The sequence below is a fragment of the Rhamphochromis sp. 'chilingali' genome (genome assembly GCF_963969265.1).
Source record: "Rhamphochromis sp. 'chilingali' genome assembly, chromosome: 2".
NCBI lineage: Eukaryota > Metazoa > Chordata > Actinopteri > Cichliformes > Cichlidae > Rhamphochromis > Rhamphochromis sp. 'chilingali'.
The window spans coordinates 57,946,939-58,523,654 of NC_137930.1; the positions used below are offsets into that span (position 1 = coordinate 57,946,939).

The 576,716-nt window shown below is 39.8% G+C and overlaps 15 protein-coding genes and 2 long non-coding RNA genes across 28 annotated transcripts; 6 read left to right on the forward strand and 11 right to left on the reverse strand.

The window, feature by feature from the left end:
- The first annotated feature begins 7,197 nt into the window (after positions 1 to 7,197).
- On the forward strand, positions 7,198 to 48,981 carry sema4ba (sema domain, immunoglobulin domain (Ig), transmembrane domain (TM) and short cytoplasmic domain, (semaphorin) 4Ba). Of its 2 annotated transcripts, none has more exons than XM_080874464.1 (15): positions 7,198 to 7,382; positions 25,300 to 25,708; positions 36,192 to 36,352; positions 36,555 to 36,617; positions 37,044 to 37,142; positions 37,693 to 37,804; positions 38,024 to 38,140; positions 38,392 to 38,549; positions 41,918 to 42,099; positions 42,559 to 42,709; positions 43,803 to 44,013; positions 44,092 to 44,207; positions 44,615 to 44,772; positions 45,273 to 45,364; positions 45,528 to 48,981. In XM_080874464.1, exons 2-15 carry the CDS (start codon positions 25,591 to 25,593, stop codon positions 46,298 to 46,300), a joined length of 2,511 nt encoding a protein of 836 aa, XP_080730590.1. In that variant the 5' UTR covers positions 7,198 to 7,382; positions 25,300 to 25,590; the 3' UTR covers positions 46,301 to 48,981. The 2 variants fall into 2 exon arrangements, with proteins under 2 accessions (XP_080730590.1, XP_080730591.1); XM_080874465.1 differs by having other exon boundaries at positions 7,198 to 7,347.
- Positions 48,982 to 50,314: 1,333 nt separating this feature from the next.
- rasef2 (RAS and EF-hand domain containing 2) lies at positions 50,315 to 61,120 on the forward strand. Of its 3 annotated transcripts, XM_080874239.1 has the most exons (18): positions 50,315 to 50,336; positions 50,586 to 50,901; positions 52,600 to 52,752; positions 55,169 to 55,259; positions 55,602 to 55,697; positions 57,851 to 57,928; positions 58,016 to 58,131; positions 58,214 to 58,282; positions 58,928 to 59,009; positions 59,141 to 59,211; positions 59,315 to 59,501; positions 59,581 to 59,682; positions 59,897 to 60,044; positions 60,139 to 60,220; positions 60,361 to 60,475; positions 60,575 to 60,688; positions 60,815 to 60,891; positions 60,988 to 61,120. In XM_080874239.1, exons 2-18 carry the CDS (start codon positions 50,591 to 50,593, stop codon positions 61,088 to 61,090), a joined length of 1,995 nt encoding a protein of 664 aa, XP_080730365.1. In that variant the 5' UTR covers positions 50,315 to 50,336; positions 50,586 to 50,590; the 3' UTR covers positions 61,091 to 61,120. The 3 variants fall into 3 exon arrangements, with proteins under 3 accessions (XP_080730365.1, XP_080730367.1, XP_080730366.1); XM_080874241.1 differs by lacking the exon at positions 50,315 to 50,336 and having other exon boundaries at positions 50,441 to 50,901; positions 60,578 to 60,688; XM_080874240.1 differs by lacking the exon at positions 50,315 to 50,336 and having other exon boundaries at positions 50,441 to 50,901; positions 59,900 to 60,044.
- A 724-nt stretch (positions 61,121 to 61,844) lies between these two features.
- fkbp16 (FKBP prolyl isomerase 16) lies at positions 61,845 to 96,557 on the reverse strand. Its single transcript, XM_080874242.1, has 8 exons — positions 93,898 to 96,557; positions 93,503 to 93,672; positions 92,369 to 92,457; positions 67,138 to 67,355; positions 64,157 to 64,338; positions 63,856 to 63,933; positions 62,084 to 62,221; positions 61,845 to 61,978 (listed from the first exon to the last, which is right to left on the reverse strand). Exons 1-8 carry the CDS (start codon positions 94,337 to 94,339, stop codon positions 61,892 to 61,894), a joined length of 1,404 nt encoding a protein of 467 aa, XP_080730368.1. The 5' UTR covers positions 94,340 to 96,557; the 3' UTR covers positions 61,845 to 61,891.
- A 618-nt stretch (positions 96,558 to 97,175) lies between these two features.
- LOC308393120 (RNA polymerase II elongation factor ELL) lies at positions 97,176 to 123,686 on the forward strand (the record flags this gene model as incomplete). The annotated part of the gene is given in 13 exon segments (XM_080876635.1): positions 97,176 to 97,193; positions 97,195 to 97,344; positions 100,133 to 100,180; positions 109,547 to 109,674; positions 111,420 to 111,574; positions 113,525 to 113,766; positions 116,083 to 116,207; positions 117,586 to 117,700; positions 118,492 to 118,948; positions 119,421 to 119,484; positions 119,863 to 120,034; positions 120,151 to 120,195; positions 120,489 to 123,686. Coding segments are annotated over 13 exon segments (1,830 nt in total). The 3' UTR covers positions 120,600 to 123,686.
- Positions 123,366 to 128,238, reverse strand: pex11a (peroxisomal biogenesis factor 11 alpha). 2 transcript variants are annotated; one of them, XR_013970923.1, is made up of 4 exons: positions 127,897 to 128,238; positions 127,651 to 127,766; positions 124,000 to 126,645; positions 123,366 to 123,958 (listed from the first exon to the last, which is right to left on the reverse strand). XR_013970923.1 is itself a non-coding variant. In XM_080876636.1 (3 exons), the coding sequence occupies exons 1-3, from the start codon at positions 127,950 to 127,952 to the stop codon at positions 126,077 to 126,079; spliced, it is 741 nt and encodes a 246-aa protein (XP_080732762.1). In that variant the 5' UTR covers positions 127,953 to 128,238; the 3' UTR covers positions 123,366 to 126,076. The 2 variants fall into 2 exon arrangements, 1 of the variants encoding a protein (XP_080732762.1); XM_080876636.1 differs by having other exon boundaries at positions 123,366 to 126,645.
- A 5,034-nt stretch (positions 128,239 to 133,272) lies between these two features.
- On the reverse strand, positions 133,273 to 147,768 carry LOC308391783. Of its 2 annotated transcripts, XR_013970694.1 has the most exons (4): positions 147,374 to 147,768; positions 138,118 to 138,262; positions 137,670 to 137,731; positions 133,273 to 137,385 (listed from the first exon to the last, which is right to left on the reverse strand). It is a non-coding gene; the product is annotated as an uncharacterized lncRNA (long non-coding RNA). The 2 variants fall into 2 exon arrangements; XR_013970695.1 differs by having other exon boundaries at positions 133,273 to 137,731.
- A 12,264-nt stretch (positions 147,769 to 160,032) lies between these two features.
- LOC308392031 (uncharacterized protein) lies at positions 160,033 to 457,215 on the reverse strand. The gene is made up of 2 exons (XM_080874875.1): positions 454,624 to 457,215; positions 160,033 to 160,042 (listed from the first exon to the last, which is right to left on the reverse strand). The coding sequence occupies exon 1, from the start codon at positions 455,444 to 455,446 to the stop codon at positions 454,943 to 454,945; it is 504 nt and encodes a 167-aa protein (XP_080731001.1). The 5' UTR covers positions 455,447 to 457,215; the 3' UTR covers positions 160,033 to 160,042; positions 454,624 to 454,942.
- On the reverse strand, positions 164,264 to 176,975 carry gnrhr4 (gonadotropin releasing hormone receptor 4; the record flags this gene model as incomplete). The annotated part of the gene is made up of 4 exons (XM_080875654.1): positions 176,851 to 176,975; positions 175,805 to 176,342; positions 167,452 to 167,656; positions 164,264 to 164,727 (listed from the first exon to the last, which is right to left on the reverse strand). The coding sequence occupies exons 1-4, from the start codon at positions 176,922 to 176,924 to the stop codon at positions 164,264 to 164,266; spliced, it is 1,281 nt and encodes a 426-aa protein (XP_080731780.1). The 5' UTR covers positions 176,925 to 176,975.
- LOC308392220 lies at positions 200,175 to 202,235 on the reverse strand. The gene is made up of 5 exons (XR_013970782.1): positions 202,129 to 202,235; positions 201,271 to 201,355; positions 201,016 to 201,180; positions 200,519 to 200,725; positions 200,175 to 200,286 (listed from the first exon to the last, which is right to left on the reverse strand). It is a non-coding gene; the product is annotated as an uncharacterized lncRNA (long non-coding RNA).
- On the reverse strand, positions 219,378 to 220,600 carry LOC308393032 (ras-related and estrogen-regulated growth inhibitor-like protein; the record flags this gene model as incomplete). Its single annotated transcript, XM_080876466.1, has 4 exons — positions 219,378 to 219,803; positions 220,237 to 220,313; positions 220,406 to 220,459; positions 220,552 to 220,600. The coding sequence occupies 4 exons, from the start codon at positions 220,598 to 220,600 to the stop codon at positions 219,378 to 219,380; spliced, it is 606 nt and encodes a 201-aa protein (XP_080732592.1).
- Positions 238,669 to 276,185, forward strand: slco3a1a (solute carrier organic anion transporter family member 3A1a). Its single transcript, XM_080861945.1, has 10 exons — positions 238,669 to 239,313; positions 244,389 to 244,845; positions 264,603 to 264,701; positions 264,793 to 265,065; positions 266,448 to 266,612; positions 266,712 to 266,910; positions 271,149 to 271,311; positions 271,751 to 271,923; positions 272,018 to 272,082; positions 272,473 to 276,185. The coding sequence occupies exons 1-10, from the start codon at positions 239,155 to 239,157 to the stop codon at positions 272,823 to 272,825; spliced, it is 2,106 nt and encodes a 701-aa protein (XP_080718071.1). The 5' UTR covers positions 238,669 to 239,154; the 3' UTR covers positions 272,826 to 276,185.
- st8sia2 (ST8 alpha-N-acetyl-neuraminide alpha-2,8-sialyltransferase 2) lies at positions 281,559 to 299,012 on the forward strand. 2 transcript variants are annotated; one of them, XM_080875967.1, is made up of 6 exons: positions 281,559 to 281,980; positions 283,411 to 283,467; positions 285,743 to 285,883; positions 285,978 to 286,235; positions 290,273 to 290,566; positions 294,325 to 299,012. In XM_080875967.1, exons 1-6 carry the CDS (start codon positions 281,883 to 281,885, stop codon positions 294,635 to 294,637), a joined length of 1,161 nt encoding a protein of 386 aa, XP_080732093.1. In that variant the 5' UTR covers positions 281,559 to 281,882; the 3' UTR covers positions 294,638 to 299,012. The 2 variants fall into 2 exon arrangements, with proteins under 2 accessions (XP_080732093.1, XP_080732094.1); XM_080875968.1 differs by lacking the exon at positions 283,411 to 283,467.
- Positions 299,510 to 301,827, reverse strand: fam174b (family with sequence similarity 174 member B). Its single transcript, XM_080875969.1, has 3 exons — positions 301,215 to 301,827; positions 300,498 to 300,629; positions 299,510 to 299,753 (listed from the first exon to the last, which is right to left on the reverse strand). The coding sequence occupies exons 1-3, from the start codon at positions 301,490 to 301,492 to the stop codon at positions 299,750 to 299,752; spliced, it is 414 nt and encodes a 137-aa protein (XP_080732095.1). The 5' UTR covers positions 301,493 to 301,827; the 3' UTR covers positions 299,510 to 299,749.
- Positions 306,108 to 334,087, forward strand: chd2 (chromodomain helicase DNA binding protein 2). 3 transcript variants are annotated; one of them, XM_080875964.1, is made up of 42 exons: positions 306,108 to 306,297; positions 307,724 to 307,790; positions 307,939 to 307,999; positions 310,112 to 310,170; positions 311,369 to 313,237; positions 316,774 to 317,008; positions 317,726 to 317,812; positions 319,029 to 319,090; positions 319,529 to 319,645; positions 320,006 to 320,179; positions 320,778 to 320,917; positions 321,009 to 321,234; positions 321,326 to 321,426; positions 321,656 to 321,697; positions 321,787 to 321,965; positions 323,051 to 323,175; positions 323,264 to 323,480; positions 323,565 to 323,654; positions 323,735 to 323,925; positions 324,029 to 324,217; positions 324,336 to 324,498; positions 324,643 to 324,795; positions 325,445 to 325,516; positions 325,863 to 326,012; positions 326,110 to 326,258; positions 326,344 to 326,440; positions 326,528 to 326,620; positions 326,736 to 326,909; positions 328,044 to 328,213; positions 328,328 to 328,369; positions 328,486 to 328,625; positions 328,719 to 328,857; positions 328,963 to 329,113; positions 329,386 to 329,508; positions 329,610 to 329,732; positions 329,869 to 330,009; positions 330,131 to 330,247; positions 330,351 to 330,529; positions 330,647 to 330,746; positions 330,826 to 331,015; positions 331,120 to 331,366; positions 332,229 to 334,087. In XM_080875964.1, exons 5-42 carry the CDS (start codon positions 313,176 to 313,178, stop codon positions 332,512 to 332,514), a joined length of 5,436 nt encoding a protein of 1,811 aa, XP_080732090.1. In that variant the 5' UTR covers positions 306,108 to 306,297; positions 307,724 to 307,790; positions 307,939 to 307,999; positions 310,112 to 310,170; positions 311,369 to 313,175; the 3' UTR covers positions 332,515 to 334,087. The 3 variants fall into 3 exon arrangements, with proteins under 3 accessions (XP_080732090.1, XP_080732091.1, XP_080732092.1); XM_080875965.1 differs by lacking the exon at positions 319,529 to 319,645; XM_080875966.1 differs by lacking the exon at positions 316,774 to 317,008 and having other exon boundaries at positions 306,109 to 306,297.
- Positions 338,208 to 350,482, reverse strand: rgma (repulsive guidance molecule BMP co-receptor a). Its single transcript, XM_080876050.1, has 4 exons — positions 349,920 to 350,482; positions 346,165 to 346,280; positions 344,220 to 344,737; positions 338,208 to 341,179 (listed from the first exon to the last, which is right to left on the reverse strand). The coding sequence occupies exons 1-4, from the start codon at positions 349,931 to 349,933 to the stop codon at positions 340,487 to 340,489; spliced, it is 1,341 nt and encodes a 446-aa protein (XP_080732176.1). The 5' UTR covers positions 349,934 to 350,482; the 3' UTR covers positions 338,208 to 340,486.
- Positions 457,216 to 458,895: 1,680 nt separating the features above from the next.
- On the reverse strand, positions 458,896 to 462,857 carry lysmd4 (LysM, putative peptidoglycan-binding, domain containing 4). 4 transcript variants are annotated; one of them, XM_080869288.1, is made up of 3 exons: positions 462,802 to 462,857; positions 461,066 to 461,340; positions 458,896 to 460,975 (listed from the first exon to the last, which is right to left on the reverse strand). In XM_080869288.1, the coding sequence occupies exons 2-3, from the start codon at positions 461,324 to 461,326 to the stop codon at positions 460,493 to 460,495; spliced, it is 744 nt and encodes a 247-aa protein (XP_080725414.1). In that variant the 5' UTR covers positions 461,327 to 461,340; positions 462,802 to 462,857; the 3' UTR covers positions 458,896 to 460,492. The 4 variants fall into 4 exon arrangements, with proteins under 4 accessions (XP_080725414.1, XP_080725415.1, XP_080725417.1 ...); XM_080869289.1 differs by having other exon boundaries at positions 462,783 to 462,838; XM_080869291.1 differs by having other exon boundaries at positions 462,765 to 462,821.
- Positions 462,858 to 504,983: 42,126 nt separating this feature from the next.
- Positions 504,984 to 571,333, reverse strand: LOC308392027 (uncharacterized protein). The gene is made up of 4 exons (XM_080874868.1): positions 571,265 to 571,333; positions 548,175 to 548,229; positions 531,957 to 532,085; positions 504,984 to 505,254 (listed from the first exon to the last, which is right to left on the reverse strand). The coding sequence occupies exons 1-4, from the start codon at positions 571,274 to 571,276 to the stop codon at positions 505,139 to 505,141; spliced, it is 312 nt and encodes a 103-aa protein (XP_080730994.1). The 5' UTR covers positions 571,277 to 571,333; the 3' UTR covers positions 504,984 to 505,138.
- Between the last annotated feature and the right edge of the window lie 5,383 nt (positions 571,334 to 576,716).

Sequence of the window (576,716 nt, forward strand, 5' to 3'; positions counted from 1 at the left end):
CTGTAAAAATGACCATGTATTTTGTATTTTATCAGTCAGAATCAGAATCCTTTTTTGCCATTACATATCAGATGTTCAAGGTGTGGATGTACAAGCAGCATTTAGAATAGTAGCTAACAATAAAAACAGATCTAAAATATCACCGATACAACTATACAAATGTACAAGTGAATTAAATAAGATTAATACATACAATAAAAGATACCAAATCACATTAAAAGAGCTGCTTTAAGAGTCTGATATTTCTGGCTGTCCTGATCATTGATTTACAGCATCGCCTACAATCACTTAGTATAACTACTTATATTAAAAGAACATCTAGCTCAGTATAAATAATCCAGAAAAATCACTGACTGTGCAAAAGGTCATATTTCCCACCAGTTTACTCTATGACATGAGTTGTGATAACTCGTGGCTGCTAAATCAAATTTCTGGCTGTGTCAAGAGCAGATTATCCTCCCTCAATTGTAGGACATGGTTGTTACTGTATGTGGTAGTGGGAGGGGGGTGTATGTGTGGGGGAGGGAGACCTGAGGTGGAAAATACAGGAAAGTTGAGCCGCTGCCATGGATATGTTGGGCCACCTGAGGAGCATTCGAGCTGTTCCTCTTGCTCTGTTGGATTTGAAACTGACCCAGTTGCTCTGGAGGTGCGCCCGTTTGCCCCGCTTTAACAAACTGTTTCTTTTTAAAAAGATGAAGATTGGAAAATGATTAGCGGAGGAAACGGCCACATGTTGTGACAAAGGTCATAATGTGGGAAGGTACACGTAGATTGCGGTGATCGGTTAACCGTGTGACCGTTAATGCTGGGAACCTTTGGTAGCAGTTTCAGATAAGTGAGTAATGCATAAGATGGTGACACAGGGGAAATAACCATGTATGCAACTTTAATGACCAGGGTGAGTCACACGGGCCGCTCGAAAGCTCTTTCTCTATCAAACACACACACACGCACCAGGGTTTGTTCACTGGCATCACCTCCTGCCAGAGGGCACTCATCCCACAAACCCTCTCTGCTGGTGAGTTTCATGTGAGAGGTGGTGGAGTCATGCCTTTAGTCGTGTCATACTGAGCCATCACAGCTTCAATTTTTTTTTCTCCCCAAACACACAAAGCACCGGAGGAAAAATCGCAACATCCCACATTCACAGGTGTGTCTGAAGAGAGTGTGATTGATCGTATGCTGGGTATCTCCCACCATCTGACATGCTGCTCCCATCACATTGGATGTGAAAATGAATCAGTCACCTCAGCTGCGCATCAAACTGTGTCATCTTTGCTGGTACTTTTCTGTATAGTTTAGCTCATATTTGCTTAAATTAAAAATATTACAAATGCAAACATTAATTGAGTTTATATATATATATATATATATCCTTCAAGCTTGGGTCCTCTATCAGAGGCCTGGGAGCTTGAGGGTCCTGCGCAGTATCTTAGCTATATCAATACTTAGTATCTGCTGGAGCCACTCGCCTAGCTTGGGAGTCACCGCACCTAGTGCTCCAAATACCACTGGGACCACCTTCACCCTCCACATCTTCTTGAGCTCTTCTCTGAGCCCTTGGTTTTTCTCAAGTTTCTCGTGTTCCTTCTTCCTGAGGTTGCTGTCATTCGGAAGTTATCTATCACTACGCCCGTCTTCTTCTGTTTGCCTACCACCACTATGTCTGCTTGGTTAGCCCCACCATTTTTTTTCTGTCTGTATCTGGAAATCCTACAGTATCTTAGCTCGCTCATTCTCCACCACCCTTGGGGGGAAGTCACATTTTGACCTCGGGACTTCCAGGCCATATTCGGCACAGGTGTTTCTGTATACTATGCCCGCCACTTGGTTATGGCGTTCCATGTATGCCCTGCATGCTAGCATCTTGCTCCCTGCTGTTATGTGCTGGATTGTCTCAGGGGCATCTTTACACAGCCTGCACCTAGGGTCTTGCCTGGTGTGGTCTGACCACACCAGGTTTGGTATATGTAAAGAAATTAGAACAAGCTGAGATTTAAAGTAGAGTTACTACTCCCAACTGGTTGGTGAGTGGTGGCCAGAGATTGTGGAGGGCTGTCACTGAGTGGTCTCTAGGTTTGTGGGACTGGGGCTTTAGTGGCTATCACAGTGACTGCCTGCAACCACTCACCAAGCAGTTGGAAATACACATTTTTCCATAGCAAGGAGTGGTGGCCAGGAAGTCAATGACCAACCTCTAGGCCTGTGTGACTGGGGCCCAAGTTCAAGTCTGAGTCTTATGACTGTCTTTGTCATTGTGGTTTGCTTGGTCATTTCAGGCGTGGTTTTGTTCCTATGTCTTTTGTCTCTGTCATCGTGTTTAGTGTTACTCTTTATGTTTCAGTGTTAAATTGTCCTTTAGTTAGTAATGTTTGCTGTTTCAGTTTTGTTTTTATTTTTGTCTTGTTTTGTTTTACTTACTGTTTTGTTTCTTTCCTTCTTTTTTCACCACCTGCCCCAACTTATTTAGTCTCACCCGAATTTATCCACTCTTTCAACAACTATGATACCCTAATAGCAAATAGCAGTCCGCTAGTAGGTCTGTCATTATGCATCCATACCTTGTGCAAACTAGAAAAAAGTCATTTGAAACTCTTGTGCAGATCCCAGACTTTCAGCTGTAGTAAATATGTCAGGCTTTGTGCTGACAAGAAACAGTCTTGAGTGTCGTGAGTTCCTGACAGAGAGAAGGGAGCTTAGCGTTGTGTAAAGTGCAAAATGTAAATCAAACAGAAGAGCTTGGCGCTCCATAAAAGCTTCTGTTTGAGAATTGTTCTTTGTGTAAACATCATATGGGTTTAATGAAGATTTGGAACAAACTATTGCTGTTACCGTCAGACTGCAGTAAGAGGATTTTTAACAACAAAGAGCTGTCGAACTTTGCCAGATCATCGCCTGACCTGGTGTCAAAGCTGTGCTAATATAAGTGGTATGAGGACAAACAAAGGCCTTAGCTGAGTAGTTGTGACTTTAGTAGCTTCACAACTTTGTTGACTGGAATTTTCCTTTTAGTTTGTAGCACTGAACAGATGCTTGAAGCAAGTGCCAGCCGTGGCCCTGCTGTTACTATGCAACTGCTGACAACCTGTAAGATGCACAGCAGTGTTTTCGCTAAAGGTGAAATATTTTCCAGCTCATGTTAACAACACTTTTATTGCTGAAAGTGAAGGTCTCAGGAGATCTTAGGTACTTTCTTCTTATTGAAAAAAATAAGTTTGTTAAATGCTTGGCTTGAGCAGAAGCCAAGCATTTGATTGTCACAAGGTCATAAGTAGCCTCGGCATAAAAAGGTATTATTCTGACAAAATGTAGCCGCTAAAATAACGGCGTACAGTAAGGAAGAAGTTAGCCAGTTTGGTTTTTGTCTGTCACATTTTTCTATCACATGCTTTGCACAGTTACGGAGTTTCAACACATTGGATAGCACTGCGTTGACAAACACTGAAACAGAGTTGGGGGCCGGTGTTTCTCAGCTGTCTTCAGCGCTTCTGTCAGCCTCAGTGACTCTTAAGTGCTGCTATCTGGTGTGTTCCCATTAAACTAATATGTGAAACACGAGGGCTTATCGCAGCGCTGTAATTCCTCTGCAGTTATTCATTTATATAGAATGAGTTGTCAGCACTTCTGCTTGCTGTGTGTGAAACATGCAGAGGCTGGAGAATGATCAAACTTGCATTTTCAAGTGGTCTTCTGGAATCAGAAAAGCTCATTATGTATCACATGCTTAATGTTATCGAACTTAAAACTAACTGCATGGGTCTTCTCCAAGATGTCATGGTTTATTTGCTTCATCAAACATTTCCAGCTATTTTGAGATTTTCAACAATCAGTAGATTGCTTCTGGTTAATTTATGCAAAATGTGGTCCACCGTAGTTGCTGAGTAATACGCTCTGAACAATATTTTCATTACCATATACAGTTGTGGTTTACATACTCTCATCATGGGCATGAATGTCATGGTAATTTTGTGCTTTTAATTATTTCTTTGAACTGTTCTTTTTCCAGTGTGGAATGATTGTACAGCATGTATCTTTAATGACTTAAAAAAAAAAAAGAACTGGATGATTAATCTTTCATTTATTTTGGATTTCTCTGATCCAAACAGGCTCAAAATGATACATATACCAACACTAACATTTGTTTGAATGGCCTTTAACAAATGGTTCTTCCCAGAATTGGTAGATCTCTTTGAAACTTTTGAAGTTTCCTGGCACAGACCCAAAATTTTGAATAACGTTGAGGCTGTTGCTTTGGGGCGGCCTCTTCAGAAGCTTAATGTTAGCCTGCTTTTATCCATTGCAAAACCAGTTATGATCTGTGTTTGGAGTCATTGTCCAGACGGAACGCCTAACTGTGTCTAAGTTTGAGCTGTCTACCTCCTGATCTGATGTGAAGCAGAAGAATTTGGAGGTAGTCCTTTTTCCTCATTTCATCCACTTTGTGTAATGTACCATTGTCACTGGCAGCAAAACAGCCTCAAAGCATGACGCTACTACTACCGTGCTTGATAATCAAACTTAGCCTCACCCTTGCTCTTCCAAACATACCTCCTGTCATTGTAGCCAAATGGCTTAAACTTTGTCTTGTCTTGCCATAAAAGCTTTGCAAATTTCAGTCGAGCTTGTGGGTGTCAGTTTTGGAGCATGGGGCTTCTTTCTTGGTTGACACTCCCTGTGATGTGACAATGACGCTAATGTGATTTCAATCCCATGATCAGTCTTTGTATGTAAACAGTAAGCGATATCAGTTTTATTCTTAACACATAAATATTAACCTAAAACCCTATAATAATAATAATGCAACTGCCCTTTCAGAATATTAATAGATAAAAACAAGGAATTATTCACTCAGTTTTTCAAACTTTGTACTCCAGTGTCTTCTTTCCCTTAATATTTATGCTTAACCTAATTCCAAAAGCAGCTTATGGCTGACCATCCCTGAGTAATGTCCTCATAGCCTCCTCTGTGGTAGTTAACCATTTCTCACAGAGGAGCGTTTCTGTGTTTGCTAATTGCTAACTGCAGGAGTGCCGTTTTTGTTGAAGTCATAAAGCAGACGCAATGAAAAGTGACATTTTCAGGGCACGCGCATTAACTGGGCCAGTTTGTATCTGTTTGACTGGTCTGCTCTATGTGTTTAGACATCTGTCAGAGAAGTCCTACGGATTGTTTGAAACTGTCCGCTGCATGGCAGTAGCAGGTGGTTTAGCTCAACAAGAGGTGTGCCACTAATCTGAGGGAGGTATCCAGTAGACGTAAGTTATAAATAGGTGAGTGAGTATCCTCGCTACGGCCTCAGTGTGGAGTCGACTTCGTAAAAGAACACTGAGCTGAAATTCAGAGTCCCAACATCTCAAACTTGGCATCGCATCGCCCTCCTTAGCAGTTGCCTAAAGTGTATAATTAGCATATGCTATTTTCGAAACAGGCGTCCCCGTCTCAACATGCTGTTATCTTACACTTCTCTCTATTTACCCTGCAAATATTTTTGGAGCAGGCATGTAAAGTTTTTTTGGTAACACTTCGCTTCGACTAGACTTTTTAAATACTTTGATGTGTATTTATTAGCATGTTTCAAACAAACCTGAGGTATCAGCATATTAGTATACATTGTAAAAATCATGATTATTATTAATATATTAAGAAAACTATTAGAGCTCTGTTCATAAAGTACAAAAAGAGGTGATTCTTTGGAGTCTGATGTCCCCTTTACAAGTAATGAAAAGGCCTCTTCTAAGACTTTGCATCACCTCTGTCGTACTTTCAGTGTCATGGCCTGAAAACATTGCCCTTGCTACTGTTGTGTGTATTATTTTAGAACTGGTATGTGGCTCAGCTTCACATGCAGGACTCTCTTCTTCACGTGCCTCTCATGTAGCCTTAAGTTCAGTGGATCTCGGCTCTCACTGATTTACATTAAGTCCTAGGACTTTAAAATAAGCACGAAACGGTTACTGTTGGAGCATGCAAAAGGACTAATGCTGCTTTAAAGTTTTAAATATGTAGGAGGCATTGAAGAATGCTTTTGTTGCAATGCTGTGGCTACATGATAAAATTCTAGACATTTCTGTCAGATTTCTGATGATTAACTTGGAAAATGAAAAGAATGTTCGCTGCCAAGACGTAAACAAGGGAACCCTCATGCTCGAAGCTGCGTGTTAGTGACATGTTTCACAGATATGCCATCCAAAGAGAAAGAAGTGTTCCTTTTGATCGTCAGATTTTACTTCACGGAGGTTTAAGTCTGAAATAAAAGAAGCTGTAGCTGTGGTTGGGAGGTATTTGTTTTGAACAGACACTGTCTCAAGATCCGAATGACTATTAGAAAGAAGTATTACTACTAATAATAAGATGGGCGAGCTGCAAAAACAAGTTTACCACATCTCAATTAACACTAGTGAGGATCTTTGTTGTTCTATTTGTTATCAAAAGTTTGTGATGGCTAGATTTTTATTCAGGAATTTAAATTTCCAAATAAAAGACTAGGAATACAGATTCATTAAAGGCTGCACATTCTAGCTTTAATATTTACTTATTAACATATTTAAGATTTACATATTTAAGAGATTATAAGTGTTGAAATCCAATCTGCTTTTGTGTCACTATAACTAGTAAGGAAGCTTCTATATGTTACTCGTATCAGTGGAGTCTTGTCCAAAAAAATAGTTTTTGCTGTTGTATTCTCTCTTTATGTTTTCACAACATTGTAGGAATTCTCTTTGAAAGCACAGCCAAAAATGTAATGACCAGAAAATGACAGGACATTAGTGTATTTATTTTAATTTTTAAAAACAAATGATGTTGGGCAAAAATGCCAAGAACGTCTTCTTAAGTTCACACTAAAGAGGAATGTTAGGATATGCATACTAAGTAAAAAAATATAAATCTGATGTTAATAGTTTACTGTCTTTGTGGTTAATATTAGATCTGTTATCTGTCTTTTACTATTGCTTATGTGTTCTTTTTGATCTTCATTGCTAACGTTCTCCATGCAGGATAATGTGAGTGTTTCTATTTTACTCTGAGTCATTAAAGTAGTGCAGAAGGTTGCTGGATTTAAAAAAAAAAGAAAAAATGAGTCAACATCAGACTTGTAGAAGTGTACCTCCCTCCCTCTTGTGACTGTGTGTGGGCGGAGCTGCAGTCTGTTGAGTGGCCAGGGGGCAGGCTGTAGTAGACTGTGTCAGACAGAGGGAGAGTGTGGACGTGTGGACTCAGAGCTGTCATCTGAGAGAGATTTAAACTTCTCTGTACCTGTGGATTTTTTTTCTTCAGACGTCCCCCCCTGAAAGAGGGACTGATCTGCCTGTGGGCCACCTAAAGGAAAGCTGTTTTAGATCTGACGTGAGTTTCTGTTTAACAGCTGACTGGGACAGAGCGTAAGTAATGCTGTTACAATGACTACCCTTGTGTTCATTAACTGCGTGGTGCCGTGGCTGCATGAATCATTGATGCGAGTGCGCTGCAGTTCTGGTTACCTGTTAAAACAATGCTAGGATAACCCATCATTTGCCTGTTGGAGAATTATGATGTTTTTATGAGTGAGCCCATGTGAGGTTAGCTTCTCTCTTTAAAAGGAAAAGTGGGTGTGAGTTGACATGAGACAGACCACCATCCTCTCCACTAGGTCTTTATCATAAGGTGATAGAAGGGCAATGGGGTCATTAAAAACCCACTTTGAGTGCAGCCTCATGCATGTGTGTGCAGTGTGTTCGTATTTGTGGGTCATTGTTCTATCTCCTAAACATGTAGGAGATACCCATGCATTAAGTGATGTTGATCTTGGACTCATTTCCCTTAGAATAATAGGTATTTGCTTGGGTGTGTTACATTTTAACACTTTTTGGCATGTATCGGCTGTCTCTAGCGTCTTTATGCTGAGGCACAGCTCTTCAGGAGTGAGCCTGTGTCTGGGGGTTTGGGCTCCTATTTGCAGGCAGAGGGTAGGAAATGTGGGTGCAATTATCCCTGCATCCTCTCCAAGCTACTTTTTGTAAATCAAGAAGGGTATGGGAAATCAGATGAAAGAACAGAATCATCAGCATGTACTTTTCCAATTGAAATTGGAATCCTTTTTTGGAATTTTGTGTGATAGCATATAGAAACATCAAATAATGTTCTCACTGACATGCTGCTGGCAAAACAATCTACTAATGGCAAACTGTCAGAAATGTGGTTAGCAGTCAATCAGTAGAAGGATATGGTTGATTTTCCCCTATTGGAGTGAGCTTTAGTTTTATTATGTTGCATTTAAAAATAACTTGTGTATTATATTGTCTTTTGTATTCTTACATCACGTTTATTTCATTTCCCTAATATAAAAAGGCTCAATAAATATGGAAATAGTGCCGTCTGACTAGAATAACTTCCGGTTGTGAACTTTGGAGGTTTCAAGCTTCCCCATAAGCTTTTTTTTAAGTTGCATATTTTACTGCAGCTGGCTGAGCGTACAATCATGTTCTCTTTTAGGTGTATGTTTATCATTCAGCACAGTAAAGGTCATTCAAAACATCCAGGCTATTTTTTGGAGTGGACTTTTTGGAGTGGAGAGAAACTTTACCATAAAACAATCTGAATCACTGTGATCTTACAGGATACATCCTCAGGAAAACTTGATATCCTCCTTAAAAGCTTATCTGTGTTTGTCTAGCATCTATCTACCAACAGGGGACATGAGAGATAACCCTCACAAACAATCTTGCACGCAGACACAGATTCTCAAGCGATCAACAAACACCCAGCAGCAGAACGGGAATAAATGCGAGCTTTCATGAATTTTCAAGAATGGCGGATTATTCCACAAGAGGGTGGAATATAATCAACAGTGCTATCACATTTGTGGCAGCGATCGACTTTTTTTCTGGCCCGCTATATGGAGATTGGTCTGTCTGCTGTAGGAGAAAAGCTTGTCTGTGCTGACCTTGGCCTGCTGTTTCTTTTGGTTTGATCCACAAAGAAAACAGCTGGCAGTTGCATTCTGGATGCCGGCGGCCTCGACAATGAGCTGCCTGTATGATGCTGTCAGAGAGGCTTTGGCTCGTTGGTAAAGGATGGTGCCTGTTATATCAATAGCTAAAATCCAGACTTCACAAAAAAGTTAAATTTATGACATGGTGGTTGTTGCTTGCAGTGAGAGCCTGCCTTGACCTGAACGCTGCTGAAACATTCCTCTGCAGACTGAAAGTGTGTTCGAGGCGCTGCTGTGCTGCATCGAGTCTGCTCAAAGTAGTGTAAGCAAGGTGGAACTGTGGGCTGTCAATGGTAGCAGCTCAAAGCAACAAGCAACCTGTTGCTGATTACTAAATCTGCATTGTGGAGAACAGACAAAGAAGAAATTAATCATACTGCATCACACTGTTTTACCACAGCTAATCCTCCGTGCTGGCCCCACGTTCACATTTCTAGTTTGTCAGCACATCCCAGGGGTATTTTCTCAGCTTTAGGCTGCTCTCATCCTCCTTCATCTGTTTATATTGTCAGGTTGACTCTTGCCCCAACATAAAGTATGCATATGCGTGTCTGCTATGTACAGCATTTGTACTATATGTATGTTCTCAGCAGTTGCGAAAAATATTTTTAAGAGATGTGTTCATCCAAAATGTTGCCCAATGGCATCCCTGATCTATACTTACTGCAGTAACCTCAGGTATTCTTTTGCATTCATGGTGTTTCTTACAGAGATGTTCCTGAAAATGAGCCCTCAAGTAAAATAAATAAAATAGAAACTGAAGATTTTGGTAACTTTAGGTCAAGTTACACGATTCTCATCAGCAGGTGGAGTTTACTTAGTGGTCAGGAAATCTCAGATTATTCGGTTTCTTTTCCTGAGTGTCGGCAATCGTCTGTAATGCCTTAACAGTTCAAACTCAGAGTCTGACCAAGACTAGTCTCGCTGCACAGTCCATGTACTAGCTGTTCTGGACTTTTTAATCACGTCACATGTCCTTTAGATGTTGTGATTTTATCTGACTTCCTTTACGTTTTTCTAAGTGTTGTTGAAAACAAGACAAAAAAGGGTTTATGGCCGGGGTACAGAAGAGAAGGGCCAGCCACTTGTAACCTAAAGGTTAAACACAGGCCTTCAGGGAGTCCTATTACTGTGTACTCACTGATGGGAACTCTGCAAACATGCATTCTGGGAGCACAGCGGGCTTCTCTGTTTATTCCCAGTCTAGTGCTGTGCCATGGTGTGGGAAATGACTGTGGACATGGAACATGGCCAGATCAGTGCTCTCACGTCAGCATCTCCTAGACCCACACGTGCCTTTTTAACCCTCATGTAACACGCATCGAAAAAACGTCACATCCACAGGAAGTACTGCGGGACCTTGTCTTGTACGTGCAGCGCTCTATTTTAACTGTACACAATCATTTGAAACAGCTTTACAAAACTATGTGGAGTATGCTTACACACGTGTCAGCATTTCCTACTTGCTGGTGTGAGAGTTGCAAAATTCCCATTTCAGGGTATATTTCCGTCACTCATCACCTCGCACCTGTTCCTCGTGCATGTTTCATTATAAAGCTGTTTTTTAAAACGTAAAGCTATAAAAAGAACGCATCGACTATTGGATCACATACAGGAAATGTACATCATGTCACTGTTAGTGGTTGAATTTGTTTGTGTCCATCCTGATGTAAGTGCGGGAGTAGCTCTGATGATTGAATCAGCCTCCGGCCGAGCCTTGTTTGGCAACTTGTCCCTCCCCCGTAGCCGTGATTTGATATCTCTAAGCATTCCAGGTTATGCCCTTTACTCTGCTAATGGTGCCACTGACCCTTAAAGACATTCCTGCGGCAGCTCTCCAATCACACGTCTGATTGCCCCTCCTTGTAAACATGCTGTCTTTTAACATTGTGATTACTTACTTTACAGAGACATATTCGATGGACATTGGCTGAAACACCTAACTGACATAGTTGCTCTTCTCTAACCTTGGACACAAATAGTACAATGTAGCCCACTGCAAAAGGCACTCTCGCCTCTCATGTGTCATGTTGCACAGAGCTCAAATATTACACACTTTGTTGTAAATCTGTTGATCAATTTTTATGAGAGTGCAGGTGTGATTTTAGTTAGCTAACTCTTATGTGAATATGTAGGCCCTGCTTGGTTGTTTTGAGGTGTCTGAAAGTCCTTTGCCCTGAAAAATGTTGACTTTAACTTTATGAAGCACATGAACAGTTGTGGGTTGCTAATTAAATAGATCATCAGTCTTCAGTCTTTATTGCCAATTATGTTGAATTTGGCTCTTGAGTGTGACCTTTCAGAATACTTTCTGCTTTCATATATTGAAATGACGATGAGTCATGTGCGACAGTTGGATGGTTGCATAGTTGTAGCAAAGCTACTTCTGTATTTCTTTGTTTTTTAAAAAACAAAAAAAACAGAAGGCCTTTTATAGATTGATCCTGTTTTCTGACACAGTAACATGATCTCTCTTCCTCTCTACGCCTGCGGTCCGAGAGATGGAAACAGAAATGGAGCAAAGGGGTTAAATGCAACAGAGCCCACAGGACAGCAGTAGACTAAAAGCTTCCTGTGGCAGAGCAGAGTGTAAGCCGGACCTGGCAGACAGGCTGGCAGGGCAGATGTTTTAGGTGAGAGGCACAGTAGATAGCTCTGGTTGAATAATTCATCAGATCGGATTGAAGATGAGATATATTAAAACAGAGTACACAGGCCATCCTATGGCCTCTTTCAGCACTTTTTGTGCAGCATGAGTGGCTGCAGGGCTCAGATCCTCCTGCATCTCTGCTTTCTTTCTGGCAGTTATCCACTAGAGTCCGGGCAGTGCAGGAGACAGTTATAGATGTGCTGGCTCTAGGTCTAGAGAGGCCTCCAGACATCTGGAGGGGTTGAAGCTGTTCGGCATGCAGGTGAAGTTCAAGCTCACAGCAACTAACACTGCTGATGACTACTTCTGTGGTCACTGGGTCTTATTGGGGCATAAAAATACATAAAGAAATACTTTTTTCAGTGATGGGATTGCTTAAACTCTAAAAAATCAGTACCCTGACTAAATCTAAACAATCCTGCACAGAGCTCAGTTTATCAGGTATCTGCATATTAAACTGTTTCAAGTATTAAAATGTCTTCTGGCCTTGCTTTTTGTCCACTTCTCTTTCTGGTTTGTTAGTGATCCAAGCAAAACAAGGCTGTTTATCCTGTCCCAGCTCATGCATCAAATCACTGACTTTACATCTTATAGTTTATAAATAATGAGATGAATCACTTGCTTGGCTCATGGTAACGTCAGAGACCAGCTACAGAGCAGCCTCTTGGGTTTACTGGATGTTTGTTAAGAGAAACTTGAATATTCCTGTTATCTGCCTATTATTTTTATAAGCCTAAATGAAAATTTGACCTTTTTTTGGTTTACGGGAATGTGCTTCATCATTATAGATAATAGGATTTTTTTTCCACATTATCTGTAAATTCAACTGAAAAAAAACATGGCTTGATGTTATCTGCTGAATTTCCTAATTTAGTCCTTTCTTGTCTGCAAAATAATAAACCATCCCTTAGCACCTTCACGTTGTGAAATAGGTGCGGAAATGTGCGCTTCTCTGACATCACAGTGAAAAGGCTCAACTTTCTAGTAACACACCATTTCACCTCCATCTCTCCATGACATCAGCTCCCACCTACACGAATCCAGCTGGGCGCCGTGCAGACATGTCAGGGCTTCGATTGTATCTCGAGCACACGCTGGTGCAAACATGGAGCTACGTGAACTTTAAGGGTCCTTATTATATGCACTGCAGTTCTGCCTTAACTGACTGCTCAGAGCAATTTGGCTTTAAGATGTCATGAACTGGGATGTTTGTTAGATTATTCTTTTTTGTTGTTGTTGTTAAAAATTACTCAGTAGAATTGAAGCAATTTTTAACATACCCCTGTACCTGCAGGCAAGCACACTGAGCTCTGTCATCTGATAGTTTGCTAATCCCCTGATTATACTTTTCTAGTTAAGTAGAAGAGTCAGTCAGTCATCCATTAAATCATCAAGCCACAGGATCAGTGTTGGGCCATATATTTGCTGTGTGCACGATTTGTGTTTGCGATTTAAAGGGCAAATAAAAAAAGGGCACGAGGATAAAAACAGTAAAGAGCAAACATGTGAAGTTGAATCTAAACTGAGCAGTGCTGGCTTGACAAGTGTGACCTTGAGTATCTGGATCAGCAGCAGCCTATAGGCAGATACTCTTGATTGACAAGAGCTCATCTCCCCCGTATGGTTTACCAGATTCGCTGCCCTTATAGGTCAGATCTGGTCGTCTGGGATATTGGATCTCAATGATTGGAATTTAACCCAAATATCATTGTAGTGACGGATTCTCAAGATAGCTCGGATGACTAGGATACCAGCGTTTAAGTGATGGCTGAATACTTCACGTTAGGAATGCGCAGCTTGCTATTGATCGGTACTAAGTGAGGTCACTTGATGTGGGTGGCAGCTGCCCCACTCTCGGACCCCATATAAAGAATACAGACTACCCCCCACAAAAACTTTTTAATGTGGTTTGTTCGCCAGATAAAGAGGTCAAAAATTAACTTTTAAATCACTGAATCTTAAGGGTTAACACTAGAGATAAGACACAACTGAACGAGTATGACTACAAGCACAGGAAAAGGAGTCATTCGTCATTATTTGTGTACTCTCATGAGCTCGGTTTAGAGAACTTGGTTTTTGGTCATTGTTAGTGGACTTCCCTGAATCTCACTGAATGTGTTGTTGAAGAGCGATAAGCCTTTCAAAACATGCCTTTTGCTTCAAGTGGAAGGCCCGAATAAAAGAAGGAAAAGTCTACAATTCCTGTCATGTTAAGAGCTGTGGATACTTAAATAAAAGTTTAGCAATAATCAGATTTACAGTCATATCGCTACTGGTGAACAATCACTAGTTGCTACTTCAGCTCTTGGTATTGTAAATCTAAATCACTTTCCACACGATTGGATTAGGCTATAAACAGTTCTCATAGGTGTCATTTTATACAGAATGTACAATAGATAATTACAGCGTGAACATGAACTTGATTACACCTGCTCGGACGAACACGCCTTTCCCTGGGCTATCTTTGTTTCTATCTAGGGATTTTCAAAAAAGCTTTGGAAGTATTACATTTCTCATTTATTATATGCTGACAATGTTTCTTTTTAACTAAATTTTATTATTCTTATGGTTTAAGTGATAGTTTTCATTCCAGTATTCTTTTAGATTCATAATCAATATTCATTAGACTGAAAGTTTGGTTGATTGCATTTTGTTCAGAATTGCTTTATTTGTCTATTTAAAAAAAGGACTGAAGGTCACCAGCATGTTCGATCTGTGAGGTTTACAATATGCTTTTTAGCCTTGATGCTCTTGACATTCGGTAAAAGCTGGTCTGTGGCCATTTGGAGAAGTGGACGTTCTGAGCCTTTTATCATTTGTACACAGTGATGGATGGGTGCAGCTCTCTGCCCAGTGGCCTATAGCCTGAGCTTGTGTGTAAGCCTCTAAGCTACTGGAATGCGTGCAGCTTCTTGCTACGGACATCAAGCGGCAACAGCCGCCGTGTTTTGTTTACGCCCTTTCATGGATGCCACACCAGCCTAATCAATTTTAGCGAGGTTAAATATTTCAATGGATTGTTGTTGATCGAACGATCCATGAGTTTACACGGGCAGCAAATGCAAATGCAGCACATCACTTCGTTTTTGAACTGTCCACAAACTTGACTTCTATGGTTCAAAAGGTTCACTTTGCTTTTTCCAAGCATATAGTGGTTTTTTTTATGGTTGTTCAGTTTTATTTGGCAACTCCTTTACATATGCTAAATAATCTCAGGAGTCAAAAAAATAATAATTAAAAGTTAATCTTTTATTCTTGTAAAACACGGGATGGTAACATTTTTTCGGTGACAGCTGACAAAAAAATCTGATAATAACCTTTCAGTTTAAAGCTGTCCAAGTAGGAAAAAAAAGTATAATTTATAGTACTGTGTTGAGTCCTCACTTTGTGGACATTTATAATTTTCGTGTCTCTGCATTAATGAAACCCTTAATATCAAGTTCCCAATGAAATAGTCGCTTATTGTTACAGAAAGAAAGACATCTGATTTTGAGTGTATATACTGATTGGAGAAAAAGGCTGACTATAAGCTGTGGCACACTATAATGAGCAAACTTGATACATTTACAGTCTATTGCATTTTGTTTTATAAGTGAAACAAATGGTATATTACTACCAAATGTTTTTGTAATGTAATTGTATTTCTGGGAAGGTGCATGTGAGCTGTGCCATAGGCTACCATGTAGGATAACTCAGTGTTACAAATGAAAAGTAAGAGGGAGGAAGTCCTGTTAGGCTTTAGAAAATTTAATGGAAGAGTTTGGCCAACATGTACATAATATGTAGGGCTCAAAAGGTTAAGCAGAGAACTTTCAGCTTGCCAGACTTGGCAGCATGTAGTTCAAATCCTGCATGATGCCAGAATTCAGCACTGACCTATTGTTTCAGCATATGAAGCGCATGCATATATGCAAGGGCTCATCTAGCAGAAGGGAAGAGCTGCAGCTTCTCTGGAATAATTGGTACTGCAGATTTAAGCTTATTCTGACTTTATTGCTAACATGCTGCTCTTTTTAGTCTGAATCGGATGTATTTAAAGTTGTTCCAAACAAAGTTTACTATTGGGAAGAGTGAAAAGCCGTCCATCATAGAATGGTAAAATGTGAAATCATTTAAAAACGGGGATAACATGCTACATTTTCATGCAGTTTCTCGTGGGAGACATTAAAAGTGTTGCACTAGAATAAACATTACCACAGTAGTTAAATAACAAAAGCTAAAATGAGAGCTACAAAGGGAATGCAGTTCCTTGACCCTTGCTCACCTCTGTATAACTCAGCAGGTCAGTCACATGGTGAAATGGGTGTGTATGATGGTTTGTTGGTTTTGGAAGTTTACAGTTAATGGCTGAGACATCAAGTGTCATAAAAGGTGTGGATGTTATGACATCATCACCATATGACAGTTCAGACAGCATAACTTTATGCTTTTAGTACTTGAATTTTTCAGTGTGTCTTCTAAAACATGAAAATTTGTATTCAAACAGCCTCAGAATACTTTGTTGGGCAGCTGTGACTTGGGTGATAGGATGGGTCATCTACAAATTGTAAGGTTAGTGGTTCGGATGCCGTTGCATCCTTAGGCAAGAGCTGTACCCTGAGTTGCCCCTGATGCATCCACTGAAGTGTGAAAGTTAGTAAGCGCGTAGATAGTGATAGATAGTGTTGTATTATAAATGTTTGTGTTTGGTTGAATGAGACTTGTAGTAAAAAAAAAAAGAAAAGAGTGGAAAGTGGAAAGGTGCATACAAGTACCACTCCATTTAACTGTACTTGTGTTTCACATGCTTATCTTTGAAAAAAACCAAGTTAGTGGATGTAAACAAGGAGAAGCACGGTACAGAACCTGAGGTGAATGGCTGTTATCTCACTGCATTGTGGTCGATATTTCACTCCAGCAAACGCAGACAGGATTTTATTGCAAACAAGTGGAGACATTTCGAATGGCACTGAGTGTTTCAACAGGCCTGACCTACTTTCAGCAGCCTGGGCTGAAACGGTTTCTCACCTGTGTCTGGCAACAGGCAGGAAGCCTCATAAACTAAAGGCCCTCAATATCTTATCCAGTACTCTGAACAGTATATTACTCTGTGCTTTTATTTCTGCTATAAAATAGTCATCGAAGAATTTGTCACATTTGCTGGAGCGCATATGGTCACTCTCACGGATACAGGCTGTTACTCTCAGCCAACAGTTTGAGAGGGTGAGATGGTTAGGATGTTTCCTGACAGTGAGAACTTTAGCCTGCTTCCATCTGTAGAGTAAACTTCTTAAGCTGCAGATTAGCAACATAAATAAATATAATCATTACCAAACCTCTTACATTTTGTTTATAAGTGGAAAACTCTTTTATTTCACTGAAACTGCAAATTCATAAATAGTTCAAGATTGAAGCCGAGGCACTGTTTGCAGGTCACTCCATCCTCCTCTCAGTAGTTATAAAAGAATAAACATTTATTGTAGTATGAATAGTACTATAAACATTTGTGGTGTAAACAGCAGTGATTTTCTTTAGTGCCATTCCACCAAATGTCAGGACACGCAGTATTATATTTCCGAGTAAAGAGGAACATCTTTTTGTTTTGCAGATCTAACTGTTGAACATCGCCGTCAAAATAGTTTCAGCTTTTGAACACTGATTTTGAATATCTGGATAGTTTATCATACAAGCGATCAAGCGTAAAAGGGTCAAATTATTTACCAAAACCCCAATAAGAGAAAAATGCTTTTAATAACAGGTTGTTTGTTAGTTTTGGTCCCTGAAAGGTGCGTCATAATGAAATGGGAGATGTAGGGTGTTACCTCTCACTGCAATCGGTGTGACAACAGTACAAGAGACTGTAGAAAAGAAATAGGCCATTTCTGCAAGATCAACAGTGCAGTCTCCTTCCTTAAAGTGGATCAGCTTACACTGGGGCTTTCAGAAGAGTGGCAAAAAGTGCAGAGAGAAAGTACAAGCTTCTATAAACATCATGGCAGTGACTATACGTGAATATTTTTAAGATGCAAGCGCTTTTTAAGCCCTGTTTACCTTTGTTTGGACATGTGAATTGGCCAACGTGCCAAGAAATAAATAATAATAATAATAATAATGGATACTTTATTGATCCCCATGGGGAAATTACTTGTTTTTCTCTGCATTTGACCCATTCACTCAGTGAAGCAGTGGGCAGCCCAGTAAGCAGGCGCCCGGGGAGCAGTGTGTAGGGACGGTACCTTGCTCAGGGGTACCTCAGGGTAGCCGTTAAGTGGATTCGAACCTCCGACCTTCCGATCATGGGGCGACCACTTTACCTACTGAGCTATCCCTGCCCCTAAAGGAGAAGCAAATAAGAGAAGCAACTCGCCCTCACAAGTCTGAACGTTGAACTTTGCTGATGAGATTAGCGACTCTGAAGTGATTCATTCCTCCTTACTAGTGTTAATATAAAGATTGGAGTTCGATGAGGTGACCAGCAGGAGAAGGTGGTGTCTTTGTCCTTTCATTTGCTTCTCTTTGTCCTCGGCATTTACGGTATTAAAGCACTTTTCGGCCCGTCGCAGAGCCCCTGCTGCTCTTCTTTCACCCACTTCGATGTTGATAGTAATAGCAGGTCTGGCGACAGACCTAGCTCCGCTACTTTACATTTCATCAGCAAGCTGCTTCTGCTGGCTTCACATCTGTTATGGAAATTTGTGCAGAGGGGAAATGGAATGAAATGGAAAATCATTTCATATATTTTCACTTCTGAGACAGGGTTGGTTTCAGCACTTGTATAGGTTTCAAAGACAGAGGTGATGAAATATGCTCATCCACTTTCACAGCCATATATTACATTAATCTATCAATACATTCTTAGTTCCTGATAGCTTTAAATTTGGGATGCTTTAGGAATTCAGCACTTGTGATAAATTCCACAATTCTGACCCTGTGTCACAAGCCCCAGAGGAGAAGCAAGCTTGATGAATTTAACTCCCCTGAACCTTAAGTTCAAAATGTCCCCTATCTCTGTCCAATAGTTTAATAAGATTTTAATTAGGCAATTAAAAGTCTTTGGAATAGCATATGGTCATAATTACTGCTGTATAGTTCACTTAGGGACGATTGAGCCATTAATTATTCTTAGCTGGGTCTAGGGATTGAACTTAAAAATAGGTCGGGCAGGAAAGAGGGTATTTTCTTCAAACACCATATTCATCTAATCAGCATGCCAGACTTTTGAATGACAAAATATGTTAACTCAGTAGCTGCACTGTGTTGCACCAGCTATTGTGAATCCAAGACTGTATTTGTTTATTAACTTCATTGCAATTTCTTGACAGCTAGAGCTCTAGTTGGCTTTAAGCTTGTTATTTAAATTGCACCACTGAAATTTAAGAAGTCGCTAAGACTTTGTAATGGAAACATTTGTAGCATTACCCAGTTGAAATTGATCAATTAAAGAGGGAGTCACTGTAAAACATTGATTGGAGTATAGGCTAGTATATGCTATAGGCTGTTATAATTTTTTAGTGCAAATGAACATATTTCTCAGCTATACCATTTTATACATGATTTATTATATTTTAGGTCATATCCTATGGTACCTGGTGTGGTCTTCTGCTGCTGTAGCTCATCTGCTTAAAGATTCAATACACAGTGCATTCACAGATGCTCTTCTGCATACCTTGGTTGTAACAAGTGGTTATTTCAGTTACTGTTGCCTGCTTATCAGCTTGAAGAAGTCTTTTAATTCTTATCTGACCTCTGATATCAACAAGGCATTTTCATCCAGAGAACTGCCGTTATTGGTTATTTTCTGTTTTTCAGACAATTCTCTGTAAACTATGAAGACAGTTGTGTGGGACAATGACAGTCTCGACCATGTCTACATGCCTAAATGTACCGAGTTGATGCCATGTTATTGGCTGATTAGATATTTGCCATAATGAGCAGTTGAACTTGTGGCTGTTACTTTACAATTTTACAATTATGTAATAATTAACATAATAGATAGCATAATAACTAAACAACATTTAGTTGTTTTAATGAGAGCTGAGTGAGCATGTTCTCAAACTCTTCTGACTGTGATTAGTCATGATGCACTGGCCTTGGGAAAGAAGCACTGTCATATCTTACTCATAGCCAGGTATCGTTACAGCTGGCCAAGTTGTTGAACATTAACATGAGAGGGCGGTAGGACTAGGGCGGAAGTATGTCAACGCTGCACAGCCACACAACTCACCCAGCAACTCAGCCACTGTCCATATGTGCAGGAGTGCTCCTCCATTAAAGCCACTCCTGAGAGATGATATCCTCCCATCCCACATCTGCTCCGTCACACATCAGAGAGCCCTTCAGTGACGTGGAGGTGTTTCAGGGCCTGAGGGGAAACACTCACAAGTTGGCTGTAACTTGTGGTAGCATGTGACCTACGTTATCTGACGGGCGTGATGTAGGTGGCCAGTATGTCGTGCGTGTGTGTGTATGTGTACAGGTGGCTTCGTCAGATGACAGGAAGGCAAAAGGTCATATTTTTCAGGCAACACTTTTCCAGTCAGCAGACTACGTGTGGAATCCAGGAAGTCTTCACCCCTCCTACTCTACTCAAATAGCAAAAGCTAATGGTGGTACCACCTGTTTCAGCAGCATACGCGATGCAGCTATTTATAATACAGTCTTAAAAGTAGCATTGTCATTGGGCCAGCTTTTTCATTCAGTGATACATAGTGATATTTTTACTTTATACGAGGAGCTGTATAACAGTAAATGACCGCCAAACACTGCTAGGAATTTCCCTGTTAGGTTAAATATAAAACTGGGTTCCTCTTTTATAAGATACATTACTGTAAAGTTTTTGGACAGTGTAAGAAAGGTATTATCAATTTTTTTATGACCGAGTTTTACATTGTAAAATGAAGCACCACAGCTTGAGTTTATTCTGTAGCTCTAATCTGACTGTTGCTTATTTCTGGAAGTTTTATTGGCACCCTGTTCCTGGCAGTATGTCCTAATGCTTGATTTATCTCCCTTCCTCTAATTATTTTAATATTGTGTACTGTCAGAAAGGTCTCTGTTACTGTTAGAGTTGAGGAATTAATGAACTGACTATGTTCAGAATGCTGCATATAGACCTGACTCGGCTTATCTTGAATGGGCAAAATGGACCCGCCCTCCTGTCGGTCCACTACCTAGAGGAGGGGGGTGTAGGGTTCCAGTGGTATGTGCACTGGGCTGGAAGCCTTGGTGGCCAGATTGCCAGAACTCATACCTGGAGCATTTATACATTTATTAATTATTAATAGCTAATTAAGTTTACTAAATTAATAATTATATTATATTCATGAAGTATTTACAAACTATTACAATATATCCTAATATAAAGATATTGTTTAACACTGATCAAAGCTGAAAATGTATAAAATAGACTAAAAACTGAGCATATCCTTGATCAAATAAAGTTCAGACATAATTCGTAGATCCGTTGATCCCAGCCCACTCTGTGTCTGCCCACATCATCTGATGGCTCAGCTGATACCCTAACACACATTCAGTTGGAAAGGTTAATATTGGACATACAGTTGCTGCATTCCTGCAAGCTGCTTTGCAACCCATCTGAACACCCAAACATTTTCCATGTTGTCTGACCTAATCAGTGTCATATCTGTTGACAGCGATGCCTTCTTTGTTCTGTATGGGGGGTACGCGCCGGTCTCGCTGCCTCAAGCTTTTCACATCTGCACATGGAAAGGGAGAGAAGTCCCAGTACGGAGTGATGCTGCCAAAAATAACTTACTCCAGATGAAAATGACAGTTTTCGTTTTACTGTAGTGGTCCTGACAGAACATTTATTTTATATCTCCGTTTAGTTGTTTGTTTTGGTTGCAGATATTAAAAGTACACCATGTTAGTCTCTATGAAATGTAATGAAAATGTAAAGCAGCATCACTTTTTACTCCATTGACATGAGGCATGCAAACATAAATCCCATCTGTGTTTTTTAAGAGAAAGGCTAATATAAAGATATAAATACAAATAGCTTTCTTTTAATTTGTTTGAAAAACCAGACAGAATCACCCCACCCACTAATAAAATTATAGTATCTTTAATTGTTGATGTTTTACAATCTCTGGTAAAGAAATGATGAAATTATTCTATCAGGGTGATGTGTTGCTGAAGGGAATAGAGAAATATACTCTAAAAGGATTTAGGAAGAGATCATTGACAGAGAGATGGGAGAGTATCATCCATAGCCAGAGCACACTATCACGTCTGTGTAGAGAGTGAAAGGGATGATTCAGTTTATGCATCATGCAGGAGAGAGCAGTGAAGTGCAGAGTTGCATATAGATTTCTGTGCTGTCAGAGGGGCCCTTGTTCTCCTGCTCACGCTGAGTCGAACTCTCTCTTCATACCTCAGTCGGATTCATGCAGACCGCTTTTTCTGACTGTCACACAAAACCGGGATTATTGTTAATTCTGCCACTCGGTGGTCAAGTAGTGTCTCATTTTTGGTTGTTTCCACACAAAAGATGCTAATGATGCTTATGGCTACTCTTTTTGTCAGTTACATGTCATAGTCCACTGACATCATGTAGGTTGCTGACAGGGAGGGATTGTCTAAAAATGTCAGACTGTGGCCGAGCCCGGACTTTTAAAAGCAGAAGCTTTTCAGAACCTTGTCTGTTTTTGTCATCAGGATCATTAAAAATCACAGTCATACTGCTGTAGGTCCAAATTCTTTGCTGTCCAGACACTTGATTATTTTTCCTTTCATAGCTTTTGCGTATCTGACCCAGTGAAAGGGGAGATAATTTTGACCTGATTTTTTTAAACTATAAAAATGTTTTAATCAAATCCTAATTTAACTCTTTCCCCTATAGGTACAACCTTCTCTGTACCCTTAATGAAGATTTTTGACATCTCAATATCTACATCAATAAAGATGTGGTATAGATTGTATAGGCAGAGAGCTCCCTCACTAACCCAGTCTTTTTTGTGGAAGCACACCTGAAATAGTTAATTCTAAGAGGTGTCCTGTGGGCAAAAGATTAAAACAGAGTCAAATAAGTTAAAACTAGAAATGTGGGTAGCACTTTTTAATATGGTCTCCAACTGAGGGCATAATTCCCCAGCAATTAAAGGGAATTCAATGTACTTGAAATTACAATGCGATTATATACAAATACTTAAAGATAGATACACTAGAATAAAGGGACAACAAGTCAGAATTTTTATAGGAAACAAAAAAATAATCATATTGAAGTTAATTTTAAGTACTGCGTAATTTGTGGGTAATTTAGTGGAAAAACAATATTCGTCCATTTCACATCTAAGTACTCTGTACTTTTCGGGATGTGGGCTGTACTATGGAGCTGCTTAACCTTGCCTCACGTCTGGGTATTTTACAGGAAATAAGACACACATTATACTATAAGTAATTTTAAGTACAGCGTAAAAAACAAAACAAAAAAAAGAAACACGACTGTAATAGTTTTTTTGTTATTCATTATTTCTATCATGCTCTTCAACATAATCAATATTAAATAATGATGTAAAAAAATAAAGATGCAAAAAGGAAGGTACAGTCACTCCATAATATTGCCTGTCCATAAAAAGTACAGGGTATTTACAATTCAGTTTAACTGCATTTAGTCATGGGCCTTATTATAAAGTGTTACCAAAATATGTGTTTTGATGCACCGCAAGCCCTTCAGGCTGAATTGACAGGACATGTCTGCATGGGTTTTTTTCTTGTTTTTTCAGTCTTGTGTGTGACATTGCTGCTGTAGAAATAACCATCTTTGTGTCTTGTCTTTTGGCCTTGTTGTTCTTGCAGATGTCATCTGCCTACATCAGATTTGGACATGTCTGGTTTTGTAATAAGCATCTGACTGCTTATTGACTAAGAGTCAAGATCCCCTTGATAAAAGCCGGAATAGCTTCGCTCCGTACTTCGTGAAATTGATTCTAATACCTCACATGAAACTGAATCTCCTGTTGGTAGCATTTAATGAGGAGCTCCCCGTGGCCACTGTAATGGAGCATTTGCAGTTGTAACTAGAGTAACCATATTGAGTTTCCCTTTAAGTCTGTCTCACTACATTCAGTTCATCAGAGTCTGTGATTTGCCCCCTCAACTCCATTACTGGTCGTGTTGTGGTTTGGACTGACAGTTTCTTAAAAAAATAGCTGGAGAGCTTGTTCATAAAGGTGTTAGTGGAAATGAAAAAATATCTAAAAGTTCAGATTCCCTGATGCGCAGGCTATGCCTGTAAGACTCCTATTGCCTTCATATTAAATAATTTTTGTGAATAATTTTTTTAAATATTTCTTCACGTCATTATGCAGGCCGCAAGTAGGAGTGACATGGGCCGCGAGATTGAGACACAGGCATTAGAGCCTCTCAATGCGTATTTTTTGGGTTTCCACCGGCGTGGAAACCAAAAATAGCGAGGGCATAGCCTTATGAAACAGGAAAATACCGTTGTGTAATCCATTCATTTCAACAAAGTAACTGTATTCTGAATACCACCTTTTTAAACTGTAACTGTAACGGAATACAGTTACTGATATTTTGTATTTCAAGTACGTAACGGCGGTACATGTATTCCGTTACTCCCAACACTGCTGACGCGTATATCATATTCATTTAAGGAGAAGTGAGCACTGTGCCTATGCAGTTATTCCACAAGTTGTCTTTAGGCTTTAGTTGCTTTTATCCCAGTGAATGCTATGGAAATCCAACTCTTTTATATTGAGACAAGTTCTGATCTGTACATGCAACTTCCTACTACTCTGCAGCGCAATTAAAGTTCATCTGGTGAAAACGATGGGACAGAAGCTCCTGTAGCTCTTGTAATATGAGCTGTGTCTTGGGTGTCACACCTTTTTTCAAGAAAGCAGAGATTACCAAGAAATCTCTGTTTTCTTTCAGTCCAACGCACAGCAGAACAGGTATATGCAGCTCAGATATAGCGATTAAGCTTTCTGAGAGCGCCTTACTAACAGCCTCACACATGAACACCCTGAACTATCAAAATGATCATTTGCTTCCTATGAACAGAAACTGAAAGATAATCATGCAGTCTTTCGTTTTGACCCTTGGCACTTATACACTTTGTTATGAATGCGATGTCATTGTTGCATAATCATGCTTTGTGTTGTGTGGAGATAAAGACAGCTGTGTGCCAAAAAAACCTCTTAATGCCGAGAAAAGATGTTCAGCATTTAGTTCAGGTGAATCAGTCATTCATAAATGAATTCAAAGTAATTTATGAATGACTGATGAGCTGACAATAGGACAGATGTAAAAAGCATAACGATAAGACAATAAGGCTGGAGAGAGAGACTATCAAGCATGAAGATATTAGAGTGATAAAATAAAATATAAAATTGAATTCATATGTACAATCTGTAGGCAAGGGACAAGAATTTGGTACATGAAACCTTCTGGTTTCTGTTTAACCAATCACATTTGGGCAGGCTTTGAACTTTTCATACACCCTGCTGAACCGTTCATGTGGACATCAGCAGATGGCATTACAATTGGTGGACAGGCTAATATATTACAATAGCTCAGTGAACCTGTTGCAAAGTAACGTATAACATTTAACAGATAATTTGAGTGATTTAAGATCACTTTTTCTGTCACTTGGCTTATTATTTCATTTAGCGTGCTAATGCACACTAATTTGAATGCGCTTTCTTTATCCTGATAGGTTTCAGCTGTGACCCTGTGCTGCCGCATATGCATGGAGGCTGATCAATGGAGGCTGTTGCTCTGAGGTCACAAATCATCATTTCAAACCAGCGTCATCGTCTGTAGCCCAGAAGACTGCCCTGAATTCACACCGGTGCAGGCGCATTCTGTTCAAGGAGCCTGGAGCTGCAAGACTAAAGAGAGAGAGAGAGGAGAAGAAAATAAACAAGTGTTATAAAAGACGCTCTACATGAATTCACCAAAAACCTGAAGGGAAATACTGCAAGTTGGCTGGCAGACCTTAGGAGGCATGCGGACAATGAGTATGGCTTGGCTGCGTCTCTCTGCCTTCATTGTCCTTCTGCTTGGTTGTTTTCATACGGCTGTCACGGAAAATGACGTAACTCCACGCCTCACCTTTTCTTACAGTAAGTTTCACAACTTCTTCACAACACAAAAACAGCCACTTTACAAATTACTTTTTTTTTTTTTTTTTTAAGTAGGCGTGCTTGGTCCCAAGCTGCACTGCTATCTATCCCATATATGCACATCACACACAGCAAGCCTGCAGACACACCAGGCTCTCCTCCTCTCTCGGTGAGCCGAGGAAATGTGAGGTTTGGAGATGCCTGAGGCTCCAGCTGGAGCGTCGTCGGATCCTTTTGTGCGAACCGCAGCACGTGGCCAACTGTCAATAAACAGTCATCAAGACTGGCATTGTTGCATTCTCTTCTCTAGGTGCTGCTCACAGCTGTCTAGAGGTAAAAGTTTACATAAGTCCACCTGGGAACTTAAATCATGAACGCTCAACAGAAACATCTGTTTTCTGCTGAGCTGTTTAGTTCTACATTTGCCACTCTCACTTTCTGCTTACAGATCTGGTCGTCCAGTTCCCGGTGGGTTCCCTATTTATTAACCATGTCCACTGAAAAAAGAAAAAAAATCAATGCACTTCTTATGTGTCCATTGTAAGAGCTAAAAGGATTTCGAGGGGTGAAATGGTGTTTGTCTCCATCATGTAAATCCATGCTGTGAATGGCTGCTCTATCAGGGTGGCTCTGACGAGTACCTGCAGGTCAGACAGTAATTACAAATGAACTGGCCCATTGTGTTTTGACTTACTAAGGACAAGTGGACACAATCTCATGAGCGCTGAGAGTTATTGCTCTTATATAATCAGTTTTTTTTCTGTTTGCTTGCAAAATAACTTTGAGCTTAGGAACCTTTCACATTTCACTCTTAAACTATGGTGGAGATATAGTTATATTCGCCCTCATGTATTGTTTTTCCGATGTTCTGTTTTCTCTCCATTGATAGGTTGAGCCACCGGCACCAAGAACTGCTTGTATCCAATTATTCAAATGATATACTGGTACATTTAAGATGACATGTTGACTTTGCACATTAATTGTGCTCTATTATCTCCACAGAGAATGAAACAAAATGATGGATTGTGGGATCGGTAGAGGCTTTCAGTGATTGATCTGCAGTTAGTGACTCATGTTCAGGCGTCATTAGAGTTACTTCAGGGAGGATTATGTTGATAGATGCTGCTTAGTAATCTATTACAGACACGGGTAGAATTTCCAGTTTCTAGCGAATTTTAAGCCGACCGAGCTTTTACATAGATGCCTGTCTGAGCTTGTGCCTTCCCCTTCATGTTGGACCTCTATACAAACAGATAATCTCTCTCACCTCCCAGCCTCAGCGAAGCCCATAGCTTATCCCTTGTGGAGCATTTCACAACAACACACACCATCCATCACTCACTGAAAAGACACTTCACACTTGGGCCTGTTCTTAAGGAAAGATTTGCTTGGAGGGCGTGCTGCTGGTGTTAAACAACAACTTTTAAAGCATGCGTGACGTGACTGTCCAGGAGATAAGCAGGGAGGGTTTTCTGTCCTGCTTCGATTTTTATTATTGGGGCTTACCAGGCTTCTAGTCGGTCATTAGCTTCTTTTATAGCAGCATTTATTTTGCTGTAACTTTAACCTTATTTATAACTTCATGAAGGGTCATGTAGATAATAATTTAACAACAGAAATAATAATTATGTCCCTGTAAAACTTAACAAGCAGTAATTTTACTCTTTGTTGACGCGGTTAAGAGGCCATACTTTTGTAAAATGTACTAGCTGATTTGAAAAGCAACTCTGACATAGAATTTGTGGAGTCACTGGTATTGTTAGTGTTGAAAAGACCAGTTTTATTTTGTGGCTTAAAGCAAAGAACAAGTATTTTTCTTTTTCTTTTCTTTTCTTTTCTTCAGCAGATAAAGGTTAAGAGGGCCTGGTGACAAAAGTTGTCCTGCTGTGGTAGTGTCTGTTCTGCTACACTGACATTTTCCAGCCTCCCGCAGAAGGGCTTTGTCACATTGTATTTACAGTATCAAAGCAGAATGCAGTGCTGCAGGCCTCAGGGACCTGAACTTTATACAGCAGAAGCTGCCTGAACTCATCATGGTTTCTGGTCCTCCCTGTCTTTTCTGGATGCCAGTTAGCTTGATGGCTTGCGTGCTTAAATGTAGCACTGTAGGCGGGCCAGAGTCCTGCCTGGCTGATATTCATCTAGTACCATATTTGTAGACGGGCTTTATCTCTTACTCTCTCGGTCTCCCTATCACTTTCTATTTGTCTCTCTTTCTGTCTCTCTCTCTCTTTCTGTCCCCTGGTCCCTGCCTATGCCTTAATGAAGAGGGTAATCTGCCATGAATAATGAATGGGGATTTGTATGTGTTATGGTGTGAACACTTGTCTGGTTCTCATTATGCGCCTATCAGGACGGATCATGGGTTCGGGGAATAGAGCCCGCATCTGCTTTTCTCTCTGCTTTTTTGTTCCAGGCTTTAATGCGCACCATGTTGAATGGCTTAGTGTGCTGAGCACTATTTAAAAGACACACCTATAAGCCTTTTAGTTGCCCGTCTTTTCTTGTTGAACCGTTCAGCCCTCTTCCCACCGTGTGACAGTCGTGCTTTAATTTTGTTTAAGGGGTATGCCCACAGCCACACTAGGGAATAAAGCATTTTTAATTATTTAAAAGCTGTCGTGTCTGGGCCAGTTGAATCAGCCACTCTCGAGTAATTCAAAAGGACAGTGGTGTCAAGTGAGATAACGACTTCTCGATACTATGTTGATGCCACATAGCTGAACATTGGTTTCGTGATGGTATCAGCGCTCAAGCAAATGTGATTACATTGCCTAATAGAGACGTGTAAAGTTGTACTTTATATTAAGACTATGTAAGTAAATGGTAAAATTAGGAAGGAAAATGTAGTAAAAATGCATTTGTCAAATTTTTAAATGGCATTTCAAAATCTAACTAATGCGACAGCTTAGTCTTGGTCTCTAGCTTTTAGTAGGGCCTTACCTTCAGTGTAAAAGTGTTGTTGTGAATTTGCACTAATTGGTGAATTGGTGTATTTGCACTAATTTCCTTATCCACAGTTAATGACGAGAATAGCTTCAGTTCAGCTCTTAAAACAAAATGACCCTAACAACAAGTAAAGAGTGCAACTCTTAACTTTTGTGCAGCTGCTTCACGTCATTCAGTTTCAGGGTGTTGTGGGGACATAGTGACTTTTCAGTTTCTCTGCTCCTTCTGCAATAGCACAGCGTGGAGTCTGGCTGTTCAGGTCTGAATCTGCTGTATTGCTAAAAACAAGTCAAGACCTCATGTACAGTCTCTTTTTTTCTTGGTGCTTCAGCACTGTTCATAGTAGGGGTCAGGGTGAGTTCCCGGTGAAACCAGCAGCTGGTTTACATTATAGTGGTTAATCCAGGGTCAGCTTTTGTAGCTCCCTGACCTGCAGACTGTCTTATCAAGAGAAAAAAAGGATCCTACAGAGCTGAGCTGTGTGAGGTTTTTTTTTTCTTTACAAATGACTGATTTAAAGTATTTAAATGGTAACAGATTGAAGCCCCAGCGTGCTGTATTTTCCCTCTATAAATTACACCACCAAAGCCTGTTATGGCTCATCCCTGTTGCACATATTTTATCTCTACACTTTCCTCAGAATTTACAATATGCCTTTCCAGACTTTGCTTCCTAATGTTGTCTTCAAATTTACCACCTTTCTCTGCATGTGGATGGTGCTGTGGAGACAATATCCTGCTAACGAGATGCAGCCCCACAATTTACCAATACAAACAGCGTGCTCGCAGCTTGCCTAATGAACCTCCCGGTGGATTGACCCTCTTGGCCTGTTGTCTTAATGCATTCCAGATGCTTTAGTCTCAGTCCTTCAGCTTCCCGGGTCTGCTCTCCCACACAATTACCAATTCAGCAGCAGCTCTTAGTAGCTAGTTACAATTACTTGGGATAATGTAGTTAGAGCTCCAGTGTGGGCTGTTTTTATGTCACCAGACTATGCGACAGTAGTAGGAGCTCTGACCCAGCAGGACTCTTCTAATTCTTCTAAAAGCAAATGGCTTTACAAGAGTTCATCTGTTCTACCCTGAGCAAAGTCCTTGAACAAGTACAGTAGACAGATAAAGACAAAGGAAAGACATTCGTTCCGGAGAAGTTCCTTTCCTGCTTCTTCTAAATGTAATTTCCTGCCTCTTATTTTTTTTTTTACAAGATTATCCAAATGTTGAGGCATCCTAGCTCATCTGGCAATCCTCACTCTTTAAGAAATGAATTACATTAAATAAACTGAATCAGTGTTTTTACTTTACTTTTACTCACTGGACCGATATGTAGGGATGGATAGGCACTCAGTTCTGTAAAAAAGTAAAAAGCTAACTCCCATTTTACCATAGAGGGGTCTCATCCCCCTCACTTTTTAGTTAGAGGCTGATCATGGTTGCCAGATTTAAAGTAAATCGGGTTTTTTCTACATAACACTGATTTGGCTCTGCTTCTGTGTGCATAGGTGTAGTGATGTTTTCCTCAACTGTTGTCATTCGTGCATCCTCTTCTGCCTATTCAACCCTGTTTAAATGTGCTCTCTTAGGACTATTACTGGCAAGTATTCTTCTTCTTCTCCCTCAGAGATGGGAATGTAGGTCATGTTTGTGGTCAGAAGACTGGAAATGGGGCATATGATGTCCTTTAGAGAGGATCTGTCATGAGTCTATTGCTTGCTCTTGAAGGCGATAAAGAGACAAACAGGGGTGTATTTTCTGGGTCATCTTCTAGTGAACCCTGACATTGTACAATTCCAAGCAGATTATCAGTAAAGTCAGGTGTTTTGATAGGGACATTATCTTGTGGGGTTTTTTTTAAGACACCTTTTTTTGCTGTTCAACATATCCAGTTGATGCAGAAGTGGGGATGTTTTTTCTTTTTTTTTCTAGAGTTCTGTGGAAAGAAAACAGGAACAGGTGGTTTAAATGAAGTATGCAATCGTCTGATCTCCTGAACATACAGCTGTAAGAGCTGATAAAACAGTTCCCTTATAAGAGGGCGCTGGTTGAATCAGCCTGTTATCATTGCCCTACAAAACAAAGGGACTTAGATCTCTGGCATTAGAGGACACATTTCTCTACAGTTGCTCTCTTAAAAGGATGTTCTGCATTTTTAATGATCGTTTTTTGGGACCAATCAAAAAAAAAGAAAAGATGCAAAAATGCAGAATGACTTCCTGAAGCAGAAGTTGCTATTAATTTTGTCTCTAAATAGATTAGCAAGTTAGTCTGTGCAAGTATTTCAGTCCATTTAGCCCTTTGTCATTTGCACAAATTACTCTTAATTACATAATAATAGCAATAATCTAATATTGCTTACAGATGGCAGAGAGGGTGCTCTTCATGTACTTGTAGAAAAGGTCACAGATGAAGGGATTTAACCATGCTCAAAGCTGCTATTTCAAACCAGAGATTAAGAGGTCAGGCACTGACTTGGTGAAGTTTAAAGCCCTCTATAAGACATCTGCCCGCTGGCTCCATTTTTCGTGGTGCGTTCAGTTGCAGCTCGACAGCACGACATTGTGTACTCATTCTGATCAGTCCATAATCAGCCTACAAAAAATACAGCGGTTGGTTAGTTTTTTCTTTTGCTTCTTCGTCTTTCCTTTGATTTTTTTTTATTTTTATTTTTTGAAAATTAGCTTCCTGCCTTAAATATCAGTTTACCCAGGAAACTAAGCAAACAAACAAACACAAAATGAATCGCCTATCCCTGATGGTATGTATCCATACATATAATTTTGGATTTACCCTTTGAGCTTTCCGCCAAATATCAAATACCATGACATTTAGGTGTGTGTATAATTTTGTTTATGAAACTACAATTAGAAAAACTAGGCAATAATTTGTCTCTCCAGAAACAATGCCTCAGATTCTGGGGCTAATCCACAGGCCTCAGTTTTCCTGGGGAGTTTTTTCTCCAGTGAGAGTGCTGAAAGATCACAGAGTTGGCCATTTTTCCCCAAATGTTGGCTCATGTTTCATTGTTTTTTCTAAGATAACTTACTGGATGACATGTTAGAACCTCAGCAGACAAAAAACATATTTGCTCATCTAGATTCCCGTAAGTGGAAAGATCAGTGTTGAAAGAAAAAAATAACATAAAGGTGTAAGACCGTAAAAAAAGTACAAGTGTGTCTTCATGTAGATCATCCAAGTATTTATAATGAATGAATGCGAGATGCAAGTAACTTGCATGCTGTAAGGTTTCTATAACCAACCAAAAAAAGGGGGGGGGGGGGAAAGGCCTAAACCACTTTGATACAAATGCGCCCTAAAAATAAGCCCATCTGTTGGAGTCATGCACTTCAAAGTAGTCAACACCTACTTTTAGGGACTTCCATGAAAAAGGTAAGATGGACAAGGATGAAATGCTGCAGGATGATACTGTTGTTGCTGTTCTAGTAGTGGCACAGTGGCCACTTCTGACTTGTTTCTCTGTCACGGATACAAAACCTTCTTCCTTTGAACTCGTCTGTCTGTTTCCTGGTGTACACCACAACATTTCTGGGGCTGCATTGTCATGAAATGACCCGTCACAAATCAACCTCAGACAGTCAAATAACAATAGAGCGGATTCTTTAAGAAACTGTGGCATATGTGGAGCGGAGGGAAAGACAAGTTCATGCAGGATGCATGCAGCTTTTGATGCTGATTTGGTATTTATATGAGCCATTTCTCGTCTAGCGTTTTTTGTTTTTTTGTTTTGTTTTTTACAGTGCAATCCACATTCACCCATTTACACACACATTCAATAACCTATTACACTCTCACACACAATATCTAGCCCTAAGACGTGCTGGTTGAAGGAGCCAGGGATCAAAACGCTGGCCCTCTCTCCTTTGCCACAGCTGCTGGGGGTAAGAGTCTGTACACTGTCCGACCTGTGGGTTAGTCTATTCAGGTTTTGTGCTCTAGGCGCTATAATATCATTAAAAAAAAACTTTTTATGATATTATAATTCTTTTTACTTGCAGAACATTGTGGAAAAAATGTACAGCAGTTTAAAAGAATCCATTTAACAAGCTGGAACCACCACTGAATGTTGAACAAATAATTGATTAATTCCGCCGTGAATCAATTAAAACGAGACTTATTGTTACATTGAGTGAATCAAATGATAATTTATGGCTAAGAGCCTGTTATCAACTGATCATTTCAGCAATAAAACTTAACTGCAAGTCATTAATAATCTGTTTTACTGGACAAATTAACTATAGCTCAGGCGGTAGACGGGATCAACTACTAATTGGAAGGTTGGCGGTTCGATCCCTGGCTGCTCCAGTCTTAGTAATACTAAGATATCAACCTCAAGTGAGCGAATGTTTGTGAATGCTAGATGGAAATCACTTAACTATAGGGGGGAGAAAAGAGCTTGTATGAATGTGTGTGCACTCCACTTTTATTGATATGATCCAAGTAGGCATGAACCTTGCTTGGACCGCTTCCCTTTCCAAGAAAACACTACCTACTCTATATAAGGTACTTCAGAGCAGCCTGCAAAAACTGGGCAGGGTTTGACACTGAGTAGTAAAACGAACGAACAGCATTTTTGGAAAAGCAAACTGCACTCTGGCGCTCTCTCAAACATCACTATCCTCGACATGCAATTCCTCGTGTAGACGGATACAAAAAAAACTGTGAAGCATCATCTGTGCCTGTTCCTTCCATTGTTCTCTTGTCTCGCGGATGCATTGTTGTTTTTGAAGCTGTCACAAAATTATCACATCACCTCATGAGTCTGGTTTGCTGCACCTTGTGCTGAACTCCTGCAGCAGAAAAGTGGGCACCACATTAACATTAGCATTCATTTGGAGTTGTGTTTCCAACCGTCCTGGGACTTTATGATTAAGATTCACTCCCCTTTTACTCCGTTTTGGACTCCAATGTGAGCAAAATGTTAGCTATTTTTCCCCAGTATTGCAGTGAAATTGAAGATGTTTTAAAAAAAAAAAAAAAACAACCAGCTTGCTGCAAATTAAACATTAATTTTAAGACTGTCCAGCCGCTTCTGTAAGCCTGAATGCACCACGTGGTCAAAAAAATGATAAAATGTACCATTTAGCAATTACCGACTCCTCAGAGAAATAAAGCATTGTCAAACAGTTGGTCGCCAATAAATGATCTTTGTTTTCCAAAAGGTATGAAGCAAAAGCTTTGTATAGCTGCAAAACCCTCCTGGATCTCTTTAATGATATTCAATTGGGAGCCTTATTGTTTCTTTTTGTCATCTGTGGTTGCTAAGTATGACAGCGGTGATTTGACTCCAGAGAGTAATTGTGTAGATATTCTCCTCTGTGAAAATCCCTCAAAGCTTTTGTTTTGGTTGAGGCTTTGGCCTTTGTCTTTCCCGCTCTGTAAATCACAGCTGAATTTGCCCACGGCTCTGTGGGGAGGAAAAAAAATGGGGGGAACAGTACCGGCATGGAGCAGCAGTCCATTTATCCTTTAATGATAGTGGGAAGGAGAGAGAATGGCCCCCGTGGGTCCATGTACAGTACATGGAGGAGAGCCTCTTGTGGTTTTACCGACAGATTTAACTACAATATGGCTCACTGTTGCCGTGGTGATGGACCGCTATTAACATGTTGTTTTCCCAAGGGAGAGGAAGTCTCTCGACCTCCTGTACCAGCACACTAAGGTGAGGTTATATTAGGTCACATATACTGCAGGGTATGTACCACATGGTGAGCCTATTGTCAGTAGAACTTAATGGCTTTATCTGGACCGGATTAGTTTAATGCGGTGAAGTGCTATAATTTTAATTATTACCACCAGCAGTAGTGGGTTTAATACAGTTTCACTCTACTGTGCATGTGATGTTGTAAATTTGAACAATGAAAAACAGTGAAAATGCATCACTGCCACAGTGGGCTGCTACTAGCAGCGACTCTCAAAGCCTTGAAACCCTACCACATTTAAATTTAAGTATATACTCCTTCATTTGGTGATTCGATGATGGCCCTAAATCTCCCACAGGTGTATTGACCCTTTGTGCCCCAGCAATTGTCTTAGAGGTGATCATTCAGAATAACTTTGTACTGATTTGTCCTTTACCTTGTCACCTGTGTACAGTGTAGATAAAGGCGCCTCATCATATCAGCTGATGTGACGAGGCGCTCTAAATGTTGTTGCTGGCTCATAGATCGGAAGTCCCCCGAATACATGAGAGTAACTTTCAAAATATTGTGATACGAATTAAAATAAGTGTGTTTTTTTTTCCTTCTTGATGAAAATATGTTAAAACTAAATAAAGGGAAAGAAAAGCAATCAAAGGGTGAAATTGCAAACTGTTTGCATTACTACCTTTTTTTGTATATTTGTAAAAGTTGCATTTACAAATTTAGATTGTGTTCCCCTCACTGTTTCAGCTTTCATTTTTTTTTTTGTATGTGCTATTTGCATTTTCTTTTTTCTGTTTTTTTCTGTAAGCATTGCATTTTGATGTGGCACTTAAAAAACTATTTTCTTATTTACTTTCTGTCTAGCTTACAGAAATGTCACAACTTGGGTATATTGTGTTATTTCTTTAACTTCATTTTCTAAATCTTTAGTATTTATGCAGCTATTAGTGTCCGTACTCTTATAGTAGGTGGGTTCAAAGAGGACTCTGTTATTTCTTTTCTTTTTTTTTACAGTTCACATTTCAAGGCCTGAGATCCTGTTTCAGAACTTCAGTGACTAAGTTTCCATTAGCTCCTGGCTTCTGTTTATGCTGGCATGCCGCTGAGGCGAGTTGTTCACGTTGTGCTGGCAGTGAAGGCCTCCAAACTGCTGCAAGTCTGAGATACACATGGGCTTTTTTAAAGCAGCGATTAGAGGGAGTTAATGGTTTAACTCTTGGCTTTAGTCAGGAGTTGTTGGTGTGGTGGAAACAAAGCAATTTATTTTCCATAGTTGATTTAAAATTATTGAACTGTTGGAGAAATATGGGGAATTTTTCTGATGAGGTGCCAGTAAGATTTGGAAGCTGTAGTTTCACGTACTGTCCAAGCAGACAGAGAAACAGGCACATTCGTTCAGTCATTTATTTATTTTTGCAAAAACCTTCAGGTTTAACAAACACTGTGAGGCCCACATTATATGTTGCTGTTCATCTCATCTACTTGATATTCTCAGCTTCAAAGTCCATCTTTTTCTGGTTCTAGATGCTGAACATGTAGTCACAAGTGAGAGCTGGGTGGCTTTCTCTTGCTTTCACCCTCATTCTTCTCATTTTCACATCAGTTTTCACTGTGTGCTAACTGATGAAGTCAAAAGTGCAAAATAGCAATGCTCATGCAGAGATAAATATTCTATCATTTAAGAAAATCTTTGTCATTAATATTAAGACACACAAAAAGTCTCATTCTGTGTTGTGATTGCACCTTAATTCATTCCCTGTCTTCAGCAGTTTATAATATAGTGATCCGTCCCCTCATTTTAACCTGGACAAGTTCATTTTTGAATTATTACATGTTTATTTTTATTCCTCTGTCTGTGTTTTTGTTTCTGTATAGATGCAAAGGAGAGAACTACCAGAAGTTTCTCAGTGAGCGGAGTCTTCAACTTTACCTCTCTGCTGCTCAGTAGCGAAAACGGCATGTTGTATGTTGGCGCTCGGGAGAGTCTCTTGGCTCTCAGCCTCTCTGATATCAGCGCAGCCAAGCTACAAAGAAAGGTAAGAGTCAGTGTGCAAGCAGCTGTGAACTGCAATACCACATAAACTGTATTTATATGAATTCATTTATGATATGATCCCAGAGGTGTAGTATACGTAGATGGCAATAAGTATGCTAAGCTCCCAGTAGTCCAAAGTGACTATAACACACCTCACTATATGATATCTACTGTATGCAATTGATGCTATTTTTCTTCTGCAGCTTGCATGGAAAACCCCAGAGAGGAAGAGAGAAGAGTGCAGTTTCAAAGGCAAAGACCTGCAGGCGAGTGAACTGATGGTTTCATACACAAGTGCCTAAACTCACACGTGGCTCAAACACGACCAGTGCTAGATGGCAAACAGATCCAGGGCAGAACCCTGGACATTTCCTCTCAAGTTGAGACTTTCCATGCTACAACAATGGATGTTTTTTCCCTCCTTCCAGTCACAGTTTTCCACTTTTTTTTATGGCAGCCCCCAGTCACAGAGCCTTCAGTAAGGGTCACTACATTAGCAGGAGGAATTAGTGCTTTTACTTTACCATTTGAAAAGCTGTCGGATGGAAATGTATTCTTACTTCTTCACAAATTTCTCTAAACTGTTCTATGTTAGAGCATGAAAAGAAAAATGACTTTCTGGACAGTTTAAAAGAAAGAAGTTGGTTAAAACAATCAGTCTAATAGAACTTTTCCCTGTGTTTCTAATACAGACGGATTGCTTCAACTACATCAAAATCTTACTACGCATGAACAGCACTCATCTGTACGTTTGTGGAACCTATGCCTTCAGCCCCATCTGTGCTTACATAGTAAGTGTTTAATGGAGGAGCATGCATCTGTTGCAGTGCCCACATTTGAGCACGCCTGGTTTTGGATATTAAAAAAAAAAAAAAATCTGTTCCATTTGTTTGTTTTTGGAAAAGCTGATTACCCCCGGTGCAAGATTTTATATCTGATTTATTTATTTGATTCTAGAGGAAGAGATGCATTCTGCTTCCTGCCTCTCAACTCACTTAGCAGTCTGGCTCAGGCTCTGCCCGGCCAGATACCATATAAGTGCATTATTTTATTATCTCCTGTGCCCTATGGGAAATGGATCAAAAATATTTAATGCACGTAATCGAATAATGTAAGAATCAATGTCGTTTTCAATCCTTTTCTACAAATCTTTTAAGGCCTTTTAGAGCAATCCATAACAAACAAACACGTGACCTTTGCTGCAGTTTCTAGCAAACACAGACTGACCTCCATTCCACTGTGAGACTTGAGTCTGCGGTCACTATCAGAGCAGGTTACAGCTCTACTTCAAACTCAGCGTGTGACATGTGATGTGTGTGTGTGTGTGTGTGTTTCCTCCAGAACACTACAGACTTCTCCCTTGTCAAGAGCGATACTGGTGAGATTGTTACAGAGGATGGACGGAACCGCTGCCCATTCAACCCTGAATACAAGTCCACTGCCATCATGGCTGGTAGGTCTCACGATGGCTGTCAGCCGCTGATAAAAATCAGGCTCGCTTAAATGTTTTGGATTTATAGAAGCCACTGTGGGAATCAGTAAAGTACTTTGGTAAATCCTATAAAGACAAACTGTGGCATAACCTCTGGATTTCATTACCGCATGTGACGCAGAAGCCCATTCCCTTGTGATAAGTACTCTTATTACGATGGTCTTCTTCACCCTGTTGCAGATGGAGAGCTGTATACTGGCACAGTCAGTAATTTCCAAGGAAATGAACCCATCATTTACAAGAGTCTAAGCCAAGGAACAGCTCTAAAAACAGAAAACTCACTTAACTGGCTTCAAGGTACAGTATAATAGCTGGAAGGCAATGTTTTTTTTGTTGTGTCTCATTTGAGATAAATGACATTGTCAAACTGCTTGCACCAAATCTACTGAATGGGAAGTTTACAGTGTGGCATCACTTGAAATGATAAATATGAAAAAGTGTGTACCTGCAGTCTGTCAGTCCCTGTTGAAATTGGACTGCGTTTGCCATGGGAATAGGGATGTCTGTCCCTAGATCCCATTGTGACAGTATTGTTGGTTTCCTTTCAGATCCAGCCTTTGTTGGCTCTGCCTACATACAGGAGAGCCTTCCCAAGGGCAACCCGGTGGGCGATGATGATAAGATTTACTTCTTCTTCAGTGAAGCGGGGAAGGAGTTTGATTTCTTTGACAACACCATTGTGTCACGCATTGCTCGTGTGTGTAAGGTGAGCGACGCTCCAAGGCAGATAGTCCATCTAAAGCAGCTTTCTTACCCTTGGGTAATGTGTACTCCCTGCTGTCTCTATAGAATTCTATTAAAGCAGGAGTTTGCTTGTTTGTTTGTGCTCAGTACCTATACAGGAATGTACAGTATGTAGTCTACTGAAAGCTGCTTATAGCTCAGAGTCCTTCTGGGCAGTGACGCACGAGCTGTTGTTACAGAAAAACATTTTTCTTGCACGTTCGCCTCAGTTTGATTCCTTTCCATCCAAATCTGCTCTCTCTGCTCTTATCATGTTTCACCAAATATTTGCGTTCAGACAGGATTCAGTATCCAACTACAAATCACTTAGGATTACTGAAGCGTGGGATCTGTGTGCAGAAATGCTTTGACACCTTCTGCGGACCTCACACAGTGTTTGTTCATTTTTAAGCATTATATTAGTATTTATGCCTTGAGAAGTCAGTCCTCCAGATCAGACTGCTGTTTGGCTCTCCTAAAACAATCACACTCACCACTGTGTGAAGAGGGTGAAAAATAGTGATGAGAGTTTGAGATGGAAGGAGGGGGGGTCCATCCATTCATTCATTCACCTTTTTTTCTCCATACATCCATTTAAAGGACAAATATTCCAATATTAATATTGACTCAGGAGCAACTAGTAAAAATAGATTAAAAAAACCTATTTTAATTAAGTAAAAGAATAAGAAGAAGGAAGTTTTAGTATTTGTTAGTTTTATACTAACATTTTATCAAAGCTTTCCTAATGAGGCATTGATGAATGTCAACAAGACTGTGAGTGAAATCCTTTCAAAATGTTTCATAGAGTAATAATTAAAAAGACTAAAGCTGACCAGTCGCGGCACATGGACCCCCTCCCTGAGCCTGGTTTTGCCGGAGGTTTCTTCCTGTTAAAAGGGAGTTTTTCCTTCCCTCTGTCACCAAAGTGCTTGATCATAGGGGGTAATATGATTGTTGTCTTTTTCTCTGTATGTATTATTGTAGGGTCTACCTTACAATATAAAGCACCTTGAGGCAACTGTTATTGTGATTTGGTGCTAAATAAATAAAACTGAATTGAACTAAATTGAATTGAAAGTTAAACCATTAAAAACTAAACTAAATATTCTTAAATAATAAAAACTGAACTAAAACAAGCAAACCCACTCTGGAAACTAACTGAACCCAAACTAAATGTCAAAACAAAATAAAAATAAAAGCTAATTAGAGAAAAATCAAAACTATTATAACTCTGCTCATGTGGCATTTTGATGATAATTTTCTCACGTACATTTAAAATATGTAACACGGAACAGATTACCCAGAAGGAAATTGGCAATAATGTTTAAGGTTTTTAGCTTCTTAAGCAGTGCTGAAGGAAATATAAAGCATAACAAAGCTTTAAAATGAGGCAAACGGTCAGTCTCGGTAAAACTTTACAGCGACGCCAGTTCAAGTAAACTATTCACGTCCAGTTTTAGTCTTCCAAAATGTGCTTCACCAACTGTGTCGGCGGCCGTCTCCATACTTGCTGTATATCCAGGTGTTTACTATTACTTTAGTTCCACTTCATCGAGGCTAACTATGGAATGATAAACAATGTTTTGGTTGAAACAAACACAACAAAGCATGTTCTCATTTGCAGGATTGTTCCGTTTCCCAGAAAGAAGCCATTACCGCCCGCCATGTTCATGGCTTTTTGAACAGCCTTTTGAACAAGGGGTGCTTTTACAAGGGATTAATGAATGGGATGCATTTTCTTCAATTATTCAGAAGTCAGTTTAAGCCCAGAGTGGCACTGAATTATAAAACTCGGTTCAGCCCAAAGGACCAGGGAATATATATGTTGCTCATTATCTGCCTGGGTTACAACAAGTAATTGCTTCAGAAGCTCAGTCTTGGTCATGTGTCATTTCCCTTTCCATCCCGTGCTGCCACTTCCTCTGATTAATGTTATGCTAAGGTGGACTCAATTGAAGCTTCATGTTAAAGACGTTTTATGTGGTTTAGGTCATTTAGCATTTCTCTTGGTCCTCTGGAGAGCTGCAAAACTGATTACAACGGCGAACTTCGAGCTTGTTAGATCTATGATAAACAGATTGTCTCTTTACAAAACTAAATTAAGCTCTTTAATTTAGCTCTTGATGTGCAATCACCTTCCTGAGACCTGTAACACCTCATCAAACAGTTATATATATATACATATCACATACTGTAAATGTCATTCACACTGAAGCGCCGAGATGTATTTACTCTCCAGTTTGCACTGATATTCTATCATACAAATCGGTGCATCCTAATTAGTCTGCATGTCAAAGAAGTCCCACATCCCTCATAGCAATTTGAAGGCTCGTGCCAAAGGCGGTGAATCACAGCAGCAGTATCAGTCAAGGAGGATTGTCAGAGAGCAGTGCTTCTTCTTTTTCATTTAAAAGCATTTGCCCTCCTCTAAGCCCCAAGTGTTTTTTTTATCTATGCCAGTTGTGATGATGTATATTGTTTTCATGACCTAGAAGTCTTCCGCCTCGGGGTTGTAACTATGTTGCAGGCACAATTGATTTAGCTCATTGTGGTTTTACGAGGAGGTTAATGTTTTTCAGTTACGTCAATTTGAACAAATTCACCTTTGGACAGGGCGCTCTCTGTTTTTGTTTTTGTCACAAAGAAGGAAAACAAAGACAGGAGAATGTATTTCCCTACACATTATAACATACAGTGTCTAAGGCAGGGATGTTAACACTCATTTTACACGGTGGGCCACATGCAGCCCACTTCGATCACTCAACCAGTGAAACTTCCTTTCCTGTCAGTGTAAAGAAGTTTAACTACACTAAATACACATTTAATCTCTGTGGTATCTTAATCTAATAAAAAAGCAGTGTAATTTCAACAACACATCTTAGTTTTTCTACATGATAGAAGTAAAGTGTATTAGCACAACTATTTGGGCTTAAATTCACAAAGAATGTCCCTTTCATTTAATTGTTTATCGGTTACTTAATTACTTTAATGTAGTATAAATGGCCATAGGGGAGGTCTTTATCACCAGGAAACGCTGTAAAACTTAAATACAGTTAAAAGTCCAATCCCTGTTTCCCCTCAATTTTCCAAACTGATGCAATGGGCCCCCAGGCCTAATGTTTGACACCCCTGATCAAAGGCATGTTATAGTATGTTTTTGCAGTGTACCATGTGGTGCATATCATCATTTCAGAATATGCACCGCAGATCTGTCAGATCCCATCAAATCACACTTGTGTGTCAAACTGTGTGAGGATATTGTCTATACTGACCTCAGGTGTCAGATCTCATACTGCAGCGCCTCGTGCTGGAAAAAAATCCCCCTCCTAACCAACAGTTATTGTGTTGCAGGGTGACGTTGGAGGTGAAAGGGTGCTGCAGAAGAAATGGACGACGTTCCTGAAGGCTCAGCTCTTGTGTTCTCTGCCCGATGACGGCTTTCCCTTCAACATAATCCAAGACATGTTTGTGCTCACACCCAGTCCGGAGGACTGGAAGAACACAGTGTTTTATGGAGTCTTCACCTCTCAGTGGTGAGAGCTTTTAAATCTTTTGATTAAGATAACAATGAAATAAATGTACAGACACCTTTAAGGTAATTATTTCACACACATGAGGGATTATAAAATGAAAAACAGTGGCATACCTGATTGTGTTTGTGAAGGCTGTGGAGATTTAAACCATTATGAACACCAGGAAGATCAAGACAAGCATCTTGATCTTACTCGTAACATTTAGATTACTAATTAAATATGTATTCAATCATGTTTCTCAATGATCTGTGATAGATGAGAATTGTTATTTAAAGATAAAATGTATGTATAAAATTTACTGTCAAGCAAAGAAGAGTGTAACAGGACTTAACTACCAGTTTTCCATCTGTTTTGGTGGATTTTCACTGTATTATCTCTATGTTTACATACAGCTTTTTTCAAGGCTTTACAAGTTTGAAAGATTGTAATCATCTGTCAATTGTTTATGTCCTATAAAAGGTACAAAGGTGCATCAGGAAGCTCTGCAGTGTGCTCCTTCACTATGGACCAGGTAGAAAAGGCGTTCAACGGGCGATACCGTGAGGTTAACCGCGAAACCCAGCAGTGGTATACTTACAACCATCCGGTGCCAGAGCCTCGGCCTGGAGCGGTGAGTGCTTTCCTGCTGCCCTCTGCTGGAAAACCCAGTAGATACATCCTGCACATGTCACTACTCTGCACTGTGTCTCTTCAGCTGCATGAGGTCTCTAGGGCTACGTTCACACTGCAGGTCTTAATGCTCAATTCAGATTTTTTGATCAAATCCGATTTTTTTTGTCTGCTCGTTCACACTACAAATAAAATGCGACAGCAAACGTGCTCTAGTGTGAACGCTCAAAGCGGCCCACATGCGCAAAAGAAGATGTCACACACAACGCGCTCTGTTTAGACCCAGAGCAAACAATATTGTTTGACAGATGGCCCTTAATATAAAGACTTTGGACTTTACGTTTCCCAATTTTTGCTTCAAGTTATTTTGTTATTTACATAATAATGTAGATAACCTAATAATTATCCTTATTGCTGTTTTAGAGAGGAGCGGTGCTTCAAAGGATAGTTGCAGATTTCTGTCATAATCTGCAGATTATACAGTACAAATAAAATGTTAACGTTTCTCCAACGTTGTCTTCCCAGCAGTTTCACCGGATGGCCAGGAAGCGTTCGCGATGTCTTATCGGGCGCTTCTCCGGCGCTGATAATTGGCGTCTGTCTTGTGTCAGTGACATAAGATGGATTTAATGGAACTTGACCGTTCAAACAGCAGTCGCTTTCTGAAACATCGGATATGTATCGGATTCAGTACCACATACGAAAGTGACCCAGATCGGATTTGAAAATATCGGATTTGTGCCGTTCACACTGTCATACCAAGATCGGATATGGGTCGCATAGGGTCAAAAAAATCGGATTTGATGTGCTTTCGCCTGCAGTGTGAACGTAGCCTAGGTTGTTCCCATTTGTGACTGCTGATAGAGGCTTGATCAGATATCTTTTAGACAGGCATCACTCGTCTCCAGGTCCTAAACATGATTCTTATCAAACAACTGTAGGTTTAATTTCCTGACTTATCAAACTGAAATCACTGAAATGACCTGGTAATAAAATAAACACACAAAGAAGTGCTGTACAGCCGCTGCAGGTTTCATTATCCAGTGAACGTATGGGGAAAGCATGTAAAGCAGTATGTTTGTTGTGTTTTCCAGTGCATCACAAACGCTGCCAGAAAACAGGGCATCTCCTCCTCGTTGCTCATGCCAGACAAGGTGCTGAATTTTGTCAAAGACCACTTCCTGATGGACAGCGTGATCCGCAGCCAGCCTCTGCTACTCAAGCGCAATGTCCGCTACACGCAGATCGCCGTCCATCGTGTTCAAGCAGCTAAAAAGGTGTATAACGTGCTCTTCATTGGCACAGGTAAACAGCTCACCGCTCACAAACACTCTTCACCTGCACCCTTGTTTTATCTGACTTCACTTAAACTCTCTTCTCCAGATGATGGGAGACTTCATAAAGCCATTAACGTCAACAAGAAGATGCACATTATTGAAGAGATGGTGCTCTTCCGTGACTCTCAGCCGGTGCAGCACATTGAGCTGGACACTGAAAAGGTACACGTGGTGTTCGGAAAGAAAACGGTCCGATTTAATTCACAGCACTTTCTCATGGTTTAAACTAATGGGCTCAGTAAATTCATTTATTGGCAGTTTAGAGACTCCATGAGCCATTAAGAGTCGCAGCCTGCAGCGTACCCCGTGTTCAGTGAGCTAATTGCGTGCAACTTTCTCTCAGGGGATCTGCAGCTGGGGTTTTAACAGCTGGATTTGTGACACTTCCTGAATCCTGGCATGTGCTTCCATACATCAGGGCAAAGGAATTCCTTTTAAAATGGATGAAAGAAGTCTACCACATTTAGATCAGGGTCACAAAGAGAGGACTCTGGATGAAAATAGTAACCCAGTATCAGTATTTGGGGCACCTCCTGACTGTCCCCTTCTTTGTCATCTGTCATCCACAGGGTCAGCTCTATGTTTCTTCTTTCTCTGAACTGGTGGAGGTCTCAGTAGCTAACTGCACTAATTATCAGAGCTGTGGGGAGTGCATCCTCTCGAGGGATCCTTACTGTGCCTGGAATGGGAAGCAATGTGTAGATGTCAGACGTGCTACACCAAACAAGTACGTATCCCGCTGCACAATATTTATTTTAGCAGCCAAGGCTTTCTGTGATCATAAACTGTACATAAAAGGTTGAAGTCCTGTTTGAAACCTCAAATTTGGCAATTTCATTGTCACCATCTTGATGAACCAGGCATGAGGGATGCTCTACCCCGAATAATCATGTATTTTACTCTAAACAGGAAAACAATTTACCAAACAAGCATCATGTTGTATTAAATAAGACTGGAAACTAGCAATTAAGACTATAAACCCACTAGGAAACTGTTTAATCCGCTTTACAATCTTTTGTTTGTGCCCAGATTTGCCCCCTGCTCCACATGAGTAAGAACACGGGTTTAAAGATCTTTCACACTGGATTCACTTTTCAGGCCCAGGGGCTCTGTCCTTCTTTTATATTCAGTCTATGCCTGTGATATGCAAATATTAGATGAGAGAGTGCATTTAAAAAAAAAAAGAAGATTATGATTATTATTTATGGTTAATTGTATGTGTTTCAGTGCCTGGCGGCAGGATGTAGATGAAGCAGACACATCAGCTATTTGCAATAAGACTGCGGCAAGTCCACGGTTTGCCAGACCTCCACCTACACGTATGTGGCCTCCTCTTCTCTAAGATTTACAGAGCACTCTCCATTTCCGTGCTATGCCTCTCAAAATGAGAGTTGATTAAAAAAAACATTATTCTGTATCAGCCGTGTGGTACAGCCTTTTTTCACGCCATACCTGACTCATCTACGCTTTGACTTTCCGCAGGGATGTCGTCATGCCAGGTGATCATTATCCCAGCCAACACATTCAAAGTACTGCCCTGCAACCTGCGCTCTAATTTAGCTGAAAGGAAGTGGGAGTTCGGTGAGAGCGCAGGTCATTTCCATTACCCCAGCCCAGAGGGGGGACTGGTGGTGGTAGCTCAAGCGGACAAGCAGGAAACATACGAGTGCTGGTCAGTGGAGGAGGGCTTCAGACAGCTGCTGGCAAACTACTGTGTGAGAGGCGAAGCCAAGGAGGAGAGCACCACCTTGACAGGCCGTTCACGTACGCCGCAGATCTCACAGGAGGAAATCATCATCCTGCCAGGGGAGGCCCGCTCGCCGCAGATCAACACAAAGACCTACTGGAACGAGCTAATCGTTGTATGCGCCCTCCTGGTGTTTTCCCTGGTAGTCTTCTCCCTTTTTGTGGTTTACAGGAACCGTGACCACATGAAGTCCATGCTGAAGGAGGGAGAGTGCCCGAACATGCAGCAGAAGAAGCCCAGAATAGTGGGGAAACCCGCTGAAAACTTGCCGCTCAACGGCAACACAGTCACAACCTCAGCTTCGGATCACAAGGGGTACCAGACCCTTAATGACAACTACATCTGCAGCACTCCACCGCACGAGTGCTCGTCACCTGATAACAGCAAGAGCTTCTCTGAATCGGAGAAGAGGCCTCTGAACTTAAGAGAGAGCCACGTGGAGATTTCACCCACGTGCCCCCGGCCTCGAGTCCGGCTGGGCTCCGAGATTAAAGACTCTATAGTGTGAGGCAGGCTTCATGTTATATGGAGTGACTGCTTTTGAACTCAAAGGAAAGAGTGCACTTGTTGAGAAAGACAAAAACATAAGAGGGAAAAATCAGCACTCTCGTGGAGAGACTTTACATTACACAGATTTTGCACTCTCTCTCTCGCTCCTTTTTCTTTCTTTTTTAATTCTGTCGATGTGGTCCATGTGCGTTTTATTTCGTTTTCCTCTCACCCTCTTATTCAAGTGCATTTGAAGCACACTGAAGAAGCTCCGGCTCGCCTTCAGACTTTCACGTACGGCTCACGGGAATGTAACGAGCATTGACATGGCATCGTGACCACGATTTAGCGAACAGATTTCAGAGAGTTGCCTTTCACAGTCCGTCCATATGACATGCCGGTAATACTCTGAAAGGCAGAGTGATGCTCGAACACGACGCCTGACGCAGTGTTTGCTGATTTATTTTCATTCTGCGAGAGTTTAGCCTTCACTGAGGTTGTGCACTATGTACTGTACTGTAGCAAGGTAAAGCAGAATCCACACGAACAAGTCAAAGACAGGCAAGATATACATACATATATATTAAAAAAGTCCTGTAATGTTTCTTACAGGATAGCCTGTGTACATTCACACAAGTACACTCATTATTTTAGAGTTAATTCAAACACAGCAAGAACAAAGAAATCTGAAAAGATGAAAGCAGAAATGCAGAAACTCTTACCACCTCAATCACTGCACTCCAAGAAAAGAGAGAAATGTGCTTTTTAAGTATTGCCATCTTTACTAGGTATACATATTTGTCTGATGACAACTGACTTTAAGTTGTTAGATTTGTCTTGGTTTTCTTTCACCAAATATGATAAAAGGGAAGGGAGGGGGACTCATTCCAGGTATTATCACGCTATTCTTCATGAGATAGGCAGTCTATGCAAAGCAAATAATGTGAAGTGGGGTAAACACCGAGAAACACCTCACCTTGAGACTGAGTAAGCACAAAGGTGTTGGCACTGTTAATTACTTTAGATACAGTGGCACTACAAACACACACCCACGCAAAGAGACGCACACTCATTACACCGCAGTCGCAAGTATGCAAGAGATTTTAGCTATTTTGGTGCGTTTTCTGGAGAAAGATGATGCAGCTCTGAAAGGCTGGCGTGACAAAAACAGACGATAAAAGACGAGCGTCCGGAACGGTAATGTTAAATTTGCGGCAGGTCATTTATTGCAGCATGATGAAAGGTTATCAATATTTATTATCGTCATTATTAATATTATTATTATGTGGCCAATAGGTTATTTTATGGAGACATTTTTTCACAGCTGTTCTGTCACTGAATCATACTGAATCTAAAACAAACACCTAAAAATAATGTGATTTCAATAACACACCTGTAGACTGCCACCTTTGATATAAATATAAACTGAAGAGTGTTGATGAAGAAAACAGCCTCTTAGGTGGTTGTAAAGGCAACCATTAAGGCAATAACTCTCATTGTCATTCAGTAATAAACAGGGGAATTGTTCATTTTACTGATTTTTCTCGCTTTAATATAACTAAATCAGATGATTGCGTAACTTGAAAGCGTTTCTCATGTCATCCAATATTTTTTTATTCTTACTTGAGTATGGCTCTAGTATTGTGATCCAGCCAGCAAAATCAATACTTCACAACAACAACAACAACAACAGAAAAAATGCGTACCTGAAGGGAAGGCATATACATCGTGACTCAGAAAGCACAGGATTTGCACATCATGTTAGGAGCCTTAGTACACTGCAGGTTATGGATTTGGTTACAAATCTGCCTTGGGGGGAGGGGTGGGAATGGAGAATGCCTTCTGAAACAATAATCAAGAGATGTGCCTCTTGGGGATAATAAACTAACCAGGTAGTAGTGCTCTGGAGTCAAACGCTACACTGTAGGTGTGACAGGACTGGCCATACGTAAAAAACAAAACGTCAAAACCGTGAATACGTGTAATTTAATTGTGTCAATGTTGTACAATACGTGCTCATGAGAGGTGTCGTTTTATTTTACATTTTTGTTAGGGTGGCTTCAAGCGCAGTCAGGGATTCTATTTTATTCTTAAACTGTAGTGCATAAATAACCACTGGCTGATTTTTCTTTTTTTTTTTAAATATTAAAAAAAATATAAGCATTAGTATTATATTACATTTCCTATAAATGGCACTGCAAAACTGAATTTCAAAGACTAGTCAGCTATATTCACTCATGCAATATGAAAGACTCATGCTTTGACTGTTATTAAAAACAACAAGTGGCAGCTTTTGGTGAAGCGGCTGTCATCAGAACAATATTAAATTTGCAAAGCGCAGAATAAATACGGCGTGGCAGTGATTTAGTCGAATATGTGCAGGTACTGAATATGTTTTTCTGTATTTGAATACAAGCCTACACTATTAATGCCACAGTGAAAGTATCGTCGTCTGCTCTCACTTATTGAACCACTATAGTCGGGCCTTCTTCTATTTGTGACAGTACAAGTTGCTCAGACTCTTGTCAACATGTATTGTAAGTAAACAAGTTTTTATGTAAAGTTGTTTTGTAAATTCAGCTGCCAATGTAAAAAATATTGTGAATTGTATTTTTTTGTATCATACATCACTACTGTTTTCTTTCTTTTTGTATTGTATATAAAAAGCACTTTATTTTAATTTTTCAAATAAAGATAAAATGGAGATTTTTGTTATTTGAAAGGCTCATGATTTCAGTAGGTTAACCATTTCCTTTCAGACAATGGTGCAGGTTTTTGCAAGAGCGTTGTAGTGGGAGACCTCAAATCTGGGTTTTAATGGGTCCATATGCAAGAAATTTTATTTTTTACCATCTAACATTTGATGCAAATACCAATTTGTATCATTTTCTGGTAGAAATTTGTTTATTTAACCTCCAGCTGGTTAAAAGGGAGCTTTCCTTTCCCACTGTTCCCAAGTGCTTGCTCATTAAGGGCTCATTTGATTATTGGGATTGTCCCTGTGTTATTGTAAGGTCTTTACCTCACAATATAAAGCGCGTTGAAGTGACTGTGAATCATGGCCCTAGGTCCGATTTAAATCGCCCCTCGCTCCTACCTTAAAATGTATTATTTATGGACTGCCATCATAAACAGAATAAACTGTAATTTCTTCTTTTACTGCATGGCGGCAGCACCATCTGATATGTTGCAAATAATAACTACATAAATGCTTTATAAACTCATACAATAGTAAGTGCCGTTCAAAATTAACCTGAGATACTGATATTCAGCAGCTTTACCAAGTTTCAGGTATTCCAGCTTGAGTTGGTACTAGGGCAACCAGGGAAACATCCCCCACACCATTATACCCCCATCAGCCTGAACCACTAATTACCAAGGAGGATGGATTCATGCTTTCATGTTGTTTACCCGAAATTCTGACTATACCATCTGAAAGTTGCTGCAAAAACAGAACAAAGCAATAGTTCCACTTTTCTCTTGTCTCATTTTGGTGACCCTGTGTGATTTATAGCCTTAGTTTTCTATTTGTGGCTGTCAGGAGCAGAGGTCGGTGTGATCCTTTGCTGCTGTAGCTCACCTGCTTGAAAATTCATCATGTTGGGCTCAGAGACGCTCTTCTGCATTACTTCGTCATAACATGGTTTATTTCCTGTTTTCATACTATTAGCTTGAAGCAGATATTTATCTTTCTTGGTACCTAAAACCATGTCATAGTCAAAGTCACTTAACTCACCCTTCTATATTCAGATACTCATTTTGAACTTTCACAATTGGTGCCTACATACCTAAATGCACTAAGTTGCTGCCATGTGATTGGCTGATTAGGAATGTTGTTATTTCAAGGAACACTTATTCTAAATAAGTGGCCAGTGACTTCAAAACGCTGCTGCAGTCCCAGCTGGAACAAACTGTGGGCCCCAACTCTGAGCACAGGTTACCGCTTTTCCTCTCAGGGTGTTGTCAGAAACTCTGCAAACCCAGCCAAACAATGGTGCGCAGGTTATCTGATAAAACTCTCACATGGAGCACACACACCTTAAAGGTAAACACAGGTAAGCACCTGCGTTGTCTGTTGTAGTTCTATTATATCACAGCGTCACTGCAAACATATATGACATCTAACTCCAGTCCAAGCCAAACGAGGAGGCACATTAGGGTCCATTGATTCGGCTGGTACCCGCCTACAGGCAGGTTTGGACCAATCCTCTACAGTAACTCTGAGACGATGGTGGGGGCTTTTATTTTGGCTCAAGTTTGTTAAATTCTAACATTTTCTGGATTATACTTTATTTTTAAACCAGTAACTATGGAGCGACCCAACCTTCGGAGATTATTCTCTGTTTGCGACGTGAACAAGTCCGGTAAGATCGAGTACGAGGACTTTACTGTAGTCTGCCGTGAGCTCAGCGTCCCTGAAACCGAGATCGGGACTCTGTTTGACAAGTTTGACCCGCACGAAGACGGATACATCGACTACAACAGGTTTTCCTCCAGGTTTCAGGAGGTTTCGGAGACTCTGGATCTGGCGTCTTTCGGCGCAGGGGCATCCCAAGCACAAGACTCCCCCTGGGAAGAGTTTGAAGACAAGGCAGATACGAAATCCATCCTTACCGAAAGGTAAACTCACATCCGGGAAGCTCCAGTTTGCTCTACCCGTATTCTGGCTGGAAATTACCTGGCCAGTGGTTACTGCTGCCCCACTGTTAGCTTTGTGCTGCACTGATTAGTCATGCGGTACAGGTGTGTACTGGAAGAATAAACAAGCTCACCCTTAAAAACGATATACAGCTTGAATGTAATCAAAAAACACTGGACGTTTATACTAAGATAATAAGTATATACCTACGTCCCATAACTTTTGTATCGTCACTGATGTCATCTTTCTTAGTGGCAGGGGCGTTTATAAAGGATTTTTAAATGGGGTGCCACTCGGAACCAAGAGGAAGCCGGAGGGAAGTACAGGAAATCAGAATATTTGTCAGAAAAACATGTGATGTATTAAAAACTGCTGACGCACATGAGTTCAAATAGTGGTTTATACTGAATAGGTTTCTTGCAAAGTGGTCAAAGTGGTAAAGTTCATTTTAAGTACTAAATATACCTAAAATGCCTAAAGTACTATGCACAATTATATTGCTGGACTATTACTGATTAACTGATATCAGGGCACTCAGTGAAAGACTTGGAAAAAAAAGAGACTTTGTTGCATTTGTGACTTTTTTTTTTCCAAGTTTTTATTTGTATGTAGGGTTGATGTTTAGGGGTTAGATCCCATGACTGGCTGGGAGAAATGTGTGTGGCTCTATGACTTAAAGGAGAGGTCAGGCCAGTTTATGGTTTGGATGTAAGTATATGGTTTCAGCAACGATGAAGTCTTAATTAATGCATAAATCATTTTAGCACCATCTGGCAATTTTCATTACTTACTATAATTGTATATGTTAAATATTATTATTATTATTATTATTATTATTATTATTATTATTATTATTAATAATAATAATAATAATAATAATAATAATAATAATAATAATAATAATGATAGAAATAAATAGCTTTACATTAAATGGTATGAAATACAAAGTACAATATTTGTATAGAACATTCAAGGACATTTACTCAAAGTAAAATATTAGTATTTGTAATAAGTTACATTTCAGTATTGTATTATGTGACTCAACACTGTAGAAAGAAAAAAAGAAAACAATACAGAAAAATATAGTTTAAAAAATGCAACTATCTTTAAGCATAGCTCAGCTTGGCATTATATTTGTTACATTATTTCTAAATGGAAGTTTTCACAGTTTTCTCTAATGGTGATCAGTGACACACAGAAACCCAAACTGTTTTAGATCTGTATAGATCTTCTCCAAACCTAGAAAAGCTAGATTTTGCTATCTTGCTGTATACTAATGAGATCTAGAAACTTTTTTAACACTGAGAAAAATGTCCTAAACGTAGCTCTGTACACCACATCAGAGTAGATTTCAAACACTCAAGATACCGACTGATGTACTAAGTTTTATCTTTTAATTGAAGGGTTGAAACAGAAATTACAGCACTAACTATATATAACAATATTTTGTCAAAAGATGTTTACCTCTACCTTTTTGTTTCACCCATTTATTCCACAGTGGATATCCATCATGAATGGTCTGTTGCACTGCTTTCTCTTTCTGAAACGATCAACTTTTAACACCTATCTTTTAGCCCTCCAGGAGTTTATAATTTGCTGCTAAAACCATATTTTAGTCAAAATATGCAACTGAAAACATGTCAGTCAGCAGGTGGTTACTAACTGTTGTGTTGTCATAGTTTCAGGGAGCAGCTGGCCGATCTTTACAAGGCCATTCACTCCTCTGCAAACATGACTCTCCTGCAGCAGTATGAGGAACTCATCCACTCCCTGATCAGCCAAAGCCTGGACAGCAGACTTCAGTGTGAACAGCTTGAAACCAGTCTGAAGCGGTAAGAGCAACTGTCCTGCGTGTGGTCAGTAGATTTAGGAGGAGCTTGTAAAGTCAAATCAGTATCAGTGGCTGTAGCTCAGGTGGCAGAGCAGGTTAGCCACTAATCAGAAGGTCGGTGGTTCGATCCCAGGCTGCCTCCTGGCTGCATGCCAAATATCCTTGGGCAAGATACTAACCCCATGTTTGCCTACTGGTGGTGGTCAGAGGGCCCGGTGGCGCCAGTGTCCGGCAGCCTCGCCTCTGTCAGTGCGCCCCAGGGCAGCTGTGGCTACAATGTAGCTTGCCATTGCCAGTGTGTGAATGTGTGTGTGAATGACTGAATGTAGTGTAAAGCGCTTTGGGGTCCTTAGGGACTAGAAAAGCGCTATACAAATGCAGGCCATTTACCATTTATAACAATCAGCAGGAAGTCACAGCACATGGGTCCCAGTGATGATATGAGCAGATATGAAGTGGCTGCCCTCTTGTGGATGCAGTTAAAGTGCATTTTTAATGTAGTTTACTATCTAACTGCTGAAGCTGCTAAGTGTTTAACCCTCCGGTCTTCACTACTTTTGTCAGTGTGCAATTTGCATATTTTCTTAAGCTAATGTATTGTAATTGTTTTCCCCAAATGAGCTAGAGACACAACAGCAGAGTTAAATGTTTATTTGGGCAGACTGTGAATCTGTGCAGATTTCAACAGTTCTGATTAGTGGAGATCTAACTGCTAGTTGACCCTTCTGATGTTGCTGCAGTCTCATATGCCATCTGTCAGCTGGCTCATCAGTCACTGTTCTGAAATAGAAAAATAATAATAATAAAAGCACCTCTGTGATTTGGATTAGGGTGTTCTTAGTATAACACTGCCAGTGGTTTGCATACACAAGGTCTTCCTCTATCCTTCTCTGACATGGGTGTCAAACTGTGCTTCTGAATCGCATCCTGACACAAAAACTTCCTTTTATACAACAAAGTCTTTTTGCGAGATATTCAACTACTTTTACATTCAGATCATTTAAAGTTTTGAAGTATTTTATGCTGTGTTGCAGGTATGGCGAGCTCTAAATACCACCGATTCCTGTACTCCCCAAATGAGGGGATTGTGAGGGGCTTTTTTGTGCTTTGTTTGAAGACGCTAATCCTAAATTTAAAGAAATCATCTTTTTTAGGTTCAATTCTCTTCTGTGTAGACCCTGTCCATGCATCCATGTGGCTGCTCCACTGAATGCCAAACTTTCCTGCAGCTCCTTTGAAGTCAATTCAGTTTTATTTATGTAGTGCTAAATCACAACAAGAGTTGCCTGAAGGATTTTTGTAAGGTAAATCCCCAACACTAATAAAGAGAAAACCCCCTATGAGCAAGCACTTAGTGTCAGTGGGAAGAAAAAACTCCTTTTTAATAGGAAGACAGGATAAAAGACACACTGTGTAAGCGAGCCAGAGACGAATAAAAACTAATAATTGAATGCAAGGTGGTTCATAAATACATGGAGAGTGAAAGTGGGTGAGTGAAGAAATATTGCACCATGGGCAACACCCATCAGCCGAGACTTAACTATCTCAGCTTTTTCCCCTTTGTTTATCTGCTCCGTAAATGTGCAGCTTTATCTGATGTTTTTCTTAGTAGTGACACTCGTAGGTGTGAACCTGAGTTCGAATGGTTGTCTGTCTCTATGTGTTAGGGATAGGCTCCAGCCCCCCTGCAACCCTGACCTGGATAAGCAGAAGAAGATGGATGTTTTTACAAAAAAGTTGATGCTGCTTAAGGTCTACAACCACTCCTGATTGCTTACTTTGAGTAGCCAAACAGTGACTTTTAGTAGTTTGTGTCTTAAAGGGTTAATCAAGGTTTGACTTCAGCCTTTTTAATAATTTCCTGTAAAGACAGTCTGTTAAGCCATGGAATCTCTGTCATAACAAACAAAAGTGAGTGTGTCTCTAAGAGCTTTGTGTGCTTCACTAACTGCATGGAATGGGAAAGTTAACATTCCTTTCTCAAGGAAGTAGGAAGACTAAAATTTGCTGCCCTTCCCAGTCGTTTAATTGTTTCATAGCTTGGGTATTTCCATCTGTTTCCATTAGTTGTATCTATAAAGTAACCTTTTCCCCACATAAAGTAGAATAAATGTGTGTGGGCATCTAATTAAGAAACTCCACTGGCAGTAATCAGTACCTCAGTAGCAATCACCTGGGGAGTCTTGTTTTGAAATTCTGTCCCTCCCTCGACTCTGGTTGGCTCACGTGTTGTCTGAGCTGAAGAGCGAAGCCACAAGTGTAGCAGGTTTCAAGTCAAATCAGTCAGCTAGATCAAATAAATGGACTCTTCTGGTTTTATGTGCTGCTCATTTTTGTATTCGGATTGCTGTTGGAGGATCTGCTTTGACTGAGCGTGCTTGAAGGATGGACTCAAACAGACTTTTCTGTTCAAACAGAGCCGAGGGCTTAAATCACAGTCAGCTGACAGAGCTGGAGGACGATATACAACAACATCTCGCTAGGACGGAGGAGAGGGCGAGAGACGAGGTGAGTGGAATAGCTGCAGGGTTCATAGTATGTGAAGCGTTGCTCCTGTGATTTACTTCAATACTTAGAAGTTAAACGTAAGAAATTTCATCATGAAAGGCAGCATATTTAATCAATAAACAGCACGCAGACAAGTGGACTAAATGATTGCATTTGATTCCCTGTTGAAGTGGAAAGATTGCACTCATTCCTCAGTGTTTCATGTGAGCTACCTGCAAATTTGTGGCACAGCCCACAGCAGCTAGTTACATGTGTTTTCACAAAGAGCCTCTGTAAAGTCACAGGAAAGCCCCTCTTCAAGGCCTGAGCTGGCCTGCACTTCTAACTGCTTCGGTTTCACAGGAGAGAAAGAAAATGGAAGAAATTATGGCCGGCTTGCAGAGGAGGCATGAGAATGAAGTTGCAGACCTGCATGCCAGTGTGGAAAGACTGTTAAAGGTAGGTTGTTGTTTTTTTTCGTATTTCACAGACAGCTGTCTACTTTGTTCCCCCATGATGTTCTCTAACAACATACAAAAAGAGAAGAAAGCCTCTGTATCTGAAAAGCAACACACAAGCTCTTGTAGGATGTCTAGCTGCTGCTGCTTGCTTTCTGGGAAAGTGTGATGGACCGTGCAGACAGATAAAGTCTGCTCACTACCTTTCATCCAGAAATGACAGCATTTCCAGAAAATGTCAAGATTTCGCTTAAAAACAAGACTTTTTACTGGTGCATTTTGCTTCTCCGTTCACATTAGACGTAGCAGAAAATGTAATGTAAACATACACATTTGTGGTTAGCTATACAATAAGTTAGCCTTGGTGATTTGAATAGTGAATAAAAATACAGAGGAAAGATGAATTGAATAAAGGAGGAGACAAAAAAAGAGGGAAAGCATAATTAAGAGAGAGTTGTGTGTATTTTGGAGACTAGCTGCGCTCATTCTAAGGCTTCATATTACGTGCATTAACATAGATGTAAAAGCACACATTGTATAGACACTACCTGTACTGTTCAATCGAACCATGCTGGAGGCATTTAAATGCATAGAGTAAATGAGGCATAAAAAGTGAAGCCAGAAATTCACTCCACACCCATTTAAAGCAGGAACTGGCCAAAACCTTTTTTTTTTTTTTTTTGGCTTCTTGTAGCGAGTTGTCCCTGTGTCATGGCAAACAGTGATTGCCAGTGTCTGCTGAAAATTATCGACTTTAAAGTGTTGTAAAGCACTTGTTGTCATAATTTGTCAGACATATCTCACGGGAGTTATGTATATGTGTGATTTTTAACTTTCCTGTCACAAGGTAGAAGCTGACATCAGTTTTTGGATTTTTAGATATGCTTTTAATTATCCTGGCAAAAAGACTCGCTGAGATAAAAACAAATCTTTTTTTAAAGAGAGGTGTGGCAAAGAGGGAACGAGAAACTGCAACAAATATAACAGTTCTATGAAAATATTTCAACTGGCAAAAAGGACTGACCTGATATAGAATATAGAACAGAGCAAGTTTGATAATGCAGAGTCATAAGGATGCCTGCAAAACGGGTCATTTAAAAACGAAAAAAACACTATGTGTAACCCCTTTATGTTGACTACAGCCTATTCACAGCCAAGCGTTTTTTGATTAAACACATGAAGCAGCTCTTTGCAAAAATATCAGTTAGTGTTACAGTACCCAGCTGTTTAAAAGCCTTTAAGAAGCTACAGCGTCACAAAAATGCACCTCTATGTGGCTTACTGTAGTTCATCTACAGGCCACACTAGCATTTTGGTGTCCACAATGCAAAAATATGATTGCCACCTCATGCAGCATATGTTGTGTCAGACAAATTTCCAGTGTCTGTGACTATTGTGGATGGTGACCAACATCAGCCCGGTCAAATAAAGACTCTCTGATGATTCACTTAAGCCGTTTTGAATTTAAACCTTCAGCAGAAGTCATCTTAAAAACATCTACTTAAGTTTTTGACAGTAATTCCTGGTTAATAATTTCCTATCAACGAGGAAGACGAGACATTATTACGTGAACTTGCAAAGTAAACAAAACAATGCAATTAGGTTATTATGTAAGACATGTAATTGGAGTACTGTGTAGCTTTAATAGTAAGACTCCTCTGTATTGCAATAGTACCAAATGTCTGCTTGGCACATACAGTATAGTGGAAGCAGTTGGTTTCCTTGTCCTGTAGATGGTGAACGTGATAGATCAGCTGCTCTTACACAGCGTTAACTTATTGTGAGCATACAGTTTGATGGATATAAGATGGTACGTTTCAAGAGATTGGAGGCAAGTCTGTGTGTTTAAAGTAATTTAGAAACACTCAACAGTGTTTCTAAATCGCAGCATCAGGTCATTTTAAACTGTAAAACATCCTGTTTGCTACAAATGAGTTGCAATTCTCTTAAAAATCATCCTTTATTTAAATGTTTTGAACTTTATATATAAAAATGTCTAAACTCTGAACTGCTGGTGTTTCATTCTTTCACAATAAAAGATCTGGTGGCTGTTACTTTGTATTTTGGCTTTTCTTTGCTTCATATAATTAAAATGTAAAACTGTTTAACCAAATCTTAATGTAACTGCTTTTGTTTTTTTTAAATTGATTTAAGAGTAAAGAAGACTCTGAACTGAACCATTCAAAGGAAGAGATGCTCAGACTGAGCGGACAAATCAGCAATCTCTCACACGTAAGTCAAACTACAAGATTAGTCCAGTAAATCCCAAAATGTTTTTATCTTTATTTTTATGTTGTCATTGACCGAATCTCCTCACAGGAGAACGAGCAGCTACGCGGCTCTCTTCTGCAAGCCCAGACAAACATCGCCATCCTGCACTCAGAGCTGGACAAGCTGAAGAACGTGTATGCGGATCAGAAAGCTCAACATGAACGGTAAAGCTATTGTCAGACCTGACCTGACGATTCTGACGCTCAGAAACCACAATCCATATAAGGTGTGTGCGTCCTTTCACAGAGAAACGGAAGATTTGAAGAGGATGGCTATGGAATACCAGTCGTACTCCAGTCAGATTCAGATTCTCCAGTAAGTCTGCCTTTAAGCTCATAATAATGTGTTTATGCTGACTTTTTAAAACAATAATGTAATGACTCTAGTCAGTACTTTCAAGCTCTTCTACGTGAGTAAATAAAGCGCACAGGTTTGACAGTGTCACTCCTGTTTGACATTTATGAGCTCTATATAAACAACATGAACTTGGATTTGAGAATCCAAGTTCATGCAAATATTTATTGCTCTCCCTACGATGTAATAGAAGAGCCAAGTACCTCCTAAATGCCTCTAATCTTTCTAATCTAGTTGTATGAGTCTGCCACTTATCTGGACTAACTGGGGGTAACAGAATAGTGGGATTTTTGCTATTTGCATAATGACTGATTTTATTAGTTAAATGGTAAAACCTTTAAGGCAGACTAATGTGAACGCTCGTGTGCTGTCTCACTGTGAATTCACTGGACAGCTACTAAAGTGGCCAAAGGTATGCCGCTCCTGGGGATGTTGCGTGCTTGTTTAAATTATGTCTTTAGAATAAAAACTACACATAAATAGTAGCATTGACTGACCATTTATAAGGAGTGTTTGACTGCTTGACAATCCCATACAGTAAAGTAAGGAAGTGCAATAATTGTATGTATATGCGACTCTCACGTATTTCCTTAAATGCATCATTAGGGAACTGAATAAAAAGCTGTATGACAGTAATGACGACCTGCGCTCGGTATTGGCAAGTGAAGCAGTTGCAGCTAAAAGAAGGGTAAGTCTCTTTTGTTCTAATAGCATGTTTCCCTATACCCTCTGGCTCTGTCAGGTAGAAGCTCACAGTCAACTGTTTTCATGAGTTTAAGGTGTTTTTTTTCTCCCTGACTTTCCTAATCTGCTCAACAGCTGTCTCCCCAAAATGAAATCCCAGCCAGGAGAATGAAACCCCTCCGACAGAGCACGCTCAACCATAGCGGGTATATAAAGATTTTTACACACCTGTATGCCTCTACCGATTGATGTCTACGCACTTAAGTGTCACATCTAAAGCCATAGTTTGCGTCGGGTGTTTTCGTACAGCTTGGAGGTCCCGAGCAAACTGACCTACTCTCATGTGGCCACCTGGGCCGATAAATACCTGGACAGTGGGGTCTCCCTGCCGATGGACACAGCTGAGAGCTCGGGCAGTGACTACGACAGCGACGACAGCAGAAGCTCGGTGGAAACTGTGCACTTCAGTTACTCGTGTGTCCCATCTGACATGGAGGTGGGGGACAGGTCCAGGATCGCTCGATGCCAATATGCTCCTCTGCTCTCGGGACATTGAATTTGTGTTTTTCTTACAGATATCAGAAGTGAAATCTGAAGCTGCCGTGTCAATGGCTCCGAGTATGGCCACCTCCATCGCTTCTTCCCTACGAAGACGTTTATCTGCCTTTTCTCCAAAGGTAAACCGGTTCTTGATTTAACGTTTTTGCATTCCCACTTTTCCTTTGGTTTCTTCTTTGGTGTTGTGTTTAGCGTTGCTCTTTCTTGTAATTTTGTATTGATTTAAATTGTAGTTTTGTGTGCTGCGTAGTCTCATTTCTGAAAGGTAACTAAATGATGCTTGCTTTATATGGTCAGTGTTGGGTAACCTTGTTATCTTATGCTCCCTTTAAGCAGCCGTTGGAAGCAGACATGGAAGCATGTGATGAGCCCACCCAGATGTACCGCCTGGTTTTAGCGGGAGACGCAGGAGCGGGGAAGTCCAGCTTCCTGCTGAGATTGACCCTTAACGAGTTCAGAGATGATATTCAGACAACACTGGGTGCGTGCCATGGCAAACATATCTTTTGATTAAACACTGGCACTCGCTTGAGCTCAGAGATATAAATCTGCTTTTCTTTTCTTTTTTTCCCCAGGGGTTGATTTCCAAATGAAGAGGATGTTGGTGGATGGCGAGAAGACAAATCTGCAGATCTGGGACACAGCGGGGCAGGAGAGGTACAGCACCTCCATGAGAACCGTTTAATGAAAACTGAAAATGTGGTGCTATCATTTTGGTTCTAACACATGTAAACCTCTTTAATTATTGACTCAATTAAAAGACACTAGAGTAAAATGAGTTTTTATGTTTATTTTAGGTTTCGTAGTATTGCCAGGTCTTACTTCCGTAAAGCTCACGGAGTCCTGCTCCTCTATGACGTGACTTCAGAAAGCAGCTTCCTTAACGTCAGAGCATGGGTGGATCAGATTCAGGTAACTGCAGTGGTGACGATCAGTTGTTGAAAAGATGACAAAAGAAGCACTATTTAAAAACTAGGAACAGAATTTATCGTCTGCTTTGTTTCTATTAAGGAGTCAGCGGAGGAGAAAATACCCATGTGTGTTATTGGAAACAAGGTGGACCTCCGAGGGGAGCTTCCTGAGGGAAGCTGTGTGAGCAGTTTGCACGGTGAAAAGTTGGCCAAGGTGTGTTATTTTATTTTATTTTTTTTCTCCATTTCACCTAGTGGAAAAGTATTTATACAGACACCTGGCGTCTAAGGTGTCTAAGTAAACTGAATGCACTCAGGGATGTCGGTGCTTTGCTTGTAGATGTACGGTGCCTTGTTCTGCGAAACGAGTGCCAAAGAGGGTACAAACATCACAGAGGCTGTGCTTCATCTGGCAAGGTAGGAGGTCAGAGAGAGAGAGTTTGAGTTAATTTCTTTGCTCGTTTTTTGCTTGGTAACCCGTGGCAACACTCCTGCCTTTTTACTTTCACACAGAGAAGTGAAGAAAAATGTCAAACTGAGGCCACAGTCAGACTCTCAGGTCAGACTGAATCAAATCAGCCCAAAGAAAACTCTTAACAACTGCTGTGGACTGTAGACGACTCATGTCTGTACAGAGCAACGAAGGACAACGTGCTACTTTTATTTAATAAATGTCAAATTTTAAAAACTGTTATATGAAGGTTTCTATTGTGGGAATATTGCACATGTGCAAATATAAATGTACAACATTATATTTCTTTTAAAAAGTTTTATTTATTTGGTAGGTTATTTTATAAAATAAGCAACAGTGTTTACATTTTGATTTAATGTAAGTATTTTAACTGTAACTGCCAGATACACAAACACTTTTTTTCGATCAATGCACTATTTTTTTCCCCCCCAGATTTCTTTTCTAGAGTTGCATAAGAGGGGGAAAAATATTAAATTTTTTTGTTTTCATCGTCACTGTAAGCAATACTACATTGCGGGTTTATCGCTTGTACTAATTGAAGGATTTATCTGTGTGTAAATAAAACTGCTTGTAACTGGGTTTTTTCTTTACAAAAGTCTCACATCCACTAATTTTTTGGGGTTTTTTTGTTGAACATCTGTGATAGCGGAACATTTTCCAGGCCCCATTATTTATAACAAAGAGAAACGTAATCCTTTTTCCAAGTGAAACAGACAGAACTGGAAAGCTGAGAAGCTTCTGTCGTATCGATCAGCAGAAACCTACTGAGAACTCTGTTTTATTATTCGTTTTCCAGACGAGAGCTTTTTAGTTCAGGCTCCAGTGCTGTCGTGTTGAATCAACAGCAGAAAACTCTTTTCATATAAACTTATTAGATGACTCGAGACCAAACTCTGCTCCTGCATATGAAGATGATGATCTTCGAACTACTTCCAGCAGAGGATTTCAGTTTCTTGCAGTCAAAATCATTGACGTCACCAAACTGCCCAGAGCCACCACCAGAGCTCCAAGTATAAATTTCCAGGAAATTCCCTAAAACACAACAAAAACACCACGGTAGTTCCAGTCAATGCCAGATTCGTGGCAATCACAATTAAAAAAAAAAAAAAAAAAGTAGTAGATATAATCACAGCTTACAGATGGCTTCTTCTTTGATGGGATCAGGAAAGGTGCAATATTGTCTCCAAGCATCTCTGCTGGTTTGGGTTTCCACTCTTGGGTTTCTTTGCCTCCAGACTGCCTTTTGACAAGTTTAGATAACTCAACATGGATTGCCTGTAAGGGGGGGAGGAAGATGCTTCTAGTAAATAAAAATGAAACGCTCAAAGGGTGAAGGTGCAGTTTTAAAAGTGTCCAGCAGGTGAAAGCAGAGATCTGAAAGTAAAGTAGACCTTTATGCTAAAGACCAGGGAATTATGAAAGTCACATTTTAAACTTTATACTAACAGCTTTGCACTTGTAACCAAATTTCACACAGAGGACCTTTTATATTTTTTAAATGGCAGATTTATCATCGGAAAACTGTAGCTCGCCATAAAAAGTAAGCCATTTTTCTTATTTTCAGTGGAATTTCTGATTTTTTTTTTTTTTTTTGGGTGACCCACCACTACAGAGTGCAGTGCACCAACTTTCTCACAGAGCAGCTAAATCAGGTTTCTCTAAAGCATTTCATCCACTGCTGGGACAAGCGTGTAATTACCAAAGCAGCAGATATTTTCGTTTTGTCTAGACAAGACCAGGCATATTTGTGACTGTGGCAGTGCGCCCTATAGATCAGGTCACTGTAACATTGGCAGAAATGTACTCAAACTCTGTAGATCAGATCCTGCGGTGCTGGAGTAAGCAATGACCATAAACTAGGATTAATTCAAATCTTTGCAGCATTTGTACATTTCTCTGCTGTAGCTGAAAAGGAGGACTTGGTTACTCTCTCCGCATTACAAAAATGTAAGTTATGTATGTATGTGGTATTTTTGCCAAGATTGCAAGAAAGCACTTAGTGATGTGGTCACATCTGTGGACTGCCAGATGTGCAGTTTGCATGAGCCTCTGTGGAGGATTTGGCAGATTAAACAAACCACAAAAACAAGATGGTACAGGCCTCAACACAAAGAGTTCACCAGGGTTCCTTCAGGCTGATGTGGAGCAAATTTATTTAAAAGCTTCTAAACTTTAATATTCAAAATAAAGCGGTTATGTCCATTTGTGTGAATGTGAGAGATGGTAATTTATCCCGTATCCAGGGTCAAATGTTTTCATGTATTAAAAAACTGGAGATTTTATAGGCATTTAAAAAAATATTGTCAATTTAAATAAAGCGGAAACCATTTTTTTTGTTATCAACCAAAGATTTTTCTTACATTTGTTTATATTTATTTAAGATAAGCCCAACTGTGCATGTTGGGATTAAATAAATCAGTTGCGTTGTTGCACGTTGGCATGGCGATATCAGCTTATTGCCCAAAGCGCAATTTTGCTCAAGTATAGCCTCAGAGCGCTGCTATTATATGAGCCCGTGCTGTTTGATGGTTGATCGTTTATAATGTAATAATGTAAAAATATTTTAACACATGTTGAGCGTTTAGTACGGAGCTGAATTTTTCTGAATAATTGCACGAGGCCTGGAAATTATTTATTCATTCGCTGTGCAAGTGCAAGTTTAACAACAGCACTCGACTCTGTCTTTACCCTTGAAATTATAATATGCAGAGATTTTTAACCTCAATAATGGCACATTCGAGAGGTCCTTTTTAAAATAAAAACACATCATTTAGACCGACTGGAGCGTATTGGCAGCCAGGAATAATTTTGGAGCGACCTCTCCCCTGTTTTTTCATTCTTTTTTTTTTATGTGGGAGGGATTCACAGGCAGCCTTGGAAGAAGGACCTGCTCACCCATATCATCTCACCTTGGTGGCTGGCTCCAGTTTCAAGGCCTTTTTTAGCACTTCCATAGCCTCTTTGTATTCGCTCTTGTCAGACAGGAGCTGAAAGAGATTAGAAACCCTGCAGTGTGAGCAGAGCTGGAGGAAGCATAAATCAAAAACTGACAGAGAGGAAGATAGCAATATTGTACCTACTATTATTTACCCACAAAAATAATAAAAAGCTAACTATATTAACAAACTCCTCTTCCTTCCAGGAAACCACCTTAAAATTATAGGTTGCGAGATTCAAATTAGATGCTACACACTGTCTATACATCCTCACCTTTCCTACCCTGAAGAGGGCCTTGACGTTGTTTGGCTCGAGGGTCAGAACGTCTCGGCTGGTGTGCAGAGCCTCGTCAAACTGCTCCAGTCTGACTTGAGTGGTCGCCAGGTTGTTCAAACACTTCACACGGTAGTCCTGCACCTCCTCCTCCTCTTCCTTCACACCAACATCATTACCATCTGCACAGGGAGAGACGCATGGCTTATAACATACCCTTCTGCTTCAACTGTAGCTTTACAATCATTAGATTGAATTGATCCCACAGCCCAAAAACATGCATGTAGGGTTAATTGGCAGCTGTAAACTAACAATAGATGTAAACGTGAGGGTGAATGACTGCCTATCTAATATCTTGACTGTCAGGGAGAAACTCGGTGCTATTTAGTGCTATTTTTGCATTCAGCTGGATGCTTTATCGTTGTCCTGCATGGTTTTACCATTAGGCTCAAAGATGTCCAACTGGCTTAAGCAGTGACTGAAGTAATGAGCACTGGTTAGTGCAAAGGGATTTTACTGCTGGCCCTGAGCATGATGGGTGATAAATGTTAGCAGCTTAGGGGCTACATTTTTGTGAATGTGCCACGCAAATGCGCCTGAGCAAGTTGAACAAACGTCTTGGATTTACTGCGCCTGTTTTTGCCTTTAAAAACAAAAACTTATCAGAAATAAGACAGTTATGTTTAGGAAATTATGTACATCACGCATAAACAGGGGGAAAAAAACAACCAACTTTTGCATCCATTAAGCTGATCTTTTGCCAAAGAGTGCTTTGGCTGTCAATCGTGAAAAACATGCAACTTAGTTTTACTGAATGAAGCATAATACATGCTGTGCCCAAATGGCTAATCGATTTGCAACATGACAATAGCTAACCAAATATTTGCATGTCAGGATTGTGATGTGGCAATTTGCAAAGAATTAAATCAAAATCAGTTATTTTAAATGTGATCTGACAATAAAGAGGACCGATGACTCTCATGCATGGACCCATTTTTCACAAGCTAATTCAAAATACGAGTCTGTGTCAGTGTCTCAGTGTTAACTGTTCAACCACTATTTCATTTTCATGCAACTCACATCATAGCAATAACTATCACAGACTATAGGCCACCCATCCCCACGCTCACACTGCCCCTGATGACCCAGACCCTAAAACACTTCAGTTTGTCTCAGCACTCGCTCCTCTCCCTCTTTATGTGCACACCTGCTCTTGAAAAGCGCTGTTACAGAGAAAAAGGGGTTCATAATTTTATGCATTTTGTGGCTTAATTGGGGAAGCAGTGACACACTGTCCCCACATATATGTTAATTACTTAACAAAGCATTTTCAACACAGGAAAGCTGAGGAAGCATTGAAAGCAGTGTGATATGAAATAGGCATCACACTACGTGGATGCTGTGCTCGAGTCCAAGTGAAAGGCGCTTGGGCTCACCTTTTTAAACAGCACCTGGACGCATCAAGCAGCGGCCACACTAACAACACGCACTGCACTTCATTGTGCTCGGACAAGGTATGAAACAACTGTTTGGTCTCCAGTTAACTGCAAATATTTAAGCCAAAACATGGGGATCATAGTGTTTTGCAGTGTTTTATACAAAGTTATTAGGTTCTCTATTTTGTTGTAAACTGAATGTATAATAATGATGTGCAGTCCTGCAAATTTTGGCATTGATCCGATATCAAGTAAATGCAGGGCCAGTATTGCTGATACCAATACCAATAATGATATTTTAACATATAAAAGCAGCTTATGTGGCTTTTGTGTGTGTGTGTGTATCATCGTACATTTACCAAATTCTAACTCATGTATTTTGAAACTGTGTTTTTTGGAGACCTGCTATGCAAATGCGCCGGTTTCTAAAACTCCAGCTCCAACTTGTGTGGGCTACATACTGAACTTAGAGGATAGAATCAAAGTATTGATTCTATCGAACTAGTGTCGATCCGAAAACAATATCAGTGTTGGTATCAATGTGCTACAAATAATTTAGACGGTCATCTGCTCGAGTTTTACTTCATTTGACGCTCTTCTCCCATAAATTAATTATTTAATAATATTTTGTTACTTATTAAATTCGTTTTTTAAAAAGCCTAAATATTGAGCTTGAAAACCTCAAACTCAAACGACATTTCCTCTTCAAACCAAACACTATTCTTTTTTTTCCTTCTTTAAAAGCTGAACAGCGTTTGACATAGAAGTGAAAATATTCCCTTTTTCCACATTTAATAGGACACTTCAGCTCAAATGACCATGTTTCATCCATCCACGCAGTAAACTTAAAAGTTCTTACTTAAAAAAAAATGACACAAAATTAATTTAGTTTTGCATTTCTAATATTTTGCAAGAGCATATTTATTCTTACGTAATTACCAGTTAATTGATTATATTGATTTTAAATCTTCGTGTGTGCCGAGCTGGTTTTTGTGTGTTAGGCTCCGAATGACACAAGTAAGAGATAAGGTCTGTGTTTTCCCTTTTGCTGGTCATCTTCTCATCCACTAATTACATGATCTCGATGCCCTGATAAACTCCTCTCTTCAGTGCCATGGTGACTTGTCTCACCGGTCTGCTGTCATTGTTGCATTATGAAGCAGTGCATGTTTTTCTCTTTGCTGACATGTTCAGTCACATTTCCCTCTTGGCCCGACCCTGCCTCATCAATGATCAAAGTGATTAAGTAAGTAGAAAAAATAAGACCATTGATTAGCTTTGATTATGCAAAAGAAGTAAGCCCAAAAAAACGATCACAGCCCCAGGCTCAGATAGACGTGGCGCTACATCGTGCTGAAGCGATTAGTGTGATGGCAGAAGTGAGGAGAGCGCTAACCTGTTATGTCATCCCCGGCTGATGTGGCAATAAGGTGTCTCAGGTCTCTTAGTCTGTGTTTTATGTGCCCTGGTTTGTGTTTTCTCTGTGTGTGTTTCTTTGTCTCTGCCAAAGCATCCTTGGCACAGTCAAAAGTAAGGGAGTATTACCTTTGCTGCGTGTGGTCAGCACATCCAGAGCCACGCAATAGGCCCGGGCAGCCAAGCTGTATTCCTCCCTCTGGAAATGAAAATTCCCTGTCTCTCGTTTCTGGTTGCCGATGCGGATGCGGTCTGCAATGGGCAGAGTTAATGGGTCCGGTTTCTCTCTGAAGTCCAGCAGCTGCAGCTGGTAGAGTAAAGGAGCCCAGGCTGGAATATCAGGCTCTCTGCACATAAACACAAAAACAAACACAGTCAGTATTTGGGGGCCAGAGGATGGCAGCAGCTTGTAAATGGCCTGTATTTGTATTTACTAGTCCCTAAGGACCCCAAAGCACTTTACACATCCAGTCATCCACCCATTCACACACACTGGTGATGGCAAGCTACATTGTAGCCACAGCCACCCTGGGGCGCACTGACCACCACCAGTAGGCAACGGGTGAAGTGTCTTGCCCAAGGACACAACAACCAAGACTGTCCGAGCTGGGGGCTTGAACCGGCAACCTTCCGATTACAAGGCGAACTCCCAACTCTTGAGACACGATTGCCCCAGCTTGTGTGTGTTCTTAAGCTATTGTCTTAACTGTTATTAAGGTCTTATAACTGTATTACTTTGTGTGCCTTTTTTTCTTGCTCCTTTTTCCCAGTGGAATTGTTTCTACATGAGACCAACTGATGGCACTGAGTACATCAGTAATCCTGAATGGAATGAGTACTGTTATCCCTGATGAGCCAGGGAGGAAATAATGGGGCTGCAGAGCTGGATCTAAGCAGAGAACAAAGAGGAAGAAATATAAATCGTCCATTCCAGCTATCATCATGAGGGCTGTGAGGTATTGGGCAATAAGATCGATGAGCTTGGAGCGCTGATAAAGTCCCAGAGGGAATACCATGAGTGTAGAGGGATGTGCTTCAGGAAAACGTGGCTGAACTTGCACTTCCCAGACCACAGTATGGCACTACTCGGCTTTAAAACATTTTAGCCTTAGAGAGCTTTAATCTGGATGAATTTCACTGTGAATGAAAAGGTGGCGCGATCTTGGACACGTTAGTCTCAAGGAAAGTTTCTGTGACCTAGTTATTGAACTGATAGCTGGTGCTTAGCTTCCAGGATTATTTAGTCACGTCACTGCTTGTGTTTTATCTTTATAGCAAACTCTCCAACAAGAACAAAAGCATCACTTCTCATCCCCTAATGCTGCTCTTAAATTTAAAGACACAGACACAGCTAGAAAGATTTTTTTTTTTACAAGATTTTCAGTTCACGCTGGTACTTATACGGCACTTTTGGTCACATGGTAAATTCCCTAACCCCGTAGGCCCAAGTGTGACATATTTGATACATGACGTTTTGTGAGTTTTTGACACCTGAAAAACTTGAATAAACTTTTGAGCAAAAGTTATACAAATTTAATTCCAAAAACACTTCAGTTTCAAAAAATTAGAATTTTCAGGCAACTAGTTAATGATTCAGGTTTTACAGAATTAAAGTGACGATCAGTCTGGTATCTTTTTTGTTGCAAGTTTTACCAGTTTGTGTTCATTTATTATAACCTCTTTTGAACACTAGAGTTTATAATAAATGAACACAAAGTAGTAAATAACTGTCATCACTTTTCTGATATTTGACTTGATATTTATGCCTCTCTCTGTGCTGGTACGCTATCAGTACAGCGTGTGTTAAATTTCACTGTATCCAACAGGTCATAGACCTTAAAAGCAACAACTTTAAAGATGCCTGAGAGACCCCGGTTCACTTAAACAGACCAGAATTCGACACTGGTGTGAACTCTGGAGCTGTCAATGTGTTCAGTTCACTCAAGAGTCACTCAGAAGGAAAGTTAATTTGGTTCTCAATCATCTGGCTCCTGTGACCACGTTGCACACAATGGCCCATTATCAGTTTCTGTGTGGAAGCTCTGATTCAGATGGGGTGTGTGTGCATGTGCGTGCGTGTGTGTGCGTGTGTGTGTGTGTGTGTGTGTGTGTGAGAGAGAGAGAGAGAGAGAGAGAGAGAGAGAGGCAGAAAAAGAGACAGAGAGAGCCAAGACAGAAGGCTACGTTTTTAAAGGTTCACTCTGAAACGACTGCAATACGACAAGCGATGAAACAATAATAGAAACTAACACCAAAAGCAAAAGTATTTAATTAAGATCACAACACAAAGGTGTTCCTGCAGACCCCCATTCAGCCTCTGTTTACTGCAAAGTGATAATACAAGGGTTTCTTTAAAATTAGGTTATTAAATATTCACACCGGTTGTGTCAGTGGCACAGTTTCTTTTTGTCTAACGGACCTGTAGTTGTATCCTCGGCCTTATCCTGGAAGGCTGTGTCAGCAGGTGGGATCGGATTACCCTTTCACCTCCCCTCTCTGGAGACCTCATCCACTATCGCAGGACACACAGGAGTGTAAAACCAGCATCTGAGCCAAGCCCTCAGAAACTCGAGCCAGATCCCCGCCCTCACATCTCAAAAAACTCTTTTAGAAGTCTCTTTTAATTATTTAACCTCAATGAGCTGTTTTTGCATACTGCTGCACAGAGCTGAATTGTGCAGCAGGTGTCCGAGAGCAACGGCAGAGACAGAAGTTGAGCTTTTGAAAAACACATGGCCTGTGTTGCATTTTGTAATGTTGGTCTTTCTAATCATATCCCGCTCACGCCATGTGTGTTGCAGGCATAGGAAGAATGTAACACCATCAGTTTGCACCGCACATACTGTAACTGTCTGTACGCTTACTGTAGCTGCTTCTCTCTGCTCTTATCTAAAAATATTACACAATCTCCAGACTGTGTGTTATGTAATAGCGCCTGACATATAACAATAACTCACGGAGAGACCGGCAAACTCCGACCTTAACGTGCCCGGTTCCAGATTAAAGGGGATCTGTGGGAATTCACCCCTGAATCCACTGATTAACCACCACAATCTGAAAGTACATCCAACTAAACTTCTTTTAGTCACCATGAAGACTCAGAATTTATAATCTGTTTTTAAAGTCTGAGTCTCATTAGTTTATTACAATAAGTATGGCTTTCTAGCCAAATATAGCACTAAAATGCCACCAGATCTCAATCCAACACCTTTGGTATACTGGAATGGGAGATTCTGACCATGGATTTACAGACCCTATTAATTCAATGTCAACCAAAATCTCGGAGGAATGTTTTCAGCATCTTGTTGAATCTTTGCCACGAAGAATTAAGGCTTCAGTACAAGCACAGTGTATCTAATAAAGTGGATTATAAAGCTTTGAGTTTGAGAACCACTGCGGACGATAATGATAAACATAAATGTTACAGTGAGCAGTGACTGAGAATCAGTTTATCATTATGTGCATCATTATTATAATCCATCATTATGTAGCGTGGACTTTTGAGTGCTCTATACTGAATAGACTTGCAAATCAGTGCATAGTACAGTAAACAGCAAAGTGTTCTTAAAACTATAAATAGCCTATCACAGAATTAGCTCAAGCTGCTTCACATATTTTTTCTACTTTACAAGAGATTTGGATTAGTTTCTACCGAGAATAGAAAATAAACCTAAGTATCTCATTTAAGAAAGAAAGAAGTTATTTTGTTTGGCCTACAAAGAGATCCACATTGAATCGAACATTTTGTTCAGAGTTAAAACCTCTCACTCATGTGTCATTAGAGATCAATTTTCTCAGACAGAAGAAACACTTTGCTGCTCATGACTCACAAAGGATGAGACACAATATTTGGGAAGTGATGATTCATCTCTTATTAATCGCTGCAGCCACACAGCTGCTTCAACGTCAACTGTGGAAACCGAATGTGCCACATCAACACTCGACTAACTCCAAGTGATGTGCTACCCTGCGAATGAAACTGAAGTCGCGCACAGGCTCGGGCATTAAACAAAATAAACATGACTTTCGAGATGTTGAGAGTAATCTGAGAACACAGGCTGCTGACAGATCTATAAGGTTTAAAGTGTCATACGGGTCACTGATGATTAGCACCACACCAGTGTGCTACTACGCCGAGTTTAGTAGTGATGGGTCGTTCGCGAACGAAATGGCTCTTAGAGCCGACTCTTTGACGTGAACGACGCGAGCCGGATCCTTATCGCGAGCCGTCACGTGGGTTTTTTTTTTTTTTTTCTTTCTCTCAGCCTCTCTCTCGCACTTTTTTTCCGCTTCACTCTGCACGCGAGTCTTGTGCTTTACGCTGGGCAGAGGGGGGAGGGGCGGTAGTTACACTCAGTAGCACAGGAACAGAGAGAGAGAAAGCGAGGCAGGGACAACAACATTAGAAAGGTATAGTAATCATCCACAACTATTTTCGGTTGCAGATGATAAAGGATTGAGAAAGTTTATTCATGCAGGTCCATATGACAGAGAATATGCATGTTCTTTTAGTTTTCATATTATAATTTATATTTAATTGTGTTGTGGTTTGCAGTGTTTTGTGTTCTTTTCACTTTAAATTTGTGAAAGGAAAAAGCTGAAAATTTAAATAGTTAAAACTTGAAATGTGAATAGTTGATTTTTGTATTATATGATTTATTTATTACATTTTATGTGGAGTGAATAAATAAAAGTATATTTACGGTGGCCCCTAGAGACAAAGCACATACAAACTTCAAATCACGTACGAACTCTGAAGCATGTACAAACTCCAAAACACGTAAAAACACGTACAAACTCCAAAACACGTAAAAACTCCAAAACACGTAAAAACACGTACAAACTCCGAAGCACGTAAAAACTCAGAAGCATATAAAAACTCAGAAGCACATAAAAACTCAAAACACGTACAAAAGACAACAGAAGTGCTCCAGGATGCTGGGCGCAGTGTTGAGCCTTTGTTATCTTGTGGCTACACAAGCCAGCAAGTACCAACGACCGAATTTGGTGTGTGGTAATAACAGGTAAATGAACTTTTTTTTTAAATTATTTGAATATATATATGAGTGCCTGTGTATAAATACACAAACAATACACACATGCTTTCAATTGTGTAATTTAAGTGATCTAGTAGCTCTGCTTTGGAAGTTCAGTTCATGCTAGAAATGTGTTTTGGAGTTTGTACGTGTTTTGTCTCTAGGGGCCACCGCATATATTTATATATAAACATATATAAATAAAACCACTTGTTTTTACGTTAGTAATTCCTTTTGTGCATAATTTTATATTATTGTTAATAATAAATTAATTAAAGCAACAAAACAACCTGAAGAGCCGGTTCGGAGCCGAAAGAGCCGGCTCTTTTTAGTGAGCCGAACCGAAAGAGCCGGATCTCTAAAAAGAGCCGGAAATCCCATCACTAGAGTTTAGCCAATGAGCCCCAAGGGTCCTTTTAGTGCAAACAGGAAGCAGAGCCTGTTGGACGGGGTGCGGCCTCGCTGCAAGATCCCAGTGAAACCCGAACCTGTAACTACAGCCCAGGTCAACTTCCTAAAAAGTGAGCTGCAGAGTCAACACCCCCCTCCGCTTACTCCTGGCAGCCTCTCTCTGCTGCTGTTGGAGAAACTAGGGTCATAAATTAATTAATTAATTAATGAAGTGTAATGGTGTAACAATTGCAAATTTTTTGTACTTTCTATAGCAGCGGTCCCCAACCTTTTTTGCGCCACGGACCGGTTTATGCCCAACAATATTTTCAGGGACCGACCTTTAAGGTGTCGCGGATAAATACAATAAAATAAAACTAGTACCGGTACCGAAAAAAATAAGATTTATTCATAACACACGTGAAAAGACCCAGGAAAACCGAGTTAACGATAAAAACGATAACACAATAACGCAAAAAAACCTAAAAACCATACATTTCACACCTGAGCCTCAACTCTCGCGGCCCGGTACCAAACGACTCACGGAACGGTACCGGTCCGAGGCCCGGGGGTTGGGGACCTGTATTCTATAGAACTAAACAAAGCTAAAAGTTAGATTTAACTATTAAAGGTTCTTTGGTCTGTTTTACGCTCTATTCACCCAAGATTTGTAGCCACGTAGTCTGAACCAGCGAGTTTTGCTGTGTATTTGGTGTTCTATGAATTAAGGCTATGTCCACACGTACACGGGTATTTTTGAAAACTGAGATTTTCCATTTTCGTTTTAAAAAATAATCCCGTCCACACGTAAACGCAGAAGGAAAACACTGCTAGGAACATGCCAAAGCAACAGGTGGCGATATATTCCTAACCGTGTAGAAATGTTGGCCAATCAGAAGTCTAGAAGCCTCGGTGGGAAAAAGTAAACAAAGCTGGGGCATAGAAGCAGAACCGAGTTGTATGTGTGGAGGGACAGTAACTGTGTGTGTATATGTAAGCATTTAAACACTGCAGAGAGTACAATTAACAGTATTGTAGAAATGCATTTCACCAAAACAATAACGTGGCGCACAGTGTGACGTCAAAAAAGGCGCACACCTTTGACGCTGCGTTTTCTCCGTTTTTCTCGTCGACACGTAAATGCTAAAAATGAGTTTTCGAAAATATCCACCCTGGGCGCGTTTTTAGAAATCTCCGTTTTCAGTGACAGAAAACGCAGTTTATGTGTGGACGAAAGGTGCAAACGCATAGAAAAATCTGCGTTTTCAAAAAGAAGTCAAATTTCTTTGCGAAATAAGATTAATTTTCGCTTTACAAACTCTTTTCTGAGGAGTTTTTGACTTTATTAGTATTTTAATTTATTCCGCCATGATATTAATTTCATGAATTATGGTCCTATTAAGAGTAAAACCGGATGAAGTAGGGCATCCTTTAGGGCAGAGGTCAGCAACCTTCAACATCAAAAGAGCCACTTTAGCTCCTCCTACCAAACAACGGGAGAAAAAGCCACATAGGCAGGTAATGGGGTGGGAGAATGTATGGATCAGTAATCGTATAAAACTGTTAGTTTTGTATAAGGAGGAGGAATTTTATTCAGGCCACGGCCATTTTGAGTGGAAGGTGAGTGATATTTTGTCTTGCTGACACGTTGTTGTTCTTTTAGACACTTTAAATACAACAAAGTGGATTCTGATAGGCCCACTTTGTTTTAACCCTTTTTTCCCCTAAGAATAGATATAATCTTACATAATATCAAAGTTAATTGCAGATTAACCTTGCCAAGCTAGCTAGCTAACCAGCACCCTGTCCTCTAAATTGGTCACGTCTACATTCAAGAGAATCGAAATGGCGATGGATTACAAAGCAATATTAAAAACGACTTCAAAAATGTTGTCAACAAATCGCCGCGTGCCAGAAGTTAAACCCATCCTTTGTAGTCGATGATAATGGCATGAAGTTAGAAGATGTTTAGATGTGCAAACTCTCATGAAAGTTGTGATGAAGACATTTATTTGGACTGAAGTGGCAAATGACACCATCTCATCATGCAAGAGGTTTCTTATAGCAAACAAAAGTCACATAACTTGTTTGTTTTTAAGCTATGAAAGCCGTTGATTGATTGATTGACCAAGTTCCTGTGTTTCCATATTTGTTTGTTTCTGTTCCTTAACCCTGCTGATGGAAGTGTTTGTAATCTGTTATGCTGATGGTAATTTGGACTGGCTGTTTAAGACAGTAACTAAAAATTATTGCTGTGACTCCCTTGTATTGTGGCCGATCACTTTTATTATAAAGGATCTTGTTATTTGTACAGTTATACGTTTATTTAAAAACAAAAGCCTGATTTTAATCTGTTCCTCATTTTCAAAACGTGTTGCGGAGAAATAACTCTACAGGCCTGACCAAAACTAGAGCAACGAGAAGACATACAGGAAGGTTTTCTGGGTGGGAGCAGCAGGACAGAGCCCGAGGCTGTGAGGGATCAAATTTCTAGGTGTCACAGAAGCAGTTAACGCCTTAAATAGACTTTCTTACAAAATTTACATACTGAATGAAATGCTGAAATGTTACAGCAACAACACCGATATACTCAGCAGAAATTCCACGAATATCCCATTTCTGTTATCTCCAGTGATGAGGACATTGTCTGCTTCTAAGCGCAGTGACTTTACTGTGCGGCATTTGCGTGACACGGTTGTCTTTGTCATAATGGGCCTGCAGATCAGATTAAAAGCAGAAATGTTTCCACACTTCTCGTGCTCATGTGAATGCGAGTGAGATAAGGATGCGCTTTTCCCTCTTGTGTCACGAGGCGAGTATGAATTCATTATAGATGACTTTGATTCATGTGGCTTAGCAAACTTCCTCATTAAGGTGTTTGATAGTGCAGCTGACTCATGCTGTTATCTGTCACGCAGACCCCTGGCTGCTCCGAATGAAAGGAAAAACTCCCTCGGAGGAAAAATAGTGGTCACTTTGACGTCACGCGCTCCATAAATGATGGAAAGGACGGCGATGTGCCTCATCCTGGTTCCTATGGTTACAACCGTCCAATATACCGTAATAAATGCAGTGTGCAGGTGGTATGATAATGCAAAATGCACGAGGATTTATGAGGCTGTTTATTTTTTCCGGTGGTGAAAACATGTCTGTGCGGTGCCTGTTTTGACTCTTGGATGGACAGCCAGCATCAATACAGCCACGCAAAGAAGCTTAGCTATAATCCTGGCAGTGGTGAGACGTCGCAGCTGTTTTTCCTCGCCTGCTGCCGCACTAGTTAATTTGCAGCAAAACAGCCTCATATTACAGTCAGAGATCAAGAAACCAAACTACCAGTGTAAGACTTTTCAGCTGCTGCCGCCGCATGCACTCTCCTGTTTGTTTTTAGTTCCTCCTCCAAGAATGAACCAATGAAACTGTGCTCACAGGGATCAAAGACATCTCCTGTCTGCATACTGGTTCTTGAGCCCCTTGAAAGCCCCCTTATAAGCTACAGCACATTCTACTTAGGCCTGTTAAAATGAATCTCATCTCAGCTCTGGGCTACCTGCAGGGCATACAGTGGATTTTTAATCATAGGGATGGGTACTTGTCCAGTCGTTTCAGAGAGACTCCAGAGGATCATTTGGTTATACAACTTTATTAAGTAGAGAAAGTACAGTACGTCCTGTAATTATCTGCCTGGCATGGGTCAATGTCAGTACTAGTACCTTCTGTAAAAATGACACGAGGATGCGAGTGCAACAGAACTATGCAAACATCAGTATATCCAGTGCAGTTTACGTGCGAAGATCCCACTGGTTACACTGTAACGTGTGAAAAAATAACCAGGTTGTGTCCTTGATATCTAACGCAAATTAACATTGGCTACATTTTGGATTTTTTTGCCAGCAAATCTCTTTTTTAGGATTTTCTCAGGTCCCACCCGTGCAAGTGTGAGTAAAATGTGTGTCCTACAAAAAGGTCTTCAGCTTTTATGTTTAAATTTACTGCATACTGGAATATTTTCATTTTATACAGTAAAAGAGACGTCTCTTTTTTCTGCAACTCACCCAAACCATTATTTAAGTCACTTTGTTAGGTACGCCTGTTCAGCTGCTCGTCAGCCAATCGCATGGCAGCAGGTCGGTTCATTTAGGCATATATTAAAGGTGTCAAAATGATGTGCTGAAGTTCAAACTGAGCATCAGAATGGGGTAGAAGAGCCATTTAAGTGACGTTGAACATGGTATCACTGTCATTGCCTGACCTGACCACAGTATGAAAGATGGATGTAGCTACCGTGACATCATCCACTGTTTCCTGAAGTCCCATTTTGGAGCCTCGAGAAAAAAATTCCCTTATTGCCATCTCAGTTGCAAAAAAACAGAGCAGGTCTGAGCTTGCTCCGGACTTGTGACTGACTAATTTGTAGCCAATCAGTGTGCGGTTTTATACCACAGCTAATCCTCCACTCTCAAGTAGAGCTTAAAATTTTCAAAATAGACTTAAAAAATAACCAAAAAGATTGAGTTAGTCAGTGAACTCAGAAGGTAAGTCTTTACAGAGTTCAAGACAGAAAGCTGTTTTTTAATAGACTTCTATAAATTGAGAGTCCTTTGTGACCACCATCTGGTGCCCTAAAAAAGTCTAAAACACTTTTGCATTGGCTTCATTTCTCCTATAGAAAAGCTACGTCCATGTTTTTACCATCTATGAGTTAAATGAGCAGATGTGAGATGTTCAGAAATGACAGGTCTACTAGGATTTTCCTGAACAACCATCTCTAGGATTTACAAAGATTGGTATGAAAAAGGATTAATATCCAGTGAGCGTCATTTCTCTGAGCAAAAAACACATTATTAATGTCAGAGTTCAGAGCAGAGGTCAACGGTAACTCAAATAACCAAGGCACATACTGTAGAAGGACATCTCTGAAAGGACAAGACCATAAACTTCTTGGGTGCCACTGCAGTCAGCTAAGGAGAGACAAATTGTAACAATTCAAAGCAAAATTGGACAAAAGTGGACACCAAAACTGTTCAATAGACGATTTGAACATTGTTTTCTGGTCTCATGAATCTCAGTTTCCACTAATAATGTTCATACTGAATGCTTCCTCTGCCAAGTAATTACTCAGGGTTATGGTGAATCTTTAATGATGAGGACTATTTTTATGTACTCATTGCTTAGAGTTGTTTGAACTGACTCAGTATTCATGGTGAGCAAACAGATGACGAGAGAGATAACCAGCAAGCATCATAAACAGCACAGAGTTGCAGTGGTTAGTGCAGGACAAGAGTGAGACAATAACAGGACTCAGGTAATCCCGCTGGTGTAGCAGATCAGTGGATTTAGAGATTCATCAAAAGCCACAACTTATTGCACATCATGGAACATATACAAGGAAATGTTATCGTGTCATAGCAGGAAGTAACAACAGTATGCGTGACTTATAGTTTTCACTAAGTGTACCAGTAAGGAGAGTCAGTCTCCAAATAACAAGAATCCTGGAAGTACCTAACGTAAATGGAATGTGGTCAAGAATGTGCATAAAAATGGACCAACGGGTTTCATGTAATCCAGTTTTTAAAGCCTGAAGCTACGAGTTTTCACCTTTGCCATTTTTACTTTTTAAAAACAGGCACCAGAAGCATGGGACAGATTTGACTGTGAAACCGAAAGACACTCTTCAATCATATGGCAGGCCCTCCCTAAAACATATCTGGCTTTATCATCAAAGAAGACGGCAATCAGTGGTGGAAAGAATCGACCACGATAACATCAGCTGAAATCTCAGTTGACAAATGGTTTTTGTGTGTGTGTGTTTTTCTAAACAAACTGTTAATGGAGCTTAAAGCAAGAAAACCCTTGCAGCAAATGTGAAGAATTAGAAATTTGATGAAATATTGACCCATTAAAATAAATGTATTTTTGATAAAAATCCATCTGCTCTTAAAATCTAAGAGCGAATTTGCCCCGCAATAGGACACCGGCGAGCTCCAGCTCTCTGCAGTCAATGACTGAGTGAAGAAAGTTCAAAGCTTTGCAACAAAAACAACACCTTTTCTCTGACTCACAGGTGAGCAGGAAGTTTCAGTTTCTACCTTATGCAATAATCTGAAATCTCTCAGCTTTGAGGATCTGATGTGTGGCAGCATCTAGATGAATTATTCCCCTCCACCCCCAGCCCCTAAAAAAAGGCTCAGAGCTCTTGCTGAGTGTTGGGGAGGATGCAATCTGTTTCCCTGTGAAATTTACCACTGCAAGTCATTATCTATTAAATCACTCTCACTGTTATCTGCAGAAGAAATCTTAGCCCTGGATTGACTCTTAAGTCCATAATCAATCAATATGAACAAGCAGCTATCTCGGAGGTGTGCACGCTCCGGTCAAGAGGCAATTTCTCAGGCAGCCCAAGGCTCTAAGATTTAGCTTCAGTGGATCCACTGAGATGTTAATGTGAAGCGATGGCAGCCAGGTTCTTTCTTTGGGCAGACATTATGTCTACTGATTATATAAACCAAATATTTCCCAGTTTTGGATTTCACACTGGAACTTCAAAGCTCACAACAAATTCAGAGGAAGGAGCCAAAATATCCTGCTCTTTGAAAGATGAAAGTCCTCCTCCTCCATTACTCTTACACTTCACATAAATGTCTGCCCACTTCAGCGGAGCCCGAGCGTTTTATGCTTCCTGATTGGATGATTTAACTTCCATTCAAATCGAAAAATTCCTTTTTCTTCCCTTTTCCCCCCCAGAAAATGTGATTTGAGCATAAAATATGGGTGAGACGTTAATTACCATTCAACGAGGTCTCCTGTTTGCCTCCCTCTGTGTTTGTGAACATTAATGTTTGATCACAAGCTTCTAGTTGCTTTATGTGTGACATTCTGGGCACGGAATAAATGTCATAAAGAGATAGCTATCAGAAATTAATTTCCCTTCTAAGTCTGAACTGTCAAATGTGCATGTGCCGAAACCAGATAACGCCCGCCGAGAAAATGTCACCATTTCTGCAATATCGTTTTGCACAACAAACAGACAGGAGCTATCACGCTCCCCCCGACTCATTATTAAACAAGATGTAACTTTGAATCGGCGGTTGTTGCTCCCCCGTGCACCTGTGCACAGCTACACCTGGCCTTGGTGCCTTTTTTTCCATGTTCGACGTGTTTAATAAAGAGTCATTTACGAGCAAGCATGTTGACTCTCCTGAAGGTGTGCTGTGTGTACATCAGACAACAACGTCATGGCCATTATTCACTGTCACTTCGGTGTCCAGGAGAAATATGACTGCCTCAATAAGTGTGTCTCTATAATCTAACCAATTAAAGCCACAGCTTCTTTTTACCAGCAGCCAGCTGTGCCTCCCTGTGTAGCCTGTGAATGAAAAGCAGCACCCCGAACTCCTGACCTATTAGTCAGGTTGTCATGGAGGAGCAGCCCTTGTCTGCAGGCTCTTTGTCTCTCCCTCCATCTCGTTGTGTCGACTATGAGACCTGAAGCGTTAATCATGACTAAAACATCCAGATTTCTTAAGAGGAAGGGCTTGGCTTTACTCAACCTGAGCCTGTGGAAAAGGGACAGGTCCCTCTCATCACAGAGTTCTCAGAAAACAAACACAGACGAGCACATTTGCAAAGAATTCCAAGCCATTTATGCTCCTATTATATTCGCAAACACACTTGTTTTCCTCTGCGGATAATGCATTGTTTTGGCACATGAGCTCACTTGTTTTGTCCTTCACCATCTGGAATAACAATATGAAACATTATCAGAGTGCGGCTAATCCCATCAGTGCTATCAAACAACAGAGACTGTTTCATTTATAATGAGATCTCGTAATGAGGCTGAGTTAATCCCTTAAGCTCGAGGACTGCACATCTGATTTTGATTTCGCAGCGAGGACGTCAGCGGGAGTTCGTCCTCAGCAGACGTGTGATGACGGTGCGCTGACGTCTCAGTGCGATGAGTCATGCTCCACATCCCCGCTGACGGTACCTCTTCATCACCTCAACACACAGACACACACACACACACCAGTGCCACTTGTCACTCTCCTACAGATCTCTCCTCTGAGCTCCTCGGCTGCACTCGTCACCTCACATCCTTTCACAGCAGCAGCAGCACATTTCTCTACTGACAACCACTGCATGAGCTGATTTGCACAGGCACACTGTCTTCTCTGCCTCAGCCTTCAGAGAGCATGGTACCTTAAACATTAACCCACCTATGCAGTGTGTATGTGTGTGCAGTGTCAGAAACAGCTTGCCCCCTCCAGTATCCCATCTGCTTCCATTCTGCTGCAGTTCCAAATGAACACATACGTGTAAAGTGGCCACTCTTGTGTGTTTTCCCTCATCAGCCTGTTTGAGCTCACTCCACAGGAGAGCTGTAATTTTCCGAGTTTTAAATGTGAACGTCAAGTTGCAAAATCATAATAGGAAGTGTCTTTTGTGAGCCACAAATGACGAGCGGGACAGGGTGGTCCTGGAAGTCAAAGGATCCCAGAGGCAGGTTCTGTGTTTGAGAGAACGACGAGGAAGATTGAAAGCAGCTATGAATACAAAGCAACAAAGACCAGTGTATCCACTAAACAAAGTTTGGCATATGACATGCCATCGGACCACATCAGCAGCAACAGTTATAGCAGTTCTGGACAGCATCACTTGGTTGTCATACAAAGAGGAAAGAAGTAATAACCTTAGTAATTTAGACCGTGTCTTTTAGATGCTCGTCATCTGAAGCATGCTGACCTCTTCACAAGGCTTAATGCCCTTAATTTAAATTTCACACAGCTAACATACAGCACAGTTAACCACAAGCTGCTTTTAAAATCAGGTTTGGTCAGCCATCTAGTCATGCTCCACTAATCTCTGTGCCTCTCCATCTGTGTGTTTTGTAGACAGCAGGCATGGATGGTAAAAAAAGGTGCTGGTGGGGCTGAAGAGCTGTCTCACGTGTGGTCCTTCATGTCCCCCTGCACAGCAAACACTGGAAAACAGGCTTTTGTTGTAATATGGTGGTTGTTCAACACAGCATACAATACCTAAGGCCACAGTGGACCAACAGTGTGGTGTTTGAGTGCAGGCATCATGTTTTGACACCAAGGAGAGTAACATTTCAGATATGAGGGTTGGTCAGCAGGTACAGATATTGACGTCCCTCTCAAGAAGAGTACCATGGTTAACCGTATTCTGTAGCGGGAATGGGATATATAGTTTATATAGAGAGTTTTACCTTAGGTGGAAATGTTTGGGTAAAAACCAGTTTTTAGCTACGGAGATGATGAGGATTAATACAGTGTAATAACAAAAACACATGAATAAAATAATCACTATTTTATAATCTCAGAGGCCACAGCCAAATGTTCATTTGCTGATCATTTTTTTGTCCTTTTATAAATTTTTGAAAGCTTAAGTTTTAGTTATAATTAATCTTTTTTTTTTCTATTTCCTGTGTTTGTTTTGGACCTGAGCAATGTGATAACAAAAAACGTACTAATATGGCCATGAAGAATTTATAAGACCCCAGCCACACAGGCCTAGAGGCTAGTCCACAAAAAATGAGGGACATGAGGTAAAAAGGAGAGTGGCTGCGAGTGGTTGCTTAAGGCTGATGACAGTCACAGAGAAAATAGAGCTATAGTTTCCCCAAAAGTTGATTCATCTGGACGTAGCATTTTCAGTGGGAGAAATGTTTCGTCACTCATCTAAGTGACTTCTTCAGTCTCAGCTGACTGCAGGTTTCCCAATCTTATTAACAGTACATTTGCATAATGACTGAAACTAGCACGACTGAAGGAACAATGGGCTGGGAGGTCAGTTCCTTGATCATTAATATGCAAATTCTAATGACCATTGATCATCAACCACTGATCAAAGCCCACTGATCAATGGCCATGAGTACCATTCACAGAGAGTTCAGTGGTACTAGTTTCAGTCATTATGCAAATTTTATGAAATCGTCTTACAAATGACATGACTTAATGTGTTTAATTATCCCCACAGTGCATCCACTAAGACAAACTCTTACTGTGTTTTTTCAGTGAGTCAAATTCTGCTATTACATTTTCAATTAGTAATTAAAACTACACTCTGTTTTGGTGATGCACTATGAAATATAAACTATGGATGAGACTGATCTCAAAGCTACCTAGCATTGCATCCAACAAAATAAAATAAAATAAAACAAATGATGGCTTATGGAACTGGATCTGGAAATCCGGCCTCAAGAATTCACACAGTTTACTTTGATGAGAAACACTGAGTGTATATATAGGCTTTGTTTGTTTACTCCCAAATTATGTACTCTGATTACTTCTTTCGCCACTGTTTTTAGTCGTCATCACAAGGATCATTCTTGTGGCCTTCAGATAATATTTTAGGTATAAATTGCATAATTGCAGAATAATAAATCTGTGAAAAACCACACCACAGCAAAAGTAGAGTTAAGGGGAAAAAATGCAGTGCCAAGTTAACCGGGCCTATCAAAGTGGGATAAAAGAGGAACACAATAACCAGCAACCATAAATAAAAAGCTGAAAATAAGCACTGTAAGATTAAAACTAGACAAGAATTATAAATCCTTATCCAGTACCAGTGTTACTCTACCAGGCCTTACTGCTCTAAAATAAACAGTCTACCTAAAATTCAATAAAAGAACATTTCAGTTTAGGAGATTTACTCTCCCTCTAAATACCCCCTGCCTGACCACAGAAAGCAGAAGTAGATATAAATGAGGGCAGTGCTATATTACAACCCAGGCTGTCGATGTGAGAGATAAGCCTGCTAGCAGTAGGGGGAAAAGGTAAACATCCAGGGAGATTAGATGAAGGACATGCACAGTTCAAACAGTGGCCTGAGTGGCAAAATACTGCTCGCGGCGCCAAAACAACTTCATCATCTAGATTTCAGACGGAAAAGCAAAAGGTCAGTTCAGTTCAGATTTAATTTTAGCTTAAGTTTGATACGTTAAAGCCACAATCTACTGGGCAGTTGTTACAAGCAGAAGTAGTTATGCCGACTCAAAGCTGAGCCTGATCTTATCTAGAGCGTGTTACAGCTGTCAGTGCTTGCTGGTCTGCTCCTGAAGCCTGAGGACTGGGTGTGGTTTCAAGTCAGCCTGCTGTCTCTTTGCTGGGAAAGGGACACACAGACACACACGCATAGACCAAAAGCTACAGTCAAACTTGTTCAGGTCACGTGACACAAGTGAAGCCAAAAGTTCATCTTGTTCACATCTGCTTCTGGAATCCCTCACTGATGACAAACAGTGAAGCGAGGCACAAAGTTGCTCATAGTACTGTGAGTTATACCAAACAGCCAATTGTTTGCCTAACTAATTTTGCACAGGGTGGAAACACCAGTGTGGAGATGAATGGTTTATGTAAATGGGTTTTCCACAGAGGAGCATCTCAAAGGTCACATTATTCATTTGACCCAGTTGGTTCTGCACAGTGAGTCACACAGAGGAACTCCACCTCAAAGATTTTCTGAATGGACAACATGGTTAGATTTAAAGAGACGGGGGAGGTGAGCTTGTGTGCACTAAAGTGACAGACACCAGTGCACTTGCGTGGCAAGTGAGTCATCCTACCTGTCTGCTGGCAACTAACTAATGTAATGGAAAGCAGAACTGCCAGTTCTTGGCCGTGTCTTGTTACAGTGGGTGATAGGAAGAGAGATTAGCTTGCATAAAGAACAAATGAGCATGCTGGTGGTCCATAGGCGCTGCACAAAGTAGTCTACATGATGGAGCTGTACACTGTCACGTGGGGGCGGTGTCAAAAGTATGTCTCTTGTTTGGCTCATCTCAAGGATTAGCTTCTGTCAGGTAGGACACACAAGTCACAGAGAAAAATAACATTTTTTTAGTGAAGTGAAACCAGAAGTTCATATGTGTCCAAAACTGGGTCTGTACTTCTCTTTTTGAGCTTTAATGGTTTGAGGTTCTTCTTCTTCGTGGTGACCTTTGATGTTGTTTCCTTTCCTGCTCAAGTCAACATTTCAACCAACCAGCATTCAAATTATGTTTAGTGTCATCATAGCTGTCCACTGTGAGCTTTTTAGAGGACTCCAGTGTGCAAGTTTGACTACTCTGAATTCCTGTAATCCCTGTCTCTAGCTAGCCAAAGACCCATTAAAACTGGCACCAGTGCATGGCCATAAATCCCACACAACACCCTTTTAATTATTCCTGCAACACAGAACACGTCAAACTGCTTTTCTGTCTGTGTTTTGGACACGAACAAGCCACTATGCCAGTCGTCTATCCTTACTCACAGTCAGACTTGATCAGGCTTGATCACTGTGAATCTATCTGTGCGCTTTCCTGCTTAAAGAAGTGTCGCCGGCACCTGTCTGCTTCCCTCCCTGTCGGATATGGGTGTGCCTCAGAGGCCTTGGGAAAAGATTTCCACACTTAGCTTAACATCTTAAAAAATGCAAACAAACAGAGTGCTATTTCAACGGTCATTGTATACTGTCTGTTTGTTCCAACTAAATATTTGTTATTTTATGTCACACACGCACATGCGTACACTTGAAAACTGACAAGTTGTTTTATCTGTTTTACAAAGGCTGGATGTCCCGTATGTCCGAGTGAGTAGCCTGAGGCTTAACATGAAGTAACAGTTAGATTAAAAACAGGAAATGAAGTGTGCAGGAAATACTTTGGTAGACTTTAATAGCCATGTAACTGTGTCTCTTATGCTATTTATAGACTTTGCTCACTGTCCATTGTTTTTTAGATCGTCACTGGTGAACATTTCAAGCTTTAATTGAATGGCAAACCCACTTATATATTACATAACCGGTTATATTTAAGCCGTCCTTCATTCCCAGGTGTCACTTCAATTAGTCACCTCAAAATTTACCTTGGGTCCCACTCTTTTGGGGTCATTAAAGGTTAATTCATCAAGTGTCTGTATATCCTTGACATTCCTTGATCTCTGGTGACATCACTGCTAGCATCAGCTTGTCAGTACTCATTCACAGTATTGCAGTGTTGGTTAATGGGGAAATTATGGGTCAGCAGGGGTAGTGTGTGGGCAGTCTGTGCACAGGAAGACGGACAGCCCGTCTACCAGCAGAGAGTGTCTGTTGTCAGATGGCAGTAGTGTCAAAAACGTGTGGTACAACCGGTCTATTGGCTTCTCTAGGTCCTTAAAACAGCTGTCAAGAAGAGCAACATTATAAAAACACAAAGAGCTGAAGTGAAACTGAGTGTTAAAAACAATGTCTAGTGTCCACTGCAGCCACTATCTTGACTTTTCATGCTGTACGCTTTCTTTTTTCTTTCTTTTTTAAACATTTTTCCTATTCCTGGTGAATGTCACAGGTGAGATTTTGGAAAACAGCTTGAAAATATGTTTGCGGTGGTTGAAAAATCCTCTCCGTAGGCTCTCTGTAGGCAGATAACCTCAGCAAATTTAGTAGCATAAATTAAGCATAAGACAGTTCACCACTTCACAGTATCATTGGGTCATGGTATTTTAACTGAATTAATATTGTGATGAGAAACCTGGAAAGTGAATGATATCCCTATAAGCACAAACTGTACTGTGTGTTTACAGCTAAGTAGAACAGTAGGAAAAGTTGTTAATATCAGCATGTGAGCGTGTTAGGTTAATAAAGCCTTATAACAGATGTTTAGCCTCACAGCACTGCTTAGATAGGAATAGACTAAGAAATAAAGTGCTGTAAACAGCTGTTCCCCCCCACAATTACATCTTTTAGATCATTAAACAAATTTTAATACAAAGATAACTCAAACAAAAACTATCACCACCATGTTTGACAGCTTGTGTAATGATCTTTTAATTAAATGCTGTTAGTTTTACCCCAGATGTTACGGGAGTAAAATATTCCCAAAAATTTGACTTATGTTTCGTCAGTCTGCAGAATATTTTCCCAAAAGTCTTGAAGATCACCAAGATGTTTCTCTGGCAAATGTGAGATGAGGCTCTGTGTTCTTTTTGGTTGGCTGTGGTTTTCTCCTTGGAGCTCTCCCAGTTATTGTTAAATCATGAAATCTGACCATAACTGAGTAATTTTGATATGCTGGGCTTTTTCCTCCCTTTATAAATGAAATAATCATTTAAAAACTGCATTTTGTATTTACTCTAGGTAACTCTGACTAATATTAAAATTGTTTGATTATCTGAAATGTGTAATTATGAAAAAAAGGAAATCAGAAAGAGGTGAAATACTTTTTCACATCACTGTGTTTGTTTGTATTTTATTATATTTCCCATCTCTTCCAAGCCAGCATTGCACTCCAACAACACTGTCACACAGACAATCTCAAGGAAACCGATGAAAATCAAGCAGAGATTCTTCTTCTGTGTCGAAACTTGCACACCAATTACCCACAAAGCAATTTGATTTATTTGTTTGGAAGCGTGTAGTCTTCAGACCTAAGCAACACTGCTTCAAGCAACATCTCCTGAGACAGTCTTTACACTTAAAAGAGTCCAAATGACTTTAGAACATTTCTTCACACATGCTCCAGTACTCACAAAGACTTGCAAACAGAATTTGTTGTTCAAAAGTAACAAAGTTTCCCTTTACTGTCAGACAGGAGTGCCTTTCTCAGTCTTTAGAATATTGGAGGAAACCAGTCCAGGATTTTATCAATTCTTCAGTCGGATCCAGTGTGATATTAGAAGGAAAAACGTTTTGCACTCACACTGAGATCCATGTATTACAAAATTACAATGATTGTTAAGGTGAGTCTTACAGTACTTTCCCATGAACGGAAGCTTTATAAAGTGTCTTTCACCTTTCCAACAATAAAGTCAGAAGAGTAAAGGTGGTGTAAGCAAAGCTCCAGAAGTTACCAAGCCCACATCCCCTGGGGCCAAAGAGAAGGAGATTCCTCCCCTCCACTTGTTTGTTTTTCTCTCCTCAGAAACTGACAATAGCCGTCTCCTGTTCTTCTGCCCTTCCTTTAGTGGCTATTCATAGGTGTATTGCAATTGCGTTTTGCACTTCACATTCTCTCTTATGAACTTGATGAAGATGAGCAGAGAAAGAAGGAACTAATTATGTTATTTTGTATTTTTTTGATCCAGATAACTGTGTTTAAAATTGTAAGATAGGATTTTGGCCCCTTAGCTGAGAACACTACAATCATCTAGCTATGTGTGTACTTTGATGCTTTACTGTCCTGTCAGGAGATGGTATAACTCACATACTGATAATAAAACCCCAATGGTAACTGAGTCGATCTGACCACACTTATAATAATTCATTCTGGAAATCAAATGAAGGTTTTAATTTTGGATTATTTTCAAACTAAACTCTAAGTGCCACTTTGCCAAGTTTATATGAATGTATCTTAACATTCGTTAGCCTGAAAGCAGAAAAGGGATGTTTGATGAGTGCTCTAAATACTGACAAATATCTAATCAGCTGACCACATGCAAACAACTGAGTTTAGTATCTACACTGTTGGTTACCATGATCTGCTGAAATTCAAACTCAATATCAGAAAAGGGGAAGAAAAGTGAAGTGGCATGGTTGTTGGTGTGAAACGGGCCAGTTGGAGCATTTCAGAAACATGTAATATAGTGGGTTTTTCCACACAACCACCTCTAGGGTTAATAGAAAATGGTCCAAAAAAGAGAAAATATCCAGTAAATGCCAATTCTGTCTGAGAGAAAATACCTAATTGGTGTCAGAGCTCAGATGAGAATGGTCTGACTCTGCCAATCTGATAGGGAAGCACTTCAGAGGGTCATTAATATGGCCCGAAAAGTCATTGGACATCCTCTTCCCTCCCTGAAGGACCTCTACAGCACTCGCTGTCTCAAGAGTGCACGCAGCATCCTACAGGACTGCACACACCCAGGACACCGGGTATTTGAGCTGCTGCAGTCTGGCAGGAGGTTCAGGCTGCTGTGGTCGCAGACGAACAGATTCAAGGACAGCTTTTACAACAGGGCAATAGCCCTGATCAATGCAAACAGCTGAACTGATTGCCTAATTCCCTGGACTTTTTCAGGGGGTAACAACAATAAAAATAAAAATATTTATATTCATAACAAGGTTCAATAATAACTATGTGCAGTACACATACACTTATTTTTCTTTTTATTACTTTTATTACATAAGTTGCTGTATTGTGTTGTGATGTGTTGTGTTGTACGTGCTGACGTGGGACAGTTTTCCAATTTCATTGTACTATTGTACTATTGTACTATGTGTGGCTGTGCAATGACAATAAAGACTCTTATCTTATCTTATCAATAGTAACCCAATTTGTTACAATCAAGGTATGCAGAAGAGCATCTCTGAATGCACAACACATCAAACCTTGAAGCAGATGGGCTACAGCAGCAGACCAACACTCTGGTCAACTAAGAACAAGAATTCGAGGCTCCAGTTTGCACAGACGCACTAGAACTGGATAGTAAAGAATCACAGTAACGTTGTCTGGTCTGATGAGTCTCAGCTTCTGCTGGGACTTTCAGATGGTAGGGTCAAATTTAGCATAAACAATCTGAAAGCATTAATCCTGCCTTGTATCAACAGTTCAGGCTGCTGGTGATGTAATGGAGTGTGGTATATTTTCTTGGCACTATTTGTAGTACCAACTGAGTATTGTTTAAAAACACAGAGTACCTGACTATTGTTCCTGACCATGTCATCCCTTCATGATGACAGCTTACCCATCTTCCGATGGCTGCTTCTAGCAGTATAACAGACCATGTAACGAAACTCAGATCATCTCAAACTGGTTTCTTGAACATTACAATTCACTGTGTTTAAATGGCCTCCAGAGTCACCAGATCTCAATCTAACAGAGCACCTTTGGGATGTGGTTCAACTGTAGATTCACATCACGGCAGCCAACAAACTGTGTGATGCTCTCATGTCAATCTCTGTAGGATCAATCAATCAATCAATCTTTATTTATAAAGCACTTTTCATACAGAAAAAATGTAGCACAAAGTGCTTTACATAGTTAAAAGCAGCCCACCCCACCCTCCAACTCACTCCCCACACTCTCAATACACATATATCCCCCCACCCACACACACATACACACACGCGCACACTTAAAGAGTAAAAATTGGGCTGGGCTCGCATGAGCCAAGTGAGGAAACATTATAACAGAGAGCCGTCTGCACCGGGAGCCGGTCACAGACCGCAGCCTCCGGGCTGGGCACACAGCAGGAGGGAGGCCAAGGAGCCCCCCAACCAGGCTGAGAGGACCCCAGAGACCCAGCAGCCACGGTCAATAACAGCCCCGGTGCAGAGAGCGCCCTCCGAGGAAACGGAGGGCGATGTTTCCAGCACATTGTTGAATATATGCCATGAAGACTTAAGATAGTTCTGAATGCAACAAGAGCTCCAACTCAATATTACAATGGTGTACCTAATAAGGTGGCTGGTGAGTGTATATATCATGTAGACATATCATATCCAAGCTTGGCTTTTGCACCACGTCCATGCTCTTAATATTTCTATTTAAAGTTTGTTTTAACATGTTTTATTTTGTAAACCAAGAAATTTAAAGTTGTTATTTTTTATTTTAATAAGTACTTGTAATAATAATAAGCTGAACAGCAGTGCCAAATAAACAATACATGGATTGATGATAAATAGCACACAATACCCTCATAACACATTGTTGCAAAACTAGAATAATTAGCTGGCTGGCACTGTCCATCTGGACTTGGATAAAACTATTAATTTAACTCTGACACTTCCCAGTGGTCTAATTAACTCCACTTTAACATGTATGCTGCTGAGTTAGTTCTCAGTAATGCCAGGAGTAAATGTACGCCAACACCTTTGGTGCCAACACGAGTGTTAAACCTTCTGTTTATGTTTGTTGACAGCTGGCCAAAATAACCGTAGGGTGCACTCTCTTCACAGTGAGACAGAGCTAAAAATACATGTGCTGTGCATAATGTAAACTTTTCAAATTACAGTTCCTCCTTTTGCGAGTTTAGCCGTACAGCGAAAGCAGCTACTGGTGATAGATAAAGTTGTTGACTTTGGGGTTGCGCAGGACAGATGAGGTAGGCTCGCTCCGGCTCCTGAAGGTTTTATGAATGCTAAAGTGCCCGTCCAGAGATCAACAGATGTTAGCTTCCACTCCTCTCTGATAATGACCTGCTGATTGAGGGGATGCAGTCTGTGTCTCTGACTAAGTAGCATCTCTCAGCGGGAACAGAACTGACGCACACTTCTGTTCCACAAAAAGGCGAACATGATGAAGTCTTTTGTCACTTGTAGTCTTTAAAGGGCTCTGAGCTTTTCTTTCTCACAGGACAAACGTCAGCGTTCCTTAATCTTTTATTCTGTAACCAAGTGGCTAAACACTGCCAACATTTGCCAGCGTTTCATCATCCTTGTGTTCACCTCCTTTCAAAATTCACATTTGCATTTCATGATCACATTAGACACTGCAGCCAGCCCATCACCCACACTCCGAACTAAAGACCACTCCACCGCCCTGTGCTGAATCACACTGGCACCCTTCTTGCAGACAACGGTGAAGTGGCATTGTGCGCAACAGGTGACTAACACAGTTCAATCCACTCAGCAATGTGCCTTCAAACAGAAAGAGGCTGCTGAGATTTAGCCTCATTGTCTTATATTTTACAGCCATCACGTCTACAGTGAAACACGACATCTGTTGCTGCTTAAATTTACGCAGGCAGGTACAAGCTTATCCCTTGAAACATCCCACACTACTAAAATTCTCAAACGTCACACTAAATATTTAGTTTAGTGACAGACGAATATAATCTAAACCAGCACGAAGCTCTGATTGTCTACCTTTAGGCACAAATAAGTTTGACTCCACAGCACACAGCCCTAATCAGCTCCATCAAAACAATCATTAACTAACCTCCTGCTGTCTCTTACTGCACGCACAACGCTGGGCCAGATTCCAGACAACACCTCAGACACTCCTCGTCCTTACCTCTCACACATCATGTCTCCGTAACACAAACAGAACCTTATGTACAGCACTCATTATAACCTACACGCACACTGGGGGAAAAACACTGTGTTCAGTAAATCTGAACAAAGTTCACTGAACCTTTTTCAGTCTTTCACTGATACATAGTATTTTGGGGCGTATAGATGTTTTTCTTATGAATTACTCTGAATTACAGCTTCTCAGTTAATGGTACAGTATGATTTACACCTAGAAAAAAATGCAGACAAATGTGATATTTGTTACTACTCTCCAGTCAGAGAGCCACTGTCTAATAATCTTTAATTTGCTCTAATGGGTGTGGGGCTATTCAAACATTAGTACAGAGCTCACATTATGGCTTTTAGAATTAAATTAATGGACACAATTTTACTTTTTATGAAATTGCTTAATATGGAATAAAATGCTGTGCGGAAAAAATGTTACAGCAACATCATGCAGGGGGAAACAAATCGCATTAAAAACATCTGCTAATATGTTTTCGTTAAGTCTTTTCACTGGTGTTATACACAATCTCATCTAATCACTGTGGTGCATTACTGTCTCATTCTCACGTGTTCAGGTTATCTAGAACAAACATTTAAACTATAAACAATCGGGTTTTCTGCAGTGACACACCAATCTCCTCTGTGTTTATCCTGACTCTTTAATGGTGTAAAGGTTATAAACCCAAACCAGTGGCCATAACGTGAGCGCTGCGCTCCCATAGGTCGGGATGTTGTGAACGCACCGGTGATAGGCAGCCTTTGCAGGCTGTTAGGAGGAAGCCATCTGCTCCTGTTTATGGTCCATTAACCCTGCTACCCCTGGATAACCAGGCCGCCCCCACAGCAACAGGTTCAAGAGGTTTGGGCGGCTAACTGGGATGATATCTAATTGTCATTCATGTTGAAAAAAAAAAGTAACAGCCCACTTCTTGTTTCCGTTTCATTGCATTTCATTAGTTCATAACATTATCATCAAACAACAATAACTGGAAAGTCCTTACCTTCCCAGAAGTCCATAGGCATACTGCGAATCTGTTAGCAGTAATGTGATCTCTCCTTTCTGCATGGACATGACACACTCCTCCAAGGCCTGCAGGTCTCAAAGTACAAGTCATTTAGAGGATTGAGTACGTATTATTTGAATTACACAAAAGACAGTGTCTGCTTCTTCTAACTGACTGCAACGTTAGATGATGAACTCCAAGTATCTGAACCTGGTTTTCCGATATGCTAGCTTAATGACTGTCAATGTCAGTCTGTCTGGTTGGTCTTATAGGTCTCGTTTGGACTTGGTTGTTTTGATATTAGAGGACAAGCAATAATTTTACTCGTGTGCCGCTGAGGTTTCCTCTTGTGCCACCACAAGAGGTTGATGGTTAAGTCTAATATTCATTGGATGGCTTACCTTTACATTTGGTTTATTATTTATTCATATATAGCTCAGAATATCTTCTGAATAAATAAGACAGAAAAACGTCGGTGAGCAATTCTGTTTTTTTTTTATGATTATATAACTAATAGCTATCTCATGAAGTTTCTTCCTGTTAAAATTGAGTTTTTCCTTCCCACAGTCACCAAGTGTTGGCTCATGGGAGATCGTGTGATTGTTGGGGTTTCTTTCTAATATTTTAGGGTCTTTACTTTACAATATAAAGTGTCTTGATTGACTATTGTTGAGAACTGGTGCTATATGAGAAAAAACTGATTTGAATTTAATTGAACCTCATCAAGAGGATTCTGCCTCATTTTAGCAGCGCAGCAACAAATTATTTCATCTGTAATTATCTTATGAGCAGTAATTAAGTAGTAATTAACCAGTTCCAGATTTTTGGTTTCTGCCTGGCTCTTGCTTCTGACCTCGACTACACTTTTGGTTTTTTTCTTTTTTCTTTTGTTTTAATCACAAACAGGCCCATGTTCTGAGTCACTCAGAACATGGGCCTGTTAGCATGGGCATGTTAGCATGCTGATGTTAGCTCACGGACTCAGCAGCTTGGCTAGAGAGATTTCCTGACCTACTTTTTGTGTCTCTATCTGTCACTGTGTGATGTAATACAGAGACAAACAAGTGTGATGTAATACACACTCTCAATAATGCAGAAACACACGTTGTGGCAGAGGCTTAAAGCTTTCACCTGGTTCACATCTCCCTCTCCAATAACAAAGACAAGCTTGCAGTCCTTTTCCACCACAGTGCGGTCCTCCAGGACACACTGCATCTTTACAGTAACCTCCTGGTCCCAGGCAGGGTGCGGGCCCTGTGGAGTCCCAGGCTCCAGCACTTTCTTCCTCAACAGCCGGTCCTCTGCGTGAGGAAAGAAGAAAAGATTGTGCAGAAGGAAATGGGGTTAATCTGCTGTGGGTAAACACGTGCTCAGAAACAGCCACAAACAGGCCGGGCCTTAGCTCGGTCACGTTTTGGTCACTTGTTTTAGTTTGTCGTCAAAACTATATGAGACAGATAAAGGTTATAAAATCTAATTTATTAATTTTTTTAAAGGATTTCCTACCAACACATAATGTATCTTACCTGTAATCTCTGTCCAATCTTCTGCCATGAACAGGTCTTCAAAGCTTGTGGAAGTCCACTCCTGTGTGGCATATTCAGGAAAGAGACTCTCCGTGGAGCTGTCCCTCTCCAACACATCATCTTCTGTTGATGGGTCTTGAAATCTTACCATCTTCCAACTGTTTGATTTTTTGAATTTCTTCACTGCCTTGCATCTTGTCTCCCCACTCTCTTGCTCAGGATCAGAGGGGCTTTTTATCTCAGTGTCTTTATTCTCTGCTGCACTTCTCTCTGTTTCAGCCTGCTCACTCCCAAACAGCTCCTCGCCTTCCTCTGCAGGCGCACGGGGCAGCTCATTGAGACTGTTTCCATCAACAAGTCCGAAAATTGCCTCCTTCACCTCAGAATCTGTAGCCATTACTCCAGGGTCATTATGCGCTTCACAACATGGCTCTGTCTCCATTTCACTACAGAGAGCATGAGCCTCCAAAAGAGATGATCCTCGTTGTTCACCCAGTGGTTCCTTAGGTGTAGGTTAGGAGTTCTGTTCACCAACTATGGTGTGTCAGTGCAACAAAATATCTCCTTCAAATAATATTTACAAAAATCCATGTTGCGCTTCAGTAAATCCAGGTCAGATCCTTAAATCCTAGCTTCATCAGTGGTTTTTTCAAAGTGTTGGTCCCATGCCTACTTTCGGTACTTCTGCCGCACTTTGACCTGTCCTTTTTCCGCTCGTATCAGTCTTAGTCTACGTAGTTCAGTGATGACACTTTAGTACACACACACAAAAATGATCAATGTAAAGAAACTGCAACGCATCGACGCACTCTCAGCCAGCAGGGCTTGTGCAGTGGTAATCTACAGGATTAGAAGAGAAAAACCTAATCTGCCAGAACGTCTGTAAGCTTCTTAATGACTTCACCGTTGTGCTCCATAACGCAGTTTCCATGAATGCAGTATCTACCAATGAGCTCTCAGCAGACACAAGCTCCCACTTAATTTACCCCAAGTTGCACTGGAGATTTGTATATTCGCTGAAGTGTCACAGGATTCACAGATGACCCGTGATAACACCCAGGCTGCAAAGATGACCGTGGATTACAGTTTATGCACAATCCATTTGGCTTTAGTCACAGTTATTTGTTGGAAATGGAAATAAATGCAGTGTTTTATCCATCACACTTTCCATGCGATGTTTGCTTTTGTCATGGTTGTAAAGAAAATATATGCAAATGTTTCATCTTTAAAACACACAAGCCAGATTTTTTTAAGCTGCTATTTAACTTTACACCCCAGGCCAACAGCAGATTTACATTAAAGCAACACAACATATATACACTACATGAGTAAAAGCACTGGGCTGTCTACATATTACAGCTACAAGAGCTGCTTGGCCATTGACTCATGCCACAAAGCTTCTGGTGCAGTTTCCTGTTGATGTTAATGCCAGAGGAAGTTATTGAATCACTAGCGCATTGGCAACTTTTACAACATCAGTGACCATACTCTACGACTTTACGTGGTCTGTGCCTTTGTGCCTTTTAGTTGCTGTGGTTCTTAAATGCTTCCACTTTGTAATAATACCACTTACAGTTGACCATGGAATATCCAAGAGAAAAGACATTTCAGAAACTGACTTATACTGGTTGCATTGTGTTATAGTATCATGCCCATTGCATGGCTAAGGTGCTTGATTTGACACAACTGTGGCAACAAGACTGAAAAACTCTGACTTTGAAGATTATGAGGTGTGGCCCAAAAGCATTTGTCCAAACATGTATGGGAGCAAGATATTTGGAAAAGTGAGATTTCTTTTTTGTTCTACACTTCCAATTAGATTTATCTCATAATAAAAAGTGTGATAAACTATTCTGCTCTTTTTTTAAAAACTAGGAAGTGAAACTTTTTGGATTTAAAATCCCTTTCATGACAATGCCCATGAGTGCGGGAGCTCAATCGCTGGGAAAAACGCCCTGCCCTGAATCCAGGAACCTCTGGCTGTGGGGCAACAACACTATCGTTCACAGGTAATAATACAATGCTATCAGGTTTCTGCTAATGTAACAGAAAAAACCCCCAGAAAATAATAACCCACTGACGTTGTTTCAATAACAGATCACTGTAAAATTATTTCCCACTTATCATTTTACCATATCAACACAGCAATACCAAAATCTGAAGCATTGCAAAATACACCCTATTAAGTGGTTTATGATCACACTTTTATTTCACAAATAGTTTGTAAACCCTCAAGTAGAGAACTGGCTAATATGTATAGGTAAATAAGAGCTGGCTGTGCTCTTTAATCAGCAGCTAAAGTAAGTTATCTGTTAAGAAATGAATGAAAGTGCTTATTTGATTTCTGCCATATGGAGATAAGATAGGCTACACATGTTTTTATGTAAGGAGTTTGGTTTGGAATTTCTTTAATACTTGCTTTAGTTTTTAGCCAGATTTAAAGGAAATAATAATAATAACAATAATAATAATAATAATAATAATAATTCAAAAAATTGTTTGGTTCCAGATCCTCACACGTCAATAAATATTATTTTCTTAAATTTTAAATGAAGATTATCTGAATACAATTATATATAACAACACCCAGCACGCCCCTGCGGGCGGTTTATCCTTCAAGCTCGGGTCCTCTACCAGAGGCCTGGGAGCTTGAGGGTCCTGCGCAGTATCTTAGCTGTTCCCAGGACTGCGCTCTTCTGGACAGAGATCTCCGATGTTATTCCCGGGATCTGCTGGAGCCACTCGCCTAGCTTGGGAGTCACCGCACCTAGTGCTCCGATTACCACGGGGACCACCGTTACCTTCACCCTCCACATCCTCTCAAGCTCTTCTATATATATATATATATATATATATATATATATATATATATATATATATATATATATATATATATATATAAAAGGACTGGCAGGTTAACTATTTATTATACTTGTCTGCTGTCTGCAGTTAAAACTCGAAAATATGCTATTGAAATTAAACATAAATTACAGCTAACATCCCATCAGGTGTAACTTTTTATAGTCTACCTTATTCTAACGTTGCAAACAGTCACGACATGCATTTACCAAAACCCCGGTGGATGAGATTAACTTCGACCAAACCCCAAACCGCGAACGGATCAAAGAGCAGATAAAAAGAGACCGGGGTGTCCGACGACTGGAACTTCTCGAAAGCGAAAGTACGCGTGTGTACGTGCGTGCGTGCGTGCGTGCTCCTGTAAGTGTGTGTTAGCTCCGCCCACAGACGGTCGTCTCCTCGGTGACGTTTCAGGCAGAATGTCGCCAGCAGCAGCTCTCAGTTGTAGAAATGGCAGCGCTGAGACAGGAGCATCGGTATGGGCTCTCCTGTGCTAAAATCAACAAAAACACCCCGAATCAAACTCTGTACCACGTCAAGCTCACTGACACCGCCATCCGGACCCTCGAAGCCTACCAGAACTTGAAGGTAAGACAATTTATCAGGTTCACCAACTTTGGAGTTTGTGTGTCTTTTTTCCTCTCTATATTTTCTTGTTTTTGAATCGCCTCCCAACTCCGGGACCTGCATGAAAATAAGACAGTTCCTTATTTTAGGGAGAAAACTGTGAAGTTTGCCCACTTATCCCGATTACAGACGGTTCAAATGCTGTCGACAAAAGCGTTTTGGTAGATAATTGTGTACTGCGTTACTTTCTTCTGGCTGTGTTACAGTAAAAGGCAGGCTGAGCATGATTTATTGTGATTATAACAAGCAAATCATTTCACTCTGGTGACTGAATTTTCCTGTAATCCGAGAAATTTGTTTTGTTTTGAACAGAAAATGAGAAGTTATCAAATCGTAATCTGCTTGAAAACCAAAAGGTATTAGATTTCTTTTATGACAAAGGTTTGTGGTTATCCCCTGGGCTTGTTTTCGCTGTTTTGTTTTCGTGTGTCAGTACACTAGATCTAAAAATATATGTACATTTAGATTATGGGAAAACGCAGGCGATTTCCTATAAACAAAATGTGGTTGGGGACTACTACCGTCCTCTGTTGGTATCATAAGTTCTGCTTTGCGTTTCCAAATGCGCACTACTTACTGTCCCTGCCGATCATTAAATGTTCTTTAAAAGGCTTTTTTCTCCCCCTGTCTATTCCGCTCTGATGAATAAATTAATGAACAAGCTATCAAGCAAATTATTCGACTGCTCCGAATCTGGAGACTGCTTTATTGTTTTTATGGTCCATTAGATTAGACCGGGATAATTTAGTCTGTCTAAGTTGTCTTTCCCAGAGCAATGCTCGATAAGACAGTTAGTCCCAGTTATGACTGAAGTCATATTTGCTTAAATATATTTCTTGTTTGTTTGTTTCCTGTTTAACCATCAAAACAAGTCTATTTCCGGTCACGGACCATAAAAGACAACAGCCCAAAACTAACTCTGGATTTGGGACTCGGTGGATCAGCTGTGTAGTACGCATTGGGTCGGCGTGGCACGGTTTTGCAAGTTGTTGCTGTGCTCTTGTGTATTGTTTTTTGACCTTTACACGCTTGGACGCCTGCCCATCTCCGGAGCTCATTGGTCTGTGAAGCAGAGTAAACTCCAGAGCTCATAGACCTGACAGCTTCTCCCAGGCCACAGCAGGCAGGCAGGCAGGAGAGGTTACTGCAAAAGTTTTCCAAGTCAGAGACCACCCATAGTAAATACGGTTTTAGACTGCTGGTCTCCCACCGAGCTGTGAAAGATGTTGTCCCAAGGAGCTGCAACCTGAGAGTTTCTGTTACTAGTTATGATTTATTTATGCTTTTCATACATGTGTTTTTGTAAAGCACAAGCTAGAGAATGATTTTATTAAGGAAACTACAAAAGCTTATCAAATAAGGTCTGTAGCTGAAGATCTAATGCACTAAACCATTTTATAATGTTATAACAGTTTGTCACAACTGTTATAACATTATTGTAAAATCATAATTAACCAAAAACCAGCAGGTATTTAAGGAAACAAGGAAAACCACTGCTGCTTTCTGCTCAAAAATAAGAACAATTGCTTATTTTATGTTGATGAATTAATCTGCAGCTCTTTGTAATAGGTGCCATTTTAGCAAACAACAGTGGTTTTACTAAAGGTCAATAACATTTTTACTAATACTTCAAGTTACAAATCAGTAACAACTTTATGTTTTCCCAAGTTGTAATAAATTCCTTTAGTTTTATTTAAATGTGACGAGCCGTCACTAAACACCCATTAGTCTTCGTTTTCCAATAAGCCGTCATGTTTGCAGTTGTTAATAAATGTGATTTAAATGCCACTGCGGTAGAACAATAAACATCAGTCAGAGGGCTTTTCCTCAACCTGGCAACCCCCTCAAAGAAATCTTGCTAATTGTTAATAAATAAACAGTCTGTTGACATTTGTAAAACCACTAGTTACGTGTTATAAAAGCACTTCAATTAACCAATTATTTCAATTCTGTCAAACAGCGACTCTTTTAGTGAGTAAATGATCAAATCTGGACCTTTAACAAGTTAGATTTAGCCTTACGGCTGTGTTATGTGCTTTAATATTTATTATTCCATTCAATATTAAAAGCTAATGGATTATGAAGAAAATTACAACAATACTCAATAGCGAAGACATTTCTCAAAGCTGTTAATAATAAATTACGAGCCCTGTCAATCACAGGCAAAGCTGTGTTTCGTGGATAACAGTCTCCAGCTATTTACTGGGAGTCGTGTCGACTCAAAAGCAGGCTTCATTTTTAAAGGGATTTTTCAAATATTTCTTTATCATTTAGCTGGGAGAGAAACAATATTGTGTTCAGGAGCTTAAGCCAGGTTTCACTGTGGTCTTGGAGACCAGTACAGTATTTCCAGCACAGTGCAGGCTTGTAAAAGTGCTTTTTTTTCAAAGACATATAATTGGTTTCAGAGCGTACTTTGTCTTTCCTCTGGGATCTGCTTTTTAGCCTTTTATTCATTTAGAGGGGAAATCAGCCGAAACGCACACCCGCGCACAAACGCGCTCGGCCAGCCGACTGACATGAGCACAGTTTTTTGAAGGATATGGAACGATTAACGCTCACATTACTCTCCTCTGATTAAAGCAAGAAGCATCTGAGCAGCTGGGAGTGATGGCAACATTTTAGTGTTTTAAGTTCCCTAATCCAAGCGGCAGTTATCTAGAAACAATGGCGGTATTTCTTTACTCATAATGCATGAGCTGTTGATTCAATCACTGACCAGTGTCTCCTTTTCTCTCTCTCTCCTCAGGCATCACTATCAAATCAGCCAGCGATTTGCTTCAAGGGGAGCCAAGGGGTAAGATGTTTTGCATACTCTCCCGCTGATGTCTGAGAACCTGAACACTCTAATTACTTCTGATTTGTTGTGGAGCACGCTTATGACAGTTCCTCTGGAAGATGTCTTATATGATTCTTAAGAACACATCGTTGAAGAGGTGGTGATTTTCCAAATGTTTGGATGACTTTATTGTCATAGGTCGATGGGTTTTGCTGCCTTGAATTGTTTTATGAAGAAAATAACAGCAGTCAGTGCACCTAGTTTGAGGGAAAGGTGTCAGTCATTTTCCAAGTCACAATAAGTTGTGTCAACTGTTTCTTTCTCTAAACGTATATGTACAGAAATCAGATACATATCATGGCTTGGTGCTGAAAGTAAGAGGCCATTCCTGTGAAGCGACTGTATAGAAAGATGCCTGTGTCCGGCTAGATTAGCCCGGCCAGTATTACACCCTCCCGAGCTCTGCCTGCTAGGCCTCTACACATTTACCACACAATCAGCCCTGTCTAAAAGGAGCTGTTCTAATCCCCATAAGAGCCGATTGCATTGACGAAAGTGACTTTGCTCTGTACACAAATGCTAGCCCTGTGTGCTCACATGGGCCCTAAGACAGGGTGTGCTACACCCCGAGGCTGCTAGCCAGGTTACTGGGTCAGGCTTGTAACTGGGGAGGCTTTGTTTTTGGAGGGGGGAGGAGGAAGGGGAGTTGGCAAACCCCAGGGAGCCCCCCATGTCTCTACGCCTGTTGTCTCTGCGCAGACATGAAAGATCTGACGAGCAGGGGTGGTAAACAAGTGGAGGAATTTTTACCCAAGAAAATGTGCAAAATATGTTCAAAGTGCAAATGATGAATGTAAACATGTAAAGGAACATCTGTAAAGCCAGCAGCAGATTAACCAGCTTATTGCATCTTTCTGTGTAGCAATGTTAAGTGAGTGCAATTTAAGTGTGCTTTAATCACTGAATAGGATTTGGTGATTATATCTTGGCTGGCACATTACATATTCAAATTGCTTTGCGGAATTCAAGCATGGGCTCCCTCCCCCTCCGACAATAGTCCCAGAGCTGGACGATTGGGCATTAATGAGGTAGCGGCAGCCATTGGTGGTGGGGGAGGCCATATTAAGCCGTTAGTGGGGGGAGGATGCTGGTTAACATGGCAGTCTGGCACATAACAGACCAAGAGGACATCCAGTATCTGTGTCGGTTGGAGGGTTTCACCATCACAGATGTAGACGTTCCCCTTATCTTTCCACTTGCTAACTGTTAGCTGGATCACATCCTTTTCCCCAAAAGCAACATGAGGTCCAAGAGGTCATGCGTCTGCTGACAGCTGCCAACTGTAGAGCTTGATCACAAAAGCCACGACTGCCTTCTTTCTGATGTTTGTCCTTGCTGGCTCATGTCACGTTTCCTGTAAAAAGGGCACTTCCAGGGCCGCAGAAACCAGAAGAATTCTCCAAATCACCGTCCTGGCGTCAGTCCAGGGCTGCGTGGTATCAGGGGCCAGGGTTCCTATCAAGAAATAGCACGCTGAGGTTTTCGGCTGCTTTTCCCTCTGTCCCTGCGGCATTCTGCCCTACTATTGTAAATTGTCTGCCAAGCTTGTAATCATGCAATGAAAGACACAACAGGACTCTGAATCTGGTGTTCAAGGCAACTATGAAACACAAATTACTATAAAAAAACAGGAGAATCTAGCTAACCCCTGCTTTTACTTGTTTAATTTGGACAAACAGATTTAAAACTGCATGTTGTTGGAGGAAAGGAAAGTGAGTGAGTTTGATCAATGACAATACTTTGGGAGCAGTGAGTGGAAAACGGTAAAAAAAAAAAAAAAAGGAAAAACAGCATATTTTGATGAATCAATAAGAACATTGTAGAAGAGAGTTTGAAAAGAAACATTCTGGATTCCTTAAAAGTCATCACTAGGATTAAGGAATATATTCGGAGCTGGTCTGGGTTCCCATGGTCTGGAATTTCACATCCCAGTGCCTATTTTCCTGTGCTACTGGCAATGCTGCCTGCTTGTTGGCATGACGTATATCCATTTAGTAAGAAAAGAACCTGGCCTTTGTTTTATTTAATACATGCTAAAGTCTACTGATAGGTAAAGGTTAGCTGCTTGTTAATTAAATGCGCGCACCTTCATGTTTTCATACATTTATAAGAAATCTCAGTTATTATCCTGCAAAGCTGTAGTGTAGAGTTGTTCGATGTTATACCGCAGCACTGAAAAAAGGCTTGATGAGTCTAATACGTCTGTTGTTGCCATTTCGTTTAAACGCGTGTGCGATGTGCCGTGTCAGCTGTGACGTCGGTTTTATTACCTTTGCAGTGCATAAACGGTCAACTGGAGTTGCCAGAGTAATTGTTTTTGTTTATGGCTCTGTTTTCATGTGCACAGCTGTCACGTACAGACAGTGGCGCTGGATGAGAGGGAATGCAGAGGCGCTCTTAAGATATCCTCACGACGACTGCGTGTGAAGGCAGAGCTAGCTTCCTCCCTCCCGCCTGTCCTCTTGATTATTGTGCCATTTCACCCCATGCCTTGGCTGAATCCTTGCAAGACCATCAGGGCCTCTATCTCACACATGGCTGCTCTGACTCTATTCCCCTGTCACCGCACCACTTTGCCTTGCCTCGCGTTCATACTGCAAATAAGCTCTTCCACTGTGGGAGAGTGTATGTGTGCATGCACACCACACATCCTTTTTTTTCTTTTCGCTCCCCCCTTTTTTTCTGGGACCTAATTAGAATAACAATAACAGGAATGTGGTTGAGAGCTGTCCTCTCCCAGTGGCAAAGCGGTGAGAGGGAGAGTTGTCCCACGTGTTTCTGAAAGGGCACACGCCGCTCTATTCATCCAGATGTGTTAAGCGAAGCAAAAGTCCCTCTGTTCTCTGCCCGTTTGAGGCCCACTGTGTTTGTGCAGATGCAGTTGGGATTTTTAGATCATACAGTATATTTTAGAACAAGCCCCATGAGATCCTAGGGTTAAAGAGGACTTTTTTTTAGTTAGCTTCTCTGTCATTACTGTATTCTTTGGCTTCTTTTGAAGAACACCGGTGTTTTAAGCTTACAAGAGTGATGAAAAGATGAATCAGTGGCTCAAGCTGGACAGGCAATAAGGTGGCAACGTGCAAGTGAGTCAAACAGAATTTTCAGGATTAGAAACACAAATAGTTTTGCATTCGTGTTGCGTCTTTATGCAGTTCATTTACGTTCCAAAGAGGCAAGTGCCTTGTTAGGAAACTCAGAAATAACGCATGACTCCACTGAAACAGATTTGCAGATTTAGATTTTATTTGTTGTTAAATTATGCTCCATATCCCCAAAGTGAACAAGTAAAGCCTTCAACCATAAATTATTAACAAAAATATCTGCAAGGCACCAGAAACTGAGACGTGGTTCCACAAAGAAATTCATCAGATTATGTGACTGTTTTCCGGGATGATTTGCGCTGTAGGTCATGCTGCATGCCACCAGAATCAAGGTTCTTAAAGTGGCTTAAGTCAGAAGTATGAACCTGTATGGTGATAATTCCAGTTCTTGCAAAATGACAGCCCTGCAGCTCATCTCTTTTGAAAGTTTTGGAGATATTTAATGTTTATTTGCTCGTTTTACCTCATTTTCAAGGCAGGGAATTGTTATAGGATTACCAGTCCAGTAATGGGAGTGTAAGCAGAGTGATTGCAGTGGATTGTTGGATTATAAGGGGAACACATTTGCAGAATAACACAATCTGCATGTGTGTAGTAGATTTTATTTATTTATTTGGGAAGTTTACATATTGTGTTGAGAGAAAACAGCAGCCTAGCTCTTCTACATTTGAAGGCTATTAAGTGTCGTCTCCATCCCTCTGTGTGTGAAGAGGAAGGCACCTAAAAGAAGGGGTGGGGGTGTCAGGGGTGCTGAGATAGGGAGCGTTTGTTGAGGATGACAGATTAGCTTCAGCTTCTTGGAAAAAGACTGATTCTGCTTGGCATAACAGGCAGTACCTTGGGGGTTGCTCGACAGTTGCCCATCCCCATATCCCCACAACAACTCCCGTCAGTCCCCACCCCCGCTTCTTTTGCTTTTCCTGTATCTACCAACCCCCCTCGATGAATAGATCCTCAAGCATCACCGCCACATCCATCCACCCTCACTGAAAGCTCAGTTCACACTGTAAGAGGTCTAAATGAATCTTTGAGGGTATGTAATTTTGATTTTAATAACTGTCACAGTGGATATGTTGCTCACACTGTAACAAATGATTGTTAATAACAAATTCCTCTCCTTTGTTTTATTATTACTGTCAATCTTAAGTTACATTCATATATTAAACTGTATTTAAAAAAAAAAAAGAAACGTAACCAGTACACTAATTCCAGTCAGGATCCATCCCCCTCTTCTACTGAGATACACATTCCTAAAGGAAGACTATTTAGGGCCATCCTTCATGCACTGGCTCTACTGGGAATCAACGCCACCCCCATCCCTTCCACGCACACACCCAAACCCCCAATCCCTCCCTTTACCACCCAACAACACACACAGCCACACGTCCCTGCTGTTCATGAATAATCCAGGCGGCCCGACAGGCCCTTGCACTCAGCTTTGTGGGGGAAGAAGCTAGAACAAAAGATGGGCAGCTCACAGAGCAGCTATGGCTGAGTAGGCTCAGATGAGAAGACAATGGTTACTAGTGTCAGTACAGACAGGGGCAGGAGGCAGAGGCTTCAGAGTAAATCACATATCCAGGCGCCTGCTCAGTGCCACCATGCCAAATACCAGAGCTGGGAACCTTGGCCTCCTCGCATTCGTCTGCAGAGCAAAGAAAAGAAAGAAAGAGAGGAAAAACTATCCTCTCATCTTTTTCTGCAGATGTTTGGCTTGCGCGTAGCACAGAGGAGGTCATTAATGATCCCTTTCCCCCCCTCGCTCTTGTCACACAAAGACAGGGTTAAGAACTCTGTTTAACCTCATCAAAGATGAGCAGTTTAAACATGCTCGAGGAGTTACAGATGAAGTTTTACAAGGACATCACCATCGGTGCCCTTTGTCCTTGTTCAACTGCTGAGACCCCTGCCAAGGTTTTCTGTTCCAGTCCAGTTCACAACTTAAAACAGCTTGAAAGTATTTGACATCTCCGCACACAGGGCCTGGAGTAGCAGATGTGTCTGGGCTACAGCCACAGAGGCAGTTATTGTACTAGCCCGTGCGCTCGATGGGGGGGCCGCACTGACAAGGTGCTATGGCTCGCCTTTTTGTTGCTCGAACTGTAACTGTCCTCCAGCTAAACTTTTACTCTCGCCATAATAATGAGAAGCAGTGCTGCACACAGCTCTCACCGCTGTGTGCTTCTTAATATTAAGCTGCTCAAATATATTAAACTGACACGTGTTAATAGCACGCTCTGATCATAGTAATATCCGATTAAGCTTTTCTCTGATTAATTAATCGTCAGATTAAAGGACTCGACAATCATAATTGGAATACTGTAGCACATAAGCAATTTAATGAATTCTTTGCCACGTTCTGAACCGGACAAGTAACCCTGAATTAATAGTTATCTCCATAATTATGAACTTTTTACAGCAGGAATCAAGACAGAAGTCAGAAAATATTCAAATGGCATTCAACAGCGCATTTTTAATAATTCAATTGACATATTTTCCTAACACAACTAAACCCCCTAGAATAAAATGTTTAGAGATAGTTTGTCACTAGTACTGAACTAAAATGAAAAGTCATTAGCAGCAAGCACACGAAGAAGTAAATATTGTTTCAGTGACCTCTGGGTAATGGAGCTGCGTTTTTCTTTGATGTTAGCTACTCATTTATCTCTGAGTTAGTAGCTGCATATAAAAGCTGTGTGTGGATCTTCTATAATTAATTTCCAATTACACTCTTTTTTTTGATTGGATAGTTTGTTTTCTTTTTGTTTGTATTTTTGTTTGTTCAGCGTTGAGCGTTGAGCTCTGACTGATAATAGCCTCTCTGTTGACATTCCACCGAAACAGTCAAATATTTGACCTCTCTCCTTCCGTGTGACCCGTCAGGGTGTGAAGGTTCCTCTGCCTAAAAAAGACAAAAAGACAACACACACACACACACACACACACACTGGCGGCCTCAGGGGATCAGGCCAAAGCTCCATATGTGTATGACTCGGCGTCTCTATGTAAATCTACACCTACTACGTGACTGACAGCAGCCTTGGGATAACAGACCTGTTGGTGCAAGTTCTATCCTTGAGTTACCACATCAAAAGTCCACTTGACTGTGATAATTAGTGTATTCTGCAGCATTTAAAATTATAAACAGATAAACCTGTATTTGCTGATACTTCAGCACTACTAGTTGCTGTTGGTATAAAGCAAAAAAGTAGCAATTTAACCAGGTAACAAATCAGAGAAAAATGTTATTTAGTGCTCTAAGCTTTTACAAGATAACATACAAAAAACTTATTGTTCAAACAATCAATTTTGGTAAGAAAGTAGCAGCAGTGTTGTTCTAGTCATTTTTGAGCAGTTAAAGAAATAATATTAGGCATATGTTTGTGCACTTTCCTTCTGAGACTTGTTCAAACTCAGGAGGCACCAAAGACGCAGATACGTGATTAGCTGTAAAGGACAAGTGCCTGCAGATGTGTCTACAAAATAACAGACAGTGACTCCTAAATTCTTCAAGTAAATGACTCGCATTTTTAGGTTCAGTGCGACTTACCCTTACTGAGCGCTTCATCATGATCTGTCGCGGCCTCGCAAACCTTATTTTCCGAAATGTAAAAAAAAAGGGTTAAAATAAAAGGGTGGTTGAATTTCTGCACTAAAATTGTAGTTCTTGGTTTCTGTTTTTTATTCACAGAAGTTCAAGACAATTATTTAGTTGGACATATTCCACATTGAAAATATCCATGATATCACTCACTAGCTACAAAAAGCTGTTGGACTTAAAATGTTAAATGAAAAATTGTAATATTTTTCCAAATGCTCTGCTTGAATAAACAAATAAACAAATAAATTGATATTCAAGCTTGCATTAATCTTGCATACTCAGTGATATTCTTCAGATCTCCTACTTTCTCAAAGCAAAGAGGAAGTGTCATCAAGCCTCTACAAGTTAACTGATACCAGCTAACCTTTTCTCATGATTAACTGTTTCCTGTCTGATATAGGTTGATAGCTTTTCTTGGAATTATGAGACCGTGGGTCATGTGATAGTTCCACAATTACTGCTGATTAGCTATAGATACATTATCTCTCTTTTCTTTTCTGAGCTTTATTGCTAACGTAGGCAAGCTACTTGGTGTAGCTGTAGCTTCATATATATTCTAAGGTATGAGTGTCACCGGTCTTCTTAGTTGATAATTTAAGAAAGCAAGTAAGCACAGTATAAAACATCTGTGTCACTATGTGCTTGGTCATAGGGGATTATTGGGTTGCTGTTTCTGTCTCTAATGTTGTATGAGCTTTACCTTACAATACAAACCTTACAATTAGGTTGATGTTTGTTGTAAATTTGTGATATTTAAATAAACTGAGCTATGGTTATTGTTCAGGCTTTATAGTCGTCTGGCGCTTTAAAGTTTGTTATCCTGCGGCTACGTAGAAAGGCTCTCCTCGAGAAGTCAGGAAGTGGGAACTAATGGGTTAAAAGACATATGGTTATGAAGCTTGAAAAGGAAGCTGTGAATGAAATGGGGGGCGACCTCTAAACAGTCTGACCTAAGTGACATTGATTAGAATTAGAATGTGAAGTGTGCAAGGTGGCACCGATGGGGGTGACAGGCAGATCTAATGCATGGCTGGAGGGGCTCATAGTGACTGAAAAAGGGGACGTGGTGGCATTATTGCAATGCTAAATGTGCAAGTGCAACCTCACTTTATCCCAAAGCCTTTGTTTAGCCGTACCCTGATTTTAAAAACAAATTTGCGACTTTTGTTGACTTATAATTTTGGTCGTGGCAGCCACTACTTTACTCTTTGGTCCCGAGGACGTGCCTCGCCTCTTATGCCTGCTCACTTTGATGCTTTTCTGGCTGATCATTTCTAATTACTGTTAAAGGGGGGGGGGGGGGGGGGGGAAGCAAAGCCGACATATGCAGGGCTCTGCTTTACCTCTTCATGTTAACGGTCAGACATAAATAGGTCAAAATTAATGGTCAGCTGTGAGTCTCAACTGTCCCCAGCCTTGTGTGTTGCTTTGCGTTTTGTGTTGACATGGGTGCGCATGAGGGAAAGCTGGGGGCAGATGGGGGGTGGGGTGAATGGCATGCCTTGGGTTTTTAGAAAAGGAGGAGGGGTGTGGAGGAGAAGAGCTGTTCATTGGCTCCCTGCTGCAAAAAAAGTGCTTATGGCTTTGCTGCATGACTGGGCATTTGTGACAGCTATAGTCCTGCCAGCCACATCTGCCAGGGGGACAGCGCTCTCAGCTCAGTCAGCTCATCATCAATCAATCATGAACGGTAACTAAAGAAGTCCATCTGACTGACATTTGTTTTTTCTTGAGACTTGTGCTTAAAGAAACTACTGCATGCTTTGGCCTGAGGAGTTTTACTGGATCTGCCATTGAAGAGGCAAAAAAAACAACAACATTTAGTCCTACTCATCAGTGAACACGTACTCGTGTTTGCAAAGCATGGGCAATAATCACGGGCTTCATCTGAATCTAGGACAGTCTATCAACAAAAGTGCCAAACTGCCCATTTTCAGGCTGAAACACAGCTGCAGGCAGTGTAGCAGAGAGCCACTACCCAGTGTGCTTTAAAGGACATATTACCTGTTGGTTAATGACTTTCTAAGTTGAACTATCCTTTCAGTGGAAGTGGGTTTTCAGGTCATTTTATGTAACAGGCTTCTAAAAGTAATAGACTTCAACCTGCTGGCTTGTTTTGTTGGAACAGAGCCGTGGACAGTCTGTGACAGAAGAGGTTATCGCCGGAGTGAAAAGGTTGTCCACTGTGCTTTTGTTATGTTGTGCCTCGCGAACAGGCTCTTCTTGTGACTACTTAAAGGTCATCATACGTGACCTGGGAGGCCTCTTGTTATGGGCCGCAAACAAAAGATTATTTAGGTGTCACTGAGATCAGGAAAATAAACCCCAAAGTTTGTAAGTTTGGCTGCTTTACTTTGGGTAGTGTTTTTGAGATAACACTGAATGAGTTGAGGCTATATCTGGGGGAGATAAAACATGGTCGTTGCATAACACGGCTCTTAAATTAGCAATGCTAGCACACGCAAACACACACACACACTCAAGCATGTCAGAGAACACTGTCGAACTGTTAATGATTACCAAGGACCGGCTTTTAAACGTTTGATCATAAGCATTTCTTTACTCTGTAAATCAATGTTTTTTAAAACTCATGGTTTTTGTTTCTTTTGTCTCGGATAGTACGTAAAGATCCCCGCACCGACCCCCGAGTCTCCAGATGGATTCAGAGTCTTCTCATTTTACCTATCCAGTGACAGCAAAGACAAGCCTCAGTCCAGCTTCGACTGCATTCATCAGTATGTCTCAGGGTAAGGAACACACACATAACTCTTTCCAGAGTCGACCACGAATGGAATTTGTAGTAAATTTGGTACCAGAGTGAGACCGCAGGACCAGGCCAAACAGTGGCCTCTCTCTTTGGTAATAGTACCACAACAGGCAGAGAATCACCGTCAGGCTCTATTCAACTACAAAAATACCCAGAGGCTGTCGTGCCACCATGACCTCAAAGGTGTGACCACACGTAACTGAAAACAGAGAAGTAGTGTTTATGCTTTGCCGGGTTAAAGGGTTTGTTAAAAGGTTACATTAGAGCAGCTTGTTAGAAATACAGTCATTAAGCCTTCATAATATTTGTTATAAAGAATTTAACTTGGTAACCGGACCAGATTTGGCACAGAGTCATGGAGGAACAATGACAGGATTTTTTTTCCTTTCAGTTGTTCATTTGATGTTTTGCTAAAATGAATGGATGGGATATAAGTGACAAATGAATGACACATGGAATTTAATCAAAGATATCAGCTCTATGTTTTTATGTCTTACCAAATGTCAGATGTAAACATTGGTGCGTGGATAGATCCATACAGTTTCAATAGAGAGAGCATAAGGGAACAAAGGGTTGGCAGTATGTTTGTTTGCAATAGTATTTGCGACTTTATTGTAGTCAAACAAGTTGGTGAGCCAGCGATGGGGTTATCTGTCTCTTTGTCCTTTTGTTATGTTATTTTGAATACTTGCTGGGAAGCTTTAATTGCACTCAAGGTGGCATAGCAAGTTTAATGTTATCTTTATTTGTCTGCCACGCTCCGCGAGGGTAAAGAAGAAGAAGGTGTACTTTATTGGTCCCCGTGGGGAAAATCCCTCTCTGCATTTAACCCATTCACTCAGTGAAGCAGTGGGCAGCCACTGGGTGCCCGGGGAGCAGTGTGTAGGGACGGTACCTTGCTCAGGGGTACCTCAGGGTAGCTGTTCAGGGGAATCGAACCCCCGACCTTCCGATCATGGGGCCACCACTCTACCTACTGAGCTATCCCTGCCCCAGGGATAGCAGGATGTGCACGGTGAAACAGACACAAGAGAAAGATATACATCACTAAATATACATATGTACAAAAGCAATGATTCACTGTCTCTTTATCTGACTAAGGAATGGTGTTTATATGTGATGCAGCGCGGGAAAACCCGGCCAAAGCACAGGCCGTGCACAAAAACAGCCGCACAATGACTGCTGTTTGTTGACTCAGCTTCACCGCGTGCACTCTCTCAAATATCTCCAAGAAACATATCTCCAAAAAATGTAGTTTATCGAACAGCTTGTGATGGATAAACCACAAATAAACAAACATCTCGTCTGTGTGTGCCTCCCTCATTGATGCCTCATTCATTGATGCTGGCAACTTTTCTGTCTTTAGCTAGTGGTGATATTACTCTGTGGATTGCAATTGATGATTTCTTGTAATCCTAGAGGAGTTGATCATTTACAAATGTGCTACAAGTAAGTGTTTAGGTATTTTTATCGTTACTAAAACACTGTAATTCAAATAACAGACATGTGTTCAAGTTAAAACTGTAGAAAGTAAACAAAGGTAGGTAATTGAGATCAGGTTTTTTGCACAGTAGTCTAGAATTTATCACATTTTAGGAAACATAAAAAAGTTTTAAAAAATGGAAAATATTGGTCTTATTTTGGTATTTTCCAGCACCTAATGGTGTCTGAAAAAAATGCTGGGTGACAGTTAGAATTCCTAATTCTCCCTCCCTCTTTACACAGGGAGGGCAGGGATCACCTGGAGGGCCAGGGGAGCATTCAGGACAAGATCACAGTCTGCGCCACAGACGACTCTTATCAGACGACCCGAGAGCGCATGTCTCAGGTGGAGAAGGACATCTGGAGCCGGTCAGCAATTGAGATCAAGCCAGGCCCAAGTACGTTTCTTACAATACGTGCGTCGATATTTTCTTGTGTCTTCCAACTTCATTTTACACAGCAGCCTTCAGGCATTTAGGAATCAAGGACAGATAACTGGAATTTTTTTATGTTCCCGAAAAGCCTTGAAACCACCACCTTTTAATATTTAATCCTTCTGATAATTACCATATGGTGCTATCACATAATAAAGTTATCACATAATTGATCAAAGTGCCGTGTTGCAGTTACTCATGTGAAAGCAGAACCTTTTTCTTCTTCTTGCTTTCATTCTGACATAATTGCTCAGGCACTTTGCCAGTTTCCCTGCCAGCATCATTAATGTGATTGAGTTTGCACAAAGTATGCGCTAACAGGTCTCATGCTGGTGAAGTTGTCTAAAATGTAATTACACAAATTGAAACGTTAGTCATTTTATAAATTTCCTAAAAACACCTAAATAGATATTTACACACACAACCTGTAGTGATCTGTGCCTGACTCCTGACTGAGGCCTGGTGGCATTCAAGCCCAGCGTTAGCTTAGGTTATGATTTGAGGCTTTTACGTGTGTGTTCAGATAATAAATGTCAAAAACCACTGGAGACATCCTGGTGCAGTTACAGAATATCCAGTTTCAGTTAAACATGTCTTTTCATGTACCGTCTCCTGGACACTCCTGCAGAGAGGGAAAGAAATGGATCGCAGTATGCACTGCATGCAGTTGAGACTGCACAATTATTTTGCGGTAACTTGCTGTCTTTTTATGGTACAGTAATGTTACACTGTACAGGGGAAAAAAAGAGTCTATACATCAACTCCTAAATGCAGGCTACAATAGAAAAATGTACATAATTTGGACTGTATTGTATGATTTAATCTTTGGTTATGTTCAGTAGTACACACATTTTGGTGCTTGGAAGCTTAAAAAAGTCTTAAAAGAAAAATAAATTGAGCCATTTCCTGCATACAATTCCATCTCAGGCTGTTTGGTAATTGTGCGGAAATACACCCGCACTACTGCAAAGCGTGTAAACTCTAGTAGGTCACAATGGAAAGTCAGCAAACCTTCCTTGAGAATCTTAAAACTTCCCCGAAGCGCTGCTTTAATTTATTGCTGTGAAAAAATGGCTCTAGTCGCTGCTTGCTGGAAAGTTGCACTACAGGTTGTTTCAGAGCAGGGTGGATATTTGCCTAAAATTGACACGACATGGGTAAATTGTTGGAACAAGCTTGTGCAAGAAGCATGAAATACTGTATACTGCCAAAACTGCAAATTACTGTTAGAGTGTAAATATTAGCAGTTTTCACATTATCACTGTGCTGTAAAGCATCATTTGTACATACAGCACAGTCTGCCACACTGTCCCCGTGAAAGCACTGTTAGTGTTTGACCTACAGCAACCTCAAAGCATGTGTTACAGCTATAATGAGATTACAGTCTGTAGATATCCATAAGCACTGCCTGCCTCGGTCCAACTGAGAAAGGTTCTCTCTGTTAGTTGCTTTAGTTTAAACGCTCTCCTGTTTACACGGCAGCTAAGCGTGCTATCTAACCCACTCACTGTTTTCCACTCTAAAGAACACTGCCTCTGCATATGTGCAGAGAGCGCAGTGTTTAAATTATTTACACGTTAAAACTTTTTTTCCCGATTAGGATGAGAGCGTTGCAAGTCGTGCATGTGCTTCGTTTGCGTTACACTTAAGGGGACTGGCGACACTTACTCCCTCGCAGGTTGGTCTTTCAAAACCAGGTTGTATTTGAATATCTGGCCTGAGGACTGGATTAGCCCCAACATGTTGGCTGCGCTATTACAGGATACTGTGAATCCTGTTATCAGATCAGTTATAATCTGTAAGTTTTGTACAGGGTAGCGACTGTATTGCCTTTCATCAGCCTGAGATTATTACACCGATAACCTTTTAATTTCCTATCTCTAATCAAAGTAAGCTGCTTTGTTTTGACTTTAGGCAAGTGTGTGAAGGTCCAGCGGAAACAAGGTCTGGTGTCAAGCTCAGATAGCAACAACAAGCACTCCCCCAACAACAAGAGGAGCCTGGTTCCCAGCCCTGTGGCACACCGGCCTTTGAGGGATCGCATCATTCATCTGTTGGCCTTAAAGCCCTACAGGAAACCCGAGCTGCTGCTGTGGCTGGATAGGGAGCGGGCAACTCCAAAGGACAAGGCTGACCTGACCTCAGTACTGGAAGAGGTGAGATATCTGGTAAAATGCTATGTAAACACCTTGCCCACTAATGAGAAATTTCCTCAAATGCAACAAGTAAAAAAAAAATTCAGGTGAATACAAACCAGGCTGCTTTTTTTCCTATCAGGTTAAAGACTGACCATGCAAACATAAATAAAACAACTAAGCTGCAGTGCCTCTTCACCTCACTGTACAATACCTTGTGCAATACTTTTTGTAAATAGTCAACAGTGCAATAGACTCAATACTTGAAATGTGCAATTCACTTGTATTTTTATTTTTTATTCCTATTTATTCTATTTATCCCCTTTGTATATTTTATTTATATTTGTCTCTGTATTTATATATGTGTGTGTGTGTGTATATATATATACACTCAACAAAAATATAAACGCAACACCTTTGTTACTGCTCCCATTCCCCATGGGATGGACGTAGAGACCTAAAATTCATTCCAGATACACAATATAACCATCCCTCCCAAACAGTGGTCACAAATCAGTCCAAATGTGTGGTAGTGGGCACATCTGCTATATTGAGATAATCCATCCCACCTCACAGGTGTGCCACATCAGGATGCTGATCTGACATCATGAGTAGTGCACAGGTGTACCTCAGACTGCCCACAACAAAAGGCCACCCTGGAATGTGCAGTTTTGTCTCACAGCAAAATGCCAAAGATGCCACAAGCAATGAGGGAGCGTGCAATTGGCATGCTGACAGCAGGAATGTCAACCAGATCTGTCGCCCGTGCATTGAATGTTCATTTCTCAACCATAAGCCGTCTCCACAGGCGTTTCAGAGAATATGGCAGCACATCCAACCGGCCTCACAACCGCAGACCTCGTGTAACCACACCAGCCCAGGACCTCCACATCCAGCAGGTTCACCTCCAAGATCGTCTGAGACCAGCCACCCAGACAGCTGCTGGAACAATTGGTTTGCACAACCAAACAATTTCTGCACAAACTGTCAGAAACCGTCTCAGGGACGCTCAACTGCATGCCCGTCGTCCTCATCGGGGTCTTGACCTGACTCCAGCTCGTCGCCGTAACAGACTTGTGTGGGCAAATGCTCACATTCGATGGCGTCTGGCACGTTGGAGAGGTGTGCGCTTCACGGATGAATCATGGTTCACATTGTTCAGGGCAGATGGCAGCTGAGAATGTCCCAGTTCTTGCATGGCCAGCATACTCACCGGACATGTCACCCATTGAGCATGTTCGGGATGTGCTTGACCGGCGTATACGACAGCGTGTACCAGTTCCCACGAATATCCAACAACCTCGCACAGCCATTGAAGTGGAGTGGACCAACATTCCACAGGCCACAATTGACAATCTTATAGACTCCATGCGACGATGTGTTGCACTGCATGAGGCAAATGGTGGTCACACCAGATACTGACCGGTTCTGGGTCCCCAGACCCCCAATAGCGCAAAAAACTGCACATTCCAGGGTGGCCTTTTGTTGTGGGCAGTCTGAGGTACACCTGTGCACTACTCATGATGTCAGATCAGCATCCTGATGTGGCACACCTGTGAGGTGGGATGGATTATCTCAGTATAGCAGATGTGCCCACTACCACACATTTGGACTGATTTGTGACCACTGTTTGGGAGGGATGGTTATATTGTGTATCTGGAATGAATTTTAGGTCTCTACGTCCATCCCATGGGGAATGGGAGCAGTAACAAAGGTGTTGCGTTTATATTTTTGTTGAGTGTATATAACAATTCTGTAACTGTAACTTCGGTCGTTGCTGTGCTTTTTTTGGAAGTCGAATTTCCCAGAGGAACCCACCCGAGGGATTAATAAAGTTCTATCTTATCTTATCTTATCTAAAAGCCCAACATGCAATTTACTAGTAAACTACTATTTATACACCCGCTATAACTAGCTTAGTGTTATGCAGCTAAAAACTGTGCTTGAAAAAAAAAAGAAAGTGACATCAGTTTAGTTTCTTTCAGGCATATTTCCTGTGCTCACAATGTTTGAGTGTCCCACTGCAATCATCGAGACTGTGCCGCCGCTGGTAGCTGTAATTAGGGCTCTGCTTTAATTATCTCTGGACGAGAAGATTGTGTTTTGACAGGAAGGGGGGGGGCGTGTTGTCTCCAGCTGGGATCTGACTACTTTCAAAATTAAAAGTGGTTGGTTTGGGCAGATTTGTATCAGCGGGATTAGGGTTAAACTGTTTATCAGACACAGGTAGTTTTTGTTTTTACTTACACATAAAGCCAAACGCAGCTGGATCTATTTTATTTTTATACTCAATCTCTTTTTTCCTGTGGATTGACTGAAATCTTTGGGGGTTTTCAGGTTGCTAAACTGAGCCCTAAAGACCACAGCTACTCTCTGAAGGATGAGCTCTACAGACACGTCCAGAGAGAATGGCCTGGATATCTAGAAGAGGAGAAGCAGCTCATCCACCGACTCTTGATCAGGTGAGAATTAAGTTTTCAGGTATTTTTTCCATTGAGAGACTTTAAAAAGCAAAATGTTTTAGAAAACCAACAACTGGTTAGCTTAAGACTTGAAACAGGGTAAACAACCAGCTCAGCTCAGCGTAAAGATAAAATATCCACCCACTGGCATCTCACAAATTAATATATTATTCCTTTTTTTATACAAAAACTGGGGCGCTGGAAGGAGATTATCCTAAACTAACCGCCTGCTGGGTTTAGTCCATTATCACACGAATATAAGTGTCTGACTGGCAGCATAAAATGAAGCATATGTCCATTACCCCAAGTTCTTTTTTAGATTTTCAGAGACTTCTCGTAGGCAGATAAGGCTAGAAGAAAGCGATAGATGCTTTGTGACAGTGCTGGCGTTAACACCGAAAGGCCAATGGATTGATGTAGAAGTCTGCTGTGATCATTTTGAAAGAGGAGCTACTAAATGAGCTACTTCTCCGCACTGATGAATCGCTTAATGGACACATCAAAGCGCAGAAAAATATTCCCTGCGCCGTGTTGCCAAATGGCATTAGCATGGAGCGCTCAGAGTTGCAAGGCTGAGCTGTTGATGGTGAGCTTCCACCCCTCGTGCATTTCCTCAGCCTGCCAGCCAACATGCAGGCCATGTGCTTCATGAGAATTTTGGAAGAAGTGCTGTTGTCTGATTGCACAATCTCCCTTGTTTTTTTCACCACCCCCACTGAGTGTAAAAGTCTTACAATTGTAGTCATCGAATGATTCGCCAAGTGTGATAAAGCTGTGACGCTGTGCACATACTGTAAACTGTGCAAACTGTACGCTTCTTCCTTGTAGTTTATCCGTGCATTGGGGAAGGTCCTTGCTGTGAAGGCTTTCTTACTACTCTCATGTACCTCTTGATGTTAATCTGTTCTGAACTGCACTGCGCATTAATGAAGAGGTTTGAAACCACTGGGGGAAGTGACTTTATGCAGTGGCATCTGTTTGAGGAAGGAGCTGTAGGAAGCAGATTACCAGAAAATAGTGTTTACCCTTACAGAGGTTAAATCAGCTGCTATTGTTCTTACACCGGCCTGTGTTTTGTCTTTGTGGTTGCCCCCTTGTGGATTTCATCACCGAAGACACGAAATGTGCCACAGAAACGTGCAAAAAGCAAAACGAGGAGGGAGAAAAATGCAGTTTTGTAAGGTTGATGATTAGAGCTTCTCTGAAAAGGCTGTCATCTCCACATCAAAGTAAATGATAATTTCTCATGTGCTTGCTCAGGAATCTGCCAAAGAAAACGTTGTGACTTATATACTGGCTCTTCCTGTTTAGCTTCACAGGCAATTTACCTTGAAGCTGCTGTCCAACTGAAGGTGCTGTGTTCTCAATCTTTCCTCAGGAAGCTTCAGCCACTCCACAGCAGCCAGCTGAAGAGTCCCCAGTCCAACCATTCATTCCACAAAACCCCCGGGGATTCTCCTTCACAGCTCAGTCCTGCCAAAACTCTCTCTGTGGTAATTCAACGTAATTTTCCCCCCCCCTGTTGCTTCTGTCTTATTAGACTAAGAATAGACAGGGAATTTCCTCTTATGCAGATTGACAGTACACCGTGTAAACATGGATATTGTTTGACATTTAGGGAAATGCATATTTCCATATCGCTCTGGGCATATGGAAAAATTGACACCAGTCTTGTATCCTCTATGTTAAATAAGGGAAAAGTTAGCCTTCAAGGTTTTATGCTCTTCTTTTGTGTTCTTTAAAAAGTTGTTCATGCTGTTGTTTCTTCTTTAACTTTGCAGTTTTGTTTACTTAAACTTAACCAAACTGCAGCTGAAAGCTCCTTTCTCCTTCAAGACCTTGACAGCGAACTTCTCCCTTTAGCACATGTAGCTGGATCTGGGTAGATTAACATGTTTATGCGCCAGATTGTTTCCTGGCAAGGAGCAATTGTTAACAACCAGACTCCACCAAGTAACTAGTCTCGGCAGAGAAAACATCAAACAACATGTTTCTCACATAAGCAGCCTTCAACCCATCCACAGTGAATCTAAAATTAAACAAATTTAATGTGTGAATTTATGCTATTAAGATGATTTTGTTCCCTTTGAGCCAGAGCCTGACTGTAATCGTCACATATTGTGGAATTTTTGCAAAAGTGCTGCTTGCTGTAGCTTTTTATTGATGTAAAGGCATTTGAAATGGGCCAATCTTTGAATTAAAATGAATTCAAAAAACAGCAACCATAAAGTAAGAAGAATATTTCTGATCATACTTTGCAAACTTGTGTTTTCTTTTCCCCCAGAAACGCCCATCAGCTTTGGACCCATCCAACATTCAAACCCCCAAAAGACAAAGGCTATTAGACAAGTGCCAGCCTCTGCAGTCGCCCTCCCGTGCTGACTTTGGCACCAATGGGGCTCGTAGCTCCTCTAGTCATGGAAACTCTAGCGGACACATTAAAACAGAGTTTGACAAAACCAACAATCATCTTCAGGGGAGCCCAAACGGTCTGTACTCGCCACACAAACTCAGCGGGTCATCCACGGTTCCCAAAGCGGAGAGGACTGAAGCAGCTCCGACTGCACCCACCGCCAAGCCTCCGCACACTGAAACCTCCATGTGCAATGACCAGCAGTTCACCAACAGCCAACATAAAAAGAAAAGATCCAAAAAACACAAAGACAAAGAAAGAGAACGCCTGAAAGCAGACTGGATAGAAACTAGCCCAGACCTGAAGCAGAATCAAGAAAATCTCCAAGGTAAAGAGCAATAAAACTATAAAATGTCATGTTATTGTCACCCTCCGCGTTTCCTATTGTTCAGCCACCAATCATTATAGTCTTATTTGTGCAGGCCACGAAACCCTTCAGCTGTTAGAATTTCTATATTTTATATATGTTGTTTCTGGAAGACCACAAGGAGAAATCAATATATTTTTCTCAATTTTAATGATTTTAGATGAGCGGTTAAAACTCGCACACTGTCACCCTGTCTTTAGCCTGTTGATGATTGACTGTGGAACAGCTGTGTGACCTACGGTCGAGCGAGTCAGCAGGCAGCGGTTGCCTCCTACTCGGGGCTGCTGGCGTCACCGCTTGCCTCGGCTCGGAAATCTTATCAGACACAGAGATAAATGAGTCCGTCAGCCTTGATATGATGGCCACATTATCACATTTGCATTGGCAGTGCGCTTTAACCTTTTTTCGATGTGTGTGTTTTTCCTATCTACAGGCCATGAGGGAGAGAAAACACCTGTTAGCTGTGGCACAGCAGAGGATCTGCCTGATTATTTAACGTAAGATTGAATATGTTCTGTGTCCGGCTTTGTTATTTATGTCATATTACCAGATTTAGAAGAGATTCATCTCTCACTGAGGTGTTTAGGTTTCAGAGTCTGGCTGACTGTTGAAGTTCAGCTTCAAAATATTTATATATAGTGAAAAAATGCACATCTAAATAACATGCCACAAAGCTTCCCTGACAATTACTTTAAAAAAAAGCTTTTTATTCGTACATCTGGTCAACATATTAGGCTGTAATCAGTTACATTTCGGGCCTTGAAATCTGCCAATGTGCAGTGCCACCTACTGGAAACACAGGAAACGATGGCTCTGCTTCTTGGCTTTTAAAAAAAAATGTCAATGTTTTCCTCTCTTTCTTTCCTTTTCTTTAGAAAATACAGCATCATAACTGCGCTGGAGCAGCGTCAGAAGTATAATGAGGACTTCTGCGCCGAGTACGATGAATACAGAGCTCTTCATGACCGGATTGGGGCTATAACAGAGATGTTTGTTCAGTTGGGCTCAAAGATCAACACTCTCTCTCCAGGAACACAAGAGTACAAGGTACTGTCCGGTTTTGGAGGCTACTCTAGCTGCTCCGTTTCTTGTAAATCACCGCAATAGAAAACAGATCAGATCATATGGCACACTAACACCTTTTCTTATATTTGCTTTTTCAGCTTATGGAGGAACAAATACTACAGAAGTATCGCAAGTACAAAAAAGTAAGACTTATTGCTGTTTTTTTTATCTAAACACTTTTATTCAGTGGTGTGCAAGAACCACAAAAACATATTCTGGTTTTAAAAGAGTTATCTCAAGACATCATCTAAGATATGTTAGCCACGTTATCTTCATATCAAACCATTCCTTTTTTTTATTGCTGATATGCATCGATGGCTCTTTTTAAAAATTCTTTATCTACTGATAATCAGAGATAAGCAAAGATAAGCATCTTCTCATAAAATCAGGTTGAAGCCAACAACATCTAACTGGACTCTCTTCCTCTTTCTTTCAGAAGTTTCCTGGGTATCGGGAAGAGAAAAAGCGATGCGAGTACCTCCATAAGAAACTGTCGCATATCAAAGGCCTGATCACAGAATACGACAGAGCGCAGGGACTCTCGTAGTGATCGGCCTCGGCCCTTCGGCAGGGTGTAATACGACTGGACCAAAAGACTCCTAACGGACCCAAAGACTGCCCGGATGGGTCCTGAAGCCGCTGAGACACTATTCACTTTACTCCTTGGTCTTGATGTAATCGAGGAGCGAGGTTCTTTTATTCTTTTTCTTTTTTTTCCCAAAAAGCGGGCCGAGACCACGGACTCATGATCCGATGTTACCCTTCGACACCATCTGGTTTACAGCTGTGATTGCCGCTGGATTCTTTCTGCTGTAAAACGTGACACGGTGAAAGCCAATGGGTGTGATCATTCCAGCCTAAAAATTCTCCTTTATCCCATCTGAACTAAAAAAAAACCTTAAAAAAAGTGTTGATTTTTAAGTATTAAAAGTGATGGTACAATCAGTCCTAGAGGGGAAACAAATGCTACTAAAGTCTTTATATTTAAAAATAGAGAAATTTATGCGCTTTTTGCTGATAGAAAGTCAAATGATGATTGATCAGTCAATGATCAGATCCCATATTGACAGCGATAGGACCGTGCCATGAACAGTTTCTCTCTTTAGACTAGATCATAATTTACTAATTAATTTATATTTCATTACGACGAGACAACAACAACACAAGACACCTTTTCTGCAGGATTGAGACCCTGAAAAGTCGATTTCTCTTTAAAATCTGCTTCTTTAGGCTTTTTCAATGATGGATTTTGTCCTGTAGCTTTCTGCTAGCGTACTGTTTCATTTCTGAGAAATGTTGAAATGCCACAAAACGACTCCTCGCAGTGCTATAACGTTGGTTTTTCGAGAAAGTGCTTGTGCACAGTTTCTGTCACTTTCACCCACATGTAGCCTACAGTACCAAGAACTGCCTTTTAGTGTCTAGTGAGGAAAAAAACAACTATTGATTCAGAAATCTCTCCCAATTTATTTTGTGACAGGTTTACTGACATACATGAGCATGCTGTGTTTACACCTTGGTTATTTTAAAAAAAAAAATGGGGTGAGAGCATAATTTACTTGAGTGGGTGTTACATTTTGATATTATTCTGCTGAATGCGACAGCAAAGCCTTTATAAATTTTACTGTGTAATTGTTAGCCCCACAGGGAGTATGGCACTGTAGGTCGCTCACTAAGTTCAAACCACTCTGGTTCGGCTGCGTGTAAGGAGCAGACTGACCTCTAGTGGCTGCTGGCGAGACTTTTAGATGTTTTCATTTAACCACCACCTGCCATTTTATTTCACCCGAATTAGCCTAAAGTGCAAATAAGCAGATCAGATTTCAGTATTCTCTGGACATTTGCATCAGTGTAGCTATACTAACAACAGTTGTCTTAAAGGTGGCTAAAAATGATAGAATGAAGCCAATATTTGCCTTGACATGTACATTATGTCTGACATTTCCACAATCCTGGTACCCCAGTTCTGAAATTGTCTCTGCTTAACCAGCTCAGACTGTTTCTGTAAATGTCTTTTTAGTTTGAAGGATAGCTCAGTTACTGGATAGGTGTTGTGCAGCAGTTGTCTTATCTGTGTTGTTTTTGTATTTTTAGCTTCATTTGTCGTTTCGTTATCTGTCAGATAATCACGTCCAATCCTAGCAAGCACCACTATCAGGAGGAATATTTGCAGAAATCATTGCAAAACCAAGGTCCTCTTGATTCTGTCAGTGCAAATAGACGGTGGGGTCTTTTTGCTATTTTGCAATCATCACTTTTTTGTTTCTTTTTAATTCATTCAGTACTCTGATATATTTGAAGGATTTTAGACTAGTAACATTTCCTCTGTCTCGGCACATATGAAAGTTTCCAAGAAAGATACATTTATCTGCACTGATGATTGGGGAAGGGGAAAATTGTAAGCCCAGGAAGCACCAGCTTTGAACATTCAGTATTACCAGAACTAGATTCCTTAAGCCCCAGTACACAGAAAAGGGATCATTTAGTTAATGTGCCTGGTTGGTTATCTTCTCAGGACCAGATCTCTTTAAGATTTACTGGTTTGAGCAACCAAGCAAATACGCGATAAACACCCGTAGCATTTGTGCTGGTACTAGAAAAAAGCAGCAGATGCTTCAGTGGTAATAAAACACAAGAGGCTCTTAAAAATACAAAACAGTTTATTTGTATTTGGCACAAGAAAGGTACTAAAATGTTTCTACTGTTGGCAGGATGGAGCACCAGCTAGATCACGAGAGTTTAAAGTCGCAATTTAACTATTTCTATTAAATGAAGGGCTTCACACTTACAAATAAGAACCTTTTACAATGATCAAATAAACCGTAGAAGAGGTGAAACTTCCTGGGCAAAATCACAGTATCATGAAGATAAATGTTCCATTTATTTAAATGTGTTTTTGGCAAACCACACCTTTTATTTTTTTTAAGGTGCTTTTCAAGTGCTGTCTGTTTTTTGTACTGTCACAGTAGCTAACTACTAAAGGTGCCTTTCATTCAAAGAGCAGAGTGATTCTACATATAACCATCATCGGTATTCTGGAAAAAGGACACTTGGGGCTGCAGTATTTATAAATTTGTAGTTTAACACTGTGCCACTTTCAAAGTGCTTTTTTCATCTTTTTTTTGATAAAGTTAATCTCAGATGCCTTTTGAAATGCGTAACTATTCCAGTTAGGACAAGCTGGATTTTTCCAAAATTATAGAAGCTGCTTGATATTTGCTCACATGTGCATTTGAAAGAACAGCCTGGACTTTTATGTTTTGGTTTTGATTCCAACCTGGCAACCCACTTCCTCATATTATTTGGTATTGGTAAAAAAAAAAAAAAGCCATGATAAAATGTGAAATGACCCTTTTTTCGTCTTCTTCTTCTTCTTTTAGAAATCACTGCATTTGATCTAGCTAGGAGAGCAAATGTATTTATTATGTTGTGTTTGTTCTTTTATTGAATTCATCTCTGCATAGTTTGTTCATTCTTTACACAGCAAAACCCAAGTACGATGAAAGGGAAACAGGATATATTTTTGCAATTTTTGATTGTGGATGCGTTATCATGTCATCCTCTTGAGAAAAGCTTTCAAGAAAAATGTGTATTGTCTCGGTGAAATTGAAAAATAAAGCTCTTTTCAATTCAACAGTGCGTCATACTTCCTCAAGAGGGCAGTATTGCTCCATTTTTGAACATTTTTTAAAGCGTCTGCTTTAAAAACAAAGCAGTACTGGGTTAGACGTATTTCTGTGAAGGTTGCAGTCATCCAGGTCATTGTAGTCTAAGGAGCTTGGAAAGAAAAGCGTCTGGACTTCTCTAAGTTTCTTGAAGACGTTCCATTTCTCATCCGAGAAGCTTCTTCAGTTCTAAGAGCAACTGTTGTAGAGTCCCAGATTTTAAGCCCTATTGATCCCCTACCTAATCACAGGAGCCAAGGTGTGAAAACGGGTGTAGGTCACAATCAGCCAAGGTTTCTGATGAACCCATAGTGAAACCTAGCCCCACCCTATCATGTGATATACTGATGTGAGTGGGCGTTAAGGCGTCTGGGAAGGGATCTCAAAACAGGATTATAGCTGGCAGACAGTTGGTGTGTAAATCACCACCTCTGTTCAAAGATGGCCGTTCACAGTGGACATAGATGGCTTATTTCACTCCTCTTTCAAACCATCTGTCTTCTCTGTCCAAAATGTGAAAATTGGCATCCAGGAAAGAGTGACGTTTGTCCTTTAGATGCAGATGAACAGCTGAGTCTTGTCCCGTTGAGATGGCTCTTCTTTGCTGTGCCACGCGTACACCAGTTGCTCTTAGAACTGAATAAGCTTCTCGGATTACAGGTTAAACGTCTTCAAGAAACTTAAAAAAGTCCAGACGCTTTTCTTTCCAAGCTCCTTAGAATAGTGGGTTAGACGTACTTTTGCCTTCGGAGCGGCCTGGCATGTTATTTTACAAGTAGTCATCAGAGTACACTGTGGTTGTAGGTTACATACCAGCCTCATTAATACAGGATGAATCCATGTGTTTTTATTATTTATGCAAACTCTGACCCTGCATCTGAATGTTTGATATATATATTTATACACCACTCTACATTTAATCATTAGTTATATTATTAATCCTTGGTTCTCTTCCACATGGCATCTTTGTGCCCAGGTTTCTGGTAGGTGAGGTTTCTTCCTGTTAAAGGGTTTTGTTTTTTTTATGTCCCATTGTCACTAAAGTGTTTGCTCATGGTTCAGATTGTTGGTGTTTCTTCTGTGTTATTTAGGGTCTTTACCCTGCAGTATAAAGTGCCTCAAGGCCTTGAACTGAATTGAATTGACAAATCTGGACTCAAACACAGCGTTTTCCAGAATAATTTTGCCCAATTGTATTGTGTCTGTGTGAACTGGAGCCTTAGTTTCTTGTTCTTAGCTGACAGGAGTTACACCTGGTGTGTTTTTCTGCTGCTGTAGCCCATCTTAAATGCTTAAAGGGTCTATGTGTTGTACATTGGGAGAGACGATTTTTGGTTTTAACAAGTGGTTATTTGAGTTAACATTGCCATCCTATCAGCACAATGCAATCTGGACATCCCCCTCGTCTCTGGCACCAAATGGCATTTTCCCCAGAGAACTGCATCATTGGATATTTACTTCACATCATTTTGTTGGAGCTAATCACTCCTGTATTTGACTCTGAACTACAGATATAGAAGCACAAGGCTATGACAGAATCAAAGAGTGCCACTCTTAGATCACCTTTCTTCTCCATTCTAATGGTCAGTTTCAACTTGTACAGTTCGTCTTGACCACGTCTACACAACTAAACGCATTGAGTTAGACATTTGCGTTAAAGAGAAGTTTAACACGTCTAGTTAACAAAGTGACCGGTGAGTTTCTGTGTCTCGAGTATTCAATTCACAGATATGTTCTTATTAGAATGTTTAAAAGGTGACTCTCTCTATAATACAAACATTATTGCATAGTTTTATTCATTTTTCAAACATACCCACCTTCTATTCGTAACATACATCCTATAAATTACTCACGTTCAGCCAACGCCAAAAGAAAAAAACCGAAGCAAATCTCTGAAACTGGTGCTGCAAGTTTTGCCTCATTTTAAGTACAAAGCAGAGTTTAGAAAAAGAAAAACAGTGAACTTAGAAGTGACAGAGTAAGTTTTTTTCTTTTTCATAACCACTAAGTAGCCCTTATTTTCTACTACAGTGTAAAACAGCTGGTGTTGTGCAAGACTGGGATACAAAAGTACCTGTCATTGGATGTTCTAAAGTACAACAAATAGACAAAGTTTCTATATCGACTCGATTTGCTCCCTTTCAAAATTAATTCCAGATATTGTGCAAAACAGAGAAATCCAGTAATTCTAAAAAAGTGCAAGTCCATTAGTTATTACTGACTCAGGGATTGTAAAATGTGCTGGTTTTGTTTTTAACCTCTGTCCACCATTACAGTTCCAGCGACCTCTTGAACGCACCTGACGTGATTAACTCTTTGATCTGTAATCGCTTTGTAATATTTAACTTTGCCCGTGTCATCACGGTGCAATCCTTAGCCTGGGCTGTTCGAGGGTGACAATCCCAATCAGCGATGATATCAGACCACAGAATCCGATCACTCCCCCATTTGACTGGTATAAACCAAGCTTATCTAAGGGAATGAAGAGATCACAGATGTTTTTCACAGAGTCCAAGGCAAGGTCCGGGTGTGATTTCAGGGTTTCCAAAAGCAGAAAGAGAAAGCCATCCAGGTGAGGGACGACAACTTCAGCTACTTCAGGATTCTCAGTGAGATGCTGATCCATTCTCTGTTTAAAGTTTTTATCTCTTGACCTCTTTGTCATCACCTGGAGAACCGCATAAACATCTCTGCTGAGATGCATAACTAATGAGAAGAAGTAGAAGCGGAAGGAGTTTAAACTCCAGCGTTCCTTGTCGATATTGCGGATAAGACCGACACTTTTGGCCCAAAGTACATTGTCACAGATAAAGTAGAGGGTGCGGCTCACGTTGGCCACAGTAAGGCACAGGCGCAGCACTCGGTCCGAGAGCTGCATGGTTCGCTTAGCAGCCTCAATGGAATTTGCTGCATTTCCCAGCCTGAGCACTGACAAAGGAGGGGGACATGAAAGGGTATTAGAGCAGTAATCAATTTAATATGAAATGGCAGGTCAACACTTCATTATAGCAGCCCACAACAGATGGAAATACAGTTAAGGTACACAGAGGATTAACTACAGCATCTTTTCACTATTTGCCTATCTATGTTTACATACTGGAACAACATCAATGCACCCCAGTCTCTTCATTTTAAACTTTTGAACCTTTCACAACACGTTATCACATTTTAAATTGGGAGTCATAAATGACCCTTCACCCAGAAACACAAAGACAGGCAGGCCAGCCCTAGAGGCAGCAGAGTTCCTTAAAGAGATCATTAGTTGGTGCACAAACAGATCTTGGCCTTGGCCTTAACACAGCTCAGCTGCGGCATAACAAAAGAAGCTGCTCTAAGGCACGGCCATATCCTTAATTTCCATGCAAAGCCTGTTTCATTTCAGTCTTTACCTAATTCATACTAAAGCTACCAAATGTCAAGGTACAAAATTTGTCAAATTCCACATGAATTCTAAAGTAAGCACATCTATGAGTGGTACGTTTATCAGAATTACCGTCATTTGCAGCAACAGTCGGTGCAGATTTTATCCCAGCTTACAGAGAGATAAAGAGACAGCTACAGAACAACACTGTCTAAGTTTTAAGTAGACAGTTTGCCAAGAAAAGAAAAAAAATGTTCATTTGTGCACTCCTTGGCAGAATTACTGGCCTTGATGATGAAGAAATACAGTGCTCATAGACAAACTCAACAGAGAGACAAGATTCAAGTCATTTGTTAACCAAATGTATGATGCGTTTGTTTAGTTTGAATAACTGTATTTCTGTCTGATGGTCAAAAATAAAATAAGCTCTTTGAATTCATCACAGTTTTTAGAACCACCCATGTTCACAGAAACCAATGCAATAAATTAGGACAACCACAGTGGATTTGAAACTGAAATCCAATTTAACCGCAGCCACTGAACGCCTCCTAACTCCCTCAACAGTTACTCACATTTTCGTCCAGCGCTCAAGCTGGTTTCCAGACTTTTAAGTTTTGCCACAAGGTCCTTTCTGTCAGAGTTGTTTCGAAGTAAATAAACAGCGAGTGAACAAGCATACTGAGCTGCCCTAAAATAAACAAGAAGCAGATGAAGGGGGAAAGTTAGAAGGATACAGTCATGCGGTAACTTTCCCGTTTTTATCAAGAAAATAAAGTAACGTTTGTACGAGCTGGTTACAAAAGCGATGAAAAGCTCACCTGAATATGCGGTCCCTTCCCTGACTCTGACTTGTGAATTTTACAAATGGGTCCATGCTGTTAAACCACACCAATACAGGTTGTTCTAGTTAGCTTGAGCCAAGTTTCCACCTCGTCGAACCTGTGAACATTAATTTGTCGCTACAGTCGGCACGGCATCAGTCACTTTTCTTCTGCTTACACAATGCCAGGCTGATATAACGTCGATGAGTAAAACTCGTTATCAAGTATTTATCAGGTAATCTTGATTTTCAAACTTTATCCATACCCCACTTTTACAATTAGCCAATCTCCTTTCCCTGCAGTCAAACTATTGCAACCGAAGAACACCTATTTGTTTCACTACGGATGGTTTTAGAAACGGACCAAGAGCCGAACTGATTTTCTGGACGGACCAATGCGTTACTACCAGTTACTATGGTAACAGTGAAACCCCAAAGAAGGAAAAATAAAGACTAAAAGAAATTGTAATAAATTGAAGGGTTTTGTTACCGTATGTGAATAAAAATACCAACAATTTAAAACTAAAACGGTCCTTTACGATTTGCTTTTAGTTAAATTTAATAAATACGCAATAAACAATGTAAGAAATGTAAAAAAATAATAATACAAATGTAAAAAAATAAATACATAAATAAAGCGGGGAATAAAAACCTACATTACACACAATAGAAAGTCTCAAACAAACTAATTTATTAATTAAAAAAATAATCTTTCAGTTTGCATGGTTGGATACATTTCATTATTGTTTTTTAACACAGATCCAGGTAGATTTAACTAGTCATTTGACAAACTGAGTTACAAAAAAGCAGTTAAAATACAAAAAAACTATATATTATTTCTAAGAGATTTTTTTCCTCTTATTGATGTGCAGCGAATGTTTCTTATGCAGAAATACACATGAGTATCCACATCACTGCTGTAGCACTGACAAAAGGTCAGCCAAAGGCAAAAGGGATATTGCAAAATTCTAGCTTCCAAGTGCATAACCAGGGAATTTAAAAAAGCAAAATTTAGTGAAGTTACAACAATCCTGAGTGCAAACAGAATAAATACAGACAGACAATTTATCAGTGTTCACAAACATTTTAATGTTACAGCTGGTCAAGCTAGAGCATGTAAGTGATTCTGTGACACTGCAGCCTTTTTTATTAGATTAATATTCTTTGATCATAAACCTAAGAAATGCTGGAGTAGTGTCTCACACTTTGAAAAGACACATCATGACTTTGAGAGAGCCCTTACCTTCAGGTAACGATATAACCTTGAAACTGCTCTTAAATACTTGCCATCATACTAATGGAGAGTGGAATTATTTTTTGCCTCTGCTGTGCAACTGTTTACAGCATTTATTTATTTTTAATCTCTCTAGTTTGACAGCATGTTGACTGTTGGTGAGGTGCTGAATAATTACACTCTGCCTCTCTGGTGTGTGTGTATGTGTGTGTCTGTCTGCTTGGCTCTGTTATGTATTCAGTAATGTAAGCTCTGATGGTATTAGTGGTTTTGATTGCTTGCGGCATATGCCCTCCTCTTTGTTCAGCAGAGGGATACCCATCAGATGAGATCAAGAGAATATGAACATATATTTCTGTAAAAGTATTTCAGTGAAGTCCCAGAGAACTAAAAAGTAAATCTCTGTTTATTGGCAAAGAAGCAGCTCTGTGATCTGTTATTTCAGTTCTTCATTTTGTAATTTTTGGGAAAAAATTAATATATTTATACTTAAAAGTAGCCTTTATTTTGCACCAGACTTCTCCTGGCTCCCTAGTGTGTATGCCAAAGTGCCCTTGGGGAAGATACTGAACCCCAAGTTTTCCCTGATGCATCCATTGGAGTGAGTGTGAATGTTAGGTAAAGTGGTTAGACACAGAATAAAGCACTTGTGTTAATGAAGCTTGTAGTAAGAAAGCGCTTTGCATGCTCAAATTGACTAGAAAAGTGCTGTGGAAAAGTGTGTTGTTGTTGTTGTTGTTGTGTTGGTTTTTTTTGGCATATATGTTAAACTTGCATGTTTTAGATTATAAAATGAGTTAGTTCCATACACCATAGATATATATTAACGTTTTTTTTTTTTTTTAAATGCATGGAAATCAGTGTGGACAGCCAAACTGTCAACTATGATAGTCAGATTCCAAAATTGCACAGCTACAGTATATTAATTCAAAAGCAGTTCACATTGCCTTGTCCCAGACGGTGAGCTCAGCTTTCTGGGTGAACATGAAGACAACTATATCCACCAAAAACTGAATACTGGAAATGAACCATAGACTGTATATAAATGATGGATACAAAAATAAATAAAGTGGCCCACTGGTTTGTGACGCCTTAAAGTTTGCTTTTTTGACTATCACTGTGTTAATTTTGTGAAGCGACCATGTTTGGATGACAGGATAGGCCGCTATGTTAAAAGTTAGCTATTGTAAGCTGCAGTGTTAGACAGCGATACACATATGTAGTAATTAGTGCTAAATAACAACCTAATAAAAATACTAGAATTTCACACATCAATACTTAAGCACACACTTCTAAGACAGGCTATTAAAAAAAGGGTGAAAAATGCAACAACGGCACAAACTTGGTGGAGAAGTTCAGTTCAGTGACTCCAATTAGTGAATGCAAGCCACAGCATACACAGTATCCACATGGATAACTTTTAAAAACTTAACCCTCCACAGTTACTATGGAAAAAGCACGGAGCCCAAAATAGTTTTCATTAATCAACTGTAAATATTCTTTTAAATGCTGTAAAGTTGGGATTTTTATTTTGGAGTCTGCTGATTCATATAGCCAACTTCAAGTGGCCACTGGAGGAAGTACAGTTAGTAATCAACTTGATCCTTACAGACTGAGTGAAGCAGGCAGCACACACTGTAAAGGAAACAGAGGTAAAACAAAGCAGCTTTAGAGATTCAGCATCCACTAACTCGAATCCCCAACACCTGAAACTGTCTGGATGGGCAAACAACTGACAGATTTATTAAGATATTATTAAATTTGAAGGTGCATAAAAGTCCAAGATGGGATTATGCTTGCGACATCTTAACAGAATATTGAAGTAATATTGTAGGGTGCTGAACTATTACCACCAGTGTCAAGGCGTTGTCCACAGCCAGTATGTAAATTACAGTATAAGCTTTCTGAAAGCCCACCTTTGAATTCCACTGCTGTGAAAGTGCATGAAAATCAGAGTCGGATGTGGGATTTCAGATCTTCTCAGCTCTTTGTAGAGAAGGTCACTTTGTACTGCAAATATCAACTGGACTTATTTGCATGGACATGAAGCTGCACGGCGGTCTGAGGCTGAAAAATTAACAACGAAATCTTTTTAATGTGTGACCCTTTTCACCCCCCATCCTGTATAAAAAAATAATATTTTTATTGAATGAATATATATATATATATATATATATATATATATATATATATATATATATATATATAGAAAACACTCAGTGGGAAAAAATCTATACTGATATGCTGATTGACTAACGTGCTAGGAATGAGAGGATTCCACATCGTTTGATGGAAATGGAAATTATAAACCTACAGAGGTTTGAATTCAAAGAAACCCTGAAAATCAAAGTAAAAAAATGTTGCAGGCTTGTACATTTTACTGATTTTATTGCAGCAACTCAGTAGTTTGTATGATTCCAACATGCCTCACAACATCAGGGGCCGCTCATAATGAGATGACGGATGGTGTCCTGGGTGATTGCCTCCCCGTTTTGGAGCTGGGCATCACTGAACCACATTTTTGAGAGATTGAGGTGCAACCTGGTGGCGTCTTATGGACTGAGACATGATGTCCCAGAGATGTCATATAGAATTTAGGTCAAGTGTTGGGGCCAGTCAATGGTATCAGTTCCTCCATCCTCCAGGAACTGCCTGTGTACTCTAACCACATGAGGCCGGGCATTGTCATGCACCAGGAATCAAGACCTACTGCACAGGCGTAGCATCTGACTATGGGTCCAAGGTTTTAATCTTGATACCTAATGGATATCAGGGTGCCGTTGCCTAGCCTGCAGAGGTCTGTGGATATCCCTCCAAAGACCATCACCGACCCACCACCAAACTGGTCATGCTGAATGATGTTACAGGTAGAGTAGCACTTTCCACAGCTTCTCCAGATGTTTCACATCTGCTTGTGTCAGATGCAGTAAATTATATTGTATTCTGGTAATTAAACAAAACAAATGATTGGAAATATAACTGATGTCATGCTCCTACCACACACATCAGTAATTACTACACCTTTTTATAGACAAAATGCTGAAGCTCTAAAAAACAAAGACTTCTGACTGTATGTGCGTAGATCACTTCCCCGGTGTAGCTTTCTCTGTGGAAGTTATTTAAAACGTTGGTTGCTTTGATGCCATTAATTAGTGAGTGGTCTGTTTACAAGTATGTATCATCTTTTTCTCCTTCTTGACTACCATTATTTTTAATTTAACTAATACAGGAATCATGCTGTGTTTCTATTCAGTGAGTGCTTTTTCAAACACGCACACATTTAATTTCACCCCGACTTGTTTATGTGCCATAAAAGTACTCTCAGTTTTCCTCAGTGTACCTTAAAATATTTTTAACAAGCATACAGCCAATCCCTGTTCGATTTATTCTTTTTTGTTTAAAATATACTTAGTTTCATCCCAAGGGACGCAAAGCAAGGAAGTAACAACACATGAGAATATCTACATTGAGGCGATCTTAACTGGGTTAAGATGAACTTTTTCTGTGAATCCAAGTTTTTTATGTGTAAGAAGAAAAACAATCAATAGACCAGACCAACAACAAAAGCACAACACATTTTCTAAGTGTGGTGCACTTATAGCCCTGCCATGCACACAGAGGCATAAAGGTATAAAGGGATATGAAAACAATTTTTAAAGCGTCAGTGATGAGAGCAGGTCGGATACTGTCATGAATCGCTGTGCGGCAGGCAGGAGTTGGACCCAAAATGCAGGACTCACAGACTCGGGGAGGTGAACTCAAAACACAGCTTTATTTGCTGGTAGAACAAACATACAAAACTAGATTAAACTGGGAAACCATAAACTAAGAACTCACAGGGAGACACAGGGAGATCCACACACAGCATGAGGGACAACGCGACACTGACTCAGAGAAACACAGGGTTTAAATACACTGGGAAGTAACGAGGGGAATGAGACACAGAAGGAGGGCACAGCTGGGAGAAATCAGGACTGACAAGACAAGCAAAGCAGGACGCATTCACATGAGACACGGACCATCAAAGTAAAACAGGAAGTATCACACAGAGACGCGAACTTGACACAGTGGAGACAGCAACTAAGAAATACAGAGACATAAACCATAAGGCAGAGGTCTAAGAACCAAAATACACAGGGAAATACTCAGCTGGGAACACAAGAGACTAGACTAGAGAGAGTAACAAAAAACCAACCATGAGAACATAATGCACAATGCAGAGTGACAGAAAACAAGAAACTCAAACATGCAAAGACACACAATTACACAGAACAGAGGGGACACAGAGAGACATGAAGGGCAAGGGATCAAAACTAGAAGCCATAGAATAAATCACACACAAGTACAATAATACAAAAATCACAAAGAACTAAAAACGCTGGGTCAGGAGACCCAGGACCGTGACAGATACAGTGTGGGAGAGTCTTCTGAGATTAAAGGGCTACGACCTCAAGCATGCAACATCTCCCTGGAACAGCTAAAGGGTTTATTTTAGATGAGTTGAGGGGATATGGGGTTGAGCATGAGCGTAGGAGTTTAGAGATCCGAGTAGGAGACAGCCCATTCAAAGCAAGCAGCAGAAACATAAAGACGATGGCTGGGCTCATATACAGCCACAAGCCAACCGACTTTCTTTCTGAGCTGTGCAAAGTTTAACTTATGGAGTTTCTGAGACAGCGATTTGTCTGTGGGCCCCTTCTTTCTGAATAATTCATTTGAAAACCACTTTTATTACTTGCTGTGTATGTAATTTATGACACAACCATGAATGCACCATGTCTGTATTTGACAGGTTTCAAAAATGGCCTCAGTAACTGATTTTATAAAAACACTGCAGTTAATTGCACTTTATACTAATATGTCATTAACACCATATAACAACTCACTGTAGTTATTTATTTTTATTTAATAAACCTAATGTCACCAATTAGGACTAAATGATTTTCTTTCACAAAAAAGGCTCAACAAGATTCGCTGTCATTCAGCTCATGAATCCTGATAAATCACCACAGGCACACGTAGGAGGAGCAGAGTTAAAGAGAGCGAGAGCAGTCTCACATGCAGGGATCAGACACGGCGCGAGGTCCAAAATCCAAGTGTTTCTAAACAAAGCAGAGGTAGGTCAGGCACAAAAATGTAGATAAGGAGCAGGAAAAACGACAGAGTCCATGAACCATCCAGAGATCCAAAGAACCAAACAATGCGTAAAGACTAACGACGCATAAAAAAACAGGGGCAGAGATCAGACACGTGAAACAAAGAGGAATGACACAAGGAGTGTGGAGATGCTCCACTGCTTTGAGGATAAAGACAGTCTGGCACGTGAGATGAATTAGAAGCAACAGCAGGAGGAACTGAAATACAAAAATGCATTTAAACTCTTTCAAAAGAAAAATATGAGAGATAAAATATTGAAAATATTAAAAACACACAAATCATCACAAACAATAGTCAGTATATTAACTGAAAATTGGCATAATTGATTAAAGGTTAATCTATGACTTGGAAAAACAGACAGTTGCTTATCCCTTTTAGGTAGTCGAGCAATTGACAATTGTTGAGCAATTCTTTTTTTTTTTTTAAAGACAAATCTAAACATGTAGAATAAGTTCAGAAACTGATTTTGAAGGATCAGCTGACTACAAGAAACTTTCACAACGTAGCCACAACTCAGGCAGTGGACCAGGTTGTCCACTAATCACAGGGCTGCTGGTGCCTTTCTCCTGCCATCAGGAGAACTCTCAGGAGGTACTTCTGACAGAAAGCAAGCATCATGCGTGGCATTGTCGTGTAAGTGTGTAGATGTGGTTGGATGTGAAACATAATCTAAAATGCTTTGTATTACTGCAAAGGTCCAAAAGGCGCTTTATAAGTGCAGACCAGTTATATGCAGGTCTTATCCTGATGCTTTTCAGCCAAGCATCCTTATCCTAGTAGTGGAATTAATCTCATCTCATGTTAAATGTAAATAAATAAATAAGTAATCCTGCTCCTTCCTTCTGGTCAGTATTGAAAGAGAAGTCAGAACCTACAGGTTTGAAGTCAGCTAGTATTAAAAGGACAGCCTTTGTATGGAGTATTTATGTTATGTTGTTTATTTCATGTGTTAAGATAAGAATGGATTTTATTTAAATAATAAAATTGTGGTTTATTCTTTGGACTGCATGCCTAAATTGAGAGGAGGGCTGAATGATGTAAAAGTGATGCAAAAACCAGTAGAGACCAAAGCACTGCTACTTTTGACACTTGGGACAAAGTAATCATTGCCTTAATTTGTGGAAAATAACCAAGGTTCTGATTTGCAATAACAGTTGTTGCGAATTCACGATGTTCTCAGAAGTAAAGATGTTTGTCTCTTTTATGGAAAAAAAATATTGTGAGAGGTTATTCGGGGTGTGATGTCAACACTGCAGCTCTCTAGTCTTACATTTTTTACAAAAACCCCTCAAACACACTTGTCATTCTTTTATTAATTCAGATGGAAAAAAAACCACACGACAGGGCTGTTTTAAAACCTCAGTTGAGACAAGTGACTTTGGGACTTTTAATCAAAACCTCAACCATGTGAGCTGCCTGCTTATCTGCATCAAACAGGATTTCAAGTGTGCCTTCAAGGCAGAGAATCCACAAAGTTTTGAAATACTTTTATAAGATATCTAATTAAGGGTTTTAGATTGATGCATGCACTGATTTTATCAAAGTAATATCCTCACTTTAAAATCCCATAAGACAGCATTTAGAAATGAATGAGGAGGCCAAGAAATATGAGGACGTTGTGGCCATGCTGTTGCTATGGTGTTGCTGTGCTATAATTAGAACCAGGAAAAGCTCATTAATCTACAGGCATACATTTAAAACTATATGAAGGGGGACTTTGTGCACACCTACTAATGGGGCATTAATAAAATCATCTGACTGCAGTGATGAGTTTTTGAATTTAACCTCCACAGTATGAAGTCACAGTTATGTCAAAAAACATTTTTCCTCTAAACAATTCTCAAATAACACATTTTGAATATCTCTATTATATCTTTTGGCCGACTGGTGTTTTTCTATTTGCTGAATAACTATTTCCAACAGATTGTACATAACAGAAGACAAAAATAATTACTATTGTATGCTATAATATTTGTCTTTATTTATTCTTTTGTACTGCAGAAAAGACGTGAGCACCACAGGGGTCTGCCTCAATTTTTATTTGAATCTATCACCAATAACGAGAGCACTCAGAGATGCTGTTTGCAGACAGTTTAATACAGAGCAGAATCTCAGACCCGTGCAGCGTTATGGTCTCAATTTCATTTGTTTTAATTTAATTCAGCACTGAACATGTTGAGATTGAGTGTAAGAAAGCAAAAAACAAAAAAGAAGGTATGATGGTTAAAAAAATGCACGATGAACAAATTTCTTTGAGGTTACTGAAAGAAAATCCATTTTTTATATCACATAATTCATTACATTTTATATTTGGTCTAATTTATTATTCACGTCTGACTCATAAAAAAAAGTTTTTGTCAAGTCACTGCAGCCTGATATAATCATAAACCAGACACCCAGATCATAACTGACTTTACAGACGTATGGGCGGCCTGAGAGGTGGCGGTCATAATCAGGATTGGAAATAGGTGAACAATCCTCCCACAGAGAAAATGTCTTGAAGTGTTTCCCCACTTCAAGCATCTTTTGCATGTACAGTACTGTATGTGTGCAAACATCTGCATTAAGATTAGGCTGTGATTTCACATTGGTAATGCATAAAATTCAGTCATTTGTTAGAAAAATCATAAGCACATGATGATAAGATTACAGGACATTTTGCATTGTTTAAAACACAAAGATGAAGAGAGACACTTTCAATAATTTCTGTTTATTCTTGTAGAAAAAAAACTTTCATGATTTAAAAAATTCTCTAATTTGCAATGATTGTACAACAAAAATGTATATATAATAAAAAAGATTGAATTAATATTAAGATTTGAAGGTAAAAATTCAGAAAAAATAGAAATGATAAAACCCAATGGCCACAGCATCCTTTATGTCCTTAGCTTCTGTTTTACTCCTTTTTGTCATTGACAGCCTTTGAGTATATGAAGTAAATTGGATTTGTTTATTGTTTTTCTGTCCTTTCCTGATGAGCTGTCGACCTAATCAGAATGTTTTTTAATAATTAGATGTACACATTATCAGGAGCAAAGTGTCGGTTGGAGGCAGTTAGTATTCACTGGCGTGCTGAACTGCGATCCTTGATGATCACTGAAAACATCAAGGTTAAAATTTGATTTTGAACATCTTGTGTGCAGTGAATAGTGAAAGGTAGACGTGGCACAACAAACAGTATTATGATGGCATTAAGTTATATAAGTTCGTTTGAAGGACGTATGCGTGACCACTGTGGGGATTAAAAGGAAATGAGAGACAATAGATTTAAACAATATTTATGCATGATGTGCTTACTGGTTTTGGGTAATGCAAACATGTAATGAACACTATAAATGAAAGAAACAAAGGTAATGTAAATTAGTATTTAGATAGGCTACCTGGGGCCTGTTGCAGCTGAATCGACGTGTTTAGGCTCTTCTTTTGGCCATTGTCCACACAGCTGAAAAGTCAAATACACATCACAAAAAAGGCTCTTCACTATTAGACTTGCTACACAAAAAGAGTGAAATTTTACTAACTCTTTACTTTACTAATCCACTCCCTGTAAAAGGTAATTTGCTATTCTGCTCATTACTATGTCTAACTGCAAGTTAAATTTATCTGTATAGCAGAACTCAAATTATTATAATATACCCTAACCTATGACATAACCATGTAACAATAAAGTACCGATACAAATGTTTGGCTGCTTTGGCACTCCTGTCGTTACTTGCGGAAAGGAGATGCATCTTACAAACCTAAGTGTGCATCTGCTAATTGTATAAGTTTAATATAAATACAAGTTAAATACATAAATATACACATACAAGAGATACTTAGTCTTACATTGCTCTTCTGTTGATCCACAAGATTGTTGTCTGTTGTAACGGCTCGACAAAAAAAAATTTACGCTTCTTTTTGGGCACGCTGCACGAACGGCCTGAACAGGGCTTAGCTCCTTTTCTTCTTCTTCTTCTTTGAAAGATGTTTGCTGTGGGCAAAATACTAGTTTCTGATGAGCATTTGTAACCCGTTCATGTGTTACGCCTGTTGTTCTGCGTTGTGTTCTGGCGTGAAAGTAAGAGGCAGGAGACAGTACTGGTCTTTGGCTCTTTACTGTACATCTGCAACACAGAAATATGTGTTCGATCTGTGTGTGTCATGCGACTGCCAGTACACCTCTCCTCCGGCCATGCTGAAAGGAGCTGTGCCTGCAGCTTCATTAATGTACATTAATGTAATGAATCAAATACAACAAATTGTTTTAAAACATTAACTTAAGCTCTCAAAAACAAAAAGCACAAAATAAATAATATGTCACTGAAAAAACATCAAAACAACTTATAAGAACAATAAATGAAAGACTGCATCTCCAAAACATAAGAACATCTCCATACCTGCAACACAGAAATATGTGTTCGATCTGTGTGTGTCATGCGACTGCCAGTACACCTCTCCTCCGGCCATGCTGAAAGGAGCTGTGCCTGCAGCTTCATTAATGTACATTAATGTAATGAATCAAATACAACAAATTGTTTTAAAACATTAACTTAAGCTCTCAAAAACAAAAAGCACAAAATAAATAATATGTCACTGAAAAAACATCAAAACAACTTATAAGAACAATAAATGAAAGACTGCATCTCCAAAACATAAGAACATCTCCATACCTGCAACACAGAAATATGTGTTCGATCTGTGTGTGTCATGCGACTGCCAGTACACCTCTCCTGACGAAGGAAAAAAGAGTGCATGCTGTTAAAAAAAGGGAGACTGCCGCGAGTATGCTCTCAAGCCGCTAGCGATCAGGCTAACTTAGCATGCTAGCATTTTAGCTGCGTTCTCGACTAAAACTCATTATAAGTGTATATTAGTGAACTCCGCCCTCCACAAAACTTATCCCGAATGAGTCTCTTAATGACAAACAAAAACGCGGCGGTTCGGCTGTATTCACACTGCAGCTTGGGATCCGAACAAACTTTAATTAGCTGAGAGCAACGTGGCAGTGACTTACCTCCGGCCATGCTGAAAGGAGCTGTGACCGGGGCACACATGCACGCGCCTACGTCACCACGCAGCGCACACACGCACATGAACGCACACAGACTCAGATCACACAGGTAGGAGAGTGAGATGCAAAATGACATATTTAATCCAAAAAAAGAAAGTGTTTTGGGTGAAATTCACAAGTATTTAACACATATGTTACATTCACCCCCCCTGAATTTCACCAAAATCACTACACATCTGAATGGTACTGCAGTACCAAGAGGCACAACGATGCTGAACTACCATCACCTCCAGAACAGGCAACCCAAGGATCTTATCCCATAGTTCAGTTAAAAAACTATCCATAAATGGATTAAAAGAAGTTGGATAGGTTGATCAGGCCTCCAACCCTTTCAGAACACAAAGGTGCAGCCTACACCTCATCAAAAGTGGTCCCATAAACACGCCCAGGGTGGGTGTCATGATGCCTCAAGCAAGTACAACACATTCATAATACGCAATGGGATGACCAAAAAAAACAGTCTACGTCAGAGGCCGAGCCTCCCGTGGCGGTAACAGGCCCCATGTAATAGGCTTCTGGACCATGTTTTCTATCAGCCTGTTGGACTGACTTTACCACCCGACCTGCTCTGGTAACCACTCTGCTTCGAACATTGGCATGGTCAGAGTCATGTCTTGGCAAGTTGGATGGCTGCTCAGTATACGGCTGACCAGAGGTCTGATTGATGTCTGAGCCAGAAACAGGAACAGTCTGCGGAACAACAGCGTCCCCATGACAGGCACCTGGAACAGAATCTGTGCCAGACTGTGTCAAATCAGAGGTAGCGGAACAGTCAACCGGAGTCGGAAGAGCAAGGTGCTGGGCCTGACCAGAAGGGCTTGCTGAAGTGTGCGTTGTGCAAGTCTGAGAGTCAGGTAGGGCATTGTCCACAGCCGCACCATCACATGAACCATGCTGACGATCCGTGGACTGTGAGGCATGCTCTCCTGCCACAGAATCCACATCCACTCCATGGCTCAAATCCGAAAGGACCCACAAGGAAGTCCTTGCTGCGGTAGACTCTGTCTCTAGACTGCCAGGGTCCTCCAGATCCCCACAAGCACTGAGATCCCCCTCACTGGAGAAAAAATCTAGGGACTGACTTCCCAACGAATCCTGGACAGGAAGGAAACTCACGTCCAACAGAAGGTTTCTGTGTACAACCTTACTCTGGCCTGAAGAGTCACTGATCCTGTAAATGTGGGTCCTGGGATGCCTCTCCACAACAGTGTAAACCTGAGGCTCCCACTTGTCTGCAAGTTTCTTCTTGCCCCGCTCACCTTTATTGGCAAGCAGGACGCGATCCCCAACGTTCAGAGACACACCTTTGATTTTCTTATTGTATTGACGAGCCTGATGCTCCTGCTCATTGCTGGTGTGCTCCCGGGCGATCTTGGCAGCCTCAGACAAGTATGACAGAAGAAGCTTGGAGTAGCCGTTAAAGTCCACCACAATGGGATCATGCAAAACAGACTTGAACATAACGTCGACCGGTAGTCGTGGGACACGGCCGAACATCAAGTAGAATGGGGCATATCCAGTAGTCTCGTGAACAGTTGCATTATAAGCAAAGGTCAATGTCTGAATCTGCTGCGGCCATTCCTGTTTGGCTCTGAGAGGGAGAGCTCGCAGCATGTTGCCAAGTGTGCGGTTGAACCGCTCCGTGCCCCCATTGCCCATAGGGTGATAAGCCGTAGTGTGAGACTTGGCAACGCCCGAAATCTGCAGAAGCTCAGAAAATAATTCACTCTCAAAGCTGGGACCTTGGTCTGAGTGAATACGCTCAGGGAAACCATATACACAAAAAACACAGTCCCATAACTTTCTGGCAACCTGCTTGGCAGTCTGATTCTTGCACGGGAAAGCAAAGGCCATTTTCGTGAAGTGGTCAGTTGCCACAAGCACATCAACAGAGCGCTTCTTTTTGTCCTCTGCTGACCAAAAGTCAATGCAGATGAGCTCCATGGGAGCAGAGGTCTTAATGCTCTCTAATGGGGCTCGTGCTGCAGGCTCTGGAGTCTTGGCAAGTATGCACCTTCCACAGCACCGAACATGCTCCTTCACATCCCTCTCCATATTGGGCCAGAAAAAACGTTGCCTTGCTAGGTGGAGGGTGCGAACTTGACCCTGGTGCCCTGCCAAATCGTGGACACCTTTCAAGGCCTGCACCCGTAAATTCACTGGCAACACCAACTGGAGTCTCTTTGTTTTGCTCACAGGGTCTCTCGTCTCCCTGTAGAGAATGCCATCCCGAACCTTGAGCCTCTCCCAGTGCTTCAATAGGGCCAGTGCCCTGGAATCCATACCATGTCTCTCACGCCTGGAAGGGCGCCTCCTGCGGGCTACGAGTGGCAGGACAGCGGAGATGACGGGATCTTGAAGTTGGTGGTCCTCCAGCTCATGTAAGGTAAGTGATGGCAGTACATCATTGCCAACTGGTTGCAACTGCTGAACAAGGTAGAGAAGGGAGGCAGCTCTATTCTCCGCAGCGGTTTCCCAGTAATTATGGTGAACCAAGGTAGCCGTGACTTCCGACGAACTGTAGGAATCTTCTGAGGTCAGAGCTGGAACAGGTTGTTGGGCAACCTGAATATTTTGGACACCAAACCTGAAAGCGTCCTGCACCTCATGAGCCGCCGCACCTTCTGCATTCCGCACCAAGTGCTCGTAGGGCTCCTGAAGCAAGCGCCCACCAATAGAATAGGTGAAGGGGTCACGACTAAGTGCATCTGCTACAACATTCTTTCGACCTGGGATGTACCTCAAATCAAAGTTGTAGGATGACAGCTTGGCCACCCACCTTTGTTCATAAGCGTCCAGCTTGGGTTTGGTAAATACATAAACGAGCGGGTTGTTGTCAGTCCACACTGTGAACTGGTGCCCCTTCAACCAGTGGCTGAACTTTTCAGAGATGCTCCACTTCAGGGCCATGAACTCAAGGCGATGGGCTGGGTATCTCTGCTGTGACCTGCTTAGTGCTTTGCTCGCAAAAGCAATAGGGCGTGCCTTATCCCCGTCGATAGGCAATTGTGATAAAACCGCTCCCAGTCCATCCAGAGAAGCATCCACAGACAAAATAAACGGTCGTGAAAAGTCAGGGTGAGCCAACACGGCACAGTTAAGGAGGTCGTCCTTCAGTTTATGAAAGGCCTTGTCACATGCAGGGCTCCAATCTGCAGCAGTCAACTTCCTGAACATGCCAGCACCCCTCCCAGCGTGACTAGTCCGTCCCTTCCTCTTCTGACCAGCCGTCAGAGCAAACAGAGGCTTGGCAATGGCTGAGCAACCAGGAATGAAGCACTGATAGAAAAAGACCATTCCTAAAAAGGACTTAATCCTTTTCACAGAAGGAGTGCAACCATCCTTCTCCATTAGAGCCTCCTTTGGCATCTTGGAAATCACTTCCACCTTAGCTGGGTCCACAGCCACTCCGGTCTGGTCGATGACATGACCAAGAAACCTGACTGACTTCCGCAGCAGATGACACTTCTTTGGACTCAACTTGAGATTGTTGTCTCTCAACCTTTGAAAAACAGCTCGGAGCCGGCACAGGGCTTCCTCTTCAGTGGGAGCAAAGACCAGGAGGTCATCCAAGTAGCAGAGCAGACTGGTGAAGTTGAGGTCACCAAAGATGTTCAGCATCATGCGCATAAATGAAGCTGGGCTATTGCAGAGCCCTTGTGGCATCCGGTTGTATTCGTAGAGGCCAACAGGCGTTGTGAAAGCGGTGTACTTCTTATCCTCCTCACACATTGGAATGTTGTAAAACCCAGAGGTTAAGTCCATCGTGCTGAAGAAGGCATTGCCCCCAAGCGCGGCAAGGCAATCCGCTTGGTGAGGGAGTGGGTGCGCATCCTTAAGAGTCCGCGCATTCAACCACCTGAAGTCCGTACAAATCCGCAATCCACCATCCTTTTTCCAGACCATGACGAGGGGGGATGCATACTCGCTGATGGATTTGCGAATAATCCCTTTCTCCTCCATGTCAGTGAGTACCTGCCTTAGTTGTTGGTAATGAGCAGGGGGTACTCTTCTGTAAGGCATACGGAATGGGCGTTCATCAGTCAGGTGGATCCGATGTACAAAGCGTTTAGCTTCGCCACAGTCAAGCGGGTGTCTAGAGAAGATGTCCTCATACTGCTCAATTAGCTCAACAAGCTCTCTCTTTGATTGTAAGCTGGCATGGCATGAGTCAATGTCAAGATCACCCAAACCTAGGGAGCACAACCTGTCATTCAAGTCGGCCTCAGTAGCAGCTGGCCCACTGACTGGTACCTGGGCCATACTCGCCATCTTGCAGGAGTCCTGCTGGAAATCAAGGTCCTCCACCGCAAGGCAAGATGAAACGACAGCAACCCTCGAGTTGCGTTTCAAGGTTAGTGGTTTTGAGGAGAGATTGGTCATCTTCAATGGCACCCACCAATCACCCCACATGGATGTGATCACCCGGCCAACAAGAACGTCTCTCGGCCCAGACCCAGAGGTGCAAGGTTCCACGATGATCGTGCTGCCTGGAGAGACTGGCACATTGCTGGGCAGCCTGCCCCATACCAGATGCTCACACCGTGGGAGTAGTGTCACAGCACGAGGCAGTTTCACAGTGCCAATTTTGTCAGGAACCTCCTCACCCCTCCATCTGGTGGTGCACGACATCATGTCCAAGAAGTGCTCATAGTCAAGAAGCGAGTGCTTGCTTCCCACAGACACAAGCTTCCAATAGTCATCAGAATGTTTCATAACTCGCATCAGGTACTTGAGAACATTGGAGCCAATGATGAGCTCATCACGCTGGCCCGACACTACCAAAACTGGTACAATGCATTTCACACCGTGGACAGTAAGTGTCAAGTCATAAACGCACTTTGGGTGGGTCTGCTTCCCACCACAGCCAACCAGCACAATACGTTCGGCCGACTGCGGTCCACTCACAAGAGCCCCAGCCTCTCTAAGTGACTTCTCGGCCTCTTCACTCATAGTGCAAGCCATAGACCCGGAATCCATCATGCCCCTCAAGTTAACCTTGTCATTCACTGCAACTTGGGTGTAGAACAATTCACTAAATGTAGGCACTACTGCTGGTCCCTGAACCACGACACGGTATCCCTCTGGCATTGTTGAACAGGTGTTGACATAAAGAATTTCGAGATCCGATTCATCATGATTGAGGGTATTAGGTTCATCCCCCACACTGCCCCTCTCCAAGTGTGGGTGATTCAGTTTTCCGAAGGCCAACCCTGCCTCGCGACAGCCCCGGCCTCCCGTCCCTCACGACGACTGTGACAGTCCTTTTTCCAATGACCAGGAGCAAAGCATGCAAGACAGAGATTCTCTCTCCTGCAGTGCATGTGAGTGGAATGACCAGTGTTGCCACAGACCTGACAACTCTTCTTAAGAAAGGGCCCGCGGGTAAAACGCTGCGAAGGTGCAGATGCAGGGGCTGTAGTCTGCACATTCTGACATGCAATCACGCGATCCAAGAGGCTGATCAGAGCGCGCATGCCAGTCACATCAAAAGCTTGGGTGTTAGTCGAACCAAGCTCGCAACCAACTGACTGCTGACTAGATTGAGTGGACACACTGTATGTTGGTGACTGTTGGAACTGAGGAGTAGGAGTAGGCACCGGACAAGAAGACACTGATGTCCCAGAAGGACAGGTTGTCGAAACATCAGCTAGAACAGGAGTGAAGCAAGCTGCTGTGGGCGAAAGCTGACAAGCAAGGTTTGAGGCTGGTGCTGTAGGCTGAGACTGCAAGGCGACACTGGCCTGCCCAGGCTGTGATGCCATCGCTTCTTGAGGCACAATAGAGCAGTTGTGGCTAACCTCTCTCCTCTGTGAGGTGTGGAAACTGCCCTGACTGCGTGCCCTGAGTTCACGCTGGAAGCTATCAATGCGTTCTTGAACCTCAGTGGTTGTCCACTCCTCAGCTGCTTTGATGCTGAGCCTGTTCAAGAGGATGGGGTCAGGGCAATACTTGATGAACATCATCGAGACCTCACGCCCTGGATCCTCAACATTACGCCCCTGCCTACGCAAGCACTCGTCAGCAACGTCAATAGCATTGTTTAGCCTTATCCAATATTCCATCACTCCCTCATGTTGTAATGGTTTCGTGTTATAGAAGTCAGCCATAGGCATAGAAGAGTAAGTCAATACACTAAAGTGCTGTTTCAGAATGTCAAATATCAATTCAGGAACCTGGACATGGTCAAGTGAGGGGTTGTGACGTAGGGTGACCCTCACTACATCCTCGCTGATCTGTTGGTGTGTTGCGTTTTACAAAGTACATTTCCATCATTTCAACCCATTCATGAATGGAAAATTTATCACTGCCATCACCCCTGAAAACTGGTGGCTCCTTGACGTCTGATTGCAAGACAAGTTTCACCCCAGACAAATTTAGCTCAGGGGGTCCCTGCTCAGCCTTAGAGCTTTCAGTAGGCATACTGGTCCCCTTATCACCTTGCAGCTGGGCTACAATGGACTGACCAATCTGATTGGCCAAATCTGAGATGAGTGTACTCAACTCAGCACTGCCAGCTGTCTGCGGGGTCTGAATGTCACAGGGGGGAACCTGGAGACGAGTGGAACAAAACTTGGGAGCAAATGACACACCAACTTTAGGTGTCTGAACCCCATCCCCAAGAAACCACCCTCGCCCCATACCAACATTAGAGGAAACCTCCCCATCAGGAACACCAGTTGCCTCTGAACCAGATGCTGACTCCATAATGATGAATAAAGCACAATCACAAGAAACAAGATTCCAAATAGTGCAACTGTACAAAAGCAAACACAGTATTCTTAACTAACACTTAATGTTATCCAGGATGAGAATTGAGCAGATTAAATGTCCAAGCTCATTCAAAAAGTCCCACACAAGTTAGGAAAAGCAACCAACTTGGAACGAGGGCAATTGCGACGAGCTCCCCACGGTGATCGAGATGACGTCGATGCTTGATGAATCCAAAGGGTCACGGCACCAATGTAACCCGTTCATGTGTTACGCCTGTTGTTCTGCGTTGTGTTCTGGCGTGAAAGTAAGAGGCAGGAGACAGTACTGGTCTTTGGCTCTTTACTGTACATCTGCAACACAGAAATATGTGTTCGATCTGTGTGCGTCATGCGACTGCCAGTACACCTCTCCTCCGGCCATGCTGAAAGGAGCTGTGCCTGCAGCTTCATTAATGTACATTAATGTAATGAATCAAATACAACAAATTGTTTTAAAACATTAACTTAAGCTCTCAAAAACAAAAAGCACAAAATAAATAATATGTCACTGAAAAAACATCAAAACAACTTATAAGAACAATAAATGAAAGACTGCATCTCCAAAACATAAGAACATCTCCATACCTGCAACACAGAAATATGTGTTCGATCTGTGTGTGTCATGCGACTGCCAGTACACCTCTCCTGACGAAGGAAAAAAGAGTGCATGCTGTTAAAAAAAGGGAGACTGCCGCGAGTACGCTCTCAAGCCGCTAGCGATCAGGCTAACTTAGCATGCTAGCATTTTAGCTGCGTTCTCGACTAAAACTCATTATAAGTGTATATTAGTGAACTCCGCCCTCCACAAAACTTATCCCGAATGAGTCTCTTAATGACAAACAAAAACGCGGCGGTTCGGCTGTATTCACACTGCAGCTTGGGATCCGAACAAACTTTAATTAGCTGAGAGCAACGTGGCAGTGACTTACCTCCGGCCATGCTGAAAGGAGCTGTGACCGGGGCACACATGCACGCGCCTACGTCACCACGCAGCGCACACACGCACATGAACGCACACAGACTCAGATCACACAGGTAGGAGAGTGAGATGCAAAATGACATATTTAATCCAAAAAAAGAAAGTGTTTTGGGTGAAATTCACAAGTATTTAACACATATGTTACACATTCATTTAATCTTTGTAAGCCAGTTTATTTGAAGTATCAGTGGGTAAAGCATATGAATTAGTATCAAAATGTATAACTAAACCAGTTATTACATTTCTGCGCATTGCTCACACATGCTAGTTAAAGTAAAATGTCACTACAAGAATACTTACAAACCAGTACTTCTTTTCCATTGCTCCGAATTTCTGTTAAACTGGGAACCTCTCCTGTGATTTTGCAAAAGTACCATCCACTGCATGTTTCATTAACAACAGATAAAATGTGTGTATTTTCACTGCCTTCAGTGGAACTGTTTGCAAACTTGTTAATTATTTTACTGCACAGATTCCCTGAGTTGCTGAATGAAGGTCCATGTGAGCTAAAATACCAAGACACTCGATATCTCTCATATTTCTTTGTGCTCAAGCAGCAGTGCAAAGTCAGAGATGACCCAGATGGAGCAATCACTCTTGTCTGGGTTTTATCCAGAAATACGTGAGTCTGGCCCGATATCCCCACAGCTGCTGCTACCACTGTAGACAGAAAAAAGAAGAAATGTTATACCTTTTGTTTTTTCTGTTTTAATTTTTTATTTTATTTGTGTTAGATATCAATTTTGAGTCATAGAGTGGAGTTTTTAGCAGAACAACAGTGCATGGGAATCAGAGGACACAGGTTAAATCGAGTAAAACAGGAAATAATCAAAAAGAACATAAAGACAGACAAGGGAGCATTTGTGTAAGCACAAGCAGTTGAGACAGAAGAAGGAACCAAGAGGAACATGACACAGATAACAACCTCAACGAAGGAACTAAAACTAAATCCAATTCAAGAATTCAGATCTAACACTACAACAGAAACTCAAAACCAAAAGCCAATAACTGATCTAAACTGGGAGAAACTAAACTCAGAGCAACACACAGGTAACAAGGAAAAAAAACAATAGATGGGGAAGACTAACAAACAACCTGACAATGAACGAAAGAAAACTCACACAATAAATGCACATGGGGTGACGAGGGAAGTGGAAACACATGGGGAACATAGCTGTGATGAACAGACCTAATGACACAAGAGGAAGCAAAACTGAACACAGGACAGGAGACTGTCAAAATAAAACAGGAAATACTAAGACACAGACTAATCCATTGGGACTAGACAGGCTGAGGGGACAACGGGAGGAGACACAAGGAGGGGAAACACGGAACACAAGAAAACTCTGAAAACAGCAAGAAAAACTCAGGACTGACTAGTGAAACCTAAATCATCATAATAACACAAAAACACTTGGAAAAAACACAATAAACTCAAAAGTTGGGTCAAACACCCAGAACCATGACATGCAACCTGAACTTTTAACTGCCTAATTATAAAACAGTGCGAACTGCTGGATTGTCTCTTGAAGTTCTCTCAGTAAAAAAAGATGGTATTTAGTCAATTAGAATTTGATGCCTAAACTATGACTAAAACTAAAAAAGTTTTAAGAAAGTTTGCTGTCAAAATTAACACTGATGAAGCAGCCAATCTACAAACACAATGAACGCTACCAATAACACCACACCACCTTTGATCTACTGAAAGTAGCAATGATGGAGATGTTTTTGATTACATGTGCTTCCCAAAGCTTGACTTTGCATCCAGTCCTTCCCTCACCTACTTGATCCTCACTTACTTTTTGATTGTCTAGTCTTCAAAATGGAAAATTTTCATTATTTCTGAGCAGTAATTTGATGAAGAAGCATGACTTTTTTGTGATTTGTGTTTTTTTTCTATATTTGAATCAGTTTTTAGCAATACTATAATCAAATAATCATGCTAACCTCTTCATGGTGGATTGCATTCCCACTCATCTGTGTTTACTGACCTTAAAAAAGCAAAGAACAAAGTAAAAATGTTGATTGTTATTGAGGGTTTCAATTCCAATTCCCTCCTCGAATGTGTGAAATTATAAGTATTATATTGCTAAATGAATAAGGGACCACAGTGAGCTCATATACTGACTGTAGCACAGTGACACTTTTCTGAGTTTTCTTTCTTTTTTCTTCTTTTTACTTTTATGACATTTACTTTATATGATTTTATAATCACGAGGCTCAAAAACCCTGCAGCACACATTAAGATGACCAGAATAGGGTGAGCCCAGTGTGACTGCACGTAATGGTGACATACTTTATTCCCCAACATTTGAGCCACAAATGAAAATCAGGTCAGTGGTCTGTGAGACACTCTCCAACACAGACAAAAAATGTCCAAGATGATTGCACTAACCTTAAACCAGTATCATTTTTCCAAAAAAGCTGAACAATGAGATGAAACAGCAGCGGTTATGGTATCATACATAAGAGCTTAAACAAATACAATGTCTCTCAGCATTAATTCAAATTATTTCAGAGGCTATATAAACAGTGGCGTGTCTAGAAAATTTTTGTTGGGGGGGCCAGGTAGGGGCACAGATTTGGAGAAGGGTGGCAGATTTAATTGGCAGATAATGTTTAAAAAAAAAATTCTACCAACCCTTAACCATAATTCAATAATCCTATAAACCTAATAACCAAATGCACTTTTAACTCTTATTAGAATGAGATTTTAACCACTACGGTGCAAAGTTTTTAGATACTGCGTTGATAAAGTACAAGAGATACAATCAGTGCTTTGTCAGTATTTACTCAGCATTCAAGGACATCAATATTTGCATAGTATTTTTACTGACATATAGTGCACATATGTTTTGGGCAAAAACATTTTTGAAAATTAAAATACGAACATTTGTAACAAACAATTGACAAATTAGCCAATGCCAATGCAAAACTTTATCTGCCTGTTAAAAAAAGAAGATAATCTTCTCACAAACTGGTGTTTGATTTTGAAACAGGAAAAAAGTGGGGAAACAAATGAAAAGACTAACATTTGAATAAAACCTGAAAGCAAGTAAATACTTTCTATGCTGCCTTATGGTAAACTTTGGTAATATTGATAAAGAACAACACTGGCTGATGATAAAATATAGTCAGCTGGCATGGTGACACTGCTAGTATTAACCTGCAGGGCTGGACTGGGACAAAAAAATTGGGCATTTTTACTACAGACCGACCCACCAGGTAGTAAAGCCATAAAGACTTTGAATGAAAACAAATGCTGTTGTGACAGTGATGTACAGTCTTGTTGGTATATGTATGATTTCTATACATTTTACGTCAGATAAAAACTTTGGTTGTAAGATTTAGATAATTATTTAATAAAAACTAGGTATTTTAAATGAGAATAAGAAAGAAAAGTATTTCTTTGTGCCCACCTTTCCCTGTTAATGCCCTACCTGGCCCCCTGGCAAAACTTTGCTAGACCCGCCCCTGCACAGTTACCAGCTGTCAGCTACATAAAAAAGGATCCTGGTGTTATTTGTCTCTCAGAAACAGTTGATAACTTCAACTCATTCATGTCACCTAAAAGGTAAACCTGTTTCTCCATCACCTGTTCAGCTCTGATGATTCAGTAAGGACATCTCCTGGTTTCATCTTCATGTTTCCCTCTCACCACATATCTAAACAGACATCATGACCAGCAGCTTTACAGCTGTGGCTCCAGCAAACATCAGCTGATACTAGAAATTAATGTTAAATACATTCTAACAACAGCTGATCAAGCTTAAACGTGCTGCTGTTGTTTAGCGCAATATCTGCTGGTTTCCTCTTTCTGGCGCAAAGTGGGCGATAAACAAACAAGAGAGAAAAGCCGATCAGCTGATCATTGATCAGTTTCATGATTGAAGTAGCAACAGGAGAGGGAGGGGGAGAGAATGAGAGAAGAGGCAGCTGTGCAGCATAAAGACAGAATAAATCCAGCTTTGTGTCTTTTTTCCATTCTAGCTAAAGTCCGGGACAAACTGCGTCTCTTCTCAGCTCAATACGAAACGCGTAATATTTTCTCTGAATGAGGGACCATTCCATTTTTTTAAGGAGCCGTTGGCAACTCTACTAACCTTATGAATAAAATAAAGTTCACTATCAGTAACATCATAGCACCCACCCAGCTGTATAAAAACTCCATCAAGCTGGCTAGAACGCAGTATGAGTTATTGCAACTGACAGTAAAAAGTCAGCAACATGAAAATAAACTCCACCTAAACTTGGTTTATATCTGACCCAGATAGACTGCAGGTCATAACTTCTTACCTGAAGTTCAGTTCACCTGACACTCGGACTGGTGGCTGCTTCGGGTCTCTCCTCCTGCCTCCCCTTCCCTCATCCACCTGTTGCCTCTGTGGAAGCCCCGTCATAGCCACCACCAAACAACGGAGTTATTTCTACACATCGACCTGCATCTGGCCAATCCACCACCTCTCATTGTTCATGCCATTACAAAAAAAATAAAAAATAAGTCACTGGGGATATGCCCGATGGCCAGTCCAGCTATGTTAACCTGCAACCAAATTTGCAGCTCCATACAGCAATGTTACGACTTAGATTATATCTTATAACTCATAACTCTTATGTTAGCTCCCCTCAGTAGCATACTGTCAGAAATATTCCACAGCTGCAATAATTCTTTAAGTGTTATTTTTTTCCTTGGTATTCTAATTTCACCGAAGTTTACTAAACTCAACACACTTGATATTACTTACCGGGACATTTATTCTGTCCTCATTTTCTTTCACCGAAAAATTGTTTCCTGCAGTGACGTCTTTCGCGCTTGGCTCTCCTACCTTTGCTAACGTGATGCGCATAGCGCAGAAGCGATGCTGCATTCACTTACACTCGGATATCTGAGCGTCACCGTGAAAACATAATCGGACATTTGATATTTGATTGAATTTTATTGTTTTGCCTTTGGGGTGGCACCTGGGGTGGCCAGTCTGGTTTGGGGGGTGGCCTGTGCCCCCCCAGGCCACCCCGCTGGACACGCCATTGTATATAAAAAGCAGTTAAATGATACAAAAATTAACTGATGTAAAAATTACAGCATGCAATTAGCAATTAACAGTATAAAAGAATCAAATTTAAAATTTTGGTCATTTTTAAAAGGCTAAAGAAAACAGGAAGCTCGTCCGCTTCCATTAGATCACCTTGGATAAGTCGTACATTAGACCTTTTTTTATATCAACACCTTTCAGTGATGTCTCTTTGCTTAAGTTAATAACAGAACTCGTACTTGTATAGTATGTTTATTAATATAAAATTAATTACTTACCTTTATATTACAGTTCAAATCAGATTGAACCACAGCTCCTGACTCTAACTTGTTGTTTAAAGGGCAGTGTTAAAAAATGCTAAATTCAAAGAAATTTTGTCTTTGTTAATCTTAAAGCCACTGAAAATTTATCATTTTAGGTCAGATCAGTGAGAAGTTTCCAACTACCCATAAATCCCAGTGCGTTAGAGGTTTTCTCTAATTGCTTTGCTGAATGACAAAATGAGCCTGTCTACTACTGCTGCCACCAATATAAACATTTTTTTCTGACTTTATCATTAGATATGTGTATCTTCCCACAAAGTTTTTAATTAACCAGATAGAACTAGTTTGTGATATGTCATGTCTGCTGCTTCAGAAGAATGTAATAGAAACCAGCTGTGGAAAGAAGCAGCCCTGCAGTCAATCAGATTACACCTTGCAGAAGAAAAGTGTGGGTAGGTTCAGTGTTTTATTGATTTCACTGACACCAAACAGAGGACTCAGCTTTCAAGTAGGACAGGTTCTTATTTTCTGTGTTTAAAAATAACAGTTGTTGTCTGAAGTGGGATAAAATAAATAAAAAAGAAATCTCAGTCGGCTACACATACGTCTGTGTCTGACAGCACAGCAGTGATGTGACTGGATCTGTCCTTGGGTTCCAAGAGAAACATCGTCCTCTAAGAGTCTCAGTGATATTTATTAAATATTATTTATATGAATTATACTTTAAATACAACTAAAAAGGGGAGTCCAGCCAAGTGTAAGAAGATTTATAATCTTCAATTTCTTTTTTTTTTTACATCTTGTTTGTCATATATTTTCATATATTTCTGGAAATATGAGGAGCATCTTGGCTTGGAACTCTATCTTCCTCATTTTACTTTTCATAATCACTGTCTACACTTTTTGAAACAAAAAGAAGTATAAAGTACCCACAGTAGCTTTAGGTTATATAAACAAATCAACAAATCAGTATGAGTTTTGTGAGTTTTCTAGTCTTACTCCCAAAGCCTTCAAAGAGGAACAAAAAAAATTATTTTCTGAGCATTTAAGCTTTATTAGACTTTCAGGTGTACGGTGGATGATCTGCATGTTTCTCAGCAACACAATGCTCGTTGTTTCTTTGTCCTCCTCGAGCATAAGGTGAAAGGTAAAAATTAACTTTTTTAAATGTCTGAACGAGGATTATAACTCTTGAGGACAACGAACTGAAAATTCTTGAATTGTCTTAAGAGATCTGTCTTTATGGCACACATCCCAGCAGATTACCATGGAAACACATGCAAGTTTCACAATGTTAAATCAAAAACGCTATATTTATATTACCATCTCATAGCCGTCCTTCGGTCACAGATGCATACAAACGGCAGCTGATGATTCAGAAAAGAAGGAAGAAACCAACTTTGGCATCATGACATTTTATATTATTTGGCTGATCAGCAAAGATTTCTTATTAAAGATGTAACTTGACCAGTAAAACAATGGCTTATAAGATTTCTTTAACATGCTGGGCCATAGGCTGTGAAGGGGAATGATGCATGCTTTTAATAGCTTGTGGTATATATGTAACTTTGGTCATTTGGGTAAATTGATAGATAGTCAGTATACTTATGAATAATTACGTTTAACCATGTTTGCAACCCCGAGTGCTTTACCAGAGATAATTCAAACATCGAGTGTGTTATGAGTTATTCCTCTCTGTGGGAGAGTTGCACATGTTTTGCAATCTTGAAAGATGCAATAAGAGACGTCGGAGCCATTGCCACATCACTCATTGCATCTTTAACCATGAGAAAATCCATTTTTCTCATGGTTTAACAGTTCCTCAGGACTGCTTTCCTCCTCTCTGCCCTCATACTTCCCTACCTCATCCAGACCGCAGATGTCACTGTTGGGACATTTTGATCAGAGTTTCAAAGCTTCATGAAAACTTTGGACATTTTTCACAGATTCAGCTAAAGAAACTGGAACAAATTATGTGTTTTTGTGACAGACTGATGAAGATACAATTATTACAGTTATTTGCTGAGTTGTCTTTTATGCGTAGACAAAACACCGCTCCATCCATGAGTTACATGTAGTAAGGGGCATAGAAAAAAACTCCTGGTCCAGCTTTGTTTGGTTTTGATGTTAAGTTACACACCTGTGTTGGTGCTGTATGTACCGCTGCAGAGGCGTCAGTGCAGTGTGCCATCAGTGCTAATAATAACCTGCAATACGATAAATATGACTACCGCTCATGTGCTTTTAAAATTACAACCTTAGCTGTACCAAGTGAATTGATGTATGATGATAAACTGTTATTCAATCCAGGATTGAAAGTAAACATACTTGTAAGATCTATGTTAAAATATGTGTTTATGACCATAACTGATGATTAAATAAAATCTAAAAAGAAGTCACAGTTGATGTAAAACACTAGTGTGAATATATATTCAATTATTTATTTCCTGCTGTCCTAGAAAAATATTTTTAGAATTTTGAATTCACATTCATGGCTTTTAAAAGCTGTTATTTCCAAACAGAGGCTTTTGAGACTACATGGAAATGTCATTTTCCTTGATAAAGGACATGGCAACCCACTCCTGAACCTGGTCACCCCTTTACCTCGAGGTGCTGCTATTGCTGGAGACAGAGACACCCACTGCTTCATGTCAGCTGAGCTCACATATGTGAAAGCACAGGACCAAGCAACTTAACATTTTTGTTTAAAAAGGGAAAACTTTGAAACTAAACCTAACTAACCTATCCAGACGGGGGGAAAAAGTCTGAAACATCCCAGTGACATTTTCCAGCATTTTTCAGGTGACCCATATCATCAGGGCTGGACTGGGACAAAAAATCAGCCCGGGCATTTTGACTAGTGACCGGCCCACCATGGTATTATAGGAAAAGCCATAAAGCCTTTATAATAAACTTAAACCTACACCCTCAAGATGCTTAATTGACAAAACCGATTTTAATTTAATGCACGTATAAAACAAATGCACAGAAATCTATTATTTTTCTCCAGTAATTAAATAGATTCAACATCTTTCTTCAACAAAATTGCAGACCTTCATAGAAGGTGCCTTCCCAAAGGGAAGAATACTATAATTTACTAGGGCATATACTAGACTTAATATTTACTGAATACAATAATGGATTTCTATACATTTTACATCAAATGAAAACTTTGGTTGTAAGATTCAGATAATTATTTATTAAAAGCGAGACATTTTAAATAAGAATAAGAAAGAAAAGTATTTCTTTGTGCCCCCCTTTCCCTGTTAATGCCCTACCTGCCCCCCCCCGGCAAAACTTTGCTAGATCCACACCTGCACAGTTACCAGCTGTCAGCTACCTAAAAAAAGGATCCTGGTGTTATTTGTCTCTCAGAAACAGTTCATAACTTCCCTTCAACTCATTCATGTCACCTAAAAGGTAAACCTGTTTCTCCATCACCTGTTCAGCTCTGATGATTCAGTAAGGTCATCTCCTGGTTTCATCTTCATGTTTCCCTCTCACCACATATCCAAACGGATATCATGACCAGCAGCTTTACAGCTGTGGCTCCAGCAAACATCAGCTGATACTAGAAAGTAATATTAAATAAATTACAACAGCTGATAAAGCTTAAACCTGCTGCTGTTGTTTAGCGCGACCTCCGCTGGTTTCCTCTTCCTGGCGCAGAGAGAAAAGCCGATCAGCTGATCATTGATCAGTTTCATGATTGAATTAGCAACTTTCTAGCTGAAGTCGTACGTGACAAATCGCGTTCCTTTTCACCTCAACTTTAAAGTTCGACTCTGGGCTGTAATTGGTCCAGCCCAGAGTCGATCATGACCAACTGGCCAATCCACCACTATTAATTTATACCGTTAAAAAAAAGAAAAGAAATAAAACCCCATCGGCCCATAAAAACGAAAAATCACGAGCGGCCCACCAAGCAAATGCCCTGTATGCCCGATGGCCAGTCCAGCCCTGCTTATCACACTGGGAGCAGTCTAAAGCAGCATCTCTCAGTTCAGGTTGGACACTTTGTGGTGCTTACACTTGTATGTGAAGCTCTGTGAAATAGTCCCCATTGCGTCACTATACCTCATTCATGTTTTATTTTAAATAGAGACACTTCAGTTTATTGAAGGTAAAGTACTCAAGCTCCACTCCTGTGCGTGTCTTTCTCTCTTAAACCCCCAAGAAAACTCAGATTCTGGACCAACTTAATATTTCATTATTCTCCAAACCTGTGGTGGATTTTGTTGCATCATTAAAAATTTGTATGTTCTGTATCACTTTGTGATTTGTCTGTTTTCTGATTTGAACGTAGCAAAGACTCGAGTTTGAGTCTCAAGGACCTTTCAGTTCATTTTATGAATGCTTTCTATGGTATACATGGTCCTCACTTAGGATGATTTATAGTGTACTAACGCTTAATCGCGTGTAGTTATTGTAAAGTGTTACTGCTTAATGTATGTGTTGCAAAGCTTTAACCCCTGAGTTGCCTGCTCTACACCCACTTCACTTCACATTCCTGCCCACTATAGTAACACCTTTGTTGAGTGTGTGGATGATATCTTGGTGGTGGCGCTCATTTCTGGGGGGATGAATCCACCTACAGAGATGAGATGGATCTGCTGGTGTAATAACAACAAATTTCTCCTGAACAATGCAAAGACCAAGGAGCTTATAGGGAGCTTATCGTGGATTTTAGGAAGAAGGCAAATGACATGCTGCCACTCACCATCAACAGGCTCTGTGTAGAGAGGATCTCAGACTAATGCTTACTGGAAGTCATCATCAGGGAGGACCTGACCAAGCAAACTGATGATGTAGTTAGAAAAACCTAAAAGAGACTCTGCTTTCTAAAGGTTCTCAGAGAGAATAACATCCCTGTGAAGCTGATAGTGTCCTTTAATCGCTGCACGGTATTGAGCATCCTGGCCTACTGTTTCTGTGTATGGTTCTCCAGCTGCAAAACAGCACAGAAGAAAGAGCTCCACGGGGTGATATATGGTTATATAACACCCCCTCAATTGATGAACCACACAGACCAAGTCATCTCAGAAACAGTCAGATCCAATATAACTTTCATGTAAAATGTTACAATGTTACAACACAGTCTCATGTTTACATGTTTACAACCACATTTTACCATTGGGGGCTAGTGCAATATGGAAACAGTTGTGTTTGTTTATAGATGTATTTCATATATATTTTTATCAGTCTCGGTCGTTGTGTCCTTGGGCAAGACACCTGTTGCCTGCTGGTGGTGGTCAGAGGGTCCGGTGGCGCCAGTGTTCGGCAGCCTCGCCTCTGTCAGTGCGCCCCAGGGTGGCTGTGGCTACAATGTAGCTTGCCATCACCAGTGTGTGAATGTGTGTGTGAATGGGTGGATGACTGAATGTGTAAAGCGCTTTGGGGTCCTAGAGACTAGTAAAGCGCTATACAAATACAGGCCATTTACCATTTTACCATATATTGTATACATATTTTGTGTTGATTTGTGTTACATGACTTTTAGATAGTGTAACATATGACTGCCATTACCAACGGCTGATAGCTTAATCATTCTTAACCTGGAGTTGTGCTCTGCTCGCCTTTCTTTTAGCCAAATTTTTCAACTAACTTCCTTCAGTTGCTGCTTTTGTCTTTGATTTTGTGAGTCCAGCGAATGATGAACTGAATAACGTTGCTTCATTTTTTTAGGGGTGAAAGTGGAGGCATCAGAGCCTGCACTACTGTTTGAATCAAAGTTTAGTCATCCAGTGTGAGTTATTCACAAAGTTTAATCATGACACTGTGCCATAACCAATTAAGGTAATTAGAGTGGTGGACTCGACGACCTGACACAGTTTTAAAAGGTTTTTTTAGCAAAGCTCAGGATTAAACAACCACAGGAGAGCTTCAGTTCACAGAACATGCGAAGACTTCTGTCAGACAGGAGAAGTGGGTTAAACTTTCATGCTAGTGCAATACAGTGCAGGAGAAATTTGTAAAAAAAAAAAAATTGGATTATTACTTGGAAATGCTGGTGAGGCTGACAGTGGAGGGAGCAACCAGTCATATTTTCCTAGGACATAAAGAGATGGAGGGGAGTGGATGGGCAGGCACGTTTTCAAGTAGGTAAAAACACAATTTCTCTTTTGCAGGAATGGACCTGGACTGGATGTGGATGAGTAGCTGGAAGAGATACTTTTCCAACTCCACGTGAGAGCAAAGAAGAGGAAGAAAGCAAAAAACCCAGCCTGGTTTCATAACACCCGAATTACTTAATAAGAAGCAGTCTCACCACATTGGTGCTCTGGGTTGTTAGTCTCACTTTTCTCCCACACCCCTTACAATAATAAAATTTTTCACTGGTGGGGTTCTCTTTAATAGATAGGTGGTTCAGATATTGCCAGTTAGTGTCACCTGGTGACCTTTAAAATAAAATCCCAAAGAGTTATAGCAGCTTATTATTATCTTTATTAGTATAACGTTCAAGAAACCAGTTTGAGATTATCTGAACTTAGTGATGTGATGCATTATCCTGCTGGAAGCAGACATAAAAAGATCTGTACACTGTGGTCATAGAGGGATGAACATGGTCAACAGCAGTAGCAGCCTGAAGCACTAGTAGAAGACATGCTTTCATGTTATTTACTCCAAATTCTGACCCTACTGTTTGACAGAAATTAGACTTGCCAGACCAGGGAACATTTTTCAGTCTTCTATAAGGTTTTGAAGTGCCCATGCGAAATGTAGCCTCAGTTTCTTGTCGTCAGCTTACAGGAGTTGCACCTGGCATGGTGTTCTGCAGGTGTAGTCCACCTTTACAAGGTTTGACATATGCTCTTCTGCATACTTCTGTTGTAACAACTGGTTATTAGAGCTTTGCAGTTCATCTTGACCATGTCTTTATGCCTAAATGCACTGAGCTGCTGCTACATGATTTACATAAACAACACACTTGAATGGGTGTACTAAATTGAGTACATCAAGCAACTGCAGCAGACACATAAGCGTCCAGCTGTGCACTACTTTTGTTTGTTTTACACTAATGAGTATTTCACTCTGAATGCCACTTGTCATATTGGCAGTATACAGGTTCAGAAAGCTTGCCTTGCTTTCTGATATTAAAACAGCATAAGACTTAATTTATCAGCATTAACAATGAAAAAAAAAAAAAGAGATCACTCATGAATCTTCTGTTGGCCCGGCTGTGCATGTTCCCTGTTTAAATTTGCTCATTGCTTTCCAACCAATTGTTCTACCTGAACTAGAGAAGCTTGTGTTAAGTGCTAAACCGTGTGGTTCTCCGAATGATGTCGTTCCACCCCGTTTTCTGAAAGAGGTGTTTCCTACTGTTGGACCACATATTTTAAACATAATCAATACCAGCCTCTTGTCAGGTCAAGTACCAAGTGAGTTTAAGCATGCAGTTATTCATCCCTTACTTAAGAAGCCAGGCTCAGATATTTCAGCAATGTCAAATTTTAGACCCATCTCTAAACTTCCTTCTCTGAGTAAGATCTTGGAAAAGGTTGTTCACACTCAGCTGATGGATTTTCTAAACAACTCTCATATGTTTGAAGTTTTTCAGTCCGGCTTTAGGCCGTTTCATAGCACAGAGACAGCTCTCATAAAGGTTATGAACGATATTCTGGTAGCGACGGACTGTGGTAAACACGTAGTGCTTATACTACTAGATATGACTGCTGCATTTGACACAGTGGATCACGACCTGCTGATCTCTCGATTGCAGCATTGTGTGGGCATTTCTGGCTTTGCACTCCTGTGGATAAAATCATATCTCTCAAACAGGAGCTTCTGTGTTAAGTTGGGCTCGTCATCGTCCTCTGTGGCCCCTCTGTCATGGGGTGTACCACAGGGATCTATTCTTGGGCCATTACTGTTTTCATTGTATCTCCTGCCACTGGGTGTGATCTTTCGTAAACATAAAGTTTCATTTCATCTATATGCTGATGATTGCCTGCTTTATTTTCCTTTCAGTCATTCTGATAGCTCCCAAATTAGACTCCCGCTTGATTGCCTTAGTGATGTTAAGTCATGGATGGCTCAAATCTTTTTAAATTTTAACGAACGTAAAACGGAAGCAATTCTGTTTGGCCCGAATCGTTCCTCTGATATCCCTGATGTTGACCTTGCTGCTCTGACCCCTCACCTGAAGAGCTCGATTACCAATCTTGGGTTAAAAATCGACTCTGCACTTACCTTTGATGGCCACGTGAATGGGGTGGTGAAATCGTCATTCTATCAACTCAGGCGTCTGTCGAAGGTTAAACCTTTTCTTTCAAGGCGTGACTTGGAGACTGTTATCCACACTTTTATAACCTCACCCTTGGATTATTGTAACTCCCTTTTAATAGGGGTTGGACCGGGCACTCTGACACGCCTGCAACTAGTACAGAATGCTGCAGCGCGGTTGTTATCTGGTAAAAGAAAATTTGAGCACATTACTCTGGTTCTGGCCTCCCTGCACTGGCTTCCAATTGAATTTAGGATTAATTTTAAAGTTCTTTTATTGGTTTTTAAATCTTTAAATGGTCTGGCACCTGCGTATCTGTCTGATTTGCTGAAGCCCTATGTCCCCACTCGTTCGCTCCGGTCAGCTGAGCAGCTGTTGCTCTCAGTCCCCAAATCACGGTTGAAACTGAGAGGAGACCGAGCGTTCTTTATTGTGGCTCCTAAGCTTTGGAATAATCTTCCTCTTCACATTAGGCGATCGACATCAGTGATGGTTTTTAAATCCAGATTGAAAACGCATTTTTATTCACTGGCTTTTGATTCAGTGGTTGACTGACTTGTATTTTATTGTTTTCACTATGTTTATTATTTCATTTTATTTATTTATCATTTATCGTATTTATTATTCTTATGGTATCTATTATGTTTCTGTTGTTCAGCACTTTGGTCAGCCTTGTGTGTTTTTAAAGTGCTATATAAATAAACGATGATGATGATGAAACATTATGAAGTACAGCTCTGCGTATCCCAATAAAAGGCAGAGCTTTGGGTAGTGCAAAATGCTGGGTATAATCTGATAAAAAAAAAAAAATTGTTAAAAAGCACTGCTTATCCATGTATCTGCAGGGACTGTCAAGCAACTTTTCCAGGTTAAGCGCTTTAATTATGACCACAATAAAGTCACACAAGAGATTAGCTGATGATGAATGATGAAAATGTGAACTAGTGCAACTTGTTTTAATCTTTAAATGGCTTATGAGCAATTTTTTGCTATTTTGGCAGTGAACACAGAAGAAGAGATCAGCTTATACACTGAACAAAAATATAAACGCAACACTTTTGTTTTTGCTCCCATTCCCCATGGGATGGACGTAGAGACCTAAAATTCATTCCAGATACACAATATAACCATCCCTCCCAAACAGTGGTCACAAATCAGTCCAAATGTGTGGTAGTGGGCACATCTGCTATATTGAGATAATCCATCCCACCTCACAGGTGTGCCACATCAGGATGCTGATCTGACATCATGAGTAGTGCACAGGTCTACCTCAGACTGCCCACAACAAAAGGCCACCCTGGAATGTGCAGTTTTGTCTCACAGCAAAATGCCAAAGATGCCACAAGCAATGAGGGAGCGTGCAATTGGCATGCTGACAGCAGGAATGTCAACCAGATCTGTCGCCCGTGCATTGAATGTTCATTTCTCAACCATAAGCCGTCTCCACAGGCGTTTCAGAGAATATGGCAGCACATCCAACCGGCCTCACAACCGCAGACCTCGTGTAACCACACCAGCCCAGGACCTCCACATCGAGCAGGTTCACCTCCAAGATTGTCTGAGACCAGCCACCCAGACAGCTGCTGGAACAATTGGTTTGCACAACCAAACAATTTCTGCACAAACTGTCAGAAACCGTCTCAGGGACGCTCAACTGCATGCCCGTCGTCCTCATCGGGGTCTTGACCTGACTCCAGCTCGTCGCCGTAACAGACTTGTGTGGGCAAATGCTCACATTCGATGGCGTCTGGCACGTTGGAGAGGTGTGCTCTTCACGGATGAATCATTGTTCACATTGTTCAGGGCAGATGGCAGCTGAGAATGTCCCAGTTCTTGCATGGCCAGCATACTCACCGGACATGTCACCCACTGAGCATGTTCGGGATGTGCTTGACCGGCGTATACGACAGCATGTACCAGTTCCCACGACTATCCAACAACCTCGCACAGCCATTGAAGTGGAGTGGACCAACATTCCACAGGCCACAATTGACAATCTGATAGACTCCATGCGACGATGTGTTGCACTGCATGAGGCAAATGGTGGTCACACCAGATACTGACCGGTTCTGGGTCCCCAGACCCCCAATAGCGCAAAAAACTGCACATTCCAGGGTGGCCTTTTGTTGTGGGCAGTCTGAGGTACACCTGTGCACTACTCATGATGTCAGTTCAGCATCCTGATGTGGCACACCTGTGAGGTGGGATGGATTATCTCAATATAGCAGATGTGCCCACTACCACACATTTGGACTGATTTGTGACCACTGTTTGGGAGGGATGGTTATATTGTGTATCTGGAATGAATTTTAGGTCTCTATGTCCATCCCATGGGGAATGGGAGCAAAAACAAAAGTGTTGCGTTTATATTTTTGTTCAGTGTAGTTACGGGAATGTTAAATCTGACTAAATACCCAATTAAACAAAGAGAGACCGTGGCTGGAGCCAAGTCTCATTCACTGCTGCCATTTAATGTTATTTTACATGCGTATTATCTCATTAAAGAAATTCTTGGATTTTCAAAGAAAACTGGCTTGATTCAATCTGTCATCGGTTGATGTTTCCCAGTGTTTCTCAAATTTGTACCTGTGTACGTGCAATATTCTCTGCATAGATGAGAGCAAGTTCATCACTGAGACACACGTGACATCCTGGAGACACCATAACCAAGCTCGCTGCCTGCAACATCATACAGCATGACCAGCCTGCCAGTCGGGCATTGATGATCTGAGAGAGAAATATCTTTGATATCTTTGTGGGGGATAAAAAAAGAGCAACGATCTGTGACCACCTGCAAAATCTTCTGTTGTTGTTTATAGTTAACCTGTTGTTTCCTCTCTGTTGCACCTTTTGTGTCTTTCATTTGCACCAAAGCTGTTGAAATTCCTAACTACACAGATTTATATCATAAGGTTTAACTGACTGTATGAATTCATTCTTAAATCTAAACAGAAGTTAATCAGTAGAAAATGTAAGATTACAACAACTGGATTTGTAGTATTATTATTATTATTTTTAATCAGATGCACTGCATTGCTCTATTTTGATGACAGATGTACATTAAACTGGTGGGAAATCTCTTACTGTTTGTGAATTAACAAAGCAAAAAGCTGAAGTTTTTATTCAATAAATAAACACATAAATACATTCACATTACAACATCTTGCAGAACAGAAGCAGCACCATGCAAACATTTACTAATGACCACTATTTTGAGGGAGCAAAGGTTTATGTGATGTTTGATTTACTGATAACTTTTTAATACAAAGCTTCAAAATCCAGATATTTTCTTTAGCCTCAGTCACAGAAAGCAACACAGATACTAATACTAATGTGAAATATCCAAATGGCTCTCCTCAAAGATGTTTTTTAGAGCCTTCACTCGAGTCAGATTTTGGTGCAGCAGTCAGTATCAACAACATGCTGCATAGGCTCACATTTAATACATTTAATCTGTCTGTACTGAGTCACCCTCAGCCAATGTGGCAGTGCTCTTTCAGATCATATAAGAGGCTTTCGATGTATTAAGTGTGAGAAACCACAGGATTATTGAACTCAAGGTAAGCTATAATACAACATCAATTATATCGGTGGAACATGAACAGATTTATAACACAAAAAGATTTCATTGAGAGAAACACATTCATTTATGGAATTATTTAAGCCATCATATCTTGCTGATTGACATGTCTGGGTTTGAGACATGCTTCATGATGTTGCTTTCTCTTACCACCTCTGTGCTTGCACTGTGAACATCTGAGGCAATCTGCCTGCGAGAGGACAGCCGACTCATTTGTACAAGGCGAGTGTTGTTTTCTAATTCAGTCCGTGCGTTTGAACTTTGACGGCATCTCCTCATACCCTTGTGAAAATGAATGGTAAACAGACCGTAGGTGATGGGATCTAGACAGGCATTGAAAAGGCCAAAAATAAACAGCATATGAGTCAGTGAATGCGAAACTGTCTTTTCCATTTTTTCAGGGAACAACCAATACCACAATCCAAGCAGATAGTACGGGGTCCAGCAGATGATGAATGACGTCACAATGACAATGCTCATTTTAAGAGTTCTCATCCGAGCTTTAGGGATGTTATTGTGGGATCGGCGTAGATGAACATCTCTTGACAGGACTGGAAGAAAAGAAAGCACCACGTCCGTTACTCCATGTCTCCCTGAAAATATACATTCATGTGAAGAAAAGCCTGTTCACAGCACTCTATGCACCCTTACTGCAATCCATAGGAATGATTCACTTGATTCATCAGCAAGTGTAAGCACCTCTGTTAAAGCAAAAAAATTGGTAGAGGTTTTGGACTGGAGCATTTAGATTTCTATTCACATGATGCAAAATCTTCCCAGCGGTGGACATATCATCAAAGTCACCGCAAGGTCGACTGTACAGCAGCTCAAGAGCTACATCTAAAGACTCTACAGGTCTCAGTTAGCATGTTACGTTATGATGAATATGATCCCTTTTGGAAGGACTGCCAAGAAAAAGCCTCTGCTCACTGAGAACAACATGGCAGCACAGCTTAAGCTTGCAATGTGAACAAACCACAAGACTTGGAGCCAAAAGTGGAAATGTTTGGCCATGATTCACAGTGCCACATTTGGAGAAAACAAAACACAATCAGCACAAACACCTCATACCAGCTGTTAGTGGTGGTGGACAGGGGAGGATTTGGGCTGGTTTTGCTGGCACAGCACCTGTGGAACCTTGAAAACATTGAGCCAAACATGCAACAGGACTTTGGGACTCAATTACTAATATTCTCATGGAAATCTACATAAAAAATCTGTTGGAAGGCAAAATTACTGTCGAACTTATGAAACGGGCATATTTTGTTCCCACCACTATGCGTATGTTAGAAGATCAGAATCATTCAGAACCAGCAGCTTTGCGCAATCGCCACTGCTCAGTACCTGTTTCTCTATATAATTAAATATTTTAACCTTGAGGTGAAGCAGAAAAATCAGTCAAGATGTTGTAAGAGAGAAGCCTCAGTCAGTGTTTTGAACCCATTGAGATGGGGTTGGCAGCTTCTGCAGGCAATGCCTAACCGTTGCTATGGGGTTTGGTAGGTGGAAAGCCTACAATTTGGTGATGCAACGATTACGGACTTGATTGGTTGTTGTTTTGGTTATTGCAACAGGTAGAACAATTTGACAAACCACGGGTTTGTATTTATGGGAGGGGGTGTTATGGCCCTATTAGGGCCTCCTCCTGAAGTTGCCTGTGTGGGCATCTCTCCTGCCTTAGTGTCACCTTTTTCTTTTGTACAGCTGACTCACATCAGCAATTAAAGGTATTTAAGGGCAGAGAAAGGTGAGCTCTGGTGGCAGAGTGTCATGTGCGTGGTTGCGGCTAGTGAGCTGTGTGTTTGCGTGTTTTCAGCTAGTGAGATTGTTTTGTTTTGTGATTGTTTGCTCCTGCTTGGTGGAGATGAGTGTGTTTGTTTGCTAACCCTTTTTTGACTTGCTTTTCAGTTTACTGACCGACGCTTGAGTTTTGTTTTGTTTCTTTAAATGGCTTGTCCGTCTCTTTTAGTTGAGTTATTAATAGAAAGTTATTAATAAAACTCTTTCATTTAACCATTTTGCCAATTTGTCTCCTTTTTCTGATCCGGACACCTTTTGTTACTTTCCCTCATCGCCTGGACCCTTTTAGGGGAACATAACAACCTCTAAGGCATGAAATGAGTAGAAAGTCTGAATGTAGAAAGTTGAATAATAGAGTCTGAGGTGCAAGGAAGAAGCCAGAAGAAGCTTAGTTTTGTGTTTCCATGGAGTGACGAAAATATAAATAAAAAAGCAAGACTGAAACTAAAATAACAGGAGTACTCAATATAATTTCCTCTGAGACATTTACTGTGCCTCAAGCAAAAAAATGTTTGGAATTAAAGTTGGTATGAAAAATACTAACAGAGTACAAGAAAAAGTAGAAAAGGACAAAGTGGAGGACAAGGACCAGTAAGCCTAATCTGTCAGCTCCACATGAGAAACTCACTGCAATGAATAAAATAAATCCTCATTCTCAAGAATCCATTTTCGGTACCAAGAAATTATACTGTAAGTGACGACATATGATAATAATAGAAGCTATTTTAAATGACTAATAAGAACATTTAACATAAGGTGATATAAGAGATAATGGAACAAGTTTGAACTCACAGACGGATTAGGGCCACGACTGCAGTGATGCTGCTGCACAGGTCTGTTGTGGAGATGACAGATCTCCAACATCACCTATGGTCATGAGCTTTGGGTACTAACCGATACAAGCGGCGGAAATAAGCTTTTTTCAAAGGGTGGCTGTGCTTTCCCTTAGCAGCAGTATGTTATTTTCTTTATATACCTTTTTTTTGTAATTCTGAGCATTTTGTGGCTCAAGGAGGTTTTTACAACTGTAAACAATGACCAAAAAAGCATAATAATAATTTTAATTATTATTGTTATTATTAATAGGCCTATTTAACCATGCTGTCATTTGTTCTTATGCATGGTTGAAGGGATTTCTGAATTTGTTCCTAAAATATGAACAAATTCAGGTATAAAAATACATTTTGGATTTGTGTGTGAAACATTCGTATTCCTCAACCTAAGTGAAATGCTGTGGCGGGACCTTAAGAGAACTTTGTATAAACAAATGCCTACAAAACCTGAATGACCTGAAGTAACATTTCATAAGTAAAGAAGAGTGGGCTAAAGTTCCTCCAAAATAATGTGAGAGAAAATCGTACAGAAAAGTTATTACTTAGGCTACTGCTGCTAAAAAATGACTGAGTAATTCAGGTCTACTTTCTTTTTCACGACTGTTTTTTGAAGCCTTCGAAAAAATAAAAGTAAACACTCACAGTTATTCCGAGCCATGCGGCTGGATATCTCAATGAGGATTCGTGTGTAGCAGAAGATCATGATGGCCAAAGGTAGAAGGAAGAGGCACACAAACGTGAACATGTTGTAAAGGGTCTCCTGCCAGCGCTGGACAAAACTGCCATGGGTGGTGCACTGGGTGAACTTCTCTGGCACCGTGATGGTCACATTGCGAAATATAAACATCTGGATAAAAAAAGACGAGAAAAGTTCTACTGAGCGATGGCACTGCATCCTCGTGATCTATCCTGTAGTCAAGCATGATGTAAGTGGATCATGAATATTTAGTGATCAGTTAATCTAATAAGAAAGTAAAACTGAACGCAGTGATATTTTACCATATGCTTGCATAGAATAACACTTAAAGGTGTTTTCTGATCAAATGCTTGGGACTGAAAATGCTTGGTTAAGGCCTCGTCTTTCATCCTGGGATTGACACTTTGCTGAAGTTAGCAAAGGATACTGGTTTTCTTTAAAACCCTTCAACTGGAAATGCTTTAGAAATTCAAATCTCTGCATGGAGGTGGTCTGGGCATTACAGTCTCTGCCATAGTTACTGTAAAAACATCTGAGAGATAATTGTGAATAAGCACAATTTCTTCTTTTTTTGTCTGTTAAAATCATTTTTGTCTGTTTTACTGTCTTTACAGATCCTCTAATCGATATTGAATCCACAGCCAGCAAGCGAAATGTTCATTCTGACACATTTTAAGGCAGTTGGACCTCGTCAATAATTGTTGTCTGAAAATCTGTGAATAAGAGCAACAAGTGTGAGTACCTGTATAGTATAGCTGTTTATTACATCCCCCACTCAAGCAAAGTATCCCCAGTTCAGTTCTGGGAGAAGCCACAAATCTCTTTGGGCATGTGGTGCCAAAGGCTGCCAAATCAAACATGTGCAGCTTCCCTTTGGGGTGACTCCCTATCAATGAGGGAGAAGCTGAAAGTAGGGATTTCCAGACTGGTTAAAAAGATCCTAGCTACAGTACCAGGAAGAGAGTAAAAAATAGGGATCATCCAATAATTTTAGGGTTAAGGCTGCACTTCTGGCCCTTTATGTTTACATGTCAAGGTATCCTTAAGCAAGGAAGAGACTCCCAGTTGCTACTGATAGACAGGTCATTACTTTGAGTGCATTATTATAACTCATAACTCATAATTCACAATATAATTGCAATCCATTTAATACTTCCATACAAAGAGAAATGATGATTGCTTTCACAATAGAACAGTTTTAAAAAACTGTTAACTTAGACGTGCATTACTTTAGCAGATATTATTTCTGTTTAAGATTCAGCACTCTATTCATTACATGATAGTCCTCAATGTCTTGCTGGAATATACCTGATGAAAGTAAAGCACCAAGTAATCGAACGTGCTGCTTTTGCTGCTGGGCTGCAGTGCAATTACTTGAGGGCTGCTGTGGCTCAGGTGGTAGAGGGTTATCCACTAATGACAGAAGTCAGTGAGATTTTGATGCCCTCGAACCAAGCTTTTAGAAAAACATGTTGCTGGAAAACACGCTCAAAATTAGGACTTGTTTTCTGAAGAACAAAAACACTTTTCAGCTTCAGAATGTAATATTTGTTGTTGTCCTATATCAACTTAAAAAGAAATATTTGCATTCTGTTTGGAAAGCTTAGTTCCAAATCTGAACTCATAATATGTTGCTGTTTTTACGTTAAAAAATTAAAAAACAATTTTATGTTTCACAATCTGAATGCTTCTAGTTTTCAAATCTGCTTTATTATGTGTTCATGAAGATACACAAATAGACAGTCACAGTGTTTCTAGGGAAAGTCAAACCTCGGGGCTCAAGCATTTAGTTTGGATTTGAAGTGTCTGTGGGAAGAGAAAAGAAACAAACAGCAGCAGAATTGCTCCTGCAATTTTGCTAAAACATAAACTGGAGTTTGTTGGCGGCTCTCACATAAATGAGAAACGTGTTGTAAATTGGTAAATGCATGCATTTTCTTCCCAGGTATGAATAGGCACGTGTGAGCAAGACACTTTTGTTATTAAAAATCGTACCATGAATGAGCCCAATCGAATTTATACACTTTTCATGGAAAAGTGTATAAAGTCATGTTTCTGTTGAATGTTTATCAGTGTGGGACCCCAGTAAGATTCCCACCTGTACTAGAAGAGCTACCATCTGGCTCCCTTCCACACTTTCACTTCCAGTTTGGCTCTCAAAGGCTACGTGGAAGAACCTCCCCGCTCCTCACCCAACATTTATACTGGTGAGAGAGCTCCTGACATTTTTCAGAGCAAAAGTGGAGCAGGGTATTAATTAGAGAATGTGCTCATAATATAACAGTATGAGGCTGAAGGCGATGTCATTGCTATTGATGTTTTAAAGCGACGTAGACATCGCTTCAACAAATTGGTAAGGGGAGAAATAAAATGCCGTTGGCAGAATTTCAGTGGAACATCCAGTAAAAACGTTTAACCAGCAGTCTCTCTGGTTTTCAAGCTTAAATTGCTGAATGAAGTGCAACCTTATCTGTAATACAGTATATGCATATAACAAACTGTCCTTTTATATCACCTCCTAGCATTGGGATATATGTACAGTATATTAGTTTACATGCTGACTTTCAGTATGAGGCATTGGGAGATTTGTTAGTGTGACCTTACCCAGCAGAGAAATGATCATTTCACCTCTGGTAACTAAAGATCACACTGCTCTTTTGATACAAAGCTGGGGAAAAAAAGTGAAGATATGCACACCCTGCATACCATCTATAAATTTTAGTATAATTCATGCATCCATAAAGTATTCTGGGTTTAATCTTGTTCTGATTGTTTTCTGATGAAATCGTGGGACTCGAGCATGCACGACTGCATTAACATTTGCTGTTCTCTTTTGATCTGTGAAGAGTTCGAAATAATCAAGAGAGGGTTTTTTTTTCCTTTTTTCTTGGTTTTCAGCGGAAGAGGTTTTGAGAGGTCATGGACTTTGGTTACTCGGTGTTGTGCATTATGTGTACAGCGAACAAATTTGAGGGAAGAAAACTGAGAGCTTTAAGTTATTCGCTAATATATATTCTGTGTAATAAGTCACTGAAAAAAATGCATTGCACTTGCAACATAAATATCTTTGTGTGTAACATACACTCACCAGCCAGTTTGTTAAGGTATACCTTGCTAGTACTGGGTTGGACTGCCCTTTTTGCCTTCAGAACTGCCATAATGCATAATAAGATGCTGGAAACATTCCTCAGAGATTCTGGTCCATACTGACATGATAGCATCACGCAGTTACTACAGCTATGTCGATATGAATCTCCAATTTCACAACATTCCAAAGGCGCTCTATTAGATTCAGGTCTGGTAACTTTGGCCATTTGAAAACAGTGAACACGTTTTTATGTTCAAGAAAGCAATTTGAAATGATTTGAGCTTCATGACATTGTGTTTTATCCTTCTGGAAATAGTCACTGGAAAATGGGTACACTGCGATCATAAAGGGATGGGCATGGTCAGTAAAGAAAATCAAGCAGGGCTGAAAGTGTGCCAATAAGAAGAAGATATCTCCCACACTATTACACCACCACCAGGACTCTAAACTATTGATACAGTACAAGACAAGAAGGATCCGTGGTTTCATGCTGGGGTGGAAATTGAGACTCATCTGACCAGGCAAAGTTTTTAGAATCTGGTCCATCTAACTATCTAATCGTCAATATTTGTCCTGCCCACATATGTAGATCTCTAATTGGAGCACAACATTTGTAAAGTCTGATTACAACAGATTTACAATAAACAGCATATATGGACAAATTTGCATTTTATGGCTGAAAAAGTCCACCTAAGAAACAGAGAGAGGAATGACAATGTCTGGCAGTGAAGCGAGGACAAGACAACAGAATATATAGGAATATGCAGAAGAGTGCAGAGGATTGATGTGGCGTTCCTGCTGGATCTTCCTGTTACAATGCAAGAGAGAGCATTAGAGGGGAGGTTAATAAGAATCTGTGGCCCAAAGGAGCCACAAGATAGCCAGTGATTCACAGCACAGTACCTCTGTCCTTAGAAGACTCATGTTTACCTCCTGCGGTATCTGATTTTTGATGCTGCTAGTTTACATGTTTTGTTCTGAGCAGTTTTAAATGTTTTTTTTGTTTTGTTTTTGCTGTTGTAACTGTAGTTTCCTCCATTGTATGATCCTTGAAGGACACATTTCCCCTAAGAACTTTAAGTGGTCTTTTTTTCTTTTTTAAGTAGAATGTAAAATCTTGTCCTTTTGAAATGGACATCTCATTCAGTTGGCTACAAAAAAGCATTGAGATGTTTAAAAGAAATTATTCTGGTATAATAAGCGTTCAGGATTGTCTGTCATTCTGACAAAAATCTTTATTTGTATTTTACCACTTGAGTTTAAACAGTGGCAGAAGAATTTGTAATTTTGGTAGAAATGATTTATTCTTTGACACAAAAGTTTCAAGTGTGTTACAACCTTTTAGCATTTTGTTTTATATGAGCTGTTTTAAGAAACTTATATTCAATTAATGTATGTTTCAAGTAAGATTTATAGATAGAAAAAAAAACGTAAACAAAAGAAGCAACACAAAAAGGGAAAGAAATATTACAAAAAGGGAAGCGCAGAAACAATATTAAACAGTTACTTCTATTTTTAATGTGGGGGACTTGCTAGGACATCCTATTAAATTATTTTATGCTGCATTGCGTTTTTTCATAATTTTAAGAAAATCAGGACACACATGCTGATTTGATTCCCAAACTCATGAAATATTCCTTAAAGACATATATAAGTCTAAAATTAGTCTCCAGGGCACAGTAATGATCAAAGCTAAAAAGTGAGCTGATAACACTGTAATAAACGTAATATTTTACATATACAACTTGCAAATAATTTTCCTGCAGTATATAATGTGTTGCAGTGTGTCAAACTCTCCGCCTAAAGATGGGTTTCTTATGCATATTCCTGCTTTATAAAATTACACCTGTGTGTAACATTAAAGATAAATACCCCGGAGTACCTGAAAATCAGCCCAATCAGACATTATTGAAAGTGGCCAATGACCACAGGGGTATGTGAAAATGGGAAAACCTCAGTCCATCCATGCACCCATCCTTTTATATAACTACTTATTCAGCAGTTGTGTGTGGCTGTTGTCTGTGCCAGCAGGGCAAAAAGCATGGTACACCCTGGACAGGCTGTCAGCAAAAAATCCTGTGTGGCCAGTGAATTTCTTAATCTGGTTTTTGCTCCTATAGCCATAGACTTTATAAAAGAAGAATGTAGTCACCATTTGATTTGGTCATTTGGTCAGTAGGATCCCAATTTGAAGCTTCAAACTGAGTGTGTTCAATATCACCATTTTGGTGTTTTGTAGGGGTGCAACAATACACAAAATTCTCGGTTCGGTTCGATACTTTGGTGTCACGGTTCGATATTTTTTCAATACAAAAAAATGTTCATGCTTTTTTAATTTGTCATTTATTAAAATTACAAATATATATTTTAACTCAAAAGTACAGTTTTTAAATTTAATGTTGCTAAAACAACAAAGGGATAAAATAATAAATCTATTTGATCGAGAAATCACTCATCTTTGGAAAAGAGAGTTTATTACAGAGAAATGGATCTTTCCGTTTTCGAGTTTTGGATATGATTTTGGAGTATATCTTCGCAGTAGCGATTGACCGCAAAGTAAAGCTACCGGAAATGTACAACCCCACATCCAGTCTCAAACCAGGAAGTTATTATTTTCTCGTGCACGGGGTCAATTCTCAGCAGCATATTAAACATATCAGGTCCCCATAAGGAGAATCATGCTGGGAAAAGGGGGGAGGGGCGGTAGTTACACTCACAGTAGCACAGGAACAGAGCAGGAGGGAGAGAGAGAGAGAAAGAGAGCCAGGGACAACAAGGTCACATTAGAAAGGTATAGTAATCATCCACAACTATTTTCAGTTGCAGATGATAAAGGGTTCAGAAAGTTTATTCATGCAGGTCCGTATGACAGAGAATATGCATCTTCTTTATGTTTTCATATTTTAATTTATATTTAATTGTGTTGTGGTTTGCAGTGTTTTGTGTTGTTTCGCTTTAAATTTGTAAAAGGAAAAAGCTGAAAATCTAAATAGTTAAAAGTTGAAATGTGAATAGTTGATTTTTCTATTATATGATTTATTTATTACATTTTATGTGGAGTGAATAAATAAAAGTATATTTACGGTGGCCCCTACAGACAAAGCACATACAAACTTCAAATCATGTACAAACCCTGAAGCACGTACAAACTCCAAAACATGTACAAGCTCCAAAACACGTAAAAACTCAGAAGCACATAAAAACTCAAAACACGTACAAAAGACAACACAAGTGCTCCAGGATGCTAGGGGCAGTGTTGAGCTTTTGTTACCTAGTGGCTACACAAGCCAGCAAGTACCAACGACCGGATTTGGTGTGTGGTAATAACAGGTAAATGAACTTTTTTTTAAATTTATTATTTGACTATATATGACTGCTTGTGTATAAATACACAATATAAATTGTGTAATTTAAGTGATCTAGGTAGCTCTGTTTTGGAAGTTCAGTTCATGCTAGAAATGTGTTTTGGAGTTTGTACGTGTTTTTTGGAGTTTGTATGTGTTTTGTCTCTAGGGGCCACCGCATATATTTATATATAAACATATATAAATAAAACCACTTTTTTTTTACATTAGTAATTCCTTTTGTGCATAATTTTATATTATTGTTAATAATTAATTAATTAATCAAAGCAACAAAACAACCTGAAGAGCTGGTTCGGAGCCGAAAGAGCCGGCTCTTTTTAGTGATTCGAGCCGAAAGATCTGGTTCTCTAAAAAGAGCTGGAAATCCCATCACTAGTGTCAACACGTTAACTTGCAAACTGCGCTAACGCACTAGTTCCCACCCATGTAATTGAGCATTGCGTGGCACATCCGACATACTGTTTTACTTTTGTCCATGAGGGGCTTACCTTCAGGGTCATACTTCACATGAAGACCAAAATAGTCCCAAAGGCCAGATCTGAATGAGGGTGGGGGAGGTTCAATTTGCCATGTTGCAACAAGCTTAGCTTCTGTCTTGCTAGCTTGTGCTACGCTCAGTGGAACTGCGCTCGACAGTGCAGCCTAGGCGGAGTAGTCGAACGCAGATCCACTGAGCTCTCAACACAGACAGCATCATCAGAAGGAAAGTTGATCAAATAAATTAAAAATGTTGTATTGTTCATACATATGCATACCGAACCAAAGCACTGTATCGAACGGTTCAATATCGATACGAGTATTGTTGCACCCCTAGTGTTTTGATATCAGATGTGAACAGAGAGAATCCTCTTTCCTGACACTTAGAATCTCGATAATTTACAAATGTACAAAAATGACTTTATTCTTTATTCAGTATGACCTGTGGCCTGCAGCTGACACCATAAAATCATCTGAAAAGTGTTTACTGAGGTCAAAGAGTAAAGGGGGCCACGAGAAAGAACAGCATCCACTTTTGACCTGAAACTGAACTTCAAGTAGGTCCCATGTGTGAGCACCTCTGCCACACTGGTTTGTGATAAGCACACTGAAAAGTGTGCAAATTGCATCCAATTTAGTCACATGAACACTGTGTATAACAAGTTATGTTGTGAATTCTTAAGTTCCTGCAGGCAACCTGATGAAGGTCCCCAGCCTCCTTTGTTATGCGCTAACTGAAGGGTAAGGGCATGGGGGGAGGGGGAGGGGGGGGGGGGGGGGGGCTTCATCAGTCTCACAAAGTTACCAGTCTGGCCTGCTGGACAGCATTGGAAAATGTGAGCTGTTTTTACATATTAAAAAAAATCATAAAACACATTGAATTTTATAGCTTTTCCGAATGATAAAGACCTGCACCATAGCCCTTCACACTACACCAAAGTAAATAACTAAGAGATAAACAATTTGTTTCTGAAAAAAGGGACAATTTCTGTCAATTAACAAAAAAATTCTGTTTTAAACTTAAAGGTCAGTCTGGCCAATGAGCAACTAGAGCTTTTTCCACATAGAAAAACTGAGATTTATTATTAAACTTCTTTTTCTCATACTAAAATATATGAGAGATCAAATGTGGAATATATTTTTTTAATCATTTATTTAGTTTATTTAGTCTAGAAATTAATGAAATTTATATTGAAACTCAAAAGTGTTTTCATGCGCTTGTATTTAGTTTACCCACGTGGTATTTTCAAATTTTACGATCAAAACTTGAATTTTGGGTTTAAATAAAATTTAAATAAAAATTAATTCACTTTTTTTTCCTCATTAAATTGCAAACTCACAGGGTAGCAACACCATGTCCTCTTTTACCTGAGGGAGTGAAAGGATGACACTCATGGTCCAGGCCACAGCCAACATGACTTTGCTCTTCCTTTTGGCCTCACTGATTCCCAGCGGATTGAGGATGGCGGACTGTCTATCCAAACTAATGACCACTGTCACAAAAGCGCAGGAATACATCGCCACCAGCTTCATGAACATCAGCAGCCTGCAGGCGACGTCCCCCGCCTGCCACTGCACCGTGATGTTCCACACCGCGTCCACCGGCATCACGATGAAAGTCACCAGCAGGTCGGCCACCGTGAGGTTCATGATGAGGATCCGGACGTGTGACTTGCGCCTGCCGCCGCTGCTGGCAGCCCACAGCACGGCCAAGTTGCACACAGCCGACACCGCGCACAGAGCGAAGGTGATGATGACTCTGACTTTGGCTGCTGTGGAGAAAGTGGGAAGCTCGAGCGCGTCTCCATCTGCACTCTTATTGCACGCTGAGGTGGGTCCCTGACAGCTGCCATTCACTGTTTGATCCGTCAGCTGGTGGTACATAGCCTGACGGAGATCGGACTGACTGGACCCAAAAACAAGATTAAAAGAGAAGAAAAGAAAAGTTAGAATGTGTATCTCTTCTCCTCCAACATCTCCAGCGCGGAACTGCAAGTCTGAAAGGGGAAAATAAAATAAAAAATCTTCATTCAACCTGATAATAAATGCAAAAGGTGTTGTGCCTTATGCATATGTGGCATTTTCTACCGAAGAATGTATGTCCAGCTTTAATTATATTGCCGAATTGCCTGCTGTGCGCAAACTATCAATAAAAAATGGAAAGAATACACACAAAGAATGCAGAGGATATAGAAGAACATACAAAATAATTCAAAAAGAGGTAAAGAAAATGCAAAAGAAATAACAAATAAAATAACCGAGATGTAAACATTTCCTAAACTTCTAGTCTCATCCTTTAATTTCTCGCTGTTTCATACCTTCCCATCTTCCTGACGTTATTCCAAAGATAAAGAAAGTCAGGGGGGAATAAATCGGAATTAAACCAATTTATGACCCAGAAATAAACGACTTACCCGCCGTTACCAGTGATCGCTAAAAGAGAGCGTGTTACTGCAGTCACTGCAGCTGTTGCTTCAGACCGCTTCATTCGTCCGCTGTGCAAAATGACAACCAACGCCGTCACTCGGGTTAACCATTCACGAACCGGTGCCGCTCCTAATGTTAGATCTGGAGGAAGACAGACGAATTATTCGGCAAGCTGTGAGGGGGGCGGGGGGATGCTGCTGAGGAGAGTAAGCCTCCTTTACCCAGCTTTATTTTCACTGGAGAAACTTCATCATAACATGGATTTGATGTTTGCTTGGAGCTGCAGAGAAGCATTTTACTTCCCATCAAACTGGGACCATAACAAATACCTTTACTGGTGTTTGAATTCGGTGAAATTTTAAAGCTCTTTCATTTTTGAAGTTTGACGTTTTCTTTGTTGCTGCTAAATTGGAGGGGAAGGCAGTTTTGTTAAATTAAAACAGGCAAACATCCTCCTTTAATCCTCCTGTTACTTTGCGGGTCAGATTGACCCAGAACAGAAGAGATGTCACATGTCATCTGCATCACTACAGAAAACGAAAAAGATCAAAATTATAAAAGAAAATTGTAAAATAATCAATGCCAGTGTTTCTGACACTTTTGGATGAGTAAACATGCCCGAGTCAAATTGACCGGGGAACATAAGTGTTCCTGGAAACCAACATACAACAGGAGGGCTAAGTACTGATGGAAGATAGAACTTGTTACTTTCTGATTATTGTAAATTACATTTCACCTCATCACAATACTATTTTCAAGTGATAATCCTTCCATTTGCGCAACATCTCTAAAATTAGAAATATCCTGTCTCAGAGTGACGCTGAAAAACTAGTTCATGCATTTATTGCTTCCAGGCTGGACGACTGCAATTCATTATTATCAGGATGTCCAAGAAACTCACTGAAAAGCCTTCAGCTAATCCAAAATGCTGCAGCAAGAGTGCTGACAGGGACTAGAAAGAGAGAGCATATTTCTCCTGTTTTGGCTTCCCTTCATTGGCTTCCTGTCAAATCCAGAATTGAATTCAAAACCCTGCTCCTCACATACAAAGTCTTAAATAATCAGGCCCCATCATATCTTAATGACCTTGTAGTACCATATCACCCTATTAGAGCACTTCGCTCTCGCTCTGCAGGCCTACTTGTTGTTCCTAGAGTATTTAAAAGTAGAATGGGAGGGAGAGCCTTCAGTTTTCAGGCCCCTCTTCTGTGGAACCAGCTTCCAGTTTGGATTCGGGAGACAGACACTATCTCTACTTTCAAGATTAGGCTTAAAACTTTCCTTTTTGCTAAAACATATAGTTAGGGCTGGACCAGGTGACCCTGAATCCTCCCTTAGTTATGCTGCAATAGACGTAGGCTGCCGGGGGATTCCCATGATGCCTTGAGTTTTTCCTTTCCAGTCACCTTTCTCACTCACTATGTATTAACAGACCTCTCTGCATTGAATCATATCTGTTATTAACCTCTGTCTCTCTTTTATCCTGTCTTCCTTCTCTCACCCCAACCGGTTGCAGCAGATGGCCCCGCCCCTCCCTGAGCCTGGTTCTGCTGGAGGTTTTTTCCTGTTAAAAGGGAGTTTTTCCTTCCCACTGTCGCCAAAGTGCTTGCTCATAGGGGGTCATATGATTGTTGGGTTTTTCTCTGTATCTATGAAGCGCCTTGAGGCGACGTTTGTTGTGATTTGGCGCTATATAAATAAAATTGAATTGAATTGAATTGAAGTGTCAGTATCAAATGTACGAACTTATATATTTGCAGCTGTAACCGTGACCCTGCTGCTTGGGCCGGGCCTCCTGTGTGTGTTTTTCTTCTTCTGTCTGTTTGTGTTGTCTTGCAGGCTTCCTCTGCCTGGAGTTTATCATTGCAACTGACAGCACTAGATCAGTCTCCCGGGAACATTTACATTTACTGTCTTTGTAGTCCCTGCACCATGCTTTTGCTATCTATCTCTCTATCTCTCTATCTATCTATCCTGTCTTAAATTCTTGTTAATAATGCACTTTCTGTGTTAATTATGCACATATCACAATGTTAGGGCAGCTCATCTGTTATTGAGAGGAGTTTTGCTCCCTTACAGTTCTCACCGTGGCTTCAGGGAGGACGAAAACTGAAGTGTGGTCTTGGCTCTCTGTTTATACACAGACCTTTTACAGTTTTTCTCAGTCGCTTTGGTGCGTTTCTCAGATCAGAATTGAAATTCTCATAACTATTAGTTCAACCTCCACAACACTCAGTCATTTGTGCACATCATAGTAGCAATTTCTCCTCTCTCTGAACAAACTGCAAATGATTTTGGACATGAATCAGTTGCTTCCATACATTTCCCTGCTGCTTTCTGACATTTCCATTTGCTTATGTCATGTCAGTCAAAAGTAATCATACCTATGGATGCTGAACAGTCATTCCCAATAAAACTAATAGTCATACATCCATTGCTTAAGTCATCACACACAAAATTGTTGAACTAGTTATCAAATGCCAAATATTGGCCATCTGTCAAGCAAATCCTATACCTTTCTGTATCATTTTTCCTGGAAATGTCTCCGAAATTGAACAATTGATCTCAGGTGAATTACAGCTGTCACTCATGAGGAGGCTCTACCAAATTGGTGATTTTATGTTTACATGTATTCTACAGTGAACAAGTGACTGTAGCATATTTTTCTTTTGCACAATTCTGTAGGATTACAAACACTTCTACACAATGGAAATGTGAGACGTACGTATTCAGTGTCTCAGTTACTCCCAAGACTCCCATAACATCTACAGTGACTTTACTGCACATTTCAGATGGCTGTACAGGTAGGCCATAGTGCTGTCGTCAGCATTTTCAGGTGTCACCAATTGTTTTTGCAATGGGAAACACTGAAATTATAAACTGTCATAGTGGAAACATGACAATGCCATTTGACTATCTTGTTCATAAAGATGGTGTCAAGACTTTTCATTTTGATGGCACTGACAGTTTCATTGACATGGATACTTGCTTTTGAGGTATGGATAATCAATTCTGTGCATGTGACGTGCTTTAGCAGGCTATCCACTAGGTTTTGCAGTTTGCACTAATTGTTTTGGGAAATGCACTAACTGCTGTGCAAATGTTAATGGTGTTCTGAGAAACGCACCAAAGCGACTGAGAAAAACTGTAACCGTAAATTAATCACAATGTAGAAATGAAGTGTATCTCTTGTGCTCAGTCTAGTAAAAGGTGCCCTTGGATGATATTTATGGAGGATAAGGAGATCTTTTTGACAAAGTGTTGGCAGTGAAGCTTAATAGATAATGTTTTGCCCTACCAAAAAACTAAATAAATAAATCAGATGATAATTATGATTTTAAAAAGGGCATTGTCTACTGTGTAAAGTAAGGTCAAATGTGGAATTAAGAAAACAGCTGTCTGTGTTACTAATATACTAATATACTGCAGGGTGTTACTTTAGGGTTTACATTTGAGCACAAATCCAGAGTCCCTTCATAAAGGTCAAGGTGGGCTCCTTTTACGATGCGTCTAGTAAGTAGGTCAATCATCAAAAGCTACCACAGCAGCCAGAGACGGTGTATTTACTCTAATATAATCAGTAAATACAAAGTAATCGGTGATAGTGTCATTTTGTATCAAAATCCTACAGCGTTTGTTTTACTGAAATAAAAACCACAATGATTAATCGTCCCTAAACTGTGATACTCTTTTATGTTAATTAAATTATTGCCTGAATAATTGTACAATATAAAGCACCTTGAGGCGACTGTTGTTGTGATTTGGCGCTATATAAATAAAACTGAATTGAATTGAATAATTCACATCTCAAGATAAAGACATGGAAGTGTCAACTATAGAAACAAAGGCCAACTCAATGGTAGAAAGGCTAATGGGCTTTGATTTAAGTCGCCACACTGTTACCTTCTTATTTAGCAAATTACCCACTGTGATGTTGTAACGCTAAAAAGAAAGATTCTTTAAAATACAAGGGGGAGCAAGCGAGTCAGATACCACGGGCACAGAGGGGAAGCAGGTCTGATCAGAAACAGTTTATTACTAGGCCAGGGAGCACAAATAAAACACCCTTAAAATGTACGTAATAAAATGTTTGCTCTCTACTAAAAACAATTCTAAAACCCGTAAAACTACCATTTTCTACATTCACTAAACCCCCCCCCCCCCTTGCTATAATTAGGCCACATGTTCATTATGGGTCCATCAGCAGGCCAGGAATTCCTCCTTTAGAGCAGAGTCCACGCCAGCCCCGTCTTCAGCAGACAAGAAAGAGCCACCCATCTTCTTGTCCTTCCGCTGGCCCATCACTTCCCAGCCCGGCTTGCGTTCTGCACCCGAATCCATGATGCGACCACCGCCACAGCTCCCCTTGCGTCGGTGTCCTGCAACATAACAAATAGGGGCCAGAACAATGGTCCCAGAAGCGGCCCTGGCTCATGGCCATGGTGACCCTCTCCCAATCCAGCTGCACCCAGTAAACAACAGTAGAGACCCTACTCACAAATGCAGGCAGAGGTAAACCTCTGCCCTGCTGCCAATCACACGCGTTGTCTCTTACTGTTGCCGTTCCATGAGGTCAGGACTTGGTCACCGCATCACACTGGCCATCTCGCATTAACCTTCCAGTCTGGGGCCTCTCTCTTTCAGTGCCCAGCTAGCCTGTTTTTAAAAGGTCTTTACACAGCTGATAGGCCACCTCTGGACACACCCCTGCCTCAGCAGGTGGTCCCTATCAGCTAATTTGTCCCATGTGCAGCCAGTCCACAGTGGATAAAAACCATGTCACATAAAACACTAAAAACCATGCAATAGAAACAGAATAAAACCATGCAAATAAAACACTCATAAATAAACACTAAAAATCAGAATAAAAACAATATACAAGATAAATACAAATTTCCACTGTGTGACAATGTGACAACTCATGTGGGTAATCACAGTCTGGATGGAATGAATGTTCACTTCTCTCTGTGACTTTAGAGTCTGTTTTGTTGGTGAATTAACGCTTCCCTCAAAGCCGCAGATCCAATTAGCCTCCTGCCTACAAACACTGAGGGGAGAGAGATAGACTGAGGAGTGGAAGTGTGAAGGACATTACCCATAATTTCATGCATTTTTCATTTTTCGTTCTCATTGAGCCACTTCTTCCTCTCACGGATCATCTTACCCAAAGGCTTTGGCACACATAATCAGCTATATTTCAACATCACCCTTATAGTGGTGCAAGCAAACGCAGCGATTCATTTCAGGGTAGCACTAGCCTTGATTCAGGAATCCACCCCTCATTTCATCATCTTTTACAGGGAAATACGAGCAGCACTTTATTGAAACATTTGTTACTGTAAATACAGTAAATGAGTCAAAAACAATTGAATAATTGGAACAAGCTTGAAATTCAATCTTTATCTACAGGGATCATTCTTCAGATTACTTGAAGGACATTCAAAGCTCTTCTTCAGATATTAGCTGCCTTTTGTTTTGTTTTCTGTCAAGAAGATCCCACATGGCTTCAAAAATGTTGAGGTCCAGATTCTTCAGATTCATCATTCTGTAAAACAGGTTCAGACTGCACAGACCAGACAGCAGGAGGTGAATGTGCCATGAGACCATGTTTCCACTCCTTTGTAGAAGTGACTCTGTCCTTTTTTAATATCAGAAAACCATTGTTTTTACCAGGCTGTAAAGTGGTGGCTGAATCTTTCAGCACCAGAGGTTGTGGCCCATGCAGTGTGCTTAACTGTGGTCTCTGGGGGAGCGATGTCACAGCAGCCAGCACCAAAACTGATCAAGAGGTTCAAGGCTTTGAAGTCACAGTGGACAGGACACTAATCCAATTGCTATCCACTAGGGATTATCCTGAGCACTCTTTCCATCACCTACATGACAAGCCGTGAGGGACTTCCTCTGACAGTCAAGCCAAGTTGTCACAAGGACCAAGCCAGGAAATCCTGTCTGCTGTAAAGCTATCACCCTTTATAACATTTCTATTTCTGTATATTTCTATTTCCCAGAATATTTGATTGTTTAATTGATATATTGGATTTTCCATTGTCCCCTGTCTGGGTAGATTGTCTTCAGAGCAGCACCAGTTTAACAACAAAATATCTTTTATTTAAACAAAATTTTTTAAAAACCCCTCACCCAATAAAAGCATCAGGATAAGCATCAGTAAATACAAGTAGGCGTAAAATACCACCTGGGGAAAAAATGTTTTTTTCTGACTTTTAATAACATTTAGTTTTTGTTCAACTGTATAGATTGTGAAGGACAGTGTCTGGATCCCCATTTTTAAATATTTCCTGACTTACTAAATATTTGAAGCACAGATTTCATCTAAACACATATTTAGATGATCTAGAGGGTGAAACTCGAGTTTATGTCATCATAACAGTGCGATTATGATTTCATCATGTCATAGTAACCATGACATCACCTGTTAGGTAATTAAAACCCAATCTCGAGGCTTTGAGCCGGATTCAAGCCATAAATTTGTGACCAATCCGATTACTTTAACTAGTAAAGTAAGGGATTATTATTGCAAAAACGGTAATTAGATTACAGTTACTTTCCCGTAAGCAAGCTGCGTTACTGCGTTACTAAAACCGTGATTTTTTTGCAAGAATGTCTCATGACAGTGACGTAAGCGAGTGCGACGTTCGTGACAACCGCTGTGTGCAGATCAACAATGGATAATATAATGAGTGCGGGAGAGAGTATGAGCGTGCAGCGTTGAAAGCGTGGAAGTACTGACCTTACTTTGAGTTTGATTCCATAAAAAGTGACAAAAACATTAGTACGGAGCCCCGCAGGGGACATGGGAGAAAAAAAAATTAAGACGGACTTTTGCAAAACTTTTGCGAGATCTCGCAAAACAAACTCGGGATCTCGCAAAAGTTGAATTCCAACAATGGCGGCAGCTGCTTAGTTGTAATATTACTCTTTCTGGGTCACAAAATACACTTTTAAGATATTTTGAGGCGTGAATGTAGTTGTGTAAACGTCAGATATCTGCTCGGTTTACAAGACATCACATATTTGCAAAAGTGCTCCGACGTTTTCGGAGATCTGACACCCACCATCTCGAAGCTAACGGGAGGTCGAGACCTACTACAGCCGGGAGGAACACCGCTTTCCCGGCACATCGTGCCTCGACCTCCCGGTCGCAAAAGTTTTGCGAGATCCCGAGTTAGTTTTGCGAGATCTCGCAAAAGTCCGTCTTAATGTGTCCCCTGCGGGGCTCCGTACATTAGCGTCCGTTGTGCATGGGAAGAAAACTTCTTTTTACAGCGAAAAACCCCCTAAACTTCCAAGCAAGCTCCGAGTGCGACCACACACTTACGCTACCACGTAATGGGAAATTCACAGAGAAACTCGCAGGTTCTTCAACTGACCGCTGCGGCACACCTGCACCAGGGCAAACCTCCGCCTACCTCACTCCTGCTTTACAGGTGAAAACAGAGCAACAGGACCGCTAGTCTTTGATTTTATTTATTTTCTGCTGTGTTTTACTTGCATCTATTTGAAAGAGTGAGTGTAAACACAAAAATATTTTTATTTTATGTGCTGGAATGTGCAGAAAATAGGTTTAAATATTAAACAAATTTCTTCTAGTCAGAGAATGTTGCATATAATTACATTTTTTAAAAGATTCAAACTAATAAAACAAGTTTTAAAAAGAGACGTTTTCATTTGATTACATTTTGTATGATGGATTATGCAGAGAAAGTAGAATTGGGCTGAAAGATCTATTGTTTTATCACCTATTCAGGCTGTGAATCGTGTTTTTAAAAAGTAACTAAGTAATTAATTACTTTTGAAAATAAGTAATCAGTAAAGTAACGGGATTACTTTTTTGGGGAAGTAATCAGTAATTAGTTACTGATAATCATCTTGGAGGGCAAGATTATGATGGATGCTGAGAACCTGCTCCAGGCCATGTACATTGTCTTCGGACTTATCTATGCACTGTATCTGAACAGCCCAAAGTACATGAAGGACACTTGTAATTTTTTCAACAAGTACTTCTGAACCTAGGTAAGACAGATCTAAAACCCAAACTACAAACACTTAAAAATCAGTGGAGATGTGGAGGGCAAGTATGGGCTCTGTTCACCCTCCGGTTCTCTCCGTAATTTAATTTTTTTGTTGTTCCATGGACAAATCAGAATCAGAATACTTTATTAATCCCGAAGGAAATTAGGGTTACAGCAGGCAGCACGCTAATGGCGCATGTGCACTTACAAAGGAACCTTCTGACCAACTTTACACAAACATCACATTGGGTCAGAAAGGTAGGCTGATAGGAAAAAACAACAAAAATACATAACATGAGATAAGAGGAGGAGAAAAAAAAAACTCCACTCAGACTGAGCTCCTAGTGGGAGAACAGTTTGATAACAGAAAAAACATCTCAGCACAAAAAGCACATGACTATCAATACACCATAGAAACACAAGACAAGCAACAGGGGCAGGTAAAGGGTAAGAGAGAGCCGGTGTAGACAGCGCATCCGGTCCTGCAGCATCTGCGCTGGTCCAGTCGACTGCCATCTTCCCCGGTAGGACACAAGCATCGAAGGCGTTTGGAAAGGGAGGGGGGATCAGTGTGTGCATATCAGTGTATGTGTGTGCATGTGTGTGTGTCCACAGTTCAGCTGAGACAGTGTCCTTCACCCCGCCAGGCTAAGTAAACAGTCTTCCAGCCAACCCAGGTGGCCTTGCATGGAATGGGGGGAACAGTCTAAACAGTCGTTATCAGGGTGTTTTTTTCAGCTCCAGCCATGAGGCCGCAGCTGGCGCCAAAGGGGTCTCCGCATGAAGTGATGATGGTTTTTACTTTAGTGCGAACAACTCATATGAATTTCAAAGCTGTTCTAACAGTCCAACACTGGTCTCTCAATCTCCCGTTGGAGAGCCGTGAGCTTTCTATGATGTTATCCAAACTTACTGTAAACATACACGGCAGAGCCAGTGGCATTTTGATGCTTTTTATTAATGCTTTGACGGTTGCTGTCCACAATACTCACAGAGCTGCAGCTCTCCCGCTGCCCGCTCAACATTATTACAACAACCCAACCACAGGACCCAGTACAATATTTAATTCGGCGGGGCGTGATTGCGGATGCCGTGCAGGTGCGTCCGCCTCCTCTGCACGGCACCGCAGGCCACGCCCCGCCACACTTACGTTCCGTGATGTTGTCATTCTTTTTGCTCAAAGAGCAGGTTCTGAGAACTCACGACCGCAGTGCACTTCCCCAAGATGTAATCGAATTTGCGCTCAAAGGTGTTATTCGAGCTAGCCCCTCCAGATGTAATCCAGTTTTTCACTCAGAAGTCTTGTTCTGAGTATTCACGGCAGCCGTGCGTTCTCCAAGATCTTCTCCATGCTGCACTCAATGAGCCCATTTTGAGAAACTCACGCCTCGTCCCATCATCTCAATCCCAGCGGGCAGCCTTGTGGGGGTTTGAACAGCCGGTTCCACTTCCTTAATTCTTCGATAAGCCAGGGCTAAGCCAGCTCGATCAGCCAGAACCCTGTTATCATGGTTCCGAATAGGTAGATATCTTCAGCACTCAGGCTCACCCAAGCCCAGACTTCTCGTTGAGAAGGGGTGTCAATTGCATTCAGAGACCAGTTGATCAAATCCATAATTCCTCTTTTAGGTTTTAGAGAACAGACTATGAGAGAGTGTTCAGGGAAAAGTAAGTAAAAACACAAGACAAGACAAGGACATAAGAAGCTAAGCAGGGAAGATAAGGGCAGGAGAGGAGAAAAGTGCGACCGCCTTCGCTGAGAGCCAAAAGAGAAAATTTACAAATTGTTATTTGTAAATGTTAAGATACCAGTGTTCAGCGGGGAGAGTTTTATAATGTCATTTTATTCACCAAATTTCAGCGGACACAGTTCAATATTGTAAAGAAACCATTTTTGTTACTTTCGTTACTGAAACAAAGATATGTTCAATAAAAATTGTTGTATTTCTATTCTATGCTCTATTGATTTAAAGATATATTTTGATTTTTAATAAAGATAAAAGTTAAGTTTGGTCAGTTAGAATATAAAATTTAGTTAAATTGGTAGTGGAGTAATGCTGGGTTAAATAAATGTGTGGTGAATGATTGTTTAAACAAAGTATCTTCAGTTCCTGTAACTATCACAGTCCTGTGTCGGTGCCCCGGTGTTTTGAGTTTTGATACAATGCAGGTGCTTTATGTTGTACAGTATACCCTACAATAATAGATACAGAGAAAAACCCAACAATCATATGACCCCCTATGAGCAAGCACTTTGGCAACAGTGGGAAGGAAAAACTCCCTTTTAACAGGAAAAAACCTCCAGCAGAACCAGGCTCAGGGAGGGGCGGGGCCATCTGCTGCAACCGGTTGGGGTGAGAGAAGGAAGACAGGATAAAGACATGCTGTGGAAGAGAGACAGAGATTAATAACAGATATGATTCAATGCAGAGAGGTCTGTTAATACATAGTGAGTGAGAAAGGTGACTGGAAAGGAAAAACTCAATGCATCATGGGAATCCCCCGGCAGCCTATGTCTATTGCAGCATAACTAAGGGAGGATTCAGGGTCACCTGGTCCAGCCCTAACTGTATGCTTTAGCAAAAAGGAAAGTTTTAAGCCTAATCTTAAAAGTAGAGATAGTGTCTGTCTCCCGAATCCAAACTGGGAGCTGGTTCCACAGAAGAGGGGCCTGAAAACTGAAGGCTCTGCCTCCCATTCTACTTTTAAATAAATGGCATTTGTATAGCGCTTTACTCAGTCCCTAAGGACCCCAAAGCGCTATACACTACATTCATTCACACACTGGCAATGGCAAGCTATGTTCTAGCCACAGCTGCCCTGGGGCGTACTGACAGAGGTGAGGCTGCCAGACACTGGCGCCACCGGGCCCTCTGACCACCACCAGTAGATGGTAGTATCTTGCCCAAGGATATTTGGCATGCAGCCAGGAGGCAGCCTGGGATCAAACCACCGAGCTTCTGATTAGTGGCTGACCTGCTCTGCCACCTGAGCTACAGCCACCCTACAAATACTCTAGGAACAACAAGTAGGCCTGCAGAGCGAGAGCGAAGTGCTCTTAGGGTGATATGGTACTACAAGGTCATTAAGATAAGATGGGGCCTGATTAATTAAGACCTTGTATGTGAGGAGCAGGATTTTGAATTCAATTCTGGATTTAACAGGAAGCCAATGAAGGGAAGCTAAAACAGGAGAAATATGCTCTCTCGTTCTAGTCCCTGTCAGCACTCTTGCTGCAGCATTTTGGATTAACTGAAGGCTTTTCAGTGAGTTTCTTGGACATCCTGATAATAATGAATTGCAGTCGTCCAGCCTGGAAGCAATAAATGCATGAACTAGTTTTTCAGCATCACTCTGAGACAGGATATTTCTAATTTTAGAGATGATGCGCAAATGAAAGAAAGCAGTCTTACATATTTGTTTAATATGTGCGTTGAAGGACATATCCTGGTCAAAAATGACTCCAAGGTTCCTCACAGTGTTACTGGAGGCCAAGGTAATGCCATCCAGAGTAAGAATCTGGTTAGATACCATATTTCTAAGATTTTCAGGGCCGAGTACAATAACCTCAGTTTTATCTGAATTAGGAAGCAGAAAGTTAGCGGCCATCCAGGTCTTTATGTCTTTAAGACATTCCTGCAGTTTAACTAATTGGTGTGTGTTATCTAGCTTCGTGGATAGATAGAGCTGGGTGTCATCAGCATAGCAGTGAAAATGTATGCTATGTCTTCTAATGATGCTGCCTAAGGGAAGCATGTATAATGTAAACAGAATTGGTCCTAGCACTGAACCCTGTGGAACTCCATAATTGACCTCAGTGTGTGAAGAGGACTCTCCATTTACATGCACAAATTGAAGTCTATTAGATAGATATGATACAAACCACTGCAGCATAGTACCTGTAATACCTACAGCATGTTCTAATTGCTCTAATAGGATATTATGGTCAGCAGTATCTAATGCTGCACTGAGGTCTAGCAGGACAAGCACAGAGATGAGTCAGAGGCCATAAGAAGATCATTTGTAACCTTCACTAAAGCTGTTTCTGTGCTGTGATGAGCTCTGAAACCTGACTGAAACTCTTCAAATAAACCATTCCTCTGCAGATGATCTGTTAGCTGTTTGACAACTACTCTTTCAAGGATTTTTGATATGAAAAATAAAAGGAAGGTTGGAGATTGGCCTATAATTAGCTAAGACTGCTGGGTCTAGAGATGGCTTTTTGAGTAAAGGTTTAACTACAGCCAGCTTGAAGGCCTGTGGTACATAGCCGATTATTAGAGATGGGTTGATCATATTTAAGATCGAAGCGTTAATTAATGGCAGGACTTCTTTGAGCAGTTTTGTAGGAATGGGGTCTAAAAGACACATTGATGGTTTGGAGGAAGTAATTATTGAAGTTAACTCAGAAAGATCAATTGGAGAAAAAGAGTCTAACTTAACATCAATGGTACTAAGAGTAGCTGTAGATAATATTACATCTGTGGGATGATTATTGGTAATTTTTTCTCTAATGATAAAAATTTTATTTGTGAAGAAGTTCATGAAGTCATTACTAGTTAACGTTAAAGGGATGGTTGGCTCAAAAGAGCTCTGACTGTTTGTCAGCCTGGCTACAGTGCTGAAGAGAAACCTGGGGTTGTTCTTATTTTCTTCAATCAGTGATGAATAGCAAGATGTTCTGGCTTTGCGGAGGGCTTTCTTATAAAGCAGCAAACTATTTCTCCAGGCTAAATGATGATCCTCTAAATTTGTGACACACCATTTCCTCTCCAGCTTATGAGTCATCTGCTTTAGGGTACGTGTTTGAGAATTATACCACGGAGTCAGGTACTTCTGATTTGAGGCCTTAGTTTTCACAGGAGCTACAGTATCCAGAGTCGTACATAGTGAGGAGGTGAAATTATTAACAAGATTATCGACCTCTGTTGGAGTAGTATTCAGATAGCTGCTCTGCTCTATGTTGGTACAGGGCATTGAGGATGATAACAGTGGGTGGATTATATTCTTAAACTTAGTTACAGCGCTTTCAGAAAGACATCTACTGTGATAAAGTCTACTCTCCACCGCTGTGTAATCAATTATTGTAAATGTAAATGTTATCAGGAAATGATCAGACAGGAGAGGGTTTTCAGGAAACACTGTTAAATGTTCAGTTTCTATGCCATATGTTAAAACAAGATCTAAAGTGTGATTAAAGTGGTGGGTGGGTTCTTTTACATTTTGAGAGAAACCAATTGAGTCTAATAACAGATTAAATGCCATGTTGAGGCTGTCATTTTTAGCATCTACATGGATGTTAAAATCACCCACAATAATTATTTTATCTGAGCTCAGAACTAAATTAGATATAAAGTCTGAGAAATCAGACAGAAACTCTGTGTAAGGCCCAGGTGGACAATAGATGATAACAAGTAAGACTGGTTTCTGAGTTTTACAGCTGGGGTGGACAAGGCTAAGCATCAGACTTTCAAATGAATTAAAAGTCTGTCTTGGTCTTTCGTTGATTAAGGCTGGTATGAAAAAAACATTTCACTGTTTTACTCTTTGGTTCAGATGTGGATACTGTATTGTTCTTTCTTTGTGATTTTTTATGTTTAAGTTGTTTGTTGCTGGTTTTTAGTTTGTTTTTAGTTTGTTTGGGAGCGGACACAGAACACTGATATGGAGATGGGTTTTGGGGGGGGGGGGGGGGTCGTAGCAGGAGGAGAGAAGCTGCAGAGAGGCGTGTAAGACTGCAACTCTGCTTCCTGGTCCCAACTCTGGATAGTCATATTTTGGGGGGTTTAATAAATTTGTCCATATTTCTAGAAATGAGAGCTGCTCCATCCAAAGTGGGATGGATGCCGTCTCTCCTAACAAGACCTGGTTTCCTCCAGAAGGTTTGCCAATTATCTATGAAGCCCACATCGTTTTTTGGACACCACTCAGACAGCCAGCAATTTAAGGAGAACATGCGGCTAAACATATCACTTCTGGTCTGATTAGGGAGGGGACCAGAGAAAACTACAGAGTCCGACATTGTTTTGGCAAACTTACACACCGATTCAATATTGATTTTAGTGACCTCCGATTGGCGTAACCAGGTGTCATTACTGCCAACGTGAATTCCACTATTTTACATTACATTAATACTATTTTATTACATATTCCACTATTCATTCTCACATTCACACACTGGTGGAGGCAAGCTACAGTTGTAGCCACAGCCTCCCTGGGGCAGACTGACAGAAGCGCTATTGCGCTATTGGCCCCTCTGGCCAACACCAGTGGGCAGTAGGTGAAGTGTCTCGCCCAAGGACCAAGACAGACAGAGCAGGGGATCGAACCGGCAACCTTGCGGTTACAAGATGAGCTTCCCAACCCCCTGAACCACGTTCGCCCAAAAACATAAGATAGGACAGAAATCTCAACGATAACAAGATCTTTAGACTCTTTGGAGTCTGAATTGCTATGCTATTGCATTGTTATGCAATTAATGGATTAGCTGCTTTTTTTTAACTGTTCAGTCGAGCAAAACAAAATTAATGCGCTGAAATTCATAAACATGCATATGAACCACCACAGTTTTTGCAATATGCAGATTAACAAACCCTTTTATTCATTTGCATATTACTCAGGTTTATTCATCCCTACTATAATTTCTTGAGGGTTTAATGATTCGTATGCATGTTCATGTAACATCAAAGACTAAAAGAAGAGCCATGCAGCTGTTTGGCTGGCCATGTTTCAGTTTATAGAGTAAAGTTATTATTGGTCTACATGAAAGACAATACATTTCACACTTTTCAATAACAAAAACAACCAGGACGTTCCATATTTCCCTGAAAGTACAACCGGAAGCAACATTTTCAGTGGGAGAAATATTTCATCACTCACCCAAGTGACTTCTTCTTTCTCAGCAGACTGCAGGTTTCACCAGTCTTATAAACCATTTCAAACAGCAATCAAAAGTAGGAATATTGCAAAACATTGATCACTTTCATATACATAAATCAACAGCCATGAGGGCAAGGTTGGCCTTTCCCGCAATGACTCTGATTGGCCTGGTTATATTGTAACAGAAGAATAATTCAGGCAATAGGTCCCCTCCCCGGTTTAAAAGGTCATTTCCATTCTGGGGTTTCCTTACCTGGATTATTGACCATTTATCAGTTTGTGTTTTTCTCATAATCTAGTGTCAGAACACTTAAATCACATACTCTGGTGTTAAGATAAAAATGAAGTTAAAATGACTGTGTGTTTCTTATGAATTTAGAAGCATCTTTTGTAAAAGCACTACTTAGCAACAATTATTTCTAAGACTAGTTTGTCAGCAATTGCTTTCAAACCATTTAAATGCAAACAGGTCAATCCTAAATGTTGCCTCTTCCACTGAATTTGTGCCTTGAACAGCTCTAATCATCTAATCTTGTTTGGCGTCTGAGTGATATAGCATCGATCTCTTGAGAGTGCTGTTTATCCACACTTCACATCTTAAAGCAGCAAAAGTGGTCATCAGTGATAGGATGCTATATCGAGTGAGGGTTTTTTTCTTTTTCAGCTATACATATTCATGGATAGAGAAAGCTTGTTTTCATTTCTCAGAATGCATTCAGTGCTCTAGTACAACTTAATCTGGACTAATTCCTGTTTGTACAGCCACAGTATTCATGCACTGCATCAGTTTAATTAAGGATCATTTCTTCTTCCTAGAATAGATTCCTTTTCTCCTAATTTACCAGTCGTGTTAGCGAGATCCATTTGCTGTGTGGATTATATTTAGTGAGAACACTTTATTTTCAGGAAAGTAAGCTTTAACAGTTTCTATGATGTCGCTATGATATCCACCTGGAAGACAAAAGAGTAAATGCTCAAAAAATGTGAAAATCCAGAACATGCAAAAAGTACATACAGTCTGGTGATGAAGTAAGTGGAAAGCAAAAGGGAAACTAGCATGTATGTTATTTGCAGTTATTCACTGAGTTTTAGGGTGTTCACAGAGGGAGTTCTTAGACATTTGGTTGCTCATAAGGGGGAGAATTCAAAGAAATAATTGCAATGATTTCTCAGAAAAGATGTCGGTGAAAATCCAATTCTTCAACACTGTAACTGCTCTTTTGTCCAATTCTTTTCTTGAAACCAAAATGTTGTGTTTCCACTGAATAAGGAACCCTGGAAAGTTTTTAGACCTTTGGTTTTTAATAAGCAGAATTCATCAGAGGGAGAATTCAAAAAAATGATTGCAACAATTTAGCACAACAGAGGACCCTAAGTGAAAGTTCTAGTCAATCAAATTGTCACGGCGGGGACGGCCGATGTGTTGTGAAGAGGAGCCAAAAGCAGATGCGGAGAGAGGAGTTGCAGGTTGAACAAAAAGTAAGCCTTTATTTGGCTGAAGGCAGCAAAGAACATGAAAACTATGAAACACTAAGAACAACCATGAAGAAAACCATGGACACTGTGTAAACTAAGGCTCTATGAAACACAGTGAGAACTATGAGGAAAAACCAATGAAGACTGTGGTGAAGATAACAGACAACCTGACAATGAGCGAACAGAAACACACAGACTAAATGCACACAAGGGTGGTTCGGGGAAGTGGAAACACATGAGGAAACAGCTGATGCACCTGAATCTAATGGTGCTACTGGGAAGTGAAACTAAATACAATGACAAAGGCACAGCAGACTCCTTCAAAATAAAACAGGAAACATGAGGCATACAAATGACAACAGAAGCCTGACAGACCTAAATTACAAACAAAAAAGAATCAAAGATGCCAAATAACTCAAAACAGCTGGGTCAGAGACTCGGCCTGTGACACAAATTCAGTAGCTCTTCTGTCCGGACTTTATTTTTATGTATTTATTTATTCATTTGTTTGTTTTGGGTAACCAAAAAGTTGTATTTAAACTATATGAGTATGAACACCTAATGCAAGATTAAACACTGGGTAGAAGAGTGGAAATGAGGAACTTTAAATTAAATTTTCAATCAAACCAAGTCAGAGGTCTGGTTCCCTGACTGGGAACACTCCCACAACACCTTAATTGATTGTCTGTTTTACCATGAAAGTTCATCACTTGGCTGTCTTCAATGTAAAATTAAAAGCCTAAAAGTACACTTCACTATCTCAGTGGGTCAGCTGTAGTGCAGTTTGACCAGAGGTGTACGTGACCGATTAATACAACATTGAGGCTCATGCTGAGCTCATTTGGGAGAAGGTTAGATGAAGATCTAAAGGTCACTGATACTAGCTTATGCTGAAAGTAGGTTGGTACCTGTGCTTGTACGTAATTTATTGATATACAAAAAAGATTCCCACCAAGACAGAGCAAACCTATATGTTTTTGTCTTGAGCAGAGAGATTAGATCATCCCTGTGGTTAAAAACATTCTTGATCAGGCATTAATATCTCTCTTTGGTCTCACCTGCCGAGTCCTCACCAGAATATATGTGCTGACTATCCCCAGTATCCATTTTTATTTTTCCAAAAACAGCATTGTTCTGATCCTCGAGTTTCCCCTGGCAGGTTTACTAACCTCACTATTTTTTCCAACCCTTTTCCAGTGCACACACTTTAATTTGCAGAAAACAACACTATCATCGGCGGAAGATAATCACAGCTCGACCTCTTGCACTGTTGACTGTGGAAACTCATTGTGTGCCTCTGATTTTCTAGAAAAAAAAAACCCTTAATAAATTAAATAAAGGCTACTTGTCTTGCTAACTAGCTATGAAATAATTACTTTTTACTCATACGCTAGTTGTGGTGTTGAGATGGAAGGTTCATAACATCATCAGCACTCATTTGCCAGAAATCCAAGAGAACTAAGATCCCTTTTGTAACAGAAAAGCTAAACTAATCTTTCTGTGCAGTCTCACAGACATCGGATTTTACTGAGGATTTTATTTAGTGCCAGCAAGCTTTCTGGGCCTGAGTAGCTCAGCTGGTAGGGCATCAGCCTTTTAATCTGAGGGTCTAGGCTTCAAGTCCCTGTTCAGGCTGTCATACAGTCAGTGTTGATAATGATCCTTTTTCCACTTGCTCTTTCAGCCCAGAAGTGTATGTCAATGTTTGGGCTTCCCTGTTTGCTGTAGTTCAAGCGAACTGGCAAAGCTCCACTGTAGTTTATCTTTTTGAGCTTGTGTCAGATTTAATAAATCCTTATCCAGCTCTACAGGCTGAGAAAAGCACGTGATACACCATTGCCCACTTAATTAGGACATCGAAGCCTTACAAGTGCATTTTGCTGTCTGACTATCTCAGTGGGTCAGTTCCAGTTTAACTACAGGTATATCATTCAGCAGAAGCAAGTTTAACTTTAGTATCCGAATTTATTAGAGGTCTTGGATTGTCACAGAAAGGACCTGTGGAACACATACATTAAACTGTTTGCTCATCTGTCTTCACACATGTATGAATTTAAGTGACACCTCATTCTTAATCCATAGGCTTTAATATAAATATAACTATAACAGCTTCAATTCTTCTAGGAAATCTTTCCACAAGATTTCGAAGTGTGTTTATGGGAATTTTGCCATTCTTCCAGAATCACATTTGTGAGGTCAGACACTGATGTTGGACAAGATGGCCTGGCTCACAGTCTCCACTCTAATTCATCCCAAAGGTGTTCTGTCGTGTTCAGTTCAGGAATCTGTGCAGGCCAGTCAAGTTATTCCGCACCAAACTAGCTCGTCCATATCTTTATGGACCTTGTTTTGTGCATTGGTGAACAGTCATGTTGGAAGAGCAAGGGGTCATCCCCAAACTGTTCCACACAAAGTTCCAAAATATCTTGGTATGCTGAAACAGTGAGAATTCCTTTAACTGGAATTAAGGGGCTGAACCCAACTCCTAATAAAAAACAACCCCACACTATAATCTCCACTCCACCAAACTTTACACTCAGCACAGTGCAGTCAGACAAATACTGTTCCCCTGGCAACCAACAAACCCAGACTCATTCATTAGATTGCCAGACAGAAACGTGTGATTCGTCACTCCAGAGAACACATCTCCACTGCTCTTGAGTCCAGTGGCGGCGTGCTTTACACCACTGCATGTGATGATTTGCATTGTACTTGGTGATGTAAGGCTTGGATGCAGCTGCTCAGCCATCGAAACCCATTCCATAAAGCTCTCTACACAGTGCTCTTGAGGTATTCTTAAAGCCACCTGACGTTTGGAGGGCTGTGGCAATCGACTAGGAAGTTGGCGACCTCTGCGCATTATGAGCCTCAGCATCTGCTGACCCCGCTCTGCATTTTTTATGTGGTCTACCACTTCCTGGATGAATTGCCAGTCGCTTCCACTTTTGTTACACCACTAGCATTTGAATGTGGAATATTTTGTTCTGAGGAAATTTCATGGCTGTACTTATTGCACTGGTTTGCGTCCTATCAGAGTTCTAGGCACAACAAAAATCTCATATATAGCAAAACCATGCATGACAGTGATGGTGTGCCACTGCATTTGATTATTTTCATATATAAAAACAACAGTCTGGTTTGGCTGCTCAGCTCAAGAGAGTGTTTAAGGGCTTGCCTTTAGTAAATGAAGTAGAGTGCTAAATCTAATGTGTGAAATTACAGTGTCTGTCATTTAAATTCAAAAACATGTTGGGAAAAGCAGAAGAATTTCTAAATAAGAGAACTATTTGTCACGGTCCGGGTCAGCGGCCGTGTGAAGAGTGGAAGGAGGACTCAAACGCAGCACTATTTCAGACGTGAAGGGTGATTTATTGACAATACCAAACATAAAGTGGAGATGGCAAAACTGAACTAAGGACGAACTAAACTGGGAGAAACTACACAAAGGAGTGGCAAACCTGAACATGAAGGGAGAACAGCAGGGAGAGCACGCAGAGGATTTCACAGGGTATGAACACAGACGACGCGACGAGGAGCAGAGGCAAACACACACTATAAGTACACAGAGAGACACTGGGAAATCACACACAGGTGGGAGACACAGCTGGACCTGGTTAACCTGACGAGACAGGGGAACACTGACACCAGGGACCAATAGAGGGAGCACAAGCTCAGAACCCAGTACCTAAAATCCCAAAACACAAACCATCCCAAAACAGCCCATGAATAATAAAGAGAATAATAACAATAAAGAACACAAACACAAAGTCACTGAGTCATGGTCGCAGGACCATGACACTATTACCTTTTTCCTGGGGTTTGCTCATGAGTCAGCCCTGCACTCTCAGAAATAGGGGTACCAAAGTGTACCAAAAAGGGTACAAATGCTTGTCGCTGGGGGTGTTCCTTTTTGAAGGACATTTCTGTACCCTTTAGGCTTGGTACATTTTTGTACCTTATAAAGTTGTACCATCTGAAGTACAATCATGTACTTTCCTAAGACATAAATGTACCTTCAAACTATAGTACAGAAATGTTCCCTTGAAAAGGGTACAATAGGGTACCTATGAGGGTACCCCCCCAGCGACAACCTATTTCGTACCTAAAGAGACAAAAATGTACCCCCAATAGTCCAAAATATTTGGTTATTTAACTATTTATTTTCGATAATAGAATCACATCAAAGCATTTAAACAACCACAGGAATACATCCTTGATTACATTCATACATTGCCATAGGACATGTTAAGAAAAATACATTCATTTAAAAAAAAGTAAACAATCACATAAAGACATTAAACACCTGAACACAATGTTTTGACGGATCACAGAGATGTCATGTATTTAAAAAACTGTCCACACAAATGTTTTGCTCTACTTCATCAAGCCAGAATATATATATGTCATATATATAGACAAAGTGGAAAATGTTCTTGCAATCACGTCACACAGAATACCTCAAGGACACAAACAGTCTATCATCAACTAAATAGGTGTCTAGAGCTTGAAAATCTAATTCATTTCCTGGATTGAACAGGATCCAGTCATTGTCAACTGCCACTTGGTAAGCATGGAAATGACATTCATAAGTGCGAGGAAGTAACAGTTTCCCACACAATACCCAACAAGTATCAACATTCAAAATATACTTGATTTTAAAGAATATAGGTATGGCTTCAGTGTGTACATGGCCAACTACAAAAACATCCTCAAGTTCATATTTGACACTGCTGACAGATATAGCAGACACACGCTGAAGCACTTTATCCTGAAAATGCACATCTGTAAAACTCGCTATATTTTTGAAATATTGATGCTTGCTTTCATATCTCATACACCATAAAGGGCGAAGAGGACCATACATCAAAATCAGCCTTGGGTAGTGAATAAGGTAGTGACACTTGGGTGTTAAAACATTTCCAAAGACTTTTGTAGTCATTTCAAGAAATTCTTGAATAAGCAGGTTTAAATGAGCAAGCTCATCTTTTCTCACATTTGTAGCCATTACACGATCTACGATTTCTGAACATAATAAGAACACATGCCAATATGGAGTGCCAGGTGGAACATGGGGAGCCATTAAAAAAGGCAAGAGCCTGAAAAGGCACCATTTTTGACTGGCTGATCCAACTATGTTAGAATTTCGAAGCATCTTTTCCGTCAGTGGCACTGGTCTGTTCGGCTTGTCATTCCTCCCAAACTTCACATTTTTCAGCTCATCATTGATTTCATATATGGTGATGTGCTTTTCCCTGTGAGCTTTACAAATAACCAAGTTCATTACCAAAGGAATAACCCCCTCCAGCAAGTCGTGCATTACATCTGGGGGAAGAGACTGGGTCACATCAAAATAAGGCAGTGCATCAAATGTACAGTTACCATACACACCGTACAAAGCAGCACTCTCTGGGTTGTTTTCCACACAGTTTATGTGGTACTCATGTACTTTGGTTGTTCTAATAACAAAATGGTCCTCACAAAAGTGCTGTTGTATCTCCGAGTGCGAGGCCATACAAAATCGGCATATTCTGCCTGTATTGAAAGACATTGAGAAACGCCCAATCATATGAGCAGAAAGGTTGTCGCATGAAATGGTAGCAAGAGCAGCATGAACTGTGTGCTCTACTTCATCGACACAGATAGTGAAACCCTCTGTGGACAGCATCTTCAAGTCAGTTATCAAGGGCTGAAGTATAGTTTCAAGCCCACACTCTTTTAAATGTGAATGGCGAACCAGTAAGGCTAAATGAATGTGACTCAACTTTGAGCGATGTTTTCCACTTATGTTTCCTATAGTATAATAAAATGCACAGATTTTGTATTTATTTCGTTTTGCACCAAGTGGGTTCACAATTTCAAATTCATCTTCATAAAAATGAAGTCTTAGAGCTTGAGGATGGTCTTTGAAAAATGAGTGGTCTTTAAAATACATGCCATCTTTGTAATCAGTCAAAACATCATCATCTTGATTTCTGTGGTTATCCAGAACAATTTGTTCCCACACATCCTCCACCTGACAGTATTTGTTTAATACCTGTAGGATTGGAACATACGAATAACTACCAATTTTCACACCAGAATGGTCTCTTACTGTGTAACTGATAGGTTCTGTCATGTTCATTTTTGATTTGCAGTGTTCTTTTATCATAAATGGTGAACGAATTGAATCACATGCTTTCTGGAAAAAATCTGAAGTAGACAAAACCTGCTCAAGTTCTGGACAATCACTGAGGCGGAAACCATGTTTATCCAAATGATAACGAATAAACGAGTCGTAGTTTTCTTTAAAAAAACACAAAAGAAAACTAAGATCATCAACGATGTCTTGCTGAACAGAGTGTGGAAGGTTATTTTTTTCAGTACATTTGAGAATAAAGCTAAATAAATGATCTCCTAAATTATCAAGCAAACTGTCCATACTAGGTGGTGTGGGCTGCTGAACTGTGTGCGTCTCGTCTGAACTGTGTGTGTGTGGGTCTTCAACCTCTTTGTGTGCATGGTTTTCAAATCCATCTTCAACTACCTCAAGGCTATTCAAAACAGAGGGTTTGTGTTTGCGATACACATGGCGTCGAAAAGAGTGATACTTGGAAAAAGCTGCCTGGCAGTCATTTATTCCACAAGTGATGCTGAAATGAGGCTCATGTGCGTGTACTAACCCAACATGTATAATCAACTTCCTCAGAGTAAATGCCCTTTTTGAACATTTTGAACATTTGTGGAGTGGGGGCATATTTAATAGAGTTGGTTAAGTACCCTGGCGACACTTACTGGCAGGGGTTTGTCTCCCTGGTCTCCTATGTTGACAATGCAGTTCTGAAGAAAGACAAGTGTTTTCTTGAAGTATGCAGGGTAGGTCATGTTGAACATGAAGAAGGTGGAGAATTCTGAGATGTAGGCCTCATCCAGCGAGACCTTCTTCAGTGGCAAATCCTTGGTCATTTGAAGAACATTTTGAAGAACAGCAGTGAAGTTTTCGCTAAAGCGGCGACAGATGTTGTCTTGGCAGGGATGCATTAAATCAACCTCATAACACAACTGGAAATGAAAAGAGCAGAATAGACAAAAGAATGACATTTTACATTGAGGATTTAAATTTTTGACATGTTTAAAGACACAGACTGGAGATAAATGTAAAGTGCTTTAACCCGTGAACAAAAATTCTAAAGATAATGAACAGATCGATTAATCAGTTAGTACAGAAAATAATAATCAGATTTAGAGACAAAAAATCATTAGCTGTTTCCCCAATCATCTTAACAATTCTTACCCCTGCAGATGTCCCCAGGAATGGATATCTCTTTAATAGGTCCACAGTACACATTCCTTCAGCTACCTCTCGACGTCTCCATGCAAAGGTTTTTGTCATGCGGTCTTTCACCAGTGCTGTGTCAGGATGTAGCTTCTTGTGCTGATCATTTAGCACCTTGATATGAGCATCAACGGAGGCTGCATCTTCCCCCACAAAGCACGAATCCTTTGTCAAAACAGATATCAGTATTATCATAAGTAAAATCTGATAAGTTAATGTTACTCGAAATGCGGTAATTTGTACACCAAATGCTTTGAAAAAAATGCAAAAATGTTGAATAGGAATTGCAAGTTGAGCTGACTTTTGTTAAATCAACTGTGAAGTTCCTTTTTCTATGTTAATGTTATCTGTTAACATGTTTCTTTCAATTAATGTTTACTTTTAGCTTTACAGTGAACATAATAAGACTACATATGTTACCTTAGCTCTTAAAGGCTGAGGGTGTGAGGACTTACGAGAGAGGGCTTCAGTCTCTTCAGACAGGAGCTGCTGGATTCCTCTGTGGTCCGATGTTTCTGCGTGCGTCCAAACTTTTCTTTAATCCGGTTCACTTCTTCGTTGCTGATTAGGGGAGCCCGTTCTGCTTTGAACTTTCTCTTGAGTTGGCTGTGCCAGGTGTCCTAGTTGTTTCAAATGTATATAAGTAGTTAATTATGCTTACTTTATATTAATATAATCTATAAAAGAAACAAAAAAGGAGAGGTACTCACATAACCATTTCCGTGTACATCTCTTAAAGGATACTTCACAATCAGGGCTTTGATTACCTGGATGTAGTCTGAGTGGGTTGGGTACCTGTTTCAAACATAAGAAAGACAACCCACAGTGCACTGATTACTCTTATCCTTTCCTGGGGGCTTTTCTGTTCTTCAATTCTTCTAATCATATTGTTATTACCGTAAATAGTATGTTGTAGACCAATGTCAAATCAATGTAGCTAAAGTTGATTTTAATTTTTTAAAAATGGGCGTGGACAAACAGCCACATCTCTCCCAAACTTAATAACATAATAATAACAATAAGCTATCATTGTGAATCTGTCTATATTCCCCAAAAGGAAGTTACAATTAATTCTCTTGATTAATTGTTAATATAAATTAACTGGTAATATAAAAATGTAAGTAAGTGTACTCCCTGCACAGAGCTTACAGCTCTCATATTCGAAAATCCCACTAAGTAGGTGGAATGGTACAAATGTGTACCTTCCATTGTTTAAAATCCCTTTGAGCGGGAAACAAGTTAGATGGGATAAATTTTGCTTAGAAAACGATTTTGTTAATAGCTATATTTACATACTAGCATGTTTTGAGAAATTATTGATTTTTTTTACATTTTTGTACACGGTTCGACACTATTTATTGATAAAACACTCGAATACGGCGGGCAGACAGACGTTGAACATTCCACCAACAGTCTAAATAGTCCACATTTGTACCTTTCTTTGTTTAAAACTTAGCTAACTGCTAGCTTTCGCCCATGTTAAATCTAGCTCTTCGGACTTTTGCTAACTCTACTGTAAAATTACACGTTGTAATTTTTATAAAAACACAAAATCACACCCGACTTACCTCTAAATCTTTGCGCCTCGTCGTCTGACACATCAATGCCTTCTTCCATCAACCTTTTAAGGAGCTCCTCCGTGGATAACCCCCTGAGAGTCATTTTCTGTGTCAACGCTAGTCAGCGCGGAGGCGGAGCACTCATCACTGCTGCCTTTTCGGCCTTTGGGATTAATGCGCGTTGCGAACTTGACACATGAAAATACAACATTGTGGTATTAATGCGCAGTTGTTTAGAAACCGTTATGCTGTCTTGGCGAACTATATTTGTAACTTACAAAATGTAGTCACCGTAACATAAAAATCTGCTTGACATTTTAACTTCCAAAGAACCTCGGTTTAACTTGATGTTGCAAATTCCATAAAAACCTCACAATTAATGAACAATTCTAGGATGTAGTTAAAGCAAAAAAGTAAAGTCCAAACATAACAGTAAAATGATTTCACGTTTTTGAAAGATTTAAAACATTAAAAAATTATAACTGGAACTTAATAAAATGGAAATGGACCAGTTTTTTTTTAACATCATTTGGTTGTGCCTGCATGTCATTGTGTGTGTGTTTTTTTTAAATATAATTTAACATAACTTACACAAAGGTAGGTTACAGATATTCTTTGCATCACAGGATAATTTACGTGCAGAGGAGAGGACCAACAGATTTGATTATAACATGTAGCTTTTATGAGCACACTCACATCTCATATGAATTTTACAATTAACCAGGCCCATCCAGATTTTCCCATGCTGACCCATTACCACATTCTGCCACTGCAGTACAGGTCAAAATGGTACAGATTTGTACTTTATTTCAAATTGAACCTTTAAAGGGGCATTTCTGGACTTTTAAAGACCAGTATTGTACTTTTAAGGGAACATTTTAAAAAAATGTACCTATAGGTACAAAAATGTTCTTCTCTCGTACCTCTATTTCTGAGAGTGTGAACAAATGTTTCAAAAATATGTTTTCAAAAAATGTGACCAATCTTGTTTCTTTTTATTATATTTTTAATATAACAGAGACAATAAAAACAGCCCAACGTTTAAAATTTTCATAGGATTTCATTTGTAGTAAAATACCTTCAGGTAAATATGAATGCAGCAGCCACACAAGCCATCTCAATTTCATGCATAATGATGTTTGCAGTCACCGTTAAGTTCCTCTTGAATGTTTAACATCTTTATTGTTTGAAAACAGGTGCGGATGATGGAGAATTCCCTTTCCCAGCTCCATAATAAACCAATTGACATGCACAGGCATAAAGCTAGCATTAGGAAAAAAATAGAGGATGTTAGTATTGTTTCATGTAGATTCAGCCGTATAATCAATGCTCAAATTGCAGAAACTAACATAGAATCTGCGCTGTTTTGTCTAGAAACAGGTGTAAGCCATAATTCTACCCATTTAGCTTCCTTCTACTTGTATTTGCTTGTGCACACGCTAGGTAAATTGCACCCAGTTTCACACAGGATGGCATTCATAGGTGATAATCAGGCTCTCTGTATAGAAACGCAAGAACAAGCATTCTTTCAGGGTGCTCATTTCAATCTTTTACTAAATCATGAAGAGTTGTTTTTGTGTCTAAACCTAACCAGAAATGTTCTTCTTTTTGTTCTTTTTTTAAAGTTTTTTAAAGCAGAATTACTCTGACATTTTTTTACCACCTTAAAACACATTGGTGATTGATCATTGGTGGTCCAAATAATTTAATGAATTTTAGAGTAAATAAAGCTATTTTTCCTACAAACTGTATAGTTGCAGGTTCCCATGGTTTCCTCTCTGACTGTACTCATTTGAGAATACTCTGACAAACGACTAATTTTAATGCTGTTACCCTGTGAAGTTCATAGATTTAAAGCTGAATTTCTGCTTTTGGATGAAAAGCAGAAGTTTTCTAATACCTGTAGCATCTTCTGCATCATCCAGTGCTAAAATGATCATAAATGAAACTAAAAACACCTGAATCCAGCTACCACTTGATCACTTTATGTGAGCCACTGCAAAAGCAAAAGGTTTTAATGCAGCTGCCCACTCCAAAGGGCCTTAATTTCCTCAGCAGATGTAGCTTTTTCTTTTTAACTGCAAATGGCTCTAACACACAGCTAAAGATAGTTATTTGACTTTACAGTGGGGCAAAAAAGTATTTAGTCAGCCACCGATTGTGCAAGTTCCCCCACCTAAAATGATGACAGAGGTCAGTAATTTGCACCAGAGGTACACTTCAACTGTGAGAGACAGAATGTGAAAAAAAAATCCATGAATCCACATGGTAGGATTTGTAAAGAATTTATTCGTAAATCAGGGTGGAAAATAAGTATTTGGTCAATAACAAAAATACAACTCAATACTTTGTAACATAACCTTTGTTGGCAATAACAGAGGTCAAACGTTTACTATAGGTCTTTACCAGGTTTGCACACACAGTAGCTGGTATTTTGGCCCATTCCTCCATGCAGATCTTCTCGAGAGCAGTGATGTTTTGGGGCTGTCGCCAAGCAACACGGACTTTCAACTCCCTTCACAGATTTTCTATGGGGTTGAGGTCTGGAGACTGGCTAGGCCACTCCAGGACTTCCAATGCTTCTTACGGAGCCACTCCTTTGTTGCCCGGGCGGTGTGTTTTGGATCATTGTCATGTTGGAAGACCCAGCCTCGTTTCATCTTCAAAGTTCTCACTGATGGAAGGAGGTTTTGGCTCAAAATCTCACGATACATGGCCCCATTCATTCTGTCCTTAACACGGATCAGTCGTCCTGTCCCCTTGGCAGAAAAACAGCCCCATAGCATGATGTTTCCACCCCCATGCTTCACAGTAGGTATGGTGTTCTTGGGATGCAACTCAGTATTCTTCTTCCTCCAAACACGACGAGTTGAGTTTATACCAAAAAGTTCTACTTTGGTTTCATCTGACCACATGACATTCTCCCAATCCTCTGCTGTATCATCCATGTGCTCTCTGGCAAACTTCAGACGGGCCTGGACATGCACTGGCTTCAGCAGCGGAACACGTCTGGCACTGCGGGATTTGATTCCCTGCCGTTGTAGTGTGTTACTGATGGTGACCTTTGTTACTTTGGTCCCAGCTCTCTGCAGGTCATTCACCAGGTCCCCCCGTGTGGTTCTGGGATCTTTGCTCACCGTTCTCATGATCATTTTGACCCCACGGGATGAGATCTTGCATGGAGCCCCAGATCGAGGGAGATTATCAGTGGTCTTGTATGTCTTCCATTTTCTGATGATTGCTCCCACAGTTGATTTTTTCACACCAAGCTGCTTGCCTATTGTAGATTCACTCTTCCCAGTCTGGTGCAGGTCTACAATACTTTTCCTGGTGTCCTTCGAAAGCTCTTTGGTCTTGGCCATGGCGGAGTTTGGAGTCTGACTGTTTGAGGCTGTGGACAGGTGTCTTTTATACAGATGATGAGTTCAAACAGGTGCCATTCATACAGGTAACGAGTGGGGGACAGAAAAGTGTCTTACAGAAGACGTTACAGGTCTGTGAGAGCCAGAGATTTTCCTTGTTTGAGGTGACCAAATACTTATTTTCCACCCTAATTTACGAATAAATTCTTTACAAATCCTACCATGTGAATTCATGGATTTTTTTTTCACATTCTGTCTCTCACAGTTGAAGTGTACCTCTGGTGCAAATTACTGACCTCTGTCATCATTTTAGGTGGGGGAACTTGCACAATCGGTGGCTGACTAAATACTTTTTTGCCCCACTGTATCTGCTCACCCTTTGCTGATGGATATCTTCAGATCAGCCCCTCTTTCTCTGCTACCGCCAAATAGCTCCATCGATTTTCTGAATTTAGACCCATTGCTCTCCAGTGCTTTTAGGTTTATATCACTAAGAGTCTCCTTTTACTTACTTTTACTCTGTCTTTACACTCTTCTTCTTTTCTTCTTTACTTGTCACTTTAATAATTACAGAAATAGTAATTTCAGGGTTGTGAGATGACTGGGACTGAGAAAAAGATTTGCTAGTATCTATTATTTGGTGTAGAATTGTTATCATCGCACAATGGAAGTGAGGCCTATGTGTCATAAACTATTGACCAGGTAAAGATAATGTCTGACAAGCAAAATGCTCGTTAATACTCACTAAGTGATTAGTGCCAAAGTCAGTATCTGCTGTTAAGTCAGTCTGGCTTCCTCAGCGGGCCACCCGACCTTTGAGCGCACTTATTCGACTTGCAGTTCAGGGATAAAACTAAATGCCAATTTGCTTCTGGCTAAAAATGTCAATGGGAAGCGTGACTAAGCAGAACTGAACACCTTTTCTATGACCCACTGCATGAATGCCATTCTACTTACGTTGGAAGTGATCTTTGCCATTAAGCCTAAACTGCTAACTCAGATTATGTGCATGAAAACGTGGAAGCGTAACAATCCAGTGCAAATTCTCTTCACAATGACTCTCCACCGCTCATCGCTGTCAGCGGGCCAGCATTCTTCACCGTACGTGGCACGCTGGCTCTGGACTGCTGCGACGACAATTTGGGAAGTGAGCCACACACAGATTAATCTGTTCAGCATGAACCCCCAAATTCAGATGGGTGCAAATTTAAACGCAACCTGTGTTGTCACTAATCCTTTTTTAGACAAACAATGCAACCGTAAACAAAGTAAATGTGCTGCTATCGTTTGCTGACTGATGGTGGTTATGAAAAAAATGTGGATATTTTGAGATTGTGTAAATATTAATAAACTAGATTAAGTGTTTTTTTGAGGAGAAAAAAAAGTAACAGCCATACATGCAGGCAACAGCACAAAGCACAACTGAATGGAGCTGATCAGACTGTTTCTTGGACTCAGCTGCCCTCCTGTGGTTATTTTTAGAAATTAGTTTGTGTGATACTGACACACCTGTTCATACCTCCCGTAGTTCACTAGAACTCATAAAAACATAATGCGTCTGTGCAGATGAAATGATACCTTTAAAAACGTCTTGTAATACAACTTGTTGTCGCGGCTGTAAGACACGAGTTAATGCTGCAGTTTTTTGCTGCTCTGAGCTGGTTTTTAATAAATATTAATACATTTGTTCTGTTAACATAAACTTTGCTTTGGACTAACCCCACAGTGTGTTTATAACTCCCTCAGTTTTTAGTATTTAATCTTTACTGTCATGAATATTTATGTATGTTAATGCTATGTGAGCATTTTTTCTGAAGTCATCTGCTTCAGCAATAAAATCTGGTATTTCTTTTGGAGTTTGATGCACTGAATCCCAATATGTCAGTTAAGTTGACATTTCTTTTCTTTTGATAAGAAAGAAAAGACATTTGTCATTTATCACTGCTGAACATTGTGTGGATGAGTTTTAATCATACATTCTAAGCTCCGGTTTCTTCGTGTTTCACCTTTTTTCATTGTGTAAAAATATTAAAAAGTTCTATATAGAGCAGACTTAATTTTAACACATATTGGGATATTCAAGCTCAGTTCACATAAACAAAAGTAAAACTAAAAACTCAGCTGAATTATTCATTTTTAGAACCCAGTCTGCAAGACCAGGTTATGATGTCATATCTAGGTGGGATGTTCATACTTGATACAGTTTCTGTTCACCTCGGCCCAATTTCATAAAAATTGGATGACTAGTTTAGAGAGAGTGGCCATCTGAAAATTGGCTTATACCCCAGATATGTTAATAATTTCTGGTTTCAATTTGGAACGTTTAGTCTTAGAACTGACATAGCTGCATTTTGACTGTAATAATAAAAATTTTGGAGCCTGGAGCCTATCCCAGCTGCCATAGAGGGTGAGGCAGGCTACACCTGGACAGGTCACCAGTCTGTCACGTGGGCAACAGCCTAAGTAGAGCAGTCTACACCTCCTTCCCAGCCACCTCCTCCAGCGTGTCCTGGGCCTGCCCTGCGGTCTCCTCCCAGTGGGACTTGGCTGTAACACCTCACCCAGTAGGCGCTCAAGAGACATCCTTGTGAGATTTCCAAACCACCTCAACTAGCTCCTTTTGATGTGGTGGTGTAATGACTATACTCTGAGCCCCTCTCGAACGGCTCAACTCCTCGCCCTATGTCCAAGTTAAAGGCCAGCCATCCTTCGGAGAAAGCTAATTTTCGCTGCTTGTATCCGCCATCTCATTCTTTCAATCACCACTCAAACCTCATGACCATAGGTGAGGGTGGGGACGTAGATCAAATGGTAAATTGAAAGCTTTCCTTTGCGCCCAGCTCTCCCTTCACCACAACAGACTGGTACAGCGTCCGCATCACTGCAGCTGTAGCATCAGTCCTGTCTGTTGATCTTCCGCTCATTTCTCCCCTCACTCGTGAACAAGAGCCTGAGATATTTAAACTCCTCCACTTGGAGCAGCTACCTTCTGCCTCTTGGCTACACCTAGAAGTTCTGTCCATAAAAATTATGAATATAATCAGTGACACAGTGCAGCCCTGGCAGAGTCAAACACCCAGATAAGGATCAAATGGCTTGTAGTAATGGGCCAGACACCCCATACTCCCGAAGCACCGACAACATAATAGTCCAAATGACATCAATAGTATACAGCTTTGTGATATAATGGAAAAAAGCTTGTTAACTTTTTTCAGGAGTTGTCCAACTTCTTTCAGGTCAACTCTACTTCAAGATGACTAATGAGTCAATAATTTCTCCTGACACAGAGGATTCTGCTGTTTCACTGATGTGTTAGACCATTTCCTGCTTTTGACATTTCTGATTGCTGTTTGCTCATAATTTGCTCAGAAAATTGCTCCTTGATGTCTTCTGAAATTTATCGAATCTTCTTGAGAAATTCAGTGTCGAGGGCGCTTAATTTTGTCAACCACCATCGACTTTGAGTGATGCTTTTCAAATGTTTTTCACATTGAAGTATGCTATTAGCACAAGACAAGAAGGACTCTAATTAGTGTATAGCAGTGGCGTTTACTGGAGTTTGCATAGTCTTCTCCAACCTTTGCGTGTGTGTGTGCATTGGGACTGTTTGTTTTCCTCCAGCCTGCAGGCGTGCAGCATATCAGCTCAATTATCTTTACTGTCCTATAGTGATTAATTCAATCGCTGCCGGGCATGAAGAACAACAGAAAACAAAGAATACAAAACTAATTTTCTATGCAAATGCTACTACTTTGAGGTAAAACCAGCCCAGTGGATTGCTTTCAGACAACTTGATGTCCAAAACAATCTTATTATTAGCATATATGTTTATTGATTGCACGTCTTTCACGAGTTAATAATGAAAAAGTGCATATTCTACTATTAGTTCTCCATCAGCAGCTCAAGTTCTAGATAATATTTGACCCAGCAGTCTTGCTGTGTGACCCCGGATTTAGCTCTCTGAAAACATAATCAACAGCATTCTTCACATTCAGCACACACTCTCTGCCGAGCCCACGTTTGTAGCATAGGTCAGAGGATGAATATCACACACAAAAGAGCCGTTACACAACATCAGACCCCTGCAGTAAAGTCATCTTGGCAGTTAGTCAACGCTGTTAAAGTCTGCATGCATACTGTGAGCGGACATGTTGTGTGAAGTATGCCGTACTCTATGTTAAGCAGACATTGGTAAAACTGTTTGAGTAAAGCCTGTGTTAAAAGGCAAAAATCAAGTTAAGTAATGTTTGTAATAGTTTAAAGTATGTTCTCAGACATATATGGTCAAAGCTACTTTTAGTGAAGTGGATTCTTTTTCTCCAGATGAATTTAGTGAGGATGATGTAATGCAGTTTTACTGCACGGATAAAATGTAACTGTCAGTGACTCAGACAAAAAATGTTTGAATGTTCTCATAAAGTTATATAAAATCAATCTAATATGTTTATGTAAATCTGTGTAATAACAGAAATGTCATGTATTCCTGTTGCTAATCATTAGCCAAATTCTAATTATTTGCTTCTCATGTACACTCACTCATTTAATGGCTCAATCATATGGAGCAGTTTGGGGTTCATTGTCACATCAGCAAAGATGCAAAGATGCAACCAGCTCTGCACACTGAGCGGCAACCTCTCCATCACTGAGAGTCTGTTGTGTTGTTCTCGGCTCCATATTTAACCTCAGGCTCACTTAAGTCTTGCTTTCAGTCCTGAACTCTCACCCTAAAAGGCAAACAGCCTTTCACTTCTGATACCCTAAGACTCTAAAATAGTCTTCTGTCCCACCACTAATATTTAATAAGATTTTAAGGCCCACCTACAACCCCTAGCTGTCATTTCAGTCCATCGCTTCACATATTTTATGTCACATCTTTTTTTTTTTTACTTCTGCATTTAGAAGAGCTTATCCAGTTCACGCTGAGTGAGAGGCAGGGTATACCACGGTTAAGCTGCCAGTTCATCACAGGACTTACTTAGAGACACAGATAACAATTCACATCACACTGACATTCAATTTAGAATCACCCTTTAAACTAACAAGCAGGTCTCTCCACTGTGGGAGAAAACAAGAGGATACAGAGGAAAGCCAGATGCAGATGCACGCAAGGTAACCAGCCAGTAGGGTCGCACCCAGGACCTTCTTTATTTGATATACTGATTTATTTACTTATAAGTCATCCAGTTATGTTTGTTTTACTTTCATTGAGCTTTGTGTTGCATCATTTCATTTTAAGATTGTTTTTAGCCCACGCCATAAAACACTGATGGGGTATTGTCGTCAACATACTGTGACCAGCGGGCGGTAGTTTGTGCAAGTCTGTGAGTGCAATAACTTGAGAATGAGAACTAAAAATCCTTAACAAGTTTAAATCTTAGTGACCTTGACCTCAAGGTCAACTTCAAAGTTTTCTGAAAATCTTGTGAATGTGATAAAATGAGAGTGAGGCGATGTAGGATTCTGAAACTGACACCATAGGTGTATCTACTAGAAGGCTGAGAGGCAGCGCCAGCAGCTTCTAGTATTTTTTAGATACATTATCATGTTTATGTGGTTTTCATGCTTTCCCTTTACAATACGTATTACATACGTTTTTGTATACTTGTATAGTACCGTTAATACTTGTGCCTGAGAGCTCTCCGGGGCTCTTGGATCTGTATCCTCCTGTTTTCTCCATGCTTGTTAGTTTAAAGGGTGATTCTGTTCCTAAATGTGCTATAATAATAAAAGTGACTTGACTTGATGTTGATGCCGGTCAAGTCAAATCAAATCCAGCCACTGACCGATTAGCTAAGATCTGAGTGATAACAATTTCTGGCATTGTCATTAAGACAAACATGAATTTTAGACACTTCTGTATTATTAATTTAATATGTTTTTTAGTGTTCTAAATCAGAATCAGAATCAGAAAGGGTTTTATTGCCAAATGTTGAGCAGGTTTACAACATTGGGAAATTGCTGCGGTACTTAGTGCAAAACGTACTGTCAGTCTTAAATAAACTTAAAAATTAAAATTAAAAGTGCTAAGAAGGTAGATATATACATGAATGCAGGTGGTGATCAGTGCAAAAATGGAATGATGCAGTGAACACAGCGTAGGGTCATGTGTTTGTGGTGCGAACAGTCATATGGTTATTGTTCATGAGTCCAGCAGCAGAGGAGAAGAAACTGTTCTTATGGCGAGAGGTTCTGGTCTGAATGGACCGGAGCCTCCTGCCTGAGGGGAGCAGGTCAAACAGACTGTGTCCAGGGTGAGAAGGGTCACCCCGGAATCTAACCTAAGCCAATGATGTACATTTACTATGTTCTCTAATTGTAGCAAAAATAAAAAAGTAGGCATATTCTTCAATGTAACTTTATTTATACAGCACTTTGGCAACAGCGGGAAGAAAAAACTCCCTTTTAACAGGAAGAAACTTCCAGCAGAGCCAGGCTCAGGGAGGGGCATTTACAGCACAAGTGTGCTTTTATAAACTCCAACAAGAGAGAGAAAAAAGGGCCAAAACAGCATCAGTGTTATTTCAGCCTTCATACATCCTCTCTGGTGAGCTGCTGTGTTCGATCTCTTTTCATTAATTTTCAATTTAAGGAATGTCGTGATGGAGAGGTCAGAATATGTTTTGTCTGAGCCTCAGTGGAAGACCACTTATGGGTAGTTACAGCAGGCATGGTGTGCCACAGGCGTTGTCTAGTCAACCTTCCACCACCCATTATGCTGCAATGAGTCACTCACACCCCATGCCTGATTTCATTTACTGGCTCACGTGTGAAAATCTCTCTCATTTCCTTTCCACGTGAACCTCTCATGTGAGAGGAAACATTTTCTCAACTTAATCACCCATCTTATATTAGATCAAAGCGTTATCAGCCCTGTCCTCCAGACATGAATAGCCTTTGTGTAGTATGAGGTTAATAAAGGCTCAAATGAGCAAATATATTCTTGAGCTGTAGAATCACGCAGATTAAAATGTTTTCAATCAAACTAAGAGCCATTTTATGAGCTGCAGGACAGTCCTGTACTGAATTTGATATCATGCATTATCATGCTTCTGTGTCATAAGATAATAGAGAGAGTGAAGCAGACGTCACTTTAATAAACTACCTGCTGGTGAAATCTGCCATGTTCGTGTCAGTTAACTGACAGATGAGGCTATTGGGTCCTGTAACTGTCTCTCATTATTCTCATGAGCATATTTTACACATCAAACAGCAACTTTACCACGTGCCACAATTAAACTCTGCTGTGCTGTTTGAATGAGCTTGAAAACAAGCAAATAAGCTCTGAAAATCTGCGATACAACATGTAAAAGACTATGTTTGTGTGCATTGGGTTTTAGATTTCAGAGATTGCAGTGAGAAATGCCACTAAATGCTAACATGAAACAGCACAAAGTGCTGTTGAACTCTGTGCTTTCACTGCTCTCTCTGCTTTCACTGCTGGGGGTAAATTATGGTTGGTGTGTGTAAACTTCCAGGCCTTATTTGGAAAGGTGCCGAGCAGCGCAGCACTGCAGGAGGTCCTTAAACCTTTGTGGGAGAGCTTGGCAAATCCAAAAGGGCACAAGTAAAGGGATAGCTGGCATTTTTTGAACAGTTAACACTTTAAAAAAAAATTAATATTTAACAACAACAAAAAAAAAAAAGCTCATTGAGCACTTCAGTCTTACAGTCCATACATGCCAGACCCCCCGGAGCAAACATTTTATTAGGAATTTAAAAGTTATTCTCACATTTACAAAGCCTTTAACACCACAAGAGTCCAGGTGAAACCCTTTCTAAGCTAAACGGGGGGCGTTAAGCTTGTGGTGCTTTATATGCTTTATTTTCCTCATATATATATAGATAGATAGATAGATAGATAGATAGATAGATAGATAGATAGATAGATAGATAGATAGATAGATAGATAGATAGATAGATAGATAGATAGATAGATAGATAGATAGATAGATAGATAGATAGATAGATAGATAGATAAAATGGCCAAGAATTGTCTCATTTCATACACTTGCCTATACTGGTATACACTTTTTTAGGTACTATGAGAGGAGAATTAATCCTGGGCTAGCATTAGCTGAATTAATAAGTTTCAGTTCACATAAATAGAGTAGCGGCTCAATCAGATTATAAAGGAAACTTCTGCTATAAAACTAACCGTTTACTTCTGCTTCTCGTGGCTCCAGCCACCTTTAAATCAGGCTTTTAAATTGCTGCCTATTTTTTCCCATCTCCATTTCAATATGAATATTGCTAGAATAAACCGATATAAATACCAAGCCCTCCAAGCACTGTAGACTAAACGTGATCAAAATGCAGTTTAAGCCTCTCTAAACCCTTCTCTGTCTCTGTGAAAGCAGTCAGCCAGATACTGTTTGCTCCTTTCCAATGAATCCAAATGGTTCCATGCATTACTGTCTCACAGAATTCATGTGTGGGTTTGTAACATTTACAACTGGGTCCACCTTCTCCTTACATTTTATTTCTTTGTTTACCAGATCATTGAACTTGCTGGCCTCCTAGTCCATGTCGATTTCCCAGTAATGAAATAAGACCTGCTTGCCTTTAATAAGGCAAAAGAAAATTACATTGTGTTACTGCATTGATCAGGTATGTCTCTTCAAAATGTGCCTCCAGCTAACCTGGAAAAAAAAATAAAAACACTTGTTGGATTTCTGAGGGTGACTAGGAGTTAAAAATAAAAATGTATGGATTAGATGCTCAATTTATTTATTTTATTTTGTTGTTTCTTTTTCTTTGTTGTCACAGTGACAGAGACACACTGATTATCTGCGAACACAGCTAATCCTGTCCACTTAATTTTATTTTGTGGGGGGTCTGCAATTTTTGCAAAGGAATTTTAAACCATGCTCTACATACTTTTGAGGTATGCTCACTTCCAGAGGTAGCTGTGTGACTTTGACTTCAAGCAGTCAGTCAGGGTTCAGTGCTTTAGCTACTATTTGACCAAATGCTAGAAGGCAGGAGTCCAAGCAGTTTTTGAGATTTCTGAGACCATTAGCTGCCAAACTTATGGGCAGCTGGACAAACCTTTTTCTACAATAATATAAAGAATCACAGCTGGAGTCTTCTAGATAAAAATATGATTAACATATGTGATTTGTGCAATCCACGTTTATATAAGTAGACACGACACCGGTACGCAGTCATCAGCTCAGCGTCACTGATGTGTAGAAAAAGTACATCCCAGAGTACATCTCCTCAAACTCTAAAGTAGTTTCTCCACAGTAGCTTGATCTCCAGCAGTGATCACTGAACCTGAAAGACAGAGGGGTAAACACGAGCCTCCTTATGAGGTGAATCACAATTTCTAATACAACATGGCGAAGGCGGTCGTATCAGTTCAAGGTCAGTGGCTGGTTTTGGGTTCCAGAGCCTGTTTTTAATGCAGGCCGTAAACACTGCTTTAGACCACCTTCTATTTTAACAGTAAATAAAGGAGGGTAATGAAGGATTCAGTTTTAGGAACATTAAACATTAAATATTAAATATTGAATTAAGGGCAGTCATTTAACTAAACCTGCAGCATCTGTCACAAACTACTCCACCCCTATTCTCCAAGCTGAAACCTTCTTGTGATCTAATGCATCCCTCTGAACACTATGGGGGGATTGTGTTTTTCAAACCTTGGCACCAAAGTTTTGGAACAATTTACCGCTCACTCTTTGTGCCCTTGACTCTGTGGCATCCTTAAAAAATAGCTTCAAACTCATCTATTCAGACAGTCTCTGCACAGAAATATTTACAAAACGCAATTCAGCATAAGTGAAATAGCATATAATCAGGCTACTTATGTTCAGAAAATGGCCTGCATTTGTATAGCGCTTTACTCAGTCACTTCACACTACATTCAGTCATTCACACACACATTCACACACTGGTGATGGCAAGCTACATCGTAGCCACAGCTGCCCTGGGGCGCACTGACAGAGGCGAGGCTGCCGGACACTGGCGCCACCGGGCCCTCTGACCACCACCAGTAGGCAAACATGGGGTTAGTATCTTGCCCAAGGATATTTGGCATGCAGCTAGGAGGCAACCACCGACCTTCTGATTAGTAGCTGACCTGCTCTGCCACCTGAGCTACAGCCACCGCCAATGGTCACAATAGTCAAAAGTATAATAGCATAATCTTTAATAAGTCAAAAATAAACTATATATACTGGATAAAATGCTAAAACCCCACAGGTGAACATGTGCATTCAGTTAGCAAAATGAGTTACTAGAAGTATGGTGTACTTTTTTCTATATTTATATATCTGCTAAAGAACACAAATTTTGGACATATATTAACGTGGACAATTGCATTGTAAATGCACACACAGTGCACTGGTAGCCTCATGTTGTCCTGTTGCATGGGCTCAGATAATATTAGTGTTTTCTGCAGCTGATGTGATAGCATCAAGTGAAGCTGTGAAACACTTTCAGCACCTTCACATGTTTGTGCCTTGAAGTTTTTGGGTTGATGTAAAGGCAGAAAAAGATCTGATGAGCAGCTGCAAAATATCTAACATCTAAAGACTACAACGACCCTGAACAACAACAAAAAATCACTTTATTCATAAGAACAGTTTATGATTTTACTGTTGTTGAAACTCTACTGCTTCAAGTGGCATGAGCTGCATGCTGGTCGAATTTTAATCCAAAAACATGTAAGACATTATAGGTAGCACTTAGTAAGAATCCGATACCCAAAGTGCATATTCATGATGTATGGTCAGCTCTTTGTAATGTGCATGAAATGCACTAAAAGGCTCTTCAAAACCCCTTTGGTGGCTTTTTTGGAACAAAAAACACTTGGATGCAAAATGTTTGCCACATATCCAAAGAACTTGTTGCTGTTTAAACATTCCAAAGCTGTTTCCTCAGTCAATGGCATGACAAGTGGTTACACAGTGCATGCTTTTTAGCTACACTTTTCTCCTTTTTGTAAAAGTTTCACTTCCCTCTAAGTGTCATTGCTCAAGAGACACATCATTTCAGCCCGAGTAAAGCTGCAAGCTGCTCTCACAGGTGAAACATTTTGTCAGGCTTCTGTTCTGTCTAAGCCCTGCTGTAAAGACCTTGAGGGGTCAGAGACTGTGACAAGGTCCTGCAGGGCCTAGACTGCTCCAGTCTTGGTTTGTTAACCTCTGCCTTGTTTCTGTCAAATTCTTCATACACAAGAACAGAAAGTAGGGAGAGCAGCACCAGCTATCTGCCATTTGCCCTCCTCTGCTGCTCCCTTAATAGCCTCAAAGATGGACATCTTCCCAGCACCTGACAGATGAGGCTAAAGGCGAGCGCAGGAGAATGCATTTGTCTGCTACCTAATCTCTAGGGTCAGACCAAGTTCACTGGAGCAGGCTAGAAACAAATTAGAGTATTTCTTCAGGGGAAGTGGTCTGCTGGTTGCAGAGTGGAATCTGCAGATTATCATGGAAAAAACGAATGGGTGTGAATTGAAGAAGGGTGTTTCTACAACAACATAATCTGAGTAGATTAGATCTGCACACTTTTCACGATACTCTATTAAACACCCGGTTAAGAAATGCGCCTAAAGAAATGCACCTGATGGACATTTTAATCTGATTGAAGCCAAGAGTTTTCTTCTCTGTGTCAGAGACAAAGAATCCACATACTTGCACAAATGAGGATGTTATTCTGGACAAGCTTTTGTCAGACACGTTGCCGGGTGTGTGATAGCCCCCAGGCTTTCTCACTTACTTCCTGATTATTTTTGTGTCTGCTTCGATCGGGGCAGTGGTTCAGTGAGTAAACAACTGGCTGAACTTAGTTGAAGGTGCGCACGCTTGTTTCCAGGCAAACTGATTTAATAGAACATGGTGTTGATATAGGTGATGCTGAGCCTATCACGCTGGGTTTCTGTAGGGAGTCTCCATAGAAGTGCAAAGTCCTAGACGCAGACAGGGTATTAGTATAAATTCTTCATCTATTTGGGCTTCTCCCTGCTTTTTATGAAGTAAGAAATATTCCTTTTCTCTCCCAATGATGACAGACTCTGTGGGGCCAGCTGAACGTATCTGTAAGCTCGATCTTCTTAAGGGTTACTGGCAGGTTCCTTGTTCTAAGAGTCAGAGAAGCATGTGATTTGTAACATCAGGGCTATTTTCAAAGGATTTTTCACATCATGTAATATTTTCAAAGACCTATCTTGAGAAGACATCTGTAAAGATTGTGGCTTATAGAAATGGGTCAAAGTAAAACTTGAATGTGTTTTATAAGCTCGAAGTTAATGGCATTGGATGTACTGTGTCCTAAATAGATTTGCAAAGGATGTTTTGCCAGTATTCTTTCAAGGGGACATGAAATGAGTCAGCTATGTTTAAGTTAAATAATAGAGGTGAATCATTTCTAGGCTTCAACCCTGTCACTGCTGGTGATTTTACTTGCACTACATCACAGACTTTAATATACAACAAAAGGTTTTGAAAAGTATATGCATCCATTCATTGCACGAATTGTCCAGCTATCATACTTTTGTGCCTGTATTGGCATAAAGCATCAAGATATCCACAGTCTATTTCTTAAGACATGGATAGGAAACCCATGCCCTCTTTCTCACCCTGTCTGGGATGAATCCAGGCTTCCAGGATGATATTATTAAGTTCAAGTTGTAGTATTTCCCATTAGTGTTTGCATTATATTGCTTTCACAAATTTGTCAATTTAATACATTTGCAAATAAATACAAATATTTTTGGATAACAGTCCATTTCATATATGAGAGACCTCAGAAATTATGAAAAACCTTCTTTTCCTTTGTTCTACTTGTAGCAGTGGTTTAAGTGGTCTAATAATGGTCCAAGAATAAATATATCAAGCAGCCTATATCTTCTTAGGCCATCATTAGACCATAATTTTGACTGTGATTGTGACTCGTTGAGCCTATGCTTTGATACACACTTTTGGCCAATTATTTGGTATAGCTAGTGCAGTGTGAGAAAAGTGAACTGGTGGGATTAAGCAAAAATTAAAAGTCGATGTGTTCATGTGGATGTGGAAGCTGTACAAAAAACTGCAAATCTATTCTTGAATAACTGCAACAATCCAGGTCTCAAACAATCATAACACGAAGTGTGATGTGCTGTTAAGTTGTGAGACAGTTTTGAGACATGGGTGTGAATGTTTTAGCCGAGTATCCACCAGAATAGACTTTGCTGATCTCAAGTACACACAGGATCCTCACTCATTTTGGGGTGAGCAGGAATCAATAACTGTAAAACAAACAAGCGCAATAGAAAATCTTTCTGCACATGGTTTATTTAAAATTCTTATAACTTCATACAAACAGTATATTTCAGGGACTGACTTACAGTCAAACAACCAAACATAAAGATATAAAACACTTTGACAAAAAACCACTTTATTCAGTTGTTCGTTTACAGTGTTTAGACTTGAATAAATAGAAATATTACGCGTCACTTCCAAGAATTAATTAACGGATTTAGCACTTTTCAGCCACTTTTTTCGGGAGAAGAAACTTTCACTCTAATCATGAGAAATGATCTTTGGCATATACATAATAAGTAAAGGCACATTTAGTTTGTGCATAGAATTTCTTTGGATCTGAAGCCACATCTGAAAAAATCTTGTAAAACACACATACACTGCAAACACAATTCATACATCGCTGCACACTTTTGGATTTTAAATGGCAAGAGGCTGGATGAAGAATGACACTATGTTAACTTAAGTGCAGTTAAAGTGCAGAAAGCATCTGTAACCTCTGTGAAATTGTTTTGTGCCCATGTTCTCTGAAGCATAACAGCTTTTACCTTTTTATAGAGTTTTTTTTTAACACACATGCGACACGCGGTAATGTTTCACTGACAGATATCCACCTGATGGAGTCTCCTCTTCTTTTGTCACATTTCTACTAAAACGACTCAGTCCGTCTCCTGGCAAACACTGCAGACATGCTTTTCACTATGCCCTTCAACCTTAGAGGCTTCTTCGTGGTTAGCTTGGCATCCTTCAATCTGTCCACCAGGCCGTGAAAGACCATGAGGACACTGTGGTAGTTCTCGGCGGCTGACACCTCATAGAACTGGCAGTCTGTGTTGAGAGCCAGCAGCCGGCCCTCTTCGCTCGTCACTGTCCGTCTGTGGTGCAGGTCCCTTTTGTTACCCACAATCACTATGGGTACTTTGTCTGCACTCAGGCAGTCCTTGGTGGATTTGATAGTCTGAATGAGCCTGCTAACTGTGTTGAAACTGGCCCTGTCGCAGATGCTGTAGACCAGAACAAAGCCATCGGCCCATCGCACCTTCTTCTCAAAGAGTGACGAGTCTGCAGAGAAATCCTGCAAACCCACACACTGAAGTTCATATTAAGCAACAGTTGGAGGCAGAAAGCAACAAAGTACATTTGTCCTAGCATTTTATATTTTTGTACAAAAACAAGACAGTCAGTCATTTTAAATTTTTATTTTGTGATACTCCATTTCTAGGACTTACAGACACGAGCTTATAGATATTTAGTTTTTTATTTATTGCTATCATGACCAGCTCACACATTCAAAATGTTCTTCGAACTTTAAGATAATTTTAAAAATAATATTAGAATAAAAGGAACAGCCTACTTTTACTTTTAATATATTTACCTTATACCAGCACTAATACCTTTGCTTTTACTTAGACTGGGATTTCTTTTAAATTTTTAAACACTATATATCAAGAAACGGGAGTTTTTAAATAGAAAAATTAGAATTAGTAACAACATATTGAAGTTCTTACCTGAGAATAATGTGAATCCCAAATATTGAGAGTGACCGCCCTCCCATCTACTATGAAGCTGTGGCTGTAGATTGATTCTGCAAGACACAAAAGATAGTTTAGGAGATGTTTAAGGCATCAATGCATCAAAGTTAGCAATAAATAAATAAAATAAAGAGTGGGCACTTACCAATATCTCCATACTCTCCAATGAATCTCCGAGTTAACAGGCGGACAGTCAGCGCTAAAAAGACACAAACTTTAGTTCACTGTGTGGAAAAGAGACGTAAGTGTAACCTCTCATCTCCACTGAAAATGTGTTTGTTTGTTTTTTACCTGATTTCCCAACGCTCTCCATCCCCATAACAACAATGTTGGCATCCATATTCAATGAAACAGCTGTATTGTGCCTCTCTGAGGAGGCTGCTGCTGTGCCACTGCTGCCGTCTGACAGCAGTTATTATACGGCAGACAGGTGGGTGGGGTAAACAAACCCCAACCACTTCTCCCTCACGTGGTTCCTCGCTTGCGTCTCTCCTGTGGAGTGCGCTGAAGCAGAGGGAGTAAAGTCCAAAATGGTTCTGTCATTACGTCAGATAACCTCATTTCCACTGTATGCCACATGAGCTTAATTCTATTATATCATCTGAGAGGAAACTAAGCTTTAAACAGGCAAATACAGCTTTTCCTAAATAATCTACACAACTGCTGCAGTTTTAAAAGCTATGAAGGATAGAAAAAATAATTCTGTAATCTATTAATTAGTAAAGTTTTAATGCTGGATTTTTGTTTATGATTGAAGATTGATGTGGACAACACTCTAATACTCTAAAATATAGATCACAATAATTATTTTAACCTCAGAAAGGGTTTACTTGAGTTCATTGAGCTACAACTAATGCATCGTAATGAAGTATAATAAATCCTGAGAACCTGAGAAACTAAACAACGTGGTATAAGCAGGATCTGTTGCGTGTCCACTCTTTAAGAAGAAGAACATCTTTGTTTTTGGGGGGATATTTAAAACAGCCACAAGGTGGAACAAGAGTTCATGTTTTCTTCTGCTGCACACAATTTTGCTTCCTGAAACCAGAAAAAACAGAGCGGATGCTGCTGCTGATCACCGATTGGTTGACTAGAAAAAGACTCTCAGATAATTGGCTGTTTGCACAGACACGCTGTAACGCATGCCTTCTTGTGTGTGTGAGGTGGGATGTGTACTTGTATAGCTGCGTTTGTGAGGACCAGCCTGAGTTTTAAATCTTGGGAGTGAGTACATATATGAGGTCACTGCACTTTGAAGTGTTGATCAGGGGGTTAATAGTTGGTCTTAGAGCCTAAGGTTAGATTTAGATTTAAGTTTGTAGTGATAGCTAAGAAAGACACATATGTGTATTTGTGTGTGTCCTTGTATTACTATTATTTTGGGAACGTGCATCTGCAACTTTACCTCCTTATGGGGACAAACTACAAGTTCCCACAAGGTATGACCTAAGTCTGAAAGGAATTTCAGACTTTGGTTAATGAGTTACTTCTGGTCAAAGTTACAGTGAGATGAGCAGCAGTTAGGTTAAGTCAACAAAAAATAAGATACAATATATTGTCCTCTCAAGTGTTGGAAACACATCTGTGTGTGTTTGATTCGATGTTATCAGCTTTAGTTTCTCCCCTCTGCATGCCGCAATTTCCTGCTTTAATCTGATTTCTCCTCTAACCTGGTTTCTTGTGTAGCTTAGCCATAGAGGGAAAAGTTACTCTAAATCACACAGGACCAAATCATTCTTAGTTCATTAGTCTAAAATGTTTTGTGTCAACTGCTTGTTGTTGTTGTTGTTGGGGGGGGGGTAAGTTGTCCAAACATTATTGCAGTACATGACTGTCTTTTTCTTAACTTTTATCAATGACTTTAACCCGACCGAAGCTCCAAAAACTCAAGTATTAAAATATTTGTATGCTAACCATGTACCTGTAATACTATAGCATTTATGTGATTTCATAGCTGGTATTTATAGTAATCCTCACTAACCTTTGTTTACTGGTGCGATGAGTGTGAATTAACTGCGATTATAAAAAAAATAAAGGTATAATAGGCTTTCGTTATGTTGGAAAGACTGCTTAATTTTGCATTTGAATGCCTTCATTTATCATAGGAGGTTTTAGCAATTGCAGCATTGGCTTCTTAATTCTAATAAATGAAGCCAAACGTATGACCTTCATAAACCATGTGCTCATCTAAAACAAATTCATCATAATTAAAATATGTGCTCATGCAATTTATAAATAGCAGGCACATAACTTTGAAGCAAAGTTGTTTCTGCAGTGATTTTAATAAATCAGATTAATAATAAACTCATATTTTCCCAGGCTGTCAGCTGCAATGACTTTTGTCATTGCAGCATATCTGTGTGAAATACAGCACATACTTCAGAGGATTATTAAATTTCCTGGCTGGTGCAGGTGCAACATTTATGAAATTCATGGAGTTGCTCCATGTAATATGGAATAAATAAAGAAGGTACACAAAAAAAAGTTAAATATATGATAACCAAAAATAAGGAAATCGGTTTATTTTGAGTGTATAGTGCACTGTGTATAGTGCTGGCGGAGCGCTGCTGACGTCGACTGAGAAAATTGTCAGGCGGTGGAAGGAATACTTCGAGGACCTCCTTAATCCCACTGACACGTCTTCCGTGTCAGTGGTATATATATATATATATATATATATATATATATATATATATATATATAGATCTGGTCACCAGATCTAAATCCAATAGAGCCCCTTAGGGATGTGTTGGAACAGGAGATTTGCATCACTGAATAAAATGTTAACATGTCAGTATGGAAGTGCTTGGAATACCTTGTTGAATGGGTGCTGTGAAGAATTAAGACAGTTGTGATGACCAACCAAGTACTAGCAAGGTGCTACCAATAGAGTGGCCAGTGAGGAAGGCATGCAGATGTAACACAATCAGTCAAAGCGTATAGAGCCCGAGTATATGAAATGTCATCATATTGTAATAGCTGGAATTTCCCAGCTTTTAGTGCATGCATTTGTAGATGTGTGCTCAAGGTCGGCACAGATTTTTGTTTTTAATCTCTGTCTTACTGGTTTATATCTTTCCATGTAGCTTACAGTTACAGTTGCTGCTGTGAAGAAGTCATGTTGCACCATCTTCACCTCCCTAAGAAGGAAAACATTACTGTGGTGACTACCTATTTACATATTCAGGGGAATCATTCTGTGACGCAAGTGCAATGTTCAGCCTCCTTTTAGCATTTGGTTTACAGCAATCCCAAGAGAGAACTATCCAGCTATTTAGCTGTAAATTATTTTGGTACTGGGCAATGGAAGTAAAGTGAATTGCCATTCTTATTCAAGCTTTATTACATACTGATTGAGCAGATGAGAATAATAAAAAAAGAAAATAAAAACTTCAGAACTATAGAGTTGTTAACCATAACAATATATCACTCCAACTATAGCTAATGTCATCTGTGCCCTTCCTAACTCGACATTAACAGTTGCTGAAATATAGGTTCAACCAATGTACCGCTCCATTCATTTAGCTTAAACTGTCAATTGATCGGCTTTGAATACATGTATTACGGTAACAGCAGAAATTTGCAAATCATGAAAAGATGCCTAACAGAACTCATTATCTGGATGTCTGAAGACAAAGACAGATGGATCTTTTCAGGCCAAAGCAAAGGGATAATTTCACCAGGACTACTGAAGCCAGTTGCTTGCAGCTGATAAAACTGAAAGCATCCATCATTAGCAGGCACTTATAGGCTGATGCTCTCATCAGACAGCTGTGATACAGGACTATAGAAGAGGGAAGAGCAGGCCATTAGCATATCATTTCCCATACAGGAAAGAAGCTTTCAGACTTGCACCATTAGAATTACTGAGACAATTAATCCACCTCTATCCTTTCCAGTATTGGCAGGAAAAGACAACCAGAGTGCCTGCTCAAAACAAAGTCCAGCAAAAATGGAGAGTGGCTAGTAAACAACTACAATGCTTTACAGAGTCCTCATTTAAATCCTGTTTTTAGCTTGCATCTGATTTGAAATATAACTTGTTTAAGTTCCCCTATTTGACATATACAAATGTGATTTAACTGCACATCGCTTGACTCGACTTTACCTAAAAGCATATCTTCGAGGCTGCTGTCCCACTGCAAAGCGACCATATGTTCACATGTTGCATTTAGTTTGGTTGCATTTGACTTTCAAGAATGGTTATGTGCTTGCTGGGAAAAGTGCTGCTTGAATATTTCATAGTATAAATATGGTAAGTGGTTTGTAATGGCCCCTGAGAGCTCGTCAGAATTTTACATAAAGTCCTCTCCTATCATTTCCATGTTTGGTCTTAGCTTGTGACACAGGATATTTTCAACACAAAGAAAATTATACAATTACAGGCACACTTTTTTAGTAAATTGTCTACTATTCTAGCCATTATTTTGCAAAAGCACAAAGTAGTATCTAAAACTATTTGGATGGAAACAAGATTTTGTAAATCTTGTATATATATGCCCGATTCTTAGAGAACTCCATTAAATCCAATTTTCGAAACTGTCCAGCACCAAATACACATAGTTAACAATTAGTCAATGAAATCTGGCGCACATATACTAGTTAAGGACAGTGAGGACACACAGTATTTAGGTGACCAGAAACTACTCCAAATGAATGCTCATGAAAACTTTAAAAATAAATAAATAAATCAAGGCTTTACTCATGAAAACCTCATCAATGAAAATTTTTAAATTTTATACTTAGCTGAGGATAAAAACAGACATTTGTTCTTGTTTACTAAAGTTCTATATATGTGTAAAAATGGCTAGGGAGTATATATATTTTTACTTGTCATTAAAAAACGGCTGCCATTTAATATTTATACACATTATATTGCAAATTTGTCATAGAACAGAGGTCGGTCAGATGACTTGCACGTTTGCATACCTTTTGCAGACAGGAAGGTTGGGCGACATGATTCCTCTTTATTTGCATAGATTTACTTGATTGAGCTCAAACTGTCTGCCCCAGCAGTGCCATCAGACTTCATGTCTGTGTTGAGGGTACCAGGAAGTATTGAAATAATGAGAAATTTGAACTAAAACTAAGAATGTGAGGAAAAAACAGCAAAGATCTGCTTTGCGACCAGGATTACTATCGAGGCCAGAGAACTCGCACGCATATCTCGTTCTTTGCCGAGGGAAATTTGCAAGTGAATTATCTCTTCAGTTGCATGAAATCATCTTAACTCTGGCCAGCCTCCAGTGACAGCGAGTCTTTTGGACGTGGTGCCCAATTAGTCAGCTTTCCAATGTGAATTATCAGCCCACCACTTGCCAAACGCTGACAATCAAAATGTCACTGACTAAAATATCTTCCCTGCAAAATGAGCAATGAAATGTGCTGAGTGAAGCCTACAGAACTGTTTCAGTTCTTTCATGCTTAAGGCTGTACTGCAGAGTGCCGTTACTCTGTCTAATAAGGGCAGCTGTCAAATCTAACTTTGTGGATAATGTAGCGGATCTTAAACAATGCTTTGCTTTAACTTCCCCTGTGAGTGCAGAGTGGTGACACTGGATTTATGGATCTATTCCTCCATAATTGCCAGTCGTAACAAAGACTATAAGTCTTTAATTAAAGGGATTACAGGCAATGTGGTAATTCACATGACTAAAAGTTTGCATGACTAAATGTATAGTTCTTCCACTCACAGCACTCCATCCTCATCCAATACACTTCTTCCACTGGAGGAGTGCTCACTGTGTTTCTGATTAAGGGTTTTAGTTCAAATGCATTTATTATTTATCTACACCTATTTTATCTAGATCTTACAATAAAATACACACAGGTTTTAGATATAAAGCAAGATCTTCGGGGTATCTGTGTATATCGGCTACAAACAAGGTCCTAGTGACATTTTACAAGGGCTACACCCAAATGTGTATCTGAAGAAAGCTTATGTGCTGAAAGGAATTTGGTTTTTTCTTGCTGTCTTGTGATATGAAATACTTTATATACATACATTCACTATCTGGAACCACATCCTCATTTTGGGTTCGACAGCATTTCTAGTAGGTAACGGCAGATGGCTTGAACATAAATTGAGGCTGCAGTTTGGGAAAGGCCTCAGAGGGGACTGGCGGTGGCTCCTGGGCCGGGCAAGGGAATTAATTGAAAAAGTGGAGGGAGGGTGAGGCACAAAAGTGAGAATGAACAGGAGTGTCGTATATAAATATACAACACGAAGGGGCATGTATGGAGGTTTGGTCCCACTCCTGAAATTCAAAGAAATTATCTTCAACAAATACATGTAATTGGGAGTACTGAAGTTCTTTAGTTCAACATTTATATGGTTCAGCACTCTCTGAATGGTTTGTTTGGAGTTGAATGTCTTTTTTTGTTGTTTCTAATAAAAACACCTTTTCCACTTGTTTTTTTAACATAAATATCTAATCATTCATATCACAGCAGCTCAAGACGTTTAGACCTGTAGGTGTGTTCAAGATGACATGCTTGAGCTGAAAACACAGTAGAGGAGAAAGGTGATGTAAGTAACTCTGTGTGTGACTTGGTTGTTTCTGAGAAAATACCTCATGTCAGAGGTCGGAGAAGAATGGTCAGACTGCTTTAGTCACGTTGAACCTTGAATCAGATGGTCTTCAGCAGCAGAAGACCAAACCAGGCGCCACGCCATCAACTGTGTGATGCAATTTTGTCAATCTGGACCAAAACCTCTAAGTTCCCAGCACCTTGTTGGATCTGGCAAAAGATGGCTCCATCCTGTACTAACAAGATTTAACTAATGAAGTAACAACTGAGAGGATATAGAATCAGAAAGACTTTATTTATCCTGTTACGTTCTTTGTCTAGACGTGTAATAGACGCAACAAAAAATTGGCCCACTCCCGCTCCAACAAAACAAGAACCCAAACAATAGTATCTTCTAAAATGCTAAGCAGCCATTTATTTGCTTCAGCAGTGAGCAGTGCCAAAAATAACAAACAAAACTCCCTAATGGTCCCTATGCTTTCTTACACAAAATGAAAACCAAACAAAAGACAATTCACTTACCTAACTTTCTACATGAAAAACAGGAGAAAACTTAATCAACAAAAATGGCTTCTCACGCCTACTAGGCTGCTGCAGTGAACAATATATACAAGGTGAACAAAATACTCAGTTGCTACTTTACAAATCTATTTACAGCTATTTACAAAACTAAGATACCAACACATACACACACGTTTATACTTGCAACTCACTGGGCACAGACACTCTATCAAAAAACCGAATCAAAAGCTCATGCTATTTGTTGGGTGGTGGAGGCTAGTAGAGAGGGAGCCAGGTGGCTGTCATCTGGTAGCTAAATACTGGAGGTGATTAGCCAATTATCCAATCCAAGGACAGGAAGAGACTCCACCCAACTACTCGGCAGGCACGCCCAGGTGTCCAACTCCTAAAAGAGAAGGGGGAAAAACCCACAGCCATCCTCTGGTGGGAGGAGTCACGCATAAAACAAAACACTGACAACATTGGATCATAACAATCCCCAAGGGACAATTAAGATACAATAGAGCAGCATGACGTTGAAGATAAGGACAGGGCATAAACAGGCATAGCATAAACTCTCATGTCTAACTGGAATCAAAAAAACATTCTTACTTCTTCTTTTTTTTTAAACAGCTTTTCTACATCATTTAAATATCATACCCAGATTTGAAATTAGATGTATAATGCATGGTTTTCAAAATATCCAGAACAGTGCCTTGCTGTCGGGTGAGGTGTAATTTAAGGTGATATCAGGCCTGGAAAAGTGATGATGAAGCAACTGTGAAGAAGAAACTCAACAGCACCTGCAATTATCTGAACAGATAATATGATTGTCTCCAAACACATAAACCAAGTCCAAACATGCACTTTGCATACAGTGAGTATCTCATGGGGGCAGACTAAATGAGTTTGAGTTCAGCTGCAGCACATTGTGGTAAGATGGTTCAGAGGCCTGTGGCTGCTGGTTGCATAAGGTGTTTTTTCTAAACGTCGTAGCACAAGCTACACAGTATATAAAAATTCTTGCAGTAAGCTCTTTCAAGTGCCACAACACTTAAACAGTACTTTGGGATAATATCCATCTCGATGCAGTTCACCCAGGTCATATGAAGATGAGATCAGAGGGCCTTGACTCTTTCTTGCTGTCGGTGGCTGTAGCTCAGGAGGTGGAGCACGTCATCTACTAGTTAAAAGATTGGTTTGATCTCTGGCTCCTCCAGTCTGAATGCCAAAGTAGCCTTAGACATGATAATAAACCAAAACTTGCTCCGCAATGCATTCGTTGGAGTGTGAATATTAGATAGAAAGCACTTACGTGTATAAAACAGCTTCTATGAAAAAGCTTCTATGAATATTGTTAACTGTGGCATTTTCTTTTGTTTTGTTTTGATTTGAGTGTTCAAGTAGAAAAGCGCTGTATAGGAACCAGTCTATTTACTTGCCGTCTGAGTGAAGCAAACTCATGTTTGCATATATTGTTTTGACAGGCAAATAAAGGGCAACGCAAGAAAAAAAAAATAGTCTGACTCAAATGTCCTCTCGGAAGTTTCCATTTGTGATCTCCTCGATCTGTCCTGCCATTGTTTCCATCTTACCTCACTTGTAACTCAAAACTTTCCAGTGCATTTTTCCCATGCTCAGCTGGCTCAAAAGTCATTTTCCTTAGGTGACTTTTTTCATGTGCACCATCCAACTCACTGGACTGGTTTTAGCAGTAACATTTTGTATGCTTGTGAATTCATTCGAGGTGAGTCGCACATTACCTGGAATTCTCCCTTGAAGAATCCTTAGCTATTGTTCAAAGATATCATCAAATATGAGAATGCAACATTTGGCTGCTGTGGATTGCGTTCAGAAACAACAATTTGGCACAAAGTCAGGAAAACAGCAAGCTTATCAAAGGCCATTTTGCGTTTGTAAATAAGCAAATATAGCCACTGGCTTGACTTTACCATGGAAAGGAAACCAGACCATGTTGCTTTATGTGTGTCATGCTTGAAACCCTCTCCCCAGTGGCACAGATAATATTACGCTATTTTAAAATCACACGCTGCCCTCTCTTTTGATATTGGTGTAAAAATAGAGATCAGTGCAGCAGCACGAAACAGTTTGAAATATAGAACAGACAGCAGGAAGCTATATTTAGAATGGACACAATCACAATAAGTGCCTGGTGACATTTCATCAACTCCCTACTGAATGCCATTTGGCTTTCCTTACTTTCATGCAGTTTTTATACACCCTTAAGATCTCTGCTAAAGTCTAAAAGGGGGTAAAATTGAGTTAGTGATTAAACTTCATTTGTCCTTGCTCACAGATTATGACATTAGATATTGCTGCACCATTTGGGTCTCACTCTCTTTCTCATCTTATCTGTGTCGTAAGAATTTAGGGATCAATGTTGAGAGAACTATAGTCACATATTTAACAGTTAAGCATACGTCACTGGCTTACATAGCTGCGTTCCAGCAGCTAAAGTTGAGTTTTAAATTTGTGTCTTTGTTATGGTGCTTGGCACACGATTAAACATTAAAAAAAAAAAACACTGAAGTCACTGAGTAGTATGAATGCGGGCAGGGTGATTTGACACCACGGGAAACATGTTGGGGGTTCTCCAGCGAAAACATTCCTTCAGCTATGCACGTTTTAAGTGAGCACATCCTCTGCAGAGGCAGCTCCCTCCAAGTGAAATTTAAGCTCAGCAGCATTGATCGGCACCCAGAGTCTCAGGATGTCACGTTGAAAACGTTCCACACTCAAAGAAGAAGAACATGCAATGAACTTCGGCGAGAATATCCACCAATCTAATGTTGTTGAAATAAGAAACCTGTACATGCTACAACAACCAACCGGTTCAAGCTGCAACAATGGTAGCACTAGTAAAGATAGTTACAGCTTTATTCTGAGAAGTCAGCTTAAAAAGATAAGGAATGATAAGTTGATAAGTGTATGATGGGTGTAAAATGCAAATATAAGGGGAAAAAGTTGCCTGTGTCATAATGTTACCTACAGCAGTTCTTCTGGCAAAAGGTTTATGCACACATCATGTCATGGTAATTTTGGACTGTTTTTTTAAAGAATTGGATGAACACGTTTGAATTTGTTTTAGATTTTCTTTATCCCACACAGGGTCAAAAGTATACATACAGGTACTCATACAAGTATAGATACACCCCTGTTAATGTTTGGTTAAATGTCCCTTAGCAAGTTGCACCTCAACCAGAAGCATTTGGTAGTCATCACAAACCTTCTGGTATAATTCTGGTTGGATTTCTGACCACTCTGTAGCAGTACTACTTGAAGCAAAACAGCCCCAGAACATGATGCCACCACCACCACGCTTAACAGTTGATACAGTATTCTTAAGACTTGAAAGCCTCACCTTTACTCTTCCAAACGTACCTCTTGTCATGCCAAATACCTCAATCTTTTTCTCATCTGACCACAAAATTCTTCTCAAGAAGGCATTTTGCTTGTCCATGTGGACAGCTGCAAATTTCAGTCAAGCAAAAAGGTGTCAGTTTTGGAGCAGGCTCCTCGGTCTTAGTCAGCACCCTCTCGATTTACGATGACGTGAAACTCACTTCACTGTGGACAGTGACACTGTGGTGTTCCAGCAGTTTCCAGTTCATGGCAGGCTTGAGCCTGAGTGGTTCCTTGGTTGTTCCTGAATATTCTAAGTAATTTCCTATGAGGTTGGCAATTTGGGTCTTCTTCCAGACCCTGGCAAAGTGGTGATACATCTAAATAACTTGTTCCTATGTAGAATTTTTTGAACTGCTAAACTTGCATTGTCATTCATATATCTTAATTAAATATATCGTATTGTTTAATAATATAAAACATCTAGTGATCACAGAATATCATAAACTACTGCATTTTGTTGAGAAATATTTACAACATGTAACATTGTCTAACACTGGAAAATAACTCAAAATGTTAGAAATATTCCAGTGTTAGAAAATCATCACTGCTCAGTGTTAGCCATTGTTAATCTTCAAAACTGACTAGGTTACTTTTAAACATATAACACTGTCAAAAGTGTTAATTTAACACTCAACGGTGTTGTATTTAACACTCAGAGGTGTGGACCCATATAGACACTCTCCAGTGTTAATTTAACACTGGAGATTTTGCTGTGTAATTGGATTATAGGTTTCTGTAATTTTACAAACATTCTTACAATCATCGCTCAAATGATGATGAGAAGAATGATTTTTTACATTTACTACAGCAGTAGTTCTTTACCATGTAGAAAAACTGACACATAATGTTTAAATTGCTCTTATTTGTGTCATATTAAGATATCTCAATACATAGTTCAACTTTTTACACTGACAGAAACTGGAGTTTCACTGGTCTGCCCCATGCACAAAGTGACGTTGTAGTGACGTCTTTTTAAGTCATTTTTTGGAGGTGCAATTTTGGTCCGCAACAACTTTTGTTTTGATGTCTTTTTAAAAAAATTTTTACATCTACTATACTGTACTTCTAGTGTTGACATTCATAGGACCTCTGTGTACGGGCTATTTATAGTCCAACTGTGGTTGTTGACAGGCAGTTTGCAAAGTATGTCCAGTTCATACACACACACTTGCACATACTGTCGGTTGCAACTTCTGCTACCGATCACAAACATGTAATAGCCTACTGAATAAAACAATAGGCTAATACATAATAAATTGTGTTTGTTTAAAAATAATCCACATTTATACGTATCATGTTGATAACAATGTTGAAATTTGTAAATAAAAAAAATTACATTTCTTAATCATGTAAGTTTCCTGCGCCTGCCATAGACATCCACATGATGTTCAAGAAAATTACCCAGTCCAAAGTTCAAATGTTGAACATCATACTGACGTCCAGGTTGGGTGATGGTTGGACATCCAAATTGTCGACCAAATTCAGATGTCACACAGATGTCCAGAATTGGTATATATATAAAAACATGATCTGCACATCTGTCTGACGTCCACTGTTTAGTGGGTAAGATCAAAGTGGACCATATGTGGCCTGTGATTTAAAAAGAGTTCGACATCCCTGCATTAGCTGATCTCATTGGTTACCTCCCTGGACATTTTTGGGGGGCAATAATAATGTGCAGTAAACATTCACTCATTCTTTTATTTATTTATTAAGTCAAGTCTTTTTTGCTCATGCCTTTTTTGGACTTTAAAAAAAACCCACTTTAACATCTGCTGTGTGTTGTTGTGTTGTGTTTTGTTGTGTTTAGTTGTACTTAGTGCTGACGTGGGACAGTTTTCAATTTCGTTGTACTATTGTACACGGTCATTTCTTATCTTATCTTTTCTTATCTTATTAGACCAACTCCACATCAGTCAGTTAGATGAAAACTGTTTTATACAGTTTACTTAACTAAATATTAAAGCTATAAAAGGATTCTTATGAGACAAAAATATTTATAAAAAATAAATACAGTCTTTATAAAGCCAATTTGGCATTAGCGGGTGCCCAAAATGACCACTGGGTTTTTGCAGCGAGTCACATCACATTTCCAATTAATCTGGTGATAAGTTCACAACATAAAAATAAAGTCCCTCTGCGCGGAGCCTGCTGCCCATATCCTCCAGGAGCTGTTTCCATAGCCACAGTGGCGTAAGAGAAGGATGAAGAGATTTTGTGGACGATTGCTGAGGCCTAATGAAATGAAGACTGTAAAATGATTGGTTCTGTGTTCTGTGCAAACTATTGCATAACTCTAAGATCAGCACTGAGCTGAATATATATATATATATAGAGAGAGAGCTGCAGGTGTTCAAATTGTGGACCCTGCCTAAATTTGTGTTTGATGTTTCAGTTGCAACAAGGACACAAAAACTGACAGCTGCAGGTAGCAGACGGGGAAGGTAAAACTGCCCCGAGCCCTTTACCAGAGGTGAAACCCTCTGCGGGACTCAAAGTGAGGTGAGCCGTGAAAAGTCAGAGACACTGCTGGTGTGTGAGAGTAATGTTTTATAGCTTTCTCCACATTGGCCCTGTGTAAGAAATATAGTTCATAAAGGAAATATTTACACAGAAAAGATTAGATTAGAGTCTCCACTGTAGTAGCTTCTACTACAACCACAGTATTAGTGTTCAAGCCTAACTGGGCCAGTTGTGCTTTTCCTTGTTATTATATATCATATGTAATGTGGATGCTCATATTAAAGTTTTAAGTTTAAAGCCATGGGGCCAATGCAAAAATATTCATTCAGAGCCAAAAATCTCAAAACATTTGATATTCAAATTCTTTTTTCTCTTCATGGCTCTGTATGATGTCAGTAAGAGGGGATCTCCCTAATATGGTCATGTTAGTCTCTGTGAACAGAAAAGCCTCGAAGTTCTGTCTGTGAATAACAGCCAATCACAGGAAAGATATATTAAAGGGAGGGTGCCATTAAAGAGGCATCAGCTAAAAGAGCTTGTGTCAGAAAGCTGCACCAAGGGCCGATATGAGCTGATCAAAAAGGTTCTGAGAACTAAAAAAACACTGTTTTTTCACTGGTTGTTCAATTGATGTTTAAAGTTTCAACATCTAAAGTGTTACTGCTTGTCTAATTGTAATTTTAATTGCGAATCACTATAGTAGAGGCTACTGTAGCTTCTGCTATAGTAACATAGAGATCTAGAAGTGTGCCGTAATTAAATATCCGGGAGTTAAAGTAAGCTTTCTACATGACATAAAGATAATGATGACAGAAAAAGATAGATTTTGACTTTAAATGACTAAAAAAAACACATGTAGCTTTTCTTTGGCCAGCATGCTTTCCTTTGAAATTTAAACAGGAAAAGTTAAAGTACACGACTGTTTGTACTCCCAGTCATTCCTCAGACTCCTTCAGTTTTCCCCACTGTCTCCCAAATGGGCTGGGCTTTTTTCCCGCAATCCACCCTTTTCCAAATCCTATAAATAGCAGCTGTTTCAGAAGGCAGAACAATACTCTGCAGACTTCTCCATTCATACATTCCTGGCACCGGACCAAGCTGTCTCCACCCTCTGCTGGTTACCTGACTCATGTCTCTGCACATCTACTGTATGTAAACAGTGGTGCACACACACACGCACAGAGCAGGAAAGAACTCAACAGAACCACACACATATCTGCTTTACAAATGGCTCTTGTTAAAACTAATGTGAATCACAAAGTACAGACTGATGTAATGTATTTAAAATACTAAAATAAACTGTATAAACATGTTTTCTCTCTGGCAGATTTGTCCATGGATGTAGCATCTGTTCTTATCTTAATTTCCATCTTATTTGTTTCAAAAGAAACACTGCAAGACTCTCTTATCTCACTAAAATACCTAAAGCTCTATAATCTTCAGTGAAAAACAACATTGAATTTAAGAAGTAGATTTGTTTTCTTTGCCTGCTTTGCTTTTGACCAATGCAGAACATCACCGACGGTTCAGACGACTGAATCCTGATTGTAGTATCATGGTGGTTTGCTGATTTTGGCACGAAATGTAATTTAAGGTCAAAAATCCCCCTCTCCTTCTTCCTGTTTCCTCCTTCACTTTTGCTATTGCTCAGACTGATTCATCAGAATGGTATGAAACATGAGCTTTTTAATATATCTTCTCTTCATATAATACACAAATGGCATGTTTTATAATTGTAACATATCCCTAAAAGGAACTCTAATTTTTCATAAATGCACTGCAGCCCACTGCAGAGCAGTGAAAAAGCAAATGTCTCACAGTGTTTGCTAACTTGTTGGCTCCGTAGAAGTCTGTATGAGGTCAAATTGCGGCTATGTTGAGCCAGTTGGTGATATGTGTCCTGCACTCTCTGTCCTTGGCTAATTTAAACATTTCCAGCACTGAATCAGTTCTGAAGCGGACTACTTCTTCTGTGTTTCAGATGTTGAACCAAGGTAAACAGATTTCATTCTACCAAAATTTTATGGATATTGTGTGAAAATGCTTTAGAGTGTTTAAAGCATTGTGAGGAGGGAGAGGGGGAAATGCAAAATTTTACTGTTTTAATAACTGCTTTTAGTTCAGTGTCTTGATGACATCCTGCAGCATACAGTAGCTACACCCTCCTTCAAAATGACTGGAGATCAAATCAGTCCTGAGTACCTTAAAGCACCTATCAACAAGTGAAAAAGAAAGTCACAGAAATTGTCAGCTATGTATGAACAAATACCAGCACACTTGTTTATAAGCTGATCAGCTTCCCCATTGGTGAAAGCAGGCAGACGGCAGCAGGCTAAAGAGGGTGGGAGCCTTCTGGGAAAAGCATCGGTGATGATGGAGTCACTGAATATCATTGATACTCCCCAAGTGTCACAGACACACGTTGTGCTTCAGCTGTGTAGGGTCTGTGAACAATTTGAAACTAGCAAACCACTCTGCTGTACCTTAGATTTCCATTTCTCACTACACTGCTCGTTTCAATATTTACATACATGTCTCGGTTTTGCCACATCGTTGCTCAGTTGGAACTTAAAGGCTATGCCACAGTTTGTATAATTGAACCATGTGACACTAAAACTGTCATCTTCACGCTCTGTGTTTTGCTTTTCCCGACAGGCTGAACGTAGGAAGCAGTGTGGGAAGCATTTTCGTGTGGGAGTGTGCCGGTCAAGAGTGAGGGAACGTCTACTATTCATGATCATCTCGCTTTGGACACCTGCCAAAGGTTTCTGAAAATGAGGGGGCTGGTGGCTGAAACACAGTGATCATTTATTGTTTTCATTGTGCTTTGGCTCCTCGTTTTTCCAAAGGAAGTGAGAAAGAGTCTGTTTCAGGTCTTCTGGGTTTGTCATACCAGTGGAACTGTAGGTGAATGTTGTGAATAATGTGAGATCAACTTCATTTTTATGTTGCTTTTTTATTTTTTACACTGTCACTGGTTTAAAAATATTTATTATTGTTGACATTTCCCCATATTTATGCCATTAAAAAGGACACTGACACATACTGAATGAAAAAAACCAAACACATCTCACAGTTGATCGATTACCAACTCATCTCCGTGACCTTTACATGTGCTGCTTTTCCATCTCTTGCTGCTGTATCTAAAACTGTGCGTAGACCCGTGCAGAAAATCCTGACAGCCTTTACGCGATATTTTGTTTATCGTCCTGTTTATTTCCACACCATCATTATCACATTATGTGGTTACATTACATCATAGCCACTCCATTACCTCGTGCCAGAAATGTTGAGCATGGTAATCCAGTGATAAAGGTTGGAAAAGGTTGTGCAAACATCACAACTCCTGCTATATGTTTTAGCAAGGCAGTGTTAAAGTGATGCAACTGCAAGGTTTAGCTGATTATTACCACATGCGACACCGTGCCTGTGCTGTTTTTGCACTTACAATCCGCCTGTGTGTGTGTGTGTGTGTGTGTGTGTGTGTGTGTGTGTGTGTGTGTGTGTGTGTGTGTGTGTGTGTGTGTGTGTGTGTGTGTGTGTGTCATCCTGCCAAAATGTGGTCCTGGCGATATCTTCTATAGTAAGAAATACCAAAATGATGATTTGAAGTAGTGTTTGAATACCTCTTTGTGTTTCAGTGGAATTTTTTTTCCTTGGTGTAACATGGAAGTTCACAGAGTCACAGTGGTGTGGTGGTTAGCACTATCACTTGGGTGAAGGTTATGAGTTTAAATCCAATCTGGGTCTTTCTGTGTGGAGTTTATATATATATATATGTGACCTGTCCAGGATGTACCATCACCTCTCACTCCTTTGACAGCTTGTTCCAGCCAACCCACAACCCTGAGTTGGTTACGCAGAAGAAGATGGATCACAGAACTTTAGAATAAAGTCAAATTTGAAAATGTAAGCTCAGGGTTGGTAGCAGAGCATATGCTAATTGATTCCGATTCACAAGATATAAATTTGACTTTGCTATTTTAAACCATATATGCATACATTTATAGCCTGTCCATAGCACTGATGCTGTATAGGCTATACACGCATGTCCAGCAATTTTCTTAATTTATAATGTATTTGTAAATTCTCAATAAGTTGTATCTTTGTCTTTCATTTTAGAAATGGATTTAGTGTCACACTTGCTGTGATGTCATTACAAGATGATTTTTAGTTTTATTATTCATGCAACTTCTTACAACTATTTTAATGATTGGATAACTATTTAAATGGCAATTCTTGAGGCTGCTGTCACTTTGAGTTAGATAAAAAAGCAAACAGATGAACGCTAGCTTCCCATAAGCACTACAAACATGTAGGAAGTGTGTCATAAAACTACAGTTCCTCACATGGCCACTAGAGGAAGGCTCTTAAAGTATATTAATCCCCAAATTTAAAATGGAACAGCTATTCCCAAACTCACCAGTGCTGTGGCACACTTAAAAACCAGAAAATCTCAATCTTACATTTTCACTCTAATTAAAATACAAGAGAAATTGGTATATTTCCTTGAATTTTTTGTGTTAAGTTATAAGCCCAATATGTGAGCCACCTGCAAATTAGACACAAAAGTCAATACATGTGTTGTACATTTAGGTCAGAGTATTGATTAATAGCACAAGCTAACCCCCTTATATTGCCAGTTTTATCTTTTTTTATATGAATAAATGTATTTATATAAATATGTAACTGTACATTATTATTACTTTGGACCACCTGCAGTACCTTTGTGGCCCACTATGGAGCCCCTGCTAGCACTTTGGTAATCCCTTCTTACTGTCTGCTCACTTTAGCTAATTATTTGTTTGTGGCAACTGTAAGGATATTTGTTTTAAAATAACTGACCTATTACAAGTGTAGGTTAGAGACAGGTGGGTTTCATTTCTGTCTTCTCTTATACTAAAAGACAGTCTAAGAAGTTGGCTGCCAGGTTTGTCCAACATGTATATAATTTGTAGCCTGTTTTACATGATCGAAAGTTAGAACTGTATTACTGAAGTAAATTAGCGATTCTTGCTACTCAGTTTAGCTAGCCAGCTAAGTTAGCTTACAGCTTCTACAACTGCTGGTTTAGAAAAAGGGCACGAGATGGCGGTAGCTAAAATGCTTAACTCTGAAGCCTGTTAAAGTCCTGGTCCGTTTTTTGTCTTTATATTCTATTTCTATATTTTAATAGTACTAGTATAAAGTATGGCGTGTCAACCATATTGTATTCTTCACTTCATTTGCATTTTTCTTAGGTAAATTACTTAAAACTGTAGTTGACAAACGAATCGGTTTAGCAGCTAGCCTCAAACCAGCAAAAACCACATAAGAGTTTATGGTGTGAGAAGATGGCAATTTGTTATAGTTAAGTGTTTCTTAAACACGTGTGGACAGTACAAGCACGAGGCCCTACAGGACTACTGTAGTAGATGTAAATTGAGCGGAGTCGACGCTTCTCTGCAGCGCCTCTAGGGCCGCACTTGTGCTCGCAGAGGAGGAGAGTAGTACAGGGAGGTGGGAGCGCGGAGGCAGGGCAAGCTCTGTGTGAGTTAGGGATAATGACAGACCGGCACGGCCGGAGTTTAGCAGAAAAATAAGAACCTGGTGAGCAAAATCCAGAGCCGCCGCGAAAAACCACTGAAGTCCGCGGCGGAAACATGCGATCTGACAGGAATCTACGTGTCCGCGTCTCACTTGTGCCTTTGCTAACACCTTCAGGGAGTTCACATGTTTCTGCGCGTCGACAAGGAGGCAATGTTTAGACGCAGACGAGCGACGGAGCCCCGCGGAGTTTGGATGTGTGTTTGGTAGCTTGTCAGATGAAAGAGTACAGTTTGTTGAATCGAGAGGAACGGCGCCAAGGAGCACCCCGAATGTAGCCTCCAGGGGAAGCGAAAAGCGAAACACTGTACCTGCCAGTGTGTGCCTTTGGTCACCCTGCTGTGTGTTTCGATTTCTCGTAGTTCTGTGAGGCTAACGTAGGAGAGGATGCAGGTGAAGAAGCAAAGGGACCCGGACCGGAGCGGCGGGGACATGCTGGAAGCAGACGGTCCCCGCAAAAACTCCTCGTGCTTCTCAAATATCAAGATATTCTTAATATCGGAATGCGCCCTGATGTTGGCACAGGGCACCGTCGGAGCATACCTGGTGAGTACAACACAACCCGAGCTCACGCAGGACTCGGAGTGCCTGCAGTGTGAACTGAGACCCCACTGCAGTGGGGGCTGCTCAGATCTGTGTTTACTGGGACTAGGCTATTGCATTTGGGGCTTTTCCTGCTCTGCATGCTTTTGACTAATGCAGCAGAACAGTGTCAGGACAGAAACCTGCCTTCTTCTCAGTAAAGTCTGCCCTTTAGGATAGTATGCCCTTTACCACTCTTTTGCTTGTGTTTTTATTGTGAGGAAAACCTCTATAGCTACTTTTCACTCATGTCTAATTTATCTCTAATGTGTCACAACTCAAACTAAATCATCATTTACCATCCATTTACCAGAGGGTGACTTTAAAACTCTGGTAAGCTTTAGTAATAATAGCCTAAACATATTTAGGATGTCAGAATTTGGCTGCTTTGACCCCAAATGACATTCAAGGTCAAAAATTTCCCCTCCATTACTTAAGCTTTCACATTTACTATTACTCATACAAATAAACTGTTAGTATGAGAAATAACATAATTAACACCTGCTTTCTTCTGATGAATCTTTGAAATGTGTCTTGGTGATGATGATGATGATGATGATGATGATGATGATGATGGAGTGTTACAGTAAAATTTGAACACAGGAATGCCTAATATAGATTTTGTTAAACAAAGCTCCCTGAAGTGCTTCAAATTTTTCCTCAAAGGGTCCCAGAGGATCTTTCACAACCTCGGGCGAACCACTCTGAACATTTAGTTTCAATATTAGCAGTGTTTATTCTCCAAGAATCACACTGATTTCTCAGCTTGCTTGTTCAATTATTAGAGTAAAACCCTAAATATCTTGTCCATATTTGGAGTGGAACATCTTATCTTAACTCTTACTGAACCTGCTGAGCATCAAGCATCCTGTGGCCCAGCAACAACAGAGTACAGTGGTGCCACTCGGGAGTCGCTTACGGGGAGGAGGGGGGTCTTTTTCTTCACTGTTTATTTCAGATTAAACAGGCATTTGCAGTTTTTTTGTAGTTTATTGGCACTGGACACCTGTTTAAACAGGAAAGGAAAGATAGACCTGCAGGTGAGGTTTGGAATCATTCACTTAGTGCCAAGCTTTTGGGCCTGTTTTTGTTTGTAAAACCCACCGAGCTGATTTACATGGAATATCATTTACTCAGCCAGGACTGAGGTACCTGGCTTAGTGACAGTCTAATGAGCTGGTGTCGACCTGTATGAGCTAATGCGGTGTCTGATTGGATGAAGGTGCTTAGGAGTGTTTACTGGCAGCAAAGGGGCAAAATTTAACTATCACGACCCCCTCTGATTTCTGTGAGCTGCTTACAGCACAAGACACTTACAGTAACAGCACGCTGTGCCTCCTGATTTAGCAGCTTGACTACAGGGGAACGGTTAACCTGCACAAACACATGAGAGCACACATGTACGTCTGCAGTCCGTGATTTATTAGGCCTGTTCTTTTTAGTTGTGCAAGTGAACAGAGGGAATTAACGGCTTTGAGTCTGAAGCAAATAATGAAAGATTGTTCTAGGCAGTCGAGTTCAATGGTCTAATGCACATTAGGGCTATAACTTTTTTCTTTTCTTTTCCTGTCATTACTAGGTATGTTACAATACTAGACTAATAGTACAGACCCAAAGATATTCAGTTTATGATGAGATATTATAAAGACATATAAAAGGCTAAAACCAGAATATTTCCATTCCTTCTGCTTGGTAAAATGACAGAACTGATTTATTAATTGCTAAAATAGCTGAAAAATGAATTAAATTTTTTGATTCACTGGATTAATTGACTAATCATTTCAGTTTGGTGGACATAGAGTTTGAATCACAGTATTACAGGAAACTAAAGTCCTGGCTTACAATCATGCCAAAGCTTTTTAACATAATGTATGTGCACTCAGGATATGGGCTTTCAATAGGTAAACAAACAGCAACTCATCTGAAGTATGGCCATTTAAGCTGCTCTATTTTGCCGTGGTTAAAAAGGTATTTTGTTGCTGCCTTTTGATATCAATAGATCACATGCATGATGAATATATTCAAACATCCATTAAATAGTGATGCCTGATTAAAATTTTAAATTTAGGGTGTGGTGTTATATGTAAATCTATAAATAGAAAGCATTGGTCAGTTTTTGTATGCAGGGCCCAAGAGTTCAAAATCTATTGCTTATGTTATCACTTCTCACAAAACCACCAAATCTGACACTTGAAAGCTTTGAGCTACAAAGTGCAACAACTGAACCTCAACAGTGTTTGTCTTGGCGCTGCAGGCCTGTCACACCAAGTGTGTTCAAACACGGAGGAAGCCCAAACATGGCTGTCCTTTTGAAATCTCAGTACTTATATAATGTATTATATAATACCTATAATGTTTTAACATAAGGTTTTAGGTGGGATCTGATTTGTTTAGTAACTTACCAGACATTTTTTGGTTTACTTCAGCCATTTTTGTTGATTGGAACACGAGTATAACCATTAACACACCTGTCAGATATCAGATTCTGTGAAAGTGTAAAATGTTGTTTTGAAAACTGCAGTACATTTCTAAAGAAGTGTTCAAACTATGCTATACAAGTTATTTAAAAAGAGAAAGTACTAACTAAAAGTTCATCTCTTTGCCCATGTCCTAAACTGTGGAGGCAGCTTCTTTTGGATGCCACTAACAGAGCTCTTTAAAAATAACCTATGCAGCCCTGTTCGAATACCTTTAGATAACCTTCAACCTGCTGTAAGCCACACCTCATAAAACAGAGTGGATTCCATTCTAATAGCAGAAGCTTAGTTATAAACAGTTGCTCTCCCATCACAAATAGCACCATTTCTGCACATTTACATCAATGCTGAACCTCAATGTGCAGAAGTGACTGTCAGCAGTGAGCAGCTTTCTTCTGCATGTTGATAATTAAATGCCTGGTCAGTACATCCTGAGAAAAATTGTCTCCTCATGCTCACATAAGGTTTGCTCTTCTCATATTTGATGGGTTGTCAGCATGACGAGGTTTGTTTTGTTGCTGTGAGACAGATTAAACATTTCCACAGTCTGAGTTGTGATGCGGAGAAAATGTGGCTTTGACCACTGACCATTAAGCATTCCTCTCAGTTTTTCCTGTGTATTTTATGCTTGTAAGTGAAAAAACCGTGATGGAAAGCTGGTTGTTGAAGTCAGAAACGTGTTGAACCTGCAGACCAGAGTATGACTCATCCAGAGGGTTTCCACTGCTCAAACTGTCAGTCACAGGTGCTGACTGCAGGCTCTCGATAATGGGATGAGATGATGTGGTGGCTTTATTCCCTCTGTTTCAATGTTAATGTCTGCGTAGAGCTGCAGCTGTTATGTTAACAGGTTGTTGGGGCTCACTATTGTTTCTAACAGCTGGGTAAAACAGGATTGAGCTTAGATCCCAGCTGGGCAGAGCCAGCCAGGCATAAATGCAGCCCATCTAGTGAGTTTGCATTCCCGAGAAAGAGCCACCCAAGGGGCAGAAACGTCATGACTCATTCTGAAGTTTTCAATCCAACAAACTTCACTGAAGGACTCCGGCATGAGCCGCTCCCAACAATCATCTTCTCCGCACTTTGATAAGTAGTGAAAGAGTCACTGCAGTTGTGTTCAGAGAAGTGCAAAAATGACCTGCTGTCACATCTAACTTCTAAAAGTCACAGAAGACAGCTTATTTTAAACCCAAATGGCAAAACAGATAGACTGTATAGCATTGTTTTTTTTTGTTGGAAGTGACAGTCTACGCACCTGTTGTGTAGTAAGTATTGTGCACAGGTAAATAAAGTAAAGATAATGCACCCAGTAAACCCACAGATACAGATTGCAGTTCAATTTCAGGAGAACACAGTGTGTTGAGCTGTCACTGAAAGGACAGCTGTGGAGGAAGTGAAGGTACTAAATACAAGAAAAGCTGAAAATATATTCTATGTTCTACTGTTTAAAAATATAAAGCTGATGCTTCACTGTGATTCCTCCTGCAAACCAAACACTTAAAATGTACAGCATCAAGGTAAGGAAACATTCAAGTGTGTTTGCATGACGGACGAAAAGAGCAGTTTTCCACATTTAAGCCTTAAGCACAGAGCCTCTTGGAGCCACAAAGATTATGTCTGCATTAAAACTGCTTATAAACCTAAATCAACTGTGTACATTAAATCACCATAATTGGAAAAGAAATGTGTAAAATGCTCCAGCAGCAGAAACCACAAGTTGACTGGTGGGGCCCTCTTTTCAGGGGATGTTTGTGTTAGTAGGATCTTTTCTTTCTTTTTTTTAGTAGCTCAATCAAAACTCCTTCATAGTGGCAGTTGGGAAAAGGGAAGTAGTTGTGCCCTTTAAAGGACAGTTTGAGCCAAATATATAAATAGCATTTTATACTCTCTAAAATGTGCCACTGTGGTTCACATTGCTCAGAGAGACTCTTCCCACAGATCCGTCTTTACTGAGAAATCATGGCATGCACATGTCTAACTAAATTTAAAGTGTTAATTGTCCGTCTCTGTATATCCTGACTATAAATGTGGCCTCACAGTATTTATTCCCTGACCTCTGAATCGTATCTGACAAACAGGGTTGCCAAAAAACTATCCTATACAACCTTTCTGTTGTGTTTGCTTTGTTTAGAAGTTACTGGTAAGCTCTAACTCTTGCTCTGGATGACAGCTGGTGAACAAGAGAAGCAATGAAAGTAAATGTTGCTGTGCCCAGCTAATCAGAAACAGAGGCCTGTTGCCTGGGAGGAGCCACGGCGTGGAACATCTGAACAGCTCGTTATTCAGGATGTTCCAGTAGAAAGGCACACTTTAAAGCAATGTGACTGATGATGATGGAAACACGTGATTTATAGCAGTGCTTGAAAGAATCAAGCACAGGCCCTATTTAGATCCACTAATAGTTAATGTGTGTTTTTATGTTTGAATAATCATGCTTCCTCAATGGCTCTTGTTTTAAAATCCAGATATGTATTCGACATTTTTTTTTTTCTTCATTCCACATTATTCGCATGGCCCCACATTTTACTTATTTGTTCCTTTTTTTTGTCCTCTTGTTTTTAGGTGAGTGTGCTGACCACCCTGGAGCGGCGGTTCAACCTACAGAGTGCTGACGTCGGAGTGATAGCCAGCAGCTTTGAGATAGGCAACCTGGCACTTATCCTGTTTGTCAGCTATTTTGGGGCTAAAGCACACCGGCCCCGTCTGATCGGCTGCGGTGGCATCGTCATGGCACTCGGCGCTCTGCTCTCAGCTTTACCCGAGTTTCTAACAAATCAGTATGAGATAGGGGAAGTGTGGAGGACTAATGAGGGTCGGGATTTTTGCTCCAATAGTAGCAGTTCAGAGGCTCAGGAAGCGGAGAAAAATGTATGTGACAACAAGGCCAACACCAACATGATGTACCTGCTGCTGATCGGAGCCCAGGTCCTGCTGGGGATTGGAGCCACGCCAGTGCAGCCCCTGGGGGTCTCCTATATCGATGATCACGTAAAGAAGAAAGACTCCTCACTCTATATAGGTGAGCCATATTAAAAATTCTTAGGGTGTCATCAAAGGAAGAAACGTTTTGCTCTTTTTGAGCAACACATTGATTTCCCGAGGAAATGAAACCTTGTGTGTTTGTTCATCGCCATCAGGTCTAATGTTTACATAGCTTAAGTCAACATATTATGCATGTGCACTTCTGCTGCACACCATCTCCCTTTGTTCCCAGCGCAGGCCTGTTCATGTGAGTGCCAGGTGAGCACATCTTGGAGCTGTTTAATCTCCATTGCAGTGGTTTAAGTGGTAAAGAGGCCAGAAATGGGTGAAATGTGTCGGTCTGCTGTGTTTGCGCTCCTCTCTCAAATCCAGGATGCTGCTGATGTGGCTAGGTTTAAGGTGAATTCAGAGTGCTTTCTGTGCAAAAGTGTGAATTCACAGTAGCTGTTTAGAGATTAGAGAGCAACTAAATCTGAGGCCTTACAATTTGTAAATTTGACTAGTAAGGTTCTTGATAGATATATATAGATATATATATAGATATACATACACACACACACCATACAGAATTGAAAATAAGTTTTTCAGTGTATTCATTTAAAAAAAAAGGTTTCATTGACTTACAGTTATGCATGATTAATCTTTCCCTTTACATGTAAACCACAGGCAAAAATCCCAATCAGTCTGTCTCTATGTTTTGACTGGGCCTGTAATTTGTTATCCAGATTGAAACATCAACCTTTGATAGAGTGCATGAGATGTGTCTGAATAGCAGGCAATGTTTGTTACCAGTGTGCAGCAGAGACAATGAGAGCCTGAATGTAGGATGAGTTCAGGCTGGTACACACCCTTCCTGATACATTTGCACAGCAGCGTGCTGTGTGTCACTCCAATACAGATGTGACCTGTGGACAAAGCCAGCAGTGTGCTTTGTAATCTCATGGCCAAAGCTGATGATCTTGATTGCCAGTCATTGTGTTTATTTCAACGTGTTTTTTTTGTTGTTGTTTTTTTTAAAAAGCACATTGTCAGGAGCTCTATGATTTCAAACAGAGCTCAGAGTATCACAAAAGGCTTTAACATTTTCGCACCACAGTGTCGATGCTTGTAATCGGTTTATAGTGGGAAGTGGACTGTGAGTGATTGAAGTTTGGTAGGCACAGGGGGGGAGAGATTTGGTCCTGCCTTCCTCTGATAAGCTGCTAGGAGAGCTGGAGGAAAAACAAGCGGTGAGCAGCGAGGAACAATGTGTTATTGAGTCGTGCTCAGCTGATCGTCCTAATCCTTCTGCTGCAGGCTTGTCATGTGCCCCCAGCTCCATGAATGGTGTATATTGTCTGAATTTCCTTTCATATTTTGTTACATTTTTGGATTATTCATTCAGTTTACTTCAGCAATAACAATGTTGAGAAACACACCAAGTTGTGTTTCATAAGTCTTTGTTGTTCTTCCACTGTGTTTGGTTATTTACTGCACATTAATTAATTTTAAACAGGTTCTGTGGCCAATGTCTTGAGCTTCAGTTTCATAGTTCACTTTAGCTCCCTACACACCAGTAAAGATCATCTGTGTAGAAAATGAATAAAAGCAGAATACACACTATACCTTAAATTGGCAATAATAGAAACAAGAGATTCTTTAGTTTCTTTTATTGACACATATACATACATAATAATCAAAACACTTGGTTTAATAGATCAAAACTAATGACACAAGTAATTTACAACAAGCAAAAACAAAGTAGAGAAGTAAAGATGGCAAGGATCCATCACTTTGTGAAATAATTAATGAAAAAATGGTTCAGCAGTTCAGCTTCCAGCTTCTTCTAAGCTGGATCATATGGATCATAGACCATCAAGTGAACATAGCAAGATTATTTAATTTTAAAAAAGTGCTTTATTTAATACTTTAACACCTTTCCAATTCTAATCTTTTTCAGGCTATTTAACCTCTGCAGAAAGGTTTGCAGAGAGTGTTTTGATGGGGAGTTTAGGCTTGGTTTTTAGGAAATGTTCATAACATAAAGAGCACGCCTTTTAATTCTTTAACAATAAAACCTTACTTTTAACACATAGTTCTCACAGCAGTCGCAGGCAGATGTGTTAGCACACACAGTAAAGCTTCCTCTGCAGCCACTGCTGTCTCATTTTCAGCAGAATGATGATACATTAAGACTTGGACACGTTCACACTTGCAAGTGTTAACAAATAGTCAGGATTTAAAGCAGAAGAAATATGTTTTTACGTATTGTTTAATTCACTATCATATCATTTTAAGCTCAGCCCCAGTTTGAAAAATATCGGCACAATTAATGATCCTAATCTGTAAGTGATGGTGTTTTTATCTCAGCACAGCTGTTACCCGTCACTGTTGTCAAAGCATATTTCCACCCAGTGATGAGTTATTGTTAAGGTCTGAACTAAATGGCGAGGTGACGAGCACATACCTTTGAAGAGGGCAGGTCTCGCGCCATGTTCAGTACAGTGGTTCAGGGAGAGTGTAGCATAGAGGCCTGGAGAGGAGTCATAATTACAGAGTTAGGCAGGAATGCCAACCAGCCAGCAATGAGGTGGGTCTGACTGGGCCGGAACGCTCACGCATACCACACAGGCCTATGAAAAACAACTCCTCGAGAGGCTCTGCCTTCCTACTTTTACTGTGTACACTGCAGCAGACATGTGTCTCTACTCTTTTAACAACAACTGTAAAACACACTAAAGGCTGGTCTGTTGTGACTCTTCAGAGAGCTTTTTGGTCTCTTTCTGATTATAATATGTTTTCTGTCATTGTTAATAGATTTATTTTTTTTTTTGCTAAGCCTCCATTGGTAAGTGGTAGGCTACATGTTCTACTTAAAAGAAAGTACCTTAGTGTTCTGAAGAAGTCAGTTTGAATCACGTTGCCACCGCGGAGTCGAGCATCATCAGGTATTTTATTGGATGCTGTTGTCTTGGTTTGTTTTCCAGTCTAGATGTAGCCACTGGTCGCTGGCCAAAGGAAATAAATATGAATGGCAGATTGCGTCAACAGGATCTCTATTCCCACTGCTCCATGACCTTTCATTATTCACTTCTAATTTTGGCTCTTCCCACAGGACCCCCAACTGCATAAATACAGTGTCCAGGACAGTCACACAGAAGCCTCTAGAGCTGATGTTGTGTGTCTTACTGACTTCACACAGCTGTCTGTTTAGGTGTCAGACGTTTTAAACAGCCTCTGATTACGTCATCGTAATGTAAAGCATGCGTTGCCTGCAGTATAGTACACACAAGGGTTGAGTGGAAGTATGAAATGGATAAAAAAAAATGATGTAGTTATTTTAGGATAATGAATCAAACTTCCACTTCAATCATTTCTGGAGCTAGACAACTAATATGGCACATTCAGGAATAAATTTGTAGGTTAAAATTATTTATATCATTCACAGTGCTCATTATCTTTGCAGTTCAAATGTCTTTGTCTGTCTGAATAGTGAGAGAACATTTGTATATGCCCTATTGGCCACAGTCATCACTGAAAACATAATGAAAACACTATTAGGAAAAGCAGTTTGTTAGCTAGCAATCTGTGGTCTCCGTGATTTAATCTGCTAACAAACATCACAGTCTGTGATTCATACAGTTATAAGCACAAATTTGTTCTCAGTCTAAGCTTTGGGTAGGGAAGTTCCTGGTGACTAATTTCCTAATTGGGTAAATGGGAGGGAAAAAAGTCGGAACAAATCTACAAGTCTAAAAGTTACAAATAGTCAAAATGGAGTTCAGTTGAACATATATGGTTAAATATTGCATGTATAATCACAGACACAGTAATAGATTAGTTTGCTGAGTGTGGTTAATTGGCAGTGCTAGCACCACAGATTATATGGCTGCAACCAACATCCTTCTTTCCCTGCAGGAAAGCTTCCTTGCACCTGTATAGAAAGTGTTTACGCATTACTGTAGTGATTATAAGTTTTGGGGTGGGGGTTTCTTACGGCCTACATACAAACTTTCCTTTACAAGATCAATTCTATCTTATTCTATGCCGCTAAACTGTGGTGGTCTGTGTGGCTGTCACCTGTCTTACTTTCCACTTGTTGTTTGTGTACAACTTCCTTTCACACAGAGAGGTGTTTCTGTCTCCTTTTGACAAAGAGCTGTGGTAAACTTTCACAGCCACATCATACCAAAGAGACTTCTACCTGGAAAGTCTTTAAAAATGTGTTTCCTGTCTTTGTACTTTTCTTCCAATCACTTTTTTGTATTTTATCTTCAGCCCTCATTATTATCTAGGGCAAAATGTAGTGCTAATTTATTCAAACCTACATATTTTACCATTTTTGTTTACTTTAGCCCCTCAGAGATAAATTTAGCTTCAGGTTTGTTAAGAAAATTGTTGAGTGGTTGCAGTGACAACGGTCTCGGAGGGATCCTCGAGAAGCTTGTCAACATTCCTCCTAAAATGCTTTGAATCCAAACCACTGCTGTGGTATGGCGTTTATATAAGCTACTTAAAGTCGGCGCATGGTAATGTCATCTTGAAGGATTAGATCCTAAATGGGTTTTTCCATCCATGGTATAAGCTGCATGCAAAGTTTGCCTAGCAACAGAAGTTTGGTTTATCTCAAGATGATAAATAGGGTTGCATTAACCTTTCATCAATGAGCCGCTGCTTCCCTGCATCACTGTAATGAACACTATCTGTCCGCCATATGTGACAGCATGCAACCGTCTGCTGCTCTACAGGCTGATTGGCATAGAGGAGTTTACAGTGCATTGAGTTGCAGGCCCTGATACAGTGTACTCCCTGCTCAGTTACTTCTACTCTGGTTCTAGAGGCTATAGAGGGCAATGAACACGAGATTATCTTGTATCCAACCGGTCAACAACATGCGGTCCTAGAGCTAATCACTAATTATCCCTGAATACTCTGAGTAGCACGTCAAGTAAGAGTCAGAGAGGAAGCAAGGAGACATAGTGCAGAGCAGTGGGAGTCTGCACCCTTAACAGTGCTCCAGTTTTGGTAAATGGGGAAATCACTATAATTGATTAGCAACTTGCCCTGAGTGAAAGGTTCGTTAAATTTGTGTAAAAGGAGTTGTTTGATGCAAGTCTTCCGCCATTCCTGCCTCTAATGAGGTAATTTCTCAGTCCCGTGCAGCGATAAGACAAGACATACTGATCAGTTTATAGTTAGATTTTGCACAAGCTGCTGTTTGCAGACAATGAGAGCCAATTAAAGAGTTTGTTTATCTAGAGGAATCAAATGAGGCCAGTTTGAAAAATTATCTCATAATGTTTCATTAACCTCACACTGGTGTGAATTTAGCACAAGGGGTGATTTGTAAAATTCCAGATTTCTGCTGTGTAGTAGGAGCACTCGTCATCTAAAGTGAATCACCTCCCTGTCAATTTGTTGTTTTTGTATTTAATATTGCACTCATGCTGTGATTATTCCACTTTATATCTGGCTGGGCCGATTAGATGTAAAGATAAACAGTTTCACTTGTTAACAACTAAATTGTTGTAATTTAATTACATTTACAAAGTTTAAAAGGAATCAAATAAAAAAAACAAAAACAAAGGATAAACACCTTAAAATGTGTGAAAAATAGTGTGAGAATAGTGAGAGAAGAAACAATTAGCCAGTTAATGAGCATTCAATAGACAGTTACTATATTGACAAGGCTCTTTTACAGTCCTGTGCACCTTCAGAGCAACTCTACCATGCTAACATGAGTCCCATCCTTAACCTTTAAGATTAAGGTTTCAAGTCAGATTGTCATACAAAACTGAACAAACGGTTGAGACAATAGGTTCGTCCTTCTAGCTGCTTGTTCCCGACACTATCAGTCATGCAATACACATCTGCAGAGTTTGACCAATTTGTGACTGTTTTTTTTTTTATAGTTCCGCTGATGGTGAAAGACCTTTTACAGTCTGCAATTGCACCATCAAGGAGTGAAAAAAAGTGTACATTTGGCCTTTAAAAAATAGGTCAGATGATATGGATCATCACAGGATGGCATGATATGAAAGCCTTAACCTCTGTCACTGAAACCTACACAGTCGTACACTGAAGCTCCTGGCTGCAACCCATCTGATCTTATTATTAATTTTTTCATTATTATCTCTATTGTATTTTTGGCACCCTGCTGTATTCACAGCCACTGTTTTGGTCTGAACATGCTTGTGACACCTTTTCCTCTTCATCACGAATTCCTGCCGACTCTGCAGCCAGGCAGTCTTCTAGAGGCAATCTGGGTCAGGCACCGTCACTGCTGATTAAAAAGGGGATTTTTTTTGTCATCCATTGAGGGAGGAGCACTGGGATAAGAGGTGGGATGAGACAGATCATAAACACAGCGGCATCAACAGACTGTTGCCACAGAAACGTCCGGTTGTTAGGCTTCTGTGTTTCTTTTTTTTTTTGGGGGTGGAATTTTTCCTATCCTGATGCAGTGATGGATACAGCCACTAGTCTGATCTTAAAAACAAAAATCACACACAGATACACCTTTGACTTTCCATACCTGTACCTGTCCTTTTTAAGAACTTTATAGCAAGCCCTCTCCTTGGACAAGGTCTTACATGGATTCACATGGCTTTACCACAAATCCCAAACCTCATTGATTGAGTGGTGCGTAAGTGGTTGCTCTGTGGGCTCCTAGGATTACACAGAAGCATGTTCAGCACTTAATCCCCATATCAGTGATGGCAGAGACTGAAGGATAACAGTGCCTAATTAAATGGACTCTGATCAATAAGTAGGCAGTAATCATAAGTGACTGTTGGACTCAGTCAGCCTTTATTTATTTCTCCAGTCCCACTGTGTTATGCTCCTTTCAATAGGTGTTGAATCAGAAGGCTTTCTGTGACACTGCAGTTTGATTGACATTAATCTGTATTAATATCTGCATAGAAGGATAATCTGAAAGGGACAAGATTTTGATTTAGCTTCGGTGTCTGTTTCTGATCATGTTTGAACAGGCTTTGGTTTCCTGTTGCTCTCCCTTGGAGCAAAATAGGGATTGTATAATTTTAACCTGAACAAGTTGCACTCCTTTAACCATTTGCTATTAGCAATTTAGCTTCTCCATTCATTAACAATGACCATGAACACTTCTTGGCCCAGATATCTGCTGGCTAAGGTGAAATTTTGGCCGTTGTCCTCAGAGGCTGAGTCAGCAAAATGGCTGATGGATTGATCATATCCTTCTCCAAAGTAAGAGTCCAGAGTGTATTGTATGATTGATTTCTGTGTTAAGTACTTAAAATTAATTTAAAAAGAAAGTTAAAAAAAAAAGACTTTTTGTCATTATAAGTTGAATGTCTTTTGGTTTTTGGACTTGGTTTTAAAAACAAGAAACACAAGTTAGAGGCTTTGAAAAAATGTCGTTAGTGTTATGTAACACTTATGTAATATTTCACACACCAAATGACTAAACAGTTATTAATAATACACAACAGATTAATCAGTACTAGCAGAAAGATTAAAAGTTTGAGTAGACTTTGTTTGTTAATGCTGTTTCTTAGTTGCACATGTCTAAGATGACCTCGCCCATCTAAGGTTTCATTTTGACTCAGACTGTAATTACACTGATCTGAGACATTAGTATAAGACCTAAAAGAGTAGTTTGTTCAGTCAGTCTCTTATCACTTACAGTAAATTCCTTCAGTAAGTAGTGAAATCCCACCTAAAGATGAGGTCACAGATGAGTTCCTCACAGTGCGTTGTACTAACTCTAAAATTAAGAATGAGAGAGCTGTGACAGAGTTTAGGGTCTGGATAGAAATATGATTTTAGACATTGCCCAAATGCTTTCTGCCTTTTATTTGTCCTCAAAACACTTCACTCATCATATCTTCCACATCAGTTCTCCTTTTCCGCAGGATGCAGCACAATTAGTGCTCCATTTTATTTGGTGGCGGACATGATGTTGTACACTTGGCTGTGTTTTTATGTGCCTGCTTCTCCCATCTTTCCGAGGAAAAAAGGAGAGATGGGCTGCTGGCATCTTTATTCTAATAATTAAGCCAAACCACCTGCTGAAGAAGCTGTTACCAGCTGCTGTCAGAGAGTCCAGAACCTCTCTGTGCTCCTCGTCTTCAATAGAGCAGCTGCAGCTCTCCAGCACAGACCATATATGCGCTGGTCTTTTTGCCCCTTGCCTTGATCCAAGCAGCCCACTGCTCAACAGTGGAGACTGTGTCTTGCACCGTCTCAGCTCCAGCGTCTAAAAGCTGATTACAAACGGATCACTGTATGACCAGGCTTCACTCTGTTACATTAACTCCTACACACCATCTACCCGTCATTCTCTCCCTCTGTCTCTTTGTGTCTGTCCTCCTCTGCTGACCCTGCGTTCACAGACTTTGCAGTCTGGCCGAGTCCTCTGAGCTTCTAGCGTCACATCAGTAGTATGTTTGAAAGCATGCCCAGTCTGCTTATGTAATCGTACAGCACAAAAAGACCATCATTATTGTTGTAATAGCATTCAAAGCATCCATTACCCAAATATTTGGAAATTGCTATCCTGCAATTTCCAGAAAAGGCCTTACTGATCATTATACTGATAATGGCATGGTTAACTAATTGGGAGTGTGGATTTAAATCCATAGGACATGAAACAAAAACAAATGCACCTCGGTCAGATCCAGCTAATACTGGTGCCATTTAGGTTAATGAGGGCTTTCACTGCTTCCTGGAACAGTTTAATGACATAAGGTTAATTGGACTCAAAGATTAAGTTACTGCATTTCAGGCTAAAGTAGCATACTGTCATTGACCTGGGAGGTGAAAGAAAAGACAGATTATAGACACACTTAGAACAAGCCTCCTGGATTATGAAGTACAACTGTATGTGGGAGGACCTCTCATCAGTGTTGGCTGTAGGTTTGGAAATTTGCCCTCTGATGCATTAATTTTTTGATTCTAAATCTTCAAAATGGGGCTACATGTTAAGACATTAGTCTGTGAACTCTTAGGGCGACCGTGGTTCAGGGGTTTGGGAAGCTCATCTTGTAACCGGAAGGTTGCCGGTTCAGTCCCCAGCTCTGTCTGTCCTGGTCATTGTGTGCTTGGGCAAGACACTTCACCCTACCGCCTACTGGTGTTGACCAGAGGGGCCGATGGTGCGATATGGCAGCCTCGCTTCTATCAGTCTGCCCCAGGGCAGCTGTGGCTACAACTGTGGTTTGCCTCCACCAGTGTGTGAATGTGAGAGTAAATGAATTGTAAAGCGCTATATAAATGCAATCCATTATTATTATTATTATTATTATTATTACTACCAATGTACTCTTGCCTCAGTGGTGAAAAGAAATACAACTTTTAAAAACAATCATTTTTAGCTTCTTTCACCTCTGGCTAGGCCTTTTTAAAAATGTATTTTCCATAGTCCAGCATGTATCTGTAAGGAGACACACAGGGTATGAACACACTTTTTTTTTCTCTCCCAAAAGGTTTAATATGATGGCCTCACTCTGTTTTATATAATGTATGAGGTCCAGATGGGGATTGTTTTGTTTTTGTTTTTTAGATTAAAAACGCATTTATTTCCATGACAGGACTACAATGTTCCAGCTCTGTCTTGTATCTCACTCGATAAAAGGCTTTTTCTTTTACCATCCCGCCGCACAGTGTTTTACTTAAATGATTTTTCTCTGTATTGTCATCCAAAGGGAAGTGGCAGCTCAGCTGTGCCAGCCTCTGAATTATAAAAGAGGATAAAGATTGTCTGACACAGATGATATATCATATAGTATATAGTTTTTATACGTCTTAGACATGTAATGGTTTGTATGAAAATAGTAAAACAATATATAATATAAGCAGGACAACTATATGTGGTGATTAATTTTTTAGTTTACAATATATCAGCAAGTGTATCTGACCAGCAACCTCAAACTCAGTGATATCCAGTTTTAGTTTATACAAGAGAAAATAAGCACATTTGAGATGCCTGAATATTTGAGGGTTTTGGTTTATGGTACAGTTAGTTGGGGGGGGGTTTGTTTTGTTTTGTTTTTTGGTGGTTCTCCTATATTATATAAAGAGTATTTTACTCATATACATTGATTAGTGTGTAAATACATCTAACAAACTTATAATTCATCCATTAATAATATGCAAGAGTGGGCGCTGGTTTGTGGAAGCTGCCAGAAGTTGCCTTGCCAACTTGAATACAGTGGCCGAGATGGACATCAGTATTTTGCCTAATTATGTTTTATATATGTAGCTCACGGTGTGGAGGAGAAGTGTTCCTGTGGCATGGAGGGAAATTTTTAGACTCGTATCAGGAGACAGTAGGGTGATAACGTGAGGATGTGTAGCCTTTCGCGAGGCCCTATTTAGGCCACGACCTGTCTGGGCTTAAATTGAGCCAGAGTCCAGATTAACGTGATGGGGTGTTGAGGGGGAAAAGTCCTGCTGGAAAGCTGGTGTGTCAGCCGTGTGGAGGTCTGGCCGTGTTCTGCAGTAACCTCCCCACTCATCCTCAGGGTCAGAATGCTAATAGTATTAAACGTGTCCTCAAGCTGCAGTTTCTGTGTAGCAACCATATGTCAGTCAGTGAAACCATTTCCACACACAAGCAGCTGTTTTTATATCAGATCCCGGCTGAGTGTGCGCGAAGGGTTGGTTTCAAATTTGACATGATTTGACGTAAGTGGAAGTTAAAGTAGGATGATCCTGATGTAATGGCATTTGAATGCGAGTTGAGAGCCTACTTTGAGCTGAGGCTTTTTATTTAGGTCATGGCTGTGTAGAGTTAACAGGTTATTATTGGGTACAGCTGACTAACAAACTGACTCTTTTTCTCTCCTCCAGCTTCAACGGAAAGTTGAAGTCAGTTGATCAGAAAATTGATTAAGTTCTTTGACTTTAGTGATTTTTTTTTTTTTTTTTTTTTTTTAATTCTCCTTCCTCTTGAATAAACCATCTAAACATCCTCTGGGATAACTAGAAAATAATTAATAGGCATTTGAAAGTTTGCAACTGTCTGGATTTTGGAAAGTTAGTGAGACTTCCTGCTTATCGCAAATGCTTTGACAAGTGATGGTGACGTTGATACTAAAAGCTGGGTGGGTAGAAGCTTTGCTTCCTGTGGGGAAGGCTGTCTTCTAATTCTGTTAGTACTTGCTTACGGATAGCTAAAGATTTGGTGACCATTAATCGCCTTTGTACCTCATCAAAATAGGTTTCACCTCAGAGGCGACTATGGCATGACTTACCTGTTAGCAGTAATCCTGTTGGCATGAGGGAGGCTGGGTTTACATAACAAAGATCAGTATAAGGTGGTGTCCCTCTCTTTGCATCTTTGTAACATGTGTCATACTTAATGTTTAAACCTTAACTTGTGTCATAACACAATTTAAGAACATGGACGGAAAAAAATTCTGGTCAAACAGATAAGACACTGCAAGCTCCTTTGTGTTTAAAGTTTTCCTTATCTTTTAATTATTTATTTATATTTTCAGAAAATTGGTACCGGTAATGAGTCATTATGGTAAAAAAAAAAACATCCTGCAGGTACAGCATGGCTGTCTGTGTTATTGGCAGAGATATGATGCAGTAAAACAAGACCCAGAAATGTTGTTACATGAAAGCGCTTGAGTAACTTTTTACTCCTAAATGATTCAGGACCTGATTTCTGGATATGCTTGCTTTCAAAGTGTTACAGGAAGATTGCAACGTCTTGTGAATTGCGTAAAATGTCTGTTTTTATTACAGCTCATGTCTAGATGGTGGTTGAAAAAGTCTGTATTTAGTGATGACAAATTGAAGCCACACACCAACCAGAGACATGATTCTGCTCTGAGGTCAAAGTTGGAACAACACACTGATGCACAGCCCACACATTTATCTAGAGATACACAATACATGTATTTCACAGCAGCCATGGTATGAAAGGTGAACTCAGGTGTTACTAATGACATTAATTAGGCTCTGTTCAGCTTGGGCACAGAGCCTTCGTTGATATGATTAGTAACACCTGTGTTTAGGGCAGGTGACAGCATTGAGTCCTCGTTGTTGCTATCATCATTCTTAAATTGAGCCTGTTGAGGTTGTAACTCTTGGCTTTTCCAAAGTTTGGTTAAATGTCAGTTGAAATCTTCCAATGTACCAGATAAAAGATTCTGAGATCTTTATGAGGACTCAGGAAAAGACACAAAGCAGGCTGTGTGCAGTAGCTGCCCCTAACTTACTTCTAGCTTGTAGTCAGCTGTCTGACCAGGCAAGAAGAAGGGCCATCAATTTGTGAATGAGGTGGGACAAAAGGGCAAAGGATTATTAAGACTCTTGGTGAAGTGTGCTGAAAGTTTCTTAAATTTATCTATCACAGCCCTTTAAAGCGAACTGTATTTTATGATTTTGCCTGTTAGAACAATAACAGCTAACCTCAGCCAGCTAGCAATGATTAACTAGCATGTATCCCAGGCCAAACAATCCTCCACCACAAAATGGACTGGTACTCAGCAGTCAAGTCATTACTCACATCTTGCTCGTAGCAGGTTGGACCCCCCTTTTTCCTTTCAGAAATGCCTCCGTTCTTCATATGATAGATTCAGCTAGGTGCTAACCACAGTTTCCTGTTCTCAGCTCTTAGGCGTGGCACCCAGTGTGGTCTTCTGCTGCTGTGTCCTATCTGCTGCAAAGGTTCAAGTGTTACATTCAGAGATGCTCTTCTGCAGACCCTGGTTGTAATGAATGGTTATTTATGTTACTGTGGACTTATTGTCAGCTGAAGGTAGTCCGATCATTCTGCCATCTCACCTCTGGCATCATAAAGGCATTTTCCTGCTAGAAACTGCTGCAGGATTTATATTTACATTTCAATATAAATCCAGCCATTCTACTGTAAACCCAGTAGATCAGCAGTTTCTGAAGTACCGAGACCTGTCCGTTTGGTACCAATAACTATGCAGCATTCAGAGCCACTTAACTCATCTTTCTTCCACATTCTAATGTGTGGTTTTAAGTATGGCAGGTTAGAGCAGGGCGATATGGCCAAAAATATATATCACGATATATATTTGAAAATTTGCGATAACGATATAACTGACGATATAATTTCTGCGAGACAAAATTCAACTCCACAACTTTACTAGCGCAAAAAAAACCCATCAATTTATTTTCACTTAAACAAGCAGCTGTTTTTTATGTGCATTAAAGCTATATAAACATTTAACAGTGCAAATGCAAATCCCTTGCTGAAAGTTTAACCAAAAGGCATTTCCAGTAGAAATGGGCTGACATATCCTGAGCATAGCCATGTATAATATCTACTGAAGTTAAAAAGAGCAGCTTTGCAACAACGTCATTGCTTTTTAGTTTCCTGTCTTCATTTATGTTGGAAGTGATAGCAGAGCTGTACGTTTGAATTTTTTCAGAAATCTCTCAGTCAGAACATGCTTTATCATGCTTAGGTAACTAGTGAAACTAGCGAGCTAACTTCCTGCTAACTTCTACAAAAAAATGTGCTTTGTTGTGTATCTGACAGACAAACACCAAACCAGTGAAGTTGCACCATTTTTAAAAACCAATTCTGGTTCATCCGTTTCACTCAACAATCCTCTTTCCCCCTTCTCATTCTCCGTTGCCGCCGTGCTTTTTCGGCCATGTGCGTATGAAAACAAAGGCACTGCGCATGCGCATTTCACCCATATTCTATCGCGATATTTCATTTTCTTATCGTTGCCTAACATTGTACCGGTATTACCGTAAACGGTATAATATGGCCCAGCCCTATGGCAGGTCAAGTCTACATATCTAAATGCACTGAAGATCTGTCATGTAATTGGCTGATTAGATAATTGCATTAAGTCAGTTGTACCTAATAAAGTGTCCAATGAGTGTATATATCTACTAAAGCCACATGCAGCCATTCAAACAGCACTTTGCTCTATGCCTTTAAGTGCTTTCTAACTATCTCACACACTCGAACTCAGACGGATGCATCGGAAGCAATTTGAGATTCACTATCTTTTCCGAGGTTGCTTGGGATCAAACCACTAACCCACTGATTAGTAGACGATTCGATCTACCTCCACTGCTTCTTGGTTAGATGATTTTAAAATGGAATTCATATACGGGAACTTTGTACCACACAACTATACAACTGTTATCTCATTAATAGTTTACTTCAGCCCTGGACTGTCACAACACTTAGCACTCTGTGTACACCAAGTCACTTTATTACACTGTCCACTGCTCTCTGTTATACTCAACCACTTTAATTCCATCTGACATTAGCTCTGCTTGTTTTTCATGCAGCCATTTTTATTGTGTTATCTTGCTTTATTGAATCTATTAAGGCATTTTTTGTCTTCGTAGAGCCTCTTTGTTCTACATATTCAATTTCTTACATAGTGTTTTGTTGTGTTTCTTTTATTATTATTTTTTACTTATTTATCATTGTACTTTATTTAGAATTTTATTGACTGAACTCTTTTATTTTACTTTTAGAAGGTCAGTAAGTAGAAAAAATATTTGGTGTAATTTCTATCTTATTGGGCTATTTAATTTTTTTGCTTTTTTTAAAAAAAAATTCTAGTTTATTTTTTACTTTTTTGCTCATTTCCCCTTTTGCTTTTTGTTATTTTTACAGTGTTTGGTTTCAGTTTAGTTGTAGTCTTTTAATCTTTCAAATATGAATGGTATTTTTCAGGGGCAAATGAGGACAAATTACAAAATTCAAAATGGGTATTACAATGCTTTTAGTTGACTCTGTCACATAGATGTCCCAGTCTACGCATGCATCAGTGCATACTTAGGCTAGTTGTGTTCACACTTAAACTAAAACTAGGGGTCATTTTCACTTTAGGTTAAAACAGCTACAGTTGGTCAGCAAACGTTCTACTGGTGACAGCTGAAAACTAAAGTTAAATTAGATAATGCTGCACAAACTAAGCCCTTAGATGCATTTCATGAAGACTTGCTCCTAGAAGTACTTCGGTCCATTGCACAGTAGGAAATTTCTTTTCAAAACTGTTAAAAAAATTCAGTTTTGACAAGTTTTGTGCTGTAGCTGAAGCACAGGACTTTTCTTGGGTGTAGTGTGTGACTTTTCTTAGTTAAAATGTCGTATTTGTCTGAATCTCTGTCAGAGTGACTGATGCCATCTCAGTTCTGTGGAGCAAATTGTCCATGCTCCTCTGACACGTCTGGCCTATTTGAGCATTTCTCAATGTTCTTTAATCTTAAAAATGTCTTTACCCTCCTACCCAGAGGATTTGATGACCTGATAGAGCAGAAGAGGAGGAGAGGTTTTGGTGTGAAAGCTCTTTAATCTTCTAGCGTGTAAATGTTGCAGTCACTTTGATGTGACCTTGGAATCTTGTGCCTTTTCTTTTCCCCGTCTCGACCAAACCTTGGGGTTGAATGCGTATTTAGGTTTCAGATGTGACGAGTTGGGATGCTGGTTTTATCTTTACTGGTCATTCAGCTCATTCAGGTTCAGTCTGGTCTCTTGTGAAAGTGTCACAAGCTGTTGTTTGGCTTCCCACACTACATTGTCCCTCTGCTGTTATTTAGCTCATGAGATTACTGAGCCTACTTGAGCAGGATTAATGGAGGAGTCGAATGAACTCTTTGTACAGTGAGAGGAGGAAATGAACCAAGGGTGGTGCACTTGTCATGGATCTGACATTTCGATTACTCTGTGTGTGTGTTTAACCTCACAGTGTGCTGGTTTATAATTTCAATACCCAGATTAAACTGAATTTTGCAGCTAAGCGCTTTTATAGGGTCTTTGGGCTATGTGAACGCATGCATTATATCTATTTCTCTGGGTTTCATCTGGCATTAACCTGAGTGATTGTTATGAAGAGCCTGTCACTACCTTCATCATTTGTGTTATGGTTTAATCTGTGCATGGTGTTTTAAATACATCATTATAAACATCTGTAAGACAGACGCACTAATGCATTGTTGTTTGAGCGGAAACACTATCAAAGTTAGTTTAGCACAAGAGTTGCATATGAAATGGAGATTCTGATCTACAGTTTGAATGATGCCTCTTGTTTTTGCGGAAGTATTTTTATATTCAGCCCCGGTTTAAGATGCATCTGTGGGTTAATTAATATGGACGTGGCTTTTCTGGCTTTTTCCATTGGTCTCTAAGTCAATTACAGGGAGACAAAAACACTAGACCCAAGCTTTGTTATTAAATTACATCAAACATGCTCCCCAGAGAGTATAATTCACAGGGTACTAAAAGGCTTGAGTGAAGTACAACATGAACAAATTAGTTTGTTTTGTACTTATCTTGTAACGGGACAGCTAGAAGGGAAAAGACAGATTACGCTGCGGTTGTGTATTGTCCTTCATGCAGGTTTAATGTGCTTAACTTGGGTTTTAGTTTTTACTCCTGCTGAATCATATTATGGAAAAAATATAATAATTTATAGTCAGTGTAGCTACACTTGTTTGTTTTTGTTTTACCAAAGAGTCAGGGTCTCAATTCAGATGTAAAAGTAACCAAGTTGTTCTCTTAATGCATCATTTTGTCCATTTAGTCTGCTACTTTTTGTGCACAGAAGAACTGAAGAAAACGGATGGATTTTTCTGGATTTGGGGGGGTTGAGGAGGCGAGAAGAGACTCTTTGATTCGGAAAAAGTCCTCTGACCATTGATCTCTGGTGACCAAAGACAAAAAGAGTGGATTAGGAATTTAGGTTCCTATTCTTTCCACACATCCAATAATTCAGTAATGTTTATTATTATTATTATTATTATTATTATTATCATCACACAATAAAATCTGACTGGACTGACTAGACTACTGAAAACACACAAACCAGAGTAATGGAAGCAAAACTGGAAAAAATGTAACTTGTGAGAGATGAACGCATGCAAGGATGCATCAAAACATCAGAGCCATGCACAAACTCATGAGATGAACCTTTTTTGGATCGTTTTGTTGCAATTCACCCAGTGCTCAATGCAGTGAATACTGTGATACTCCATAGTCTGACACAGTTTGTGAGTTTAACTTTCTTTTTGAGCCATGTTACACACCGTGACATTTAAAATGGTTGCATTGTCATCGTTTGTGGTGCAGCTCTGAAGAATCTTTAGATAAGAGCATAAAAGCGGTACACACAACAGATATTTGCTGACTTAGTGGTGACGCTCATTATGGCGAGAAACGGCTAGATTTTGTAGATATACAGACGACTGTGTATCTAATAGCAGCTCCAATGTGGGAACAGTTAGTCGCCATGTCAAGAAATAACCTGGCACACAAAGCACTACAAATTTTGTTGGTAACTGTAATTTAGCTTTTTTTGTAATGCTATTATGCAGGCCAACTCATGACATGCCTGCCTCTGTTGTTATTGACCCATAACATATAAAAAATGTAAAACCCTATCATTTCAAGTGGGGATTATCTCTGACTTTCAAATTGCACTGCCCTTGTTTCTCCTCCAGAAGCAGCAGATTGATAAGGGGCCACACTAGATTACTAACCTTTTTTTTTTTTTTTTCCATGTGAGCCATGTGGCTTAAATGTTATCATCAAGATACAGCGTTTCTGAGAGCAACCAGGGGTAGGCAGAGACATTTATCCTCTCAGTGGTTGCTGATTCGTGGACTACTGAGCTATCATCTCCTGGAAGGTGATTTCACTAACTGAATTTCCTCTTTGGGGTTTCCTGTGGTGAAAGCAATTGTGATGTTGCTATGTGAAAGCAACACTTAGTTTCTAAGGAAACGCGAAAGAAATAGTGCATAGGCCTCATTTGCAACACCACAGGCACATTTTGTAGTCACGTAGTGGTGGCTGCAGTCCGCTTCTTTTTTTTTTTTTTTTTAAGTGCTTTAAGCAAAACTCTTTGTTAGGTATATAGTAAACACTTCCTAATGAAATACAACAACTTCCTCTGTGTGTGTGTGTGTGTGTGTGTGTGTGTGTGTGTGTGTGTGTGTGTGTGTGTGTGTGTGTGTGTGTGTGTGTGTGTGTGTGTGTGTGTGTGTGTGTGAGTGAGTTGACAATTTATTAAAAAAAAAAAAAACAACTTCTCACATTTGGAAGTCTTGCATTCAGACAGCAACGGAAATTTGTCAGCCACCTGCCAAAATCTCAGAAAATAGCAGAAGGAATAGGTGAAAACCTGTCATGATCCAGTGCCTCATGACTACATCTGGGTCTTTGTTCATTTCCGTGCTGGTCTGACTGTCAACCACAAAGATGTTTCACTTGTATTCTTCAGAACAACAGCCAAATGTTCCCATCACGACTTGAAAGGCTCTTTCTGTTTTGTTTCACTCCTTGTCTAGCTTAAATGAGCCTGTTTATATCGCATTAAAATGGAGAAGAGGGTATAGGTAGTAAACGCCACCTAGCAAATCTGTGAGCCATTTCCTTTATGTGAAGAATAAACTGTGATGTGAATGAGGCTCATGTGTTGACTCCCTTCCTATGTGGGTGGTCAAGGCAGGAAGCAGGCCTGATGCATTTGCTCTCAGCACAAGCAAAGACATACACAGCTTAGTCACAGTTTCCATGTTTTTTTGTTGTTTTTTTTGTTTTGTTTTGTTTTTGTTAAGTGGCTGCTTTTGGCATGCAAACAACATCGTCCTGGTAGCAGAAATATTTTTAATGCCCCAAGAGAAGGAAGCAGAATTAGCAGGGATGTTTTCATTTCATTTTGATGGTAATTCGAAACTGCATTTCTTGTGCACAGCAGTAGTTAAACTTAAACTCGGATCTGGTTTGTCGCAGTACAGCTCTCCACACTCAGGTCTAATAATACCGCAGATCACAGGACAGACTGTCGGGGGGATATTTGTCTCCTAAATTGAGCTTTGAAGTCTTCATTATCTCCCTGCAGTCTGAGTCATAGTGCCAGACTTCCACCCCGCTGACAATGCTCTAATGAGGATTTTTAGATCAAGCTTCAAGCTGCCCACTATAAGACTGGGACAGAACCACTGTTTTCCATTGTCAGGTGTGTATGTTATGCTGTGAGTTTGATAGGGCTGAGCCATGTGAGCATAACGAACACAGTCGCTGTGTGCTGCCACCAATAGCATTGTGGTTTTTAACTGACTTGATCTTTCATGATAGCTGAATTGCTTCTGTGTTTGCCGTCATGCTCCACAGTGTACCTACTGGATAGGACCGCTGAAAACGAAGAGAATACTGTGGAAGATTTGCTGTCGTTCTATTTTGATACGTTTTGAAATTGAATATCTTCGAGTAGCTGCCCAGAAAAGTAGGACAATTGAAGGTTTCACTTTTAGGCTCTTAGAACTTGAGCCTTTTGTACTATATTCAGACCTTTTATGAGCTAAATATTAAACCAGTTTCCATCCATCTGTTTTCTTAACTGCTTCTCCAAGTAGGCTGGAGTTCATCCCAGCTATCATAGGGTGAGTGGTGGGGCCACTACTCATTTGATAAACAAACAAGTAGAGTACAGGGAATCAAGTGCCCTCGTTAGGTGTTGTTTGTACTGTATTCTGATTTTCCTAAATCTTGCTCCTCTGTAAGAACACCCTCCATCTTACAAAGACTAAAACTAACTGTGTAGCTACTTAAAAATAAGTTAAATCTAAAGATTTTTAATGAATACAAACTCAGATGAGCAAATTAAATTAATTAAAACTGCTTGATGCTTTCTCATACTATATGTCTGTTTACCATAAATGTTTAACACTACCCAGAACATATTAACAAGACTTTGAGGAAAAACAATAAAGCATTTAGGTTACTTTAGATATTTTTTCCCAGTATAAAAATATATCCTAGAGTACTGGATGTGTAGAAATCAAACATTAAACTTTATCAATGTTTCTTTGCAGGAATCCTCTTCTCTACACTGGTGTTCGGACCTGCCTGCGGCTTCATCCTTGGATCGCTGTGCACTAAATTCTATGTGGACGCCATCTTCATTGACACCAGTGAGTTGAATGTGTCCCTACTCTGTGATCCTCTCGTGTGTTCTTTTTTTGGCATGTGCAGTTTATTGACCGACACCATGCCTCCCCGCAGGTAAACTGAACATCACTCCAGAAGACCCGCGGTGGATCGGGGCCTGGTGGGCAGGCTTCCTCCTGTGTGGTGCCTTACTCTTCTGCTCTGCTGTCTTGATGTTTGGCTTCCCTCAGTCGCTGCCAGCAAGGGAGCGGGAGGAGGGAGCAGATAGCGAGCAGGTTATGCTTCCTCCCTCTCTGAGCTCAGACTGTGAGACTCCTAAGCCCAGCAACGGAGTCGTAGTTAACCATGAGCCTGCCAATAGCCCCACCTGCTGTCAGCAACTCAGGGGTGAGCATGCAGCATCCAGTGTGGTACTGCAGTTTTTTTTTTTTGGTTGTTGGTGTTGTTTTTTTAATGCAAGCATGTATGGAACAAAAACACACAACATTTTGTATTTTTATTTGTTGTATTTGCCAAATGCTATGAAGTACTGACAAAACAGAAGTGCTACAGTCCTTTTTAAATAAAACCTGTTAGTGTAAATGGTACTAGATTAGTTATAATATCATCCTTTGTAGTATTATGTGTTGTTAAAGATAACCTATGATATTTTTTTCTTATTTTTTACTGTTATAGTGACAAGTGCTCATGTTAAACATGGTCAGATGGTGAGGTCAACATATACGTATATAATCCCAGTAAACCAAAAGCTCAGTTTCAGACTGTGCTAAATGCTCTGGTTCAGACATCTATCATTAGTATGGTCATCTCAGCTTATGTTCAAACTTGCTGTTTTCAAGGGCCAGCCGATCAGAATAAAGCTGACTCAAAGAAAAGGAGGCTTGTATGAGACAAAGGATAAACTTAGGAGCTGCTTCAAGGCCCACTATATAACACATAAGAATTGAACTGTAAATCTACTCTAGCTACTGGAGTCTAGACTAGGTCCCCACATCGCACCATTGCAAGTTGTACTTGTATATATATTTTAATTAACAACAAGTTTGTAAAATATCTGTCTCATTAAGGGGAAATACATTGAAAGAGTATGCAACTTTTAAAAGTAAAATGAACTACTAGAAGAACTTGAACACTAGTTTTGGATTAGTAGAGTTTTTTCAGCGTTTTGATGGTCACTGTAGTGGCTATATTAATTTCTTAAAGTTCTCTCTTATATTTAATATAACCACACTACGGACGGACAACCGCCTGTTGTTATGCGGTGTCGTTAGCAACAACGACGGTAAAACCATTGCGTGTCTGCTTGTTTATTTTCCACATAAACCTTTCACAATAAAGCTCAAGACCCTGTTGAGACTTTTCAAAATAAACTGAATCACGTGAAAGAGCAGATTATTTACGGATGAGAAGTCAAAAAGAGCCGCCAGGTGCTAAAAAATAAACCTTAAACTCAAACGTTAGAACAGGCTTTTCCCCGCAGCACACCGTGTAATAAGTACAAACAAAGCAAACGGCGGCCGTTACAACTTATTTCTAAAAATGTATAGTTTCATGCATCGGTTAAAACACTCAACTGCAGGTACACGACGCCCAGCTGGAAACACTTCATGCAAGCTGCCCGAGATTCACAGAACTTTCAGAAAATGTAAATTTTTGTGATTTATATCGTTATCGGGACGATAGATGTCTTATATCGGGATATGAGATTTTGGTCATATCGCACAGCCCTACCCTCAATGCTTATCTTTCCTCTTTCCTTTTATGTCCAGTGATCCCCACGGTTACCAAGCAACTCCTGTCGAACCCTGTGTTCACCTGTATCGTCCTGGCAGCCTGTATGGAGATCGCCGTCGTAGCCGGCTTTGCAGCCTTTCTGGGGAAATATCTTGAGCAGCAGTTCAACCTCACCACCACCTCTGCAAATCAGTTGTTAGGTTTGTATTCTGTGCAAAAAGTCACACGTATGCACACTTTTTTTTTTTTCTTCTGCAGAGGAGCATAATAAACAGATTTGGGCCCATCTTGTGTTTAAGGTATGACAGCTATTCCATGTGCGTGTCTGGGGATCTTCATGGGTGGTCTGCTGGTGAAGAAGCTGAATCTATCAGCGCTGGGAGCAATCCGAATGGCCATGCTGGTCAACCTGCTGTCCACCGCCTGCTACGTCTCCTTTCTGTTCCTTGGCTGTGATACGGGTCCCGTCGCAGGAGTGACCATCCCGTATGGCAACATGTAAGAAAAAATATTTAATATTATCACTTGTTACATCCTCTGCTTAAAAGCATCAACGAAAAGTGGAAACTGACACCGGAGTTTGTAGAAGACACTGGTTTTAAATTACTTAATAACCACAACTAAAAGGCTAAAAGTGGCATATTCCTCACGCCAACCTCAGCCGTGCCTTGATCCAAGGCGAGTAGGGGCTGCAGACTAATGTAACACAATAAATAAAGCAGTTGAAGTAGCTGTCAGCCAAGATCATGTGAAGAGGTGCAAGTTGAGATTATCTTTTATGTGTGAAAGAGGGACGAGTTAGAGCGCTGTTGCTCAGTGTGGCATTCTGATCTTCAGGCTTCTGGCCTATGTTTACTTCCTGGATAACCCCTTTTTAAAACTACCTGTAGTTACATAAAGTTTGGGAAGCCATCCTTTTTGATATCCAATTCAGTAAGCAGAGACTATTTGAAAGAATTGAACTCAATGTGTTGAAGCGCAAAGTTTGGGTAATAAACTATTTGATGATTAGACTCAGATGAAGCTACATAGCAGAGCACTCCCACCAGTGGTGGGAAATAGGACAGGACCACCCTGGAGTCTAGACGCTGCTGGTGGTGATGGAGATAAAGCAGATGGACTCGGACGAGGGTATCTGAGCGAACAAAATGAAATGGAGATGTAGTGGAGGCGGGCCACAGTGAGCACCAAGATTTAAAGCACAGGGAACAGAGGCTGATTGACTCGCTGAATAAGGAAATAAAGTTACTGGACCAGAGATAATGATGAAAGAAGTGATCTAACAACAGACTAGCAGCCCAACCATCCAGGAATGCAGGGAAACGAGTTAATACTAGGTCTTCCTCGTTGAACTTGCATAGAAGCTTCATTCACACGTCGCCAGAAACTGTGTCCTTAATGTAAGATGAGATGAACTCATCAGTGGAGGAACGGCAGATATCTAATGATATATTTCTGTTGTCCTCACTTCAGCGTGTTTTCATGTCATAGGTTGAGGAGGAACGAAATGCACTGTTAGCATTTCAAACCCAGTTTATCAAACAAGAATACAAGCAGTTAACAAACTCTAGCAGTGAAAAGCGGTGCTGCTGCTAAGGCTGGAGGACTTTTTTGCAGATGAACTGTAGGGACTATAAATGTGTAAATAAAAATTCTTATCACTGCTGGACATTGGGGCAAAGATGGGACAGAAGGCTTTTTATTCAAACAACTTTGTGTCATTTTGTCGAGTCTATAAAAAGATTTTCTGTTTGGAAAGTGGCCTCGAGGGCTGCATGAACTGAATATGAATGTGACAGACTTCACTGAATCAGACACCAATAAAAAGAGGTTTAAAGCAAAGCTATTATGCAGCAGGACACGTTATTCACTTTCATATTGATAAACCTTTCAAGTGAAGCTCTGTTGTTAGAAGGGACTTTGTATTTATTATGTCGTTTGTCATAAATTAGCATGAATCACTGTCTCATGCGCACACTTTTTAACTTAAATTCTTTACTTCAAAGGTAAAAAGACAGTTTGTTTTTATAAAACCTAAAGAAGTACATGAGGATAAACTCGTAATTTTACTCCACAAAGCAAATTATATGATAATATAACAAATATGGTGTTTGGCTTCTTCCTTCTAATAGAAACAAACATCTCAAATCAGAACAGACACATTGCATTCCTCTTCACCTTATGCATGTATCTTGAATCCAAGGATATCAGCCCGTGGATTAATTCGTGATATCAAGATTGCTCCCTTTTCTCATCTCATGTTTTGTAACTATTTGTGACGGCATGAAGTAAAATGCCCCCATTTTGACCTGTATCTGAATAGTACTGTCAAAAAATCAGTGAGTGAGGCAGAGCTACACCTAGGCATACACCCCACAGATCATCTGACGTGGGCACACACAGTATGTGGAATTGTAGGTGGTTATTGCTCTGTTAACCCCCCAGCAGGGCTGGGTCTAACACCTTTTTTTTCTCTCTGGTAGAAATCTAGCTTTACTGCCAGTGCTCCTTTGTTTTGTTTTTCACAATCCAAAGTCTCCTTTTTCTTTTTGTATTGGATTTGAATTTAGAGGGAATAATCAATGATAGCCTCTCAGAATGATAAGGAGTCCTTTAAAAAAAAAAAAAATGCCTGTATTCAGATCTAGATAGCCTCCATATGTAATCGCTTCGATCTTGCACCAAGCCTGACAGTTTTCATGCAGATCTACCCTTAACTTCTTAGTAATCCTGCCAGTGGCATCTTCAATTGTACTACCTGCCACAGAACAAAGACCTTATTTATCATCTTAGTAACTCTGTCACTTCTTACTGGGGTGCATCACCATAGTAAGGTTAGAGATCAACCTACTGACCAATCACAGTGTCACCACAGCTGGGAAAAGCCTCTGACTTCTGCACAGATAGTAGAAGGGTTTTACTTTTTAATGTCTAATTTCTGATGCAATACACAGATGACCATTAAGAATTATAAATTCTTAGATGCAAGTTTATTCCTTCATTTTTTCTTCCCTATTACATTAAATTTGCACATAGTCTAAACCTAAATTTGAATTCTGTTTTTAATGTGTTCCTTACTTGCTCTCAGATTCTCCTGTGTCCTAATACACAGGATACAGCTGTGATATTGATGATTCTGTTTACTGTCAGTGCAGTCAGCGTTTTGCTGGTTTTCTTTCCTGGCTTCAAATAAGCTAAATTTTATTATTATAGCAGCTCTTTTCCAGTCTTATTGACCAAAGCACTTAAAGTGCCCCTGCATTCATTCAGGCCTTTTAATACTAAACTGCTGTGCAACGCTTCTCCTCACACACCGCTGCTTAGTCAGCAGCAGAAATGACGCTTTCAGTTTGTATTGTGTGTTTAACCTCTTTATATTTTTCCCCATACTTTCCTCATAATTTTATCTTCCTTGGCAAAGTCACCTGCTCTGCTGCCAGTATACTTATCTAAACTTTTAATTTTGATTGTTGCGCCAACATCAAACCTTTCAGGTGAATGTGCGATTGAGAAACCCTGGGTAACCTTGGTGAGTTGGTTAGCAGCTTCTTGTGGCTGCTTATCGTGATTTTTTGATGTTTGGGTAAATGAATTCAGAAATGAACAGATATCAGAAGTATGCTGAACTCGCTTCATAGTGCAAACCCCAGGTAAAAAAAAATCTTCTGCCAGCTTTCACTGCTCCTCTGTTTTCAATGCTTTAATCTTGTTATGGCCTGGCCTGTATTTATATAGTGCTTTTCTAGTCCCTAAAGACCCCAAAGCGCTTTACATATCCAGTCATCCACCCAGTCACGCACACATTCACACACTGGTGATGGCAAGCTACATTGTAGCCACAGCCACCCTGGGGCGCACTGACAGAGGCGAGGCTGCCACAGCTGTTATTGTACCACAGCTAAACCTGCAACAGCAGCAAATATTTGTATAATCAGTCAATCATCATATTTTAGTTAAAAATTGTTACTTTTGGTTGCTGTGTCTCATTTAAGTATTTAAGCCTGTTTAAGTCAGGTAATCAATACATTACATTTAGCCCTAGTGAAGCTAATTATTAGTTACAAATGATGATGATGTTTATTGAACGGATGTTAATGTAAGTGTGCGATATAAACAGGGGGCAGGAAGTAGATTAAGAGGAGGATAATTGATCTGTCACACAGGGGCTGTTTTTGAGGAGGGGGAGATTTTACACTCATGCACACACATATGCAGAAATCCAGCTGTGTTTTGCACACAGATGTGTCGAGGTTCCTCAAGAACAGCGTACCTGTTTGGATCACTTTGAGACCGATAGCACTGTATTCTGCGGGGGTTTTGGCATTGAGCTCTTTCTCTATCTTTTTATCATTGTGCTAGTAAAAGATATTCATGTGTTCAGATGAATATTAAACACCTCCTTTTATTTGCAGCGCACTTTGAGACCTCTGAGTCCAAGGTTGCTTCTTTTTCAGTTAAAATAAAAGCATTCAGGCTCAGTCTTCAGCCTCGGTGTTGCTTTTATCTCTTTAATAAAGTGTGAACTCAGTGATTTAGTCTGTGTGCTCATCCTGTAGAAATACTGAATGTTTGAGCCGCTTTTGAAATTGGTGGCCTAAAACCAACTTGTTCCAGAGCGGGTTAGGAGAGCTGCGTCGTTTCCATGGAGATGTTAAAAGTGAAACAGTGTCCATAATATCTGATAAAGGGCTCCTTAGTTTTACAGATGTAACTTACAGCTGTTTCTCTCTGTTTAGGACCCTGCAGGCGAGCAGGAAACCAGAAGCTCAGTGCAACAGTCAATGCAGCTGCTTCACCTCCTCCATCAGCCCTGTGTGCGGCTCCAACGGCATCACCTACCTGTCCGCCTGCCTCGCCGGCTGCAGCCGAACTGGGATCCCCGCATCCAACATTTCTCAGGTTTTCATTTTGCTTTTGCCCTCTGATTATGATGAGTACCAGCAATGTTGATGAGGACTGTAGCACAGAAAAGCCACCAGAAACCTTTATAGTGTTCACAGATATGAAGTCCCAGTATTTCACAGCTCTGTCATCAGCATGCACATGCTGGGCAGTCAGGTGGTAACGTGCTTGTTTCAAGATCAGATGCTGACTGCAGATAATGTCTTCTATATTCAAATCACATCAGCTCAGCAGCACAAAATATCACCACTTCACTGCTGCTGAATTTTTTTTTGCTTTTCTTTTTTCAGTTTTTAAGTGCTCCTAAAACAAACACACATTGCTCATTTCTACTGAGGATTTTGATCCAGACGTGAGGAGCAGGTGTAGCATGTGTGTTCCTGCAGGATGAATGGCTTGTTGTTGTACAAACGTCTCTCTCTCTTTCTGTTGACAGAATCTGACCGGCTGCTCCTGTATATCCAACGACAGCGAAAGTGCCACGGCGGTTCCCGGGAAATGCCCAATGCCGGGATGCCAGCAGTCTTTCCTCATTTTCCTGTGCGTGATTTGTGTCTGCAGCCTGGTCGGAGCCATGGCCCAGACTCCCTCTGTCATCATCCTAATCAGGTATCGTTGTGGTTTTATTTTATTTTGTGAAGAGACTCTCAATGCTTTAATTTGAAAAATAAAACTTTTTTTGTTCTGTCTGTTTCTCTTGAAGGACTGTGAGCCCTGAGCTGAAATCATACGCGCTCGGTGTGCTGTTCCTTCTGCTGCGACTCCTCGGTAGGAACCGTTTCCAGATAACACATCACTTTCACATGCAATCGCTCAGTCTCATTTCTCTCACTCGCAGCACAAATCCTGTTGAGGCTGCAAGCGTGTGGCGTTTTACCAATGCCTCCAGTGACGCACTCTGTTAATGACGGCAACCCGTCAATCGCTGATGCGCGGCTGCATCGACTTTACGTGTTTTCAGATGGAAAGCAAGTAAATCAGATCACGAGAGTGTAAAAACAACCTCACGTTCAGGAGGCAAGAGAAGAAATGGAACATAAGAGAGACAAAATGTGATTTTTAAATCATTTCAGTGCGTACGGAGTGATAGTTTGAAGATTTATGATTCTCCTCTTACAGCCAGCAAACCTTAGCTCAGTGCATGTTTCTCTCTTGCAGGATTCATTCCCCCTCCTCTGATTTTTGGTGCTGGGATCGACTCCACTTGCCTTTTCTGGAGTTCGGACTGCGACAAGAAGGGTGCCTGCCTGTTGTACGACAACGCGAAATACAGGCATCTCTACGTGAGCCTGGCCATCGTTCTCAAGGGTGTCGCCTTCCTCCTTTACACCACCACGTGGTATTGCTTGCGGCGGAACTACAGGAAGTACATCAAAAGTCACGAGGGCCACTTGACGCCAACTGAGTTTTACCCGTCCCTCACCGACGGCCCCAAAGTCGTCGACAGGACGAAGTTTATATACAACCTCGAGGACCACGAGTTTTGTGAAAATATGGAGTCTGTTTTATAATTTGTAAAGCAAAAAAAGGACAATATGGACATTTAAATGACTATTTTAGGAATGTAGTTTTTTCTTCTTTGTTAAATTCAAGAGGTTTTGATAAAGGCGATCTATTTTACGGCCCATTGAGGTCCTCGTGGCTCTCGACTGCGCTACACGTCCTCGATAAAATCAAAAGGGTCCACTGTAGTTGTTTACGTCTGAGCGAGGTGTTGTCAGGTGTTGCCAGTGAGTTCCCGTGTTGACTCTGTGGTAGAAGACGAGCGCAGTACCGTCCCACTCAGTCCTAGTCTGTTATTAGTGAGTGGACATGATGCTACTACAAACTATAGTTGCCATATTGTTTTAGGTCCGTCACGATTCCAGTGACAGTTTCCTTTCAGTCAGCACTGTGTGTTTTTGTTCCGTCACTCTTCAAAATGACATTTTTATGGTTAAAAAAAGAAAAGTTTGGTTTGTTTTTCAGTTATTCATATTTATAAAAGTTGCCAAGTGTTTACAAACTACTAGTTGATGCGTTTTAATTTCACTGCAGGAAATTTTCCTATTGAAAAATTAAAAAAAGAGAGAACAGAAACACCCTCACTGGGTTATTTTAGTGGCCTGTTGGATCTTTTAACTGCTCAGTTTCCTGTTCTCTTGCTGGATCATAGACACTGTTTTTTGATACTTCTTAGACTAGACGTTGAGGTCTTGTCTTATAGGTTGAAATGTTTCTTCATGATAGCATTTCCATGTTGTTTTTACTTCTTTTCAGCCTAATATGTCTTAATAAGGGATAGTTTGAATAAGAACTTTCTATATGTTTTCTTTTGGCTTTTGCACCCAGTGTCAAAGCGAAGGAAATCAAAAGTAGTATTTTTATGTTGTTCATCCTTCAAGTGGAAGGTTTGTTTTCATTTGGCCCAGAATGTTTTTATTAGATTGTTTTCGAGTATAAATTATATGTAATCTAATTGTCTGGGATGTGTGTGTGTCTGATGTTACAAAAGATCTGGGACAATTCATATCTATGGTGTGTTGCCTGTGTCTTCAAACTAGGCCTGTAATAAGATACAGAGGTTACAGATGTGTTAAAGGAGACTGTGTGTACAAGGTTAAATAAAGTTAAAGGGCACTGAATTCATATCCAGGTGTGACTCACTGCACATGTGACCTGTTACTCAGCTGAGCTCTCTGCAGTTACAGTTTGTCCCTTTTCTTACACTTTTTGTATGGCAGCATATTGTTTATTTTACTCTGGAAATAAATTATTTTTCAGAAAATTCATACAAATTTGAGTTCTTTTCTTTTCTTTTGAGTTCTGTTTGTGTGTAAGTGGCTCCATAGTGTAGTCGTTTACACATTCGCCTAACAAGTCAAAGCTTGCCAGTTTGGTCCCAGGAGGAGGCACGAGTCCCTTGGGGTTTGCATCAGGAGGGACATCAGGTGTGAAAATCTGCCAAATCAAATATGCAGAGCCATCCTGTGGTGGCCCCTTGTGAATAAGGGAGCAGGCAAAATGTGTGTAGAGCTGAGTTGTTCAATGTTTTTATAAACAACCACTGTTTCTGCTGGCTAGCAGGGGGCGACTTAAGGGGCAAAATGTCACAAAGTATGGAGGAGTGTCTACAGCCATCTGTAAAATATGGTGGAGGCTGGGTCATGGTTTGGGGCTGCATTTCAGCCAGTGGTGTTGCGGTCAAAGTTGATAGAATTATATTGGTCATATTTTCATCCACAATGCAATACAACCTGTAAAGTGTTGTGGTCTTAACTCAAAAGAAGTAATGTATTATAGCGATGTGGAGTACTCCAGATTTTGGTATCGATCTGATACAGAGTAAATACAACACCGATGCCTTTAATGATACTTTTAACCTTTAAAGGCAGCTTAGGTCAGAGAGAGCAGTGTGTCGTGATCCATGAGATGAATCAATTTGCTAAACCTGGATACATTTTAATGGCCACTAAATCACTGTTTTTATGCAATAATTAGCTAACATAACGAAATGCATCTTTTAACTTTTCATGTATTTTAAAACTGGATTTTCTGGAGACCTGGAATGCCCACCCTCCAACAGGTCTCGTCAGATGTCTGCCCCTCCCTGCACCAGGTCCTGCCAGAGGTTTCTTCCTGTTAAAAGGGAGTTTTTCCTTTCCACTGTCGCCAAAGTGCTTGCTCATAGGGGGTCGTCTGATTGTTGGGGTTTCTCTGTATTATTGTAGGGGTATTTACCTTACAATATTAAGCGCCCATATGGGTGGCTGTTGTGTAAGTAAAATTAAAATCAATTTAGTTTAATTTAAACATGTCTGTCTCTAAGGCACTTTGGATCAACTTCTGTTGTTCAAATGTGCTATAAGTAAAACTGACATGAGAGTTGATACAAAACGATTCAACATTTGTCATAGTCTGTTTAATGCAATTTTTCATTTCTGAAAAACATAATTTATTTAACATGATTATATTACGTTAAATAATATAATGCATATTTACAGGATAGAGCAAAGTATCTATCCGATAACAATACCAGCATCGGTATCAATGCTATCAATATTTGGATTCATCTGCCCACCTCTGATATATTACACATTACTCATTACTTTTTTTTCAAGTAATGCTGTATTTTACTTAATTACTAAGTGGATGAAGTAATTTGTTACACTACTCGGTACTTAACTTTGTTCAAATGGCCAACAATATAAACTTGAGGCAGTTCCACACACCAACACATAACTTATTCTATTTAGAACACAGATGCAATATTTTAGTATTTATTTATGAACAGAAAATTGACAACTTGAAGCAAAGCTGAAAACGAGCACAGAGAGACTTCAAAGCGATTGCCACAGTCAACTTTAGAAACATGAACAAGTACAAACGGAAGCTACAAGGCTGACTGCTCATCACTGCCTTTGTTGTCTGCTGAAGTTCAGGCTCTGGCTGCTAGCATGCATTCAGCTTTAATGTCACTTTGGGGTTTTGGCTAGCTTTGTGTTAGCATGCTGTCTGTGCAGATACTTGGAAAGAGCTGAAGTTGTGTTATCAGCAGAATGCAATTGATTCTATCCTGGATGTAGTTTCAGCTTTACCATCGTACTCTTGTCCTTTCATAAAATAAACAGTAATGTCCATATCTGGACTGCAGGCTGCTCCACCGCGGTCCTCCTCCCACAAGTAACGACACAATTGCAACGGTAATTTATTAATGAATTTAGTGCAGTAACTGCACCACTGAAAAATATAATGTGACTCAATGCTGTTGGCCACAACTTCATTTTTCAGCATGACAATGATCCCAAACAAAGTGCCAATGCAGTAATAGCATAGCTGGACAGAAAAACATGCAGGAGTCGCAAGAGTTCAGGCTGTGCTGGTCAAACAAAATATTGATTTTCAAACTTTTTAGAATTGTACAAACTCTGTTTTTGCCCTGTATACTGTATTTCTATTCATGTTTGCACATATTTCAATAAATTGCTGCACTTATTTACCACACCGGCTCAGATGTCACCTGGCTTAATGAGGTCTGGAAGTAGGCTACTGGAACAAGATATGCAAGGACCGAGAACATGGAATTGTTGGAGTGTGTGTGTGTGTGTGTGTGTAATCACGGTTCTATTTTTCAGATAGGCTTTTTAAAGATTCTAATATAAGTGTTGAGGCACTGTTAAAATAAAAGCTCCAGCTCAGCTACCAGTTTGTATTCACGGCTCAGCACATATTCCCAATATTGTACCAAGTCCTCGCCCAGCGAGATGCTTTATATAGACACGAGAAATTAATGGTACCACATGAGGACAGAGACTTTCCATATTTTGATTTGCACAGTGGATTGGAGGCTTAGTTTAGCCGTTAGACTTTAGCTCTCACAGTTTGAGTACCACAGAACCACTGAGAGTTTGTAAAATATGCTTCTAGATATTATGTAAATCATTACATGTTTCAACCAAGCTATGCAGAAAAGCAGCAGATGGGCTACAACAGCATCAGAAGACCACACCGGCTGAAGAACAGAAGAGCATCTCTGATCAATAACCTGTCAATCTCGCTAAAATCAGCCTCGGTGAATCTATGTCACAAATTAAGACATTTCTCGTCCTTGTCATACCGCTGTGCTGATTTCTGTAAATAACTAAGGTAGAAAATACGGTAGTGAAATCCCATATGACAAACGTTGTAGCAACTTTATATTAACCCATATATGAAAACAGCATCCTAATGATTATGCCAGTTATCCTTTCTGGGCAAAAACAAACACACTGGAATTAATTCCTGTTTTCAGCCTTAACAAATATTTAAGGTGCAAGATTTAGTCCTACAGTTTGAGTGTCATTAAAATGTAACCAAATGAGAGATAAGAAGGAAATTTTGAAAAAGTATCAATAATATACTTTACAGGTATCGACAAAAAAAACCCCTAACCCTGTCAGTCAGAAGCTGACCTGTAACAGGTGGGCATTACACTAAAAACAGTGTTGCAGAGCTGAAGCCTGTCTGCTAGTACTGTGGGATACTTATACTTTTGATATAGTTTAGATACCAAGTATCACCAATACCAGTACTAATACCGATACTTTTGACCTATAAAGGCTTATGTGTCATGGTTTGAGATGAACCATCATCAATTTGCAACTCTGAATACATTTCACTAATTCACAGATTTGTATTTTTCACAATAATTAGTTGTATTAACCTAAATTTCAAAGTGTGCTTTGTTGTATTAACAAAAAACACTAAAAATTTTCACATATTTTAAAACTAATTTTTCTTTTTTAGTAAAATAATAGTAATTTTAAAAAAGGTTCAACACAATACTGAAGTAAGAGGCAACAAAGTATCGATGCTATTGCATTAGTATGTATCCAATATCTATACCAATACCAGCATTCTTATCGATATTATCTTTGGATCGAGCCCACCTCTGCTTTCTTCGGTTCAAAAAAGCCAAACATGATCTTATGGCAGCACGGTGGCATAATTATCTCTGTTGCCTCACACCAAGAAGGTCCTGAGTTTGCGTGTTCTCCACGTGTTTGCGTGGGTTCGGTTAATTGAGGTTAGGTTAATTGGTGATTCTAAATTACCCATAGGTGTGTATGTGACTGTGATGTCTGTGTTAGCCCTGCGTCAGCGTGCCTGGAGCCTCTCGCCCTGTGGTAGCTGGGATAGGCTCCAGTGCGCCACACGACCCTGCCAAGGATAAGCAGAAGAAAATAGATGAATGGATCTTATGACACATGTAAAGCATGTATAGAGGCATCAAGGTACTATTCCCTCATCTCCTTAGTCTTATCAAATTTAAGGAAATACAGTCTGCTGGAGCAGTTATCTTATGATATGTTACACAGATCTCACTGATCTTACATGCAAAATTAATGGCCTCCTCATATTTGTTGCTTCTGAAAACGACATCTCATAATTACAATGACACCTCAGCACTTGCAAATGTGGCTATAATGCGCTTTAAAAAATGAGGGCGCAGTGTATTTCTGCCTGTCTTTGAGCGAGTGTCGTTGTCAGGTGGTTGTAAAGTCTAATAATAGCTCAATGACACTCCTGAACAAGACACACACACACAGAAAGAAAGAAAGAGAAAAAGCTTGTGCATGACAGCAGCAGTATCAGTATCACTGCATCTGTCTCAACAGCCTCTGATATTCACCTCACTCCTGATACTCCTCACAACAAAGATGCACAAAATACAACAACTGCGATTCCCCGGGAAGGTGTCCTTGTTGAAAGGCAGAGCAAAAACAAAACAAAACAAAACAAAAAAAAGCCAACGACAACAACAAGAATCCAAGAAGAAGAAGAAGTCAAGAAGTGTCAATTAGCCTAATGGCTGCTTTAGTAAGACAAAGCGTTACACAACAGCTCGAGTGGAGAAAATAAAGCAGTAAATCCTCTCTGGGGTGCCTCGACTTGCATCCTTCTCAAATTGCTGATACACGTTCAGTGACTGTTAATCTGATAGAGTGACTGAATTCATCCTGCTCTCATTTGGATTTTCATCCCAGAGTGGAAATGCGACGTACATGTTCCACTAAACACACTGAGAGTGAACTGTGAATTAGCACTGGATGTAAAACCAGACATCATATGTGTAAATATCATTATGAAAAAAAAAAAAAAAAAAAAAAAAAGTAAATATCATTATGAGTCATTATGCACAATCTCAGGGCTCCAGCTGCACTTTTCAATTTATGTAAATTAGACCTTTATTCATGTCTGTGAATCGCAATCGTGTAGAAAATGTATGCCTGGAATATGAAAACAGATAGCACTTTCCCTTTAGATTTGTTTTGACTGCATAATCCCTAATTTACTTTCATTATATATCAACTAACTAACTAGCTAAAGACTGACTGAGGGCGAAAATGATGCTAATGATAGGAATTGTATAATGGAGGGGTAACACATTTTAATAAATGACTTTTAATTACAAAGGAATGAAGAATCGATGACGACTATTCAAACGTTTGTACTTATGAAGAAACTCATCTGCTAAAGGAATGGCAAGAAAATAAAAAAGCAAACATGCTCAGTTAGCATTTTGGGATAAACATAAATATATTCAAAGGAAAAATCTTGGCACAGCATAACAGTAATAAAGGGGTGCGTGATAAGATTCATTTCTTTTCCAACATCAGCGCTCTAATTATTTTATGCCCGAAAAGTGCTGGAACTAAGCAGGGAGAAATTTAAATGCCGAAAGATGAGGATGATTATTTGAAAGCAAAATGCATTTTACTCCAGTAAAAGTCAGCAGGCATTCCCCCCGAAAAGTTGCAACTCGGTGTGTTAGATTCACACAATAAAGGAAAAGAAGTGCTTCAAACTCAGAGTTTCCTGGGGTTGGACGTCCAAAGCTCCAGCTAAACCCCAGGTCACATCTAATGATTAACAGAATGGTTCATCCTAAATCCTAAATCTTTTCTGATTTTAATGAAGTATCTACACAGTCACACAAAAGCCAAACCATCCCTTCCACACTGTAAAAATGCAGTGTTTTATCTATAGCTACAAGCGAAAGGAAAAAAAACTCCTTCCAGTTGTTTTTGTGGATTTGAAATCCCATTAACGAGTTATATAGTTAGCTGGTCAAGCATCCACGCCTATGTTTGAATATCAAATTGTAGTCTCAACATGCTCCTCAGTGTGGAAAGTAGTAGTTCACAATGCCTGATGACAACTTCAGTTTTTGACAGTTTCCCAAAATCAAAATGTTCTAATTTTTTTTGAACAACACTTCTCTGATGAGTGTCAGAGGAAAGTGTCTCTGAGGGGCGTTTTGATAGCACAAACAAGACTGCATAAGTGATAACACAAAGCACACTACTCCAGTCGCTCACAATTTGCTTAAACAAGTTGCTGGAAACGCTCTTCAGTCCATATTGACAGGACAGCATCACACAGTAGCTGCAGATTTGTTGGATGTACATGGATGATGCTGGTGTCCCGTTCCACTACATCCCAAATGCTCTGTTAGATTGAGATCTGGTGTCTGTGGAGTCCATTTGAGCACAGTGAACTCACAGCTATGTTCTAGTTTGATGTGATTTGAGCTTTGGGACATCTTTTTGTGACACTTTGGTCATCCATGGCACTCAGGTAGGCTGCGGTGTTTAAACAACGCTCAGTTGGTACTAAGACACTGAAAATGTGCCAACGTCAGCAGCAGCAGCAGCAGCAGCAGACATGTGGGCTTCTGCCACACATCTGGGCTTCTGCCACACATCTGCTTCAGAGATGCTCTTCTGCTTCTTTTTTGTAGCAGCCCTGTAATGTGAACTTTTTCTAATCAATTTCACTTTTAGATATAAGATATTGTATAAGACAAAAAGAAAACGTGTCTATAAGACAAAAGCAAATTATGCTTTGTTTTTACAATGCAGTGTATTTTATTTTTACTTGTGTGTAATCTTTGCTGTTTGTGGGGTAATAGCTTTGATTTCTTACATATTTGGCCCATTTAAAAAGTGCAGTATTTGTTGAAATTTGCCAAACAGGGTGCACTCAGAAGCTACTGTGACGCAGATAGATGTGGGATCCGTTTTGGCTTCTTTTTCTTGTTGGATGTGTGAACATTTTCATTGACATCGCTGTCCACTGACTCACTGCTGCAAGGCTATTTACGGGTTTTTTTTTTGATTAGATAGAAGATTTTTTTCAAATGCCACTCCGGTCTGGTGGTAAAGAGAAGATGTGCTGCATCTCCTTTTCGAAGATGTGAATTTCACTCTTGTTACTCACAAAATTTGGGATTCATTTTTAAGTGGAAATGTGAAGAAAAAAGATAGATATAGGGCTCTCTGCTGCTCTAAACAAACTAATGACTAAAGCTGACTATGAAAGGCACACAAGTAGTTTCCAACAGTGGTGAACACGGCTACAGAAAGATGTTTGACCTTTATTTTGACAACGTGGGTTTTCAGACCACACATGCCTGCTTGAATACTGCACTCAGATGATTCATGCATGCCTGATTTTTTCTCTTTTTTTTTTAAATTTTTTAACCACTCGCCTCATACACCTGTGCAGGCTGGCTCCACACTGCTGCAGTCTCTCACCTCTCCTCACTCCGTGCGCCAGCAACACCTGGAGCAGCAACCTGGAGAGTGAGATCAAACCGCCTGAGTGGATGGTGGATGTGGAGTGGGCGGGTGGGGGGGAGTGAAGATGGGAGAGTTTGGCCCCTGCGCCTTTAAGACTGCATGTGGTCCACATCTCGCTGCTCCCATGGCAGGCTCTGTAGGTGCACGCGTTCAAAGTTTGACTGGGGAATAGAGGGAAGAGCGGAGACCGCAGCAGCGGCGGCAGCAGCAGCAGCAGCAGCATCGCCCCGTCGGGAAACAGAAACACACACAACTGAACATCTGAGAAGAGAGAGAGGAGAGAGGAAGGACCGCAGCTCGCCGGGGAGTGTCCGACTCTGGCGAAAAGAACAAAGGCACAGATGACTGAGCGGATTTTCGCTTTCTAAATGGAAAACACAAGGAGGTTCATTTAAGTCAGTGTTCGCTAAACGGAGGGACTCCCCCCGGCCCCCCCCGGCGGCTGCAGCCTCCCCCCTCTCAGCCATGCCGCTTGTATTCCGCACACTGTTGTTCGGCTTTGTAACGCTGCTGGTTGTGCTTTTGATAATTGATGATATTGCAGAAGTGGAGGAAGAAACTGCGTAAGTATCCCGCCGTGATTTATCCACGCAGTGTGTGTGAGAGAGGGAGAGGGAGGGAGAGATGATGCCCATTGTTTTCTTACCCAGCAGGTTATTTCCTTCAGGCTTTCTCAGAAGATTTGAGGTGCGATGTGTGATGTGAGGGGAGGGAAAAGGGGGCTGACTGAGTGGAATAAACGAGTTTATTTGAATTGAAATGAAGTTCGGAGTTTGGGGTGCCGGAGTGTGCGCGGTTTGTTTTCTACATTTGTAACACTTGGGTGCAGCAGGAGCAGCTGTTCCTACAGCAGCCCGCCTGCCTGGGTCTCCAAGGATTAGGCTATTTGTCTTGCAGCAGGCTGCATGCGGGATAGGATACATTTACACTATAAGAGAGAGGGGGGAGAGAAAGAGAGAAGGGGGAAGCGTGTGTGTGTGTGTGTGTAAGAGAGACAAAAGAGGTGAAGGGGCAAAAGAACGACAAAAAAAGAGGGTCTCCTCTATATATTTTTCTTCTTTTCATTTTCAGAGTTTGAAATGTTGCCGCAGGATTCCTCCAAGTCACACACACTCGCGTTTGACCTGCAAGAAGATCCATTCTTAATTTAGCATGAAAAACATGCAGGTTCCAAAAAAGAAAAGAAAAAAAATCCAACCAGACCTCAGCAGGGCTACATCCTCCTCTGCTTCTCTTCATAATCATCACATAGATGGAAAGACGCCCTGTTACCTGAATGGCAAAAAAAACAACAACCAAAAAACAAAAACTCACTTTTAAAGAAAAAAATTCTACGTCTCTATGCAGCTTTTGTCTTCTTGCATTTCTCCCCTTTGAGCAAGAACATTTTGTTTTGAAAGCAATTACCCGGCTGTGGCTCACATTGTAATGAGGTCACATTGGTTTGTGATTTGCCGTGGGAGAAGCACCAGAACCAATTCCACTCCTGCATAAAATTCAAGCTAATATGATTATAACAATATATTTAAAGGCCACTGGGATTGTAAAACGAATGAAAGGAGCCCCGGTAGCACTCCGGTGTTTCACTTCTTCACTCCTATATTTAAAGCCGTCTATTAGATGTGACCAAGGTCACGATTGCAAAATTGCTCGAAGCTTAACAATCTGAATGCATATACAATATATTTACTGTAAATGCATTTTGCCTGATGCATTCAACACCCTTGTAAAGCGATCGCTCTTTTCCTCCATGAAAAGAAAATCTTCTTTTCAGTATAATGGGGCCCCATTAAGGCCACATTTCCCCTCATTACATCAGCAAATGGGTCCACAGTGAAGTTCTCTAAAAATGCCTTGATGTGTGCTTTTCACCTTTATTCTGTCTTGTAAGAGTGATGTACAGTACGCCTGCTGCTGGATACAGCTCAGTGTAAGAATCTACACCGCAGTAAGTGATTCATAATTCAATCTAAACCTTTTTTTTCCCACTCAGAAATATTGGACATTCAAAGAAGATGAACTTGCACCAGCTCATCCCCAAACCACACAGGTCTGAAATCTTATCTACTCAGACACACAAACACACACACACACACACACAGCTGTAGAACACCAGTGGGTAGCTAAATGGCCTCTCTGGGTAATTTTCGCTTGCTATTGGTCACTGAATCCTTTACAGCTATGATGCCACAGTGAGTCAGTCACAGTGAGCGTCTCATTAGTTTTTTTTAAGGCGAGACACAGCCGCTATAAATACCCATCAAAGTATGTGTGTGTATGTGCGTTTGTGTGGTATCCATGTGACAATGCAAACATCTGCCATGTGAGCAAAGCTGGATTTAACTTTAAGGAAACTGCAGTATTTCACCGAACATCACTTTACTGCATTTAAGTTATTGTTCATGTCAAGGAGGTCCTTTTTTGGAGCAGTGGCTGAATGAATCAGATACTTAAGTAGAAGTAATATTATCTGTACCTACATATAGCCTGCCGCAAGTCCTTAAGAATCTGAAGCAGTATTTGTGCTCACCAGACACTTCATTAGGTACACCTTTTTACTGTTGGGTTGGACCACTCTCTTGCTTCAAGAGTGACTTAATTCTTTGTAGCACAGATTCAGCAACATGCTGGAAACATTCCTCAGAGATTTTGGTCCATATTGACTTGATAACATCACATATTAGCTGGAGACTTGTCAGGTGCACATCAGTGTTGCGAATCTCCTGTCCCTGCAAAGGTACTGTATTGGATTGGGATAGAGTGACTGTGGGTGCTGTGTGTATACAGTGAACTCACTGACATGTTCACAAAAACAGTTTGAGATGATTTGAGCTTTGTGATGTGTTGCGTTATCTTGCTGGAAGCAGTCATCAACAGATGGGTCCACTGTGGTTGTAAAGGGATTCACATGCTTACCAACAATACTCAGCCATTAGTATTGTTGGTACATATTAGTCCAGAGTATGCCAAGATATAATCCCCCACACCATTTCGCCACCGCTGGCTGCCTGAACCATTGATACAAGGCAGGATCGATCCATGTTCTCGTGTTGTTCGTGCCAAATTCTGACCCTACCGTCCAAATGTCGAAGCAAATCAAGACTCATCACACCAGACAACGTTTTCCCAGTCTTCTGTTGAGTCCATGTGAACTGTAGCTTCAGTTTTCTGTTATTGGCTGAGAGGAGTCCCACAGGTGTGGTCTTCTGCTGCCATAGCACATCAATTTTAAGGTTCACCATGTTTAATATTTAGAGATGCTCTTGTTTGTACTTTGCTTTTAAAGGTGGTGATTTGATTTACTTTTGCCTCCATGTCAGCTGGAAGCAGACAAGAAGGCAACAGACCATTGTCCTTTGACCTTTGACATCAACGATGCTTTTTCTCTTCTTTGGACCATTCTCTATAAACCGTAAAGGTGGTTGCATGGGAAAATCCTAGTATATCAGCAGAATCTGAAATATTCAGATCCCATCTGGCACCAACAACTACGCTTTTTCAAAATAACTTAAATTACATTTTTTTTCTCATTCTGATGTTCAGTTTGAACTTCAGCAGGGTGTCTTGTCTGGATGCCTAAATGGATACCATGTGATTGGCTGTTTAGATATTTGCATTAATGAGAAGTTGAACAGGTGTCCCTATCAAAATGGCCAGTGATAGAGCAGCCCCATCAGATGTCATGTTCCAGTTCAAATTTTCATCTTAAGTTGGACCTATCTTACTTTTCCTCATTTTCTGGGCTTACTGATGGTAGATGCTCCTATTAAAAATGGCGAAATTTTCAAATAATGGAGCCGGCATGGGAATAACTAAAAATGCCATATGTGAAAAATTCAGGCTTCAGTGTATTAAAAAGGTTCACTTTCATATGTTATTTCCTCCTACTGGCTCTCTATTAGGTCACAAAGAGGGGATAGCCCTAATCGGCAATCTGCTGTTTAAACCTTCTGTTTGCAAGTGGCAACCAATCAGAAATAAGTTGGGTTAAAGGAAGAGGAAGTGAAACTAAATTTCACACATAGAAGATGAACCAAGGGACTGGAAAAGAGCAAAGCCGGTAATAAACAAAGCATGGAGTCATTTGTTGAATCTAGTTTTCTTGTACCGTAACTCTACCTTGGTACACTCAGATTCACATATTTTTCTTGGTTACATTCTATACAGCATCTCTGTTTTTAGTCTGTTCGGAGAAGGAAAAGCTTGACATAACAGCCTTTAGATTTAGCAATGAATGGGGCAAATTCTAGCAATACATGGAGGAGATAACAGGCATAATTTTTTTGGACTGTGTGTTGGTAACACAACTTTTTCTTATCATTTAGAAAAGCTGCAGTACATGTAAACCCCACTGCTTTGACAACAGCAAGCGCGGACACATATCGTCACCGTCCAATCTACAATAACACTGCCAAACACTCGTCAAACAGCTGGACTTTCAATAAGACCCTCTCCCACCTCATCAGGTATTTTTATCACCCTCCACAATTATCTCCACAAGGTTTTACACTTCGCTGTAGACGGGCGGTCATAATTGGCGCATATTTTCTCTTTTCACAGGAAAAACATTCTGAGATTCCTCGACCCGGAGAGAGACATCTCGATTCTGAAGGGCACGCTGAAACCGGGAGATATCATCCACTATGTTTTTGATCGCCACAGTACCACAAACATCTCAGAAAATCTCTACCGTCTCTTGCCAACCGTATCCCCCATGAAAAACCAGCATTACAGGCGCTGTGCCATCGTGGGCAACTCCGGGATCCTTCTGAACAGCAGCTGTGGGCCTGAGATCGACTCTCATGACTTTGTTATCAGGTAACATGGGTGATTTAAGTCTTAGAAGCCTTTTGCTTGAAATAAATCATAAAACACAGCAGTTAAAATGGACTATAATTGAAATAGATTGGTGCATTAAGTTTTAGGCTTGTCTTATCTCCTGCACTGAGTGTATAATTCATATTAGTATGATAATCGATAGCTGGTGGCCACACGGCTGGAAATATTTTAATTGCGCATTTGAAAAAGCTGTCAAAGCCTCTCTGATGGCTTAAATTTGGGAGCCAACTGTCAAGTTGAGAGCTGTTAGATGAACGATTATACATGAAATTGACATTTTGAACAGCCTTTGCATTCAGCGGTAAGACGTTGTGCTTTTCAGAGAAACACCAGTGTTCTCCTGGGCCCTGCTCTCATTTAGCAGAGCGCGCTGTTTGCGAAGCCATCGGCCAGGTCTGTTTGTGTTTGGGTGCAAGCTCGCGAGTCCCTGAGTGGGTTATGTATCACCATTCATACCTGCCACCAGAGGTAAAGAAAAAAAAGCCTGTCAAGGCTGTATTATATTTGGCAGATGGAAAAAAAAAAAGAAAAGTGTTCTGGTTTAAATTATCTTTGGAGTTAGGCATGATCGAACAGAACCGCCCAACCTGCACACTCTCAGAAATCAGTGTTGTTAGAATTAGAGCAGCACCTCACTGCGCTGGTTGATCGATAGCTCAAAGTCTTGCACACCTTTCACGAGTGGATTCTGTTGTATGCCTGTCTGTCTTGTATCTTGTGCTGCCGTGTTACCCTGGTGAGAAGAGGTCATGATTTCTAGACTCCCTCAGCATCATGATAATGCCAGGCGATGGCAGTAATGGTCAGCTGAAGTCACAGAACAGGAAATGTGTCATTTTGAGAAGCGGAGGAATTCGCTTCTGTGCTCACATATCCGATCGGCAGATAATGTTGCAGCTAAATATAGTTCCCTGCCCTTCGCTCGGTTCCCACAAAGTAGGTTGACAGCGTTCGGGGTACATAGATTGCTTCAGCTCATCATGCACCATCTGTTCTTTGCAGTGGGTACATTAGCTGCTGTGGACAGCGACAGCAACCATTAAGATGTAAAACACAACACCCCAGAGCGGAGAACACACACACAGATAAAAGATCCAGGGTTCATTTGCTCAAATTAATTAATTAATTAATTAATTAAAAAAAAAATCAAATCTGTGGCAATTAAAGTTTTAACTCCAAAGCCTGCTGAAGTTTTAGCAAATTTGGCAAATGTGATTCACTTTATAATTATGGTTTAAAACATAGATTATGAAAGAGATAGCATGGCGTTGGTGGCACCTGACCAGTCACAAAAAGGGAGCAATTAAATGAACACGAGGCTTACAGAACAAAATCATTTTTGTTTAATTAAAAATTGCCTTACGAGGCTTTGATGTATTTATTTATTGAGATTCTGAATTTCTACAAGACTGTGATTTCAAGAGGTTCTGTGTTTTTATAATACCTGTACTGATTTTACTAAATCTTGCCTCTGACATATTCCCTCCATGCAACAATAATTAATAAAGACTGAAACTACAGTGGGGCAAAAAAGTATTTAGTCAGCCACCGATTGTGCAAGTTCCCCCACTTAAAATGATGACAGAGGTCAGTAATTTGCACCAGAGGTACACTTCAACTGTGAGAGACAGAATGTGAAAAAAAAATCCATGAATCCACATGGTAGGATTTGTAAAGAATTTATTCGTAAATCAGGGTGGAAAATAAGTATTTGGTCACCTCAAACAAGGAAAATCTCTGGCTCTCACAGACCTGTAACGTCTTCTGTAAGAAGCTTTTCTGTCCCCCACTCGTTACCTGTATGAATGGCACCTGTTTGAACTCATCATCTGTATAAAAGACACCTGTCCACAGCCTCAAACAGTCAGACTCCAAACTCCGCCATGGCCAAGACCAAAGAGCTTTCGAAGGACACCAGGAAAAGTATTGTAGACCTGCACCAGACTGGGAAGAGTGAATCTACAATAGGCAAGCAGCTTGGTGTGAAAAAATCAACTGTGGGAGCAATCATCAGAAAATGGAAGACATACAAGACCACTGATAATCTCCCACAATCTGGGGCTCCACGCAAGATCTCATCCCGTGGGGTCAAAATGATCATGAGAACGGTGAGCAAAGATCCCAGAACCACACGGGGGGACCTGGTGAATGACCTGCAGAGAGCTGGGACCAAAGTAACAAAGGTCACCATCAGTAACACACTACAACGGCAGGGAATCAAATCCCGCAGTGCCAGACGTGTTCCGCTGCTGAAGCCAGTGCATGTCCAGGCCCGTCTGAAGTTTGCCAGAGAGCACATGGATGATACAGCAGAGGATTGGGAGAATGTCATGTGGTCAGATGAAACCAAAGTAGAACTTTTTGGTATAAACTCAACTCGTCGTGTTTGGAGGAAGAAGAATACTGAGTTGCATCCCAAGAGCACCATACCTACTGTGAAGCATGGGGGTGGAAACATCATGCTATGGGGCTGTTTTTCTGCCAAGGGGACAGGACGACTGATCCGTGTTAAGGACAGAATGAATGGGGCCATGTATCGTGAGATTTTGAGCTAAAACCTCCTTCCATCAGTGAGAACTTTGAAGATGAAACGAGGCTGGGTCTTCCAACATGACAATGATCCAAAACACACCGCCCGGGCAACAAAGGAGTGGCTCCGTAAGAAGCATTTGAAAGTCCTGGAGTGGCCTAGCCAGTCTCCACACCTCAACCCCATAGAAAATCTGTGGCGGGAGTTGAAAGTCCGTGTTGCTCGGCGACAGCCCCAAAACATCACTGCTCTCGAGAAGATCTGCATGGAGGAATGGGCCAAAATACCAGCTACTGTGTGTGCAAACCTGGTAAAGACCTATAGTAAACGTTTGACCTCTGTTATTGCCAACAAAGGTTATGTTACAAAGTATTGAGTTGTATTTTTGTTATTGACCAAATACTTATTTTCCACCCTGATTTACGAATAAATTCTTTACAAATCCTACCATGTGGATTCATGGATTTTTTTTTTTCACATTCTGTCTCTCACAGTTGAAGTGTACCTCTGGTGCAAGTTACTGACCTCTGTCATCATTTTAGGTGGGGGAACTTGCACAATCGGTGACTGACTAAATACTTTTTTGCCCCACTGTAAATGGAAACAAGCAAAGTCACAGTGGATACTAAGTGAAACAACTGAATTAAAATTTAAAAAGATAAGCAAAAGCTGGGACAGGCAGCTCTAGTTAAACTATGGCTTTTATATAAAACTTGTCATTAATCTTTAGTTAAGAATCACTGCACTGAATTTTGATTCTTTTTACACTGATGTTTCAGATGATGAAAGTTTGACTGAAAGTAAAGAAGTCCTGGTAATTTATCATTGAAAATATGAACAAACCCCGCAGATCTGAAGTGCTCAGACTAAACAAACACTGTAATCAGTGTGTAGATAAGAGAATAAAAACGTATTAACAACAAGGCCTCCTGATGTCTCCTCCCTGCCTACAGAATGGAGATGTTTCGCTGTGAGGATAATTACCAGCTTTGTGTTTTTCTGACATTTACTTTCAGGCGGAGACTAACATCAATGAAGAAAATGCCACCCTGCTTTCCTGCTGAATTTCACCTTTACTTCTGCTCTGTTTCACTCTTCAGACTTTGGGTGGTGGTGGGGGAAACAGATGGTTGCTAAATTACGTGGAAAAAATAAACGAATAAACAAAAGCTTCTCGTCAAGGTTTCACGATGAGATGATCGAACAGCTTCCACCATTGGCTTAATGCAACCCGTCAGTTATCCACCTGTGTTTCATTAATCAGAACCACATAGGGAGGTGAAAGTTACTTAAAAGTTGCCTTCATAGAGGATATCAGAGCTTTAACTGTAACATAAAGGTGGAAAGTTTTGACTTTCTTTACTTTTGTATACTTGTAAAAGCCTTACACATCATTAGCGAACCATATATTTGATTCATTTGTGTAAATCCTAGGTGTTTAATAGAGTATTTCCCCATGTTAAAACTGAACGCTCTTTGCTTTAAGGTGTAACCTGGCACCGGTGGAGGAATACTTTCAGGACGTGGGATGGCGGACCAACTTGGTGACCATGAACCCGTCAGTAGTGCAGCGAGCCTTCCAGGACCTGGTCACCAATGAGTGGAAGGAACGCTTCTTACGGCGTCTTCGAAGCCTCAGCGGCAGCGTGTTGTGGATCCCAGCCTTCATGGCCAAGGGCGGAGAGGAGCGCGTGGAGTGGGCACTGCGTCTCATCCTGCTGCACACCGTAGACATACGCACCGCCTTTCCATCGCTGCGCCTTCTCCATGCCGTCAGAGGGTAAGATGCTCAAGCACAGACTTATAAGAACACCTGTGAGCAGCACACTCAAAGGGGCTGACGAAGCCAATCTGCAGCCCAGGTGGCTATTTTTAAGCACAGCTGATCACCGGGGGCAGTCGGTGAGATAAAGCTACTCTGCCTTTCTCCACTCAAGGGCCCACCTATCAAATTTACCTAAAAGGGAAACTGTTATGCTCATTTTTCAGCCCTATAGTTTTATTCTGGGTCTCTGACTGAGTAGCTTTGCATGACTCACAGTTCCAAGAATGACTTATTTTGGTTAAACGTCCCTCCCCACTGTGCAGCCTTTAGTTGATCTTCTATTTGTAACAAGTCATTTTAGCTAACTCCATTTAAGCCAACTTACTGCTTAAACTGTCAGTGCTTTTGTCTTTGGGAAAGCCAAATTGAGTATTATTTTGGACAATAACTTCTTTCTAATAATTTGAGGACTCTCGGTCTGTCCGTCCATCTGTTCTCCAACTGTTCTTTCAATCCACTTCAAATTTTGCAGGGGTATTAGTGGGGCCCCTGGCTGAGTGCAGTGCCCAGTTTGACGTCATTTGAATGAACGGCTCACAAGATTTTGATTAAAAGAGTGACAGCTGTGCTGTGCCGTTATCGTTCTGTGCTTCACTTTTGCCTCTCAGCCCTAAGTTTAGGATCACAGCTAACTGCCAAACACTAACCTGAACCTAATTCTAATTTTAACCCTAAGCTTAGTCTTAACCCTCAAAAAGGGCCTTGAAATTTGAAAGCATGACAGAAAAGTGCCAACTTTTAAAAAATGTAATTAAAAAAAAATCGCACGAAGACAGCTGAACAAGTATGAACGACATTTCCTTGTTTACACTTTTATCTCATTGTATGTGTTTGCTTTCCTGAAACGGTCTGTCTGTTCTGCACAGGGCTGTTTTAAACGGGCACCATCGCACTCATTTGTTCGGTTGCTGTCTCCTTTTATAGCTGTCCTCTTTTCAAGTCTGCAGCTTTAGGATCACCTGCTTGTGACACATTTATGGGACACTTGTAAATTGTGGAAACTCGGGGAAAAAAGGGAGGAAAAGAAATGGGTTTCTTTTTCCCGAAATGAGCACTGTGACAAAAAAATAAGGAAAATATAAAATAGGCCCACTTTATATATAAAATACCAATTTAACCCTGGATACAATGTGATGGGGTCAATTTGGGAAATGTACTTCTTTCACATGGGCAGATGTTGCTTCAGGTCTAGTCTTGTCTGATGTCATGTCAGGTAAGAAGCATTTAGCTTAGTGTGAATATCTTGAGGAAAGGAAAGGAAAAGTACTAGCCTGGTCTCTTTGGCTCAAGTTGAATGTTTGCATATGCTGCTTAGTTCTGTCCAACAGTGCTGCACCCGCACAATGCTCAATGCTTGCTTTGAGGGCAGGGTGCATGAGAGGATTCAGTACAAGTCCACAAGGACACGCACGGTGTTTAAGTCCATCTCCTTGTGCACACTTTCCACTAAAGCTGCTTGAGCACAGAGGGAAGTTAAAAATTCTCTAGAAATTGAGTGCTGTGTCTGCCCACCATGCTTGGGAAAGGCTTTTCCATAGTGCTTAGCACGCATGGTAATCAACATGGACCAGTCTTTAAGCAGCTGCTGTACTTCACAGCAAAGATACCGTGGCTAAAAAGTGTGAGAGTCACCCAGCATTTCGTAATCATCCACAGGAGCTCTGTGTGGTTTGATTAGATGGTCCTGCCCAGTTACAGCTGGGAGAGGTTAACCTGCATCATCACTCCAAAATGAAACCACAATATCATCCTCATGGTGAAATCAAAAGAAAAGTCACGGGGTCAGAGGTGGTGCTGGACCAAAATATAATATGACATTTCCATTGAGTCACAGCGCTCCCACCATTTGACTCTATCTTGGTTAAAAAAAAGCAGGGAGCAGCGAGTCCTGCACCCGACACCGTGACATTGCCAGGCAACCAGCAGAGATGCTGCATTAAAAAGCTGTGTGGACTGACCTCATGGTGTTCATAAAGTCAATCTTTCGACTTGATTCTCTGCAAGAAAGCAAACACACACATTTCACAATTCAGCGTCACGCTGAGGCTTCACTGATGAGGCGAAGTCAAAATCTCGGTGATCACATGTTCCCGTCAGCTCTTTAGCCTGATTTATACGAGCTTGTGAAAAGATCAGTTTGCCTAATTATTTGCAAATGTTGTTGATTTGTTCCTTCTGCTGCTTTTTCCGGAGCTCCTGCATAGCTCAGATAATAGGAAAAGCTGCTGCGCTGTGGTTTAATGTGTTGTGTTTAGTGCATTTGGTTAATCATGTTATAAATTCCATTTATTATCATTACTGTTATCTTTTTTTATTTAACAGCTTGTCAGTGATTTTTTTTTAAGAAGTCCTCTTTACACTGATGTCAAATGTCCTAAAGTGCATTTGGACATTTATAAAAATCCCTCTCTGCTATTGTTTGTGTGTCCTCGCCTCTGTTATCATTAGCACACTCTGCCCTGGTTCTTTCCTGCCTCGTTAAAAGCCTAACAACCACCGCTGGTCGGTGACCAAATTATGCGATTTTCTATGCTCCAACTCACTCTCGGTATTGCAAAGAGGTACAACCAGCCATGATTTTTCTTGTTTACAGACCGTAAGAAACAGTCTTTGCCCTAAATCGATAGTCGTGCCTGATAAATGCTCCCCTGACCTTTCCTTGGAAAAGCTGAACTTTAAATCGTGCTAGTTTGCAGTAGAGAATAAATCTTATGTGCTCATATTCACCGCAACCAAATCTCAAATCTCACCTCGGATGATGCCACTGATAATTAAACCCTGTTCTCCTGCCCACTGTTTGTCCTGCACGGCTCATGAGCTGATTAGAGTGGGAGGTTACTGCTGCTGCATCTCAACACGAGCTTCCACATTAACTATAGAGGGTGTTAGAGGAGAGGCTGTTGTGGCCTCAAGGCTGGGCAAATGGGCCAGTGACTGGAAAGGAAAATGAAGCTGATGCAAGCGAACGTGTGACCATCTGTCCCCGAAGCTGCTCCCAAGGGGAGCGTGTGGCACGTCACTGTCACAGGAGCTGCTAGTCACCTCAGGTAGAGAAAATAGTCGTGCAGAGCAGCTGTGGCGTCTGCAGCTTTTGTTAAAAAGGCTCACGCAGTGAAAAGAACGTACAGTCTGTGCTGCTCAGCAACACTCTGCAAAAAAGTAAAACATAAAAAAATCGTCCACCTAAATATTTTTGATTTCATGTCAAATTCAGCAGCCAGGAGTTACTGCAGTTCTGCAACTGCAGTGAAAAAATCCAACTCTCGACAGATAGAAGTCATTTTCTTTCACAAAATTAAAAATCCCATTTCCTACAGCTTCAACCAATCACCAGTGGAAAACTCAAAGGTAAAAGAGAGAGAGGGAAGAAAGCAGCCAGTCATCACGTTTGAAAGACTGAAATTATTAAACCAACTGACCTACAGAAGACTTTAGGAATATGCGAGACAGTTGTGAGGCCAGTGTGTTGTTGTTTACATCAGAAAGGTGTCGGTCAAACTCTCTATTTTTGCTTGTGTCGCGCAGGATTCAACTCCTCCTCTTACTGAAGGAGAAAAGTGGTTCTTCCCAGTGAATGCAGAGCTCACTGTGTACCCAGAAAAGAGTTATGGACACCTTCATTGCTCATCCTTTTGTTCTGGTTCTGTCCGAGTGTCTCCTGTTTTGTCCCTGAATGTCTTATCTTACAGCTCTGTCTCTGTCTGCATCTGCAGGTACTGGCTGACGAACAACGTCCACATCAAACGTCCGACCACCGGCCTCCTCATGTACACAATGGCCACTCGCTTCTGCGAGGAGATCCACCTTTACGGCTTTTGGCCCTTTTCGCTCGACCCGCAAGGCAAACCGGTTAAATACCACTACTACGACACCCTCAAATATGAGTACACCTCCAGCTCGAGTCCTCACACCATGCCTTTGGAGTTCAGGACCCTGAGCACGTTGCACAGACAGGGGGCGCTACGGCTCCACACTGGGGTTTGTGGCATCCAGCAGAGACCACAGAAAGATCTCCAGAGCAAATAGCAGAAGGTTCTGCGGCAAGCAGACTTGAATACGAGCAGTTTTTCTCGTTGCTAGCACTTTTATGAGACTTGAATTAACTTATTTTCAACAGCTGGAATGAACAATTTTTCTATTTCAAGCTCAAAGAGTGACCAACTCCACCCTCAGGCCTGAGGTCTCTCCACAAGCACATCTTTTTTTGCGTGTCTGTATGTGTGTTGATTAAATAAATTAATGAATATAATTTCATTTTTATATTCTAAATTAAAAGTAGCTGACATCCCACAAGTGTTAAAAGTTAATAAGGCTGGCTCTGAAATTCATATTCCAACTTTGCGATGACAAGACTCAATTTAGGGGTGTTTTGTGAGCTGTTAAATTACTGGTTCGCTTGTTGAGCCACAAGATGGAAGCACTTAATAATCAGGAAGAATGATGATAGAGGAAAAAAGGGGACCAACATTTCTTTTTAAAACACTTTGAAATGGAATCTCTTAAACGCTTTCTATGACATAACCTTACTTTAATGTTAGAAGGTTAATAACAAGCAAAAACTCAAACCTCCAATAAACCAGAGCCACCGTCTAATAAAGTTAGGTTACCTTGAGAACCAAATCAAGAAAGGAAGGCGTGAGCATAATGGAGGAGTGTACCAGCTGTTCACATACGAATGTTTACTCAGACTTTGCCAACGGTAAACCCACTTTGTAAACTTTCCTCAAACAGCACCAGCCCTGTTTCCTCACCGGAGGGTGAGACGGTAGCTGGATGTTTGTACTAAGAAGAGGTTTACTTTTTGAGATGAATGTATTCGTTGGCTTCCTTACAAACCTGGGAACAAGCAAGCTCCATAATGTGCTTTTAAATTAACATTAAGTCGCAATCAGCAACTATTTCAGTGAAATATCACTGAGAGGACCCCGAGCTGGACATCTGTATGCCTTTATTCATGTGGCGCAAGGGTTCTCAAGGTTTTTATGACCAATGTAGGGAGAGGAGGTCTGCACACATCACAAACACTGGAAATGTGTGTGACGTGTCTGTTATTTGTGTTTTTAATTGACTTTTCGCGACACTTAATATGTTCAGTGTTGCATTTCTTGACACCAGCTATATATGTCAGTGGTAGAAAGGTTTAGTCTGCTATAATGGCTGTAACACAGATATGTGCTGCTACACTCACTGGCCACTTTGTTAGGCACAGCTGTTCAACTGGTTGTTAATGCAAATATCTCATCAACCAATCATGAGGCAGCAGTGCATTTGGGAATGTTGGCAAATGTGGTCAAGATGACCTGCTTAGGTTTGAACTGAGCATCAAAATAGGGAAGAAAGGGGATTTAAGTGACTCTGAATGTGTCAGACAGGCTGGTCTGAGCATTTCACAATCTGCTGATCTGCTCGGATTTTCCCACACAACCATCTGTAGGGTTCACAGAGAATGGCCTGATAAAGAGAGGAGCTCACTGTATCGTGAGCAGCAGTTCTTTGGGTGGAAATGCCTTGTTGATGTCAGAGGTCAGAGGAGCATGGCTAGACTGCTTTAAGCTGACTCAAATTATTGTTACAACCCAGGTATGCAGAAGAGCTTCTCTGAACACACAACACGTTGCACCGTGAAGCAGACAGGGCACAGCGACAGGAGACCACAACGGGTGGTCGTGGAATGTTTCCAGCACATATCCCATAAAGCATTAAGGCAGCTTACTAGCAAGGTAACCTAATGAAGTGGCCAGTGAGTGTAAAGAATAGTTTGATGTGTGGATTAGTTAAATATAAACTAGTGCATTTCTTTCTTTGTTGCCCTGAAAGACCTCGTAACATGTTACCAAGAGCTGCTACGGGCTCACAGGTCACACTTTAAGAAATATGGAGGTAGAGTGATGTGTTCATTTTTCTTGTAGAGCATGTTTGGAATTAGTATTAAACCAATATAATAGTTTGATACATAGTATTGTGCCTATAATAAATCAATTCCACCAGTCCCTAAGTGGACCATCCCCATGCCCAGACACTATAAAAGGTTTTATTTGGCTGTGAGTTCTTTAACCTAGTTATCAGTTTAAAATAAAAACAGAGTATGCAAAAAACGTCTCGTCGTAGGCCTCTGGTCAGGATAGAAACTCCTTTTTATGTACATTTTAAGGCCAGTAGTAGACTGGCTTTTCAAACGGGAACATCTTAACACAAGATTAAATTGTATTTTTGTACTTCGAGGATCCACCTCATCAAAAGGGGTTTTGTTTTGGGCTTTTTTTTTTTTTTTTTTTTTTGGAGTTATCTCGATGTTGAGATTTTGGCCAAGAAGCTCTGGGTATTTTTCTGTAACAATATGCCTCTGTTATAGAAAATTAAAGGAAGCATTTGAAATATTCCAAGAGCTCCATAGCTAAACAAATAGCCTCTCATGCGCTCTCAGCCATGTGATTTGTCCACAAAAAGTGTTGTTTTGACAGGATGCGCCTGTTGACTTGCATGTCGACCTTATTACGCCGCCAATTAAGTTAAGAATAGACATGAAAGTTGTACTAGAGACGTCAGCAGTCTGAAGCAATGAAAGGTTTATTTGTGTGAGCTTGTCTGACTTTGGCAAAAAATAGAAACGGTTTGTGACCAACGCTATTAAGTTAATTAACCCAGAATGTGGAGTTTGCCACAGATGAGAAAAACTTTCTCACACATGTTCCCTGCTCTGAAGATTGTACAGTTTTTATCTTGCTCCCCCCCCCCCACGTACCCTGTTAACATCTGTTTAATGTGCAAATTACAGCAAACTAATACTCGCTTTTGCACGTTTGTCTTGTGTTAATGGATACAGTTTGAGCATATTCCAGTCTTTTTGTTCGTTTTTATGATCCTCAGTGTGACTCACTGATGCTTAACGTGTGCATTTATGACAACGTGAATGTACTTTTCTGTGGCAAAAAAATACACAAAATTTTTCCTTGACACTTCAAAGGAAGCGGGTTTATTTCAGTGGCTTTTCAAATAAATGGAAACTGAGGAAACAGACAGGGCTACACGCACATCTGTGTCAGAAACCAAGCAGGGGCTTGTTTACTATAAACTTTTAAAACAGTTCCACTTGTAATTTTTTTTTCTTTTTTGTTTTTGGGTAAAATGCGGAATCATGGAAATTAGTTTCACCGCTACAGCTTTAATTTCTCTTTACGAGCGACCATGTGCAGCAGATGATTCGGTGAAGTTTTTCCATCATTTCACACAACTCCAGCCAAGAAAAAGAAAAAAAAAACTTTGACAAAGGTTGGCATCTTTGTCTGAGCAGGCACAAACACATTGATCTGCAGCTTTCTGCACAAACAGTTAAAGACACGGGACAGAAGAGAAAAAGTGGAAAACAGTAAATAACAGCAGCCAGCTTGAGGAATATTACAGAACATCATATTTCAAAAAATTCAGTATGTTTACAAGTTTGATTCACATATGATTCAATGAATGATTCTGTCAAGACAATAAACACATCCAGCTTTACCCAAAAGTCCAAAAACACTTTATTTCAGACAGGCGTGGGGAGAGAAAGAAAACGATAAATTGATTGTGCAAGTTTGGTCACGGCAGTCTTTTTATTTTCTTATTAAACCGAGGATGGAGGTCATTTGGAAACAGCTGCACCTGCAGGCCACAGTGCACTATCAGATAACAGTTTGGATTAAAAGAGAAGGTCACAGACGGCAACCGCGCGACCGTGTGCTGCAGAAAAGCTCATCTGTGTCTGTTCTGCCTCGCTCCTCAAACAATGTAATTATCGTTATTGGGCAGACGGAGACGTGAGGGTCTTGTGATCTCCTCTGCTTTTCCTTTCATTCACTGTGAATAAAACTTTAGATAGATAATCGTAATTTAATTTTTTTTAATATGAGTTTTTAATATAGTGGTTTAGTATTTATAAAAAGTAACAATCACTTCCCCAAATGTCAAAAGTGGCCTTTAATACAATCATAGCCCAGGAAAATTTCTTCTTTTATGAGAAGAAGTCAGTTAGCCATTAGTGAATATTACAGTGAGGGACTTTAATTTGTTAGCTCGTATAAAGAATATCAAATTTGGGGATATTTTTAAAGCGAGCAACTGGACTTTGACCCTGAAAAGTCAAACTTTAACTTGGCCTTGAAAGTAAGATACTGGGCGCATGTTAATCACTGTGGCGGCATGACCGCAGTCTCCACAGGCAGCGCCGATCCTGCTCAGCGGTTCCTTTTTTAAGGATTAAGCGTGTTTCAGCGCACTCGATAACAGCAGATTCACATTCATAGCAAACTGGTATATACTCCATAAATATGACACAAAGTCTTTGCGCTTCGAGTCAAATCTGATAACCTTAAAGGTCAACGTCAGCTGTGATAGCAGCGAAACAGGAATGTCTGAAAGAATACACGGTAAAATATATATATATATATATATATATATATATATATATATATATATATATATATATATATATATGTAGCGTATGCTCACTCCTGACCGGAAAGCCTTTAACAGTATATACGCACAACAAAGTGGTTAGTACATATAGGTAATATTTGGTTTTGGTTAAAAAAATATCAATTAAATTTTACAGTTGAAGAAAGTACTCTTGGTAAATGACTACTTTACGCATTAGGCGATGATCTGTAGTGACCACCATGTATTTATTTAGTTATTTAAAGTGTGATTAACCCTGGATTACGGACATGGCTTCAAAGCAGACATTCGCTGAAAGACTTTTGGAGCCTCCTTATCTCTAACATTAGAAATAACCTGGGAGATTATTTGGCTCACGTGATAGAAGCTTTAGGAAAGCAGCGAACAGTAATGTCAAAACACCATTTAACCACAGATACAAGCCATGCACTGACAGCATTAAGTTGCTGATATGGTAAGACTTGGAAATGCGCGCGCACACACACACACACACACACACACACACACACACACACACACACACACACACACACACACACACACACACACACACACACACACACACACACACACACACACACACACACACACACACACACACACACACACACACACACACACACCCCAAAAAATACAGGAAATCACTTGTACTTGTCCCGGGCCAAGTGGGAGTCATCAGCTCAAACACGCTGACGTCCACGCCGGTATTCACCTGCAAAGCAGAAACTTAGAGTTACTTAACGAGCACACAGTGAGGAGGAAGTGTGTTTGCCCGTCAAGAGTCCTGTCTGACTTGGAAGTCAGGAATGTCAATTAAACAAGGCGTCCCTTTGAGGAAGTGACTGTGTGAACAATGGAAAGCACGGAAGGGTGAGACCTAAAGTCAACAGTGCATTAGAATTAAAGTAGTGTGTTTCTTTAGAATGACCAAAGCTGGTCAGACACACAGTTTTTAATCAAGCTTTGTACTTAAAAAAAAAAAAAAACTTCCGGGACGGCTGGTAAATTTGCCGTTGTGCAAAATTTCACAGTCAAAACCAAAGTGCAATCTTGCATAAGCAAATCAGGGTTTCAGCATTTTATGACTGTAATAGTAAAGATTAAGGCGCCTGAGGAAAACGTATCAGTGTTTTAAAATCTACATTAACCTTACATTTGCTGTGTAAGAACCTGTACAAAGAAACTTATGATCTGTCTTCAAGGCCATCATTTTTAGTACTCATGGCTTCTCATGGTCAGCATCTCATCCACATCTACATTTTCTCTTCTCTGATACACGTAGAACATTCTCAGTACATGAGGCTCTCGTGTTTTCTTTCTTCTCTGCTTATGTGACCAGTAGAAATTGAAGAAAAGGAGTTTTTCCTCTGGTTCTGCTTGGAATATGATGAATGTAACATGATGAACTTGTCATTGCTTAAGTGATCCAAAAGAAATAAAAACAAAACAAACCAACCTGTATTTGACATCGAAAAGGGTTGAGTCATCCTCTTCATCGTTTTCTTCATTGAGAGGCGCCATCTCGACGCGCTCTGCAGGTGTAGTGATAATATCATACTTCCGAGTCTTCCTGATTCTTCTGCCAGATCTGCGAGAAAAGACAACCGTCACACATGAGGTGAGCAAGAGAATTAAAACTTTGCCTTTTGGACCACAAAGCCTACAACCTGAAGTTGTAATCTTCCTTTAGTTCTGCCATATGAAGTGTGTTAAAGTGCTCAGACTGGCCCAAAAAGTGGGGCAAATATTATTTCAATATGGTGATAATCAGTTGCTTAAGTAAGCGCCAACCTCCCAAAGAAGAAGTTCCAGTTTGACTGCAAAGGAAAATAGCAACTAGCAGAATTAGATCTGACCTGGATGAGCCCGAAAATAAACTGTGCAATCAGAGAAATGTAAACAGAGTAACAATGTAGCCCACTTCACTAGATTCAAGGCTTACGGGCACATAAAACGACTACATAAGGCAGTATGACGCTAAACTTATCAGTGCCTAGAAATCCCCGTAAGATGAGAATCAACAGGCCCAGACCCTTCTCCATCACATCACACGGGGACAAATCAACCACACGCAAATGTATAAACAATCCTGCTCTCATAATGTCTGCATGACTTTTACAGCTTCACAACCGTTGCAACGATTGCTTTGTTTTTTCTGCGCCAACCTGCCTACCTGACCACTTTGATGACCAGGCACGTGATGAGAGCAGCTGTTAACACGCAGATGAAAATAACAATGTTTTTCAGGGTCGGAAGATACGTCATTAGAGATGAAATCCGGGATCCCACGGCAGCATCCGTGGCATTGTTAGTCAGTGAATCTTGACTGATGACGGATGATGATGATGTTGAATTTAAGTGCGTCGCAGATGAAGGAGTGAGCAATAGTTCGCCGCTGACCCCCCAAAGAGCCGCGGCAATAAAGGTTAAGGCCAGGTTATGAGCCACCATTGTCCTGAAATAATAAAAACGCAAGCGGGATACTGCCCGTAGTTTCTCCCGAAATAGATGAGCGGCGACAGCAGCTGTCACATTATAGAGAATCCGCTTATCGGTGTCAGATTTGGTTGTTTACACAATAAAGCCAGAGGGAGAGATGCGCAGACATTTCTCTACACGTCCAAGCTGTCCTCAAAGCTGCGCTTCCCCCGTCGTAACTTGCATTTGATCCCAAAACGTGTTCCTCTCGAGGGGAGCTACAGCGATCCCTTCCTGACTGTACGAGGACTTCGCGCAGAGAAGGGGATTATCCGCCTCCGGAAGAGCTCTGCAGGCTGACCCGCTGTTCCCGGTGCTGAAGAAGAGCATTATGTGGGCTTGTGCTGCGTTCAAGCTAATCGTGTAATTTCAACAACTTCGTGCGATTGGGGGAAATTATGCTGGCAACTTTAGTTTGACCTGTTAGTAGCTTACCTTAATAAAAAACAAATAAAAAAAAAAGCTCATAAAATACAAGAGACATATCAAAGAAATGTGCAGGTCCAATTTCATGGATTTCCTTTCAACACGGCTCATATTTTGAATCATTAGAAGTTATTAGAAGTGTGGACGAGACTTTCCTTAGCTGACAGAAACAACGCCTGGTGTAGTTTTATGTTGCTGTGGCCCATCTACTTCACAGTTCAAGATACTGGCTACTGATATGGTTTCAGTGTTAATAGATAACAGCTTTTAAATGTATTTGATTTTTAGAAAATGGTCATTTTTAGTCATCAGCGTTTAAAGAGCTATTGAAGGAAATTAAAAAACAGTTTATTCTGTCCCATCCAAAGCTACTTTTCTTGGTATTTTACAGTGTTTTCATTTATTTATATGTGATTTTAGAACAACATATGAATTTCTGTTCATGTGCACACGTTTATGGCTCCATGAAATGTGGTTTTCATTGTTACCAGACCACCTGCACACAAACAGTTAAATAGGGTGGGGTAAACATTTATGTCCAAGTTTAAGCAAAAACACATACCATAATTTCTTCACAGTGAAATTTTCCTGATAGCTGTAATCAAAATTCAACATTATGTAAGTAGTATAAAAATTAATCTAAGAATAAATGCAATCTCAACTTGTCTGCAGGTATGTAGTCAACGTAAAGTCCTGGACAATTTTACTTTATCATTACTCTCTGACACGGTTCATAGGTGGAAGAGTATCCTGACTTCTTCAAGCACATTTAAAGGTCGATTGGTAGTTCCCAAATTTCCGACTGTACTGAAGGCAGCCCTTTTCCCTTCTAACGGTGGGCCGTAGCATACGCAATTTTACAAGGGCAGCAGACACCGGGTTCACGACCGCAAATTCCTGGGAATCTTGACCAGAAAATACCTAGAAGTCAGTGGGTCAGTGATAACCACTGACAACCACATCAGTAAGGATTAAAAAATGACTAAATCAGTGTCTTTGGGTCTGTCTTAAAATAGATGCAAATAATGATCCCCCTCCCCAAAAAATAAAAATAAATAAATAAAAAATTACGTCTTTAACCAGAATTATTGTAAGAAAAACAAAAAAACGAAGAAGCGATATTTACAAGTTATTTTTACAAGGGTTGCCTGTAACTGAGAGTAAGGAAGGAACTTAAAACTACAGTAGATGTAGACATCAGACCACAGACAAACCTGTGGGGACTCCCTGTGTATGAAAACAAAGACAAAAGCTAGTCTCATTTTGTGTGTGTGTGGTGTGTTTAATTATTTCTGTACTTTTGTACATTTCCCTTACTAGAACTCTTTAATCTGAACAAGGTCCACCAGATGGCAGCACCAAACAATAATAGAGCAAGCATTTTCTCCTCAGATGAGGTTTCAACATGCAGCACACTCTGTTTAGCGAAAACCTCGAGAATCAGAGGCATTTTGAAGCAAACAATCCATTTAGTGGTTGACTCTTTTTTCATATTTAAAGACGTATTTTATGACGTAAGATCTAACACGGATTTGTACGCAAATTACAATAATGTCAGAGGAGCTTAAGTGAACCACAAATACCAGACAGACACACAAAACAACCATTATAAACTGTCCAAAGGCTGGATGTATATTATATATAATCATTTTTGCTCAGATGTATTTGCTTTTTGTGGTTTTCCCCATGTGGGGCAAGAGTTTGTTTCAAAAGGGAGGATACAAATTTTTAGCTGACAAGGATATTGTCACATCCTGAGAACAGGGCTTGAACTTTGCACAGAAAAACAGCTCAGGTTATGACTGAGGCGATCATGTCATGCATTTCCTTAAACTAGATTGAAACACATCAATACTCTATAGGATCTATATTACCTGTGCTATGAAATATGCTCATTATAATCCATGGTATTTATTTTGAATCTTATTTCTCTTTACCTTCAAAGATGGTTTAAGCATTAATTTCCTTGTTTGACTGTCACATTTTGTGTGTATTCACATCTTTCGAAGTGAAAAATCAAACATAAGAACCTGTTCTTATGTTTGATTGTTGGGTCAGTCTTTGCTAGAACCAACATCCACACCTTTCTACAACAGTGCTGCATTTACAGGTTTCAATTCTGAGAACATGTGTTCCAAGATAAATGTTAACACTTTACACTTTACCTTTTTCATCTCCAAAGCTACCATTATAAGCCTAGTTTCCCCAAAACTACAAATTTTTTTAAAGAATTGTTAAGAACGGATGAAGAAAAGAAGTTGCAAGTCATACACATAAAAAACACCACAAATAACAGTATAAAAAAGGTAGGTCGGACACTCTATATATCATTTATCCATACATTTACTCACATATATAAACGGTAGTCCTTCATATGCTAACACATGTGTTTAAAGTATTCTAATCACACTATTTTCTATAGAAATGCGATTCTAGTGATTAATTTATAATTTCCTACCATTTTCCTACCAAACTACGCATAAATAGATCCTCCATTATCTTTGATTTACGGGTCATTTTGTCAATAAAATGTACTACATGTATCATACTTTTCTATATTTAAATTAAGGGGAGTGAGTTTTCCACTTGTTTACTGGCTCTATAGTTTAGTGTTGTTCATACATTTGCCCAGTAAGTGAAAGAGCCTCAGTATGGCCCCAGGAGGAGACACAAATCTCTTGTGAAGTTGTGTGTACAGGTTTTAAAACCCTCTTCTACACTCTATTTTCTTACCAAAATGCATTTATTAATTTCATTAAAACTGGAATCTATACATAAATATAAAATCTTACATGACTGTAACTACACCACATTAAGGACATTACAAAAAGCAACATTAAAATAAACACATTTAAGAACCAAATAGGAGTGGCACTTGTACAATTGGGGCACAGAGGCGAACCCTGTCAGTCTCTCAGAGCACAATATTTAGATTTCAGCATTCAGGAAGGACCATCCATCCAACCAGTCATTTAAAATAAGGCCATGGTCACTTCACTTGAGGCGTCTGAATTTGTAATACCCCAGCAGGGCACTCCTGTTGCTAGGCTGATGATCTTTTTATAGAAATTTTCCACTGGAAAGAGCATGCGCTGCTGTGTGGAGCATCTCATTGGCCCACGATGGGGGTGGAGTGCGTGCATACCAGAGTCTTCAACAAATAGTGTCCAACAAAGGCTGCATTCACTGAACAAGCCAAGCTTGCCATGTTTGGCTGTTCTCAATAGATTTCTCAATGCATCCATTACATTATTAGTTTGAGTTTTCCTTTCTATTTCCTTTTGTTTATTTGCAGTTAAGGTTAATAATGGGCTGAAATCAGTTGATTTTTGCCAGGTTGTCACAAGCAGTGTGGACCTCTGTTGTCTATTTCACACCTGTGCTTATATCCGGCTACATCCTCATGTATGTCTTAACCCTGAAGTAGATTTGGTCTTTCCAGTCCATTCAATTCATCTTTTTTTTTTTGGGGGGGGGGGGGGGGGGGGATTATGCAGTTAAATATTTGAATTTTCTGTTCAAAACTAACAAATAAAAAGTTAATTTCATAGCACATCTAGCATGGCATCATCTTAGGCTAAGAAAGACTGTGTGCAAGGCCTCAATGAAGCTGAGTTCACATGGTAGCAAAAAAACATGTATTATAACTTAATAAAGTGTTATTAAGGTCCCCGGCAAGCCTTTAAGGCCATAAAAAGGAAGGGGATCAAAGAAGGTCAGCATTATGGTAAAGAAAACCCCCCAACAACAACAAACTATTTCACATTTGATTTGTGAGAAAAGAAAAGAAAAAAGGGTAGCCTGAAAGCACACACTAGATTCAAGTGTTGGTATACCCTCAATAAGCTAACTGTAGCTTCGTGGCCAATATTCATAACAATATTCGTACAAAGTTTTCTCACTTGGACTTCTAGCTAGCGTCCTAATGTAGCTCTATCTGACAAATATACAGCTACACTTGGCCAACATAATGTTTTGTTAACTTCTTTCATTTACGACAATGTTTTAAATATGCTGTTTTTAACGTGGCATGAGCTCAGCCGAAGAAAGAAAAAAAAAAGGAGGACATTTCTTTTATGTTCAGTATGATGCTAGCGCTAGCTAGATGGGGCTGTAGAGGAAGTGGAGCTTGGCTTACGTTGAGAGCAAAAGTGGGCAGAGCCGCTGAAGGATATCAGCTCAGGCAGAGGCAGAGAGGAGGACACACGCAGCAGAGGAGCAAAGCGTCGACGACGGAGTGGAGGAAGGGCTCAGCGATGCGGCTGAAAGACCCACCAAAACGGCGAAAATCGCGCAAAAATGCGGCACTGACCGAGGCAGATGACGGGGGATAGACACGGCCCGTGAAATTGGTAAGAACTTAAGAGTAATCATACATTAATAGCTGAAAAAAACGAGCCAGGCGTGTAAAGCAATATGGTGGAAAGAACGACAGATAGGCGCAGTGTTGGTAAAAATGGCTATGGTGTGCTGTTAGCGAAGAAAAAAAGAAAAGGGTCTGCAGAGTTTAAATTGCATGCATTTGTTTTTTAGTTTGTGGATTTTGTATGTTTGTAAGGGCAGTTTTGAGTTAGCTTAGTTTAGATTTTTGAAAGTGTATTTGTTCGCGACCTGTTTGGAGTTATTTCAACCTACGCATTTAAAATTTGCTTTGTCCTTGAAAGGGCAAATGCCCTTGTCTGAATTTGTTCGACAAAACCAGCAAAAATAAGCAAAAGTTTCGTTTTAAAAATGTTGTATCGGGAGCTGATTGATATTAACGCAACAACCTCAAGTACATTTTTGCTTATTTTCACAGTATTCGGTTTTTGAGGTTTTTCATCGAGTTTTAGATGAAAAAAATATTTAAAAATCGATGATTTCTTACATTTTATTAACACAGACCGCTCAGATATAGTTTGTAGCAAGATGTAACAAAGTATTATATACTCATTGCTTATTAATTAAAAATACTTTACATAAATTGTGATAAGTTGCTAAAATGTCCAAAATATGACTATTAACTAAAATCCTTTTATTTTAGACACCATACATAAACAGTACATAACTTGATTGTGAAAATGTAGGTTCTGTACATTATAAAAGCCAAGATATACTTAGAAATACAAAATAGGGTGTTGGCTTTTAACCCTTTGAGGTACTGAAGGGAGAAGTCATTTAAATATTCTCATAAATTTTCTTCTTCAAGTCACTTTACATCTGTAAATCATGTAAAGAAAAAGTTATGCTAGAAAGCTTCACCAAAAGTATGTGAATTTAAGGAAATTCTAAATTCTGTAATAAAATTAAATAAAGACATAAAATCATGTTAATATCTCAGTCTCATGGATGAGGTTGTTGATTTCTAAACATATAAAGGGAAATGCAACACATAATAAAAGCAGATGATATTTAGTCTTTTATGGCATAATACATCTAACTTTGACTATATCGTTAAATCCAACGGATTAGTACCACCCTACACATAACAAAATGTCCTCCTTAAGGTATTCTCTAGTGGATGTTACTGTTTAAGACAAATTTAGTCGTGTTTTGAGTCAACAAAGCACGCAAAGATAAAACAGTTTTACTAAGTAACAACTAAATATGTAAATACTTATTTAGGATTTTTGTAATATGGTAATATGTTAATGAGGTCTTGGATAATCCTAAAATATTGCTTTAAAAAGGTATTAAAACAGATGGCTTGCTTATGACTGGCTTGTATGCCTATGTAAGTTCTGATTTTTTTTAATTGCGACTACTAGAATAATCAAAATAATGTTTTGTTTTTTGCAGGGATTCGGTGTGATGTTTCCCAAATGACGTCAAAGAAGAGCGGAGATTGCTTTGCCTTATCTAAATGGTATGTTTTATATTTGTACCAACCAGGGTATTTTGCGTAGTCTTACCATTCGTTAGTCTTTACTGTTGCATACCTGCAGCCAGTAGGGCGTGCTGTTGTCACAGTTCCTTTCTGAAAAAAGTTTTTTTTGTTTTTTGTTATTTCAAAGGGTTGACATTTAGCCAACGTGAATGGAAGAATTTGAGTGATCCGTACTGCAAGTAGACACTGTAAGTATCATTTTAAGGCAGTTTGAGTGTCTTTAGAAGAATTCTTATAAGCAGTTTGAGCTTTGAACTCTTAAAAAAAGTGCTGAATTATTTAAAAAAAAAAAATCACAATAACAATTAAAAAACAATAACCTTACTAATTTGATTTAAAAAAAAGCAACGTTGTAAAGTCCACATTTATGTTTTTTGCTTGTACATCAGAATCATTATTAGGAAGTACCGCTACGTCTACGCTTCTGAACAAACACAGTTCTGCCCCCTAGTGTATGATGTAACACATAAATTCCAAATGTATAGAAGTGGGCTCACTTACTATGGATGGCAACGTTACGCGGTTATTTCGAAATAATTTTCCCGCCACTTAGAATAAAGTGTACTGCAGACACGTAAGATCACTTCGCACATTTTTATAGCTTACAGCACATTAATATTTAAATTGCTTAATATTAAACTGCTATTGTGTTGTTTTAAGAGAACATCTCTATTTGCAACACGTTGATGATAATTTTACAATTGACTAGCTAACCTGTGACTAATCTTAAGGATTGTTCTTTTCATAACTCTTGTGTCAGATTTTAAACGATGACACCAATTGTAGTACATGGGCAAGAAATGCGTTTCGTGTGTGATCGTAAATTATACTTGAGACAATGTTTTTGTAACAGATGTGTAAACGACAGGCTGTGGAAACTTTAGCACATCATCATTAACGTTTCTGCTTTTAATGCTTTACCACTTAAGAACTTTTGTTGCATCTCATTTGCAGGTGTACTAAAACTTAAAGTGTTAAAAACTGCAATTCAACTCCTCTGGGGCAGAATTGTTAATCATTTATACCTAAAGTGTCACTGAACCTTTTCTTTTCCTCTGAACTTTAGTGTCTGGAAGCAGTTGACAAATTTTGCAAATGCTCCACATTCAATTACATCTTACATTTTAAAATGTTTGATAAATTGGGAAGCAAAATTCAACTTGAAAGTCACTAACTATAACATAAAAATGGTTATAGTCCCTGGATTATTGGAATGAACGGGTCTCGTAGAAGTACTTGGAGCGAAGAATGTGACCATTTTGAATTTTGGAAAATTTCTTGCACAGATGGGTAACAAGTATAAGTAACTAAGAATTTTCTCAAAATGGAAAAAACAGATTATTTCCCATAAATGTTGCCAAACCAATTAAAGTGGCAACCACAATTTGTTCTCCGCACAGAAATTCAAGTCTTTCGGTGTCCTTTTCAGGTGTGATTTTAAAAAAAAAAAAAAAAAAAAAGCATTCATTTATTAATCTCGTCTTCTAATCGTAAGAAGTAACTGTAAAAATCCTAAAATAAATCCACAGGTTAGATATACCCACACACAGAACATAAAGGAAACACTCTCCAGTGAGCAATACAAAGTATTTCATTTGATAGAATAAATTTGAAAAGAAAGAACTGCAATAGTTTTAACTTGCGAAGCTACTTGAGTTACACAGCACATAAATGTACCATACACCAACACCTGAGTGTCTCGACAGTGACTTATAAATTGCCAAGTATTTTTTTATCTGCATTAGATAAATTATAAGTCTGCAAAACGACTAAGAAGATCCTGCCAGCTCTAATTGTCATTCAGTCCAGTACATCTACCATATAATATGTGCTTGTGTGTGTGTGTGTGTGTGTGTATGTATGTATATATATATATATATATATATATATATATATATATATATATATATATATATATATATATATATATATATATATATATATATATGATCTTTTAAAGCACAAAATACTGATTTTACATTAACAACAAAGGTTGAAGTCAGTATGAGTTTAAATATGACCATTTCTCCTCAACCTTTATGTTAAATAACATTATCTTTCAAGTCATTATTGCTATAAAAGTTGGTTTTGTTTTCTCAGAAATGCGTTCCTCACATTCAAATCATTCTCAACTGGAAACAACGAAAATGAGTGTTTGGAAGCCATCTTTGACAGTTAGAATTAGCATTTATAGATTAAAAGGTCCAAGCACTTAAAGCTCATTAAAGCCTGTAAAGCTGGAAATCTTTCTGTGAATATTTTAAATGGGTGTCATTCATTGTTCCTCATCTTTTCTATAGTGGAGACAGAAGACACTGCGGAGAAGATTTCAATTTGTGAAGAAAAAGAAGACAGCTCTGTAAGTTCCTTTTTTTTTTTTTCTTTTTTTTTTTTTTTTTGACCTGATTGCGTTTGTCATGTGCTTTTTGATTGGCAAATTTAAGTTTCAACAGAATATTTACATTTAGATCCAGTTCAACTAGGTTTGCTTTAAGTAGAGTTTGTCCATGTTTTATGACTGACGTTCACTTTTAGTTCTAAGAGGCTAGCAAAAAACAGCTGTGAAAATGAATTAACAAAGGGGAAGTTTGGGACGATAAATTTCATTGTAGGATACACACAACAATTTCATGCGGCTACACGCAATTTTTGGGGATGTTGCCTGTATTGCCTCCTGTAGGCATTTAATAAAAAAGCCATATTTACCTATATACTTAATTTTGCCAAATCTTATAGATTTTCATTGTGCTGAAAACCTGATAGAACAAGACCAATACCAAACCACAGTTACTTGTTGCTGAATAGTGGACAACTGAAAATGACCATAGTTTGAACTGTTGCTTTAACAGTTATTGGATGCTAATGTGTTGTTCATCTGTTGCTCATGTAATTGGTTAGTCTGGTAATTGATGAAGTGGATCATATTTTTCATATAGTAATATTTGCTTACAGACCTGTGTTGTGCTGTTTTACTCCTAATTTGTGTGAACATCAAAGCTGTTGCGTGAATAGATTGCATACGTAACTGATTGATGTGACTTTAGGTGCAACTCTAGACTCATTTTACTCCTGGTGGTCAGTTGAGGAAATGCTTTTCGCAAATTGCTGGAAGACCTATTCAGCCCATATTTCATTGTGCTAATTACTTTAAAACCCACACAATTTTTTTTTTTAAAGCACTACAAAAAAGTACCACAGCCATTAAAGCTTGGGACCAACACAACATTGTCTTGGGTTTCATTGTAAACGTATCAAGAGTTACAAAGTTCAGTTGCGAACCCTATCGAATTTAAATTCGCATTCAGTACATCGCTATGCCATTTTATTACAGTTCACTTACTATTTGTATCCTTTTTAATCAATTCCGCGTTCATAGGAACACTTAACTCTCAAAAAACAAAATACACCTGCACAGTGATCGCTAGCGCAGCTGAAAGCTAGCTACGTATGTTGCTTGACTGGCATAATTGTAATCTAGTTTAGGATACCTGGTTTTAACTGCTGGACATTGCACTGTGGGCTTACAATTCTTCCTTCTTTTTTTTTATCCTATCAAGACCCCATTCAACTGGATATTGCTGAAGTGGAGACTACGTTGTTTAACGTGAAGATGGCAAGTTATTTGGCGGTTAGCCAAATTTTGACAAGATGAAACCTTTTTCTGATTGGACTTTGACATTTGGATTTTTATTTTTTTTTATTTTTTACCTACAACATGGACTCTGGAACACCTTTGCTGGCTATGTAGTGGACTCGTTGAAAAGTTAACATTTGATTTTGGAAAGTCAGCCTTTTGTACATTTGATATTCAAATGTTGTTTTAAATAAAGTATGTGACCTCGTATATTTTTTCCTGGCTTTGTTTCATTAGCAGAGAAATATCAAGGGCACATTTGCAGAAAAAATTTGACAACGTTGAAGTACCTAAAGTCGGAAGTTCGTTTTTGTATTTGTGAATACATACAAAATATCACATTACTTTTCATTGGCTTTGTGTCAATAATTATCAAGGTATGGCCATAGAAATTGAGCTTCAGACTCGAGTTGAAATTTATCAAGTTGATTTATAAGATAAAAGAGAAAGGAGTGATTAAAATTCCCCTTTTTCCATTTAATTAGCCCCACTGGTGAAGCTTAACTAACCCTAAAACACCTGAAAATACACTTCACTTGAAAGCTTTCTGGTCAGAGCCCAAATGGTTTCCAAAGGCTCTCTAAAATGGCTACTGGTCGTCCTTCTTCCTGCCTGCGCAGGAAGTGATGTAATTGGTGCAAAATATATACTTTTACAGCCTCTCAGTATTGTTACCTTTTATCAAAGGGCAAGAAAGGTTTCACTTTGAGGCTTGTGTCCTGGGGCAGAAAATGTATGTAAGTTCATATAAACGAATTTTAAAAACATAATAAAAGGGGAGGGACTTAAACATCACCTGAGTGTGGGGTAAATGGAAATAACGTCAATCAAAGGCAAAGCTTTCAGAGCAGGGAAGGAGCTCTAGATGGCGGCTGAGCCTTGGGAAGGGTGCCATGGGCTTTCGTTAGATCGTTTCTTTTGCCTGTTTTTCGTCCGAGACTGCTCGATTTTTGATGAAATTTTGAGGGCAACGATCGTGCGCTCGTGTTTTTAACGAAAATCTACGCGATTTGTGCCGTTTTAGTGCTGTTTTTTCGAGCCGTAGGAGCAGTCTGCTCCGGCGAAGTGCTCGTCGTTGTTTTCCATACTGGTCTCTGGCAGCCATGGCGCGCCTCCATTTTTAGTGTGCTGCTGCCTCTCCTCTGTCGCTCTCTCAGTAGATGAAGAATGCAAGGGGCCTACGAGCTTTATAGAAACAAGGCTGTTTTTGTAATTTATTAAGTAATTATCTTTACATCTTTATTTTTATTCGAGTCGGAGGCATATTTAAAGTGTTATAGGGCGAACGAGATTCTAATAGTTCATTTATGGACTAGCACCTTTCTCCACGTTGAATTGACATGTTTACACTGTGTCAAGCTTAATTTACTGTTTTTCTTCATGTTTAAATATTATTTTCCTACCGCTTCGTCTGATGACGCAGTTAGAATTAACGGCATGCGGCTCGATCTGTGAACTATATTGAAAGACATTCAAAGGCATTTAACTTATTGTGAGAGCACCTGTCGTTTTTGTGAGGTCTATTTAACCCAGCGATGTAAATAATGATCCTTACTTTCTTCGATTTGTTGCTTTTTTTCCCTGCTCGTGTCGCACCGCCGAGGCTTTAGCTGCCACCTGAGCAAAAGCAATCTTGTGGGACTTGTATGATAGTTCATGCTTCCTCTTAACTTTTTGGCAGTAAATACCAGGACAAAAGCAACATCCATTCAGATTTTCAGGATACAACAATGATGAAGAGTAAAAGTAAAAAACAAGAGGATGAAGGATCGACTCAAAGCAATGCATCAAGGTATGAGCCTTATACTTTTTACCTTTTTTTCGTTTCTGCTTTGATTGTTTACGTTGTCAAGCATGGTTGATCACCTGTGTTAGATATGCGACGTGGTTTTGAAGACGTGCACTAGTGTCTTGAATGACCTTGCTATTGTTTAATAGCCACACCCTGATTTTTTTTTTCCCCCCTTACCATTTCTTACACTCAATACTGAGGTTTCAGGCCTGTGTTATGGATCTTTGCCCACAAGATGCATGTGTTAGACCACTGGGAAAGCCTTTCCTCCTGTATTATTCTGCAAAAAAACTTGTCACAGATGTCTTAATGTCCGTTCGCTATAATGTTATATGACCTTGTCTTGGAGTTAGTACTGCATTGCACCATTTTTTTTTTTTTTTTTTTTTAACTAACGTTGTTGATTTTGGGGTTTTGATTTATTTCTGAAATGGTGCACTGATTTGTCATTGGACACTAATATATACAGTGTTACAACTATTTTATATGTAACATACTTTACCAGACAGTTTCTGGACCTTGCAAGTGCCCACAACTCTCACTTTATGTCAGTCTCTACTTATTTTTATTTTATTCTGTATTTACATTTTTGGCCAAATATTTTAAAGTTTTACCACATCTACCTTTTAATACTGGATTATTTCTGTTTATTAAAAAGCCATTAAAGCTCAGTGGTTGTAAACAGTTTTTGTGTTGTTTTTGTGTTTTGTTTTGTTTACAGCTGCTAAAAGTAAAAAAAGAGGTTATGTCAGTGTTCACATCCTTACATTATGTTACAGAATTTTAACATGTTTTTAATGTGTTATTTTTACTTTCCTGCAAGAGCATTTTCAATTCGAAACTTTTTTCTCTTATCCTCATGTCCACTACATTTAAATGATTATGGGGCTCATTTTATTTTGGGTATATGGATGTAAATGTATTTTTTGAACATGTATATTTTGAATGTTTGAAGCTAAACAGTGGTAATTTTTACTTAAATCTAGCTTTTATTTGTATTTCCTGCTAGGTTGATTGTAAAGGCCTCTGGCCTGGAGTCTGAATACTTTAACACAGTGGCATTTTCTTGCCCTATTGTCCACTTTTATTATTGTGTTTTGTTGATGTCTGCAAGGCCCTGTGGTCCTCAGGTACACCAAATCTTCGTATCAAAATCAGTGGAAACATCTGTTGATCAATAAAGATGTCATCAAATAATCTTGCATGGTTTGAGGATAATGCTGGGGTGACTAGCTGCTCTTTTTCTTCAGGATCTGTTTGTTCTCAGTGCATAAATGCTGTTTTCTAACAGTATAAGAATAACTGCCATGTTGTCAAAGCAAATACTGCGACCTGACCTCAATAGACTGTTTAAAAAAAAAAAAAAAAAAGACACATCAGTTTGCAAGCACCCTCACAGCATTACACTGGCTGTACACTGCAGTTAGGTTACATCACACTTGTAGTCTCTGTGTGTGATCCTGTGGCAGCCATTTTAGTATTTTCCTCTAGTGTGACTGAAACGTGTCCTCTGCAGGGTTGACAGCCTGACTTTGTTAGACAGAGAGCTGAGCACTATGAGCATTCAAACAAAGCAACCAAAATAACAACATGAGGGAAATCTATCCGGTTTGTGTAATTAAATGACATGAAAGTAGTATTTACATACTCTCCTGAGTCACAAAATGGCCCTTGCTTTGTGTACCCAGCTTGCTCACTTACCAGTATTAAAACTCAGCTCAGAACTACACAGAGGAGGAACAGGAAGACCTCAGATGCTAGGGAGACTGCTTGGAGGGCTGTGATAGGCTAGGTGGCCACCTAGCAACACGCCAGCCAGTAATAATTCGAGGACGTCTCTATGACCCGCCCACTCCTGACCTCACTTAAAGCGGAAGAAGCCATCTACTTCCGAGTTTGGTCTTTGAAGGAGCGCAACATGTGTATGCTGTAATAGCGTACTTTCAACCATTTTAATTTATTTTTGCCTTTAGCATAATTCCCATCGTCTAAAAAAGGGCACGAGATGGTTATTATAAGCACTTTCTCCATTTTCAAAATAAAAGTAATGATGCTCATTAGACGTAATGACACCAAATGTTTTTAATGAAAACATTTATGGGACACGATGCCGTTTTCATGGTTTAAAATGTGATCCATTGTAAAAGGCAGTGATTGCTTGAGATTTATGCCCAGCCATGCTGGGCTCTGGTGACGCCTTGTGTCCAAAAAGATAACTGCACACAGAAATCTATCCACTGATAACCCCTGTTTACTGAAACTTCCGGCCAAAACCTATATGTTTACGCACAAGGCTAGTTCATTTGCATCAAAGTTGAAAGCGTCAGAAAAAATATTAATCTGATGAGATGTTTAAAATTCTTATTGCTTTATGCATTAGTTTTATCTCCTTTTGGCTAACGAAATGTCTCTTCTTTTTTATTTTTATTTCATTGAATCCTTATACGTCTTCAGGCCTCTATAAAACTTTCATACAACATAGAAGAACGTAGCTTTATTAAACTGCTCACAGCCCAAGCTTCCCTTAAAACGTTTTAAACTGAAGAAATGTGCACTTGTGGTCAGAGCTTATAGTTTAGGATTTTTTGTAAACCATTTAAATGACTTTCCACAGTAATTTTGCTTGTTTCAGTTTAGCTTTGATTTGTTTCAGTTTTAGTTTCTCTTTTATTGTATGAAGGACCCATGCCACAGGAAAAAACAAGTAAGTGCATTACAATAAAAACTGACAACTTTCTGGAAGCAGTTGACTTTAAGTCTTGTAGACTTCCAAAGTATCAAAGCCTCATCAGCAATATCATGATAACATATTCTTACCAGATTAACTAGTAGTGGTAGTATTTTTGTTAGTTTCCCAACTATATTGACCTTCCTTGTGACCATTCATGTGGTTTTAAGGGATTGCGTTAAAAGATTAGGAGTGAGTGATCAATAAACACTGAACAGTGACCATTCTTACAGATGGCTGCGGTGCTTCTGTAAATTCTTTGGTTGTTTTTAATCTTTTCTACGGATGAAATTCACCTATTTATTGCATTTTCTAATTATATATTTCTTGTGGTAATTCATAGCTTTGCATTATGCCACAAGCATTTAGAGGATGGCAGAGTGGAAAAGACTGATCCTGCTAAATGTGTTTGACCCAGTTTTAATGTATTTTAGTTGTGAAACCAGGTCTGTTCACTGCAGGCCTGTTTAAAATGCCTGTAAGAGGATTTATGAGCCTTGGAGAGAAAGAGGTTATTATAAGATGGTTAGCTGAGTAAGGAACATGGAGCATGATGTAATGAGGCTTCTGCTTCCTCTCGGCCAAGTCACGAATTACTGATGCCATCCAGCTTTTGCAGTTTCGCTGTGCCCTTCATGTGGGGGTGTGCTCTGAAATTTAAGACTTTCTTTTTTATTTACATAAATATTTATTCTTTTTATTGCTGCCACCGACAACTCCTGTTACTGCCATGATGCTGCACATAGCTCTTTGAGCAATAGCCCATCATTGACGGCAAAGTCAAATGAACATATTCTTTTTCCTGTAGCATTTCGGCTTCAGAGGAATCCAACCGCTCTGCGTCGGAGTCGGGAAGTCAGTCAGAGAGCGAACATGGCAGTGAAAGGAGGAGATCGCACAACTCCGAGTCAAACAGCTCCTCAGAGTCAGAGAGTCACTCAGAGTCAGAGAGCGAATCTGCAGAGTCCAAGTCACAGCAAACCGCAGCAGAGGTCAAAGACAAGCCAGTTAGAAAGAAGGAGCGCCTGGCTGATGTGAAGAAGGTAAAGGCCATCGGAGACGTTCTGTGTTCAACCAGATTGTACTTCCTGCCCTCTCGCAGTGGTGATGGAAATGACTTAATTCATGAGCGTGGTAATCTGATCATGAAGGTGTGACATGCAGCAAACTTGGGCTTTAGCTCTTTGCAGTAAAAGCTTTTCTTTATCCAGACTGTCCTTCTATCTGTGTCAGGCTCTTGCTGTGTCCTAGGTCATCGTGATTATGCAATGTTCTCACATTACTCTCCCACAGACGTGATACAGACACTCAGCCATAAAGATTATTTGAATTTTAGGTGGAGCTGGATAAAGGCTATTCTTTAATGATATAAATCCTTGATAAAGGCCATAAAGGGTTACAGTAACAATAAAGAGTCAACAGAACAATTGATGTTCTGAAAAATCCCAGTTAATGTTTAACTCGTGAGCGAAGATTTGCTGCTTTTCTTTTCTCAGCTAATCGTAAACTGAATATATGTGTACACTCGTCGTTCGTCTGACAGAACTATGCATTTTGACGTGTCACAGTGGCTTGTGGATGGTTTGCAGCAATGACGAAATGAGCTGAGGCAAAAATCGACACACTCATCGTTACTTTCAGCCCTGTAGTGCAAGCTTACAACAGCAGAGTAGAAAAGACGACATGTTACATTTACAAAAAGAAATACAGAAAACCCCGTGGCTTTTTTTTTTATAGCATCTGATTGTTTTCTTTCGAAGATGTGGGAAGAACATCCAGACGTGTACGGTGTCCGGCGGTCCAATCGGAGCAGGCAGGAGCCAGCTCGATTAAACATTGGAGCTGGGGTAAGCAGATGTGAATGAGCAGTACTGGTTTGCAGTTATCTGCATTGACATCAGCTGCTATAAACAAGCCATGCACGCCATCTAGTGGATGTTTTGTAGTGTTGGTCTGTTTGACACTTATTCTCTCTGCCAAGGTGGTTATTTTTGGTAGCATTTGCGTGCGTGTTTGCCTGTAGCTTTAAAGATTGCAATGAATTCTGATAAAATTTTATAGAGGTACAAAAGTGGCGTCATGTTAGCGGTACATACAGATTTGCCTTACAGCCACCAAGATCTTTAAGGTCAATTTAACCCTTTATTACCCAAGTTGCATGCAGGCCTAATGAAGTTATGTGGTCATTTTGGCTCATCTTTCAGGCAGCATTTGAATTACCTCTCTAGCCCAGAATGATTGAAAACTTACGGTAATCTGAAGAATGCTTGATAAGATCCATGGTTGAGTTGGGTCTTTTGGGTATTGTTGCCCAGCTGGGCAGGCGGACACCCAAGTTTGTGAATGCGACAACTCGAGAACAAGACAATGTTGGATTTTAAAATTCAAAATACAACAGGACGACCTGCTAAAAATCTTGGACGAGTTTGAATTTTAGTGACCTTGAACTTGAGGACAAAGTTGAAAATCTTGTGAATTTCATAACTCAAGAACGAAGAAAAATTCATACCACACACCTATCAGCTAGTAGGCTGATGGGTAGCACTAGCACAGCAGTGTGTGAATGCCTTGTGTTAGCGTGACACACCTGAATATCCCTGTAAAACTCGTCTTTCTGAAACCGTCCGTTCCCAATTTTCTCTCATTCCAATCAAAATGATTATGTCATATAGGCATATAGGATATGTTTTATGGGGATTGTAAATGTCATGTTGCTGTGGACCTTTGACCTCTTCTTTAAGGTCAAATAAGGTGAAACTTGCATAAAATGTCTTATCTTTAAAACTACGCTTAAAATTCTGCTGCCTTTGTTTGTATTGGCAACGTTTATGAAGTGATTCTGATAAATGAGGATTCTAAATATCACATTTCAAATTTTCATTTGACCTGTGATTTCACGTTTACATTTCACATCTGCTTTTCTTTCAAGTTGACCCCAGAATGTTTTATTTCTTCAAAGAAAGTATTGTTAAGGGAGGGAGAGAATAAGCTGCCTTGGTGGAGGGTTTGCGCTGTCGGGTGCTTCTTGTTATTGAAATGTTTTTCTGCTGGCTGTTCTTGCAGGGCAGCAGTGAGTCTGAGAGCGAAAGCCCCAAAAGGAAAACCTCCCGGGCTAAGAAAAAGGAGTAAGTATAGAGACTGTCAATACCTTATTGAGGACTATAATCTCACCATTATTTCATTTATTTATAATTTGTCAGTACAGCACAATATTGTTTTCAATATTTTTGAATTTTCATGACACGTGCACTGAACTCAACCCATGTTTTTAGAGTTCATGTCAGTTTGTGTCATTCTGCTGCCAGCCTGTGTTCATATTGTGAACCTTATCATTTAAAGCTTATTTTAAAATGGGTATCTGTTTGTCTCAGAATGGGCTCAGTTAGCTTTAGCCAGCCAGCCAGGTGCTGTTCGACATTAAAATCCAATTAGTGGCTTAACCCTGGTTTTAAAAAATTGGGCTGTGATGAACACCCTACGGCCATTATTTTTTCAATTAAAATCGGTAAAATGGCAAAGTCATGGGCGTGGAGGGTGAACTTGTGGCATTTCTTTGTTATAAGAAATATCTGGAAAGATGATGACTCAAATGATGAAGAGGAGGAGGAGGATGCTTCCGACAGTACAGACAGTGAGCAGGAAGAGAAAAAAGTTAGATCCAGACGACTTCCTGCTAGAAGGTAAGAGTGAAGTGAAGCCTGGCCATCAGACAGCTACCCACTGGGCATCTCTAAATCATTTCATATTGTGTGAGCGAGCTGATTGGTTTGACTTTTCTTTGGTTTGAGTAAAAACGTTTTAACACTCCAGCCTGATGAAACTGTGACATGTCCGAACATCTCATTTGTTTTTGCTCAAATTTGCTACAGCTGTGCTCTGTGTGAAATGCTATTGGCTGCTTCAAGCTTTTAGAATCACCTATGAAACAATCAGAAACCAAAAAAAAGTGTGACATGAACGAGCCAGGAATTTTGGTTTAGCGTGTCTAAGTGGATTTTGTCTTTCTTTCTTTTGTTTTTGTGTTTAACTCTGTTTTACAGGCCTCAGGGCAAATCGTCAACAGCCAAAAAGCAGCTCTCTCAGAAGGCGAAGAAGTCCCGGAAACAGGAGTCGTCGGCAGAAGAGGACGACGACGATGACGACGACGACGACGACGATGAGGAAGACACTCCAAAGAGGCAGACGCGACGAAGGGGTGCCACAAAAGTCAAAAGGTGAATTGCTGAACCTAAAGTTAAGGATATTTTCTTAAAAGTAATTTAGAGTTTTCACTATGACCAGTGTTATTAACCCTTTATGAGTGTCCGCACTCATTTCAATGGCAGTAAAATTTTAGCCAAATGAGATGGAGAAATGTATTTTTATTTTGCATATAAAGCCAGATGAGTTACACTTACATATCAGGAATTCAACATATCCCAGAATGCCTTTGCCTTTCATTAATGGGTTTGTAGAAATCAACAAAAAGTGCACACAACAAAATAAAATTATAATCCAGACGCAGGTGCTTTGTCAGCTGTTCATAGCACTTCCAAGAATGGAATATGTGTCGTCAGTCTTGCTGTATGAGCTATGAAGGAAGTGATATTATTTCCTGGGATTTTTTTCCCTCTTTCCTGTAAGTCCTACCGCAGCTATATATATGCATTTTATTTTTATTGATGTATAGCAAGTTTAAATGCTCCAAAACTGGCACTACAGCGTGCAAAAATGTAAAGATAAGTGCTGGTGTTAAAACGGGTTGAAGTCCAGTAACATTTTTACCTCGCATGCACCACCTAATCTTCATCACATCTTTCTGTTGTGCTCTAGTTATAAAGAGGACCAACATGACTTTGAAACGGACTCTGATGACCTGATCGAAATGACAGGTGACGCGTGTGAGGAGCAGCAGGACGACGACAGCGAAACCATCGAGAAAGTAATGGATGCCAGGACTGGCAAAAAAGGAGGTGATACTTTTTCACTCGTCTCATTATTTTTAAACCTATATTCACTCAAATGCTTTCTGTGGAGTCTAAAGGTCAGCGTTGTCTCTTGTAGCCACTGGGGCTTGCACTACTGTGTATGCCGTGGAGGAAAATGGGGACCCGTGCGAAGGCTTTGACCCCGAGAAGGATGAAGGGGAGTCTCATTACCTGATTAAGTGGAAGGGCTGGTCCTACATCCACAACACGTGGGAGAGCATGGACTCTCTGACACAGCAGAAAGTCAAGGGGATGAAGAAACTGGAGAACTTTAAGAAGAAAAATGATGAACTGAACTCATGGTGAAAATCCCGACCCTCGCATTTACACAGAATTTATTTTCAAGTGTGCACCACCCCTGAAATTCACCATCAATTTTGTCCGTGTTTGTAGGTTGAGGAAGGCGTCCCCTGAGGACATTGAATTTCACAACTGCCAGCAAGAGCTCACCTCTGACTTGAACAAGCAGTTTCAGTTTGTGGAGCGTATCATCGGTAAGAAATCATTATGTTCTCGCTTTTGCAGAAAACACCGTTTCGATGTAAGTTGTGGGCAAACTATATTTTTGCGGCGACTGTGGCTCAGGAGGTAGTTGGGGGTTTAATCCCTGGCTGCTCCAGTCTTGGTGGTGCTTGTATGAAAGTGTTTGTGCATGGGTGGATGTATGAATATAAGAATAAGAACTAATTCATTTACCATTAAAATTATTTTTGTTATTAACAGCAACAAAAACAGGAAAGACACCGGGATCCTCTGACTTCCCCTGTAAGTTGCTAAACTTCTTCCCCACCATCTCTGCAACAAGAACAGTTTTAACAATCACCTTTCTAACATTTTTCTCATTCAATGAACAGCTCATAGTCATAAGACTCCATCCTCCAATGAACCAGAGTTCCTGTGCAAGTGGATGGGTCTGCCCTATTCCGAGTGCAGCTGGGAAGATGGAGCTTTGGTTAGAAAGAAGTTTCAGCACTGCATAGACAGCTTCATGAACCGAAACTCCAGCAAAACAGTTCCCTCTAAAGACTGCAAGGTAAGGCTGCAAGGAGTCCTATCAAAGCACAGTTTAATCCGACCCCATGCATTAGGGCGAAACAGTTCAAGGAAAGCATAGGATACTCACACTCATGTGACAAGCGACCAATAGATTTTCAAGCCACATTTGTGACTCCAAAACAGCTGTTCCTGTAACCACAATTAAAACCTTTTGGGAAGCAGCTAGCAGGAATCCTTCCTCAAGCACCTGATCAACAAACTCTGATGTGAAGGAAAGCGAACCTTGTTGTTGTTCAATCCACTCCTGTTTGTTTTACACAACAAAAGTCTGCACTAGGCCTCTAGAAGTTTTATTAAAACATGCAGATGATCTGTCAACATAGTCTGATACACGTTTAACTTATACAGAAAGCTGTATAAGTTAACTGTAAGTTAACGGCAGCCGTCCTATTTTACATGGATTCGATACCTGCAGCAAACAGGGGTGAGTCTAAAGGGGGAATGGGGTGTACTACATCTGATTAATTATAAGGCTTTCATAATATTTTCAGACTAAAAGTTAAATAATATAAAATATTGTATTAATTAAACTGTGTTAATATTTGAAAATATAAAAATAAAAGCTTTTTTTGTAAGCCAATAGAAATGTACTTGGGCTACTTTTTTATACACATCTGATTTTATTGACTTTGACCTTTTGATTGTACTTTAGATTATTTATATATTTTTGCATAAAAAATGTAGAAAAGAATGTTTTCTTTAAAAAATGCAATTTAATATTGCATCTCAATACAATTGAAAAAGGATTAATTTGTTTTATTTATTTATTTTTTGACAGATGTTTGCATTAAAACATTGCAATTTCTGAAATGGAAACCAATGAGAAAAGTATTTCCCATCCAATTAATCAATGGAATAATCAATAGATTACTCGATTACTAAAATAATCAATAGCTGCATACCAAGTGTGCACAGTAGAACGTGGATCCTACTGAGTGCTATGAGTAATTGTTTGTAAAAGCCCAGTAACTACAGGTCTGTCTCTTTGTTTTGTCTCTTTTTAGTTTTACGTGAGCATGTTTTGCTCCTCATAAATGAAGGAGTGTGTTTCTATCATTTCAGGTATTAAAGCAAAGACCAAGATTTGTTGCTCTGAAGAAGCAGCCGTCATATATTGGGGACTCCAACCTTGAACTGAGAGATTATCAGCTGGATGGGTTAAACTGGCTCGCTCACTCCTGGTGCAGGTAAATAAATATAACCAAGGCCGCCCCCTTCCCCTCCAAATAGGATTTTACAAAGCCTGCATAACTATCTTTTTGTCCCCCTCCGTAGGTGCAATAGCGTTATCCTCGCTGATGAGATGGGGCTGGGAAAAACCATCCAGACAATCTCCTTCCTGTCTTACCTGTTTCACCAGCATCAGCTCTATGGGCCCTTTTTACTGGTGGTGCCTCTGTCCACGCTCACTTCCTGGCAGCGGGAGTTCGACACCTGGGCCCCTGACATGAATGTGGTGGTCTACCTTGGCGACGTCATGAGCAGGAAAATAGTAGGTCGAATTCGAATACTTCTGTCCTCCTGCTGGCTCGACAAATAGTTGCATACTTTGAACTGGTGCTTCTGTGTTGTGCAGATCCGTGATTATGAGTGGGTGAACCATCAAACCAAAAGAATCCGTTTCAATGCACTACTAACCACTTATGAGATTCTACTTAAAGACAAGGTAGGCTTCTTCTTTTTTCTTTTTTTAAATGAATGTTTATACTTTGAGATAACTGACGGCATCTTAAAATTTGACTCTAGGGGGTGCTCGGAAACATCAACTGGGCGTTCCTGGGCGTTGATGAAGCTCACAGGCTGAAGAATGATGACTCCCTGCTCTACAAAACATTAATGGAGTTCAGGTCTAATCACAGGCTCCTCATTACCGGCACGCCGCTACAGAACTCGCTCAAAGAGCTCTGGTCACTCTTACACTTCCTCATGCCTGACAAGTACGTCCCGATTCACACTTTGAGCATTCTACTGAACAAAAGCGGGGTAAATGGCATCCTGTGTGACACGAGTGGCATTTCCTATATCTGCTGTGCATCGTAGGTTTGACTCCTGGGAGGATTTTGAGGATGAGCATGGGAAGGGAAGGGAAAACGGCTATCAGAGTCTTCACAAAGTCCTTGAGCCTTTCCTGCTCCGGCGTGTCAAAAAAGATGTGGAAAAATCTCTCCCGGCCAAGGTGGAGCAAATCCTCCGTGTTGAAATGTCCGCACAGCAGAAACAATTTTACAAGTATGACTCTATTTCTTCCTTCTGTAACATTTATTGCTTCTGTCTTTCTTATAAATGCCATTTGTAGCGGCTGCATTTCTCTTCTTCATTAACTTGATTTGTTCCTGAATATTTCCAGGTGGATTTTAACAAGGAATTACAAAGCTCTTGCCAAAGGCACCAGAGGCAGCTCCAGCGGCTTCCTGAACATCGTAATGGAGCTTAAAAAGTGCTGCAACCATAGTTTCCTCATAAAACAGCCCGAGGATGGAGACGCTGAAACGCAACAGGAACACCTGCAGGTATATCTCAGTGTGAACCCGATTTAGCTCCGAGCGTCACCCCAGGATAGCTCTGCTAAAAGAGACTAGCTGCAGTTTAACACAGGAAGAAAACACGGCTCTTCCCGCTCACTGATATTTTGCTTTGACTTTTGTGCCTTCTAGGCTCTGGTGAGGGGCAGTGGGAAGCTGGTACTGTTGGACAAGCTGCTGACCAGGCTCAGAGAAAGAGGCAACAGGGTCCTAATCTTCTCCCAGATGGTCAGGATGTTGGACATTCTGGCTGAATACCTGTCTAAGAAACGATATCCGTTTCAGGTAAGATTTGAAAAAAAAAAAATAGAAGGCTAATGTTAGATTTCACTAAGGATTGATTGGTGTGGTTATTCAGGCTGTGGTGTTCAGTTTTGTGATTTCTCCAGGGTTAGGAGGGCAGTGATGCACCTCCTGTGATGTGCAATTTCTTGTTTGATAAGTTGTTAGAGATCAGGAGGACCTGACGGAATATAAATAAGTATTTTCATAACCTTCACCATACATTTGGTGCTGTCGCCTTGCCTCCTGTTCATGATAACAACGCCACCATCAGTGGGAACATCAGTGAATAGAGGCCTCAGGCTTTGACTGTTGCTTTTATTGGTGTTTACAGCGAAAGCGCCTTTGGGGATGGCTGCACTGGGCAGATTAGACTCGGCATCAGATGTCAGTGTTGTTGCACGCATACTTCTCCCGGCCTTAGAGTTCATGTGTTTATTTATATCAACAAGTTATTTTCTACCGAAGACCAGACGGACTCCTGCAAGTCACTCGACTCGGGTTGTTTTTGCTTACAGTCTTAGTCTTAGGCTGCTGTGGTCAGTTTAAACATATAGATCAGTGCAATGCGTGGCATGTAAGGACGAGTAATGCAGTGGTTGGCGGGAAAATCTTCAAAGGGTAAATTTCTCTTCGCTTGTCTCCTCTTCAGCGGCTCGACGGCTCCATAAAGGGAGAAATCCGAAAACAAGCACTTGACCACTTTAACGCAGAAGGCTCAGAGGTATGTAAATAAAAGAGTTTCAGTTTTTATTCTAATCTTTTAACAACGTAGAATACACTTACAGCAATTTCTTTATTATTGGCTCAACTGCTGACCAAATCGATGACCAAATGTTTGGGGCATAAGGCACGTGGGCTCTAATGCCCTTAATAGCAGAGTCCTGGCCAGCTGGACCATTTCCTGCATGTCCTCACGTTTCCTGGGCTGCTCTTTATTGCACACACAGAATATGGCAAATTTGGTGAAGGGTATAGTTTATAAATTATACAGTAAGGCCCAAATAGCGCCATTAGTTAGTTTCCAGTTGCTCACATAATCGTTTCTGTTGTTTTTCTTTGTTTTGTAGGACTTCTGCTTCCTTTTATCCACCAGAGCTGGAGGTTTAGGTATTAACTTGGCCTCAGCAGACACCGTCGTCATCTTTGACTCTGACTGGAACCCTCAGAACGACCTGCAGGCGCAGGCGAGGGCTCACAGGATTGGTCAAAAGAAACAGGTAATCTTAACGCTCAGGTTCACGTCTGTAATCGTAGGTGTGCTTTGTAACTAGTGAGATTGTTGTATAAAAATGTATCTGCGCTCTTCCCTCGTAGGTGAATATATACAGACTTGTCACGAAGGGAACAGTGGAGGAGGACATTATCGAGAGGGCGAAGAAGAAGATGGTTTTGGACCATCTTGTCATTCAGAGAATGGACACGACTGGTCGAACTGTTCTGGACAGCAACTCAGGAAACACAAAGTAAGACTTTGAGAGTTTAGCAGTGAAGGTTTTAGGGGATGTGGACGTTCTTTGTGTGATTAACACTTTTAATTTGTTTTAACAGTTCAAACCCGTTCAATAAAGAAGAACTGACCGCTATTCTCAAGTTTGGTGCAGAAGATCTTTTCAAAGAGGCTGAAGGCGAGGAGTCTGAACCACAGGTATCAAAATGGGTGAATAAGCTCGTGTGTGCTTAAAATAGTTTTCACATATTTGGGAGTTAAAACAGACGATCTTTGTTTCTATAGGAAATGGACATTGATGAGATTTTGAGGTTGGCCGAAACCAGAGAAAGTGATCAAGGCTCAAGTGCTACAGATGAACTTCTGTCGCAGTTTAAGGTATCTGCAAGCTGTTACGGCATCCTCAAAGACCAACCCAATTTAATTAATTTTTTTATAAAATACTGATCAAAAGTGTCTCTTTTCTTTCTCTCGCATCGATGTGTCAATGCAGGTGGCCAATTTCTCCAGTATGGAAGAGAGCACTCCAGAGTTCGAGGAGAAGCCCATTCCAGAATGGGATGACATAATTCCCGAGGAGCAACGTCGCAAAATTGAAGAGGAGGCGAAGCAGCGGGAGATGGAGGACATCTTCATGCTGCCTCGAAGCAGAAGCTCTAATAAGCGGGTAGGAAAGGTTATTTGTGAAAGCAGCACTGGTCTCTGTTTCATATTGCATACATATACTAGAAAGAGATGAATGACAGCATCTACCTAACAAGCTTAAGCCTTGAAAGCTTGCAAGACTATGAAATTGTTAACTTCCACAAGACAATTGAATCTCCCACACTGCATGGCCAAATGGAAGAGCCCTCTCATTACTCATCCAGCCTCCATGAGGGCCTATGAATAGTGAACATACAAAGTTAATCAGTTTGGTCTTATTAAAAGTTCAGCTGAAGTTTATTGAAGCAAGATGCCCCTCTCCTGGGTGTTGATGTGAGGTGGAGGTTAAGCTTTCAGGCTTTGCATAGTGCTTTTCCCACTGAGTACCTCCCAGCTGATGCAGTGTAGCATTGATCGAAAAGAAAAGCTGGAATTGATGTAATGTTCATTTGAGTGACTATAAGAGAGACAGGTGTGAAAATGCAAGGGGCATGGGGTATTGAAGGTGGATGAGTTTAAATACCTGGGGTCAGCCATCCAAAGCAGCAGACAGTGCTCGAGTGAGTTGAAGAAAATTGTTGAAGTTGAAGATTCCAGGCAGGGTGGAGATGAGTGATAGAAGGAAACCAGCAAGGCTATAAAGTGTGGTTTAGAGATGGTGGCACTGACAAAAAGACCGGAGGCTTAGCTGGAGAGGCAAAGAGTTCATTGTCCAGGACAGGATTAGGAACGAGTACATGAGAGGAAGCTGGAGCTGCCAAGCAGGAGTAACACAGGAAGACCTCAGAAAAGATTCAAGGATGTAGTGAAGGAGAACATGAAGGGGGTTGGTGTGACAGAAGAAGATGTTAGGGATAGGGTGAGATGGAGGCAGGTGATCTCCTGTGGTGATCCTTAAAGGGAGCAGCTGAAAGAGTAATAATGATGACAGTTTTCGATTGTCTGGTTTTAGACTTTGCGTTGGCTTTATGTCGACATTTTCTTTGCATTATGTTTTGCATTTCCATTATTTTTCCTGCATCACCCTTAATTGTATGAACCCATAGCCTCGTGACTGAGTATATATTATGGATTATGTCACTATTACACATAAGAGTTACAGAAAACTGGAAAAAAAAAAGGCAGCTGCTCAATATGTGGCTTTTTTGGCTTTCAGGCTCAGGCCAATGACAGTGACAGTGATGTGGGCTCCAAACTGAAGCACCGTTCATCAGGCTCTGAAAGTGAGACCGATGACAGCGATGATGACAAGAAGCCAAAGAAGCGAGGAAGGCCAAGAGCTCGCAAAAACAACGTGGAGGGTTTCACTGACGCGGAGATTCGCAGGTAAAACTTGTCCCGTGTGTTGTTTTTCTTATTGTTCTTAAAGTGACATTCGGTTTTCTTTGAAAGCATCTTTTCGTCAGCACAATAAAAACGTATTCATAATCTCATCATCAGGTTCATCAAGGCATACAAGAAGTTTGGATGTCCACTTGAAAGGTAAGCCTATTGTCACAGATGTTAAGGTAGCAGTGAGCAGATTTTTTTTTAATTTATTTATTTATGTTTAAATTCTGCATATTTATTTATTTATTTATTTATTTTTGTGTGTCCAGGTTGGAAGCCATTGCCCGAGACTCTGAACTGGTGGACAAATCCATCGCAGACCTGAAGAGGCTCGGTGAACTGATTCATTCTAGCTGCGTGACTGCAGTGCAGGAGCACGAGGAGCACCTTAAAGAGAACCCAGTCGAAGGTATGTCGCTTTTAGTCATTTAGCTAATAAAGAAACCGGTTTTTGAGTGGCAAAAATGAGGAAGCAGCATCATTATTATTATTATTATTCCAGCTAAAGGTCCTGGGAAGCGACGAGGAATTAATATCAAGATCTCAGGAGTGCAAGTCAATGCAAAGTCCATCATTCAGCACGAGGAAGAGTTCGAGCCGCTGCACAAAGTTGTGCCCTCCAACCCAGCTGAGAGAAATAAGTAAGATATCACTGTAGAAATAAGAAGGAACACAGTGTCTTGTATCATGTTGAAGATTTGATGTTCTGTTGTGGATTAAAACTACCAACACTTTGCTTCTGCCAGGTTTAAGCTGACGTGCAGGGTGAAAGTGGCTCACTTTGATGTAGACTGGGATCTGCAGGATGACATTCAGCTCTTGCTCGGCATCTACGAGCACGGCTTTGGCAACTGGGATCTGATCAAGACTGATTCTGACCTTAAACTCGCCGATAAGGCAAGCGTTACATGCTTACTTTTACTGCTAAGCTGAAAAGTAGAGCTTCAGTGTAGAAGACAGCAAAAATTACACAAGCACACGATGTAAAATAGTTTTATTATAAGCATTTAAAGAAAAATGGCTTGATGGAGCTATTGTAAAAGCTTTCGAAAAAGCTGTTTTAAGTTCTTTCCAGTTTTATTTCTGTCTTCATATTCACTGCACTCCTTATGAATATATAAAATTGACAGATTAATTAAAGAGTCTAACAATAAAATCTGTCTGTACAGATTCTTCCAGATGATCCAAGCAAGAAGCCTCAGGCCAAGCAGCTGCAGGCGAGGGCAGAGTATCTTCTCAAGCTGCTTAAAAAAGAACAAGACAGCACAGATCAGGCTAAAACCGGGGAGGAGGTGTGCTACTATTAATCACTGAGTATCTCATTAAATTGGATTTGCATGTACACAAAGGGACTTTCGGTACCTCAGCCTCACTCGTTGTCTTTTCCTTCAAGGTCAAAGTGAAGAAGAGGAAGCCCCGGGTGAAGAAGGAGAACAAGATTCTTAAAGACGAGCAGGGAAACGACATCTCTTCCCCTCGCCTGTCAGACAACCCGTCAGAAGAGGGCGAGGTCAAGGTCGGTCAGACTGAATTCTACTTCTTTATGGATGTTAGAGGCTGCGTGTGGACGCAGGCCTGCCTGCAGTACATGTAATGGTAGTAAAAGTAAATAAATAATGACTAATGACCTGCTGTTATATGTTTTTAATCAGGAGGATGGAACAGAAAAGTCCACTGTGAAGAAGAGACAGAAGAAAAAGGACAACAAAGAGAACAAAGAAAAACAGGGAACTCCCAAAAAGGAAAAGGATGGGGACAAAGAAAAGAAGGGTGCCAAGCCCAGAAAAGAAAAGGTATTTCAGAGACGCTGATAACCTGAATTTAAGTGCCTTCCTCACATTTACACAGGCTAAATCGGACAGGATTTGTGCTTTAACGTGCAGCTGAAGAACGTTTTGATGTCTGCTCTTTCAGGCTAAAGGAGCCAAAGGGAAGAAGACTCAAGGTCCAGTTCATATTACAGCTGGATCTGAACCAATTCCCATTGAAGAAAAGGAGGACGATGAACTTGACCAGGAGACTTTCAGTATTGTGAGTTTCTTCTTAGCTCTTGTGAACAAATCACATTTCTGCATTTATTTTTTGAATGCCCGAGAACAAAGCATTGCATTAATCATTGTCTGTGTGTTTGTAGTGTAAGGAACGCATGAGGCCTGTGAAAAAGGCCCTAAAGCAACTGGACAAACCAGATGAGGGTCTAAGCGACCAGGAGCAGCTCCAGCACACACGCACATGCCTACTGAAGATTGGAGACCGCATCACAGAGTGCCTTAAAGCTTACAGTGATCCCGAACACGTCAAAATATGGCGAAGGTGAGAAATTAAAATGGGAATTTTCTGTGTGTAACTGAACATGACGATTGTCTCTTGAATTCTGCTGATCGTTTATTTATTTATTTATGTTATTTTTTGGGGGGGGGGGTTGGACAGAAATCTCTGGATTTTCGTGTCCAAGTTTACAGAGTTTGGTGCAAGGAAGCTACACAAGCTTTACAAAATGGCACAGAAGAAGCGATCGCATGAGGAAGAGGTGAGCAGCTGTTTGGGGTTAAACCTGACCTGTTATACTGTGGCTAAGCAGCGCTGAAATTATCCTGTGACATTTGCAGAAGGAGCAGAAGAAGAAGGAGGACGTTTCAGGGAGAGTAAAGTCATTCAGGCCAGAGCCGTCTGGTTCCAGTCGAGACTCCACGGGGACTCAGCCGTCCTCCAGATCTGCATCGCACTCCACTCAGCCAGGACCCCACGGACACCACAGAGAACCGTACAACGCTAACAAGCGGCACTTTAGCAACGACGGTACGTGTGTTTGATGATTATTCAAAGGGAGAAAAATCAGACATCGGTCGGTTAATGTCAGCTTGCTTGTGTTTTTTTTTTTCTTTTTTCTTTTTTTTTTACAGATCGAGGAGACTGGCAAAGGGACCGTAAATACAGCTACCCAGGTAACAGCAACTCATCGTGGCAGGGAGATCGGCATCATCCCTATGACCCTCATCGCTATAAGGACCACTACGGTGATCGACGGCCGCACGGAGACCCCTACCGCAGCTCGGGCGGTTACCGCAACAACTCCTCTCCTCGAAAAAGACCATACGAGCAGTACAGCAACGACCGGGACCACAGGGGTCACCGACCCTACTATGACAGGTGAGTTTACGTGAATATGGTGACCTTCAGAGGCTAGTAGATTAGCCAGAAACTATACTCAAGTAAAAATGTTTTCACTTTGTTGAAAGGGCGACCGTGGCTCAGGGGGTTGGGAATCGCATCTGTAACCGGAAGGTCGCCGGTTTGATCCCTGGGCTCTCTGTCCTGGTCGTTGTGTCCTTGGGCAAGACACTTTACCCTACTTGCCTACTGGTGTTGGCCAGAGGGGCCGATGACGCGATATGGCAGCCTCGCTTCTGTCAGTCTGCCCCAGGGCAGCTGTGGCTACAACTGTAGCTTGCCTCCACCAGTGTGTGAATGTGAGAGTGAATGAATAGTGGTATTGTAAAGCTCTTTGGGTGCCTTGAAAAGCGCTATATAAATCCAATCCATTATTATTATTATTATTACTTCAGGTTTTGAATACAAAAATGAGGTGGCACCAAATATTCCTCTATTCAGGAAAAACCAGAATAATTAACAAACAACAGGAGGAAATGGGAAAAGCGTCAGGCTCGATGGTAACACCAACATCTGTGAAGGGATGTCTAGTATCAGGTGACTTATTTAGGCTCATTAGGAGATAATGGGGTAACATTTTAGAGAGAGCTCTCTGTTTAATGCAGGCGTGTTCACTGTGCGTAATAAGCTCTTTTCTCACCTAAGTTACAGAGATGTTAGCTCCATTATTATTACTGGAACGAATTTATTTTTAGTGATAAATAAATTCGATTAATACTATACTAAATCACAACACAGTTGCCTCAAGGTGCTTAATATTTTAAGGTAAAGACCCTACAATACTACACTGTAAGGAGAACCATTGTTTCTTTAATTTAACGACCTTTCAACTATATTTCAGGCATCCAGACCCCAAAAGAAGACGTCCTGATGATTTCCGCCCTAACTACCACCAGGGAAGAGACGGTCCTCTTCAGGATTTCAGGAGGATGCCGGACCACAGGCCTGCAGGTCCTTCAGGGCCAGATCATTACAACAGGCCGTTCCACCCTGAAAAACCTCCTCCACTTCTAGACCCTCGTTCCCCGCAGGCTCAGAAGTCGCCACAGGACTCCCGCTCTCCACTGGAGAGGCCCGGAGAGCTGAATGCCATGGCAGATCCGAACTGGAACAACAGGAAAACTTAAGTCTGCCCAGAGCAGGCTGAAAAAACTCATTTAAGCGTTTAGTCCAGGGTCAAAGCCACATGCTGCTGCTGATGGACAAGTCTGGACTGGCCAAAACATAAGCTCACAGTTGAAAAGGGAATCAACACGTACCCTCTTTACCAGCAAAACCAAACTATTTTTTGCTCTTCCCCGCCCCCGACAGTGACTGTGGCTCTGAATTTGTGCCGTGAAGGAAGAACTTTGTTTTCTGTCGTAAAGATGGAAAAACAAAGAACCTAAAACATGCAACTTTATTTAAACGAACTCATCAGTTAATCACGGAAAGACTGAGTGGCGCGCTCATGGATGCTTAGTCCCATGGACTATTATTATATAAAGAAAATTTAGGATACAAGAACTAAATCTCCATGATCTCCATCCTAAAAGTGCCTGAAGGTGTTTTGGCCTTTTTGAATGGTAAATGTATGGGATAATTCCCAAAGGAACCATGACATGAACTTTTATTTTTGCGTTTAGCTTTAAGTGCAAATGATGTCATAAGAAGGTTTCCGTACGATAGAATGTGTACCGTGTTCTCACCTGCACCTTCAAAATGTTTTGTGTCGAACATGTAGCCGAACAGAACCATGGGGGTTTCAACATGCAGGTTAAAATGAGATCTGTTGACACTTAAATGACGAAACAAGCCAAGTTGTTTCTTCTACAAGCGCAGCGATGGTTTTTAACAAAGTCACACTTCTCACGTGTTTAAAAAGGAAAAAAAAAATCATTGTGTAGTAGTATAAATCATTGAAATCCTCCTGCTCTGTTGACTTTAACCACTTTACTGTTAGTAGGTCCGATGAATCGAAAGCTTTGGAAGCAGTATTTATTGCAACAACTTGTACGAAAGTTTATAACACTACGACTTCAATCGATCCCTGATTATCAGTATTACGATGGTTAAATACTCAGTTATTTCTGGGGTGGGGGGGGAATTAAGCGACATAAGCTTCTTCTTCTTTTTTCTCCTCTCTGTACTTAATCGTTTGGCAATATTTTTGTTCTTGAATTATAATTAGGAAGTTGCTGTTGAAATTTCTTTGTGTTTATTGTCTTTAGTCACTTTTCCTGTGCCAAATCTGACCCTGTCCACCCCCATTTTTCTTTTTTTTTTCCCTACCTTTTTCTTTGCTTCTCCGTTTGTGCCTTATTTACGTCTGTATTATCAAACTGTATATCAGCTCACGAACAATACGGAGGGCTCACGCAGGCACATTTTTAAGTACAAAATTGTAATTCTTTGCAAACTGGTGAAGGGACCCACTCTGGTAATTTGTGTGCTTTTTCCAAAAGAGTTAATGATTTGAGAAATATTTAAACAAGAATGTAAAGGAAAATCAAGCGTCTTCTGTCCAGGGGTACTTAACCGATTTGTTACAGTGAGCAGCCAGCCCATGTTTTCTTCCACATCAAGCAAGCTACAGTTCCTGTATCATATGTTCTTTAAGAAAGTCTAAATAATTTATATTTGTGACAAAAAAACCACTCTTAGTGAGAAATGTGTTGTACATATGTTTGGACATATGTAATAAACTTTGTTACACAATGACTTTCATCTCTGCTGTCTTCATAAAACTATGCCTGATGAAACTGATCTATTAGAACTGCTTCATCTTTTGCTCTACAAACATGAGAAGTGCTCAAAATGCTCTGAAGTTTCTCTGCTCAAAGTGTAAAAGCACTGCAGGAGAGGCAGGAGCTAAAATGCTAATCATGCTTTCAGAGGTGTGAGAGGAATACAAAGTTTGTCCTAATACCTGACCTCGTCTCCAACATGACACGGTGGCTTCAGCATCAGTTCAACTAAATGTTCACAGGAACCACATCTACAGTGCAGCCGGACGCTTGTTACAAAGTACTTTTGGCAGCAATTGCAGCCTCAAATCTTTCTGAGTATGATGCTATAAGTTTGGCATTTTTGAGCAGTTTCTCCCATTTTTATTTGCGGAACCTATCGAGCTCCATCAGGTTGGATGGGGAGCGTCGATGTACAGCCATTTTCTGATAACCAGAGATCTGGGCTCTGTGTGGTTATGGTTGTCATCCTGTTGGAAGATGAACCTTTGCCCCAGTCTAAGGATCGAGAGCGCTCTGGGGCAGGTTAACTTTAAGTACATTGCAGCATTCATCTGTCCTGCTGCTGAAAAACAGCATGATGCTGCCGCCACCATGCCTTACTGTAGGAATGATTTTGGCCAGGTGATTATTGGTGCCTGGTTTCCTGCATGAAATGTTTGGCATTCAGGCCAAAGAGTTCAATCTTTGTTTCACCACTCCTTTTGCATTTTGTTTCTCATGGTCTGAGAGTCTTTCAGGTGCCTTTCGGCAAACTCCAGGCGGGCCCTCGTGTGCGTTTTATTGAGGAGCGGTCACTGCATTTGGTCACTACCAAACCATGTAATTAGGCATACCTCACCCTTTTCCAGCAGATAGTTTTTAGGCCTGACACTTCTTCTTTCGACCTCCATTTATCCAGTTTCCTCAAACTTTTAAGGACACACTGCACACTATGCCAAGATGTGCCAAATTTATGGGTAATCGCTCTTACAGAATCACCTTCTTGATGCAATAATGCTTTTTTATGCCTGCCAAACTGTGTTATTATTGACATTTGTCATAGATTCAGCTAAAGAAATGGGAATAAATGTTTTTGCAACAGGCTGCTCATAACAAGCAGCTACATTCATTAACCTGCTCCAGACCCCAGATCCTATAGTGCCCATGTGTACTGCATCTGTAGTACTTTCTTCTTCTTTATTAATAACAAACATGTCTGCATTCATGGCCAACCCCAAATTAATTCATAAATTCATAAATTCATAAATAATTAATAAATTATTCACCCTGCTCACTCCCCCCCACCCCCAACAACAGCATCCAATACACACTCAACACAAGGCTCCAGCCTGTCTCTCTCAACCACCCAGGTTAGGAGGGAACTGAGGAGGATTAATGGCAAGAAGGCAGCGGGTCCAGATGGCATCAGCTCGAGGGTCGTCAGGTCCTGCGCGGACCAACTGTGTGGGGTGATGGAGCACCTCTTCAACCTGAGCCTGAGGTTGGGAAGAGTCCCACAGCTCTGGAAAACCTCCTGTGTTGTACCAGTGCCAAAGACTTCACGCCCCAAGGACCTCAACAGCTACAGGCCGGTGGCTCTGACATCCCACCTGATGAAGACCCTGGAGCGGTTGGTCCTGGCTCAGCTTCGGCGCCTAATAAGCTCATCACTGGACCCACTTCAGTTTGCCTACCAGCCTGGCATTGGAGCGGATGATGCCGTCATTCACCTCCTACATCGTTCCCTCGCTCACCTGGAGACCGCTGGAAGCACTGTGAGAATCATGTTCTTTGATTTCTCCAGTGCCTTCAACACCATTCTTCCCTCGGTTCTAAAGGACAAGCTGGTGAACTCTGGAGTGGACCATCACCTCACTACCTGGATCCTGGACTACCTCACCGACCGACCACAGTATGTGAGGACTCAGGGCTGTGTGTCGGACAGGGTCGTCTGCAGTACGGGGGCCCCACAGGGAACGGTTCTGGCTCCGTTCCTCTTCACCATCTACACTGCAGACTTCTCCCACAATTCCACCCAGTGCTTCCTGCAGAAGTTCTCTGATGACTCTGCAATAGTCGGCCTCATCACTGATGGGGACGACAAGGAGTACAGAGGTCTGACCCAAGACTTTGTGGACTGGTGCCAGCTGAACTACCTCCAGATCAACGCCAGTAAAACCAAGGAGCTGGTGGTAGACTTCCGCAGGCACAAGCATTCTCCACTGCAACCACTGAACATCCAAGGTATGGACATTGAGGCTGTGGACAGCTACAGGTACCTTGGTGTTCATCTGAACAATAGACTGGACTGGACTCATAACTCAGACGCCCTCTACAGGAAAGGGCAGAGCAGGCTGTACCTGCTGCGGAGACTCAGGTCGTTTGGAGTGGAGGGCCCACTCCTGAAGAAATTCTATGACTCTGTTGTGGCTTCTGCTATCTTTTATGGCGTGGTCTGCTGGGGCGGCAGCATCTCTGCTGGGGACAGGAAGAGACTGAACAGGGTGATCCGAAGGGCCAGCTCTGTTCTAGGATGCCCTCTGGACCCAGTGGAGGTGGTGAGTGACAGGAGAACGGCGGCTAAGCTGTCATCCCTGATGGACAACATCTCCCACCCCATGCAGCAGACTGTGACAGCACTGAGCAGCTCCTTCAGTGGGAGACTGCGGCACCCACGGTGTGGGACGGAGAGATTTCGCAGGTCTTTCCTCCCCACTGCTGTCAGACTCCATAATAAAGACTTTAACTGATCAAGCACACACATCCATACATATGCAATAATACTAAGTGCAATAATCCTTTCTGTCATCGTTGTATTTTTACTCAGTTGTATATAGTATTTGTATTTGTATTCTATTTTTATCTTATTGTATATTTATTTTATTTTATTCTACTGTATATAGTATTTTATTTTATTCTATTCTGTACAGTTGTGTACTGTATTTATTCTTATTGTATTCTAATTTTTGCCTCATAACTTTTGCACTGTCCACTTCCTGCTGTGACAAAACAAATTTCCCACGTGTGGGACTAATAAAGGTTATCTTATCTTAATACGCCAATGATGGCCTGTAGTAGGAAAATGCAGCACGGACTAACAGAGTTTCTCCTCAGTTTCATGTTTTCTGTTGAAGTCATTAGAGGAGAATAAACTTCAACATACATAAACCACCATTCTCACATTACACACACACACACTAATAAATCTTTGCTCTGTGTATATTTCTTCCTGCGTGGCCTTCAAAGACACCACTCCACATAATATTCTAACATGGAAACCTTCCTCCTGCACGATTGAATTATCCGATGTTTAAATGAGGGCATCACGGCTACAACCGATTGCGGTTCTCCTTCCAGTGAGGTGAAGCAGTTTCATGCTCTGCGTTTCGTTTCCTGCAGATAAATGTGAACGGACTAATAAGACAGGAAGGCTGGATCAGGGTTCTTCAGTGCAACAGCAAACAGTAAACCTGAGTGTTATTTTAGATTAATTTGGCTCTTCCAAACAGGATAATAAAATTTCGGCATCACATTGATGTCCATACCTACTCAAATTCTGCCTGGAGCTTTCTGGTGACCACCGCAAGGACAAGATGATCTTTTGCAGAAAGAGGAGTTTGCTGTTCCTCCCTCCTCTGGGTCAGAAAGACATGTTTTATGGACATTTTGACCTCACATTTTATTTAATTTGCAGCAGACTGATTCTGGCCTTGAGACTTCTGTATGAAGTTTGGACGTTCCTCCTACTCGTTCCTCCTACTCTGTCTGCATAGGATGTTCAGTAAATTGTCAATTCTAGATTATTTATTATGCTTTTCTCTATAAATTGTCGATACACCTGAAACTTCACTTTTACATTTAACTGTGTTTACATTTTAACTATATAAAGCTCATAAATCCCATTTTTAATATCAATTTTTAACTCCAAAGTCAAAACTTAAAACTTCTTTAAAAACAAACAAACAAAAAAAAACAAAACAACATTTTAACATTTGCTCATATCTACAGCAGGGGGCAGTCAAGCACTGCAAAGTGTAGGCAGAAAACCCACACGGGGTGGTTTTCAAAAAATGCTTTCAAACTCACACCACACAGGACAAAAGGAGAGCTGCTAAACGAGACATCTTCCTTTTATTTAATAAATAATTTACATTACAAACAGCTGGCATGTGGGATCACATTTACAACACAGTTTGATCTTTCTGGCATTTCCCCCCATTCAGCTTTTTTTGTATTTTTTAAACCCTTACAAGTCAAACAAAAGAGCTAAATGTCAAAGAAAACATAAAGTGCTTTAAACTCAAAAACATGAACGCCCCAAAAAAATACTTTGCAACAATCTCTTCTGTGGGTAAGGTGGGCAGTCTTGTTTGATACTAAACAACTAACGTTTATCACTGCTACACAGACCGATGTGTACGCTGTACTCAGTAAAGACTAATCGGTTCTATGGCGTTCATGTTTTTGCAAAAAGACAAAAGAAAAATCCCTTTTCAAATTAAAGAAAAACAAAAGTTCACATTCACTGAAACATCTTGTGTACAAAAAACTGGAGTGATAAATTCAAAACACAACAGGTAATATACAAATTTAAACTCAACAATACACAAAAACCATGTACAGTCTCACATTACACATGTAGAACCATTTACTGTGAAACACACAAACACAAATTACATCTATCAACACAAGATTCAACATTACAATCATCAGTTTTTTGTATGCGTTTTTTTTTTCCTTTTTTGTTGCCGTCAAACTGCACTGATACATATTCCAAATAGCAGTAGTAAGGCCTGCCAAATACTTCAGTGTAAAAAAGGATAAATGACCATTAAACTGCCCCAGCGGTAACGGGACCTACGGGGGAGGACTTGCACACTAACAGATACTGCAGCTGAGAGCCAAAGTTCAGCTGGAAACCTCGAAGCTTTATTGTGAAACAAGAAAAAGCAAAAAGTGAGACTGCAGTAACAGAAACCAATGCTGCCGTTACAGTACGTGTTACTGTAATTCACCCACAAACACGAGTTATATACACAGGAGTCGCAAACTGTTTTTAAAGGACTGAAAGATGAAAATTCAGCTGTTTGGAAAAATGTTGGCACAAGGGCTTGTTCTTTGGCAATGATTTAAGCCATGAAATCACGTCTACAGACATATGCTTATCGTTTACTCACTAAGCCACAGTCAGCTCAGCACGCTGGTAGTCTATAAAAATGCTCAACTGACTAGAGGTGATGTCTTTACAGCGAGTACTAACGGCATCTACACCACCGACGCTTAAACGGAGATTCAAATTCACAAAATGCTCTCGAGGAGGTGTCGGGCTTTGATTGGCTGCTCGAACTTCTGTAAACGCTTTAAGTGCCCTTAAACAAGTTTGCACTTCTAAACCTTCTTCGCTACATTCACATAACCGACCTAAAAGTACAAACGCTGTCTGATCCACACGTCAGCGTGTTGTGTGACGGCTCAAAAGGAGGGGAAAAGGTTGCATGACAGTGAAAAATAACGTGCAGATGACTATTTTTGAGTTCCCTTTTTGGAATTTGCTACTTGGCTGATAAAGAGTCCACTAGATGAACTCGAGCGCTTCATCTTTTTCTATTTCTGAAATTTTAGGTGCAACACAAAGACATGGGAATGGAGTTCTCCCGCTGGAGGTTTGTTGTCTGGAAACTGCTGCACGCACAAACACAAAATTAACCACAGATGCTGAATTCGGCACACATATTGTACTAACGCACACACACAACCTAACATATGACCCATTAATCTCCACAGCAGACAACTGGAGACGCTGCTCTGACATCCTTTTGGCTGAGTGTTTCTTCCAAAAGGCTCCGGCTTTTCCAAAGCTGGAAACTAATCAAACATAGAGCTGCTTCTGGCCTAAGGTTAACAAAAGCCCCTGTCAGGTCCTCTCGTTTTGCCACATGAGCCATAGAGCTTCACTGGCTTGGCACCAATGAAGGGGGGGGGGGGGGTCAGAGGAGGGAGGAACAGCAAACTCCTCTTTCTGCAAAAGATCATCTTGTCCAGCTTCCCATAGGTATGCAGGCCCCATTGAGAATGTGGGATTTAATCCCAGGTGGATATCCTGAGCTCAGCAGTAGCTGGGCTCTCTCACCGCTGCCCTCTTCAAAGACCAATCCAATGAAGCAGCTGAATACGTGTGATGATAGGTGGGAGAACGCTGAGCTCGTCCTGTCATTAAGCTGACGTCAAGACACGACAATAGCACTAAAATGAGACTTGGGTCGGGGATGACCTACTTGCAAGCTACCTGTCAAGTCACAGAACCAGAGCAGAGAGGAGCCGATGTAGGACGCAGCGATGGTGCTCTAATGCTCCTTGACAGACACACCATGAGGACACTGTTGTAAAGACGCTATAGACAGACTGTCCACAATAACACAGCGAGGAGGTTGACGAGGAAGACTGAAAGCACATTTCTGCCCTTCTGTTCTGCACTATTCATTTCGGCAGCCTTTTCAAAGATGTGGTATCTTTTGCTATTTGAATGGAGCATTTTAACATCCTCAAAAGCGTAGTAGGCTGCCATGGTGAAGTTTATGTCTCCGGACGAGAGGAGGTCGAACACGCAAGAATGGAAATAGAGATCCTCCACTGGAAGCCGCTCTTTGCACTTGGTCTTTGCAGACTGGTAGGTAAAGCCGTTGGCACCGGTGTTGCTCCTGGTCCTGCTGACGCTTTGGGCCTCCGCCGCTCGAGCTCTGAAGTTCCTAAAGTCGATGCGCTGGTTGGCAGGACAACCGTGAAGACACAGGTACAAGTCCTGGTTGTCACCTTCCTCCACTGAGTTCACAACTTCTTCCGGCATCCGCACGGCAAAGGTTAGGTAGCGGCCTACCTGCCGGACTACGATGGTTGTTCCGATGTATCTCGCCTGAATCTCCACATGCTGCCCGGCAACCTTCTCCACCACACGCAGAGTGTTCGCTCCGTTGCGGTCGCCTCCGTTCTTTGAGCCGTCTGCAAACGCAGCCGGCAGCTCGTCTGTCTCTGCGTGGTACATCTTCTGGTCCACACATTCCTGGAAGTTCTTAAAGATGATCGTCAGCTGCAGAATGGAGAAAGAAATTGCATCAATATTCAACATTCATTTTACGGTCAACTTTTACAATTCTCAGGAAGTTATCAGTGACCATTTCCCTACCTACTCACATACTAAATCCTAGTAAACTGCAGTAAATGTAAACATCGGAATGAAAATGGGAAGTGCTTATACTTTTGCATTAAGAACAAGTTTGTGCAATCTACCACAACGCCCCACTTAAGAGTCACATTTCAGGGCTGGCTCAACATGAGGGAGGCCAAGGCAAACGCCTTCAAAAAACACAAGTCTCGGCCATGTAAAAATCAGGCCTCAGTTTGCAGACACAAAGACGATCCATTCATAGTACTGAAAAACCTGCCTGTGAACCCCCAGAACTATGCTCCATGGAGTGGCGTCGGGCCAGGACACAGCGATATACTCTGCAGCTAATTAAGTGAGACTGGCCAGGACTCTGTAAGCTTGGTTTCATCAGGACACCAATGAGCCTTTGTGTGAACATGGACGGCCTAGGAACTGGGATGTCTGCTCGTTTGAGACAGGGGACACAGGGTGGGGGTCCACAGTATACTCTTTAAGCTTGACAATTTATCTGCTGCACCAGCTCTCTCTCTCTCCCTCTTTCAATTTCCTTTATCCGAGCCACAATAACTTCTGCTTTTTCCCAGTTTCCTTCTTAAATGTTTAATAAAAGCAAACAAAAGAAAAAGGCCTGCCTTATCTACTGGTATGAAGATGGAAATAACCAGACAGTTTTATTTGCTGTAGCGAGAGCTATGTACCAACACGGAGCTCTGCTAATGCAGATCTTTAACCAGAAGGGCCTTGTTTGCACAGGTGGCATTGGCTGCTGCTTTGTTTTCCCTTTGTCCAGAATCATGATCTTTAAAAAGCCGTCTCATTTGCTTCCAAGAATAGCAGTACAAAAATGCAATTACTTTAAAAGCTAAAACCCCCCACAAATGCTTAATAGAGTATGATTAGAAACCTTGATTACAGAAAATTATAGTTTCTAAAAATGTGATTAGGGACAAAGTCCTCTTATACCTCAGTCTGAGTACTTCAGCTATGATCCTCAGCAAACGACTCAGGTCCTCAACCAAATGGTGCTGGAGCATTGCCAAGTCTAGGCCAACTCCTATGTTATGGCCTCCAGTTTGACCATTTTAGGGGCGGCTATCCAAACTAACCAATTCACTATTCAACAAAATATCAATAATGACTTGTGCACTGCTGATAAATCTGAAAGAAAATATCTCATAATGTGGACAAAATAATCTGCAGTTCTGTGCTCACTGTGTGCTACAATAAGAAACCCAAACATCAGACTGAGCTCAACAGAGAATGAAGCTTCACATGCGACAAAGCACAGCTGTTTTAATACTAACATATGATTCATAAAGCTTATCAAGATCTATGAGATGAAGAAGCCCAGCCCAACAAATCTCAAAGATCTTGATAAGCTTTATCAAAGATCTTGATTTTAAGTATCAAAAGATTTTGATAAAGCTCATGGAGCCCTTTGAGATTTGCTGGATCGAGCTTCCTCATATCCTAATTTAGAACTCATCCAAATAAGCAGGATCCACAGTGTGACAGGAACACAGGCCCACAGCACCTTTCAGAACACATGGCATTTGCTATTACACCTGTATATGGCAATCTTATGTGCAATAATGTGTAGAGGGGGAAAAAAATAAAGATAAATAAATAAATAACCCATCTCTTCAAAAAGGACCTGCAGGTCTTCCTGTAATGCTGATCTAATGCACGTGTATGTAACATGTTCCCCAAGCAGATAAGAAAGCAGGGCAGTAAGAACATCTACACACCTGCGGTCTCTGCAGCTGCCCATGTATATGTCAACAAAAGGAAATCATCCCAGCTCTTCACACAGACACATATGTGCAGCTGGTTAATTTGTACTAACATTTATGAAACCCTACAAGCAATATTGCAAGGATCAACAAATTATTATCTTAAAACACCTTTTCAAGTCACCTACAGAGAATGCTACAAAACCCAGTTTTGCTTGACAGTCCAAATCCTTACATACCATATATTTATACAGAACCAGGCAATGCTTCCCATTTTAAAAGCTGTACCCAGCACATTTTTGCTACTTAATTGAGTCAATGATAATAGAAATTGTTGATTGCGCTCCCCCCCTTTAATTACAGAGGTAACACAACACAGACAAGAGTCCTTTTCTTAACTGCGCATCAACCAAAAATTGTTCACCAAATTTTGAACAACTTCTTAGGAATGTGTAAATGGCCCTTTAATTGTTAACAGTGGCCCTAGCTGACTGACTGTTGGCTCATCTCAGCGATGCAACACACATAGCATCCTTTGAACTTCTTCAAAACACACTTTCAGCAGCACAGCATTTAGTCTGCACAGGGTCTTTTATTTTGAAAAGTGACTGGATGATTGTATACCATTCCTGTGTCAGACATCTTGCCCTCCTGTTCTCCTCTGTGTAGCTTTTAGTGTATTTTTAGTAACACAGAACAGAATCCCTTCTAGAATACTTAGTACAGCACATTTTGTGGAAAAATAAACATTAGCTTGATTAAGGATGATCAGTTCGGCATTAAGCCTCGATAACAATCCACTGCAGTTAGCTGTAGTGCATCCAGTGCAGTCTCTGTGGGGTACTCTGCACTGTCACAAAAAACTGGCACATGGACCCTCTTGGATAATGGAATTTACATCACTCAGATGCAAGCGGACTGACTGGATTCAGAAAGAAAAAACTAGCGCCACTGATGAATAATGCAATCATTGTTTGTCAGTGGTGCTAGTTTCAGTCATTATGCAAATGTGCTGTTTATAAGGTTGGGGAAACCTGCAGTCAGCTGAGACTGAAGAAGTCACTTGGATGAGTGACGAAATGTTTCTGCCACTGAAAACGCTACGTCCAGAACAAATTCAACTTTTTGGGATTTTCTTACCTGGATGAGCATGCATCAAGACATATATTCAAAGCCTTAGCCAATCAGCTAGTGCTGCAGTCATACACAGGAACAACAGAGGGTCTCACCTTGCTTGTGGCGGTGGCGAAAGAGCCTGGTACTACGGGAGTGTTGGTCACCTGGACGGACAAGTATTTGTTATGGATGAGCGGCCAGGCTCCTTCCACCTTACATGTCTGGAAGTCGTCGCCAAAGGTTCGGAGGTGTGGGTCTCCAAAAAAGCCACAGTGGGTATAGTTAGGTGGCGCCGTGTTGCGTGGAAGACTGCGCTCATAGTGGCACACTTCCGGGCCATCGGAGCGTTCTTGGCTGTCAGTCATAACCGGCGGGGGTGCTGGAGGAAGCGGCGTCTGGGTACGTGGATGGGAAGTCGGTCCTTCCTTGGAGCAGTTGTGCTGGCTCATTAGGTCCTCTATGCCATGCTGTGCAGAGTGATATGTCAAGTCACCCCTGCAGGTACGTGCAGTCCGACGTACACAGCTGTTGTACGCCCGCAGAGCCGTGCAAAACTCCTCCTCCGGTCCAGAGTTTGAGGTGGAGGCCCAAAATTCAGAGTTGCACTTGAGGATCTTGCACTGCAGGCTCACTGTCAGGGAGGAACAACATCCAGTTGGAGCAAAAGTAATAAAGTCATCTAGAAACATGACGCTTTAAAGCACACTCTCTATCCAAAAGGCTACTGTTGTTCCTCCTTAAGTTAACCATTTTCTTTGTGCATACTATACTGTAAATGATAAAAAAAAAAAAACAATCTATAGAATTAATAACAATTACAATAACATTAGATGTAATTTTCATCCAATATATACATTTTATATGATGTAGCCACAAACAAAAGCGAAGCCTGGAAAGAAGGTAGCTTCGCTTCACTTCCCTTTCACATCCAGTTGTTTCCATTTCTCTTTCTTCATATGCACAGGTAAAAACTCGATTAGGGATACTAATCTACACGATAACCGATTAATAACACTACTCCTCTGGGGTCTCCAGCTTTGTTGCAATATCCGGCGAACTTTTGCACCAATGCTACTTTAACATTTCCCAGGATGAATCATTGCAACACCATGTTTGAATACTATCACCTTCGATTAATAAAGCATTTATTTATTTGAACTGGCTGTGAGAGGTTTCCGGGGGGTGGACTACCAGCACTTTGAAGTCAAACTTTAAACAACTCAAAGCGTCCACACCACCCATCCACTTATCAAGATGGCAATAAACTAATCTTGATCTCAGCTATCAGCGTATTATCACTTTGTTGTGTAACGACATGTGATCAAAGAAGAAAACCGATTAGGCTTTGCGCTAAGTGAGCTGAAAAAGTGACTGACTGCAGTCACACAAATATATAGTTAATAAGATACATTATTTGGCTTCTACGGTGCAGTTCTCGGCTTGAAAAAACACTTTGAAGGAGCCAAAACCCCGAGACCCGTCCCATCCCCCAACAAAACACTTTTGGAGAGCCGCATGCAGCTCCGGGAAGACCTTTCAGTGGTTTTTGTCTCAAAACTAATACCTGGCAAAATGTTATTTTTAAATGTCAAGATTTCTAACAATAAATAAATATGAAAAATTAATATTTTCAAATTAAAAACAATTATAAACGTACAAAGTAAACGCTTCGCTGCAATTCTCTAGATTTTAGTCACTTTTTGTATAGAGTTTGGTGGATTTTTAACTAAACGATAAGGACTATTATAAGCTTTCATACTAGTTTTCGGATTCCCGCTAAAACGTCAATTTTTTTTTGAAAAATAAAAACAAGTGGTTCAATAATAACAATGATACAAAATACAATATTTCGGCAAATAAAAAGTATATAAATCAGGCAACTTTGGACGCCAAGGTGGAGAAAAATCAATGCTAATAACTTCTGGAGTTTGCTAGCACTGTGATTAACAGTTACGTGAAGTCATATAAACCGTGTGTGTTGGCGTAAAACGCGCTTGTTGGGTCTAAAAGGAAAAAGGAAGAAAACGAAAACGGACAAAAAAAAAAAAAAATTCTTACCAGAGGGGAAGAGTGAGAAAAGCACGGCGAGGACTCTGCACACTTCAAGCGCCGAGGGTCTCCCTCTTTCCCCCATAACCATCCATCCAGCTCGGGCTCGCACTGTACTCCTCTCCCTGGTCGCATTAAGGACAAAAAACAGTGGAGGACAGTTAGCTCAACTCGCCAAGCCTTCGCTAAGAAAACACTAGAAAGTCCATGAAAACGGTCTGAAGCTGGGGGTCCCGTCTTCTCATCACCGCCTGGTAAGAGGCTGTTTTGTTCCTCTCGTCGGTAGAAGTTAGGCAGCTAGCTGAAACAGCTCCAAGCAGGCAGGCAGCCGAGCTATCCTTCCTTTTAGGGAGTGCCGAGGAGGCGAAGCCTCTGCGGGCCATCGGACAAGCTGAACCAATCACGGCTGCCCGTTTCGCCCTTAAACCCCCACCTTTCTGCGAGACTCAAATTACACCTCAGTGTGCAGACTTGTTAGACGACGACCGACTTTTCATGACCCACAAAGTGGTAGTCCACACCGCCATATAAAAGAAAGATCTGATTTGTTATAAGATCACAACAACAACCGCACCGTTTAAAGGCTTGAAATGAAAACTGTGTCATGCCTCCACAGAGCGTGTGTGGGCAGATTAACAAGAGGAAAACCACCAACAATACGAACAATCATCAGTTTTTTTTCTTCATATCACTTCTCGAAAAACTATACATCATTTGCATCACCTTAACATGCTTGCTACAACCCTTCCACCCAACATAGCCCACTGTGGGCAATGTGCAAAGGTATTATTGAACAAGATGTTCTCATTACCACAAATACCCAGGATTGAGTGAAAAGTTGGGTCAAAATGATAAAGCATACATGTAATTGTGGGTTCATCTCACTGATTTGCTTCCTAATTTCTCCATTGTGGTTTTTAATCTAGGGAAAAATCCCCATCACAGATTCCCAGACCCTGAGTTGATCCAAAGATAATTGGGTTCCTGGTACACATAACAAGGAAAACCATTAAACTGATCGTGTTTAACATAGTGGAACGAGTGAATGTTTGGAGATTATCTTAGCTTGAGGATCAATATCTGTATACTGACAAAAAGTTGAATCATTTAATAGCGTACTTTACTAAAATGTTACCTAACTCCATGTATTCAGCCATACAATTCAGCCATAAGCCATAATTTTAAAAACAATTACTAGGAGGGTGAAAAACAAATTGCACAGTATTTGTTATTGCAAATGTTATCTTCTTACAACCATGTTTCAAGGCATTAACTTCAAAATAAGCATTTAACCATCCGCTATGTGTAATGTGCCTGTAATTATATGATGTAAACTCATCCTCAGGTTGTTAAATGACTTAAAAAAAGAGAGAGAGCGAAACAGTGTGGAAACACCGCAGTTCTTTGATATCACAGCGGCCATAGTTTACCCAGCACAAGTCATTTAAAGCACCCGGGCATGAGGTACTCAAACTTACAGTGAGCCCCACCTGATTGTAAGAATTTTGATGGCATTTTACTACTTAATTACTTCACTGAAATGAGAACAAGCAGCCCCTCGTTGCAGTGAGCATTTCCTCCATGTTGGTTCGGTGGATTTAAAAGCATTTCTCCAAATGACAAGAAGTGCAGGTGTTGATCTGCTCCTCTTTTTGATTAGCTTTGAATTGTGCTGATGACACATTAGTGGAGCATTTCATTTACACCAAAATATGTACCATCTTGCTCAGGTTGTGGCTGGCTGTACAGTATTTTTCCACAGAGCGCTGATTGTCTTTGTGGTTGCTGTCCCTCTTGCGGGTGATGGATATGTTCATGTACAAAGAGGTCCGAGCCTACACATGTTTTCAACAAGGGTGGCCCCCGTGCAGAGTTACTTCCAAACCTAATATACCGAGCATTCACATCTGAAAGGAAGGAATGAGCGCAGCTGAAAGGTATAAGCTGCTCGGTGAAATGTTTTGATGAATTGTGGAATATTTTTGGATTGTAGCGTGGCTGCAGCAGAGGAATGAAGCTGTTCAGCAGCACTCTGAAGGGTTTGATGCAGCTTGTCTTAATCAGATGTCGGTCAGCTGCTGGGCAGAAGCAGCCCAGTGATCAATCTGCAAAATGCACCAGATCTGAAAAACAGATGCTGCACATACATCACCTGTTGCAGACTAACCTACAACATCCATATCAACCATCTACTCTCATTATGTGAAGATGTTTTTGCACTATTTGAACAACAAAACAAATAGAGGAAATTATTGTTGTTGTCAGTGCTTTAGCCAACTAGTCATTTTTATGATCCGTTTATGGAGAACAAGCATGAATGATAGTTATCTGTTGTTATCCAGCTTCATTAAGGGATTCAGTTATTACTATTAAAAGTGAATGAGAAACCAGTTATGTCACAGAGGGTTTGTAAATATCAATAAAAAGTCACAGCTCTATTTCTTTGTCCAAAACGACCCCATGTATTCCTTATTCTGAATCACTAATTGTTTCTGCTAGAATACCAGAATAATAAATTACAGTATTAGTATCAGCTAATTTGATTGCTTCCAGTTTGATTAGTTAAATTATTTATCAAAGAGGCTCTTAAATCTCTCACTGAAATTGAACCTCTTTGGGGTCTGGTGTATTTCCTGGGTGGGGAAATAGGAAGAAACTTCTGACATTTTATTGATTAATCGATAAATCACTAATAAAATAATCAATCAAAATGAGGTTAGGACATGTCTTTTCTAGTCACCACCTCTCCGAGTCAACACACTGATCATCGAATTGCTTAGCTTAGTTATGGTTTTATCTACAGCTCAAATTTTTTGCTTTTTAACCACCACCATGTTCCGTCATATAAATGAGGACATATTTATCCGGGAGACCCTGTCGTCCACATGCTGTAACAGGTAGCGGTGACACAATATAACAATAAAACATCTCCATAAATCCAGCATAATGGCTTTATGATGTGCTGCTTAAATCTCTGATATCACCTGTCAAACCAGGTTGCTGGGGGAATTACAGCAGACAGTTTTTTTTAAATCCTCCCTGTGTAATCTAAATAACAAGCTGCTCCATCTCTTTTGTGTGCAGCGTTAAACTGGTTGCACAGGCCAACATATCTCTGTCCATTTATCTTTATCTCCACAGCCACAGGGACTGATCCTCTTTTCCAACAGATGGCGCTTGTTATGAGCTCTGATATGAAACCTCAAATCATGACACAGACGCACATGGCGTTACGAGGACAACCAAACCTGTCATTAAATTTGAGCTTTGTGGACAGCTCGGTTATTGGTCTAATTACAGGTAGCTGTCACGCAGTTGGGATTTAAAAGGTGAAAAATCTGCATCCGACAGGCGCATTTGTCCTGTAGCACCGTTAAGATCATCATTGGCTGCATGTTGGATTAAAGTGGCCTCAAGGGTATTTTTAGTCGGGAGTAACTGCTAAATCCAGACAAAATAACATATAAAATTGTGATTAATAGTTTTACTCCCAGTTGTCCAATAATTTAGAAGTAATGAGGCGTGTAGATGCATTTTTTTTTTTTTTTTGGTGGGGGGTCTGGTGCATTTCAAAATTCAGTTTTCTCCTAGTTTTTTCTTGTGTGACACTGGAAAAAGGATCAGGTTATTAAATCTGCTGAAATCCAAACACTCCGGGCAGGATGATAGGAAGACAAGACACATTACAGGGCTGAGCAGCACACAACTGATCACATTCCTGCCTAATATGAGAAATAAGGAGTAAAATTTAGTCTCGAACCAACCTTGGCGACTGCATGGGATCTCCGCGACTCTGGAGTCCTGGAGGACAGCAGCGAACAGGAGCGAGAGGGAAGCAGACTCCTTAAAAAAAAATCTCCCCCTGAAAACTACACAGCCAGTGTGTCACAGTAATCCGAAATCAAACGCACCCAGCGGCTTTCTGCGCGTAAAATCCGCCACTCTGCACATCATGTCCGCCGCACAGCTTCTCCAAGTCCGCGTTGCAAGGAAATCAAAGTGTTTCCCCCCTCTCTCTTCTCTCTTTTAGTTGTTTTCTTTTAAATTTAAACAACCACTTCTGGCACCCGGTGGCGGACTCGGAGCTCTTCAGCCATCGCTTAACTCATTTGACTATCAGCCGATCGGAACGGGGACGTAATGATAGATTAAGTCCGGTAATTGGCCTCATCCGCGTGCCGAATTAAAATTGTTAGTTATGGGTCGACGTCGTGTAGGAGAAAAAACGAAAGAAAGGAAAAAAAGCCCTGAAGGTAAAACTGCTGCTGCGTACAGCTCGATCCGCTGTGTGGATGTTGTGAAATGGCTAGTTAGAAAGTGTGAGAGAGACAATGATCGGCTCTGCATGACGCCGCATGGGAGCCCCAAATATCAGACCCCCCCTCCCCTCTCTCTCTCTTTTTTTAAACTAGATGCTTTGCAGCGAAAAGAGGTCTGCACTGAAAACCAGGCAGAAACGCACTTTTGAACACTTTTTATCTTATAAAAAAACCGAACCCATGCGTAGTGACAACTCTGCTTTCACTTAAACCAAATGGCTTTTTTTTTTAAACCAGGCAGTGAGGATATCTGCATTGCTTTCACCTCTGTTTTTACATACTCTTATTTCTGCAGTATTTGGATCAAGTTTAATTAGTCTCATTGATTGGCAGCAAACAGCCCTTGCCAGATAACCTTTATCAGTCTCTTATCTTTGCAAATCACCAATTTGAAAAAGACAAATCCATAATAATCAGGATTTAATGGAGGATCAAGTGGACAAACACTTTGCAGCTGGGAAGAGGGGTTGGGGTGGGGTATGCTCAAAGGGCTTCAAGGAACCTGCACCTGTGTTTTAGGATCAGGCTGCATGCAGGAAAATACCACCACAACCCCCCACCCGCTCCTCTCTCCTCAAGCGTTTCAAACCTCCAGCATAACTGTTTCTCTCTGCTCCAGTTTCCCTCGGACTAGCAGCGTCTGAGCGAAGCAGCAGAGTGGCCGGGAGAAAGCCAGCAGAAATGCAGAGCTGACACAAGCCTTTCCTAATGAGCTTCTGATTGCACCTTCTATTGACACTGATGCTGCTTGCACTGAGCCGCTGGCCAGAACTGTCACATTACATCATCCCTCGGTGCATCCAGCAAGAAACTGACCCCTGTAAATCCTCTCATTTTACTATCACAGCCCAGACCTGCCCACTCCAGATGGCCACTGAGAGGCAGCACATTTTACATTGATGTAGCAGAAGAACATGAAAGAGTGACACCCCGGTGTGAAAAGAATGGCTTTAGAGGTGCCGGATGCCGGCCTCATCTTAAACGCAGCTGGTGTACACGCTGCCTTGCTGAGGTATTACGGCCAGTTAACACAACGGCTTTACATGTCACTGGATTATTATAATGCTTCAATTTTGTGTGTGTGTGTGTGTGTGTGTGTGCGCACGCCTCTGTGTGCATGTGTGTGACAATCAGCTACGTTACTATTATAGGAACAAAAGCATTGGGTGATGCCTATATGCTCAGGGCGCTGTGTGATTTCCTTTAATCGTCTGTGATTTAGTCTGTTATAAAATGTGTTAAGCAGAAACTATATGGTAGAAACCAAGGAGAGACGAAGATGCCTGTGAGACTAATGTAAAAAAAAAAAAAAAAGATAACAAGGTCCTGGCAGAAACATTTATTCTTCACACTTTGTAATGGAGAGATTACATACTTGTATACTAGAAGAAGACTGACTGATTCATTTTTGCTCAATCTTTCCTGGAGACCGCAGTTTTAAGAAAAAGGTTTCTGCAGCACGATTAATCATAAACCACACAGACGATGTGGACAAATGCAGATGAGTAATTCTTGCTTCACTATCAGGTGATTTCCTCAGATCATCACATGCTAGGCTTCCTCATCGCCGGATCAAAAGTTCAACTGTGAGATTCTCGGGACAGAACAGTTGCACGGTCTGTGATTTTGGGTCATAAATTCCTCAGAGAAAAAATGGTTTCTGTACATCTTTAGGTGATGTTTCAGTCTTTTGACACAAACTACATTCATCCACACCCGGCCGGTTGCGCGTTGGGCGTGGATGAACTGTGTAAGAAACCCGATCTATTGCAGTATTTCTGAGTCAGACAGGGATTAGTAAACATCATATGCTCGAAGTGACCTTCTGGACGCCTTCTGCACTCCTGCAGCATAACAATTAGGCCATCATAGCGTTGCTGGGCTTTTCTTTTCAGAGGTGTCAGACTTAGAATCAAGACTGGGCATCACTTTCTCGTGTCGATTTAATCAACAAATCGACACGAGAAAGTAATTTCTTATCCACAAACGCAAAGAATTAGCTTGCTGCTATTCTTTGTCTTGTGATGCTAAACTGAACAGCTTTGATTCTAATGGATTCTAATGGCATCACAACAAACTTTGTGCTCTGCATTTTTGCCATTTGCTGACAATATTAATTCAAATAGTTAATCTATTCTTTGGGCTTTGCTAGACTACTCTGCAATAATAATAACAGCAGCAGCTGAGTATTAAAAAAAGAACGACGAAACCTGAAAAAGATTAAAAATACATTTCGGACTTTGATGAAGCGTCTCTGTATATATTTGTGCAATTTTTGTGCTGGACTGATCAGGGAAATATTTCTGCTTTGTTTACCTGAAACAACATTTCTAATGGATATTATTGTCTATACAATATATTAGAGACAGTTTTATTCCACAGACTCAGTTGTAGGTATAATATCTATGTAAGGAAGCTATAGTAAATTGAATATGCCACTATGGGCTGACCTCATGTGAACGTGGAGTATTTTTAGTGTTTAAATTCAACTTGTATCGCAGCCAGAGGTTTCATACACAATTACAGCAGAAGGGTGTCCCTTTAGCATTCATTGATAAAACAAACTGTCTAAGATCTATGTTTCATGTGCACGATTGGCATTTAAAAAGAGGGGGTGGTGTGCACAGCAGGACTGTCTTTGGTAATAAGGTGTGGGCATGAATGCAGAAAACTCTATTAAGGGTTGATATGGGAGGCTCAGATAATTTGTGGAATTACTGCCACAGTCTGAAACAATGCGGATGCAGGAGGCTTGCAAATTGGCCTGTTCATTCACACAGACGGAGGGACTTGAATGTGCAAACCCTCGTTGCAGATTCTCTCTCTCGTACTGAGCAGAGATGGACTGCAATCCAACAAGAATTATGCACACTGTTTAATTCCAGACATGGACCGAACTAGACAGAGTGTGTACAGGCCGCTAGACAAATAATTAGCTCTGCTGCTCAACAGAGCCGATCAGGCCAAATTTCAGGGAGAAACATTTGTGAATGGATAACTGTTTTTGACTGTGGATGATGAATCACTGTTCAGCACCTGACAGGGTTTAAAAAACAAACAAACAAACAATTAAAAAAAACCCCAAACACTCATACATACACACTGGTGAGCAGCTATGACTCCATTTGCATGCACGATCTCATAAATGTATGCAAGGAAAGCTTATCTCAATAAAACAGCTGCCTTTTTAATTTCCTGCTTTAAAAATTCTGCACAAAAAATGAACGACAAGCTATATATTCGGTTTATGAATATAAAATTAGATAGGGCTCAACGGCGCTCTGTGGAAATGATGAAAATGTGTGCATTATTCTTATATTTGTCTCCACAGCCATTAGAAAAACTGATGCTTTTTTCAGAATCAGAATCAGAATACTTTATTGATCCCTGGGGGAAATTATTTTTTGTTACAGTGCTCCATTTTAAACCAACATTAAGACAAGACAGACAATACACTAACTAACTAACTGTTTTTGGTATTGTACACAGACCGGCGGTGCAAAGTTTTTACCCTTGGAATAAAAATGATAAATTGCTGTCACTGTCACATAAATTTCTCTTTTTCATATTTCTGGAGAGCTTTGTAGTCTTCCACAGAAGTCACATCCAGCTGTAATTCACAAGTCATTTTACATCATGGGCCACATACAGCCCACTTTAATCTTATGTGGCCCCGACCAGCGACACTGAAGTCATCCAGTGGGCCGGATTGGAGTCTTTGCTGGGCAGGTTCTGGTCCCCGGGGCTTATGTTTGACATTCCTGGTTTATACACTTGATATTTTTCTCCCATAAACTCCAGTTGTTCATCCTTGACCTGCGTAAATGCTGAATGACGATAAGACTGAGAGAGGAATGCAGACTTTATCATAACAACCTGACCCACACCGTTAATCCTAAGTAAAAGCTGCAAACACTGTCTGGGGATTCGGTTTTTAGAAAACAAGCAGTTCCTCGCTGCTCTTTTATGTCTTGGCTTCTTCTGCCTGGTTGTTGAACTTTGCTACATGTCCTGCAGCGTTGTCATGTATGCACAGCTGCGGGGGTTTCATGCCGCTCTCGCTTTTGTCCCATCTTGTCACAATAGCTGCAGCAAAAAAAACAAAACGATGCATGCAGAAGTAAAAAAGTGTCAGCCTCAAATTACTTAGCAGCCTTCATATTTTGATGATAATGAGACTTGCATGGGGAATTGTTTTGTGTTTTGACAGCTTTTTATTGCTGCCACAAGCAAGCACCTTAGAGTCAATCAAAACTGAACCTCCAGTAAGTTGGTAAAATATATATCTAACCAGTCAAGCTGTAAATTTTCAGCATTTTTGCACAGTTGGCTTGAAGGTTTTTCTAGATCACCTCCAGCCCCAGCTGCTTCTTAGCGCTCTCTGACTTCATTACTCTGACCACACACGTTGACTTTAAAGTTCCTCCAGCCAAGCTAGCTGCACCTACAAATCCCACCATGTGCACAACATTTCAATACTCCACTTCTCTCTTTTCTTTTTTTTACTATTTCAATCAAATACGGCCAACATTATATGTAGAAAATTTTTCTGAGATGTAAAGTAAATTTGACTTTTCTGCATAAACTGGCTCTCCTGTCTACGTTTCAAACCATTACGGCGGGTCAGCTATTCCATAAACCTTTGGTTTAGTCATTCCTAGTGCATCATTTTATCCTGAACCAGTGTAAAAATTAACAATTCTATGCCCAGAAAAAAAGAACATTACAATGCTGAAATATTTATAGTCTCTTTAAAATTGTTGAAGAGAGGAATTCTGAAAGAACAAATTAATTTGAACCTCATTAAGATGTATGCTATCTCCTCAGCTGGTGCTAGTCCCCGTTAGAAACATTTTAAAAAGCCTCTTCTTCACTTAGCACCCAAGTTCATGGCCCCGTGCAGCCTTGTCCACTCTATCTTTGTAAAGTGAAGTGTAAAGGGCTGTGGTTCATTAATGAGATGTCGAAAAGTCAGCGCTTTGGGTTTATGTTAATTGAAGAGCCCATGGACATCTAATTACAGGGGAAAAAAGGGACTAAGAGATAAATATCAGGCTTCTAAGATGTTGCCCCCCCCGCCTCCCTCAGCCTGGAGCTAAATAATGCTGTTATTGATTGCATATATGTAAAATGATACCCTAATTATCTATCTTGGCTGCTGCAGTTGAATTGGATTAGACCTTAAAAAGGAAGGGGGGAAAAGAGGTGGTGCTGAGCAAGCTATAAAAGTTTGATTTGTTATGTAGATACCTGCGCTTGAGGATCGTGGTGCAATGAGGTTAATTAAGAGTAAATTTAAGGGGGTGCAGAGAGAAAGAGTGGACCCCCTCCGAGTCCTGAGATGAAGAGGAAGAAATATATCTGGTGTTGGGTCAGGTGCTTGGAATGATGATGTGCTCTTGATGTTTTACTGACAGCTCCTCGTGGAAGCACCTTACACACCGTAGTTATACCGAAAAGCTGCGAAACAAGAGGAGACTCAGACCCTCTTCTTAGAAAAGAAAGAAAGAAAGAAGATCCTAAAACCAGTGCCAAAAGAACATCCGTGAGTCATAGTTCCCTCAGGCCACGTTGACGTTTATCTTCAATGCCTCAACATGCAGACTGGTCCTCTTACCAGTAACTTTAATTAAAGCTCAGGTAGGAGTCACCACATATTTAACCTCATCCTAATATATCTCTTTGATTTAAAAAGAGACAATAACACTGTCACACACCTCCCTTTGTGCCAGTTTACTTAAACCGTGTAAAAAGAAAAAGAAAAAAGAAAGCCAAGATTTCTCTGTGACAGAGTCGATATTGATGTAATTCTTCCTGTCTGTAAAACAACAGAAACTATTTGTATATGATTTACAGCCTCTCCATTTCACGTTGCACTTACAGCATGTTTGAGTTTTGTGTGGGGAGAGGAGCGAAAGTGAATGGTAAGTTCTCATGACTAATCTCTGAGTCTGTTTCAGTCCATATGCCTCCACTTGCCCCTGTATTGTCTACATTTCCTCTCATTTGTGCCAATCAAAGCAAACCCAGGGAAGAATCCTACCTTGGGCTGTTGATATTTCAATCACAAGACAAATTATATTAGGAAAAATAGGTTACCTTTTATGCGCAGCTATCATGTGACCCAACAGACACGTACGGTAACTGTCAGGGCACGTAAATCACCTACACTTTTGGCTGCAATCTAAGAACATGCAAGAATTTCCATTAAAACGACTTCACTTTAAATCAATTGTTCAGTAGGCTGCTATACTGTATGTGATGTATGAATATGTACAACAATCTAACAAAGTGAGATGCTCTAAAATAGCAAGTACAAAAAGCGTAGCCATATATAGGCTTTAAAGGATCAAGTGTGCACATTTCAAAGTGACCAAGTGAATAAAATATCCCTGAGGCTGCAGTCAGTGGGTCTTTGCCAGTGGGAGAGCCCAAGGCTGCTGGTTGCTGCTGCCTCTTGTTAGTTAGCTGCAAGCACCCAGACATCCACTTAGCACATGGCTTTTATGTCCAGCACCTTGAAAGAAGCTGAAGCTGCCGCTTTGGTAAAGGTGTGAGGAGCCAGATAGAGTCTAAAAAAAAAACCTCTTTGTACATGTGGGCTGCACATTCAAAGGCGAGAAAGCTATTTTAGCTAAAAAAAAAAAAAAAGCTGTGATGAAATATCTTAGCCCTAATCAGTCACTAAGAAGACTGGAAAAATACTGCATTAAAAATATCTAAAAAAACAACAACTGAACTACTGCCAGCAAACTGCCTGAGCTCGGTGAGGAGATCTGTGTTCCTGAGTAAGTGTCAGATTAGATAACATTCCTGCAAGGTAGGAAGATACAGGGTCTTGCAGTTTCCTCTGCATATCAAACCACACCTGGATGAGGCCAGTCCAAGCATTACTGGTTTCCACAGCCTCGGGGCTCCTTTCACACTGACAACACTGGGGCGAAAAACACCAGTTTCCTCATATATTTTAATGAGACCACTGCATTGGCACGATGGGGGTTCATGACGAAGAAGCCCCGGGGCAACAAAAGCACACGGCTGCACAGCTAAAAAAGATTGTTCTGACTCAGCCTTGTTTGTGGAGAAATGCAGCATCATCGCGCGATGTCTGGAAGCCAAACTGTGACGCTAAATGGCACGAAGTGTGCTCAGTGTAGCATTTCGGTCGAGGTTAAGCGATTGCTGGTGTGCAATGTCTTGGCATTTCATAAACCTTTAATCTCGGTTTATTAATTTAGATTTCAGAGTCTGCTTGTAGCCCGCAGCAGCGCGCTAACACCATTTCAGAGTTGTGTTGCCAATCGTTACAGAGAAAGCGAGCATTCAACCTCATCTGTCACCCGACTGAGAGAAACGTTTGCCACACATGTCGTCTGCAGCCCACTCAGTTCATCCGAGGACTAAATCTTAACATTGCATTAACACAACTACTCAGACTTGGAATAGCATCCAAGTCTGAATAGCTGGAGTCAGACTTTTTTATTATTTTAAAAAGATCAATTCTAACATTCGTGCACTGTTTCGCCTATTAAATCAAAATGTTTTTGGTCCAACTAACCTTCAACACACAGTTATATATGTTCACACCCATACACCAGGCAGAATTCAATCACTCAACTTTAACAGCTAGTATTCCCTAATTGGATGATTAATTTCTCTCTGGTGAACGGGTGCTGGATGCTTACGTGTGTGGAGGTTATAATTAAATTATTTTCCCTTGTGCTCACCTGTCATTCATTCAGGTGTGCAGAGTTTTTAAACCAGCCATTTGTTTTAATTATTACAGTTTTGAACATGAAACTGTTATGTTAATGTTATGTTCCATCTTCTTTTAATTAATAGGTACCAAAAGCTTTAAACAATTCATTCTCATAATATCAGACAATATATCAGACCACAGTGCCTCATTTGGTGTCTACATGCTGACATCATTTACTGAGAAATTTGAACCCCCATTAATTTTAGGAAAGCTACACATGGACGCTGATAAAATACCAAGTATTCACAGATCACAAAACAAATATTCAATCTATGGTCCCTCAAGCAGTGAAAATAAATTTTATATATGTTGAACAATTTCACAGACTGGTTCTTAAATCTGTACAGTAAGCAACGCCCTCTGTTCTTGGGCAATTATCTCGCTTATAACAAGCCAAGTGTTGAGGCTTTGTGGATTCTTGATATATGAGCAAGAAGATGTGGTCAGTACACCTCTAACCATCTTAATGTTCTCAAACAGACTTCAGAAACTGACTCATGCGAAGTGCAAGTGGCAATGCAAAGCAGTTTTCACACGTGTAATGATTCGCATTCAATCAGATGAGCACATTTGGGTGTGGGAGCTTTCTGAGCATAGAGCATGCAGGAGGCAGGCCCAAGCGACAGCCTCCAGGGCTGGTAAATGAAGCCAAGGAGAAACTGCAGTTCCTCAAGTGGCCACTTAGTAAGACTGTCTTCAAAAGCAGTTGAACCCCCACAAACGTCTATGTTAAAATGTTTTTAGAGCATTAAAAACCACATTTACAGCCTGCTACAAAACCCGTTTTGGCCTCTATTGATACTGCTCTGTTCATAGTCATTCGAATGCTTGAGTAAAGGGCACGGCTGTCTTAACACTGACATCTGGCAACTGTTGGTGACTTCTTGGGCATTTTAATGGAAATACCTGATGAATAATATATAATACTCACTTATGGTGAGTGAAATTCTAAAGTTTCTAAATAGTTACTGTTACTTTGAACGAATTCAGAGCTGCTGTGCATCTGTGAAAGCAGCTTAACACAAGTGCAATGCCATGCATGCTTTTGTGGAGAGACCCACTCTTTCATTTATTAGTTAATTTCTGTCTCCCATGTCTCTCAGTTGATCTGATTTTGAACCCGTCCGTTAGATCCTATGTCCCATGACCTCCTGAACAGCAGCAATTGGAGCTGGTTTAGAGGGGTGAAGGGTGTAAGGGTCAAACAGTTTAACCTCAGGTACATTGAATGTGGTGCACAGAGTGGCTATAAGCCTGTTGAATGTAAAAAGTAATTTCTAAGACTCCTTGGGAAGTGCTAAAACTGCTACAACAGACTAAAAAGCTAGTACAGTTTGCTGCTTCATTTGCACTGAAAAATACAGGGAAACAATGTTTTTCCTGAAGTAAAATGACCTCTTTGTCTCAGTACAGAGGACGCATAGTGTTTTGGGTAACTTTTCCAGATGGCTGACATATGTGCATTTGCTTTCCAGCTGCTATCACTCTCTTCCTTTTTTTTTTTTTTGCAGTAAGGTGATCTGTGCTTATGATCCCAGCTGTATCTTTGCAGCAAATTCCACAGTATCAGCAGTCAAACACAGCTCTCGTCTGAAACGCTAAAACACACCACAGGAGGAAATACAACAGAGTGTGGTGCAGAAAGATGCGAATGCATGTGAACGTAACGCACTTTTAGGCGTGTTTGTGAAACTGGAAATAAATTGAGAACTCTTTGTCAGGTGGTTCCTACAGCCTAGGGAGGGGGAAAAAAAACTTTAGCTCACTCTGCCATTTTAGATAAGAAACTCAATTTCTGTCAGATCCCACAGCCAAGAATTCTACTCTGCAAAATCTGGAGATACACTACTGCCTGTACTTGTCTTCCAATGCAGTTCAGCAGTATTGATTGACTTTATTGACTGTTTCCCAAGTAGCTTTAAAACAGCCATAGTGAGAGCGAGGAATAAGAGCACCACCTTTTATCCTTTTGTCAAGCGTTTCTAAAAATTTTCACCTTTGACCTAAACACATTAAAATACCCAAGGGCATACTTGCATTGTAACACCCCCCTCAAACTTTTCTTTGTCTTGCACCTGTCTCTTTGGAATCTGTCCTTCTTTTGCATGTGCACTGTGAATTTTTTTCCATTCATTTACCAACGCCTAGTTTTTGCACCTGAGACTCTTCTGTCACAATGCAGCAGCCTGACAAAGCTCTGAAAGCCCAGTTTCATACAGGCAACTGTCAGCCAGTATGGTTTTTACACAATGGAAGGTAGGGGAAAAAAAAGTCTTCTAAGCCATCCGATTGGAACGGCACAGGAAAACAGCTCAAATAAAACCAGGCAGGGAAGACGAAGATACAGGGAGGTGTATGAAAAGGGAGCAGGAGCATCTGGAGCTGAGCATATCCAGGCTGCCTAGCGATCTACAACGCTGCTGACATCCACACAGCTGGATTCCTGCTTTTATGAACACAAGCGAAAGCGAAGCAAATGCATCAAGTTTATTTGGTGTACACATAAAAAAATCGTCCATTATATACACAGCTATGCATGCAGTGACAGCATCGGTCTTTATTCTTGATTAATTAGTACTTTCGTCTTTTTCTTCTTAAGCTTCCTTTGCAAACACACATCAGAGGTTGATATACGATCAAGCGGAGAATAAGGCATCTTCCATAAAACTGTGAGAACAATTGGGGACAGTTTATTTGGTGAACAAATAAAAGCTCTGGGAAAACAAAGAGTCTGACTAAAACGCCATTCATTTCCAAAAGATGACTGGATTGTGGATGAAAGCGGCTTACTCTAACGATTTAACCCATTCCCTACAGTATGTTTCTAACCACCTTGCTTCGGAGGCCATTAATCCTTCCCTGCTGCTTTTAGTCCAGCGCTCTGAACCTCTGGGTTGTGACATAAGTGTGCAACGCTAATTGGACTTGATGGCTCGCGCTGTTCTTTGGTCAGAAACCAGTTAGAAACAACTGGACGCCTTTTATGCTGTGGTGTGAGCACAGTGATAAAACTCTTAAGTTGTCAGGCTAGTTAAATTATTTCCCAACTCTCTGGATTATCTGTTCAGCCGTTTTTGCATTTTTTTAATGCCGTGCTCTTTGGATAGATTTTACTCTTTAAAACTCTGACACCACTGGGTCCTGCTGATACTTTCACTGCATGTGGGACAGCCCTGTGTCATATCCTCAGGAATTTACCAGTGGCTTTAACTGTGAGGGTATGTGAGAAAACGGAAGCAGCAATTTCAGCGTGTCTCTCTGTGGCTGCAGCGTATCTGCTCTCCTAATCCTTGACACAAAGCTGGGATGTGCAGCACCTTTGTGTGTGTAAGAAATGCAGGCTTAAGAAACAGGCCTCGGCATGCAGGGCTCCTCGCACAGCCGCAACACTGTGGAAACTTAGCTGACACCAAGAACAACTACAGTGATACAGAGGAAAATTGTTGGCAGGGATGAGAACACGCCTACAAGAAAAATAAATATCTCTTTTCCACTGTTAGTGTTTGTTTTGTAGATGCTCGGTAATTTTTTCCTGCAATATTTCACAGGTGTCTGCTCACTTGAATTGAAACTTAACATGTCCGTCAGTTCATGAAGAATATTTGGTTTGGGGTTAAAAAAAAAAAAGGAATAATATTAATACTATGCTTATTACTGCATGGGAGAATGTTTTTAAGTAAACTATATCGAGCTTGAAGAAAATGGTGAAGATAGGTTATTGAATCTACTGCTACATTTTTCTGAAATTTGTAAGTTGAGATTAAGTTTTGACATTAAAATGCATCCTACCTTGCTAATAGGAAACAATATGAAACCATTACCAATAAACCTCTTTCAATCAGCAGCTTTCTTAGAAAAAGTAACAGCATTATCAGCCATATGACATTTGTTCTATAGAAGACCTTTTTAATAAATATATGAACGTTTAAATTGTATTTTACAGCAATAGTTCCCATTCTAGGATTAACAAGCTGACTCTGAGATGATGGGACTGAATTTTTGTTCATGTATGGAATGTACGTCCCCATAATGTGCCTGCAGATATACTAGGTCCCTACAGCTCGAGTAATAACTAGCTATAAAAATGTGTACACGTTTCTTTTGGGACTAATTTTTATTTCTAATCTAGCTTTTTTTAAGATACTCATCTGAAACGTGAGGTGGAATCTGAATATCAATATTTAGGTAAGGGGTCACAAGTAAAAATAGTTAAAACTGTTTTAATCATTTAAAATGTGTTAGTTTTACAAAAGATAGATTTTTTTTAATTGGAAATCTTAATCCTTAATCTTAATTGTATTGAAATCTTAATTGTAGGTGTTCAATGACACTTTTCAGACCAAAATATAGACAAAGGTTTTAGTTGCCAGTTTAGTTACATTTGTAACTAAACTGGCAACTAAAACCTTTGTCTATATTTTGGTCTGAAAAGTGTCATTGAACACCTACAATCTGTACCCTACTGTACCCAGCCTTTTTTTTTTTAAGCCATTACAAAAGGCAGTGTCTGGTTGGGGTCTCTTGTCTTAAAGTTTTTCCAAAAAAATTTGGCCAAAAAGTCAAAATTGCAGATCCAAAGTAGCAGAACTTTATTTCATCAATTGGGAGATTTCGGCAGTGCCCCAAAAATTTAGTTGAACTTACATGTTTAAGCATAAACAAGTAGATGTAAATAAATGATTTAGGAAACTTCAAGCCTTTGTTGGATACATTGTTTTTTGCTGTTGTTGCTTCTGTAGCTCTGAAAGACAACGCAGTGTATCGAGGGATGGTTCTATTCTTGCAGGCAGCAAGAACTTTCCTGAAAAAAAAATTCCTTGCATGTCTTTGTGCTCGTATGTGTGTCAGTCAGCCGTGTTGCTGCACCTGGGGGTATCTGCTTTTACTTCCTGAGGTATTTAGAGCAGCTCCCACTGAGACCCAAAAACTTACAGAGAACATCATGTTGCAGAAAAATGTTGGCGTTCTCCATGGCTGCTCCACAAAGACTGTTTTTGACTCTAATATGTACATCTAGAACATCTCTTCTGACCAAGAATTCAGATTAACCCCTTTCGATCAGTGATCGGTGAGATTTAAAATGATATTAAGAACCAAATTTTAGTGTTTAGACTTAGACATAAATGTATTAACTGGGAAAATATGTTCCATTTTTGTGGAATTCATAAATTTCTATTTTAGGTCATTCAGACCTCCTTTTTTTTTTTTACTGTCCTAACCTTGGGATGGGCTATTGTAGGGTGTAACACATTTAAATGCTGCTATTTTCATTAACACTGTCATGTTTCTCTGGTGCTCCCAAAGGCAGACTCATTTTGGCAGCCATGTGTTGGATCAGGCCACCTGTCATCTTATTTCTGCACATGGCCTCCGCTGTCAAACACTCACTGACATTCCTCTCCGTGCCCCACACAGCACCTGTGATTGGCTTGCCTCTTGCCATCACAGCTGCCAGGCTCAAACTCACTGTTAATTAAAGTGACAGACCTCCCAAAAAGCTGTTTGTTCCAAGAGCTCTGTTTTCTAGCCAAACGTATTACAGCCGAAATGTTAAGTGTCAGGGCTGTAATTACTGAAAACATGTAATATTGATAATATTGCACAGATCATTTGGTTTTATCTTAAACTGCAGCACTGAAGTTAACACTTGGTTTTAGAGCTGAAAACAGTGAAAAGCAATTTTACAATTTTGTGATTTATTGAAGCATCAGCATCCACCTTAACATTACTCTATGTCACATTACTGGCTTCACCATTCTGTTAGTTATTCACACATGGAACAGAGGCCAAGGCAGCATGATACATGTGGTTTTTGCCATACATGCAAAAAAATTTGTAGCAACAACAGCACTGCCTTCACCCCTCCCACCTAGGCTCACACAGGTTTGTGCTGGGATCAATGAAAATCCACAAGTGCAGTTAAATTTTACATCAGCCTATCCAGTTATAGTTACAGTAGTAACTGACATTCCTCTCTGTTCCCCACGCAGCGCTCTTGCCTCTATAATTACAGTAGTGACGATACCCTTAGTAGTATACACTTTGAACTTCACATTTTAGTAGTTGAAATTGGGATTTTTCAGTTTTTTGATGATCAAAAAACAAGAAAATAAAATCCACATCTTTTTTTTTTCATAAACACAAAATCTAAACACTAACTTTTACTCGTTGACCAATTACAAGATATTTAAAGACATCATCATCAGATTTTGTTCCCCTGTAGATAAATAACACAACAAGTATATTGGACCTATTAAATTAGGAGAATGCTTTTTTTAAATGATGCAAGTCTTTTTAAATCCTTCCCCAAGTCAACCAACGCTATTATCATTTACAGCTGAATTTAATACCATTGCTTATCTTGAAACAATGACATTTGTGAAGTTCTGGGATATATTAGACACTAGTGAACAGCCAGTTCTCAGAGAACACATTGGGCGAGAGAAAAATTGGCAGGTTTAAAGACCTGAGCTACTTTAAAAAGGCCAGACTCAATCTGGCTACAGGACTGGCAACACTTAAATGGTCCAAGGGGGACAAAGCATGATCTGGCAATAGGGTGAACAAGTCTGATCCACACAGGCTTCCAATTGCAACTTGCAAGGACTTCCTGCTAATGTCTTGGAGTCCCTGCCTTGGCGTGATGGAGCGTTTTGGCGGCTTATGAAGGACCAGCAGCCTATTAGGCAGAGGTGGTCTTCCAGTTTTGGCTCATCACCGTGCATCACATTACTCCAAAAAGCTGAAACTCCAGTTGTACAGACACAAATCAGTTACAACAGACTGAATGAAACACAAATGTACAACATGCCCACGCAAATGGATTTTTTTCAACCTCATCTCCGGGGATGTTTGTTCCCAGAAAGTTGTAATATTTGTCCAAGGAGACAACAGACGTTGCAACACATTGATCCGATCCATCCAGGGACTGGAAAAAAAACGACTTAGTTTCAAACTCATTTGTGACTCGAGATAATTTCAAAGTGGTCATGCAACAAATTTGTCAAAATGTTTCTTAAACAAAAGAATAAAATATTCAATTTCCGAGAATAAAAAACAGCTGCCTTAATCTTTTTCAACAGGAGATACATTAATATGAAAAGGCTATGCGTGATTATGTGACAGGCTTACTGAAAGCCTCTCTGCCATCACCAAATAAGTGCATGCAGTGTGAGTATCAGTCTTTAATTTTGGGTGCACAACAAAAACGAGCAAAAGTTACAAGGAAGAAAAGCAGACCAAAGAATCTGGCAGCCACCGAGCCAGTGAGCTTCCTGCTGTTCTCTCTGTCTGTGCATTAGTCCACATTATGGATGATTTTTACAACAATGTTATTGGATTCACCTCATTATGCAGCAATGGCAATGCCTCTGCAAATACCGTCCTTTGATCCATTTCGTCGTGCTAATTCCTCACTGGAAATACGACAAGGGCGTCAGCAAATATTAACCCCCTGTCCTTCTTATGAGGAGGAAAATAGACTCAACAAGAAGCAAATGGCAGTATGTTTATTTGTATGAGAATTTCTTTAAAGCTGCAGAAAAGATTAATATGATGAAATATGTTATCCATCATATCAATGGAAACAAAACAAAAAAATCAGAATGCAATGAATGATTAAGTATCAAATTAACCCAAATACCCCTGAATGTGATGCATTATTCATGACCTTTACAGTTTAACCGGTCCATGTGGAAGCCAATCTGATGTTGTGTTTAAAGGCATTTCTGCGTTTTTCTACTCTGTATGTGTTCCTTTTTCTGCGATTCAGCTCTGACAGTGACCGACTTTGATGTTTTGTACAGAGAGTGAATAGGCACAGAGTTCAATGAACCAACTGGGTATCTCTGTGTGACTGACTTTTCTTTTCATTTGTGAACACCAGTAGCTAAGCAGAGCCTTAGCCACGGATGAAGCATCCGATCTGTGGCCTCAAACATTGTCCAGCCCCTAACATATTTACTAACTAGGGCTGTTACAATTATTAGTTATCCCTATATGACAAAACAGAAGCAACAGACAAGGGGAAAGCTTCTAAATGAGGGAATCTTTGCTGCAGTGATACTCAATCAAATTAGCCAGTAATGAGGCTTTATTTTCCCTGAATGGCAGCAGTGTTTTTGTTCGGCTGACAGAGGACGGAGGCTATTGCTGAAGGAGTTCCTGAAAAAACGTCCGGTTTTTGAAATGCCCCCATTCAAGCCAAAGGAAAGGATTTTTTTCCAAGCCCAATGTTCTCACACTTGTGCTTGCATCTTAAATAAGCCTCCTATGGATCCCTAAGTTCACAGAAGAGCAGCAGGGGGAGGGGAGCTGGGGGTCGATGGAACTAGGAGGGACATCGAGGGGGAGAAAGGCGGAATGTGTGTGTGCAAAAAAGAGTGGTTTATTAAGATGCTGATTTCTTATTCACTAGTCCTCTGTGCGGACAGAAACCCAAAGGAATGCACGTTGAAAGCGACAATTCTCTTTCAGGGGCCATAATGCAAGCTTCGTATATGAGCTGAAAAAGAGTTTTCCCGGTGGGAAAATAGTGACCCCCCGAACCCAGTGAAAAGATAGCTGCTGTGCAGGGGTCTCTGAAAACCAAGGTGCATTGTGGAACAAGCCTGCCGCTGCTTCTCACCTGCACAGAAAGAGAGTGAAAGCCCTCTGTAGGTGTTTACACCAAGCCCTCCTCTGCCTTCCCAGCGGAGCAAAGGAATAACAACGCAAGTCCTGGCTGAAAGTGCAGAAATGTTGCTAGATCTTAATCAAGCCTTTCACGAGAGGCATGGATGACACATCTTTCTGCATCCCTCCTTATTTCACAGATATGCTCACTTTGATCTCTCTACTGGTCTGTGGTAGATTATGTTAAAGACATTGTGAAGCATGAAGATCGTCACAACAGAGAGCTGTCACACCTGATAAGCATCATAAAACACCAGCCAAATCCAAGAGGGTAGACGGAGTAAACAGGCTGAGGGAACCAAACGCGTAGACTAATGTTTTTAAATGTGTTCCTAACAGCTCAGTGGTTGCGGAAAACTTAAACGCTGGTGTAACCTAAAAATAAAATGTCAAATAAATAAAGTATGAACTTCCACGCTTATATTTTTTGACTGGTGGAGCTGAAGGAATACTGTAAAATTCAGATGCATAAATAAGAACCACTTGCACTTAGTCTAAATTCTGGAAGAGCTGCTTGGACGTGCATTTGTTTTCATATATTCCCCGTCTTGAAGCCAACATTATGCACAACTTGTGCCCCATTTGGAGGAATTAGAGATTATCGACCGTTCCAGTTGACAGGAGTGTGAAACAGATGTTGAGCTGGAGACAGATATCCTCAGTGGAGTGTCTCCAAGAATGCCAACTGAACTGACAGACTGCACCGATGGACACATGACATTTTGGTTTAGCATGTGTGTAACAAAGAAAATATAGACCGCATGTTTGACACATGAAAAAAACAAAAGCACCTACACAACAGAGCTGTGATTGCTATAATGACAGCATACTGGCAGCTCCACACATAACTAGTTTCCTGGGTGATATTAGTATTTGTGGAGAGCTGTGCATGTCAGTCACATTAGAGATGCTCTTTATATAGAACCTCAGAAGAACGTCAGTTCAATGGGTCTATAGTGTGGGCAATGCTTTGTAGAGAGCCAAAGGTCAGGGCTTTTCTTCCGACCCGACCCCTCCCTTCTTCTTCCAAACTGTGTGGTGTTGCTGGGGCCATATGTTTCACTTGCAATAAGAACATTTTTATGTGTTAAATACTATTAACACACATATTCTACATGTGCTTTCCAGTGATGCTTTGCATGAATTTGCATTTCAGAAAAGTTAATCAGTATAATAAAAATAATTAAAAAACAACAGACAGGAAAAGCAGTGTTTTTAATGCACCGTGTTCATCAACGCTGAGCGAGTATCCACACTAATAATTTGCAGCTACACAGACATCAACGAGTAGCACAAAGTATTCATTCATCATTTAACGCTCAATATGACTCCTTTGATGGTTTGGGTTAATAAGTAATGACTAATATTAAAATTGGTAGGAATATGGTTAGCTTGTGGCAGCACCTCTTTGTTGTTGGTTCTTCACACTGTTCAAAGTAATGCTTGCATAAGAGGCATAGTCATTATATGAGCTGATGACGTGCAGTTCCTCTTTTGGCCACTTGAGGCTGGCCAAAAAAAAAAAAGTAGGTTAATTTATCTTTACATAAACACACACACACACACACACACACACACACACACACACACACACACACACACACACACACACACACACACACACACACACACACACACGACCTTGTGGGGACATCTCATTGACATAATGCATTCCCTAGCTGCTTACCCTAACCATCAAAAATGAATGCCTAGCCCTGACCCTTACCCTAAACCTAACCATAACCTAATTGTAACCCTGACACTAAAACCACATTTTGAGTCTCAAAAATGCCCTCAAACTCATTGGGGCTGCGATTTTGGTCCCCACAAGGGCTGTCGGTTCCCACAGTACAGTAAACCCCACAAAGATGTTAATACCTGTCCACTCTCTCTCTACCACACACACACACACACACACACACACACACACACACACACACACACACACACACACACCCGCAAGCTACATGGAAACCTGTTCAGTTTTATTAGAGAAACACAATCTAAACCTGTAAACCTAATTGTGATAAAAAAAAAGAAATGTAAGGAACACAGCATTATCTGTAAAACTGATAATATTGATTTATTTAGTCAAAAACTTAAGATTCCAGCTGTGATATACATTATTCAACATGTATGTGAGAAGGATTTTAAATTGGATTCTGGATTTAATAGGAAGCCAAGCTAGTTTAATCAGTTCTCAGCTATATTATCGCTATTGTGTGTATATTGTATTACTGTATGTGAATGATTTCCCATGACACGCCCTAGGACACTTATTACCTAGTTTAGTTGTGACAAAAGGTGCTTTACATTATTTCAAGTTAAATATTAAAGTTTAGCAAGTGAAATGCTATATTTGTTAGCTGCAATGTTGATATGAAGTTAAAATAATATTACTATCAGCAGGTTCACAGTAGGATATTCATTCTGACTAGAAAAGAAAAACAATATAAATCATATCAATGACAAAATCAGTCTTAAACATTGCTTGAGATTTCAAAATGTAGAAGCATGTAGCAAGAATTCATACATCCATGGGTGGAGTATTTTAGTTCATGCTGAAACAGTGCAAGTTTGTTATATCAACTGAACTCTTTGGGTGGTCTTACACTATAAGCTACTGCTGCAGGAGAGCTGAGAGATACTTTTGTTCTACCTTCATTTACCTTGAACAGCTGATATCTTCTCATGACTGTTGGCAGTTATTGCGTTTGTTCTTGTCTTGATTTATTAGAGGCCAATCTGAATCTGACTTTACAGAAATATTTGTGACTGAATATAGGCTTGTGCCGCAAATGTGTGAGCTGTGCATCTGCTTAAAAAAGCTCTTGGTTCAGTAAATGCAGCTTAAATAAAGGCAAGCTGGCATTGATTTAAGTGCAACAAATCTTGTCTCACTGTCGTATAACGGCATATTTAGAGATGATTTATAATTGACTAATAAAAATGAAAGGGCTGAAAAGCCGTGTTTTTAACATTTATAAATTCTCAGCTGAAATAGTGATCTAACAGTAAAACAGCGCTTGATTTAAGCATGTTGGATGTCTGTTTGGAAAGAAAAAGTTGTGTTATTTATGGACAAACTACTAATCAATTTAAAGACAACTGCACAGAATTACAGTGTTTCGAGTCCCATGCCAGAGAGTTGCTAATTATTTCAGTGCACATGGCAGTGCTTGGCAACTGGCTCCTCAAAGCAAAGAGCAGAGAAAAATCCCTCTGGATGGGCTCAGACCTCTAACTGGGTTCTTGATGACACCCGTCTCTAATACAGAGCGCTTTTCAAAATACAAACAGAGACAAGAGGGAAGGTTTATTACTTTAGAGACTAAGGAAAAGTAAAGGTGGCTTCCTTCTGGAGGGACCACAGTGGGATTAGTATGAAGCTGGAAGACTGCATCTATTCCCTGCAGAGAGACGTGGTTGACATTCAGACTGAAAACAAAGCTCATTGTTGAGCCATCCCAGTGCTGCTGGCGTTATTGTTTTCTCTGGCAATCTGCTTTATTCTCAAAACCTAGATCAAGATGATAATTGAACCAATATGTCTATGTTGGGAAATTAGAGAATAAATAAAAAACAGATATTGGCAATGTACCTTCAGTTCTTGGATCTTTGTTGCTTGGAGATGATTTTTATACTTTTTCAGATGAGTAAAGTCATCTCAAGAGATTTTTTTTAAGCACTTATGATGGAGTCTAATAGAAGACAGGCGAGCTGTAAGAGTGTAAGAATTAATAACTCACAAACCAAAAAATAATAAGTGGTACTGTAGCCTCATTATTCAGTAAATTATTCATGAAGCAGTTTTTTATCAAACTCAGAGTTTTTAAATAGCTGCTAACATCATGAAATATATCTTGTTTGAAACTGAATGCTAGCTTTTAGAAAAACACAGGAACCAATTATCCGGTCGTTAAGTGACGACGTGACGAATCCTACTTCCGGGCCTAAAGTAGTCTGCTTTTAATATGGCTTTTGTGTTGTTAACATGTTTAATGTTTTGTATTTTCTTCTATTTAATCTCAAAAAGCTCCTAAAACAGTCATTGATTGATTGGTTTAAAATGGAGCACTGTAACAAAAAATAATTTCCCCCAGGGATCAATAAAGTATTCTGATTCTGATTCTGATTCTGATTGATCACTGTGGACCTCCCTCGGCTTTTATTACCGCTAATCATTTATTTAAGCTCAGTTTTTAAAACCTTAGGATGTAACTACAGCCCAGCCCATGCAGCAGTATATGAATGACTAACCTCGTATAGTGGATGAATTATCTCAGTTGTTCTCCTGGCTGAAGTTTGGTCCTTTTACAGCATTCTGCCATGCGATTACATTTGTTCCTGACCACCAAGAACACTCACGTTAACTTTTATTGAGTGGAAAAAAGTTAGCTTGTTTATATTATGCTAACATAGCTGTGTCGCTAGCGGTCACGTAGCACATCATTATATACCAGCTAGCCAAACTTCAGTAACCCTACAAATGTCACTGCTTTTTAGTTTCCTGTCTTCATTTATGTTGGAAGTGATAACAGAGCTGTACGTTTTAATTTGTTTCCAAAACCCCGCAGTCAGGACATGCTATATTGTATTTAGATAGAAGCTAGCGAGCTAACTCCCTGCTAACTTCTAACTCCGTTAAATGTCATAAATTCCGTTTTCGTGGATGCCTGGATGTTAAACTCAATTGTTACACCTGGTAGAGCAGAACGCTGATCATTTTATTAAAGATGAAAGACTTTAGACAGTTTTTCAACTCTCAGTAATGCCATAGTGATTTGATATATGGACCTGCAGCGGAGTTTAGGCCCAGACATGGCTAGTGACGTCAGACTTAACGACCGGATAGTGAAGATGCATTTGTATAATTGACAGTTTTTGCATGTTTACATTGCTCGGTCTGTGCAATCGAGTGACTCACTGCTATCTCTAATTGGAAGCCTTCAAATTTTCTGAAAAAACAGAGGTTCTTATATTCGGCTCTGACAGCTTCTCTGAGTCTTTACACTGGATCATCTGGCAGGAACCTTGGTCCTATTTTTGGGAAGCGTTTGATCAATGAATCTCACATTCATAAGATCACCCAGTCTTATTTCTTTCATCTAAGAAATATATATATAAAAAAATCAAACCTATACTGTTCCTCAAAAATCTAAAACTTTTAGTAGACACATTAATTTTCTCCTGTGCTGATTATAGCAACTCTCGTAACATGCATTCAGTTCAGGTGGTCCAGAAAAGAGGGGCTAGGCTCAGCTAGCCGATGCTTATACATCACCCTTATTCTTGTTTCCCTTCACAGCTCATGAAAGCCTTTTATTTTATAGGCTTGTTATTCTTTAATCTTCCTCTCACTATTTTTGTCTAAAGTTCATATCTAATGTATCTAATGTAAGTTTATGTGACCAACTATCAGGATCAGAATACTTTATTGATCCCTGGGGGAAATTATTTCTTTTTATAAGACGGTATGTTTGAATTTTTATCGCTTATTTTTTAAAAATAAGAGCACTTTCTACAAAAGTGGTCGTATTATGAAAGGTCTTTATTATTATTTTGTTATTGTTATAACTAGCAAAAATCTAGCCCGTAGGCAGTTTTTGCAGGCCTGCAGTGCTTGTTTTATACTTGTGAATGAAAACACAGACATGTACATTACCTTATGTTCATTAAATAACTGTTTACACCATAAGATGGCAAAGAAACAGCTGTTCATAAACACCAGTTTCATCTAGATTGATTGATACAAGAGGGTGGCGTCAGTTATTACAGAAATGCTTTTATGCAGTGAGTCCACTTATGAAACCACATGAAATAATAACAGTGGAGAAAGAGGAAAATGTTTTGTTGCTAAAAACAATGTGTTTATATAAATTATTAAAAAAAAACAAACCTTTAAAATTCAAGATGAAATGACAAGTTAACACCATAGAAGCAAAACATATTTCCAAACAAAACAACAAGTGTCTCAGGTTGAAGAACTTTTTTAATCTGCTGCTGTGTCTGTGCTGTTTCAGCTCTCACGGGTGCAGACAATTGCTGCAATGGTTGCTAAATGGTTTGTTGAGGCACACTAAAATGCCAGAGAGACAACAACAGATGGTCTGATATCGTACCTGTCAGCAGACATGTGGGACGCTCTGGAGCTGCTGAGCGCGCTCAGACCTCCCATGTTTTTTTGGAGTGGTCATCAACTCATTAGCAAACGAGTGTTTGCACCGATTTTACAAAGTGACACATGTGACACTGATAAATGGTGAAAAGGATTTCAGACATTATGATTAAAATAAGTAGATCAGAACAGAAATGAATCCTTTTTAGCATTTATTTTAATACTATATGACATATTGTTTAATATTTCTCGTCTGATTTGAGAAGATTTATTCAAACCACACCTAAAGGGTGCTGATTAGCTGTTTATAGCTGGAGATTCTTGTTTTTCTTTAAAAAGATTTGAGAGACCCCCCCCCCAAAAGACTATGGCCCGGGATGATTTATTGTCTGTGCTGTAAAGTCATCAAGCTGATTTTAGTATTTCTCATGTGAAGTCATCAAAGCGTGAAAACTTGTTGAGCTTTTGGACAAAAGGATCCCTCTCAAATCAAAAAAATTAGTCAGCTATTCATCACACTGACATGTTGTGTTTGTGGCTGGTTTAACTGGCTGGGTGGGATTGCAAAGAGATTTTTGTTTTGTTTTTTAAGCTCAAATGTGCAATAAAACCAAAAATAGATACTCTTGTTTTATGGGCCTCTGATTGTTGCATAGCTGACGTTATTCTGATGAGACATGGGTAGTCCTGACACATTTTTTTTAAACTGCCCGCCCTCTCAGTTTGTGTCAGTGTCACAAGTTGATGGATGCAACAAAGGCAGGCATGAGAAGGCAGACCAGAGGCGCAGGCCTCAGGTGTGAACAGGTGTGTGGGTTCACTGCCATGCGGGAATGGGAGCGGTTCCAGGTGCACAGCTGCAGGGTGTGGCTTTCACACACACACACACACACACACATATATATATGTATACATACATGTACAGCCAGCATGTGTTGAAATAGTGAGTCTCTGGGAAAGAGTGAGAGGCGGGCTGGGTGGGGTTTCTGTGTAAACTTGATCTTGCTTTAACTTTGAACAAGGAAGTCTGAGACAGAAGAGAGAGTTAATTTATTGAGCTGAGGGTTAGAGGGCAAAAGAAAGGAAATCGTGAAGGGGAAATCAAAGGTTCTTGAATTTTTCACCCGTGTGGGCGCTGCTGTGTGTTCCTGTGTGTGTTTCTAGGTGTGTAGGTGTGAGTGATCTTTGTATATTTAAGAGACAGTAGGGCCAAAAGCAAACAGAATGACAAAGAACGATGTTTGGGAGGCTGCTTGTCTGGCGGTTAAATGCATAGTAGTCTGGTTTCCCGGGAAACCATTGTTCTTATCAATCCGTGATTAAACAACTTTGGTAATTTGCAATCATGCTGTAACACATCCTGGTGAATGTCTGTTGAAAGAATCGAGCTTCTCTAAACCCTGGACAGCATCAATCTCAGCCTCAGGACAGATTAGGGTTGAGACAGGCTCTCTGTCTGCGGGGTACTTCATATCTGGGTCTTCTCTATCAAAGGTCAGAGCATACAAGTGAGGAGGCGTTGTGTGGCTGTTGGAAAAACGGGTCACTGGCTTCTGTGGATGGACTCACTTGTCCACAAGCCCACACCTGCTGTCAGGGGACATGCAGGCTGTGTGTGTGTGTGGACAGTGATGAAAGGAAGTGATGCACACAAGATTGCATGTGTGGATTTGGAGCTTGACATTCTGCAGCTTTAAATCCCAATTTTTCTTGTACAACGTGATCCCACAGTCCCAATCGACTGCTAGACAGTGTGCCAGATGAGCAGTCTGACCTTTGCTGTCCTTGGAAGAGTTGATGCTGTGTAATGTATTCTGCAGTTGATTCCTTTTTTCGTCGTATGAATTTTAACGTTTTTTCCCCCCTTCTTCCCTCTACCTTCCCTCTACAGACGCACCGATTCTTTCGCTCTATATCTTTGCACTGCTGGATATTATTCTTCCTATTACCTCTCAGAACTCCAATCACCACATGTCCTGTGGAGAAACAAAGCTGCGAGACACAGTCAGAAATGGAAACAGCAAAGAGAATGTCAATTTCCTCCAATCGGCTCAGAGGGCAGTTTTTTTCCTGCGGGGGAAGATTAGGTTGATGTCAAACCTGAGGTCCAATGAATTTAAATGTGCTGAAGCCAGCTTGGGTGAATCTGAAAATGCACTGAATTCCCTACAAAGAAGCTCTAAAATATCAGTGTCAACCTATTTCAGTTCACCTACAATCCCGCGTTATAGGTATATTTGGAGTGTGCAGCTGCTAGTGATATTTCTTTTGGTATCAAGTCAGCCGAGAGTGACTCTGAGGATGCCAAGAGTATCCATCAGAATCCATTAGTCGTCTGTTACTAATTACCAGTGACTCCGGGGTTGATTAAAAGAAATCATCAAGCAGCAGCACACACCATTATGCTAATGAAAACTCATTTAAAGAGGCAGAGTGGGGGCGCCGCCAAGTATCTGGACGACTTTCCTGTGCAGCCGGGCTGGCTGGAGTAAATGGCTTCTTGGACAGCGTGTCATTGCAGGACTGGAAGAGAAGCGAGCCTTGTGATAATGGCAGTGATGAGGAGCAGGATGATGATGATGATTATGACAGAATTTTAATAAAGTGTCTTTCAGCACTTTTTAAAATTCTGTTGCTCATTTGCATGTTTCCTATTTGTTTGCCTGTACTTGCCCTGTGGCTCCGAATACCAAATATCTTCTTGGCAAGAAGATAAGACACGTTTGGTGTGTTTTCATCATAATTGATTTCCTCATTAATTAGAAACCCCTTCAGGGGAGAGAGAGCGGGATGCCGAAGCAAGCTCCTAATCGCCAAATGCTGATTGCTTTGGTGACAGTGAAGTTCAATAGGAAGATTACAGAAGTTACAGACACATGTTCATTATGAGACATTATTGATCTTTCATTGCACAAGTGATTCGAAGGTCAATTGTCTACTTCATTATATAATTACACACACACAGACAATTAAAAATGACCAAAGAGAGATATAATTAATTACAACATCTGATTTTTATTATATCTCATAAACAACTCCAACAACTTTGTTAACAGAAGCAGGAGAAAGAAGAAGTCTTAAATTTAGCTACTCACCTCAGATACGCCAAATAAACATAATAAGTAAATGTAACCAAGGCATTGGTGGAAGAAGCAGTAGGACCTACTACCCAATCATCCCACTGCCCACACAGCCCAAATTATTCTTATTTAAGTTACTGTGACCTGGTGCAATCTCTCTGTTCATCGTTTATCTCAAATGGCTGTTTGAGATGGCCCCGTGCTCCCTTTAAGCCCGGGTTAGATTTGCTCTCACTGACATCATATGGAGCGAAAAGTATAAAAAACAAAACCCGAACAGAGCGCTTAGAGCACTGTGATGTTTCTTCCTCTATAAAGTAAGCTTTAGGCATATTCAATGTGCAACAATATTGTAAAACTCCAATTACATAATACTGAGATACTGTATAAGCATGTAAATAAAACAGAGCTCACGAAACTCACATTTTATGCAGTTAAAACATATAATGTTTAAACTAAGAAAATTTAACATTTTAAGAGTGAAAATGAGAACTTTTTGAGTTTGACGGCAGCACTGTATAATACAAAGTGCACTCCCTTTAAATAAATAGTTTCACATTTGCTTTTTACTAAGAATTAAATGAAAGAATTACAGGTCTGTTTGCTCATTACAAGGACAAAATCAAGAGATGTTTGACTGTGTCTGTTCAAAGTGGCAGATGCAAATCTCACACATGTTATCAATGTATTTGTTATTTATTCAGGTATAGTGTAATAAGTGTTTCTAATGGCTAAATACTACAAAATACAGTGGGGCAAAAAAGTATTTAGTCAGCCACCGATTGTGCAAGTTCCCCCACTTAAAATGATGACAGAGGTCAGTAATTTGCACCAGAGGTACACTTCAACTGTGAGAGACAGAATGTGAAAAAAAAATCCATGAATTCACATGGTAGGATTTGTAAAGAATTTATTCATAAATTAGGGTGGAAAATAAGTATTTGGTCACCTCAAACATGGAAAATCTCTGGCTCTCACAGACCTGTAACGTCTTCTGTAAGACGCTTTTCTGTCTCCCACTCGTTACCTGTATGAATGGCACCTGTTTGAACTCATCATCTGTATAAAAGACACCTGTCCACAGCCTCAAACAGTCAGACTCCAAACTCCGCCATGGCCAAGACCAAAGAGCTTTCGAAGGACACCAGGAAAAGTATTGTGGACCTGCACCAGACTGGGAAGAGTGAATCTACAATAGGCAAGCAGCTTGGTGTGAAAAAATCAACTGTGGGAGCAATCATCAGAAAATGGAAGACATACAAGACCACTGATAATCTCCCACAATCTGGGGCTCCACGCAAGATCTCATCCCGTGGGGTCAAAATGATCATGAGAACGGTGAGCAAAGATCCCAGAACCACACGGGGGGACCTGGTGAATGACCTGCAGAGAGCTGGGACCAAAGTAACAAAGGTCACCATCAGTAACACACTACAACGGCAGGGAATCAAATCCCGCAGTGCCAGACGTGTTCCGCTGCTGAAGCCAGTGCATGTCCAGGCCCGTCTGAAGTTTGCCAGAGAGCACATGGATGATACAGCAGAGGATTGGGAGAATGTCATGTGGTCAGATGAAACCAAAGTAGAACTTTTTGGTATAAACTCAACTCGTCGTGTTTGGAGGACGAAGAATACTGAGTTGCATCCCAAGAACACCATACCTACTGTGAAGCATGGGGGTGGAAACATCATGCTATGGGGCTGTTTTTCTGCCAAGGGGACAGGACGACTGATCCGTGTTAAGGACAGAATGAATGGGGCCATGTATCGTGAGATTTTGAGTCAAAACCTCCTTCCATCAGTGAGAACTTTGAAGATGAAACAAGGCTGGGTCTTCCAACATGACAATGATCCAAAACACACCGCCCGGGCAACAAAGGAGTGACTCCGTAAGAAGCATCTGAAAGTCCTGGAGTGGCCTAGCCAGTCTCCAGACCTCAACCCCATAGAAAATCTGTGGCGGGAGTTGAAAGTCCGTGTTGCTCGGCGACAGCCCCAAAGCATCACTGCTCTCGAGAAGATCTGCATGGAGGAATGGGCCAAAATACCAGCTACTGTGTGTGCAAACCTGGTAAAGACCTATAGTAAACGTTTGACCTCTGTTATTGCCAACAAAGGTTATGTTACAAAGTATTGAGTTGTATTTTTGTTATTGACCAAATACTTATTTTCCACCCTGATTTACGAATAAATTCTTTACAAATCCTACCATGTGGATTCATGGATTTTTTTTTTTTCACATTCTGTCTCTCACAGTTGAAGTGTACCTCTGGTGCAAATTACTGACCTCTGTCATCATTTTAGGTGGGGGAACTTGCACAATCGGTGGCTGACTAAATACTTTTTTGCCCCACTGTATTTCCCTGAGATGTACTGAAATATAAACTACAGATGACCAAGTGCCTCAAATTTAATTACATGGAGGAAAATGGTAAATTAATTAGCTTCATCCACTTTATGAAGTCGTGAAACTTTTATTTTTCATGTTGTCATCCAATACATAACCTGGAATTATTTCTGACATCTAGCAAGAAACCCCGAGGATTTTATAGTAACTGCCCTAATCCCCTGCTTCCTTTATTTGATGAAAAATGCCCCGGGGCTTTCAAAGGATTTCATCCTCATGAAGTTCAACTCCAGATCCCCCATCCAGCCCCTGAGCACCTGTTAAAGGCCAACTACTTCATGGCATCCAATAAACAGCTCCAACTCTTGATCCTCTCTCACAGTGTAGGGGCCACTTTTCATCCCTCACATCTGTGATTCCCCGAGCATTACCCAAAAATCCCCTTGGCAGTTCAGTGATCTTTCTCAGCTGTTAGCGTGCCCTCGGACCGGGGTAGCCTTGCTGTGTGCTCCAGCTGCAAGCTTTGCTGTGATCGTGGGGCCCAACTGAAGGGCACTATTGTCCATTCAAGGGGTTCACTGTGTGAAAGGTCAGCTGAGGCAGAGCCTGTGCTGCCTGGCAGGAAATGAAGGTGGAGTGGCAATTTGGGTGATAGTGTGAGGCTGGCCTGAATAAATAAAGCAGTTCAAACAAGGACAGATTAAGCTGAGTCCCCACCTTTTTTAAAAGTTTGTGTTAAACTAAAAGACAAAAATCTGTATATACGAGCAGCTGCTTTTTAAAAGAAGCCATGCAGGGACAGGTTGAGATACGCCGTGTGACCGGGAGAGCAGAGCGCGTCACAGATGTGGAGATAAATCTTCATTTCTTACCCCGTTAAGCAATTGAGTCATCTTCAGAGGCAGCTCTGCTTCAAGCCAAAGGCACCTTTCAGAATTCAGAGAAAGTGCAGAACAAATTGGAGAACAAATAGTCACACTGGGTCATTCACATAAGCCTCAGGAGGTGGGCTGGCTACAAGCAACAATGAATACTACGCTGACACTTTTTAAAGTGGAATTTATCATAAATCTTTTATTAGCTAATGTCTCCAACCCAAAGCATCCAAACGGACAAAGCTTTTATCAAAGACAAGCAGACTGCAGATATGAGAGCGATTTCACTGAGAACAGAAGACACCTTTGATGTTTGTTTGGCACCGCTGAAAAAAGTTAAGGGTGCAGTGTTGTAATGTTTGAACCTTTATACATATAATCCTACTCAGACTCAGCATCTTATTTAGCGAGGGACCTGTAGCAAAGTAAAATCACAAAAATTAGCAAACATTGTCTCATTTTTATACAAACGTATTAAAAACAAGAACAAGTTCCCAGTGATGATTTTATAAGATCATTTCTCAATTAAGAGAGCTGCAAAGAAAAGGAGAACAAATTCTTTCCGAGCTCTATACGAACTGATGACTGACTGTAATGAAATCCTGAGACCTCAGACTATTACAGGAAGCCAGAGATTCCCAACTTTTTTTGCCCAGAGCATTTTCATAGCTCTATCAGATGGGCTCAAATGTCTCTAAACACACACACAAAAACCATTGGCTGAATATGCCAATCTTGAGTAAGTTGTCGCACTTTATTATCACGTTAACTTCAGTGTCTGCATTTTTGCTCACTTGCTAATTATTTTACAGCTACTGTTATTCTCCATACTTGTTTATAAAGTGTTAAAGTTGCCTGAAGTGAAAAACTGAGACGTTTTAACTAGACAGCTGACAGTTATTGTTGTGTACAATTAGCACTGACATTTATTGTCATGATTTACACTTACATCAGCTGATGATTATTATTAACTAGTAAAATTACCTAGTTAGTTTTTAAATGTCATAAAATAGCAACAACAACAAAAAAAAAGGAAAAAGAAAGCTATTCAGTGCAAAAGAAAGAAAAACATCAAATTTTGGTCTTTGTTTTCATAAACAGGGTTCAGGTTTTACTCTAAATGCTACATTCAGTGGCTCTCTTAGTCACCTTATTCACAAGATTTGAATTTGAATTTGAAATTTGAGATTCCAGAAACTTCTTGTCAAATGTGTAAACCACTACACTTACAGACCCTCTCCTCTTTGTTTTTTTTGTTGTTGTTGTTTTACTCTAAATACTAAATAATATATTAACGATTAAGGGCAGCACGGTGGTTAGCACTGTTGCCTCACAGCAAGAAGTTCCTGAGTCCAATTCCATCATCAGGCCTGGGTCTTTGTGTGTGGAGTTTGCATGTTCTCCCCATGTGTGTGGGTTCTCCCCAGGTCCTCCAGCTTCCTCCCACTGTCCAAAGACGTGCACTTAGTGAGGGACAGGTTAATTGGAAATCCTAAATTGCCCATAGGTGTGAATGTGGGAGTGAATGTGATCACGATTGGTTGTCTGTGTATATTTGTTAGTCCTGCGTCAGACTGGCGGCCTGTTCAGGGTGTACTCTGCCTCTCACCCTAAGGGTGAGAGGCAGCTGGGATATGCTCCAGCACCCCCGTGACCCTGAAAAAGGATAAGGGGAAGCGAATGGATGGATATTAAAGATCATTATCAAATGCCTATGTCATCTAATTTCAGAGCTTATTATAATTTAAACCCAAATATCTGTGCATGGACTCAAATTCTTTCTTCTAATCTATCTTTCTTGATAACGCCTGCTGATGTTTTCTAGAATTTAATACATTATTAAACAGTTTTCAGGAGCTTTTGCCAAAACTTAGATTTGCTTTTTAATGTACATGCAACCAGTAGGGGACACAGGAAGCAGCAAGTACCTACTTTACTACCTGTCTACCTATAGGCACTGATACAAAAGGTCTGGAACAAAGCCAGTATAAACTCTAAAGATGCATTGGAGTTTCACGAAGTAAGGCAGAATGAAGGATTTGCACTTCAGGAGTGAGAGACCTGTATTGCTGCATGTAATATAGCCAATTATTTCTGTGCTAGCAAAATTACATAAAGGAGAGAAAAAACACTGAGGAGGCTTAAGGGAATTTTTCGAAGCCCTTGTGAAGCCTAACGAGAGTCGGAAATGAAGAAAAGAGAAAAGAAGCAATTGTTTTTCAGACAGTGCACCACTGCTAAGTCTGTTTTCTTGTGGTTCCAAACAAGGTCACATATTTTCAGCTGAAGATAATGAGCGATCGGTGGTTGTGTTTTCTAATAAAAGGAAATCCAGACCTCATCCACAGAGCTGCGACATCAGCTGCACCATCTACTTGTTTTCTGTCCGCTGAGCAGTGAAGGGAAGAGAGCAGCAATTAGAGTAGGATTCAGACAATAACAGAGTGCAGTAATGCTCCAGATCACTCTGCGTGCTCAGAGGTGTATGGGAGGGGGGGGAGGGGATGACACCGACACACGGTGTTGAGGGATTATGGACCAAAAGGGTGTCTGAGTAGCAGAATGGCTGACCTTTCTCTACACTGAACTGGATAGTGGTAATCAGGGGCAATTATGAAGGCCTGTTGGCTGCAAATCACCTAATCCTGTTGTGGTAGTGGGAGCCAAACATAATTACGCCACTCTGGTACGCTGACTCTGTGGCTAGTGGAACTAAGTCCAGAGATTCAAACCACCAACTTTAGCTCAGTCCATAGCAGACAGGAGGTTCTCATTAGGTCAGAAAAGAGATAGCCACCTGTTTCCTGCAGCAACTGCCTTTTTTACTCCCCTGACAGAAATCCAATCAGCGTGGGCTTTGCTGGGGCATCAAATACGACAAAATCAGATTAGGGCGAGGGTGGGAGTTTTTAATTTATGTATATTTACATGTAAATTATATTCCCGTCTTATCATGTACTGCATGGACAGTATAGTTCTTCGAGCCTGGTGGACCGTTACAGTGTGTAAAGTTCATCTTTCTGCCTGTACACCACCCTGTACACCATGATTTGACTAATGGCCCCAGGAGATATCCCAGTTGACAGCAGAACTTAGATTCTGGAAATATTTCTGAGCTATAGTGGCACATCTTGATTGAATTTTCAAACAATAGTCATTCTCTTCTCATCCAGTCTTCTCAAATTCTTTTTTCACATGATGATTATAATTAACCATGTAAAGTGGCTGCCTGTGCTAATTAGCATTGTGCATAATGTGAGCACATGTATGTGCTACAACAAGGGTTCTTCAGCTTGATCCAACTCAGATCCTAAGTGTGGTTATTTTGTACACGGACGCTAAGTGATACTTCATACTGAAATAATATGCTTCTCCAGCAGCTTCTTCTGTCGTGTCCTTTGAATAAAATTGTCGTACCAGAACCCTAACTCGTAGCACTTTCATCAAGAGCGCAAATTTGGTGAACTTCAGCATGCTAATTTGTGCCGTTCACAAGTAGGAAAACCTTCTGACAACAATGACCTTTAAAAGATTAGAAAACTCTTGGTGTAAAACTCGGAAAACTCGCTATGCTGCACCATTCAGTGTTGGAGTATTTACTGCTCTGAAGCAGAGAGATTATTTTCAGATGAAAAATGCTTTTAATAGCTAAGCCTGGTGATGTATTATTGTTAGTCAAAACAAATTTTACACAACAATAAAACCAAGACCAAACACATCTTTTAAATAAATATAGCCTGTCTAGTCGAAAACGTGTATTCCTCTGTGCTGCAGAGCTCCATTGTTGTCCAAAATCCTTAAAAACACTTGAGTGAGCCATGTGGTTGCTCTGACATGCTTTTGTTTTAGCATCACCACACTGTATTTTGTATAAAATCATCCTAGATTCTGGGATTGCAACAAATATCACTGTTTGAGTAGCCTTTGGCAGAAACTAAAGAGATGGATTCATGAGCTATTTTTAAAGGTTTTCATACTGGAGGATTATGGTAGGGCTTCAGACCGAGTGCCATATAAAAGCAATGAAAGAAAGTTTTATTACATGGACTCATATGTTGTCTTTTTATGAGATTTATTATTTGTTGCATTGTTAGTTTGATGACTGGGAAGCAGCAGGTTGGCCATGTTCAGTGGGAGAGCACACTGCTTCAAAAATGGTAACAAATCAAAATCTTTCACATGCTACAGTCACACTTGAGAAAACAAATGTTGAAGACTTTGGCTTGACCAAAGTCATTAGGACCATGTGCACTGAACTTACAGCCTTGTTGCCTTTAAAATGATTGCATTAAAGGTCTGCGAGCACTTCCGGTCAGTTGCTGTCTTCAAAGAGACTTTGGTGCATCGACACGGTGATAAAAGTTGGCAGTTATAGGACAATTAACTGTGATGGATCACTGAAAATTGCTTGTTACCATACATACACAGATATTCACATTAAATGGTAAATGGACTGGTTGTTATATAGAGCTTTTCTTGATGCAACATGCCTCATTCATCTATCCACAAGCACCTTTTCTACACCTTTATCTAGCATTTACATTGGAGTTCATTATCTTGTCCAAGAATACTCGGGTATGCAGACTGGAGACCGGAGCAGCTGAGGATCAAATCACCAAGCTTCTAATGAGCAGATGACCTGCTCTACCTCGCCAGCTTCAGCAGTAACTGCTGACATTTGAAACTAACGTAAATGTAGGAATTCCTGCAAACTGACACAGGTTCTCAGGTACCTTGCTTTTATGTAGGAATACAACCAGAATACAAACAGTTGAGTCAAATCCCACATTGCAGTAACACATCGCAGCCGCGTTGTGCTCATTAGTGCAGACTGACTCAGATTGATTGCAATGCTTTGGTGATCTGTCTGTGCTTATAATTAGATGCAAATTACATTCCAACTTTTGCCAGTCTGTCTGAGAGTGATTGCAATCAGTCCAAGTCGACCAATGGGCGACTTGGTTGCCACAATTACTAGCGATCACTCAATGTGCATAAATTCAGCACCATCATCAGGCAACCTTCAGGTTTTCATAGTTGCAAGGAGGTTGCTACCTTATTTATTTTCCATTAAGCTGCAGAGAAATTAGTGACTCTGCAGTCTGTGCTGCAGTCGGTCATCAATACAATGTGTGAATCAGGCTGCAGAGTGAGCTCCATTACCTCCCACCAACCCAACTTCAACAGAGGCCTAATCCATGCAACAAATCCCTGCTACGAACTCTGACAATCAGCATTGCCTGAAGTTTTTATGTCCTTGCCGCCTTTGTCTACGAACTTTCCTCAAGTTTCTTTTTTTTTTAGACACAAAAGAAAGAAACACCCAACTCCAGTTTTACAGCAGATTTCTTTCTATGTGATTGAGTTTTAATATGTTTCTATCAATTTTAACGACAGCAGGTTTGTAGGTAATGCTCAAAATATTCAACTTGGAATCAGTTCCACAAAGAAACTTCATGACTGATTGAATGTTTAGAGAAATATATGAATTTTCTGTTTTTCCCTCAAGGGCAATTGAAAGTCTCAGCTTGGATCAACGTCACTTTAGAGTTTTGCCAGCAGCAACAGTGGACCTTTGTCAGATTAGATTTGAACCAATTCCAGCATCACACTTAACACCGTTTATTTAATGGATCTTTGACGTAACAACATAATTTATTTGACACAGCATTGATTTTACTTCACGGCATAATCACCTGATGGATTTCTTTGGCTTTCAACCTGGAATAACCTGAACTATTGTGAAACACCACAGCTGAAGCGAACAGCGGTAATCACTATTCAGTGTCTCTGATATAATGTAGATTTACCATGGCAAAAAATATAGAAATATTTGGTTTTTTTTAATGAATTCTCTTTCCCACCCCGTGTAGCAACAAGACCGTTTTTAATATTTTAGTAAAATAATTTTTTTAAATTGTAGTGTGTCAGAAGCATAATTGAAAGATATCTGAAGAATTGAAAAACTATTTTTCCATGTTTATCAGGTGAATTTAGTTGTCACATGTGAGAGAATCTAACTGAGCTGAGGTGTCAGGGAGTGACACAATAATTCTTGTCTGTCAGTTAAAATAATGTTGGCATATTAAATGTCAGTCAAACTGTGGTGATTTATACCCAGCATTCAACGCCCACTTATAGAATAGAAGTACCAACTCACAATTCATTCACCTGTCTTATAGCCCTACTCTAAAATGAAACAGAAATGGCAATCAGTCATTTCATAGCAGGGTAAAAGCCTCTGGGGACAGTCAGGCCCAGTGTCTGAGAAGTGGAACAGGTTGGGGAGTAAAGCACATAAAGAAACCAACAGCAGGGAATTGAGTTTTAGTAGATAGTGGTGCAATCAGACAGATTTATTTGTAAGATGTAAGCACAGCCAGGTCTTCTGGAATCTGCAATCGATTTTTAGGGCTTAAGGAGGATTTTAAATTAGGTAGTCTTTAACTGTGGTTACATTATTTTTTTTCTGTTAGGATAAAAGACAACATTTCTCTCAAACACATAAATAATTGTTAAGTGTACATAGAAAACTGCAATATTTACCCACAGAGGGGCTACAGTAAGCAAAACGGTGTCCTGGCTGTAAAACGTCTTACATACATTTTTGCTTTGTAAGCCGTCATATCAATCCTTTCTTAAACCCTAAACCTGCAGGGAGTACTGAAGAATTATATCTTATCCTTTGATGAATGCAGGTAAATAACCCCAATCACATGTCTAGACTCTTAGAAAAGTGGAAACTAACTTTGCGTTTAAATCCAACTAAATCGTAGCCAGCAAACATTTTGACATTAACTTCCATCTTGATCTTTTCTTGACATCTCATCAGGGTTGAAAAATTGTTGAGAAATAAAGGTTGAACCAAATTTTGAGGATAAAACCTCAACATCAGCTTGTGTACTTCCTAAACGTTGCTTGGATGGCCTCATTAGACTTTTCTAGAAAGAGTTTATGTTCAAGAAATGTTTTCTAATACCTCATTTTGATTAGAGTCAAATGAGATGAACAAAATGGGACGTTTTTTTGATAAAAAAAAGAGTTAGAAAAAAAAAGAGAAAAAACTTAGAGTCACACTCAGAATCACAATCTCACACTTTCAGTCCAGCCATTATCCTTTTGAATTGTTTACCTTCCCATTTAAATCATAGCAATAAAAAGCTTAAAGTTCTTGTTGTTGTTGTCTGTGTACCTGGAAAAGAGGTTGTGTGGATGTTGTTTCGCAACCATGTATTAACCATATTTCTTTTTTATTTTATTATTTTGGCCTGTCCCGTTTGTCTCTTTGCCATCAGAATTATTGTCTAAAGGCGAAGAAAGCTGCCCAACGGATTTACTTTGCCAAATGGACCATCCCAGCCTTGCTGTAATGGTCTATTTGATTCACCTTTTATTGTTTATTTTATTTTATTTTCATTTGCTAAATACAGGACAGACTTGACTGGGGAAAAGAAAGGGGAGAAAGAAAGAGGGAAAGAAAAACAGCGGGGAAGAGGAAAGGTGATAAAGGGAAAACAACAAAAACCAACAAAATAAGCAGACAAAAAACACATATATCAATCACCTGGATCACCTGTTGAGAAAGAAAAAAGAGAAAACAAGCAGAAGAAAAAAAAAGAGCAACATAATAAACAACATCATGATGATATATGGGAATATAACAGTAAATACTAAATATTAAACATTATTGTGCAGCACGTAAGATCGACAGCACACAGTGTGCTTTGAGGTAGGAGCCAAAAAGGGTGTAGTTTGTGTGTGAGCATCCGTGTGTACACCTGTGAGCGTGAGCGCGCTTGTATTTAAAAGGTTCCTTCATGTAATGATCTGCTAGAGGGTGTGGGGGGGCCACAGCTCCGTCCTCCAGGGCATGAAGCAGGTATGGAGGAGATCAAAACTCCAGACATCCAGAGGCCCCCAGAACACAAGAGACCAAGGAAGACCAACAGAGGGGCAGCCGCGCCACTGTCCCAGTAAGAGCTGAGGAGAGCCCCAGATGAGGGGTCACTCAGCAGCCGCGGAGCAGAAGCCAGGGGGGCTATTTCTTGTTATTTAAAAAACACACAAAGACATTTAACATGCATATCTCACTTTTTAAGAACGTTTCTGACACACCCTCACATCGGCCCATATATGGTTCTGTTTTTTATGTTGTACTTCAACCAGAGAGACAACATCAGGGTTTCAGCCATGTTTGGTGGGTAACCACTTCACTTCTCTGTCCAAGAAAGAATGGACATAACTTGGGCTCAGTAAATCTATGTTTATTGACTTTTCAGCTCCTTGAAATAAGCATAAACAAGCTATAAATGGGAAAGTTGCAAAATATAGTCCTCAAACAGCTTCTTGGACCTCAGTCACACAGACCTAGAGACCGGTTGTCAACTGCTGGCAACAATGCTAGGAGAAGGTTTGTCTTACCTCACAGTTTGCAAACAGGGTTCTGCAACAGAAACCTTGTGATTGCTCTGGTCACTCTTAATTGAGAATATTAAGGCAAACAGTGCAAAGAATATACAAATTTCATATGAATCTAATTAAGCAGATGTTTATACGTAAAACAATCAATGTGGGGCTCATTTATAAATACCTGACTGAAATCATAAAACTCTTTCAGTTTCAAAATCTGTTTAAAAAATATTGAACTCATAATTTGGATTTTAATTAGGGACTAAAAATAATCTTTTTACGTTTGCATTTCTCCACTCTCTTTCCTTTCTGTATCTGATGCTTACTGACTGCTATTTATTATTTTGTTTAATGTTTTAAACAATATTAACTAAAAATATGGTTTTGTGCAATAGATGTGTCTGATATAGTTTTTGAGCAATCTTTTTAAATAATCTCTCTTAAAAATACTTGAAATTACATGTTTTCTTTACCGCTGACTTAACAAAAGCCAGACATCAGTTAGCCTAGATTGGACATTATTGCTGCACATGAAGGCTGTTTACAAATCAATTTTGGACGCTGTGTAAAATGTAAATAATTGTTAGATTATTTAAACTCTGAAAATAGAATGAGGAAAACACAAAAGGTTTAAACTGAGAAATTTGATTTTTAAGAAAACCATTTAATTTAATGTCAGCACAGTATAACAAAAAATGTAACTTAATTAACTTGTAGATGATTTTCATTTTTCATCAACAGATTCAGAGCGTCTAGACTGTCCTGTAATAATAAGTTTATGCCTGCTTGCATTTTGGTTTTTCAATTTCAATTGTAGATGGTGAAAAAAACAGACTGTTTTATCATTTCATTGGTTATCTTTTTTCCTAGTTACTTTATTCTAGTATGAATGGCTATGGGGCAGGTCTTCATCAGTAGGAAAATCTTCACGGGTCGATTCTCAACCCCGGGCCTTGTCTTTGACACCCCTGCATCTCCTGAATGTCAAACAGAACTACTCTGTTCTTCCACTCACAGGCTCAGAAATTGAGTCCACAAATGAAAATTTAAAACTTATGTAAACAATATCTAGAAGCCGCATTCTCTGAATATGAAGGCGTTTAATATGGACTGGGATATAGTGGAAAACTCTCCCGTGGTCTGACCAGTCAAATTGCAGGAGAGAAACCAAAGCCAGCATCTGTGATGAGGTGCATTACCATATATGGCATGAGTAACTTGTACATCATTGAAGGTTCCATTTATCCTGGCTCATGTATATAGAAAGAGGTTTTGGAGCAGCATGTCATCCAGTAGCATATGTTGCTTGTTGATGATGAATTTTTCAGCAAGACAATGCCAAACCACATTCTACCCATATTAAATCAGCAGTGCAGGTGCTACACTGGGCTATAGTTCAGGTCTGTCACCGAGTGAACACTTTTTTCTCATGAAGCAAAGAATAAAAGAAAATGACAGCATTTGTTCTCCTTATTTCCCAGATGCTTAGACTCAAAGAGACGTGAAAATGTGACAGCACTTCGTTGAAACATGTTTCTGGCATCAAATTCAAAATGAGCAGGCTGTTTCGAAAAACAATAACATTTCTCAGTTTCAACCACAAGTTGTCCTTGTGTTTTGTTAAAAAAAAAATCCAACAAAGGGCTTAAATCATTTGTAAATTATCGCTTTATCTTGTTGTTTACATTTTACACAACCCCAACCCAACTTTTTGGGAACCAGGGGTATAATTTACGAAGAGTGACATCATCACATAGGTCTAGTATTTCAAACAGTGCACTTGCAAGTTGATTTCTACAATACAAAAGGTTTTGTTTGATCTAGTTAAAGCACAGTTACCACTGCTATCGCCTTTTCCCCACAACTCTTTAAAACTGATCTCGGTACCTGTATAAAATATATAGTGCGCGTAGTTAGGCAGCAATTTTCCACATCACATCACACAGATCATGTATAAATGTGGTTCAACATATATCTCTAAACTAGGCTTAAAGTGAACATAGAGAAACAGAAAACTGCACCAGATCCAAATACAAATAAGGTACCAAGAAAAAACACCTGTTTTGATTTGATGAAGATGACTTTAAATGGCCAGTGTTTCCAGATTGCTGTGAAACTCAACATGTAAGAAATTTAAATAAACATAATCATCCCCACATTTGTTCAGAAACAGCTCCACAGCCATAAATATGAGCATGTTTATTTCTACCTAATCAAAACTGCAGATTAGAGTAACAGCCCTGAAAATGAGTCAGCCAACACTGATGTTTCTCAGCTGCTCTACTCTACTGTAGTTGATGCAATAGAAACAAAACAAAATGCTACATGTCTTCTAATCAAGCTCTGTAGCATGAAGAGAATAGAAAAATATGTGCTTCGTCCCAACCTGGAGATCTCTGACGCGGAGCGAGGACAACAAATCTGTGAAGGTATGGATTAATTTCCTGGAAAATAGACAGGAAGGAAAAGAAAGCGGAAAGTTAAACCTAGCTCCAAGAAGAACTAAAGCAAAAAGACAAGCTTTTCAAAGGGGTCAGAAAAAATAAGGCTCATGAATCTCACTTTGGTTCTTAAAAATAAAAGGAGCTGCAGAAGAGTGAAGAATAATGAACGAGCACGAAGAAGCGAGCCCCACAGAGGAGAGCAGTGTGATGGAAAGGTGAAGAGGCAGGAAAGTTGAGGAAGAAGACGGGAAGAGAAGCAGCTGACCAAAACAATCTCCCTATTTCCAGCAACAACAAACCCCGGGGTATGCTGTCTCAACTTATTGATTAACTTTCCAGCTTGTTTCACACTGCTTCTCTGTGTAATAGACTCTAAAATATGTCTGTCTCTCTCCAGGACAGTTTGCATCTAACCTAAATGAGGAGGACTGTTGTTCAAATTTAGATGATGAGCAAATGATTAAGATGTAAACCTAAGGGGGTAGGGCTGAATAAGTATATACTTCTGCCTAGTCCTTTAAAAACAACGTCACGGAATGATATTATGAAATGTTGGTGAATGTATATGTTTGAAATAAAAATGAACTGAACTGAAAAGTATTGAATATAAAAAAGGTTAAAGGAAACAAGAGGAGACAAAGAGAGAAAGCGGTGGAGAAACAGAAGGAGCAAAGAGTGTGTTGAAAATGAAGAGAAGAAAAATAGAAAGGAAAGATGAGGAGAAAACAGAGGAAACAGAAAAGTAATAAAACATAATAATAATAATAATAATAATAATAATAATAGGTTAAAAAAAGGTTAAACCCAATCTTTCTTGCTCCCTCTTTCCATATCCCTTACCCAATTCTGTTTCTCCTTCCTCTCTCCTTAACCAATCAAATTTATCCCAGCTGTGACCTCCTACCCCCATAACACTCTTAACCAACCCCCTTTAGCTTTGCTGCAACCTTCTGCCCACTTTTTCTGCCCATATAATGTAAATACGTTAGAAACAGTCAGATATAGTTCTGTTAAAATCTGTCTTTTTGAAGTGCAGATTACACAACATTGCTCTTTGCAGTGTTTACATATGTCAACTTTCTAAGATTTACCAAATCAGAGTTAATATTAAGGTGATAGTGTTCCTTCTAGGCATCTATATTTCAGGTGTGTCCATTACTCATGATGCTATTTTAATGACTCTCAGCACTGACATTGGCTGAGTTTTCCTTGACAACAGCAGAGAGTGAAAATAGTATTTTTATTACCCTTTAATAATGGATTGTGCAGATGAACCCTCCACCACCACTCAGGGCTGTACCCTTTAGCTAAAACTGAGGATGAGTTCATCATTTAATGCAAAACATGTAAAATATTTTAAAATTTAGTTGCGCTTTGGTGTAGAAGAATTTTACTAGGCTGCATGCAAAGTGTGTGGAATAGCAAAGCAAGAGTTTGTTGACTAAATGTCTCTAAAATACCACAAGTGTTCACAGGTCTGGTCTCCCAATATTTTGACATATGTTACACTCAAAAAACTAATCTAAATCGTATCTAATTAACACTGGATTGGCTGTTTCAGTTACCCTTGCTGCTCTGTCCATGAACACACTGGAGAAGACAGCGGGTGTGAACCTCAGTCAGTGCATTTATGGATGATACCACAGTTACAACAACTTTACCAAGACGCAGGTCTGAAAGAGGTCATCAGCGGGGCAAGGGATGAGCTTAAGAGCCGTCAAGTCGATATCTGTGGTGTTAAGGAAAGAGAGGATTCAGGTAAGCTTAAGTATCTATCTCTATCATCCTGTCTATCATCTATATATCTTTGTTTTTTGACATCTCAAACTTTACTGGAGTCCCAAATCTCCAGCTGCTGTTATTCCTTGGTGTTACGGTACAGCACCTTTATATTTTTTATTTCTAAGGATGACTGTTCTTTTGCAGGTTTTCAGGTGCGTCTGTGAAGTGCACAACTTGCTCTCATCTTGTTATCTTTATCACACCTACAGTGTTTAACAAATTAATTAGACCACCTGTCATAAAAACAAGAACTTAATTAAAAATAAAAGATTATATATCTATTTTTAGGCAAATAACAAAATGAATTTACATTTTTGTAGCCAAATTTGAGTCGGCACATTTATCTGAGAAATCCATCAAAACTAACAATCAATCACTAAAGCTAATTTTTCTGTTCTAGAGTGCAAATTAATTTCAGGCACTGGATAATAATAATAATAATAATAATAATAATAATAATAATAATAATAATAATAATAATAATAATAATAATAATAATAATAATTTTTGGGGAATAAAATAATATTTCTATTAAGGAGCTCACACATATTGGTGAATTAAGCATTATAGAAACATGATTAAAAAATAGAAATTCAAATAAGAAATAAAATAAAAAACGATGTGGCATAAATTAAACACTGGGGTGTGATTGTTAAGCACTGCATTTAATGTAATTTAGGATTTTCTTTTTGAATAAAAAAAGATTTTACAAAAAACAAACAACCATCAAAAACATTATTATGCTCAAAAAGTCCAAGTTTTCATTCCCTGCAAAAAAATCCACAAAAATGTTTGCTGAGAATTTCCGTCGAGTTTATCGAAACCCGTCTAGAGTTCCAGACAACACGGCTCACGGTGTGACACAACAAAGAGTTAAACCTTTCGTTCTGATTTCAGCATCTCCTGTGTCCGGCAAAGGTCTTTGAGGGGGTAAAATAATGAGGGATGAAGATGCAACGGATGCATCTAGCATTACACAGAAGTGCTCCCCTGAGTGAGCAGGGCAAGAGGAGAGGGAGCGTGAGATGTACAAGTACAGGCAGAGGGCAAACTGGATCTGAGCTCAGACTGATGACTGCAGAGAAAACCTGATGAGGCATCCAGAAGCATTCATTCATCAGAGAGTTACAGATACATCAAAGAGTCCTGAGGTCAGATTTTATTAGACTCTAATATATAGCTAAAGCAGGTACGTGACATACAGAGAATAACCTTTTCTGGGCAAACGACAAAGAATCTGTTGTTGCTTTTGCATTAGTGTGTTTAGAGGAACGTCACTTACAATGCAACATTGTTACCAATTAATACCGAGTATTCACAGAGTGCATTTTGCATTTGACTTCCTACACACAAAGTGCAGTAATATCATCACACCTCAGGGAAATCAGAGGCTTTTTGTTCTCACTGTCTCTGTAAGAGGATTTCGAATAAACTCCTCTGAAAGGGAAAGTGGAGTTATCAGATGACTGCAGTGATTCTCCTGCGAGAGTTTGCAGCCAACTGACTGCTAATGAGTTTTCTGCAGAAACAATTAGATATCAGCCATGCAAGACATAAGAAACCAGGCATCATGCCACACTGATTCAGCCCAACAATTCATTCTTACATTTCATCTAAATGTCATTGTTTTGTTTTATGTTGCTGGATAATGGGGATTTTTATTACGCACTTTATTTTGTTGTATCCATGACAAAAAAGCACATAAAGGTGTTCACATATTGGCAGAAATTTACAAGATCATACCTCTATAGTTGTCAGTTTGATGCTGAAATATGTCTGGAATATTTTGGAATGAAAATTGAAGCCAAGTATGCTTTTTTAAATGCTAAAACCCACTTCTTTTCTTTTTTTTTGTTCCTCTTTGTTTGTCCGTGTCACTCCTCTGATGTGCTTTTGAAGCTGCCATCAGTCAGAAATTTAGATTCTCTATTTTGCTTTCCGTCCCGTTTTTATCAGTGGCGCTAAGTTGCTAAAAGGCTCATAGGAATATTCGTTCGGCCTCAGAAGCTTGTTTCTAAAAGAGATGGCACGCTCATCAGAGCAGCAGCATTCATGAGGCTCGCTCATAACCTGGCAGCATTTGTGCCACTGCGAAGTTTCAGCTGGCTGCTGGATGTCTCTTCCCGACAACATTCGTACAAGAGAAACAAAACTCTGCAGATGGAAGATAAAATATAGATAGCGCCCCGCTGAAGCACGCATGAATGTCAGGTATTCCTCTTTATTGTAGTAGTACAAAGGAAGCTATCTGAGAGAAGACTTTGTCACTGAGCCCAATCGATATTCTTTGACATTTGTAGTAAGGTGCAGGGCAGCAGGGGTGAGGCTGGAGCAGAGTGTGCACAAAGGATGGGCTTTAGAGAGGTCTGACAGGCCCCAGTATGACCATTAGCTCTGTGAGAGACCCTGCAGAGCTTGAAGAGTGGGAGGTTGGCGAGGCGCTGCGGGCTTTTTATTTAAGAGACGCGACAGGAGACCCATATGAATAACTCAGCCAGAGAACTGAGGATAATGGTGGGTTTCAATCCTCAATGCAGTGTTCAATGGGCATAAGCACAACAAGGCTTAGCGATGCTTTTAAATGGAAGGCAAATAACCATTTTTTCCACCCATGAAGATCCACTGTCGACTCTTAAAAATGTGTACTTTGTGCTGTGATGTAATCACTCAGCCTAATGAATTCATGCTTCGTTTAGACTCAAACTGCATCAGTCACGGGAAACAATCTCTGTCAAGTCTTCAATGGAGCCTATACAGTAAATGCCACACTGATAGTGAAACAAAGCACACTAGATGAATGGAGCTATAGGAGCCTTTATAGTCTTGCTGTAACATTTGTTTAATATAATGAGGTTTTCTCTTTGTTTCTGCTAGAATAGGACCAGCTCTTGTGCATGGGCAGGTTCATATTCATTAAGAAACAGTGAATCAGTAATGAGTCCAGGAGCAACAGATGAGACTGCTGTTTGCTGCTTTTAAAGTCACCTAATTAGACGGCACGAGTAAACAACAGGAATTAAACTCCGTTTATAGAAAGGTGTCCGTCACGCAGTTTGAAAATTTGAAGCGTCTGAGCGGTCACTTTCATCAGATTTTCTATCATGATGCAATGGCGCGATATATGCGAAAGTCTTTGTTCTCTGTGACTGCAACTCAAAAAAATGAAATTTTCTCTCGGTACCTGCTGTGTCTAATTCAAGAGACGCAACAGCAAAAATGACTCATGGATGAGAATATTAATTTTATCTGAGCGGTGCCTCGCTGCTGTTCCCGTGCGTCACACATCTTTTCTTTGTGAGGGCAGAGCTGTGCAGACTCTGCCCTTTAACAGGTGCTGTGAAATAATGAGGGATTTGAGTCAAGCAGATCGATATTTCCAACTTTTTCGCCCTTTTATGCTGTCAAGGTCTGCACTGCAAACCGCTGCTGTATTAACATGTTGCAGTGATGCTGCTGTCAGTTTATTCCTCCTGCTGTGAATTTGACCACAGGCCAGCCGCAGGGCAGCAACACCTGGGATGACTGTATTTCCATTTAATGCAGTCCGTACCCGTTTCTCCTTTCAACCTGCTATTAAACTCTGCTTTGTCTTCTTGCTATTATGTTTCCCACTCTTTACACCGTGCAAAAACAACAAGAAAGGATTAAATCTAAACAGAAATGTTGGATTGCTTTGCACAAGTTATTTGTTTTCAAATGAATCCAGTTCCTTGTGTGCAAGACTGTTGAGGCTACAATATTTCTCTCTCGCCAGTGAAACCCAGGAGATAATCAATATGACATGCCAAACAATAGAACACAATGATTTGAGTTTAATACCCTTGGCTCGAGAATCACTAATGTTCCTGTTGCAGAAAATCGATCTCCTCCACACCGGAGCAGCTCTAAATGAAACACGCGGAGCGATGAAGAGTCAAAGAACATCAAACACATAGAGTGCTAAACATAGCGAATGACGTCACCATGTAGCTGTTATATGTACTGTGTGAGCTGATGTATTGTGGGAGTCTGAAATTAGTACAGTGGCTTTGGTCAGTTTTATTTATATATTGCCAAATCACAACAACTGTCAACAGGAGAATTGGTTGAGGGTTATGGGAAATATAGGTGCACCCTCTCCCATTTGCATCTTACAGATTTCACATTCTCTTATCTTTGTTGTATTGAGTGTTTACTGTCAAACTGAGAAAATGTGATCATGAATACAATCTATATCTACAAAATAAACATTAGCTTCCAAACAGGTGCCTGCTAGCATTGTCACTATAGGAGCATTATCATTTCCTACAGTTTAGTTTAGTTCTACTATTTTTTTGTCTCAACAGTTCACAGCAAGAGTCATCTCAAGACACTTTATAGTCTAAAAGGGACTGAAATAGTTGAGCGTTGGTTCCATGCTGAACACAGATTTACAGGCAATCATCTAGATATTAGAGCTGCTTAATGTCACAAGGGGATGATGTACTTGAGCTGCTTGTGTTGTTGTTGGTCCTTGTTGGTACAAAGACCTAAAATGAAACCAAGAGTTACAAACAATGAAAATTCACACTTCTCTCTCTACACGGCGAACTACATGAGAACTGCACATAAAGTATGTCTTCATATGTTGCAAACCCATAATCCTTCAGTCATGCAGAGTTAACCTCGTGAAAGTATGTATTTTACCCCAAACTATGACTTTTTCCCAAACTTGGACTGTGGGAAGGAAGAAGCCCCTTTTAACAGGAAGAGACATATGGCAGAAACCAGCTCGGGTAGGGGCAGCCTTAAAGGGGGGAACACAGAGAGACCACTGATTTTTGCACAGCTTCTCGATGTGTGATGATTCTTATCTCAGCCACACAGCCCTAGTAACCAGTCAGTAAGCCCCAGTAACCACTCACTGCTAGGAAAAAAGATGTATTCTTCAACCAATGGATGATTGTTTGCTGTCGCTAGGTATAGTGGCAAATGGTATATGGTGTTGCACCAAAGCCTCCTTGCTTTGGTCACCCATAGTTTGCAAGGAAGATGCTGAGCTGTCAGCAAACACCAGCTACTTACTCGCTAAGTCCGGGGTGGGCAACTCCAGGCCTCGAGGGCCGGTGTCCTGCAGGTTTTAGATCTCACCCTGGGTCCACACACCTAAATCACATGATTAGTTCGTTACCAGGCCTCTGGAGAACTACAAGACATGTTGAGGAGGTAATTTAGCCCTTTAAATCAGCTGTGTTGGAAGGCCTGGAGTTGCCCACCCCTGCGCTAAGTGGTAGTGAAAAAGATTACAGTGCCCTCATAAAACATTCACCTTCAAAGTAAAACTTTGAAATATGTACAGCTTCTACTTTTAATGTGAACGTTCTGTTTTTCTGGTTTGTGTTGCACTTTTTGGGGCAATTGTGGTTCAAGAGTTGGGAGTTCACCTTGTAATAGGAAGGTTGCCGGTTCGAGCCCCGGCTTGGACAGTCTCGGTCGTTGTGTCCTTGGGCAAGACACTTCACCCACTGCCTACTGGTGGTGGTCAGAGGGCCCGGTGACGCCAGTGTCCGGTAGCCTCGCCTCTGTCAGTGCGCCCCAGGGTGGCTGTGGCTACAATGTAGCTGCCATCACCAGTGTGTGTGAATGGGTGGATGACTGGATGTGTAAAGCGCTATACAAATACAGGCCATTTACTTTTCCAAGTTACCGCAGTACTGCTCCATGGTTAGTTAGTTAGAAAGTGTTGCCAGGCAGATTGGGAGACATGCTTGTAAAAATGCAATCGCAGTGAGGTTTTTGGAGCAGCATTCTCTTTGCTACCGATTTCCCTCAGCAACAGTATGATTGGGACTTTATGTCAGCAACCAGTCTTTGGGCCTCTGTGACTGAGCCCTAAGATTTATCTGTTTACTCGTGCTATTGTTTTAATGTGAAATTTAAGAGTCCACTGAGAGGCATGGGTGGTAAAATAGGTTGATACTTACATGTTATTGTCTTCTCCGTTGCCTGTACTTCTTTATGTGTGAAGCTGGGGCTTTCCTTACCTCCCGCTCCACCCGATTGTTGACATTTCAACAGTTTTTCCCAGCTTTCTGTGCTACCATTGCTAAGGCTCCATCACCTGACTGATTTGTATTAAAATGCTTCCAGAGACATGTACTGTACTTTACTGACAGTCAAGTGATGCGTTCGAGTTACTCTGTGTCTGGTTTGGAGCTGCATTTCTTATTCTCTCAGATGACTACATACAGTATTTCACAGCACAGCACTGGCAGCACAGAGAGCTGGGGTAAACTTGTGAAATAACATAGAGAGGTTTGCTCAAAGAGTTAAGGCTAACGTGTAATTAATTAACCATGTCCCAGAGGCAGAAAACGACAGCCACATTTTAAGGTTTCTATTACAGGGTGTTGAGTTGCAGGCCTCAGGGGGGAGCTGCCACATCTCAGGAATCTCTCCTCGTCAAATCAGATACATGATAAATATTCAATGACACATGGGCTTATGGGTAACAACGGGCTCTGTTTTCCTGAACTTGATGGAAGAAGGGCTGGACGGAGCAACGTAATACAGATCCTCAAACCAAAGCGCGAGTCTGCATCAACACCCCCCCCGGGATTCACCCTCTGATCTCCAAAACCGTAGACGCCAGTGTCAGTAAATGATCCCTGCAGCACTCTCCTCTCCTTACAGGTATAAAGCACTGCAGGATCAACCCTAATTCACACAGTGTGTGTATGTGTCGTGGAGGGAGGGAGTGTGATGTTATGAAAGCGTTTTACTTTTTAAAATGGTATCATCATCTGGTATAACTAGTCTTTGTTGGTGCCTATGAATAAAGGGTTAATTCTCACTGTGTTTCCCTCAGCAACACTACGCGACAGCATGATCAATAGAGCAGATTACTGCACACTGTCAGCTATCACCTTTCCCTCAGTGCCGGGCAAATGAGCTCAACACAGCGGCAGCGGAGAATGCAAGCAGGTTGCGAGAGTGTCTGTTTTATTAATGACTGTTTGGGTAAAGAAGTTGCACTGTAAAGCTTTTCTTAGGCTTTATAAAAACAAAATATCCAGTTGAGTAAAAAGACCTAAAACCTTTTTTCTTTTTTGTGGCACTTTGGCATAATTAGAAAAGCAACACTGAAGCTGAGTAACTGTAAATTATTGTTTTGCATCAGCATATTGAACAAAGAGAAATGTTAATGAGGCAGAGGAGAGGCAAACTGTGCTCTCAGCCGGTGACCTTAATTAAGTCATCAGACAGAGCTACTTGACCAGCGGTCAGGATGCTCACTCACTCCTCATCCTGAAGCTCAAATGGGACACAAAGCCAGCCTTTACAAATGAGAATCACAAGGGTCTGTGTCTACACTGAGAATGCGATTCAGAAATGTGTCTTATCTGTAATATATTATTTGCAACAACAATGAAACAGCTATAGTTAAAGCAGCTATGATAAAAACGGTCATAAAAAGATGATTCAAAGAGGTTTTTACCAAAGGGGTCGCCTTTACGGAAAACCTACTTTGCATTTGATTGCATTTGGCAGACTTCGTTTTGCATTTCAGCTCATTGTTTAACTGCTCGTCTCTAAGGCTTCTGTTTACCTCACAGCCACAGCTTTCACAGGACAGTATGTATTCTGATCTTAACAGAAAAAACAGGTGAGTGTTTTCTGTTAAAAAGCGCACAGATACTGTTATTGTAATGATGATCTGGTGGGATATTTAGTAACTAAAGAGCTACTTATCTTTTTTCTAGAGTTGGAAGACAAAGTAACTCAGCTAACATGATTCTGGGTGTTTGTTCTTACTTCCTTGTTGGTTTCACGCCCAGTTTGTTTATTACAATACTCATAATGTCCACCAAAGAGTTAGCTATTTGGCAGGGTGGTTTAACAGGTCAAATGCAAATCTCATCCATTACATATAGTTAACTACAGATTCGCTGCATGACACACCAAAAATGAATGTACAGGAGCTTGTCTTCTCATGTTTCACAGGGGAATATACACCAATCAGGCATAACATTAGTACCACTTGCCTAATACTATGATAGCCCACTTTTTGTTCCCGAAACAGCCCTGAGGCATGGACACTAGACCCCTGAAGGTGTGCTGTGGTATTTGTCACCAAGATGCTAGCTACAGATCCCGTAAAATGCAAGGTGGGACCTCCATGGATTGGACTTGTTTTTTCAGATCCAAAAGATGCGTGATTGGACTGAGATGTGAGGAATTTAAATGCTAAGTCAACATCTCAGACTTATTGTTGTGCTTCTCAAACCATTCCTGGACCATTTTTGCTTTGTGGCAGGGAATACCATCCTGCTGAAAGAGGCCAGAGGCATCAGGCAATACCATTTCCATGAAAGGCTACAAAGTTGCTGGTACATGTCAAAGTAACATCCACATGAATTGGATGGATGCTGAGATTTCCCAGCAGAACATTGCCCAAAGCATCACATTGCCTCCATCCATGCCTTGGTTAGCCTTGGTTTGCTTAAGTCATCCATTCCATTCTTGCCATAGTCCAACCTGATGCCAGGTTTCCCCCCGGCAAGCGGCACAGTTACAAGAGCTGCAGTTTTGGAATAGAGCAAGCCGTCAAGCCCAGCCCTTGTCAAACTCGCACACATCCTTACAATTTATCATTTTTCATGCTTCCAATACATCAACTCTTGGGTCAAAGTGTTCACTTCCTCCCTAAAATACCCCACTCACTAACAGGTGTTATTCACTTCAGCTACCAGTGGTCACGATGTTATGCACTATTGGTGTATATGCACTATCTGTCTGCTTTGAATGGGGTGAACAAACATGGTTTACATGCCAGCAACTATCCAGCGCACACTGTTGTACCAGCATTTCATCCAAATAGTGTCCAAAACCAGCACCTGTGTGCACTAGTTCCCCTGTTAATATATTAAGAAGCATGCCATTTCAACCACTTTGTGTCTCTTTGTATCATTCATGTTTTTTTCTTTCTTTAAACACCTACTTGTGCATCTTTGGTTGTTTTACTTCCTGTCTTTGTCCTTTCCCCCCTTTATCATTCTCTGCACCGCCCTCATCAGCATTGTATTCAACTCATTTAGTTCTCCGTGTATTTACAGACCTCCCCTTCACCTTCCTGCTGGTCTGTGTACCCTGTCTTTTCTGGCTGGACAGTTCCCTGCGTTTGTGTTTTTTGATAACATTTGTGTAAATACCATATCATATCAGCTTCAAGCATGTCAGTGTTGTGTATACAGCTTGTTTCCTTTGCTCCCCAGAGTTCCTTTTAATGTACTGATTAAAGGTGTTTGTGCATAATGTGTGTCTCATTAGAGGCGAAAGAGTTTCATCGCATTTCCAGTATTTCTTATGCAGTAACAGGTTCAAGATTAGTGAAAGGCCATCCATCTGTCCATCTGGATGGGGACAGAATCGTTCTCAAGCCTTCCAGGAGATACAATCGCTCCAGCGAAAGAGAAAGACTTCTAGTGAATGACTGTGTTTTCAATACATAAAAAGGTAAACATTAATAAGATTTGTGAGACTGCTGAAAAACTGGGCTCCGGGATGAAAGAGTCTGACTCACCACATGCACATCCCCCAATCAAGGCACAAAACCCACACTGCCCACCTTGTTAGATCGAGGGTGCTGGATGGAGGCATTAATGTAAATCATACAGATTTATTCAATGTAGATGTGATTCCCTTGGATACAGAATAATATTATTCAACAGAGACAAGTCCGTCAGGCAGCATTGGTGCACTGTTTGCCATGAAAAGGTGATTTCTATCAGTGCTGCCGCACAGCCTCAAGCACAGGTATTTCCGTCTTTGTGTTGTTTTATTCCTAACAGTAAAATTGACATTCACCAACAGCAGAGGTGCATTACATGCAAACTGGATTTAGCTTCCAATCTTCCCCAGACTGATTGCTGATCCACTTGAGAAGAGATATGATGGAAGGATTTGTAATGAAACAATTCTGCAGAGTTTTGAAAGGAAATTAGAGTCATATCATTGGCTGTTCGGTGCTATGGTGCAAGGCTCAAATCTCAGGTAATCAGATGATTCAGTGGTTCAGACGCTAAAACTTAGTGGACACACTGATGCATGCTCCTTCAGAGTCCTGGTAGCCACACAACATGTCTTAATCCTTTTTAAGTAGATCACTTACATGCTGTATAATACCAAGTCAATAGGGATACATGTAATCTCATTGCCTCTGAAAAAAATTATTGCCCTAAAGATACTTTAAGTGGTATTAATTTCACTCTATTGATGGGGACCAGAGAAGGCGATGAGGCTGATATTGAATCTCTGGTGAAGCATTCAACAGAAGGAAACCGATTACATGAATACTTCATGGGCTTTGTGTGCATACTTCCACACATCCATAATATGATTGTCCTGCTAGATTTTTTTTTTCTCGCTAGAGTGCAACTGTCAGACATATGACATTCGGTATATTTTAAATACACCGAGGCTAACTGTGCTCACACTGAGGCGGACAAATGTAGGGCCATCACCATGGCGATCAGTGACTGTCTATGAAGCCTGGTGGCGGATGATCAGTCTGAATGAGTATTAGTAACTGAACTCTAGAAATTAATCAACAAGTGGAAGGGATTTGAATTAATTACACACTAATTAGTCGCTCTTTACATTCAGCCCATCAGAGAGCAAAGTGCGAACCGTCAATCATCTAACCTCACATCATTAAACCTGAAAATGAACTAACTCACTTTCAGGGTAGCTTGTCGGCTTAGCTGTGACCCAATTAATACCACAGGGCAGAGCCTTGGAGAGTTGTGTTGCCGTGCTTCTCCAGGATAATGAGCTCAACCTATGAACAGGTATCGGCTGCCGAGTAAGTTTGACTTTATAAAACAATTAAAAGATTAAATATCGGCATCGACAGCAGAGACGTTTATATGTTTGCAACGTAATAATAGTTAAAACAATCCGACCCTGCAGCTGAAACTGAGCATGATTGCATTCGATTTGCCTATTAATAAATGCACAGCATGTTTGTATGACATGGAGGCTCATTTTGCATGTATATGTTTAAATAAATATCTAAAATGGTATAAAGTTTGCAAGTGGGGCTTGAGAAGGGATTGACATGATGTTATTAAAATGTAGGAACAGGAACCCTGTCACGCTCACCTCAGTGAGATTACGTTATCATTTCTGGGGAAGCATGAACGCTATGATGAAGTGTAAATGTGCTCGGTGCCTTCAGAGATTGGACGACCTGTCTTTCCAATTACATCCAGTGAAGCATCAAATGGATGTCAGCGTGCGATAAAATTATCCTTCTGTGGGTGTGAATATATGAACTTAAGCATCAGCAGTGTTTTTCATCAACACTATTTTCCGTGCCTGCATAAACAACAAGGCTGATTTTTTTTTTTTAAGTTGCCTGAAGTACACTCCGAAACGTGCTTCACTTTTAAGAGATTGTGCCACAGTCAGAACATAGAGGTGACTATTACATGCTGCTCTGCTCCAGCAAGCAGGCAGAGCTCAGCAGTCATTCAAGAGGAAAAAACAACCAGATATATGGTATATCTGAGAATTTATGGCTCCTGCCATTTGAAATTTACTGCATATACAAGACAAAATCCAAAACACGGTAATGGAAAACAAATTGTTTTCCTGCTACTTTGAAACAGACATAACCTTTCTGCCTGGGAACATACAGCCCTACAGTTCTATGTTCTGTTGTAATAGACTGGCAGGAAAAAATGGGAGGAAAATAGATTTAGTGAATCAAAGTGTAATTAATATTAAAGAAAAATGTATACAGCTTACGAAACCGTGACTTTTCCTCTCCGACTTTCCCAGGAAACCTTAATGAAACAGAGGCTTTATTATTCTGCTGATGTCCTTTGCAGACTAGCACTTCTCAGTTTACTCTTCATAAAGCACTTTAAAATGTAAATGACTTGTTAACACACTTCTTCCTACTGGGAGAGTCTAATGATGCGAAACAAAACACTGGCTTATTATTCTATACGGCAGCAGGAGCGAAATCTCTGATGTATTCACGGGATGACTGTTTGAAATCCTTTTCTTCCTGTTTGTGCGGAGCTGAGTCACAACATCCAGAATCCTGATCTGGAAAGGAGGTTGGATAGTATTAACTATAAGATGGAAGATTGTTTGTTATCACAGAAAACTAGTCTATTTAATAAAGCATTAAATGAACAAAACACTGATGACATTTTTTTTCTTCCAGAAAAAAAGAGTGTGACATCATGGTACAAACAGAGCAGATTGAACAAATCATTATCATTTATAGCTTTACAGTTTAATATTTACTGTAAATCAGATATGTGTCTTATTATTATTATTTTTTTGTTTGTTTTGGCACATGGGGGAACTGGTGTAGAAGTGCAGCATGGGAAAATGACTCACTTAGAAATGACTCGGCTCTGAGGTTTAGGTTTTGAGGAGGAATTAGCTAACTATATTCAGCACTATGAATGCAAATGAATATAAATATATAACGTAAGCAGATGTTACATGATAAATCATGGCTCACATTTAGTATAAAGCTAAAGTTGGAATTTGTGCCGCTAAAGAACAAAATCAGATGATGATTCTTACCAAAGTCCTGTTTTTGTTATATTTGCTCTTCTTCAGCACTTTTAAGGTCATTTCTTATCACAGCTTTGTAGATGACATTTAGTTATATATCTCTTTTAAGCTCCAAGATGTTTTTTTTGTTATAGATCTTGCATAGGTGCTTGGACTCTATTAAAACTTTAATGGAGAGAAAACAGAAGTCCTTGTTCTTGTTTCTGTGAGATTTATGCCTGAGGCAATGGAAACTCAAGGTCTCCTTGCCATTTCTGCTTAATATTTCTATCCAGAACTTCACTCTGGATGTTCTTGTTCACCTCTGGTTCATTCTTATTTTTATGACTTAAATTTTTGCCAAGTTGAGAACACACGTGTCACGTTCTGAACTGGATTTTGTTATTCATGCTTTTATTTCATCATGTTTGCATTACTCTAATTCAGCGTTCATTTTTGTTAATAAAGCTGCCTTGGAGCGTCTGCATGTTGTTCAGAATGCTGATGTGAGGCATTCTGAACACTAATTTCACCAGCTCCCCATTAACTTCAGAGTTTACTTTAATACTCTGGTTTTGGATTTTAGAACCCTGCATAGAGACGCATCTTCATACACCAGTGAACTTCTACATCCCTGATCACATGACCTCGGGGACCAGCTGGAGACGGTCCCAGAGGTCATGTGATAAGGGTCAGCTAGCTGTACAGCACACCAGGTTCAGAACTAATAAAGTCTTTTGCAACAGTGATCTCCAGAGTTTGGAACTCTCTCTGTCTGAGCCTGACTGTGACAAAGTGGCTAGGACAGAATTCATTTGCCATTTGTCACTTGCATATATTGTTATTTTGTGTTCTGTTATCTTACAGTCAGCCATAATGCTTTAATTTAGAAATTGCTGGTGTAACTTCTCTTAACACACAATATCAGAGGTGGGACCAAGTCATTGTTTTGCAAGTCTCAAGTAAGTCTCAAGTCTTTATCCTCAAGTCTCAAGTCAAGTCTCAAGTAATGTCAGGCAAGTCAGAGTCGAGTCTCAAGTCACTGGTGTAAAAGTCCGAGTCAAGTCACAAGTCTGAAACTTTGAATTTCAAGTCCTTTCGAGTCTTTAAAAAAAAAAAAAACGAAAAAATAATGTTGCAGTTATGCTAAATGTAAATATTAGACCATGTAATTTTAAAATCTGTGTTTTTCTCAACACATGACAAAATAGTGAACTTAGAAAATATACACAAATTGTGAAATTGCACCTCTTTAAAATGCAGCTCAATTAAACCTAGCTCCAAGAATAATTTTCACCGACAGTTCTGAGATAAGCTGCATGTTATTCTTGGATGCGGTTGTAGGACTGGCTTTAAAATCGCATGACAAAAATATCATACACATAAAAAAAAAAACTGTATCACCAACGTAGCCTGGACAACATTTGCTAGTTAGATGAAGTCAGCTATCTCATCGTAGCATATTTATATGCATATTTATAATCATACGGTTCTTGGAGTGAGTGCATACACTCATGAAGTTTAGTAACTTCAGGGGCCCGTTCTTCGTACCTCGCTAAGTAGGTTAGCTGGATTTGATTGTTGACGATTTCGCCTGATCTTGGATCGTTCGGTTCCCCGAAGCTCATCCGGGACTTGCTGTCATAGCAACAGAGCCGTAAGCGTAAACCTGCTCGGGAGCAGGTTTACTTTATGTAAACAGGATTAGATCGCGGCCACGCAGGTATGTCCGCTTCATTTATATGAAAGCAACAGCGATATTCCACCACTGTTTCACCATAAATAAATAACATCAATGTAACTAAAGATAATGCAGCACTTGATCCTTTTATTGATTTCACACAGATACATACAGGTCATTTCCTAAAAAAGGGAAATGTACTATTAACATTCTATCACATGTATGTGATTATTACAGATGTAATTCATATTTCAGAGTAGCAATTGCAAATTACTTTGTGTAATCAAGATGAGAGACCACGGCTATAAAAGCGAAGGTGGATTTGGGAAGCCTGTCGCAGCCATGTCCTGTCCGTATACGCGAGCCACCCTTTGCGGAAGGTGCAAGATTGATAAGGAGAGTTTTCAGAATTCCGCGTATATTGCGGGACAGACAGGATCCTTTAGCTCAGCGCGACAGTGTGCTCATAGAGAGATATCGATTTTCCCGTGAGGATATTATTTACTTAACCAACTTGTTGACGAGGGGGTGCAGGACCACCACCTGTCTTTTTTTTTGCTCTGCCCTTTTCTTGGTTGCTGTTATAAACAAACAGATCATTCCAGGGTCTCTTTCCAAGAGACGACAAGCAATATAAGTGATAAATATTACCATTCTGTAGAATATTCTTATATTTCACTTTTACCTGTTCCCATGTTCTAGTGGGTCCTGTTGTGGCTCTAATGTGAAAGGGGATATAATATAACATATTATAATATAATATAATGTAATATAATATTGGATAATATAGTGTGATATGATAAATCTACCCTACCGCCTACTGGTGTTGGCCAGAGGGGCCGATGGCGCGATATGGCAGCCTGGCCTCTGTCAGTCTGCCCCAGGGCAGCTGTGGCTACAACTGTAGCTGCCTCCACCAGTGTGTGAATGTGAGAGTGACTGAATAGTGGCATTGTAAAGCGCTTTGGGTGCCTTGAAAAGCGCTATATAAACCCACTCCATTATTATTGTTATTATTAAATTACTTACGAGTTTAATTTGTCAGCAACTTCCTGCCAGCCCTCGCTCCTTGCTTTTGCAGCCTTTGCAGTGTTCCCTTGCGTTCTGATTAAACTCTGAAACTCCTGAAATCCCTCACTCAAGAGTTCTTGCTCTGCTGCCGAAAAATACCGAGCCGAGCGCGCTCCGTCGACATTTTCGCCGACCAATCAGAGGGTTGCCGATCAATGTTTCCACTATTCAGTTCAGTTCAGTTCAGTTCAGTTCATTTTTATTTCAAACATTTCAAACATGTGCCTTCACAATCATTACAAAATATCATTCCATTATTTGTTTGAAAAGGAGTAGGCTGAAGTATTTACTTATTTGTCCCTACCCCCTCAAGTTTTACCTCTCATTCATTTAATTTTTTTTTTGTCTTAAATTAAACAAACAACATATGAAACATATGAAGTAAAACAAAACATAACATACATAAATCAAAAACAAGAAATTAGCAAGCCCCACCACAGTATAGTTTCTTTCATATGAAAAATACAGAATGTGTATATTTGCAGATACACAAGTTATGGAAAAACAACAAACCAAAACAAAACAAAAAAACAAAAAAGAACCGCAACACCATTACCAGCAACATTACCGTCCTGGGTTAACCCCGTTTTCTTCATTCTTATACTTATTTAAAATTAGGTTTTTATATTTTACTTTAAACTGTTTTATGTTTTGACTGTCTTTTATTTCTTCTGTTAGACTGTTCCATAATTTAACTCCTGCAATTGAGATAGACATAGTTCTTAAAGTTGTTCTAGCACTTTGTATTTTTAAATTCCATTTCCCTCTTAAGTTATACCCACCTTCTCTTTCTATGAACAATTTACAGATTTCTTTGGGAAGCAATTTATTTCTTACTTTATACATTATTTGCGCTGTTTTAAGCTTCACCAAGTCTTGGAATTTAATAGCTTGCATTTTGACAAAGAGTGCATTTGTATGGTCCCTGTACCCTACATTATTTATTAATCTAATGGCCCTTTTCTGTATTATAGTTATTGTTTGTGTGTTACTATCGATGCGTAGCCCCTTTTACAACACCCAGTGATGTCACATTACTGCGTCCAGCTGTACTAATCGTCAACAGCAGGTGTGTTCGGGGAACCGGATTAGCGAGCTCACGGTTAGCGCGATGGTTTGGTCTTGGATGTGTCATTTGATCTTGGATGTAGTGAGCGACGTACGAAGAATGGGCCCCAGGTCACTGCAACAAGCCCAGGTACAGTTTACCGACGGATGGGTGCAGGACCTTGAAATGCACCGTGTAGAACGAAAGACCATCGTACGTATCATAAGTTTACCAGTCTCACAAATTGTCGTCATAAATACACATTCCTTAACAGTTTATTAATAGGACCTTTGAGCTCAACGGTAATTAATTAGTAGTGGAAATAATTTCTGGTAGCATCACAGAAATGTAGCAGTGACAATAATACTGTATGCTGTAATCGTACTGGGCAATTGGTGATACAAAAAACCTGTTTTATCCTGTGAATAAAAGTATATGTTTTTGTCAATGTACCATAATAACAGAAGCGAAACGCAATATTGTGTCAGGACAATTCACTATTTATGCACAATAAACACAATAAACAAAGGAGCATAGCGCGACAATTTCTGTTCAGCGCCAGACTTGCTTGTAACCTATATCACCAATTATGTTATGAAAATGACGTATTAACTACTAAAAAACACTGACCTTCGTGTAAATGCTTGGAGCAGACTAACCTGTGAGCTGGAGTGTTCTGGGACGTTATATTTGATCTTTGAATGGCTGCAATCCAGTCGCCTCTTTGTTACTTCGGAAACATGGCTGGAACAATTTCTCTTCAATGACGTAATCCGATAACAACCGATCTCTTTACCCGTCGGCTTCCCGTGGCTGTCATGCGACCGGCTATTGCAGTTAATAATACAACAGCTTCTTGCCATTTTTGTGTTTCTTTTTATCGCTGTGTAACTGATTTTAATTGAAAGCCTGCGTGCGCTAGTACCGCTTGCCACGAGTTCCCAGAATCCTTTGCGGTTCTACCCGTGAATGACGTCACATTTTCAATCTCTATATAATATGCATGTTAAATTTTATATTTGGGGTAAAATATCAAGTCTTTTCAAGTAAACCGGTTCAAGTCCAATTCAAGTCCCAAGTCATTGGTGTAAAAGTCCAAGTCAAGTCACAAGTCTTAGAACATTTTTTCAAGTCAAGTCTAAAGTCATAAACTTAATGACTCGAGTCTGACTCGAGTCCAAGTCATGTGACTCGAGTCCACACCTCTGCACAATATCCTGGGTTTTGTTTGTGGTAGCAGTAGTTACATTCTTTACATCCATGCATGTGTTTTAAAGCAAATACTACTAACCATCAGATCATCTGAATTTTCTTCTGTTTACAGGCACATGTCTGGTAAATTATGTTTCTTTATGTTGCTTTGGTTATACTTACCATTGTGTCCATGTTGTGTATTCAGGTTCTATATGGGAGACAGGTGTATGGGAAGGGCCGCCCACTACTTCCTGTTTATATAGGGTCATGAGGTCAATGATTGCATCACTGGGTGTAACCAAATGGAGGGTTTTTCATTTTGTATAGTATTGTTTGTTTTCTTTAAAGTAGCCTTTTGAGTTATATTGTATGCAGTGTTTTACTTTACAAACCATTTAGTTGAGTAAATGAATTTGTCAGTTTCTTGCATGACTTTATTCCTGTTCTTTGTTTAGAATTGTATTATTTGGTTTGACCTATTTTGTTTCAATGGTAGGGACTAACGAGGTCAGGTGTGGGCAAAGTCTTGTATAAAGCCAGTGGGATTTTTGCATGCCGGATGGATTGTTTTATGGTAAAAGGGAGATGCCAGCAATAAAGTATGCTTAAAAGAACTTCAATCATCTGCTAATGCTATTTACTTATCACCTTCCTTGCTGCTTAAGTTATGCTACATCACACTGACTAGTCTTTTTTTTAAAACGGATTTTAAAATTCGCCCTTGGGTAACTTTTTATATTTATATTTTTGAGCAGTTTGTTTTGAAGCACTTGTTTATTATATTTATTTAGAAAGGTGCTATATAAATTTTACTTACTACTACTACTATTTTACTTACCTAAATCAGCAGTTATAATGAAATGCACCTTGTCAGGTACCATTTTTTTAAAAGTAATAACTGAATCAACTTGTTTATGTTACAGAATATCTGATTAAATGATATGTAAATGCTTGCCCGCTTTTTCTCCTGAGAGTAATACTTCTGGAACAGTCTTTGCTTTTGCAAAATTATCCAATAAATTACAATTCAAAATCCTTTCTATCTTTTGTAAGCACCAAACTAGCAAAGAGCACAGTTGCCCAATACAACATAGTCACTGCAAACTCTACAGCTATTAATTAAATTAATCCAATTAAATGATATATGAATTATTTACATGATATTATTATTATATAATTTGTTGTGAAAAACATTGATCTGTAATAAATCCACTATAATTAAAAACCACATTAATAATAGAACATACATTAAGAACTTCAATTGCCAGTTAATTAGTTTACTGTCACTTGCTGATCAGTCTTTACATTTGTAAATAATCTTTCATTTTCCCCTTTTGATGGCTTTTTAAATCTATCTCCATTGCTGAGAAAGAACATATGTGACAGGCTGACCTATTTTCCCCCCAGGAAAATACAGCAACTGCACCTTTAGCTAGCAGACAAACACAGTGCAAAATTACACACATGCAGTATGTGTGTTTGCTAACATTAGTTGAGATGCTTTAAAAATAGTGTACAAGTGCCACAAATGCAACTTTATTAGCATCTGTAGCATGAAGGCACAATGAAAGGGTGCAGCCAGGAGCCATGCAAGCTACTTGCCTTGCAGTCTGCATCACTTCAGGCTACAGCCTATGAAAAATTCTCTCGCTTGATAATATTTTGTATTAAACTGCCTATCAGATTTAATTAACTGAGTCACTGAAGGTGCTGCGATGCCATTCTGGCCAACTTTATCTCTGCTTGCACTATGCAATGACAGATAACGGAGTCAGTATGTTGTTGTATTGCATTCACTCACACAACCATGTTCTTGGGCAAGGAAGCACATGTTAAATGTCAGCATTCAACAGCCATCTCTGCAACATCTCTGGAGGCTTAAAAATGCTAAAAGGTGTCCAAAAAACATTTTCATCCACAGTAAACACTTCAAAGCACCACGGCTTCTTTGATGGAACAATCCAGAGTATCATCCCATCACAGCACTGAACAACCTCTAATTTATATTATAGATACAAAGATACAAGTACACTCACAGTTGTGTTCAGAGGCTGGTCATGAGTGTCATGGTAATTTAAGGCTTTTAATGATTTCTTTGAACTGTTCTTTTTCCAGAGCCAAATGATTGTCAAGCATATTTCTCCAAGGTCTTTAAATAACATGAACTGCGTGCACAAGTTTGAACTTATTCTGAATTTTTTCTAATCCTTCAATGTGATAACAATGAGATATGTCTGCCACTACATAGCTTATGAACTTAAAGAGTGACACAGCAACACAATTGGCTTGTACCTGTAAGTGTTTCCCCAGTTAGGCTCTTATAAAGCAGACGATTGGCTCTTTGGTGAGGGGGCAGGACAACCTCTGTCTTTGGATTTTCAGATTTCCTGCATGGATTTACACTGTTTGACTGCCATAACTCTTTCTAATAATGTGTTTGCTGCTATAGCATCTGAACTAAACTCAGTCTTACTGATCTTAAAAGCTCTAGCTGATGGTTGAAAATTTTTTTAATATTTCCACTTGAATTTGCTCACACAGTCATACTTGTAGTATATTTATTTAGTATACTTATGCTATTCCTGTAGTGTCACAATTGAAATTATTTGTTTAATACCTTAATATTCTGTGAACAAAACATCCTGCCCTGTTTTCTTCATTTTTTGTTCTCCATCTCCATCTGTGCATCAGTGTCAACTATTCACACTTCTTGTAAACAAAGACAACACGTATTAAGCTTATACTAAATCTGAACTGTGTCCACACAGTTAAATTCTATATCAAGTCACGTTTTTAAAAGCAGAGACGCAGAAAAGGATCCTCAGCTCTGGGTAACCACTGGGGATATTCAGAGTCTGTTCAGAGGTAGAAAACATGCCATCTGAAATGCAAGGCGGGATCATCAGCTTCGGTCCTTATCTCTGTCTAGATGGAGGTATTTATCTCCGAGGGGATGCCTGCTTTGATACGTCTTTGCAATAAATCTGTCTCCAGTCTCAAAGAGACAATGCACTCTCTGTGAAACATATTATACCAGCATGATGGCTTAAAATCTTCTTATGGGCTTTAGTTGACTCACTGACTCAGAGTCTAATTGATTCTCTAACCTATGCGTGATAAAGTAATCGAGATTTTTAACGGCTGACTATCTTGTATTGCCTTCCCTCTTTGTTGCGTTAAGCTATTATACTGAATGATATTTTAGCAATGTCAGGATCGCAGAAGAAGCTCTATTGCAAATCAATCATATCTACTCTCTCCAAAGAGACTCGCTCTACAGAGAACAATGGGAAGAGGTACGAGTTCCAGGTTTGGCACACACTGTGATAAAAAGCAGGTTTTTAAGAAACACACTGGCTTTAGGTTAGCTAATTGCTTTTCAAATTGACCCATTTATCTTAATCTGAAAGGCTTCGAGATAAGACTGTATTACTTAGCAGTACTGAAAATGCTTTGTTATGGGTGGATAATGAATGGATGTCATAAAAACAAAAGAATAAAGGTATGAGATTAAAGCATGGAGGGAAATAGTTTAACCTACAAGTGTTGAAACGCTCAATGTAGTTATTATCCATGGGCAAATAAAATAACCTGTTGTGGGTACTGTTCTTTAAATTCACCTTTAAATGTTATATTTACTTGTATTCTGGGAAATTTAAAAATGAAGGAGCATAGTGTTCTTCATGGTTTAGGTTTTAATGATGCATCGGTCACAGCGTGAGTGGTCCCCAGATGACCCAACACACCATGTGGTTGCTTAGTTAGAACTAGAGCTGGGCGATATGAGATTTTTTCATATCACGATATGTTTTTTTCATTTCAGGCGATAACGATATCTATCACGATATAAGCCAAATAACTATATTTGTAAGATTTAAATGTGCCGTTGCTCACAAGTAAAATGTGAAATAATCAGCAGCTTGTTTTTATTTAAATATTTATTTCCCATAATAAGTTCAACAGGGTAGATGTACTTAAGGAACATGAGACTTTTTCAGATAAATAAAGGCAAATATTGCAAACTACACAAAAGGCAGCCGCTAAAGCGTTTAAGTTTCAAAATAGAACAAATGAAACAGACTAAATTGTCAATTCCACTTAGAAACAAAATATTAATTCTAAAAATAAATCTTAGTTTGTTTTACAGAAGAACAGACAAAACTGACTAACTTTTGTCAATATCAAATAAACTGAGAACTAAAAGGAAATTCTCAATCTCTCCTTGTTGTATAGCTTAGCCTTTCAAACAGTTTTAACAGTTACTTTAGTCTGACAAAAGCCGAATGACGAATTAGCGCTTCCAGTCAGAGACTGAGGCTACGTCCACACGTACACGGGTATTTTTGAAAACGGAGATTTTCCGTTTTCGTTTTAAAAAATAATCCCGTCCACACATAAAGGCAGAAATGAAGAAAAACGCTGCTATGAACATGCCAAAGCAGCAGGTGGCGCTAGATTCCTAACCGTGCAGAAATGTTGGCCAATCAGAAGTCTAGAAGCCTCGGTGGGAAAAAGTAAACAAAGCTGCGGCATAGAAGCAGAACCGAGTCGTATGTGTGGAGGGACAGTAACTGTGTGTATATGTAAGCATTTAAACACTGCAGAGAGTAGAATTAACAGTATTGTAGAAATTCATTTCACCGAAACAATAACGTGGCGCACAGTGTGACGCATGCACCAGTTTATTGTATTTCCAGACTTGCTTTCGGCACAATTTACGCTACTCTGTTTTTTGTCAGACTTGAAATAGCCGAAATACCTTCACACTACGGAACTTCTATGGCTCTTCCGTTCGACAATCTCTCCGGCATTGGAACCATCATCTGTTTTCTCTTCGGTCACGCTCGGTTGATTTTTCTAGTCGGCACACTCATTTCCTCCATTACCCGCTGGCTCCATTACCCGCTGGCTGCTTCCCAAACAAACACACGTGCGGCTTGGCACTTGTGCTGTACGTAACAAGTCACGCGACATGACGCTGTGGCTGTGATTGGTTCGGCTCTGCGCTACTTAGTTTGGATTGGCTGACCTTTTTTTATTTTTTATTTTTTATTTTTTTTTATTTTAAGAGGACAAGAGCGGCGAGGTCTATCGCGATAGCTTAATTTCTCTATCGAGTAAAAGTTATATCGCGATACATATCGTTATCGTTCTATCGCCCAGCTCTAGTTAGAACCCCCCATTTTAGTGCACTTGTACCCTTTTAGGTCATGCAGGTTTATTATTTAGGCATATTTTACAAACGCGCAACCTTTTTCTAAATGTAACTGGGTTCTTTAGGGGATTTAAGTGTGTGAGAATAAAGTCAAAAAAAGAACAAGGACAAGAACTGTGGCCTTCTGATTGACAGTCTTGCTAACAAAACAAATTCTTCTCACTTAAGAATCACATGAAACCGCTTTGAAGTCTGCACTGGGAAACTAAATAGTGTTGCAGAAAACTTAAGAGATTTATGTTCTTTCTCTGAACTACAGAACAGCTTATATACACACCAACTTTTTTTTTTAATTTGCAGAGTTTGGATTGGAGTTTTGGAGCAGTTTGAAAGCAAAATTTCCCTCCAACTGATTAACAGCACCTACTAGCTTCTGTGCTAAGCCAGGCATTAAAAAATAAGCTTAAATCTGCATTAAAGCTTTGTTTATTGTAACTGAATTGGTTAGTATATCTTAGTATATGGTTAAAATGGTGGTCTAGACCGACCTACTCGTATGCCCGAGACCTTTCGTGCACGCTGCTATTCGGGAGGGCTACAATGGTGAGTATAACCAAGGTGTAACTCCTGATTAGACATTTTCCCAAAAGAGTATTGACATTCTAATTTAACATGTGCTCACAGAACATGTCAAACACAATGAAGAAACAGTCAACTTCTGCTCCAAGCACCTGCCCTCCTGAGGTTTTTGCGTGAGTCACACAGTTGCATCTTGTTTCAGGGGTGAATAATGTCCAGCTCAAAGGACAAGCCAAAAATACATCATTTGTCCCCACCACCTCATATAAATGAAGCATTTTAAAGAAAACCCACACAATTGTAGGCATAGTGGGAGCAATAAAACACCCGGCTTTGAAGCAGGACTCTGGAGTTCCAATTATTTCTGGGATCAAGTTTTACTTTTGTTTTGTTATTTACTTTGTGTTTCACTTGCAGTTTTGTTGGGTTCAAGCTGTTTCTTCTGGTTTAAAATACACGCATTTACAAAATTACACAACTCTGTTTTGTTTGTTGCCAGGGCGCCGAGTTTGGGCCCATGTAGAAAGAGATAACAACCGCACACCTTTTACACATATTTATTCACAGATCCTTAAAGGCCAGTTAGAAATGTATCTATAAGTCATAATAAGAACCTTCACAAATGACCTATAGCGTCATTTTCTTGGGGAGGACAGTCTCATTGTAACACATTCAGCACAACAGTAATGAGTAATGCACTACACCTTAGATACAGGGCAGGTTTTCAGAGGGCGGATTTGTTTTTCTCTAAAGCTTGACATGGACCATGCCAATTGTGAAGACAGTCTCATTAAAGACTGCCTCCCTTTGTGTGACAGCAGCCATTTGTTTAAGAGCCTATCTTCTCTCCAGCCAACCCACATGTGATAAGTCAAAACATAGAAGCGCTAGCAGAGACACCTGACAAATGGCAGTGTACACCTGCCTCAGATCATTGCTCCGTCTCTCTGGAAGAATAACGTCCGAGAGGATTCAATTTCCTGTAATGAATCTCAGTTAGGATATTAAAAAAATTGCAAGATGTTAATATGCTGTGCACATATGTGGGCTGACAAGAAGTCAGTCTTAAAAAGGAAGAAAGAATATAATATTTGCAGCCACATATGTAGGTCAGATTAAGTGATTCGGAAAAATTAATTTACCACAATATCTCAACAGCCTTGTCTAAAACCGTTTAATCTGTAGGTCAGCATTTTGTCTTTGAACAAGTATTTTTATATTAATTTAAAATCCAGGAAAACTGAATATTATATCTACAGAAAAATATTGTATCGGTGCTCGGATCATTGCTCAGGGCGAGCTACTCAGCTGCATCGTGTGAGTGACAGAGAATGACAATGTTTCCCATAAAACAACCTGAGGCAAACTATTGCTCAGCAACCTCCAACTCATTAAATATCTAATAATAGTGTAAGTCTTTCAACAACAAATACCATGTGGTGGCAACACTAGAAAAGAATGCAGCTGCACTTTAAGAGACAATTCTTGCGTGACGATACGTCAGGAAATTATCACACTATGAATATTTTTCAGCTTTTAGTCTTAAAATAATAAACAAAACCAAAATCATGAGAAAAAACCTATTAATTTCCATCCCCTGCACATCATTATTACTGTTGTTATTGAGACATAAAACATGTTATTGGAGCCGTGAAGGGTTAAGCTCCTGTAGCTGTGTGCTGTCTGTATTTCAGTTCCATTATAGCAGTGTCCCTCTGGCTGTATCGAGTGTCTGGTCCTCAGGATGTGGTGCAACAATTAATCCTCAGATTGATTCACTTCCTATTGAATTGCCCCCAAACTCAAGCTGTAACTCAACCTGTCCTTGTTAATCTAAGACACTGCTTTACTCAATCAACCTACAAAAAGAGGTGAGACATATAGCAACTGTTTGATCATCAATTTAAGCTCGAATGAAACTGTACTTGTGCTGACTTAAATGCAATGCAATAATAGTGGACAAGCACAAAGTAAATACAATGAATGAACAGCTGAATTGAAAGGGAAGTACATACAGGAGTAACTGATCAAATTATATGGCATCTCTATGTAATGCAAAAATGTCATTATAAGGCTTCAAAAATCTCATTTTGGTGTGTGATGGCTGCACTTACAGCCACACAGTGGTAATATCGGTGTAGAGGCTGACACACACACTGCATTCACATTTGTCTTTCTTTAAATATAAGGTTTAATTTACGGGATTATGATTTACGGGATTTTTGTGTGTTTTACCCGTTTTTGTGGGCTGACCAGCCACTATTTAAGTTTCCCCTTTGTCTCGTTAAGTTAGGTCAGTTTGTTTGAGTTATCAGTATGATTTGTCAACTTCGAGTTCTGTTATTTTGACCTCTTTTATGGGCCCAAGATTTTGATTCTTTTTGCATAATGTAACCAATTATGTTTTTTGGTTAAATAAAAAGTTGCCTAAGTTCCTTCGCTGCTCAGTCCATCACATGGTGCCTTCTTCAGAACAGTACGAATCTCATGAGGTTTCTTTGCCAGCTCTGGATTCAGATTCAGTGTGAACTTTTAGTTTTTATAGGTAGGAAATATATTTTTCAGACTGACATTCTAATAACTGACAGAATCTTTCTGTAGTCTACAATCAGGTAATGGTTAATGTAGCATAGGCTAAATACTCTCGCACAAACTGTAAATACCAACTTGTCTTAAATTCTCTAAATATTTAATACTTTTCTTCTCTCTTTTTTCTCTTTTATTGTTATGATTACAGCTATTCTGTTATTTTCTTCTTAATATAACTGCACACTTTCTATATGCTCATGTAAAGTTAGGTGCACGAGCCAAAAGAACTTGATTATGGGTAAAATTGGCTACACTGTTTATCTGTACATGACAATAAAACTTGAAAGTAGGCTTCAGTCACACAAGCCTAGAGACTAGTTGGCAACCACTGGTGAGTGGTTGCTAGAGGTGATTGTGGTCACAAGGAGGAGGCTGCACAAAAAACCTCAGTTGCAGTTCCTTTGGTTACAAACAGATCACGCAGGCTGCTGATAACTTACAGTGGTTTGCAAATACTCTATTAATATGTTGAGCAGCAGTGAAATTTGAAAAAGTCGCATAAACAAGAAATAAACATGGTTTGTCTTCAAATTAAAAGTTATGACTGACAGTTGAAAATGACATGTTCACAAAAGCACAAATTTAACTTCGAATGAGCTTCCTTTTTCAGGTTGTGTCATACTTTTCAGTTTCATTGCACAGCAAGCAGTTGGGAAGGGTTTGCAGGCAAATTGGTGTCTTCATTGCAAACTATGGCTGACTGGCAAGATGGTTTTTGGTGCAGCACCTTGTTTGTGATCAGTTTCACCTGGCAATTGTCCTCAAATGTTAACCAATGGGTCAGGGTGTTGGCAACCAGTTTCTAGGACTGCATGTGGCATGAAGACTGGAAACAGAAAAAAAACACCCTGCATATCTGTACTAAAATCTATAAAAAGCTTTGGCTCCATCATCAGGGTCATTGCTCCCATAAAAGAAAAGAAAATATATATATATATATATATATATATATATATATATATATATATATATATATATATATATATATATATATATATATATATATATATATATTATAATAATAATGGATTGGATTTATATAGCGCTTTTCAAGGCACCCAAAGCGCTTTACAATACCACTATTCATTCACTCTCACATTCATACACTGGTGGAGGCAAGCTACAGTTGTAGCCACAGCTGCCCTGGGGCAGACTGACAGAAGCGAGGCTGCCATATCGCGCCATCGGCCCCTCTGGCCAACACCAGTAGGCAAGTAGGGTAAAGTGTCTTGCCCAAGGACACAACGACCAGGACAGAGAGCCCAGGGATCGAACCGGCAACCTTCCGGTTAGAGATGCGATTCCCAACCCCCTGAGCCACGGTCGCCCTTTTTTATTACATAACTAATTTACTCCCAGGTGAAAATAACTAATTATACTACTTGTTAAATTACTTATGCATTCCTTACGTCTGATTGATATCACATGATTACCAGTTAAAAAGATAAATCATACATACAATCATACATAACCAAACTCTGGCACAAGCAAACTTGGTGAAAAATCATTCCAAACATGATATGATTGTAAAATCACTGGCCACAGTGATTCTATGACACTCTGGGCTCATCGCTAGCTTTGTGTTAGCATGCTGTCACTGTAGGTACTAGCTAACAGTTGCTGTTATTATAGTAGCTTTAGATAACCTTGTTGATTCTGACCCAAGAGTAGGTTGCACTTTACCTTATTCCTGATCTTTCTTGCTATAAAAATAAACGTTAAGTTTATATCTCCACAGCTCACACCGCTTTACTGTTGAGTTGGCTTTCTTTTTTCAAGAAGACATCTTAGTTTTTCCTCTATATATGTAATACACCCCCCCCCCCCCCCATCTATGTAATACAACATACACCCCCCCCCCCCCCCCTCCACAAAACAAGCACAACAACAAACAAACAATATAAAGCATAGTGTGATTGCGTAATACATTTCTTTGGAACAAATGACACCAAACACTGCAGTCACTAATCATTAATCAAGACATTCAGTGACTGCTGAGAACACTGATTTTCATCATTAGATGTTTAACAGCGAGAACAAAGTGCATTTCGGTACTCAGCGGCAACAAAATGAAGAGATGACAATATTTAAGGTGAAAGGAGGAACCCTATTTCCTTTCTTCGTGAAGCCTAAATATTGATATTAAGATGTACTGAAGCTGCAGAATTTAAAATGTGCTGCAGTCCTAGATCGCCTCAGATCATATTTCCACCGATAAAGTGTTAGCGCAGCATTTTTTTGGGGTGAGATTTCATATCACTTCTGGGAGATAATATATTTATATTAAAAGGCTCTCAGTGCAATCAATCTTTCCATAGGGACATGAAAAAGGAGCTTAATACGTTTTATCAGGAGTACCTTTTTAGAGCATATAGTAGTCCTGTTCATTATGATTATAGTGCTGCAGTATAGGGCTCAAGGGGCCGCTTTGAAATTGTGAGAACAAATATTCCACAACTGGGAAATTTGTGTGGGGTTCAGTTGGCCAGACAGTTTAAACCACTGAGTTCTGGGGACAGTATGCTGTGAACATCATTGTGCAACATGAGACGGTAACAATACTAATCCACTTCAAAGGCAATGTGCTTGTCACAAGTCCTTTAAAAGCTCCCTTCCCTAGTCAGAAACTGCCAGAGGGAAAACCACTAGGCTGCACTTTGATCTTGCCAGGTCTATCACTTTTGATAAGAGCCTCTGAAGCAAATTAGGAAAACATTGTCATTCAAGAAGCAAGCCTGGCTGCACGGCATGTTAATTAATGTAAACTGCTGGAAGCTCAAACGGCACTGCAAGGGGTTGAAATTCTCTACTTTCTGTTGGTTCTTCATTGGTTTGGCAAAGATTTAATCCTTTGAACACATGCGTTAGCTGTTTCTGACAGTGCTTTAAGATAACGCAGATCTGAAATATCTGAACTTTGTAACACTCTACATGACAAGAGTGTCAGAGAAATGTAGTCGAGATTAGTTGAAACCTGGTGGAGCAGAATGCTGATATGGGTAATGTGTATATTATAGATCAGCTGCAGAATTTATGTCCTGTGCATCAGTGCAGAGAAATATTTGATTTATTGTAATGTTTACGTTCCACATTGGTTCCTTAGTGTGTAAAACTAATTCACCCATTTGACATGTTATCAGCCCATTGAGTGGACGTTATCAGCTGTAACCACCTCCATGCAACTGCACTGGCAGATGATGGCCTCATTCACCTGCCTGTGATATCGCCTCGCCTTAGTTGTTGAACCTGGTGCCATTTAAAAACAATTCAAAACAGCAACAAAAGTCCAAGTCATTGGAGTTTTACATATCTTAATTCACTGAAAATCCAATTTCTGTGCCATTAGCGAACACAAAAACTAAGTTTTAAATCCCAGTATGTCACATTTGAGGACACTTCAATGTGTCATTTTAACACATTTTAAGGTTTCAAACTACAGTCATGTTAAAAAAAGAACATTTTAATTCTATGCAGTACTGTTGAAACCTGAGTACATCCTCCTGCATCCACAGGAATTAGGAGGCTAAGTAGCAGCTAGGTGCTGCTAACCAAATGCACTTGATTAGCTAAGAATCAGCAAGTGTGAGTGCCTCTATGTTGGTAGTTTGCTGTTCTGGAGCACTGAGGTGCGTGTTTACACAATGCCAAGGAAGAATTTGATACCCAGAAATCTGGCAAGGTTTATGAGACTTTTTCCAAATAATTTAAAATCTATCATTCTACAGTGAGAGAGATTATTCACAAGTGGAAACCTATTAAGACAGTTGCCATTCTTCCCAGGAGTTGACGTCCCACCAAATTCACCCCAAAGTCAGACCATGCAATGCTCAGAGAAACTGCAAAACTTTGGAGAATCTACAGGCTTCAGTTAGCATATACAATTCGAAAAAGACTGTACAGGTATAGGTTGTGTTGTTATGTCAGCAGAAATACGTCATACAAACTGTCAAACATGGTAGTCGAGGCCACAAGACCTGGGCACCTTGTAGTCACTGAGTTGACCATTAACTCCAAGTATTCTAGAGTTAGATGTGAGGCAACGTCCAACAACTAAAGCTTGGCAAGCCTCAAAATGACTGAATGACCCAGTCAGACTCTAAACCTCAGCCTGTGCATATGGGAATGACTGCACACCTCAATGAACCGAAGAAACACTGCAAGCCTGAAATTCCTCCACAATGATGGATTTTATACAGAAAGTCATATAGATTATGAAAATGTTAAAGAAAAACTGTAGAGTAAGATTAGCTCAAACAGATAAATGAATTACAAGAACAAATCATAATTTGTATTCATGAGACACACACTCACTATCTCTACTTTTAAGATTAGGCTTAAAACTTTCCTTTTTGCTAAAGCATAGAGTTAGGGCTGGATCAGGTGACCCTGAACCCTCCCTTAGTTATGCTGCAATAGGAGTAGGCTGCTAGGGGATTCCCATGATGCATTGAGTTTTTCCTTTCCAGTCACCTTTCTCACTCACTTTGTTAAACCTCTCTGCATTGAATCACACTTGTTATTAATCTCCATCTCTCTTCCACAGCATGTCTTTTATTCTGTCTCCGTTCTTTCACCCCAGCCGGTCGCGGTAGATGGCCGCCCCTCCCTGAGCCTGGTTCTGCTGGAGGTTTCTTCCTGTTAAAAGGGAGTTTTTCCTTCCCACTGTTGCCAAAGTGCTTGTTCACAGGTGGTCATATGATTGTTGTTTTTATTCTCTGTATGTATTATTGTAGGGTCTACCTTACAATATAAAGCACCTTGAGGCAACTGTTGCTGTGATTTGGTGCTATATAAATAAAATTGAATTGAATTAATTCTTTGTTGCTTTTATTCAATAAATAAATCAACAGTTCTTCAATTAGCTTCTTGAAATAATTAGACATAAAATTTTGAAACAGAGAGCTTCTTGTGTTTTCATTCACAGCAGACACATGCAGCCGTATGCATATGTGAAGCTGGATTAGCAGATAATCCTCAGCAGAGAGCGCGTCTGTGCTCTTAAAATGCCACCTGTGCTCGGCTCTGCCTGTTAGTGGAGAGAGCTAAGCTTGTATTGATTCCTCCAGGAGACAAGATGAGAAAATATTTCTCAGAGCTCTTTGATGTGTGAAACCATTTATAGCTTTTCTTTAACTTCAAACCTCTTTAGGTCGTCTGCCATTCACAGTCACCTTCTGCCATTACTGAACGATATAGTGTCTCTCTCTCTCTCAGATCGTAGCCCAAAGACGGCTATTACCAGGCTTCTCTTTACTCCCCATCCTCTGTGAGGTGGTGCATTTGTAAAGAAATAGATAGGGTGGTATGGACTGTGGATATAGAGTCTGTAAGTGATTCATGGACTGCACTGGCCAGAAGGCTTTGGGAATACTAAATAAAACATGTCATTATATATAAATAATGTCTTCGCTTCTCGTCTCAGTTTGAGAGAAAAACAAAACTGACATTCGAGTGACATTCCCCAACCACAATGTAACCTGAAAATAAACAGGAGAAGAAGAGAAAACATTTACAGCTCATTCTCCTCTTGATAATGAGAGCCCGCTGAGTCAATCAGCAGAAAACTAACATGCCAGGGGGCGCCTCTTGTGGAGGCACCCCGCGTCTACTGAGCCCGAAAATCTAAATACTCTGAAGGCGTTGACTTATTTAAATGAGATGGATGTTCCTCCCATGCTACACAGAACTCCTCAGACATTTGCAGGATTATTTGAGACTCTTGGATGGGGCGTTTTTCGTTTTCTTTTTTTTCTCACATGCATTTCTGGGCACAATTTGGAGTAATTTCCTGCAACTGTTTGTATAGTGCAGCGCTTTAGGCTGTGTTTTTAGAGAGTTTTGTTGTAAAAGCTCTACAGTATATCAATCTTACTGAGGGGAAGCTGGTTACTATTACTGCCACAGCTCTAACTTTGAAATAGTTGAATGATGACATCATACGTCACTTTATGGCCATTTTGCGTCTCTTCTCGGTTGAACTGTGCCTCTTTGTGATCATTTTGCGTGTATTTGTGGTCACCTTGTCACTTTATGGCTGCTTTACATCGCTACGTGTGGTAACTTTGTAAGTCTTTGTAGATGTTTTGCTCTTTTTGAAGCCATTTTAAATGTCTTTGTTTGCTTAGTTTCCAGATGTAGCTGCGTACATTTACTTTTTCCTGTAAACCGTATTTAATTGGAACTATGCGATCATTGAGGATGCATTTCGCTTTTTCTTTCTTTGAATTGATGCCTTGCCACAAACACCCATAAATGGCCGTGAAGATATCTAACCCTCCGAGCTCACTCTGCGTTATTGGAACTCATACTTGTTTTCTTTTACACTTCTGAGGCGGCGCAAAGGTCACATAAGAGTGATGAGACTATGGCAAGAGACAACCAACTGTGAACATGAGAAGCATCAGTCTCTGATCAATAATGAGCTTATGACAGTGATGGAGTGTAGGAATTGCAGAGAAATTGGAGAAACAATTTGTTCAGAGATTGGGATACAAAGCTCCACCTTGTTTCAAGGTCGCTATTGCAGCTTAATGGGAAATGTTTGCTGTATGATTTTGTTCAAAGATGCTCCAAAAATCCCTGATACTTTAATAAGAGAAAAGAAATAAGCTTTACCATCTTCCGAATGAGTATAGAGTAGCTGTAAACTATCCTTTCACACGTAAAAAATTGTCTTGATATGTCACCAAATCACACTCTGCTGTACTCATTATTGTCAAGCAAATCTAAAAATGTTTTGTTTTCAAATCTGCTTGGATTCGGCCCAAAGCGATTCATGCACAGTTGGTGAATTGTGGTGCAGTGTCTCAGCACATGGTTCACAGTAATGCTCGCGTTCACCCTTTGATTATGAAATTTACATGACGTGGAATCAAAGGGTATCCTCTGAAAATGAAACGTTAACATTGGTGCAGGTATAGTTTTTAACCTTATGTGCTACCTGGGTAACTGAAGTGACATGTCTGTATCTTACTACTTTGAGCTCCAAATGTTGAACCCAGTGAAGAGAGGAGATTAGCATTGTGCATGTTGCCAGAGGTTAAAGCGAGATTTGGCAGGTGGGGGAACCTAAATATCTGCTTTAGTGGTGCTGCAGAGGGGGAAAGAAAATCACTCAAATCGCTCAAAATAACTCTCAGATTGATTTGTGAGCATTATACAATTATACAATCTGCTATCCAACCTCTGTCCATATCATAAAAGCTCATAACATTTAATATGTCAGCAAAGACATTTTCAATTTAAATTAAACAGAGAGCTTTAGGGACACATCGTGTACATATATTCATGTTTAATATGGACATTTCTTATGCAGGCTTTTAATTCTATCTATCTATCTATCTATCTATCTATCTATCTATCTATCTATCTATCTATCTATCTATCTATCTATCTATCTATCTATCTATCTATCTATCTATCTATCTATCTATCTATCTATCTATCTATCTATCTATCTATCTATCTATCTATCTATCTATCTATCTATCTATCTATCTATCTATCTATCTATCTATCTATCCTGTACCTAAAGCTACTGACACCATCTTGTCTGCCAGATGCAAACCACAGATGGAGAATGTTTGACTTCAAAGTAAAAGCAGCACCTTTTGAAACGTATTGGTTTCTGGAGTAAGGCAAAAACTTTTACTTTGAAGTCAATTTTTTTATTTTTTTTTCCTGTTGGTCCATTTGGTCGATCTTTGTTTTTATTATTTATTATATTTTATTTTCAGATGTTACAGACGGGACAGACATGAGTGAGGGATAGGAAAGGGAGAAAGAAAGAGGAAGGAAAGGAAAAACAGAAGGGGAGAGGGACAGTGAGAAAGGGGGGGAGAAAAAAAATAAAAATCTCCTGGATCACCTGTTGAGAGAAGAATAGAAAACAAGCAAAAAAAACAAAGCAACATACTAAACACAACACCATCGCATTAATCTAGCTAAGTGTAAACAGCAGTAAATACTAAATATTCAATGTTGTTGTGCAGCACGCAGGACAGATGTGCTTCGAAGTAGCAGCCAAGAAAGGTGTAATTTGGGTCTACGAGCAGTGAACACCCGTGTGCATACCTGTGTGGATCAGCGCGCTTGTATTCCAAAGGTTTCTCCATGTAACGATCTGCTAGGGAGTGTGGGGGGGCCACAGCCCCGTCCTCCGGGGTGTGAAGCGGGTATAGAGGAGATCAAAACTCCAGACATCCAGAGGCCCCCAGAACACAAGAGACCATGGAAGACCAACAGAGGGGCAGCCGCGCCACTGTTCCAGTAAGAGCTGAGGAGAGTCCCAGATGAGGGCTCACTCAGCAGCCGCGGAGCAGAAGCCAGGGGGAGTTGCAGTGACGCGCCCATGAGCTCCGCCGGCCCCCAGCTGTGCCTGAGTGACCGAGCCCCAGGCCGAGAGGTCGAGGGCACCCCACCTCCGAAGGGGCCCAAGCGAGCCCCAGGCTCTAGGCCCCGATAAGTGGCAAATTTTCACTGATTCTGTTTTTCAAAGCACTTTTTCAGTGCAAGTTTCACTACAGCTGAGAGACTACAGTTTTTTTTTTATTGGTTTGGCGCAGTTTTCACAAGCAATTGGTACATTTTCAAAACTCTTAGTACTTATATCACAACAGATCATCAAAAGTGCACCTTTTTCAAACATTTCAGCATATTTCCAATTGTGTTAGTATAATACACATAATGACAAAATATCCTTTTCACTACACAAAATAAGTGTTTCATCTAAATAAATGTTTCATTCACAGTTACTGCCTTTCATAATGTTATCTCTATAAAATTTTTGATTTGCATCTCTTATTATTCAGTTTAATACATTATTTTATCATTTAATTCAACTGATCTTAATGTTTAATCAAATCAATGAATCATTCATTATGTCCTTGGATTTTCAACTTGACTGATTGTTGTCTGGTCATTTGTAAGTTACACATTGCTGCAAGAGCTTTCAATCTAGAAATACTAATTGCTAATTGTTTCCCCCTGATGATCACAATTAGTTACCATATAAGTAGAACTGTGTTTGAGACTTTGCACTGTTCAAATATGGAGCAGGATAGACTCGTAGGGAGAGGAAACCTTCATCGAAGAGGTGGTGGTGCTCCTCGACAGAGAGGTGGTCTTCAGAGAAATGTAGGCAGAAGACAACGCACCATCATCTCTAATGAAGTTTGTGTGTAATTTTTTTATGTCTGAACATAAGTGTAATATTTGCTGTGTAAAGTTTCACAGGTCAGTTACACTCATTCATCACCAAGGACAATTTGAAACGCTTACCTTGTATTATTTGCTCCTGAATGAAATGATTGGTAAAAGTACTAAGTTGGGAAAAAAGCTCTTACTGTTTTGTTTGGGTGATTAAAGCAAATGTTCTCAAAATATATCCCAATGATCATGTGTTCTGCTCTGCAACAATGATTAAGTGGAATGAAAATATGTACAAATACAATGAAATCATGACATCAGATTTGAAAGAATGACTAGTGGTGTTACAAATGTGATCAAATGTGAGTTTTGTACTGAGAGATTTGAAAATGCACACTTTAGTTATGAAAATAGTACCAAACCAATTAAAAAAAAACTTTAAATGTATGCAGACAAGTTGGTATCTTCCATACAAACTACAACCGCAGTAATCTCCTTGTGACCATAACCATAAGCCTTTAGGTGCAGCATCTACTTTCCGAGTGATTTCACCTCAGGAATACACATTTTTCCCCTAACAACAGGAGGTTGCCAGGGGACTGTCCTGTGTGACTGAGGCCTAAATCTAACAAATGAGTAAACAGTTCCACAATGGGCCACACCCCAATTTAGTGGGGCCTCTGGCAGCCATTGTGCCCTTTTTATCTCCATGTGACTCTCAACAGCAATGGCAACTTCTGTCTATATAGTCAGTTTGTTAAATTAACTTAAACAGATGCTTGATGGTCTCATTTGGCACTTCCTGGGTCCAACCTACACAGAAGATAAGGACAGTGTGGAGGAGAGTAACGAAACAAGTGTATCAAATCTCACAACTAGCATGTTTTAATCAGGTTACGGAAAATGTTACAAACACTGCATTCTGTTTAGAAGGGACCTCCTGTGACAAATGCATAAAGTAGATTAGCAAGAAGACTCTACCAGCCTGTGTTGACTCTTTCTTTGGCTGCTTTTATTCATAGCACAAGTTTTATATTTAAGTGAACCTTTGGCTTAAAGCTGAATCACAATGTTATTGCGATATTAAGACGAAGAGCCTGAAATGTGTTGAATGCCAAAGTCAGTAAATTTACATTTGACTTGTTCAAAAAATGTGTTTCCCAAGTTTTGTGAATGTTTTATGCAGAAAGACATGTACTGCATAACTAAAATATACACAGTCATGTTGTCAGTGCAGTACTGAACAATTTGTTTTGTTATGTTGTGCAGATTGCTTTAAATACACTGGTATGAGAATTTTAACAGGTTAAATATAAGTAAAGCTGAGCTATTTCTGCCTGAAACCAGTTAAAGTAGTTGGATGGTCATAGCATTTGGGCAAGCCTCTGCCTACACTGCTATGGAAGCACAGAAAACATTGATTTGGAGTCAGCAGGTTTGAAAATACCACAGCCAACAATACAAAGCAGAAAATCAATACCTAAGCATAGTCAGTTTCACTGCCAATTGCAGTTTCTTAAGTGGACTAAACCTGGAATTACAGTAATGAAAACATGATTGATTTCTCACTTGCTACTCGGGGATACAAGCAGCAACGCACGCTGCTTTAAGAGATGAGACGTGCTACTTGACCAACTTCACAATGGAAAACCACATTTGTGCTTAAGGCAAAGTGTGGATGTAATCTCGCTGCAAGCCTGAGAGCAATAGAAAATATTAATCACACGCAGGAGGCAAAGGGGGCGTTCGGTTAAAACACACACACATTACGCATTGCAGAAAGGGAGGGAAAGAGAAAGAAAGAGCATTTTATTGCCTGTCTTCATTCCCCTGGTACAATGACAGGCTTCACATAAAAGACATGATTTTTCTGTGGAAGAAAAGGCAAGTGAAGTACAGCCTGTGACAAAGAAAGATAGCAAGTTCCCAGAATATTTTTTGTGCAAAAAGAGGCACAGTCATGATAAGTGTCTGGTACTTTTTTTGGTCTTTTTCATTTTCAGTTCGGGTTAACTGTGAGATATATGATCATTTTCAGTCCAATCAAGCACTTATAAGTAGTAACTTAAGCACTCTCGGGGAGAAGATTGCATTAGACAGTCCAAAGGCAGGGTGGAGGTGATAAGTGCTTCTGCCATCTCTGCACAGCTTGGTGGGTGATCTATTGCAACGCGGGATCCCATCTAGAGCTGTGCTGTAGTTTGTGGGTGATACTAAAGGGCGTCAACCACACTCCAGTGAGCCATTAATTCACATTGCAATCCAAGGCCTCTGCCACACACAGAGAGCCCCTTTGCTTTCCCAAACATACGTACATATTCCAGCACACAGCCGCATTTTGGCACCCAGCTGAACCCAAGTGGGAAAGTTAGAGTGGGGGGGAAAAAAAAGAAAGAGAAAAAAAATTGGACAAACTTGAAAACAGCCTCTGTCAGAGTTTTAAATAATGCACAGTGCGAGTCAGCGTAGACAGTCTAGTCTGAAAGGAGTCATAAATACCACACAGATGTCAAACCTTCACTGTCTGCCACATCTGAGCTGCAGACAGCAGTACTTGGTCTGCTGACAGCGTTACAACCCACACATAACGCGCAACTTTTGCAGTTTCAAGCCATCATGTTACTTCTTGTAAATAATTATCTATCTTTATTGGTTAAATGAATTTACACACAGCTGTCTCAATATAACGAAAGCTTTTGAGGAATGGATATTACTTATTTTCTTTCCAAAAGTCTGGATTGAGCCCTCTTCTATATTTGAACAGCATAAAGATACAGGCAGCAGTTGGACTAGCATAGCTGGTAAACCAACTGGGTCATGCTAATCTGGGTCATAGCCTAACAAAATCCACCAAGCAGCACATTATTTAACATGTTTTTTGTTTATTCCATACAAATACACAAGCATAAAACTGTGAATTCGTAGCTTTGACTGGGCCTTTTATGCAAATCATATCAGTTATAGCTGATCACTATCACTGATCTGCCACTTCATATTTAATATTTAAGATGTGAGGGTATAATTATAATACTTTCTAGAAGAAAGTACTTGGCCAACACTTCTAGGCAGGTAATCCAACGAGAGAGCTCTAACTGTAAGGTGAACAATGATAGAGAGCAGCGTTTGGTGTGATGTATTACAACGCAAACGTTACATTACAGCTAAATTTATGTTGCTAGTTGCGTTATAAACACCTTTTCAGTGATCTGCACAAGGGATGGATAGAAAGACAAACAAACGCATCAAATGTGTCTCTTTTTCCCTGCACATCTGTGCTGCAATCTGCCGATTGCAGTTTGTGTGCAGGGAGGAGGAAATAATCTACAGATTTTTAGGAGTGAGATATGGTCATTACTTTCATTTTTATTGCACAAAAGGGCAAGAGCACGATGGTAAAGGGCAAGCCACACGAAGCCTAATTACATGTCAGTGCACCAGTGCAAATTTGGTACAAATTTCTTTTTCTGGGGATTAATTAAGTAATCATTGCTGTCAGTTTTATTTTTTTTTTTATTTGTAAGTGATGCATTGCTTTTTTTGATACCCCAACACTGATAAGGACATAAAAATTACAGCTATCAAATCACCGGTCCAGTCTAATTAAAGAATAAAAAAAGAGTTGGCAGAATTGCCCCCAAATTTAATGTACACATATGAGTTATTCAAGACCACCTTGAGCTGAAGAAGACTTTTATGTTCATCAGAAGTCATTTATATTTATATATGGTGATAGGACTTCATCCATGGCCCTCCTTGCCCTTCTGCCCCTTCTGGAGAGTCACATGTGGATAAAAAAGCAGCAAGACCCACTGTCACTAAGCTCGACTGTGCTGTGTATAAACTATTTCACAAAATTTCAGCTTCAGAGAGCCAACACAATCAGCACTGTATGAATACCATGCTAATTCATGTTACAGAGAAGCAAGATAATCTATACTGTAGGTACACTTCTGAACATTTCTACTACAGTAACAGCCATATTTGTTACCACTGGCCAGCACTATTAGCTAATAGTTTTATCCAAGTTGGCTATTATAAACAAGGTGATTGGCTGTTTGAGGAGAGGGCTGGACACCAGAATTCTCAAATACATTTCTCTCCTGGATTTTAAGAGTGTCATATTTCTTCCTTACAAGGTCTCTTTTCAATCTTAGCTTCACAAATAAACTCATTTAAAATGTGGTGACTTCCTTGTGAATAAGAGAACAGAAAAAAACAGCTATTTAACACTTTTCCATTTTAATTTTCTTTCAACAATCCCCCCCCCCAATCTGTGAAGAGCTGTACGATTTTGCACTGCACTGAATAATCAGGTGGACATCTGCTGGAACAAAGTCGTCTGAATATTGACATTGCCACCATCAGAAAGTCCCTCTCCTTAGTATAGCCTGTTTCCTTGGAAACGTGCCCTGCTCTCTCTGTCAGTCTCCTGACCTCTGTTCTAATCTCTTCAAGTCCTGTGAGATGCTGCTGATGCTGCAACACACAATAGTCTACTCTGTTTTTGGGCGATGTCTTCCTTTTTACTTATCTTGATTCACTGGGTTTTGCAAAAATGGAATATATCCCCATGCCCTTTGACGGCTCTAACGACTTAATACTCTCCTCGACTATTAGCTGTGATCCGTGGGTGGAGGGTTTGTCACACAGGAATGAATAAAATATATTCGTGACCTCCAAGGAGAGCGGAAAGGACTGTTTAAGCCTTTTATGATGAGACAGTTGAAAACATTATTACAGTACGAAAAGAATATTTTATCATTAGCAGTGTAGTTTTAAAAGGAAACATTTAGAGCATCGCAGACCTGTATCCGCACAACTCCTCCTCCTCTTCTCTCTGTCTTTTTTCCCCTTGAGATCTCAGTTCATAAAACAGTTTGATCAACAAAATCTCCTCTGCTGCTGCTGCCATAAACACAATTATTGTTCTGCAGATGCATCTTTCAGCCCCCGTGGGAGCTGCATGCATCTCAAACTGAGGTTGTGGCAGACGGGACTGAGGATGAATTTTGGTGAGGGGGGTTAGTTATGAAAATAGTACCAAACCAATTAAAAAAAAAACTGTAAATGTATGCAGACAAGTTGGTATCTTCCACACAAACTAACAGCCTAACAGCTGCATCATGTTGGATAAACTCTCTGGCTTTGACACTTTACTATTAGCTCTGGTTGTAATGAATACATCTGACTTTTTATGAAAAATGGATACATCCACCATGACTTAAAAAATTTATTTGGAAAGTACCATTTCTGACATAGTAGTCCTTGCCACAACCTCGAAGTTTGACATATACAGACAAGAGCTAAGGCTCACACACTAGGTAAGTGTGTGAGCTTGGTTTTTAAGGTAGTCGTTCCATCTCAAATCATGAAATGTTTCTGCTTGGCCACCTGTGATATTCTTGAAAATGTTATGGTTTCAAATTTTGATACACACAATGATTGCTGTAAATTTTAGTTTCATATATGAAATACTTTTAAAGACACTTTTCTTTAAAAAAAAAAAAATTGCCCGTCCACCCACCTCCAGCTTGTTTTTTCTGTACACTTGTTTGAACGTGAGTATGAATAACTAAATATTAAAGCCTGAAATTTTCACTGATCTTTTTCACCATAAAATTGAATCCGGGTCAGTTTGGTGCAAATATACCCCGAAACAATTTCTCTGTGTGGGCTTGTTAGAATGGAAAAAGTTAAAATAAAATTAACGTAAATGAATAAATTGAAAAAGTCCTGTGAAGTCTCTTTCTTGAGCACACACTAGCACGGCTTGTGATAGCTTCTGTATTTCACAACACTGCAAAACAAAACATGCAGAATGCTCAATCACATACATGAAGAAAATGATATTTTTATTCAATGCTCATGCTGGCAGGCTAACCCACCCTAACCCTTGTGTTAGGGTGGGTTAGCCACATGAGTGCCACAGGCAAGCACAGATTAGGATCATAGTGCCATCTATATTTTATTGCATTTGGATTAGACTAATATCTACTAGTATTTTTGTTTAGTATAGTGGTTCAACTAAAGCTAGCCAGAACTTTTTTGGTGTATCTTTCCCAAACTCCAGGTCCTTTTATTTTAAGAAAGGCCAGTAAAATATTTCAGGCTTTTATCTTTAATGCTTTTTGAGATATTCATGTTTGAACATTGCCTCAGATTTCAAAGTTTAATAAAACTTGCTGGAAGTGGGTCGATGGAACATTTTTCAAAGAACTGTATCTAGAAGAGTATTTGATATATGAAGCTAAAATTTCACAGCAAACTTTAGACTAGAAAGTTTTCAGGAAAATCAGAGGTGGTCGAGCTGAAGGCCCACAGTCATACTGAATGACCCGAGGTGGATCAGTAATTCAGTATGACATTAAATGCTAAAAAATGGGAAAACTAAACTTAGAAGTCAAGCAGCTGAGCCCTAAGAGCATCTTTGAGTTCAACCAAATGACAACGAAAGGCACCAGGCTGTAAATTTATTTATTTTTGCAACAGTTGCATCTTTCAACACGGGAAACCACGGGCATGGACTCACTTTTATATCAAACCTCAAGTGAGCATTCAGATGGGGTGTGGGTGAGATTGTTGGAAATGGCTGACTGAATTGGAGCTTCATGCTTCCTGATTGTCCTTCAGCAATATTTGTCAGGACATTCATTTTATTAAGCACACGAGCAAAATACATAATTTTCCTAGAAATATATAATCTGTGCAGACTCGTGTTTTTTTTCTCAAATAAACTGAGTGAACCATCATATCAAAAAGAGCAAAGTCTCCTTGGTAAGAAGGTTACATACATTTTAAGCTCAACAGAAAAGCTCTGACAGCTCCAGATTAATGTCGTCCCCAAACTAACCGTCGGCTGACAGAAATAAGCAGGCTGAATCTATCCTGACCTCAGGAGTGCATATAATTTACAAACAAGCATAATCATACACACAGTGACAGCCAGGCTCACAGAAACACACACACATCATTAGAGACCCATTATCAACAAACACAAACAGATACATGGGGGAAGATTAAGAGACATGTACTGGACTATAAAAGATAGCATGTGATTGCACAAATTCCTCGACAAAGTGAAAAATAGTAGTCTCCATTCTGAGAGCTACTTTGATGTAGTTTTCATTTGCAGTCACAGAGGCAAAATTAAATAAACAGAAAATCTAACATTAACCATCCACCAGTGGAACCATCGAATTAAAGTAATGTTTTCAACCAAGTTGAAACTAGTACTAAATGAACTGGAAACTTCAGTTCCACAAGTGGCCACTTGAGGCTGGCTCAAAGAAAAGAGTCAACACCATTGTATAAAGGATGGACATAGCTACTGCGACATTAGTGATTACAGGCTGCTATTGGAAGACTCTTTAAAACTACAGCTATCGCTATCTGGTGGCCTGAAGACTACATCCATGTTTTATGTTACCCAGGCAACTGGGTTTCTTTAGGTTTGTGAATACATTTCACCTCTCATCCAAAATGCTTGTTCAGTTCTAAAACCCAGTGGTGTTTTTTCAGTATTCAGCTGTTTAAAATAGAAAATAGAACTGCCTGTTCATTTTCTTCAGCATGTACACTGTTTTAAGTTTATGTTTTGCAAGTAAATTAACACCCTGTTTAATATCACATTGAATTAATTCATTTTCACTGCTATGCTGATGACACCCAGCTCTGTCCATGAAGCCAGATAACACACACCAATTAATTAAACTGCAGGAACGTCTTAAAGACATAAAGACCTGGATGGACAGACACTATCTCTACTTTTAAGATTAGGCTTAAAACTTTTCTTTTTGCTAAAGCATATAGATAGGACTGGACCAGGTGACCCTGAATCCTCCCTTAGTTATGCTGCAATAGACATAGGCTGCCGGGGATTCCCATGATGCATTGAGTTTTTCCTTTCCAGTCACCTTTCTCACTCACTATGTATTAATAGACCTCTCTGCATTGAATCATATCTGTTATTAATCTCTGTCTCTCTTCCACAGCATGTCTTTATCCTGTCTTCGTTCTCTCACCCCAACTGGTGGCTGCAGATGGCCCCGCCCCTTCCTGAGCCTGGTTCTGCCGGATGTTTCTTCCTGTTAAAAGGGAGTTTTTCCTTCCCCCTGTCACCAAAGTGCTTGCTCATAGGGGGTCATATGATTGTTGGGTTTTTCTCTGTATCTACTGTACAAATATAAAGCACCTTGAGGCGGCTGCTGTTGTGATTTGGCGCTACATAAATAAAATTTAATTGAATTACCGATTCATCTTGCTAACCAAACTAGCTTGCCATCGCTTGTGTAATCGCTTCCCAAGTCAACCATCTCAAACAAATATAGTATTTAAAAGAAAAAAGTTTAAACTGTGTATGATGCCAGTTTTTATTATAACCAGTATAAAGCTGAATGTATCTTGGAAATAGGAACAATTGTTTGAAATCAAACTTTTTTTCAGCATTCCCAAACTGATCTTATGGGCTAGAATATCCTTGATCCAAGGTACCAAATAAATAAATTAATAAATCGTGATTGAAGTCTACAACTGAGATCTTGTACCAGATGCATGTTGAATGTAGTCAGATGCATATGAAGAATGAAAAATACAGAGAGTGAGAGGGAGATAGAGTGTTATTGATTTGACAGTCATGAATCATGTCATTTGTTGCGATCGAGTCTTGTCAATAACCAACTGAAATCCGCTGCTGAGTACTAAATGTGATTTGCCCTGAGCATGTTGATCCTCTTCTGGTAAGACACTTGGGAAAACATGAATAAATAATAACAAAAATAAGGGATTTTTAAAACCGTGCCTGATCCAGTACTGACGAGCTAACCTTTATTACACTTACCACCAGGAATGTTTTAAAAAACAAAACAAAAAAACCCTTAACAACGTAAGGTCTGATATAATTTTAGATACCTGAATTCCTTAAAAAACAGTGTCTATATAAAATATCATAACTATACAATATAATAAAACCCCCCCCCAAAAAAACAAGATTTCAACTCAGTAAGAAACAAGACGTCTCAAAGACACTGAATGAATACGTGCTTATTATTGTTGCAGCACTTCATCACTGTTAGCTGAGTACATGTTAATGAATAAAAATGTCCTACTAAACCTTGCATTCATTATGTGTGATGAATATGGATATATTCGGCGAACATGCTCTATTACCAGATTCATGCATTAAGAGCCTCTTCCATCCCGGAGATCTGCACTGTCAAGTGATTTCCTGCTATATATGAGCTGAAACCCTCTGTTTATTCCAGTGTCTAAATCCAGTGAATAACTTGTTTTCTTTACACTGTTGTCCACCTGCACATACATGGAACCAGATAGTTTGGTGTTAGTCATGAAGTGATATTCCCAGCAGACCTAACCCGATTAGAAAACATATGAAGGAGTGGTAGTATCAAAAACTCCCTCAAGAAACTGTCCAGTCTGACTGCAGATATAAGTTGTGAAAACTGCAGTTTCTGTCTTTGCAAGCCAAATTTTAAATGCCTTTTGAATGAAACAGCACATGAATGGCTATAGCATCTCTGATGCTCTAAAAACAAATAGCATATAAAATAAATGTGCTCATTATTTTAACTTTTCAAATTTAATTTTCAAAGCATTACTTGACTTTCTTGAGGTAGAACAGACTCTCTTTAATCCAGGCAAGAGCTTATTTGATGCAGGCAGAGATAGGAGCCCAGTCAAAACTAAATCAGCCAATAAACCATAAAGCTGAAACGCTGCAAATCTGATGTTATCCCTGTGCAACCAGTTGAGCATGAACTTGGCTTTGTGATTCAAATTGGTATTTTCTCCATGCTTAAGCTAAACAGATGGAAGATAAAGGCAGGAGCATGTGGCTGTAAAATCCCCAGAAGTATACAAACGCATGTAGGACAATTTCCTGTTTTTACATTTTAAACTATCCATGTTTATGTCATTTATTTCTGAATTCTTATTAATTTTAGAATATTTTACCACAGGAATCAGGGAAATTCCCCAAATTAAATATGCACTTGTTTTTTAAGGCTATGCAACGAAATACCAACCTTTCTCCTGCTTTTAGTGTCCAATGAAGCAGTTTATCTGTCAATTAACACTTGCTGATAATTAAATATGGTAGGAGCAGATCCCCTGATACCATTAAAAGGTGGCAGTGAACATAAATACTGAAATCACAGAGGACTGGGTTTCAAGTGGAACAGATCCTTTCTGCGATAAGTTTTTCTTTCTTTTTGTTCTTCTGCTATGTGTATATTTTTTAGCTGATGTTTAAATCAAAATGAAAATATCTTCCAACCTAGCTAATAGAAAATTCACAGGTTTCAACTGAGCTATTGTTGCTGCGACAGGCTGGTGACCTGTCCAGGGTCCTGCCTGTCACCCTTTGACACCTGGGATAGTGACGCCTATTTAGAATTAAAATGAATATGTATGAACTATTTTTGCCATTTTAAGATATCTTCTCTTATCAAAACACTGTCTGCATTAATACATGTAAAGCCAGGATAAAAAAAGCACATGTGATAGACATAACAGGTAATGGATCCTAATAGGTGCAAGAAAATCACGACAAACTGAAATATAGAAAAGAGATGCAGCCCTCTGCCTGTGTTATTTATTTATTATTTTTGATAAAGTCAGTTCAGTAAAGAGACTCGAGTTTTTGTTTTATAGATATGTCTTAAATATGTGGACCATACAGAATCATTTTGTAATGAGAAACAGTTGTATACAAGCAGCTTCTTAAAGCAGTGTTGTCATAACATAAACCAGATGTACTGTGGGCTGCATGTCTTGACAAAGAAACACCTCTTTGGCACACAACGTACAGCTCAGTTTGAAGCCGAGTGAGTTCAAATAAGAGTAATAATAACTACTCTTTAAAACGGCACAAAACAGGACAGAAAGCGACGGGACAGTGCATCAGTTTAATAAGTCATTACATGCTAGATAAAGCAAAAACACTGAGTGATACAAGTGGCTTCACTCTGTGTGTAACCTATGCAGAGTGCATCTGGATTGCAAGAGAATTACTTACACCCTGTTGTGGTCCTTCCTCTGGCTGTTTGGGTTTGGATATGTCCCAGACAAAAGCCTGTCCAAATAAGATCAATGTGTTCATGCTTCTCGCCTCTGAATAGGCACTCTCCCACAACTCTAGAAGCCTGACATGAAGAATAAATGAGAGTTCAACCTTATGCTAGAGAGCAAGAATCTTGTTTGCATCAAATAATAGATCCACAGTATCAGGGGAAATAATTCAGATGGACTGGTGCATAACTCCTTTGCATGTTGGCACAAGTTGAAAATTTAGCACGGCGTCAACTATAAAACTCTTACATATATAATGGATTATTCTGGTTTCTTGTGCATCTGTGCCAAAGTGACATATTCGGGCCATCAGTACAGTACAGAGCCTTGCCTGACACCTTTACAGCACAGTTAAGGTGGTGTGCCTAATTGTGTAACAGCTAATTGCAGCATGGTGAAAGCTGTGTAAAAAAGGAACCAGGATAATGATCCATTACAACAGAGGAAGATCATCGGGACTTCTAGCACCTAGCGGGCCTACTCAGTGCTGTGGTTGTAAACATATAATAGCTTAATGGCAGGACAATTTGGAAGCAGCTGGAGGCGAAGCAGCCTAGGCAGCTGTTTTGTTTCAGAGCAGCAGAGAGGAGGGGGGCGCATTGCAACCCAAAAAAACACATTACCATACAGCTCTGCACGAGCAAACACATGCATACGCATGCACACGGACACACATTAATGCACCACATGTCATTAAAGTAGCATAACTACACTTTTGCAGATAAAAAACCCCACAAAAAAACAAAGAGGCAGTCAAGAATGTCAAACTGTTTGATCCTCTGGCCCCATACGGAGGAGATGGGCTTCAATACAAGGACAGACGCACATGTTTAATACATAGTCAAAACAAGAAAACACCATCGAGTTTTGCAACAAGACCATCACATTGTTTGGCTTTTGGGTTCTTGCCTGTTGGAACCACTGTCTCACTCATCGCTGATAATGAAAACGCATGACAGATGAGGTATTACAGCAAATATTAAATCCAAATGCAATGCCACAGTGCCCGTAGATGAGACATGACTAGTTTCTAATATTTAAGCTGGTCACAGCAAACAGCATTTGCATGCACCAGGACCTAGATTTTGTTTCTAGTGGCCTTACAGTAGGAGCTACAACGCCCTCTACTGGCACCAGGTCCTGGTCTTTTTAGGTCTGTGGTTCCTGAAAACATAACCCCGGTCCACAAGAAAAACCTTCAGTCACATTCTCTTGCCCACAAGCTTAGAAGCTATAATTTCGTGGCTTGGGCAAAGTGATTTAGTCGGAGAAGATGACTGAGGTTTTGTGCTCTGGCTGATGTCAGTTCCTTAGCATGAATATGTCGTGTTTGTTGTTGGTTTTTTGAAACAATGGGCATTAAAAATATCATTTGGTAATCCGTGTGTTAAACAAAAACAGAAAGTGTTTGCTTTGCCCTTTGCCCTTTATCCTTTTTTTTTTTTTTCATGAGGCTGGTTTCAAATGATCTGCAAAGAACTACTGCAGCATGAGATGTAAGCTGTCTCCCTGCGATCTACATGATCCACACTTTGTTACAGAGTGCGATTATAAACAATAACGCTGACTGTTATGCAGAGCTGTTTTCAAGTGCCGAGCCACTCCATTCACTCTCAGCTCAAGCACATATTGTGCACACCGCTGCATTCTTGTGCCACCTGCACAAACAGACAGCCATGCACACATAATCATAACACTTTTTTTTTTTTTTTTTTTTAAATATTGTGCCTCTAGAGTGGCTCAAAACGAGAGAATGCTATGACTGGGGAAAAAAATTCTCTAACTTTTCTCTGGTCTTTACAAATATAAACACTGGTACACTTCTAAATCCTGCAAATCTAAATTACTTCTCGATTTAAAATAAGAGACAATGATAAAGAAACTGGATCATCAAAAACTGTATCCCAGGCTCTGATGCTTCAAACCCAACAAGAAGAGACGCCTTCATTACAACAACAACCTCATTCTAATGTCAAAATCCTACAGAAACACTTGACAGGGCATTATTTACACTCGTCCGCTTCAATAGATAAATGGTGGGCGCGTCTTCACAATAGCACGGCACATACAGTGACCAAGTAGCAGAGGGCTAGGAAGGCTTACAGCTGCACCACTTCACCTACTGAAGTAAGGAGCTGCACAAGACAATAAGCAACCAGCAGAACTCCCATCCAAACGCAGTGCACATTATAGCTGGGGACTTCAACCATGCTGATTTAAGGTCAGTATTCCCCAGATTTGAACAGCATATTAAATGTGCAACGAGGGGGAAAAACACATTGGATAAAGCCTACAGCAACATCCAAAAAGGCTACAGAGCAACCCCTCTACCACATCTAGGTTTGTCAGACCACATGTCCATGCTGTTGATCCCTGCATACACTCCCATTAGGAGAAGAGCCCCCCCAGTCACAAAAACTGTGAAAACCTGGCCAGAAGGTGCATCACATCAGCTGCAGGACTGTTTTGAAAACACGGACTGGAGCGTGTTCGAACATCAGGACCTTGAAGAGCACACAACATCAGTGCTCTCATATATTAACTTCTGTGTCAACAGTGTCACTGTGGACAAACGTCTCCGGGTGTATTCCAACCAGAAACCCTGGATGACTAAAGAGGTCCAGGTCCTGCTGAAGCAACGTGACGCCGCTTTTAGATCCGGTGATGGTATGCAGTACAGTGCAGCCAGATCTCAGTTGAAAAGAGGCATCAGAGAGGCCAAGGCAGCGTACAAGAGAAGGATCGAAGACCACTTCACCACCAACAACTCACGACAGGTATGGCAGGGAGTTCAGCACTTAACCAACTACAAACCTGGCAATACCACGTTGACTGAGGGTAACGCGGAGCTTGCAGAGGAGCTGAACCACTTCTTCGCACGCTTTGAGGTGAAGGGACCAGAGGCAGCAGCAGCAAAAACATCGGACAGCAGCAGCCCAAGCCTCATAGTGCAGGAATATGAGGTGAGGCGCACACTGAGGGCAGTGAACCCCAGGAAGGCCACCGGACCAGATGGGGTAACCGCAAAGGTCCTAAAAGAGTGTGCAGACCAGCTGGCTGGGGTCTTCACTAAGATCTTCAACACTTCACTGTCCCAGTCCTGCATCCCGCCGTGCCTAAAGTCAGCCACAATTGTCCCACTGCCAAAGCGTACTAACATTAGCAGCCTCAACGACTACCGACCAGTTGCTCTAACACCTGTTATAATGAAGTGCTTTGAGAAACTGGTCCGACGTCACATCATGTCCTGCCTGCCACCCACACTTGACCCGCTCCAGTTTGCATACAGAGCTAACAGATCAACTGAAGATGCCATTGCTACAACGCTCCACACCACCATCTCTCACCTGGAAGTGCAGGGCCGTTACGCCAGGCTGCTCTTTGTTGACTTTAGCTCTGCTTTCAATACGATACTCCCGGACAGACTAATAGATAAACTGCTGGAAATTGGACTTCCTTCCACCACCTGCCGCTGGATCAGAGACTTCCTCTCAGACCGTGTACAGAGAGTTAGAGTGGGGCCTCATCTTTCCTCAGCCCTCAGCCTCAACACCGGCTCTCCACAAGGCTGTGTACTGAGTCCCCTACTGTACACTCTGTACACACATGACTGTGTTAGTTCCCACCCAGACAACACAGTCATCAAGTTTGCAGATGATACCACTGTGGTGGGGCTCATCTCAGGGGGAGATGAGACTGCATACAGAGCTGAAGTTCAGAGGCTGTCAGATTGGTGTGCAGACAACAACCTGGACCTCAATACCACCAAAACAAAAGAACTGGTAGTTGACTTCAGAAGGAGGAAGTCCGAGCTGCAGCCTGTCAGCATCAACGGGGAGTGCGTGGAAAGGGTCTCCAGTTTCAAGTTTCTGGGTGTGCACATAGACACAGACCTCCAATGGAGCTCTAACACCTCTGCGGTCTTAAAGAAGGCCCAACAGCGTCTCCACTTTCTGAGAATCCTCAGAAAAATGGACCTGAAGAAGGAGCTGCTGACCGTCTTCTACCGCTGCTCCATTGAAAGTGTGCTGACATATTGCATCGGTGTGTGGTTCTCCAGCTGCACCACAGCACACAGAAAGGCACTCCAGAGGGTCATCAACATGGCCCAAAAAATCATTGGACATCCTCTTCCCTCCCTGAAGGACCTGTACAGCACTCGCTGTCTCAAGAGGGCACGCAGCATCCTACGGGACTGCACACACCCAGGACACGGGGTGTTTAAGCTGCTGCCGTCTGGCAGGAGGTTCAGGCTGCTGAGGTCCCGAACAAATAGACTCAAGGACAGCTTTTACAACAGGGCAATACCCTGATCAATGTAAATAGCTGACCTGACTGGATACCTTTTTAGGGGGAGGTAACAATGTTTAAAACGATAACAATAATATTTATATTTATAACAAGGTGCAATAATAATTAATGTGCAATAATAACAGTGTGCAATACACATACACTTATTCTTCTTTTTTATACTAAGTTAATATACTGTGTTGTGTTGTTTGTTACGTTGTGATGTGTCATATCGTGTCGTGTTGTGTTATATGTAGTGCCGACGTAGGACAGTTTTTCCAATTTCATTGTACTACTGTACTATGTATGACTGTGCAATGACAATAAAGAGTTATCTTATCTTATCTTATCTTATCTTATCTTATCTTATCTTAAGTGTACACAAACACTTTCTTCCTTTAGAGCTTTACTTCTATTTTGCAAGTGATTATGAAAAATATGGTAACGGTTGACCCGTGAATGTGACAAATAGGAAGCAGGCTCTCCATACAGCTGTGAACAATTACAAACAGTGGATGGAATGTTTCTCCACTGCTGCTCTCAGGAATGTGCATCACGGCCCTTTGTCCTGTGAACAAATTGGGGGAACAGACAGTTCAAGCCAGTATAATCTATGCATTGGGGTTCTAAAGCGCTCACAGTTTACATTATTTGAACTTAAACTGATCCTGACACCTGTGAAAATGACAGTGTCACGTTGCATTTTTCCAGTATGCACAATTTAGATTTGACTGCAAGTAAAATGTATTACTCTTACTAAAGTTTGAGGCATCTTCATATCAAAAGGCATAAGATTTTAGAGCTTTTTCTTAGAGAATGTACACAGTGTGTACTACATGCAACATAAAGTCACATTTCGCTAAAATGCATGGATGTGGAGCGGGTGAACGCAGTGACTTAAGTTAAACTGTCAGTTTAAGTATAATGTCTGAGTGCAGCTGAAGTATCAATCAAATTAAAAGTGCTGAAAATTCAGCTGAAGTTGAGGCACTCAAAGCAGCTCAGATGTCAGACATGTTGAAGAGACTGAGGCGGTTTGAGTACATAAAATAAGAGGTGATTGTTAGTTAAAGTGTCGACTGAACCGGAAGCGCTGGAGCGAGGCTGGAAGTTGTGTGACTTAGACATTTTCCTTGTTGCTCATAGGAGAATACCTGAGACGTGAGAAAAGGTCTTGAAGTGTCAGTCAGAGTAAGCAGCTGAAAGCTGCTGGAACGTCAAGTGAAAAGAAAGAAATGGATGAATGCAGATGAAATGTCCGTTGATGTGTGAATGGTAAAGGAACTTTTAGCTTAACAGAAGCCTCGGCGGTGTTTTCGGTGAGATGTCAGCGTGTCTTTTATTGAAGGAAAATCAAAGTGTCACGACAGAAAAGGTACAACAATAGATGCGTGCTATATGCTCATTATACACTTTCTTAGTTACACTTTGCTAGTGCCAGGTTGGAAGATTTGCCTTCAAGAAGGTGCTGAAAACATTCCTCAGAGATTCTGGTCCATGTTGACATCACAGCGTCACACAGTTGAACATCCATAATGAGAATTTCCTGTTTGACAGCATCTCAGAGGTGCTCTATTGGATTCAGATCTAGTGACTGTGGAGTGCAATGAACCCTACCATCAGCTAGGTTGTAGTGTTTAAACAATGTTCAGTTGGTACTAAGGAGCCCAAAGTGTTCCAATAAAATATTCCCCACATCATTTCCCCACCAGCAGCCTGATCTGTTGATCCAAGGCAGGATGGATCCATGCTTTCATGTTGTTTATGCAAAATTCTGACCCTACCATCTGAATGTTGCTGAATCCATTGTCTGTTCTAATTGTAGTATCAATTTCCTGTTCTCAGCTGACAGGAGAGCCACCCAGTGTGGTCTTCTGCTGCCATAGCCCACATACTGTAAGGTTAGATGTGGATGTTGCGCACCTTCGTTTTAATGAGCAATCATTTGAGTTTCTGAGCAGTCTCGGCATTCTCCTCTGATTTCTGGCATCAACAAGGCGTTGTTGCCAAGAGAAATACCCGTCACTGGACATTTTATCCTTTATGGACCATCCCTTGAAAACAACCTAGACACTGGTCGGGCAGAAAACTCTCTCTAGATCAGCAGTTCATCTAGCACCAACAATCATGCCGCATTCAAAGTCACTTAAATCACCTTTGTTTCCTATTCTGATGCTCAATGTGCAGTTCAGAAGGTCGCCTTGACCATGAACATATGCCTAAATGCAATAAGTTGCTGCCATGCAATTAGCTAAATAGAAATGTCAGTTTTTTCAGTGTGTTACAATGACATTACTGAAGAAAAAGAAGAAAAAGAAGAAGGAATAAAAACTACAGAGCAGAGATACTATGCGAATGCACCCAGTTATGGAGGAAACTGTCCATTTTACATGAAAAAAACCTTCTGAATCTCCTCAAACTTTAATATGATTTATTATTTTTTACATATTTTGACATTCCATGTCTGAGCTTCTCTGTTTAATAAGTGTAACACAAGGGGGAGAGGGGAAAAGAAGTACACATCAATATTTAGAAAACCAAAAACGTATTATAATGAGAGGGAACAAAGTCTTCGGTACTGGCAGCCCCCTTTTTAAAAAGCAAGCATCAAAATTCAAATTCTAAAAATGGTCTCTCTTTAAAAAACAACAGCAGTGTGGAGTTTAACCCTCTGTAGGTTTGCAGCGAGCTTTAGCCGTGCAAATTGGGACAAATCCTTTTTGAAAATCTCCATTCCAACTTGACAAGTTTAAACAAAGCAATTTCAGGCACAACTGCACCTGCAGTATTGACGCGCCTTGTCAGGGAGGTGTCTAGCAGGAAGACAATAATTTGTCTACTAACACGACTGAAATGAGCTCAGACTCTGGACACTGTAGGCCGGGGGGAGATGAAGTGACACCTCGTAATAGAATGGATTTATAGAGGACATCTCACATTAGGCAGAGGCCTTTGGATACACATTTATACGCTCACAATGTACAGCTTTGGGAACAGCTCAGTAATGACTTTTTTATTGAAGGTTTTACAGAGATTCTACATTTTTAAATGGATTGCATGTTAGACTGTAAATCACAGCAATGATAAAACTATTGTGATAATTCCTGCTTTTAAAAAAAAAAGCAACAATGAATTAGTCTCCTAATTGTTTTTATTTTTATTTTTGTCTATACAATAGAAACGCATTTCTACACAATGAAAGAACTTATCGGTCTGGTTGTATTGCTCACTCATGCCTGTTTTCCACAGACAATGTTGCTTCTTCTGGTCTCTCAATGGGACTTTGTTGACACTAGCAAAAATATAGGATTTTCACAGCTTTGTCCTTCAAAGACACAAAACAAAGACAGAATGTGTTTTTCCCTTCAAATTTAGGCATTTGTCTGCTTGAAAAGGAGCATATTGGATCAGCTTTCTCTTTGCACTTCCTCCAGTCGGCCTGAAGGCTGAGGTTGCTAGGCAATGGTGGCTATCTCTACGGTGACGTGATCCCCCTTGGGCTTGATTCTCACTCATCACCTGCACAGACAGATACAGGGCACACCGACCCACACACACACACACACACACACACACACACACACACACACACACACACACACACACACACACACACACACACACACACACACACACACACACACAGTGAGGGATCACTGCTATCCGGAGTTCTTTCTCTCACTCTGCTCTTATCTCTGGGAAGCTGTTGTCACTCACTCATTGCCGTGCTGAGAGGAGCTTCAATGATTGCACCTGATGAGGCTTAGAGAACACCTTGGAAAACCTCTCAGGTGTCAAGCAGAACCAGATGGTGACAATGAAGAGAGCCCGGGAGCATTTTGGCAGCTCAGCACCTCCTCTGTCCACTGCTCAAATAAGTTGTGAACAGAAAGGTGTGTTTATTCTCCAAGCCTGGATAAAGGTAGGGATTTATTTTGATTCTGAAAATTGAAGACAAATTCGCTTTGAAATGCTTGGAGCTCCTGAAACGACCCATCCGCATCGCTGAGATCATTTTCGCTTTTGTACTTTATTTGTTATCTGTGCGTATGCAGACACAAAGAGTCTGAGTGATGACAGTTTGGCAGGTTTCTGTGTCAGTCTTTCAGATGTGATGAGCACACTGAATTACGATGGTATAGAAAAGCTGAAAAGTTCGATTCCAGCTGGAGACAGAAATCTCTTTTTGTGGTTGTGACAGGAGAGATACATAAATGATGAAATAACTAAATAACTGATCTTCTAAATTATTTTGTGTCTTAATTGGTATTTTTATTTGTACAGTTACATGCATCAAACTATGTGTTTTAACAGGGGTATTGATAACGGAAGACCAGTTTCTTACTGGAAATGATGATGGCAACATTTTACTACTGTTGTTACAAAAGCCGGGGCTACTCGTCTAATCTCATATGCAAAATGTTTTCAAAGTGAATAAAAAATTTTACATGCATAAACTCTTATAAATGTCAATAGCCAAAAAGCTTGTTAAAATGACACATCCTTTGATCTACTGGTTGAAAATGTTTTGGTAGTCCCTCCCCGTACACTTCGCCAAAATGCCAACTACTGAGTGCACTTCATGCAGCCATGCTCGAACTGTGAACCAGGGAAATGGCTAAAGGGGAATGCCATTGCATGTCTACGAGCAGAGCAGGTCTGTCAACAGTTAAATCTGTTAAAACTCACTGACTTTGCCACCCACTTAAAAGAAAAAATGACCTTAATGTGAACACACTCAAACATGTTCAAAAGCGTGTCAACAAAGAAAGTAAGCAGTTGGTCTTTGTGCGTCTGCCGCCACGAGTATTTGTGCGTGCATCCAGTGGTTCAGGGAACAATGTTGCTGTCTTTAGAGCAAAGCAGCCCACGCATTTAAATAATAAGAATAATAATGAAGACATACAAACAAACAACACAAAGCATCCACTTTGTTTCCACAAATTGACCACAGAAAGCAAACAGCAGCTCAATAGAACTAAAATGAAACAGAAGTTAAGCCATGGTTCACCACAACATTATCCCCACTCCACAAAAAAAATGTCCAGTGAAACACTCTCAGCTGATTACTGGAACTGACACATGGTCTGCTATTACAGCACTTAGAGTTTACTAGTCTGACTAACTGAGTGACAGAACAGCACACATATACATGATTTACACAGTGATTGTCACACTACATGAAGCTTAAAGTTGGAAGCACACCTCATCACTGATCTGACTTTATTTTTCAAGCTTGGACCAAAAGCCTGAACTTTACATGAGGTTACAGTGTGCTGGGAGGCTTCAGTGTGAACGCTCTGACACACAAACAGCCTGTGTACAGCGTACATGCAGGCATAGAAAGGAATCATGTTTTCCATTCCCCCACTCTTCCTTCTGCAGCTGTATCCATGGGAGCACAAATCAGGTCAGGAAAACATATCAGCTCAGGGAAAATCATATCAAGTCCAGAGTGTGTGTGTGTGTGTGTGTGTGTGTGTGTGTGTGTGTGTGTGTGTGTGTGTGTCTAAAGCAGGGGTGGGCAACTCCAGGCCTCGAGGGCCGGTGTCCCTGCAGGTTTTAGATGTGTCCTTGATCCAACACAGCTGATTTAAATGGCTAAATTAGCTCCTCAACATGTCCTGGAGTTCTCCAGAGGCCTGGTAACGAACGAATCATTTGATTCAGGTGTGTTGACCCAAGGTGAGATTTAAAACCTGCAGGACACCGGCCCTCGAGGCCTGGAATTGCCCACCCCTGGTCTAAAGCATCAGAGCGACGACTATAGAGTGTGTCGAATAACTTCCTCAGTTCATAGCTGATCAGTTTCATATTAAAGAGTCAGTTTTCCCCATCTGTTAGCCCTAAATAAAATAAAATCTTGACTCCTATATTGATGGATTCATATGCATGTTTGTATGTATATCAGCTTTTCCTCTGAGCAGTATTGATTAAAACATCCAGACTGCTGTCATGTAAGTTGTGAGGCTTTAGAGATATCAGATGTAAATGGCCTGCATTTGTATAGCGCTTTTCTAGTCCCTAAGGACCCCAAAGCGCTTTACACTACATTCAGTCATTCACCCATTCACACACACATTCACACATTGGCGATGGCAAGCTACACTGTAGCCACAGCTGCCCTGGGGCGAACTGACAGATGCGAGGCTGCCGGACACTGGCGCCACCGGGCCCTCTGACCACCACCAGTAGGCAAACATGGGGTTAGTGTCTTGGGGTTAGATGTAGAGAAATCTGCCTTCACTTCACTGTCATATAACATATATAACTAACTAACTATAACTATATATATATATATATATATATATATATATATATATATATATATATATATATATACATCTACAGGAAAAGCACAGTGGTTTGCACCTAGCAATGGTGGGTTCAAATCTACTGGCCAGCTGGGAGTCTGGAGTTTGTATGTTGCTTGTGTGAGTTTTCTTCAGTTACTCAAGCTTCCTCCCACAGTCCATAGAAACGCATGAAGTGAGGTTAATTGGTGTTTCAAAATCACCCACAGGTGTGAATGTGACCGTGATTGGCTGTCTGCTGCTCTGTGTTGGCCCTGTGATAGATTGAAGACCTGTCCTGGGTGTATCCCGCCTCTTGCTCTATGACAGCTGATGGGCTCCATCCCCCTGTGGCCCTGAATCGAATAAGTGGATGGAAGGATGGCATATATAAAGTGCACTCCCCTTGTGACACTCAATGTGGCAGCATGTTAAATTTAATAAATGAAAAACTCAGCAGCAATGTTTCTTTCGAGCAATCATATCCTATTTATGAGCGCAGTATAAGTTTTGCTCCCCAAACAAAGGCTATTTCTGTTCATTATTGGCTTTTTTGATTTTCCAGAACTCTAAAATCATGTGGAAAGTGTAAAGAAATATGTAAAATGTTTTTGCAACTTTGTGCATCTGCTTTTTATTAACTTTAATTTGCCCCCAAAAGTGTGTGCATGCTTGAATCTACTTGAATATTTAGCAGCATCTCCAGTATTAAGACAGACCACAGCAAGTCTGAGGCTCGCTGCAGCTCTGTGATCTTTTTCTGTACACAAGTGCAGGCCTGGGATTTATCACAGAGCTGAGAGATGCAGGCAGAAGAGAGTGCTTACATTTCTCAAGGGGCATATTCCACTAATCCTGATTGCTATCTTCGTACTACTAAAGCAAGAGCATCTATGCCTACAGTTGAAAAGAGCTGATTAGCTCTGCTTCAAGGGCATTTGCTGATGCACAAGTATCTCTGTGATAGGCTTCATTGGGACTGAGGAAAATTGAGGAAAGTGCTTTATGAGATATGGTGCTTTTGCAGCATTGATTACAAAAAAAAGGACTTTAAAATCCTACAACAACTTGATCCAGAAACCTTTCACAAGCTGAACATAAGTGACCTTCTTATGAATATTTTTGTAGCTTAGTCAGATAATTCATTCCAATTCTCCTGGCTCACTGATTAGAGTTTTCAGCTTTGAGACTGGCAATTATTTGGCCTAAAGATTTTTCTTTAAAGGGGATGGGACGTATTTTTAGCAATGCTGTCGGCTTATCCCCAGGGTAATTGCAACCAGCTGGTCAGCAAAAAAAAAAAAAAGAAAAAAAAATCCAAAATTAAATAAAAAAAAATTGAATGGTTGTCAGTGAAATGTTTGTGGTCCTCAAAGGATAAATCCTGACATCAAACAGCCTCTGACTCAACATTATAGTACCCCAAGTAAACAGTTTACGAAACATATTGCCTTTGTTGTTGGCAAAGTACTCTCCGTTTCCTTTTGGTGGGTTGTAGTGTCTGGTGCAGGATTTTACCACCTTATGGCTTAAAAAGTACATTAAAAAATTAATAATCTTCTTTGTACGTTGAACTTACTTTTACTTACACTGCCAGCATACTACTGTGTTCATGTCTATTTCTAACTGAGCTGTTAGCTAAAGCACAATGAACAATCCTGCTGCATTTTTCTCCATTTCAAGTATGAGAGCAGCTAATACCTTGATCAGTGCAGGTAAGTACGTTTCTATTGATAGCACTTTACTTGAAGGAGATCTGCCTACAAGAAAGTCTTTGTTTAGATGTGATCAGCTATAATTAGATTAGCAATTGGACTGCACATCCCTTGCTGGAGTTTTTTCCTGTTATTACACAAGTCTTAATTTTCCATCTCTCATGCAGTAGAACATAAAAAAAATTGCAGCCATAACCCTGAATTTATGCGCCGCCTGTAATCTGTTGAAAGATCTGCTTGTGTCTGGAGAACTAATGAGTAATCAAGCTGACTGTGCACACAAACACATGGATCAGTTTTAATTTTCCAAGCCTGCATATTTGTATCTATAAAACGTCAAAATATAAATAGCCGATCAAGGTTGCTTGCAGTCATCAGCCTTGTTTTGAACTGAAAAGGTCCTTCCACAGCCAGCTTTTGTCTGTCTCCCCAATGGCAAATTATATTCAAGGTTACAATTCAGTCTCGAGTTATAAAGGGTCCGTCTCCGTCTCTATCTGGCCTTGGATCGGGGACTGCCTGCCAAAGGGAAAGGTCTGACAAGTATTCCCGCTTGTATGGCAGCTTTGTGAGTTCTGTGATGAAAGATAGATGCTTGTTCCCTGTGCCCATCCTCACTGTTGTTCAATTGCACTGTCTTCCTTTCTTTAGCTTCGTTTGACCTTAACATTCAGAAATGCTCTGCTTGACAGTCAAGGATAAGATGTAGCCTAGAAGTGTAATGTCAAACGCTGTTGTAACAAATAATAGAATAATTAGCACATAACTGTTATCAATATTTATATTAAATAGGTACATTTGTTAGCACTTATCTTGGGCGTTATTCTATGAGGAAATGATAGAAATGACTTGCAAACACCAACCTTTGCGTGGACATGTGAGAAACAGCACATGTGAGCACGGTTTTCGCAAGCAAATAACTTTTCCTTTGAAAGACACCTCCAGGAACATCTGCATGGGAACACATGTGAAAGGCAGGAAATTCGGCATCTGTCAGCGTGACGTGCAATGTGTTTTTCAAGCACTTCAGAGGGATGAGCAGACTTTTGAGCCCTGGAATCTCCGAGTCCTGAGAGAATTTATGGAGTCCAGAAGCAAGTGGTTTTCATTACCCATGTCATCTTCCACATAAATTGCTGTATTGGGCTCACAGCTGGGGTGCTTTTTGTCTCCTGGCATAATTATTGTTATTGTGTGTTTTCACAATATGTCCACGAGATTGTTCCAGTTGTTGTTAACAATACACTCGGTGTGATGTGACTTGAATGAGAAGGACAGAGGAGGATTTTCATATCATTAACACTCACTACAGTCTACATACTTGCATTATCCTCCCTTTTATTTCACAAAAATCCCCAAAGTCCTTGAATGGAATAAAACCACAAAGACTACTAACAACAGGAATCCCCTACCAGTGTGCGGGGGCATTCCTGTTCCAGTTTAAAAACCATGCACTTTTAACAGTATTCATCTGGCAGAGAGGAGCTGCAAATTATCCGCCAGGAATTGTGGTATAAATTGTGCACAAATTGTGACTGGAAAAATGAACTAACTGCACCTGGTCTGACACAGCTGTTTTACACACATCTCTGCAGCTAAGATCAAGAGGCTGGATTTTGCATTAAGGCCTTGAAAATGTCTTAAAGGCATAAAAAAAAGAACAGTGTAATTGTCTCTTTAGTCAGTAGATTGAAAGCCAGTGAGTCTTAGGTGTTTCATTTGGTATGCAGAAGGCAGAATGGAATAAAAGATGGAAATATATTCTCCATCCACATAAAATGAAAATCTTTCCATATCTTCATTCAAAATACAGACTTTCCCTGTTGTAGTTCCCCATCAACACAATGCATTTACCAAACGTGCCAAACTAAATGCACTCCAGGGAATCCTTAGCACACTGTGTTGTTAAAGACAACATCACATGAGATGTGTTTTAAGGCCTGACCCACAAAGAATGAAGATCTAACCTCATTCCTTCTGTTTGCTTTTGCCTCAAATGCATCGATTTTGCCACAGTAGACTATTTTGAAGAAAAGGAAAACTCTAATTGCATGGATGCAGTGATATAGTGTCTGAGGAGCAGAACCCAAAATGTTCCAAACCTGTGTGTCCTTGTGTTTGCTTCACATGTCATTCCAACCTGCTTTGCCCTGCAGTGTTTTTATTTTTGCTGTCAGTGCGTGTTGTGCTTTGTGTCTTTATTCAAATTATTATTTTTTTGTGTGTGTTTGCAAAACCTTTTTAGAACAGAGTTTCAAAGATGGTTTAAAATAAAGCTGTAAGAAAAAAGTGGATATCTCTGCGCATTGTTTACTAGTGTCACTGAAGGTGTGTATGAAGGCGCCCACCTAATTTCTGGTTTCACAGCTTCTACCAAACTCTGTTTCCCCTGTATTTACTAAAAGCTTCTGGAGCTGAGGCTGTAATTAGAGGACATGGGTTCAGAGGGGGGTTGCAGATAAGAGTTAAATTTTATCAGGTGTAATGTGCTATCAGAGCTCATTTTGAACCTCCTGTTTATTGCCTTGTTGTGCTTCTTTAGGCCTAGCAGGTGTTCGCTTGACTTGGATACAGTGATTTAGAACAGCGTGCCCAACCAATTATCCTCCCTTCATCCATGCCTGTCTCAGTGGATTCTTTCTACCTGCCAGCATGTTCCTTTGTCCTTTGCAGATAACAAGGACACAAAGAAGTGAACATTTGATCTGATGATGTAGATGACCCCAGTGACACCAAATAAAAAAGGATTTTAAAAAATAGTTCAAAGATATTTGCAAAAACATCTGTTGGTCTGTAAAAATCAAATTCTCAAACCGCAATGACCATGAACTATAATGATTATCAGTAAAACAAAACATCTTTCCATAACAAGAAACATTAAATTTCTACCAATTGAATGATAAAATGGATTAAATGTGAAAAATAAGCTCCACAGGTAAATTAATAACTTACCACAAGAGTAGCAAAAGAGTGCGATGATGAGGAAGTGGATGAAAAATAATTTAGAGGTCGAGTCGTCATGGCTCTGCAGCTCCCCCACAGCTCAACAAGGGAGAAAACTCCTTAGAGCACAGGATTCTCAGGAGGATGTCTAAAAGTACTGTTTGAGGTATTTGTATCATCTCACTACTACAGGTGGTATGATGCTTCCTGGGACGCGTTACTCAATACATTTATTTAGACAATAAAAAAAAAATTGAGAGAATGTATGTTTTTTGTAGGTTTCTAATTCCTATTATGTGTTCATGCTATTTTATATAGGTTAGTGTAGTTCTATTTTGAGCATTGCAACAATAGATAATATATAGCAAAAAAAAAAAACCCAAAACAAAATACAAAGGACGAGCGGAAACAAGCAGAATGTGCAATTTAGAAAAAGGCAAAAACCAGAAGATAGACATTTAAAGCTGTCTTTATGACAGGCCTTTGTACATAGAGGTATATGGAATCTATAAATACTACCAACCTGCCCAAGGACTTAGTGTACCTGTGAAGCAAAATACAATTACTAAGAATTTACTAAGAAATCAGTTCTTTTTCACAATATCCAGAAACTAGCAGAAGCTAATATGTTACCAGATTTTATTTATTTCTTTATTTTTTACTTACTTACTTTAATTGAAGTTAAATTAATTTAAATTTTGTGTATCACTGGTTGCTTTTTAAAACTTAAAGAATCGTGTAGATACAGTACTTTAGTTCTGAACCCAATGGTAACAGAACAGCACACATATGTTAGTGGAAAGCCTCACACACCCATTAATGCGCTGGGAGCATTTTGGATTTCAATATCTTGTTAATTTTTTGCATTGCATGCTAACCACAGGTACACACTATATTTTTCTTTTCTTTTGATATTGCCTTACTTGATACTGTGTTTTTCTTTAACATTAAAGCCATGTTTTTTGCTGTTGCATTGAATCCCAATAGATCTGTATGGGCATTCCAAATTAGGTAACAGCATTTCTAAAAATAATATAACAAGTGTGTTGTTGAATTCAGGATTTTTAAACATAAAGAATGCGAGGTGGAGCCCCCTGTAAACACTGAGGTGCATTATATGACATGCAAACAAAGAATTGCTTTAAGCAATAGTAAACAGTAGTACAGTATATTGATACTGCTATGGTATTGTGCAGTATGTATACCTCAGGCGCTGACAACATGTGAAAAGTGGAGTAGGGAAAGCTCACTAGTGTGAACAATCAAAGTGCGGACACCAGATACAGCACTGGAGCTTCGAGACTATTCTAGGTGTCACAAAGACTCAACAGACAACTTTAATAAGATAAGATAAGATAAGATAAGATAACCTTTATTAGTCCCACACGTGGGAAATTTGTTTTGTCACAGCAGGAAGTGGACAGTGCAAAAGTTATGACGCAAAAATTAGAATACAATAAGAATAAATACAGTACACAACTGTACAGAATAGAATAAAATAATATACTATATACAGTAGAATAAAATAGAATAAAAATATACAATAAGATAAAAATAGAATACGAATGCTATATACAACTGAGTAAAAATACAACGATGCCAGAAAAGATTATTGCACTTAGTGTTATTGCACATGTGTGGATGTGTGTGTTTGTTCAGTTAAAGTCTTTGTTGTGGAGTCTGACAGCAGTGGGGAGGAAAGACCTGCGAAATCTCTCCGTCTCACACCGTGGGTGCCGCAGTCTCCCACTGAAGGAGCTGCTCAGTGCTGTCACAGTCTGCTGCATGGGGTGGGAGACGTTGTCCAACAGGGATGACAGCTTAGCCGCCATTCTCCTGTCACTCACCACCTCCACTGGGTCCAGAGGGCATCCTAGAACAGAGCTGGCCCTTCGGATCACCCTGTTCAGTCTCTTCCTGTCCCCAGCAGAGATGCTGCCGCCCCAGCAGACCACGCCATAAAAGATAGCAGAAGCCACCACAGAGTCATAGAAGGTCTTCAGGAGTGGGCCCTCCACCCCAAACGACCTGAGTCTCCGCAGCAGGTACAGCCTGCTCTGCCCTTTCCTGTAGAGGGCGTCTGAGTTATGAGTCCAGTCCAGTCTGTTGTTCAGATGAACACCAAGGTACCTGTAGCTGTCCACAGCCTCAATGTCCATACCCTGGATGTTCAGTGGTTGCAGTGGAGAATGCTTGTGCCTGCGGAAGTCTACCACCAGCTCCTAATGAAAGACTATGTAACTTTGCCCTCTTCATATAATCCATCTGTGTAGTCTGACTACAACAATCTGTCAAGCGAAGACCTTTCAAGCACTGGGTGGAATTTAAAACAGGTGCTGCACAATTGGTTCCTCCACTGCAACAGAGAAAGAAAAACAGCCACGCCTGCAAGAACATAACTGACAGAACATCACATTCTCCATCCAGCTGTGTTGTCAGTCCAGGGATAACATACAGCATGCACGAAATATACTATGCATTTCCATTCTTTTTTAAAAAAAGCTGTATTCTTGGAAAAGCACATTTTGTCTCTCTTTTTTTTTCTTGGTGAATTAGTTATGATAGTCTTGATGTAAGACAAAAGATATGCGGGTTAAAACACATTTCATTCTGAGCTTATTCTCTGACACCTTGTGTGTTCTTCAAGTGGCGCTAGAACATCTGGAGCAGATTTAAACTCTGAAATTCTGGCTAGAGATTCAAAGTTTTTTATTGAATCCACTCCAAAGTCTGCGAGGCTGAAACGTCTTCTGGCAGGACCTTTCAAATCCATACTCATGTTGCTTTGTCATGTGACCTCTTTCGCAGTGCTTTTTGACTCCTGTGTCAAACTGATAGTGCCTTTTCATGTGGGTACACAAAGGGGTGAAAAGTAATCTCTTTCAGTTGAATGGATTGTCTTGTCAAAAGATGTCTTGATTAATTTAAAAAGATGTCAAATAAAGTGTTAAATATATGCATATGCAATAATCTACTTCGTGTACAGTGTTTACTCACTTTTCATGGTTTCTCTGTGACTTGTGAGTACTGCCTCCCTTCCATCAATCCAGGCCTAACCATAGCACATACCGGCTACAACTAAAACCTAGGCTACTGCTGTGTAACAAAACACACATTCACATGCCACAGACAGCAAATTGCTTCTCTCATTCCCCACCACGCCCTGCCTTCATTCTCAGCCACCTGCAAAACAAACTGCGCTGGAAATTTCACTACAAATTACCCTGTGTCTGCCAAATCCCCCTGGGAGCGTAGGAAATCAAAACCCGGGATCTCCCTGCCCTGTAGAAACAGACTGTAGCCCCACACGGGCGCACAAAATATCTCGACTGAATTTTGTTTAAAATAAGAATCACTATGTGCGTGTGTGCTTTTTAAAGATATTCATTTACTCTACTATTCTTACATTTGCGCTGTGGATTTCAGGTTTTCAGTTTCTACCTTTGAGTATTTCGTAAGATGATCCTAGAAATCACGGCAAGAAACATGTAGTCTCACAAATAAAGCTGAAACTCATTTTTTAAAAAAAAGTTTGGCGTTAAAAGAAAAGGTGACCATGTAAAAGTCACCAATTTAACTTCTGACAACGCCAATGCTGTGAACATGCCCCCTACTTCTGTTGCATTTCAAGTCACATTACATTTTGAAACCAGGCCTCCATTACTGCTAAGAAAGAGTGAAAACTGAGACCTGCTTCGCTTCATGGGAAAATCAAAGGAAGGCACATACCTTAGCAGTGAATAATGATCAACAGCATAAACCCAACAGTATGTACTGTTAGTGCCACAGTGCCTCCTGGTGACGTCTCCGCATAACTCCAAACAGACAGGAATGTCGGAGAGAGAGTGAGTCCGTGCCCGATGTGCCAGAGAGATGAGTGCTGAAAGCTCCTTGGAAAAAGGATTAGGACTGTTTATGTTGGCCAAGTGGCCCGCTGCCAGCTGCTCAAGTGTGCAAACTTCTTAAAGCTGCAGAGCTTCGGGTTGGCCATGAATCTTCTCACTCTATTTACCCTCCTCTCTGAATGTTTGGATGATTGTGCTTTGTTCAGGAGGGGGGGGAACCCTCCATTTCAACCCCCACCTCTAAGAAAGCCCTGCTGCTTGATTCCAAACCAGCTTTTCTGGGACACCACCTCCACAGCACACCCATGCACAAAGTCTTTGCTTTACTCCTGGTATGTCTGTGTAGGTTCTCAATAATCCAGGTTATGGTAAACTTAAGTGCTTGAAAAAAAGAAGGCAACTAGACTTTAGGTTTGTGAGGAAGGTAGAAGGTCTTCACAAACCTGAAGTCCACTCGCTTTAACGTTTTCTCCTGGTATGTTTTTCTATTTTTTTCCCCTTAAATATCCAAGCAAAAAACAACAAAAAACTACTTAATAAACTAGTGATATCAAAAAGATGTATCAGCAGTAGGATAAGACTGAGCCTGGAGGTGGCAGGATGCCAGAGCTCTGTGGCCTGGAGCTAGATCAGAGCAGGGTTCATGAGCTGTCGTTATGAGATGGGGGTGGGGGGGTCTCAGGTCAGGGAATAATAAAAGGCAGCCTCAGCAGCAACACAGCTCAACCCCAACTTCTGTTATTGAGCTTTGGAAATCACGACGATTCTTCCCATCGCATGTAGGCTTCAGGGTTACCATTAACAGTAGAGTATTTAAACATGCGTATCCAGTTACTTTAACAGATATAATCTTACATTTAAACAAAACCCTGTAGATTATTAAGCTTTTAAATTGCTACAGCACTTGGATGCAAATTCTCCCAGCTCCAATGAGCATCCATGGGGCAAGCATCACATTTCTCATATATTTTAGCTATGCTGATCTAACTGCATGCTGTTATTTCTGTATGCAGTGAGAAAACATAACACTCTGGAGCTTTGAAATTCAGCTGGCTGTGTTATAGAGCTCAGTTAAATTTAATTTCTGCTTGCCAGTTTGATCTATTTTTGCAATCTTTGTTGATTTATAAATAAATCGCTTTGACTTTGATGCCCATTAAAGTCACACAGCAGCAGTTGTTCACAGACCAAAAGTGTCACATTTCTAGTGGATACAAAGAGTAACCGAGTCCACACTGAACAAACTCTTAGCAGGCTCAGCTTCACTATAATGTACTGTATGTAGCCAATGTGAGGTATTTATCCTGCCAACCTGGTTTGTGATAAAGACATTTGCCAAAAGCTGAAAATCCATTATATACACAATTTCAAAATTTAAAAACATACCAAACAGCTGACCGATCTTTCATAGATCCTTGAGGTGATAAGAGCAGCACCTTAAATTTATATTAGAGATATTTTGTTATATTTTTTTAAACTTAGACCAGCTGTGACCAATGACTGTACAGTCACTGGCTGTGATCACATAATATCCTCTGGGATTAATCAAGTATTCTGATTCTTGCCAATGCTGCCATCTTTTGATATGCAGTGGTACTGCAAAAAATAAATAAATACATTTTTAATTTAAATACATCAAAACACATTTTTATGGGAAAGGTCTGTTATCATTTTGTTTTCTGTCTCTATGTACAGCTGTGTGTGTGTGTATATCTTATTATACAAAGACAAGTGCATTAAAAGAATTAAAAACCACCACCACATAAGAGCATACTTTATAGACAATCACACTTAAAACTTTGTATTCAAACACTGGAACATGCAAAATACAGAGTCTTGCACCACTGTCAGTTTTCCATTGAATTAAAAAAAATGCACCAACAAATATATTCAACATGTTTGTTGAGTTCATTAAATTAAAATATCCAGCCACTAAAATGTGCATAAGCCATGCAAATTCATCAGCCTTCCCTGGTGGACGTCTGCAAAGACAATAAAAACTTGACATTAAGGCACTTAATCAGGCAGAGAACTCAGGCACTCTTTAAAAATAATGAACGTTTAAAAATTAATTATCTTTAAAGTTCACAAGAGTTCACAAGAAGTACCAACATAAGCTATATTGCACTCCATTATTACTGTAAACAAATTCACATATTTGGCACTGTGTACTAAAAAGTCATGAGGTACATTCACAGATACAAAGTTAGACGAGAACAAACACACATGATGCTAAACCCAATGTGTAATAACATAGCTTACCCTTGTTTAAAATAAATGTTATACTCTGATATGATACTAATATGATAAAATCTTGACGCTGACAGTCTTGGACTCTACATTATTACCATGTCGTCATCCGTTGGTTTGCAGGCTACTATCCAAAACACCGATTTGGCACATTAGAACACCAATATGAGAATGGCCAAACTGATAATCCAAAGCATATTTGGATGAAGCTACTCAGATAATGCTGAGCTCAGGCTCAGCAGATCACTTACAAAAGTAAAGAAGAGGTGTAAAGTAAAAGTAAGAGACGAGAGAAAATCTCTTCGACCATGTTGAGTGTTGTTGCAGAGTCACGTTCCCTGTTGGCAGCTCACATATGGAACGCCACAAGAATGTCTCTCTCAAAAAAACTAAACAAGGACACTACCTGTTAACTAAATCATACTTTTTTTCATTATTGTTTTACACTTGCAATTAGTGATAGACCATAAACTCTTGGGAAAAGTGTCCATACGCTGAGGTAATAAATCATGTGAGCAGTAATTTTCTCATAATCTTTTTACCATTATGATTTTCTTTCATGACTAGAGAAGTCGCCCCATAGCAGGACATTAGGAAAAAAATACAAGTTCAAGGCACTTGAGCATTAATTTCACATGTCAGAGCTGAAACCATTCATCCATTCATACAGTGGTGTAAAGGCAGACTGTGATAAACATTTTTCTCCCAGAGAAATACTCTGTGTGGTTGCTATTGATGTTCAGGCTGTAGAGTGATTATTTTCACAATGCACATGCAATAATGCTCCAAATTAAGTGAAGCACCTGAGGATCTGGGACATCAGCTGACTGTTTTTCAGTAAAAGTGATTTTCCATGAAAGTGTATTTTACAAAAAATTTACAAATTGTTGGTGTCCTAAAATGTGACAATAATTAGAACAGTATTCAGACATTTCACTTGAAGGTAGAGGCTCCACTGAGTTAAAATCTTGAAAGATTTTGCATCATTGTGATCGTGGGCTACTACCAAGCCCAAGAAGAGAATAGTATTAATTACGTTTCAGGTTTTCCAAAGATCAAAGCCTTCCAATCCTGATTCGTGAAGATCCTTATGCCTTACTGTACTGAGGCTTATCCTTGAGGCATAACTGATGTGTTTTTTGGCTGTAGAGCACCTTTTGTTTTATAAATTATGTAAAATAATGGAAGGACGATGCCTATCAGGAGCATGGCAACTACAGCGTTCCACCAGTTGATTCCCCAGTCAGCACCATAACTGGTCCGACGCTGTCCTTTCAACCCAAAATGCTGTTGTTTTTGCGAGTTATCCAGAAATTCCTCATCTTGATCAGTTGTGGTTTGAATTAGTTTGTTTATATCATTATCCACCTCCATGAGAAAATCTGTGGCCTCTTGTATATGAGGCTGGGCTCTGGCTTTGTTCTGAGGCTCCACTGGTGTTTGAGAAGCATTGGGCATTTCTTCTTGAGGATCACTCGGATTTGAGAAAGTTTCAGTTAAGAAGCTGTGTTGCTGAACTGGTATTTTGATGAATTTCAGTGCAAATAGATCTTGTTCCTGCATTAGGTTGTTCACCCGTTTTATATCGGCTACCTGTTGAAAAAGTGACAAACGTACATCAATATAAGCACATGAAGAAAAATAATTTAACAAAAATGTCTGCAGCTATGAAAAAGCTTTTACCTTGCAGCCATATTGCAGTGCAAGCTTGCTGAGATTATCATCGGCTAACACTTCCCGCACCAGCAGCGGGACATTTTTCAGTCTGTCCTCCTGGTCCTGGAAATCCCGTGGTCTCAACTCCATGACACCGAGTTCCTCATCGTCTGAAGATGCAGCACATTCATTTGTTTTCCTCCTGAACATATAGACCTGGCCATCTGCACTGGCGTGAACATCCACCGGGGCCTGGAAAGCCCGCGGACCATTCTCCCCCCGCCACATAATTAAACACCAACCTGTAAATGTAAGCACATAGCAAATATTTACACATGCACAGTCATACTTGCACAGTAGATAAAGTTACATGGAACATATGTTCTATGTTTAAGTAAGTTCTGTACAAATTTATGTTTTGTCATTCATAATTAAAGGTGCAATGTAGACACAGTTGGGTTATGTTAGTGTTATAAACGGCCCAAAATCTTCACTCCACTAAAATGATCAATGTGCTTTTCTACCATGTTTTACAATAACATTGGATGGTAATCAAAAGAGAATTAACAAGGTTGGCTAGTTTCTATTTAAAGATGATTAACCATGTTCTGACTGGAGGTGTTCTAAAAAATGAACAAACAAAAAAATATATATATACAGTTTTGCTATCTACAAGGCAATCATACAGCAGGAAGAAGTCAACGAAATTGAACCAAGCTTCAGCCAAGACAGTATCTGAGATGATCCACCCACAACACAAGGTTAGTCTACAGTATTCAGTTGTGTGTGAATATGTACTGATGCTGAGCTTAATCTCCACATTGAAATCTTAAGCCAGCCGAGAGTGACTTAGCAAGTCCATGGGCTACAGTTGCATCATGAGGTTTTAAAAATTAACAGACGTACTGAATGTGAATAGTGCTAATAAAAAGGCAGAGTGGCTGACAATCACCACTGGTTATTTGGGGTAAGTGGGGGCTTGTTTCTACTAAATAAAACAAGACACAAAGCACTGCAGCCTGCCTGTTCTTAAAAAGACAGCAGCCTCAATAAATACAGTATACTCCTGAACCTGAAGCATAAATGATACCTCATTACTTAACAAGCAAAACCCATCCACCAGGCTCTAGTTATTATGGCATAAGAGAGGTGGGCAATCTTCCCAGTGGGTCATATGAGAAACTGAGACTGTGGAGTGCTGCACCAAAAAGCTTATAAAAAGATAGAATTATCACTGGGTAGATGCTTGATGATCCAGTTCCCGAGAAACACTAAAACTATGGCATGCTCTTTTGTTTTCATTTACAAGCTGAAAATGTTAAGTTTGTTTTCCTTTTCAGTGTCCTTATTTTAGATTAGGAGAAATTCTATTACATTAAACGCAACATTTATTTAATCTACCAACTTTTCGACATCATAACTTGGGCAATTTAAATACACTTTGTGATGGAAATTGTAACCCCCACCAGGGCAAAAACTCTTACCATATACAGTACTAACAGAACATGTTTCCTAAGAACGGAGCTTACTGTGCGCACTTGAATGCAGCAGTAACTTGAGCTAAAAGGAGCTAATGCTAGCAGGTTAGCTTAAGGAGTTCGACTTCGGTTCACAAACTATCGTCATCGCGACAAAAACCAAGCAAGCGACTCGGTTTACTTCTATTATAAGTACAACAGGGTCATTCGTTGGAGAATAAAGACCAAAGGAAAACACTTTTACTGACTTCAAACGCCCAGAGTACCTTGTTTCTTTCCAATTACCTTATCCAAAATGCATGGGTCACTAATTCCCAGACCAGTCTGGTTGGCTTTTCTTCTTCGCCGCACTCTAAAACGTGTTGGTATTATACGAGCATGCAATAGCGCCACCCGCGATGTTTCAGGCTAAACACATCGGTTACAATCGGTTAAAGATGATAGACCAAAGTTTTATAAAGAGTTATTAAAGTTTTTTTTAATTGGGTTTTAAAATTTGTTGTCAGTTCAATTAAATTTTATTTAATTTTCAGTCTTTTTGCTTGTTACTCTAAAGTTCGTAGTGGTCACGCAAACAGAGGAGGAGGATCTCAGAGTATGACGAGTGGTGAGGAGGATATGCAGCAGATTAGAGTGATATACAGGAATGAGCTTATAGAGATACTAAGAAGCAGAATCTTAACATTAATCCAATATTCTACAGAAAGCCAGTGAAGCTGTTTAAGTACTGGAGGAATATACTCTATAGAAAGTCTTCTGGTAATAACACAAACAGCTTCTGAATAGGAGTCAACTATAATGTATTTTCACAGTTGTAGTTTTTGTTTGTAGTTTTGTTGCTTTAATCTTATCAGGGTAGTGGTTTAAATACCTGAGTTCAACTATGCAAAGCAATGGACAGTGCACAAGAGAGACAAAGAACAGAGTGCAAACGAAGTTGAGTGGGTGGAGCTGAGTGCAAGAGTGAAAGATAGTAGTGAACCTGTTATGACGTATGGTCTAGAGACAGTGGCACTAAAAATGCTGAAGGTGTAGGTAGCAGAGTTGAAGATAAAGGAATTTTCATGAGTGTATCATGAGTGTTATGAAACCCAATAACCAGTTGTGCCACCCTTAGCAGCAACAAGTACAATCAAATGTTTGTGATAAACATTAACATGTTTTTCACATCACTTTTGCCCCACTCTTCTTTGTAGAATTATTTTAATTCAACCACACTGGAGGGTTTTCTAGCATAAACCAGAGCATCTCAATCAGATTTAAGTCTGGGCAGATCACCCCAAAACCTTCATTTTGTCTTTTTTTGAGCCATTCAGATGTGAACTTGCTGAGGTGTTGTCCTGCTGCATAACCTGAATTTGAGATTCAGAACACAAAGTGATGGTTGGTCTTTCTCCAAGACTTTTTGGCATAAAGCAGAATTCATAGTTCATCAATTACACAAGTTGTCAAGGTCCCAAAGCAGCAGAGCAGCCCCAGACCATCACACTACCACCACCATGTTTGACTGTATGATGTTCCTTAATGAAACACTGTCTTAGTTTTATTCGAGATATAACAGCACTCAAACTTCCAAAAAGTTTCACTTTTTTCTCATCAGTCTGGAGAATATTTTCACAAGCGTCTTGGGGATCATGAAGATGTTGTTTGGCAAATGTAACATGAAGCTCTGCATTCTTTTTGGTTTGGTTTCCGGGTTCTTTTGTGACCTCCTGGATGAGTCATTGATGTGTTCTTTGAGTAATTTTGGTATGCTGGCCACTCCTTCCCAGGAGTGGCAAGTCTCCATTTGTGAATAATCGTACACTAGAGTCACAATGCCTTAGAAATGGCTTTGAATTTGTTTGATGATATGTAATATTTAAGTATGACAAATATGCAAAGTAATTTAAAAAATCAGGAAGGGGATTAAATATTTTTTCCCTGCACTGTATAAATTCTGATTCCAATTGCTGTACTATTTTTGGTCCTAAATCTGTACCTGTGCAACAATAACATCGGAGTGAATGCAAACTAGTACAAATGGCAAATGTCAAGGTGGATTCATTAGTAAAGAGACATGCTGTGAAGTGTTTTTACTTATAATGTTGCTTCAGTCCATAAAACAACTCACAAATATTGTATTTGTTGTGTTTCTATACCTATTTTGGGGTGTAAACAAAATCAACATGAACTTAAAAGCTGAAGAATCTGTTTTACAGTTAGGGGACTGCTGCTGAATATTAAGATAGCAGAATTAATGACCAAAAGTATTAATTACAAAATGCAAGAAAGCAAGATGCAAGACAAGAAACTGTTCATAAACATAAAATGAGGTATAATGTATATAAAAAAAGACAGCCCTTTAGTATTTTCTGCTTAAAATGATCATTTTCTATGATTCTGACATCTGTTGGTGGAAAATAATCATTACAGCTCATCCAAGTCGCTGAGACTCAAGTTATTTGCCTGCTGTAATTTTGCTGGTGAAAAAAATGGGATGGTGAGCACAGTATCAAGCAGCACACAGTCTTGAGCTGAGAGTCTGTCATAACCTTAATATTAGTCCCTCTGTCCTAAGGCAAAGGACCGGAGTTTATTAAAAAAAAAAAAAACACTCACCGTAGTGGTGGTATCTCATTTTACCACTAGATGGGGCTATTGGTCTTTCAGAACTTGCCATTTAAGTTCGTCTGTTAGGCGATACCAAGTGTTTTCTGGCATTATTTGAATCCTTTCCTGTTATTAGTTAGTCACTGATGTCTTCTGATGTCTCAACTTCTCATAGCTGAGAAGCTCCTCCCGTCTTCTCAAAGACATAGACTGAGTAAAAACATGGAAATAACTGATTAATAAAATGTCTTTAAAAATGTATTTAATCTAGCTATATCCAGCTGAAATCAATTTCAAAATAATACAGCTCATTCTGGTGCATCTGTGGTTAATATAACTATTTGTCAGACATAGAAAATAATAATTAACATTATTATGGAAGCCTGCTTTTGTCACACAATATGCTTTAATCACTATTTGGTAAAAAACAAAACAAAACAAAACAAACAAACAAACAAACAAACAAAAACCCAGCATCTTACTGTAATCACATTACATTTTTCAGTAGTGCAGTAATGTAATGTGTTATTAACAACAACCCCAAACATGCTTTTTTCTTTCTGCACACTTGTTTTACAATCAACTGATTTCAGTTTGTGCGCAGGAGGAGAAAAATGGTGAAATTGTCTTTAAGGAGTGGAAATCAGGAAATTACTTTTATGTTTATTGCACAAAAGGACAAGAGTGTGATTGAAGTGAAAACTACATCCAGGACAGAAACAGCCCGCTACAATCAGCATGCTAACACAAAGATAGTGAAACGAAACGGCACTAAGCATAAGTCCAAAACTGTACTGTTTGTATGAAATATATTTGAGACCTGAAATGCCATTATCTGGTTTACTCTCATTAGTCTTGTGAATCAGACAAACACTTTGTAGGTTACAGCACATTGGCATGGGTCAGCTCAAGAGCTGCTGGTACATAGAAGATACATGCTAAGCTAACTATTAACTGACCATTGGCACCAGTTTTCACAGTTCTTGTCCAAAGCCCTATAATGTCACTTAAGTAGCAAACTTGAATGATGATCAAACTCATTCTCCATGTTGAAAGACTGAAACATAACTTAAAAGGTATTAATTTAACACACGGGGGACTTTAGCCAAAAAAGAGTTAGCTTAAGCAATATAAAAACAACACATTAAAAACATGCACTACTTGAAGAGGGGCGATCGTGGCTCAAGAGTTGGGAGTTCGCCTTGTAATCGGAAGGTTGCCGGTTTGAGCCCCGGCTTGGACAGTCTCTGTCGTTGTGTCCTTGGGCAAGACACTTCACCCATTGCCTACTGGTGGTGGTCAGAGGGCCCGGTGGCGCCAGTGTCCGGCAGCCTCGCCTCTGTCAGTGCGCCCCAGGGCAGCTGTGGCTACAATGTAGCTTGCCATCACCAGTGTGTGAATGTGTGCGTGAATGGGTGGATGACTGGATATGTAAAGCGCTTTGGGGTCCTTAGGGACTAGTAAAGCGCTATATAAATACAGGCCATTTACCATTTGAAGATTTCCCAGACAAATAGATTTGTATTTATTATCCCTGTCTTTTATTTGCCATTTTAGGTCCATATGGAGTCAGCTGATATTATCTGTGATATTTTTATTTTCGCTAGATTTTTGTTGACTCTGTTACATTATAGAGTTGTTGCAGATTTGCCACACACCCATGATGTGAATCTCTCATTTCTCCCATTCCACCACATCCCAAAGGTGCTTTGCAGGATTGAGATCTGGTGACTGTGGAGGTCATTTGAGAACAATGAAGTCATTCTTATGTTCAAGAAATCAGTTTGAGAAGATTTGAACTTTGTGACACCGTGTATTATCCTACTGGAAGCAGCCATCAGAAGATGGGTACACTGTGGTCATAGAGGGATGAACATGGTAAGCAACAATACTCAAGTAGGCTGTAGCATTTAAATGAAATTCAAATGATACTAATGAAGGTCCCAAATTGTGCCAAGAGAATATCCCCCACAACATTACACTACAACCAGCAACCTGAATCATTCATGCAATGGTGGATGGATCCATGCGTTCATGTTTTCAGCCTCCCTGGTACAAACAACCATTTCACATTCAATGTCACTTCAATCAACCCTTCATGTGATTGTCTGATTAGATTTTGCATTAATGAACAGTTAAACAGGTGCACGTATAACCTATAACATATATATAGCCTATAACATGTGATCAAAGGAGCTCTCACTTGATCACAGTAAGCTTTCACTTGCAAGTGAAAGAAACCGTCTTTAAGTTGCGAAATCAGAAAAAAAACATCTGAGAAATTGCTACATTAGTGGCAAAATATACAGTTTTGTACATCCTGAGAAAGAAAGAAAGCACTGGTGAACTCACCAACACAAAAAAAGACCCGGACGTCCCAAAAGACAACAGTGGTGGATGATCCCAGAATCATTTCCATGGTGAAGTGAAACCCCTTCACAACAGCCAACCAAGTTAACAACACTCTCCAGCAGGAAGGCATATCGATATCCAAGTCTACCATAAAGAGACAACTGCATGGAAGTAGATACGAGGGTTCACTGCAAGGTGCAAGCTACTTATAAGCCTTAGAAATAGAAGGGTTTGATTGGAGTTTTCTAAAGAATAACATCTAAAAAAATCAGTTCTGGAAAAACATTCTTTGGACAGATTAAACCACAACCAACCTCTACCAGAATGATCACAAGAAAAAAGTATGGAGAAGATGTGAAACAGTACATGATCCAAAGCCTCCTACATCATGTGATGGCTTGGGTGTGCATAGCTGCCAGTGGCACTGAGACACAAGTGTTTATTGATGATGTGATACAGGACAGAAGCAGCTGAATTAATTCTGAGGTGTTTAGAGTTAATTACATTGTTTCATAATGGTTCATAATACAGATGGACAATGACCCAAACATACTGTCAAAGTAACCCAGTTGTTTCTTAAAGAAAGAAAGAAGTGCAATATTCTTGAATGGTCAGTCACCTGATCTTAACCCAACTGAGCATGCATTTCACTTTTTGAAGACTAAACTTAAGACAGAAAGGCTCACAAACAAACAGCAACTAAAAGCCGCTGCAGTAAAGGCCTGGCAGAGCATTAAAAAGGAGGAAACCCAGCATCTGGTGATGTCCATGAGTTCAAGATTACCCAATTTTTATCCAATCTTTTTGTTCAGTCCACTGAATTAAAGCTGAAAGTCTGCACTTCAATGGCATCTGAGGCTTTTCATTTAAAATTAATTGTGGTGATTTACAGAATCAAAGTTAGAAAAAAGCTCTCTATGTCCAAATATTAGTGGACTTAAGTGTATATGACAAAGATTTGGTGCTGTAGTAAAACAAAGAAATCTTTAACTACTCATCCACTGACACATTTTACAGTTGACCCAGCAACAGACTGTGTTTAAAATGCATGCATTAACTTGGACAGGAAGTTGAATTCAGGTAGCAAAAAATGATCGGATATGTGACTAAGAGTCACATATCTGAGAAAATAAGCACACTTAACTGTGATTGATTGTCCGCGAATAGAAGCAATCTGTAATTTCTAAACTGACCTCTGCAGCAAAGTGTAGTGCTTATTTGAGTGTTCTTTGGAATAGCTAGTCTCTACTTTGTTTTTATTGTATGCTTTCATATGAATCCCTTCAGAGTAGCATTCAGTAACACATCTGTTCAGTCAATTGGGTGTGTCTATTGCACAGAGATGTGTCAGTGTCAGCTCCTTTCCCAGACATCTAGTAACAAAATTGTGACTTTTGAAGTAATTTTTAACAAACTTCCCACTTGCTTTACCATATTTTCTGCACTATAAGGTGCACTTAAAATCGACAGTGCTCCTTATAATCCAAAAAATACGGTACATTTAGATAAACAATTTTCAGTGCAGTGGTACTTTCAGGTCACTGGAACGTGTCAGGCATATCTGCCATAACGTGTGTCCTTCACATTGGAAATCAAACTACAGTAATCAATTTTAAGTTACACTGCAAGTTGTTCATTGACATTAAAGAAGCATTTGATATTTGACAAGTGCTACAGAGTGCACAGTTAAGTGAGTAAAGTAGCACTGCGTCACTAACTAACTACTGTATATAGCTTACCGTTAACTATGGCTATTGGGTGGCTGTCCAAACTCTTAATTCTTCCCAAGCCACACGGGTGAATTATCAGTTTTAAATACTTCTTACAGATGAAGACATGACCCATGTTCTGCCATACCACAATAGCAGACCTGCTATTGCTATTGTAGTGTTGCTTTCCACTTGTGCATACTCATTCAGCCCGAAACCACAAATGACCTCCAGCTGACTCCTTTAACAAGACACCAAAGTAACCTCAAATGCCAGTCTGATTTTGTAGTGACAATATAAACCTGTCTCTTAATTAAAGAAAATCATTCTGCAGTAATTGATATCATGTTCTCTGATTAACTTGTTTTTGTTGTATGTTCAGCCAGCACAACCTCTGCATTATTGAATCAGAATCAGAATCAGAATGGGTTTATTGCCAGATGTTGAGGTTTACAACATTAGGAAATTGCTGCGGTGCTTCAGTGCAGACAATAAGAATTAAAGTGCTATGTCGAAAGAAAGATATGTGCATGAGATGAGAAGTGAAGTGAAGCTTACTGTTGACTTCATTGTCTCATAAAGTCACCTTTCACTTAAAGAAGCTGAAAGAAAGTAAAGTTAACGTTGCCTTAGAGGGAATCATCATATCATTTACATTGCATTCAGACTCAAGGTGTAACACTGAATGGTGATCAACAGAGCGGCATGATTTGCAGTATTTCAGGGCCACTGAACAGCTTGTCCAGATGACAGAGAGATAGGGAGAGATAGAGATAGAGAGAAGAAACGCAAAACAAGTGAAAGAGAGGTGGGAGAGGGACAGAGATAAAACCACGTTGCCCACAGAATACCAGAAGGGGTTTGTCTTAAATGATTCAGAATGAGGATTAAATATTCATTGAGGTGAAAAGATTCATGTACGCCACATCTGTATGGCCACATTACTGCATGTTTCACTATCCTGTGTTCAAAGTTTCAATTTTTATTGTGTGATTAATTTGTGATACCTTCACATATACTTCTAAAGCCAAAGGTTTGAACCTTTACTCACAAAACCACACAAAAACAAAGATATGATCACATATGATGTTGCAGTATTTATATGCCCAACACTGGTTTCATTCACTTTTCTTTGACCCACATCTGCCAACTTTTTCTTTCTTTTCTTTTTTTGGTAACATTGTTCCTAAACTTTTGTTCACTTACACCCAAATTATCTTTATAGAAACGATCAGAAAGTTGTTCGGGTAAAATAAAACTAGTTCAGTGTATGCGCACATTTAGTTTGCAATCAACAAGGGCAACAGTAGTTCTGTTCATTTTTATTGAAGTGTTGACACAGGCCCGATTATACCTGATTGCTGTATACTGTGAAAGACACTTGATTATTAGTCTTGCAAAAAATAGAGCGTGAGAGTTTTGGCTTAATCTGCTGGATGGATGTTGAGATGAACCACAGGTAACTGCAGCTTTGTCTTAGGAATCCGTGGGGGTTCTGCAGTAGTCGGCGTGGGGAAACCAAACTGAATCGTTATGACTCGGGGTCATGGCAGCAGTTCAGATGTTTATTGATTAAACGTCAGCTGCCCAGGTGAACGTGATTCACAACACTGAGGGGCGTAATTCAACAATCCATCACCAGTAGAGGAACATTCAAACCAAAACATCATCGCTGCGTGCTTAGATCTCATGCTACTGCAAGAGTGGTGGTGTGCTGTAATAGTTAGGAGAGGCTGCACATAAGTTCTCAGAGTCCTGGAACGACTAAATGTTGAGTTGTCAAGGGAGGTACAGCTGTTATGAAAATTGATGTTATCTATGCTTTGAGAGAACACAATAATGCTGGGTTATTTGTATATGGGGACTACTAAGACTGTGGACTGAGTAAGGTTTATTTCATGATGGGTTCAAATAATTTTTTGATTCAGCTTAGTAGTATTTAGTAATTATTCTTCAACCGGAGAGAGGGAGTATATAATCAGGTTTTATCTGTCTGTTTGTTATTGGGTCTAGTGTCTACAGTTTTTAAGATATAATTTAAAATTTTTGCCTGATGGTCGATACCAATAACAGCTCGAGCTGATTTAATTTTGATGAAAATCAGGTCAAGGTCACACCAAATGTGGAAATCATTTAAAACTTTAAAATTTCTTCAAACTTTACAAGAATATACTAGGTCTTGGTAGACATAAATACCTAGGTTGGCTAAGCATTTGACATTGACTGTTAGAACCCAAAGTAAACAATGACCTTGAATTTCTTTTTTCATAAAACCATATCGAGTATAATGTATCATATTGAAGGCATGGAAAGAGCTTTACAGAGCTTTTTATTTTCCAATGTAGCGCCCTACGGCACCACATCAAAGTTTTTGCACAGTCCTTGGGTGCTGTTGTTAAAGCCTTTGCAATTATCTTTGGAGTATGTAACTCAACTATCAAGTGAAAATTACCTTTTTTAAGGTTCTTACATGGAAGCTTTGATGTATTTTCTGCATTTTAATATATTTTTAATCTGAATATGTTTAATATTACTATTAAACTCTTAATATTCACTAATCAGCTTTGCAATTTATTGTTAAATTAACCCGTTATTTACCAGTAACTGATTAAATGTTTGTATAACCCACAGTGTACCAGAGTTGGGGCATTTGGTATGTGTTCAATTTAAGAAGAACAAAATCATTCACATAGATATTTTAGCATTAAAATTTGAATTTGAATTAAAGAGATTGTGAATACTGGTGAATTAACTTAAAAAATGATTTTGGTAGTACTGTGTGTATATACATTTGATTATTCTCTAAAAACCAGGATGGGGGTCATTCATAATAAGTAAATAAATATTAATACCATCTGCATAATGAGAAAGACAGAACAAGCATCCTTGCATATTATAATATAATGTCAGTGCTGATGTGCTCTCTGGGTACTATTCAAGTCAACAAAGGCCTTCATCCAGGGGACTGGGGAGCGGTTTGCTCAGAGGTGCAGTGGAACTGTGTGTGGGGTATATTAATTTGGATTCTGGACCCTAAGGGTGACCCCTCACATGAGACATAGCTCTGGCAGTCCTGGTCTTCATGCAGGCCATGAGCGTACAGTGACACATAACCTTGCCCTGTCACCACCCTCACCACTGTGTCAGATATCATTACTGTGATTGACGTTGAGCTAACACTCCAGTCCTATGAGATTTGAGGCTCTGTATAACCTCGCCCTAGTTGCGTACCAGGGCTAGGACATTTGGGGCATTGTACTGGATCATGATGCCATCTGTGTTTCTAGCTTGTACTTCAGTTTAACAAGGTCACAAGCTTTGGTAACCTTGTGTTAATGCGCGGTCTTTTCAGCCAAAATGTTTTTGGAAAGTAGTAGATTTCTAAAGAATAGTGAACAGCTGGTGTTATACACCAGTATCACATTAACACTATAACTTGAATGAATGTGTATGCATAGTCTTTACTGTAATCTATAGATCACTAGTGACAGCAAACTATAAATGACACACAGTGTAATTAAATGCTTTAAATGGGAATGGACAAGTGTGCAATTCATTAAAAGGTGCGGGACAAGATATTAACATTGCATTTTAAGTTATGGCTTCCTCCTGCAATGCGATTATTAGCATTCTGGTGCAAATATAAGTTTTCTACTGAAACATGCAACTGTTGTAAACAAATATGCAAAATAACTTGATTTACCAGAGAGGGTAAAGTGAAGGTATGTAGACACAGTCAAGATGACTTACTGAAGCCAAGCATCTGAAAGTAGAAAGGTGATTTAAGGGACTTTGAATGTGACATGGTTCTCGGTGGCATACCAACTGGTCGAAGTATTTCAGAAACTGATGATCTACTGGGATTTTCTTGCACAGCCATCTCTAGGGTTTATATCAGCTTTAAGCTGATAGGAAGGCATGAGAACTCAAAAAGTCACTGGCAGATGGGCTACAGCAGCAGCAGACAACACCAGATGCCACTCATGTCAGCTAAGAACAAAAAAAACTGAGGCTACAATTCACACAGGCTCACTAAAATCAGGCAATAGAAGATTGGAAAAAGATTTCCTGGTCTGATGAGTCTTGATTTCTGTTACAGCATTTGAATGGTACAGAATTTGGTGCAAACATGAATGCATCCTGACTGGTGCCAACGGTTCAGTCTGCTGATGGTGTGGGGAATATTTTCTCCACACACTTTGAGCTCCTTAAAATCAGTTGTTTCTGTACTTAAGTAGAATTTTCAGGTATCTGTACTTTATGTGAGTAGTTATTTTTCTGACTGCTTTTTACTTTTACTCCCTTCTTTTTTAAAACAAGCATCTGTACTTTCTACTCCTCACATTTTCAAAACAGGCTTGTTACTTTTGCCCTAACGCATTTGGGTGGAGTTATTATTTCGTCACCGCCAGCCTTCAAACACCAAGCCGATTTGAGCTTAAACAGAAACGCGTGAATGGCAGTCCTGTTCGTGTATTGATCACCAGAAGATGTCGCTTATAAAGAGATGATGCGTGCCAAAGTCAGGGGTTAAAAGGGTTGTTTTTGCTAGAACACTGGAACCACTGCGGGTGTCCGTAAGTTGCGGGTACTTCAGCACCTAGCTAGTGCTACAAAAGCGGAGTGGGGAGCATAAAGGGAGTGACTTTTCTTTTTTAAGTGTCAGGTCATTTCAAATGCAGCGTTTCTATTAGCTTAACAAACATCAGCATCTTTCTTGGTCTTCAGACAATAATTCTGATGGCAAAAGGACCAAACGGGACAGGCGAAAAAAACAAACAAAAAAACCCCAAACAAACATCAGCAAACACACAAGCTGTTTGTGTTCAGTTTCTTGCACTGTGTTGCTAGCCAAAGGTCCAGCTGCTGTATTTCAAAAGGAGAGAAAAGAAAGAGCTAACTTCACTCAGAGATGGAGAAAGATAAGAAAGCCAGGACAGGACAGGACAGGACAGGACAGGAGAGCAAGAAGAGAGGTTAGATTTAAAGGTAAAGACTGTTTAGTTAAAGCTTAGATCAAGTCCTCATGTTTTTAAGTTAGATATTGGGTCTGTACATGTGACATTATGTTTTTTCATATTGTGAAACATGCTACAAATCAAACTGAGGTAGTAATGAAAATCCTGCATGAAATGCATGAACATCCTCTGCAGGTTAGTGCAGGATAAACAGGTTAGTTTGCTCTATTGTGATGGATTTAAAGTACTGAACAGTGTGTGACTGGTGGGCGGTGGCTATGGTTTCATGGTCAGAGTAAGGTTACATCAAGTGCAACACAGATTCATATGAATTTTGGCTGATGATGCTTAGATTAATTCACTGAATTCCACCCTTATATCAACTTTATACCATCTAGAAAAAAGACAGCACAAACAGTGTACTGTCAGTGTAGAGGATGGAAATCAGGCAGTACAACTCATGAAACATCTGCTGACATCTGGTTGAATTCAGTTGTCTACATCCACAAAGAGCAGCAGGTCAGCTGATCACACCCTGTACACTAAGAAAATCTACTACAGCTCTCAGTAAATATTATTAATAATAATGGATTGGATTTATATAGCGCTTTTCAAGGCACCCAAAGCGCTTTACAATACCACTATTCATTCACTCTCACACACTACTGGAGGCAAGCTACAGTTGTAGCCACAGCTGCCCTGGGGCAGACTGACAGAAGCGAGGCTGCCATATCGCGCCATTGGCTCCTCTGGCCAACACCAGTAGGCACGTAGGGTAAAGTGTCTTGCCCAGGGACACAACGACCAGGACAGAGAGCCCGGGGATCGAACCGGTGACCTTCCGGTTACAGATGCGCTTCCCAACCCCTTGAGCCACAGTCGCCCTATTGTATTGTTATGATTCTTTTTGCCACACTGAGCCATTACAACTAATTTTAGGGTTCCCCCACCTGCTGAGTCCACTTTAAGCCCCGACTGTACTCATTTTCCTGTTTAAAGGCAAAGTCACCTATACTAATATTATTTTATCATTATGTTAATAAAGTACATGGTTCAGTTAGCATTGCAAAAAAATAGAAGTATCCTCCAAAGAGCTACTTTTTACTTGAGTACATTTCAGAGCCTGTACTTTTTTACTTTTTATTGAGAAAAGAAGTTGAATCAGTACTTCAACTTTTAATAAAGTATTTTTTAATAGTAGTATTTGTATTTCTACTTAAGTACAGAATGTCTGTACTTTTGCTAACTCTGGTATCAGTTGAGCATTGTTTAAATGCCACAGCCTGGTATTTTTGCTGACCATGTCCATCCTTTATGACCCCGGTGTACCCATCTTCAGATGGCTTTCTTCTAGCTGCATAATGCAAAAAGGTCAAATCACCTCAAACTTAAACATACCTTATTGAATCTATGCTATAAAGAATTAAGGCAGTTCTGAAAGCAAAAGAAGATCCAGCACAGTACTAGCAAGGTGTATATAATTTGTTCAGTGAGTGCATTTTTCCAAATGTAGTGACTTCTGTCTTATATTAACCTAATGAACCAAATGCCAAGTTAGCTAATGAGCAGTTGTCAGAAAAATTGGTTTGATTCACAGTTATGTTTTGTTTGTTATAGTACAAGAGGGGATGCTCTGGAATTCCATGCACTGAGAACAAATGTAGAAGATGAAGTGACTTGTAAATTGTCAGATTGTTTTTACATGTGCAACGCTGGCAGTCAGTGACCGCTAGATGAACCACGGTAAAAAGCAAAAGAAGCAACACGTTGGAGGGATGCTGTAGTACAAATTGCATTTTTGTAATCTCTGCAAGCCAAACAATCACTGACTGCAGTACCACAACTAATATAGCTTAAGATAAAGACAAATTCTTACTGATATATTAAAACAATACCTGACTAAAAATAAACACAAATTGATTTTCAGGGAAAGAAAATCACAATGAATATAATATTACTACACAGTGTTTTAAGTATCTGCCTGTATTACAAACAAAACATACTTTCACTTGTCTTCCATTTGAAGGTATTTTATACAATACAATACAGAGCAGCACTGTATTAACCTTTTGTGGATAATGCCATGACCTACTGATGAAACACATCCTTGTTCTATTTTTTGTGGGCATCCACGGGGAAAGAAAACAATTAGAGCAAAAAAGGAAATGGTCAACATCAGGAAAAGGTATTTTTGTTTCCAACCCTGCCATCCCTTTTCCACTTTTTCAAGAAGACAATAAAAGAGGACAGGCAAAACTGAGAGTCAAATTGAAGGTTAATTGGAGCCAGGGAAATGTCAACCAATGTTACCGATCACCCACAAGGGATATGCAGCCCTTGGTAAAAAAGATGCCGGAATATCTGCACAGTATATTAGCTTCCTTTCTATAATGGCCTCCTGAAGAGAGTGATGATGACATCTTTTCAGCACTCTGTTCCCCCCTGAAGCATTCGCGTTCACACGAAAAGCAAAGAGAGAGAGAGAGAGTGTGTTTGTGTGTTAGAGATTGCATGTATACAGGTATGCATTTTATGTTTTCTGTCAAAATCAGTATTGTTATTAGTGATGCAAACGTCATGGGAACCAGCAGGTGTTGGCAACACATCACTGACACCTCTGTTGTCTGGACCTATTCATCCTCAAAACTGATGGATAGTCATTGTCTCCTTTTGGGTTTGCTAGTATATAAAATATATTTGTGAAAATCAAATTAACTTAATTGAAGATCTTCTTGGAAAGCTTTTTGTTAGGGAACGATTCATTTAATATTTGGATATATTAATTTATAATAATATATAAAAATATTTTAAGCTTAATCTATGTCAGAATGCCACAACGCTCAACAGGAGAAGTTAACCTGAAGAGAATTGTCCCATAAAGTTGTTACATGCAGTTAATATATTAGTAATGGGATTGGCATATCATGATGTAATATTTTATAAATATCATTTATTTTTGTTAATATTTTGTTAATTTATCAACTAAAAAAGCATGTTTATTGCAACCTCACTTAAAGTCTTTTTAGCAGCCGAGGTATCCGTGCTATCACTAAAATTAAGTGATGCTGTCAAAGTCTAGAGCTTTTTTTGTACCTTTGACAAAGGGCAACTTAGCCTTGATCTTCCTCATAGAACTATAAAGACTAATGATAAAAGGATTACTCTTGGTATAAGAAAAGGTGCTGTAGTCCAATGTTAATTGCTGAGTTCCCTTGCTAAGTTGATCTTGTCTTGAGGCTGCCAGTCAGTGAACTGGTCAATTAATCTTTCCCCTCTCTCATAATGAGGTGGGGGATTTCAGATGGCTGGTCCTTCACACAAAGACAGACAATGTGCCCAAAGGATCTTCTGTCCCTGCACCAAGTGACCTGACAATTAAAAAATGTACCTCCCTTCTTCCCCTACCCCACCAGGTGGCAAATTGGTCTGACCCAACATCATATCAAAAGGACAAACCATGACTTCAAATCAACTTCAGAGGCACAAAAGGGGCAAGAGGGCAGTATCCTCCATGAAATAAGATTGTTGTATTAAGGCTTATGGCCCCGTATCATTCTGCCTTCCCCATTTTGAGGTAAATGAAAAGAGACTTGTTGGATCCTCCCTGGTGTGCTTCACAAAGGTTTACCCTCTCAGAGGCAAAAATATGTTGTAGTTTGACATTAATTTGATGATGAAGATGTGACAGTGGAATAAGCTGAATGCTAAGGGTTAAATGTTCTCGACCTTGAATTGTATCAGTCTTTAAATCTATTTATGTCATGGTTTGTCTGGCTGGACTCAAACACAGGACTCAAACAAAGGACTCAGGAATGAGAGTTCAGTGAGTATGTTTACAATGTTGGTGCAGATAGTGCTATATACCAAGGCTTTTTGAAGCGCTGAGTTCAAAAGACCAGTCTATCAAAATCTAATGGAAGGATGGTCCCCAAAACACAATCTCCTAACAAAGACTCACTTGGCACGCTGCTGGGCCATCCGTGGTTAGACAACACTCAGGCAATGACTAAAGGTCAGGTCCCAGCTTAAGTCGGAAACAGCTGATTGCCAAATGATTCACTGGTGCTTGATTGATGCAGATGCGCCCAAGAGAGGGCGGAGATCCTAGGAGGATCCCACCCTTGTAAGGTAGATAAACACACCCACACACAGAGCAGTAAGAACAAAAACAGAGAGAGAGGAAGAGAACAAAGTGGAGATAGAAGAATGGTAGAGACACGAGGACCATGACAGGTAAGTTAGAAAGAGGATAATAGAACAGTAAAAGACAAAGGCTAAAAAAATTAGACATTTGACTTTCACATAGTTGCTATCTGTGCTCTCGTTATGTATTTTATCTATGCTGAAAGAGAAACAGCACTCATTTCACTTATTTATCAAGGTACATATCAACAAGGTTTTGATATGTCTCCATCTTTAGTTAATGAATTGTCACATCAACCTTTTTACAGTTCTGCAACTTGAATTCTGTCAGAGTGTCCTTGAATGGATGTTCATAAAAACATGCCGTAAATCAACTTGTAAATGAACTCTCACTCATTTATAAAACTTTCTTGACATACACAATCTAACACAAAGAGTTCTTCTGACACACTGCAGCATGCTTTTCAATGGTAGTCCTTTAGGAAGATGTCTGAACAATAGGTATGCACAGAAAGTCACAGATGTGCACCTTTTCCCATAAATAAGCTGGGAAGGAAAAATATGCAGCAAGAATGAAAACATGAAGTGGAGCTGAGGCACAATTTGATATAAAAAAGCATTTATTTGTTGATTTCCAACACACCCTCCCATATTAGTAGTATGCACACTTTACCATTTACAGTCTTCATTTTTCTGAATTTGCAAAGTTGCTAGATTTTTATTAAGAAAGGTATAATAAGTTTTTTGATCAGCAAAAAAGAATGCCTTTATTTTCAATACTGTGCAGGCAGTCAGTTTTGCTTTGTTAAGCTGTGAAGAGAAACGTTTCACACTTTAGTGAGCAACAATCGCTTGGTTACAGCTCAGTGGCTAAACATTGAGGTTGCTGATTACTTTGTAATCTTCACTGTTGTAAGTTCACTGTTGACTGTCATTTGCTACAATCCTCAGTGATCCATGACTTTACCAGGTTCTGCCATGCAGAATGGTGTACACACCAGGAATTAGTCCACTCAGTGATTCAGCCTGGTGGTTTGACCCCTGACATTTTGACTTTGTCTTCTAGACTTCGGACACTGCACAATTTGACAGTATGACCTGCTTAGACGTCTCAGTCCATAAACACAAGGTAAAACTAACTTTGAGTTTACAGGCTTGCTTGACTTTTAAGCTCATAAATGTAAACTGGAACATAATAAAATCAGAGTGAATTAGTAAACTAAACCTGCTAAAGACTGTGGCAAGTGACAGGCTTTTGTAGCTTAAGTTTAAATGAATAAAAAATGACAAATGGTCATTTGGCCAGTGACATGCGGCGAGTGCTACGCTGTGCGCTCTTGCTGAATGAAGCTAGGACAGCCAGTGATATTTCTTCATTAGTGACAGTTTTCTTGCATCCACATTTTGGCAAATCCAACACGAACCAGTTTCACGAAACTTAGCAAGCAGTTTGCTAACTGTAGCATGGGAGATGGGTGGTCTCGTAGGGTGTCTTGCATTGAAATCTGCTGCAATGACCCAGTTACTGCGTTCACCAGATATCAACACAATTTTGATCCGCTCCTCACGTGTTAACCTCTTTGACATGTAAATGGCTGTGAACAAAGAGAAACTTGTAAATAACTCATGAAAGAATAAAGTTACATTGAAACCAAGCACACCATTGTTTTTCTTGTGACATTACCAATAAGTTTGATGTGTCACATGGCCAGTGTTGGGAAGGTTACTTTTAAAATGTATTCCATTACAGAATACAGAATACATGCCCTAAAATGTATTCTGTAACGTATTCCGTTACATTACTCAATGAGAGTAATGTATTCTGAATACTTTGGATTACTTAACATATTATCATGCATTTTACAACTATCTGAATGTACTATTGCTGTGTGATTTATTACTGTTACTGAAGGTCCGCGGCTCCGAACCGTAGTAAAGGGACCTCTGACTAATACGGGTTCCATGTCGGGCTCGTAGCCAAAAAATAGCTTTACTTTGTTGTGTGGGTCAACTCTGCTTGCGAGAGACAGAGCGAGGCGTTGAAAGGCTGCTCCAACGGAAATTTTTGTTTCGGAGGAAAACACGAACACAGTGTACAGTCGAGTTTTAATAGCTTACTTACAACTGGGCTTGTCAGGCACTCTTCTTGGCTGCAGTGGTTATTATTATATTTACATGCTTCCAGCTTGTAAATATAAGCTGGAAGCATTCTGTACAGTACAGAATCGCTGCATCGATCGCCAGCAGTGTGACTCTGAAGTGCAGTACTGTATGTCCACGATGTCCACGAAACATTTTGCACCGTCAAAAAATAAAATTGGCTACTTGATTTCACCTATCGCTGGTTATTTTTAGAACATAACACCCGCGATAAAAGAGGGACAGCTGAGAAATATAACATTTGAATCCCTTTTCTCTTTTGTCAAGTCAATGAACATCATTTACAGATATATTGGGTAAATGCCCAAAACATCTATAGAAATGTAAATCGCCGCTTGATTCATTCATTTGCTTAACTTGTTTTGGACTGTAAACAGGGCGCAAATAGGACGCCGGAAACAAAGCTCCCCACAGGAGTTTCCGCACCGGAAGTAGCATATGCTAACGTGCACATAGTCAATTAGCTTAGCACAACAACAACAACAAAAAGGTGCTCTCTCACCCAGGAAACACGCAGAGCCAGAGCGTCACCCTGTAACCATGGCAACCGCAACGCTGCTGCCTGGAACTACAGAACGTAGCTGTCAAACAAAACCGAAACAGTCCTGACCCGCCACAATACGAAACAGGAAAGTACCGCCGTGTAATCCATTTATTTCAACAAAGTAACTGTATTCTAAATACCACCTTTTTAAACGGTACCTGTAACGGAATACAGTTACTCATATTTTGTATTTTAAATACGTAACGGTGGTACATGTATTCCGTTACTCCCCAACACTGCACATGGCCCTCTTCCTATTGAAAAAACAAAAGTTGTATCCAAGATGGCCGACTTCTAAATGGCCACCATGGTCACCACCCATCTTGAGGAGTTTGCCCCCTCACATATACTAATGTGCTACAAACAGGACTTTAATATCACCAACAATTCCCATGTTATTACGGTGTATCCATATAAATGGCCCACCCGGTGTAGTGGTTCTCCAGTATTAGGAGTGTAACACTCATTTTGAGCAGTCAGTGTGAAACATTAATATTTACCTAAACCTACCTTTTCTTTTAAAACTTACCAAGTCTCACCATAAGTGTCTCTTTAGGAACATTGATCCATTAATAGCAGGACATATTACTGGTCTTATGAAACCAGTTTGAAACTAGAAACAATGTTGAACTCAAGAAAATCAACTGTTTGTGATCTGGAAACTTCAGCTGGATGTTTAGTGCTTTGATTGGGTCTTTCCATAGTTTTCATGTAACGTCAGAGCTACAGACATGCCCACCTGGAAGGCAAAAACTGTACTGTCGACCTTTGTCCTGCAGCCACCCTTTGAACATCTTCGAGTATAACTTAGCCAAAATGCCAGATAGCTGCTGTGATATCAGATGCACCAATCAGCGTTTATTTACAGCTGCCAGAAGAGCATAGGGTATGGCACCAATATGTCAACACTCCTCTTCAAACCCTGGCTTAGAGGCCAAATCACACCCATCCCTGCTTCTCCACCATGATCGATGCTGCCGGGGCAGAATATGGATCACAAGTCCCCCAAATTTATGATTTCTCTCCATATCTTTGTTTTTCCTGCATGGACAGGTGATCCAAGTAGCCTTGGATTGAGACAAGTTAAAAAACAACAACACTTTTGTCCTGCAGAACTAATGACTCTCCACTGTTTGCGTTCATTTTGGAGCACTGTTTTGCACACCAGGGGCCTGTTCTTCGTACCGCGCTAAGTGAGTTAGCTGGATGAGATTGTTGACGATTTCGCGTGATCCTGGATCGTTCGGTTCCCCGAAGCCCATCCGGGACTTGCTGTCATAGCAACAGAGCCGTAAGCGTAAACCTGCTGGGGAGCAGGTTTACTTTATGTAAACAGGATTAGATCGCGGCCACGCAGGTATGTCCGCGTCATTCATACGAAAGCAACAGCGATATTCCACCACTGTTTCACCATAAATAAATAACATCAATGTAACTAAAGATAATGCAGCACTTGATCCTTTTATTGATTTCACACAGATACATACAGGTCATTCCCTAAAAAAGGGAAATGTACTATTAACATTCTATTACATGTATGTGATTATTACAGATGTAATTCATATTTCAGAGTAGTAATTGTAAATTACTTCGTGTAATCAAGATGAGAGACCACGGCTATAAAAGCGAAGGTGGATTTGGGAAGTCTGTCGCAGTCATATCCTGTCCGTTTACGCGAGCAACCCATTGCGGAAGGTGCAAGATTGATAAGGAGAGTCCTCAGAATTCAGCGTATATTGCGGGACAGACAGGATCCTTTAGCTCAGCGCGACAGTGTGCTCATAGAGAGATATCGATTTTCCCGTGAGGGTATTATTCACTTAACCAACTTGTTGACGAGGGGGTGCAGGACCACCACCTGTCTTTTTTTTTGCTCTGCCCTTTTCTTGGTTGCTGTTATAAACAAACAGATCATTCCAGGGTCTCTTTCCAAGAGACGACAAGCAATATAAGTGATAAATATTACCATTCTGTAGAATATTCTTATATTTCACTTTTACTTGTTCCCATGTTCTAGTGGGTCCTGTTGTGGCTCTAATGTGAAAGGGGATATAATATAACATATTATAATATAATATAATGTAATATAATATTGGATAATATGGTGTGATATGATAAATCTACCCTACCGCCTACTGGTGTTGGCCAGAGGGGCCGATGGCGCAATATGGCAGCCTGGCTTCTGTCAGTCTGCCCCAGGGCAGCTGTGGCTACAACCGTAGCTGCCTCCACCAGTGTGTGAATGTGAGAGTGAATGAATAGTGGCATTGTAAAGCGCTTTGGGTGCCTTGAAAAGCGCTATATAAATCCACTCCATTATTATTGTTATTATTGAATTACTTACGAGTTTGATTTGTCAGCAACTTTCTGCCAGCCCTCTCTCCTTGCTTTTGCAGCCTTTGCAGTGTTCCCTTGCGTTTTAATTAAACTCTGAAACTCCTGAAATCCCTCACTCAAGAGTTCTTGCTCTGCTGCTGAAAAATACCGAGCGCGCTCCTTCGACATTTTCGCCGACCAATCAAAGGGTTGCCGATCAATGTTTCTACTATCGATGCGTAGCCCCTGTTGGGCCACCCAGTGATCTCACATTACTTCATCCAGCTATACTAATCGTCAACAACAGGTGTGTTCGGGGAACCGGAATAGCGAGCTCAGAGTTAGCGCGATGATTTGGTCTTGGATGTTTCATTTGATCTTGGATGTAGTAAGCGACGTACGAAGCACAGGGCCCTGGGCAGCGATTGGGTCATGTGACTGAAAACTATGGATAGATAGACCATTAAATTGATCAGATATGTCAGTCAATATTATTTCATTGTAGCTAAATCAGCATGAATCCATGTAATAACAAGGTGCATTGAAAAAAAACATCTAATGTCAAAGTGCTTTAATTCCAATAAAAAATGTTCAAAAAGGGGATCGGCGAGGTTCACATGGTTGCCAGCAGGTAGCAAAACAATTACAGTGGCTGCAGTGACTCCTGACATGCTAGCAAAAGGACAACTTTGTCTATCGTATGGACATATCCTGTGCATCCAGAAGGGGACACATTGAGCACTTGTCAACACTGGAAGTTTGAATGTTGTAAGTTTTGAATGTCAAAGTTTATATTCAGCCATGTATTTTAAAATTTACTATAAGGTCCTACTTTAAAAAATAAAGCTTTTTGAAATCAGATGATTCTTTTTGATGCATCCTGTATAATAACATAAAATGCATGTGCATAAATGCCAAGACAAATGTGAGATACTCAAGAAGCATTGACTGCTTTACGATGTTTGCCCACCAGACAACGAAGAGTTTGTATTCTTATAACATAGTTATAGAAAAAAGACATCCACACAAGGTCCAGTTGTAACATCGTGACATACAAAGTTTTGTTTAAGAGCACTGATGGTTGGCAGAGTCTGTTTCTTAACCAGTAGGTGGTAGTCATATTACATCAGTGATGCATAATCATTTAAAGTCTTTAAATATGCATTTAGGAGGGAATCAGTGCTTAATGCTATTGCTTATTGCCTCTGTTGTTGATGTCAGCAGCTCCATATACAGTTGGTGAAAGTAACATCCCTATCCTGCTTATTAGCACTATTTGGTACTTTACACTACCATGTAGTACTACTGGTACTGTGTGTGTTTGCTGCGTGTTTCTATAACTCGTGATTATGTATAATTTAAATATGACATTTAATGGGAATCCTGCACATATTTTTTCTGTGAATGGTGTGTAGCCTCTGACATTTATCACTAAACAAATATGTCTAAACATAAGCTTGACCTTACTCATATTCAATTTATGGTGACTGAATTGTTCAAATAATAAAACCCCTGTGAGGGATGATTTAATAGTGAGAGTACCCTAGGTATGGGTCAAGATCAGAGTCAAGTTTTTTTGGCTGTGTCTTGAGCAGTACAGACTCCACCGAGAGTAATTATTTGTGGAGGGTTTAGGGCCCTGGGGGTGATCGTGTGGGCGGGAGGGGCAGAGGGTGCGCTGAAACGGAAAGCACGCCAGTCCCACTCATGGTTGATGCTCAGTGAATCTGAAAGGTCATGTCATGTTTTCTGGCAATTGACTCGATTGGTTTGGATTCTGCAGCATAAGGCCGGGATACTGGAGTGGTGTGTCTGTGTGTTTACTTGCGTGCATGTGTGTTTCTACACATTTGCTGGGAAATGTGGCCCAGGGTTATTTTTTGCATTGACCTTATTACCCTGCACAGTGACGAGCTTGCCACATAACTTGCTCCATCTGACTCTTTAACACACTAATCTGCATGCAGACACGTTGATTGCTTACTGCTAATATCCCTAAACATTTTTGATTTTCTATAATTTTCTATAATTATACAATAAACTATGTAAAATGTATAATCATGGGAATTGCAACCAAACTGCAATTCACTGGTTTTAATTTTATATATTTAGCACATATGGATACAGCCCTAGAATATGTGTGTGTTATTATACCTTTGGAATTTGAGTGTGAACTCTTCCCCAAGTTAGTTAATGTGAAGCCAATGTTGGCACATTTAATTAATGTTGATTGCAATCATCAAACACAGACAGCTTACAAGGAGAGCTAGCCAGACATATTGTATGTACTCTGCAGCAGTCTTTAAGGATTAAGCCACTGATATGGCTCCTGCCTTGCAGCCATTCTCTCAACTAATTTACCAGAACAATGTAATCTTAACCTCTCCCCTTTATTCATCATCTGGGAGGCTCAACTCATGATATAAATAAAGAAACACTATGAGCACGAGAAAGATTCCCGTATATGGTACAAAGTTGAGCAGCTTCATTAAAACCTTTGCATCACAAGTTGTTATAACAAATGTAGCATTTAGCAAGTGCTTAATGTGCATGTTTTGGCTCTTACTTATGGATACAAGCATGCAAGTGGTTTATATGTCTTATTATAATATGTCTTAGTTAGGGAAAAAATATATAATGATGAAACCACCACATGGAATGAGTTTGTCCCCTAGGCGTTAGCACGCTACATGCAGTTTTACCAGCAAATCCGCAGCTAGTCTTCACTCTGCCATGCCTACGCGGTTGACTCCTGCACTCCAGCGGATCGGTGGCAGAGGTCCAGAATCACTTAGATCATTTTACCCGGGGCACAAAGGGGGCAGAGAGGAGCCACTGACCCTGCACTCGTCAGGCAGGGCTTTACGCCTCACTGACTTCCCTAGTGTGACATTTCTCCTGTATTTGCCCCCTCCCAACGCCTCCCTATGTAACCACCACTGCAGTACAGAAAAAGATCATTGTCTGTAGAGATATCAATCAAATGAACAGCATCTGGGGTCAATCTGCTGTCAGTGCTCCCTCTTTGCAGTCCCAGCTTTCATGTAAAGTGACAATAATGACAGAATGTCAGAAAAGTTACCAATTGCACTCTGTTAACACAAGATGACACTTTGGAGCTCACTGTTCTTAAACACAGATATTGTACCTGCTTCTCTCTCTCATTCACACTAACACGCTCTTCACTTCTCTACTACGCCCTCCAAGAACAAATATACCTCCTGCCAAGGGTCATACAGCAGCCATGACATTATTAAAGGATCAATTGTGCCTTGAAACGCTGCCTCTTCTCCATAGGATTTGTAGTAGAACAGATGAGCCTTATGCAGAGTGGCTTTAACATCTATTTAAAGTGTGTTAGAGACAATAATCTAATGAGACATTAACATTTTGTTGTGCTGGGTTTAGAAAGCTGACACTGAATAAGCCATCATCTTATAGCGCTAGCATCAAACACCTTTAAGTTTACTGCTGATATCTTCATATCATTATTTAATAAAGAATTCCAATGTTCAAGCTTTTAACATAAATGCTGGTAGTAATAGTTAAGATGTTCTGTGCTACATCTTTTTATCTTTTTCTATATCTTAGACTATAGTAAAAAATATTATTAAGATGCTCGTCTGTCCATCATATCATTTACTCATGTGATGAACGAAAGCAGCAGTAAAGCAAAAAGCTGGGATATATTCTCCCTGCCCATAAGCTGCTGTCAGGGGAGTTGTGAAGAAGGATAGTAAGGTAAAAGCGAGGACATGCTGTGCTGGGTTCAACACGTGTCTGCAAAAGCCTGGAGGTTCCACAACAATCTGTTCCAGTTGGTTCACTCTTGTGCTATGACCTCAATTTTTGACTGCTGTTGGAGCTTCCTTGCACTCTGGTTTGACACAACAACTGCACAGGCAGCTCTACACCCGCCCATCCAAGCAGAGGGGGACATAGTGGAAGAGCTGTTGAAATATCAAACAATGCAGCTGAGCGAAGAACGTTGAAATAATATCCCCACATCCTGGGCTGCACAAGCATCTCCAGCTTGGCAGTCCTGTGAAATGACACTTTCAATTGGGGTCAATTGGACCCCTGCCTCTGGATTTCATGCAACTTCCCTGCCTAGGGGTAATCAAAAGCCATAGATATAATTAGAGTAACTACCGTTCAAGCAGTGTAACTGGAAATTTGAGTAACACTAGGGGTCACTGACAGTCCATGCAAAACTGTAGTAAAGACTTAAAGACCCTTCCCAATACAACTCACAGGTGTCTTCACAAGATAGATTAAGTAGTTTCTGACAAAAAGTGGCTGTTAAAACAGTTAGATGACAGTTAGCATTTTAATTGTGATCCTAAATACTTTTTTTTTTACTGCAAAACTTTTCCTGCAGTTGTCAGTTGTTATGCAACCAATAAAGCTTATCAGCTTAGTATATTTCTTCTTGGTTACTGGTTATATTTTGTGATTGTAGGTTCTCTGTACTCTTCATTACTCCTGACACTCTCTCTCCGTGGCAAAACATCTTAGCAACAGTGACACGGTGGTCTAGTAATTATCTAATTGTTTGAGCTATGTCTTTTTTTGATTTATGGTCTTGTATCATTGGGTGACCTGATTTATAATGAGGTTCCCCCACTTGTGAAAATATGAACTTGAATTATGTGGCACCGGTCCAATTATTTCTTTGTTTGGCTCAGGTTCCCGTCGACATTGACAGCATGCATCACAAATAGCCACCATTGAAGCTTTCACCTAATAACAATAATATGATCCATCATTTTAGATTGGCCTCCCACCATGTTCCATCCTTTATCTATCATTGTGTAGATGCACCCATGTCCCTAAAGATTGTAATAAGGCATTGTGCTGTAATGGATTATTGGTAGTTGATCATATTGGAGTTTTTGCCACGGTGCTTATCAATTTCATATCTGGCACGCACACAGTATATGGTTGTCATCGCTGGAGCGCTATGCCTGAAAAACTACAAGAGCATCGGCAGCAAAACAGCACTGCGCCTTCCATTAATCCAGTAGGACTCCCATTATCAGGTTCAGGCCACAGAGTCAAAAAACTGGGCATTAAGTGGAGCAAGTTGCTTGGCACAAGGACAAAGTTGACAGAAAACATAAGGCCCCCACACACTGTCTGGACAGCAGGAGTCCGTGAGCACATGGGTTGAAGAATAGACCCAGCCACAAGCACATCCACTATACAGATGAGCTGCCCCCTGCAAATTAGCACCGAGCAGAGACTGCTGCTAGTGTCTGATGAAAAGATGCACGGCTGCCACTGTTTGTGCCGCTAAGGCATTCATCAAATTAATTACTGGTGGATCCAAGCACCTCTCTGATACCTCTTTATTTTGAGTCCGGTAAATGGGGACTCAGACTTGCGCTGACAGAGAGGCCTAATACACCCAGTCCTTCGCTGCACATAATTAATTGAAATCTTTGCTAGTTTGACAAATTGGAATGATGAATCTATCTTCTATGAATAGGTTATGAAAAAAATGCATAATCAGTCAAAAACATACTGTAGAAGCCACATCTTGCTCTCTCTGTCTCACTCACTCACTCTCTCTTTTGCTCTCTGCAGCGTTGTGTGATCCATTAGGCGGAGAAAGCATGTGGCTTGTTGGGAAGAGTTCCTTCCTTTCAGCACCTCGATTGATAACTTTGGCTTCTTGCTTTAATAGAGCGGTCAAGGTGGAGCGTTCCTTTGTGTAGTTCAATAGAATCGGGGAGAGCATAAATCAAACTGCACTATCCTTTGCCACAGGAAACAGATGTACCACAGTCTCTAATATCCTAAATAATACAAAAGAATCCTCAGTAGTTTTTCTCATCAGTAGAGATAAAACTAATCATCAAAAATTCTGCGATAAACCAGTTTTTTTGGACAATGCCTGAAACAACTGTTTCTCACGTTACATTAAAAAAAACAAACTGTTAATGAGCCAATTCAACTGAGCTTTATTGCAGTGTTTCAGTTCAGTGTTTGCTTATCCTATTAACAGTGTTTTAGTTCTGAAAAGAATCACAATACTGTCCACAACTTCCCAACACCAAGTTACAGGCAGAAAAAGTTAGTAACAAGCTTGCAAGCTGGTGTTGCATTTAACAGCTAAATGACGTAGTATTTGTTTATATTTATTTATAGTTATATAATCATTAAAATCAGAAGCTAAAAGAATAAATATTAAACCTTTTTGCAAAAAACGGACAGAAACATGACGCAAAGTAAATAACAGTGTTGCATCGTGTCTGCTATATGTGTAGACACATTAACACAATAATTGAAGTGCAAGTTAAAAATCAAATAGATTCAGAGTTTTACAACTGCTCCTTCACAAACTGTTAATTATTGTAGATTTTTCTAAACGACTGTTTTTAAACATCATGTCAAGTCATGGCAAAAGACTTCATATGGTTCATTACAGTGAGAAACTGTAGACAAAAGGAAAACAAAACTTCCTGTTAACATAAAGAAATGTTGGATATAACCAGACTTATGGTGGGCGGCAGGCAGTCTCGGCCAGTCGGGTGACAGAGAAGCTCAGAGAGAAAACATGAGCACTGAAATCAATAAACATACTTCGGTCGGGACACTACCAGTGAAAGGTTAGAGAAAGACTGTGGTTATGGCAGATAGGCCAAGCTCAAGAAGTTAAGTTGGAGTTAAGCTAAAATACTCAAGCATGTATTCAGCTTAAGACTTAACTCTACCTTACCTCTCTTTTTTTCTCTTGCAGCATTGGGGAAAGCAGCTAGCTGTAACTTGTGTAGCCCATGTGCTTCCTTTTGCTCATTAGTGCTGATACTCAGTATGCCAATCTTAGTTATACAACATACAGTACAAAAACCGTTTAACATAACAATACAGTCTTGTGTTTATCTCACTATTGTTTTGGCTAATGCTAGTTAGGGTGGTACATAGGATGACAGAAAAATGAATGAAGTTAACTGTATGGTCAAAAATTTTTGGACATCACAGAGAAGGGAGCAACAACTAAGAAGTGCAAGAACATGACATAGTAATTAATTTGTAAAAAACAACATACACTGTTATTTATACTTTAGGATTATCCTTGTTGTGATACATTACAGTTTTATTTTCTTATTTCAATAAAGACAGCTGTTTAGTAAGAATAACGTTTTTTTTTTAAATTTTAATCAAATCTGTATACTGAAATGCCAAAAAAAGTTATTTGTGTTTTCTTTTTTATCATAGCATTCTGCTCTGGTCATTTCAAGGTTATGATAATGGAGTTTGCAAGGAGGACAATGCATGCGAAATGTTAAAAAAGAAGAAAATAAAATGTATGCACAGCACTAGTATGTGAACACATGGTGTGCTTGTGTTCATGTACATGTGCGAAGATTGAAAATACACTGAATGTGAAGGTTGCAGCTGTGAAGGACATATCTTGTCTATGGTAAGTAGTCATCCTTAATAGGTTTGGTTTGGATGTGAAATATTGGTGTGCCAAGTAGGTATGTGACATTAGTGTTGTCTCCAGGGAAAATTGCAGACTGATCTCAGTTCAGCGAGTACTGAGACAGGATAGGGGGCTAAATAAAGGCTCAGATAGATGAAACTGTACCTAAACCTTACAACCTCAAGGCAATCAGTTTCACCCACCTTCTATCATGTCCATGTTCATCATATCATGCTCAGGATTGTTGGTAGAAAATGATCCTTTTGTATGAGCAAGCATGCTTCCGTGTAGGAAGCATTGGTGGCATTATTCTGTTTTACTGTTGATTTTAATATGAAAAAAGGATATACTGTGCTTATTTGGGGCTCGTTAACCTGCACAGGGTAGAAAGATCTGCTTGGTGTGTAGTTTTTTATAGATATTTCAAAAACTATAGTACATACCGAATGTGGAGGGGTTTCTTTCCCTCTCCAAATCATGCAGCCAATTATTAGTCATGATTGTTAAAAAAAAAGACTACAGGAAGCTGAGGGTTTTTCTTGTTTCAGAAAGTCTTGGTGCTGTGAATGATGTGGTCCTTTGATTGAAATCCTTGCCATGGAGCGTGACATGAGCATTTCCTCTTCGTTCTCCTATTATCAGCAAAGCCTATGGTGCACAACCTAATCCCTCTTCATCAAAGCAGTGTGGGCAGCAGTCAGTGAGATGTGACCATCAATTAATCACCCACTATCCCCCTGACCAAGCTCAGTCCCTGCACAGATGTGAGGCCTCATTGGCTTTAAACACTCTCACTGGGAGATCTCCTGCAGACGAAAGACTGCCACAAACTGGCTTTGTCAAAGGGCTTCTGTGGACAGTGAAGCTGTCCCCACTCTGAGAGTCAGGCTGCTCTGAGGTCAGTGTGAGTGAGTACTATCAGATTAACCTCTGAACTAAGCCTTAACTACTTCCTTTTTATAGTCCTTCTTTAGTATCTTAACTCTATTTTTAATTGAAAGGAATGCTCGATTTTTTCCCCCTTTTGTTGTCAGCATCCCTTCTCTGCGAGTTAAGACCATCGAGTGAGCTCCTTTACTCAGTTTCACTGCGAGTTATACTGTTCTGTAGCTAAGCTGCTTTCTGGGTAGCTCATTGTCTTATTGGAAATCTTCTGAATATTGGATAAACCAATTTTCTCAAGGCCCTTATCCCCCCCCCCAGCTGGCCAATTCCCAACGCACAAGGCAGATAAAACACCAGCTTGCACGCATACCTTTCATTAAAACACAGGTAAATGTCATTACAAAGTGCATTTTCATTCAGCCATGTTCTATGTATTTGAAACTCCAAATGTGCTATCCTCTTTGCCACCTTGCCATATAACGTTCCATATAATTTCTAAGCATCGCTACACCAGTAGCTTAAAGCACTGCAGAACAGAAGGGTTGCAGAGTTCATAAATGAGTAAGAATCTCCAAATGAGTTTGGTGACCTCTTAAACTCCATGAAATTAATATAAGCAGACATCCTGCACGCTGCAGGCTACTGCAGAGCTGGAGAAGATCACTTAAGCTCTCTGAGTTCCATGAAACTTTTATAAGTTGACTTTCAAGACACATTGTAGCTACTTATTGGTGACGACAGGGAGCAATATGGAAGCAAACAAACCTTTACTACATTCTCTTAACCCCTCACACAAGAACAGGGGAAATACTGGCATCAAAACATGTAACATGATCTGCTCGTGTTACACAGAAAGCTCATCTGAAAGATTTATGATTAAATCTGCGCACGAATGAGAGCTGACCACGTCTGTGATTTCTTTAAAAGCCTAACTACCATAGTCAACCTTGATCACTGTCTGTGTATGTCTTTGTATTAAACTGTTGTTGTTACTTGATGATAAAAAGCATAAACTTTTTAATCAGTATAAAGATCATAAGTCTTTTGAATTGGTCTGGACATGCTCGTTGTACAAATGCTTCAAAATCAATATGACCAGCCACATGGTGTAAGTGGTATGTCAACAGAGCAGCTTCAGTCCTGCAGTTCTTTGGGCTGACTGCCCAGTATAAAATCAGCATAGTGGGTCAGAAAAAGGGTTGTTAGCTGGAAGAAAACTGACATGGAGTGTAAAAATATGCTTCGGGGTGAAGTGACGCATGTAGTAAAAACAGTGCAGCCTGTTAGTCACTCTTTTCCCTGACTGAATAGATCTGAATACAGAGGGCTTTCATGCTGTCATTAAGGTGCTCATAGCAAAGTTGTCATTGGGCAGCTATCTTTGGCTAACAAAACCAGGTTCCTAAATGGATGGGGAAGGAGCTATAATTATATCTTATTATTCAACATGTAAAATCATCTGTAATGTTTTATTTACATGACAATGTTCAAAAGGTTTGGTCATTTTATGCCCCCAAATGATATTTATAAAGGTGGGGGGAGGGGTGGTGGGTGGGGGTTGGGTGGGGTGTTGTGATGGTGTGGTGTGAAACATTTTTAGTGGAATACTCCCACAGATTCAGGATTCTTTAAGTGCCTCATTATGTTAGAACATCTTCATTAAGAATGTATCACAATGTGGTTTTTCTTTGTCTTTCTATATTTGATTTTCTCTCCCACAGGTTCACTGAATAAGCTATAAAAGTGTTATTTAATTGTCTCAGGATTTGGTAGAGACCGAAATCAGAGCTAAAAGAAAAGGAGCTTCTGAACTTACACTCATTAGATGAACACAAACACACCCAAAACTATGCTAACAGTGCACCATTTCTACTTGTTCCAACAAATTCATACCAAACATGCTGCAAAAATACATGTTAAGCTTATTCGTATTAGTAGTGGTTCCATTGTGTTGTGGTTAACACATTTGCCTAACCTCTAGGATTGTGTGAGAAAGGACATTTGTAAAACTCTGCTAAAACAAAGATGTGGTATATATGAACAGGGTGTATCACATACAAAGGGATGAAAGAGGCAAAAGAGAATTTATAGATATTTTAGAGTGTTTTAACTAGAACAGGTTTGAACAGAGTTTTACAAAAGCTATGTTTTACTTTCTTTGAGTGCATTTTAGAGCCTGTACTTTATTACTTTTACTTTGATAAAGAAGTTAAATTAGTACTTCAGCTTTTAGTGCAGTATTTGATAGCACAAATATCTGTACATCTACTTAAGTAAAGCATGTCTGTACTTTTGCTACCTCTGCTTATAACACAGGACCTGCTTAAACTTGCTTATAACAACAGCTAAAGCTGTTAGTGAGAATTCTTAATTTCCTGGTGTAACAACAGACGTGAACAATCCCATAGTTTTGTACAAATGCTTAACAAGGTTTGAACCAGTGAGTGTGGCACTAAAAAGTCACATTTAACCCTAGAACACTATCGCTATAAATAGTAACACGATCACTAATGCCGGGTGATTTTTACCCGATATAATATAACCAATGAAAAGTAATCAAATATATGAAAATATGACAACACATGACAAATTAGAGTGGTCTTCTTTTACTTTCAACTGTGCCATGTCTAACAAAATGAAAAATAAAACTCCTAAAACAAAATAATGACTCTGGAAAGCTGGTCTTTGGTCCACCCATTCCTGGGACATTTGAGACTTCCCTGGTGAAGGCACAGGCTCCTCGACACGCAAACAGCTGCAGGAGAGAGAAATCATGTAAATCTATTTTCTCGGGTGTAAATCACCCAGCGATAGTGTTCTAGGGTTAAAGACACTCAACTTAATACTTAGAATGGCATATTTTGACAAAATTGAACTGTTTTACTTTTTGTCCCAATCCATGACTTTCTGTTTATTTCAAAGTATTTTAAAATACCAGCTTTTAAGAAACATCTCCTCCACAACTGTACTACAAGGAAATGTTAAAGTGGGACATTTAACCAACCTATGAAGGCTTTTTCATGCCTCTCTCTATATCATTATTATTATTATTTTAATATTTTTTATTTAACCTGAAAACACACAGGAACTTCTAATTATTTTGTTAGCCTGGGAGGGTGTATGTGACCTAATTTTATGCTAAATATCTGTAGCCTCCTCCACCATTATTAATCCTAATGCTATTCTTGTGCAAGGTACTGTATTAAATCTCCAGTGTCCCAGAGTGTGACTCTGTAAGCAGTTGCTGGGATACTAATCTGAACACGCCTCTGGAAGTTAAGAGTGAGAATTGGCTGTTTAAATATGATCAAACACAGAGATGCTGAGGGTATTTGCTGGAGGTTATCTCCTGTTTCCAGGTTAAGCAGCGTGTTTTTGAAGAAAATGGGCCAGCAAGATAAATGGGCCACTGAAATGTATTTAATGAGGAAGAAACCGACTTCTCCCATAAGGATGAGCCCATGCTTAATGAGTTTTACCTCCAACCCTAAGTGTAGATTTACAGAAATGATCTGGCCAAGTAAGAACCGGCATGTGAGATGTTTCTGGTAGATTTAAGATTCGAGCATATGAGAAGGAATTTAAGAATGCAGGAAATTCTGGTATGAATGTTCGAAACACAATAGCTGTGCATTAAAAGTCTATGGTAGAAGTTCTTAACATGTTTTGGTACTAATTATTCATACCTGTTTGACCCCTGATTGGCCCTAAGATTCATCATATCTCACTAATCATCCACCTGTAATCCTCAACAGGCCACATACTCAAACCCAATGGAGGCTCGGACCACTGGCAACACCAGGCATTCCAAAGAAGGCTTAATTGTTGCGTTATTTGTATGTTTTTATATACTACTACATACATGATGTGTGCTGTTATTGTGGTAAATGTTTCCTATTACTTCATACAGGGTTTTAGGTATCGTACATGTTAGATATCAGGTAATATTTTCACATCACTATCATTTCTAAAGATCTTGGAGAAACTACCAGGTTCTCTACATGTAGGATCCCTCCTGCCTGCCTATCTTTTGCTTCGTGTAATCCCAGACAGTGAATGTGGAGAAGATTTATGCCAGACTAAATTAATTCCTGATGGTACTCTATGATGAATAAGAATATAAACACATAATCTGCCTAAATATATGCAGAGTACTAGTCTTTGCTGTGGCACTGTGTTGTTAAAGTTTCCTGTAAATGATGGAGAAAGATTGCATTGCTATAACTACAGAGGTGTTCTTTAAGGTGAATTGACTGTGTTTTGAGTAAGACTACACTGTACCCTGTGTTTTACAGCACTTCTTGTTATCTCCAAAGTGACAGAGGATAAGAGATTATTTCCAGAGGTAACTAAGAGGTGACTAAATCAGATGTGCACTGGCCCAGAAGCAAGACTGTCACACTCTGACAGTTTCCATGTGACTAAACCGTGCTAGTAGTGCCAGGCTTTTAATACAATGTCTCCAATGCAGAAATAATAATAAAAAAAGAAAATGATGGCATTATAGGAACAATGTTCATGTAATGTATATCAGTGTGGAATGCTGCCAGCTCAGATTTATGCAGCCTGAGCTATATTCCAAAAATAACATAGTCCTTCACATTGCCAGTATAATAAAAGATAACATAGCTAAAATCACTGTGTTCTGGAAATGGCCTCATAACTGCCGCGCTAATGCACAGTTAGACCTTAACATCGAACGGGTTTTGCAGCTGAGGCATTAACGCGTGCACATAAAGCTGTTGAGTACATGGAAGCTAAATTGCCTTGCCTTCAGTTCTCACCTGGAGGACATTTGGCACACTTGTCTTGAGCATACTGTGTTTTATTTTTACCTCTAGTGTTCGTCATGAACAGGGGGATGACCGTTATTGAAGTTCCTGTCTTTATCTCCGTTGAAAACACACAGGCCAGGCAAACAGTGAAAACTGGAGGAGTCTCTATCATATAATTCTGGAACATTAAACACATTTAAAACTTCATACACTGGATTTTACCATGGTTGTGTACATGTAGCTACTAAGTTGTGCTACAGTGACAGACTTCTCTCTTTTTTAAAATATTTATTGTGATATTTATACTCCGGCATCAGCCATAAACATATTAAATGCTGTTAAATTATATTTATTCTAAAAGCCCCAATGGCCATGGTGCATCCAGTTATCTTGCCAAGTAAATAGTGAATCGGAATCAACTACCTCAACCCTGCTCCTTTAAATGCACAGTTAGTTTTACAGGCAAGATCTTCAGGTGCAAGAAAATCAAAGAAATGGCATAACTTGTAAAAGTTGATGGAGGCTTAGAATCATGTTTGTTGCAACTGAAAAACTCCCACTTAAATCCCAGAGATGAATATTTTTATTTTAGGCATCACTTTATGAGTAGTTACACAGGGCTAAGTGCAAACACAGGCATCACAGCTAAACAGAATATACTCTCTAAATGATTTGCAAGCAATATGATTTACATATATAGCCTAGCCTGTCTTATATAAGATCGTATTTAATTGACTAGCAACCTAAAACACAAGCAATTCCTTTACAGGTGACATGTGCAGTCTATACTATATTTTCCTTATAGATGTGACCTGGCATTTCTTGTCTTTCCACCATTATATGTAGATAATTTTTAACAGAAGAAATATAAACAAAATCATTTCAAATTAGTTTCTTTTTTCTATTTTTCCCCAAACTTGACTTTGTTTGCTCTGCCGAGCTCTGTATTAGAGTGATGTAGTGCATAGTATGATGAGATTATTAGGCATGAGTGAAAAGGCGAGGTCAGAACCAGGACACTTTAATAATCTCAGTTACATGCACCATCAGCATGGAAAATGTGTGGGTTAGAAGCTCACCTACTGTGTGTGTTTGCAAGTCTCTCTCTGTGTGTGTGCACTTGTCTGTTTGAGAGAGAAAGAGTGAGAGAAGGAGAGTGGGAGAGAAAATGAGAGAATGAGGGAGAGAAGGTGGGAGAGAGAGAGAGAGAGATACTGTTGGATGCTGCAATCTCCCCTGTGGGCTAATAGATTCGAGATGACATGCTCTCCGCTTCCATGCTGAATGTTCACTGAACTTTCTGGCAAAGGAGGCTGCCACTAAAGAGGGTTCAACCAGAGGTTAATATAAACAAACAGCAGAAAATGGAGAGCTAGGGATTATTAAATACAGGGATGACTGACAAATGCTTCATTGCCATTAGCCCCTGGCCTCTATATGTGCCCCTTGGCAAAAATACAGTGTCATCTTATTGTTGTCTTGATGACCTTTTGAATGAAGTCTTCACTTTGCAGGTCAATTAATCCTCATTCCTGTTTGTTTTCTGCCAAAAACATTCAGTAAATATTGTTAATAGTAGCTTGGAAATAACAATGTTCTCTCTAAGTTTAACTGTGCCTCTTGTTCTTTTCTTAAAGTTCAGCACAGCGAGGGTTGATATCTGATGAAGGGGCTAATAACTGTAATTTCTTACAAAGCCAGTGTGACTTGCCTGATTACACAGTCTTGCAAAATCTCTTATAATGTCTTTTTTCCCCTTATTTGCCTCCTTATATAATCTTATGTTCATGGTGCTTAAATTGTATACTGCCCTCCAGTGGGCATTTTAATGCATTGCTCATACTGCAGCTTCAGATAATCTTCGGTATCGTTAGGAACTTCACAGTTTGTGTAACTGAATGAGAAATTTCCATTTGCAGCCATTGCTACTGTTTGACCCTTTTGCAAAGGGACACAAAGCTCACAAAGACAACCTGGTTGTGTGTGCGTCGATTTAGTTCAGCTTTCCAAAATAGTTTTTCTAGTAAGTCATTAAGTTTTTATTTATAGCACCTAAAAAAATGAATATGTATATCCCAAAAAACAGAGAAAGTATTGTTGCTATTATCAAAGTTTCCATGTGCCATCCTTTTATTTTGACGTTGCAAAACAGGAGCAGCTTGTAAATAAGGGGTTAAATGTAGGATATGAGTTGTGCCTGCTGGGATACTGAAATTTATCACTGCCAGCAATAATGTGCAAATTTTGTGCTGTTAGCTGTGCATTGTTATAAGTGATTGTCATCTAATTAAATTGTGGTTCCTCACTAGAGATGCTTTTAATGGTGAGATAAGCGCAGGGAACCCACTGAAGCATTCCCGAGATCAATAAAGATGTTACAGTCTGGAGTATGAATTGTCTTAGGGTTACATAGGCCAGTTGAATTAATTAGTACTGTAGTTTAATATCTCAAACTTTCTGAGCAAGCAGCTTGGTTGAGGGACGTGTCCAGCCTCTGTGTTTCTGAGCTTCATTAACCTGCAGTTGTTGCTGTGTTTGTATGTATGTCTTTAGAAAACTACTCTTGGCTGCTTATTCTTTGTCTTGTTTTATTTGTAAGCCTTTCTTCTTCTTTTTTTCATTTGACCTTATTCAGGAATTTATTTTGGATCAGTTTCTTCTCCCTTGTTACAGCTTTATAATCTGTCCACCAAGCATTCCTGGAAAACAAAAGCTTTCCTGTCACTGCAGGGGATCTCAGCAATAGACTGATGTTTGCCCGTGGATTCAATCAGCGAGGTCTGGGCAGTTAAAATTGAATTCCTATTTTGACTTTTCTTGTCTCAAAGGATGTTTTAGGGGCAAAATAAAAGTACTCAATACAGAAGATTTTTTTCTAGCAGCTTTTCCTTGTATGGAAGGATGCAGGGGAGGAAACAGAGGGTTGGTGGTGTCAGTCCAAGCATACTATAGCAATGTCCTGATGAAGACGTGACTGTGACTGTGTGAGCCCTGCGGTTCCTTACAGACTGTGCCTTGTGTCAGTAGAATGAGCCAGGGGCTCAACTCAGGGGCTCAGCTAAGGCCACCTAACTTGGAGTCAAATCAGAAGCGCTCAGTTGGCACCTCATGCCTGACTGGCCCATGACCCCGAGGGCCGGGACCCATGTCTGGGTCATGTACAGTCCTGTGACCCACTTACCAAGTGATGGGAGCGTGACAGTTATTTTCCTATGAAGCAGTGTCAACACATAAAACATTAATGAGCAGATTATAATAGCATGGATTATTCACTCGTAGAACAAGCACTTCATAAAATGTTGTCACAATACTCTCTGTATTTGGATTTCTATTTTGTACTTATGCCTGAAAAGCCACTACTGGATTTGATATGGACCTAATTTTATACTGGAATTGTGATCTGAGCCATATTTATCGGGTCTGACATCTGATATCTCTTGGGTATAGAGAAGCACATAGCAAGCTGCAAAGTGGTTGAGAGCCACTTGGAGCACATCACCTGCTTCCCTTGCTGTCACCATCTTCCATGCAGCTGTGAGGCACCATGGGGGCTGGTCACTGCTCTGTGAGCCAACCCTAATGCACACCATCCCCCTGTTTGCCCTCTTAATAGCCTGTGCACTTCTGAGCCACTCTTTTGCTCACCTATAGCGCTCAAATGCAAGAACTTGTCTCCTTAGATCCTTTTTTGTCTCTTTTTTTTTTTTTTAGCATAATGCAATAATATTCTAGTATTATTTAATAATACTATACTGTAAATTATCCAAGTATTTTTTGGCTTATACTTTTAGCTCTTAGTGATAGAATTAGAGTTTAGTTATAGTGTAAATGTGCCTACTAATAGATGTCATGCCATGGTAACTCTTAAAAATGAGGTGCTACCGAGGAGTAATGTTGCTTATGGAACTGTAAAGAACTGTTGCACCTCTTTAGCTTAATTTGAAAGGACAGAATGAAACTGTGGTCCCTCCTCGTGCGATGGGGTCTATTAGCTCACCGACATGTTTCACAGTATGTCATTTGAGTCCGTTACAGTGGCAAACTGCTTCGTTACCCCTTGTGCCTTGTTGTTGCAGCCTGACCAATTACTTTTGAACTAAGAGGACGTGACATTTGTAGGTTTTGCACTCTGAAATGACTGCACATGTTAAAAGATACATCATGCCTTTTCCCTTGCAAATAATTTATAGCATCCACCTCCCCCAGGGTTTTACTCTTTGAACTTAAAGGTACATGCTTAAAATATAGCTGTTACAGCTGTGCTTTTTTGTCACATTTGGAGTCTCTTACAACAAAGTGACAAATCGTATTCTTAAATTTTAATTTAAAGCAATGCTTTTTATGGCTGAATTTAAACGGATATTCATCCGGGTGATTAAACAATTTTTAAAAGCGACAGATTTCCCCTGAAACATTCTGCACACACTGTTACAACTACAGGTTGTGTCAATGAAGAGTAAATACCACAGGGCAATGCAAATACCTCTTCTGATCTGTCAACAGCCTGCATGTTTTCATCTTGTTTTTATATGGCTAACTGGTAATGGGTGATATGATGTATGACATGTCATGTTGGTGTTATTAGATACACCGAAAGACTCGGGTTTAGACATATTTTATGCTTATTCAGCCATTTGAATTGTTGCCTTTCATATCCAAATTTGCTGTGATAGATTGGAGAATATGCAAAGACTGCAAGCTTGTCTGTGAATGCTGATCAAAGATTTCCCCCCCTTTTTGATAAAGATTACAGATAAATATGGACAAATACATACAAAGGCATTCAGTACATATTGCTCATCTGTTGCTAATGTGCACTAATCCCTTCCAAAGTAAATTACAGTGCAGTGTTGTGTATAGATGACCTTACTTTCTTCTACCACCCTGACCACAAACTCATGGACCATTAAAGTGAGTCTTCCAGTGTAGCTGCCGGCTGTCATGATATAGCAGATTAAACACAAAGGAAAAAGTCAGGGTGGGAGGCTGGTTGTAAACCCAGTCCTATTCCCTAATTCCCTTGCTGAATACACGTGTTACCTCTACGGCAATTTGTCAAACACTGCACTGCATGCTTGATGAATCAAGTGCCCCCTGGTGGTGATGTAATGGACCAAAAAAACAGATCTTGGTTGTTCAAATTGGATGTACAAGCAGCCAAGGGCACTCTGCGTTTGAGCATTAATTTGTGCAGGAAGAAACAACTTGTAGGTCATTTATACAACCTTCAGACAACGTTTTATACTCATTTCTTTATGTTGCTGCCAGGTGGAGGGGCGACAGATATATATATATATATATATATATTAATATGGAAAAACACAAGAATTTAGTGAGGCACAAAGCATGGGTATTCAGCTTTTTAGTTTTATTTTCCTTCTCAGCACAATTTAGCCTTTCCGCTCTCGTGCCTCCAAATTGTTGGGAAGTCTTAACCGGATGAGTAACTCACCCCACAAACCACCACATGCACAAACAAACAACATGAAAGACATAAACAAATAAACAAGGGACATCAGTGAGTGTTCAACCAGATGGTTTTTAGCCTTTGTGTTTTTGCGGGGAGGTCAACGAATGAAAGAGAGCCAGAGCGGGGCATTTAATCCCATCAGGAGAACTGCATTCCCATAATGAGAAATTAATAACATGAGCATGCTTCAGATTAAACAGAGCAGTTAGGACCATTAGATCATTTTCATTGCTGGCATTAGGGCAGTGGATCAGTTTTTTTACCCGTATAATCCCACAAAGTAGGTCAATGTCTATTGAGTATTAGTGTGGTGGCTGTGATCCTGTTGTTTCAGCTCCAGGACATGGAATTAACACCAGAGACAGCTAAAGTGGATAGGGCAGAGGTTGCTGGAAGGGTACATACCTCTGGACATGGATGTAAACTGTGGATAGCACTTTTAAACCTCTAACAGGTCTTGACACTGTGCTCCTGCTTATTCTCAGGGTTTGAGCAGTGTTTGCGCCCCCCAGCATCCACTAAGCAACTTACATCTGTACCTTTCATTCCTGCTGACCCTTTCTTTCCTACTGCATTATGCTAAGCTCCAAACTACCTTTGACAAAGCTAACTACTCAGCCTTTCATCTTCATTATCAAATGCTATATTTAGATTATAAAAAAGAAAAAAAATATATCAACTATGTACTTTTTGCAGAACGAGCAATATTAAAAATGGCATCAATCGAAAAACAGCTGTGTCCTCATCCACAGCTGCCCAGCGAATAATAATCAGTGAGCAAGCAGAAGGCCCTTTTAAGATCAGTGTACTTAATAACCACACCCAAGACCTCACACCCAATGAGATGATGAGGGGAGGTCACAGATCACGTCAGATTAGTGCAGCTTGTTTTGCTTTGGCGGTTGAAGCCCCCATGCCTCACATGCGCAAACACACACACACACACACACACACACACACACACACACACACACACACACACACACACACACACACACACACGTACACAGACTCTACCAGCTTGTCACTGCTGCCCTCTTAATGTGAAAGCAAGTATATTTTGACAGATAACAAATGAGTGGCAGGAGAACACAGTACAATTCCCATCATGTACTCTCGTGATGAATGTTAGATATGACAGTCAGACCACGGAAAGAAATATTTTTAAGAAGCTTTCCGGGAAGGAAAAAAAATAAAAATTGAAAATACCATATTGAAAGAGTGGGGTATCACATTTGTGGCTGATGTGCTACAGCTCAGTTGCCACCATGCTCACCCACACTCCAGTTATATACATTTTATATATATATATATATATATATATATATATATATGTATATATATATATATATATATATGATGTGACTTATTTTAAATAATTCCCCAAATACAGTGAATGTCAAGATATTCATTGCAAATATTACTTAAAAAAATCTTTTTTTAAAAAAGCATCTTTTACATTATACAGCAGAGTTGATGTCACCACATAAAAATATGCCTCACTGTGGGTCAGTTTTCAAAGATTTATAAAACAACGGCCTAACCCTGACAATGGATGGCACCCCTTTTTTGGGGGGGAGTGGGGGCAAAAAGGCTGTTTGGGCTACTCTGTCCAGTGATGGTGCTTCTGAAGCAATCTATGACGCCATTGAAAGTGACAGCAGCTGCTCTGTCTGTCCTTGTGTACGATGTCAGTAATTCCCTTTGCCACTTCTTAAAGAGCCAGATCACTTTTACCTCTTTTGACCCCCTTGCCCTTACAGTGCACCCCGGTAATGGCTTTTAGCGGCAACGTGATCGCCTGATTTTGTGAGCGTTTCTCAGAATCATTATGATGAAGCGCTTGGCAGCATAGTAAATACAGTAGGTTCTGGCCCATTATATCTGTTGACGAATTCACACAGATAATGCCATGACCTGAAGTGTCCCACTGCCGTGAATGCACTCGAAGTTAGCTGAGTTGAATCCCAAGTGAACCGTGCTGTGCTGTTAGTGTGACCTAAATAGGGCAGTTTGGCACATTTACCTCAGTTGCCCTACACCAAGACTGGAGACAAAGAGAAGTGGGAGAGAGTGCAGAGGAGATGGAGACAGGAGGAAGAGAACACGTGAGAGAGGGATAGTGGACTCAACAGAGTGTGAGAGCACGCACATGCATACAGTCAGGAAATTGCTGTGGGGAGGTTATTCAAGGACACGTGAGACAGTATGGCTTTAAAAAATTCACCGCAAACACGACATCAGTGACTGCTTTGTGGCTCTGCGTCAAAACTCAAAATGCTTTTAATAACTGTTTACTTCTGTGATTTTCACATAGTCACCTCTTCACGCTCCCCAAACCGGGTCATTCACAATCAAACGTGTAACTTTAAGAACTGTTTTCTTCAAAGAGGCACACTTGTATCTTGTGAGAATCGTGAGACTATGTGATATGATAGAGCAAACAGAAGCGTGGATATTTTTTACACATATCTGTACTTGTATGCTAGTCAGCTGGAATAATCAGTGTCTTCAAACTTAAATGCTCTTAGCCTCAAAAGACAATGTGCCAAAAACAAATAGGAGTAAAAGTAAAAATGGGCAAATGTCTGAAACATTGCTTCCACAATAGGTAGTTATGTCTTGATTCTGGATAACACATTAATAAAAGTTAGAATAGTGTTGATGACAACTTCTAGGTGTAATGTTTTTATATGTAAGTAGCTTTTTTTTCTGCCTTTAACGTCCCTTTAAATATGCTGGTGTGGTTTAAATATTAGAGGAAGCTGGGCCTGAAGGGCCAGCAGTGATTTTCTCTTTTTTGGCATTCAGCCTTTATTGAACCAACAACAAGAGTTCAAATAATCTCCTTGTTTGCAAATTTAGGAATAGATTCTGACAAACGCACAGACAGATCCAGTCTTTAGGATAAGCAGGTTTGTGCTGATTTGGGATTTGCGCGTGAGTTAATTGCTCTGCTGTTTAAGCTCTGGGCTAGGTCAGTGACCTTAGCAGCAGATAATCTTACTCTGTCCTCTTTGAGAAGTTCAGCAGGTGAGTGCAGTACCTAACCCCAAGCTGACCTGCTCGCTAAGACAGGATAAAAATAATCACATTTAAATCTACGCATGATGTCGCAAGAGGACGTAAATAATTAGATATTTGTGCAGTTGCGCCCTACAGGTGTCGTTTTAAACCGCTTTGTAAAATCATATTACATCTATACTGTGTACCAGAACCTCTGTGTATGAACTAGAGGAAAGACTTGCGAGTTCTACAAAAGGTGAAGAGAGCACACAAGGACACATCATACATCACTAGGTTCATCCTGTAGAGGGCAGTGAAGACACATGGCATGGTGGAAATCTGTTGTCTGTCCTGTCCTCTCAAAGCTGCACGTGTAATGTTCTGCAAGCATGGCATCTGTCACAGAAACACAACACATATATACGGTACTGACATGTAATAAATGAAAGCTTTATAGAAGCACTGATCTGCACCGTAAAGCTGACAGTGAGATCCTGCTATGTGGCTGGAAAAAATCTCTACACCAGGTAAAAGTGGTAACTTTGTATTAGTAGCAGTGAAGTAAAAAAACAGCTTTTCAATTTAGTTAAAGTGTAAAAAACAATTTTTATGCTGTATTTACCTTTCATATGAAGCAGACTTACTTCTCAGTGGTCACAGGAAACAAAGTTGTAATCCAGCCTTTAAAGGGGATTTAAACATTTTAAACAGTATTGTCAAATCTAAACAACAAATCTTCTGTGATACTTGGCCCTGTATGTTTGGTTAGTCTTGCATTAAACCATCTCTTCCTGGTAAAAAAAAGAAAAGAAAACAAAAGAAAAAAAAGCCAAAGCTCTCCATGTGTTTCAGTCTACTGGTTCCTAAAAACGTAATCAATGGTGTCTGTTCTTAGACAGGCTTTAATTTATATCATTCAGTTAGAGACTGCTTGGACAGTTGCTGGTTACGTCTTTGCTAAAATATTTCAGGCATTGAAAGACGCATTTGTTGAAGTGAAACGTGTTAAGCGGTCTTTGTGTAAGAGAAAGCTAACTTTCTCTTTCCCTTTAACATCATTTCTAATATCAGAGTTGGGGCTGTTCTGTTTTTGTATTGTTACGGCAGTGCAACTATTATGTTAATTTATAGCATTTATGAGTGTTTCCCATTGTACCCCAGTTGCTATGCTGAAACCTTGGGCTTTTCAAAGTTTTTGCAAAGGGACATAATTGGCTAAGGACTGAGCTTTTGGATTCCTATTGTTTGGCCTCAAAACACTTGTGTTGCTGTATGTCGCACAAGCATTTGGGGTGAGTCGGTTTAATTTTCATTCTTTTTCTGTTTTTCTGAAAGGCAAAGCTATTTTAGGAAGAAGTCTCAGCTGTCGTTAGTACTGTATGTGGTCTCTGTGTTCTGATTATTTTATTTATTCCCCACATATGCATTTTGGACAATGTCAATCATTCCGGTCATCTAAGCAGAATACACATAAACAATATCTTTGTTTAACGTCAGTATAAATCATAAAAGAAAAATACTGTTATTGTAATCTCAGCATTAGTCTACAAAAATTTGCCATCTGTATTTTCAAAGCTGCTTTCAAACCATAATGCACATAATTCAAACTCACACCATCTGCACATATAAAGACAAACAATTCTACCAGTCTTCGTTTCCGTGCACAGTGCGCGGTCAGTTTTGTCAGATGATTATAACATTGCACTCTGAGACAGAATGCCCTGGGATGAAATCCTCCTTTGGTGTTTTAGACTACCAGAGTGCAGATTCTCATCCAACATAATGTAGAGGATTAGGCGAGTCATACCTGTGATGGCACATTAGCGGCACATGGTCCAAATTGGTTCCTGACCTGGCTGTGTGTTTGTGTGTGTTTTAAGAGGTAAGCGAGGCAAAGAGATAAAGTAAAAACACACTGACGAAAACAGCGTTTCAGTATTTCAAGGCAATGTTTAGATCACATGCCCTTCATTTGTCGTATAATATATTTTACTCTTGTGTCTTTGCTAGCTTTATCATGCTTTTGAATCTTTGATTGATTTCTTTTGACATTTTTTTAAACCACAGAGGAATCTCCTTTTATCCCTCCCCTCTCTCTTAACCTGGATATCAGTGGTCTGAAAAAGGATGTAGTGTGTCACATTATAAGCAGCTGCGAGTAAAAGATAGGAGACAAGCCTGGGTCATCATGGCAATCTTCCAAACAGCTTTTAAACAGTGTTTCACAATTGATAAACAACCGTGCCTGTAATTAATATTGTACATTCATGGTAAAAGGCATTCTACATAATTACTCCACTGTCACCACCAGAAATATGCACATTCAGTGTTATTATAAAGCACACCAGTATATCATATTAAGTCATAAATAATGGCAGTAGAATTAATTAATTTTATAAAGCACCCCTCCCCCTTGTGTGGTACTTTACATTTAACAATGTCAGCATTTATTGACGCACTCTTTAAACAATGACATTTTACATAGCTTTTAAAGAGAGCTATTTTGCGAGGCGCTGATGGCGTCGCTAAAGATTTTCTTAAAGAAAGATGAGACGCTAGTTTTAAATTGTCCATATTTCTCAAAGCATTTCTTCCAACAAATGTTGCCAGGCACTAGATATGCTACGAACAGCTGAGAGAGCTACTTGAGAAGTGTAATCTGTTCCTCATTACACATTACTCAGTCCACTAACTGCTCATCAGTAAATGTTACATTTTTCATGACTTTGCTTTTGTCTCTGAGCTCCATCAGAAAGGCAGGCTGTCCAGATCAAAGTACATTAGATTGTACCTCTGTTTAATATTAGCAAACCAGCCAACTTTCATATTTTTCCTCTTCTGCTATAGGGTAACTGCCTAACAAGTAGCTAACATGTCCAAGACCAGTCAAAATTTTTTTTAAACACAGTTGCAAATCACTTGCATGGAAAAAAATGCTTCAACTGTCTTTGAATTTATGATGTCAGAAAATGTTCTCTGTCTTTCTCCTTAATATCATGTAGTTTAATTGTAAAGTTAAGCGCTCCCATCACGTATAAATACGCTTGACTTTGAAAACAATTTCACCATTAATGAATCATCTTTCCTCTGTTTGTATTTATTGTCGTGATTGTCAGTATTCAAGTGTGTATGACTTGTGAAGCTCACCGATATGAGATACTCCAAGGAAACGGTAACACCTTACATTACCATGGTGACTCCACCGTTCTGTTGTGAGCATTGTGTAAACACTGACATGTTTTCCATTTTTTAAAGCGATCTTCAATTTAGGCTACAACTGAAAGAACTTACAGTTTATTATATGCATTCAGTTACTGCTAGCAAGCTGAAAAACATTTTTCATTCTTTTGGTCCTATTTAGATGTTTTTGCACTCCAAAAAAGTAAACAAAATAAATAAAATGAAAGACCTTGGCTTGGAAGTCACAGGGATTTGTCTAAAGCTATATTCATTTAAAAAAAGCAGACTAAAAAATATACAGTATATGTGACTTTTGACAGTGTGTTTTGTTGTAACGCTTTAGCTGCTTTATAAAAGACATCCAAACCAGAATGGGCAATTCACACTGCCTTTAGTTTATATTGTGTTTAAAACATCTAAACAATGCAATGCAAAAACATGTTCTCATGTATTTGATCTAAAAGCACAACATGTCAATGAACTCATGTTTCTCTGGGGTTAAGCTTGGATACATTATGAGAAGTCCAGATAAATAGAGAAGAATGTATGACAACACGTTTTGTTGTTTCTATGCTTTTGCAGGCTTTCCTTCTTCTACTTCTTTTTTTTAATAAATACGAGATGTTGTCTTTGATGGCTGCTCAATAAAGAGAGAGCTGTCTTCAGCTGTAACCTCTCTGCACCAGAATCTGGAACATGACACATGTCAGGCTGTGATAAATGGTGCAGAGTCTCAGTAATTTCACCAGGAATGCCCTTGAGATGCCCAAAACCCCAATCGCAAATGCTATTGTTGAATTAAACCATAAAAAGAAATCCCTCCCTGTTGACATGATAGGAACCATGTTGAAAATGAGGGATATTTTCTTTTACTCTTCGGGATTTACCTGTAGTATTTTGGCCTATGTACATCATAGTGCAATATTATAGTGCAACTATTGCAATATATTTTTATTCATGAAACTCATTTAGACTTTTGCTGTTGAGAAAAATAAATACTTTTTGAAATGATTTCATAGCACAGAAAATCACAGAACTATAAAAATGTCTCATTAAAGTATTCAATAAAGATCTAAAGATCACCAAAGAAACGGCAATTTAATGAATAATTTTCAAAAATCAAATCACTTGTTCTGCCAGCTAAGTTGCATCTTTTTCAAGTGTAAGTCACATGCATTATGTCAAGCTTCACAAGGTTGAATTTGACATAACAGGAAGAGATGTGCCTTAGCTTTGAGCAGTACGGGCACAGAAAATCACCTTAATTGAATCTCTGTAGTTGTGAAGATCGGACACTCTGGCGTGCCATTGCTAAACCTCAGAATTGCCATTAAATGATGTGTCTCTTACATCTTACATGAAGCTGATCATTTATAAACTATCCTAAAACGCATCATATTATGGTGACCTACCTGAATATGTTGTTGTTGTAATAGGTGCCGTATCTTTATGCTGAAAGTCTTATTCTTACATTCTGAGAGTTTTGTGAGACAGTTTGTTTACTTAAATGAGGCGATAATACGGTGACATCAAAGGCATTGCATCATATGTATATTCCTGTGTAAGTTTATGAGATAAGCTGATATAATATTCTACTGTGAAGTAATTGTCTTTATTTATGCTTTTCACTGTGTTTTTGACACCATCAGAATGATCAAACAGACCACACTGTTGTGGTATATTTCACTTGAACAATTCAGTCATTTTTGGAAGACTCATACACAACATAAAGTACATTAGCAAGGTTACTGAAATACAGCAAGTGATCTCTGGTATAACAAAATTACACATCTCTGTGTGGACAACAAATTAGAGCTCAATTTGAAGAACCTTTCCTTTAAGCAATGACTATAATGGCTACACACTATTAAGCATTACTTACTATTAATGTACAAGGAGAATAGGCTGTGACAGATAGTTCCCAGATCCAATTCCCATGGAGGCTTATCTATAAACGTAACAGATGAAGGAAAAAAGCAGACTTAGTCCTTCCTCAGTCTCGCTAAGCATTCTTGCGTGTGGTGAATTGCCCAGCGATTAATCCAAAACTATGGCTAAACTACCCTATGTGATATCCTTTCCATCCTATGACAAATAGAACTGTGGAATCTTAATTAGGAGGGAATATGCTGCAGATGTATTAGAGTAGCGATGGGAAAACAGATGAGGCCATCACACCACACAGCAGGGAGCTGAGGAATCTGGTCCCCCATCGCTGTGTCCTATTCATAATGCCACGAGTGTGCCACATGCCTCTGCTGTCATCTGCACAGTGCCACTGGGGCCCCCGAGGGCTGGGAAGGACCTCACTATCCACCACTTGGGTTAAGCCTGTCAAGCTTCACCATTAACCCTAAAAATCTGTTTTATATTATTTGAAAAATCAATAATCTTTACAAAATGGAGAATTACAGCTTGGCTCTTAACAGTTTCTTCTTCAAAGATAAGATTTAGTTTAGCAAATGTTTTTACAGTTCAGTTAACTGCATCTTTAAAGTAAATAGGTTTGAACTATATGTAATAAGTCACGCAACCATATCTGCATGGTCTCAGCACTTGCACTGTTTCTATTCTTCATCGTCTTCCTTTTTTTTTTTAACAATTTTTTTTTTTTTTATTTCTATGTTGGTCACTGAGGTTCCATTTTGAAAAATAGCCATAGTTTGACTATGTCTATTCAGCTGGGTGCTTTCAATTTTATACCTGCAAAGTTTCAATCTAGGCCCTCCCTGCGTCCTTTAACATTTGGTGCCCGCACTAGCACCCTCCCCCACCTTTTTCTCCCTTTTCCAGGATTACTGGTAGACTCTGCACTTGTGCTGTTATTTTCAACCTTGGTGGACAGGGGGTCCGGTATGTATTCTGGAAATACTTCAAAGAAAAGCAAAAAGGCAGCAATTTTCTGCTTGAATATCCCTCTGACTAAATCCATTGATCATCCTTGGGGTTCCTAAGAGAGAGGGAGTGAGATGGAGAGGCATGTTTTATCCTCTAATAACTCCTACCTTCACCCCTTCCTGCCTCACTGTTGTTGTGTTGTTGTTGGTCACACTTCTGCTCTGTTCCTTGGAGAGCTGCTGAGATTGAAGTTATTTTATGCTTCGGCTCCCCGGGCCCCAATTTGAAAACTCTTGTGTGTCAGTTTTCACACACTCCTGTCATATGGCAAGAAGCACTGCAGAGTTTTGCCTTTAACTTTTTTTTCTATGAAGGCATCTCGTTGGGCATTTTGCTTTTTCCAACAAATAGGTCACATAAAGAAGACTGCATTGTTTGCAAGTACGCAGTCTTAATTTGAAGGTGAAAGAGGGAATCCTTTCAGCTTATATTTGATTATACATCTGCTCATTAAACCGCAATGTGAAGTAGGGCCCTTCTAGTCAGATAAAAATGGTTAGTATTTTATCATGCTTATGATATTTTAAGTATATAATTTCAGTACATATATACATATTTCGATATATGGTTATCATCCACTACTCCGCATTGTCTCTGAATATTTAAATAAAATATTGAAAGAGCCTTGTGTTCAAAACTTCAGCATATCAGTGATCAGTAAAACTTTCATGGTCAAAAAACAAGAAAACAAACAAAAGTAAAATATACTGCCTACACCACAAGCTAGCTGTGAGCCCATTTTGGTTTGGCTCTAATATTTGGTCCATATTATGGAATGATCCACATTTCTCTATTCAAATATTATGTAGACCTTTCTTTTCTTAAATACAGTCATTAGTTTTTTTGTACATGTAAATAGTTTGTTTTGCATTTGAGGTCTGTTGGTCAAGGTGATTGAGGATGTTTGGGTCAAAAGTGAGCTCCGTCTAATTGTGCTAGACGGACCGAGGCATCTTTCAGGCAACGCTCTTTGCCCGCCAACGTCCTGCATCTCCGGCAGACTCAATAAACTGCAGCTAATTTGAAGGTGATGACAGACAAACCAGCCGCAATTTATTGCGGTTTGAAGACAACCTATTCGCTTCTCGTCTGTGGTTGTGAAGTTCTAGTGTTGTGGCAATGCCTTCACTCACCCCCTATGCATTTGACATCTGTAGCAGAATGTTGAAACAAAACAGACAAATTGAACGAATACAGAAAGAAAACAACTGTGAAAATTTTTTTCTTTTTTTCAGGAGCATTTGCAGGTTTAAGCATGTAAGTGCAAGTGTACTACCATAACCTGACACAACACAATGCAGAGCTGTTTCTCCGGACCATTGGTGATGTTTTGGTTGACGTTTCAGATTTCTCCACAACATGTTAGTACCAGAATTTAGAATTGTAGACAAAGGAATTTGGAAAAATGCACCAAAACACGAACGGAGTAATATTATTTATGACATGGTGTAAACTTTGTTTTCTAATGCTTGATTGCTAAAGCCCATGCCTTGACACTTGTGATGTACTCTGCCAAGAACATTAAGTATCTGAAAGTGATAAAGCTTCAATTTGCTAGACCATTAGACTAATTACTGCAATAATTAAGTAACTACTTGATTAGAACTAATGGGTACCTAATTATCCAGGAAGAAAGGATCAGGTGGTAATTTATAGAGTCAAGCTGATGTCTTCTGACTTAGCAATGCCGATTACCAAACATAAGGGACTGAATCTGGTGAGGAAAAAAAGGGAAAGGAAAAAAAAGAATTGCCTGTGTTTACCTAGCCCCTGTAGCTAAGGCAAACAGTTTGTTAGAATCACATCACATGAACGGATTGTTGATGATTGTTAATGAAACAAGATACACATCAATACATTATACAAGATGATTAGCCTGCATGTATTTTCTAATTAATCCCTGAGCAGAGGTCAATCCCAATAGTATTGATACTGATTACAGAGCTAAGGAAGTATTATGCTGAACCTGACATAACTTATTTGGATGGATGGATGGCTAGCTAAACATTTATTTTCTCTTCTACATAAGCTTTGTTTTGTATATGTGTGGATAGGGCAAAGACCATACACACCAAGAAAATGAATGGTTTGAACAAGATTTTAATCACATTTCACAATGAGCATCTCTCACAGACACAGAGAAAGATGAATAGAGACAAATCTAAAATTTATAGAATTCTACAATTTGCATAAAGTGTATTATCTAAACATATAAGTGAAAGGTAAGGGTGTTGAAATGGTCATTAAAAATTTAGTATATTGAATGTAGGATATGGACATTATCAATCCATCAATCTGCTAGTTACTCAGTGTATAATTGTTATAAGATGGGCAACAGTCAAGCCTAGTCTACATATAATATGCATGACTGTGAATGGAGGTAAAAGTGAAAGCTGACACTTTTTGATGTACAGTTCTTTTTTATATTAATGTTTGAATAATATGTGCCTGGAGGGTGGGCTATAAATTAAAACACAGAATTGAGGTATAAATTTTTATGAGTCATCCTCATCTATTTCCATTATGTATTTAAAAATGAAAGAATCACTGTTATTTGGATTTAGCTGACAAGCCTACACTCCAGACAGATTGGAGGTTAGAGGTGCATTCAGGAATCCTTAGTTTATTTAAGACGATGTTTCAGAGAATGCATCGAATTAAACGTAAAATGTCATTCAATTGGAGAATTTTTTCTCTGCTAATTTGGCTTTTTATATTTTTGATTATTTTTGTAACTGGAATATTTGTGGTTTGAACTCTGGTTGAAGAAAACAACTCACATTCTACATGGAAGTTATGATGGATGCTTATTTTCATTTTTTAGATTGTATAGATTGAACAAGTAATTGAAGAAATAACTGAATAACTGGCCTTAGTTAATTTAACCCCACATTTCTTTCTCTTGCCACACTTTATTTGTCCACACGCCACAGCAATTTTTTTTCTATTTTTTTTGCCTTTTGTTTGGATTCATGCCGATGTCCTGTCCTTCCGATCTGTCTGTTGTGAAAGGCTCTCTTTTAAAAATGCTCTCATCACAGCTGTGGGAATTGTCCAGGGAGTGTGCGATTACAAATTAAAGGACAGTGAAGGGGAAGGTGTGGGGTTTCCAGTTGACTGTGAGGGCCCCAATGAGGGTTTCTAACAAGATGAACAGTGAGGCCAGAGTTACAATGCCTTGGTTCTCTGCTTCTGCATATTCCTCTGAGAAGATATCTTTTACGAATCTCAAAGAAGGATAAAAATAACATGCACTATGTGTGGTTTTGTCATGCTACGGTATTTTGAAGGTAGGTCCATGCAACTAGAAACTATGGCGTCAATTAATCAAGTGTTTTTTTATAGTCTGTGTGCTGAAGAAGACATGAAAGCTGACTGTTTAAATCATAGAAATGCCCAGGACACGTGCATAAATATATATCTATCTATCTATCTCTCTCTCTCTCTCTCTCTCTCTCTCTCTCTCTCTCTATATATATATATATATATATATATATATATATATATATATATATATATATATATATAGATAGATAGATAGATAGATAGATAGATAGATAGATAGATAGATAGATAGATAGATAGATAGATAGATAGATAGATAGATAGATAGATAGATAGATAGATAGATAGATAGAAGGGGTACAACAATACACAAAATTCACGGTTTGGTTCGATATTTTTTCGAATGTACATGCCTTTTTAATTTGTCATTTATTAAAATTATAAATATATATTTTAACTCAAAAGTACAGTTTTAAATTTAATGTTGCTGAAACAACAAAATAATTTAAAAAGATCAATCTATCTGATCGAGAAATCACTCATCTTTGGAAAAGAGAGTTTATTACAGAGAAATGGCTCTTTCCAAAATAAAAGCTATACTATACGCTTCTTCTGGGGTATATTCTCAGCAGCATATTAAACATATCAGGTCCCCATAAGGAGAATCATGTGGTAACTGCTGTCTAAATGACTCAGGTAAAGTTTGCAGCATGCGTGCTTGTTGTTTTTGTCTGCTCCTACTTGTCTTTGCACTAGGATGATGTCAGCGTAAATGTGTTGTCATATTCGTTGTGTTCCCACTAGTGCTGTCAGCGTTAATCCCGTTAAAATGACATTAACGCCATAACGCGGCAAATCTCTGCCCTGTGCGTGGGGCTGGACGGCGTCAACACGTTAACAAGCTAACTGCGCTAACGCACTAGTTCCCACCAATTGAGCATTGAGGTCACATCCTACATACTGTCTTACTTTTGTCCGTGACGCGCTTACCATCAGGGTCATGCTTCACATGAAAACCAAGGTAGATTCCAAAGGCCAGATCTGAATGAGGGTGGGGGAGGTTCAATTTCGGGTAGCGTTGAGGCAGTTGCCATGTTGCAACGAGCTTAGCTTCTGTCTTGCTAGCTTGCGCTGCACTCAGTGGATCTGCACTCAACAGTGCAGCCTAGGCGGAGTAGTCGAATGCAGATTCACTGAGCGCTCAACACAGACAGCATCGTCAGAAGAAAAGTTGATAAAATAAATAAAAAAATTTGTATTGTTCGATACATATGCGTACCGAATCGAAAGTACTGTATCGAACGGTTCAATATCAATACAAGTATTGTTACACCCCTAATAGATAGATATCTATATCTATATACATATATATAGATGTATAGATATATATAGATATATATACACACACTTGAGATCTACTCAAGTGTCCAACATGCTTAAACTTTATTTACATTTACAGACCAGATATCCCAGTGCTGCAAGGTAAACTGCAGTTGTGTTTGATGTTATTGCACCAGACTATTTGTAATAAAATAAGGGCTTATAACATAGTCACTATCCACACCTCACTCTGTTCTCCAATATGGCGCTGAATTGATATGCAGTTTAATAATGTGCTAGGAGCTGATGTGATGTAAATGAAAGTAATTAGGGAAATGTCAAACACAATTAATAAAACAGGTTTAAGTTGTGAAAACACTTGTCAGTGGAATGAATGAAGATTTCGCCTCTTGTCTCCCTGTTACTGCCCTCCCTTTTTGCTGCTGTTCAATTAGGTCACAGATTGCTCCTAAGTTACTGCTCCCCTCTCACTTTCCCTTTTACCCTCTATCTCTTGTTCTCACAACCTTTCCAATTCTATGCATGAAGACCTGCGAAAAAGGAGGGGGAGCCACCATCCTGCGGAAGGGAAATAAATTTGCCTGTCCATCCACCGCCTGGATGAAATTAATTGCAGACTCCTCATGCTGTCTGGGTACAACTGGGGCATTAACATAAGCAATTTGCGTCCAACTTCTTCTGCCGGCTGTTTAATAGAGCATCGGACCTGGCCGATAAGGCTTAAGGTCCCTGACGCATTAGCATTTTCATAATATCAAAATATTATAGCACCATGATTTGCTAAAGCCCATTCATTATTGATAAGAACAAAAGGTTTTATAAATTACAAAAGGGGATCATGACCCATAATTACGGCAAGCAAATTAGGGTGTGCAGTAAAGTCAGTTACATTTTGAAGAAAAATAATGATGCCAGAGACCTTTCTCCTTCCCTCAGGATTGAAAAAAATAATAGATTCCTTCACAGCCTCACATGAGGTTGTGGAGCATGTTCACAGGTTCACGAGGGACAATGTCTGCACAAGAAAGAGTGCAAGTGTCTGTGGCCCAGACTCCATAATGCATGTGTAAAATAGCTCTTAGGCAGCTTAGTGCTATTGTAATGAACATTCTCAGACAGGATAGTCATGAAAGTAAAGATAATTCACAACATTTTCACTAAATAATGCTGAAATATGACAGGATCGTTCAACACTCAGAAATTGCAATATCGATGTGTTTCAGTACTCAAGTTTGGCCGGCAGTGCTTGTGAAGAATTTTAACTCTGTTAGTCAGGGTTGAACATTTAATTTACTTGAGATATTTTCTGGAAACATCTGGACTGGGCTTGGTGTAGGGCTGTAGTCAACCAGACAACTTGACAACTTGGAGTGTGTCACGATTTGGTCAGAGCAAATTAACCAACCAGTTGGCTCGTAAGTTACAGCATATTATACATTAATTTGTCACTAGAATTTTTAAATGAATTTGTGATCATAGAGTTATATGTTGTATAACTATATGTTGTTGTGAGTTTTTTTTAATTATTATTGCAATGATGATTATTTTAGTGCTAATAATATTACTGATGTTAACATCTTCAGAAATTGCAGATTATTTTTTTTGGTATAGTGATTATAACACTCCTGAGAGTGATCTTGTATATAATATTGTTAGTAATAGTAGAAAAAAAAACATGTCCTACAGGTGGTTTTTGTTCTGCAACGCATGGACTTTTAAGCAATTCAGTTTTTCAATGTTAGTGTTATCTGAGATTCATTAGAAGTGAGCTAACTAACAAATAAAAATATTTTTAGCACAGTTTATCATAATCAGGGTGTCGCTCCTTCTATCCTGCAAACCAGCATGGTGATATTGCTCATTACTAGTGAATTCTCATAAAAGCTGTGGACAGTTTGCTTTACTCCATGTTTATGGAGCAGTTTTATGGCATTGCTGTGTGTTTACTTCACACATTAAAAGCAGCTGTTGCACAGAGGATTAACTCACCCTTTAGAAAAACTTGCCATTAAACCATATTCATTACTTACAAAAACATTTTGACCAGTTTAGTACTTTAAGATTAAAGTACTAAATGCGCAACATTTTCAAACATGACTCTGAGAAAAAAAATTCACTGAAACTTGCTCATAGAAAACACATCTCCAAGCACAGCCGTTGCTGTCTTGTGTCACATGACCTGAAGCCTGTATATTGATTCGCTAAACAGCCCCTTTTTTACTGTGTTCAAAAATCATTTCTCTGCTGTAAAACATGACCCTTCAAAACATTATCAAGGTACTGACAAGTCACTGCAATGTTTTGATCTTCAGACTGTTTAGGGTTTTATTATTCTGTTTCAAGTTTTGAACCAAGCCAAGCTGCCATGATGTGAATCATGACCATGAAATGATTTGATCGGGATCAAAAAGACAAAAGAAAAGAAAGAAAAGTGAAGCCCATAACAAATTGCAAATCTTAAGAGTCAATAGTGAATGAATTCCCACCTTCTTGAATTTAATCCTTTAACCTATTATAGTGTTTATGTAATTAATAATAATGTTATGTATTAATAGTTTTCTATACTTTTTGTATATTTTGTATACGTTTTTGTATATTTATTAACGTTTTTTTTGTATATTATTTTGTAGATTTTGTTTAAGCAACCTCCACCAATCAGAGGCTTTAATATTTCAGCGCAGGACTGAAGGAAGAATAGTTATTTTCTGAGATTTTGGGAAGGTAATTATCAAACAGACTTGTTGCTTCTACATGAGTCCATATCATAATTTTACAGTATCGTAGGTTGTAGTAAGTCTGCTTTGATTGGTTACAACATTACGACTGATAATTACTAAATCTATAGAGAATGAATGGGATTTACTTCCAGAATCTCAAGGCTGAGATCCACACAGCAGGCATCATGAAAGCTACAAGTCACTTGCGTTTTTGTTGTCTTTTCTACTGCTTCTTGTGTCTCTTTTGTTTAGTTTGATGTATTTTAAAGGCCCTTCTCCGATCTGCAAAAAAGCTTTTGGCTATAAATGCTTGGGTATGTGGAAATGGTTCATACATATTGTCCCTATTCAAATGAACTAAATAAATAAGTAAATGTAGGTAGCATGAAGCAACGTTCAGTGGCCTGTGTATCTACAGTATGTGTGTAGAGCTCACACAATAGGTGTACAGTCTTACATGAATTAGAATGAGCACAGGCGTTTAGTTTGCTATGGGTAGCTTCACTAACATTAGTTCACATTAGCTGATGCTAGCATCAGCCTGCACTGAGTTTTGCCCAAGCACTGCAGATTCCAAATATGGCTTTCTAAATGCAGTTTTCAATAATGAATGAGGTGTCCAGCATGCTTCAGTTTAAACTGCTGAGCTGTTTCCACACTGCAAAGTTGAAAGTTCACTTTACTCAAATCAACTTCTATTTTTGGACGTTTTCTTCACAAAGAAGCGCGTCAGTACCACAAGGTACATGAAGCCAACATTATACTGAGCAAGGGTGGAGCATAGTCACAAAATGTAGGTGGTAAATGTATGCTGAGTTCATTTTAAATGTTCTAGATTAGATCGGAGTGTTTTCTTCGTAAGCACTACTTTCCTTAAAGCTACAGTTAAATTTCCTGACTTATTTAATAAAATGTCTTGTTGGAATGTTGCATGTGTTGATATTTAGAGATGTTTACTCAGTGATCACGTCAACAAATCTAGGAGAAGGAAGAGAAATACAAATATGAACTCAAGGTGTCTGCCACATTTATCTTTAGGTGTTAGTGTGTAGCTAGGTGCTCAGTCTAGTTATATTTTAAAACAGCCTGTGGAAATTATTCTGTGTTATCTTATTCAGGCTTGTAAAGTGAACTCAAAGTTTGATTGTGCCCTACTGGGCCTGTCTAATCACTGCCACACTGCGTCCCACAGTGCTCCAAGCTCGTTATCATTCATTAACCTCTAGCTATGATGTCTCTCTGTCTTCCCCTTTCAGTCACACAGCATTTTCAAATCATACATATATTTTGCTGAAACAACAGTGACCACGTAGGAAGAATATATTGTGAGTCCAGGCCTTTGTTAAAGGTGACTTATTCACCACTCTCACGTCTTGTCCACGTCTCAATTTCTCTCCATCTAATCTCCCTCCGTCTATAACAATAAGAATTAATTAGCCTGCTTATTTTTCTCTGGTTGTAGAGAGGCTCCCCATCTGGATGGGAGACAGCCCTTGTGCCTGATTAATGGTGTGGAGAGACAGTTGCCAATTTTGAAGCCTTGGTGTCTGGCCCGGGTCAGAACTTCCAGAAGGCAGCCTAATGTTAGACCAGAAAAAAAAGAAAGAAAGAAAAAAAACACCTCAGAGATTATTGTACTCTTTTTTTTCTTTTTAGAGTTGGAGCTGCTTAAGTTAGTTTCAATACTTGTGCTTAATGGCAACTGATGTAGCAGAATAAGGACATAAAACCTTTAAAGAAAAATAAACCTAGTAGTTTATACAAATTTTTATTTTGCATTGTTTTTTGGTTAAAATTCACTTTATGTTGTTTTTATTGCTGTTTTTATTCATGACCTTAAAATGTAAAATCTGTGTTTCCAGTGTCTATATTTATATAGTCTGTGGCTGTGTTCTTTCCTCCATTTATATTTACATAACTAGTTTGGCCATTTCCCCAATGACGACTTACTTCTATTAGTACTCTTTGAAAGCTCTACTTGTGCTTTTGGCCAGCTAGATTTCTGGACCAGGAAAAAGAAGGTCAAAGCTCTATTGCCACTGGAGCCTTGACACATTTGCCTCTAATGTGTCAAAGAGAAGATGACATTTACAGCCTGGTGAAGTGACTGCCTCCCTGCCCATCAGGCACCCCTGAAGTAATAAATGTTTACCTTTCGGAAGGAGGTTCAGGATTCTTTTTGTTAGATGTTTTAAGGATTTTTGGCACACTTGGGTCCTATTTTTTCACTTTCCATCTCATTTAAAACTTCACTGTTGTTTACACAGAACTGAAATGGTTGTTTTTTATGTGGATTTAAAAATCTGTTCATTTGGTTTAACTAATGCTGAGCGTTAGCCTTAAGATGACTAAATCCGTCGTTGTCTTCTTAGCATGATGTGCACTGATTATTGAACAGTTAGTCAGTGACCGTATTACATTCTATTACTGTTGTACATATTGTGGAAAAGCAATAAAGTTTGATTATGGTTTAAAAAAATATCCTATAATATACCTTCTAGTGACCTTCTATTTGCTTAATATCCAACTCTGCAAATGTAATGTTGCAATGTATGGTACATATATGTAATCCATATAATACTGTAATAACTGCAGATCCTCAGTAACCAATAATACGTAAAAATAATGCATGACTATGTTGAGGCATATGTGGCTCAGCTCAGAGGTTAATTTACGAAACAACCACATCCCAGTGAAATCACACAGATCCAACTTTTACCATCTCACCATGTTTATTAGTGTTATCACTCTTGTGATCACTCTTGTGATCACACCTGACTTTGCACTTTGAAACCATTCTTATGGAAGCCCTTAGAAATCAGGAATGTGTAACAAACACGTTGAGTATGCTTAGTTTGACCTATGCTGACAAGAAATGTACTTTATAAATATTTGTATCCTTAACTGAACAGCAGACAATATGCAATACATGCTTGAACTACAGATGAATTGAGCTAGTACTGAATCGATGGCAAGCAGCAAAAATGTGAAAACCAGATGAAGAGAAAAGCGATGTCTAGGCCTTGAGGGCCATGATGCGTAACATCACACCAGACTCTTATCTCTGGACACATCTTTTCCCTAAGAGGATTCTACACTCCAGCAACCAGCAGGATTCAAAGGTATATCAGGTGCATGACCTTAGGGTTAGTGAAATCTACAACCAAGCAGAAGCAGCTTAAAAAGGCAAACACTGAACTACACATCACGTGGCCTCATAACATCTTCGTATACACATTAGGAATATACCTATTGTGAAATCATGGCTGATACCAGTAATAATTAAGGTTTGGCTGACAGTTGATTTAGATATTGATTTATTTTCTGTGTGTGTGATGGGCAGTGGGGGTATTGTTATTTATTCAGGGGTACCAAGGAAACTGTTTTAGTCTTTTAGCCATTCATCACACTATCACTGAATAAGCACAAACTCAATCATAAAAATATATAAAAATGGGCCACATGAGGATTACAAAATTAATGTTACACAACAGACAAACACTGGCCACTGCCGCTGGTGAATGTCATCTTATTAGCTGATAGGTAAACCGGTGCATCCCTACCACACGTGTGCACATGCACCACACTCAGCTTACTAGGCTTTCCATCTTATTTTCACTCATACAGTAACCTACAGCAGCGGTTCCCAACCCCCGGGCCTCGGACCGGTACCGGTCCGTGAGTCGTTTGGTACCGGGCCGCAAGAGTTGAGGCTCAGGTGTGAAATGTATGGTTTTCAGGGTTTTTATCGGTTTTCAGCGTTATTTTGTTATCGTTTTTATCGTTAACTCGGTTTTCCTGGGTCTTATCACGTGTGTTATGAATAAATCTTCTTTTTTTCGGTACCGGTACTAGTTTTATTTTGTTGTATTTATCCGCGACACATTAAAGGCCGGTCCGTGAAAATATTGTCGGGCATAAACCAGTCCGTGGCGCAAAAAAGGTTGGGGACCGCTGCCCTACAGTACAATCTCATCAACTCAAGGTTTGCCTTTATCTGGTAGAGGTATAGATCTACGCCTTTCTGTGTGTTATGTAAGCTTGACATATTTGAAGTTTTTCTTTTTTTCCTATGCTTTACCTTCTAATACTCCTTCACGAGTTTAAATTGAATTTGATTCAATGCTCATTGACTTTGCATTATGCTAAGCATAATTCATATTGTGCTGTAACTTTGAAAAAATATAGATTGATCATTATTCAGTTTTCCCCTAATTAACCTTTGGTTCATTGCTTAATGTGTCATAGGTCAAAGGCCATTGTAATCTCTCTCAATGGAGACACTGTTCTTGATCAATAGGCTTCTTGCTCAGCAGCTCACATTGTTTTATTTTCCTGCTTGTGTTCCAGGGTAAGGTGTGAAAGGATCATTCCAAGTCTCAAAGGAGAGACTTCTTTCAATATCCTCAAAGTAGCGGATCCCACCCACTCAATTGTTCTCTACATAATCATATAAAAAGATTCAGGAAGAGTTGTTTTTTATTGTTGTTGTGTTTTTCCTCTGCTGAACAATGCCCTTCCGCCACAGGGTCCCATAACAGGCCACCAGTCTATGCTCAGCTCACCTCCACCCCTCATCCCACCCTTGCTATCTCGTTTTCCTCATCTGGCCCGGGCCCACTTCCACATCTACATCCCATTGTCCGAGTGAAGGCAGCACGCGCAGGGCTTTGGCCAGTCCAAACATACGCATCTCTCTCTCTGGATGACTGCCAGCAATCTTTAAAAACATAAACGTTGTTTCTTTCCAAATCAATTTAGTAGTTGTGTTTTAATACTGGAACAAAGATTACAGTCACTTTGCCTGTCAGTAAGGCTCCGTCTATTCTTTTTGCGAGGCTTTTTATAAATGTGTCACGGTGTGTGTCTGGATTCATGCATGCACGTGTGTCGGAAAACCCAAATCCCAATCATTCATGTATTCCCCCAAGGTGGGCCAGAAAGTGTGTGTCTGTGTATGTGTTTGTCACTGTCCCCTGTCAGGAAAGAAGGTTGGAGCGTGTTCTCCGGACAAACCCCCTTTGGCTGAGGAAGTGCTCCTCTATATTGGCCTCTTTGTGGCTCGCTAATCGAGCTTTCCTGTCAGCAGGCAGCAGAGTCCCAGTGCAGGGTGCACTACGTGATACAGACCCACTCCGGTGCTCCAAGGGAAGTTCTGGGATCAGCAGATAACAGCACAGCTCCCTCATCTAACACGCAGAACAGTGTTACCTCTCTGTCTGTCTCTCTGTCCTTGCATGAATAAGGACAACACCAATTTTAACCATTAAAAAGATCCATTATTCCTAGCTGCTAGCTGGCAGTCTTCTCTGGAAACCCCACAATTCCCTTTTAAGCCTTTTATAGAGCAATGTATAATAACAGTACTTTCCAAATTGGGGATTAAATAAAAAACGACATCAAAGGTAACGTGTCTTAAATATCATGTCTGATATAAGTTAGCAGTGTAACATGTTGTGTTACAAAGCTCTCTTAAACATTTATGCTACACTGCTTTCCCCATGTGTCTGGTTTGCTGAGTTTGTAATTAAAATAGACTATTATCCCTCACCCACCTGAATCTTGCTCCACAGTGGGCCATTGTGGAAACTAGCCCTCTTATCAAACGTAAAAGCATTCCAGTGCTATCTGAGAAGACTGGCCACAAAGCACCCATGTTCTGGTATTCACAATCAGCTATAAAATAATTGACTGTGGAAGTCACTTTTGTTTAAATTTTTGTGTTAGTCAAGCCTTTACATAGGAGGTTTCAAGGACACTTTAGAACATAGCAAATACCTTCAGAGGGACACCATGAAATTCTGATTTTAATTTGTTATCAGCAGTCTTTTTTATATTCCCCAATATAAGTTAGCTCAGAGGATTGATACAAGTGATACTATATTTCTGTGAATATAAACAAACATGCAGAGAGATGACATCCTGTTTTGTTTTATCTCTCTGCTAAGCAAGTCCCTAATAACAATGTGAAGCATTTGAATCTTAAACTCAATTAGCCAAGCATTTTTAGTCAACTCCCTAATTCTAGTAAAGAGAAAATAGGTGTTACCAAATCCTGTATGTAACAATTATCAACTTTTAATGGATGGATGGAATAATTTATTTACAACAACAACAACAACAAGAAACCATGTTAATCCCATTAAAACCATATATAACATATATAAATATAACCCTCATATTATATAACAAACTATCTTTACTTAAGGAATTCTACATTCGTATGCACACAATATGCCTTTTTTATAATTACTCATTAATTATTAAGTAGCAAATATAATTCCTTGATGCTAACTTTGTTTTCCTTTTAATCAAAAGCCAAATGATATTATTCTCAAGTTTTGTTCAGGTTTTTATGGCTTTAGTATTTAACACATAACTCTAAAGTATAAAATCTGGTTCCCTGTATTTCTAAACAATCACAGGAAATGCACTTCTGATACCGGTGAATAATAATGACTTTCACTGGTGACATTTTCCAGTGGCATATGGCAGTAAGCTCATGGGAGAGCACAGCTTTTTGATGCGTACTCTGAGTCGGAACGACCAAAGGACAATTCTGGGCATGTGTTGCCTTCTGTCTTGCCTTGTGAAATGATAATGTGGCCTCAAAAAGATTCTGAAGCCGATGAGTTTTCAGGAAGATATACATGGAAAAAATAGAGGATGTGATTATTGTACATGTGTGTAAGTGGTAGTCTATATATAGTATATTTGTATCCTTGTGTTAGATGTGTGTTGTTTTACTGGTTTCTTGAGTGGCCACTTGAGATTGAATCCAAAGGCAAGTCAGTCATCATAGACTTCCATGTTAAAATGCCCAGCTAAACAGTATTAATAAGTATGATAGTAGGCTTACTGTATGGTGAGGAAAAAAACTGTAACTGAACAACCGACTCTTATTTTTAAGCACACTAGTTCAGTTTTGCCGAGATTTAAAGTTACGGCTGCTTTGACTAACAGATGTGCCAACACACAGTTATGTTTGTGTGGATCTTGCCTTATTAAAGTCTGTGGATGCAGCTTGCAAACTGAAATGCATCAGACACATTTTCTCTTCTCACTACTTTATGTTTTAGATAAAGGGCTGTGTCTAGAGCATGCAGAGAGCAGGAAATGGGGACACCCACTTGCTCAATAATGTCCTCTCTATTCTCACGCAAGCGCAAGTGGACGTCACATAGGCTCGATTGGAGAGAGCTGGCAGGTTAAAGAAGGTGTAATGTCTGATTCAGACTGATAAGGATATTTCTATTCTTAAATACTAAGAATGGAAACAGTTATAAAGAAAAATCACAGCTTTAGCACATGTGTGGAAACACCTTATGTTACCAAGCAAACACTTGTTTCTTGAGAGTTCTTTTGGATTAATCTAGTGCAATTAACATTTCATTAGACCATTAACATAAATGTTCAAGGCTACTTTGTTTCTGATGTTTCTTCTTGTTGGTAGTCACGTGGAATTTAATAGGTTGTATCGCAACTGTGTTGCTGAAAACAATTGCCTACTTCAGCTGGAAACAACGCTCAAGAGTGCAGTGATAGCGACACCAAAACACTAAAGTATGTGTGTGTTTAATAAGGTGCTGGAAACAATCCTGAGAGATTTCGTTCCATATTGACATGAATGTTCATCTGATAATAAAGACCCTGCCAAATATCTCCGCCATTACCCCATCATGAGCTTTTATCTTGTTTGCATCAATTGTCATATCCGACTATCATATCAGGAATCAAGTATCATCAGACCAAGCAACATTTGCATAAATTTTCTTTTACACATTGTACCCACATTGAAGATTCCTGTTCCTAGATGTCAGGAGCAGCATCCGGTGTGGACTTCTGCTGCTGTAGTCCATCTGACTCAAGGTTCATTCAGAGATGCTCTTTTGCATATCTTGGTTATAACGAGTGGTTATTTGATTTCCTTTTGTCTTTCTATCGAATTGAAGCAGTCTGTTAATTTTCCTCTGACTTCTGACATCAGCAAAGCCTTTACCATATTTTTCAGACCATAAGGCGTACCTAATTATAAGGCGCACTGTCGATGAACGGGTCTGTTTTCATACATAAGGCGCATTAAGCGAAACAAGCATTAGCATTTTTCCTCCAGCTTCACTGTTTATGTTATGCTACGATCACGTAGCACATCATTATATACCAGCAAGCCAAACTTCAGTAACCCTACAAACGTCACTGCTGTTTAGTTTTCTGTCTTCATTTGTGTTCAAAGTAATAGCAGAGCTGTACGTTTTAATTTTTTCAGAAATTGCTCATTCAGAAAATGGTATATCATGTTTAGGTGGAAATTAGCGAGCTAACTTCCTGCTAACTTCTAACTCTGTTAAATGTAATAAATTCAGTTTTCATGGATGCCTGGATGTTAAACTTAATTGTTACACCTGGTAAAGCAGCAACACTCATCATTTTATGAAACATGAAAGAATTTAGACAGTTTTTAACTCTCTGTGATGCCACAGTGTTCGTTTGACTTTGGGACCTGAAGCGGACAGAGTTTTGGACCCAGACCACTCTGCGAGGCTCCTGACTCATAGCCGTAATGCGGTGCAGCTTCATAGCTTACCAAAGTCGTACTAAAACATTTTTGACAGATTTCTGAGAGCCGTGTACCACATAAAATTGGTTCGAGGTCAGTAAGCACAACCAGAATTCATACATAAGGCCCACCGGATTATAAGGCGCACTGTCGTTTGAGAAAATTAAAAGATTTTAAGGGCGCCCTATAGTGCGGAAAATATGGTATATACAAATTTATTCTTATATATTTATACAGATTTCTTTCTAATGTTGAAGATGTTGGGATTTCTTGATGTGATGCTTTATTGTTACAGTGTCAAAGGATTCCCATCAGCAATTAATTTTCAAGGCACAAAACTAAGGGCATGATAAGAGTGCGAGTGGTCATTAAGGTCAATCTAAAAATAGCAGCAGAAGATGACCTTGAAGGGGAGACTGGTGAGATTTAAATCACATGGTGTTTTTGATCTTTTCATGGAAGCCCTGTAACATTTTGTTTAGTTTTATAGTTCATCTTGAATCATGTAGCTTCAGCTCTCAGGGACTGTACAGTAAGACTGTGTTTGGCTGTGACCCTCATGACTCTGTAACTTAGGTGTGAAATTGTCATACACACAGTTGAGCAAATAAGTATCACATTTTGGCACGCATAAAAGCTCTGCTAAATTTGTGTGTAAAAAGACACACAAACATTTTCATTCTGCAGTTTCCATAAACATAATCAAACTGAAAAGGGTAAAGCCAGAAATTAATTATCCATCCAAGGCAAATGTAGTGGAAAATATAATTTATGGAACAATTATGAAAATGGTGCACTTAAGTGAAAATGCCACAATGAATTAATTAATATTTCATTGGATTACTCTTTTAATTCTTAGCCCTGGTGAGTGTGATGGAATGTACAAGGCTATTGAGTGGAGTGGTATTTTAGGCTTTAGTTAGCCTAAAAAGGGGTTTGCACGGCTTTCAATCAGATTGCACTTTTGAAAGCTTGGTGTTATTATGGTCCAAAGGGTAAATGTTCTGCTGCCGATTAAAACACTTACAAGAGGAGACCTTGACTCTTGTTGCTGAGATATATTATATGATAAAGCATATTATCATATTCTGGACATTTTATAGCAGAATTAACTCTAAAATTAGGTATCAAATAAAAGTGTGTCTTTAAAGTGTCAATATATGCATATTGGCCTAATATGTAGGTAATTGTGTGCCTGTGTGTCACCTCAAATGGTTCCTTTTTTCAATAATCTTCTTCACACAGAGACTCCTTTTGCAAAGAAGGGACTTGCCCTTCTTCCTGTCACCCGTCCACTGGGAACACTTCTCTATGTGCAGTCTCATTGGCATGCTAAAGAGCCCTGATATTTTTGTCTTACATTTAAAGAGGGAATTACGCTGAGCCATTGAGGGCTTATGTCCAGGGCATTTTAACTTTTTTCGTGGTTCTTGGAAGTCGTCCAAGTAGATTGAAAAGATGGGAAGGTTAAAGAATGGATAGAGAGGTTATTGACAGTGCTGAGGTTATTACTTTGAGGGACAAGCGGAAACAGTGTGTTGACTGTTAGCCAAAGACCAGCTTTGCTGTATTGCATGGGGGGCATAAGCGCCCGAGTGAGCTTTTTTCAGATGTTTCTTTTAGAAAGCCATTACAATGAAACCAAGTCTAAAGCAGCAATTTGTAAGTCAAGAGCCTGGCAAAGTGGGTAGTCTGGGAGAAAAAGGGAGTCGAAAGTGCATGGAGTGTAAAGTGAGAGCCTGGAGTCTGTTCAGGGCAAGTGGATCTCTGGCCTGCATTGCATGGCTTGTTGCAGCTTCTTGTACAAAGCATCAATACTGTGTTGAAGCTCTTTTTGTAGCTTTAAGTAAAGATATCACTTATTGTGATATAACAATTAATACACTGGTAAAATATAAAATTTTGCAAGTTTTCAAATGAAAGGCAAGTGAATTTTTTTTTATTTAATTTGAAAATCTGTTGCTTTAAAAATGTTTATTAAGTCCACAAAACTTGGAAGTGTGTGAATGCATGTTCCAAAAAAAGACTAAGTGGTAAAAGTATGTAAATGAAAGATTTGTTCTGATTTGGTCGAAGTTTAAAAATTTCAAAGCTGAGAAAACAGTAACTTATGCTTTTATGAAAACAGACCTCTAAGCAAATCACTCCGTGTAAGTTTTAAATGGCAATGGTCTGCCTTGCAAACTATAGCCCTTTTTCTAAACTCTACATTTTGTTAAAAATTCTGCTTTGCTTGTCTAATTTGACGATTTAAACAATGCTAAATATTAATAGTTTTGTATTGTCAATGGCAGACCCAAATTGTGGCTCTTCTTAGCTTTTGGCAAATCACTAAAATGACAAATGGGCATGTGATAAATCCTCCTCTTTGCATTTTCTGGAAAGTTAGCTCACCAGCACATTAGTTCTGCCGCACACCCTCCTGAAAATTTACCCCTTAAATCTGACACTTCACCATCTAAAGAGCCTAAAGCCACCTCTGCTAACACTGAGGTATTAGAATACCCCAAACCCCAATCTCCCTTACCAAGAAACCCAACAATGGCTGTGGAACAAACAAACAAAAAACAAAAACAATACTGGTTATCACAAAATGCTTAGCCAGTGTTTGATTTGTGCTTTGTGGGTTATTATAGAAACATGGCAGCAAAGTGTGTTGAAGTCTGTGCAAGAAGATCTGCTTTCAGTGGATGTAAGTTTATGAGCCAGGTACCATTCCTGTACTTCATTCAAATTGAGCTCGCACTATTTCCTTTTTAATTCAACTTTAAAAATAAATGCATACATGAAACCATGAAAATAAAATATATGGTGTTCTCTGTATAAACTAATATGAAATATTAGCATTAGCTATTAGCTATTTTACATGAGACTAGTGCTGAAGAAACTGCATTGTTTTGACTGGGTCGGAGTGCTCTATGGTGAGGCAAGCTCTAATGGGATCTTAGAATTACCCTTCAGAGTAAGGCTGTAACTGGACCGGATTTAATCTCAATTTTACTGTCCAGACTCAGGCTTTCCAGCTCTTTGGGCTATTTAGCTGCATTAGACTCCACACCCTTTGGCATCTCCCCATAGGTAGCAGAACAATATGTGGAGGTATGTGAAGTGTTTTATTTAGTTGGGATGTTTAATGTATGGCTGTTTCCTTCCCATGCACCATGCACCTTCATCATGCTTTTTTTTGTTATTTTTTATTGTTAAATGCTTTTGTTTACCACTGCCACTTCCTGACCACTGATCAGTGATAATATTAGTTTGTAGCCAGGACGTTGGGAATGTCACATTCAAATAGAAATACACTGATCGTTCAAATGCTAAACCCCTCTTGGCATTAGCATCATGTCCCATGTTGTCCCACACAAACATACTCTTTGTCCCACAGTTAGTTTGTTGACATCTGGTCATCCAATGCATAGTCACCCCCAAGAGAAACCCTATTCAGAAAGCACGGGATGAAACTAACATATATAATTAACGTATATAATGTCAATGATGGCAACCGTGGCTGCTACCATTGCATTCCTGTTTCATGTGAAAAATCATTATTTCTAACCTTCATAGTGTCATGACTACATTCACTGCAATGCATTTGATGTACACCACTTCTTATCAAAAGCCCTGGTGACCCTAAACGTTTGATTGATCGTGTACATGTATATATTACGTATATAGTGTGAACAGAAATAAATGAAAATAATTATATTTCTGTTACACATGGTTCTCCTGAATCTATTGTAAGATGTGCTGCATGGAGTATAGACTTTAGTAATATTTTTTCTTATTTGTAAAAGAAATGTAGTTGTGTAAATTTATAGAATCTCTGATCCTTCACTGCAACTACTGTGAGTGAAAATGCCGGCATACACTAAGCTTTCTGGGAAATTACAGAGTGACATGTTAACTGTTGCCTCTTAGGCAGGCATTTCTGATAGAGTCCCTGAAGTATCAAAACGATTATGAGAGCCATGGGCTGCCACTGGAAACAAACTCACTGACACGCTGATAAAATCCTTGCCCCGTGTTTATATGCCATTTTGCAAAGAAATCAGAAAAGGTAATCATGTATGGAAGCTGAGGTTAAGAAGCAATGTAACAGTCTATTAAGTTTAATATAGATATGTAGAATAAGCATATGTAGGGAGACATTAGCATAAATCTTGGTTACACACGAATGGTGCTGTGCACTCTATTCTCCCTGCAGTCGGGTCTAATGACAAATACTGTGAATGAGCCATGCCAGCCAGCTGACTGCTCACTTGAGCTCTCAATTAGCTCCCCAGTCTTATATACCAGTCTATTCGGAGTTACAGCAGTAATCAGAGTTTTTTTAAATGATGGTAACTCTTATTTAAACAACACTGATAACAAATAACTTTTTAATACTACTTTAAATAATCTCAAGTACTCCTGTTAAAAATAGTTTCCCAATTTCCCCCTATAACCAAAATATTTTGGTTTCAGTTTAAAACCTTTCATTTATATTTTAAAGTGTTGTTGGACACTGTTATTCAATGACTAATAAGTCATCATGGTACATGTCAGCGTCTTGTTCAAGGATGCACCGTATTTCTCTCAAATTACAAAGTGGCAAAATTGTAATTGTCTTTATCACCAAACTAAATGATGTTGCTTGGCAAAAAACTAGCTTTTGTAATGGATGGCGCTCATTTCACTGAGTGATGCATACCAAGCATAGAAAATGTTAAAAAAAAAAATACAAACATTTAGCTTAGTAAAATAATGCTCATGTGCACACACAAGCACGTGGGCTGAATAGAAGTTTCCCATAATGCATGTTTTTTGGGTGATGGGGGGGGGGGGGGGGGGAGCTAGCTATTTTCTTTCATGAGAAACTCCATAGTGACTATTTTCATCATTTTAATTCTGCCCCAAAACATACCAGTGTTTTTTTCTCTTGTTTTGGCACAATTACTATAAATCATCTTTTTTCTGTGTCAACATTAACAACCAATGGCAAACTGCTCTAACTGTTATTGTAAAATTGATGTATCACACAATAGAAAGCACATATTCAACCATGGTAGTGCTTAGTGTAGCGCCCTCAGGGGCTAATTGGATTGGTGTTTAGCAAGACCTGCAGATGAAGCAAGGATTACCTTCATGCATAAAACTGTCTTTGTTTTTCTCTGTTGTCTTGTCTCTCCCTTCCCTCCTTGGCTGCTTTTCCCACCGCCTCCCACATCTGCGCGGGCCATCGAAGGAGTCATGTAAGCATACCTTTGTCCCTGCATGGGAGGAAGAAGAAATGATCTGGTATTAAATTTCAATAACACGTTTTCCCAGGTCCTCCAGAGTACAAGCAATCAAGGGTTAAATTGGATCTGTAACGTATGCTCGGTGACCCACAAATCGCTTACCCATCAAACAGACTCATTACGAGCCGGCAAGCAGATGAGTGTTTGTGAGCCTTGCCTCTGAGCGGTGGGGATTGTGTGTATTACCGCTAACACGGCTGAGGTATTTAAATTTTGATTTTTTCGTAATGGGTTTTGACATGTTTCATTTCCTCTGGGGGAAGCACTCAAGACCTCCGAAAGTAAATGTTGCTAAAAAGTCATCAAGGCAGAATATTAAAATGCCATCAAATAAGAATTTCACTAATGCGATGGGGCTTGGGCTTCAGGTACGCAGGGCTGGGGTCAGAGGGGCTTGGTTCTGGGAGAAACACTATTTGTTCCCCTTGGCTGCTTTCTTTCCCTCTTAAATAAATTATTAAACTACTTCACCCCCCCTCTCCCTGCCTCCCTCTCCCTCTCAGGCCATCCACCTCTTGTGCCTCATAGCTTAGCCCTTGCTTTTGAATTGAAAGGCCAGCAAGAGGAGGAACTGTTAGAGTACCAAAATAGAACACCTTTGGTTAAAATGAGATTAGCTGAATATATTTACATTTTCACAGGGCCCGGCATTCAGTCATTGTTGCTCTAATGTCATGCATTAAAAAACAGCAATAATACAGATTGGTGGTATTAGACAACATTGTGTTGTGCATGTTATACTTTTGGAATTGGAGATCTATGGCCATGAGTCTCTGTATAACTAGCTCTCTGTTTTGACTGTTATTGCCAAGGTTTAATCCATTGCATCACTGGTGGTTTTTGTATTCCATGGGTACTCCTTTTGAGGCCATTACCAAGCTGACAACCCACCAGCTGTCACTAATTGCACACTAATGGGGTTTGGTGGTCTGATGGTTTGTCTGTGAGGGGCGTTCCAGTTCGACACCGGAGGTCCTTGTGACTTGCCAAATCAAAGGGGACATCTAAAAAAGCATGTCATGTTATTCTGTTATATTACCTCTAACTGCACCTCTACAATAACGACTAATTTACAGGGCAATAAACTTGGAGACAAAGATTTCTTGTGTGTATAATTAATCATGGATTATTTCATATTCACCTGACATCACCTTGTATTGTTTAAAAAAATGGGAAAGATTGCTTTGTTGGAGGCAACGGCCATTATCATGCATGATATTTTCTGTTCCTTGTCATTGAAATCTTTGCAGGAGACAAGAAGGGCTCGTCTCTACCCTCTGTGTCAGCCAGCTCGCTAATAGATGTGAGAAGGTCATCTGGCATTAGTGGCAGAAGTACGTTAGCATTTGTGCTGAGCGTCTCTTGCCAGACTGTGTGCATGTTTGAAGGCGCTTGGACAAGCAGGCCCTTTCATGGTGATGAATGGCTTTTTTCAAGCGTTCTGCTCCCTAGTTATGAGAAGGGTGACCTGGTCATTGGACGACTTTATGAAGCTATAAAAAATGTATGTCAGTCTGCAGTCTCTAATGCCATCCCTAAACGGGGGAAGGGGGTGCAGGGGTAGCTGGAATGGTAAAAAGGCCATTTACCGTCACTCTAAATAGCTCTCTGGCTGCCCTTCTCCACTTATCTGACAATGTCCTTGTCGTCAAGACAATTTTTTATTCTCTTTTTAATTTTTCCCCATTTTTTATAGGTTACATTTGAATCAGGCCGAGACAAGCCAGCACCCCCCCCCAAGATTTTACAGTTCAATAAGTCAACCAAGTTGTAATTAACGTAATCTCAGGTAATGTTGTATGTTGTATTGTAAAGTGTGTTCCTCAACCTACAACTTGTGCACGTTATTAAAGTTGATCCTGTTGTCATTAAACAATATATTATTTATCTGTTTTGTGTAAAGCTTCACAAGGGGTCCCAAGAGTGTATAACACAGCTTAAGCAGTAATTCACACTAGTCTTGGTAGTTTGGGTAGCGATACAAGAGGTACAATTTTTTTTCCCCCAATCCACATGTGACATGGCTGGATCCCATTAATCACAAATGTCTCCTGTTTTAATAAATATGCAAATTCATATTAGTCAAATGGTGTTACAGCTTTTGTGTCATTAATAAATAATGAGCTGCTTTGTTGAATAGCTAAGGTGTTTATACACAAATTCTTTACAGTGACGAGCGCCAAGCGACTGTGTCAGTTTTACATTAAAGGTTTATGCTGTGCATGTGTGAGGACGTTTTAAGTTTTATGAAGGCTAAGCACTAAGCTTAACCTTGTTCATTGACACAGCATAATCAAAAGCATTTATACTGTATTTAACATTTAGTCAAAAGTAACCATTACGTAACTTTTGGTGCATAATATACATTTTCTACACCCCACAAATAAAAATAAATCCAGACAGTACAGCTGATCTTATGTATACTGTGCAGCGAATGCATAGTGTTGATGCCCCTGGTGGGAGTAAGGCGCTCACATTGTGTCTCAGTTTGTTGTCAAAGTATTATATCTTGTGTCTCTTACATAGCACTTCTTTCCAATACAATTAAATGACTCATAAACAAACTGTTTATTTGAAAGAAATGCAGCTAAGCCTAGAAAGCAAAGTATTAAGTGGACCCTCTGGTATCCAAATTATAACAGAATCCAGGAAGATTAAAAATAAAGGAATGTTTCCATTATCAGACTAGAGAGGCTAAAGTGAGATGTGGGGGGCTGAACTGCCTGACTCTGTCTCTTGGTGAGCAATCAATCATGGGCCGCTCTGCAGTCTCTTTGATCTGAAAACAGCTGTAATCTGTGGTCATTGTTGCTGGAGTAGATTGTTTGCCAAACTATTACCATAACTGTCAGCCCAAATCAGAGAAATAATCTCATGGTTCTGGACAGATGTGGTTCCTCTGCATTATTGATATGGTCATCTGAGAGAGAGGTGGAATTATAAAACATAGTTCTATTTACAAAGGGAGATTGGCTTGGTCCTTGAGAGTGAGTGAGTGGGACAGGCACCTCTGGAAAGTGAGATATAGCCAAGTTCAGGAGCGAAAAAACAAATTTCCCAGCTCTTTTAAGGTCAGCTCACCCCATGGGTCTACTTCCTCTCTAAAAATGAGTCACCGGAATACACAATGGACTGATTTCTGAGAAGTGCTTACGCCCATACACCTGTGTAAAGACATTAAAATATGTATGTATGTATTTTTTGTTACACTTTACTTTCTGATAGTGTTTCATAACCCTTGTGACAAGTCCGGGCAGGCATTTACTCAAGCATTCATTGTTTAGCATAAGTGTTTCCCTCCATGTGTTTTGTGTATGCAGCCATTTTTGTCTCACTAAATGCAATTCAGGAGTGTAACAAAGAGGGAAAAAAAGACAGCGTTTGGCACGGCATTGAATGTTTCCATTAGAGCACACGGTTGTGCCTCGTGAAGAGGTTGTGAACCTGAGCAACCAATCCATGTTTATTTAGCAGCCCTGCCAACTCAGTGGGGCTGGCTAAGTTTCAGTAAGTTAATGTGGCCAATGACAAAAATCCCACTTCTTTAAGTTACAGAGCCTTAAAGAGGCTAAACAGAAGGATGAGTGAGGTTGTTCACACAAATGCCTTAAGGTGGATGGGCATCTAATACACGCCAACTTACAGAGAGAAAGTAAAACATCTCTGAAATCAGGAACAATGCTTTTTATTGTAAATGTGGTATATGGTGTTGTAATGGTATAGGAATATGTAACTTTATGTACTGAATGGTAAAAAGAAGAAAAAATAAAGTCGGACAATGATATGCTTGCACTAACATGGGTGGTATTGTGATTTTTTTCTACTGAAGCCAAATTACAAAATCATCTTTGCCACTTGCCAGACTTTCCTTTGTGGAAACATGTGGCCTTGTTGGCAAAGGGCAAAATTTGGCAGGATCCCGAGAAAACGATTACAAGTACTGGCATATGGAAGAACAAATAGTTCCTCATTCAGTGCATCAGGTCTGTGCCATCTTCATGGACTAAAAAAGAGACATGATGGATGTCTAGCAGTGCACATTGGGCTGAGGCCAGGTAATGTTGATGTGCGGCAAGAGTACAATATGACCCTTCTCTGTAGTAAAAGCTAACAAAACCTGCTTACTGCCTACGTACGGTTTCCGCAAATATTAATAGATAAGCAAATGTCTTAATTCAGGCTTATATAATTTTTTTTTTTTTTAATGACTAAATCGAACAGTGTAGGGGAGACCGGGGATAGTTGTAACATTTTTGACATTTCTGTCTGTAAATTGGAGCTCTTTTAAGGTAGTGGATTCAAAATGTAATGCAAAGTATTTACATGTCTCTGCTATTAAATAGTGCAAGTATTTTCTCTGCAGCACAATTACCCATTGCATGGTATGGCCTCAAACACAAAGAGTGAAATGTTACAATTAACCCCATAGTCTGGGTTAGTTGTAACATATCCTGGGGTGAAATGTAACACAATGAAATAAGGGTACTAACAAAACATTAACATGTAATCTTTGTTTATTCAACACATGAATGCACTTACATCCATTTATGTAGCTGTGTGTGTGTGTGACAGAATGCAGAAATCTAACTTTTGAACATATACCAACCCCCCAAAAAAGACAAATTATGGAATTTTCTGCAACTGAATATTTCATTAATTTTGGTTGGTCTTCCTTGAGTTTGGTCCCATTGGCTCAGTGGGCATTATAACCTACAACTCTTGCACCAATTTTGAACATAACAATGAAGCTGAAAAAATGTAGTTGTTCACCAGCATCGCAATTCCATTACATTTTATCATGGCTTACCTTGGTGTGGTTTGCAAAGTGCTTCAGAAAGATGAGGAAATCTGTTTCTTGCACCCATCCTGATTTATTTCCACTACCAGTACTTCCTACTGGTCCATCTCTGACACAGTGATCTGCATAATGTATGTGTGGGAACACAAACAGTGGAGGAATTGTGTTGCCAATGGCATTAACCACATATACAAATGCGACCAGTGAACCTCTCTCTGCTGATGTCGTTGCCCCAACTTGTTTAATATAAGTTAAAGTAATAGTGTGGTAAGTTGTAACATCTGCATTATTGTTACAACTGACCCAGACTCCTATAGCCATGAACTAGCTAACATTACAGCCAACGCCTAAAACATTAGCACTAAAGACCTACACAGAATATATCCCCATAGACATACAAATAACACAATTTAAGTTTGATGAGTTTAACTGCAAAGCAAATAATGCTATTAGAAATTGAAATAAAGTAGAAAAACTTACTTTTTGGCACACAAATTACTTTTTTTTGTGTTAAATTGTCTGTGTTTGACAAAATGTGCTGATTTTTCACATGTGATAGCAGAACTGAGTTGGGCATGCACAGGATGAGTCACATCATTTGAAACTTAGCCCTGATTGGAGAAATTGGAAGTGTTACAACTGACCCACGTTACAACTATCCCCGGTCTCCCCTACTTTAGAAGTGCCACGCATAGATCAGCTTCTAAAAGCAGCCTACGGTAATCATTTGCACATATCACTATTGAAGCTTCTTGTTCCTTTTGTTGATACAGTCAAAGTCTATATGTAATATCAAATCATGACTCGTTGCATCTGTTTCAGAAAAATAATATTTCAAACTTATTTTATAGTATGCTATTATTGCAATCTCAAAAATATCCTGTTTAGTATACAGAAAGATAAAACACAGATAATCTTGAGACCTAATGCCATTAAGAATGACGATGCTTTTTTTCACTATCCATACTTCTCTGTGGATCTACAGAAAAATTACTCGGGGTCAGTTACTATTTTACAAAACTGATTACTTAAAAAAAAATTCAATAACTCGTGCTATCAAGCCTTAATACTACTGTGTAAAAGCAATACGATACAATCAGAAACAGTTTCAGTCGTGAACTCAGTGTCGATGCTGGACTACCTTAGAAGAACTAGGATTATATACAAGAACTGCTTTTTTTCATGGTAAACCTTTAAACATTTTTATTACTGTACATTCGATTGGCAACTGCTGTTGTAGACTACGCTAATACCACACTGTGCAGTAAATTCAGCTTCTATTTAAATAGGGACTTCTGTCTATTTCATATTCAGACCTAAATAGTTCATATCTCACCATGCCTTTTCTAAAAATCGGTCTTCAGAGTGGACTCATCCTCATCACGCTTGTTGATCTTACTTATTTCTTCATCGCTGCAAAAATATAATCACCAGTCAGTGACAGAGGTACTGTGACCTCCTTCGATCCATAAATTACACCTGTTAGTTAACTCCCCCGTCATTTGTGAGTATACTCGGGCTTAAAGGTTAACAAAAGAGAAACAGGCCAAGCTCCGCTGCTGCTACAACCGATCAATGTCAAGTAAATAACCTTTTCTACCTTATTTCCTGACTCGTATTGATCTGTCTCTCCTTTCCCCGTCTCTTTTCTGCACTCTGTTCCTTCACATGCCACCTCAGACTCGCCTTCATGTCTTTTACACCCTTTCATATTTTAAGACTTTAATATGTTTTTACACTGAAAAGCTTTGTCATCAGCTTTGTCTTCTTCCAAATATGCCTTTGTGTTCATGGAAGACACAAAGAAGATTTAGACAGCTTTTGTTCTGTGGAATTGTTTTAACGTCTTGGTAGGCAGTGTTTTAAAAGAGTAGCCTCCCTAATTAATGAAATTATTTTCTATTTATTTAATTATTTTATAGTAGAATAGTTTGTAAAATTTTAAATAAATAAAAACATGCATAATTTATGCAAATTGATATTTTTATACACAGTGTGTCAACATATACATGTTTTGACATGTGATTTTTGACTGGGGCCTTTATAACCATAAAAATAGCCACATAGTTGTAATTTGGTTATAAGGCATATTTTATTTCATCAAAGTGATAGTGCCATAAAGCTTGTCAGTAGATGCTTTTCAAACTGACAAAAAGCTACTATCAAGGAATAGTTAAAAAAAATAAAGAAGACATTGGTGATTGCAGCTTTTCAAATGTAAAGATTTGTTGCTTTGACAGTAAATGATCAACTTTTGGATTTTTTTTAATCGAATATTATTGAACCAGTGCCATTATTGGGATCCATTGTTTTTTGGGCAAACAGCAGCTGACTCAGGAGTAGTGTGTGGTTTAAGGATTAGCAAGATGATGATGAGTCTAAAACCGCTCTAGGAGCCTGCAGTGTTCATTACACCTTGCAAAACACAAGTGTGCGACTGAACAGCGTACTGACAATTTTGCTGTTCTTAGCACTAAGCTTGGTTAAAGAGAAAAGGTCATCGGGTCATTAAAGTGAAATGGGTTAGTCCTCGTGGGAACATATATTAGCTTCGAAAGGTCTTCCTCCAACCATTTTCATGTTTTTACAGCGCACCAAAAATCTGTGTTACAATAATCCTCTTGAAACCACGAACATAAAGGACATTTCTGTGAGATTTTACCTTAAATTTTTGATGCTGGTAAAGAATTTTTATGTAGTATTCATTAGACTGAGATATTCTAACGACATGTTGACATGTGTTTCAGCAGCCACTGGCAATTAAATAATTATGTAGTTAAACAATTGTCCAATTCAATGGCTTTTCACTGTATTTGCAGTATATCACAAAGAACGTCAATGTTTCCAATATTTACAGTGAAAAAAAAAAGTTGCAATGTGACAGTTGTCATGTAAAAATGTGATTGGACAAACATAAACCTTTAAAATGATATAGCTTTAAAGATGAAGTTACCAAATTATCTTTTCAAAAAAAATTAATTACATATTTTTACCTTGTATTGGTAAAATTTGGTAAAGCTATAGGCCTAAAGAGGAGAGAACTTGCTCATGACTGGATTGTTTTGGAGACGGCCTTTTTTCTTTATCAATACACCCTAAACTGTATCTCTGAACATAGGCACTATAGGTTAATGCATTGTGCTACAAGAACTCTCGTAGCGATTTGAGAACTCAAACTCAGTGGGTGATTTTGGTGTTCTGATCACTCACTCCAGTAAAGCTGTGTAGACAATTCCATTGTCCATCATATCTCTTAGGAATAAGCTTATAATATGGATTCAGTTTTTAAATAGCCAGTAACTAAATATTTGTCAGCTATGATACATGACAAAAAAAGCTTACGTAGTTACTCAGAAGACTAAGCACAAAGGACCAAAAATAAAGAGCACCTGCTAGTGTCACACAAGGAACAGCACATTACTGGTGTTGAGTTGTTTAAAATGACTTTAGTGATGCTATATGATCCTCGTGACATAATATATCACAAAGACCACCAGTGTTGCCATTCTGTACAGTGAAACACAAGCTGCCTCTGTTATTCTGCAATGTTCAAAACATATCAGTGACTCCAGTGTTTAAAAGTGTCTAGGCAGGAACTTTTTGAATGCTTCCTAAAAGTTTCTTGAATAGGAAAATCACCTTTATGTGTGCTTTTTAAACTATTCTCAAACTGTTAACAAACAAAAACTAAATAAGCCGTTTTTAGTAGGTAATCTCCATCCTGTTGTTTCACAGAAATGTTAGTCTCCTGTACAAAGGTCAGAAAACACTTCTGAAATAAAGGTTGGAAAGTGTTTAATTTAAACAAACTGTATTCTTCTTATTAGCAAAGATCACTGTGAGGAATTCCAATATTTGCATATTGTGATGATTGGTACATCATAGATGTTTACATCTTTAATATAGCAACTTACTTAATAATTGATGCTGTTTAACGTCATACAAGAATATGTTATGTTGGTTTCATTTTCCTATACAAGTTTCAAAAACGCACCTCAGATGATGGCATTCATAAGAATACTTCAACACAACAACAATGGTTTTAGAAAATCTGACCTCATTGTAGAACTCCATTTATTGATACTCACTTTGCAGCATTTTATATACTTGGCGAAGTATTTGTTGTTCACCAGTTTCAGCTGAAGAAGCTTTCTGCTAAGTGAAACCAGGCCCTCGGGTTTAAAAAAAAAAAAGATTGAAAAAGAAAAAGAAGTTCTCTGTGGTCCAAGGTCAGTGACCTGCTCTGTAGCTGTCTCTATTCCACCTCAGGGCACCTGCTAATGTCAGCCCTCTTTTAGATTCCCCAAATCGTGGCTTGCCACTGGTTATTTTCAGCCGCGATAAGTGATCCCAGTGACCCCAGAGGTCTGACACATTGCTTTTTTTTAGCTAGGAGTCAAATGCCATAGCATTGCCTCCGGATCAAAGCCTTCAAAGTCAAACTCTACTTAGGCATCCATTGAAATAAGAGCTCCAAGCCCAGTTAAGTGTGCAAAGCCAGACCAAGCTCATGGCTTGACTTTCACTCACGCTACAGCCAAGTGGGGGGCAATAATATGTAGATGTGCAAGCACATACACTGTATTTTTTTTCCTGCCATTTTTTTAACCTCTCAGTTTTTTTGCACTGGCTACAGATTGGTGGAAAATTAAAGAAAAAACCTGAACCCATGACCCCACTGTGAGAGGTCTGGTGGTTCTGGTTCACTGTTGGGTGCATTTTCACTTATTGTTTGGCTCCAATTGTTTCTTTAGAAGGAAGGGTCACTGTAAATCAATTTGAAATTACTTTGAGTGATCACCTTTATCCTGTGACAAAACATTTATGTCCTGATGCAAGTGGTCTTTGAACCCATCAGCGAGCCTGCTGACTTTTCTGCGGCCAGGAGGTATCTGGCCCAAGATTTTGCAGATGTCGCCAGTCATTGTTTACAAATGCAGATACATTTAAAAGCAAAAATCCTGTTATTACAGATACATGACATTCCCATTCCCCTTTTGATTTCTAGAGAGACAGACAAACACAACTGATCAAAAGCCCTTGAAGCAAAGTGACTACAAACAACAACTAGAACGCTTCCAGCACCTAAAATCTGGCCCACGGCCTACAAATTCTGCTTAAAGAGAATGAAATCAAGGATCGGCTTATAAAGTTTACGTGAGGTTGAAAATATTCACATCCATGCTGCGTGGGGACCATTAAATGATGTGATGATGACATTCCGCTATGGTGGTCACAATTACCAGATCTCAACCTAATTTAAAACCTATGGTGGATTTTGCGCCATAGTTTTCCTACAGCACTCTCTACCACTAACATAGCATGAAATGACGCACCATCTTTTGGAAGAATGATGTTCTGCAATAAATTTAAAATAAAAAAGAGAAATAAAGAAATAGAGCTAAGGTGCTTCAGCAACGTACTTTTTTGACTTTTTTTTGTTTGTCCTTTCTGTTATATTTTTTTATGCTTGAACTGTTTACACCAAGTCGGTTAGTTTCTAGCTTGATGTTCTGTTTTTAAAATTGTGATACTGCCAAAAAGGTTTTTCTTTCATACTTAAATATGACAGTTGTTTATAAATTACGAAAGCAGGCGGGGATAGATATTGTAAGCTATTCTGTTCCTTCCATTCTCTCATCTTATACCAGTCATGTCCACTTCCTTTTCCTGTTCCCGACATTACTGCACAACCCTTCCACAACCTGACAGGAAGCGGAGTCTGGCCTCTCAACAGATAATGTGACGCACACGTGTGCTAGCGGAAGACGTGGCCATGAGCCACAAAGGTCCACTCTGGGTCCTGGATTATGATAACACCAGGAAGCGCAGAAAGGAAGAGGTGTCTGCAGGAAGTTGGGAGGCCTGTGAAGGCCTTAGAGAGAATTATGGTTATCTTTCTGAGATGCCTGGGTGTCAGCTTGACTCGAACATGATGATCATGGAAAACGGGTGACACATTGTTTTTAATGGTGCAATTTTGAGTGGAAGGGTGTGGATGTGGGGGTGGTGGTCCAGTGCCGGTCGGTGTCTTGGCCTTTGCTTCTTTTTACATTTTTTTTTTATTCTAAAGCATGACCCTCTTTTATTAATCACAGACATAAAATGGACAAAGCAGAGACAACAGAAAGTGAGCCACTTGTAGTGCAGTAATACCGAAGAAAATTCTGTCCTTAAAAGCATATTCTCAGTGGAGGAAGCTCAAAATAAATGTTAGGGTTGGAAAGTCCAGATGGTCTTTAAGAGCGTATTCCCCCGCCATAAGCACTCTTGATTTATGAGATTCTCTAATGGTATCTCTGTTCTGATCTGGCTTTCTTTCACCCTGCTCTCCTCTGAAGCTTTAAACTCATCAGGTTCTCTCAGCCCTGTCGTTAATCCTGAAGTACAAAGGAAGGTATGGCTGTAGAAAATTAGGGATTTTTCCTCCTGCTTTTTTTTTCTGTACTCAAACTCCTGCTGTCTGATGAATGATAAACTGATGAGCTGACTTAATCCAGGAGAACTGCCCCCTGCTGCTTTACTTTACATTCCCCAAACATATGTAGTCCTGGAGGAAATTTGCCATGAAATTGAGAGGCGGATGTGAAGAATTCCTCACATGGCTATGAGCATGTATACTTGACCACCACCACCCCCACCACCCCTCCCCAGGCCAGCAAGTGACATTTGTACTTTTTGTTATCGAGTGAAAGTGTGCTGGCAACTCAAACATTAATTAAGGTTTGTTATTGTTTCAAAGCCCTCACATCATTCTTATAAGGTTAGAAAAAGGGGTTTGTTTTGCTTAGACACTCAAAGATGCCTTCAAGCACAAGAAATGAAAGTGCTTTTCTTGCCTAAACCTACCCACACACTCTCCTGTTGTGCAGGATAACTCCACCAACCTCTTGGTTCTGCCACAAAAACTTAAGTATGCTATAACAATATAACAAGCAATACAAAAAATCATTCCAATCGTCGCAAGATATCCCAGACAGCAATTTCAGTTCCCCTAAAATGTATTTAGTAATAGATTAATCCTATAAATATGCATTTTGTTCAATACAAGGTTGTGTTGTCACTGCCTGGATACATTAACGTTCATACATAATACATTGTGTATAATAAACTACATCTGAGCAGAGAGCAGGCCCTGCACATTTCAGAATTCATTCTGATGCTTCAATCAGCAGTCACATCATCAATAAACACTAGTGACCTGGTTCCACTGGGAGCCATAGAGGCCCATGCCATAACATTACCTCCAGTGTTCATGATCATGACCTGTTTCTCTCCTTTTCCATATACATTCCTCCTCCTATCATTCTGGTACAAGTGAATCTTGATTTCTTCTGTCCGAAGATTTTTTTTAACAGAGTTGTGCTGGCTCTTTTGGATATTTTTGGCAAAGTTTCTGGCAAAGTCTAATTTGGGCTTCCTGTTCTTGAATGTAACCAGTGTTTTGGGTCTTCTTGTAAACACTTGAGTGTAGACTTTGGCAATGATGTGCCCATCTCCTTGAGAGTTTTGTTGACGTGGTTAGATGCTGCAAAGTTGTTTTTCTAAACCATGGAAAGAATTCTGTCATCATGCACTTTAGTTGTTTCCTGTGGTCTTTTAACTTTGCTGAGCTGGCCAATGGATTCATTCTTTCCAAACATGTGCCTGACTGCTGATATTCATAAAGCTTTTGCTATCTAGTTGTATTTTGGTTTTTCAGTCTAATCATGACATTCCTCAGTTGTATCTACACCTCTTTGGTCGTCATGTTTAAAATGACAATGATAAGCTGTTAAATATAAATGGAAAACTTTGAAATGAACTTCAGATTTTATGTCCATGTATTATGAAATCACAACAGAAGAAGCCTTACGTGGTCATGAAATTGGTTGCCAGCTAATTGTCCAATTAATTTTAAGCCTCTGAAAATGGGGGACTATCTATACCACTGTAATTCATAAGCAGTTGTTTTTTTGTTGGTAAAACCCACTGAATGAAGGCTGAAAGTCTGCTGTTCGTCCACATATTGATTGTTTGATGCAAAGTTGACTGTGGTGGTGTACACAGGCAAAACTACAGAAACTACAACAAATTATGGGCCTAACTGTATAAATAGGAGAGCCAAAATAATAGGAACGGATTTGCTATTCAGTATACTGATCTCTGTGTACAGCTTTCTAGTATCTGATCTCTGGGCGCTGATATTTTTTGGAAATAAATTCACTCTTATCTTCAGGCTCGTGTGTTCACAGTACAGAAGCCCTCTAAAGTGTGGCATCACTTAGCATTTCAGTCTTCCTGTGGTCTCAGCACCAGCATAGAACTTTAGCCCCTGGCGGTACAGATGACAGTTTATTATGATCTCTCTGACAGGGTTTGCACCCTTGGGGGCTAGGAGCTCATACCCTCATGAACAACCACACTCCGGCACTGCCTACCACTCATGCATGCTTTCCTCCCTCATATTTAGCTCACTCTTCATGTAATTCTCAAAGAAAAGAGATACTGTTCCCATTTGGTCCTCTGTCTCCCCCTTGATGCAATCTTTTTAGTCCAAAAAAAGAAAAAGAAAAAAGAAATACTTTTACAGAGAAAGTAAATGGTGTATAATGTTTCTTAGAGCTTGTGGGGTCTTGCTTAGTCAGTACTGTTTATTTAGCAAAGTAATGTGTCAAAGATAAAAAAAAAAAAAAAAGTAAGACACACTAAAGCTTATTAAGCTTTTCTGCCATTTTTTTGTTGAAAAATAATTTTTGTTTGTTCATTAACACATATTCCTCTGTGTGTTTGGTCAGTGCCCTCTGCACAGCTGTTCAAAATCAACTGAAGAATTCCAGAGTGTTTGTAGATCATCAGTTAACACATTGACTTAACCTAGAGAGGTCATGGTGTTGTAGGGTCAGCAGAATATTATTGCCCTGTAATTATGTAGATTGTCCACTGCCTTTGTCTGTCTTTTCTTTTCTTTTCTTCTTCTTCTTCTTCTTTTTTTTTTTTTTTTTTTTACAATAACAGACCTTTGAAACCACCATGATCCTACTGCGGTTCAAATCTTTCCTAATTTGAAACAATGTAAGATACACACCTTTAACTACAGAAGCAAAAAGAAGCACTCCAGTCCAATAGGCCATTCGATTCACTGGGACATGAAAATAGAGCTAATACTACAGGAGGAATACATTTATTTAATCCCAGCACCATTAACTTTTACAACCCTTTTCGAGTAACAGATAAGGGGCATGAATGAGCATGAGTGCAGTTTGGTTTGATGGTTTTCTAAAACAGTCAGTTCACTTTTGTACAGTGAAAAACCAACTAACAATTCAAAATGTCACTGATGGACATACAGTGCTTAGCACCTATTGTAAGGTTTATGCAACAGTTGCCCTAAATTAACAGTATTGGTAGCTACGAAAATCATTTTTTATGTTTCTCTAATAGTTTATCCACGAGTATGTGCAAGTTCTTTAACTGCAAAAATATTTTTAATGCTAACATTTTTGTTATGCGTGAATTTTCAAAATTACTGTTTTACAAAAAAACAGAAAACGATGGTCAAGCACATTTTAGTCATTATACTTGAAATAGGGTCTAACAATGTGAATTCAGTTCAGTGAAAACAGCCATTTTTAAGTTTTTTACAGTTTCTAAAACATTAGTGTTGTTTGAGTTTCCCCCTCACTCCAACTGGTAATGATAGATGGCTACCCCTCCCCGAGCCTGGTTCTGCCAGAGGTTTCTTCCTGTTAAAAGGGAGTTTTTCCTTCCCACTGTCGCCAAAACACTTGTTCATAGGTGGTCATATAATTGTTGGGGTTTTCTCTGTTTTCTCTGTCTTATTGCATGGTCTTTACTTTAAAATACAAAGCATCTTGATACAAATGTTGTTGGGATTTGGCACTATAAAAAAAATGCAGTTGGTTGGTTTAGAAAATTGGTTAAGCACTGTATATCTAGATTTTAACATTTGTTTTATATTGTCTGTTATCTGGTGTAGGGGTTTACCCAATTGCCTAACATATGAAGCCCTTGGTTCAAGACAGAGTGGAGACACAGATCCCTTGATGATTGCATCAGGAAGGGCATTCAGAGTAAAATAAGTCAAATCAAACATGGGGAGCCACCCTCTGTGGCGACACCTTAAGAATAAGAAACCAGCTGAAAGAAGGTATCCTGTCAAACATTCTAGTTACAATATTTTTAAATGAAAAATTGTTGATGGTAGCTTATTTTGGTCGATCTAAATGATAGTTGGTTTGTAAATGTAACAGTCCTTTTATTTAGTAAGTGGTTTATTTTTGCTGTTCTTTATTGACGTCTCCAAAGGTCACAGCTATGACATACCAATCCAACTATGTGATAATGAGCTTATAAATTTGGGAAATCTCCAGAAGTAAAAGTTAAAACAAAACAAACAAAAAAAACAGTACGTCTGCTTGAGGCTTAAGTAAAATCATTCTGTAGCTATTATAATTGTTGAACACTAAATATATCGTCTGGCTCTTAAGATTGGGGGAAAAAAACAACAACTTCTAAGGTAGTGACCTTACACCTTTTTGGTGAATTCACCACAACACTGGCAGTCGTCATTGTGTTTGTTGTTTTTGTCTAAAAACGTGTTTGCCAGTTAGACATGGCCGTGAGTTCTTGGCTTTTAATTCGATGCTCTGGTCAGCTCACTGTGGTTAATATGTCAGCAATGGGGTACAAAGTATTCACAAAATAGTACACCTCACTACTTAGTAAGCCATTAGATTTAAAAGGTGCCCAAATACTTGCCATTTTGAAGATGACTACAAGGTAAGTCCAATATCTTTGCCCAGCACATTTTTCAGGTTGAGACGATTCCAGTTTCTTTTTTTCTTCCTTTTTTGTTTTCCTTTTCATGTCAATATATCTCATAGTTTTTTACGTTAGCACAAAAACAATATAGGAGGCATCATTACTTGTAGAACTTTGCAATGGTCAAATGTTAGATAGCCTGAATAAAAAGAAAACCTGCCAGATCAGGATTCAGGGTGGCTGATCTCGGCAACCATCTACTAATACCGCTGACATAAGACTTTAATACTTATGCCATAAAATTGTTACGTCTCCCATGTTCAGAATTTCAGAATGTACTCTTATTACCCATAATTTTTTAAACTGCAGTTTATTGCATTATAGATGGGATTATTCCAATACACTATGTCTCTAGCACAGTCTGCAGCACTAATGCTCTGCATGACTGAAGTTCACATCAGTCTTTACTGACCGTGGTGTCACATTGTGTTACTCACAAAAAGATTTTACTCCACTGCACGTGCCAAGAAGAGAGAGTGCTGGATTCTTTTTCTGAAAGAAAACAAAAGAAGACATATTTTTGTTTCTGTGTGATCATGTGATTTGTGTGATTTTCATCATTAAAATGAAATAAATAAATAAGAGAGCATCTCCTCAGTGTGTCACCTAGCATGACAATGGACTCACTGTAGGTCAAGTACTGTGTGAAGTGTTTCTAAAGCTGGCCCATGTAGGGAGAGTCTCATCAGAAGAAATGAAAAAACAAAACAAAACACACAGCACCTATTAGTCTACACCACAGGTGCCGTGTACAACACAAGGAACCCATAAAGATCCTAAATTGCACTTTTATTTAGCGAACAGATTCTAGTGGTCTGTCACCTTTTGCTCATCCATCTCTCTAATATCCTTTGGGGTTTTGTTCACCTTTCATACTTTGCTGTCATTGTCTTGATGTTTTTGTCAGCTTGAGCCTGGAGGGCATCAGAGCAGCAGGTTTGTCCTGAGCCTCGAGCTTTTCATTACAACGGTATCTGGCTTACTATTTCAGCCGGGGAGACACAGAGACTAGCATGGAGGCAGAAATGGTTGTAAAAGTCAGTACTGGTAACCTTGTCCGCCCATGGTCATGGGTCATTTGGCAAGTGCACGTTGGAATTTGCCTCAGTAGGAAACCCCTTTCCAAGGCTAGTAGAGTGAATGAGAGGAGCTGGGCAGGGAGAGACACAGAGGTGAAACAGAGAGACAAAGCATACTGTCAAAACAAAGGAAACTGTCTGAAGGGTTTGTATGTTTTTGATGGTATATCCCCATGCTGGCAGAACTTCACCAGTTATGACATCTATACTGACACTGTTGGCTTGTGCCTAGAAAATAAATCAAAAACCACCTAAAATATGAAGCTGAAACCATAACTGATCAATGATGCACCGTTCAAGCAACAAATGTCAAATACGAGGATTTCTATTCATTATTTGACTTATGTGATGATAAACTGATCTTTTTTTTGGTAAGACAAAAACAAGTAGTATGAAGATGTGCATGGTAGCTTTGGGTTATAAATCTTAATTTGCATTTTTTGTACTACCTCACTAAGTATTATCAGTTACAGCTCTTTACTGTATTATAGTCTTGCTTATTCTGATGTTCACATACACTTTATGCAATCTACGAAATAGAAAAGAGAGCAGGAGTAACTAAGATCAGCCTGTAATAGCAATCTTACTCTCTGATCCCGTAACATCTCCATCAATTCAGCTAAAATGTATAAAACTTATTGTAGACAAGATACAATAACGTTATGTAAGATCCTCAGCTCGTGCTGGAACTTGGAGACAGACAATAGCTTTTTGTATTTACTCTCATTTCCTTCCCTAATTGAGTCACAGAGTAAAGTGAAGCAACACAAAGGATTTTTTGTTAGAAACACCTATCCAAACACATTGTGCAAGGGCATGCTGGAGCAATTAATAACTCTCTGAGGCCAGCTAGTCGTGGACTCCAAGTGTAGTCAGTTTGAGCCAGGAGGTCACTCCAGCCTGAAACGCCTAATACATTTTTTGATTAATGTGGAATGTAATTACAAACATATTTTTGTTATTTTACCTCTCAAAAGAAAGTTAAATCAATCACACTCATGTCTGGAAACAGTCAAATATGAAATCGTTTGTGCAATCATACGCGTCTCATTTCAAAAATTAGACGTAAATACATACGAAATCAGCTATGCTTTATAGCCAGAAATAAGCAGAGTATTAGAGGCTTATATTATGTTACATTAACCTTGTCACCAGAAAATATAATGTTCCAAACTCCCCAGTGTCAACAACTAATGCAACTGAAAGAATCCCACTCAGTTATTCAGTCCCATATGAGCATACTTAAAGACATCTCCTCTGACACGTTCATGAGAAACGGCAGTTCTGTTGGCAGGTAGCTTGATTAACTGCTGCAGTCCTGAATGTGTTATGAAATGATATAGTTTCCCTTTCTACAGAGTTGATCTGTTGGTTCTGTAGGTGTTAGTTATTTCCCTATGTTTTCTACAGCTTCTACCCATTAACACGTAACACTTAGGAGATCGCCCAGTAAATGATCGACTCACATGACAGTTATGGGTCTCTGGCTGCAGATGACGGGGTGCTTTAAAGGCGCAGTAAATTATTTTGAAAGTAAAAGCAAAGCCGGGCGGGTGCAGGGAGTAAGCATGCCATTAACATTCTCTCTATTAGGATATACACACCACACATTTCATTTAGCTGACATTTGTGTAGGCTTCTACAATTAAGGTAATATGAGGCTTTGCACCACACATTGCAACCCATGCTTGCAGGAGCTATTTGAGGGCTTGAAAACAAGGTTTAAAATGGTTAATTGGAGCAGTGAGGGTTTTATTGAGGAGCTGTCTTTTGTTGCATGCTTTCCCAACCCTTTGACCCACAGGCATACACCTGGTATTGGGTCAAGTTACAGCCAGGCTCCAAGGCTCACAGGTCAAGACCTAGTGCGTCACAGACCTCTAATCCCTTGCATGGCAACATATTTGACTGAAAGGCTAGAACTGCATACTCCCAGACTTAATTCTTGAAAAAGTACAGCTCTCTCTAGTTTGCTCTTTTGCCCCTTTTCCTGTCTTTTCCTTCGCTCTTCCTACAAAGTGATGATTTAACACTTAAAGGATGTTAAAGAGGTTTTGTGGAGCCTCAACCTGCTGTGATTTATGAGCTTACTGAATTATGAAAAGTACTTTTTGTCTTTACATGAGTTTGTGTATGTGTGGGATGTACAGTATATGTGTGTGTAGTTGTGTGGGAAGCAGAGGGAGAGAGAGGAGAGTAAGTTTATCCGTGTTGCTTTTTTTCCCCACTTTCTGAAGTTCTGACAGAGAGATAAATTTTAATTCAAGGTTCAACACTCAAGGATTAGAAAGAAGCTTACGGGACAATATAGTGAAACTTTGACTGTGATAGCAAATATTTTAATTGAGCAGGTTATGTTGTCTTACTTGAACAATTCCTTTTTTTTGCTTTTGTATTCAGTGAAGTCGTTGAATGCACTGCAATATTTTCTGGCTGCCAGGAAGAGGTGAAAGAAAGGCTACAGAGCTGGCGCATTATGTGAAAATGCACTCCTACAAAGTTTGTATTTTGACCCGAGGGTGCATACTAATTACGCCACAGATTATTCTCTCAGGCAGTGCAGTGATAAGCACACCAGGGGGAGCAGTTATACTGTTATTTTGAACCAGAATCCGAGAAAAGAGACGCTTGGAGTTCCCATCTTAGATCCTTTCACAAGCAACAGAATAGATATTTCTTGCATGATTACATAAATAAGCACATTTCTACTGGAGACCTGTTTCACAGTCTGCCCAATTGCCCTGCCTCAAGTGGCCCCCGCTGCTCCTGGTTCAAAGGATTTCAGAGCATAATCCTGCCTGACTCCTGAACAACATGCTCGTTCATACACTCTCCCAGCTTGCACTGTTTTGAAACAGTGCTCCGTATTTATGACTGCAATCAAAAATGATGGCAATATACTCGTGGGATGTACACAACACAAAGAAGTTCACTCGCCTCTTCTTTATGTGGGTTCATTCTGCTTTCTAGGTATAAAATAATTAGTAAGCTGCCACACATAACACCCTCTTTCTATTCTATTATTATAATTCATTGTTGACTGCTTGTAAGTATTTCCATTCCACTTTTTAGCGGTCGTTGCTAGCGGCTGTATGCCCCTGTGCTGTTTATTGCAGTCAGATTACTCAGCACTTCTGCGCTGCCTGTCAGAAAAAGAAAGAAGCATAATGAGTTAAGCAACTGTGTGTTCACCTCCCCGCATCAGCAGTCTTTAACGGTTTCAGTAACACAAGTCGGTGTGTATGGTTGATGTGTGTGTGACAAGAACAACCACCTCAATGACAACAGCAATAACAAGACAAAGCACAACAAAACATTTCACACACTGGTAATATGTCGTGACAGGCAGTCATGTCAGTGGTTAAATATACAAAATCTCACTATATGTTCTTACACATGCAGTAATTTACTATATATTAATTTTTATGACATTTGCGTTACCAATACGATATAATTTCCTTTTTTTCTACTAGTTTGTTATTAGTACAGCAATTTCACCTCTGGTCAAATTTTTAAAAAAGTACCCACAAGCACTTTCAGTTTCCTCTATATTTACTGTGACACACTACACAGCTCGTTGTGTCATTTTGCTGCCAAAAATACAAATTCCACTTGTTAGGCACTCGGTAAGTTGTGTAAGTCTGAGTTGCAGAACATGGTCAGCATGAACACCTTCAAGCACCTATGCACACTGCATGGAGCAGCGTGTTTATGGTGAAGCCACAAAATATAACATCCAAAGTCAAATAACAGTTCGGACAATTTCACCAATAATGCAGACAACATTGTTTGTTTTGCATTACAACATTCTTATATTGTATTCTACAACTCTTCACATAGAATTGTAGCCATATTTTTACTCTATTTACACTTTTTAAAAAAGAAAGAAAGACCTATTTGTTCAAACCCCCACTGTTTGTGTCACTGTGTGTGTGTGTGTGTGTGTGTGTTTATGCGAGTGCATGTGTGGCTTTTGGGGGCCAAGTCCTCTCTCTTCTTTTTTCAGGATCAGGTAAATGGCTCTATTACCACACTTCTTTAAGTTGGTTATTGCTCCATATAACTGACATACGGCACTGCCTCCATTTTTGTCCCAGACAGTTATGGGTCTGTGGTGATCATGTGAGGAATTTCTCTGGTGCCCTTGGTTTAATAGGATGTGTGTCTTACATCTCTGATAAATACACCCATTTGTGGAAAGTAGCCGGGAACGTTAGCAGCCTATACCATTTTATCCTGGTCCTTTTAACGTGCAATATAACAACTACACAGAGATCTCTGTACAAGTGTTTTAGGACATGACAACAGAACTACCATTTGTACCTCTGGCAGATGCTTTATCTGACTCGGTTATCAGGGAGAAGATAGCATTTTAACTTGTGAGGCAGAAATGCTGAGAGGCCGTAACAAGGCAGAGACACGCTGAACTTTTTCAAAAGCGATTGCTGAACTCTGACTTTCAGATTCCTTCTCCTCACCCCTGACTTCCTGTCTTAACACAGCGGAGGACGCCGCTGAAAGTCTCATTGCCATTCCTCTGCTCTTGGCCTTTCTCTTCCTGCGGGAATTACCCCGAGTTGTGTTGCAGCGAAGCAACTGTTTATTAAGTTTCCACTCTGTTAATTTTCCACTTTGTTGTGCTTCTCTAAACCTCAGACACTCAGGCGAGCCATGTCAGTTTCCTCCCCAGACTCGGCGACATGAAATACGTTATGGGTATTAAGAGGTTTTTACAGTTGAAAGTTGTTTGCTGTAGTGCTGCATATGTTAATGTGATTATAAATTCACAGTTTTAGAAGAGCCTTGTACCTGACCTGCTGGTTTCTGAAGTGCAAATTAAGTTTATGGCTTGAGTTTCAGCTTTCGTTGTCTGTGTATATTTTTTGCTGTTTCACCTGCTGGACCTGCTTTTGATTACACAAAAAACAGTTTCCTTATACTTAAGGTTTGCTTACCTTATTAGTACGATAGAAATAGCAGGCAGTTTTCCCTATTTGTATGCAAAGTATTTTATGGAAAAAAAAAAAATATATATATATATATATATATTAAATATAGACATGGCCATGAGACCAGTTTTACAGACAGACAGAGATCAGTCTAATCAGTGTCATTTATATGAACATCAACTAAATGATATGGCATATAATATTTTAAAATGAGCAACTTACAACTTACTCCAGCTGACCATTTTGTGTCTGCAGAGTGTTAGTGTTCCTACTGTATGCAAGTATCACCTATCAATTAAAGTCTAGTTATACAGTTTGACACACTAACTTCTTTTAACTTTAAGGTAAATTTAAATTGCCATGTTCAAAGGATAATATATATTTTTTAATGTGAATAGAATTAGATTTTTCACATTAATGACTGCAAATATATTTAAAAAAATAAATGAAAAAGCAAACATAAATTAGGATATTCAATTAATGCTTCTGTTTAGTACCAAAAGAAGAAAATTATAGTGATTATGTGAAAAAGAGGAGTATGAACCATAATTTTTGTGGATGTGCTAATGTGCTTGTTTCTTTTTTTTCCCTTTTATATGTATTGTTGCTGCACATGCAGGTCCACACATGCCGGAAAAAAAAACCCCTCTGATTTAAAAATGCCTGTGAACATTTCTAAGGATGGAGGTGGGGCGCAGAGCCATTTACACTTCTAATTTAAGGGTTCTTTATTCCCAAATGTTAAATACTAATGATTAGCCCCCATTTTGAGCTCAACCCCCACTGGAGGCCTGTTCAGGATCTCCACTGAGGCATTTGTGTGTGTCTACCCTGCTCCTTTCTTCTACTTTTAGCCACACAGGCTCAACTTCACAGGACAGTCGACAGCCCGTGGACAGCAGATGAAAAACTAAGGCAGCATATCCTGCGCCTGTTAAGTCCTCAACTAATTAGCAAAAATGGTGTCCTTTCTTTTCTTTTTAAGCATTTAGTCTCGGGGGGTGGTAGAGAGAGAATAAGACAGAGAGGAGGAGACGGAGAAAGGGGGGAGATAGGGAGTGCGGGAGAAAAGAGAGATGGAGAAATGCTGAGAGCGAGGCTGGAGCGAGGGAGTGACTGAGAAGGAGGAGAGGCATCTGAGCTCTCAGCTGGGCTGTTTTGAAAACACACTGTTGAAAGCCTCTCGGTTAATTCATGGCTTTTGTTTTTAGACCTTTTGTGTTTGCCAGTTTGACCATATAACATCATACATCTGGTCTATAGATTTTTGGGGGCTTTCTCGCTCAGGGACCCATAGTGTCCCCCTGGGCTCAAATTCGAGTGGTCGTGTAACATAAAAGCATCTCAAGTGTGGGCTGAGGGAGAAACACAGAGAGCCAGAAATGGGGATAGATGGCAGGGATGCATGCTGAACGTCAAGGGATAAGAGTAGAAAATGGTTTTACTCTCCTCCTCTTTGGTTTGTTGTTGTCTTAGAGTACCAGGTGAGATATTTCACGTGGCTGTTTGAAAAAGCAACTGACCATTTACAGACATTTCTTTCTGTATTTTGAAGATGTAGTGTTCTAAATTTAAACTTTAGCATGGATTTCAAAAGTCGGGACAAAAGCATCCTATGTCCTATGTTAAATCAAAAATTATTACTCATTAGTGTAATAATAGCCAAATAATGCTAACCAGATTCTGTGCCACAGCCAAATGTATATATAGAATAACCAATGCATAGTCCCCTGCAAGCATTATTACTAAATAAATCACATTACTTAAATTATGTATGTATATTTTTTACTCCACATTGTAAGTTTTGATAATTGCATTTGCATTACAGCTTTGTTTTTTTTTCCATATGGTGTTTCTTTTAAAGTGAATTATTGTGAAACACGAATTCACTGATAAACTTGCAAACAGAAGAATATAGTTTCTAAAGTAAAAAAAAAAAAAGTATTGTTCTTAATAACGCTTTTTTAGGGATTTGTCTCTACATCTTTGACGTTCCGATAAAGCCAGATTTTTCTTTAGTTGCCTGAAGCCATCATAACATATTAGAGAAAAAAATTTGAATGATATTTTAGTACTGATGATTTTCTTCAGAACTTGGCATATAGGAGAATCTTCTCAGGCTGACAGGATGAGTTGTTTTAAAGGTAAACTATGAACTAATTACTAACCCATGCAACAGTGACACTGGTGGGATGACTGACAGTGTATAGTCATCCCAACATATGATTTTTGGTCATCTGAAAAAGGCAAAACTGCAGCAGTGATTACTTGTGTCTGCACATCTTTGCATTTTCAGAATGATTACAAACAATCATGTGTTTAAACAGCTGTTTAAAATGTTGATAACTGGCAGTGATAGTTGAAGTGAATAGCGGTGATAAGCTCACTGCAATTAGTGTTCTGCTGGGAAACCTTGGGTCTTGGCCTTGGTGTAAATGTTACTTTTTAATGTAGTAGCCACCTAAACAATGTTGCAACAGCCCTCCCTAACAATGGTGACCTCCACTAGCAGAACACTGTCCCCTGCCAAACTGCAAAAACTGTTTAGGACCCAGCCTGCAAAAACACCAGATTTCAATCTGATTGGTAGAATGCACCTGAGCAAGCCCAATGTATGAAGACATCACAGGATCCAACATAATCAGTGCTCACATTTTATTTAGCAGAGACAGACGCTATTAAATTAGTTCATAATGACACTATAATAAGATTAAGGCTATCAATTTTGGTATCCACTCTATGCTCGTTGTCACTCAGAGTTCATGTTGTAAAATATGTTGTAAAATGGTCTCAGTTACAATTAAAAAGGAGTATAACACAGGAAAGATTTCAAGTGGGGAGAATAATTTCTTCAGTCAAATCGACCTCTTGTACATCAAAGTGTTAATAGAAAAAGAGGTTTAGATTTTCATTGGGACTTAACTTCACACTGGGACATCCAATAGATCAGCGGTCCCCAACCTTTTTTGCGCCACGGACCGGTTTATATCCTACAATATTTTCACGGAGCGACCTTTAAGGTGTCGCAGGTAAATACAAAAAAATAAAACCAGTACCGGTACCAAAAAAAGAAGAATTATTCATAACAGAGTTAACAGAGTTAACGATAAAAATGATTAAAAAAAATAATGCTAAAACCAATAAAAACCCTGAAAACCATAAATTTCACACCCGAGCCTCAACTCTCCCAGCCCGGTACCAAACGACTCACGGTCCCTGGCCCGGGGGTTGGGGACCGCTGTAGTAGATGACATCAAAGCAGCCATCTATTATATGCAAACTACGGCCATACCTAGAAATAGGGTCGATCAGCTCTTAGTGTTAATTTCCTAAATTTAGCTTAAAGCATTCAGTACAAATTCCTCAAATCACTGTGTATGATTTCTAAATGTAGAAATTAGACATTTTTACTGACTTATGAGCTTTCTGATTATGTTCTCAGGATTTTACAGAACCTTACCATAAACACACATGATTAATGCCTTTGATTGGTCAGCACAGCATGCTGCTGGAGCCCTACTGCTTTGGCTTCTCCACTGTGCTGATCACTGATGTCGAAACACATTAACTTCAGGATAGAAGACTATAACATATTTCATATATGCAGAGTACAGGTGAGAGTTATTCCCATTTTTACTGCTATCACTGCATGGCTCAGATGATTTCTGAGTGCGATGTGTACTAAATATAAAGGTATGTATTAGTATTTAATACAAGTGACAAAAGGATACTGACTGACATGAGAATATTCTCTGCTAAGTCAAACGAAGTTTGATATACCGTAACCTTGGGAAAAATTACTATGGCTGAGAAGTTGACACATGACATGAGCGTGGCATATGATAGGACATTATACAATAATACATTACATAACCATAATACATTACACTGGTTAATGACATATTAATAATAATCTAATTAATAATGAAAAATAACATATATATTATCTCATCTTATTTTGAACTTTCCAAGGATTATGCTACATTGTTCAATAGTAATGGAGCTAAATATGAGCGCACAGTATGGCTTGTATGATTTCTGAAGTTTCTAAATAGATGTGTTTTCTTATATATAATATCAGTTTGGAGTAACTCAAAGTAAGCTGTATTTTTTCACGTATTGGACCTCATATTGCCCAGAGCCAAGTATCTAAGGGTCAAGGGACTACACCCAATAAATCAATATGAGATATAATAAGCGGAAAAAAATGAAAAATGGTGACTGTATTTACATGATACATGGACTGCATAGACATGCACAGGAGCAATACGAGCGTGTGCACGTCTGTTCACATGAGGATGTACATATATATGAAGATACAAAAAGATCACTACCCCCACCCCAACAATGGGAGGAAAAGAAAGAAGAAATCCCAAACATATACTTGGGTTATAAATTAGGAGCTGTCAGTATTACAATGTATATTAATAGTCACACCTCTTTTTAATGAGTTTGGCATTGGCAGCTGAGAGGAAATACAAGTCATCATAGCACAGCTCATGCGCACCCCGATGAAAGAACCTATAATAAATCTTGTGAGAGCAGGGCTCACCATAAATATGTATCGCATAAGGCATCTGTTTTACATTCTGCATATAAATCAGCCGGAGTGCTGAATAGCAATGAATCAGACACTCGACGGTTGATTTGATAACAAATCGACTCTGAACTTGGGAGGGGAGAATTTAAAGCCTTCGACAAAAGTGGGGAGTGGTGGGGTCAGTCAAGACCTGTGAGGCTCTGACATGAGTCTCTTCAAGCAGATAATGCTACAGTTTTCCCCCTGGGTCAGGTGTGGGACTAATCTTCCTTGAGTTATCCTTTTGTACACTGTACTCTTTGACATGTCACAGATGATGCCAGTACCTGCGTCTGACGTGGCCGCAGCATGAGTCTAAGGAACAGCTACTGTACAAAGGATGTGAGGAGTGCACGATGATGATAGCTGCAGATTTGGATCTGAACACAATATATTCACTTGAAATTAAAATAGCACGAGAGAAAAAGTCACTTACTCGATGGCTCTGGACATACTATGCCTCTGATTCACTCCTTGTGCCTAAACTGACCAATTGTCATTCCTCATAAGTCATGTGTCGACCTAATCCTCTAAAAATAACCCAATCAGAGGCACCGAAGGGTGGGCCTTAACTTCGCACATTTCCATATAGTCTTTTCAAAGTAAAAGCCTAGAGACCCAGACCTTATGACCTTACAGATGGTTATGATGACAGTGTGGTGTATTCAACTCGTTACCTTTACTTCAGAAAACAGCACAGTGCATCAGTGGTTAGTGCTGTTGACTCACAGTGAAAGGATCAATGTGGGATGCATCTACGTGTAGTTTGCGTGTTCTCCCTGTATCTGTGCAGATGTTTTGTGAGAGCTCCAAATTCCCCTGTGTACTAGGTTAATGCTGGCTACGTCATCTGGGGACACTACAGCAAATGAAAATCTCAATCTCAAGAGTTTCATTTCCTGGTTAAATAACTATTGAAAACCAAGCGCACTGTATCTGCTGTCACTCTTCTGCTTTCCAATATGCACATAAACAGTGTTTGCAGATAATGTTACAGTTATTGCAGCTTTAAGGAGGATGTTACAACCTTTATGAGCTTCTAAACATGACAAGATCAATAAAATGCTATGGCTTTTGATGCCTGAGGGGTTATCAGTTTGACTCTAGTGTTGACACAGATAGGACGAGGTCACTGAAAAATCAAGAAGGCACGAAAAGTAAGGCCTTTTCTTCCTTTTCTTGTTTATTTCTTTGTCTTTACTTTTAGTTCTTGCATGAGATATAGTTGCTCGTCAAATATAAACAGCTAGATACAAAATAGAAATACGGTATGTTTGAATTTTTGAGAATAGGAAAAAACCCAGATTAATTATGTGATGGTAACTCTACTACAATTTTACCTCAAACCTGCAGAACTGTGAAATATCTGTATTAGGCAACTGTCAGCTTTTTTTTAAATGACTTCTTTGACTCAGGTGAGATTTTGGCCTATCTCTACACAATGCAATATATGTCTTAAGTGCACAAAAAACAAACAAACACACACATTTTACTTGGACAGTATATGTACACAGGGGCATTAGGTTGGGTGAGGCTGTAAAATATGCTTAACAATGTGGCTGGCTGATTCAGAAAAAGAAGACATAACCATCAACTGAGCCAAATGGGAGCTCTCTCCACAAACATACAAATTATCTTGTGATAGCAGCTGGGGTCTAACATCTGCCTGGGAAATCAAATATCCAGGGAGCAGATGTTCGTACAACCAATGGTGTTATTTTCTGTGCTTTCAATTGCCCTTGGCTGTAGGGGCAGTGCTTAAATAAAGGTGTGTCACTTGCCTAACTTGGCCCAAAAACTACCCTGGACATTCCCGCAGTTTAAAAAAAAACAGAAAGAAAGAAAGAAAAAAAAGACTGTATGTATAAAAGTTAATCATTTAGGAACTTTTGTGTAGAAAATGCATTTAAAGACACTATGTTTGGACAGCTGATATATCATCACATCAACAAGTCAGACCTCCCAGAGGCCTGCGGATGCAGCATCTCCAAAGACAGGATGCCAGAAGGAACGTTAAAGGCAAAAGAATCAGAAGCCAAGGGAAGCTATCTGGAGAGCGTACACCTCAGCATGTTCTTTTCCCCAGTTGTTCAGAACAAGCAGATGGTCTTCAGTGAAATTCAACAGTCTTCTCTTGCTCCAGGGGTATGAAGACAATTGGGAGTGAGTTTCTCCTGATAAGAAATAAGACAAATTTACTATATGCTATGCTGACATTTTGAAGGCTGCAGACCAATTTAAGTTTAGCATTTTAACTTTTTCTGAATTCGCTATATTGGTGATGTTCTATGCAATAATTACTGAGGAGGTATTTGTTTAACAAAACATATATTAGGGTTTCATATTGTTTGTCATCTACTCATTTCAGCATTAAATATTGAGCTGAAGTGTGGTGCTCAGAGAGAGAGAGAGAGAGCTTTGTGTAGCTTATTAGCTTTTAAGCTCATTACTGTTCTATATTGCCACCTCAGATATAATGTCCCCCAGCCCCCAATCAAGTACACAAGCAGTAAGCAGACCACAATCAGGTAAACCCACTTTGTGCTACATGTTAAAAATCAAGCAACAGAAAGATAACTTAGAACTGGTTGTAAATAAAAGAGCAATAAAAATAATAATGCTGCTGCATTATACTATTAATGAACAATACAAAGGTATAGTTGAGAAAACATGGATGTTGCCATCCTGACATTACCCTTTCGTCCATGAAATAAATTTTTTATACACTGAAGATCTAAATGTTGACTACATCACTTGGCCGACGTCGGTCATCGTGAATGACTGAAGTCGTTGGAGATAATTATCTGCCCTGTTCGCAGATTTGTAAGGCGGCACTAAGCTAAGCAGATAATAAATCCAATGGAAAATTTTGTTAACTAGTTGGTTTTAGCAGTAATAGTGATATTATTTCTTCTGTGCAGTCTTACTTGTGTTTTGTCATCAGTGGAGTGCTCCCTATCTAGTATTAAGGCTATTAAGGCTATTCCGTGTTTGCTAACTTTTCAGACTGTGAAGCAATGTCCAATTCTTAAACCTTTATTTTGTAATTTTAGCTGTAAAAGTAGAAATTAATTTTCATCTTTAAGGACTTGAGGAACTGAGGAGTTGTAGTAATGTAAAGAACACATGTTAAAATCTAGGCAGAACTTTTATGTTTTATGTTCTAATTTTTATGTCGGCATTCAGACAGCAGTACCTTATAAATGCTTTGATCTACCATGATACGTCAAATATAATGATAAAACCCATCTTCCCATCTTTAAGAAACCCAAGCAATAACTGAGTTGTGATCATTTAAATAGGGTTTGTAAAATGGGCCCACCACCAGGCTGATGGGGAAACAAGGGTAATGCAGTCTGTGGCAGAATTGTGTCAGGGTTGTTTTTTTCTTCAATTTTTCTTCAATTTTAGTTTTTCTAATCTTTACAAAAATTGGCATAAAAGATCTTCAGACCAAATCTTATAAACATTATGAGGATTTTTTACTTTTAAAGCATTTGCTCATTATAATACTTAAGCAAAACTGTAAGCAGTGAGGCCATCCAGCAGGAAGTCACATCATGTCTCATTAATTCTTTGATCTCTCAAAAGTTGGTGGTCCTACTCGGGATTCTATTTTAAGGAAACACCGAATATTCAGCGTGGGGATACAAGTGAGATCATATGTTTTCAGCAGACACCAAACTTGGCCAGACACCAGACTTTGTACCCCTTTCTGAAGTTTTCCCTACAAGAAAACGTTCTTTGATCAATGGGAGACAAGCCCATAAGCAAAAAGCACATTTCTCCTAGTATTGCTTATAGCCACCCTTTTAAGATCATCAAATCAAGTTGCCATGGCGACAGCCCTGCTGAACCGTTGTCCACCTCATCCCTCCTTGCAGCTCTATATGAGATGATCTGGCACCAAACGAATATCTCTCATTCAAAAAACAGGGCAGAAGAAAGCATTAGATATGAGTTCTGTTCTGTCCAGAGATGACAAACAAAAAAGATTGAGGAAGAGACTGGCTCTGAAGTTTTTTTTTTCTTGCAGCTTGATTCACACCTGCACACCCTCCGTGGCAGCATGTTCTGCAAGGGTCGTCTGTTGCACGGCGGGAGTATTTGGGGATGATTAATTGCTCTGTCTTGTCAATGGTGTGCTCAAAACAGCGGGATCCTCTGCATATGTAAATACAAGCAGTCTCAGCACAGCAATCTAGAGCAGGATTAACACAGGTATGCTTCAAAACGCAGACCTACTCACCAATCTTTTCTGCTGTCTCTGCTATCCAACATTGGTTGAAAGAACAAAACAGCCATTTTTCTTCTCCTGATCCAATAGAATACACAATGGCATAGCAAAATTGTTAAAAAAAACAAGTTGAAAGATGCAACGAATTTGTATTAATTTTGTTAAGAAACACGAGTGTTGTAATGGTTTATGTTACGAGTTAATAACACAGAATAATAGTACTTTATAATGTATTTAATTAAATAGAAGTAGAGAAACAGACATTTATAATAAAAATAATTTCAAAAAAGATCTGATCACTTTTACCACCACATTAGCTAATGTAGCTTTATGTCTAATACAGCTCTCATCAGATGACTTCATATACTTCTTCCCTTGCACCAGTTTTCAGTTTAAAATCCAACAATTAAAGTACATTATGAGTTAAAAAAAATAGCTGGGTGATCAATGGATAATTGAACAGGCCTAAGATTAGTTTAGTTTCCTTAGTGAGCCAATACAGTAGCCTTTATTTACACTGGGTAAAAACATTAACTTTACTGCCGCTTTACAACACTAAAAGTGAGACTTTTTGAGGAATATTTTGCTGTTTCACTGCTCAGTATCTAGTGAAAAGTAGTCCTGTATTGCTAAAGATACTAAAATAGAGAAATCACCTCAAAATAAGCTATTCATAAAAGGTTTCCTGGCATCTTTGATAATTAAGTGTCTAACAAGGTCTTAGACGTCTAGCAACACCACCGTTTTTATTTTTTTCACGATATGTTTCATCCTTTAATGTCATTGGCTATTACATGTGAACTCACTGGCTCATGGCAGGTAAGGAATTTATTGGTGCTCCATTATTACGGGATGGCAGAGAAAGAAGTGCAAATCGCTACGGTTTTCTGAAGATGTTATGACCTCCTCTTAGATTATGTCTTCTGACAGGTTTGTCATCCCTGTGCACTGATGTGCTCTATAGAGTGCTCTGATATCATTAGCTTCATTGCTCCTAATGTGTCCGAACCCCTCAGCAGGAGGACAGGTCATATATTGTGGCCAAAAGCCAAAAGCAAGATAGCAAGATTGCTGAATGAATGCATTCTTACTGGGTAAAATCAGCCTGATCAGAGGGAGACATAATATGAACGTAAAACCTTTTTGTTGCCAGTTTACCTGGTTATCCATCAGTTTAGATGATAAAATTATTAGCACACACACACACACACACATATATATATATATATCATTCAATTGTATTGGAGATACAAAGTAATACACTTTTATTGTAGGCTATGCAGTAGCAGAGGGGTAAGCTCATAGCTGCCTGAAAGGATTAACAACAGTCCTGCTAAAGCAAAGTGTCTTTTTTGCAGAGGCCACTGAGGTCAGGAAGCAACAATAACAGGAGTGGTGGGACGTGAAGGACACCCCTGACTTCTAGATTATGAGTCTTTGGAGCATGGACAAGTTGTTCTATACAGCACATACTGCAACATACAGCTATGCAAGAGTGAAAATACGCTAAATATGCTGTGAGGAAATATGTAGAACTGGGAATTTCCCTTGCAGTTGACAGTTATTAAATTTGATATTGTTAATGACAGCAGATGTTGCCTGCAAGAGACCTCCCACTCCCTTATCAAGCCAAGTCTAAGAATGGGTTCTATCTACCTGACTGCCTCTTTTTATCTCTCTTTTATTAATCTTACTACTTAAAAGGCCACATCGCAAATTTTTAATCCAAATCCTGTTTCCACAGAACATGTGTCTCTGCTGCTGGATGGCACATTCATATCATCTGGCCTGTATTAGCCTCAGTCATTTAAAATTAGTTATTTGAAAGTCATTAGTCATTTTTTTCTTTTATAGCTCAGAGTGTGTGAAAGCTAATATGTAGAGGTTCTAAACAATGCCTAATATGGTCATTGAATTCTTTCTGCTAAAAGCAGCCTTTCTAACTGTTGCCCCAGGTTGCATTGGGACATGCAACTACCAAAACGGAAAAGTTGTGATTATACTCAAAACTTTGGTTTTCCAGGTCAGCTGACGAACACTTTTTTTTTTAAACAGAGGACGTTGAAACCAACAGTGCTGGACGCTTGTAGCTATCAGACCAATGGTTTCAATGTTAAGGACAGCGACTGCAACAGTATAGGCTTAGTTATATTTCTGAATGGGTGTGTTTGTCAACCTGCATTCTCATAATTTTATTTTATTATTTCTTAATGCTGCTGATCATAATGGAAGAAACAAGGTTTTATGAGTATTTACTCAACATTGTTGATGATATCATCTCGCACTCTAGGGGCTGTCTGTTTGGTTGATGGAAACACTGTAATCCACTGAAGCAGGGGGGAAAGGGGGAAAAAACAACAGCTGAAGTCTGGTGTGGGGATTTACACCAATCGAGGAAATTCCTATTTTTCTGCAACCAACAAGCGTTGCGGGCCAAAGAAAGGTTGTATATTTTTGTTAGGATGGAGAGGGGAGTGAATATTGCTGAAAGAGCGTCGCTCGCATTCAGATACAGACAAAAGGTGGAAATGAAATAACTTCCTTTCTTGACAAAAACACAGCAGCTCTTGACAGAATAATAGCAGCTGAGTAGATGGAGAAGGTCTGGTACTATAAGCTTTAAAACACAGGAAACTGTTGTGCAGCCTGCCTGCTTATTAAAAGTGAACAGACACACTCCTTAAAACAAAATCACAGTTTTTGCAAGCAGTTCTAATCACTAATGACATCTTACAATCTCACATTTGCTGCTAAGTATTCTGCTGATCATGACATATGACATATTTACTTCTCCAAACAATTTCAAAGTGAATCAATAAATGAATTGAATGAAAGCTTTTTCTGTTTTTCTAAAATGTGAAAGTCAAGAGCAGAAAGTCTTTCAGTTTGGAGTCTCAAAGTTTAACAATTCATATTTTCAAATTAGAGATAAATACAAAGATCTTTTGGTAATGGCTTTTATTTGGTAAATCTGGTACATTTTTTTCTCAAAGATCTGTATGACATGCAAAAGCAAAGAATTCCACATTCCTTAGCTATTGAGTGACTTGAGTAAACTCAGCTCAATAATAAATAACGTGCGTTCTTTACTTTTCCGATAGCTATTTAACAGATTCACCTTACACTATATATATGGTTGGGGGCTTAAAGAGGGCCTATCAGGCTCATTATTAGGTACATATTTTGATTCTTTGACCTAACTATAGCAAATGTACATGATTCAAAGTTTACAGTAATCTCTCATTTATCTGAAATATCTTCTATTTAAGTGAGCTGTCAACTGATTTTAGATTCTTTTTTGTGTGAATAATTTGTAAATCTACAAGTGATATTGTTATCATATTACTGGAAACTCATGCTTGATTGGTGATTCTGCTAGTGTATAAATGAAGCTCCATTGACTACGATGCACTGCTGTTCAAAAGTTTAGAGCCATCTCTCATGTGTTTAAATTGTCCTAAAAATGAGAAATGGTTGCAATGATTTACTGAAACATGTAAACATGAATGGAAATACAATATACAGTCCTGAACAAAAGTTTAAGACGACTTGAAAAATGGCAAAAAAAATCATGTCTTTCATGTTTGGATCTTAAGAAGGTTCTAAGTAGAGCTTCAACATGCAAAAAAAAGAAATGGGAGTGAGACAAAACATTGTTTGAGCATGCAATTTATTGAAAACAACTCTTAAACTGAATCAAGCTCTTTTACAGCTGATCAAAAGTTTAGAACCGCACCTCCAACCCCCCAAAAAGAGAAATCAAAGTTCCAAACATGATCTCAGTAATGAGTAGCTCTACCGTTATTGCTGATCACTTCAAAAATTTGTTGCGGCATGCTTGATGCAAGCGTTTCCATGAGGTGAGTAGGAACATTACTCCAAGTGATGAAGACAGCAGCAGGAAGGGCATCTACTGTTTGTAACTGTTGTCCATTTTTGTAAATCCATCCCCAAAGGTTCACAGGGAACATGCAGGATGGTCCAGCAGAGTGATGTTATTGTCCTGGATTAAGTCCCTTGGCCTGCAAGCATTGTGTATTGTAGCGTTGTCCTGTTGAAAAACCCAGTCATTACCACACAGACGAGGGCCCTCAGTTATGAGGGATTCTCTCTGAAACATCTGGACATAGCCAGCAGCTATTTGATGCCCCTGCACCTCCTGAAGCTCCATTGTTCCACTGAAGGAAAAAGCACCCCAGACCATTATGGCACCCCCTCCACTGTACCACGTAGAAAACATCTTAGGTGGGATCTGCTTGTCATGCCACTAATGTTGGAAACCATCAGGACCATCAAAGTTAAAATTTTTCTCATCAGAGAATAAAACTTTCTTCCACCATTCAATGTCCCATTTTTGGTGCTCTCTTGAAGAGTCCAAATGGTCAGTTCTGTGGAGTTCAAGGAGACGTAGCCTTTGAAGACGTTTTTTCTTTTTGAAGCTTCAGTCTTCAGCCTTCAGTCTCTGATGCTGTACGATGGTTATGGGGCTGCAGTCGGCACCAGTAACATCCCTAATTGGGGTCGAGGATCATCCAGTGTCTTGACGGACAGCCAATTGGATCCTCCGGCTCAGTGCTGGTGACATTTTTTTTGGGTCCTTCCACTTAACTATTTTGTTCCATAACCCTCAGGATCATTTAAGAAATTCCAAATGACTGTGATAGTGCGTCCCACCTCAGCAGCATTAGCACCCTGCGAGAAACCCTGCTTATGCAGTTCAACAATGCGACCACGTTCAAAAACAGAAAGTTTTATTTGCCTTTTCCATCAGAATGTCATGACAATATGACTACCTGACAGGAAATGACAATGAATCCACATTTTTGCACAGATTTGACCTTTTAAAGGCATGTCGTCTTAAATGTTTGATCAGCTGTAAAACAGCCTGTTTTAGTTTAAGCCTTGTTTTCAATAAATGTTTTGTCTCACTCCCATTTCTTCTTGTTGCAGGTTGAAGCTCTACTTGGAACCTTGTTAAGATCCAACCATGCAAAATATGATTTTTTTTTGCCATTTTTAAAGTGGTCTTAAACCTTTGATAGGGACTTTATAAGGTGAAAAAATAGAGTTTGCACTATTCTAATGAGCTTGAAAGTCAATGTTTGGTATGACTAGCTTATTCTTCAGCAGAGTGTGAACTTTTAGGTAAGCTTAGTTTCAACAGGGCCTAGAAATAGCTTTCCAGGCTTCTCGAAATACATTCAAAGCTCTTCTTTGGATGTTGGCTGCCTTTTATTTTATTCCCTCTCAAGATGATGCCACACTGTATCAATAATGTTGAGGTCTGGGTTTTAGGAAGACCAATCCATCACTGATAATGTTTTACTGTATATTTTTCTATCCAGATATGTCTGGATAATGATTAACCAGGAGCACTTTAAAAGTATAAAGAAGGAGGCTTGACACTTGACTTACACAGTACTATACCTTACTTTTGCTGATACTAATATATGTGATAGCTCAAAAACAACTACAGCTGATTTAATTGAAATGAATTATTGTTTTTAAGCTAACAACATGAATACAATCTGGTGGACAGATGATCAATTTGGGAAGAGTAAATAAATAAACCTGGAATAAACAGGGTTACTGCAAATATTTGATTAGGCTTATTTAATTATTAATTCATTTGTTAAAATGTCCTAGAAAAATTGGACTATTCTCTTTAAATCTACATCTACACACCAGTGACTACTGATTTTTAATATTTCAAGTTGACACTTCTGTTGCTTGAGTAGGAAGCATCTTATGACTCTTTCATAGACAGTAGTTTGTAGGTCATTCATGATGAAAATTTAAGACCCCATTCTGGGTTGCTGGACCTCTTGACTATTTAAAAGCTATGTCCAATCAAGCAAATGATTCCTCTCGTGCAATATGGTAATGAGAGGGTGCATGTGTGTTTGTGTGTGTGTTTTAACATGCATGTCTTCGGGAGGGACTGGGGTGTTAATATATTATATTAGTGTAGTAAAAGCTAATTACCATATGTTTGGGAGTCCCATAAGCTGATGTACTTGATGTTTATAACTTGGATTAATAAAATGTCTCCACTCAATTACTTGAGACTCTGCTCTCTTAGCAGATAAACACTTGGCCTGCTAACCTGCTTTCTATCTGAAAAAATATGCCACTAGTATCTCTTTAAGGTGTAAAGAATGCATAACTTTTAAACAAAACTAAGACTTTGGATAAATATTCACTGAATCTTACATGTGGCATTTAAGGGTTTGTTTTATATTTTATGGTACATGTAATTAGTGTAAGGAAATGTCCTCATTGCATAACAGCAAGAAGTATTTCCTTACTTTTTAATAAGGAGTTTGCATGTTCTCTGCTTTTGATTGTGGTTCCTTGAATTAGTTTCCTTTACTTAGGAAACTAACTGATTTCAAACCATTGCCAGATTTGGCTATATGCAACAGTTTAATTCAATTCAGTAGCGTTGAGGTACTTCGGACTGTAAGGTGAAGTCTTTATAGTAGTGATATAGAAAACCCCAACAATCAAACAACCCACTACGAGCAAGCACTTAGTAACAGTAGGAAAAACTCTCTTTTCAAAGGAAGAAACCTCCGGCAGAACCAGGCTCCAGGAGGCAGAGCCATGTGCCATGACTGGTTGGGGGTTGAGAGGAAAGAGAAAAGAAGGAAAAGAAGAGAAAACAGCATTGGGAGAAACAGACTTATTTAATAAATGCTGCAGCAATCTATAAACGACGTGCGAGTACTCAGAGCAGTCTGAGCATATAGTAGCAGAATGAAGCTGTGGTTGATTTGTCTCCTGGTGTAGCCTTAACAATAAGTTTTATTAGATAATAATAAATTAGTGGGCTAGTTTTTAGCATTACCCTGACACTGAATATTTCAAATTTTAGAGATATTGTGCACATAAACAAAAAAAGCAGTCTTACATGTTTGCTCAATACACATTGAAGGATATATCAAAACGACTCAGATTGTTCACAGTGTTACTGAAGGACAAAGAAAGGCAATGAGAATAATTAGGTTGAAAGTGAAAGGAACTGAAAACAATGGGGGCCAAATATAATAACCCCACTTTTGACTGAATTAAGAGGAAAGAATTATGAGACATCCAGGCCTTTGTTTTCATGATATGCCTGTAGTTTAACTTCATAGATATGTGTTTTCTAATATCATTGGCTAAGAGAAGCATGTGTAATGCAAAAAGTATTGGTCCTACTGCAGAACCTGTGAAACGGTCGTGTGTGTGTGAAGAACAGTCTGCATTTACATGAACTAATTGGAATATATCAGTTAGATACAACTCAAACCACTAAAGCACAGCTCCTTTAATACCAACAGTGTGTTATAATCTTTGTAGTAATGTATGGTGATAAACAGTAGGGGTGCAACGATACACAAAATTCACGGTTCGGTTCGATCCTTTGGTGTCACGGTTCGATATTTTTTCGATACAAAAAAAATGTTCATGCCTTTTTAATTTGTCATTTATTAAAATTATAAATATATATTTTAACTCAAAAGTACAGTTTTTAAATTTAACCCTAACCCTTGTGCGTGTTTTTTATTTTGACAGCGAATGCGCACCTGCGGACCACTTATGTGCAGCCCTGGTTATTTAGCTCGTCATATTGCAGCCACAGAAATTATTTTGTCCATGAAACCATAAAGCTGCACTTTCTTTTTGCCTTATAGTCTGATTTGTCATAACTTCTCCGTTTTGTGGTAAGCTTTTCTTTGGCTGTCACTTCTTCACCCTGACCTGTCTTATTTGGCTCAGCAGAACTAAAATATATATACTGCTGCTTTTACACGCGCACTCACATAAGCTCAGCGATTCTCTGCACGATCAACCTCTCACATGTTTAAGCTGCGGGAGATTTCACTTGTCATGTTTGCATATAAGCTAACGATTAATAAGACGATGTCAGAGGAATTGGTGCGCAAATTATCATCACTCACAGATCAGTGCTGTCGCTCTCTATACACAGTTCGCACATTGCAAAGTGAAAGCAAAAAAACAAGCGCAAATTCAAACGCGATTTCAATATGTCACATATTGACAGTGGCTCACCGATGCCAATGACATAATTACCCAGCTACATTTCTGAAAGAATGCAAAAGCATTGACATATATTTTTCCTTACTACAATAGCCCAACGGGCAGGGAAGAGATAGATTTTGGTAGCCCGACTGAAAAAATCGCTAGCTCCGGGACGTCGGGCTAGCGATATTGCAAGCCCTGTATCTGATTGAGGAATCATGCATCTTTGGAAAAGAGAGTTTATTACAGAGAAATTTCTCTTTCCAAAATAAAAGCTATACTATCCGCTTCTTCTGGGCTATATTCTCAGCAGCATAAGGAGAATCATGTGCTAACAGCTGTCTAAATGACTCGGCTAAAGTTAGTAGCATGCTTGTTGTTTTTGTCTTTGCACTAGGATGATGTCGGCGTAAATGTGCAGTCATATTCGTTGTGTTCCCACTAGTGCTTTCAGGTTAATCTCGTTGAAATGACCTTAACACCACAACACGGCAAATCTCCGTTAACGAGCTACCGCCGATCGCCCCGTGCATGGGGCTAGACGGCCAACACGTTAACGAGCTAACTGCGCTAACACACTAGTTCCCACCCATGTAATTGAGCATTGCATGGCACATCCAACATACTGTTTTACTTTAGTCCATGACTCGCTTACCTTCAGGGTCATACGTCACATGAAAACCAAAATAATTCCAAACGCCAGATCTGAATGAGGGTGGGGGAGGTGCCCTGCGCTCTTCCTTCTGACGATGCTGTCTGTGTGGAGCGCTCAGTGGATCTGCGCTCACAGTGCAGCCTAGGCGGAGTAGTCGAACGCAGATTCACTGAGCGCTCCACACAGACAGCATCGTCAGAAGGAAAGTTGATAAAATAAATTACAAATGTTGTATTGTTCGATACATATGCGTACCGAACCGAAAGCACTGTATCGAACGGTTCAATATCGATACGAATATCGTTGCACCCCTAATAAACAGTGTTGAATGTTACACTGAGTACTAACAGCACAGGCACAGAGATGAGTCCACTGTCAGAGGCCATAAGAAGGTAATTCATAGACTGTTTCAATGCTATCATAAATTCTGGAAACCTGATTGAAATTCTTTAGATAGACCACTTCCAAACGACAACCCAGCAGTTTGTCAACTCCTTTAAAAAAAATTTGAGAATGGCTCACAATTGGTCTATTATTAGCTAAGACATTTTTTTTAAGCATTGGTTCAATTACACCCACCTTGAAAGCCTGTGGTACTTATCCTGCTAATAGTGATAAACTGATTGTGTTTAAAATTGTAGTATTAATTAGTGGTTAGACTTCTAATAGTCTTGTAGGAAAGGGGTCTAACTAGCATGCTGATGAAGAAATATTTATAGGAAGGAATTGTTGAATCTAGTTTTGAAATAAGAATTGGAGATAAAGAGTCTAAAGAAATATCAGCAGTTATTAAAAAATCTGTACTTGATACATTTCCAGAAAGGCTGTGAACAATTTATTAGTAAAGAAATTCATGCAGTCACTACTACAGATCACATTGTAATCTGACTCTTTGTCACCTTGGTTACAGGGCTGAAAAGAAAACTTGGGGTTGTCCCTGGTTTCCTCTATCAATTGTGAATAGCCAGAAGGCCCAGCTAATTTACATTTATTGGCTGATTTGTGTTTGTTGGCGTCGTTAATAACAGTGTTACAGTAATTCCTAGAAAAAAAAGTGGGTGTAAAAGCAAAGTACAAGCATATGGCACAACTTTGCATACTTCCAGTGTGTATCAGGCAGAGGAAAAAGCAAGAAGAGGTCAAAGCTGCAGCAACACTTGAAGTATAGAGAACAAGTTTATTGTTAAACCAATGTGTTTCAGCTTGTGGCCTTCATCAGAATCTAAACGTTGGTGTGCCTTAGATGTTTTTTTCCATAAGTTTCTCGAGCATGCTTGCGTGTCTTAAGGTCATCCCATCAAAAAGTTAGCGTACCTTTTTTTCTTCTCCAAAAGTTTTCTGAGTATGCTTGCGTGCCTTAACCCAGGAGGGTGAGAACGGCTGATAAGGGACAAATTCATCATGCTGAAAGAAATTTATTTAGAAAAAAACGTCAAAGTGTATTCAACAGTGTATTTCTTTGTTTTTATTTTAGTCTAAACTATAGTAAAGTTATGTATAAACACTACTTTTTCACTTGGCATAGCAGATAATGATAATCGCCACTGATGTGGATACTTGACCTGTACAGGTTATCATGTCTGTATACCTGGTTTCCCTCTTCCCCTGAATCAATTGTCTTTTAATCTCTTGCTGTAGGTTACAATTGTGAGAAAATTTAGCTACAGCAGAGGTAGTCCTTTAATGGCTTGACCTTGAGTGGCTTTTTCTCATGCAGACAAAAGGGTGGTAAGGAAATCGAAGAGGAGTGCATGCTGAGAACTCTCTGGTACAGTGCCTTGTAAAAAGCAACACTTCCACTGTTTTTCATTTGTGGGATTTATAGAATAATGTCTGGAAAGCTATCAAATTGTGTGTTTGTTATGTTTGTTTTTCTACAGCAATTTAATAATGCAGCATTAATACCAATAAACAGTAAACTGTAAGTGATGCATCTTTATAGTCATGCACATCTTATAGGATCAGTTAAGTACATCCCAAGTCATTATCCTACTCCATCCTACATATATATATATATATATATATATATATATATATATATATATATACATGGTATGTGCAAAAGTCTGATTTATTGGAGCAGCAGTTTATTGGAATGTGGAAAAACAGTATATAAGGCTATTCTTTGGATGTTGGCTGCCTTTTATTCTGTTCTCTGTCAAATGATCTGGGTCTGGGCTTTGGAGAGACCAATCCATGATTGGGAGGGGATTCTGCTGTGTGTTGAGGGGCCAGATGTATCTGTTTTAGGTCTTTGTTTGGATACTGTTTTTCATCTGTAGTTTCTTAGGCCCACCACTTCTTCTTTTGTGCATCACTTGTCCAGTTTCCTCAATTTGTTTAAGGACAGAGTGCACATCATGCCGAGATATACGAAAAAGGTGATTCCCAAATTTTTCACAGATTCGTTTAAAAAATTGGAACAAATGATGTGTTTTTGCAACTGCCATCTAGCAGCAAAGTGCCTAAATATACCATTTAAAATTGGTTCTGCTAAGGTCATCATTGAGTTAGACTTTGTTTTAATGACTCTTAGGTCAATTTAGGTGGCTTAACAAAAAAAAGAGAAAAGAAAAAAAGTCAAAACAAAAATGATGAAAAACCTCCAGAAAGTCTGGAGAATTATTGTTCAAGGTCACTTTAAAAATTACAAGAAACAAAACATAAAGAAATCAGCGGTAACTTAAGACTTTTGTACTGTACTATATCTGCTATCTCCCTTGATTTATTTACACAGAGGGATAACAAGTGAAAAAAGAGAGACTATTATTGTTCCAGTCTGCTACATCAGGGATTTCAGGACTAGATGCAGTAAAAGCCACTAGTGGTAATCTATCATTTGCAGAAAGCTCCTTTTGGACATGTTGGCTGCTGGTTGATTTTACGGACAACATTTACTGTAGACAACCAAACAATGGTTGCAAATTGCACATCGACACAATGACACTGACCTGGGCTAACTGATTTATTGTGGCGCAAAATTACTGAGTTCGTAGCTAGTTAAAAGGAACACTCCACTCAGTATCAGACCTCTAGCGTCAAAGTTGAAAATGTAAGCAAACATTTACAGACAATACTGTTGGCGTTACCTGTCAAGACTTGAACGGCTCTACATCACCTGTACATAACCATTTTCCTCAGAATTGGTCTGTGTTCTCTAACACTAAATCAACAGTGATTAAACACTGTGGTGATGTCACGATGCCATAGATAAAGTTTGGGTTCGTTTGTGCACTTGGGATTGACAGTCTCATCTCTATTTCAATTATCCTGTTGTCTTGGTGTCGCATAGATTGTACCAGCATGAGCCTCATTCACATACAATTATAAATAATTTAGCCTATACCCTTGAGCATCAATTAGCATAAAGACACAGCTAAGCTGAACTGCTAAAATGGTATTAAGTCATAATAAGCTTGGTTCCTTTTAACTTAAAAAAATCTAGATGTCTTTTATGTGTGTAGAAAAAGATAATAGGAAAATAGGCTAGAGACATTAGCTAATTAGCTGGTTGTAGCTGATGTGTAAAACACATCTTAAAATGCTGCTTATTTTCTCCTATAACATTAAACCAATAGTTTAGGTGAAGCTAAATACTTTTCTTAGGTGAATTGGCGATGGCACTGTTCACAATGCAAAATACATGTTGAAGCTGGCCTAATGGGGAACTGCCACAGAGATAAAGGTTTAGTTTTCTTTAATTGCTGTGCTTGTCAGATTCAACGGTGCACAAAGTAATATTGTTTTGTGTTTCTTAGCCTCGAATGTGATGGAAAAAAAGCCCACTTTAGTCATAGAATAATGAAGCAATAAAGGCTAGATTCATAAATTCAAATACTTTCAAAACTCCCTGTCTCAGATGAGATAATGAGACAGGGGTGGTTGCTACACTTAAAAATATAAAAGGAATACATGACATGGTCAAAAAGTCATTGACATTGACATAAGCAGTAGTAATTAACCTGAATGTGAAACTGCAAAATGTTATCAACGCTAATTTAACATGTTATTTTTGTTCTGTGGAAGGACTGATGTTCTGTACTCTAAATTATTCCTCAAAGGCACATAATTAGCTCTCATGGAGACTTTTGACTCAGTGAGCTCCCTGCCTTAACCGACTGACATCATGGTCACATAGCTGATCTTTTACCTTCATTTAATATATCTGGGCTGTCTATTTCTTTTGACTTGAGGGCGAATCAGGAGTAGCGGTGTAGTCTTCTTACCTTGATATAAATCAAACAGACATTATCTCTTTTCTCTTTTTTTCATTTTAAACACAGATATCTAATTTTATGAAATCTTTTTGATGTTTGTGAGCAACAAATTATGCTTTGGTTGATGAATTTTACCCTTAGGGAAGATGTTTTTTACCATTTAGATACTATTTACAGCAATGCCATTAGTTACTTATTGTGAACAACATATCATTTATTGCTAACGTCTCCGGGACTTTAAGGAGACATTAACATGTTAGAATACATTTTTACCACTCAGGCCATAGAGTCTGAAGTTAATCTGAACTACCTTTGTCAAATTACTATAAGAATCCCTAATCGAGATGTTAAAAAACATATTTTTTTCATAACTAAAGAGTTTGGAGTTAAGATAAATTTCAGTTGTTATGAGACTTGAATGAGTGTTTAGCATCTGGATTTACCCTTCCCCACTCATCTCTATTTTTTGTCTGCTCTCACTGAGACAAATCCCCATACCTAGCCCAGTGCTTTTATTAAATTCGCCTCAATAAAAAAGCTCAGACAGGATTTATTAGGTACTCAGCATGGACGTTTAGTATTTCCCTCCGTTATTAACTGAAAATCAATAGAAAGCAAAGAAAATGGAAGTCATACAAGTGTTGTCGCCTTTATATTATGTCGGCTGTCGGGTTAGATTCATGACGGAGCTCCAGCGTCTGCAAGGTGGATTTTCTGCTTACATTGCAAGACCTAAAGTGGAAGTTATTCATTATAGTAAGCCAGCGGTCAGATACATTTCGAGGCCCTTTCACACATCTGTCTTGGTAAGAGTCGTATAGAGTGAGAAAGGATGCTGATATACCCGGATAGAGATGTCAGATGCAACACACAGCTTGCTGGATTTATGGTTATTTTCTTGTGAAGACCTTTTTTAACACCATCATAGGGCCTGTACCCTTGGAATGTAAACTGGAATAGCATTACGCTTAACCTTGTTCCCACTCCAATACATATCTTTCATTATATTATCTTGCAATTCATTTTCTTAACTTCTGCAGTTGTCTGTTGCACCTTGCAAAAAGGTGCTACCTACGGCGACAGCAGCGCTTTTGCCATACGCCATTCAATTACGAGGTTTAACAAATGAGCCTCTGCTGGTATGTTTGAATTCTTTGACAACATCAAAATGGCATAAAAGAAATCATGCATACACAAGCACCTTGCTGTCTCATATCTTGAGGAATGCCTTAATA

Excerpts from the sequence above, each read along its gene's own strand:
- sema4ba (XM_080874464.1), top strand. The coding sequence starts at position 25,591 with ATGCGGACAATGAGTATGGCTTGGCTGCGTCTCTCTGCCTTCATTGTC. Across the intron at positions 44,014-44,091 it reads CGTGCTCTTCATTGGCACAG|ATGATGGGAGACTTCATAAA; the intron begins GTAAACAGCTCA and ends TCTCTTCTCCAG. Across the intron at positions 44,208-44,614 it reads TTGAGCTGGACACTGAAAAG|GGTCAGCTCTATGTTTCTTC; the intron begins GTACACGTGGTG and ends TGTCATCCACAG.
- rasef2 (XM_080874239.1), top strand. The coding sequence starts at position 50,591 with ATGGAGCGACCCAACCTTCGGAGATTATTCTCTGTTTGCGACGTGAAC. Across the intron at positions 59,010-59,140 it reads CAGTTGCAGCTAAAAGAAGG|CTGTCTCCCCAAAATGAAAT; the intron begins GTAAGTCTCTTT and ends TCTGCTCAACAG. Across the intron at positions 60,689-60,814 it reads ACGGTGAAAAGTTGGCCAAG|ATGTACGGTGCCTTGTTCTG; the intron begins GTGTGTTATTTT and ends CTTTGCTTGTAG.
- fkbp16 (XM_080874242.1), bottom strand. The coding sequence starts at position 94,339 with ATGGAGACAGAGCCATGTTGTGAAGCGCATAATGACCCTGGAGTAATG. Across the intron at positions 93,673-93,897 it reads AGATTGGACAGAGATTACAG|AGGACCGGCTGTTGAGGAAG; the intron begins GTAAGATACATT and ends TTCCTCACGCAG. Across the intron at positions 62,222-63,855 it reads AACTGGAGCCAGCCACCAAG|GCAATCCATGTTGAGTTATC; the intron begins GTGAGATGATAT and ends CCCCCCTTACAG.
- pex11a (XM_080876636.1), bottom strand. The coding sequence starts at position 127,952 with ATGGACCCATTTGTAAAATTCACAAGTCAGAGTCAGGGAAGGGACCGC. Across the intron at positions 127,767-127,896 it reads GGAAGGGACCGCATATTCAG|GGCAGCTCAGTATGCTTGTT; the intron begins GTGAGCTTTTCA and ends TGTTTATTTTAG. Across the intron at positions 126,646-127,650 it reads CTTGAGCGCTGGACGAAAAT|TGCTCAGGCTGGGAAATGCA; the intron begins GTGAGTAACTGT and ends CTCCTTTGTCAG.
- slco3a1a (XM_080861945.1), top strand. The coding sequence starts at position 239,155 with ATGCAGGTGAAGAAGCAAAGGGACCCGGACCGGAGCGGCGGGGACATG. Across the intron at positions 239,314-244,388 it reads GCACCGTCGGAGCATACCTG|GTGAGTGTGCTGACCACCCT; the intron begins GTGAGTACAACA and ends TCTTGTTTTTAG. Across the intron at positions 264,702-264,792 it reads CGCCATCTTCATTGACACCA|GTAAACTGAACATCACTCCA; the intron begins GTGAGTTGAATG and ends GCCTCCCCGCAG.
- st8sia2 (XM_080875967.1), top strand. The coding sequence starts at position 281,883 with ATGCCGCTTGTATTCCGCACACTGTTGTTCGGCTTTGTAACGCTGCTG. Across the intron at positions 281,981-283,410 it reads GAAGTGGAGGAAGAAACTGC|AAATATTGGACATTCAAAGA; the intron begins GTAAGTATCCCG and ends TTTCCCACTCAG. Across the intron at positions 286,236-290,272 it reads TCTCATGACTTTGTTATCAG|GTGTAACCTGGCACCGGTGG; the intron begins GTAACATGGGTG and ends CTTTGCTTTAAG.
- fam174b (XM_080875969.1), bottom strand. The coding sequence starts at position 301,492 with ATGGTGGCTCATAACCTGGCCTTAACCTTTATTGCCGCGGCTCTTTGG. Across the intron at positions 300,630-301,214 it reads CTGGTCATCAAAGTGGTCAG|ATCTGGCAGAAGAATCAGGA; the intron begins GTAGGCAGGTTG and ends CTTTTCTCGCAG.
- chd2 (XM_080875964.1), top strand. The coding sequence starts at position 313,176 with ATGATGAAGAGTAAAAGTAAAAAACAAGAGGATGAAGGATCGACTCAA. Across the intron at positions 320,180-320,777 it reads GGTGCCACAAAAGTCAAAAG|TTATAAAGAGGACCAACATG; the intron begins GTGAATTGCTGA and ends GTTGTGCTCTAG. Across the intron at positions 321,966-323,050 it reads TTCCCTCTAAAGACTGCAAG|GTATTAAAGCAAAGACCAAG; the intron begins GTAAGGCTGCAA and ends CTATCATTTCAG.
- rgma (XM_080876050.1), bottom strand. Across the intron at positions 344,738-346,164 it reads TTTCTCACTCTTCCCCTCTG|TGAGCCTGCAGTGCAAGATC; the intron begins GTAAGAATTTTT and ends CCTCCCTGACAG. Across the intron at positions 341,180-344,219 it reads TCGCCACCGCCACAAGCAAG|CTGACGATCATCTTTAAGAA; the intron begins GTGAGACCCTCT and ends TCCATTCTGCAG.
- LOC308392031 (XM_080874875.1), bottom strand. The coding sequence starts at position 455,446 with ATGGACATTGAGGCTGTGGACAGCTACAGGTACCTTGGTGTTCATCTG.
- lysmd4 (XM_080869288.1), bottom strand. The coding sequence starts at position 461,326 with ATGTGGCGGGGGGAGAATGGTCCGCGGGCTTTCCAGGCCCCGGTGGAT. Across the intron at positions 460,976-461,065 it reads CACTGCAATATGGCTGCAAG|GTAGCCGATATAAAACGGGT; the intron begins GTAAAAGCTTTT and ends CTTTTTCAACAG.
- LOC308392027 (XM_080874868.1), bottom strand. Across the intron at positions 532,086-548,174 it reads CAGTGGAGTAAAATCTTTTT|GGACAAAGGTATGCTTACAT; the intron begins GTGAGTAACACA and ends CCTCCCATGCAG. Across the intron at positions 505,255-531,956 it reads AGACAGTTTTATGCATGAAG|ATGCCATGCTTGCAGAACAT; the intron begins GTAATCCTTGCT and ends TTTCTGTGACAG.